Source organism: Mastacembelus armatus, chromosome 22 (assembly GCF_900324485.2).
Source record: "Mastacembelus armatus chromosome 22, fMasArm1.2, whole genome shotgun sequence".
Lineage (NCBI taxonomy): Eukaryota > Metazoa > Chordata > Actinopteri > Synbranchiformes > Mastacembelidae > Mastacembelus > Mastacembelus armatus.
The window spans coordinates 2161358-2738073 of NC_046654.1; the positions used below are offsets into that span (position 1 = coordinate 2161358).

A 576716-nucleotide genomic window follows, 5' to 3' on the forward strand; every position below is an offset into this window, starting at 1 on the left:
CAGCTCACCCACCCCACCTAACCTGTGGTGGTAAAGCTGTAAATCCCAACAAGTTTTGTCTGTTCATGTAGATGTGAGGATTTATTGATTATATACAGTAAAACCATTCAAGGATAGAAAAACCACCACTGCACCTTCATTACTCCATATCCGCATAATTTAAAGTTCTCAAGAGTGTTTCATATTTCCATCCATTTAATTTAGGACATTTTATTAGTTTCCACCTTAATTTGGTCCCTAAATGACAAATTTATATTGTTTAGCACATTTTGAATCCACATTGTAAATGAACTGCATGACAAAGTTACAGCTGATGTGAAAGTTCAAATGATGTGTTTATGTTTTTGAGACACACATGCACAACCAAATCAACTAACATGACACTGGTCATGTCCATGTGCCTGGTTCTTGTCTCTTCTTTCTGTTGTTTCATTATATTCCATGTTTTCATAAATACTGTAATACTGTAATCTGGTACTTTTGTTTTGTTTTTGTCTTATTATGTGCAAAGGCTTTTTTTCAAAATGACCTTGACCTTGTTGTGACAACATACAAAACAGAAAATATCTAAGAGGCAATGTTAGGATGGGAACCCATGTTCTCTCCAAAAATCCACTATGTATGTGTTCTGCTCGTCTTTGAGCATCTCTGTAAAGATGTACCAGTGAAATGTTTTGGTTTTGAGTGTGTTGTGAAGAGACACCAGCTGGACAGAGCAGAGAGGAGGCTGCTTGTCCTTTATTTTTTCTGTCCTGCCTACTGTTCTGCTCGTATGGCAGCACTCTGCGAAGCTTTGAGATTTACGTCCCCGAGCTTTACATTCATGTCACAAATGCACCGACTCGTGTGCCGCACAGGGAGACGTCTCAGTCAAGGTGCTGAAGAACGACCGGCACGTCTGTCAGTCACACGTGGGAACAAGCCAGGCCGGCTGCTTGATCCACCATGTGTTTCCTTCTATTTGCTTCCTTTGTGTTTCATACTAGATGTGGAATTAACATCACAAAAAGAGTCAATAGACAAAAAGAACTTGTGGCCACTGTCCATGTTCCATCCTTTGGGTTTTTTTAACTTAGCAAAAGTCTCAACTCATTAACTTCACCTTCCTAAAAACGGTGTTTCTTTAGTAGCGTCTGCTGACAGGAGCTTCAGCGTCACACAGTCTTCCCTCTTCCTCAGTCTTAGGTTCTCATACATACATTTGAGTTTATGAAAAGCTTTTGGCGACGCTGATGAGCCCACGGATTATTGTCATAGCCAACCCCGATATTATAAAATTACAGTCAGACAGAGCGACTCCTGGTGCTGTGCGGACAATTACCCTGCGGCCTGGATCTCAGCGGAAAAGCTGCGTTAGAGAAAAACCTCAGTCTATCAGATGCTGAGAAACAGGGAAGTGTTGGCAGATAATGTGTCAATATCAGCCTGAAGAATCAGGCTCACGGGGGGGGTCTAAGTTAACTTTATTAGAAGGTTCCTCTCCAAGAACAAACGTTACACTTCTTCTTTTAAGGCTGTGGTCAGAGTAACATCTACATATTAACTCTGTCTTTCTTTGAAGAGCAGAAGGAACATTAGTTTTGTTCCTCTGGAGGGTTGGAATAAGTTTGCATGTTATCTGAAAGCATGTTTTAACTTCTCACTCTGCAGGAGCTCTCATCGTACAGCAACATGGTCACATTAGATTTCTGCAGATCAAGAGTGTTGAGGCTGTCGCTCCTTCAAAGACGTCTGCAGCACAGTTCGCTCTCTGCAGTGAGCTGCCTCCATCTGGTGGTGAAGGTTTGATCCTACTTTTAAAAAAAACAGATTTTGAGAACAGCTGGCACAGGGAAAAAAACAGCAGATCTCAAGATGGCAGTGTGGTTCCACGAGGGATTTTTATTTAAACTATCAGAGTCAGAGGTGAAAGGAAGGGTTTACTCCGAAGTACAAGGAGGCACAGTAGCTAATTTCAAGTCCAGTTGTGATTGAGATCTAATTTTTCACACATTAAAATCCCCCAAAATAGGCTAACTACATAATTCTATAAACATGTGACAGCACTTAGACACGTTATCTGTTAAAACAAGTTAAAATGTTCCTAAAATGACCAACATCTTATTAATTAAAAATCAGAGGAAAGTGATGAAGCAAGATCAACATTTAAACTAATTCAGCAGTTAAAATAAGCAGTAGACGGCAAGTGGTTATATATTCTTGTTTGGTGGTTTATTACTGGGCAGCACGGTGGATGAGTGGTTAGCACTGTTGCCTCATATCAAGAAGGTTCCTGGTTTGAAACCCATCAGGGGCCTTTCTGTGTGGAGTCTGCATGTTCTCCCTGTGCTTGTGTGGGTTTTCTCCAGGTCCTCTGGTTTCCTCCCACAGTCCAAAAACATGTATGTCAGGTTGATTGGTGACTCTAAATTGCCCATAGGAGTGAGTGTGAGTGTGTGAGGTTGTTTGTCTCTATGTGGCCCTGTGATGGACTGGTGACCTGTCCAGGGTGGACCCCTGCCTTTCACCCAGAGAGAGCTGGGATAGGCTCCAGCAGATCCCTGGGACCCTGGTTAGGACTAAGGGGGTCTAGATGATGGATGGATGAACAAAATTCAAGTGGTTTTATATTCTTGTTTGTTGGTTTATTGCTGGTTGGTCCCAGTTTTCTTGCAGATCATTGGTGGGCGGGACATCAGTGCAGCTGGGAACACCTGGACCCAATCTGATCCAATCAACTAAGACAGCTGCCATCTCTGGCATCTCTGAAAGGTGTGTGTGCGTGTGTGCGTGTGTGTGTGTGTGTGTGTGTGTGTAACAATCATAAAGATTTAAGGGAAAGATTATACACACATATGACACCACCTTTGTTTTGTTCATGCAGCTCATGTTTTCTACACAGCACTCAGGCTGTTTAACATATGTACAACATGTCCCTTCATTTGTTTTTAATAGGTTTTCTGCAAAATGAAAATAAAGAAGAATCTTAATTAAACCCTTCTTCTTAGGGATCAGATCCTCATCTGAACAAACCAGGAAAAAATAAAAAGCAAATGTCTAAATTTTCTCCAGACACCTTCATTAGCCACAAAACCAAGTTTCAACCTCTTCAAACAATCAGATTTGTTCATTCTGGCCTCAGGATGTGTAACGTCACAAATCTGTGAAGCAGTTTTTCATGTGAGACATTTTGACAGTTCACAGCATTACTACATGTAATTTAATGACATTACCTCATTGAATGAGGTGAGAAAACTGTATTTCACAATATCTACGTATAAATAAAGTCAGAGGCCCTAAATAAACATTGCATCACTTTCCGTGTGATTGATTTATTTATTTCATAGATCTGATGCAGACTTTCACTCAGACTCTGCTATAACTCACTGAGCAGCCTGTGGGTTGTTTCCTCTCCCAGCTGGGAAGGAAACGCTGCTGCTCATCGCTTCATATTTGACAGTGTTTACAAAAATATCTGTTAAATCATCTGTTAAAACAAATGAACGCTGCAGAGCTCATCAGTACAAATGAGCTGAAATAATCAACCGAGTAGCTGCTAATGTCTTTATTTTCATTATGTTGTAACCTGGATGGATAAAATCAGGTAATAATGGTAATTATATTTTATATTTGTCTATTAGGATTCATCAGGGTTCAGTGGAAATGAGAATTTAGCTTTTGTTTATGGATTTCTTGTTTATTTATTCAGTGGACTGCACTGAACAGCTGGACTACCAGGACCCTGTAATGTTATATATAATGACACTAAATAAACAGTTCTACATTTATAAACCTACAGGATATAATACTGATATATTCCCATATATGTTTTTTTTTTTTTTTGTTCCTGACAAAAAAAAAAACAAAAAACAAAATTTTAAAAAGAACCAACATGGTGCAGATAAAACTCTTGGCTTTGTTTTCACTTTTATCTTAAGGAAAACTCTTGAACTCAGGCTGGAACAAATGTCGGGCAGCTTTTTACCCACTATGAGAGTTTGTAATCTGACTAAACGTCAGATACAAATGATGGAAGATAATCCGAATGTTATTCTAACAGTTGTTAGTGCAGCCTGAGTCAGGTTTGTTGTTTGCTGACTGAGGTTCAAAGGTCACAGCCGCAGTCCCCCGGAGTAAATCAGATCCCAGCAGGTGTCTGCTGTGTCTCTCCAGGAGGTTTGGACAGGGGAAACATTTGAGAACCAGTGACCCAGTCTCTGCTGAATGAGGCAGAACCTGACCACACCCCCTGTTACTCAGTGTGTGTCTATTGGCTGTTGGGAATTATCTGGTGTCTGGATGTGGCAGCTGTGAGGGGTTTATACTATTAAAACTCCCCAAACTCCTCCATCCTCCTCCCTGACACTTGTTGCTGCTACCTGATCACCACCTGAACCGCTTCAGCGTTTCCTCTGGGATTTCCCGCGGGGAGTGATGAACTCCGTCGACCCTCAGTCCCAGCACCAGCACCACACCTCCCCTACCGTCGGCTCTCTCCCTCCCAAAGGCGCCCAAGAGGGCCCGGACATGGCCGCCGTCTACTGCGACAACTTCAACGGCATGTACCACCAGCAGAGCCTCCAGGGCGCACAGAGACCCGCCGGCTACGGCCTCGGGGATTACGCATCGTCTCCAAACCCGTACCTTTGGCTCAACGGGCCGGGCGTGAACTCCTCCGCGTCTTACCTGCACGGAAACAATCCGGCGTCGTTCATCCCGCCCTCCTACAGCTCGCAGCGGCAGTTCATAACAAACTCACCTGGGTTCGGCGCGCCCGACCTGGGCTGGCTGTCCATCGCCAGCCAGGAGGAGCTGCTGAAGCTGGTGCGGCCGCCTTACTCCTACTCCGCGCTCATAGCCATGGCCATCCAGAACGCGCACGAGAAGAAGCTGACCCTGAGCCAGATCTACCAGTACGTCGCCGACAATTTCCCATTTTATAAGAAAAGCAAAGCCGGTTGGCAGAACTCGATTCGGCACAACTTGTCTCTGAACGACTGCTTCAAGAAAGTCCCGAGGGACGAGGACGACCCAGGTACCATGAACGCACCAGGAGACATATTAGAATTAACATGTGGGCTTAAGGTACAGCTGAGGTTGAATTAGAGGTGAAATGGGTCAGCATTCATTTTAGCTTTTCAACACATCATAATAAAATAATACAGTATAATAGTCTCATCTTCATATGTTTCTATCAGCACTGAGCTGACACTCATGGATGCACTGGGGTAATCTGCAGATTACTAGAAATATATTTATCATGAAAAGGTGATTCAACTACAGAAGTAACAGCTTTAGCAGCTGAAGGTCTAAGGTCAACAAAGGGTTGGGGCACAAAATATTATGGCACAAAAATGAAATAGAAATTGATTTAAATACATATATAACTTCATAGACATATTACTTAAATATTGGAGTATTTTATTTCTCCGCACTATTGTACATGAACTTGACTGAAATGTTGCAATGTGATTTATAATATTTTGCTCTCACATTAAAGGGGACAGATGTTTGCTGTCACACATCTGTCTACCTAAGTCTGAAGAAAAAACAAATTCAAAAAGTTTTTATTCGGACAGTGGAGCTTACACACACACACACACACACACACACACACACACACACACACACACATACGTGGGCCTTAAAACCACGTGAGGTCAAGTTTTACTGAACCCAAACTAAAATAATTCAGCTGTGTTTCTTATCCTCAAATGCAGGAAAAGGAAACTACTGGACCTTAGACCCAAACTGTGAAAAGATGTTTGACAACGGAAATTTCCGCAGGAAAAGAAAAAGACGTTCAGAAACGAGCGGCGCAGGAGGAGCAGTGGTGGCGGCAGCAGGGGCCACAAAAGTTGAGGATGGCAGGTCGGCGGCAGCGGCGGCCTCACTGAAGCCCTCAGACAGTCCTCAGCTGCCGGGGCCCTCGTCCCCCGAACTGGAGGCGATGGCCGACAATCACAAGAGCTCAGTGTCGTCATCCCCGCCTGGACTGGCCTCAGCCGCTCCTTGTTTTAATAACTTTTACAGCAGCATGTCCACGCTAAGCTCGGGGGCCCCCAGCCGGCAGGGGTCCCTTGGACTGGTGAACGAGCTCTCGAACAGGAACATTACGGCCCTGAGCCCGTACCACCACAACCACGGTGGCCAGGACGCTGGGTTGTCAGAGCACAGCGAGGGCCTGCATTTCAACCGCGGAGTGTACTACAACACGTTCGGCAGCGGGCAGGGCGGACAGTTCAACGGTCACTTCTACAACAGCTTCAGTGTCAACAGCCTGATCTATCCCAGGGACGGGACTGAGCTTTAGGAGCCGCTCCGTCAGAACCGCCTGCTGACAACAGAACACATGTACACACAACAGATATGTGCATTTCAGCAGCCAGGTCAGAGCGAACACGACACCCCCTTCACTGCTCGGATCACCGGAGAGATTAGAGAACAGAAAATATTTTACTTATGCATGATTTACCTTGACAATCACTCAAACTGTGGAAACACCAGCCAGAAAAATCGAGCAGAAAAAAGTGAGCACTTATCTTTGTACTTGTTTCCTTTAGTACATCAAAGCTCCTGCTTTGCTCTAAATGCTAATAAAAGACTTTCAAGGTAAGACAACCGCTCAACACGTCGGTTGTTGACGTACCGTTTGACCTTTTCTGGCAGTTTCGGCGTCGCTCTGTCATATTCAAGATATAAATGCCAGTTTTGCCAAATCTAGATCAGATTTCTTTGGTGTGGCCAAACCCTCAAAGTTTGATTACTTATGTTGAAACAATCTGCCAAAGTTGCCTTTGTGAGACCACCGTTACCTCAGCACAGCCATGACAGGAGATCAAGGTGCCCTGCTCTAAAGGCCTTACCTGTACATTTAGACCCTTTCCAAACACAGTAATAATTGATGTAATATAAATCTGATCCGAAACAGGACTCGCCTTGTTGTTATTTTTCTATCCTCCATTTTGACTGAAACCACAGCACTGCAGCTGATGTAAATACTTTCCAAATGTGTATTTTTGTAAATTATAAAGATCGTTTGTCACTATTTATGCTATTTATGCTAATAGACATTTTTTCTACTGTCGTCTGAACATAGTTCGATTAAAGCAGAAGTGATATAAATATTAGCTTCCAAAATGTGCCGAAAACAGTATCACTACACCCCAGAATGCATCAGAATATATTATATATTGAAAGACTCTATGTGATTATTATGGTTTCTCTCAGGATTCAACGTGACAATCATAGAATAGCTTTTGTATCTACTGTCTCTTTTATCCTTAAACACACAGCTCGCAGGCAGTTTGAGCTGTGATTAGAAATAAATATCATGTGCTCTCTGTTGTGCTGCCATGCATCATTTAAAACACAGATCTCCATTTGAATGCAAATTGACTCTAATCTGATATTTAATTATTTCTACTCCATTTGAGGACAATACAACAAAACACTCCCACGTTAGTTAAGTTCAGTGTCTGCAGCCTTTACTCACTGTGCACGTTTTAGTTTCTTAAACTTAGTGAACCTTTTTTCTCCAGAAACAACTTGTTCAGAAATGTTTTTTTTTATTTAACAGATTATATGAGTTTCATTTCAGTTTTTATTCATATTTTATGTATGTTTATTATATGTGAATTAAAAAAAAAAGCAAAGCCTGGCTGCAGAATTAAAGATGTTAATGAACTAACGTTTAACTCAGCATTCGATTCTCTTGATCTGAAAATAATATGTCTGAGGTTCCTGCATTTATTTGTCCCTTTAGTGATTTAAGATCATTTAAGTCCAAGTGAAACAAGAATAATCTGCCTGTCTCTTTTATTGTGTTTCGTCAGTCACTTCCTTTTGGATCTGAGGAAAAACATCCAGTTTCTTACAGTTTATTTACATTTGTTTTCTGTTGTGGGGAAATGGGAACGTTGCCCAGTGGTCAACCACCAAAACCGCCTCATCTGTCACCTCTAATAGGAATCTAAAAAAATTATAAAATATATATACATATGGAATTTTTTTTTCTAGGAAATTCCTGTTTTCCCTGATGTATAATTCTCTTTTTTTATGTTCTATTTATGGCCGTGATTTTCTCTGCAGCATTATAAGTGAGTTTATCAATTCTGAATGAAAATGGCCTGTTGTCATGTCACGCCTCAAGTCCGGCAACACGTCCTCGTATCGGTGCCAGGATAGTCTTTGCCAAAGTCAAGAGAGAAAGTTCAGTTTGGAGGTGAGCCAGGCTCCCTGCAAAGACACCGCAGCTGACAGACGTCTTGATTCACAAAACAGTGAAACAATACAGCTTTTGTTCCCGGCCCTTCACGCCAATCCCCATGTATCAATTAGGGACTCTCTGAAGATATTCTCCTTAGTCCAAGGGGGTTTAAGCAAGTCTTTGGTCTCCATTCTCCGGCACTGTTTGCCCCAGATTGAGAGGCGGCCATCTTGCTTTGTTCCTGCTAAGAATCGACGCACCGAGAATTTCCCTCCGCAAATATTTATACACACCATGCATGTGTTAAAGGTACTTGAGTATTATTCTGTGAAACTGATATGGTAGTACTTTCCCATCATCTTAACTTCGTCTGTTTTCCCTCAGTGAATCTGAAGATTCGGTAAATAGCTTTGTCTTTTATTGACCAGAGGGTCTAAATATAGTTACAGGGTAAAAATTGACAATATAATAAAAGCTTGTTGAAAGTTTTATCTCATGCTATGCACTTGTGTGGCCCCAGATTAATTAATCATACTATGACCTACTAATTAAAGCCTATGAACGTAAACACGACTTCATAGCCAGGATTTATGCTGTCGTGATCTAATTTGCAGAACCCACTGCTGAGAATGTTTATGGGTTATTTTATCGCTCCGATTTGTCTGAAATGTGTTTCTTGGTTCTGTCTTAGTGCAGAGCTGCTCTCTCAGGCCACGATGACTCCTGAAGGACAGTTTGATGACCCAGATCTGACCGTACAAGTCCAGCTCAGTTGTATTTTCCACTGCAGCAGTCCGCTGCCAAGTGAGAACTTCTCAATTAGAGGAGATCCACTGATCCATGCGCTGTTTGATCACCTTCTTTTTGCGCCTGGAACATCGGGCTCTCCATCCTAATTTGGCACCCACACGGCTAACGTTTGAAAAGCAGCATTGTTGGTCCAGCTGGGAAGCGAGTTGAACACGGGACCATGGGTGCTGTTTTTCAAGAGGTGAGTGTGTGCTGAAGGTTTGTGTCCTAAAACGACCCCTCAGGACCCCGGCCCAAACTGTTCCTCTGATAGAGGACAGAGACAGGGGGATGAGAAACATCTTAGAGGGAGCACACACAGGAACTGGTTGGTCCTGTCTTATAGTTTAATGTAAAGGAGCATCCAGGATCTCTGGGATGTTAAATAAGAGCAGCAGAGTGTTGTTGTGTCAGGTCAGTGGATCATTTCACCAGAGGTTCATAGATAAATAGACAGATTTCCTCTTAAATACTCATCTGTGGTGGTGACCAGTTTTTTTCATCATAGTATCTGTAAAAACTGGCAACTTCTTATTGAAGACGTTCTATAATGATGCGACAGGTAGTTTCGCTTTACTGTAATCTATTGCTCTTAAATAAAAACAGGATACTCATGATCAGTTACTGTATCTGGGCAGGCTCTTTCCCAAACCTTTACACAAACTTCCAAAAAAATCTGATGCTGGCGAGTGAAGTTGTGTCTGGAGAAAGAGGTTGACGGCTGCGTTTTGGACTTGTCCCGTCCTGTCAGGGTCACTTTACCACCACAAATGAGCTGAACCTTAAATACCATTAGTTAATGCTATAAAAGACACTTGCACTGAACTGAGCTGTGTGTTTCACTCACCTGCATCTTGATAATTAAAGGTTATTAGTATGTTATATAAGTCAATGTCATATTCTGGAAGTAAAACTAGAATTAAATGTGGCAGCACAGATTTTAAATACCTTAAGTCTTATCCGCATTTTTATCATTTTTACATGTTTACAGTAATGAAAGTACAGGAAATACTGTACAGTAAGTTTTGAAGAGTGTTGGACTTTAAACAAGTATTTAAAATACGTCCTTTATTATGTTACTTATTTCGAACAACATGGCATTTTTAGCCAAAGTTAAAGTACTTATTGTAGAAAAAAATGCCTTTAAATATGTTTTTTATTATATTTTGGATTTTTTTTTACTGTTTTATGTCTGAATTTGTCACATTTTCTAAGTTGATTTATATTTTTTCTATTAAACTGCAGCTCAAGTACAAATGTAGGAGAATAAAATTACAGTATGTCTCACTGAACTGCAGTAAAGTGGATATACTGTATAAAGTAACATAAAATGTACTTGGATTAGTACTTAAGAACAAAACTTACTAAGACTTGAAACTCCTTATTTTTCATTACCTTAATACAGAAGAAAAAACTGGAGATTAAAAAAATCATTTCAGGATATTTGGATGTGACAGGAAATGTTTGTAAACTGTACGAGCAGTGAACAGTTTCTAAATAACTCATGGTCACTTTATCTGCCTGTCAGGTGCACGAACTGTTACAACATAATAAAACTGACAGAGGTAGAAGGACGAGAACAAGGGCGTTGTAGGAAAACATCTTGAAGGGCCGAGTCTGAGAAAGAGGCTGAGGTTCGGGGGAAGGAGGATGGTTGATCGCGAGGTAACTTTGGTGGGGGTTCTGAGTATGATTTGATCCTGGAAGGTTCAATTAAGTGGTTCGTTTACTCCTCGTGTGGAGCTGGTGAATTGGAGCCAGGTCAGCTCTGGGTTGAGGTGTTGTTCATTATTTTTCCGCCTGTCGGATCCCATGAGTGGCCGCTGGAGACGGTGGCTGCTCGGCGGCCGAGGAGCAAAGGGCCTGCCGGTGGGGTACGTCAAACACACTCAAAGCCTCTCCCCTTGCTTGGGGGATTATGATCAACAAAGCATGTCCCACACCTGCACCGGCCAGCACAATGGAAACTCCCCGGGCCAATGGAGACGCAGGGAGAGACCAGTTATTAGAGGCCCCCACCAATGAAATGGATTACATTAACCCCTTCAGTTGTTCTTCCTCCTGGAGCTTAAACATCGCACTGACAGAATCTCCATCCCATTGAGAAAAATCCTGGTAACACTTAGTTACAGAAGATTTACTTTGGCTTATCCAGCAATGGGGAAATATTGTCTCCACTATTAAAGTGTGTGACGTCTTGATGAGGTGCCATGAAGCTGTGCTGAAACTTTGGCCGAGCGGTTTACTCACCGTTCATATTGTTGTTGACAGAGGAATAAAATAACAGGAGAAACTTAACATAATAGTTAACAGTTTGTTTATAGTTATGTACAGTTACTTATGTACAAATTTGAGAATTGAAATAACCACAACAATGTATAATACATTTCTTTATCACTACAAACACCCAAAACCAAAAATGACTATTTGTATTATTAGAAATTTATAGATCAAAGAAGAATTGAAAAGTCTACGTGGCTGCATCCACAGTAAAAGGAAACACACTCCGGGGTTTTGCACTTTTAAGACAGAAACTACTAAATGTCAGGAGCGAAAAGGCGACATCTTGGAGCTAAAACTGATCCGGAGCCAAGACACGTCGCAGTGCGCCCGAAAGAACAAAGGTGAGAAAATTCAGGTGAGGCCCGTACTGAGCAGTCACATTAGTCCAACAACCACTGTAGAAAACCTAAGCACTAAATGTGCTTTGTGGTGAATAGACACAAACACACCTTAAGCTTATTCTGCAAGCTGCTCTGGATGACTGGCCGTGCTGTACGTGCTGTCATGTGTTGTTGCAGAGAATATTGCTCCACCATATTCTCCATGTCCCGTTTCTCAAACTGTATCCACAAGTAAACACTGTTGTTTACCCATAACTGTGCAGTGGTAACATGGCCTGTGAGCGCGTTTCACGTTTGTTTTGGAACAACAGAGCAGGGACTCAAATATTTTCAAAGAAGGACGGTGTCAGTCCCCAGGGAATCTGTCACGGGCGAATTAAAGTGAAGCTCAGAGGAATGTACATCCCTCGTCCTCACCCCCCTCCGTTCGTACTCCCACCCCCCACGCCCTGCACACACACACACACACACACACACACACACTCCTCCTCTCCTTTAATTGGGCCCTTCTCCTGGCACTTCTCCAGATCACACTGTCACTTTACACTGTGTAATAAGCTATTAGCCCCGGCCGGACCGGGCTCTGCCACCACCCTACACTAATTCACATGGACATGGTCATTGTGTGAGACTGGGACTCAGGACAGCACAGTCCAGCTATTGTTACCGCCTGACCTTTCCGAGGTCTGTTTCCCTGTTGTCCAATGGGTGGTAAACAGAAGGAGTGACCAAGCTGAGGTGAACTCACTCTCACTGCCCCCGAGGACACAACAAAACAAACTGTAACACCATTGGTCCAACCAAAATATGACTTCCTGCCTTGTCCTGAAGCAAGAGAGCAGCTGTTAGAAAGGTACTTCTGCAGCACTGTAATGCAGCAATAAATGCGCAGTTTGCTAAACTTCAGTCAGTTCTTATATTTGCTTTTCACACACACCACAAAATACAGGCTTGGTAAAGGAAGAAGAAGTGAGAACAAAAGGATTTGTCTGAACTTTTTTCTTTTCTGAGTTTATTTTTATTTTCCTCTGTGGCTCCAGACTGAACCCTGATGATCTTTCATCATGATTCGAGCATTTGTTTGTTTACTGTGCAGTGGAAGGTTCTCACCTCACAGTTTGAGAACTACTGCATGGACAGAGTACACTGTACATATCCCCGAGAGCTTAAGTATGGCTGTGTGGAGAACCCATGACTTTTCTTCACTGATGTCAGAAACTGTTTTACAGCAAGTACCTTTCTGTTTTCATATTCAGTTTTAGTGTTTATTTCTCCTGCAGGTTTTTCTGATCAAAATGTAGTTGGTGAGTGAAGCTGCATGATGGGACCGAGTTGGGAACCTTCCTTACCCCATGTTACATCTCCCAAACAAGTCCCAACACTTCTCTGGGCAGAAAATCAAGGGGTTAGACAAGGCCTTGGCACTGCAGCCTGTCTGAGGCTCTAACGCTTGCACACAGCTTGGCAGGGAGGAAGACAGGGCTGTATTTTATGTTGGGGATGTACAGACTCCAAACTCATCACGGAACGTCAGTCTCTTGTTTGTCATCAAGAGGAAGATTCAGAACTTCTTGCTGTTGTAGGGATGAAACACATAAATCAAATGTGAGGAAGCCTCCTGATAGGACCAGTGCTTAAATACCCTGCTGTGTTTTTTTTAACTAGGTGTTTGTCTTTCAGGGTATCGTGTGTGTGTGTCTGTGTGTGTGTGTGTCTGTGTGTGTGTGCGTGTGTGTGTGTGTGTGTGTGTGTGTGTGTGTGTGTGTTCAGAGGAATGCTGCAGGGGAAGGAGGGCAGGCTGGGACAGAGCTGTGAACAGGTGCATGATGGGGGAGTGGAGGCGGTGGGGGGGGGGGGGGTCCAGGGAGGAGCCCCTGCGGTTCAGTACGAGAGATTGGCAGTGGAGGCGTATGAGGTTGGACGTTGGGTGGGGGGGGTGAGGTCTTTACATCTACAACTTGAATAGCACAAATGCACGTGGACCTGAAACTGAACATGAAACTTTGCACCTCTTTTGTTAATTTTCATTATTTTAGTGAAAATCTATTTTCTTAACATCCATCCATCTATGTAGAACCCCCTCTCCACTTACACACACACATACCCACAAACACATGCCGCCTTGCAGGGGCCACCCTCTAATCCAGCCCCCTCTGAGCTCAGGGTCCCAAGGAAAGGTTCATCCAGAGGGCGGATTCAGCCTCCATGGCAGACTGAGATCTCTAGGGTTATGATTGTGGGGCGAGGGGTGGGGGTGGGGTTAAGGATCAGTACTGGGAAGGGCCTGTGAGAGCACTTTATTCCAGGTGGACCTGAGTTGGTGCGATGGTGGTTTGTGGGCATGTTGGAGGTTCAGTGGTTCTGAGGTTCCTCACCCACATTTGTCTGGGTTCACTGCTTCAGGTGTCTAACCTGGGGGGGGGTCACATTTGAGGTACTGGTCAGCTCCTGGTCGGGTCCAAAGATTCTGGAGGAACGGAAGACGAACAGCTGTTGGGAGTAGGGCCATTAATAAAACTAGCACGGGGTGGGTTTGGATTTTTAATCCCATTAATTTCTAATTGTGATAATTAACAACTATCCCTTTCCAGCCTTCCAATTAAAGTTACTGTTTTTATTTATTTCAGCACAACTGAAAATCGTGAGGCTTCGAACAAGCTGAAAATAGGTCGGCCAACAAAATGAATGTGTCTTTAAAATCTAAAATTATTTTTTTAAATTATTTTGTGACAAATTTGTGATATATCACCATTTGGAATTTTATCAGAGATCATTTTTAAAAACACTCTTGTTTACATTACATTAGGTTTCAAGTCACTACAAGTAGATTTTCATCAAGCGATGGAATGAATTGAAGCCCGTGGCCACCTGGAAGGCAGGAAACTAACTTTAAACCATTCACACCTGGAAGCTGCCCAGTACAGCCACAGCTGGCAGCTCCACTGCTGCAATTACAGATGAAGTGCCTTGCTTAAGGGCAACACAGTGGTGGTAATGAGTGAGTGGTATGGTCTCAGTGTATATAAATTCAGAGCGACAAAGAGTTACAGCAGTGTGTGTGTGTGTGTGTGTGTGGTGTTTACAGTTTACACTGGCATAGCATCAAAACCATGTTGCTTTTGTTATGAGGTAAACACAGCCCCCAACCCCAAGGCAGGGCCAGGACAAACAGCAAAGACCCGGGAAGCCGCCCGTCATCCATGATACCCTAACACTCCAAACCTCCATGGGAAGTCTTTGTGCCCGAAGACTAAATGATAACACGACCTAGTGTGACCCTTGAAGATCTGATAGTGACACGTTCTTGGTTCACTTTAAAGAATAAGCCAGAGCCCAAAGGATCCAGTGTGAAGTAAATTACTAAACAATAACACAACTAGAGTATTTCAGAAGACACCTACTGGCCCCTACTGGCCCCTACTGGCCCCCTAAATATGAAATAAATATATTTAATAAATCACCAAAAATCTATTAAATCTGTTATTACTGTTAATTCAGTAATATTTTGAGCAGGTTCCTGTTTGAACAGTTACCACAGGTTAGAGTTTTGGTGAATTTATAGGCCATTTGACTGAACCCCACAAAATGGACACAGGAATATGGTCTGGGGGTTGTGTGTGTGTGTGTGTGTGTGTGTGTGTGTGTGTGTGTGTGTGTGCGAACCAAAGGGGGGAAGGACTGGAAAGTCCAGTGCAGGTGCAACCCAGGGCCATCCGCGACGCTCCGTCAGCTTTGTCGGTCCAGCTAAGGGTTTAGATCGGGGGGGGGGGGGGATCTTCTCACCCCGCTGGCCTTCTTCTGTGAAGCGGAGCTGGTAATTTGGACAGAAAACTGGACGTATGCCCAGCGTCCCTGCAGAGCCAGAGCAGCGAGGCAGTGAAGCAGCCCGCGGTCAGGGCTCACAGCGGGAGAGAGGGGCTGAACTCAGGATGACCAATATGTTTTCACTTGTTCATTCATTCTGCTTTGCCTCAGAACCCCCCCCACACACACACACACACACACACACACCCGACCGCCCTCATGTACTGATCCACTTTTCTGTGATCCGCTGAGTCTGTCTCAACTTCTTCACAAGGTTCATCAACCCCATTGTAAAAAAAAAACACACACACACAAAAAGATTAAATAAAAACATGCAGTGGTCTTCCCATGTAATTAGCCCAGTCTCCTATTAGGACCTGTAAACAACATGTTTGCATAGTGACCAGAGACAACGTGTAAATTCTTTTATCTCATTGGACAAAATAAAATCTCATTTGCCTCCAAGCAGCAGAGTTATAGCATAAAGGCAAAAAACTGCATTTATTAACCGTCAACTCCTGCAAAAGCATAAAAACATGCACGATTTTCAGTTTTATTTGGTTTTATTTGTCTACTCACACTGTGACTCTTGTTGTGTAACTACCACAGACAACAGTCTGGTCTGTTCTGGTCTCCTCCGTTACACGAAAAGAACCTAAAACACTGAATAGACAAGGGATAATACTTGGTTTGAGCCAAACAACAAGCAACAAGTGATATTTCTAACCCAGTTTGCACCTTTAGACCTTGTGTCCATTAGTAAAAAGTGACCTGCGTTAGCTTCAGGCTCCTGTAGGCCTCAGTGTTGTTGGAATCAACAAATCCCAAATTACGTAATCCTCCTTTAAAACGCTGCTCTTTTTGTGCCTGTATTTTTGCACTCGAACAGAAATGTAGTCCTGTAGATTCACCTGCCAAGCTTTGTTAGTCACTGTGAGGTCTACATCTGCCAAGGCAGGCACAGCAAAGTAATAGAAGGTAATAAAGTACCCCGTAATAGAGCATGGCAGAGGAGGTAATTACAGTGAGGGGTGTCTTTTAAAGGGTTGTTTGTAATGATTCATGGTTGCACAAATGCAATTTTCCTGTCACTCCCCTCTCATCACTCACTGCTGCTCGCCTGGATCTGCTGCTAGCCTTCCTCTCACCCCTGCAAGAAGCATCTCTGCTGCACTAACCAGACACACACGAAACATCACAACCACAGAAACAAGCTTTTCCATTAATGCAGCTAATGTTCATTCTAAGTCATTTCTGGTTGAACTGTTGCTTCCAGCGCAAACTGCTTCTTTCATCCGACACACCAAAACAGCTCTTTCCATGAATATCATCATTTGCTGCCGACAAACAACGAGAAGGATGATTCGAACGTAAGATCCGACCCATTTCAGTTGCATGTGTGAGCATGCAGACATCGGTGAGGCACAATGCACGGACGGGCTAACATTTTTACATTCACCACCAGGCACGCTGAGGTGATAACAGCCCAGGATTAGCAGGCTGTCGTAGCCTACTGTTGTGTGGGACAGAAGAAAACCTGATATTCCTTGATGATACAAAAAGCAAATGCATTTTTATTTCAAGTGCGTTTACTGTAACTAAAAGTGAATTTGATGATGGTGATGGTCATTGTCTGTGCCCAAGTGTTACAGCACGGCCTTACAGCTGAACGTTAGTCATGTGACAACATGCCAAACACTGTATGAGCTGTGGGTTTGGTGAAGAATACAGCTGAAAACTTAATTGGGGAGGTCATCAGCTCTGTCCCTGACTCATCTCTGATCCTCGTAGAGTTGTCAAGACTGAATATTTGTCACCACAAGAAAAGCTTCTCAGCAGCCCACGGAACGCCCCTCTTATTCTTTAATAACCTGGGTTTGCATGAGACGTCATTCATGTTGAGAAAAACACTCAGGCGGGCTGGAAGAGACTCTCGGTGGAACATGCAGCAGCACACCGACACTGTCTCTTCTCTCCACATCCCGGCCCCAACCAAGACCCAGACATCAAAGGCAGGTGGAGTGAAACCATGAAATTACAGGTAAGGTGTCAATTACCCTTTGAAACCAAGCACTCTCCAAATCCAGGCAAGACCCAGCCGGTCCCTGGAATTAGAACAAATAAAGAGGAACTGAAGGGAGAATGGCAGAGGAGTGGGGGGGGGGGTTGGAGGAGGAGGTTTTACGGGCCATGTTGACAATATGGCATCAGTAGAAAAGGTCCTAATTCAGCTTTAAATTACCCACCCTTACTCCTCTCCTCACACAACTGTACAACCACTGCCTGTTTGTGTGTGTGTGTGTGTGTGTGTGTGTGTGTGTGTGTGTTGTCTGGGGAAAAAGGAGGAGAAAAGACTGGTTGCAGGTAAAATCTGCCTCTGCACACTTGTTTTTACTCAGGTTAACTTTCTCTCCAGCACAGTTTTATGCTAGAAAAGCAATACTTTTCTACCCAATTACACCTCTGGTCTCGCTTGCCCACTTTCTTCTTCAACACCCAAGGCAAATTTCAGCATGTAATGAAGGGTAAACCCAACTTAACACCTTCTAATTCACAGAAACAGCTTTTTATGAGAGACATAAAAATTTTATAGCGTATATTACACAAGTATCATCAAATGTCTTGTCAGTCGTCCAAGATTACAGTGTTTTAAAACAGGAAGGTATGAAAACGTTTGGTTTTACTGCTTCATTGTTTTTTTGTAGCAGGACTATTATTTGTAAAGTTTTACTTTAGTTAAATACTGAGAAAAAGAAGAAGCTGTGGTGTCATCACTAGACAAACACAACAACCTTGTGTTTCTCTGCACTTTACAAATATACTCGTTATTTTCAGAAAGAAAACTGTCACTGTGGGAATTAATTGAATTAAATCTTTTTCTCTCTCTTGCCCTCTTTATCTCCGTGTGCCATGAAACCAGTTGACAGCTCACGTGGAAAAAAAAATACAACCACAGCTTTGGGTTACACAACACACACCCACCTGCTGAGCCACAGTCGGTGCTAGCCTGGTCCAGCCCAGACGCTGCAGAACACCCACTACGCTTTCCCACCCCCCCGGCCTGCCTTCCTCTGCCTGGTGGCCCACAACAAACCGGGCTCTGAAGCAGCTGGAGGAAGGTAAAGAGCCTTTGCTGTCTATCTGTGTCAGAGATGGAAAAGCAGCTGAATTAAATGCTGATTTGATCTTTATGTGTATTTTGTGTAATAAGTGCAATTTTGCAAACTAAGGAAAAAACTTCTGATAGCTGATGTTCAAAGCTGGTCTTGGAAATGACCGTTAGGAAAACAATCTTACACACAAGCTCCATTAATTGTTGGTAATTGTTGCTTTAATCCCTATGACTTTATCTCCATTCACAGACAGAATTTGTTCAGTCGCCACAGATTTGTAGATGTTAAAGCCTGTGTTTTTTTATCAGCACTAATGGCGTCTTGTCAGTGTCGGCTTAAAAGCTGCTGAGGGTTGAAGTTCGTTCTTGTCTTTGGCTGCACCAGTTGTGAAAGGTGGACATGTATCATAGGGTGAGCTTCAAAATGAAACCGCTGGTTGTTGAGATTATGGTCGATGCTTTTAGATTTAATCTCCAAAAATGAAAACTGCTTCACTTGTTTCCCCTCAGTTTCATCTGATGTTTGTTTTTATCAAGCACAGGCTCAATAAAGTACATAAAGGGAGGTCTCATAGTAGCACCTGTCACTTATTGTTTATATGCACACAGTATTTCAGATATCAGATTATAAAAATGATGTTTATGATAACTTAACACAGATCTACCCTGCAGTAAGCAGGCTCTGCGTGTATTAAAGGAGCATAGTATCATGGAAACAGCAGCATATTGAAAACCAAAAAATCTGCAGACGAAGTGACACACGACTTCCGCATTTAAAGCAGCTTGTGTTTTTGTTTAGTCTGGTGTCAAACAGTCCTTCTTGTCTGCGCTCTATGTGAGGCCCTCTCATGTCTTCTTCATGCATTGTGTAACTGTCTTGTAATGTGCCAGCGCCAATTAATGAAGTCAAATTCCTGGTGTACCACTCGCTCTTGGCATGTTGACGTGATCCTGACACTGAGCAAGAGTAAACAGATTAGAGCCAAGTTCAAAATCTCAATCTCAGTTTTCTTCCTGCATTAATAAATATAGAGACCTTTGGACAGTTACCATGGAAACGTCAGACGGTATTACGATGACACACCTGACAAATTATGAAGCGAGCAGAATGTGTCTTTGCCTGCCACCCTCGGCGGAGCAGGTAGGATTGGGTTACACAAGCTTTTCCATTCCACTGTGTAAAGTTTGTAGTAGGCTGCGTCTTAGTTTGGCATCATTAAAATGTTAAATCGTCTTCAAGTAGTGTGAGAAACAGTCGCTAGAAATAAGTGTAGGTGTTTGCTCTTTAGTCCAAAGGCTGTTGTCGTCGTAGCATCAATAACTGCAACATCACTTCCAAAATAGCAGTTTGAGGGAGGTGGACAGTAACAGTACCGAATTTATTACGCTGCCCTAATTAATGTTAGCAGGTCATTTAGCTGCAGAATACTATTAGCATAATATTTTGTAATTAAGGTACATAGTGTCATCTCACTCTACATAATTAATAAACAGCATTTGTATGGTCGGGGGTCTTGCTCAAAAGACTCTGCCAAAGAGAGGGAGAGGAATCAGACCCTGGTGTTAAGACTGTGAATTGAACAGTAGCTTTTAGCGTGTGACTTTAGCTAGACGTATATAAACAGGTTGGGTGTTTACAAATGTTTTAATTGTTAAACTGAGTCCTTAGGTCCTAATAAATGTTGGAGCATAAATGTGAGTGTAAACAAACTAACAGAGAGGGCGAGGCCGACAGGGCAGGCAGCACATCTGTCAACAGCCTGATGATATCAATAAGTCATCCACTTTTTCAGGTTCATAAACAACTTCCCATTATTAATAACTGCTGGGACTCACTGTGGGCTGCGGTCTACAGCTCGTCACAGCCAAGTGTTTTATGCATGAGTTGTGCTGAAAAGTTAGTGTGTGGCATAGTTTCCAGCAGCCCAAGCCAAGAAGTTGTCATTTCATCTTACACTTCCTAATGAGCTTTTAGACTCGTCTCTTTCATCATCAGGTTGAGCCTCGCCTTGGACAGTGCTGCTTCAATACCACGTATGGATCCTGCTTTTAAGTCAACACTGCATATGAACATTGTGTTGCATACACACACGTTAGGGTTGGGTTTCTTCCTTGGAATCAGATTATCCTGCTCTCCACAACTGCAGACCTTTGTTATACTCCCCCTGATATATTGTGTCTCATTTGCATTGTTTTCCACAAGTGAATGTCGTGTTTTTTGATAAGGCGCTGAGATTTTAAACGAAGTGTGAAGTCGCTTTTGTCAGAGCTGCACACGCACCGACAGGAGAGTGACACTTTTTGTCTGGGTCTGCCTCAGAGGGGAAGTGATGCAATGTCGAGGCAGAAGATTTAAAAACAACACGGGTTGAAAATCAAAGAGTCCGGGCGTTTGCTCCAACAAGCCATCTGGCCGTGCTGACAGACAGGCGCTTTAGTGGAGGAGCCGTGAAACTGTCTTAAAAGTCTTTGAGTTTGGTCTCACTTCTCTGCCGTCACTCACTCACAAACACATTTAGAGAAGCTGAAATTGCAAAATGGCCTTTTTGTTGGTTTAAGTGTGAGCAGAACGTCCTGCCTGCGTAAGTAGCCGCGTGTGGTGGCCTCCTATTTTAAGCCTCAACAACATAAATTATAGATATACGTTACAAAACATCACATCAATCACAGGTTGATGAGCAAAACATAGTGGAAAACACATGTTAACCACTTATAAACCCAACAAAAGTCAAGGAAGATATTTTTTCTTTCTGGAGGTCTATTGTTGTTGCTCAGGCAGGACAAGACAGCTGGCCTCTGCGCTATGCCATTACATCAAATCCCCTTATTACAGAGAATCCCAGCAGTAATGGAAATAACCTGTCGTCCTGGGCCAGGTAGCTCGACAGGCCCATAAATCAAACTGGTGTTTGGGGAGACAGGAGAGGCGGACAGGGGGAATGTCAGGGGCAGAGCGGGCAGAAGAGAAGTAGGGTAAAGAGAGGGAGGAGTTTCCTGTGCTTGTTGACAGGCTCGAACGACGCTTGAGCAAACAGGTTCTTCGAGGTGTGAGGAGCAAGACGGGTTAGAAGCTGAGAAACTTTACAGACATTTCTCTGCAGTGTATGAAAAGCTGAAAATACCAGAGAAATAGCAGCACAAGTGATGTATCCAAACAAAATCTTATTCTTAGTCTTGACTGGAGCAGATTATTGGAAAGTCAAAATCAGTTTAGCACAGAGCATGTTTTATCAGCGAGTGTCTACCAAACCTCAATCAAACACAGATACACTCACATCTGTTGTTCCAGCTGTGGTTAAACATTTGTTGGCGAATATTATTTATCCAAAGTTTCATTCTTTGCCCGGGGTTTGGCTTATTGAATCCAAACATATGACACAATCCAGAGTATTTGTTTTAGGGTACTACTATATTCCACATTATACATACTCAGTATTTTAACATTTTAAATGACACATCACATATTTGCTGTTGTAAAGTTGCACAGCAGCTAAACATGACAGTCGTCGACAAGCAGATTGAAAGCGTCACTGCCATCACGGAGTCATGGCTCAAAAATTACACGTGTCCCAAGCATCAGGGTTAAAATCTACACCGACTCACCTCAGAGCTTTTCAATTGTCACAGATGCAAATTGTTTGCTTGCTCGTAATTAGCATACGGACTCATTCCACAGTGCTTTGCTTTAAAGTGACTTGTCTTGTGGCATCATAATAATCAAAAGCTATTCCTGGATTAGTTTTACCTGGTAGGGATTTTGGTGTCACTGTAAAAGGGTTAGATTCCTTCCTACCACTGTTTCTCCTCCTGCGTTCTGGCTGATTGTGCGTCTAATTATGATCTAAACTAAAGAGGCTGGCTTCCCTGTGATCTCTGTGGTTTACATGATGCTTCACAGTGGAGTCAGAATATAAAAGTAAAATATTTTGAAACCTGTGATGAAAAAAAAACCAATCGACCTTTAATAAAGAAATTCAGAGCTACTTTGCCATCAGAAGATGCTTTTAGTCCACAAACTAAAGCCTGTTTGTCTCATGATGAAACCTACAGTCCAGTAATGTTTCAGCCAACTAAAGACTTAAGCGTCACTTTAAGTGTCTCTGAAGTGTTTTTTTTTTTTATTTGAAATGATCAACAATAAAAACAAGGCCCACATTAACTCAGAGTCAATATTAAAAGCATTATATGTGTATAGTTTGTTATGTGTGTGTAAATTGCTGTTAGTTTGGAAGGGAGGGTGTGTACGCCGTTGACTTTAATCCAGCTGTGTAGATATTTTTTGTTTGAGAGGAATCCAGAGGGAAGCCACTTAGAGAGCTGTATTTATGACTCCTATTAGCTAAAACCACAGAGAATAGCACCAGCAGGTAGCTGAGACAATGGCACAATTGTTGTTCTGAGGATAATATTCGGTGCTTTTAATATTCACATACGACTGTTAGCAGACCTGCTCCGAATGCGTTGCAGCCTTCTCCTCCTTTCCAGGAGGGCTTTAGCACTGAGCCCTGTGGGGAACAGGTGGATTTTAGGTGCATTTTCCCTCTATGTTTGCACAGACCCCCACACGCCAGGAGACAGTATTATAGAATAAATGACATAGTTCAAATGTTTGTAATTGGCTTGTAATAGTGCCTTTGTGTCCCAGATCTGCGTCATTTGCATAGCTCGTGAGTCAGAAAAGGGTGATTATGTTCCATCATGCCACCCATCAATGTTTTCCTTGGGCACACGTTGTTATGTGCACTTGGCAGGGGTGCCAGTCTGTGCATTTCAACACAAAGCATTTTGTTTTAGTGCTAATTACACGGCAGGCAAAGGCAGATGAGCCCTGTTTCTTCCTCCCCTCTGTGGGTGACAGTTATTGACAATGGGCTCTGTCTAGTCAATACGCCAGAGGCAAAGGAATCAGCCACTTCCAATGTAAACATCGCAGGAGAAAGCAGCTTCAAATGGGACAGATTTTACCTTGACAACTGTAACTATGTTTAACAAATTAGTCCCAGAATCCCCGGGTGTTTACACTCCTTGAAATGAAAGAGATTGCCTTTCTTCTGACTGACAGCTGGGATCCTTCAGATTTGGCGTTTTTATTGCTGCAGTTGTGAATGGGCACGGCGGATGACGCCCACTCCTAGATGCCAGTCTGATTCTCCAAATCTTGCATGTGTGTGTTCACGAACGTGTGTGATTGCCAGAGGGTGAAACCGTATTTACAAACTGTTCTTGGCATTTCTTTTAGCCAGTATCATGTTCCCGACTTACTGAGGAACAAATCTGAGCAATTGACTGGTGTCAACTTGACTGCTGATTATAGAAAATGTCTCAAAATGGGTTTTTTTAACGATTTTTCTACACATTTTAAGCTTTTGGCACATTTAATATTACAACTTTCTTTTTCTCTTTTTGAGTGTGTGTGTGTGTGTGTGTGTGTGTGTTAGTATCTTCATCCAGGTTCAAAGATCAGCAGCACGGGTCTACTTACACCCAAAAATGTCGCTGGTGCTTTCCCCTTGTTGAGTGACTCTTTATCTTGATTGAAAGGGTCAGCGCCTGCGAGTGACCCTGAGCTATTTCCTCACTCCCCAGATTGTCCCACGTCTGCATCCAACACTTAGTCACACCAGCTTCAAAAGAAGCAACCCGTCACACCCTGCACATCAAAGACGCACCGTCCACATCCATGCCCGTCAAACGGCACACAGAGGTGAAGAAGCTCGCGAGCGTCCCTGCACCCTGTCGTCCCACAACGATGAGACATGACCTCAACAATGGAGCTTTTCTCCTCAGAGTTTTGCTCAGTCAGTCTGAGAACTGAACCAACGACTGTCCAGCTACAAACCAGCATGTTGACTTATATTTCGTCAGTCTGTGTGACATTAGGGGCAGTTTTACCTGTGTGATCGTAGAATATGACACAGTGGAACATGTGCAACATTCAAGCACAGACTCATATTTGAGAATCACTTAACTGCATCTTCCTCAGCAGGGGGAGCAGATGCCATTTGTCTGAGTTAAGTTTCTATTTTTGTGTCCCAAGGTCAGAAACAAACCTTCGTTCTTAACTTTATTAAGTATTATGAAAGGCTCCTAAATATTAGAATATAATAGATAATAGAGGAGTCGTATAAATATTAATAATAGAGGAGTCGTGAGTCCACATATGAATAAATACATACAAGAAAATTCTGTGCTTGTCTAAAGTCAATATCCAAAGTATTGTACCCTGCCTGCAATGTTATATAACTCTCAGATTTATGCATTTAAATAAAGATTCATCTGTTTTTCATATGGGCAGATTTGTATGTGCTTATTCACACAATCATTCACACATTTCCTGCTGCAGTAGGACACTAATCACCACAGTAAACCACGTCTTCCCCTCTGACAGCTCCGAAAGTTTTTCTGTGTAATAGAAAAAGGAGTAAAATGACAAATCAGCCAATGATTTTGCAGACGAAACGATCAATAATGTGGTCAATTTAAATTTAAATAAGCTGGAGTTTGTCTTATCGATGATTTAGAAGGTTTTGCTCCCTCAGGCTGATCTTGTATGTTTTGGGAGAGTGTGACTGTATATTTGATTGACAGTCAACCAGTCCATTGGCCAGATCAGTGTGTTTGAGTCCATAAAAGATAATGATAACATACAGTATATGACTCAAACATATAAAATATAGATGTTTTTTGTAGTTGTCAGTTGTATTAGGCATCTTCTAAAGCCTTTATGAGCAAGTGTCATTTTTAACATGATGCCAACACTGTATAATGGGAATATCTGCCATTTATCAGCATGGCAAAAATGCATACTTAGAATTTGGATTGAAGGTGGTCCAGCTGAGTGTCTTTTAAGCATTTAAGGCTTCTGGGATCTGTCCCTGCAGGTCAGAGGTGCCCAACAACTCAATTTTAAGGAGTTAAAGAAAGAAACAGTGAGGCAGAGACCCTGAGTGAGAACAGACAGAAGAAACCGTGTCAGAGAGAAGAATCGATGGCTCGAACAACGGCTGACGACTTTCAATATAGATTAATCTTTCTTAGCAGTGACAGCAGCTTGAAACCCTTTGAATGGCTCCAGGCTGAGATCCGCACATGTACGCCCAACCACAGTGGCGGTGTCAGGCTGTCAGGCGAGCTCCTCGAGCTGTAACTGCCCTCAGATCTCACGCTTTAGTAAAACACCGGTTCTCTGTCTTGGCTCTCAGGAGTTTGGAGGTTGCTCACATGAGTTTACGCGCAGGTGGTCCGATATTCTGCCAAAGTGATCTGAATCTGAATCTGCGTAAATTACAGCGTCTGGAAACCTCACTTTCACAACATGTTCAGACGAGGCCTGCGGTCTCAGATCATCCTCTCCCTCTTTTCTACTCTGGCTGTGTCTCACTCTTTGTCTTCTCTTTTAACCCCTCACTTCTTTCTTTTGTTCTATTTGATCTTTACTTTTCTTCCTTTAACATTGTTTTTTTCAGCCTTTTTAGAAAACTACATATAGTATACTATATGCTATGAACCACTGACCTGTTACTATACTGTAGCCAAATTAGGCTAAAATAACATATTTTAACACAAGTAAGTGAACATTTGGACAATGAAGTAGGACAATATGTGGATCACAGTGTGACTTTGGTGGTCACTGCACTACAAAATACCAAATATTGATCCTCTATCTAATTATCTGTCTGTCCGTCTGTCCGTCCGTCCGTCCGTCCGTCTGTCCGTCCGTCCGTCCGTCTGTCTGTCTGTCCGTCTGTCTGTCTATCTATCTATGTATGTATTTGTAGAAGTTTGATTGTTTTGATCTTGTTGAAGTTCACCAAGAAAGTGTGAACAGAAACATTAATCGATTCTCATCTCATGTTTTTTTTTTCAGGCTTCAGCTTTGGAAGTTGAGAATTTTTGCAGTGACTTTTCTCCAGAGACGTCTTTGAGCCGGGGATCAAATTATATGTCCTCAGAGTAATTATAGATACATCTTCTCTCATTTTCTTTATGAATGTGATCTGAGCACATTCATTTTTTTTTTTTTGTGGGAATGTGATCAAGCAGTTTTCAGGTTTGTGGGACTGTCGCTCATTCTCAGCCTTGCTCTCTGGATGTACAAACAAACTGAGCGCTGAGCACAGATGGGGACAAAAGGCAGGCTTATGGGGGAGGCGAGGAGGAGTCAGGTGGATCAAGGAGCAATGTGGGAAAGGTGGAATCTCCCGGTGATCCTCCTGGGACCACCACCAGGAAGAGATGTCAGATTTATGAGATTCAGCATTCTCCTGGGAAACATAGGCCGTGACGCACTCACACACAGCACAGACGTTCATGAGCATTCAGTGTGAAAAACTGAGAGGTTTTAGTCTTTGTGCCGTTCATGAGAAAACAAGCTGATGGGTTTCACACACAGGCGTATTCAAACTTGTAGAGTGGCACATTTCCTCGGAGATCTGGCTGAATTAGCTGACATGCTGTAGGCATGTGATTATGCAAATGCACGGTAAAACACAGTCACACAGATTGATAAATTATGTTTAGATAATTCAGCTTTTGATGGGAAAATATTAGCGAACACAGCTTTAAACAAAACAAATTTACAAAATTCAATTTAAAACTGATGCATTTGCAGATTTAACATATTCACTTCAAGAGCAGATCCTGCCTTTATGTTTAATTATGTTCTTAAAATGAATGGACAAGTATTTTTTATGTTTTTATAGATTAATTTAATGTTAAACGCCTTTAAATGTTGCCTAAAAGAGCACGGTGTGTTATGATTAGTCCTGTTTTAAATCCAATTAAAAATAATTAAAGTACTTTTCCAAATTTATTACTAAAAGATTTATCTTCATTGTGCTCTAAAGTATATGTTATGTATATTTTATGGGTTCCTATTGGAACAAAAATCAATCACCTTACCTATAACTAAAAACACAGGCTGTCGTGTTTTTCAAAACGCTTTAGGAGAAATATGACTATGAGCTGCAGAGTGTGATGACGGCAGGTTTGTGGGACCCCAGCCTGAAGTAAGAAGAGAGATTAGAGAGATTACACTTAAACAGTATCTCGTCTTGTGGAGCCTGTTCTAACCACCAGCTCCCATCAGATGGGCCTGGGCCGATGGAGGAAACAGCAGAGATTATAAGCGTTTAACAGTAATCCCCCTGTTCTGGAGCAAAGCCAGCACAGCGCTGAAGACCACCACTCAGCTGCAGAGACAAAGGGAGACATGCAAAGAGACAGACTGAGGTAAAAACGCCTAATTTTCAATCAATATTCCCATTTTTACAGATGTTTATTAGGATTTTAATTATAAAATCCATATTCCATATTGGAGTTGAACACAAAATGCAGAAATCCTGAAATCCTGCAATTTAAAGAAAATAATGCAACCAGCCTTATGTTAATTTTATACCACATGTTTATACCACATAAATATTGGGATTTGGGAGATTTGGGCTTCTTATTATCATAATTTAGGCAACAAAAATAGTTAATAACATTTTTGTTAATATATCACTTTCTCTTCATGATGGTTCACTGACAAATGCAGCCCACAAATAACTGCTGATGTAGTTTTTGATGCATTTTGATGCATCCAAATCCAAACGACGCAGCAGGATAAACAAAAAGCTGAATAAGTTACACTTTGTCAGCTTTTAAGACCCATTCTACATATTTGGAAACATTATTATTATTTCACATCCTATATCTCCCCAAAGAGTTTTTTTTATTTGTCCTGTAAAAATCAACTCAGTCTCACCTGCTGAAAAAACTAAAAGTATGTTTAGAGAATTTTAATAGCATCAGGAATGATTATTAAATTTAACAGCTGTCTAGGCTCGTCAATCAATTTTGAAGTAATTGATGGTGCACAATCGTCCTGCACATATTCGGATCATAAACAGTGCCAGGCAGACTGACAGCCTGCTGACTCAGTGTCTGAGAATGAGAGGCAGAGGTGGAACGAGCAAGAGAGGGAGGAGAGACACCGAGAGCTAGAGCGTAATGAAACATTTAGAAAACATAAAGTGGAAAATGACTCTGATAACTGGGTCGGTGCCAGACCACACACATGGATGGGCAGATATGGATTTCTACACACAAACACGAACACATGTTGGTTGAACGCACCTTGGTTGCTTGAGGCTGGGTTGTAGTTGTAACTCATCTCAAAGGCAACAACAACATTTGAATATAATAATAACGAACAACAAATCAGCCTTAGACACATATACTGCTGTACATAATCCACGGTGTCAAACAAACAGGCTCATATTTTAATTCTGGGAAATAAAAGTACTGAAGTTCATTATTTCAGATGTATAAAATATATAACATTCAATTCAAGTCTTAAGGAATTAGCTTAAAATATTTTTCTTTACAGTAGATCTTTGTCTAAATTAACTCATCATCATCTATGCAAATACAGATGTCAGTTTTAACCAGCATTTATAATTACGTTCTTCCTACCTTGTAATTGTGACTATATGAGTCATGACTTAATTGTAGAGAAGCAGGAAAACCCTATAAAAAGATTTAAAAATAATCCTCCACAGGCATTATTGTCCCACTTTACAGTAAGGCAACTACAGGATCATCGGCAGGTCAAACCTCCTAAGACACTGAAGGGAAGCTCTTAGTAAGCGTTTGTGTAACTTTAATGATCATAATAGCTGTGTTTTTGCTAAAATGATCATAATGACATAAAATTGGAATCCAGTGCAATTTACAGACCCCGACAAGTTTTGAAATGCGTTCATGTGCTGGACGCTCTCCAGTCCTCATTTGACGTTCATTCAATTTTCTGTAAATGCCTTAAAACTTAATATTCACCTTCTGCAGAATCCTCCAGCCAACTGTTGGCTGTTAAGACAGCAAGCAATTTCACATTTTCTAGGAACACTTTTTACTGTGTTCTTACCTGCAGAGGGCAGTGCAGGTCAAGAATAAGAAAATGTGTTGTCCGTGTCTGTGTGTCAGCAGGAAACCATCATAAATGTTAAAACAGACTCCAGAGCTTCGAAGGCAAAAGATGCACAATCTCAGGTCAGCTAAAAGACTTTTCAACCACTCAGCAACGTAACGCTTCCCAATAATTTACTAAATGGTCTCCTGGAAAGAATTAATAATTAATCACTTTAGGGTTTAAGGCAGGTCACATAAAGGCAAACAATTCAACTTCAATATTCATCCTAAAGTTTCTAATATAGATGAATAATATTTATATCAGTTGATATAACCTTAAATTAATCAGATAATATTATTGTGATCAATCAATCTCAATGATCTCATTTGAAAAAGGGAACCAAGTACAAGAAAGTGGTATAATAATATTATAGCATCAATACATATTCCATTTAATGGGAATGTGTTTAGATCTATTGAAAATATTAAATGTCTGACATGACCAAAAGTGATTTATTATGATTGTGCAGTTGATATAGAGCCTTTATGTTGATTTCCATGTTGACGTCAGTTTACGTTATCATTTATAGTTTGACAGTCAGACAGAGGCTAAACTTCCTGTTCCTGTTTTGATTATGGGATGGTCTTCAAACCTCCCCAAAGCTCTCCTGCTGCATGTGTGATAACAAAGACATGTGGAGGAGATGAGCACTGCTGAGTGAACGTCGGTACAGAAACTGAGGCTAAAACTGTTTTTCTGGTTATTCTTTTCATAATCTGTGCTGCTGATGTGGGCTGGAAAGTTATAAAGAACTCCTTGATTTGAGGTTTATGTCAGGTTTATTGAAAAACCACAGGTTAAAGGTGGATCAGGTTTGACAGCACACTGTGTCTAAAACACTCACCAGGTACAACAGACCTTTATTGAAACAGAACAACATTAACTACATTTCCCTGGGTAAAATATTTGACGTGATAAACTCATGCTCTCATCCTCTTCGTCTCCACCTCACATATAATCAGCTACACAGAAATTTCCCCAGACACGATATTGTTTTATCAGTTCAAGCAGGATTATTCTGTCCAAACAGGACTTCCAGTGAAACAAACAGCCCTCAGAGCTGCTCCATGTAAATGTATGGGGTGGGATCTGTGCAAGAGCCCAGTTTGTCAAGTAACATCAAAGTGAGGCTGAAAAGACTGTAAGATTTAACACAGGACTCTACAATTAACTACAGCCTTTTACAATTACAGCACTTACTGCACATAAAACCTATCAGATAATTAGATACTGTTGCAGAATTGTCATTTACATGTCAGCATCACGTTTGATAACTATTTTATCTCAATCTGTGTGTTTATCAGTGGCTTCAAGCAGTGAGATGAGGTTCCCTCTCTGGATCCTCCGTGTTATCAATCTTTTGTCACCGCTCTAAAGACATCTGGAGGAGCGATGCCTGCCGTCTGGTTCTGTTCAGGTCTGGGCTTCACAAGGTGATGAAGATAGTGAGGAATGCTCTCGGATCAGCTACAGTGTCCCTGCTCAGGTCCTGCAGCTGTTGCACTGGTTGAAAATGTTTCACAAATAATGGATGAACAAATGATTTTAACCTAAACCCTGATACACTGATGCCATAAATCTTCTTTGGTATATTTGTGAATTTGCACCCTTGTTATGCAAGAAATAGGAATAATGTCCTTATAATAATGTCTCCCACCTGTTATATTTTAGTTTTTATGTTTAAACACGTTGAATAGTTTGTTTCATTAAATGTATGTCTTAGTTTAAAGTTTGTACATCTACTCTAGTGTTTAGGCACAGCATAGATGATCAGATAATATTTATGACCGCTGCTCCAGATGGACTGTGTTTATGTTTTCCTGCTGGACTTTAAGTAAAAGATGATGTCCTCTTTCTGCACAATGTCAGGGGAGGTTCATCCCCATCTCAGCTTTATTCCATAACCTGGAATGCTATTGGAAAAACACCAACGAATGAAAGTTTCTGCACAGTTTTGCAGAAATTCTGAAATTGACATCTGAAATTAAAACTTTACTGAATCACAGGAATAAATGTCAATAAATATACAAACATTACAGAAATTTAAGTGAAGAAAAGTAAAAAGCAAGAGATTTTTGTTGTTCACTCCAGGGACCAGGGAGCAAGGAGGCTTGCCAGACTCCTACTTGTGTCTTGCGCCATATCTACTTGATTTATGTTTCCTCTCTTTCAAGTGGAAGCCTTTAAAATACCAGAGTCTCTAGTTTTAGTTTAGTTGAACCAACATCATGGTGTCCAAGAAAGAAGAGCTTGTGACTGCAGCTGTTTTTGTTGCTATCCTCATTTCACAGAGTAAGTAAATTCAGTCCATTGCTTAAGATTTTTATTTGCCCTGTATTATTGTTGCTAATGTGTCACTAATGTTTTTGTAACAAATATTCTGCCAGTAATCTAAAGCTAAATAGAATATAAGCAATGTGACTTTCTTTGTGTGTATGGGTGATTTCAGGTGAGGGGATAATTGGTGGCAGAGAGGCAGCACCACACTCTCGGCCATACATGGCCTCCATCCAGGTGCCAGAAGGAGAGAATATGAAGCATGAATGTGGAGGATTTGTAGTTGCAGATCAGTGGGTCATGACTGCAGTACACTGTCTGCCAAATGGGTAAGGAACCCTGCTGCTAAGATCGATGTAGTTGGTTAGAGGGTGTAGAGAACAGAACTTATAGCTGAGGTCAAATCTAGTACATTTACCTCCAAGGGGCAGTTTTTTGCACAAACCTTTTTCTTATGCTCACTTTTGCTGAATATGTTTGTAAAAAAAAAAAAAGAAAATGTATCATCTTATGATGCCATTTTGTTAAATATTATTGAACGCTGTAATACTAATAATTAGCCTACTGTTCTTTGTGCACAGGCCAAATGGAAGGAAAGTAGTGCTGGGTGTCCATTCTCTGAGTGAGCCTGAGGAGACAAAGCAGACCTTTGACATTTTGGAACTTTACAACCATCCAGGCTTCAACCCGTCAAATTATGATAATGACATTGCTTTAATTAAGGTATTTAATTTTATTTTGTGCCAGTTTTCGTTAATACAGAAGTCTCAAATGTTAATTGTTTTGTTATTATGTTTTTTTGGATGATTTTTGGAACACCTTTCTGTATGATTTTTGCAGCTGGATCGGCCATTTAACAGCACTTTCGCTGTCCAAGAGGTGCAATTCCTGCGAGCAGGCGGCACAAACCCCGACACTAATGCAGAGGTGGACACAGCTGGCTGGGGATCCCTTGACAACATGGGGTCCAGACCAGACAAGCTCAAAGAGGTGGTCATTGAAGTGATGAGCGCGGCTCGGTGCAGACGCGGTGACTACTTTGGCAAAAAGTTCACCTTTAACATGATATGTGCACACAAAATATGTGAAGAACCCTGCGATCAGCCTTACAAGAAAGAAGACAGTTGCGATGTGAGTTTTAATACTTTCTCTTCTGTTGAGCGACTGTTGAATTTGTGATAGAAGACACACATCTAGTCAGTATGAACATATTTTTCTGTATTAACACAAAGTTATGTACCAATTTATTTGTATTGGGACGACCTTGATTAGGTTTTGAGTTTGAGGTTACATCCAAACTGTAATCAATAGCCCTGCACAGTGTCAAGTTTCTGCTGTTAGCATTCAAACACACTAATCTAAGAAAGAGACTGTAATAAACATTATGCCTGCTAAACAATAGGACGTTACCACGCTGAGCCATCAGCACCGGCTGCACTCATGTTACATGATATGTGCTTGTGGTTCCCTCAGCTATGTTTCACTTTCATCCACTGCTCACTGCCAACTAGAGGCATCACTGCACTCTGTCAGATGAATTCCCGTTTAAGACCCTTTCTGTTTGTCTCTGCGTGGCCTTTCAGGGTGACTCCGGAGGTCCTCTGCTCTACAATGGCACCGTAGTAGGCATCACTTCAAATGGAGGAAAGAAGTGTGGCCAAATTAAAAAGCCTGGAATTTACACCATCATCTCCCACTATACTGAGTGGATTGACAACACTATGGGCCTGGAGCCTGCTGCTACACTGGACCAGAGCAATTAAATAAAGGAGAGCAGACATTACAGTTATTAGCAGCATGTTATAGTTTTTAGTGGAAGTCCTGTTTCCACCACTGCTTTAGCAATTATTACTATTATATGTAGGCCACAGTTTCATTATTGTTACAACTAATGCATCACTAGAGATAGAGCTCCACAATGTAAATTAACCAAAAGAATATATTTCACACTATCAGACATATCATTTTATCAAATCACTTTATAAAGGAGTCAATAAAATTGATCACATTCAGGTGTCATTGTTATGGAGTTGTTTATTATTTTCTACAATAAGCATCGGCTGCAGTATCACAGAGCGTACTAACTGCAAATAACAAAAGCTATAATTTAATGGGTAAATAAAAAGTCATACTGCAGCAGATTTGGTCATAGATTGAATTAATTGACAAGTTATGTTACAGTGAAGCGTTTAGCATGTTGTTTTGATGCAGTCGTGTTGGTAAGTGAGTACATCTGAAGGATGGTGTTTAAGTCTTATGCAATCAAGATATCAACAAGCAGCTCCCACACACTTTTCAGATAAGTACTCATACCAAAAGGGAAAGTCCGAAAGTAAATCAAATCTGCAGCTGCACTCCTTGTTCCCCCTCCTGTGCTCTATGCACATAAACATAGATATAAATAATCCTGATGTGCTCTGTTCTTCGGTTTATTGTGGAAAATCCCCACATCACCACCACCAATACATTTCAATTTAAAAAACAATGTGTGGGTCATTTGAATTTAATAGATACATGTATATAAGTGATAAAACCATCATATCACCTATAAAAGCAATACATTTACAGTGTAATTCAATCCGATTCATAATGCCTTCAGGTACAACTTTGAGAAATCAACACTTGATTGCACTGCATTGAGATTACAGATTAATTGACAGATGTCAAATTGCCTCTGTCATGTATTGGCTCTGTTTCCTGTGTAACCTTGACAGTTTTGAATATATAATATCCTCCCCTCTGAGTATTGATTACCTACTTTCTCTAAAATTAAATTTAGAGCATAAGACGTCCTCTTGCCAGAAAGACAGACAGGATGACTGACGCCTTCCTTACAACACTGAATAATTTAGAGATTTTAAAAATTAGAATATACGTCCATGCATATATCTCTGGATACCTCTAACCATATTTTTCCTGTTGGAGTTGAAACTATGAATATGAACATAAATATTTTTTGAGCGTCTTTTCTTCATATTTCCTGTGTAAAACCAAACACTAGATACCACTGTATGTATGTATTATCAGGAAGGTTCATTTAAATGTGTAACTGTGTCACCCCCTAGTGGGAGAAAATACAACTGAGCAAAAATAACCTTTCTTGTAGGAAATAATCTCACAGTGGATCATTTTCCAAATAAAATCTTTTTTATAAAATGTCCCACATGACATGAAAGTTGATCTAGAGGAAAACATGGCCCAGTAACTACTGCACTGATGTAAATCTTTGGCATACAGGGAAGAGATAGGCCTGTATTTTTCTTTATCTGATATAAATGTAAAAAGTCACAAGACTTATCTCATATTGTTTTTTTTTTTTTTCACTGCCTCTTTTTCCCTCAGCTTGCTTATCTTCCGATCTCTATGGCAGCTTGTAAACCCCTGCTCCTTCTCCTCAGCCTCTTGTGACGTCTGTTTCAGCAGCTTTTAGGTGAGTTTCCTGACATTCAGACAGCATGGTTTCAGTGGAGCCAGTCACACTGGTTTAAAGTGTGTACAGGCACTGCTTTTTTAGAGAGTAGAGAGTTCTTTTTTTATAGTCAGACGAGGTAAATAAGCCATACCATCCATCAGGTGTTTTTTTAACTTCAGAAGGGTGTTTTCCTTGGTGTCACCCATCTTTCTATCCTCCTCTCTGTATAATGTCCACCTTGGATCAGCAGAGCAGAAATTTTGTAGAACTAAAGCAACCATCACCTGCATAGCTGATGCAGTCAAGTCTTGTTTTAAATCTGCATAGTGCAAACCTGTCAACTCTACGATCCTTGTCAGCTCAAGATGAAAACTGCAGGGTCTAGCTCAGACAAGGCAAAAAGACAAGATGCTTCCTGATTTCATTTCATGTGCTACCCGCAGTTTCGTCAAGAAAGTGCGTTCCACAGTGCAACTTTGGATAAACATGCAACCTTGTTGTGTTTTATTTACCTCGTCCGACTATAAAAAAAGAACTCTCTGCTCTCTAAAAAAGCAGTGCCTGTACACACTTTAAACCAAGATTATGACAAAATATTAAACACTCAATTTTCATCATACATAGACACATACACACACATTAAAAAACTTGCTTCATTCCCTTCAGACTTATCCTAACATTAACCCAAGCCTTATGCTATCTGCTTAATTTACCTAATGTAAATTATTAAATTATTATTATTAAATGATTAAATTAATGTAATTTACCATTTACCTAATTTAACCACAAATTACATCTATCCTTTAATAGTTTATCTTTTATGGACCAATCTTGTATTTTCAGTAGAAGTTAAGTTTCCAGAACGTGACTGTGTGTGAACATATTTCTGTATTAAATATGCCACTGAGTTTCCCAACTCACATTTTTAATGGTTAACGGTTTAATGGTTTTAACTGAGCCATTATGGGGATCTGCAAAGCCCTAACCAGCCAGCAGCTGCCCAATAAAGCCAGTTTCAGAGGCATCCTGCTCTTGTTTGCATTATTGCCAAATCAAAGCAGAAGGGTATGTAAGTGCCATGACATGCTAGACAAAATGTGAGCCACTCAGTTTAAAATTGGCATTAAATGAATCAAAATAATTTAAAAAAAGGTTGTTCAGTTGTATCCTATCACTTCTGGTGAAGCCGCAGGAGGACAATATGCTGTAAAAACATGTAATTAACACTGACAGCACATGCATATACAAAATAGATGCTGGAGATCCCACATAATAGTCACAACTGAGATTTCTGAGGGATTGCACCATCGCCCTTATGCTGGGGGCTCCGCCTGCCTCTGTGCCCATAACAAGACACTACCACAGCGTAAAATGGGGGACATCGTCTGGTCAATTTGAATACACTCACTTCTTTTAATCTCTTAATATGCCCCTAACGAATTATAAATTAGTAATATATGAAAAACATCGGAATTAATAATAATTAGTGATTTATATTGTCAGGATTTCCCTTGAAATACCAACAAGATATCACATGAAACCCCATTTATCGAATGGTTCGCTCCGTTGCTATGCTATCCAGTGTAGACATTCTCCAGGGTGATGGAGAGGAATATGTGGCAGCTCACAGCCTGAAAAAATAAAAACCGCAACGTTGTTCGGTTTAAAACGTAAATTGTGCTCAACAACAACAATGGCCGGTATAAGGAGAGTTAACGGGAAATTCTCTGGCATTAACGCAGCTGTCAGGTAACGTTAATATGGAGTTGTGTTTACAGAAAACGCTTCAGTGAAGCGGTTGGAGCTAACTTGGCTAACGGTAGCTCCAACACACGGTAACGTTATAGCGATAACCGTATAGCCAACAACGCCAACGACATTAATGTTACGATATTAACCATCTGCTTAAGCTAATGTCTTTTATTTAGTTAGTGTCTTAACACCAGTAAGAATATCCCCGTAACGTTAGGTTACCTCAATCAAATCATAATTGTCTAAACGAAACGCTAACGTTAATCTGGAATCCGCAGAAAGTACCGAATATTAGCTAGCTAATACCGGCTAAAACTGGGATGCTAAGTCTTATTATCTCACAAATGAGTAACCTAATTGCGCCGATATATTAAATATGGCTGTGTAAATTGGGACAAAGTCAGTGAAACTGGAAAGTTGGCATGGAAATTGCTTATTAGTTAACTAAATGACGAGTTGTGGTAAGTTGGCAAACCAGTCGGCACATTTGGATCTTGTGTGGAGGTGTTTGTTTTCAAATGGAGGTTTCCAACATCAACAATGAGCCTTTTAGTTCAGTTTTGACCTGAGGTTGATAAAGCTGACTGTATGTATTGTTCTTGTTTTTTCCCAGTTGCTGTCGCCTGCGTCAGGTCCAGTCCCTGCTGTGTGATGCTGGCACCGCCACCCCTGATGGCATCCTGTGCTCTCTTGGTATGTTAAGCTCCAAGTGTTTTGATCTTTCAAAACCACCAACCCCTAAGGCCTGAGAAAAATATTTTTTTACTGCACTGGGTGAATCAAACAATGTATATGACCTTTCCAAAACAGACGATCTAGCTAATACTAATGCCTTTTTTGTGTGTTGTAGGAATTGACAGTAGATACAATGATGGGTGCACTGAACTGGCGAAATACCTGTTCTATGGATTATATGGAAGAAATCAGCTGAATGTGGAACTTGATGAATTTCCTGAAGAAATGCTGGATGGTGAGTTTTTCCAAATGTTTTCCATTATATTTCTAATCATATTTTTGTTTTAGTTTTTATCTACCCTGATACATTACCTGTCTACTTACCAGATGTGATCTTGCTGATCAAGGCAGAGTGTGTTCATCTGTACTGCAACCCACTGAACTACAGTTACCTGTTGCCCTACGTGTCTCACTGGAGGAACCTGCATCTTTACTGCATGACAGAGGCAGAGGTTAAGAAGCCTGTCATTAATTACAGTTCCTATATGCCCTACACTTGGGGGAGCAGCTGAGTCAAAATTATTTAGGAAACCCTTGGTGTTAAGCTTTTTCAGGCATTAGACACGTTTGCTTAAATGTTAAACAGTGAACGGATTCAACACTCATTTCTTTCTCACTCACATATCAAAATAATAATTGCCAGATCTGAACTATTGCTGAAAAATTTGAATATGACATTTTGTAGCAGTGTTTGTTTTTCATTGTTTCTCAGGATTTTAAATTGTTTTTTAAGTTCCCCTGTAATTTTCTTATCTCTGCACACAGTATGAAGATGAGGAAGCAGCAGAGGAATTCAAAATCTCCAGTTTTGTCACAATGGTGCAGGACTGCTATCGTATAGGTGTACCTTACAGTTCCCAGGGTACGTGTCATCACATTGTGATATCCACATTCATTCCCTACACATGTGATTAAGTTACACTATAGTGAAAAGTGTCCACAGTCTAACTTATATCATAGTAAGCCATGTAATTTACCTACTTGACAGTTTGTCCTTGACACACAGGTAATTGTAGTTTCTCTACTGTTTCCTAGGGCATATCCAGAAGTTTGATATGTTTATGGTGGAGAAGTGGCCCCTAATTCAAGCATTTGCCCTCGAAGGCATCGGTGGAGGAAGTTTCTTTACCATTAAATACAAGGTACATTCAAACTTATGGAAGTGATGTTTGGCTCTGAGGTGTGACAGACATGCTGAGATGTATTTTGCATTAAAGCTTTTTGTAGCACTGCAGTGTCATTGTGGTTCTGTGTTTCTAACGTCGTTCTAATTTTTCCAGCTTATGGATATGAGTGAGAAGCTTTGGCAGGTGTACAACAGACTTGACCCTGTGTCTCTGGACAGTCTCCTTTCAGAGGTACCATTGATTTTCTTTATTTATCTGCTGTTATAAGTTTCATAGGATTCTTTTGCTTTAATATGTTCATGTTCTCAGACGCCATGTTTCTATTAAGATAATTAGTATTTTGTTTTAATTAACACCAAAATGGTTACTTTTGTTCTTTGTTGTCCTTTAAAAGGTATAGCATCTGATAAATCACATATTGAATTGATCACATTTTGATAATTAATTATTTGTATTTAGTAAAGACTAGACACTTTACATGGTCTATTTTGGCTTTGTTTGGTTAATTTTTTATATTTTAATGTGACCTTTTATTGAATATTTTTTTCAAATGAAATGTTAATATACACTAGTGGTCAAAAGTTTTAGAACATCTCTATCTTGAGATCATGGGATGGTATCATTTTTAAAAAATGTAGAAAACTGTACTCACTGACACTTTGGCTTTTTTTGTAATTTCTCTAAAGGAAAAACCGACACTGTCTATCTTGCTTTGTTAATTGCCCTACTCTGTAGGAAAAAAGTCAGTAGTTCAAAGGTTACCCCATTACACACATCCATCATTATACACATTGAGAGAACACAAACACCTCCCAGAATATAAGGCTGATTGTTTTTGCCCATTTTTTCCCGCAACATTACTGATACTGTGGTGGTCTCATAGTGGGACTCTTCTCAATCAAAAGAATCAAAAGTCAAATTTGGTAAACTGCCTGTTGTTTATTGAAGGATTTGGTTAGCTTTGAGAAGCAGTGGAGCGGCTTTTTCTCCAGCATGGACCTGGAAAACCATTTGTCTATCTTGGAGCTGTCTGAAGCACAAGCAGGAGAGGTGAGTTTACAGTTCAATTCAATTCAATTCAATTTTATTTGTATAGCGCCAAATCACAATACAAATCATCTCAAGGCACTTTACAAAAACTAAAACTAAAAACCCAACAATTCCCTTATGAGCAAGCACTTGGCGACAGTGGAGAGGAAAAAACTCCCTTTAACGGAAGAAAAAAACCTCCAGCAGAACCGGGCTCAGTTTGGGCGGCCATCTGCCTCGACCGGTTGGGGTGAGTGGATAGAGCAGAGAGAAAAGAACAGCAACAATAAACAACAAATAGACACTGCAAGTTGGTGGGGCCAGTAACTGCACATCAGCGATAAACAGCTCCAGGACCAGGGACACCTGCAGAAGGTACAGAGAGAGAGAGAGAGAGAGAGAGGGAGGGAGAGAGCACAAACTAGGGGAGAGAGAGAGCACAAGGTTAGTAACATTCAATGGTGGAATATACATGAGGTGGGAGAGAAGGGGGTTAGGGTAGGGGAGCTCAGTGCACCGATGGTCCTCGGGCAGTCTAGGCCTATAGCAGCATAACTAACTAAGGGATGGTTCAGGGTTGCCTGAAGCCAGCCCTAACTATATGCTTTGTCAAAGAGGAAGGTTTTAAGTCTAGCCTTAAAAGTACAGAGAGTGTCTGCCTCCTGAACCCAGGCTGAGAGCTGGTTCCACAGGAGAGGAGCTTGATAGCTAAAGGCTCTGCCTCCCATTCTGCTTTTGAGAACTCTGGGAACCACAAGTAGGCCTGCACTCTGAGAGCGAAGTGGTCTATTGGGATAATATGGTACTATGAGGTCTTTAAGGTATGAAGGAGCTTGATTATGAAGGGATTTGTATGTGAGAAGAAGGATTTTAAATTCTATTCTATATTTTACAGGGAGCCAATGAAGAGAAGCCAATATAGGAGAAATATGATCTCTCTTGCTAGTTCCTGTCAGGACTCTGGCTGCGGCATTCTGGATTAATTGGAGGCTTTTTATTAAGATATTAGGACATCCAGATAGTAATGAGTTACAGTAATCTAGCCTTGAGGAAACAAACGCATGGACTAGTTTTTCTGCATCATTTTGAGACAGGATGTTCCTAATTTTGGAAATGTTGCGCAGGTGAAAGAATGCAGTTCTAGAAATTTGTTTTATGTGTGAGTTAAAGGACATGTCCTGGTCAAAAATAACTCCAAGGTTTTTTACAGTAGTGCTGGAGGCCAGGGCTATGCCATCTAGAGTAGCTATAATTTTAGAAAAGTTATTTCTGAGATTTTTAGGCCCAAATATAATGACTTCTGTTTTCTCCGAGTTTAAAAGTAAAAAGTTACTGGTCATCCAAGCCTTTATGTCAGTTAGACAGGCTTGAAGTCTGGTTAACTGGTTTGTGTTAACAGGTTTAATAGATAGATATAACTGAGTGTCATCCGCATAGCAGTGGTAATTAATAGAGTGCTTCCTAATGATATATCCTAAAGGAAGCATGTACAGGGTGAACAGAATCGGTCCTAGCACAGAACCTTGTGGAACTCCATAACTAACTTTTCGTGTGGAAGGTTCATCATGGACATGAACAAACTGGAATCTGTCCGATAAATAGGATTGGAACCACTTTAACGCTGTTCCTCTGATACCAATCACATGCTCCAGTCTCTGTAATAAGATGTTGTGGTCAATGGTGTCGAATGCTGCACTAAGGTCTAGGAGGACAAGTATCGAAACAAGTCCATTATCTGAGGCTAAGAGAAGATCGTTGGTAACTTTCAACAGTGCTGTTTCTGTACTATGATGTGCTCTAAATCCTGATTGGAAATCTTCAAATAGTTCATTCCTGTGTAAGTGGTCTGATAGCTGCTTAGCAACAGCTTTTTCTAGGATTTTAGAAATAAATGGCAGGTTGGATATTGGTCTATAATTAGCCAAGACTCCTGGATCAAGACTAGGCTTTTTGAGTAAAGGTTTGATTACTGCAGTCTTAAAGGCCTGTGGTACGTAGCCTGATACTAGAGATAAATTTACCAAGTCCAATAAAGATGAGTTCATTAATGGCAGGGTGCCTTTAAGCAGTCTAGTCGGGATGGGGTCCAAGAGACACGTTGATGATTTCGATGAAGCAACTACTGATGTAAATTCAGAGAGATCTATAGGAGAGAAGCAGTCTAAACATAACTGAGGTCCTACAGATGATTCAAGAGCTACTGTAGTAGAAGATTCATTTGTTGCAGGTATAGGAAGCACCTGCTGAATTTTATCTCTAATAGTTGTGATTTTATTTGTAAAGAAACTCATAAATTCATCACTGCTGAGAGCTAAGGGAACACTGGGCTCAACGGAGCTGTGACAGAAACACAATCAGGAAGAAATTACGAGAATAGAACAATGTCTGGATATTTATTCACTGCCTTTCAACCGAACTATATTCAAATGCAGTCCAAAGTTATTATATCATCATCTTCTGTCTTCCTCCTGCATATTATTTGCATGAGCGGTATAGAAGCTATGTGGAGGATATTATACTCCACTTCCATTTCATGCAAATTGAACATGGACATGCAGACGGAGATTGCGTGGCCAGAGGAAATATGTAGTGACTAAAAGGAGATCAAAGTAAAGTCTGCCTTTGTTGTGGACTTTATATTGTCTATATTTGTGTCTGTGCATAATGGATTCTTATTAATCCACAGGCATTCCGTACTTACTACTGTCATGGACTGATCTCAAGCAACATCACAGATAAAAGGTATTCCTCATATTCAGCAAACTGAGGTTATTTCCATCTTTAGTTTGTTGGAGAAAAAGTAGCATTCTTTAATCAAACGTTTCTTTATTTCAGCAAAAGTCGGCAGCCCTTTGTCTTGTTTGGGAAGCATTCCTCCTTAGCGGATCTGGAGAGCTATTCGTTCAACTTTCCCTCAGAGAGTCATCAGGTCCGCAACACAGGGCCTCAGGGTTCTTCAGCTAGCCACATGGTGAGAAGCAGCTGCTGAGTAAAGCAAAAATAACTACCTGTTGACACTGTGTGGTGGCGCAGAGAGCAGATCTGAAATAAATATCATTATAATGTGAAAAGAAAGATGTACACTGTAAACTACTCATATGTATTACTATATTGTAGCACCCCTGTGAATGGTTTGAAAAGGGCCTAAGGGTTAGTAAAGCAGCAGGCATGCTACTGCAAAAATGCTTGAACATTTCAAATGGCTGGGCATTTTTTATGTATTATAAATCACAGAGCTTGAGTTAGAGAGGAAAGGTGGCCTGCAGCACCACCTGGTGAAGTAATTTAGCACAGTCAGAACAAGTAGTGATGTGCAGAACACTGCTTTGGCAAATTGTTTTGTGCCAGGAAACGTGATTGCTGTTCCCATATTTCCTGTGTGAGATTTAGCTCCTTTAGCACCACTTCTCTTAGTGCCATTTGTGATGTGGGAACATGCCACGGGTCTTGTAAAAGAAACACGTTTTGTCCAATAGGTTCTGCAGTGTGTGTCTCCCAAAGGACCTCTAGCTTGCTCTCGAACCTATTTCTTTGGGACCACACACACCCCATATCTTGGTAAGTATAGACCAGACTTGTTAATATAATACCAACTACAACTTATGGAATTGGTGAAATTAGTTAAAGCAGTGCAAACTATCCGTCTGTCAGAAATGCAAGACTTACGTTTCTTTAAATGAAGGGTCCAGAAAGTGCTTAGCTGGCCTGTGGCTAATTAATTTACCTGTTAATTAATTTACATTTACTGTATTTCGCTCACAGGAAATCAAATCACAGAGCAAAAGAAAACAGAAGTCTTGTAAGTGCTTTAATTTTAGATGTCCCTCTAAACTGTTGGTTGGCTATATTGAAATTTCCTCATTAAATAATTTATTGTTAAATGATTTACTGAAATGAGTTTGTTTCCCAGACTTATGTCACAGATTTATTCAGCTACTGTTCAAGCAGTCCTTTCAGGAATCAAATGTTATTCTTGTACTTCCAGTGCTACCAAGGTGAGAAAAAAGAGCAGCTTTCTCAACATTTCTCTTGCATGTACAGTTGCTCATTAATATGTGCTCACCATTTTCAGGCTAAGGATGTAGCAGAGAATACCTTTCTATTGGCTTTGGACTCACTGAATTTAAGTCAGTACCGCAGTTCTCTCAGGTACAGGTTTATGTTTTTTACAGATGTCCACTGTATGAGACTTGGAGCCTGGCATGAAATGAAATGTATTGTTTCATTTTTCTCTTCCCAGGTCCAAATGTGAATTTAGCATTAAAGCAGTGAATAAGCAAGGAAGGTGGGTCCCATCAGCCATTATAGGTCTTACCACCATTTGAATTTTGTGACACAACCACTCAACATGTTTATTGACATCTGAAAAATACTTTCCTAAAAAAAAGTTGTTGTAAATATGTGATTTCATACCTAAAGAGCCTTATTTTTTATTCTCAGGATCATTCCTCTCACTGATGAAGAAAGCCATTATGTAGTAAAGACGGTAACATAAAGCCATTTTTGCATGTCCAAAGGATCAGAATGAAATAAATAAATGAATACACTTTGTTTAAAAACATCTTTTTAACGTTTATAATGGTACGTTTTTTTCTAAGGCCTCCATGACGGTACATGACATCCCAGACCCGCATCAAGATGGTTGGGACCTGGGATCTGTGGTGTTCTCTGAGTCATTCTTGGAGTCCAGCATCAACATTCAACAGAAAGGTACAGTATTGATCAGAGTAAGTCTCATTAAAATTGATTGCAGATTGATTTAGAAAAGGAGACTTGATTTATATAATATACAGGACAAATCTACAGGTCAGTGATTTCAGAAAAGGCAGAAACCATTTGGAAACAACAGAGGACTGCTCTAAAAATATCATTTTTCTGCCCTGAGGATCGTATTTGTGATTCATCTTCCATATTTGTCATTCTTTGGCTTTGTTGTTTATTCTCCCTTTTAAACGATTCTATTTTTAATGTCCTGCAGATGGCACTGTGTCCTCAGACAGCTGCTACACCATCTTGACTACAACTGTGCCTCGCTATGCTTGCTGGCTGGTATGTGTGCGGCTGAAAACGTATTTTATTTTACAAGCATTTTTGGGATATTGGCTAATTACTAATTCTAGATTAGATAGAAACAGTACTGATTTTTTTTTTTCAGTTTTTTTAAATTTTTTTTATTCTTTTTTTAGATGGAATCTGATGTAAAACAATCTGAGCAAGCCCAACATCTTACTAAGGTAACTTTGCAAGCTTCATATTCTCACTGCAGTACATGTTTGCCAGCAGATAAACAGTATGCATGTGCATGTGACCTAATGACATACAATACATCTTCAACAGAGAGAGGAAGACACTTGTTTGGGAACTGCTCTGACTGTAGCAGATGCTGCATATGTGTTCTCCAGCAGCCAGCTCTCCACACCTGAAGAAGGTAACATTCACATGTGCTGCAAATGCTGGGAATCATTTTGTAATCTTTGTGTCGAAGTGTAATTCTGTGTATTTTTTAATTTCAGGGAAAATTATTTTCTTCTCTGAGGGACTCTTGTTTATCCATTCTCAATATGGGAGCATTACTCTGTCCAAGGATCATATCAACACCATCAAGTTCTATGATCCGGTATGCATATTAATCATATAGCTGGAAGAAACTACTTTTGGGTGATATTTTCAGTTGTAACGTGACCGAAAGTTCAGTATTTCACTTTGCATTGGCTCATGGATATATTTGTCTATGTAAGAACATTGTTTTAACGATTTTAATCATTGATTTATTAGCTTCTCTATAAAACCATGCCAAAAGATGAAATATAAATTTATATACAATTAATTTATATACAAACATTTAATCAGCCTCACTCTTATTGCCAGGACTCCAGTGCTGTGGCATCTGTCTTGGTGGAGTATAAGAGCAGCCTGCTTCCATATCTCCCTTTCCCACTCCACAGCTCTGACCAGTGTCTGGTTTTTGGTCTTCAGCCTAGATCGAAGAGCCACAGGGCCTTCTATTCCAAAGTAAGACCTTTAACCAGGGATGTCAGACAGGGCCTGACACTAGGAAGACACACAGATAAAATGAGTATAGCTGGTTCTTACTTTCATCATGCCTATATAATCGAAGGATTTCTTTATAGCAGTGCTAAACTGTTATTCTGTAATATTGATTTTCTCATTATCGTTATTGATACTGTTAAAAATAGCGAGACAAAAGCTTAAACTCATGTAAACTCTATATAGTTTTGCATATAATTAGTTTCCATTTCTGCATATTATGCTCATATAGAGCTCCAGTTGTATGACCCTTCCTTGTTGTTTCAGGTTTTGTCAGTGTGGCAAAACTCTGAATCTGAGCTGCCTCTGCAAGTGGTGGAGCAAGAGCAGCTGACCTGGAACCAGAAAAACATGTAAGGAAATTAGTCTGATATCACAATAGCTATTGTTTAAATATATTTTATCAGGACCCTTTTTCATGAAGTCACATCACATTGCCTACGAGCCATGTCATATACATGTTATTTATTAACAAACAGATCTGAATTTGTCATTAATGACTGTTTTAAGTAGGTAGATAGTTATTGTGAGTTTTGTCAGAAAAGAAATTGAAATGACTTTTTCTTTCAGGCACATAAGACTACAGCGGCTGCATGACAGTCAGGAGCCACCAGTGGCCAAACGCAGAGGCAGCCTGAAGACTTCATACTCCCAGCTGCCAGAGCAGGACATGTTAGTAAACACTCACATCACACAGTCTTCAACTCAGACTGTTTCAGAGTGCGACCAAGCAAGTAATAAAACCCGATGCCACTCTAGGTATTGCTTAATCATAAGAATGTCTTCCCAGAATAGCTCTGTTTCTTGATACACTCATTTCGTTGGTGTTGACTATCCACACTTGGAAGGTCTTTTCTGCTGATAGACAGTACATAAGATAATGCAGCGTGATTATCTGGCCCCAGATAACCTGTCTACATAGAATGTTTTTAACTTTCGCCATAACTGAAATGAAGACCACATGCAAGGGTACTTCAGAAATTTTCAGCAGCTTCTCGTTCTTCCTTAGACTGGCCCAAATTTGTCACCTGGTAAAAGACTGTTTAAACATAAACTTACAGTGTTTGTAAGGTGATTTTGTGCAAATGTGAGTTAAGAGAATTAAATGTTGCTGGTGGGAAGAGATTTAAAGTCTTTAAAGGTGTAAAATTGTTGTCATTTGGAAAAATTGAAGTAATCCTTTTGTCTTGCAAATACATTGTCAGTCACAAAACACTTTTTTTATTTAGTTGTACCAGTCATATTGTCCCCAAATCTGCTTACCGACTACTGTATTTTGGTCTGATCAAGGTTCCTGCAGCACTTTGCTTTGAGCAGTATTGGTCAGGAGCCTATTCTGTATGACCATCTGGGGGTGCTGTTCCCCTCTGCAGAGCTTAGGAACCCTGGCAATGACCAGGGAGACAAGGTGAGCACATCGACTAAGGTGCAACAGCTTTTCCTCTGTTGAAAAATATTGAAAAATAAAATTATTTTATCACTATTAACATTTCTCACCAAGGTTAATTATAGCTAAGCTAATACAATTAATATTAACGTGTGGTCTTCATTGTGTGAAAAGGTTGTCGTTACCATCATCAGTGGACTCCCAGGAAGTCATAAGAACAGGCTCTGCAACTTCCTGGTCCAGCTGAACAAGGAATGTGGAAGGTAAGAGAAATTTCACCCAGTAAGGTTTCTTCAGTTTGCTCCATGTCATACATTTCTTTTATTAACATTTTCATCATAGATGTTTTTGTTAGAGTAGGGATAAAGACTTGCAACACAAGAGCAAAAAAAAAACAACAATACAAATTTCTTCTTCATTACACCTGTAGGTGGGTGGTGTACGAGCCTAGTTCTGACACCTCTGACAGCTTCTCAGCCTCTCACCTCCAGCAGTATATGTCCAGCATCCTGGAGAGCCAGAGAGGGCCAGGATGCAAACCCCGTCTGTTGGTGCTCTCACCTGGGTAAGAAAGCCCACTGATCAGTTTTGATAGATAGATAGATAGATAGATAGATAGATAGATACAACAACGTACAAATAAATGTAATCTGATCTTGATCATTCAGTGTCTTTTTAATATTACTGATTTCCTCCTAGTATATAAAACAGGTTTAGCATCTGTACTTTATGAGTATGTTCAAGGTGTTCAATATGTGATGACTTACGTCTACAATTATTCCTGTCTGGACAGATACACAGATGTGCTGGATGTAGTCCAGGCTGTGCTTTTCCATCCTGACCCGGTTGTCCAAGGATGCTTCACCATTGGTGCTGTCACTGCCTGTGTGGACCCCCTTGCTTCCTGTATGGCGCACAGGTGAAGTACTTATCTTCAGTAGATCTAGTCTTGACTCTATTCTGCATGTGTATTCAACCCTATGCTGGTATATTTGTCAAAGCTAAAGAGGTTCAAAGCAGATAAAGCACACTAAACTGAAATTCAAGTCAAAGGTTTCACTTGGTTCGGTTGTGAACAGTCCAGATGATGACAGGCTGAGCAGGATGCTAATAAATTGCTGAAGAAGCTTTCACACTGATGTTACATGACACTTTAGCTCTTAAAACCAAAGGCTGTGTCCTTTCTATAGAGATTAGTCCTGCATTTAATCTCATTCTCCTATTGCTACAGGCTTTAGATGTAGCTTACAGAGCTTCCCACTGCTGTAGATTGACCTGAGCTGCTCCACACAATATGAGATAGCACTCCAGTTAATAGGCTGTTTTCTACTGCATAGCCAGCTGGGCTTGCCAGTGGTTCATAGAAATACACAGAGATGAATTTAATCTAGAGGGTGTACTTTTTACGACAAGCTTATTAGAGCTACTGCTACTGTCTTTCTTCAATGGGAATTTGATTGAAACAGTGAAAGAATCATTTCTTGCAAAGTAACATTCACAAGTACTTGAGTGTGCATGCAGGAAAAGTATTAGGATGACCACCAGATTGTCTAGCTTAGCTGTCTAGCCACATAAGCATTAATAATAAATTTAAAATGTGTTTTGGATCCTGTGCTATAAACATTCTGTGATTACCCTCCAGTCAAACTCAGACAAGCCTCGGCTCAGCAGTGGAAAATTTGTAATAAGAGGTTTCATTAGCAATGTGTTGTGACTTTTCCATTTGAGGCATCTTCAAAAAGGCCCCAATCTCTGTCTGTTACCATAGAGTGTGTGGAGGTTTGTGGACCCCTACTATGGTGCTAATTGGGTGTGGTTAGCCAAGCTTAGAACTGACCTGCCTGTCACCCCGTTCAGCATAGCCCTCTAATCCCACAGATCCATATGTGTGACCAACGCACCCTCCTCAGTGAAGCTCATCAGTCAGTCATGATCCATTCTTTGTGATGGATGTAGACAGTTAATTACATCAGGACAGGAAAGATAAATGCCTTTCAAATGGCTGATCCTTCAGTCTGCGGGCTCCCTAAAGGTTTCAGGGGAGAGTCTGTGGTGGCTGGATGGGGACTTGGCTCAGAATGGTTATTCAGAAAGTGGTGTATAACACTGATCGATTTGAAAACTCTGGATAAATTATGTTGACATTAAATGAAATTACAGAAAGCTTTTACATTGGTCAGTTGCCAGTTATAGTCATGATGTCATCCTATGAAAAATGCCTTGGATTACTGGGCTGCTAGCTAAGTGCCATAACATGGAATTGGTCTGTTATTGCACAACTTTGACAAGCACCCATTAGCCATAAATACGTTATTGTTAGCGATGATATTGTGGACGAAGACGTGGGTTAAATTAAAGATGAGTGTTAACTAAATAAGTTGAAGCAGCTGTTCTATGTGTGTGTCCCTCAGGTACAGTACATAACCCTTATTTTCAACATGATATGTCCACCATTCAGCAGTGATAATCTTAATCAAAATACATTTTCATTTGATTGATCGTGAGGAGTCATTTACCCTGTACCCATGTATACTGTGAATTTTTAACTCGAGCTGTTCAATTTCTTGTTTCTTTAGGTTTGTTTTTCCAAAGATGTTGGAGCAATGCAGCCAAGGTAAAGTCTCACTGCACTATTTTACCCTCCACATGAACAACTACATACTGCATCCATCCATTTATTTCAGAAGTGTAATATACTCTTTTGGAGGTTGCTCAGTATAGACACTCCAAACACATGCTGTGCTGCCAGGCAAAAGATGAATACATTTGTCAAATTAAATCTGCAAAGTACAACAAAATGATAGTAACAAATTAGATTCAACACAATCCACCAGTGAGGAAGTACAGTACTATGTGCAGCTTTTTTTGGACCTGTGCGATATGTTGTAGTGCCATTCATCCTCCAGCAGCATCACCTTTGACTTTTAAAGTGGTGAACTGGAACGCACTGTATTATGAACTTAATTCCCAGAGCTATCTAGGACAGTCTGTTGTGCACCTTTGAATGTGTACGGGCATTTCAAATAATAAAAGTCGGCTTAATTTGCTACGTAAAGCTCAATTACTATTACCTCCACTGCCACTGTACAGCACAGTGGCCTTTGTCATTCTTAAAGCTTTTAGATAAAGCTGTGTCCCAATTCAGGGGCCGCATCCTTCGAAGGATGTGGTCTACAAAGACACAGCCTACGTAGCCTACGTAGACCGCACTGGTCGAATGCATTCTCATCATTCGTACTGGAACTGCACAATCCAAATTTGGGCTTCAAGGGAAAAGTCTGGAGGGCACTGGGATGGAATGGTCAAGGAATAATTACCACTTTTTTTTTAATGTCACAGAAGTACTTTTTTTTAGTTTGTTCCTTACCATTTGTTTTAAAGGAATCAGAATGTCAGTGTCCATAATGCCTTCATCTATCAGGCAGAACACAGCAGCAGAAATACCAGTAAATCAGTCCTATTGCAAAATATGATATTTCCACAGTAGCAACAGAGATGCTGTATTTTTTTTTTTAGGAAAGCAAGTCTTTTCTCCTGGAATTTACATTCCCTTTTTGTGCCTTGTTATATGTCAGGTATTGTGAGTACAGTGGTGTTCACTGGGCTGACAGCAGAGAAGAAGCACCCTCTCATGCAGCATGTTCAGCAGCTGGTACGCTCCGCCAACCCCACTGCAGCCTTCATACAGGCAGAGAGAGGAGCTGTCACCAGGTAGGCATCCACAGAATCATGATCAATGCAATAAACAGTCATTTAACCGCTTTTATCTTTGCCCAAAATATTCACATTATATTCTACTTTTAGACTGTGTGTTCAGATCTGTTGGGTCAGGGCACTGCTCACATTTACCAATACATGCTATAAGAATATTTTATAGTTGTAATTAAGAGAGAATACATTTTTAGGGGCCTATACTGTATTTTCAGGTGTTATTAGATGTTAATGGATTTGTTCATAGAGTATAACTGTGTTTTTGTTGTTTTGTTTTTTTTTTATAATTAGGAATGAAGATGTAAATCTGATATTGTCTGAAAGCTGTTTCAGTGAGCCGCAGATGCTGAGAGCACGTTATGTCCTCTACCCCGGATGGTGAGACCCTCATTCTATGTTCCACCCTAGTGGTTGTGAAACCCATATGTCCTCTTGTGTTCACACTCAACCTTTTGGCTGCTACGTGACAGATTGTTGTTGATTCTTGCCTTTGCGTTCCTTAGTCCTGCCTCGCCTCCCTTGCTGCAGTTTAATTGCCACTCAGCTGCAGTGGTTGGGGTATCGACTGCTGATTGCTGTAAAGCCCCTCAGGGCATCTTGTGTTCTATCACCAGCTGCTTCCTGGCAGCACAGTAACAAGCTGATGACCATGCTGTTGCTATATACACAGAGGGGTCTCCTTCCCTTTGGATCTGGTCCATTCAGCCTTCATGCCTTAGTGGTCAGCCTAATATGAACCGCTGCTAAATCTTCCCCTCATATCATACACCCAGTATCGGCTCAGTCTGGTCCTTTTAATTTACTCATCTTCAAGCTTTAATTTGTGTGTCCTGTATATGTATATGAGTGTTTTTAAGATGTTTGTAACACATTCTTAGCTCTATGACCAAGACAGAAATCTGTTAGCTGTTGATGAGACTATGTACACTGACAGATTTTTCATCCGCTTGCAGTTTCACCAACACTTCTCATACACTGGCCTCTTTTCTCTGGGCAGCTGCTACAGTAAACAACTTTCCAGCCAAAGACAAAATGTAGCACAAACATTTGGCTTGCTCTGGACTTAACATTGTCATCATTTGTGTAATGTGCATGTGTTCTGTGTTTCAGGTGCAAAGGGCGCTTCTTCTCTGGTTCTGGGTCTCTGGTCCTCACTCAACACCGTGTGGTTTTCAGTCGACCCCTGGAGAGGCCTCTGTTTGTCACCCGCTGTAAAGGTGAGATGGAAAGAAAGCCGCCGCCTTTTTTTTTTTTTTTAACTCTTAAACATGAGTAGGGTTTGATGATGGTTGCATAAGCTGCCTTTTCATTCTAAATATGGAGACAACTGAGGTCTCAAAGTAATTATCATCTATTATAAAATGAAATGATCTGGATGCCAAAAGGACGCACTTACTATGTCATGCTCCAAATTTAGCTTTAATCGAAATTATTAATGTTAAATCCTAGTTTCACAGCTGCTAAAACTCTGACAATTTTTCTGTAGCGCTCAAGTCATCTCTAAGACCGAGCCCCTTCCGAGGAAATGTGTACAATGTTTGGGGAAAAGTCCGATTTTCTGGTAGGAATGACATATTTCCATTTTATTTTTGCCTTATAAAATGCATTGCTACTGTTGAATTTTTATGATGAGATTTTGAGAACTCCACAGAGCTTGCCTTTTCTGGAGCATTGCTTAACCACTGTGACTTCTTTGTTTGGTAAATACTTGACCTGCATTTGCATTTCCCAGTTTTGGGAATTATTAGAGAAAAGGTTGTCCTCGAGGCAGGCAAGAAGCTCCTGACGGTAGGAATATTGCTCAGTTGTTGCTCTGGTGTCTGTCGTTTAGATTTCAGCTCATAGTCCACTGGTTTGGTTTCCTCCACGTAGTTTTCCCACTGTTTTTTTTTTGTTTTTCATTTGAAGAGCTGCGTAGAGCTGTTGCATGAGGAGAGAGTGCAGATGCTTGTGAGGAGATGTACAGAGCGTGTGCAGATATCTGCAGAGTTGGGAAGCTAGAGTAGAGTGGAACGAGTGTGGAGACTGTATGATCCTGTGGCAAATACTTACATTCCCTGGGGCTTGTATATCATTTACATCACTTTATATTTGGTTATTTTATTTTAGTTCCTAAGTATAGCTGTTGTATGTTCAGTGCTTATTTTACATTGAGTTAGGACATATTTTATACATGTTTTACCTTGGTTTGCACTCACGTGAGTTCTGTGAGCCATTTTGGGAACAGAGGGGCTGTATGGATGTTAAAACATTAACACTCCACCAACAGCATGTTGCAGGTGTTACACTAGCTGTGAACTTTATGTGCGACTTTGTTGTGAGCTCCTTCATCTCTGGAACCGCCAGACTCAGACCAACTGATGGATGTGAGCTACAACACAGTGAGCGGCAGCCTGAGCATTGTTCCACACCAGAGCACTGACGCTCTGACCCCAGACTCCAAAGAGACCAACACTTCCTGCTTCCTGATCTTTGATGGTGTTGGCCTCACTGAAGATGGACTAAAAGACTGGCTCAGATTATGCGCCAAGGAGGTAGACACAAAGAGCTGTGCTGTTTTTAGTGGCAATACACACTCAGACTCATAGGGTTCTTATTTTGGGTAACATAGTTCAAGTATGAGGAAATAAACTGTTGTATAATCATCAGACTGTTGTTTCTGTTTACAGAAGCAGACAAAGAAGCTTAAGAAGACTAAAAGTACCATTTCACCACAAGAGATCAGGAGCATTCATGTGAGTGTGTTTATATTTAATATTTTTGAGTTGTGGAATATTGTGTGTACGGAACTAAATTAAAATTACTGTATGATGTTTTGTTGACAAGGGGCAGTGGTTTTATGAGCCAGCACCTCCTTTATTTGTACCTGTATTGAATTATGAGCTTGGACCCGGTCCACGTATACACTTCCTGCTGATGGGTTTCATGCTTAGCAGTGCACCAGAAACAGTCACATACACTACTAGCTGAAATGAGGGTAAATAATGCAGTTTTCAAAATATTTCACAAAAATTGCTTTGCAAATGTGTGGAATGCATTTAATTCCCGTTAGGCTCCAGGGATTTGAGGAGCTGTGTTTTGGGACAAGCAGCGATTGTAAACATAACTGTTTTCAAGAAAACTCCTCAGGCTTTCTTTAGTTTGTTGTCAATAAATGCTACAAAACCGTATAAAAACCTTTTGATATTAAACGCATGTCTCATTAGATACTTGCCAGTGTTCTCTTATCTGATACTGGTGTATGTTTTAAAGATGTTTCTCTCTTCTAAGCTTGGACTGACTGAAACGGTTCCTTATTTGGACCCAACTGATGTGAACTTGATATGTTTCTGTTTAGATGACCAGGCACTTGGACCCATTACCACCAGGCTACTTTTACAACGGTTTTCAGTATGTTGACATCTTTGGAGAAAAAATTAACTTTCATCCCAGTATCCTTTTCATCATGGTTACTCTCCATTATTGAGTCTCAGCTACACCCAGTCCGTCATGTATGCTTGGAAAATGCAATGGAAAACACTGCAGACTATGTAGGCTTAAACCTTAACCTTAACTGATACACAATGCAACCAAGCTGTGGAACTCAAGGAAAATTAGCACAGTTTGCCTGTCAGATATTAATAGGAACCTGACTGTTTGGAAACTCCTCTTGGGAGAGGGAATTGTGCTGCCGTTTCCCTTACATTGCTCTTACTGCAGACATGGAGGAGTTTATTGAAGAATACATTGTTGAGGCCAACAAAGAGATTGAGCTGTTCAATCGTCAGCTGGAGCTGCAGGGACAGCCCGACCTGTTTGATCCGTGAGAGAATCTGTGTGTATGTCCGCTGCCTCCATCTGTTTTATTTATCTCCAAGGGATCCACTTTGGGAGGGGCGGGGAGGGCACAGGGGTTATGTGGTGAACTCTCCACTGGAATGGTCAACGTGTGTTCACACCACATGCATCTGTACAAACTGCCGATAGCAGTCCATTCATTATCTGTGTACTATGTCATGTTGTTTGCTCATTTGCAGGCGATTTTGAAAACCCAGTTATGTCATGGCTGTTTGCCGTACTTTCAATTGTAACACCACTAACTGTCGAGTTAGCACTTTGGTGAGTTAGATAACAATCATATGAAAGTGGCAAATTAATGCGGTCACTTCAAATTGAGACACATTTGTTATGAGATGAGTTGCTCACAACTGCAGACAAATCTGAAACATGACGCAACACACTGTCTTTAAACCAGCGCGATTGTCCCGCTAAGCCTGGAACTATGAGACTTTCACAATCGAAGGGAATTTCCAACCGCACTCATACAGCTTGTGCATTTCTGTTTATCACAGTTGGCAAATTAATGCCTCTATTTCTGGGCAGGCATGGATAGCCGTGTGATTCTCGTGGGCTCCCTGGTGGGGACTCTCAAGAATCGCTCCTCCTCTGTTGTCACCCAATCCTTTGCCCACCTGTTTGCTTGTCTGTGTGCCATGCTGCGGGGGGAAGGTGGGGGTGCTTGGCCATAGACCTGTAAACATTGGAAAGCCTGTTGGCTGGAGACAACTGATGAAAGATGCCATTAATCACATTGGTATACACCATCCAAGTGCTTTATTTTAAGACTCCTTAAGTGAATCTAATGAACATGCAATAAAACTCCAGTCCCTGCAGCGAAGTGATATAGTTATAAAACAGCTGGGGCTTTCCATTAACACATTGAATTACTGGGTTACATGTCCACCACAAACCTTTACTTCAATCACTGTGTTCTCTTTATTCTAATGCTGCTAGTTAACAGTGTGAAACCAGGCAGCCACAGACAGTTAAGCTAAGCCTCACTGCAGCCAGGTGAGGCCCACTCATTTCCCCAGTTTAGTCGAAAATGTTCATTTGTTGTTGCAAGTGTAAACATTCCCGTGCATTTTGGTACATTTTGGGTCAGTGCATTTGGGTAGGGCAAGGGGAAAATGAGATAATGTGGAAAAACCTAGAATTCAGTTCAATGTTTGGCTAGGTTTGGGTAAACATGAGTAGAGTCTTGAGTAAAAGGTATAAGACTTTGTGCCCTGCTTATGTTTCTGCTACTGTTGGCTCTGTGATCGTGTGTCACACTAATGTTCTATGCATGTGTTCCTCTTATTAGGGTTCCTACACAAGTTTATAACATGGAAGAAGATGTGTTTGATAGGCTGTCGGTACTGTGTTGTTGTCATTTGTACAACTCCATGTTTTGGATGAATTATAACCTGGTTGAATTATAACTCGTGGTCAAAGTGAAAGCATAGAAAATGTGTAGGAACCCAACTACAATCTCTTGAGATTTAATAGCTTTGATTCATTATGGGGTCAGCAGTGTAACGTGCAGATTAATTGCCAATGTTAGGGCCAAGCGATGCAGGGTTTGTCAAAGGAACATTAAAATACGCAAAGAAATGTACACATGCTGCTGCTACTATGGTACAATATTACATTGGCTGTACCAAGAAATTGCCTGTACTCATTGGCGAGTACTCTGAGATTATTTTTTATCCATGTCAGTTAATAGAGTAAGGATGTTTCTGCAAACAGCATATTAAAGGCCATAATTTCATTCAGGTGAGGAGATTCATTGTTGTTTGATTCTTATCCAGGCAGCTATTTTTAGGTCATGAGTGACCACAGTGTATTTTTGGTTGTCATTCATAACGCTGCCTATGTCATGTTTTACATGTCTGTCTGACAGCGCTGTCAGCAGCCAGTAAATTTGAAATAATCAGCGATTTTCTACTCAGTTGGCAGACAGAGTAATAACACAGTTAGCAACTTATTTTCCTCGAGATGAGCCATGTGTGCTGTGCAGATTCAAACAATCCTGAGCCCTAGCCTCAGCTAGACACTGCTGGCCCCATCCATCCTCTCACTAGAGTCTACTTCTATCTGAACAAGCCATACCATTATTCTAGTGTCTTTTCAGAGAATAATGTGTTGCATAGAATAGCACATTAGATAGCGGTCGACTTTGCCTCTAACGTGTATTACCCTGGCATGTTCCAGATAGCCAGAAAGATGGGTGCACATGGAGAGGAGGAGCTCACCTCAAGTTACTCATCCCATGAACTCCTCTCTTACAGTCCTTCTGTTTCACTCTATAAAAGAAGTGCAATTGTACCTTGTGTTTTTATATATCCTACTTAAAGTCCTTGAATAGCTCTTTAAGGACAAAGCTCATTCTCTCACAGCCTGTATCTGCTGGATTTGACTGTAGCTCACAAAAAAGTTAAGTTAGGCAGGTTGGGCAGGACAATACGTAAGATAAATTCTGTTTGGACAAAACGATAACTGTTGAAGCTGCATCTTCTGCTTAGCGTTTTAGAGATGCACTCTAAAGCTGTCTGTTTTCAGCAACTGTTGCTGTCATTCTGTAGTTACGTAATACTGCAGAGAGTTACCTTGATTGACAGTGAAATGCTTGTGAGGCCCATATATGGGAGACTGAAGGTGCCATAGCTCGAAACCTGCTATAGAGCAGATGAAAGGAAACCGTTATTGGCAAAGAGATCAAACGGCAGTCCTTAAAGAGCTGAAGGCTATGTAAGGAGTTTGTGATATTTAAATCAAAAATAACACTAACACATACTACACACACATATACACGGCTATTAAAAGTATGTCTACACTATTTTGCATGTGTTGAGATGTCATGTGAATATGATACCACATATACTCTGAAAAAATTGCCTTTCACCAAACTGGTACAACAAAGAAAATGATCACATTTATCTACATATTTGCTAAGAATTTGAATTACCTCGAAATGACAAATAGTATTTTTCTAAGACTGTGAATTGAACACTCTAGATGCAAGCAAAACATCTCTTCTCGCACAAACTGCAAAAGCCAGTGCAGGTTTTTGTAGTAAAATAAAACTCAAAGAGAATCTGATCAGTTGACAGATGTCAGGATTCTCTGATCCAGCAGTGCCTTTGCTGCGGCTAAGAAAAGCAGAGATTACAGCTGCATTCAGAGCTCCATCCCTTTCCCTGTTGTAGGGAGAGGGTGTGTTGTCGGATGAGGATCCGTCCTTCCACAGTGTTGGTGAAAGGAGTCCATGGAGTCATTCTTTAAGCAATGTGTTTTTACTAAGCCAGAGGGTAAAGTACGCACGGTCATGCAGAGGAGGGCCAGTGGAGGGCTGAGAATGATTCAGGTATTCTTGCAAACTAACCAAAAAGTTGTTGGATTATGGGCTAGGTATCACAGTGGACTGATACTGAAAACAGTACAGTTCTGATACCACTTATTTTGGTTTACTGGTTGAGTAAAAGACCAAAATTTGTTGATTTCTTTATTGAAAAGTAGAATGAAAGCTGCATTTTTGCATTTTGGTTCTTCGTCTTATAGCTAAAAAATCCTTTATATGGCCATGTTTACATTTTTTTTTTTGATGCCCAGCCCTAATTGGGATACAAAACCTTTTGTATCAGCGTATGGAGAAAAAAATGAGGATTGAGTTTGTGACTAAACTTGGGTGACCCCTACTTATTGCACATTGGGGGCCCAAAGAGCCCTCCACAGACCTCTGAGTGTGACTGCTACACAGCTCTCTGGCACACTAAGCACTTACTGTCTTCATCCTGTATGTGGAGGCTAGCCATTTTGTAGCTGAGGTTATAGGACAAAAACAAAGTTTGGTGTTAATTGGTTTTATATAAAGTGGTGAAATGTGATAATCGTGCACTGCTATGTGATAATGCAGTGTGAGGGTTTTTTGTTTTCTAGTTTTAAAGGTTGGCTTCAGCGTTCTGAAGGGCCAATAATTTGGAATTGGTGCACTTCTTGAAAAGGATATTTTATGGTATTTTTGTGCTTACTGGAGAAATGCGGCTTAGAAATTGATTTTTTTTAACTGACCAAATATTTTGCAGGCCTCAGGGGACTGTTGATACTAATTGTTTGGTCTGTTCTGTCCCACCAAGGTTAAAAGGGAATCACAGGATCTTTACCCCACAGTCCTTACAGCCGGCGAGAGGAATTTGCTCAAGTGTACTTATTATTTTCATTCCTGAAATTACATATTTACCCTATCAAATCCAAGTGTTAAAGAAGAAGATAGGGGTGAAACTATGGTTAATATCTTCTGTCTGTGACCACATACTGGCTCGCCGCATATTGGGGGATGAAAAAAAAAAAAAGAAAAGAAAAAGATGTTATTCACCAATGTCATTAAGAACCGAAGCTGGGAGGTGTTGGATGTCATGATGGCAGAATTAGATCTTGGGGGAAAAGCAATAGGCAGATTTTTTCTCCCCTGTATGCAGGCCATAGTGAAAAAGGGAAAAAATAACCTCTGGTCTCTGTTGTAATAGGAAGCAAAAACAAAGTGCCAAACTGACTTCCACATTTTGTTCTCGCGGTGTTCATGGAAAATGAGCAAATCTGAAATACATTTGCACAAAACTACTGTAACTTATGTTTTTTTCCTGTGACTGATGCTTTTATAATATAATTGTTGTATTTATTGCACCATATAATCCATTAAATATTTATAAGTTTGATTTGTTCTTTTATCACTTTATGCAACATTTACTCATTTATATTTCACTTACATGTCTATATTCTGTTGCTGTACTTTGGTTGTGTGCTGTTTTACTCTCAGGTGTCACCAATTTGCCATCTGGTGAGACAACATGGACTTACTCTGTACATCCAAAACCTCTTATCAGCACCAAGTGAGACAGTGAGCTTTCCGTTATTGAGACTGAGACGTAGACTAAACAGAAACAGCACAGTGTGTGTAAAAGCTTGTGTGTTTGTCTTTCAGCTGTTAACACACAGCTGAAATAGGGCTGAGAGATTGTGAGGGATCCGACCCTACATGGCACAGTATAGGTTCATGTTAGGGTTTGGGTACTGTCGGGGGTTATGCCTTTAGTTGTGATGGCTACAGAGTGAGAGAATAGGGAAGAGTCCTCACAACAGTGCCAAGACCAAGGTGTGTGTATGTGTGCTTAAAAGCAAGGAAGATAGAGTGTGTGTGTGTCCTTGTATTGTTGCCAGGCAGACACAGTCCTCCACATGGCTAACCTCTGACATCAGCGTTTCCTCGCTGCTCTCCTGCCACCACTGTGCTGCCAGTTTCTCCCCAGCGACTCAAGGCGAGACCCCCCCACCCACCCAGATACACTTAACCCACTTAAAACACACTCTCCCATATCGCTTCCACAATTTAAGAGACTTTTTCTCCTCCCCACCCCTCTATTGTTGTATTTTTACTGAGGCAGTGAGCTCAGGCTATTTGTGGGCTATTGTGACAGCCGCATGTAAACACTCATCACTCTGACTGGTCTCTGCCAAAGCCTGATGAGTGGGCCCAGGTCACGGCAACAATAGTTGGTGGGATTGCTGTGCTCCCCAGGTTCAGCGTACTTTTCTGGCACCCATCTCCTACTTAGGTTAATATCAGATAAGCCATAACAACATTTTACATTTTAGTCATACTTGAAGATTGTTAATGGTCTCTGTTGTAATTTGACTGATGAAAAAACTGGATTTAGATGTTTTCACTGTGTTTTTATTGCATGCCTTTTGACAACCATCATTTCATATTTTCAAACCGACTTCTCACAACATTATAATAACACACTAATGCACTCCTGATCATTAAGACAGCGTGACTGAGCACCACCATCTTGAAAGGGTTTTTCATTCTGGATCAAATGATAGCTTTAAAAAAAAAAATCCCCCAAAAAGTAAGTTCATTGTTGTGTTTGCATCACTCACTGCTACAAAATTAGCACATTCACAGGAACATATTTCAGACTGAATGTTCATACATACTGGATTATGACTGGCAGTAACCTGACTCCATCTGTATCATATTGACATTGATCATAGTAACCTGAAGGATTGTTGCTCACAGTTTGAATTATTTGCAAATATTTTCAGCCTGAGGCTGATTTGCCTTAGTCCATGTCAGTAACCTTATTAGGCAGGTAGCAGGTTCATTCAGCGAAGTATCATCTGGTCTTCGCCAGCCCTTTCGATTTCACATCTCTGTCTCCAACTGCTTAATGTCGAAGGTCATCAGAACAGCCATGTCACTGGACTCCCCTGTGGAGGCAGCCAGTTTCAGTTGTTTCAGACCATTACCACTGAAAACCTCGCCTTCCCAGACTCTGCTCTTGTTTAGTTTCAGGTCAGTTCGTGTCTCTCCCACCACAGTCACTCTATGGGCTCCAGGGACCCTCACCCTGAAGCGGACCCAGGAGAGGGGCTCCAGCAGGCCGACGCGAGGCTCAAAGAGCACGCAGCCTTTCCTCCAGGCCGAGTAGACACTGGGGAACGGAGGCCCCGGCTGTTTGCAGCTGTTTCTCAGAACAAAGTCACACATGGGGTTGAAGTTTCCACCAGGGGCGGTCCTAGCATACAGGCCCAGTCGATACACCCCAGCAGCAGGCAGGCTGACACTCACTGTCACCTTAGTGTCTGTGTATGTGCAGAACAGGTGGCGCGAAAGTGGAACAGCTTGTGGTTCGTTCTCTTCTCTACTGAGCACAGTGTGAAGCTCAAGGTCCTGCTGATTATGGAAGGTGATGTTACACTTGCCTTGATGTGTGCCCAGCAGTGCTGAAGTATGGCTGAATTTGGACAGTCCTGCCTCTGATGTTCGGGTCCCCGGCCCGCACACCGAGCTCAGGTTAGGAGGGAAGAGCTCGTCCGGTTCGACCACCTTTCCTTTACAGTGCAACAGGAAGTTTGCAGCGTTCTGGAACTTGGCCTCTGTTTTCTCATAGTCCCGCACAAATACCGAGAGCCGGTAGAAGCCACGCAGCGGGCACAGGGCATGGCAGGTCAGCACGTCTGGTTGAATCTGTGTAGCAAGGCACCGCTTGGCTACAGTAGCTTCCAGCTCTGGGTGGACCAGTTCGCACAGCACCATCAGAGGCCTAGAAGTTTTCAGCACCAACTCAAAGACACCAGCTTGCACCTCAGCAGCCTCACTGCCCTGGCTGCTTCCTGCAATGCCCAGAGATCCCGCAATAGGCTGCAAGCCCCAAGACAAGAAGGGGTTCTCTGGGATCTCCTCCATGGCCCGGGGCACTGGACACTCAACTGTGAAGGAGCAGACCCAGATCAGAGGCGTAGTGGCCGTTTCAGGTCTGGCAAACACCTTCACATCGTATATGCCACTTGCAGGAGGCAGGAGCTGCAGCTTCATGCTCCGATGGGAGACTGTTAGGAGGCCAAAGGAGGAGTTGATAGACTCTTTCTGCTCTGAAACTCCACAGTGGAGGAGGTCCTGGTGCTGTGTAATCTCATAGGTAAAGGTGGTAGGCTTGGAGAAGCCAAGGGACACATTTGCCTCGCCATCATCTACGGAAAAAATCAAAAGGAGATTTTTAAGATGGTTTTTTAACTTTTTACTGAAAAGATGATTGAAAATGGAATGTCAAATATTCTAACCTTGAATCGACTAAAAGAAATAACAAGCACCTTATCATAAGTTCTTATTTTCAAAAAATGTTAGAACTTGAGAATCAGTCCATCTGGACCACCTTGCGTAACAACACAACTCAGTGCAGACCTGTGACAATATGAAAGTGATGAGGCTGAATCAGCCTGAGGCCCATGGTGAAGAAGGCTGAGGTCTTGAAGACCCTCCTCTCAAACTCCTCCACAGGGATGGGTGTGTCCAGGAGCTGCCACTTCTCCTCATCGGGGAAGTGTGAGTCTATAAACTCCTCTGGATCCGTCAGGAAATAGAAATCATCAAACCTTGGAGGCAACAGATGGAGACAGCAGACTCATTCGAGGCTAAACCTGCAGCTGGTTTTGGGCGTATGAAAATAAACAAAAAAGCAAAGTGGCAAACTTACCAGCATTGCAGATATGCTTTTAAGGAATTTGCAGTGCTCAAAAGATTAGAATGGAGTTTGGTTTAAAATTGGACTTACAGGTATTTTGCAGAACTAAATCTAAAACTGAACGGTGTGCATGGTGGGATCATGCTTTAACACCTCTTCACTTTTCAAACCTTTTGACGAAGCATTTATATTCCATATCTACTCGTCCTGCTCCCCAACAGGCGTCCAATAGGAACCACTGTCCCCCCAGAAGCACGGCGTTCCACAGGTGATCCGATTTCACATTCTTGAGGCTCTGGCCCTGACGGTACCCGATGCCCTTACTGTGGCCAGGCACTTCTTGGCACTCGATGCCCACGTCTCTGTAAACACAAACCAAACAGAGCATGTTCACTGGCTTTTGTTTTATATCCTCCAACCTTTAACTCAGGTTCAAAGCTGTTTATGCTGTAGGTCTTAAATGCCAAAGACTAAGTGCACGTTATTTATACTAATAATATACCTTGGACTCAGGCGGGACCATGGATGCAGAATGAAGTACAATACTGAATAAACAGATGGAAGAATTGGAATAGACAGAGTGTTTGAGGGTACACAGATATGTAGATAAAAGAAAAATCTTCTTCAGTATGTAACCATCGTATGTGAGGCTGTATACAGTCAGTTCATGTGACTTTATCTCTCACTGGTCTCTTGGAAAACTGATAAAGGAATAGTAGAGTATGTGCTTGTAGCGATGAACACATACCCTAAATGCCAAACTTATAATTAATAAAAGCCAACTCTGCAGTTCACAGCCTTTCAGCGTCTCTAAGCTCCTGGTTTTGGTTTTCACAAACTTGACTCTCTCAAACCTCATTTCTGCTGCAGCTGTTGTTCCCAGGAAAAAACCCCAAATAGCTGCTAAACATATTGGAGCATTTAAAACCTAAAAAGCTGGGTGTTTCCCTGCTGGTTGGACACCTAGCTAGTGCTAAACGTTCTCTTAGATTTGTAAATATATCTCTGTGCCCAGTGGCCAATCACCAATTTATGGTGATGTTGGAAAGTGGTACCAAAACTGTAAAGTGTAATGTGAGTCATTATATGTGACCATAGTCTGATATAGACATTGAGATTTTGCATTTACCTGCACATCTCAGTGCAGAGGTTGGAGTAGCCACAGCACACACCCCGACCAGCTGCTATCACCTCCTCTGCAGAACTCAGCTTCTCTGAGTGGCCGAGGAACCCACTGACATCATACTCTGTAGAGAAAGCATTGATTTAGACGACACTGTGAAGGTCTAATGGTATATTCCAGTTTGCTGGTAGGTCTGCATGTGTAGTTCAGTTAGCTCACCAATGTTGTGGCACAGCCAGACCCAGATGGCACGAAGCCTCTCCAGCTCATTTCTGGCTCCTTGTGTGATGCTCTGAGCTATTGTCTTCACGTCATACACACATTTTTGCCTCAGCTGCAACACACAACCATAACACAGGTATTCACTTTCAATTACAACGGACGTGTAGAAATAATGAACTGAGGTCTTCTTGTTTTTACAGTCAACCAGCATCATCATGAAAGCCAGTACCACTGTTATGTTTTTTTCTCCATCATCTTACAGCATTGTGGTATCTGCCAGGATCTCTCAGTGTGATTCACTGCATCGAACAGGCCGGGTTACTTTCCACGCTCAAGGATGTGAGAGCTGTGTTTGTTATGGTTTTATTGCAGTAGATCAGTAGATGTTATCATTCCTCAATGCTTTTCTGCCAGAGCTCAGGAACACACAGACCCATCTCTGTTGTGGCTGTGTGTGGTTTGGCTGTTTTGCAGGTGTCCTTATTTGTAACGCGGTTGGTTGTTTTAACTTCTCTGCATTAACATGTAGTGTTGATAAAGTGTTGGAGTGTCTGGTTGGTAGTTATGTGTAGCTTAACCAGTCTTTGAACTAATTACACATGAATCTGAATTTTCAATAGTTAAAGTGAATTTGTTTTCCTGTTTGGTAGTAGCGTGTATCGTATGGGCACTCTCACCTCTGCTCCGACCCTGATGACATGTGAGTCCACCCTAATGAAGACCTCAGGCCTGGTGAAAAGGTCCTTTCGACGCCTCCTCTGCCCTTTTACTGCAGTGTACGGTGTCTCCTTTTGTCCCAGGGGGGCTTTTGCTTTCAGGTGTCTCTGTTCCTCAGCCTCCTTCCTCACCGCGCTCTTCTTCACCACCGTGATGGTCCTGGCTGCACTCTCCGATGACAGCTGTCTCTTCGCCATGGGGCGCTGATCTTCACACTCAGCTGTCAGTTTCTCAGACACGTCCTGGCTGGAGAGTACAGCACTCTGGGAAGCTTTAGCACAGACCAGGACTCTGCCAGCTGCTGGGTCTCCCCCAGCAAGAGGCTTTGGATTCCTCTGGGCCTGGTTCTCATTGTGCACCAGTGCTCCTATAACTGCAACAGAGCTTGGTTTGCTTAAGATTGACTTCTCCTGGAAGTCACGAAGCTCCAGGGCCTCCACCTGTGTACATCCCTTCTGGGTCACCTCATCTTGCTGAGGAAGGCGTGCAGCACAGGAGAAGGGGAAGGAGAACTTCTTAATGGCAACTTCAGCTGACATTATGCAGGAATCATGGCGTCCTAACCAGAGAGAAGGCAGATACTTTTCAAAAGACAGCAGCCACTTTTTGAGCTATTTTTATTTTAGTCCTGTGAGCAGGTAAGGCTTCAGTGCTTTGTTCCACAGCTCACAGTGAGACACATGGCTGCTGTGGGAACCCTTCACCACAGATTCATAGCACATTCTGGACGAGACAGTGATGAATTGGCAATTATATTATTTTTGTTCATGACCATAAATGAGCACGAAGGTTGGAATCATTAGTCACTGTCACAGCTAACACAGAAAAGCAAAGCCTTCACGAGGTTTGTATGACCTTATATCTGCCTGTTGGTGAAGAATCTGCTGCTCAGTGGTTGCGGTCAACATAGCTGAAAATGAGCTGACAACAGATGTGAACATATTTTGACTGAATCTCAGTAATCTGTTGACTTCTGCTTATGAAGGGACAGCAGGCTGGCACAGCGGAGACGCTGATCGTCCTTCAGCCAGATGACCCAGACTGAAGCCCGGCTCCAGTGTCCTTCAGCAGGTCACTGAGTTCGACATGTATCGGCTCTGTGGGCACGGTGCTGCAGCTCACCCTCACCTCTGATCTTCCTGGAGTGTGACTAAAGTGAAGGTCCCAAAAGCTATTGAAAGGTGTTACCCCTCATGTTGGATTAAATCCACACCCATAGAGATAACACAAAAACACATCATCTCTTCTTCAAGTATAGAACCTATTTCCTTTAAAAAAAAGCAAAATGACTGTACCACTGATAATCCACTCCTCGCTGATTTATGTCAGGTTTCCATTCACAAACTAGATGGTGTGTAAACCCAGTCCAGGGAGGTTTAATCTTAGCTACAGCTCTAAGAGTCACTGAGGCTTTTACTTACCCTGAGAGGATTTAAAATGGTTGCTGGAGGTTTGCTGGAGTTGTCAGGCAGAGATGTTTCCACAGTTTGTACTCAGTGGTCCCCACTTACAGGGGCAGGCTTATATACTCTCCCTGTGGCCTGCCAGGACAGGACTCAGAATAACAGGACTAAAAATACTACAAAGCAGCTAAGACCAGCCAATAGAGTAAGGTCCAAGAGGAGTGTGACGTCCGTGTGTGTGTGTGTGGGGGGGGGGGGACTTACTGATGTATTATCTGATATAGAGTAAGTGCAGTATATTCTGTACATGCACAGTGCTTACACATATTTATATACTGTGAATGTGTGTGTTTGTATGGTTTTGGTAGGCAGGGGGAGGGTTTCTGCTGGCAGGTGGGATGTCAGATGCATGAGCGTGTGTTGTCAAGGAAGAAGAAGAGTTTATGAGCGTATGATATCGCTCACGTCACCATCGGATACACTCCGTCACCCCTGTTTCTGTTTCACACACGCAGAAATACGGCGTTTAGCTCATTTCAGTTGCGTTGGGAAAAGCTCCTGTCTCAGTCTAGGCTGATCACTTTGATTAGAGATACACAAAAGAGATCTGGAATTAGCAGCTGCACATTAAAATAGAAATCTCAAGCTTACACTGGCTGTATGGTTCCTAAAACAGTCCGTGCTCATTAAGACATGAAGAGGAAAACACAGAAACTGGGAAGAAAAAGATTTACACCTGTAATTACTCATTTACGGGGCCACAAGCAAGAAACACAACACTGACACATTATCACATTAACAGGAAGGAATTGAAGTTAAATTTACATTTTCTACACAATCTGTGCCTTTATAGCTTTAGTGTTGATGTGGAGCTTCGCCCAGCTGTGTTTTTAGCAAATTTCTGCCTGTTAAAGGAAAATACCACCAGTTTTACACAGTGGTCACGTTACATATTGTCATATTATCATTCTAAACATATTTAAAGCCACTTTAGGGTTAAAACATGGACAAAAACTAACTCTTTCTTCATGTTTTTGTGCCTTAGCAGTTGCAAATGTGGACCAATAACCAGTGGGGTTTCTAAACATGATGGGTTTATAGCTTAAGTAGAAAAGATGTAAATGTAGGTTGGACAGAAATGCAGGGGACCTATGGAGCAGTAACACAGTGCAGTGTATCATCCTCTGTTCACAGCAGGCGCTTTGAACTTTTAAGCCCAAGCGATTCTGTAGCTTTTAAGTATTTCTGCAGGCTGTTTTCATGCAGACGGAGCTGAGAGCCCCAGCTTTACCTTTAACTCAGCGCTATAGCAGCCATCTCCACGTGTTGACACACTACAGAAACACTGTGGAAAGGAAGCCAATCCTTGTAAAGCTGAACTGCCACAGAAAAAAAAGGAGAAAACTGATACTGTGTTATATCATAGTGCTGCCATATGTTGGAGTGGATGTTGGTGTGTGGGCAGAGGGGCAGCCACCTCGGCCGGCGCTGGATCCCGAGCCAGCTGACTGCGGCGTAATAATGCCATCTGGAACAGCTGTCAGCCAAGGAATCTCACTCTGGCTTATTAGGGAGAGCAGAGGAGCAGGGGGGATCTTCTCCCCCTGAAAAAGGAGGCTGCAATATCGGTATGGCAGAAAAATGAAAAGGAAATCACTGCAGGCTCAAGAGGAATGAATCTAATCTGCTTCCAGGTATTGGAGAATTATATTTAGAAAATATGGATTTCAGCACCTTTTGGGGGTCATGAAGTTCAGACGTCTACACTGATGCTTTTTAAGTTCTCATTTAAAAATCCAACGGGTTGGCTGAGTTACTGAGGTGGTTTATTATTTTTCCCCAAGAGATTCAGACCCTGATTTACTTCAAAAAGCATTTGCATCAGTAAAAAGACTGATTCATTAGCCTTTTCTGGAGCTGATGTGGTGTGATGACATAAATATCTGCATGACTGAGTAGGGAGCCAGTGGTTGTACACAAACCTTGAGTTCTGTTTTCTTCTTTTTGGTGAGTTCATTGTTTTCAGTGGCAAGAATGAACTGTCACGTGGAAGCAACAGTATTTACATAGTTTCTAAGTGATGCAGTGTTTTATCCATGGAAGATAAGTTTAAATGCATTTACAAACAGTACATGGAAAAGTAAACAAAAGGAGTTGCAGTGGAGACAGTTAATCAAAGGCATGGAAAAATAAAACTTCATCACCGGACTTGAAAGTGGCTAACGTTGGCTGCGTCCTCAGCTGGCGCTTGGTGTGTGCAGCATCATGGGTAAATATGTTTCTCGCTATGTTCGCTTGTGACTGGAGGCGGAAAAAAACTGTTTCCTTAAGATCTAAGGGACCCACCAGGTTTATATCCCTCGAACATTTCAGCAGAAACATATTTTGGCCTTTGGCTGTTATGTGACTTACAAACCAGCAGAAGCACTTTAAAATATATTCTACAACCAACTTGGAGTTGGTGTAATGTGCTCAGTTGTCTTCGCTGTCACTGATCCAGCAGCAGCTGAACCTTGAGAACAGGAGAGCTTCCAGGTCTCTCTGGGTGAAAGGCAGGGGTCCACCCTGGACAGGTCCCCAGTCCATCACAGGGCCACATAGAGACAAACAACCTCACACACTCACACTCACTCCTATGGGCAATTTAGAGTCACCAATCAACCTGACATACATGTTTTTGGACTGTGGGAGGAAACCAGAGTACCTGGAGTAGGGGCCCCCCAGGGCTGGCAAACATTAGACTTCAGTTTGATCTCCTGAGAGACCTGACCTCCCTATGTGGTCCCACCTCTCACTCCTGTTGCAAATGACGTGCCAAGTGCATGAATCCAAACAAATGCACAAAATGAGAGGAGTGAAAAAAGAAGAGGAGGAAAAAGGAGGCAGTAATAAACACAACACAAAGTTAATGCTGCTGGTGTAGCAATAACTGAAATAAAACACAACGTCCAGCAGCATCACTGTATTTCCTTCCTTTGATATGATCTAACTTATATCAACAGCACTAAAGAGAACATTTCAAATAAAATAATCACATTTTGCATTTTTGTCAGATTATTTAGAACATAACGGTGATAACTGCTGGGTGTAGGGGCCTCTGTGAACTTTTCCCCAGGGCCCCTAAACACTGGGGACTGGTCACTAGATGAAAGTGCAGTAACAAATGTCTGTGTAGCTCAGCTAAGGAAATAAAGTGTTTAAACTGAGAATAGATCAGAAACTTCCACAGATTCATTAATGTCACGTGGTTTTCCGGTTGCTTCACTGATCAATCAGAATGATTGACAGCATCGTGTAGGGGGTGGTGGTTTTGCAGCTTGGAGCCCAGGACCGGGTGGCAGCTGGTTAAGAGCCTGAAGTTGATCCTGGTCCTGTCCTGCTGGTCCCGCACTGGCTTTGAACAAACCGACGGGGCGGTGGGCGGGGCCTCTGCTTCCGGTACTCCGCGGGCGCGTGCTGTCATAAACACCTGGTGATCATCGGTGATTAGTTTCTTAATGGCACGAGCGCTGTGTTTTGTTTTGTTTTTTTTAATGTAGCCACCGGAAAGTAAACAAAGTGCACACCTGAGATTTTACTCGTTTCCTGTGGACAAAAAATAAAATAAAAGCCGGTGAGTGAAGATATTTCGAGGTTTTGTGGAGCGGCAGCAAAATGAAAACTGAAAAAGACGGTGCAGAGGTGATGGTGGTGTCAGTAAATCAGTCAACTGACACCAGAGGTAGGTTGGACTTTAATTTCTTTCATTTCTGAAGGTGTTTAACACACAAACTGTGGTGACACTCATGGTTTCCCCACTCGGCTCTGTCCCAAACTTTTATTTTCTTTATTGTGAACTTCAGAGATTGTTTGGTGTTTGTGAGAGAGAGTCCTCATTAAATGCGACACACATGTTTGGAGTTTGGTGGCTCTGCAGCGAAGAGCTCAGTAACAGGTGGCAGGTGTCACTTTCACCATGAGGTTAAGGAACATGAAGGTTCTCATGTTTTAGGCTGTGCAGAAATTGACTTTGAATGTAACATTACAATAGTTCTGTTCCTCATTGTTGAAGTTATTTATGCAGATCGTCTCTAGTGCATCTGCTTTTATTTGGCTGGACAGACAAAACAAACAGTATGAAGGCATCAGCTGGAGGATCTGGTTGCCAGTCCTGTCTATGGGTCAGAGCGTAGAATAATAAATAGAGAAAATAATCATCTCAAATTATCACCTAATAAACACACAGCTTTAAGTCATAAACACATGGCGGCGTCTTGTAAACATGCTTCCTGTTGTTTGTCTTTCACCTTAAAGACACAAAACAGAGGATTCCACCTGCTAGATCACCAATGGGTGATTTAAAGCTGACTAATACACCTACATGTGTAGAAATCAGTGGTTACTGTCAATAATCAATATAATCTCAATAAACATTTATTGGCTCCAGCTTCTCAAATGTAAAGACTTGCTGCTCACTGCACTTTTACTTGACTGTAAGTTGAATAGTTTTAGTTTCTGGAGTGTGTCAGACAAAACAATGACTTTTAAGGTATTTTCTCAGTCTCTGGAAAATACTCTTATCTGACTGTGTGGTGGAAATGTTAGAAATACATGAAGTGTAATGTTGTTTGATGCATGATAGACGGTTTTCCCTTCATGGTTGCAGTGGGTCTTTACTCCTCAGTTCCTACATCCTAATATGAAATCAAGTTGCTTTTAATTGGAACATTTCAGAGAAAGCTATTAGCCTTTTGAACCTTCCTTCGCCTTATCTTGTATTTTTAATTGCTCGTTGCAGAGCAGAAGCACTACTGTCCTGAAACCCTGCAAAGATCAGAGCCTTATTTAAAAATGTGTATTCCTGTGACCTTGAATTTCCCCAAACAGGCTGTGTTTTCCACATCGCCCGGTGTGTAACTGTGGAGCCGTCTGTCTGGGCCTGCGTTATCTATTTTTCATGCCATTTGGCTGGCATTTTCATCCTGAGCTCCTCGTGGATTTCAGAGTGCATACATGTCATTTTGTGTCCGGTGGGAGTCGGACCCTCTGTCTCTGATGCTGTTAAAGTCACGCTTTACATGTCGCTATACCCCCGTGGTATCCAGACGTGTGAAAATTAGAAAAAGGACAAATATTTAAAGTTCATTTTCCATTTTAAACCTACACATGTTGTTCTTGTGTCTAAACACTGACGGTTGACAATTAATTTAACTGTCAGTCATTACCCACTGACTGCTGGGACAGCAATGGAAGCCATTAATCAGTCAGCTCAGGCCCAGCGTCTGTGGACAGTTAGCTTCACTTAGCTACTTTTTCATTAGCCAGATTAAACAGATGCATCAGTGTGTTTGGTTCAAATGGGGGTAACTCCAACCTGGAGTTTCCACATCCTGATGAGATGGAAATTACAGCCGTGAAATGAGCAACTGTGAATCAAAGGACTGATTAGTGCTCAACCCAAAGACACAACTTTAGATTATTCATGTTAGCAATATACCCAAAAAATGCTAATGTGGTCGATCCAGTCACAGTTAACAGTGAAGGATTGAAGAGGCCGGTGTGACTGGGAAGCACAACGCGGATCTAAAATGAAGAGTTGGGTAAGGATTGTCACAGCTTTGAGACATTACTGTGAATTATTTGAACCTCAGGTTAAAGCTCTGCTAATGTTGTTTCCTGAATTACCTTTTAAACCACATCACATACACAGGCAGGTTTTTTTTTTTTCTTTATTCAGTTTGCATTGACAGTTCACTATGCAAAGTGATAATTCAGGCCTCATCGTTTCAGTTGGAATGATTTTAATTAAAATTTTAAGAGCAGGGCCAAACCAGTGAGCGGGGTGATGACAACTTTGTGAAAATGCAGTCAACAGGGGGCGCTGTTTCATTGGCACGTTTGAATAAAGACACCAAAAAATACGGTATAATGTAAAATGAAAGTGAAAAAGTCACATCTCAGTGTGGCCTGATGATGGAGACATGGTGACTCCAACTTCTTTGAAACGTTTCTTCATTGTTCATTTTTACCGTACAGTTACAGTTTTTACTGATTGAATCTGGATTTATGTTATTTGAGGTGGAAATTAAGGGATTTACATCAATAATTATTATTAGATGTTACTGCTCGTGTATTGGGTGTTATTTAGCTTTCTGTGTGACGCGCTCCAGTGTATCTTTTGCATAAAAATAATAAGAATTGAGACCTTTTGTCACAGCTTGTGTTCGAACAGGAGCATTCCTTTTGTTTGTTTTCATGACAGATGCATTTTGTTATTCTCACTGGCGAGCTGCACTTGGCCAGCATCTGAAAATGGACAATGTAAGGCAGGAGCCGGTCAGGAGGGGAGGAAATCCCACCCAGTGTTTGTCCACTAAATGTGTCTTTGCTGTCTTCCTGCTTGGAGCACAATGCAGCAAGGTGCCCTTTGCTGTTTATTGCCGCGTTTTAATGTGCTCTGTAGGTGCACAGAATTTCAAGGCGTGCCGCAGAGTGGCATTTCTTTTAGAACTGTTCTGTAAAAGCAAAGGGAAGGGCTTCTTTTCAGGACGAGACAGGTTAATCTGTTGTGATGATGGTGGCACGACGTCTTGCAAAAATATTAAAAGCACAAAGTGGGAGGCTGAAGTCCTTCTGCAGACTGGATCCTGAAAATCAGGAAATTATCATTTTCTTCATATCACATAAACACATCATACAAAGTGAGTAATACTCTACAATAATCCTGGGATCTCTCTCATCTCAGCAAAGGGTTACTCAGTTTTCAGAATGGACATAGACCTGATTTAATTTTAGTGCAGTGTTTGAAAGTTATTCTGCCAAGCTGGTGATCTCTAATGTTATAACAACAGGTCACCACGATAATTGCAGAGTTTGGTTGAGGGTGGTTGTCACAGTCGGGGCAGAGGAGGCAGGATGGTCCATGTTGCTGATTTGACTGTTTCACTCTCTCACCTGAAAGTGAAAAGTGTCTGTGTCAGCATTGCTTCCCCATAAGGGCTTTTGGAAATGTAAAGACAACAAACATTTCCTGGTGTGGTGTGCAGCGACGTGTGTGTGTGTCACACTTAAAAAGGAAAACATGTAGGGGAAACTGGGGGTCAAAGGACACGGTCGCTCTCTTTAATTCAGTGCTGTCTGGCTCTGCTCATTTCTGTATCTCACCAATTAAAGATCAGTTAAGTCTCATCTAGATCCTGAGTCATGAGGCTTTAAGCTGTTCACTGTATTTACGACACACACAGACCTCCTGCTCATTTAACTGCAGTGTTGCTTCAAAGATTGGTGCCAGACAGAAAATACTAGAACATCAAATATGTTTTAGTAAAGCTACAACGGTTCCTGTTTATAGCTTGAGTACTTTCCAGCAGAGGGCTGTGTGTGTGTGTGTGTGTGTGTGTGTGTGTGTGTGTGTGTGTGTGTGTGTGTGTGTGTGTGTGTGTGTGTGTGTGTGTGTGTGTGTGTGTGTGTGTGTGTGTGTGTGTGTGTGTGTGTGTGTGTGTGTGTCACTCTGGACACAGTGACTTGTCCTGTTTAATGTAGTTGTGATGGTAGTTTAATTTATTTTACACATATCATATATAGCATTTTTATTTGTAAATATTTTGTAGATTTGTAAAAAGTTAAATCTCTGCACACATTTTGCACTTTTTTATTTTTCATTTTTACTGTTGTCCTGTAACTGTGGTAACAATTGAATTTCCCCCACTGTGGGATCAATAAAGAATTATCGTATCTTATCTTAATTCTGGCAGAAGGATGTGTGATGAGCCAATAACCATATAAATATTTGTATATACTGTATATACGTGTGCAGATATCCACACATACAGTAGTAACTGTGTCTCCTTATTATTCATCCTAAAAAGGCCATTTTGTTCTTTTATTCCCAGCTGCTAACCTTGTTTCCTCTATATTATTTGTGGAGGTTGCAGGAGCTGAGAGGTTTGCTGATTGGTATTTGTCACCAGAGAGTTGCTGGTTCAAATCCGTCGAGGAACCAGGCAACAGAAAGTCAACAGGACAGTCCTGCAAGCAAGACTGTTGCAGCGAGCAGGGTGGTGCAGAAAAACCTTAGTGAAAATCCCACGGCACTCGATAAACTTGTTCTTGTTTCACATTCTGCACATGATGTTTCCACATCAGCTTATTTTAAATGAGCAGGTGGGATTTACTGTCTCTCCCTTTGCAGCAGCACATGTCAAACTGCAGGTCACCTTTGCAGTAATTATTTTGCTGCCACACAAAAATTGATGTTTTATGTTTAGGCAACAATAAATACTGAGGTGAAAGGTATAAAAAAAAAAAACTATATCCATTAATAATAATTCTTGGTATTGGAATAGAAAATCAATGTGTTATATAATTTGTATGACTTTGTATAACCTTCAAAACTCTTTAAGTTTGAAAGTTTAATTTTCAAATAAGATTAAATCAAAATGTTCTACAGTAAAAATGCAGAAACCTTCTTAAAGAAAAGACTTTTTTAGAGTCACAGTTTCAAAATAAAGAATAGTCAGTTCCATTTTATGAGCTGTCCCCACAATATTTGACCCAGGCATGTTTCAGGTATAGGTTTGTTTGAGTCCCCACTGTTCTACTATAGATTAATTTAAGGAAGAGAAATATTCATTCATTCACTGAGTTGGTCAGCTGTGCAGAGCTGCATGTGCCTCCCTGAGCTGCAGAGAGACGATAAACTAATGCACATAATTCATGTTGCTCCTATGAAAACATGATTTCAGGTCAGTCTTTCAGTTTGTCTGTGTATCAGTGAAGTTTTTATCTCTTCCATTTTCTTGCATTGCAGGAATTTCAGCAATGATATTATGACGACATGAACATGTTGCTGTGTTTTGACAGCTCAGAGAACGTGTCACAGTAGAACTAAAGCTGATGTTGGACTCACCACATCAACGTGGTCTTTTTAGTCTTTAGTCTTGTTACTCAAACCACATTAATAAGCTCTCGGACTTAAATCACCAGAGTGAAGAAGGCATCCTTAGACGAAGGTAGTCGGTATGTTGGGATATATGTGTGTGTCATTACATCCCTGCATTGTGTGTGTTCGCCTGTGTCGTCTCAGTTACATTTCCCTGAGAGAACATAATCAAGTTGTTCGTCTCCAAATTAAATCTGTAGCTTGTTTGTGACCTGAAATATGCCCTCGTCCCCCTTGGCAATACTTACAGCTCGGTACTGCTCGCTGCCGCACACGCACATCCGTGCCCGTGGAGAGGGAATTGCAGGAGGCTATATTCTGAAAGCTCTGGCAGTGATGTGCACAGGCAGCGGAGTCACAAGAACCAGCTGCTCCCCTCATCCTCCTCCTCTTCCTCTTCTTCCTCCTCCTCTTCATCGTCTCCTCCTCCTGTTTCCTTCATCTCTCGCTTCTCCTTTATTCCCGAGTGTCATTATGATTATCACTGTGCCTCTCTTTCTTCCTGTGCCAGCGTATAGCAACACAACAACAACAAAGATGATGCTGAAAGAAAAAGAAACAGACATCCCCATAATGTGCACAAACACACACACACACACCCACAAAAACCGGCAGCTACTTACACACAAGCACAGAGACAAAATAGACGCCTACACATAGACCGAAGGACAAGATAGGCGCCCACGCATGCAGACACCGAGGTTTAGTTAAAGCACGTGCGCACACAGACGTGCACGCACATACAGTAGACGCACACCGAGCTGCTGCTAATGAAGGTTGTTCCCAGTCAAAGGAGGGAGCAGGATTCCCTCACTGATTGATGACTCACTGAGGCAATAGCTGTCGCTGTTTGTGCATCATTGCTTGCTATGTTATATTACCATTATTACTACACTATTGCAGACGCAGCTACCTCAGGAGCCCCGTGGCTTCTCAGGGCCAGCAGGCATTAAAATCACCAAGTGAGAAGTCTTGACACTGGCGCAGCAGAGAGTTGGAGTCCTAAAGAGTCGTACACCACGTTGTGACATCTGGCACAAGGACAAAAAGGACACTGCAATACACTGCAGCAGCACAGTCCTGCACAATACCTGACTGCAAATGAGTTGAATCCCATAATTTCTCATCATGGCTGTATGCCGCGTATTAGAATAGCTACCAAGGGGATCATATTTGCAAAAGGACTCGTCAGTGGCAGCTCACAATTCAGGATTTTTGACATGTGGACTAGAGGAAAATTACAGCTCAGTAGGACGAAGATGAAAAAACATGGACCAATTAACAGAATTTCAAACATCGTGTTTAAGATGTGAAAAGCTAAGAGCTGTTTACCTGGTGAATACACACAGATCCATCCAACGTCAACTCTTTCATGTAAACTAGTTAAACTAAAGGTGGCCAGTGCTGCTCACACCATATCTAATGTGTAGTCCTGACCTGCTCCTGAGCAGAGCAGCCACACCACAAGTATCTTACAGGAACCTGACGTTAACAGTAGTCGAGCAGACAATATAATTTATTGATTTGTGCTCACACAATAATATTCGACAAAAAACAACTGCTCCTGCTCGGCTCCTCAAAATTCAGTGCAAAATTATATTTTAAACCTGCAGAGTCTCGTCATTTAATTCTGACACCTCAGCCTCCAGGGGACTGGGATGAGTTTTCTGGTGATTTATTGAACAGAGACTGAGAATCGGCAGATTTGTTGATAATAAAGATAATTTGCAGAGTAGCTGTGCTCAATATGTACCGTGTGTTTATGTGTTCATTTGAATTAAATAGAACAAAACATACGTCTTTGCCCTTCAGACTCCACTGACTCTCATTAAATGTCTGTCTGTTAGACTCACACTGTGTTGACATGCTGTACAGCTTTATTTGCAGAAACCAGCAGACTGGTTGTTTATAGGAGGTACACGCCACAGGTGTGTGGTTCATCTCAGTAATTGCTGATTGTTGAGTTTGACGGAGGTTAGAGCTCCACAGGGTGTCCTCAAAATGTGACTCATTTCATATTTAACAATTATCAGCCCGTGATGTTGTAAATAGAAAATGGTCACATGTTGTTTGTGTGTTGTATTTTATTTTCTTGAGATTTCTTTTGTTTTGCCGTTGCTTCGTGATGTGTTAGGGCAAAGGCAGCTCAGTCTCGTCAGATTATTTGAGGCCTGCAGAAACAACTTGCCTTAACCGGAGTCCCCTCAGTGCAGCCGCCCTGTGGGCCATGTGAGTCTCGCACCTGATCACATATAAAACCTGACTTTATTTTTGCGGCTTGTTTTTCTTGTCTATTTTTATTGAAACAGCAGGAGGGTGGAGAGAGTGACTGCACGTATAGACAATTGTGGCAGGATTCAATCCCAGCCCAGCAGGGGGGGGTGGATGTGGTTCCAGAGGCGGGGGTCCTAACTGGTAAACCCCGTCTGTGCACGTTATTGCTTTTTAGTGGTAAAGGTGGTTTCACAAGTGGTGATTCATCACTCACTAACACACATGCACACCAAGCTGTGAGCCCCCTGGAGGCCGTTCCCACCTCTAGCTTCACAGCAGCCGCTGATGAGTAGCCGCAGAGTAGCCCCGGCATTATTCCGCACGGCTCCCCGTGCACTCGGTATCATCTGAAACTCAGAAATTTGATCTTATTTTTCACACCAGAGACCTCCCACTCAGATATGTGATGGAACTGCCTTTTGATGCCAATTACCTAACGAGAGTAAGGAGCTGTTTTTGCTGCACGTGTCGCTCCGAACAGAAACAAGAAGCAGATCTGGCTTCAAGCTCTCAGCTGGAGTCTCAGACGGGGTAGGGTTTTCTTTTAGAGAGGGAGGGAGGCTGACAACATCCTGTTAGATAATATATGTTATTAGTATGAAACTAATAGAAGGAAATGAAATACTGTTGATCAAGTTCTGCAATAAAAATGAGCTTGTTAAAATAATTGATGAGTCAAAGCTGTTACAAAACCCAAAGGAAATAAACCCCCTCTCCCTTCCTACCCTGCTTAGTGTGTGCAGCATCTGCGGCCTGTGATTTTAGCACTAATATGTCTGTTTTGTGTCCGTGTGAAGTTAATGTTAAAGGAATAAAAATGGCTTTATGTGACGGGCTGCTGATAGTTTTAAGGATGTAGTGAACTGTCAGGAAGTGGCATTTTATTCACATAAAGTCACAGAGCTGTAGGCACTCGCTCTGACACAAACAACACAGCTCCATAACAACATGGCACTGTGGTATTCCCGAACCCCGTAAATTACATCAAGTATTTACCGAAAGCACAGACATTTGATACACTGGAGACTGGTGCTGCAGAGAACAGACCCAGGAGAAGGTCTGTTTTCTTTAGGTTCATCTGTGTTTTACCTGTTTTGGGCCTGGAGTGAATAACTTCTACCCTGATATCAAAGGATTTAGAGACTGTGAAACGGGGTTTGAAACATTTAAGTCTGTTCAATTAAAATAAATAGCTTAATAACCATTAGGCAGCTGTGGACTAAAGGTCAGAGTGCTAGTTTCTAAGACTGTGGTGTACTGGGAAGCCTTCAGGAGGACTGAGCCATATAACCGTCTCTGTAGTTGTTGCAGAAGCAGTTCCCACACTAACTCGCTCTACAGCTAATTGGTTATGTAGCGGATGCGTGAGGACAAAACGAGTGACCACAGCAGACAGACAGATATCATGAAAGTGGTTCGGTTCAGGTAGAAAGTCCCAGGACAGAAAGATTTCAGCTTCATGAAGACTGGAGAGGAGAAATATAAGAGCAGCTTTCCACACTTGCCACCACTAACATGTAGTCCAGCAGTGTGGCAGAGCCTTACGTCAGCCTAACGAGCATAAATTTAAACCATGTTTGTTGCGGAGTATCAGGTTATTGTTTCAGAATTTGATTATGGTTTAGATCCATAACTAACATTGTGACTTATATTAAATTATTAATAACCTGAATCTAGCCCTTGAAATTCATATTAAAACGCACTCAGGAAATTTCTTGTAAACAAAACATGTAACTGATTCAGAATTTCAGCAACTACAGTGTCTGTTACAGAACGAAAGGTCAACAGTATTTTTTGGTTTTTAAGACTCAGAGACTGGCAGTGGACATTGCAGTTGCACAAATGTTTTTCAAAACGTCCCCCCAGCATTTACCGTACACCCATTTAAAAATAAGCGGACAATAAGGGTTTGGTGTCAGGAACACAACATATGGCTGTGGCAGGTTATCTCATACCACTTGTGCCCTGCAGGTCTCTGTGATGCAAACTGACTGCATAAACCACTGGACTAAAACAGGCATATGCTGCAACACGAAGTCCAATACCAAGGCCCGGATCTTGTATTTGTTTATTTTCCACGACCTGGCAGGGAGCATCTGAAGGGCTGGACTGGAATATAGTGGTGAGAACAAATGGTTGTAGATGAGGCTGTTGGAAGAGGTTTGGTTTATCACAGCCTGGTTCTGGACTTGTTCCTGGCTACAATACAAGGAATCAGTTGAATATTATGGTAATGTTTTACTGACTGATTGTTGGAGCTGTTTTTTTTCACACACACAGGGACGTTATATCTGCGTATGCAAATGACTGACCTTACACACAGCATTTACATCAGGATGAGACATTAGTCTTCATCAAACTATAACGAGAGCTGAGCTAAGTATAACACTATGAAGGCAACGCTCTCTAAAGTTTTATCTTCAACCTGAACCATTAAACACTAAGTTACTGCAAAGTGTGAATTAAGCACCGATAATTGGGCTGATAAATGTATATGGGGTTTAATATTGATAATAATAATAGAATTTTGATAATAAATAAATAAATAAAAAACTTCTGCTGTTTAACAGATTAAAGCAGCTTCTTTATAAAGATAAATGACACTGGCAGCTGTAACAATAGAGTGAGTAGTCAGCTGTGCCTGAATGTTGCTGTCTGTAGTTCGTGGTCTGTAGCTCACACCTTAATGAACCGATTTGATTTGTATCTTCTGTGAGTTAAAAGGATTTAAAGCCACAATCACCTGCTCCTGAGAAGTTTCTTCTCTGTTTTTTGGACAGAGTTCAGACTATCTGTCATCATGCAGCACCGGGGATTTTGGCAAGTGGACATGGAGGTGTCGACACAAATCTGATCCCAGTCCCTGTCACTTTAGCTCAGGCAGGACGGACCTGGCTGTGCTCTTTGCCATAATTTACACTCTCCAGTGCCATCGAAGACTAATACGTTTGCTAAAGGTTGGACCAGCATCAGTGAGTCATTCTTCTTCCATAAAGGACAGTCGGCTTTGGTCACAGCTGCAGCTGAGATTATAATTATCATCATTATTATTATTATTATTTTATTTTATTCAGTTGATGCAGACAGGAAACGTGGGGAGACAAAGAGGTTATGACGTTAAACAAAAACCAACATTGCAGCCTGATGGTTCCAAGTACTAGTCCTCCAGAACAGCTGTATCCTAGACATGTTTTCTGTTAATCAGTTAATCATTAAGCAAATATATTTGTCTTTGTTAGACACAAGGACTTTTCAGGACCCACTGTCTACAAAGTGTGTACCTGGGTCCCAGAACTGCCTCCAGATTTTAATTGCTTTACATTAGTTACCCACATTCCACACGGTTCACACCGTGCTGGGCCCTGTTGGGGTCTGGGCACTCCTGGGCGTGCTGGGCTTCTCGGCCTGGGGCCTAGGTTAGGCTGTTGGGCGGCCTCGGTACGGACCTTGGAGTCTTCTGTGCACTCTCTTCCTGCGGGCTGGTTCCTGCCTCTGGAGCACCACCCCGGCAATTCTTGGCTGGGGCTGTTCTGGCTCTTCGGTGCCTCAACTGCCGGTTGCTTAAGATGGGTGTAGCTGTGGTTTCTCACTCGGGCTTGCTGTTGCACCAGGTGCTGGATTCCTGCAGGAACAAAATATATTGTTGTTCGGTTCAGGTGGGCTTGGTAGAGCTCTGGTGCCTTGGTCTTGCTTGTTATCCTTTGCACTGTACATTATCTGTATGTACACACACATACATACATGCGTGCATGCATGCACACATGCGCACCCACACACATACTGTTCATACATGCACACACACACACGCACACACACACACACACACACACACACACAGTTATTCAGCACACGTATACAACCGTATGTGACTCACTCACCTGGTCTGTGTATTCCAGAGAAGATCTCTATAAATAGAAAAAAAACATGCTATAGCAGGAGTATATCAGGCTCCTCCTCCTGGAGAACAACTTCAAAGCAATCAGATCTACCGTTCTGTGTTCTCAAGCTGCCAGACAGGGCAGGTTTTTGAAAAAACAAACAAAAAACCTGAAGGTATCGATGGTGCGTTGGTATAAAACCGAGCAAAGTTGTAGATTATCAAATTCAAAACGCCGAAATCAAAGCAAGACTCTTTGATACAAGCATGTGTGTGTAGCTATATATGTGAGTGCATGTGAGATAAATGAGACAGTGCACACAATGAAACAGGCTTAGAGTGAGACAAAGGGGGCTTGAGCATGACTTTGAGTGATTTCAGCTGTTGGTTCTGGGTTGGACTTGGAATTGGTTTAGATTTATCTTAATCTCAGTATGTTCCATAATATTTTGCAGAGAAAGACAAAGCAATACTTCCCAGGCAGCATTAATGCATGCATGTTGTGCAAAAACAATCACACAACTGCAACACATTATACTCATACTTGTTCCAACTCGGTTTGACTTTGTCCACAACTACTCAGTGATTTCTTCAAGCGTAACATACAAGCAGAAAGCACGTGAGTCGGTGTGAGTGATGAATAACATGTTGCGTGTTGCTTTGCTGTGTCGAGGGCGTGTGTGTTTTGACATGTTTGCCTCGCTATGTTGACCTGCCATAGGCTGGGATGGAGAGGAAGGGGGGGGAAGTGGGAAGGCACTAGGACCCAGTGGCGAAACAGTGAGTAGGCAGGCAGAGGGGCTGAGTCACTGTATGTGTCTGAGAGGCAGTCAGAAACAGAACAGAGCAAGGGAGCAGAGGTGATCTCACACTCATCAGCACAGGATAACACAACCATGATGGGTTGACTTCGGGGAAGGCGGCTGGAGAGAGGAAGTGTGCATTCGCCACCGCTTGCTCAGCCATGGAGACCAACAAAGTTCTTCATTTCGTGCCTTCGGGTAAGTGCATCAAAGCTCTCAGAGCTGCTTCTCAGCTGTGCACGACACGGTGTTCACTGGGAGAACCTTGGGGTTCCCTACCTAGTGAAACCTGAGAACCCCCTGTGCAAAACATGTGCAGTCCACCTCCGCTTCCACTCTGAGGGAGGGCAGATGTTTGGGTGTGCTTGTGTTCTACTGTACATACTTGGTGTGTTTTGTTTGCTCTTGCTGCGTTCTTAGGAATGTGGCATTGTTCTGTTTCTGACAGAACACCTGTTTTTATTTTCTTTTCAGCGGAGGTGGGGTGGTAGAAGCCCTATTGTGCTTACAGAAATGCAGATGTTTTTTTTGGAGTATCTCTTTGATGATCTTTTTTTTTTTTTTTTCCTCGTTTGTCTGGTATGCGACACGGCAGGTTCCTGCGTCGTATGTTTTCCGTTCAGGGATTGAACCCCGAGGAACAATTCAATTGAAAACCCACACCAGTATACCTGTAAGGCAGCTGGAATGCAGAGGAAACCTGCGCTCATAATACACTTTCTCATGTGTTGCACTGGCGGGGCTCGTGCATGTGCACTTGCTAGATAGAGGGGGATCGACATGAGAAGGAGTGTGTGTGTGTGTGTAAAAATGTTGACATGTTTGTGTACCAGATGTGTGTGTATTTCTGTGCATAACAAACGGAGAGGGAAAAAAATTTGTGTACATCCATATAGCCATAAGCGTGTGTGTGTGTGTGTGCGTGTGTGTGTGCGTGTGTGTGTGCGTGTGTGTGTGCGTGTGTGTGTGTGTGTGTGTGAGAGAGATGGAGAAAGACACAGTGTTCAGTGTTGGTGACAGCCACAGGAGCGCAGTGAGTTCTCCCCTCAGTGAAAGTCGTCGGAGACCCAGAGCCCATTTGGAGGTGTGATGCGGCTGCCTCTCTTTTCATTTTGTCTGGGAAGGCAGAGCAGGATACTGCGTCTGAGATGAGGATGTTATTTCAGATAATCATGTGAAAAAATATTGTGTGTGTGTGTGTGTGAGTGCGCGCGTGCACGAGTGTGTTTTGTTTGTAAGTAACCAGCACTGTATGTATGGGGTTAATGTGTGTGTTTGAGTTCAGTCGTGCTCTGGTGAGGTGTGTGTGTGTGTGTGTGTGTGTGTGTGTGTGTGTGTGTGTGTCAGCCGTTATGGACACTGCTGTTGCTTGTCCTCTGAAGAGTAATTTGCATTCATTTGCTTAAGATCTGATTAGAGGCGGCGAGGGCAGGTTTGATCCTTGCAGCAGAACAATATGGTTCTGCCAACAGAAAGGTCGAGGTTTGGGTTGGTAGTGATAATGATGTCTGTCCACTAATGTCTGATCCTCTTCTAATTACATTTGCCGTCTGTGTTTCTGTCATGCAACTTAACCCTGGCTTTAAATGGAAGTAAAGAAAGCACCAAAATACAGACGCAGGATGTGGATGTTATTGATCACCGCGAGTGACTCAACAATTACTTTGCCACAGGATTAGATTTCTGGCTTTCCAAACTCATTTTACTGCCCTCGGGATTTACCAAAGGAAAGAGCTTTTTCTGCATAGCACTTGTCAAGCGTGCATAACAGGAACAGGCTGTCCATCAGAACGTCAGATGACAGAAAATGTTTTTACTGGTCTTCTCCTGTATGAGTAAACCCTTTTTGCAGCTCACTGTGAGTAATGTTCTAGATAGTGTCATTATCAGTGGCAGCCTGCTGATAGGTGAAAGAGCAGCTGGTGCTGGATTCACTTTATAGAGTTGTAAATTACCACAGAGCTTCCACATGTAATTAGACAACGTGGTAATGCTGCAGTGAGTTTCTGATACTGAGGTGTGGATTGTTGGACTTTTTTTTTTTTTGTGCATAGTCTCAATGCAGCGTGTTCACGTATTCACAAGATGTTCCAGCTACGACCCTGAGGATCAACGCTTCCTTAGAGTCCTGTTCCTCATTGTTGGAGTTATTGATTTATTGGTAAAAAAAGAATTAGATTGTCAATGGAATCATATTTTGTTTCATAAATTTCTGTTTTCTGACTTAATTATGTGAAATAAATTCTAGTTAAAAGCTAGAAAAGGAATGGTTAGCTGTGTGTGTAGCTGTGGCGTTTACACATTTAAACATTTACTCCATTATCCGACAAATTGTAAACGAATTTAACGTTGATTGACCAGTTGGTTAAATTATTTTGTCGCGAGCACTTTCAGAAATTTCACTGAAAATAGACAGATCCAGCTATGGTTCTAATAACTGCAAATCCAGCCACTCGAGTCAAATCCACACGTGCTGTCTCTTTTAAAGAGTGTTAAATATCCTAATTACAGCAGAAAACTGGAATCTCCCAGCGCTGTGCTCGCAGGGCGTCAGTCTTCAGGTGTGACAGACAGTCGGATAATCAGCGTTGCAGCCGTGACCTGCGGAGAGAGAATATCAGCATGGAGGACAGATAGTGGCTGTGTGAATTAGTAGTTCGGCCATGTGGAAGTGGAGGTGTGTGTGAGTGAAGATGGATGACGTGTGTGTGTGTGTGTGTGTCTGTGTGTGTGCTGTAGATGTGACAGTGATCTCTGATCAGTATTCACCGCTGGCAGTAGATCTCAGAAGCTCCAGCCTCTGAGCACAGCCATCTGGGCAGAGGAGAAACACACACACATACAAATTATTATACAGTACACAACACACACACCAGCGCTAAAAACGCCACAAAAACACATCCATGCAAGACACGAACGAGACAAGACATGCCACGTGCTCACGAGTGGATTCTCACACAAGCATTTTTTTTTTTTTTTTCAAAACTGACACACACCTATTTGTACACAGAACTACACACTCACACCAACTGTGCCACAGATATTGTCCATACACACTGCACGTAATTACAGACACACTTCATTCTATCTACATAATTTGTTGGTTTACACACCAAAACAATTATGTAGATGCGTCAACACAGTCTCATCATGCACAGTTCAAGGAACACAGACTGAAGAAGACATCACATTCATTACAATTACAGCTCACACACACACACACACACACACACACATCTGCATGTCCTACTCCATCCTTGTTTTTGTTTTTTTTCATTCTCACAAATATACGTTTACATGCACACAACACACGACACACACATCAAGTTTTTCTTAATAGTGAAGCTGAATCTGTAAAATACACACACACACACACACACACAAAGTCAAATGTAGACACACATGTGTATTTCTGGAAAAAGTAAACACCCTGTGGTTTAGATTTGTCTGGGGCTTTTTTTTCTTTTCTTTTTAACCCTGTGATGTAAACTTCCTTCCTGTCATCTTGACAGCTAGTGTGCTCTAGTTTGATGACTGCAGATTAATCTATTAATCTTCCAGCACAGCAAACGCACTGAAAGCGCCAAAGTCAGCGTTATTTACTGTATCGAGAGTTTCTTATTGTGAAAGTGAAAGAGGGTGGCCAAATATTTTAAAGCTACATATTGATTTTTTTTGTTGTTTTATGCAGGTAAACGGTGCACAGCCCGTCAGAGGCTGTTACTGTCACTGCATCTTCCTCCTCTAACAAACATTAGATTAGGACTCGCTGCAGAATGAGTTTACGTTTCACACACTTCACCAAGGTGAGGATTTCCTTTTAAATAGAGTCTGAAGCCAGTGTTTGTTCTGCCCCGGTTTGACACTTTTGTCGTTTGTTGGCACAGTTGAGGGAAGCATTAGGAGCCCTTGGTTAGATGCATTGGATGCAAACACGGCAGAGAACTTGTCACATAAAATGTAATTTTACAGCATGAATCAATATTGTGATTTTAGCCCGATTAGATGGGCCTTTCTAGGTTGTAACACTCTGGAGTCGAGTCAAATCCACAGTCCAGCAGTTTTTGACATGAAAGTCAATTCATCCTTGGGGTTGTTCGGATTAAGTCTCAGATTATTAGATTTGAACAATTGTCACCTAACATACCTGTATTTTTAAGGAGCAGATCTGGAACTGATCTAATTTATGTAAAAAAAATATATAACCAAGAACAATAATGCACCATCTGGCTCTCTGCTGTGTTTTAATAGTCGAACTAGACTTTTGTAATCAAGCCAACTCTTTGTCAACATAGTTCCCTCTTTATATTGCGCCATAATATCTCCATTTTGTTTCGGTCAGAACATGCAGCATCAAGTGTTTGGGAAATACTAAGATCTATTCTGGATTTCATTCTAATGTGGAGTTTATAGACTATTTAAACATCCTCTCCCTATTAACAGCATGCACAAAAATAGCCCTGTAGTTCCAACATGGTATTTAACGTGTGACTCTCACAGACCTTTTCATCCTGCATGTCCTCATTGCTTTATAGCCCGTCCAGATGTGGATGTATAAAAAGCAGCTATTGTTGAGGATGGAAGCGAAACCGTTTCGTCTTCTATTTCTATTTAGTCAAGTAAAATGGGATTTTAATGCCAGTGTTGCAGCAAAACAACCAGTAATCATGAATTTAGTTTAGCTGGATTCAGCTACCCCAGTACTTATTTTAACCCTGATAATGAAGGAAGAAAGTCCCGTAGTTGTTAACAATTACTGGGAAGTTCCTTTCTATTAACAGAAGTGTGTGATTGGTGCAGAGGTTTTCAGCAGGTGAAAGTGGAAGGTGAGAAACTGATGGTGTGGACCTTTGGGTGCAGATGTGACCTGCTTTAGTTTAACTTCACAGAGAGCTCGTGTTTATTTTCTCAAACATACAGTAAATGCTTTAAATTCAGACACAAATTGTTTCTTGTAGGAGATTTAGTGTGTTAGAAGCAAGGATGTGTTCACTCACACACACACACACACACACACACACACACACACACACGCATGCTCATGCTGTAATCTGTTACACATGAACAGTGTTTGTGGTCCTCCCTGATCTTTAGTCATCTCTTGTTTGCTGTTGTCTAATTAGACTGCAGTGCATCACCATCCTCTAACGTACACCCACCCATTCACTGCAGATTGACACTTTACAGTTTACATCTGTGGTGGGCAATTCCAGCACCTAAGGGCCGCAGCCCTGCCCGTTTCCCAAGTGTCCCTGCCCTACGCACCACTGGTCACCTGGATCAGGTGTGTTCAGTCAATCAGTAGCTGGAAGGTACCAATTCACTTTGGCTTCCCCCTATCCAGCCTCATCTGTGATGGCATCTGGCAGCTTCTGATTGGCTGAACACCCCTGATCCAGGTAATAGAGCAGGGATAGTTGGGGAAACAAGCAGGAGAGTGGAACATGGGTCGCCCACCCCTGGGTAACGGCGTCGAACGTTCTGTGCACAGATGAGTTATTTGTTTCAGTTTCTATTTAATTGTCTACCAAGGCTGCACAGCACAGAACAATTCCTACTGTGCAGGTTACTTTTCTCCTCTGCAGTGAGTTTAATTTAAAGGCAAGAAACAAACACAACACAGTGGCACCCTGCTGCCTGGGCCAGGATGTGCAGCCTCCTCCGCAACATAGGAATGATTACAAGACGTCAGGGGATGCCCTGACCTTCAATGTGAAGTTTCCCTTATACCCGTGTCTAGGCAGCAATATCAAAGTGCGTATAGCAGGTAAAATGATTCAAGAGGGTGTTGGCACAGACTCTCACCGACACAAACACACATCCTCATGTTTCATGTATGACCAACAAAAAATATCAACAAGATGCATTCAGATCTGCAGAAGCAAGTACAGCAGTCGTGTTGTACGATGACTCCTGCAGACATTTTCTCTGTCTTTGCCTTGCTGCTGTTGTCACACAGCTGTTGGATGCACACGTAGACCTGTAGCTGTGGTCTTTGTCCTACTCCGTCTGATGTCCTTTTTGTCCTTGCCTCCTGTCGTGATGGTGTAATTTCCATCGTCCATGTGCTGCAGCACCAAAATCGCATCCAGATTCAGGCACATTTAGTGTAGCGAGTATCTGTAGTTGAGTCCTGTCTGAGAAGTTAATACATGTTGTATGTTAAATGCAAAGCAGTGACTGGGAGCTGTAGCACTGGTGCAGAGGCACATCAGCAGAGCAGCACAGTTAACACTGAGCGACGTACAAGGGCAGAAGCAGCTCACCTACAGTGTAGAGAGAAGCTTCCAGACATGAAACCAAAGGCTACACGACCCACTGTACACCCAGTGTCAGATGGAGGATTAAAGAAGACGGCTAACAGCGAGACATACCCTAGGATAAGCAATGAGCTGGAGAACAGTAGGTAGTCAGGGATGCTTAATTTAAATTCTGCCAGTGTGGTGCCAGATACAACTAAGGTAAGCAAAGTGACAGCTACTGAACAGGGCAGGGCACCGACACTGCTGAGGTTAGTGGTTTGATTCTCACCGCGGTCCGGCATACTAAACAGCTGTAAAAACCCAGCAGGCTCATTTGACTACATTGACCATTGGATTTACTGTGTACAGACAGTATGAAGGTGTCAGGGAAGGTGGACAGCATGTTACAGATAAAGCAGAGCAGACTTTGAGCAGGTATTTTCTCTCCTGCTGCCTCACGTAGATTCAACTGTCTGTGTAGTTTAGTGGGGGGGGGGCACCTCAAATGAAAAGCAGTGAGCTTTGCCGTCAGATGGCGGGCTGGCTGGAGCAGCCTTCAGTACAGGGCTGTCTGGAGAACGCTGAATTTGAAAGGGAGATGGTGGCCTGGCTTTAATCGAGCCAGAGGAAGAGGAGAATGTGCAAGCAATTAGCAGGAATCCCCGAGCACTGGCGTTTTTCTTTTTTCTCCCCCCCCCCCGTGAAAATATAGCCAATTTCTGCCGCAGGCGGTTGACTTGTGTGTGTGTGTGTGTGTGTGTAGTGGAACAACCCTCAGTCACTACAAACACACACACACACACAGCCGAGCATCCCTGCTGCAGCACCTCAGTATAATCCTCTACCTGTGTGTGACTGAGAACGACAGAGGACAAAAAAAACAAGAATTAGAGGGAAAGATGTAAAAAAAAAAAAAAAAAAAAAGGCCAAATTAGACAGAAATAGATGGAGAGAGAGGGTAGAAAAGAAAATTTGGGGTAAAAACAGAAGAGAGAATGAAACGCCAGGGGTGGAGGGGTTTAAACTGAAGCATGTTCTTGCACTAACCACAGTCACGATGCCTCACCGCACCGCAGGCAGGGTAGGATTCATCTATGAACTCGCAGTAACCAGCTCTCTATAACTATCAGTCCCTCTCAGGTGAAAGGACCAGAAAGGACCAGAGGATTACTGCAGAGTCCACACACCTGATGTCAAGAGACGGATCTTAAATTCATGGGATGAAAACAGAAACGCTGCAGGACTTAATTGTTTTCCGTTACACAGGTATTGACAATAAAATACAGTGAGGGCAGTAACTGGCGGATTCATTTTTGGCTCAGGCTTGTCTCAAAGCCATCTGTCAGTCACAGCGTGAGATATTCTTGTACAGTATTACTTCTTGCATCCCTAAAAATAGGGATTTATTCAAATTTGCAGTCTCGTTTTAACTGGCTTGTTCAGGTTTGCCTGAGGCTCTGTCCTTGGAACACTCTTGTTTTCTCTGCAGCCTGAAGCTGCTCTGCTCTGTGACAGATTTCCACATACATGTTGACGTTCATGTCCTTTGACACGCCTGTACATTCACGTATGAATGTTGGACACACACACACACACGCATATAAACACACATTCACACACACTTGACGATGGCCAGCAATCAGCCCACCTGCTTGCCAGACAGCTCGGTCCCTGCCAGGCTCGTGGTCAGTGCTGTGACATCATCAACATCAGACGGCAGCTTGAGGAACCAGCTGTCGGTCACAGAGCCGCGGCTCTTCTCCTTAGTCAAAGTCAGATTTTAAAGTTGAGAAAAGAAAACGTCTAAAAACGTTTTCAGCATCAGTGCAGCGTCCAAAGTTGCAGGTCTATCTTATCTTCTTCTTTTTCTTACTTCTCTTGCAGATTCTTCAGATTTAATTGTAATGTTTTGTCATCTTGAGTTTTTAACAAAATAACATCCTCACTGAAAACACTCGCTTCATACGGATCATTATACTGTTGAGTCTGAGGAAGAATTTCATCCAATCTGGAAACTGAAGGACAAAAGTAGTTTCTACCTGATGATGTGCTTCCATTGAAAAATGTGGTCTTCACTTCAGACGCCAGCAAAACATATTGATGAGCTGCAGATAATATTGATACACATATATTGACAAGTGATTTATTAAAGTATATTATCAAATTCCTTAATAATGATTGTGTGGTCTGTTATATCTGCACAGTCCACAACCCAAAGGTAAATAATTTATCAGATAAAACAGGAAAAAGTAGAATGAAAATAGAAGAATTGAAGAACCAATTACTCGTCGTCAATCGACTGATCAATTAATATCAAACTATTTACTGCAGCTCTTCAAAAGGATCCGTGTCGACTGCGTGTAGTATGGATTAGTTTATGGCCCAGACTCTTTAAATGTGTTTGGCTGTGTCCTATAGACTATAATTGTTTATATAGCACTGACATTGACATTTACAGTAAATGTGTCACATCTGCAAATGTGGAGTTTTGTTTGTTTCCTGTCGGCTCCTCAGATTGAAACTGGGACGACTGTGTCTTAATTCATGTGGGTTAACTTTAGAGATTATGTATGAAACATCTGGAAGGTGTATGAAGGCTTCTATGGACAGTTAGAGTTGATGAATTAAGGCACATGGCAGTGAAACTGTGTGTGAACCTGGTGATAGACCAGTGCAGACTTGTCCTGACAGTGACCTTCTCTGGTTATGATGAGTTTAAGAATCAAGCCAACTCACGTTTCTTCACGAATTAAATCTCCAAAACCAGAGTTGGCAAACTACAATTACTTTGGTTTGTGGTAATTCGGCTGGATTTAATTTTATAGTATAAAATGTTTTTAAAAAAATATACTAATAAATGACATCTTTAAATATTTTGATGTTGGACCAACAATCTAAATCCCTGAAATATTCAGTAATTTGAGAGAAGGAAAAGCAGTAAATCCTCACACTGGAGAAGCTGAAACCACTAAATGACTTACACAGTTAATTGATTATTGAAATGATTTGCATGTTAATTTTCTGTTGATTGCGTTGATGGACTAAGAGCTTCACTGCGTTAGTTAATTTTGCAGAGCAGGAGTAATGTCACTGCTTCTAGGAAACAGTGCAGGCCCAGAGTGTCTCATATATACGGTGTGTGACATTTCAGAAAATACCATCAGCATTGTTTGGTTTTTGCTCGTTGTCTAATAAACATGTGGGTCTACCTGAGGTAATGAAATACACATGTTCATCAGATGTTTTCAATACGGTTCAGTCCTGAGAAAACAACTTGTGTAGGTGGTTCCCTCTTACCCAGCATTAGGCTTCAGTTCAACCCTGCTGCACCCCTTGGGAAATACCATGGAACACACACCGTACATTACATTTACAGTGTGTGTGTGTGTGTGTGTGTGTGTAATTACAATGCTTACTGAAGTTCTTTAAATGCTTTGAGAAGAAAAAGAAGACACGTAAAGGCCAAATGGAGGCCTGCTGTTTTAAAATGTGAGTAAGAGCAATCAGAGCCGCCCAGAGCAGAGCATTGGAAGAAGTTCCCTCTCTGCCTGGTCTGTCTCAACAGATTGTCTCAACGACCACAGCTCCAGAGAGGTCGGGTGCCAAGAGAGCCTCTGGGCACAATTAGGCAGCAAAAGGCTCGGCCTCCTCCATGGTGATGGCCCAGCCCTCGCAGATTCCCCTGCAAACGCAGCAGGGACACCTTTTAATCTCTTGCCCTCTTCACTTCAGATTCGGAGCCTCACGTCTCCTGTAAATTCCAGGGTTCGTCCCTCCTGGGTGTTCCGGCATCTGCTTTGCATGTACCTGCAGCGCGCTGCCCTGCAATAGGATGGGCCTGCATGTGGAGGGAGGTTGGCTTAGCTTCAAACCGGCTGGTTTATATACACGCCGAGGGTCATATAAGGTCACTTCCTGTTGTCGTGGAGCGTTTAGATGCACATCAAAACATTTTTTGGATGCATTTGGGGCAGAGTCTGCACTAGGTTAGGGTAATGAGTGATTCTTACCAATAAAGTCTTTTACAACTGCTGGTCCTTCCCTTTGACTTAATGAAATAAGTGCAGCCTTCAGCCAGCATGTGTAACGCGCTGTAATTAACCAAAGGTCAAACACTGTGGGTCCCACCGACAGATTATTATTATTATCATTATCATTATTATTATTGACTGATCTCTGTCTGGATAAACAGGTACACAAATGTCTGTGCTATTGTCTGTTTTTACAAACGTGTGCGTAGAGCAGGGATGGATGATGCCAACAAAAATACAGACTATTCTTCCACGTCAGATTGACAAACCTGGGGTGTTCAGTACTTTGCATGTAATCCTGGACTGACAGTACTTCCCAACAAATGTTTACTCCTGCTCAGGTAACAGATGGAGAATAAAAGCCCGAGTGGTTTTGGAAATTATTTCGGCTTTTTGTTAAATGAATGATTTCCAAAGAAGGTTTTCAGAGATGGACTATCACACTGATGGATGATGAGTCTTCAGCCTGCTGGTCTCTTTGTCTTCTAAAACACCAGCCATATATTTAATGTGTGTTTTTGAAATGTTAACTTATAAATCTGTGTGATTGCTCCATGTGCGTGTTCGGTGATGCGTGTTTGTTTCTTTCTTCTATACAACGTTAAAGCACATGCTGTTTTTAACGCCGAGTAGAGGTGGAGGCCATTATTCAAACCCTGCGCTCACTTCACCTGCTGCTTCTGTGGTTTTCCTAAGAAAAGAGTCTCGCTGCTTTAGACTCTTTCAGACTGTGCATCAGATTTGCACTTTTGCCTGTGGTCAACAAATTGCAAAAAAAACATTCGCTCGAGTTTTTGTTTTCACTTGCACCAAGTGTCAGGAGATTAGATACGTACAAGATCCGTTTCTAACATTCTTTACAGTTCTCAGTGAGGGTTCTCTGTGGGTTTTGTTTAGTGCGAGCTGCTTGTTTTACTGTTTTTATTCTCTATGAAGGGCCTGGGTTTCCCACAGTGTTCAGTTCTAATGGTGCTGTGACTTGGTAACAGAGCTGGTAAATCATATTAAATGTGGGCGCATGCACACACCTGCCAGGCTTCATCTCTCAGCCTTTGCCTATAGAGCAGCCAAATCACTAACTCTATCCCTGAATGTACTTTGTGCAGATGCTTTCTGGCTCCTTAAGGACTGTGGGACGTCAGACTCCCTTCTTAATTTTTTCTCTTCTGAGAACAGAGGGATCAAAAAGGGGAGTCAAAGCAGAAAGAATGGCCGGCTGCTGTTTGATTCTTAGCCCACAGGCGTTTTTGTAGCTCCAGAGACAGAAACCACCTCTGGTTCCTATGAGTTTCAGTTAGTGATGAAACTCCTGTCTGTGCTTTTAAAAACAGCTGTATCACTAGTCCCCAAACTGATGCAGAAACCACAGTCGCTGCAAAGGAACCGGGCGGCTTCCTGCCGTTTCTCTGCAGTTGGCTCGTGTCGCACGAGGTTTGGGTTTATGGGTGGAAGTTGCCTGTCACGCAGCATGTCCTCACACCGCGTCCAGTGATGAGCGGAGCAGATGCTGCCTTGCTCTTCTGGGTTTGTGACATGTGAAGTCGTTGGGCTGACAGATATTTCTGTCATGTATATGTTAAGCAATGATGAAAGGTCTGACCCCAGTACAAACACCCACATGCACACACGGCAGATCAGTGAACGTGATATGTATATGTGATGCTTCTCTAACCAGTTCTGACTTCCTGCTTGCAAGTTTGATGAGTTCCTCTTTCTACCATACTGAAAGTTCTGCATGTCAGGTGAGAACCGTTCTTAGGTTTCTGTTTTCAGGCATTAATGGTTTTGAATGTGTCATATTCTATAAAAAGCATTGTTGCACAGATAATAATAATAATAATAATAATAATATGCATAGAGCACATGTGCTTCTGCACCAGAGAAATCATTGTTATAAATGCAGACATGCCCTTAACCAGCTGCCAATCAATGCTTCTTCCTGTTCCACAAAAATACAAATAAATAAATATATAATGATTTTCAGACGTTTCCAGAGTAACCACAATTACATGGGGCCAATACACACACATGGCTACAACTATTTCTAGAATTCCATAAATGTACCTGGAAACCAACTTTGGTAGTTTTATTTCATAGTAGAAACCATGTATATCTGTATGTTCTACAGTGCACAGGTTACACACTGTCACTACACAGTAACGTCTGTGTTGGTGGAGGAATATACATGCTGTGGGTAAAATGGAAGAGATTGGAGTGGAGTTTATTTATTTATTTTTTTTACAGCAGGTATTTTCTGTTTGCTACTATCACATGTGGCCTTATTGAAGCTAGTGAACAGGCTTTGAATTTAAAGGCCTTTACACCTTTCATATTTAACCTTCCTCTCTAATGGTTATTGTGTTTTGTTCCTTCCTTCCACACATCACACAATTTGCATTTGTTTCGTTTGTGCTAGCAGGGTTTTAGGAAGCACTGCATCCAGCAACAGAGACCATTCATTCAAATTGTTTGCAGAAGCAGCAGGAAGGTAATGAACGTCTGCTGGCCTGCAGAATAATATGTCCTTTACAGTAGCCAGGTGTCCTTGTACCTCTTTGAGTTTTCTTTTGATTGTCAGTATGTGAGTTCACACTATTTCAATGAATCTGCTCCAGAATCAGCTTTATGACTCCTAATGAACCATCAGAGCATAAAGACGGTAACCAGCTCTAACCATGGTTAGTTTCTGTAAGTATTGATCATATCTTTTGCGATACTGATCCTTATTTGGAATCTCAAATTTAGAACAAAGCTCTTTATTTGGTCATAAACTGAACGACGAGTGATGCTCCCAGTGAATTTTTAAGCCAACACCATGGACAACATGCATTTCCCCCCTCCAGTCCCTCTATACCTAATGCTGCATCAGTCAGCTCAGTGCACACACAGCACATGAATCTTTATGCTGCTACTTCTGATCACAGTACAAGTAAGATGCAGTTCAGAGGAGCACAGCATCCACAGGAAGCTGTCACGATGGGCCCCATAAATAAATGATTTGTTCAGTAGAAGAGCCCCTCCAGGATATTGAAATAAAAAGATTTGGCTTTGTTGAGTCCTAAAAATAGTTTATTGATATTCAGCAACTCAGCCTTTGCCCACATTTCATTCTCATGGTATTTGGATTTTACTATTACATTAATTGATTCAGCACTGTTTTCACCAAAACTGTTTTTCAGACATAGATGATATAATATTTTATTTTGACGCCTTAAATAATGGCCATCCTGTACGTTGGTGCTTTAGTTGACATTCAGTCATGCACATGTATGCTGTAAATGAAAGTACAGCATTGGAGCAGTGGTCTGACTATTATTTTACCTGAAATTATTTGTTGATTAGTTAATAAGTTCATGAATTTTCAAACATTTTAAAGTTGCAGCAGCTGCTCAAGTGCAAGAATTTGCAGCTTTTCTTTGCCACAGATGATGGGACAGTGATCGTCTTTGGGTTTGGGACTATATGTTGGACAGAAGCTGTCACCATCTGTCATAGTCGGAGCATTTTGTCCTCACTTTTGTCTGAAAATGTCTGTCAGATTAATATGAAGTAATGATTCATGATTTTTGTTTTGTCTGCCGCTCATCTTACACTGCAAAAATGAAAAACACGTTTTACAAACCGAGGAATCATCCCAGCAATACAGTGTAAAATTGGTTTATTAAGCATATGCATGATAAGGAAAATTGAGTGATTTATTTATTGCTGTGCTCTTAATCAGGCGGAACATGTCGTGTGTTTCATCTCTCTCAGTTTATTTAACCTCGTGCTGCTGCGGCGTTCAGGTAAGACTGGCACATGAAAGTCACGTGTTCAGATGTGTGAAACTGGCATTATGTTTACAACCATGACACTTAGAGCGATGAAGCAGATATTAGCTTCTCCGTAACCGAGAGGTCCAATATCCGTTGGACCACGACACACACCGTGACGCACCAACTCTGGCTGTGCTTCACATTTTAAAGTCATTGAACAGGTAGAAAAAGAATCTCATTGAAAAGCCAGGAGCAGAAACAAACCGCTGCATGTTTCTGTACAGCCATTATGCTCATAGTGTAGCTGAGGCATGTTTAATGCATGAGGTGCAGGTAAGTAGACTGCAGAGAAGGGATGATCGAACTGTGTGTTGTTTAGGAAAGTGAAGGGAAATGTATGTTTATGTGACTGACATCACAATCAAACACACCCAGTCCTGTGGAAGCAGCAGAGGATGTTGAACAAATGTTCCTACATGTTAGCATTGACACGGCAGCTCAAATGAGGGAGCTGATTTACATTTGCAGGTGAGGAGAAAAATATCACTGGGGGAGTTTTTTGTTTTTTGTTTTTTTTCCACTGACATTTGTAACAAATCAGAAAGACCAGAATTAAATTCCTGTTTTCATTGTTTGAATTCCAAGATGCAGCTTTAGCTCTTTTTTTTTTTTGTTACTTTGCTTTTCACAACAAGCGGCTGCTCTGTAAACCAGCCATTTTACAGGAATGGGCCTTATAGTGCAGTTGTTTTAGAGCCATCTGAAATTAAGAAAGTCTGGCCATTTACTCAGACAGTAACTGGTCTCTGACATTTCAAGCTCCTCCGATAACAGACTGACAGTTTTGAAGGTTGCCACACTGGGCTGAGATATATATATATATATATATATCCAATTTCAATTTGTTTCTGAAAAGGGAAGAGGTGTTTTTCACTTCTTTGAAGGACACTGTGGTGTGCAAGCACAAACGCAGCAGCAGCAGTGAAACATCCATAAAATGCCTGTAACTCTAAATCTTTTATTCACTTTTGAATAAAGATTAAATACTGCAGATATTGTTCAGTCTAACCAAAAGTCTGCATGTTGCTCAGAAACTGTAATACAATGAAAGAAGTGGGCAAAATCAGTTCAGGAATGATTTGACATTTTAGAAACTTAAGATAATTATTTTGGAGCTGAAAGTTTGAAAACTCCACCCACCTGGATGCAGCTTTTTTGTTTATTTTTGGGCTGGTAATAAAAATGAAATGAAAACTCCAGGAAGTAGTCACACACATAACCACAGCTTGTCTTGATATTTAGATTTTTGTATGGATTAAACAAATAAGATTTCAAGTGTTCATTAATGAGCTTTTCAGAGTGCTGAACAGAGCCAGGCTGCTTGCAGATATCTCTGTGTTTCCTATGCAGAGATGACAGAAGGCTTCAATCTTCACTTTTCAACGAGGAAGACAACGAACATCTTTAGGAAAATGTCAAACTATTCCTTAAAATATTGTCTGTGTTCCACAGGGAATGTTTGGCTCGCAGGCACGATTTAAAAATACATGAAAGACCAACATGAGAGCAAGAAATGCCAGAGGGACTAAGCAGGAAAAGACTTACTGTGAGATGTAGAAATCTATACATGTTTACATATGCAGATAAAACCAGCTCAGTCCCTGTTTCTTTTAGCCCTGATTTGCTTTTTTTACTCAGGAGTGAAGGAACATTTTGTCTAATTAAAATATTACTGTACCTGTGTTCTATCATTTGTACTGCTAGACTTTGTCACATTAAAGAACTCTTTCAGGAGAACGTAACACATCTTTTGGGTTATGGGATGAATATGCAACCCCCCCCACCTCGTTCCTCACGTTCAGGACGAGCCCACAATGTGTCAGTAACACCGGAGCATCCCTGCTCATCTTTCTGTGCCATCCACATGCTGCACGCATCCACAGAGCCGCGTGACAAACACTCTGAAATGCTGCACTCCAAATTCCCTCTCTGTGCGTTTGTAGTGGAGCTCTTCACCAGATTAAGCTCAATTCCAAAATGAGATATCCGGCGTTTTGAAAATCTTGCACCCTACCATTGCAGAAAGACTGCCTGCCTGGAAGCAAACCTCGCTCTGCTTTGTCACTCGATGATGACGGAAAGCGATGAGCGTGTGTTGCATATAATCGTTTGTCTGTCAACGGTTTTCTACCTAATGAAGATGTTAAGAGCTAAACACATTTTTCTACCAAGGGAAATCTTCATCTCACCCTCCAGGTTTGACTGTTTGCTGATTGTGTCTTTGACAGCTGTGGCCTTACACAGGCAATGTTTCAATTACCAAACCTGCATCACTCAGGCTAAACTGACTTTTCACTGTTGACACTGTTGGATTTGTCTTTCTCTGTTGACAGATGTCTCCCTCTGAGCTTTCATTTGAGGATGTCACTGCTTTGCATTTTTTTGAATATTCATACCAGTCACAACCACATTTTCAACCATGCGCCCACCGTGTCTTCAGGTTAACTGAAAAACAATTAGATTCACACATCGACACGTCGTTTAGGGCTGAAAAGTATCAGACTTAACCAGGAATCATTATCACTGTTTGTAAACTCCGCTTCTAAGTTTAATCCTTCATATTATTTGTGATTAGAAAACGTTTTTCCAAATATATGTTGTTTGACAGACTCTCCTGTACACACAGTAACTGTTAACACTAAAAACAACAACAACCATCTCACAAAGATTAGAGCTGCAGCACAGACACACGAGATTCTGCCGGCTCTCACACTCCACTGCAGGAGAACGTAACACATCTTTTGGGTTATGGGATGAATATGCAACCCCCCCCACCTCGTTCCTCACGTTCAGGACGAGCCCACAATGTGTCAGTAACACCGGAGCATCCCTGCTCATCTTTCTGTGCCATCCACATGCTGCACGCATCCACAGAGCCGCGTGACAAACACTCTGAAATGCTGCACTCCAAATTCCCTCTCTGTGCGTTTGTAGTGGAGCTCTTCACCAGATTAAGCTCAATTCCAAAATGAGATATCCGGCGTTTTGAAAATCTTGCACCCTACCATTGCAGAAAGACTGCCTGCCTGGAAGCAAACCTCGCTCTGCTTTGTCACTCGATGATGACGGAAAGCGATGAGCGTGTGTTGCATATAATCGTTTGTCTGTCAACGGTTTTCTACCTAATGAAGATGTTAAGAGCTAAACACATTTTTCTACCAAGGGAAATCTTCATCTCACCCTCCAGGTTTGACTGTTTGCTGATTGTGTCTTTGACAGCTGTGGCCTTACACAGGCAATGTTTCAATTACCAAACCTGCATCACTCAGGCTAAACTGACTTTTCACTGTTGACACTGTTGGATTTGTCTTTCTCTGTTGACAGATGTCTCCCTCTGAGCTTTCATTTGAGGATGTCACTGCTTTGCATTTTTTTGAATATTCATACCAGTCACAACCACATTTTCAACCATGCGCCCACCGTGTCTTCAGGTTAACTGAAAAACAATTAGATTCACACATCGACACGTCGTTTAGGGCTGAAAAGTATCAGACTTAACCAGGAATCATTATCACTGTTTGTAAACTCCGCTTCTAAGTTTAATCCTTCATATTATTTGTGATTAGAAAACGTTTTTCCAAATATATGTTGTTTGACAGACTCTCCTGTACACACAGTAACTGTTAACACTAAAAACAACAACAACCATCTCAGCCTCACCAGGCAGCTTTTGCTTTTGGTTTTAATAAGAAAATCTCAGTAAAACATTTGTTATATGGACCAAATAAGACATTTGTAATCTCACAAGCATTTTGGGTGTTTCCTGATATTCTGTTGTTATTTATCAATAATAAAAACAATAGTAGTAGTAGTATAGCTCAGTTGTCATATGGCTTTTGGCCTGAAGGCTGACAGGTTTGCACTGTATTTGGTTCAAAGGGCTTTAAAAGCTAAACATGTTTTATCCCCATTAATAATTAAATAAACAGGTAACAGAGTCAAAGCAACAGACCCATGAATGTTTCAGAGGCATTCAGGGAATTTTAATGAGGAATATTTTCTGACTGGAGATACTGTATGTTATTGATGCCTGCTGGACTTGGATACAAGACCCTGGACAACATGATATGATTTTTGCAGACAATGAAGTGTATTAATTAGTAAGCATGAGGCTGGCATCATTCTGAGTTTGGTCAATTCAATGCCCAGGAAAAAAAGAGAAACACAACAAATAGTCTCATGATCTCCCTTGGGTCCAGCAGAAGATGTGAAAACACAATTATTTCCTGGGTGCTGTTGTTTTTATATCCACAGTATTTATTGGACTGTTCTCATCCACACATGAAACACACGTGATGGTTTGTGGAGTGTTTAGGGCAGCAGGACGGTGTGTTGATTGTGGGATTGAAAATAAACTGCAGTACCATGTGTGTTTATTGTAGTAAAAAGACACGTCTCCCAGTGTGACTGTGCGACTCACTGATGTGTTTTTAATAGTTTTTGGACAATAATGGAGCTCTATGGCAAGGACGGATTATCAGGCTTTGGATACACAGGAAGTGGATGGTAGTAAACTTAATTGATTGTTGTTTAGGTCTGTTTTGTGGGATTTGCTGACAATAAGGAAAAGTGTCTTTTATCAAAGATGCAGACGTGACATGTGGCGCCCTGCACCGTGCAGCGGTATGATTATACTCAGCGTGCCGTTAGCGCTCAGTACCATGTCTCCTAACGGCCGTTAGGGGGCAGATACTTGCATGAGTGAGTGAGTGAATGAATCACAATTAATTCTGGATCCATGAGGTACTTTACATTAAAATGCACAAGTATTTTCAACTTAAAACACCAGCACTAAATAACTAACCAAGGATAGATAATAGCGTGCGTTTATATTTATAACCATCTCTCATACCAACAATTACTGAGTAAAAATAATAACAAGTAATGGGTGTATCATTCCACAGTGAGAACTGCTCCCTGCAGGGCCTGTTGCTATTGCCCCGACTCACCTCAGTGGTTTCTGTCTCTTGTTTTGCAGAGGCGCCTCCCTCTGGGATGTCCAAGAATGGATACTTCTTTCAAGAAATGGGTGAGTCTGAGGCGCCACCGTGTATGACTACACTGTAATCTACATTTTTAACATTTTCCACGATGGCAAAACAACACGACCAGTAATAAGGAATTCATATGCCAGAGACACAATGTGAACAAAAAGCGTGATGCTGATTTTTATCTTGCTGAAAGATGGCAGAGGGACTTTTTTTTAATTTGAATGTTGTCAATAATGTGTGCTGTACTTTATAAGCACAGTGAAAGATGTGACACAAAGATTAGAGCTGCAGCACAGACACACGAGATTCTGCCGGCTCTCACACTCCACTGCATTTGGATATAAATAATGAACTTTGCTCCGGCTGTTATGATAACGGCAGTTTCATTACCTTCAAGGAGAGGCATCCAATTAGTATGTGTGCAGCACAAGCAGTCAGGGCAGAATTTGCTTGCACTGGATCTCCCAGTCTCCCCCAGCCAATTATTCCCCTCCTGCAACACACAAATTCAGTCAGCAGATTCACAGAAGGTCCCCTGCTGCAGCTGAACATAACTGTCTTTATTAGGAAAGCTTTTATCAGGACATTAATGCAATTACATTATTGTTGGCAAGTAAGCATTATCCACCATTGTCATCGCAGAGGTTCATTAGTGAAGGCTCGTCTAGGAGCCGAATGCTCCTTGGCTGCATTTAGCGACTGACGGCTGTGAGCAGGGCGACATGAGATGGATTTGTTGTACACTTTGCTCTGTGTTATACATGTTACTGTGTTTAGTGGGTGATACATGCAGACTAGCTGCTGTTGATGAGTGATTCTGATCTCATCTGATCCTCACTTGTTTGGTTTTAAATAGTGAACAGCAACAGAATCATGTATTGTTTGCAAAATATTAATTATTTCACTGCGTGATCTCTGTGGTGGCTGCAAAGAGCTCACTCGGGGCTTTAGGACTTTCTTGAATGATGCATTTAGGGGATTGTGCTTGTAGTTGTTTTTTCATGCTGCATTTAGAGGCAACTCTGCAGGTTGCTTTGTGGATTTTAGAGCTTCTGTTTATCAGATGTGGTAAGCCACAGAGATCGCGGTGAATCTAGTCTTGTGATGTTTGTTTTTCTGTCTAAAAAATAACAGTCAGACTTATTAAATACAGCAGTGAGGAACCATGAAGCTTTAAGTCTAACGTAATGAGTGTTTAATATTTTAGGGTTTGTGTTGTGTATGAAGCATCTGCAATGTTCAGCTTTTCCCTGCTGCTGCAGCTTCTCTCATGTTTATACCGAAATTATGATGCTGAACATCCTGAGTTGAAGCTTTGAAACTAGATATGAGGTTTGTTGACATTTATACTTAACTTGCCCATTAAACAGAGGAATTAACAAAAAGCGATGCGGAGAAATCATCTTCCTGAACATCTGTCTAAAAGCTTGCACCTTGAATTTTATAGTCAAATCATTAATTGATTAATAGCTAGATTATCTCTGAACTGTCGGTTTATTGTGGTGTAGGATGCCATTAAATCAGCACGTGAAGGCAGATGTGTATGTCCAAGTAATGGTCAGAACAAAAGTACCAACATGTAAAGTTCTTTAATGATGCAGAGGTGTTCCTGAGTGCCTTTTTGTAACACTGTACGGTTTCTGCATGTCCCAGCTCTGAGCAGATCTGAAAGGCTGCTGCACAACACTGCACAACGTTTGAAGGAAACACATCAATCATTCAGTGTTTTCATATCAAACGCACCTCATCCCTTGGCCCTTGTTCCTTCTACATGTTGCATGCTTGTATTTACTGGTCACAGCTACTGAGTGGGAGCTTAGCTTCATGCACCGCTCACCTGAATTCAAATGCACAAGGACTGATCCCATTTCTTATTCCAATTAGACTGTGAAAGGAATCCAGGATGTGTTTTTTTAATGCAGTCAAACCAAATTCTGCTGGAATATTTGGACTTTAATTTAAAAAACTATATAGAAGGTAAAGATTTAAGTAAAAAAGATAGAATGGAATATTTTCTGCACAAAAATAAGCAATAAACATTTAATGACTCTTTCCAGAATTGATACCATCGCATTTTTGAGTAAAAACATCGATTTGCTCCCCCTGCTCGGCAGCCGCCGCTCTCTCCCAAGGTGATTTGAAAGTCAGAGACCAGCCGATGAGTCTGAGGCGCAGAGGGATGCAGGCAGGGCGACAACACAGCCAGGTTCAAATAATGTCAAAAGCTGAGGGGTGATCCTGACGCAAGACAAACTGAATGAGCTGAAATTGGCACCTACTCACGGATAAGGTCGGCAGATAAAGAGCCTGAGTATGAGATATTGTTGTCATCGCATCGAGCCGATCGCCGGATGAGATTTGGGAGCCCACTGGTTACTGTGGGAGTGGATTTAAGGGGTTGCTCTGTCAGGAGGAGAGAATGGGATGAGTCATACAAACAGACTGTCGGCCCAGTGATGTGATTAAAAAAAAAACCTGTGGACATCCTGGCTGATCACTGATCAACTTCATTTCTGCAGCTCTCTTGTAGTTTGTGCCATTTATTTTTTAGGTTCTTGGGTGCAGAGGTCTGCTGCTTACAGACATTTATACATTAGAGTAATTAATGCATCTCTCCCAGGTAAATCAATACGTACTGCAGAACATCTGTTTATGATGCTTCCAGCAGTTTCACAGAAAAGTATAACTTACTTTAAGAACCTCTTGTCAATGTTACATAATATATTTTTAGTTTTTTTTTAGTTTCTACTTTTTTGCATATGAATTATAATTGTATTCTCATTGGATTAGACATGAAAATAATTGAGATTAAGTAAAACGTCCCTTAGATTAACTGTTTATTAATTGTAAATTGCTAAAGTCATTGGTAAACATCAGCGAGACATTTAGAGATCAAGGTACTTGAGTTTTCTTTTGAATGAATCTACAGTTTCAGCAAATATAAGCATCACCATTGTGATAGGATAATGTGAAGTGCATCCCTGTTGAACTTTGCCAGCTGCTTAAACTTGAAGATAAGTGAGTTTGCTGTTTTGCCTGGTAGCTGGTGAGGTCCAGGAGGTGACCCTGTGCTGTTGTGTCCCCAGAGCAGCGGGAGGCGGAGCAGGAGGAGGGCAGCGAGGGCCGAGAGGAGGGACAGGACTCGCCGATCGCCTGCGGAGATGACATCCACCTGTACGACAACCAGATCAGCCCCGGGCCAGGTGTGTACACAGAGAGAGGGATGGAGAGAGACGCCAGTGGGGGGTTAGACTAGAGGGCGGGGATAAGGAGGGAATTAAAGCTGCATCAAGAGACTGAAAGAAAGAGTTAGAGGGAGAAAGAGAAGAAGGAGCAGCAGTGATTGAAAGTAGTAGTTTTGGGAGAAGAAGGAAATAAAGGTCAATCCTTTTGTATCTGAAAATTATTTAAATCTAGAGCACCTGGAATTATTAGTGACAAAATGCGTAACAATCAGCTGTAGAGTGACTAAACTCCTGTTGTCCATCCATCATCTACTGGCTAAAGCCAATCCCAGCATGCAGTGGGTGAGAGGCTGGTCCCCCCTGGACAGCAATTATCCCCAAACTGCATGTGTTTAGTCTGTGGGAGGAGACGGTGTTTAGCTGAGGAGTGTGGTTGTTGTATGGTGGTTTTTTTTTTTTTAGCCTTATGTTGTTTTTAACCAGAAACAGAATTATCTGTATAATGTTGCATGAAGGGCAGTGACCACGTGTGTGGAAGACGTCACCCCCGGTGACGAACTCACAGACAATTATTCTACGGAGCTTTTCAGCAGCTCACTGTTTGCTCATTGTTTTGGTTTTGCAACCTGTAACTTTGCTTTTGACATTTCGGGTCAGTGCCACCACTTGTCATCAGTGGAGTTTCCAGCTGTTTTCAGTAAAAAGCAGCACCAAAGAGCAGACAAAGGTAGCAGCTACCTGGTGACCGCAGTGCAGCAGAAAGGAGAGCTGGGTATTATTCTGTGTAGCTGGTGGAGACCAGGCCAGAGTTAAAAGAGTCAATACTGGACACATGAGTCCAAACAAATGCCAGAGTTCCTCCATGTCTGCTGGATATTTTAACAGACTGTTGTTTACATGTAAAGGTGTAAAGGACAAAAGGTGTTTGTTTGTGTATCGTCGTCAAATTTACTACACACCCTTTGTCCTCCCGTTCTGTTTTGACTGCTTATAAAGCATGAGGTATAAAATGATCACCAGTTTTTTAGTTTCACCTTTTTAGTGAACTTGTTTCCAACATATTAACATATATTTTACACTTATAGTAGGGAACCATGTCACTTTTAGTTAATTATATGGAAGAAAACCAAAGTTATCACATATTAACTTTTGAAAAGGGGGTCAGATTGACCCAAAGACAACAGGAGGGTTAAAAGGTCAAGATTATACACCGATGAATTTGTTGTACTGCCCCCAAGTGGCCAAAGAAGATAATTGAAGGGGGTTGAAAGTTAGAAATAAGACATTTCCATCCATCCATCATCTAGACCCTCTTAAGTCCTTAACCAGGGTCCCAGGGATCCGCTGGAGCCTATCCCAGCTCTCTTTGGGTGAAAGGCAGGGGTCCACCCTGGACAGGTCCCCAGTCCATCACAGGGCCACATAGAGACAAACAACCTCACACACTCACACTCACTCCTATGGGCAATTTAGAGTCACCAATCAACCTGACATACATGTTTTTGGACTGTGGGAGGAAACCAGAGTACCTGGAGAAAACCCACACAAGCACAGGGAGAACATGCAGACTCCACACAGAAAGGCCCCTGATGGGTTTCAAACCAGGAACCTTTTTGCTGTGAGGCAACAGTGCTGACCACTAAACCACCGTGCTGCCAGAAATAAAACAATTATAAACTGATAAATGTAGAAAGAAATTAATGTCAGGGCTGGTGTGGTAGTTTTTTTTATTAGAGTTGTCTGACAGTGGTGTCACCCTGGGTAAGTAGATCCAAAATATAAACAATGAGGCATAAGAGACTTAATGTCACATCTGGACTAGCCTCTCTCCCACTAGCTTATATCCAGATCAGATTTTCTAGATTTAAAAAACATTAAAAATGTTGAGCTGCTTTTTGAATCTGCCTCTTCCAGTCAACAAGCTCCTCTGCTCCTCAGCCGTGTGGTCAATATCACCATCTTAGTTCTTTTGCATCCTTGCACTTCTGCCTTTCTGGAGATGTTAGATTTTATAACATGATGCACTTCTTTCATGGCGAGCACGTCCACCATCATGGCAGATTTCCAAATCCTCAGTCAAGCAGGAAGCAAAAGAAAAATCCTCACCAACTCATTTCTCTGGAGGCCTGATGGGGTCTGAGTCCATCCAGAGCCCTGACGATGGGCGGTGACTTGACAGACAGCTTGTCAGCTGCAGGTGCAGATGATTTTGACCCCATTTTGACAAAATCCAACGGGTCAACAGGTTACGGTTGCCAAGGTAACAGTCACAGGTGTGCCACGAGGAGAGAGATGCCTGTCCCTTTTGAATGTGACAGGTGACCATGTCACCTGGGCTGATCCTCCATACATAGTAACACTTAAGGCATCTGACGAGAGAGCTGGAGTGGTACATGCTGGAAACAAGCTAAGAGGACGAAAACAACATTCGCCCGCTTCTACTTTGGACAAAACCTGGCATAGTGTAAAGTGTCACAGAAGATCAGTGCTTATTACTGTGTCAGTGATGAGGATAAACCCGTTCACCCCTTTTCCAGAAATAATGTTTGGTTTACACCAGTGTGATAAATAGATGGTGTTTAGTCCTCGGGCTCAGACAGATTCCCTGCACATGGAGGTTTCCCCAGTTGGGTTTGGATGTTGAGTATAGGATTTAAATCCCCTGCACAAACTCCATCAGCATCAAATACATGAAGTGAAATAGTGTGAAAATAGTTGGTGGAATAACAGAAACATCACACTGATAATGTGTTTTTTTTTTTTTTTTATATTCTGAAGGAGGCATTACAATACAACATTAATAAACATTTTAAAGACATATGTGTTATAATCTGTGTGAATTAAATATTAAAATCCAGTATTAACCACAACGTGTTAAGACCCTGAACAATATGACAAAAGAACAATGATGTGACTGACAATGTGATAAATGTCCCGACATCTATACATTAATATCACCTCACATCATGTCGCCCACACTCTTGGCTTTAGTGGGACTCCATACAGCTGTAATATGTTGAACTGTCACTGCTGTCATCGGGCGAAATTGTCACCCACAGGTGCAGAGTGTTTGTCGTGCCCAACAGTGTCTGTTCCCAGATTTTCAGTGCATTATTCATTGACAGCACAGCTGAATGTTGATTAGTGTATTTTGTGTTTATTCCTGTGCCCGCCAAGTCTGGTTGTTACATACATTTGATCCCACCGCCATCGGCTGTTTGGATGCCTCTTCTGCTTTTAATTTTTGTCACAAATTATTATTTTATTATTCCGCATCAGCAGGGCCCCGTGGAATACGTCCACCATGTCAAATCAATGGAAGACTCTACACGGGACTTTTAATCACATCCTGTCTGACTAAATAAGCGGTGGTTTGGAAAAGCAAATAGCTTAGTGATTACATCAGACCCAGAGACAGGAGCTCCTATCTAGATCTAATTTAAAAGACATCTGTCTTGTTATAATTAATTCATTTCCACCCCTATATTTAACATTGGCTTCTTTCACGGGGAAACATAGTCATGCTTTGGACGATTTTATAATTCTGGTCTCTTTCCAGCCTGGTTTCTGGGACAGTGTTCAATCTTGACCTTTATCATACCGAGCCTGATATTTAACTGCATCATACTAACGATATGTTTCATAATGGCTTCCAGATATTTAAAGAGCAATTTTTAATTTAATGTCCCAAATGTGAGTTCAGCCTCCAAAGCACTGCAGTAGTCTTCAGGTTACATGGCGTCATGAGCATCTGGAGAGGGATTAGGTTTCACACTGGAAACACGGAGTTACTCTTCCTTTTGTGCTCATTTGTCTCATTTCATACCAAAAAGCGTTCTTTATTATGTGGATTAGTGGTTAGCACTGTTGCCTCACAGCAAGAAGGTTCCTGGTTTGAAACCCATCAGGGGCCTTTCTGTGTGGAGTTTGCATGTTCTCCCTGTGATGGACTGGGGACCTGTCCAGGGTGGACCCCTGCCTTTCACCCAAAGAGAGCTGGGATAGGCTCCAGCAGATCCCTGTGACCCTGGTTAAGGACTAAGAGGGTCTAGATGATGGATGGATGGATGGATGGATGTTGTCAATGCAGTCTGTTATTTTTACGTTTTGTAACACCTCAAACTTGCCTATAAATTGTGAACACCCAATAAAATGTTACCAAAAAGAGCTTCGGCTCAGAAATTAGACGGGCAGACAGGCAGAGGCACATTAAGTAGATAATAATGGCTGTGAATGTGTCTCTCGAAAACAGAAGACAAGGCACAAGTTGTCTTTACCGTCAGCATGAAGGAAGAAATGTGGCAGCTTCAGTAAGATGAGGCAGAAAATATGAATCGTAACATCAGCAGTAAATGAGCCATTGATTATAAAACACTTTAAAACAACTAACCACGCACTTCTAGGTTCATTTAGTGTTTTTAGATTTTAGTGCAGCTACAATACAACACTATAGAAAGAGCAGCATTTCAAACCATAAGTACTGAATTTAGATTAGGTTTATAAAGACATTTCTTTTACAGACTTTAAGAGGAAGCCTGTTACGAATAGGAAAACATATCACAGTGGTCTGTTTGGAAAGCAAACTGTATCATCTTTCTTTTCCATGTAACACCAATAAATATTTTGAAATCACTCTCTAACATCCATAGAATAGTTAGGTTCATATTCAAAAGTTTGCTGCTCATGTCGTCAGACCATAAAAACGATGCTGAAAGGTTGCAGTTCAGACGCATCAGTAACAGAGTGAAGCTGTAACCTCAGGTATTAGTGGGGCGTTAAATGATCGGTTCATGTTTACCTCAACATTACTTACATGCCCATGAGCGCTGAAAGAGTTATTGGACGCTGTAATTATCCCTCGTCTTTATGTTCAGAAAGCTCACGGAGCCCGTCTCTGCTCGAGGACCGAAGGGTTCGTAATAAATCCTCCTCGGTGTTGCTGTATAAGTGGCATCGGGCAGGGATCAAACGAAGTGATTGATGGCAGTTATTCAAGTCAGTGTTGAAAATTAGAAATTGAAGAACTTGCTGAAGATGTTGTAAGCTGGGAATACAAGGATGCTGTTTGTTTGTTGTCTCCCTCTATTTTCTTATCGTTTTGACTCAATCACGTTCTCTCTTTTCTCTTCAGAGAACTTTGTCATAAAGCTGTCAAGTCCTCTCCATAAATAGAATTGATTTCATGATTATATTTCTGCCAGCGCCGAGCTCCTCTCAGTTCAATCAATTTGGCTGAATGCTGGAGTGGAAACGTCATGAAGACAGACGGCCATCGCTCACGCTGGAAGCCCGACGGTTTAGGCTCTGACCCACCCCTGACCTCGACAACCCCACTAAGTCTACCTCACATGAGGGAAGAGAATCACCTGGTCATCAGATCAAACCTTAGTTACCTTTTGTACGATTTTTACCTCTTTACAGTGGGATTTTAAAAAATACTTCAGGTCTGAGGCACATTAAAACAGAGAAGTCATAAATTGTATATTTTTTACCTCGTCACGCAGACAGTTTTATGTTAAACAGCTGGATTCATTTACATGTTATATTTTCGTGATAAATCATGTGAAGAGCATCAGAGAGGAAAAGCTGCCTGAGAAGCCAACTTCTAAAATCTTCACATATTTGCAAGGGCGTCTTTGTTTGTTAAAGCACCTTTGAAATGAATTCTTTTGTGCAGGACTGTGTTTACCATTACAAGGGAACGATAAAATGTAAAGTTCTTGGTTGATGAATGTGGATTGGGGTTGAATATCTTAATGCTAATGGCCCTGAGTTTATAGGAGGGACTGACACTGCAGCTGAAGTTAATCCGCTGAACTAACAGCAAAGTTATATAAAATGAAGGTCAAATGATGCTTTTCCACTTTATCCACCTCCTCACCGCTTGTGTTTGATTTAACCTTGATGAGAATAAAGGTTGTGTTTATCACAGTCCTCTGGTTTGAGCCAATACCAGTGTGTGCCCTGAAGAAGACCAGTATCTGCCCTGGTCCTTCGTTAGCAGTAAAATGACCTGGATCATCAAATCTGAACGTCTTGAGAGACAGATGGGAAATTTATTCTTGGTATTATCAAAGTGAACAAAATGTGAAGCTGTGGCATTTTTGGTAGAGATTAAAATGGACTTTTCCCAGTTTGCTCTCCAGCTCCGGCCACAGGACCCTTGAGCGTGTTTGGATGCGAGATCTCTCCCATCCCATAGTAAATCAGCCATTTTCAGTCACCACCCTGCAACACTTAATAACTAACATAACACAGCCCTCCGCTCTGAGATTACATAACACTTGTGGCTGACTCAGTATAATCAACAGCCATGGTGCCACAATGATCAAATAAGACACATTTTCACAATTGCTTTCCCTAAACCCTGAAATTCTCCTGTGTTACTTTAAGCCACACGGTATATTGAGACCTACAGAGGCCATTAGAAGGAGGTGATCACTGGGGGATGAGATAATCTTATATGAATATGAATATCTCCTTAAGGCTGCAGCCTGACAGCAATTAGAGCTGCAGCTTCTTCTCCTCTCTGGGAGCGGATCAGCCCGGCCGTGTGCTTTTTTTGATTGTGAGGCTTTGATGAGCCAAATCCACTGCACACGACACGTGCCCCCCGCCACAGTCTCATCACAGAGAGGTAGGGGTTGGGGCTTTCTCTCGTCCTCCGCTGCCTGCAGGGTTTTATGATGGAAGGTGTTTGGTGTGGCAATCAAAGCCCGCATCCCCTCCCTCCACCGTTTCTCCTGACTCAAGCATGTTAGCTTGTGGTTGAATTATTGATATAATGATATCCTGGCACTTTCCTGAGGTTACTGGCTGCTTAAAGGGAGGGTTTCTGCTTCTGCTTTTCCTTTTGCTGGAGGGCGGAGTTAACCCCTGATTGATATCCAGACAGAGCTGGCACAGTGCATCACACGACGCGGCAGAGGAAAGCCCACGGTAACCTAATAATGTCGTCCCCACAGTAAACGGAGATAACAGTGTTATGTAACGGTGGTGGACTGTTTTATTAGAGTCAGCAGGGTACTGACAGTCTGCTAGTTAAGGGACTGACGTGTGTTGAAAACCTCATTCCCTGGGTTTGTCCCTGTATTGTTTTCTAACATAAAAGGTTTGTCCTCTTCCTTTTTCTCCTGCACTGGGAAAATCCAGACCTTTGTACTTTATCAGAGCACTCCTCGGTTCCACAGACGCGTGCATTAAAGTCTTATCAGCCCAGAACTTCCAATCCCTGTTCAATGAGCGCATTTAGAGACCTGCTTCTTGACATTTTCATCACTATTACAAAAAGAGTCGCAGGCTTCTTTTCTGTGCTTGTTGCTTGTGATCTTTATTTCAGAATTTGCATCATCACCCACGAATTGGCTGGTTAGAAAATATGCTTTGAAATGTGAATACAGAGCATTATGATTCCTATGTTAATAGAGATTTGCATTAACGTGTTGACTTGTAATATACTGATTTTACAAACACAAAGTCATGCGGGCTCTTCCTCTAATTTTTGTCATTTCTCTGCTGTTGGTTCTATAATAAAAGCATTAAATGATAAGTCATATCTGTAATAATGTTCAGATACCGGTCTGGAATCCAAGTATCACCTTTTGCTTCCCAAAGGCGTACCTGGAGGAAACCCTCACAGACAGACCGAATGATTCAAGCCGATTGTGATGGCGATCATTTTGAAAACGGCGTCGTGTATTTTGCTGCAAACTTTACAACGAACCTTTGGTCACATTAAAACTTTTAATTTGCATATTGTGGACACTCTTTTTTTTTTTTTAATGGCGATGGACTATAGACGTGTGTAACAAGATTACAGTGAAGCTACACAAACATGTATCACAGAAAGACAGGGCCAAGTCACTTGGTTGCAACAGCTGTCACCTCTTGGTTATTAATAACTGCAGTATGATCAGGTGACAGATTTGGGTGACGGAAGGAAAAATAGTACATGATGGTTTACTTGTACCTCTTGTTTGTTTGTTTTTTCCCTCAGAAGCTGATGATTCTGGTTGTGTGCTGCTGAACACGTCAAGAAGGGTGAGTGTTAAAATTCACTGGGGGGGGGTCTTAATTACTCTGCAAAGGAAATCTGATTTAGTTTTAAAAAGGAGTTTTAAAACCATCGCAAGCACCAAATATTTTGATCGGAGAGTAAAACATATGGTGAGTAAACATGTGCATTTACTTCATACTATATATGGAGCAAATGGAAACTGAACAAACAGCAGGTTGAGAGGGACAATGACTGAATTTACTTGAATCCAAAAGCAAATCAGAGCCAAAAAAAGGTGTCGCTGCATTTTTAATATGTTTAAACATATTGTGCATGAAGGCAGAGAAATTATGTTGGATGAAGTCAAACGATAAGGAGGGAGCAGTGAATGATATGCTCAGTGATGTAGCATGACTGAACTTGCATAGAGGGACGTCCTCATGGTTTTTATATAGCGATTTGATGTTAAAGAATAATCCAATGCTGCATATATTAAAGAGAACACTGCTCCGCATAGAACAATACACACTGAGGTCTGTAAAACCAGTCCAGTTGTTGCATGATGTGCTTGACAGCTGAATAGCTCTGCTGTCAGTGCAGATATCTGTGAAACTGCTGCTGTTTATCTTTTCATGCCACTCAGCTGGTGGCTCTCTCACATTGTTCCATGTCACAGACCAGCTATAGTGTTTTATCAAAGCCACTGCCACATTTATGGTGTGTCTGCATTAACCAGCTTATCTGCATTGCACTGGGTTAAATAAACGATCTGAATAGGACTCTGCTTAATAAACGTGATCATTTCAAATGTACCTGGTGTATATATCTGCTCATTATCGTTAGCAACATATTTATGTTAAACATCTGTGATGGTATTATATTGTTTGGTGGCTGTAGAGATGAGGTCCTGTAGTATTTCTGCATTGTTATGTCTGCTGCCCAGAGAACGGAGGAGCATCGGATCAATGACTGAATCTACTTTACAGACACTCGTGCTTTAAATCAGCAAGTGCAGTGATTTAGTAGCAGTATTTTATATCCTGCTCTCAATGACGGGGCAGGTGATGTGTCCCTGCCTCTGGACTCCATCAGTGCAGATGCTGAGCTGCATTTTAGATAAATCTGCATTCACTCTCAAATTTTCCAGGCTGGATCAGACAAGATAGAATTACAGTAATGGAGCCTGCCAGCGATGACGGCATGCAGAAATCTTTTCACAGTCTGAAGAGAAAATCTTATACTGCGGGTACATTCCTGAAATTATTAAAGAATCTAATGAGTGGATTCGTTTTCCTAAAATAACCATCTCCTCTCTCTCCCTCTCTGGCTGTATCTGTATCAATATCTGGCCTGTATCTCTGTTCAGCAGCGACACATTCTGTGAAATCTGTGAGTGGATGTGCAAACCAGTTTATCAGTAGGACTAAAGCCCATGGCTCAGCTGGAAATATACAGCGGCGCAGTGCTCTGTCCGTCAAAATAAACCAACAAGTTAAACTAAGAGAATCATTTCTAGGGTCAAATTAGCAGGATAGTGAAGAGTTACATAAAGATAATGGATAAATGGATGTTTTTCTGCCTTTCGCTGTTCGAGGATTTAAAGCAGCACCCAGGGGGCATTAGCTTGAACTGGCCAAGGCAGTCGAAAGTTACAGCCTGTCAGATTTCAGTTTGTTGTGCCTTGTTTCTGCCAACAGCCTGCCTGGTTCCTTTCACTAATCTCCTCATTCTGTATTACAGTTCTGTTTGTTTGCTCACTCCTTCTGTTTTTATCAATTTCACATGCTCACATCCCTACCAAGGATTTTGCTATGGATCTGTTTGTTTGCAGTGATCTATATTTAGAATACATTTTGATGTGGTTATGGCTCTGCAGAAGCTGTTTATTTATTTTTTATTAACTTAAAAAACGTCTTAGAATGAAAAATTGTCCCAATGTTTCATCCTTCACATGTTGAGGCTAGAAATAAATCTAGAATGAAGCCAAATCAATTAAGTTTATATTTTTAATAAACACAAAAAAAAGAATATATTTTATTTATATAAACTCATATATTCAGAGAGCTCCACTCCACAGACTCCAGACATGGACTTCTTCCTCTGTGCTTATTTCTTATTTGAAAAAGAACAGCAGGGTATCCACTCATCTTCATGATTTCTGCCAATCACACAATCAATGAAATTGAGGACCAGTGGGTGTCTGGGCTCTCAATCGAGCTGTGTTCGTCTCTGTCCATTTGTTTGTCTTTCAGGTTATTCTCAGACACCATTGGCCCAGTTTTGATGAGCTTTGTTGCATATGTTCTGCGACAAACCGCACTGTTTGGTTCTGATTGACTGGGTTCTTCAAGATCTATGCTGTAGGGTGTTTTCATAGGGATATAAATGAAAATCAGCAGAATATTTTGAGAGGAAAAACTAATGATGAGCTACAGTTCACAGCAATTTTTTTTCAGCTGTCTTAGTTGATCATAATGCAGCATCTCAGACATCACAGCCAAATAAATAAAAACATAATTAATTAAACCTTAGCAAAGACACAATCATAGAAAAATTAATATTCTGCCTTGGCTCTATTTCTGCATTGTAGCTGCGTTTGACAGTGTGTCTTTAAAATCTGGTGTTCTGATCATTACAGACAGCCGAGGTAGAAATATTTCAAACTTTTTAAAGAACTCGATCTTTTCCACAGTATGTGAAGCTGATGAACTTTGAGGAGGAGATTCGGGCACATCGGGACCTGGACGGCTTCCTGGCGAAGGCTAGTATCCTGCTGGATGAGACGGCCGCCTCCCTGGACGACGTTCTGAAGAGAATGCTGCACCATGTGGGGCAGGACAGCCACGCGACCGAGCCAGCCTGTAACTTCGAGGAGGTGATGAGCATGCTTTTCACAGATGCAGGAGCACAGGAGGTCAACGGTAAGACCCTGTCTACGTGCATGTGCGACTATAAAAACCAGCATGTAGAGAAATGTGTGAAAAGGCACACGCAGAACTTGTACCATCTGTGCTTCCCTACAATCAGACCACCTGACCTAAAAACATCTGACGTTTGCACATCTACCTGAGAAACGGCTTCACCTCAGGCTCAGGAGTGTCAGGTAGACTCGAGAATGGTCCAAGAAGCTTTTAAGTCCCAAAGGAAAATTGGTGGAGTTTGAACTGAAGCTGTCAATTTTGTCCCACTGCTTTTTTTTAAGTGGACACAAACAGAGCTCAGCGTGCTGAATTGTGTTTCCAACAATTTACATGTGCAGACTGACAAGTAGTTACCCTTCACAAAAAAACCCCAAATCCATGAACAACACAACTGATCAAAACGAACACAATCCTTCTCTCTGCGTGTGTCCGCTCCTCTTCCATAGTTTTCAGACAATTGAAAATATTTTGGAAATGTTTTTTTGAAGCTGGTTGCTGCGTTTGTCTTTCATTGGAACGTCAAATCAATTCAACATGTGGATTTTATATCTAAAGGAAAAACTAAGGTTTGATTTCAGAATCAAAGTCAACTGGTTTTAAAAGCCTGATACATTTTTACCTGAAACTGCTTTGCCATCATGCATATACACGTGTGACTCTTCCTATAAAGCGTATAAAGGTTTATTTTGGCTGAACCTTAATAAGGCAGACTGAAAATGCATCGATTCTTTCATTCTTCAGGTTTAACGTCCAGATCCTCGTGGCGTTAGTTCTGTCCCCTCAGCACAGGCCCGTGTGGCTGAGGCGAATCTCCTCAGCCTATTAGAGCAGGAGAAATCCGCCCACTTACATAACAGCATGCAGCCATTGTTGAAGCCTCGCGCTCTGCCACAAGACAGACCGAAGACTGCAATAACAGGAGCGACTGTTTGGCAAATCAAACTTTGCTTTGCTTCGAATTAATGTCACAAAGAATTAGGGATTTTCTTGCAGGATATGAGTCATTATATTCCTCCTGGCTGTAAAATATTTGCTGAAGGTTTATGAATGATGGGCAGATGCAGAAGAAACATGACAGGACATGCGAGGAGGTGATGTTAGTGTAAGGGCTTCCTGTCATGTACTCCGTGTCCAGTGTTTTCCAGTGTCTGGCTGGGCCGCTGTTCCCAGTTGTTGGTGGTTAGTCAGAGGTGGGTGGTGTGTGACACTCGCCCCGCACAGCCGCCTCTGGCAGATCCGCAAGGTGATAATTGACTTCTGTCATCGATCACTCGGTTAGCTTTTCAGATAGCTCTCTGAGAGTCTCAGGCTGTGGCGGCTGCTGCTACACAAACAGGCAGAGGAAGAGGCTTTTTTTTCTTCAGGCTGCCATCTTAACAAAAGGCTTCCTGCACCTAGTCCAGAGTGTTTTCAAAAATTAACTTAAGCACCTGAAGGTCTCACAGAGAGCAACATAGAAAAGCATTTGCATATCTCTAATACTTTATTATACGTTATTATAAAAACTGATACGTGATCACAGATTGATCGTTATTGTCGATTCACAAAACCAACATCTCCATCAACACCTTTATATCCTAAAGGTATTTATATCTAAGATCTAATCATGTTTTTGTAATGAGAAATATTTTAGATCAGTTTGAAATGAGCAGCACTGTGGCCATTAAATTATATTTATTAAAGATGATGAATGAATTTAGGCTGTTTTTAATATTTTAATTTGGACTCTCTAGAATCTAGAAATGTCTTCAGCATCTTGTTTTTGAATAAATCCATTTCTCCACGTAGGATCCCCAAATTAAACTCATTGCACATTCACTTGTGATCCAGTCCTGTTTGTGTTGAGAGCAAATCTCTCTAAAGGGGGAGGGGGCACAGGCTCTTCAGGGGGAACACGTTGATATTGCAGTAAGTATGTTATCATCAGGACATATCTCCTCAGGTATTAATTTCTGCTGTATCTACGTTAACTCTGCCACAGCGAGGCGATACAGCAGGCGAGTGGACCGGCTCATTTGGAATGTAATACTGTACAGCTGTGAGATAAAGAGAACAGGGTGAGATTATAACGAGCACAGAAAGAACAGAGAATTATAGAAATGAAAAAGATGAAAGCCCACGGAGATAATTAGTCCTCCTCCAACTCGTACGGAGGAATCGATTTTTGGAGGCCAACTTGTGCTATTTTTTTTTTTTTTTTTTTTGTCTTGAGGTTTGGTGGAGTACACACATTGTGCAAGGATGGAAGGAGGAATAATGAACAGCGCTGCTGATGATGCAGTGCATTGATGAAATGATTATTTCATCCAGAGCTATATATATTTATACACTAAACCTGCTGCTCTTAAAATTAAATATCCTTTAACCTGCTGAAACAATTTGAACATATAAATGACTATAGTTTTCTGCAGATGATGGCAGCACTTTGAATAGTGGTGAGCAGCTGCCACAGAATGAGTCATTGTCAATATTTTGAGTAATGATGTATTGTTTAATTGTATTTTCCTCTCCTCCTCAGTGATGCTATTAGCAGCTACAGTGCCCCGGCGCTGTGTGTGCTGCTGATTGTCTGCCCTATTTGTGATGACTGTACCATAATTTCTCCGTAAATTGCTGTCACCTTTGATCGATCTCAGCAGCTCTCCACGTTTGCCTTGATTTGCATAATCCTCTTTTTATTTATTTTATTTTTATTTGTTAGTGCCAATCAACCTGAACGACAGCCACGCACTGTTTGTCACGTTAAAGCTGCAGAGGTGAGGGCGGGTGATGTGGTTCTGTCTGTTCAAAAAGCGTCTCAAGAAAACGGTTCTCGTGCAAACATTAATATGAATAAAACTATTCAATTCCTTTATATAGACAAAATAAAAAATAAATGACCCAAACGTTAAATATAACAAATAGAAATTTTTTGATTTAGAATTTTTTTTCTGTGCATCGTTCACAAGTTATCACAACTTATTTATCTGAGATGTGCTGCTCATGACTAGTTTGTTTTGCTCTCGCAGTCATACAGTCTGTTGGCCTTGTGGGTGTGTGAGAAACAGCAACACTCCTGAAAAACACTGTCTTTTCTGATCCTAAATGACATATCTGTGCAGATGCATGGTTTTATTCCCGGCACCACAGACTGTAAATATTGTGGAGACATTTAGCTCCATTCAACAGGTGAGGTGCTGTTTGTTTTTTGTTTTTTTTGGGGGGAAAATATACTGACTGTGCTTTTCCATTGTAATAATATAGTTTTTAGCTCAGCGGTGCAGCTTTGCAGTGTGAAATAGTCTGCAGGGATGATCCGAATACTGACTGGAAATGAGGTTCTTCATGTAAATTGGAGGCCACACATGCCATTTTTCTCATCTTTATCTCGTCATTGATGTCTTTGGGTTTCTGTGCACTGGCTGAACACAGAACTGCTATCAGTGATAAAATCCAATTTTTGGTAATAGCCTGTAGACGGTAATCTAGATAAGATCTCTCTGTGCCCCACAAAGATGAGACATTGAGGGATTTTCTCTGGAAAATGATATTTAATATGCATGAAGTAAAGGGGAGCAGGAAATGAAGCTTCTGTTCAGCAGAAATATTTATGTGTGTGTCTGTGAACAAGAAAGTGTGTCTATATGTGTGTGTGTGTGTGTGTGTGTGTGTGTGTATATGGCTGTGTTCTTCTTTGCGTATGTTTGTATAAAATCCAAGAAGCTGCTCCCCTCACCTCTTGTTTTTTCTCCCTCCTTCTCCACATGCAGACAAGTCTCAAAGTTTCGTTTTCTTTGACGACGGTAAGCTGTGCTAATTGGATGAAAATGTCAGCATCGGCTGCCATGAGGCTGCAATCAGTGGTTTGCTTCTGTACCAATCACCATCAGTGTGCCATTTGTGCTCCTGTTCATGCTCAGGACTGGGTTGATCTGTCATTTGAGTCGTCACATGATTACAGACACCAGAAATATATCTACTTGTCGTCCAGTGATGTTTATCGGTTGTTTCTGGAAAGCTGGTTTTGTGTGAATACTGTAAAGGGGATCAACTAACTTCCTGAGTAATCTTCTATTGGAGATATTCAGGTAATTCCTGTTGTAGAGTCCGAATCAAATTTATTGCCAAGTAGGTTTGGCACACAAGAAATAAAATAAAACGGTTATATAATTGACCCAGTCCTCACCATGTGGCATCATAGCTCTGTGTGCTGCTATGATGGAAACCAAATACACATATATCTGTGTTTTAAGCACCTCCATAACACATGCTGTGAAGGCATGGCACCTCTGAGTGTGCCATGCATTGACAGAGAAACCGTCAATCCCTGTGTTTTTGGTGCCTGCACACGTCTGTAGATTTGCCAACCACCGTCTCTTGACAGGTTTAGCATATTTATTGATTCATGTCGTCTTATTCGTGACAGACTGCATTATGCTCATGTGATTTACAGAAATTGCAATCTGTTTGTGTGTCCCCCCCCCCCCCCCGTCAGCCAAACCGTGTGGATAATGCAGTTAAAGAATTCACCAAGAATCCAGAAACATCAAAAGAGCAATCCATTGCCATCCAGTCTTGCCTTCCTCACATTTTTCATCACTTTCCATTGAAGTTTGTCACATTTGATATGCTGCGTGTGAACATCAGTGATTTTTTTTTTTTCTGTGGGGAAACAGTGGTGTTTGCATAGCCAAGCTGATGAAACGGTGCAGAAATCTTCACATAAGTGACAAGTATCAAATGTGCATGTCTTAATTGGTCTCCCACTTGATCACACACACACACACACACACACACACACACACACACACACACACACATCCTCTCCTTTAACGTCAGGTTCACTCATTATTCGTAATTAAGTTAGCCCATACAAAGGGAACTTCACACACTGCAGATTTTGCAGGAAAAAAGTTCAGTCAGACTAAACTTTGATGTGCAGCATCACAAATTTCACCACTGCCCAGTCAATTTGATACAGGAATGGAAATGATCTCATATTCAGGATTTACTAACTTCCTTCTTTTTTTTTTTTGTTTAAAAACCCCGAGTCCACTTCGATATGTAGAATGATCTTTGACAGCAGAAGGCTGTTTTCACTTTCTTCTGCTGAAGGAGGAAAGTTTCTCTCGAACACATGTATGTTCGAGCATGACTTGTGACATAAAAACTGGTTTGGGAGCTGTTCAGCTGGGATGTGGATACTTGAACCCTCCAGCAGCAATATTTGCATATTCATAGATTCGTGATTTTTTTCAATGAGTGAGACTGGAGCAGATGTAAATTTAGAAATGTTCAACTCAATAAAGAGCAGAGAAGACATAAATTCCTATTCTAAGCAGAGACTTTTACTATGTCATTAAAGATGTCTGGAGGGGACCTTTATATACATGCATGGAAAAACAAGCAGCGGAGGAGAATGCAGGGACTGTGATACAGCCAAGTGTTTGACCAGAAGCTGGATAATGTACAACTGTGTGGATTTGCTACTGTACTTTAGTTTCGCAACCATATTACACAAGTAAGTTTCAGTATGAGCAGATGTTAGTGAGCCTGGTAGCCAAACTGATGCCAGTCAGCTCCAATCCCCCGAAACATTTGCACATAAAGCACCAAAACTGTGTCTCTCAGAAAGGACAGTGTTGGTTCGTATCAGATGGTCTGACATTGACCACCTATGGAAAACTACCGTCACCTCGCCATGCACACAGATCGCCTGTCTCTTTCTTGTCTTCATTGTTCTCTCCTGTAATCCCTGTCTCTGTTCTTGTCCTCATCCATCCCTCTCTTTATCTTTTAATCTCTTTTGTTCTGTTTGTATCTCTACATTTCTATCTCCTCACCCCCCGTACTCATTGACGTCAGTGAGAATTTCGGATGGTTTTTGATTATTACATGTCTCTTAGGCTTACACTGCTGTTAATTGAATTCAATCCTAGTCCATCTCCTTCTAGTTCTCTGTCCCTGTTCCTCCCTCCGTCACCCTCTCACTCTTCTTTCATCTCGTCTCACTCTCAATTTTGTAATGTTCTTTATTTGTGAGACTTCATTTTTCCATCCCCAGCCTTTTTCCCTCTCCCTGTTTTTTTTTTCTCACTCTGCATCTCTCCTCTTTCTTGTTCTCTTCCTCTCTCTCCTTTCTCTTTCGCTCTCTGCCTCCAATATTTCTTCCCTACATGCCAGTTTTTGTCGTCCTCTTTTTTCTACAGGCTTTTTTCATCCTTTCTTCTCGTCTTATTCTTTATCTACATGCTCTCTTTCTTATTTCTTTCTGTCTTTTGCCCCCCCCCCCTCTTATTCTCCCTTCCTGGCTCTCTCACTCCTCGAGCACTGTGATACTGTTGTCATGGTGACACCCATCATTTTCTGGCATGAATGGAAGATACTTTATTGATGAGACGGCATGGCAGAGGGAGAGAAAGGGAGAGTGATGGAGGGAAAGACAAAGACAGACAGAAAGAAAGAGAGAAACCACTGGCAGGGGAAATGGGAGTGATATGGAAATGATCGTCCCCGCTGCTTACGATACAAAACATTTCCACCCTGTAATTTGCCTGGTACTGATGAGTCAAAGCAGATGCAGAGCCAAAGCACGCAGAATCTTCTTGAGGGGTTTGGGATAGTCGGGGCTGCTGAAGAATATCCCCCAGAAAACTGCTCACAGCGTGAGAATTTGAAAGGGAGATTCCTCTTATTAGGAGGCACCAAGCTGTTCCCCTGGTTGCTCATGTTTAATGGTTGGTAAACATGGCAGTTATGAAATGTGTTTTTTTAATCTGCTAACACGAGCGTTGGTGTTTTCTGGGGTTGGATGGACAGCGTTATTAGGTTGTCGTGGTGTTTGCACACAGTGCAGACTGGCAACACCATATAAAGCAGAAGGCGAGCTTGTTAGACTCTTGTGATGTAGACTTCACGTTGAGAGACTTGGCACCGCAGATAAAACGCTAGATTTCAGTGCATTTTACACACTGGGCTAGAAACACATAAGCACTCCTGTAAATGTGATAATGAGCACGTAGCACAGTCAGCAGCAGACACATTAAAGGAGGAGTTCAACACCATGTTAGTCTCAGCTAATGTGTTTGACCTCTGACCTTTGCCCTGCAGTCCACCTGCTGTCAGAGACGATCCAGGGGGTGACGGCCACTGCCACCGGGGTCCAGTACCAGCAGTCCTGGCTGTGCATCCTGTAAGCCACGTGTGTGTGTGTGTGTGTGTGTGTGTGTGTGTGTGTGTGTGTGTGTGTGTGTGTGTGATTTAGGGCTAAAAATCATTAGTCAGTTAATCAAAAAGTTGAACAACAGAAAATGAATCAACACAATGATTCATTTTCTAATACATTTCACATCGTTGCCCTGTATGACTTAAAATAAAGGCAAGGCAAGTAACAACAATAATAAAAGTATTTATAAATAGTATTATTGCTAAAACATGTACAATATTTGTTGCCGCTGTGTGAAAATAGCAACTTGAAGAAAATCAGCCCTAAAGAAATTTAATGCTTCAGTTTATCTGAAGATTCAAACTAACCAGATCTGGAGATACGGTACATGCTTTTCATTGGACAGGGACAATGTGTGAGTGTGTCTGCAGTATGTATGTCCATTTGCATTCACATAGACACAGACTCGCCCAGTGCATTTTAATAGTGTCTTAACTGTTGCTGCAGAGAAAGAGGTTAATCTATGGAAATGAAGGTTGCTGCTGGTGAGGTGAGACACTGGCATTTATAAAACCTCCTCCTTCTCCTTCTCTCTGCTCCAGTTGCAACGTGAAGCATCTCCAGAGGCGTCACGTGTGCATCTCCCGCCTGGAGAGGCCACAAAACTGGGGAGAGAACTGCTGCGAGGTCCGCTATGTCATCCTGATACTGGCCCCACTCAAAATGGTAACTGCCGCCCCCGGAGGGAGAAAGTGATATGTGGGATTTATCAGTCTGTGGTGGAGCACTGAGGCATTTGGAGGTGTTTGTTCATATTTTATTAATTATCCCTTCATCTATTCTTTATACAGTATCATTCACTGTATTTATGCTCACTAGCAGAAACATTTGTTCATTTATTAACTCACTGATAATTTATTTCCACATGCAGACATTTCTCTTTTCTATTGCTCTTTGCCTAAAACTAAAAGTCCTGAAAGGTGTGGTAGCTGCAGGTGCATGGATTAATAAAATCCCACCCACCATAGGATCAGGTTATGCATCCCCTGCTTTCATTATCAGCATTTAAAGCGAAATGAGTATCACCAACTTTTTTGCTTTTTCATATTTTTCAGAAATGCCCAAACTTTTCAACTTGTCAGTAAAACCTGCTGTGTGAGTGTGTGAGCTGCTGATTACCTGCCACAGTAATTAAAGTAATAACCAGTGATTAAATAGTACAGAATGTTGGGTTTGACATAAATCCTGTTGTCCTGTGTAACTAATACTTCTTAGAGTACTAGTTTTTCCATCCAGGTCATATGCTACCAGTTTCATGTTTTAGTTCCCCAACATGTCTGAAACTGATACAGACACTAACTTGCAAAATGTGTGCTGAACTGACCTGAGTCCAAGAGCCTCTCAGGGTCTCACGTGGGCGTGAGTGTCCTGTTGGCTGAACCTTTCGGGTCACTGTTGTGCACAGGGTTGCAGTTTTCTGCGGCTCTGAAGAGCTCATTGTAGCTGATGGAGAGCACCACATATCCTGTAATACCCTCCCCTCCCATCAAAGGTGAACTCTTTCTACTTCCCATGAAACCACTCAACCTCCTGTCTTCCCTGCTTCATCCTGAGCTTTCAACACACACACACACACACGTACACACACCTGTGTGCACACACAGAGTACATGCATGGCCGCACATCACTCCCCTGTTTCCAGATCTAGCTCTGATTGTTTACCCACTTTAGATGGAAACCCCTTCCAGTCCTCGGCCACTGTTCTGTAAAAAAAAAAAAATCCCGATGCTTTTACTGTGCTATCCCCCGAGGTGTTTACCGACACACCATCAAACTTTGGAACAGCTGGAGGGTGGAGTGACCCTGGCAATCAGCGATGCCACAGCTAACAGCATCATGTTTTCTCTTGCTTTGGTTTCTGGTTTTCCTATGAAGCCTCCTTTGTGTTTGTGTCTCTCCTTAGTGCTTCCGGCGTCCTCCTTGCCAGTCTTGCAGGCAGCAGTCATGACCACTAATGGCATTCACAGACATTAATCTAAGCCCCAAGTAAACATAAAGCATTATTATGTCTCAATTATCCTTGATGCTGACTGCTTCTGTGTAAAAAAAATCTTTGAAGGGGAATGATGGTAATGATAATAGGAATTCTTTTGGTTGGCAAATGTATGTGGTCTTTCCATATTTCCTTCTCCTACCATTTAGAGAGCTGCACAGAATAGTGTTCTTTTTTTATCCAGACTGAATGTGCAACAGAGACACGGCCTTTCTTCAATAATACTGTTGTTTCTCATTAACAAACTCGCATCTGAACATGTCTATTACATTAATGCTTTGCTGCCTTAAAAGAAACTCTCCTAGCTCTTTTGCTAGTCTGAGGACCTGCCCTCTGTTTTGATGTTTCTGCCACTCACTCTCTACACCCACGTTTTCCCACTCTGAATGGTTAATCAAACTACTGACCTTCAAAACTTGAATAAATCCTCCACCAAAAAAAAAAAAAAAGTCTTTTAAGTATTAAATAGCTTCTGAAAGGTGACTGTGAAGTGTTTGCAGCTCCCTCCTTTGTGGAACGAGGCAGCTATAGTTAACTGGGATTCAGTAGAGACCCAGACTCAATGGAAAAACAGTAATATCCACTGCAGTATAATCCACATCCCTGGCATTAATGTGTATGTTTAGTATGTTCCAAACCCATCATCTTACATTGACATAGCTATTTCTGTTACTGTTCTGCTGTTACCTCCTTATACTTGTGAAGCTCCAGCTCAAGTATTGTGTTCAGAAATGTACTGGCATAGCAAAGATTGTTTTAAACTCACAGGTAGATGAATAGATTATGTGTATTTCAGTAGTTTTTACATAAAATCAATCTAATGGATAAAAAAACAAAAAAATCTAATTTTTTAGTATGCCCTTTACAGTTGACATGAGGACGTTGCTCATATCTCCTTTTTGGAACAACAAAATAAAATATATTAAAATAACAAAATGGAAAATTTGAGCATTGGATATTTTTTGGGTGTAGTATTTAACTTGAAATCATTAACGTTTTAAATGACTGTTTTATAAAGAAGGCCCTGGGAGCATCTTACTTCAGTCATCCAGGCAGTAATCAAAATATCACACACTTAATGACGGTAGATGCAAAATTAATTATCAACAAACAAAAGATAAAAACCTTCGCACAACTGCACCACAGCACATTGACTTTAACTGCCAAGCTTTTATCCAGTACCCATCACCACAGCGTGACAAGCAGAAGTACTAATACAAAAATCCATTACCCAACAAAACCTGGATGAGTGGAACCATCAGAACTGCACCTGTGTTGTGCTTTTCAAACGAGAACAGGACAAAATGATTGGCAGTGTTTAACTTTGACCCTCCAGGTAGCTGCAGGTTTACTGTGTGCCACACAAACGTTTCTGTCAAAGTGGAGAAAATTATTCAAATATCGGTTTAGTTAAAAAGTAAACAAGACACTAGTGGTGATTGATTATCATGAAACTCTGTACAGACTTTGATATTAACTGGAAACTAATGAAATCCCCATCAGCACGTGTTTGTGTTTAGCTCTAAATTAGGCTTGTTTTTTGCCGGACTATGTCGTATGTGCTGTAAATCCAACTGCAAACTGTCCGATGGAGGAGGCCGAGTGTCACCTATAGTCTGACACAGAAACGGCATCTTCAGATTAACCAGTGTGGAAAAGCTTAAAGGCTTTATTTATTGTGTTTGCCGCAGCTGCTGCTGTACGCACCGAGCCCGGCTATGCTGCTATCAACACCACCTGGCTAACAAGGCTCGCCTGGCACCACACTGTCTCAGAGCCTGCCAGGACAGTATTACATTCACTACGTCGCACTTTGGGACTTGTGACAGCATTACATTATGACAGCGGATGTGAATTATTGACAGAATCCCCCACAAAACTCCAAGAACCTGCCTGTTTGCGAGTGCAGCAGCTTGGGGTCGAGACAAAGCTTATATCTCTGATGTATTTGCAACTAAACATGGGTTTTTCATTGAATAGATGAATCAGAAAACTCAGTTAGCAGCTTATTAGCTTTAGCTTTGTTTCAGGAAGGTGTTGGTTGATTATTCTGGAGGCTGCAGTTTGTGCAGAAAGTATATATAATGTCCAACTACGTCCATGTGCTCTTCCGCAGAAAAGCACTAAGACGGCGATGGAGCTGGGCAGGACGTTTGCCACCCTCTTTTCCGACATCTCGTTCAGACAGAAGCTGCTGGAGACAAAGACGCAGGAGGAGTTTAAGGAGGCGCTGGTATTCCAGAGGCAGCAGCTGACCGCAGTCAACCAGCAGCCCACCGCTCTGGGGAAGGAGGAGACCGACCCCCGCAGTCACAAGCCCCTCAAGGTGGGCTGCTGCATGTGTGTGTCAGCTGTGTGTGCACAACCTGTTAATATTCGTCCTGTGCTCCTCATCCTCATCTTCCTCCTTCACTTTCCACTTATTATTAGTATTTTTTTGGCACTTGTTTTTTTCCTGACAGGGCTCTAATAGACGAAGCTATGCACATACATTTACTCTTAACCCCTTTTAAAAAAAAAAAAAAACTCCATCTCTTTCTCCCTCTCTAACCCTCCTCCTCCTCCTCCTCCTCCTCCTCCTCCTCCTCCTCCTCCTGTCCTCGCTTGACTGGCTTGACTCTTCCATCTTTTCTCTCCCTCTAATCAATCAGCATCAGCTCCTGCCAGGCCTCCTCAGTGGGTAAATGACCTTACATCTCTCACAGTCCTGTCAGGGCTCCTCACCCTTTAGCTCCACGTGCATGTGCACACACGCACACACACACACACACACACACACACACATTAACACACCCCTCCAGAGGGACTGTGCTCAGTGCCACAGACCAACATCTCCTCCTAATGTTTCCGTTGACAGGCCGGAGCTCCCAGACATTTCCCCTTGTGTTTTTTTTTTTTTTTTTTTTTATAGCAGAGGGTTTTCTTAGGTGTTTATGCTTGAGAGGCTCAGTGAAAGAGAGATGTATAGACAAAGACAGATGAAGGGAAAGGAGAAAGATGGGATGGAACCATGATACCAAGGGAGCTCCCTGCCTTCTCCACCTCCTTCCTCAGGAGAAATTTACTCCAGACCACCTGCCGCTTTTCTTCCTGTACTTTAAGAAACAAGGCCAAGGCTTTATGTTGTTTTGTCTATCAACCATTCAGAACAAATGGCCAACAGGTGGACAGTAATTCCTCTCTCAGACTTTTGCAGCCCATCAGGCTCCACACACAATATACTAGTAAATGATTTCACGACGTATAGGGCGTTAACGGCTGAATAAGCATGTGTGGCTCCATAAACCCAGCCGGCCTGTTGGGTGTTGACGTTGTTTACATTGGGGTAAATTATTCTGCTCTGCCGAAATCTGTCCAAACTATTTTTTTAATGACAGGATGATACAGGAGGAAAAAGCATCGTCCTACCTCCACCCCTCATCACCTGTGCTGTGTAATTGCATAATGCAACATTGGTAATTGGATAATTGACTTAATAAGCTCAGTCACAGCTGCACAATGACTCCCTATCTACTGTAACGTCATCTTTTTAAGAAGCACTTCATGTCTCCTTCGGAATCCGGTGGCTCTTTCCCACCCATCCTCCTCCTGACGTCTCTAAAAATATACTAAATCTTCTCTCCCTCGCTGTTGCTGGCATCTCTCCGTCATTCTTTATCGTTTTGGGGACGCGGGGATCTTTGTTAAATGCACGTCTAAATCCAGCCATGCTGCTCTTGCTTACTGTGTTTTGTATCATGCAATTAAAGCTTTTCTTGGACTAAGTTTTGATGATTTAAATCATTTTTCAGAGAGCTGTGGAATCACCGGCAACGTAGCTGAATCATCAAATGGGCGATTTTTAATCAAATGGCATGATTGTGGAATAAAAAGAGCACCCAGGGTCGGGCACAGCTTCAGGCTTTTCATGCCAACAGCATTATATTTGGAGGTCACCACACAAATCGAAATTTAAACTAAATTTGAAACACTAACATTCGGTGATGATTAATACTCAAATTGCTTCTGTCAATCTGCACGAATTGGCCTCTGCATCCAACACATTTTCTCCAACTGAACAAATCAGATTTGATCAGAACGAACCTCGTTCTCTCTTCAATCCTGGAAGACGGAGGTCACATGATGGCACACAGACCTAACCGATATTTGCTTTAGGAAAATAAACTGCGCTTGTGTCACTTTGAGGCTGGAGGTGGCAGAGAACTGCAGTTTTACTCTCCTTGTGCATAGCTGGGGCACGTTGGCCTGTCTACAGCTGCAGGTTGCCGTCTCTTTTTTTCGTCAATAGGTGACACAGGTTGAACCGGAATTGATTTTATTTTCAGTTACTTCACATCAATGAGACTCTGTGTTTTTTCTTCTGCCCACAGTGTAAAGATTTCTTCAAAGTCGGTCGGGGGATCTACGAGGACCTGTGCCGCAGGCTGCCTTTGTACCCCTCTGACTTCACAGATGGTAGGCTGGACCTGGACTTGTAGTGAGACTGAATCATCTTCCATATTATGCCACACTAGAGGGGCCTCTGGCAGCTCCTCATTTGTCTGTCACCCTTTACCTCAGATACATCTGTGCTGCGTCTGTGTCACATCCACAGACGACTTCTGCTAAAATGACTCACGTGTCTCACTGCTCCCATATGCTCCTGTAATTTCCCCAGCGATCAGACAAGGACACTGGCCTGTACATTCCCACTGCAGTCTCATCTCAGCCTGGTGGTTTTATTGGCTGATCAGAAAATGTAAAAGCGTTTTTTTTGTCTGTAGTCAAATAAATGTACACAAGCTGCTTGATCTTTAGCATTTTGTCATGTTGACAAAGTAAATAGTCGCAGCTCCTGCCAGAGATGCTTGTGAAGAGGTTTTTTTTGTTTTAAAGCGATTGAAAACTACTTAATTAAACCAAATAAATTGACTCAGTTGACCTTGATTGTAAGAAGAAAACTTAAAGTAGAGCGTAGTAAAGTGCGTTTGAGGAGAATATTTTCCAGCTGGATTCTTCCCATCAGATGCTCTCCATCAGTCATTTCTCGTTTCATAACACGTTCACTGGGCTGTAACAAAAGACAGATATTTCTGTCTTGTGTCATCAGATAATGATCTGAAGAAGGTCACAGGACCAAAATCCATGTGATCATATTAGAGCCCAATTAGAGTGTTTTATTCCAAAATGAGTTATTCATCATTTGGATAAAAGTCATAACTCTGCTTATAAAATGATGGATGACACAAAACTGAAACAAATGACTTATATTTTAAAAAGGGCAGTGAGTGTAAGGCCTCGTAGAAGAGGTTCACCGTAATGCACTGGATTTTCCATATTGTAGAGGCACTGAGTGATGATGCTGATGTTTTTGCCATTTTGAAATTAAAGTGTGGAGCCTCCTCCGCTCCATTATGAGGTGAATATGACTCATGTGTTTGTCTCGTCTCAGGTGTCGTTGGCAGTAATAAAACCCTGCTGAAGTACATGACCACGGCCATCTTCCTCTACATCGCCATCCTCCTCCCTGCCATCGCTTTCGGCTCCCTCAATGACGAGAGCACACGTGGTGAGATCGGTATGAGACCACTCTCGGACGTAGACACGTGAACACCTTTCTCAGACACTGGAATATAATATATACAATTATTTCCTCCATGGAAATGTCCTCACAGGACTGGTAATGTTACTGTAAGAACCACCAGTGAACCTCGCTGTGTACACAGTGTTATAAAGGGACTAAACTACCAGTCCCTTAACGGCTTCGTGAGTAATGTCATTAATTTTCTGACCAGCTGACTGAGACACACATGACATGTGTGATAAACGTCTGTGGGTTAGTGTGAATGGTGCTTTAACAGTATGAGTAGTCATGTCTTTTAACGGTACATAAAGATATTGATTAGTGTAGCCTGTTTACCTCAAATGGATCTGCAGATCTCCGTGCAGAAGAACCAGGCAGTCGCTCGTGCACAGGTACCTGCATTTCTTCTTCTGAGTTTTCTCTGTGTGTGTGTGTGTCCTCTGTGTCCAGATGTTCGGAAGACTATCATTGGCCAGAGCATCGGCGGCGTGATCTACTCGTTGTTCGCCGGCTCTCCTCTGGTCATCCCTTTAACCACAGCCCCCCTCGCCATCTTCATCAGCGGTAGGCTTCCCCTTCTCCAATCGGCTTAGCCTCGCCAAAACACACTAATCTCCTCACCGTTTCTGCTGACGGATGATTTGGAATGGAGGCCGGGGGCGGGTGGAGTAATGAGATTACGTCAAAATTCAAGAGGAGACACCCAGCTGTGTAGAATAGCAGTTAGAAACTCCTGCGTCCTCATGTGCTTTCTCCTTTACCAGCACTGTTTGGATCATTTTAGCCGTTTATTCACACATATTTCCCTGGTGAGTGTTCTAGAGCAGACAAGCGGCACATATCCCCCCAAAATGTTTTTCAGGGATGAAGAAAGAACCTTTTCTTCCTCGCTGATGTTATGTAATGGTTGGTTTCAGGGCTCTATGGGTCAGGAAACCCGTTCGTCACATACACGAACATGTAAATGTTATATTCACTGCAGAGAGAGAACAACATATGAACTGTTGTATGGGTTTTAGCCAACAGCAGTGGTCTGCTGGTTGGAACTTAAACGATCTTGACGGCTGGAAGCTGCAGAACGGGCAGTGATTTAATACCAAGGATTTTTGCTGGGTTTGCGGAGGGATGATCTTTGAAGTAAATGGGTTAGAACCATACAAAGCACATTCTCATGGGAATAATTATAGCACATTTCCACAGCAGCATATCTGAGCGCAACAAAGGCTTGATTGTTAAGTGCACACAGATCTGCTCAAGATTACACCAAAATTGTTTTGGTTTTGACAAATGCACCACGATTCTTTTGTCCTTTGTATGTTTGCTATGAAATACACTAGTTTCCCCCTTTGTGTGTGTGTGTGTGTGTGTAAAAACAATCTCTGATGAGAGAGAAGCCGTTTATGTTTTCACCACAGCAGCAACATTGGTCTTTTGTTAATTTATGGAATTTTTGAAGCATCTGCATTCAGAAGTCAGTGCCCTTCTCTTGGCTCCTTGTTTGTTTATTCGTCACACTAAGTTTCTCCTACACGACTGAATCATTTGTGAATATTTTGGAAGGGATGAATCATTTTACTGGTTCGTTTCTGTTGTCTGATATTACACATATTAGCCAATTGATGGTTCTGCTAGTGTGTGCACACAGTGGCAAGTTGTTTCAGTGTGGGAGGGGGTCAGTTATAATGTTTCCTGTGGGCTCATTAACATGCAAAGACGCCATCAGTAAACCAGGTAAACAGTAAACCTGTTTTTATACAGCTTATCTCTGTGTGTGTGTGCGTGTGTGTGTGTGTGTGTGTGTGTGTGTGACCTCACAGTGATCCGAGGAATCTGCGACGACTACGACCTGGACTTCCCAGCTTTCTATGCCTGCATTGGTCTGTGGAACTGTCTCTTCCTCATCCTGGGGGGGATCTTCAATGTCAGCCTGCTCATGAAGCTCTTCAAACGGTATCTCACACACACACACACACACACACACACACACACACACACACACACACACACACAGGTAAAATCAGTTCTTACATGTTCTTTATATCTGATGTTGTGCATTATGACTTAAATGATTATTCAGTTATGAAAATAATTTCCTGCTGATCGACTAATCGATTAGTTGTCGCTGCTCTAAGCTGCAGTACGTTTGTATGTATGTGGTTATACGTTAGTTGTGTCTCATGGGTTAAGCGTTTAAATTACTTTAATTTATTTGAAACATATTATTTTGCTTTTTTGGCCAAGCTTTTTCTTTCTTAATTTTCTTTTCAATATAGAAAATACTGAAGTGTGTTTATAAGTAACCTGCCTGTTGTTGTTTACTATAATGCAACAGCCTTTCCTGTCACCTCTATAATGTTTCTGTGTTTTTTCCAGGTCGACAGAGGAGGTCATTGCTTTGTTTATTTCTGTTGCATTTGTGGGCGATGCAATGAAAGGCACAGTGAAAAGTAAGTCCCTCACACACACACACACACACACACACACACACACACACGACGGATGTTTCTGAGGCCGCGGCTTGCTTCCATTGCTGTTTTCACAGTGTCACATTGGTTTTAACGCTGTAGCCGCTCTGACTAATCAGAATCGGTGCTAACACCACCATCGTGCTGCAGCCAGATCCACCACCAGTCCTACAATAATGTGGCTTGGCCTCACACTGACTTCTAATTTGTAAGCAGTTCACTTTAGTGAGACAAAATACTTGAAATCCTCAAAATGTTGTAAATTTGTTCTGTGTTTCAGCTGAATCTTTATGTGAGGAGCTTATCAATCCACTGAAGAGTCCCGTGTTGACTGATAGTCATAAGATCTCTTCAGCTAATCATTCAGATCCTTTTAATTAAAAACCGGCGAATAAATAAAAACAGTCGTGCAGACGGAGCTCTTATCAAAAAACAAATGGTGTTTGGGAATTTATTGTGGTTTAATTTTTCCAGTAGTCACTAATTGTTAATTCACTGTAAATAGATAATAACAGACCGCACAAAATCCTGAGACGAGCAGGATCCAACCCAAATGAAGCCCTTTCAATAGTTTAGTGAGGGAGATGCAGAAAAAACACAGCAGTTCCCCTGTTACTGTGGTGCTGAGAGAGATACTGATGTAAATGGATCAGTCCAGAGTTTAGACCCAGCCTGCAGCCATATTACACCACCCCTGCCTGTAGTGGACCTCATCTTAGCATATCATAAATATTTTACACAATTTAATTTCCAAAAAATGAGGTGACGATAGCTGAATGTAATTTATTTTGAATGTGATGTCGTCCTGTTTTGGAGATTGCCAGCGCACTAGTTCAATTTTCAGAAACCATTTGTAAAATATGCTCCGAGGGCCATGTGCCATTACCATAACATTAACCTGTGCTGCTCTGTTGACACTTTTCATCCAAAATATTTTCCAGTAACAAGAATGAAAACATTTTTGGGGTCTTGTATCCAGTCTCCTCTACGACTTTGTCTTCCCAGTAACTTCCTCCAGGTTGGATGAACAGGTCTGCATGCAGGTGATGACTTTCTACTTATTAGCGCTCCTGCAGACCAGGCTGTCCTCCTCCTTATTTAAAATAGTCGGGAAAGCATTGCTCTACTGGTTTTAGCACCCCAGCCTTCAGCATAGAGCTCGTTAACAGGACCAGACACACGTTAACACTAATGAGTCTAACGCTGGTCCAGCCCAGAGATAAAACCATACAGCACATGCTGTTTAACTGTTCTGATCCAGTTGCTGCCTGTTATGGTTATTTTAAACAGGTTCGATATTTATGACAGAACCGGGATCACAGTAGCAGCATCACACACGTGAGCCGAAGTAAAATAAGGCTGTGTGCCTTGAGTGGCTCTTTTAGAGTTGATCTGCTTGATGAGGTTTTTAGTGCAGAGCCAGAGCTCAGCTGAGTTTTCTTTCTCTCCTCCAGCTCCACATGCAGAGTTTACGGTCCTTGTCGCCCGTGTCTCCTCATCCAACATTTTACCTAAATTTAGCACTTTTCCTCAGGTTTCTGTGCTGGCTGCAGCATAAGCAACACAAATGTACTTAGGCACAGTGGTGCTTTTAGCTGAAAGTATGCTAACATGCTCACAGGGACAGTTTTAACATGCTGACGTTACGGTCTCATGTTTAAAACCTGCTGATTAGTGCCGAGCTCAAGGATGTAAGAGTTAGGGGATAACTTCAGTTATTATAAATCATCCTGAAGACCAACATGAATAACCCAGTCACATGACTAATCCAGACCTTTAACAGACTCAAATGTCTAACTCGGGGTAGGGCTAGAGGAAGAATTCACAAAATGACTTCACCACCACCATCAGCAGCGTTTGAGATACGTTAGGTCAAGTGAAAGACTAACCCACCAGTCCCAGGGTCACGCCATGTATGGTTGTTTTCCCTGCTGTAACTGAATGCGGTGGTTGTGATTCAGTCTTTCACAGATACTACCAGTCCCCGACGCTGGCTAACAGGAGCATGGAGGACTTCCCTCAGGGTGGAGACCTGCTGGGAGGAAACAGGAGTGAAGCGGCGGCTGGGCTGGCACTCAATGCCCTCCCTGAATCCTTCATCCAGTGCACTCGGGAGAGGCCTGTCCTCTGCCTCCTGCTAATGCTCGGGACGTTGTGGATGGGCTACACTCTCTACCAGTTCAAAAGGAGGTATGTGTAGATAAATCACTGGGGATGTTTGGATGGGAGCACCACCGGCAAGAATGAATACTGCTGAGTGGGACCGGATCGCTAGGAGTGTCGGGGCTTGCAGGAACTTTCCAGACGGGCTCTTACAAAGCTCTCTTTTCAGTCGAAGCTTCTGTTCCAGCCTGTGATTTAATAAGCTTTAATATTCTACTTCTGATTGCTCCCAGTAATCAAATCAGCCTCAAAGCCGGATTCAATTGTGTAAGCAAAAGGCGAACGAAGGTACTTAAACAGTGTCAGTATTGCAGCCATTGTCCTTGTCTTGTCCACAGTAATTGTGTTCCTTTATTATTTGTCTCTCCTTGCTCACTCTCTCTCTTTCAGTCCGTTCCTGCACGCCAAAGTGAGGGAGGTGCTGTCGGACTGCGCCCTGCCGATCTCGGTGCTCCTGTTCTCCTTCATCGGCTCCTACGTTTTCAGTGACATTGAGCGTTAGTATCATGTGCCGCTTCGCTGAACAGTTAGTGCTGCAGAAAGCATTTACATTTTTCCATGCTAAATAAAAATGATGCATCCAACGAGCGCAGAGCGTATCTACTGGCCTGCAACAACTCGTTTCACCATAGCTGCAATTAAACTTTTGGATCGAAGAGTCATAATTCAATTATGAGCTCAAATGAAGTGGCCACAGTGGTCATTTTTAATGAGCACTGAGCAAAATGATTCCAACCAGAGCTGTTACTGGTAAACTCGTCCGTGCATTGAGCTTTTTTTGAGAATTGAAACATTACTAAATTATAAACATAATTGATATTTAGCTGTTGATATTTTACAGAATTTCTAAGACACTGTAGTATAAAGCACAAATACCTAAAATATTAACATTTATAGTGTTTTATTTTTATAGATGACTTTCTGAAACAAACCCGTTAGCTCTGGACGTTGTTGCTGTGAAGAAGCCAGTCATAGGCAAAAATCACAGCTGTATTGGATTCACAACTTTTCATTATTGCAATTTGGAACAAAGCTCCTTCCCCCATGCACAAACACAGTCGCACAGCAATGGCAGCAGAGACGCCGTGCGAAGCATCCACTCCGATCGGAAGCAATTAGGGTTCATTGTCTCGCTAAGACAGGTGTCGCTGGGAACAGAACAAAGCGATCAGTGCATGATCTGCTCTAAACATCCTGAGCCACAGTTCATTTAGAAGAGAACCAGAACCCCAAACTGAATTGTTCCCCATATTTCCTAACCAGCATTACTTTTAGCTCACTGTTTGTATTGCACACATCTTTATCCACCTGTATTAAAAACCATAGGTTTATTTAGCTATATAATGTATAGATATAATATCTATATATAATATATAATATCTATATCTATATATCTATAAATATGCAGTACAGTTCAACAACACTATCTAAAACAGTTTCAGCACAAACTGAACATGATGACCTTCATCGAGGATCATTTATTGAGGACTGTTGGATTGGCTGCAGGAGTTTTAGCAGGTGTACCTAATAAACACCTTTTCAAACACCTTTTTTATTGAACGACGAGGTCACGAGCAGTTGTGCTGCTGATTTGGCAAATAGAGGGAAAATGAATTGCTCTCAGACATCTGCGTATGTGTTAATGTTTATTTGAAATGACATAAGGTGGGTTTTTTTTTGTAAAAACACACATTTATGTGTTTTCTTTGGAAACATTCACTTTGGCTCTTTTGCTTTAAATTAAAAAAAAGCTAAGTTAATCTGAATGAAGTAATTGTAAAGAAGCTGTGAGTGCAGGGTTGTTTCAGAGTATATTTACATTTAAAGGATTTAGACTCTGGTTCAAAAATGCTAAAGGGCTCAGACTCACAGCGTGTTTATGTCGTAGACAATCTGCCTAATGGTCAATCCTCCTTTATTTGCTGCCTTTATTGTCTTTTTATGTTCCTTAATCAAGGCACGGGCCAAAATACGTTGGAGGTTTTCAGTTTTTATCCTCCATTGTTTAGCATCATTTTGAGTCTCCATTCATTGTTGCCAAGGAAGCAGCTGTTCACCAGGGGTCGACACAGATACACAGAGATGAGCGGCAAACCCTCAAATGAATTTAAATTTAAGTGCCTGGCCAATTTTCTGTCCTTTTACCTCCAGAGACAATAAGTCATAGGATAATAGACCCATTATTGTATTGTCAGTTCTTCCTAAATTTAACCCACTGCACTTAATTCTGCAGCATTTGAGGGAATACGGTCCTAAATGAGAGATCCAGCCACTAGGAGAAAATTATTATTTGTAGTGATTTTAGAGCAGCTCACTCTTTACAGCATCACCAGTATCACCAGTCCAGTTGTTTTTCTTTACCCATTACAGTGGAGTAATGTTTATTCTTGATATTACAGTGATATAATCTAAGTTTATGTTAAAATAACCTCATGGTGACAGGTTTTCTTCTTCCTCTTTTTTAAACAGTTCCCGTCTTTAAAGTTCATAACCGGCCCATCTTCAACGTGGCTCACCTCGAGCGGCTGTCGCTCATGAACATCTTCAGTGCGATGGGCCTCGGCTTCCTCCTGGCCATCCTCATCTTCATCGACCAGAATATTGTTGTTTCGCTGACCAACGCACCAGAGAACAGGTACACCTCTGATACAGACACCTGAAGAATTTTACTCGACTCGCCCATTTCACCATCTGTGCTGGAGATGTAGAATAGTGAGTGTGCAACTTGGTTATAATGTCTGATTTAAACTTTTCCTGTGACCCTTCAAAAAGCCACCAAGAAGCTTTAGGGGTCAGCTGACTCTACTTTAGGGTCAGCTGTTAGGGAGCGCAGAGGAACTGAGCCAGAAACTTGACATCTGAGTCAAATCGTCACAGTCTCTCTGCAGACGCCTCAGAGCCAAAACACGATGTTTGAGCTTCTACGTTCGTTGGCTGGGACTGGACTGGATCTAAATGTCTGTTCTAATCGAGGATTGTGATTTCTTTAATAATATTTTCATAGATAGATAAATTGCACTGTCGTGATGATATTTACTCAACACACACAAGTCAAACTGACGTAAGTCAGATTCATACACCCCCGTTAGCTGATATTAATTAACCCTCATGTGATACTAATAATAGGACAGAAGCTGTAAAAGCTTTTTTCTCTTTCTGTTCCTGCTCTGTTGTTTTGATTATTTTATCTGGGGCTTTATTTTTTTATTGCTTGACTTTTGGATTTGTTTTCATCATTTGTCCTGCACTAAGATGTTTTTGTTTTGGATCTGCACAGTTTATTTATTTAGAAGCTCTGTCATCATTATTTGATTAAATATGGACTAACAAGCTTTTAACCAGAATATTTCTTGCAAAATTATCTGCGTTCTGGTTGAAATTGAATAAAATAAAATAAAGACCTATTAACTGATAAATCCTGCTTTTAGACTTAATGCAGGATGCACAGAGCAACTGCTCCCCTCACACGACTTATTTACAGTTTTAGGATGAACCACCACCAAAAAAACACACTTACATTCCCCCCTACACACTCACACAATCTCACACACACACACACACACACACACACACACATGCACGCTGCCCTCCTGCAGAGTCGCCTGAAGAAACAGGCAAGCTGCACAGCAGGGATCCTCCACTAACATGAGCAGGAACATTTTCTGTGGCATCGTAAAGGTTGCAGTCTTTCTTTAACAATGAAGTTGCAGTGATGTCGCACTCAGCTTTTAATGTCATTATCAGTAAAATGTTGATAAATGCTTTGATTTGCATAATAATATGTGAGAGTGGACTACGTGCATTTTGAATGTACTTACATGTTGAAAGAGATTTTAGTAAAACAGATGAAAGTTTATCCAGGTTGTGTTAAAGGGCGTCACTAACCTGAGGAGAACGATGGCCTTTGTGTTTGGGTGTGTGGTTTGACTCCTCACGTGTGTGAACGTCTAAATATTTTATGCAAATCAGCTTTTTTGCATCATCTGTGGATGTAAATGAACTTGTGTATGTGTGTGTTTTGTTGTGCAGTAGGTTGTTGACTGTGCTGCACTGTGTGCTGTGTTGCTCCTCAGATTGCTGAAGGGCACGGCGTATCACTGGGACCTGATGCTCTCTGGGCTCATTAACATACTGATGTCGGTGCTGGGGTTGCCCTGGATGCACGCCGCCTTCCCCCACTCCACCCTCCATGTGCGGCAGCTGGCCTTCGTGGAGCAGCGCGTAGAGAGGGGGCATCTCTATGAGACGTGAGTTACCCACCCTCTCACCGCCAGCGTTAATCAGACGCTCAATTAAAGGTTGTTTTCAGAGCGTGTAGCGACTGTGATTTTGTGTTGCAGGCTACTGTATCCTGTTCTTCTCTGATTGCTTGATTACCATGTCATTAACCATTTTCTCCCCAAGGGGAATAGGTGAGGGAGTGTTTAAGAGATGAGAGGATTAAGTTCATCATTCTGGCTGCTCAGACATGTTCGAGGTTATAGTTGGCTTATATATAGTGTCATAGATGGGGCAGAGGGACAGGATATACAGGATATATTTAATTACAGACTAGAAAATATGCAGTTTAGGGTTTGTATTTATACAGCGCCGTTTGTGAGCAGCATCATGGTGCTGCACAATAAAAAAATTTTAAAAAATGGACATAAATAAAAATAAAAATCAGATGAGAGTAAGTCTAAAGAGGATAAACTGAGCTTCATCATAGCTCAACACACACACACACACACACAGCAAACAGGCTGGTTGTCAGATGATGCTAAAGCAGACATATGGGCCCTAAATAAGGTGCACATTTAATCATGTATACAAGAATTACATACAGATGGGTGTCTTGGTGATGTGTCTGGCCACCACATGCCACCTGAACAGTTTCAGTCTGCTTTGGGACCGGTTCTGCAAGTCTCAAACCAGAGCCCGCAGCCCTTCTCACCGTAGGGTCGTGCATTCAGGTGTCTCCTTGGCCACCTGTCTCTTCATGGAGCACGAGCAGCTCGTAACACTCCAATCAGAATACGACGAGTGAAGGAGCTTTTTCTTGCAGTAAGATCAAGGCCCATATTGAAATCTTTCCCCTGCATGTTTGTTAAGGTTAAACAAGGGATAAGGCCTCTGGGTGATATGGAGAAATCAGGATATACAGTAATATTGTTGTCCTCACAGCAGTCAGTCCTTTAAACTCACAATTTTTTGAAATGCAAAATGTGCACAGACACTGATAAGAAAATCCCAGAAAATACATCTGTTGCATTGTATCAACTAATTGTGTGCTTTCCAATAATCATTTATTTGTGTGTGTGTGTGTGTGTCTCCTCAGTATTGTCCAGGTGAAGGAGACCCGGCTGACGTCTCTGGCTGCCAACATCTTCATTGGTGTGTCAGTGATGCTGCTGCCCTTACCGCTGCAGTGGATCCCTAAGCCGGTCCTGTACGGGCTTTTCCTCTACATCGCCCTCACCTCCATCGATGGAAACCAGATGTGCGACCGCATGGCCCTCCTCCTGAAGGAGCAGGTGAGAAAGTGTGTGTGCTGTAAGAGGATGAGTGTGACCATCTGTGGACTGCTGATCAAACAGTTGACTGGAAGCCCAGTGCTTGACGACCAGAGGACGGGTCTAGTAGTATTTGCATGTATCATTTTTTGAATTAAGGCATTTTTATTATAGTGAAACACACGAGGATATTTTCTGCTACGCATCTTCAGTTTGATTAAATGCTGAAATTAAATATTTGAAAAATGCTTGCAAATGCAAGAAGCAAATCTAGAAGAATTTCTTTCTTTCATCTTTCTTGTGTGTCTGTCTGATTTAACCTTCCTACTGTCTCGATAAGAACAGCCATAGCTCCCTTACATGTATTTGGTAACTTCACACAGTGGCGCCCCCAAATGGCAATGAGAGGTAACTGTTAAAAAATGTGAAGTGCTCCTTTCCTTACTGTTACTTCAGTTGGATGCTTGAGCTTTACTGTGCAGATTGGTTGATGCTCACCTTCAGTCTCAGCATCATTTGGGCCATTCTGCGGTTTGTAATAAGGAGTAGATGTAATTAAAAGACTTTTTTTTTAAGAGGTCATTGAACTATTTGGTGGAAAAACCACAGCAGACACAAATTGTTATTCCAAACATGTGTGTCTCAGAAACCCTGTAATAGGATGTCCCAATCTGATGGTGAAAAACAAAAAACATCCATTTTTTCCAGGGTGGCATTTCACTTTTATTTCATTTTTTAATTGTTACTAGACAAAATTCAACATGAGCAGTTAAAGCACATCTTTATAACATGTTAGAATTTATTTAATTAAGTGTCACAGATAAGTCCCATTTCCAAAATGACTGCAGAAAGATTGTTTTGAGTGTTCTTGGCAACCTGCTGCTGAAAAGGTTCATAGACTGGAAACAAACTCACTTACTACAGCTGTAAAATAATATCAGTGTAACATCTCTCCTGTGTCCAACTTCACACTTAAATAAGCTTATTTCACTTTGTAAGACAGTATCCAGTAAAAACTAACTGTTGTTAATGATTAAAACTCGTCCACTTCCCTTAGTCGTTTCTCTACAGCTGCATTAGACCTGAGGGCAGCAAAGAAAGAACCTCAGGCAGAGACTGTATTTTAATCTGTCCTGATCCTCTAACCTCCCGCAGACGTCTTACCCACCTACCCACTACATCCGCAAAGTGCCCCAGAGGAAGATCCACTACTTCACCTTCCTGCAGATGATGCAGCTGCTGGTGTTGTGTGCGTTTGGCATGTACCCGATGCCGTACATGAAGATGATCTTCCCTCTTGTCATGATCCTGCTAATCCCAATTAGGTATGTCTGCAGCTGGTTTGTCCCAGAACATGATTTCCTGAAGTGATTTAAACCAGCATGACTTTCAGCGGTGCACAGATATTAGAAATGAAATATGAAAATATGTTTTAGCCACAGTAAAATCTGCGTTGATATCAAGGCAATAAAGCACAAATTTCCAAAATGAGTATTTTTTTTGGGGGAGAAAACAGGCAGTTGTAGTTGTTTTAATTGCATTTTTAATTTACATGATGAGATCTGATGTGTGTCATCTGTACACACTTGGCAGCTCAATTGAGATACAACCGGTCGGTGCTGCAGTTCATCTGTTCAGTCTGACTAAACATAATGTTTGAAGACAGTGGCTGCAGTGCAAACAGCAGATGGCTGCATTATGTATGGTTTTTGTAAATTCACAGAGTAATTCACCACATGCTCCTTGACTTTCTTTGGTACGCACCAAACAAGTGGAACATCCTCAATAAATAATGACGGTTTGCACTTGTTGCTGTTAAAAATGTAAAGAACCTTGATAAACTTTATTTAAACATTTATAAAGTTTTTTTCAAAGTTTAAGCGGTGATATGTTTTGGGTGCGTTTAGTTTGATTTTTGTTGAACTGTGCTGTGTTATACTAACAGGGGCTTCTATTGTTTTATCCACCCTGTTTACATCTGTATTGCCAAATAACAGAAAGACCTGAGTGCGTCCCCTGTGTCGTGCTGTGTCGACCTCTCTGAGGCTGAACACCTTCCCTTTCAGGAAGGATTTATAGCACGACTGTTGCATTAGACTGCAGTTGTTTTAGCTTGACCCACACTCCTCTGTGCATGCTTGCACATACTCGTACATTAGCCACCACTGTATTGTTGATTTGCTCTCTTTTTCACTGGTCCTAAGAAGGAAGTGATAAATCTCGTCTGATAAGATCTGACATTTTGACGTCTTGGTCTTGTTTCTCTGGTGTTTTCCTTCTCCTTTCTGTCCTAACACGAAACAACTGGAATAACCTCTGTCTGCTCTGTGTTTAGGAAGAACCTGCTTCCTCGTATCATTGAGGCCAAATACTTGGACATAATGGATGCCCAACACATGTAGCTACAGATGGAGACTGGTTCTGGATCCACAGAGAAACATCTGCTATTGAGAAAAAAAAAAATACAAGAAACGAAACGAGGATTTGAAAAAACATATTTTTCAACGCAAAACTGTATGGAAGCAAAAAGGAGAAATACCGACTGTTTTGATTTTTGTATCCGAGAAGAACATTCTTACAGGTGAAGCACTGAAAACGTGGGAACTCGCGTGATGAAGAGAGATGGGAGCCATGGGAAATGTTTTCCGAATATGGAAAACAGCATCTCTCTCGGGAAAAGTTGAGAATTGTCCAGAACTCCCTGTTTCACTTCCATCCGACCCCGTTAGATCCTTCAGTCCCTCCATGTCTGGCTCTCACTCCTTTACTTTGTATGACAACACTTTACAATATCCTTCCTGCAGTGTCTGAATCAGTGTTTTAACCCGTGGGTAAGTGGTTAAAGTGCTCACTAACACTGTGTAAGTAATAAAAATGCTGCCAGCGCACATTGTATTTTTGGAAAGGTGCAATGACACATTTCAAGTATGAATCTTGTTTTGTTTGTTTTGTTTTGTTTTTGAGGGTGAGGGGGCATTTGCACACTCATATGAGCACTTATGCAGTGTTGGTAAGTACTTAATAATTTTTCCATCCGTGAAATTACTGGGAAGAACACTGCATTTAGGTCACTGTAAGGTCAGCCCTAACCTTTTGTATTTTTGTCATTGTGCAGTGTTTCAACCTTCACATTCCTGCGCCTCTTTTTTTCTATGGAGGACACTTGTACCCAACTTATTTAGTTTCTAAATCATTCCAACAAATGCAAGTGCGTGCATGCGTGTGTGAGTGAGTGCGTGCACGTGTGAGTGACTGTGTGCACGTGTGTGTGTGTGTGTGTGTGTGTGTGTGTGTGTGTGTGCGTGCGTGCGTGTTTGTGTGGACACAGTACAAATCTGTCCTTCATCCAGCTTCCTGCCAGCTCTCTAGAAAAACCTCCTTAAGGTGGAATTTAAGTGCTCAACTGAATAAAAAACACATTCCACGGTTATATGTTATGTGAAATTAAAAAGAACCACAGCACAAACCAAAACATATAGTGAAATCTTTATCAAATGATCAAATTATAAATTTCTTAGAAAATATTATTGCAATATAGAGTAAAAGAATCTAGGTTAAATTGAAGTAGAATATTTATTTATCATAATGATAGTTTATCTTTTAAATACAAAATTATAATTTTGTGTGTTTACCCCAAACTGGAAAGTAACTTGTAATTCTCTGTTTGCTCCTTTACTTTTCACCATTACTTGTTACAGTTCTGGTGCGATGCTAGTAAAGAGGAGAATTGCAGAAAGATAAAGATTAAAAAAAACAAAAAAACAAAACACTGGTGGGCTTCAAAAAGTGGCAGCAAATTTTAATTTATTTTTTCTTTCTGTGAACAAGTGTTCAAAGATGAGTTTTAGAATAATCTGGTCTTGTTTTCTACTTAGATGTTATGATTAGATCAATGCTTGCAAACGTTGTCATGTAATAATACAGACGTCTGGAGAGATTATCTTGTTATCTACAGTACAAAAAGAAAAAAAAAGAAAATTCCTAAGCGCTGGTTTGCTTAAAGCATGTCTCATCTGGGTTTTTGATACGATGTGATGCCAATAGACGTATCCTACACAAGAAAAAGTAGCAAGACAAACAGTAAACTTCTCAATAAAGTGAATGCAATGCTCAATATTCAGCAATACTGTATAAACAGAACTTCACTGGGGGAGATGTGGGTACCAAGCAAAGGTTGACCCAGCAGTGAAGCAACGACAGGCCTGCTGTGTTTTTAAGGCAGCAACTTTTCAGTCCATCCTCATGGTACACAAACTGCTCTGTGCTGATTCAATTATTGCACGATTCAAGGAGAAAAAAAAAGGTTTGCCTGTCAATGAGGCATTCACACGGCCGGATTTTATTACGGCTATTTGCTTTCCCAATATCCAAATGGCAGCTCCCTCATGCAGTTCTGTTCAACTTTGTCTTACTGATATGAGAAAGACGTCCAACTTAAGCAGATGTCTCGTGCTGAGATAGAAAGTAGTGAGAAAAGCTACGAAGCATTTGCATAATCCTTGGACTAAGCCTTAAGGCAGCACTGGTGAGAGAAGAGAGAGATTGTAAGGTGTGAAGAGTAATATGTACAGTTTGCAATGCAAAGTTTAGTTTTTATCAATTGTCCATTATAATCCATGGCAAAGTATTAGTTTCTAACTTTGGACCGCGTGCAGATTTAAACATTCTTCTTATGTGACAGTATTGTTGTTGTTCCTCGATATCTTCTCTGTACTGATGACTTTGGAATAGCAGCAAACTTCTCAGAGGACATAACATTGGATTCAGAGTGAAAGACACATTTCTCTGTTTGTGAAACCCTGAGTCCCCTCCTCATAATTATATTTGTTTGAGATTGTGTACTGTGGTGTTTCTTTTTTGTTTGTTTTGTTTTTCTTTTCTTTTCATATTCCTACTTTTTCTAATCATGAATGTAAGATGTGTGGATTTTTATATAGCATACTAATTTAGGTGTCAAACAGAATATGTAATTTTGTCAAAAAGATCAGCTATATTTGTAAGCTGTAAAATGTAAAGAAGAAAAAAAAGGTTATAAAACAGAATGTGTTGGTTTACTATAGTATATATATATATATATATATATACTGGACACTGAAAAAGAGACTATCTCTAGCTGTTTGCCAAATAAAAAGTAGTAGTGATGTAAATATTCTTGACTGCTTGTGGTCATTGAGGTGTTTTACTGAAAATATAAAGATCATTTCCCATCTCGGAAGAAATCCTGAAGTACTGCTGTGTAGTAAGAAGATTTATTTTAACGTAAACTATTAAAAGTTAAATCAGCCCTTTTCCCATGCTGCCCAGATTAAAGTTTGAAATGTGTATTTATGGTCTTTTAAGGAGGATTAGTTGTAATGCACCACCACCTTCAGGACATAATTTGCCCTCGGTTAACATTGTTTCATTATAAGGTTTCACAAAACGTCAATATGTGATGTGCCAAATGCTCATTACAGTGCAAGTCAAATTTTATTTTAAAGTGAAGTAGCGGGTATCAAAATCTTTGGCTGCAGACGAGATGCTGGACAGCCTACTCTGGCAGGGAACAGGAAATACTAGCGAGAAGCTGTTAACCTTGGCAGGTTTATGGTTATGTTAATGATCGGGGTTATGGCTATTGTTTGGGGTTTGGAGTTTTGGGTAACATCCAAATAATAACCCTGCTTCTGGCTGATTTTCGCTAAATCTTGGTCACAGTCTGTCACTTTTTCTGCAGCCATGTCCCTCCCACATCACATACTGAAGGTCAGATTTATTCTTTTCATCAGATTATCATATCACCCCTAAAAATTATTTTATTTTGTATTTAACAGGCTAAAAATTGAATGTTTTTCAAGACAATAATTGTCATTTTGCCTCAAAAGCTGAAATAACAGCTGCACATAGAATGAATCCATAAGGGGCTGATATTGTAATAAAACTTACTGAGCAGATTTCCATGCTGCTCAGGAAAAACACTGGCCAAAATGTCAAGTTTTCTCATATTGTCACAAAGTGACGTCGCTCAGCTGATTCATGCTCCCGAGCGGATGAACCCTTTACTGATCATAAACCTCATGTGTTTGTCTCTGGTGCCACCCACAGGACAAACTGGACTTTAACCAGTGGGGTCTGTGCAGATCGTTGTATCTGATGCTTTTTAAGTCTGTGGTATTTTCTAATATGCTGAAACAAACAGGTGAGTCTTTCTGATACAGGTGTTTGTGTCGGTGTCGCTGCTGTGCTGCACATGCGCAGAGAAGGACAGGGCAGATGATCTGCTGTCATCAACTTTCTGACGTCCTGGTGCTCAGGGGGAAGCCCGTCTGCTGTGGGCTGGGTCATGAGAGTCCAGGGGTCGGTCTCTTTTAGTAACCTGGTAGCTGGGTTTGTGTACTCGGCAGCCCGGAGGCAGGCGGCGATTCCCCGCAGCCACAGACACGTGTGTCCGCTGAGCCAGAGTGCGGCTAACATGGCAGAGGAGGCGAAGAAACTGGCAGCTTACGCCGCTGTGGATAACCACGTCCAGGTATCGTGGACTCCCCGGTGCTGACCCGGTTCTACATCAGCTCGGTTCAAACACATGAGCTTCACGTTGTAGCTACATGCTCTGCGGCTAGCACAGTTAGCCAGTACCTGCACACAGACGGTAGGGCGTTAGCCTAGCCTAGCCTAGCCTAGCTTAGCCTAGCCTAGCTTAGCCTAGTTTAGTTTAGTAAACTACTTTGATTAGACGTTTAGCCTCCCACACACAGCATGTGGGCAGTGTCATCTGTAAACCCAGTCCACTGTCTATATGAGAGAACCACAATATTTCACGCAGCTCAATGCAAAACAACCAAAGATCGTTCATGTGTTAGTTTTCCTGAGGTGGACAGTGGGTCTCCATGCCCGGCACCGTTCATTGTCTTGTGTTGGTGGCAGTTTTCCAACGTGGCTCGGTTCCATGAGGTTCTTTTCTGTCTTTTCTTGCAGAACAACCAGGTAGTTGGAGTGGGCAGCGGGTCAACAATAGTCTACGCTGTGGACAGATTAGGTGAGTGGTTTAACATGTAACGACTGATGGAAGCTGCTTGTCTCTTTGTGTTTTTAGATTTGTTGGTACAGACGGTCTTTATTTTCCATAAATGCACCCAGGAACTTTCTGCTCTTCATGTTTGTTTGTGTGTGTCTGTTCCAGCGGAGAGAGTGCGTCAGGAGAAACTCAACATCGTGTGTGTGCCCACTTCCTTCCAGGTTAGTTTTTTCCTTCCAGTTCATTTTTCCACCCAGCTCATTATGTTTTTTTCAATCTGACACCATAGTGACTTTGAAACGCCCCGACCGTTTTCTCTTTCTTTTGGATTAAACAAGTAACTGACACATTTAGTCTGAGTCTGTTGTTGGAGACCAAGTATTAAGAATAAAGGAAATGGTATTCTTCCTTCTCCTCGTCTCGTTTCCCACAGGCTCGGCAGCTGATTCTGAAACATGGGCTCACGCTGTCAGATCTGGACAGACACCCAGAGGTGCAGTACGATGAGCTTGTAACTGATGAAACTGAAGGCGTGACTGGTGGAGCTGACTGTTATTTCTAAAGGGTTCAGTCTTAGTTTGATCTGTGCTTTGTCCTCTGCTTCTGTATTGAGTTGTTGTCTTTGCGTCCTCAGCTGGATGTGGCGATTGACGGAGCAGATGAAGTGGATGCAGACCTGACATTGATCAAAGGTGGAGGGTGAGTGGCTTAAATACGGACACCTTCAGCTGGGCATCGTCTGCCGTCTGTCTCACACTGTGTCTCTGTGTCTCACACTGTGTCTCTCTGTCTCACAGTGGCTGCCTAACTCAGGAGAAAATTGTAGCTGGCTGTGCTAAACATTTTGTTGTCATTGCCGACTACAGGTGTGTATTTATTCATTTACCTTGAGAAGAAAATGACTTGAGAAAGAAAATGTTTGAAACGCATCTATTTTGTGGTTTTCAGATGTTTTTAAAGTGAACCTGTATTACATGGATGAGAGGCTGCTATATTCTTCTTTGTAGGTGCTACAAGAGGAGAAACTGCATCTTTGTGTTGGACTGTGTTAGCAAGTCCTTGACAGAGCAGACCTGAATTTTGTGTTTGTGTTGTAGTTTGGGAACCAGCTTTAGCAGCTTGACCTGAAAGTTCTTAAAGGATTCAAAGTTTTCATGTGTCCAAAGCTTGTTGGCTGAGCAGCTACAGAGAATGGTCTGGACTTTAAGTGAATTGTTGGATGTTGTTTCTCTGGTTTCACACAGATGGAAACCACACACATTCAACATTTAGTTAGTAATTGTCCTGCTGTATAAATCATTCTTAGAAGATCTTTCCTGAGGTTAATTACCTAAATATAGCCTCTTGCTACATATGTGGGTCTGCTGTACAATACAGGTTTGGTTCTTACTGTTTCCTTCTCCCAGGAAAAACTCCAAGGCTCTCGGCCAGCAGTGGAAGAAGGGAATCCCCATTGAGGTGATCCCCATGGCGTATGTTCCCGTCTCCAGGATGATAGCCAGACGCTTCGGAGGGGAGGCAAACTTACGGATGGCTGTCAGTAAAGCTGTAAGTGGGAACTGGCTTGACTCCAGCTTCTGTATCCAAAGCTGCTCTTGTTTTCTTCTTTTTACTCACATATTTATTTTGTGTTTCTCTTCAGTATGTTTGTGAATTTGTTAGATCTCAAGGACACATGATGTGTTTTGGTGTGAAAGTAAACAGAACGTTTGGTTATTTTCAAGAGAACTCCACAGGGAACCTTTAAGGAAAGGCTTGTGAGACAAAAGTGTAACTGACCTCTGTCACAACCACAGTTTTAGTTGTGTCCATGTGATGCTAATTGTTATCTGCTGGCTGCACTGTGGCTGCCAGGTTGGCATTTAAAGGAACCCGTTAATGATTTTGAAAAGCGACTGAGGTGTGAATTGGGTCTGTCTGGCTCTTAGGGTCCTGTGGTGACTGACAACAGCAACTTCATCCTGGACTGGAAGTTTGAGCACGCTCAGAACTGGAAGGAAGTCAACACATCCATCAAGATGATTCCAGGTGAGGAGCTGACACACATCTCTTGGTTTCAGAAGGAAAGTTGTTTTGGGTTCAGGTGAAGGTTTATGTTGTGCAGCCTACTCCAAATAGGAAGCAGTGACACAAGCTACTGTAGCAGTAATGTAATGTCCGTGTTCTCAGGTGTGGTGGAGACGGGGCTTTTTGTTGGAATGGCAGAACGAGCTTACTTCGGGATGGAGGATGGAAGCGTGCAAGTACAGGATCCTCCAGTAAACTGAGGAGTTCGCCATAATCACAGTCCTCCTTCCTGTCAGATGACCTCACTTCACCCACAAGTGCCGTGTTGATGATTTACAGCCGGTCTCGGACTGAAACTGCATCTCCTGCAGGACTGGACAGACCTGTCGCAGGGAAATTTTCACACGTCTCAAAATCAAATTCAAATTCAGGATCCTCTGGTTTTTTTCTCATCCTGCAGGTGGTGCTTCTGATTCTCTCGAGTTTTAAAGTGCCTGGTGAGCAAAACTAAGTGCATCTAATATACTGTTTTGTTTGTTTTTTTCAGTTTGTATGTTGCTCAGTTTGGCTGCGCGGTCACATGTTTTTATAATTAGCAGTTTTGACTGCAGAGCTGTGGTGAATCACTGCAGTGCTGCTGAATGAAACTAAGTCGAGACCTTGAGATTATATTTTCAATCCTATTAAAAATAATGCTATTATAGAAGGTGCGTTTAAAAATCTCAATTATACGTCAGTCTGCTGTACTAACTGCCAGACTGCAGCAAATAACTAAAGTTCACAAGCCTCTAATGAAAAGGTCGAGACTTTGTCAGCAGTGAGAAAACTGATATTCCTTAAAGTATTTTAAATTAGATAACATAAGTGGGAGTGATATGAATTAGGTACTCCAACTTAGACTTTTTTCAAGAAATTAATTTCTCAAATTAATATGCTAATTTAAACAGCATGAATCTACAAAAATTAATGAGATCGTTAATAATTTAGGGAGACCCTGTGGTGTAGGCATGGAGCCTTCATTATTTGGTTATTGTGTTCCTAAGGACACGTGACATCGTGACCACATGAAGTCCCACACATACCTCGTAGCACAGAGGTGTTCCCCTGGCTCCCATTACTGTGGCATCAATGTGTGATCATATATATATATATATATATATATATATATATATATATATATATATATATATGCATGTTCAATGCTTGAGCTATTCAGCTGCGTTTTCCATCAAGGTGACATATTCCATTCTAGGGATTAACCTTTCTGAGGTGGATTTTAACCTGTGAGAGTCACTGTTTTCAGGCTAGAGATGAAGACAAGAGTTTGGGAAATCCTTCTGGTTTCCTCTCAGCTTTAGCAGCTGTTTCTGTGAAGTTACAGCAGACGTGAAGTCCACATCCTCAAAGACCAAACCACTTCATGGATGTACTTCCACTGTGTTGGTTCCTTTTTTTTTTGTGCCTGTAAGTCACTTGCATGACAATTTCTTTTACCTTACACAAGCTGTCTGCTTACACAAAGTGTTGTGCCATAAAGTAGATTTAAAGTACATCAAGAGAAAGACCTAGAATGTTTTAACATGTGATGAGGGGCAGTTGTTCCCATTGAATGGTTGACTGACGTGGCTCCAAATCTAAGCCTTTTTAATGCAGATGTAGCAAAATCCATAGATCAGTTGGTCATATTGCTGGAACAGCTGTCCATTCATTGCTAAATGGTGGGGAAGGCTGCACTGTTGAGCTTTAATGATGACATTTCAATATAAAAATATCTCAAAAGTGAAGTAAAGAGAAAAGCTGAATCCCTAAAAGTTGTTTTAATTCATGTTCAGTGTTTAGACCCCAGGTATTTACTTGTTTGGTTGGTTTGTTTTACAAGGTGCTATCATTGTTTTTCTAATTATATCCAGATTTTTAATGTCTAGAAGAAAAAAAAAAAAACAGTTCTGCTTTGAGCATGGAGATGTCTACAATAACTGTGCAGCAAGTTTTACTCACAGAATGTGTCTCAAGTCTATTGCACAGTGCTCTTGTTGAATTGTTTAAGAATAATTTGGTTACTTCCCAGAGCACTACTACACCTCTCCACTCAAAAAGCAATCAAAAGCCTTTTATTCCTTTTCTCAAGGATTCAAATAGTCACGTCTTTCTTCACACCAAGGACGAGTCATGTTAGAGTCAGAGCAACTGAAGGTTCGTCTTAATTTTTCACTCTGCTTTTCACTCACAAGGCCTTACACACTGTTTTTTTTATTCTGATTGTTTTGTATTTACAGTTCTGTGAGACTCCGGTGAACATTAAGGCTGAGAGTTGAATGCAGTAAAGCAAATAGCTTGTCTTCAAGCTGCTGACACTCATAATGTTCTGGTGTAATTCCACTCATAAATCAAATGAGGCTGAGCAGCCTCAGCAGCCTGTAGACAAAGTAAAAGATAACTGAACTGCCGGTATGTGGTGTACACCATGTTGGATATATTTACACCAGCATTTATTTTGTTCCTTTACCAGTTATGACTGTGATTATGATTTTGCTGTGAAGGTACTATATTCTGTGTTAACTAATACAGGACCAAAGTTAAACTCTGCCTCCTTGTCTTATTTCTGGTGAAGTTTTTATGTATTTATTTATTTTTTTGGACAAAAATGCTGATCATCTGCTGGCTCTATGATAGTTAACTGAATATCTCAGGATGTTGATTTGTTTGTCTGACAAAACTAGTGATTGTTTAAGCCATTATGGGCTCTTGGAAATTGGGATATTTTGCTATTTTCTCTTAATTAAAGGACCAATTCATTAATCAACAAAATAACTATATTTATTAATAAAAATAATTGTTAGCTGCATGGCTTACTATTAATAAAACAACATTTTCATAATTTGGATTAAAAAAAAAATCTTGTTTATGTATAAGTAAGTTTTCATGTCATGGGAAAAGGATTTGTTTTGTAAAGCTTCATGGTGCCGTTCTCCTCTATGGCCACTTGGGGGGGCTGTAAATGCAAGTAGTTCGATTTTGCTGCAAGGTGTAACTCACTCCAAACTCTTGGTTCTCAAAATAAATGCAAACAAAATATGTCTTTACACGTGTAATGCTACAAATGTTTAACGGAATAAAATAGTGTCATGCATGGTAATAAACACAGTAATGGGATTTTAACGCTTTGGGGCTGACATGCACTTTGACAACTTTTGTATTTAAAAAAAAAAAACCCAAAAGAAAAGTGGTTTTATGTCATTTCCCTCCATGTTTGTGTATCTGAAAGTGAAAATAGATATCAGGTGATCAAGAACTGTAACTGTCATCTGCAGCCACGTTGGTGTTTTCATGTCGACTGACTTGACAACTACGCGTGATTGACAACTGTGCTGTCCAATCTAGTGCTTACATTTAACCAGTTTTGGCGAAAATCCACCAATAGCGTTGCTGTTTGTCGGAATTAGCTCTCCTATTGGACGGACGACGACACATCCCACCAATCGCGGATCCTCCACTGGAATGGCCATCGGGGACGTTTTTTGCGTCACCTTTTGCTCTCGTTCGGTGGCAATGGCCAGTGCGCCTGCGTGGATTTGACAGACAGTGATTGGACCAATCAAGAGCACCGCTTGGGGCGGAAACATTTTTGAGTCCTCCTTTTTGAGTGACAGATTTCTCGTCCAATCACATTCTGCTTAGTATGCGAGTGCGGATGATTGACATCGAATTGCCCAATGAGAACTGGCTATATGATTTTTTCAACAAACGTACGTATTTGACTATCCAATCCTAGTGTAGAAACAAGGCGGGACTTCTCGTTACCAAGGCAAGTCTGAGTCAAGTATAAAGGGAATAACATGGTGTCCCAGTGGCTGTTTATGTTTACTTAACCGATTTGTAAGGGCGTTTTGCTAGACACGGCGGAGTTTTATTTGTAGTAACTGTTTTTTTTTTTCACTTTCAGTTTTTTATGTTAAGATTTACAAGGCCATAGTGGCATGTAAATCCCATGTTTCACTAATGTGCCAGCCTTACAAATGGAAAGGGGGCTTCACTTTGGAAACGTGAGCATTTCCCTGGTGCTCCTGCTGTTGCTGAAAGCGCTCATCGGATTCGGGACTTCGCAAGCTCAGGGCTCCGCCATCGGAAAGGGGCCACAGTCCACCACCCGGGGTACAGGCTCGACCTCGGAGGAAGATGGTGTAGGGGTCATGGAGCGGGGCTTGGAGAACGTAGGCGCCCCGGTCATTGGCGCTGACGTTACCGTGGAGGACGACGAGAACGGCTCGACCGGGGAGGCGGATGAATCCTACGGAGAAAGTAACGGAAACGTCCGAGCGACAAGGTAATGTTTCCTAAAACAAACAAAAAAAACGTGGTCAAGTGTCAGCAACAGTCAGCTAGGCACCCATTATCGGACACGTTAAGTTTCCCATGCTTAACGATGCTCAATGACAAATATGTAATTAAACTATATTAAACTACTATAACTTTATTAAATGTTGCGTTCGCTGACTGTTTAGCTAGCTTGCTAACACACTGTCGTGTCCGATAATGGGTGCAGAGTTTTGGTTAAAGTTTTAAAGAGAAAGAAAATTTAGGGAAAGCACACGAGATATCCAACTGTAGATGACTAGAGTTGGATATTTTTTTGGATAGTATTTGCAGTTATTTTGCATGTCAGTTATTGTATAACGATAAAAGTGAAGTGTTTTGTGGAAAAGTCCCGTGACCTGGCGTGTTAAGGCAAAACGCATCACAGCTCATCGAGCAGAAAGTTTTCCTGGGCTCGGTCAGCAGCTGTTGACGGCTGTTTCCACCCTAAAGCTCGGGGTATTTCCATGCACTGACACGTCTTGGTTGTTGTTTGGCTTCGTTATAAGTTGTATTTAAACCAGATGTCAGCTCACTGGAAATGCGGCAACGTTTTAATCCTGTTCTTTCTCATTCATTTCTGCACCGAGCTCGCCGGTCTTGTAAAATCCACAGAGCCGAGTTGTTGTTGTTGAGTTCCCGACATGATGTTTGCTGCTAAAATGCTGCTTCCTACTCGTTATCACACTAAAATCACAGCGCATGAAACACCATCCTCTCTCATGATCCCCAGTTGAGCTCCTCCTGTCAGCACATAGGCTGCTAATGAGCCCAGAAAAGCTGAAATAAAGTGAAGCCTGTTCATGTAATTAACAACAGGTAAAGGGGGTGTTGTAGTACAAATGTATGACTAAGTGGCTCTGCTGCACAAGGATGGAGATTTCACATGTTGTCCTGCTGCCTCAGTGCAGAATTTTGTTCAGTGGGATTATTTTGCTCAAGATAAACCTTATTCTACCAATGCTGGAATTTGTCATTTGGAGAAACTAAAAGCAGTTGTTGTAAATGAAGTAAAAAAATGTTTAGTGGGTGCTCTACTTCCTTTAAATCAAGCATGACCAGCTCTGTTTACGTTTTATGGCATTTTATTATGGGTTGACACTCGCAGGATCCTGTCGGTTGAAAAGTTATTACAGGTTTGCTGGACCCTGTTAGGCGGTTCTGCTGCTGCCCGAAGTGAGATGCAGTCCTTGGCGCAGTGGGTAGGGCATTGATTTTGTCTTCCTTGGTAAACAGTAGGTTTGACGCCCACCTTAGATGTTCGGCGCAGTGTGTTCTTCATGATGTTCCTTCTCTCTGCCATGTTAGACCGTTACACATAGTTTGACTGTGATGCAGCTTCTTGAGTCTGTGTTATTTCAGTGTCTTTCGGTGTTGAGGCTCATCAGGTCCTGCACCACATCTAAATAAATGTGCAGGTTTCTGAATGTGCTGTCTGCTTTTCAAGAGGGACTTGGATTGAAGTCAGTCATAAAATTGAAAAAGGTTTGAAGGTTTTCGGTGCCAGTTTTACTTAACACTACAGCCTGGAGTTACTGTATTTACTTGGAAGTAAAACTGCAGTGTGTTTCCCAGTTGCTGTCAACCTTTTTAATCTTGAGGCTCACTTTAAAGCTTTCTGACAACCTCCAAACCACCATATTAGTTCTTGTTATATGGCATGCAATACAAACCCAGCTTTGTCACAACAGGGAGCTACCGAGCACACTGTGCAGTCCACCCATGAAGCTCATGTTGAGAGGAATAGTTGTGATTAGCTGTCATATATGGTGTTTAGTAGAAGACAGAGAAAAATAAGTTCGTAACTAAAATCTTTGTGTATACCACCACACAGACACACACACAGACACACACACAGACACAGACATAAACATAATCTAATCTCACCCATAAAAAGGACATAAACTTATCAGGATGAAAGTGGTGATGAAATAACCTGCGCACTGAGCAAATAGAGAAGGACTTCATGTAAGATAAGGATCCTGACTGATACCTGCAGTACAGGATCAAAAGTAATTAGCCGAACAGTTTGCTCTGATAGAAGCGGACTCTTCCCCGCTGGGCTCCTCAGCTGCTGCAGGAAAACTGAGCGCTGGTAACACCCTGTCACTGCTCACTGTCTTCGTCTAGTCCTGTACAGTGTAACTACCTGTCTGTCACTTTCGTTTGGTCTCTGCGGTTGTTTTTCCTCTTCTTTCCCACTTTGTCACCATCTACTGTTTTCTTTTTCTTTCTGTCATGATCTTTTTTTACATATTCTCTGCGTGTCTGGCACCACTCACCTTTTGGGGTAATATGTTTAGAATATATTAGTATACATAATATTAAAAGTTGAAATGATTCCTCTTTCTCTGTGTTCTGCTTTATTGTTTTTGAAATGTGTTAGAGGTATTGTTTAAATGTTTTGTTGTTTGTGTACTTGGTTAATTATATAATTACCTAAATAATAACAATGGATTCAGTTTTATGTGGTGGGTATAAATTTACACACCACCCTGTCAGACAGTAACACTGATATGTGGAAGTAAACATGAGCAGGTGAATTATTCATTATGTCTGTAAAACAACAACAACAATGTAAAATGTGACACAGATTTTGCTTAGGTAATAAAATAATGAACTTGAGGAAGGTTTTTTGTTTTTCGAGTGTCAAAACACAGCAAGACCTCCGCTCACACCCTGCTGGCGTCTGTCTGGATGTCTTTGTTGAAGTCTCCTGCTCACCTTGCACTTGCTCCTTCCTGTATGCTCTCCTTTACATTCACACATGCTCTTTTTAATGCCTCCCCTTGAGTATATGCTCTGCTGGATGCCCTGTTTTCAGCCATCTGTCAAGAGAATTTGTTGTTGAACTTTAGAAAATGTCACAAGAAATTGAACACAATTTAAAATTGTCACCGTCTAGACGTTCACTTTGACCCATTTTAAACAAAAAGGACTAAATGTAAGAAAACACATTTTCAACTATCAGCTCGTTTTGAGCAGGTTGTATGTTTGAATAGACTAATTGAAAAATGAAATATTGTTTATGTTGGTAATTTTAAACAATTCTGAGTAATGATGGTGAACCTGGACCTAAAACAGCAGTAAACTTAACTAGTTTCTGTAAAGTAGTTAGTCTCTGCATCCAGCCTTAATGAGGTCAGACTTCTGAAAACATAACGCCACTTCCTCCTGCAGCCTTACAAGGCTTTGCATGCAGCAGCTGCTGTTAATCAGCACAGGTCCTGTGACGAGAGCTGCCCTGTGTCAATAATAACGTCAGTGCTGAGAGAAACAACTTTATGGAAATGTGAGGAAAGTCACGTGACACAACATCCAATTAATTGCTTTTGAAGGATCCCAGTAACTTCAGTGTTTTGTGGACATTAGATAATAACTGTCAGAGCCTGGATCTCTTTTGTGTTTTACAGAGAATGGACCTATTTTCTTCCAAAGTAGATTTTGGAGTGTAGCTCTTCAAACATGCTCTTGAAAACATTTCATGTGGTTGGCTTGAAAACCAGTCTTCACTCAGACAACATTTCTAGCTTTCTGTCTTTATTTATTATTTTTTTTATGTGCCTTCCCCTCCCCTGTCTCCTGTAATCTATAAATATTGTAGATGTTCACTTTGATCCTGCTTTCAGTTTGTCACACGAGTTGCTGTCATGTCAGACGATGGCTCGGCTTGTGTTTAACGCTGCCATCTATATGTTAGAAACTCCGCTCTGGAGCGTTGTTTATGTCTTGTCTTTGTGTGTGTGTGTGTGTGTGCATACATGTTTGCACCCTTTGTTTGTGTGTGTGTGTGTGAATCATGCATGTGTCGGCACTGCCAGGTCTGATGCTTGTGTCAGCGAGTGCTCCGATGGGGCCTGCAGCACCTTAGGGAGCTCTTGAAGGTGAGAAGAGGGAGGACAGCTCAGTTTGAACCTGCTACCCCCGCCACCCTCCAACCCCCCCGCCCTTTGTACCCCAAACCCCCCTCAGGGCCCTGTAGCAGCAACAGCTCTTCTGGGCCACCGTGCTTACCGGCTGGCTCCCACCAGCCTACTGCTTAGCAACAGCCAATCGGCCAAGCCGGATGACTTGTTGGCCAATTGCGTCGGAGAGACGGTCTAGTGCTCAGAATTTGAGTTGGCCGCATGGGTCTGACTATAGTTAGGTAAAGGAGGAGGAGTTTTTTTTTCCTTTTTTGGGGAGGAGACAGTTCATTACCTTGTTTTTTTTTTTTTTTACTTTTGTTTCAGTAGTACACTCTCTGTAACCAGGGAGATGTTGTAGGTTTTATTAATAGAAACTGTCCCCAAGATAACAGGTCAAGATGAAGTTGATTGAACTTCCTCTGGGAAGTTTTAATTGAGCACTTAAAGCCCAGTTCTTCAAACTCAGTTTTGCATATTGGAGAGTTCTGAATGTATAACTCCACTTCCAACAAGCTTATATAACCTCTTCTCACCTGTTTTTTTTGTTATGTAGCCATATTTTATCCATTTAGTGCTTGCTTTCTGGTGTGCAGACACTGTCAGTTGATGCTGATTGTCAGTGGCTTCCTGGGTGTCTTTGCACCCGATGAACACGGTCTGGGTTGTAGAAGAGGTCGTGACTGATGAGATATTTGCAGGTAATTTCATAAACGCGTACGACGACAGAAGTAGCCACCATGTCTTCATAAATGTGGCTCCTAAACAATACTGGATTTAAACACAAGTAGGTGTGAATTTATTAGGTCAGTGGCTATTTCAGAAGTCGACAGCACCCATCCTGCAGCACTGCAGTATGGGTGGGGCAGAGGCAAAAAGGTGGGATACACTGAGTGAGAGAGAAAGGCGAAGGAGAGGGAGGGGAGGTTGAAAACAAGGAGTTAGCTTGTAGTTAGTCGGACCATGCTGTCTTGTTTTCACTCTCGATGGCTCCTCACTGCTTAGCAACAACCAATCGGATCCCCAGATCAGAGCTGCAGCCCAGCCAATCAGCTGGCAGGAGCCTGGCGCCATAGCGTTTGGATGTAACCACGTGTGAGATGATACAGGATGGAGAGGGGAGCGCAGCTATGCAGGAGGAGAGAGAAGGAGATGGCAACACTTTTAAATGGTGTGTGTGTGTGGTTTTATGATAGTACTAGAAGGTTTTTCGACCACACCCTTTGCTCTCTGCTGCGGTGGTCTGCTGCAGTGACCCTGAGGCGTGTGGGGTCGATTTTAAAGGGGACAGCAGCACCTCGCAGGTCCTCATCAGCCTACAGCTGCTGGGACAACGACATTAAACACTTTTTTAGGTTCAGACAACACTTACATGATCCTCTAAGTCACATTAAACAGCATTTAAGTGCTGGAGTAATGTCATCCGCCAATATTTTTAATCTCTCTTTAGGCTCATAACTGCTAATGTGACCCCCTTTCATTTATTTTTTTAAACTTAGACATTTATTCTGGTATCACTGTGTTTAATGTACTGTAAGTGTAGTTATTTTTGCATGCTGCATCGTGCAAAACTTAGAACGTCCTGCATTCGATTGAACCACAGTAAAACCGTAAAGTATTTGTCAAGTCTTACTCTTACTAAACATTCCTGGTTTTGCTGCATTATCTGTCAAAATGTGCACCGTTTAAAGGAATGCTGTCTTTTTTCTTTTTTTTCCCCTCCTGCCGGTGCAGCTGGTGGTGCTGGGTGCGGCCGGCTCAGAGCTGCATCCATAACTTTCTCCCCACGTGCTCCCCATGCTCTCATATTTTTGTTCAGCCTCTTGGTGGCTGCGCGGCAGGGTGAGTGGCAGCTGCGCGGCAGCAAAACTCCACACTCCAGCGTGCATCCAGGCTGCTCGCTGTTGCATGGTTACAGGCAGTTCTCTCCTGCCATTGGCTCAAAGTCTGCAGAGCCGCCCTACGATTGGCTGAGCAAGGCGAAAAACAGCGCTTCTACTGGCTGCTTGGAAGTGACAGGCTGTTGTGATTGGTCCGGTTCTGCAGCTCCTGCTCCTTGGAGACTCGGCCTGTGTAAACATCCTGGTTTCTTTCAATGGAGTGTGTTTACCAGCAGCTCAGTTTTGCCAGTGTGTGCAGACTGAGGCTGAATGTCTCTGAGGAGCAGAGAGTCTGGCGAGAGCAAGGCTAATTGGCTCCCCACTCCGCCATACGCTTTATGATTGAAGAAGCACTCTGCACTATTATGACACATTGACAGCATTATAGGCGAGGACGCTAACAACCCTCAGTCTGTTGGCAGTCTCGCTACTCTCCTTCTGTCTTTTTATTCTCCATACCAATGTCTTCTTCAGCGTCTCCGCTGCCTGCATCTGTCACAGTCGGGAGCAGCCGCCCCACAGGCTACGTGTTATCCCTTTGGTGACGAGCAGAGCTGCGGTGTCTCGGGGCTCAGACATGGAAAATAAATTGCCTTGAGTTCTAAACAATATAGTAGGGATGTTTGTTTTGTTTGAGCTGTTTTTATTGTTCAGTTTAGTACTGTTTCTGCAGCTTCCACTTCCCCCTCCTCTACTGCTTATTTTATCCATTAGGATTATCATACCTAAATTGTACAATTAAGTGCCCCCCCCCTCCTTTTTTTTTTTACTTCTTCTTCTTCTTATCTTTTATCTGAAGTACAAAGAGCCCAAAAGATCCTTTGATCTCCCTCTCGGAGTGAAATTCGCTCTCCATCTCTTTCACACTTTCTTTGCATCTGTGAAGTTGAACTTGATCTGCTCAGTGACTTCTTCCTCACTTCTAGATTCACAGCATGACTTGGAGGGGGTGGGGCCCGCCGTGTGAAGGCCGCCAAAGCTTCCACCCTCTCAGAGAGCTGACTGCTTAGCAACAACCAATCAGCCTAATATTTTTGGCAGGGTCTCGCAACCAATCGAGAGGGTGAGAGCGGGCTTTAGCGCTCTGTTTTTATTGGTGGCTGAGAGGAAAAACAATGTTTTTCTTAGTACTCCACACTTCAGTGCTAGTGGCGAGGCTGATAATGCTAAGAGCAGATTTGTGGAGATAATCTTGGCTTTGATGGGGCTGAAAGACACATGGCTCATTACTGTTAAGTGATCCTATTTGCATTTTTATGCAAACTTCCAGCTCTGGTTGAGCTGAACAACTAACTGGCCCAGAACATCCAGCTTAACTCCCTGTGAGTGTGTGGGTGACTGCAGTGAGACATAAGAGACACCTTCCTAAAATTAATTTGCTCTTCTCAGAAACAGCCCAGTTCTTCGTTGCACCAATGTTTGACAACACACTCTTTCCCTGTCATGACTGATGAGGGTTCAATGAGGAAATCAATGAGGGAGCTGATCAATAGCAATTCACCTGCTAAGTTTAAATGATGGATAGTGCGGTTAATGCTCAAGTTAAATAGACTCTGTTTAGTTGACAGGTGTCACATACACATTAATAAAGATGATGGTGAGTTCATGTTTTTTTTTTTGTTTCCTCATTTTTGCAGGGAAGGTGAACAAGTGTAACACTGTCTTCTCTCAGCAACTGCTGTCTAGTTGCCCTCGAGGGAGGCAGTTAAAGCCCCACGTGCCCCAGTGGCTGACAGAGGGAAGCTGCTTGGGCCCCAGCTGTGTGGATGTGAAACAGTGGGTGCCCAGAGACAGCATGTGTGCTCAGCAGACCATCGCTGGTTAAATAAAGCTAAAAGCCCTGTTGACAGTATCGCCTCTAGACAGATACAAATCAATAGTCAGGAGGTGGCCCCTGCCCAAGCTCAGGACATGACTGACAAGCACTGCAGCAGAAGCCTGAAGTATTTGCTGAGGGGTGGGGCCATCTCGATTCATTCGAGCCAGTTAGTTTGTTTTTAGCCTGGAGTTACGAGACGAAAGAGAGAAGGATTGTTAACAAATCTTGCAGTGTGGACACATTAAAGAGCATAAAACTCAATTGGAAAATACAGAGAGTAACCCTTACTTGAAGTTAACTTTTTGAAAGTGCTACAGAATTGGAAAAAATGGGGGAAACAAAACAAGAACATACAAAAATTTAAAAATTGATCACTGGTGCACTGGTGCTGTGCAAAATTCTTAGCTAGTACTGTTTATCATCCCAGAGAAAACACTCTGTCTTATTTCCCTCCTCATCTTATTTTTAGCTGCTCTCTGTGTCTTTGCCAGCAATGCTTCTTGATGAAATATGTGCAAAGTGTGTTCACTTTATTTTGCAAATACAGTATTTAGTGGTAAAGTTTTTTTTTTTTTGTGTCTTTCTCTTGGAATCGTTCAAACAATTTTTTTTTTAGGAATGGAGGTAATGACCAAAGCTTTGATTATATCCAGCGAGCGTTCATCTGCGTTGTAGAACTTTCTTAAACCGTCCAAGATCTGTGAAAAAGAAATTATTCAAGTGTCTGAAGTGGCTGGTTGTTGGTGTGGTATTTCAGAGCTGTCATCATGGGTAGCCAGGCCACTAAAACTCTGCCAATGTTGGACAGTCCAGAACGCCAAGACTAACTAGAAATGTCACTGAATGAATTTATCGACTCTGAATAAAAGACAGTTTTTGTTGACAAATAAAACATTTATTTGAGGTTTTGTATGTAAATGAGCCAAATGATATCACTGTAATAAACGGTTTGAGTCTGCGGGAAGTAACAGTGTCAAATCCTCCCGTTTATTCCTAACAGCCTCTGTCACCATCTGTTCCAGACCACCATCAGTGTGTTCTTTCTATAGCTGAGGTGCCACAGACTCTCTGATAGTAAATGAAGACATGGGAAAAACAAGTAATTTTCAGTGTTTATACTTTAAACCATCCTTGCCTGAATGTCATGGCTAAAAAATATGATCAAATGGAAAAATAACATGACGTGCTGTAAGTGGTTGAGTACAGATTATTAATCTAGTTCATCCAACCATTTTTTCACAGCATTCACTGACCTGCTCTTACAGCCCACATCCCTTCATCAGCATTTCAGGCATATTTGATGTGATCATACTGTATTTCTTTTAAGTTTCTTTATTATGGGATTACGTCACCGATATGGTCCCTTCTTCAATCGACATGCCAGCTGCCAAACTGGCAGGAGGGGTTGTCATGGCCCAGGTGTGCGGTTTGCTAATTGAAGGTCACCCTGACTGCTAAACAGGGCGGACTCGAGAAGAAAACATCTGCACCACCACAGTTCTTCACCCTCTTTTGTCTCGCCTGTGATGGCACCCGACTAAAGCCCCCGCTGAGGAGAAAACATTGAAGAACAGCTCTGTTGTTATGTGGGGAAAAAAAAAAACAGCTTGCTGAGACACTCTGCTGCCTTTACAAGTACAAGACAGCCAGTGTTGGTGCCCAGGGCTGAAAAGAGTGTATTCTTGCCAGTAAATACATTTGTGTCTACAAATCCTTTTGTTTGTGTTCTCCCTGCAGGTCTCTCGTGATCATCAGCACCCTGGATGGGCGGATCTCTGCTTTAGATCCTCACAACCAGGGCAGGAAGCAGTGGGACCTAGATGTTGGCTCAGGGTGCTTAGTGTCCTCCAGCCTCAGCAAACCTGAGGTACACTCGACACAGACGGTTTACATTTTTATTCAGTGAGTGGGGAATAATAAGGTAAACCTGAAAATGTTGGAAAGGCTGACATAGGGGAGAGAGATGTCTATGTTACTAAAACCTAGATTTATTGCTCTTCCTCTCCACTCAAACAAGATGCTAGTCCACAAATTAACCATTCACTGTTATTGACAGTGTCAGACTAGCCTAATCTGATAAACACAAGGTCTAGCCACTGTCATTTAAACAGCCTGATTATTATTAACCGACAGATGAAAAAGTGAATTTTCGTTCTTTAGACCTGTGAGTGGCAGGTTACTGTCTCGTCTCTGTCTTTGCCTCAGAGCAATCGCTGCCCCTCCAGGCTTTCTCTCTGTAGACGGTAAGACCAGCAATTAAACTCTGTACACTTTGAACAGTCAACCAAGAGTTGCTCCTGCTTACGTTCAGTTCATGTACACACACACACAATGCAGACCAGACATACTGTACACCCCCACATAAATCTGAGAGTAACTGTTTCGCCTTGAGGATTAGCCTCTTTGTTGACTGTAGTGGTTTACACATGCAAGCACAGCAAGGCCCACGTCTGTACATGTATACAGAAGCTTAAACCGCCCACACTGACATGCTGAAAGTGAAGCGTAGCCCAGAGCAAGACCGGAGTGCTGCTCTCTGAGATGCATACTAGAAACATGCTCATGGTTTTACTTTGATGTGGACTCGCTCTGTGTGAGTTTCGCCTCAGGGAAAAAGCCTCTGATACTAACAAGGATCTGTGTGGCTGCAGAGATCAGTTTAATATTAGTCCTCTGGTACTGGTAGGGAGTGTAATGAACGCTCGTTCTGTCATATAAAACATTTCTGTTTTATTGTCCTGACAAAATGCTATAAAACATAATCTACAATCAGTTGAGTTGAGGAAGCAAATTGCCTGTGATTGGTAAGGTTTTCCATTAAAAAAAAAAAAGGCTCATAGATAGTGATGTATTTTTGTTTGTAAGCCAACTTACACTTTGATTGACAACTCAAAAGCAAAGAGTATTAAAATGTGTATAAGGAGAAAGCACAAAATAAGCAGTTTTTCGCTGGTCGTTGACATTTTAATGTTATAAAGAATCTCATTCAGGTGTTTCAGAACCTCCAGTTTTGGTGCAGAAAGTGGTTCTCAGGTTTATGCCATTCAGCCTGATGGATCTCCATGTGTTTATTTCTGTAAACACATGCAAACCTTCAATTAAAAGACGGAACCAGTCACTGAAATTGGCTGCTATAATGTTGTTTTGGATTTAAAAAAAAAAAAAAAAAAAACTTCAAACGTGTTCTTCACTGTGTCACACGGGTGAGAACTGCTGGGTTTGAGATTTTGAAAATCAGAATTCATGAGCCCCCTTTTTTTTTCCTGTGTCCTCAGAGGTTATGATGCTGAGGAACCCCTACAGGTTCCTCGAAGCACTTATAACTTATACAGTGAGAGCAGTTTAACTTCAAACTGACTCCACTGGTGCGTCAGAATGTAAATTTGACCTTGAATATAAAGTTGCAGCCACTATACTGACTTACAACAGATCACTATATGGAAACTGCAGTTTTGGTGCTTGATTCTCAAAACTCCAAAATAATTTTAAACACAACATAATAAGCTAGTTTTTTATTTTATTTTATTAATTTTCACATATTTTTTTTTAAAAATCTTTTTTTTTTTTTTTACTAGATTTGTTTTTCATTCTCTGTGAAATTTAGCTTTGACAAAAAAGTAACTTAAATGAACATATGCATATACATACATTCCCTTACAACAGAGTGTAAACAGTGCAAGAAGTCGCACATCTGTAAAATATATCAAAACCTTAATGCCTCAATTAAAAGTGAAAGTTGCCCATTACAGTAGTACATGGTACTGTAGTGGGTATTTAGTATTGAGTATTTAGACAGGTCTAAATTTATATCTAAAGCACATTTCAATTTTTTTTCTGAACAAAGTTTGCCTCTAGATAATGTAACAAGTAAAACTGCAAATATAAAGAAGTAAAAGTAGAAGTATACACAGGACTATAGTATAGTATATAGTTTCTGTGTCACCATTTTTCACAGCAGCTTTCCAGTCTCTCTGAAATTCCTAAGCATGTAACTTCGCCCTGTCATTCTCCAGCGCGCTCATGTTGTGATAGAGGCTGACTGCTTGTTGGACTCCCTCAGTCTGTGTGTTTTCACCTGTTGGCTTCCATTTGGCTGACAGAGCAGAACAACCAGCGATACCTGTCTGCTCTGAACCCGGTGACTCGCTGTGACGTCACTTGTTATGTTTCCTGGCATGTGTGTGTGTGTGTGTGTGTGTGTGTGTGTGTGTGTGTGTGTGTGTGTGTGTGTGTGTGTGTGTGTGTGTGTGTGTGTGTGTGTGTGTGTGTGTGTGTGTGTGTGTGTGTGTGTGTTTCTTATGCTCATGTGCTTTGTGTGACTTTAAATCCATCCTTGGCCTCTCCGGCCTCAGTAACCTGGGATGCCTGTGTATGGTGTCTCTGTTTGTGGAGGTGGGGGGGCTGCCACTGGCTCCTGTCATCAACCCCACTCCACCCCGCATCACCACCACCGCCTCCTGAGCGCTTAGCAACAGTTCCATTGGTGCTTGCCGGGTTCCTGAGCACCAGTCTGCTCGGTGATTAGAGGCCGGGGGTGTCTGCCACTATGCAATTGGCTGGCCTCAACACGCCGGGGAGGAAGCAGCCAGTCATCTGCTGCATCCTGCTGAGTATGTGTGTGTGTGTATATGTATGTGTGTGTGTGTGTGTGTGTGTGTGTGAAATAAGGGACAGCAGAGCCACAAACAGCATTGTCTGCAGAAAAGGGAGCCATCACTTCAAAAAGCCAGGAGTCGCTCTGGGGTGTTTGGAGAGTGGCGTGATGGGTGTGTGTGTGTGTGTGTGTGTGTGTGTGAGAGGGTGCCAATGTGGAGTGACTCATGTTCAGGGGGGGCAGTGGAGTTAAAGGGATGAAGAAGAGGGGGAGGTTGGCTGATTAGGGAGGTGAGGTAATGCCTCAGACCAGAGATGATGTCATCACATAATAGAAAGTAGTCACACGTGCACTCCGGCAGACACACACTTGCATGCGTCTGCTGGCATTCAGCGTGAATGAATGAGCGATGAGAGAATTTGATCGATTGCTATACAGTGACTAACAATTGATCGCCTCACTGAGACTAATGTGACAAACAATAATTCTTCTGGCGTGGAAAAGGAAATGAAAAAGACCAGACGGGCGATATTTTTGGCAGAAAGTCAATGCCTATTCCGGCTGCCCTTATTTAGTTTTGATTGTTTTTGTGTGTGTGTGTGTGTGTGTGTGTGTGTGTGTGTGTGTGTGTGTGTTTGTTTTTATTCTGTTCAACCCAGCAGCTTTACTGTCTCTCTCTCTCTTACCCTCTGTCTCTTTGTCTCTCGCTCTCTCTCACGCTGTCTGCCGCTTTTAAGTGGAGTAATAGTCTTGTGGGCCAACAGTGGCACATTAGCGTCGGGTGAGAGCTGACGCTGTTTGACAGGATCGCTCGAGCGTTGGCAGCAACACACACAAACACACACACACACATACAACTACCAGCACCATAACTCTCCCCCCAGAACATACCCCCCACCCCTACATATCTCCCAAGGGTGGAATACAGTGACATGATTGGAAACATAAAATAATCATCAAGTGCCTCAGCTCATTTGGACACTGGATGAAATATTATGTATAATAACATTATTGTTAAAACAACACTTATAGATTATCAGCATGTATTTCATACTGCATTAACACATGCACTGGAGGCCTCTTGTACCCGACAGATGTGTATCTCAAAATAGCATCTACACCAGGGGTCTCCAACCCTGGTCCATGAGCGCTACTGTCCTGCAGGTTTTCCAACTCTCCCTGCCCTTCCAGTTTCTGATTGGCTGAACACACCTGAGCCAGGTAACCAGCAGTGCGTAGGGCGGGGATACCTGGAAAACAAGCAGGACAGTAGCGCTCGAGGACCAGGGTTGGAGACCCCTGATCTACACGTTCAAAAAAAGGGTAAAACTGTGTTTGTAGCTCTTTAGAATGAATTGACCTGTAACATTCAAAGCATTCACAGTTCACACAGTTTATTTTTTCTTGTTTTCAACTTGTTCTTCTTCTTCTTTTTTTCCTTTGGGCTGCTCCCTTCAGGGGTCGCCACAGCGAATCATCTGCCTCCATTTAACCCTATCCTCTGTATCCTCCTCACCCACACCAACTATCCTCACGTCCTCCTTCACTACATCCAAGAACCTCCTCTTCTTGTTTTCAACATGTAACAAAATAAGATTCCCCTTCAACAAAGACCGTTTGAAACAAAGGACACAGAAAACACAGAGTGGGGGTGGTTTGTTTATCATATATTCATGCATTGTTCATGAAAGGATACCTTTTAATTTGCTTCGATGGTCTCCTATAATCAATTTTTTCTTGAATGCTTCAAATAACCACGTTAGAGCAACAGATTTCCATTTTAGTGAAAGGCTTTTTTAGTTATTACTGAGTTAGCCAGCAGGATTTCCATAAACCTCGGTAAATGTAGTCAGTAGACATAACGGCGAAAGGAATAACATACATACTAGACACTGTTCTGCATGTCTGTTGCCAAAAGGCATGAAATGGGACACTGCCAGGTGGGCTGTAAGAATTTTACCTCATCTGAACCACACTAGAGGTTGGATTTATTAGATTTCTATTCATACAGCGCTAACATGTAGTATAAAAATTGTTATTGCATATTTGAAGTACATCTGGAAATAAGTGTCGATCTAACAGTACACTTTCAGTGCAGATAATCTAAACTTTTTTGCTTGTCTAAAGCCGGACATCACTGCTGAATATATATTTAAGTTTATATTTTGAAACCAAGTGCCGTATTAGGCCATTAAAGACCTTCAGCTGTAAGAAGTCATTTCATTCTCAGCTTATCTGAACTGTTTTTAATTACTAAACTTTAGAGCCTACCATACAGACAGAATGCTTTATGATTCAAGAGCTGTCAAATTATGGCACTGTGATTAATTTTATGTCACAACAATCTCTGCGGAATCAATGAAATTACGTGAGCTGAGTTATAATTATTTTTAAGGCCTGTGAAACTTAGTTACAATTGAGAAATTGTTAATAATTCAAGAGACATTCACGCCAGATTTTACAAGAGCTGATGAGATGGTAAAGATAAAGGTGAGACGCAGAGTTTAAGAGAGACTTTGAGTAGCTCGGCCTGCAGTGTGTCACTTGGCTTTTCTTAAATCTGCTGCAAAGCGTGAACTATTTGTCCTCATGGTTGACAGTTTGTTTATGCATACCACAGCAAAGGCAGAAAAATCACTGAGCATTCAGTTAAACGTCATTGGCGTAGCCATGAAAACATTTTCTAGTATTCTATGTGGATAACTGCTATATAAATAATGCACAGTTTTGTATATCTGAAGTAGTTCAGTTTGACTACTTGTTGGTGTTTTGTAGGGCAGCATGATAGATCAGTCAGTGCTCTGAGTTGGAATGGACGTGGACAAGATGCACAAGCAGAGCGGCTGAGAGAAGAGATCTGAGCTAAGTTATGTTGGCTGGATCTAAGACCTGGATTAAGGCGTCAGGAGCAGGGTGACTCATCCACAGCTCTGAGAAGTTCCTCTCTCTTGTAAACCTCTTTGGACTCCCACAGCCATACCGTTATGGTGTGATGTGATGGTCAGACTATTAAGCCCTCTTCTTTCTACTCGCTAAATTTATCCTCATCTTGTCGCCAAGCCATCCTCCTCCCTCCGAAAAGATGACATCACCTCTGCTCCTGGCACTGCGCTCTACTAAATCATTTTGCCACACATCCCCTGGCTTTTGTTAATCCACCACAAAGATACCACACTGACCTTTTCAGAGGATTTCTAAGTAAAAATGATTGGCATGTCATAGGTTTGATCATGGAAACACATAATGTCTTCATCCCTCCTGAACGTGTCCATCCACGAGACATGGAAGCCAAAACTGCTGTTATGTCACTGAGCAGTTTGTTAAAAAGAATGAGTCACAACTTGGACCTTCAAACAAAGTGATTTCTGATGACAGTGTTTGAATAATCATGACAGAACTTGAAGTAAACAATTGTCCTGACACCTCCTGATGAGCTAATGCTCGGAGGTTAAATCAGGATTGGGCTCAGGTTTTGGCAGTGATGTCATTCTCACTGCCCCCTACAGAGAGCACCTAATAGCCCTCACACACACACACACACACACACACACACACACCTTATCCGCGGTCGCACACTTTTATAAAGATCCAGGTTAATTACTTTGGCTCTTAGTTGTGTAATGGTCCCAAGCCTGCGGATTGAGTCCAAGTGTGTGGGGGCTAAAGCTGCTGCCGTGTGGGTGGATGTGTGTCGGCCAGTTTTGTCTGTGTGGGCAAATGTTTTTGTGTTTGAATGATTGTCTGCGCTGAGAAGGACTTTTCAAACTGAAAAAGATACGTGTGTTAAAAGCTTTTGCATCAGACTGAAGCAGTAAAGTTCAGAATCAATTATATTGACACTGGTGCTTAGAAATGCAGCTGTCCTGTACCTGTGTGTTACATGTCTGGGAGGGAAGATGCTGGAAATTCAAACTTATTTAATAGAACATGAAAATAGCAAAAATGTGTTACCTATGATCAGCTGTGTAAATATGTACTGTATTTCATAATATTACATTTTACTGTTTTCCATTTGCGCATTACCCATAGAAATTATAGGTAATCCATGTGCAGCTTAGCGATGTTACCTATATTTTCATTAACAAACTTCATACGTCTCTACTGTAACTTGCACTGTAACTCTAACTCTAACTTGACTTAATAAACCACAAGTTCCTCAGACAGCTGCAAATCGCTAAGGGGGCAACAGCTGTGGTTTGTCCCCTGCATGGACAGGTAGTAAAATAATAAGGACAACAGAAGCTGATCTTTAAAACACTTTGGCTGTTGCACTTTGTTTTTAGTAAGAAAATTTTAACCTTTTTCTCTTTTTGAGTTGGACTATGTGTCTTTCCAACTTAATTTGCATCAACTTGTGTGTTTGATATAACAAAACCAACCAGATTTTTTTTCCCCTGTAGGTATTTGGCAATAAGATGGTCATCCCTTCACTGGACGGTGCCTTGTTTCAGTGGAACCGTGACAGAGAGAGCATGGAAGCAGTGCCTTTCAGTGTGGAGTCCCTTCTGGAGTCCTCCTACCGCATCGGAGATGACACAGTCCTGGTTGGGGGCAAATCCCTTACTACATATGGCCTGGGGGCGTACAGTGGGAAGGTCAGTGGAATCATATGTTAATACATTTAATTAATGAAATTATATTTTCTGTTTCCCCTGGAGATTGAATCAAATCAATCATACCAAGTGTTTTTGAGAGAATTTAACCAGACATCAACCTACATCAACTACACGACCACGGTAGAATAACCCTCTTTGTAATTTCTCCCCTGCTGTTTGCCTCAGATTCGGTACATCTGCTCTGCAGTGGGCTGCAGTCGCTGGGGAGAAGATGAGATGGAAACTGAGGATGTGCTCCTGCTGCAGAGGACTCAGAAGACTGTGCGAGCCATCATGCCCCGATCAGGGATGGAGAAGTGAGTTTTATTCAATCAATCAATCCATCTGCCATTGCTAGTCAGTCAACCTGAGTCCTGAGTGAAGCAGATATGCTATCTTGTGTGGTATTTCAGAAAGGGTCAGTCACCCGATTGGCTTTCTGTCTGTTTTAAATAGTCAGTTAACTGTTCAGTCACTAGTGATTAACGTCACATCTCTTTTTACCTGCTGCTTTACCATACTGACCAGACTGATCATTTTAATTCAATATATTTGATCTGCATCCTCAAAATCATAATCAACTGTTATCATTATTTATTCCAATTCCCAGTTGTGATAGTTACTAAATTACAGTTCTTCAATTCTCTCTCTTGATAAAAGGTGGAACTTCAGTGTTGGAAACTTTGAGTTGAAGCTGGTTCCAGAAGCACAATCCGGAATAAATTTCCTGGAGGGAGAAATGGCGAATGGTGACACCTGGAGGGAGAGTCAGCGGGTCATCACAGATGAACCAAAAGACAGAGAGCAGACAGAGAAACCGCAAAGCCAGAACCACAACCTGGACCTTGTTATCAAGGTGTCAGTTCCTGATTGGAAGGTCATGGCTTTCAGCACCAAGCCTGATGGGCAGCTGGTCTGGGAGCGTCAGGTGAGATGTTCTAAACTACCAAAACACCATTTTAATGTAGTGGTGTTTACTCTGAGAATGTTTTCTGTGGTTCATTTACTCCATCACCAGTTTAGTTCAGTGCCTTGTGAGCCTCGGTCTGTAGATCAGTGAAGTATATCAGCTAATTCTGTGTCTCCTGTGTTGTTAAGTTCTGCACACCCATCGCCTCGGCCTGGCTTGTGGGTGGGGGTAAAGTCACACCAATCAGCCTGTTTGACGACACAGCCTACAGCAACCAGTCGGAAACCGACGAGGACGATGATGACGACGATACGGAGAAGGCAGCAGGAGCTGCCGAGTCCAGCGTGTACTTAGGTAAGTTCATGTTTACACAGGAAGTGTGGTATTCCTCATGTCTAGATGCATAATGTTGCGTGTATGTCGCCCTGCTGTGATCATTTTCAGTACAAACCTTTAGTTATGTATCGAGTTTGTGTGTAACTGCTTTGCCCTTTGTTTATCAGGGATGTTCCAGGGACAGCTCTACCTCCAGTCCTCAGTGAGGATTTCTGAAAAGTTCCCCTCCAAAGCTATTGCATCGGAGAAAGATATAATAACACTGCCTACTGTCAAATGGAAGCCTCTAATCCGTAAGTCAACGCCACCTTAGTCGTTAGGTGCTATGTTTAATCACCAGAGGAACTAATTTTGTGAAGACTCGTCATTGTAGCTGTATACACAAAGTAAAACCAGGCTCCAATAAATATTTGAAGTGATTTCTGTCTTTATCCATCTCAATATGTGGAGATCAGGATCTTTTTCATCTCATCCTTGACACAGATTCCCCATCCCGGACACCTGCCCTGGTCGGCTCTGATGAATTTGACAAGTGTCTGAATAATGACAAGTTTTCCCATGAAGAGTACAGCAACGGAGCCCTGTCAGTCCTTCAGTATCCATATGGTAAGAGCTCAGTGCTGAATTTGACCAGTACATGCAGTATAAATACATTTGCACGATATGTAGGTACGTGGAGTGTATGGAAGGAGAAGGAATATTGGCTGTGAGGGACAAAATAAAACCACACTAACTGATTTTCTTTTCTCTATGCTTTAGACAATGGCTACTACTTCCCCTACAGCAAACGTTACCGGGGGAAACGTGACAGCGCCGTGAGCCTGATAAAGGGAAATGGGGCAGGGGCTGAAAGTCGCAGGAGAAAGGACCCCGTGCTGCTGCTGCCCTGGTGGAAGGAGATCCTCGGCACCATCGTCTTCTGCATCGCTGCCACCACCTACATCGTCCGCAAGTTCTTCCACCCCCCTGCCCCTGCAGCCTATGTGAGGGTAAGACAGACACAGATACAGTCTGCAGCAAGAATACCATACTGACAGTGGTCATGTAATGTTAATGTGAACTCTGCACACTGCCCTTTGTGAACCCAATGTCAAGTATGAAATAGCTCCCACATACAGTATCATTATAATTTAGATTTTGACTCGGTATGAATGAAAAATTTCTGCTTTATCACAGATGTTGTCATCAGTAAATATTGCCTAAAGATATTGATATCAAACAGATGTTATTGTCCCAGATGTTGTTTAATTAAAATAATAACTTAAAATGAGGCATGTACACTGTAAATTTGATATTTTTAAAGCAAAATATAAAGAAGGTTTTTTTTTTTTTTTTTTTAGTTTCTTTAACATAAAGTGCATTGATTTTACAGGAACACATTAGCTGACCTCTGTTTCTGTTTGTTTGGCTGTATCTTAGAAAAAATACCAAAAATATGCCACAGAATTTAAGCTTCTTATAAAAATAATAAGTTGTTCAATGTGTCTTTGTTGTGCTCCTTCTTTCCTAAAAGCAACGGAAAGAGTCGGAGACGCAGTGCCAGACAGACAGCAAGTTTGACCTTGAGGTTGTAGAATTCAAAGAGGCGGTTGCCATGGAGACACGCTCCAGCGAATATGTGTCCAGGTACGTCGCTAACGTTCTGTGATGCTGAGGCAGAATGTGTTCCATGTGAATGTTTTTGTCATGACTCAGGAGAACGTCACATAACACAACTGCTGTGCCTGGAATTGTTATCTGCACGCCTCAGTCTCATGCGAGTCTTTCAAGGTGTAGCTACAGATTTGGCACTGTTACCATGGTGACCACTGGTCTTCCAGTCTGGCTAGATAGGACAAGGCAGAGATGGAAGATGGTAGTGCTTGATTGGATAACTCAGCTGTTTGCCATCAAATGAAAATGACCTTGGCCCCCGCAGACCGCACCCTACCCAGCAGCATCTGCCACAGGGTTGCAGTGTCACTTAACATCACTGTCAGCACATTGTCAAAAGTTTTATTTTCTTATTTTGGACATCCCAAATATGATCAGTAGCCATAATTTATGGGCTGCCATATAACCTCCTGTGGCCTGATCGATGGAGTTTGCATGTTTACATTCGTGAGCTGAATAATGTGACTCTATTCGCCCAAACACAACCAAGAATCTGATTAAACTGAAGGGGTTTTTTTTTCCTGGTGTCATCACTTGCACTTTCTTTTCTTTTGATCCAACCTAAAATGACACCCCACCCGTCTGTTTCCTTTAGAGCTGCTGCTGCTGCAATCCATGCAAATTGCTTTTGCAGAAGAACTTTCCTTAAATAAAACTGGCGGCTGTTGCAGCAGCTGCAGCAGGCATGAGTCAGATCATTAGGAGGGAGACAAGGGCTCAATCACATGTTCCCACACATTTCCTAATAAGACAGCCTTGAGTCTCCTGAGGATCCTGAGCCTGGCTGCTTTGACAGGGTGTAGAGGAGTCAGAGTTTGGTGTTTCGTTGAGCAGCAAGCTCAGTGGTTGGATTTCTTTTAAGTCTCCATTGATGAACAACGAACTTTGTAACAGTTGTTTATGAAAGTGCACATAGTGGCAAAACAATATCTGACAGCTGAACTATGACGTGCAGTGGAACTATGTTTACTAAAAATACCGTTAAAGCACTGCCATACAAGTGAATCTCACATTATTTAACACTAACATCATCTTGCTGTAGACATCTTTAATTAGACAAGATCAAATTATTAAATTATTTTTTCTTCTTTACTTTACTCTTCTAAATATTTGTCTTTTGCTGTTTTTCAGCATCTAAATTCAGAATAAATTTGGCCTCACCAGCAGCCAAACATCCACAATATTAATGTTAATTCATGATCTTTTTTATCCGTAGCCTGGCCACCTGCCGGCTCAGCAGCCTTGACAGGGATTTGGCTGGTAGTAATTCCTTCTCTGGTAATCACCTTTATGATTACCACTTAATAAGCCTCCTTGACCACAGTGAATTGTTAAATCCCTGGTCTTTGAAATTGTCAGGAGTGTAGGTGATAGCACACACGGCTCCTTTCCTCTAAGTCATTCTTCTCATCATAATGCCAACCAAAGTGTCTTCTCCCCAGGTATCTGACTGACTTTGAGCCCGTGCAGTGCCTTGGCCGCGGGGGGTTTGGTGTTGTGTTTGAAGCCCGCAACAAAGTGGATGACTGCAACTACGCCATCAAAAGAATCCGTCTGCCCAACAGGTAGTGCCCCTCAGTGGTCACAGACTTCTTGCTGAAGGCTATTAGCGTTTCCTTTATCTCTGTTTTCATGAAAAGCTGGTTGGCTGAGTTGTACAAGCAGCAGCTGCGATGTCTAAGCACAGAAAACTAAAGGCACAACTGACAATTTGGTATAAATAATAGCCGTGTGTTTATTTACACTGTCAGACAAAACACAATAAATCCAGCAACAGAAAGTCTCGGGTGCAGAAAAATAACAGACAAACTTGCCATGAAAGCGAATTACACATTGAAAACTCACTTTTCCACTTCCAGGGAGCTGGCCCGTGAGAAAGTGATGCGAGAGGTGAAGGCCCTGGCCAAGCTGGAGCACCCGGGGATTATCCGCTACTTCAACGCCTGGCAGGAAAGCCCCCCCGAGGGCTGGCAGGAGGAGATGGACCAGAGGTGGCTGAAAGACACCAGGTGAGCTTGGCCTTTTAAAGATGTTATGCTGTGCAGCTCAGCAGGCAGAACATGGCACCAGGTCTAGCTAGGGTCAGTTAAAGTCTGCTTTGTTTACTTCTCTGATAAGTAGGTAAGTAATAAAAGTAATTCCAGATAACCATGAGGGAGGGAATTAAAAATTCTTGTTTCTTTTGTTTGTAGTTTGAACCATGTTGCCGTAGCTCTTTCGTGTTTGCCAGATTAGTTTGAATAATTCACTGTAATTTTCATATAGTAGTGACTCAGTTGTTCCAGGAAGCTGGGCTGAAACAAAACCTCTTTCTCTCTTTCAGTACCACCGACTGGCCAGTGAGCTTCCTTGACCACATGGAGGTGCTGTCTGTCAAAGTGCCAGTGTCTACCTCTGTCTCACCTGTCAATGGTCCACGAGGAGACATCTTAGAGTCCTCTGTTGATGCCCGCGCCCAGCTCTCTGGCAGTACAGGCAGTGCTGTCGGTTTTGGTGGAGACTTGTCTTTCCACCCTCTTCTCGGCCACGACAGCCTGATGTCTGAGAGGGACAGCCAGGCTGACCCCGAGGTCTCAGACACCCCCAACTCTTTCGAGTTGTGCCCCCCACGCGGCCCCAGCGACTGCACCTCCTCTTCCTTTGACATTGTGTTTGAGGACTCTGGCTGCGACCGAGATGCCGACGCTGACACAGATTCAGCTTCTGGTGCTGTCAGTCCTGGCACACTGACGGAAAAGAACAGCTCATCTTCCTCGCACACCAGACGACAGGAATCTGTCCCTGCCTCCTCTTCATCTCCCCCCCGACCAACCTCTCTTACCCTAGCCCTCCCCACAACTCCTCCAAACCCGCGAGTTCAGCCTTCTCCCAAGGTCAGTCACTCATCCACACAGTTGTCTAAAGGTGTCACAGTGTTCGAGACCGGTATTGACCACATGGTGCAGATTGCGGTTGTTGTTGTACCAATATTAATCAAAGTTTTTCTTGTATCTTGTGTTTAATATCAACTGTCAACTTGTTATATCTTTTATAACTGATTTGAAAGAATTAAAAAGTCACAATCAGCTGTTGAATGATCAGGTATATTTTCTTTTACTTTTTTCTAGTAACAACTGAAAGGAAATATGTGTTTTGTGTTTTAAATGCAACCCGTTATGAACTCAAACCGTCTTTTCCTGATCTGCAGGTGTACCTGTACATCCAGATGCAGCTCTGTAGAAAGGAGAACTTGAAGGACTGGATGGCTCAGCGCTTCCTCCCAGAGCACAGGGAGCATAACCAGTGTCTGGATATCTTCCTCCAGATTGCAGAGGCTGTCGATTTCCTGCACAGTAAGGGCCTCATGCACAGAGACTTAAAGGTGAACACACACATACACACACACACACTGTCCACTAAAAAGATTTTATACTAAAAAGATTTTATTTTATCAAAAAAAATCCAGATGCTACTTATTTAACTTTACTTTCTTCAGAGGAAAATTAACTTTAAGGCTGCAGCTTCAAAAGCAGCTGCATTATAAGGCTTTGAACTTATATTGCAGTAGAGATAACTCATCATTTCACACTACGCTCTTACAGATCCTCAGTTTTTTGTTTTTTTTTTGTGTATGTGCAGATGATATTGCAAACAGGTGCATGCATTAGCAGTGCTCGATGATTTCATATCTTTAATGTTTGGTACACTCGACATAACCTGTCACCATCTGTCGTCCAGCCCTCCAACATCTTCTTCACCATGGACGATGTGGTGAAGGTGGGAGACTTTGGCCTGGTGACGGCCATGGACCAGGAGGAGGACGATGAGCCGAGCGCCCTGACGCCCGCACCACTTCTGACCCGACACACGGGCCAGGTCGGCACCAAACTCTACATGAGCCCGGAGCAGGTGAGGAAACACAGGGATCATTGTAATGTAGGGTAGACATTACAGACCTGCATTTATTTTAAAAAAGGATGCTGAGAGTCATCTATTCATACACTGATCGGACTTTATACTCTAATTCTTAATTCTCTAAGAATTAAATGTTGATTCCATCCTTTCTTTTTTGTCCTGGCAGCTCTCTGGAAACTCGTACTCTCATAAAGTGGACATTTACTCTCTGGGTCTGATCCTGTTTGAGCTGCTGTATCCTTTCAGCACCCAGATGGAGAGAGTGAGGGTGAGTCAGCAAACAAATGGCCACACAAACATTTCTTAATTCCACTTGATTTCCTTCTCTTTCCTTTAACTCCCCAAAGGATTTTTATCTTGCAATCAATAACTGTGTAATTTGGCTTTTCAAACTGCTAAGCACATGATTATCATAGACGATCTGTCTGTTTTCCTGCTGTTTTCTGTGTAAAATAGTCATTAAACAAAAGTAAAGAGTTTACAGTTGTGTTTACAATCTGGGAGAATTTATGCTGTAAGCAACATTTAAACAACGGGAGCCAATTAAAATGTTCAGATGTTTTCCAAATATGAAATGTCATCGCTAGTGTAAAGTTAGTTAATATTAAAATTACATGATCTCATTTTTGGCTTCAGTAAGGATCCCCGCTGCTGTTATTTACTTAAGCAGTAGAAGACTTTTCTAATTAGGCAGTTTATCTTTTTGTCTCTTTCCTTTACTCAGTTCATTCTTTTATTCAGTGTGAAAACATACAATACATTTTCATTACTGGCCTTCAAATGATCATTATTGCCACTTTAATAGCAGATTTTCTTTGCCCTTTGTGATTGACTAGGACGTCTTTGTCTCTGTAACAAAGGGCCTCATTAGCCAGTAGCACTGCTCCACTCAGGTGTTTACATCCTTTCTTCCAGACGCTGACAGAGGTGAGACTGCTGCGCTTCCCAGAGGTTTTCTCCAAAAATAACATTCAGGAGGTGAGTGGCCCTCTACTGCCACCTAGTGGCACAAACCACGACTGACACAAGAAAAGAAAACTGTGCCCAGAACAAATGATAGCAAAACTACTGGAGTGTGACACATCCAGATCTGAGAGTTTTTAATGTCAGGTTGTTGTCTATCACAGATTTAAGTCATCAGTAACACATTAACTGCTAAAATATTCCAATTAATAGATGTGTTCGCATTAGTTTTATTCCCCAATCTACAGAATATAAAGTTAAAGATGAAACTCTTTTCACATAATCCAATTAGGATCAAATTATATTATTATTATTATTGTTATTATATAATAATATAATTATCATTATTATAGACTATTTGGTGAATTAAGTAAATAACAGTGTTATCCCAAATCATAATCTGTGATTCTCCAGCACTGGAATACTCTCACCCTGTTATCCCAGTATCCCACTGTACTGGTTGTATCTGTGTTGATGTTGAATTATTCCATTGTATGAGTTGTGTGTGTAGCTTTAGTGGTTAGACTTATATCTAGTAGTGGTTTTGCTGTGCTGCATGAGATTTCAATGAAGCGAGTCTTTTGAACTAATGAGTGACCATATTAATGGGGACATTACTGCTATGAAAGACTTCACTGTGCTGTTTTCTCTGTCTGTGCAGCTGAGCATGGTGCGCAGCATGCTGTCGTTGAGCCCCAGCGAGCGTCCTGAGGCAGCTGAGATCATAGGAACTCCCCTCTTCCAGGATCTGGAGCTGCCTTGCCGACTGGCTGTGAGGCAGCGCTCCCGTACTTACAGCGCCTCGTCCATGGGCCGGCCCTCACGACAGACATCGACGTCCTGAACATCCCATGACACAAAAAATAACCCCACTGGCACATCCGCCTGCTGGTCTGCCGCCCAAGAGATACACCTCAGCCCCTTGCCATCAACCACTGCCTCAAACTGAATCACTTTACATGCCAGGCACAACAAGTGTGCAGGAATTTATCTCAGTGGCTTTAGAGCAGCGAGACAAAGTCGTGCACGGTTACTCTTGTTGGCAAATACACATGCTGTTACATATTCGCACAACACTGTGCTGCCCCAGTTCCCAATTATAATCACGCTTACAAATGAAAGAATATTTTAAAAGTGACAGCTGTTCTGTAATGTTCACGACCAGACTTGGCTCAAGTGGTACTTGCAGATACTTCTTAGAGGTAATTGTAAGTGGTTCTGAGTACCAGATGGGCAGCCCGTCAGCTCAGTGTAGACTAAGCTATTATCCACAGAACATTTCCCCTAATTGATTTTGAAATGTGTACCTGTGATTGGCTTAAACAAATGACGTTCTCCCCACTCTGACAGGGCAAAGTCAGTAATCTGGTACTGAGAGACAGCTGGCAGCTAAGAACTATTTGAGATATGATTTGAACCTGGTCTGGTCACGACACGCCGTTTACTCCCAACATTCAGCCAGTGTTCACTCACCCACACAACACCTCAGGTATCAAAACCAAGAGGACACTCCGAAGGGGCCTTTGATGCTTGATCATCTTATGTACTAGTGACCAGTACTAATCACTGGTACAAGCACTAAGTGGTGTTCTGACACCTAGTATGCCTGATTTGGGAGACCAAAAAAAGACCATCTTTTTTCCTGTATGTTTTTTTTTTTTTATTATTTTAATAAGAAAAGGTGGCGTGGTGCGTAGAGAAGAGTTTATGAATCCAGTTCGTTGATATGGTTTGCCTTCAGAAAGGGGCTTGTGGTCCCCTCTGGATGAATGCAGAGCCTCTGGCTCCTGGTTTTGCATGTTTCAGATAGGGAAGTGAAGGGTGACTGTGAATTTGTTATCTTAAAGCCAGTACTTGGATGCAGTTTTTCTGTGTGTAAATTTACACAATGACTCTGAGGTGCTCAGTCGTTTTCCAACACCTCACCTTTCCTCTCTGTACATAATTAAAGGGAAAATCCTGTTTATATCTTTTTCTTTGTTAATTCATAAGATGATTTTGATCAATCCTTGTAAATATTGTAAGGCGCCATTGCTTGTAAATGGCTTTTTCATGAGGCGACTGTAAGATAGTGTCATATACTGTGGGAGAGGGAACAAAGAGGAAATGATCTCTGCCATTTATGGATAGCTGAATGTTACAGTGTGACCTCCAGAGACAGATGATGGTGGTCACCTCTTACAGCTGTTTGACATGACTCTCAGTGTTTGTTTTCAAATATTTAGGGACCCAAGTGGAGGAGGTTTACCCTGCTTTGAGCACCAGAGGACAAACTAAAGGACCAGAGTGCCATTTGAAAGTCAGTTAAGTGTACTTTTCTGTAACTGATAACTCTCCTTCAACTTTCTGCAGTTGTGCTACTGTGCCCCAACCCGATCATGCTGGTGTTCTCAGTAAAACACTCATTACTGAGGTCTGCAGCTCTTCCGCAATGCAGGAAAATAGCATTTAGTGAATAAGGTGATACTGTTTTATCCCCTCCACATTGTCTACTGGGGACCTGGACCTGATGTTGGGCATGTGATCCACAGAAGCATTATTTTATGTACATAAGAAGTACTGGGAGAGTCACAAGAGCTGTTTGTAACTACACACACTCAAACTGCTAACTGTAATGTGCTTTCAATGATTGTACTTTTCTAAGGATGTTTTCTCTCTCTCTCTCTCTTTTTTTTTTTAAATAAGTGCAGTTCTTTGATTATTCTGCAGGGTTTTTTGATTACTGTAAAGTCTTGACTATGTCTGATCCGGGAAGTCAAACCAATGTTTGTTCATTCATCTACTCATCTGACCAAAGATGAGCCATTCTTGTAAAATGATCAGTTCCCTCTTCAGACTTGAAAGACTAGTACTTCCACCATGACAAACATGAAACCTGAAGAGTTTAGTTTCCCTATGACAGCTACAGTTCTTTAAAGTACAACATGTAGGTTCTGTTACTTAAGTTCTTTGTTGACAAAGAAGTACTTGACAAAATTTTGCAGAATTAAGGTTTGATATTTCAGAGGAATTCAATAATGAATTCAGGATGAATCCAAGTTTTCCACAACAGGATTTAGGAGCTTTTTTTTTTTTTTTTGTCCTTTTATTTTGTAGGAGTCAGTTCATGAGTGAATTGACAGTGATATGAAGACTTGTATATGAATGATTGACAACAGGAAAGAAAGAAACTGGCGCAGCATAAATCACCTTCAGTAATAGATAGTCATCTTATACCGTTAAACTGGAAACAGCATTATCGACGATAGTGTATTGTCAGGGGGTCTAGATACTTTCTTCTTTTCACTCAAACCAAGAAAATGTGATTATACAGGAACTTTTTTTCACACTTTGTTAAACTGTTTATCCTCGTCCCGCTCCGGCTGTCCAGGTAGTTCGTCCCTCCTCTCAGTGTCTGGTTCCTGTGTCTGGACATGTAGTTGCCTGTTCTTGTGCACAAAGCCCATTCTGTCCATGTTGAATTGTACATATGTTTAATTGCTTTATTTATGTTTCGATGCCGTGATCAATCCTTTTTGGGTTGGTGTTATTATGAATGCACTTCATGCGATAAGCGCATTGGAATATGATGACTTCTTATAAGTCTAAATTTAATAAACTGTTCTATACCATTTGTACAGTTTTGTGTCCTTGTTGTTCTGTGGTTTGAACCGCTGGATCTGACTTTTAGCACCTGAGAACTGAAAGAACCACCAAAGACTAGAACACAAATCCAAATGTTTCTTCAATGAACAATCTTCCTAAGAATAATTAACATTGGTTTTGTTCTATTTATAATGATCATGTATTAGATATCTGTCCTAAAATACATTTCATTCAGTACAAACTGGTTTAATACACACACACACACACACACACACACACAGCTCACTCATGTATCATTGTATACAGTATTTATTACTGCATCAAGAATCTAATTATGATACATACAGTACATATTACTGATGACAACAAAATACAGTTATCAACACAGTATGGGGGTATTTTCTAATGGTACAACAACTGCACACTATGATTTTGAGGCAGTACAGTGGAGTAAAGCTTTACATTTATTAAAGACCATGTGCATCCACACAAGGGTTTTCAGTTATTGCTGCAGATCAGATTTCCGCTTGGGTTCAAAGTGGAAATTATATGGGGCATGGGAATCATGCGGTCTGCACACACTGACTGACAAGATATCAGGGAGTAGGTAGAGCTCATATTTATATACTTTAAAAAAGGTGATTTATCTGCAAACTAGCTTTTTTTTGACTAATATTTTTTATAACATTATATCACGACTTTCTGATTAAATCCTTGTTGTTGTACCTGATGCAGAAAAAGCTGAACTTTGAGTTATAATTATTTGGACAAATATTGTTTTACACTTTATTTTGTAATTAGGTAAGGTTATTTATGTAACACAATTCATACACAGAGTAATTCAAAGTGCTTTACAGAAATAAAAGACATGCAAAAATCAAAACAGGAAACAGCAATTAGTAAAATAAAAGAACTTAAAATAAAATCAAATTTAATAATTATTCTGTTAACATTCAATAACTACTGCTACACAAATATGTCCACTCTCAAAGCATCATGGGATATGTATTTCTAATGCTCTTAGCTCGTAAAAGGGGTGGGATTTCCGGCGTCGGTTTTCAAAATAAAAGCCCGAAGCCCTGCGTGTTTCGCATGCCCCCATGGTTGCGCATTTCCGTTGCTATGACGTCACTTCTGGATGTCAATATGCGGCTTGGTGCGGCGCTGGGAAACGGGACCGCTGGAAAGATGTAAACCAAACCTCCGGAGACCGGCATCAGCGAAGTCGCTAAAGCATACCTCCGAGGAAACCGCACCTTTGGTCCGATAGACGGAACCACATCCACGGGCAGCTCGCTGGGTCGCCATCCCCGCAGCACCGGAGCGTCTGCCTGAAGCAGCCATCTTTTGTGCGAGAATGTACGGGGCGACGCGGCGGGCCTGCTCGGGCTACGGCCGGAGCCGGAGCCAGCTGATGGTCACAACCGCGCTCCTGCTCTCGGTCGTCGGGTTGCTCTCCGGGCTGCCCGGCGTCACCGAGGCGAAGGAATGCGACAAGCCGTGTATGAACGGGCAGTGCAACACCGCCACCGGGAACTGTGTGTGCTTCCCCGGCTGGGTCGGGGACCAATGCCAGCACTGCGGAGGGAGATTCAGGTACAGTGACCAGAATAAAGCTGCCTTTATTACTCAGACAGGCTCGGTTTGCTCTGTGCCAGCCAGAGCCCAGACTGGTTGGAATAAGGAGCAGTGCGCACCTGAGGCATTTGGACTGAGCTACAACACTGCTGCTGAGATTATTACTGCAAGGGCACAGCTGTCCCGGTTCAGACTGTCTACATATACTGAGTACTACTATGATTTACTGAGTACTACTGTGATTTACTGAGTACTACTATGATTTACTGAGTATTACAGGTGTATGGTTTGGATACAGGTGCAGGCTCCTGTGTGGGGCCTCAGCTCACTTTAATCTACATTAATGTCACCATCTTCTTATTCAGTTACTCAGACCTGTCACATCTCATAATAATAATAATAATAATCTGTTATAATATGTGCTGCTCGACTAAGATCACCTGTGAGCTGGGAGCTAATCCATCAGAAATTATTGACTTTATCAATATGCTGACATTTTCTATTTAATGTCTTGGAGGTGAAATGTCAGGAAAGAAAAAAAAAAAAGTGAAGAATTCCTGTTGCAGTTTTCCCAGAGGCCGAGGAAATGTCATCCGATTACGTGTTGGAGCCTCAGGCCCAAAGGTGTTGAGTTGAAAATAATCTAACACAGAGAAAAGCAGCAAATCGTCAGTTTTGAAAAGCTGTGACCAAAGAAGGTTTGATTATTCTGTCTGATTGAATAATAAACTGGCGTTGCGGCGTCTTCTTAGCGCCCAGGTTTGGGTTATGGTGGAACACACGGTGATCTCGGTGAACGTGGAGTTGTCAACGCCCCCTCTGCTGAACCAGAGCAGAGGTGGTACCTGCTGGAGATCTGGGCGGGCCTTTTGTAGTTCTGTCAGGCCTGTAGGTGAGACGGGTTGGTGTTGTCTGTTTGAAATACAGCAGGTGTCAGGGTCTTGTCCTCAACCAAAGGGTTTTTCCCACTTAACTGTCCAGCTGCCGACAGCAACAGGACTGCCTGTGTTTTTACAGCTGAGCCCCGTGTTGGTGATCAAACTCATGGAAACATCTGAGAGGTGGGAGGAAGTTGACCACTTGATAAAACCAGTAACACATCCTGCTCTCACTCGCCCCCTTTCTGCCCACATCTACGTTAGCTTGCTGTGCAGGCGCTCACCCTGATTGTAAAGAGTCCACTACGTACAGGCTACATGCAGCAGAGCAGTGTGAACAGCCTGCACCGTTAAAGTGTCCTGTCTTATTGCTGGACTTTGTATTGATTACACTGTTGTCCAGTTTATGTAAGACTGTGGCCTCTCTCTAGGACGACACAAACGAGCTTTAGACTGAACCTTCTGCCCGGAGTCGTCGTTCTCGGTTGAGTCAAATCTCCATTCAACCAGTGATATTAAACTTCTGCTTTTCCTTTTTCCCCCCAGCATTTTAATGAACTAGGATGTTTGTGCAGCTAAATGTTTCGTCCTTTATTCTTTTCGTCAGAAACGATGTGATGTGCTGTCTCAGCTCAGTGCCAGCCCAGCAGGCCTCAGAAACCGGTCAAATAAAAGATGCTGGAACTGTTTGCACATTAGCCCAGATGTTTGCTGAACATGTGTATCTGAACAGGTGAAGCTGTGGCTAAACAGCTGCTACGTGTTTCAGAGGTGCAGGGTTCAGTGCTTTCTCGTTTGTGGTTTAAAAAAAATTTTAAAAAAGTAAATAAATGAGGATGCCCGCTGTATAACCGCTGTGGGAAACTGCTGGCTATGAGCTGCATTCTGGGTAATGTGGTGTTGTTGGCGGGTCTTGAGTTAATTTCCGGACCCTGATTTACCTTCGACTGAGGAACGTGGAGCGTCCCTGTTTGGTTTGTGTCTGTGTCTCGTCTTTTTAAAAGCCACCGTCCAGCGTTTCATTGTCCGGGGTGTTTTTTTTTTTTTTTTTCCTAAAACTGTGGTGGAAAAACCGGAGGCCAGTCTCTCCTGTGTCACCTCGTCTGCTGGATGTGTGATAGTCTGACCCTGACCTTTAATAACACCACAGTTAATACCACTATAATGTTTATCAGCTCTAACGTCAGCGCTGTTGTGGCCGCCTCACCCCAGCAGACTAATGACCATGAAGTGGAATGGTAAACTTACAGTGATCCCAGATTTGCCTGGAATCAGGGCTGTGCTGTTTTGTTAGCGCGGTCAAAGGGCCGATAGTTTCAGGGGAGAGCCTGTAGTCTGAGGCCGTGTTTAGCATACAGACAATGCGACCATACAAGGCTGTGTGAGTGCTGGTAAAAGCAGCTTTCTGTGGCAGGGTCATGCCAAGATGGAGTCCCAGCTCGCCATGAGGGCCAGAATCAACATGAAGGAGGGGGGGGACAAAAACAGACTAGTGTGTTTTGTGGTTGCTCTGTGGCAGAAGATGGAGCTTCTCTCTTTTTTTTTTTTTTTTGTGCAGCTGGTTCCTCTTGAAACGGAGTGAGGAGATCTCATTCGGTCTGTGCAGCCTGGTTAGAAATATTAGCACAATATGGATGTTTTCTTCATGTAAACAGTTCAGCCCAATTCATTTGACAAAACTTCTTAATTTGATCACTTCCTGTATTCCACTGTGCACTTCCACTTTATGTTTAATGTGCAAAACCAAACACCAGTAACTCTTCTTCTAACTTTATCCACATTACAAACAAAGCCCAGATGTTCTGTCCTGCCTGTAGTGACATGCAGCCACACAGATAGCTGAGGGTTTGTTTGGTCCTGGTTTGAGTCCCATCCACCCCTCTGAGACGTCTCCTTCGTCCCGATACAATGGAGCTTGTTTGTGGTGCTCAGAATAGAAAAGTGACGGCCTGAAAAACTCAAGAGACTCAGCAGCGCTGTGCCTTTCCAGAGCCTGTTACTCTGGACGAGCCATAGGTTTCAGTGTGAACGTTTTTAAGAGGAACTCATTTGGTAGGAAGTAGGTCAAACCATTTACAGACAAATGTTCCCGTCATTTTCTTTGATGCAAATTTTATTAGTGTTTTATCCATTAATTTAACAAAAGCGGAGAGAAATAGGAGCAATAGAATGATGGGGAATGACGCAACGAAGGTTTTTGACCAGGGACTTGGTGCTTATGTTTGGCCCGTTTCACCCTGTGATTCCTCATCGCTGAGTCTGTGTGGCCTGATACATGACAGGTACATAGTTTCTTTGTTCTTGGAATTTGAGTGAACAAACCTTTCAGTTTCATTTTGAAATCAGAAGTCCAGTTTGCTAAGTTCAGTTTTCCCTCAGTAAGGCTGTCTGGGGGAAAATGTGTTTGCTGAGCTGCACAGTCCGGTGCCTCGCGTTACCAATAACTGTAAAAAGGCAGTTGTGGATTTTCTAAATTTATGCGTAAAGCTGCTTTGAAACTGTAGCTTGTGATGCTGGGAGATACCATAAGGCTGAGCTCTGTCTGATATGCCTGCTCCGAGATTATGTCTTTAAGAACCAGCTTTATGCTTCCTGGTGCCAGTCAAAGACGCAGGAATGTTCTTATTAGTGTGACATGGACCTTTTTGCTGAGATCAATTAGTTTTTTTATAAGGCTCAGTTTTCTTTAACAGTGGGACAGAGTGCTGAATAAATGCCTTGTACATGCCACTTAGGGCCAGTGTTGGCCTCTGAAACATGTTCTTGGTCCTGGCTTCAACTGTGAGTCCCCCGGTTTCTAATGTCAGTCCCATTTCAGCAGACATTACACACATTCCAGTGCGTTTCTAACTCCTCTCCACAGACTGCTCTTACATTTTTCCTGACCTGACACTAACTTTGGTTTTAGCGTTGTCAGTCCCTACTGTTTCACAGCTTCCTGCTTTGTGGTGCCTTCGTTGTCATCTCTCGTGAAGTCTGTGTACTAGTCCACATCCATCCTCGGGCGCTGTCTGGAGTCTGTTTAAAGGCTGACCTCGCCGAGCGACCAGCCTGCCTGCCCTCTGCCGAGACTAATGGTCCTTCTTCCTGAAGAGCTGATTCATTTTTATTTTATTTTTTTTGCAGCTCTGATGCAGAGGAATAGACATTTGTTTCATCCATTTCCATAGCTACCCTGAGTCATAGATGAGCCTACAGCTGCACACAGTGTTTAAAAAATCAGCACTGAGAGCTTGTGAGATGGCATCAGTGAACTGCACTCAGCACGTCTGTGATGCTCAGTATCTAAGATCTGATGTTGGTGCAGATGAGGTGAGTGTACAGGCTGAGGAAAGAAAACTATGGTGCATTAAACCCTGATCTGAGTGCAGCTGTAACCATGCAGAACCACTGAGGTGGAAAATCACAGTAACTGGGAAAATTTCCGCTGTTAATAATTTATGAAATATTTATTACAGAGTATCAGTGACTTATTGCTTCATGAGCATGTTGCACAGCCTTTGCTGATTTGCTGCAGTTTTGGTTTAATGTCGGTGCAGCTTTTGAGTGTTTTGGAACAGCAGCCATAACAAGCGAGGGCGGCTTATTTACTATTGAACATCTGGAGGGTCTTCACTCCAGAGCACTTCTATTCATTGTCCCAAATACTGTGAATCACACTCAACTCCAGTGTTTACACAGGCGGCTCTTGATGCGACCTGTGTAATAGACATCACAGTATCCCCAAGTAATAATTTAGATATTAGTGTAAATATCTTTCTGCTGACGAACTAAGACATTATGTCTGCCACTGCAGTTTGCATGGGGATACATCAATATAAGGGTAATATACCCCAAAATACTCCCTAATTCCCTAATTGATTTAAAATCTCATATCAGCAGCTTTTATGTTTGCCCCGACAGCCTGGTTGGGGCAGGGGGTGGTCCGGTGGGGGGGGAGTTGCCTCTGCAGCATTTACCCTGTCTCTGTGTAAGCATACTCTTTCCCCTGCAGCCTGGGCCACTGAACAGGGCTGTTGTTGCCTTTCAATGAGGAATCGTGTTTGCTCTGCTCTCATGCTGCACCGCTGTGCCATTTGCAGACCACTTGGCTCTGCTGCTACGGGGAGACTGTTCGCATGAGAGGGAGCCGTTGTTGTTGGAGGTCTTTGTGAATGTGAGGCTCCGCTTGTAGAAACATGCATCTAATAACCAGCAGAACAGGCACCTGGCGACCAGGCTTGTCCTTTTTCTGTTGTAGTTGTGTCATTGTAAAAGTGTAGTTAGAACATACTGGTTCTGTACGAGCTGTACCTTTCCAAGACACACTTCACACTTACAGATTTATTGATGGAACGTTTGTGTCCTGTACTTTTATTATTTACTTAATGCAGCCTCATATAGAAAAACTGTTAGTGACAGCAGGAGGAGGGGAACAGGTGCAGCATCTTTGAATTAGAGAATTCTCTCTTTTTTGCATGAGACTGAAATGTTTTAATGCTCTTTATTTAATTTAAAAATCCTTTTTCCCACTGTGGCACAAACTGAACTGGCCCAAATGTTTTAGAACCAAGAAAATCTATAGAAATTAAACTAAGGACTGAAAATTAGACATTAACATATTTGGCGCAGTCCCGTATTAGCATCAGTGGCCATTTCCGTGTTCTTTCTGCTTTAACTGTCGGTGCTGGGAGATGATGTTTGTGCTGATTACAGGCCACCATTAGCTCTGTAGCTGAGAGTTGTCAACATGTCTTGGTGAAAAGGACAAATGAAATTACTGCATATTAAATTAACTAAATTGATCTGAAAATGATCTAGAGGCACTTTATGTACTAACCCAACAAATCCCTCATCAGCAAACATTTGGAGATGGTTTAGAGCAAAAGCAGCAACAATAAACAACAAACACTGTTCAGGTTGGTGGGACCAGTAACTGCACAACAGAAATACACAGCGTGGGGACCAGGGACACCTGCAGAAGGTAAAGAGAGAGAGAGAGAGGAGGCACAAATTTAGTGACATTCAATGGAGCTGTATACATATAACGGGTGTGCAGAGAGGAGCTTGGTGCATGATGGGAAGTCCCCCAGCAGTCTAGGCCTGTAGCAGCATAACTAAGGGATGATTCAGGGTCACCAGAAAGATCTGATGTTAGTCACTGAAGTCACATCTCTCAGTGTTTCCTCTAATTGAATAGTTGGGTGCAGCTAGTTTCCTGTTTTCTGTCCCTGGGACAGAAAAGAGTCTTAAAGAGGCTTAAAAGAGTCAGTTCAGCCAAATTACAAAGGGCATGTACGACGTTTTGGTTTGTTGGTTTGTTGTGAGATTTCTGCTGATGACCCTGAAACCCAGAAAATCTTCTGTGGAGCGGGTACGTTGGTTCAGGAGAGTCCTGAGCCTCTCAGCCTCTGAGGGAGCTGTGTTTGTCTGCTTGCCAGGGGAGCTGAGAGGCCCTGCAGGCCCCAGCTCTATTAGGACTGAGAGGTCTGTAATTATAGTGTTAGTGTAGTCGTTGGCTAACCACTGAAACCTGCCACGTGAAAGAGCTGTGTGAAACTCCTCTCTTAAAACACTTCGATGACCAGCGGTGTTCAGCAGAGCCTTGCAAACATTTCCATCAGCCGGTTGCAGTGGTAGCACAAGAGCATTGTTGCAATGCAGTGTCATGTGTTTGGCCTGTAAAGCTGTTAACTTAACACCCTTGGCCTTGGACCTTGAGCCACCCAGCCCCACAGCTGGGCTTTAGCCCGCACCTCGGCAGCTATGGGAGCTATGGGAGCTGATCAAAGTTTTCAATAACAAGAAGTTGCAGCACACTTGTTGCTTAGATACAGATAAATACGTGTTTGCAGGAATCTCCCTGAAGTTTTGTTTATAGCTTTTTTTCACAAACTGTGCTAAAATTGTGCAACATTAACATCCTGTTTTACACATGAAGGGATGCCCATAAAAATGTATTTGTCTTTTGACTATTCATATAAAGTTGAGACGGTTTGTTTTTACAGTGTCTCATCTTGATAACAGCATTTCTTTAGTTATGGTCGTCGCTGTGCAGAGATCTGTCCCTGGCTCCTGCAGCTGAACAGCAGAGGAGTGTGCTCCTGCAGCTTTTTCAGACTTTTAGCTGCTGAGAAGTTGTTTTGGAACTAGACTGTGACTGGGTGTGTTAACAGAGTCATTGTACCATGGGACCTACATTAGTAATGATACAATCTCTGCCTGCATGTAAGTGTCCCCTGTGTAATTCACCTCGTCTCTGCTGCTGTGTCATCAAGCTGGAACTGATCTGGCAATAACAGGACAGGTGCTCGACTGTACTATTAGAGTGTTTGTGGCTGCCTGGCGTGGTGTCAGCCTCAGATAATAATTTGCTGAGGGGTTTAATCATTCCCAGCTTCTTATCTTTCTCTTTGCTGCTTGCTCCAGCACCGAGCTGACTGTACTAAAAAGTGAAATGGCAGAAGTTATTGTTTACCTGAGCTCCCTCTAGTCTGCTCGCTGCCTATTGTCTGATAACATGATGTGTAATCATTTCTGTGGTGTCACTGCAGAACGTTACAGAAATTACAGCCATGGCCTGAAGGTTTCAGCAGGTATTTTGATGATCTGGACATTAACGTGAAACAGATGTCAGCACTACAACAACAGACTGACTGATATTTCAGTGCTGGAATCATTTGACTGCAAATTAAAACATCACATGGCAGTAGAACTGCTGCCAACTCTTTTTAAAATAAATCTGAAAGGGAAAATGTTTTCTCACCTTTGTCAGACTTTAACACAAAAAATGCTGGAGTTACAAAATGATTAGGTAACAACAGTCAGAGTATACAGCTATGCTAGCTATCTATATCTATCTATTAGCACAAATTGAATACAGTATTCATAAATAAATGTTGTCAGTAGGTTGTAATCACAGGAAAACACCAACCATTGCTTTTTCCTTATCCTAGAACGAGTCTTTTTAAACCTACACAGGGGGCGGGTCTCCTTTCATGGAGGCAGCCATGTTGTGCTAACATTTTTCTACAGTAGCCCTGAATGGACAAACCAAACACTGACTCTAGACGGAGAATCACGTTTTGTTCTGAAGGTGATGGCCACTGTACCCTGCCTCATGCCTGGAAACCCGGGGGATGGGGTGTGAGGGTGTGTTCATAAGGTTGCATTCTGCAGACTCACCACTAGATGATGCCACATTTTACACATCGCATCTTTAAGCTAAATGTCAGCTGGTTTTATTTCTTTTGTATAAATGTAAATTGAATACCTTTGGAATGTATTAGTTATGACACTTTCTGTTAATTGCAGCATGAAATTAAACAGATTCTTAGTTGAACAGTTTGATGAAATAAAGCTGTGCTTCTGTTAAAGGGACGACCTCCGTATGCAGCTGTTTAACTTGTTGCATTTTAGTACTCTTGGAGATCTTTGCTGTGACTGTGGGAGATGCAGTGGTGCATTCAGTTGTTTCACCTTCTGCATCACATCACACTCAGATTCAGACGAGACAATTTCCAAGATTTCAGCCTCAAAGCTCTTTTCTCTCCTCTGTTGTTTCTTCCAGGCTGACGGGGCCCTCTGGTTATCTGACGGACGGACCAGGAAACTATAAGTACAAGACCAAGTGCACGTGGCTCATTGAGGGGCAGTAAGTACAATGCAGGACAAACATCAGAACGGGCCAGAGTTGAAAATCTGGCTGCCCTGACTGCGTGGCTAGCACTACTAGTTCATGTTTGTAAAACCTGATAAAAAGCAAAATATAATATGTGCAAGTGTAATAAAAAAAGGATTTTTCAGATTCTGTACTCCTGTAAACCTGTCTGTTGCTTAGATTGTCCTACACATCTTACTTTACGTGTCCCAAAGACACACTCCCTGAAACTGGACTCGCTTATTGACTTCATCCATCGAATCAGCCTCAGCCATTAAGATAAAAGGCTTAGGAAGGATTCCTAAAACCTTAAGAGGGTTGGAAGATGGATCGTGAAAACCAAAGCTGCAGCTCAATATTTCAAGAGTGCTCATAATGATTGTTTTGTGCAGAGCGGACCCTGCAGTCCTTCACTGTGACCCATCCAGCGCTGGTAATTTACAGTATCCACAAGGTGATGGATGAAAATTAATGGCAAAGTAACAATGAGGAATCCAATACTCCTACTCTCTTGTTTAAGTCAGCATAACCCCACCACAGAGTATCGATTGAGAGTGTCAGTTCTTAATTTTTCTGGCACACAGCTCTTCCAAAGCTCAAACTCTGTGATTACATTTATATTTTAGGCTCTCAGCCAACTCAGTCATTCAGGAGATTAACCACGGCCGCACTTCTGTTCCTGTCAACATAAGTGTCCCTCGTGTAGGGTTTTGAACTTCTGACCTTTCTATTCCCGGATGGCCTCTTTAATCTGCATGTCACCCTGTCGTCCACTGTTCTCGTTACGTCCTAATGGAACAGTTATATGCTGTTTTTGGACGTTAGTGCAGCATCACATTCAGTGTGTGCGTCAAAATGACAACAATACTTTGAAAAGGGTTTTCCGAAGACGCAGACCTTAATTGACCAGAAGCTTCTTCTGGAGTTTAGTACTGAATCTGTTGCAGGGGCCTCAAGTGACTTCTGATATGCAGCTACTTGATTTGGGACATACCTGCCTGATAGGCTTCTTACTTTTGATTGATTATTTATCGGTGACAACTCTTCTTTTCTAATCGAACCTCGTTCCTCAGTTTGTCTGCCACCGCTTCACTCCGATGAATAAAACTGAGAAAAATGTGACTATGCACAAGATTTCCTGTACGTCTTGTGCTAAATGGGCCTTTGTCTTCTCTGATGATTTAAATTACAGTGTTTAGAAACTGAATAAACAAACTTTCTTTTCCTTTTTTCTCGCTGCTTTTACTGTGAAAACACTCAAGCGTGGAAGATGGAAAAAAAAGGACTTTACTCTTGGATATAACAGCTGGAATTTACTTTTCTGTACAGCTGTTATGTATATACATAAATATTCAGTGAAATAGTAACTTTGACCATTTACTCTGTGTTTTCATGGCAATATAGAGCAGATGGGTAATTTCCACCACACAATGAAGGCGTAGGTGGTGAATGTTTCTACCATATCATCTAGTTAATTATTCACCTTTTATGTACTTACAGTAAAATCCCATTAATTCTGCTCATGTTATGAAAGTTAGTGACGCATTTGAACTCAACAGGTGAAACAAACTTTAGTAACTGTGCAATTAGATTTAAAATTCATATAGATTTTATTAAAGGTCTAAGGTTTTTTTACTTTCCTACAGGATCTTCGGATATTAGATTCCTTTGCTCCTCACTTTACAGCCCATAATGACAAATGTATTAAAATCATGTTTCATGTATTAAATCAAAAAACCTGTGCATGATAACAGAGGAGCCCTTTAAGAGTTGCTGTTCATAGGGCTTGGTTGGTATTGAAGTAATTTCAGACCCAGACAGCCGTTCTCATGATCTGCCTCTCTGCATTTTTCAGGCCCAATACCGTGCTGCGATTACGATTCAACCACTTTGCCACCGAGTGCAGCTGGGACCACCTGTACGTGTATGATGGAGATTCCATTTACGCCCCACTTCTCGCTGCTTTCAGGTATGTCTGCTGTGGCCGAATGCTGGTTTGGTGAGGGTGACGGTAAAGGTGGTCTGAGTGTGGATTGGATTGACCCCTTTCTATTTTACAAATGTTAATGCAGGTTTTCGTATTTATTTGGCCAGAATTTTGTATGAATGGCCATGAAATCATGTTAATGTTCACTGACTGGTCTGTTGTTACTGCAGTGGTCTGATTGTTCCCGAGCGGTACGGGAATGAGACGGTTCCTGAGGTGGTGTCTCAGTCTGGCTACGCCCTGCTGCACTTCTTCAGTGATGCTGCCTACAACCTGACTGGCTTCAACATTTCCTACAGGTGAGAGAAGCACGACATGAGCAGGTGACCCAACACATCCTGCACTTCTTTGCCCTCAGACCTGTCCTGGACTTTGAGTTGGAGTTCTCCTTTAATTCACACATTAATCCATGTTAGTGGCATCCACCAGATTAAGGTACAGCACAAGTACTCGGATCCTGAACCCTGTTTCTTTGGCTGTTGAGATTTATTTAGGTGAAGGGGCACTTCACACCCTTCTCTCGAACAGGGTGACACATCCCAACCTCTCTGCATGATTCAGCCTGTGGGCTGGCATCACTGGTTGACTGCATTTTTTGCTTTTATCTACTCGCTGCATTTGAAAGTGTGTTTTTGTTGGATCATTTCACCATCACCTCGGCCTAATGTTCAGGCACATTGTGGTATGTGCTGGCAAGGAAGCCAGAAATGTTCAGTACCTGCCTCCTTCTGAAGGATCCTGATATGGAAGCAAAGAAAGTTTTAACCACCACTTTTGTTACCACGTAATAGTAAAGTGTACACATTTGTTTTTTTTTCTTAAATATTATGCTTTAAATGCTTGAATGTCTCTATGAATTTCCAATGTTGTTCAGTTGTCAGTGATTCCACCCACAGACTGATCAGAGTCTAAAGACTCTACTCAAGTTGCTCAAATTGAAAAGGTCCTTTTCAATCTGAAAATTTCAAATGAAACAAAAATAAAAATGTTGGACAGCAGTATTCAGGATGATAAAATAAAACTTTCATTTTCTGGGACACTTGGAGAACCATCTGGGTACGGTCCAAGAAAACAATTTGGAAACCTTTAATTATTTATTTTAGAAACTTGAAACTCTGCACTGGAAATTCTAATGAGGGCAGTTCAACCACAAACATGCAGAGAGACGGTTTTCAAAATAAGATATTTCAGTTCTGAATGCCAGAACCAGATATTCCATAGATTATAATACTTATTAAATTATTTCTGCCTTGCTTCCTTACACTACAAGAACTTTAGCTATAAGCAGGGACCTCAGTGCTTTTGGTGCTGGTGCTCAGTCTATGCATTAATTTTTTTTTTCATTTCATAAAGTTAATCTCAGGAAATTCCTGTGCTAATAAGCTTAAGACATAAAGTGTAAGTCGGTTGCTAAACACCTCTTTGCTGACTTACACCATCAATACTGTTACTGTTCTTGTTACTTTAAATTAGTGCAGGTGCCAAAATAAAATGTTAACACACTGAAAACTGAATACAGTTACGGTGTGTGTTAATCACAGGATGAGCTGATGGATCCAATTTTTTTTATTTTTCTACATTATCCATTGTGGATATAAACATTCATACATTATTTGGGTCCATTCCTCTTGGCATAGACCCCTTTCACCCTCTTTGCTAATTTCTTGTTTCCTTAAACCTGAAATAATATACAGCTTCACCCCATCCTCATGTTAGTGGGTTTACTGCTTGGGGCCTTATTCTGTGACCTGGCATTGTTATTAGTCCGTGTCTTGCCATTGGGACGTCCCTGCAGTTTCCCTTCATTTTGTGCTTGTTCTCCATCTATAATAAGAAAAAAAACATACCCATTCCTGTGTTTAAACCCCAAACATCTACATATCTATGCACCTGAGCAAGACACCAACCCTTAGAAAGATCAGGAAGACCCAAAAAAATCTCTTTTGTTTTCCGTGAGCTCGTTGCTCTGGCCAACGTGAAAAAGAAAAGTATTCTAACACCAAAGCGGAGTCTGTCCCTTCCAAACATCTGCAAAGGACACAATGGACCTGCATTTTTCCTTTTCTCATTGGTACCGTCGCCATAGCGATGGGATTGAAGTTGGGCTGAGAAACACGGAGTAGGATGAAAGTGAGGAGCCCCTGGGCCCCCTGTCTTTGGTGTTCGGGAGAGGTGGAGGAGCCGAAGCATCGAGCTGAAGGAACATAAAAGAAAGACAAGGGCCCTTTATGTCGTCCCTCTGGCTCCCAAACACGCTTCTCTCAAGGCTCCTGCTTTGATAGTTAATGTCCTTTTCTTAGAGTTTAGACAGCGGCTTGTTTACTCTGCTTATAGGAAAAATAAAGAGCGTTTTCTGTTCTTGCACACAGTTCAGTGTTTTTCACATTATACTCACTCACGTTATTCTTGTTTATGGCAGAGCAACCTCATTATTGTCAGGATACCTGTGGCCTCTCACTTATATCTTCAAATGACGATCGTGTATGAGAGGCCTGTGAGTGGGACTATGGATGTTCCACAGCTGAGGAACAATTTTAAGCAGTTTTTAAATAGCTAGCCCCGTGTATGACCTGTGAATGGATGAAGAACTGTGGGGACGTTCTGGGAGCTAGAACCGCAGAAAATAAGCTTTTAGACATGTCGTCACACCAGCGGACGCAACTGCACACTTTCTAAAAACGCTACATCAGTTCTGTTTCCACGTGGACTGACAGTACAGATTTTTCCAAATGTGTGGCACTGAACAGTTCGTAGAACATCTTTGTCAAAATGTTTTTTTCAAATCCCGATGCTAAATGCATTCACAGTCTTGACACTTCCTGTTGAGTTCGTGTTCTGTTGTGGGTGATGCAAACAGGTATAATATTTCTGTGAAGTCATTACGCAATACATCTGCACAGTGTTATCAAAGGATGCTGTTTTTGCGTTGTGCCTCGCCCTTTTCGTACAGGAGAGGAGCCAGTGGGCATCGATCACATCATGAAAATAAAAACAACTTTTTTTCTTTTTTAAAGATTTATTATTTAGCTTTTGTTTTCCAAGGTCTCCAAGAAGATTTCTTGCAGCCGTTGGGTTTTCTCTATTCATTAGTTCAGGACATGAACACTTACATTCTGGAAACCTACTTTTAAGTTGTAGTTAGAAGCAGGGATGGTGTGGAATAATTGGCTGGGGCGCTAAGTGACACCTGAGCTTTGTTTTGGAGGAGATCACGTTTGCAGTCATAGTTAGATGAATCTGAGGTGACATGATTCTCCGGTTCCAGCAGTACATGTTTGTATATTCTGGTTTGAAGTGTTGCTCTGAGAGGTGTAGGTTTGATTGTGTGATCACCTGGGTTAAAGCAGAAAAGATAAATGTACAACAACCTATTGGAAGATGTGGAGAGTGTTGCTGTTTTACTGCAGATTGGGTGTGTTTGCCATCTGCTCCTCAGCGCCTGTGGTGACTGTTAGCTCCCTCAGCCTCAGCTCGATGGTGTTTTAGTGCAGACGGCTCTCTGAGGAGCGTGTTGAAGCAGGCCCTTGACCAACTGATGGAGGTGGATGATGCCAATAACAATACGTTCAGCTGTCTGAAGGGAAATGTTGGATGTTTTAGCTCTAAGCCTGCAGACAGCTGAGGTGCTCTGTGCACAAAAACAGATGTAACTGTTTTTAAAAGTGTTCCTGATGTTTCATTCAGTCTAGAATCCAGGAAGAATTTGAACCCTGCTTTTGTTTCTGTCTTTCCTCTGACTGTCGCTTCCTCTTTCCTCCCTCCCAGGGTGAATACATGTCCCAATAACTGCTCTGGCCATGGCGAGTGTCATGTGGGGAACTCCACTGGTTCGGTGTACTGCGAGTGTGAATCCAACTGGAAGGGAGAAGCCTGCGACGTGCCCTACTGCCTGGCCGACTGTGGCTACCCCGAGCGAGGCCGATGCCAGGGAAAGACCTGTGTCTGTAAGGCAGGATGGCAAGGTGGGCCGGCACTGCAGCAACACTGCTTTGGCTGCCAGGGAAGTGACCTCATTGTCTCATGCACTGTGCTGGTTTGAATAACCATTGTCATCAAGTTGGCCTCAGCAGGCCCACACATGCCAAACCCTCCTCACTGACGTTCTCCGTGCAGGGTGAACAGCGACTCTGCTCCCAGGGCTCGGAAAATAATAAATTTTGGGCTCCAAGATTCAGTTTCACCTGCCAAAAGCTTAAACACAGGATCTTCATGAAAATACAATGTCTACTTATTTTTAATACTGTTCTGTGGAGCAGGTGTGGAGCTTTCAGCAGGAAGGAAACTGAGATTAGATGCAACAACTCCACTGAGGCTTTTCTTTCTGTCTGGTGCTGAACAGTTGGACCACAATCAGAATCTAAAGTGATTAGATCTGAGAACATGACACACTAAGGACCGTGTAATTAGTCTGGTTCCAGACCCCTGAATCGCTGCCGACATTTTACATCGCTCACATTTTCCTCTCATTTACAATGAACGAAGTGAAACTAAACGTCAATACTATATGATTAAGAGCAGGTTAATATATGACTGAGGTAGTCACATAATCTGCTTAAGTGCTCACTGCACAGCCTCGTCAGTGATGGCTGAAAGTGCTGCAGGACAGAACCTGTACAGCTCCTTTAAAAACTGAAGCAGAGGGAGAAAAGTTTGTTTGGGAGCTGACCTGCTGGTTTCCATATGAAGATTAAGGCAAATCCCAGCTAAACCTTAATGGAGATATTTGTTGAAAAACCCCTTGTGTCAGACCAGGGTTAGACCTTCTTCTGCACCACCAAAAGAATCTGCCACCTCTTCAAGAAGTTGTTGGTTTACTGTGGCTTTTTCCTCAAGATTGAGTTGAATATTAGCATATATTTTACACTTATAGTAGGGAACTATCCATGTCATTTTCAGTAAAGTTCTCCAAACTTCACCAATGAAGTTAGTAAAAAGTGATCAGTGCAGATTTCACCTGTTTATCTGTGATCGAGCCCAGTGCTGCCTCAGGTTTACGCTGCCCCGACATCCATCCATCCTGCTGAAACACAACGGACTTCAGAATTAATTTTTTGCAGGTTCAGCTTCCTCGTTATTTGGGTTGAGTCATGACTGTTGAGTCTTTTTATGTGACACTTCTGTATCCTGTTTGAATCAGACCATATGGGTATTCTCACCGCTCTATTAGTTCTTAAACGGCTCCACTGCGCCGCTCTACATAAGCAGAGATAACGGTGTCATTTAACTGCAGTTATATCAGCAAGTCGGTGTGCCCGCGATCTAATTACCAAAGCTGAGGGAAACAGACTGGCGTTTTCTTTAGCCTTTATTACCCTGTCATGGTGTTTTAGCTGAGGAATAGCACACTTAGTGTAGTCTCTACTGCCGGCTTCCATATGAACTCATTTTCTACAGCAACCAGTGCAAAGGCAGAGACAGATGCCTGTTTAGTCAAGCCAGCCTTGCATTTAATCTCTCTTTCACAGATGCACAGACTTCAACAAATTACATCTTTAAAGAAGGTTAAGGCCACAATGGTTTTATTTATGGAGATACCATTGAGGCACCAAGGTAATTCTGTTTGCTTAGCGATAAAGGAGTCGGCTTGAAGAATATTAGCTGGGGAGTTTTTCCACCACTTAACAAAAACAAAAAGGAGAATGGGTAAAGTGACCCCGATTATCGCTGTGAATCATAGCACTTCCATTCCTGCCATGTGGCGACTTCTGCATTGTTTTGTTCGACATCCTGTTCCCGCTGTGTGAGACCAGTGAGTCTCGGCACTAATTTGTTGGTAAATCTGTGATTCGGGGACGGTTTTATCCATATGTCATCTCAGGTAGGATGCACAGGCTGTGGATGAACCGGATCAAAAACCTGTTGGGACGCCGTTACAGCCTGTGTGATTCAAAAGACAGACACGATAAGGTCGATGTTTCTATTTCTGACTTGGGAGTTGTTTGCCAGAAGACTCCTCTGAATCTCTTCCCCTTCACTGAGCAGTAATTCCGGTTTATGTTGGTGTTATTGTTCTGGTCTGCTAACACAGGAAGTCAGCTTTGGCCTGAGCCATTTGTCTTTAAAGAGCTATTCTACTAAATTTCCACTAATTTCCTGAAACACTTGCTAAACATCAAACAAAGCTTCCATAACTCATCTGTTTTCACTCTGGAGCTGATTAGCTTCTGTTTTTAAAGAGAATTACTCCACACCTGCGTAATCGGTCCCCAGTTATCACAAGCTTTAAATGCTTCTTTAACCCCTCTGCCCTTTCTTTCAGATCTCGATTTCATAATGCAGGAATCAATAAAGGATGATTTTCTTTCTTCTCACCTACACATTTATAAAACAAATGGCCCCAGTGGTTTGTTTTCTCTGGCTGGCTGCAGGACGTTAAAGTAAACTAATGAAACCAGTGAAAGATTCATCCTCACAAGCCTTCACGAGTCTTATAATGTCAAATCAGTTTGTTGGTGTTGTGTGTCTCTGTTTTTATGTTCCACTAAAAGGTTCAGGCTTGTTTATTGTGATTATCAAAAAAAATGTGCAAAAAAAAAATATATATATATATTCCTGAATCATTCCTGTGGGGCCCCTGACTCTGGTTTTGCTCCCTACTCAGGCCCAGACTGCTCCGTTACGGTGCCTGCCAACTCCTCCTTCTGGATCCGGAATGAGTACACGCAGGCTGGGCTGGCCAGGGCTTCCCACAAGGCAGTGGTGGACCACGACGTCATGTGGGTCATTGGAGGCTATGTCTTTAATGCCTCTGGCTATCACATGGTTAAAGCGTAAGTATGTTCTCTCCTGAGCATCGGCACGTTTTAGCCATTTGTCTGCTGCGCTCATCCAAAAGAGCTGCGAGCCATGAGTCCTGCTGTTGCTATGCAACTGTGGTGAACGCACTTTTGAAACACAGAGTCTCTGTTGCAAAAAATTGGAACATATTTTTAACCTCTAGCCTGTTATGCCAAGTGCTAAAAGTCCAAATGCCTACCAGTGCTGTCAGGAAGAAGCCACAGACTTCCTGTCTGTTGAAGATCTACAGAAAACAGAACCCAGCTGTGTGTCGGGCACAGAGGGAAGGATGCAATTAAAACCATAAAATTACAGGATAGGCTGATGCTCCTCACCCTGAACTCCACCCAGGAAGATCACACTTATTCTCAAGGCTCATGTTTTGGGTTTATGGCTTGCCTTCAGGCCAAGGGCTTTTTATTTCTGCTCTGGGTCTGTCGTGTGCGACTATAAAGGAACATTCTGCCAACTTTTATGTTTCTCATCTTCACATAGTTGGACTGGGTGACAGTATAAATCCCCTCCCGCTGTTCCTGATGCAGTAGTTTGAGGGTAGTTTGACCCAGACTCAATATACTTCAGAGCCTTGACTGAGGTATATGTTGTATATTAACACCACTGTACCAGACTGACACCTAAACAAAACACTTAACTTTGGCTTAACAGCTTGATAGAATCATTTTGAACAATTTTAGTTAGACCTGAAGATCAATAACATTAATTTCTCTCTGTTAAATCTGAAGCTTCAACCAGGAGCTGGGTAGTGTAGCTCAGAAACTACGGAAACTGCTGTTCTAGCTGTGTCAAAAGGTGACAAAACGTATGCACATCATAAGGAGTATATGTATATTTCATAGTTTGATCCATAGTCTAAAAAGTTTTGGTTTGACAGCAGGTTATGGTCAGAATTCTTGACCAGGCACCGTCTGTGAACAAAGAGCTCCAGCACCATGTTGAGTCCTGTGTTCCCACCAGGCTCCATCTTTAGCTGGCTCACACAGGCTTATCCTGTCTCATCACAGTTGACAAAAACATTTAGATCAGGAGAAATTCTTACATTTTTCCCAAGTGAGAATAAACTGAATGTTTTTTTTTTTCTGCCGCGCTCACACGTTCCTTCCGTCTCTGTAGGTATAATCTGAGCAGCAAGAGCTGGCTGACCCTCGGCCCTTCTGTCAACACTGTCACCCCACGATATGGCCACTCAGTGGCACTGCATGAGGTACGTGGAGGGAGAAATATGACTCCAGACACTGCGTTTCACTCTTTCTGCCAACTCATCCTCAGTGTAATAGGAACATGACTTTGAAAGGGGATGAAAACGCAACAAGAACAGATGACAGCTAAATTAAACGAAGACACTCGGAGAAAGATTATAAACTCCCTGTCCTTTTATTTATGTTTTCAGCAGTGTCTGCCTGTTGTCTGGAACCAATATATAAATCCCAGGGTTTTGATTTGCTGCAGTGAAGTGGTGAAGCAGTTTCATCTCAGCCACAAAAACTGTTAGGAGCCACTGATGGAATAATAAATTAGAGAGAGGGGCAGATTCAGGAGAACATGCAGTCTGCTGTGTGGTTTGTGAGTTGGAGCTGCGGAGTGTTTGTAATGCACAAATAGCGTCAGAGTGTATGACGTGGTCTTGTAAGTCAACGTGGGCTCACGAGACAAACGTCGATACGTGACAGAACACACGTAAGTCATGAGGTGCCGGTTCAAGCGCACAGACCCTCTGCTGCTGCTGCAGTTCTGCCTTCCTTCAACTAAACATTCAGAACATTTGTGAAGTAGAACAGCTTAATGCTGTTAATGTGATCTAATGGTTGGGGACAGAAATACAGTGTGTTGCATTATTACTTAACACAGTTCTAAGTATAAGGAGAGATATTCAAACCAGATTTACCACACACTGATTTTCTGAAGCTCACACACTGAACTACCTAATAACAACCTCACCTGCAACTTCTGTGTATTTATGGTCTAATTCTGCTCCGCTGTTTGTTTCTACCAGGGGAAGATCTACATGTACGGAGGAAAGATCGACTCCACAGGGAACGTGTCCAGCCAGCTGTGGGTTTTCAACATCCAGAACCAGACCTGGGTCCTCCTAAGCCCCCGAGCCAAGGAACAGTATGCCGTGGTGGGACATTCAGCCCACATTGTGCCTCCCATCCAGGAGGGGGCTGGTCCTGTCATGTTGGTTCTGTTTGGACACTGCCCCCTGTACGGTTACATCAGCCAGGTGCAGGAGTACAACATTGGTGAGTAGTAGAACAGTCTTTGAGTCTTTGAGCAGTGCGTCTGACTTTTGGCTGCTCCTTTGCTTGAACTAATAACCTTGGGCCTGGCTCCGAGCGCCTAATGTATCAATTTATAGCAACAGGAAATTAGCGCTGGCCACCAAAATGAAGCTAACGAGTTTTGAACTCTGCGTTCTTCTAATCCACCAACCTCGTTGGCAGTGAACCAGACTTCATTAAGGCGTCTCATTGTCTTCTAAAAGCCAATCTGTCTCAGAAAATAGGACGAATTAATCTGCCTCTATGGCTGAGGCGAGAGTGCATCTCTTATTTGCTCACAAATGAAAGAGATCTGGTTATTATCACTTCCTGAATGATCACCAGTTAAATCCGATGGCACTCTGATGCTACTTTGGTACTTGTAATGCATTGTAGAGGCAATTACCCAAAGATTTCTATTGGCTTAACTTTTTTGCTGCGTAAATTGAGTTAAGCTCGACAGGAAAAACCTCCACTACGTTTCCTGCTCAGACTAAAAACTCAGTCCTCCATGAAACACCCTGAGACCTTAATGGAACTGTAGCTTGGCATTTCTGGTTTTTTGTACTCGGAAATGTTGGAGTCAGATTTCTGCTGCTCAGTGAAAGATGTTTGTGGCCCTTCAGGCAAGAACACCTGGAGCTTGGTGGCTACAGACGGGGCACTGGTCCAGGGAGGCTACGGCCACAGCAGTGTTTTTGATCCCGGCACCAGAGCCATCTACATCCACGGAGGCTACAAGGCCTTTAGTGCCAACAAGTACGGCCTGGCAGGTGACCTGTACAAGTTTGATGTGGACAAGAGAAAATGGTGAGTTTTTCTGTTTATTGTAAAGTAGCTTGTACTGACACACAGTTTGTTTTGTTTTTGTCTGTTAATTTTTCAGATGTGTTTATTAGTGAACATTAAAACTTTGATGATGTAGCTGGTCAGTACAGTGAAGAAAAACAAATGTGTGTGTGTGTGTGTGTGTGTGTGTGTGTGTGTGTGTTACCAAAACACTTGTGGAGACGTTTTGTATAAAACGGTTGTATAAAACCTTACACACACCTCTGTGTGTTTGTGCAGGACCATTCTAAGAGACAGCGGCTTCTTCCGTTACCTCCACACGGCGGTGATAGTGAGCGGGACGATGCTGGTATTTGGAGGAAACACACACAACGACACATCCATGAGCCACGGCGCCAAGTGCTTCTCCTCCGACTTCCTGGCCTACAGTCTGGGTCAGTGACACGTGAGCAGCTCATGCAGCCTGCTCTCCCAGTCTCTTCTGCTGAGCGTGCATCATTCTGTCTTCCTGCACCGAGCTGCTCTGTAGTCATGCAGTCGCACCGGCTCACACCTGGAAGCACAACCTCGGTGTTTTTGTTGTTGGACACCGAGCGGCTCGGCCCGAGCGGCAGAAGGTCAAATGTCGCAGCTCGATGTACACAAGTGGTAAACCACAGCCTGCTTCCATACGAAAGGCCAATAATAATGGGGTGTTTAGTTTTCCAGCAGCGTCGTGGCTTTACTCTGATCTCATAAATGCTCTTGCCTTTCAATTGGTGCAAATCCCTGAACCCAGTTTCCAGGAAGAGGAATGAGGCTAATGCAAAAGTCTGTGATTGGGATTAGGAATATTTATTACCTCGTATTTTTGGGTATGTTAGCACTCATAGATATGAACTAAACAAAACTAGGAACAAATTCTCAAGACTGATTCTGCTGTTAACAGGTTATTGCATGGAAATACAGCCCAGAATCTTTTTTAGTGTGACTGGCACCTGTTGTTGTCATTTGTCCCACTACCATTAAACGATAGTCGGGTCTTTTGCAGAACATTGCCTGGAGCTGCAGCTCACACTTGACCCAGTGGAGGATTTTAGGGGAAGGTTAATACAAAGTGATCTAAGCTTTGTATATGTAAGTCAGTCTGGGACTTACTGGTGTCTTTGGTGACATCAGCTCAAGCCTCCATTGTTTTTTCTTGTGCTCTCTTTTTACTGTTAAGGTGCCTTAGCATTCTAATAATAGCCTAATTTAAACTTCTCTGATATGTCCTGATAGACGTTAGCACAGCTTTGTCACAAACATCCTGCATCCTCCTCTTGTTGGATGTCTGCAAACGGTTTAAATTGAGTCGACCTCCTTCCGCAGTGCTGTCATAGAGCTGCTCATTAATGGGAGGCTTCACTCTGTCTGGATGGGAGGGAGAATTCCCTGCAGGCTGTGAAATGGCCCCGGGACTCAGTTTTTTTTTTTTTTTTTCCTGCGTCGTTATAAAGGTGATTGACAGGCTGCTAAATTACAATCTCAGGGGCACGAGCACCCCCCTCCTGTGCAACCGTCTTTTGTTCATGAGAATTGCATGGTGGGACTGAAACCTCCAACAAACATGCCTTATTATGCTCATCGGAGGGGTGTGAAGAACTGGTGAAAGAGAAGGTCGCAGCAGCGTCGTAGAGGCAGCACATTAATTTAACTCTAAGCATACTGTCCCATTTATACGTTGTTGTTACCACATGTCCTCACTTGATTGGCGTAATCAAACTAATTCATCTCACTGCAGGAAACAGATTGTTTTCATGATTTCCCTGGAGGATTCACATTTGAGTCTAACTTTAGAAATGGGAAACTTTTGAGTTCAGCTCTGACCTCTCTCTCCTCCCTGTCACTCCTCATCCTCTGGATGATTTTGTAATTGGACAGAAAAGACTTGTTGACTCTTTTTCTCACCCCCACCCTTCCAGCCCCCCGCTCCGACCAGCCAGCTGCAGGGTCGGTGTCGGCGGCTGCTGTAATTGTCTGGTAATTACAGTCAAGATGGAGCCGCACGTCCAGGACTAATTTTCCCTCCTTAACAGGCTGAACTCAATTAGAGCAGAGAATTTAAGGGCTGTCCGCTGTCCTGACATTGGTAGATGGTGTCATAATAAATCCTCACTCTGAGGGGCGATGCACCACGCCACCTGCAGTACTGGCCTGTGACACCAGAGGGCACTGTCTGCCTGCGAATGTGGAGCTCTAACAGCTGTCACTCTCCTCTGGGAAACCATGATGACTTGCACTGCATTGTACTGAGTGAAGGTGATATACTGCAGTCACTGTGCTGTGTTCCAGCAGCTTTGACTTTCAGGCTCACATGCTGGCTCTTGTTGTTGTTGTTGTTGTTGTTTATGGTTTTGTGCTCCCAGACTCAGGTGTGCACTGTCATGTACTGCAAGAGCTTCGTTTGAAATCAAACCTAAAGGCATCGATCACCATGTTCAGGTGATTGGTTCCACAGTCAGGATTGATTTGGTGATTTGGAGGTTAAGACATTTGGGTCCAAACTGGGCTGAGCTGACATTTCCAGACATCCAGATTACGTGTGACCATTATTTCTAACATGCAAATAGCCACTTAATAAAATACTGCTAAGACGTCTGTAGACATATAATTCATGTTCCTGATCCCAGTGATAAACATGAGGGGTCTCAAGACTGAAGGGGCAAGAAAGATGCATTTCTGCTGCACAAAATGATGTTTAGTTTTTCAGGGGGAGTCACATATAGACATTGCTTCTTACGGAGGTCGCTGGTCTTAACAGTTTTAACCTTGAAGCCAAAACAAGCTTTTATGTAGGCATTGTTCGACCTGCTTACTGGACACCTACTTCATTTTGTTCATGGTCAATGGACACATATAGGCCAGATGTGAGAACAGACCTCGACCAGCCTTTTTTAGTACATCGGTGTCCAAACAGCTGGGTAAAGACACCCATGGCAGTGAAGAGTTCCCATCATTTCTGTTTCTTAAAGCAGAAAGAGAATACACAGCAGTATCAGTTGGTTTGGATGCTGTAATCTGTCAGGGATGACCACAGAGCTGCCGCTCAGTCATTGCATGGGACCATATTTAATAAATCTCTTTCTTCTTACCCGACAGCAGCACACATGCCTGACTGCTTTTTCTTGCTACTCTAGCAGTCAGGCTCTCTGTGACTTTGCTGACTGACTCATTGACTGACCCGAGGATATGAGCTGTTAAAGGTCCCGCTGACCACCCATTGTGTGTCGGCTGTATTTGCCACTGCTGAAGCCGTGTGTGATATAATACGGCAGCAGGTCATCACTTTGACCTCTCCGTGTCGTCTTTTCATTCCAGCCTGTGATGAGTGGACGGTGTTGCCTCGTCCAGACCTCTACCATGACGTCAACCGTTTTGGGCACTCTGCAGTCTTCGGTGACAGGTAATCACTTATGCAGCACATAACCAGAGACAGACTTTACAGAGTGTGCACCAAAAAGCCTTCATGGAAAACATGGGAATGTATTTTTTACATGCCTAAAATACTGAGAATCTTATTTAATATAACAGTTTGGACTTAAATATAATCATCACATGAAATCATGATCATAACACTCTGCTGGGGTCTGCCTTTTACAGCCGAGGTAGTAATTTATAAACTACACACAACATTAGAGAGAGCTGCTAAAATGAAGTAACACGGTTACTATGGCTTTTTGCAGCAACCTGATTTTCTAAACCAAGATACCTTGGTTGTGTATGATCTTAAACTAAATGAGTATATGTGCATGACAAAGGTGTGGTACATAGAAAATATCACCTTGGCAGCAAAGCAACAGGATAAAAAGGAAAGTTCTTTACTGTAGGTGTGTATCCTTAAATTCCAAACCATTAAATCCAAACTCTGGATCCCTAAATCCAAAAAGTGAAGGAAATAAGTCCAGCTGGAGGAAGAGGAGTTGGGATTTACGTGTTTAAAGCCTATTAAACACCAAAACACTGCACACTGGTCTGGTTTGTAATACTCAGACGGGAAAGTTAACACAGTGGCAATTCCTTTATCTTTGGTTGTGACGATTTCAAGGTAAACAGCAGAAACACTGAGTTGTCGCTTGAACAATAATTGGCCAATGCAGCTCCTTGCTTTGTGCAGTCCCAGCTGAATGACACACTTTTCTCTCATTTCAGGCTCATGCATATTTTGTTAGTGTTGTCTTTAAAAACCTGTAGAAAGGGAACATGCTATGCAGCTAAAATGATCTCCGATGTGATTTTACTTTTTTATGCACTCACGTTTGATGATGTTGGACTTTTTTAGCTTATCTAATGGGGAAACTACATTTTCCGCAGTTCTTTTATTCACGATCACATTTCTATGTTAGTCCGTAGTTAAAGGGACAATCTGCAAACTGCACAAGCTCAACAGTGGCTGCCGAAGAGGAAAAGGGCAAATATATTAAACCAAACTGAGATATCCAGTATAAAATTATTGAAAATGATTGCTCCACAGAAAGTAAAGCACATTTTGGGTGCCTGAAGTTTAGAAATGAAACATTTGATGGCAAAACAGCCACGGAGTTGGGAACAGAACTGTGTTTGTTCAAGCACTGACTGTGGACTGACAGACCCTTCAAATCAATCTCTTCCTGGATGAGTGGCAAACACACTAGGGTTCTCGCCACTTAAATGGTCCTTTCACATGGAATTGAATCTGAAATGTGAATCTTGTAGAGTGGAACTGAAATAAAAGAAAAGGACTTAAATTATAATTCAGACTACTCTGATTCAATAACGAGGCAAACGCTTGCAGACAAGTACGACTGAAACTGAAAAAAAACCCAAACCTTGTTGCCTTGGAAAAGAATCTGTTGTGCATTCACACATGACACTTCATTATTAGTCTGCGATATGAATAGATTGTGATGGGGATGGTGCTGCGACCAGAAGGAATGATTCATCGCTAAGTATTATCTGCAGCGCCAGCAGAGCAAGACACAGCGATCCATATTAAATTATACACCCTGTTGTAGAGAACGCAAGAAATATTAACATGAATCACCTGCTTTGTTTGACTCCTGTTCCTCAGGAGCAATTAAGAGTTGGTTCACACCTACATTCATTCATCAAATTCAGATTCACCACAACTGCGAAGTTCAGCGCAGCGACATTAAACTTTAATTTAACATTCTGCGTTTGGAAGGACATGATCGAGAGAACCAGACAGAGAACGAAGAGACCTTTCACAGATTTGAGGAAAATGATGTTGTGAAGGTCAGTTCTCAGTTTAAAACACTGATGTTGCAGTCAGGACTTCAAACTCTGGATCAGTCTTCTTTTTGAAACTCGCTTTGATTCCTCAGTAATGTCCTAACCAGGGTCCCAGGGATCTGCTGGAGCCTATCCCAGCTCTCTTTGGGTGAAAGGCAGGGGTCCACCCTGGACAGGTCCCCAGTCCATCACAGGGCCACATAGAGACAAACAACCTCACACACTCACACTCACTCCTATGGGCAATTTAGAGTCACCAATCAACCTGGCATACATGTTTTTGGACTGTGGGAGGAAACCAGAGTACCTGGAGAAAACCCACACAAGCACAGGGAGAACATGCAGACTCCACACAGAAAGGCCCCTGATGGGTTTCAAACCAGGAACCTTCTTGCTGTGAGCCAACAGTGCTAACCACTAATCCACTGTTCTGCCCTGTCCTAATCATATATGTATATATTGACCTTTCATCCCCTCTCACAGCACATTATGTGACTGTACATAACATATACTGTAGCATTATATCTTATGTTTCTTAAATAACTTACATTTCTCAGAGGGTTTGGTTCTTTAGACCTCACTGTTAACAGCTTATACCAAAGAAATGTTTCCTGTCTAAACAGTTTCATAACCCAGAAGGAGATTTTGGTCCTGAATGGTTTTTAAGTACCACAGCTGAAATTCCATTTTCATCACACGTCAGATGAATACCTCAAAATCTGGGCTGTTTGAGTATAAAAAAAAAACAAGCTTTGTCTGTAATTTGGATGAACCAACCCTCGTTAATACGTCCTTTAACTGTCTTGGTTTTCCTCCGCTTCACTGCAGTGACTCATCTTTTAAACGAGGGAGAAAAGAAGTGGCTAACTGATGCGATCCTCTGCAACACTCCCACATTCTCCCCCTGTGCGCTCAGCAGGACACCCAGAGCAAACTGTTTGAAGGGTGCCCTTTATGAACCGAAAAGGACTTTTGATTAGACTGGTGCAAATTACCCATCCACCCTTTCCATCCGCTGCTGCCACTGTCACACAGACTCATAAAGTAATCCCAGCAGCTGAACTGAGGCCAGGGAAGAAGTGTTTCAGAAAGGCCCTGGACCTGACCTCCAAACAAACGCACTCAACATGCACAGCAGAGGGGTCTGTCAGGTCCACCTGCACAGCAAAGTAGCTCTTGTTGGGGGTTTAGCAGACTCCTGTGACGAGTTGGAGTCCAGAGAAGAGGAAAACCACTCAGACTAAGCTTCTTGGCTCGTAGCTGGGGAAAATTTACGGGTTAGAAATCGGCACCTTTTAATTCCTGAACTACTTCTTTAACATCTTCTATCCTCTTTTGTCTTACAGTGTGATGTATGTGTTTGGCGGCTTCAACAGCCTGCTGCTGAGCGACGTCCTCATGTACACCTCGCCCAGCTGCTCGGCTTTCTCCACCCAAGTGTCCTGCAGCCAGGCCTGGCCGGGGATCCACTGCACCTGGAACAGCACCCAGGGAACCTGCCTGCCCTGGGAAAGCAACACTGTCGGACCCGAGCAGCCGCTCCCGGCCTCCTGTAATACCCGATCATGTAGGTGACACGGCCATCAACCTGAACCCCTGCATTGCTGCGGATCTGCCATGTTTAAACTAATCTGGGACGGTTTTAGGTTCTTGCTGTTTTCCTTGACTGCAGAACTCATTTGTATTCACAACGCTCATGTCAGATGAGATGCATAGACTGTCAGAAACAGCTTGTTTATCACGGACTGCCAACACGGTCTTGCACATCAAAGAGCGAAAATGGCAAAAAATCTGTCACTGTCGTGGCTTTATATATATGTGTGTGTGTGTGTGTGTGTGAGTGTGTGTGTGTGAGTGAGTGAGTGAGTGAGTGAGAGAGAGTGTGAGGTTTGAGATGTAAAAACCATGGACTTCATGCATCTTCAGAAACTGTCCAGATGCTGTAAATTCTGCGATTATGTACTGAACCTGAAAATGATCAACAACAGTTTTGATCAGCTGAGTCATTTATCAGCCACAGTAACAGCAAACATTCGCTTTTGAGTGAATGTGGTTTCTCAGCTGTGGGTTAGACAAAAACAAGAACATGGAAAGTGTCACTTTAGGCACTTTCCAGACATTTTAGAAGCTAAATAATTCATTGATGGACCAAAATAAGCAGCAGAATAAAAGGTAATGAATACGTTTCCACTCCAGAAAGGCTCCTACAAAAAGAACAAATTTAATGTGGTGATGTTTCTCCGGGCTCTGAGAATCTGTGACAGACCCAATTTTGACTTTATTCTGTCCTGGTCCTCAGGTTCTAGGTTGACACAAAATCGCTGAGTTTCACCATGACAGCCAGTTTCATTTTAAGGTGCCAGCAGATGCAAACGGCACCCTGGAATATCTTTCAGACCTGTTAAATACCAGGGATGTTGTGTCTGTTGTGTCTGGCAACCACCCTGCCCCAGTTTCCCCAGGAGAAACGTCATGTGCAGGGGGGGGGTTGACTTAATCCAGTCAAATCAGAATTACTTAAGCTGGAAGAAACAAAACAGAACTAAATAAACCAAATTAATGAAAATAAATGCTCTGCACTTTCATTTGAGGGCTGTAGGTCAAATTCTGAATAATAAATTCAGTAACTAACATTCAGGAGTGAGAAATCTTTAATTCCACTTTGTCCTGAAAATACAACAAAATAATACACATTGTTAATATTATTCATATGTATCTGTGAAAGACTTGGGTTTGTCTGTATCGCTCTGATTTAAGGAAGTAATTATGTACTGTGCTCTTCCAAAATTTGCAGATGCTGATAATGAGAGGTGTGACCAGTATACAGACTGCTACAGCTGCACTGCTAATACCAACAGCTGCCAGTGGTGCTCAGGCCAGTGTGTTTCTCTGGGAAGCAACTGCACCTCTGCTACAGTAAGAAAGCTGATCCTGCTAACGCTAACCCTGATAATTATAACCCTGCTAACGCTAACCCTACTAATTATAACCTTGCTAATTATAACCCTGCTAACTCTAGCCCTACTAACGCTAACCCTGCTAATTATAACCCTGCTAACGCTAACCCTGCTAACTCTAGCCCTGCTAACGCTAACCCTGCTAACGCTAACCCTGCTAATTATAACCCTGCTAACGCTAACCCTGCTAACTCTAGCCCTGCTAACGCTAACCCTGCTAATTATAACCCTGCTAACGCTAACCCTGCTAATTATAACCCTGCTAATTGTAACCCTGCTAACTCTAGCCCTGCTAACGCTAACCCTGCTAATTATAACCCTGCTAACACTAGCCCTACTAACGCTAACCCTGCTAATTATAACCCTGCTAACGCTAACCCTGCTAACTCTAGTCCTGCTAATGCTAACCCTGCTAATTATAACCTTGCTAACGCTAACCCTGCTAACTCTAGCCCTGCTAACGCTAACCCTGCTAAGGCTAACCCTGATAATTATAAACATGCTAACTCTAGCCCTGCCAACGTTAACCCTGCTAACTCTACACCTGCTAATTATAACGCTGCTAACGCTAACCCTGCTAATTATAACCCTGCTAACTCTAGCCCTGCTAACGCTAACCCTGCTAAGCTGCTAATTTGGTTGTTTTAGGCATTAAACTAATGTCATAATGTTTTACTTGCTTCCAGTCTGATGTTGTGATAGATTTACACTAATTTTGTCTTCAAAGTTCTTAGGATATATGCTAATTAATACGCTAATTCATTTTTTATTTCACAAGATAATTGTTGGTTTTTAAAGTTGGATTTCAGGCTCTTTAATATTTCTTGTCAAGCAGACCAGACTTAATATAACTAGTCTTTTTGTAAATAGGTTCTTTGAATGATGACTGTTTGGACAGTGAGTTCCTGTAGGTAGTTCCATTTTCAATAAGATACTAAAATGTTGTGATTTAATTTCCCTCCAGAGTCAGTTCCCATGTAAAATTTGAATAAGGATAAATTAAAGAACTGACATTGTTTTCATCTCTAAATCTGATTTATCAGTCTGCTCATTTAGACGCTGTCAGACACAGAGACTGGCTCCTCAAGCACTTGTCTCTAAGATATTTGATAAATAGAGATCCATTTCTGACTGTAATGATTTGATAAACCTGGCTTTCTATACTAATAGCTCAGTTTCACTAAGAATAAATCCTTTTCATAATTAGATTCTTTCATGCTGTGTCACAAACGCTTAAATCTTTTTCGATGAAAATCTAATGAAAGCCTAAAATGACCAGTATCCTCTTTATGAAATTCCACTGTATTCATTTGTGATGAAATAGCATTTCATTTTTCGGAAACAACATTAATTGTGGCATATGAAATGTAATTATTTAGTATTTCAATCCCAGGAGTTGAGGCCTGTTATTTTCTGTGTTGTTTTTTCCAAGGGGGCCATAGTGGAATATGATGCTTGCCCCAAGGACAACCCATCTTATGTGTGCAACAAGAAAACCAGTTGTAAGAGCTGCGCTGTGGACCAGAACTGTCAGTGGGAACCTCGCAACCAGGAGTGCATCTCACTGCCAGGTATCTGTGCAGATTAGCAAACTCATGTATATTATAAAGGACGTTGTCCTTCATTTCAAAAGTGTCATTTTCTTGATGATAACTTCTTTGATAATTGGCAGCTGATCGTCAGCTGATAAATGGCTAATCAAACTGAAACTACAGTCATTCCCCTTTAAATGCTGTTTAAACTTCAGATAATGTATTTGTTACGGCCTGCACAGGACAAACGCTTCATCTCTACTGTCTATTCCAGAGAATGTGTGCGGTGAAAGCTGGCATCTGGTGGGCAACTCCTGTCTGAAGTTCATCACAGCAAAGGACTCGTATGACAACGCCAAGCTGGCCTGCAGGAGCCACAACGCCGTCCTGGCCTCCCTCACCACACAGAAGAAGGTGGACTTTGTCCTGAAGGAGCTGCAGATTATGAGCGTGGTGGTAAGGGGGGGTCTTAATTATTAGATTAGAAAAATGTTAATATTCTCCTTGAAGACATTAGGTTATCACAGTAGCAGTGAAGAAGCTATTTTTTTGGGGTTGCAATTAATAATTATTTTCCTCATCCATTATCCTGCTGCCTATTTGCTAGATTAATCAACTGCATATGTGCAAATTTCACCTGATGAGAGCAAACACCTGTAAGGTCTTCACTTCAGTCTGTAGATATGAGACCTGCATGTGATGGAATAAACAGCAGCTTGAGATGGTTAGTCGATTGCTGGGATGGATTTCTGTGCATTTGCTCTAATGGAGCGAAAAAGAGACGTCTGAGCTCTGAGGAAAGAATCCGTTAATGGAAGATTTGTTTCATGCTCACTGGTCCAAAAATCACAGACAAAAAAAGCCTGACCACTGCTCATCTGTTGATAAAAAGGTCATTTCAAAAGACACACAAAGACGTCCAAGTGAAAAGCAAACTGCACAACAACCAGTTTTTTTGCTCATAAATCACAAATAAGACATAAACAGGTTGTTTTTGGACTTTTGTAGTTCTAACTATCATATGTAATAAGCACTATAGCCAAATGTCTTTGTTGTGGAAAAATGTTGCTTTTTTTGACATAATTGGCCTAATCACGACTAAATCTCTCTAAATGTTTTATTATGTGGCTGCACTTGAGTTCACTGAAGAGCATTACATAATCCCAAATGTGTCAAGCACTCAGAGTAGAGTGCTAACAATGCACTTAAATGAAACACAGTGTTGTGTCCAGCTCTAGTCCTCCTTTGGTTTCTCCATCATCCAGCAAACACTGATGAGACCCCCCCCCCATGCAAACATTTAAGCCACCTATGATCCTGCAAAGTGTCTGGAGCTGCTGTATGATATATGTAATGCAGGATTCTGGATTTAAGAAATGTTTTTTCAGTCCAGACTAATAAATTTCTGTAGATTTTTCCAGTTGGTCTAAATTCAGCTGTTATAGTCAGTTACAGGTAATCTTTCATCTTAACAGTACACAGGAATTAAAGCCCAGCAGCTCTGGAACAGCATTTGTTTTCACACTGTCCAGTCCAATAATAAAACCCTGCACAGCTACAGTACACACACACACATACACACATACACACATACACACATACATACACATGTTCCTGCCATGTTAGACTGACACTGTTTATAGTGTTTAGGACCAATAAATCTAAGAAATTCAATTAATTCCCTATGGAACAGTAACTCGTCTCATGTCTGTGAGAGATCAAGCTCTCTTTGTTTACTGCTACTGCAACAGTATGACCATTGATTAGAGATGGGGTGGATAGCTCAAGTCAAGTGAAGTAAAGCTGCTTTTATTGCCACTCAGTCAATCCAGTAGGATTTATGTCCGTACAAATGGAATGTTTTTAGTTGTTGCTTACAACCAGGGCAAAGTTGTGATTTCTGCCTGAAAAGATGCGGTAGTTATCAGATGTGCTGTTGACACAGATTCCCATCAGATGCCGCATTATTCTTCAGCTGTGGAGCAACCGGCACTTAGGTTGTGACACTCAACCTATTTTTAAGGCCCCTTTTAAAGTGAAGAAAAGTCAAAATCACTGATGATAGAATGCCACTTCTACTAACAGCAGCAGAAATGTACGGTCATGAAAACTGTTCTGCGTTGGAGAGCGTATTGTTTAAAAAAAAAAACAAAACATTTATGTGTTTTTACAGTACAAGGCCACAGTGACGCCATGGGTGGGGCTCAGGAAAATCAATGTGTCATACTGGTGCTGGGAGGACATGTCACCCTTCACCAACACCACACTGCAGTGGCTGCCCGGAGAGCCGAGCGACGCGGGGTTCTGTGGGTACCTGGCGGAGCCGGCGCCTAGCGGACTGAAAGCTCAAACCTGCATCAACCCGGTGAACGGCAGCCTGTGTGAACGACCTGGTGGGTGCACAGCGCTATATTGACTTTCAGCCCGTAGTTATTTATAATTGACTATTTGTCGTGATAAAACTCTAATGTGTTCAAAACATAACTTTTGGAAAATGTCCCTCAGCCAACCATAGTGCCAAGCAGTGCCGAACACCATGTGCCATGAGAACCACCTGCAGTGAATGCACCAGCAGCAGCTCGGAGTGCATGTGGTGCAGCAACATGAGGCAGTGTGTCGACTCCAACGCCTACGTAGCCTCCTTCCCCTTCGGACAGTGTATGGAGTGGTACACCATGAACACTTGTCCACGTAAGAAATCTTCTTCTTCTTCTTCTTCTCATTTCCTAACTTGAAGGTTTAGTATGGCATCCTAGGGATTCTTGACTTGAAGGCATGGTGAGTGGAGATGTGTTGTAATGCTTTTAAATTGAGACGCTCAAAATGACAGCTACCTGAGAGGATTTCTGAGGTTCTATCCATTTTCTTTGGATTCCCTAAGGGGCACCGAAGCATTCCTAGTCTAGATGAGATATATAGTCTCTCCAGCCTATTCTGGGTCTACCCCAAGGCCTCATACCAGTTGGACGTGCCCAGAAACCCTCCAGTGAAATCTCTCACACCCCCATTCATGTCCAAGATGCTGTGAACCTTGTTCACTTGGGGTAGCACCTTACTCCAAACCTGATGGGAGTCCAGCATAGAATCACAGCCTCAGACAGCAGTTTGACACTGCAGTAACTGGCACACACCCCCTGGTCCCCTTTTCTTTTTTTCTTTTCTTTTTTTCTTTTCTTTTTTTTTTTTACATAGGACCAGCACCACCACTACGAGGGTCTGTCAGTCCATATGCACTGTCTGTACTGATCAAGACAGCCTGACACTGTTCAGAGGCTTCAGTCTCACCCACACGTGTTAGTTGGGGTTTCTGAGGTTACAAATTAAAATGCAGCTTGAAAACTTTTGTTCATCTCCTCTTGGTAAAACTTTATTTTATGGGGCCATTATTCCAAATACAGAGATTTTCTAATAATTTCCAACGAGTTTCTTGGAAAGAAATATGCATTTTGGAAGTGATTTTAGGGGAAGTAGAGACTGGGTTCATTTGGTATGCTTAATAATTAATGTAGTCAGTATATAGCAGTTCAAATGAACATAGAGAAAAGGCACATCTTTATATATGGAGCCTAAAGTTATCAGTAATATATGAATAAGAAATTTATATTTACTTGTATAAAATGGGACCATTAAAACACAACATGCACCTACTTTCTGTCGTGGCAACGTGAATCTATTGGATTATTTTTAGTTTTTCCATTTGAGTTATCAGTGACCTCGCTGTGAGAGCCTTGTGTTTGGCTTGTAGTCCTGGCATCAGCATCTCTTGGGCTAGAACCCATTGATTTTATAAAAAATGTTTACTTTGTGTGCACTAATCTCTCTGTGCATTCCTTATACCACTTACCCAGTTTCCATTCTGTTTATGCCAAACAAATTACTGATGTGTTGCTGTCGATGTGTTGGAGAAAAAGCCACTTTGTGCCGGATGTTGCAGCAATATTGTTTAAACCTCTGAGTACCACTTGTGTAACCACCACCCTATCAGTCCAGATTCATGACTTGCACTTTATGAAAGAGGGGACGCTCCACTGAAATAAAGGCACAATGCTCCGGTTGCAGTTGATGGTTAGTGTACTCGAACATACGTGACTTTCTTCATCAGAAAATGATCCTGAAAGGCAACTGTGGCTCTGTGGAGCATTGCACCTTTAAATGGCTTTAATCTTTTAAATAAATTAGTTTTTCTTTCAAACCTTTGTTTAAAAATTGTGGCCTCTCATGTTGAGGGAAAGAGGATTAATAATCTGGTTTAATAGTTTAATGACTTGGTCTTTGGCTGGTTCTTGGTTTTTGTGCAGTGTAGCAGAGAACAGTTTCCATTTATTTAACCTGGCAGGTCAATTAAGTACAAGTTGTTGCTTCCTGCCATAGGGAGAGAAACCTGTTGGGGACTGACGTTATAATATGCTGTAGGTAAATATCTATGGAGAGCAAGTGGAGGAGCCACCGCCTCAGCATAGACTAAACTAACTGTTGAGCTTTGTATTCATTTCAGCTTTTGAAAAGACTGGCCCCACTAACACTCAGTAATATGCAAAATCAAATCCATCACTCAGTGACTGCTACATTATGTTGTTACCCGTGTGTGATTGACTTAATGAAGCTTTTAGCCACACAGGAGAAACTCGACGAGGGCCGTCTATCTTTTTGAAGGAGCGCCCTGTTTGCAGTTGTACATATATTACAGAAAACGTTTCAGACGATGCCAGTATAACCAGTGCTGTGTTTTGGTGCAGCGGAGAACTGCTCCGGGTACAGAACATGTGGCCAGTGTCTGGACCAGCCAGGCTGCGGTTGGTGCACCGACGCTAGTAACACAGGCAAGGGGCAGTGCATTGAGGGCTCCTACCGCGGGCCCTTCCAGACCTCAGTCCCGGCCCCGTCCACCCTCCCTGGTCTGCCTGCTAGTCCCCAGCCAGCCCTCAATGCCAGCATGTGTCCCAACGAGGCCAAATACAACTGGTCCTTCATCCACTGCCCAGGTAGGGACCACTTGGCTCTTGGGTTTGTTTTGGAGTCCAACATATTATTTTATTACTATTGATATATTGTTAAAAATGTTCTTTCTGCAAGCGTTTTTACATTTAAAGGGAGTTTTTACACATCAAGGTCAGATCGAGCGTCAAGAGGAATGAAAACAGTTGCTGTCTAATGAGCTTTGTGAAAACACAACCCAGTGATGTGTCTGTTATCTCAGCTTCAGTGTCAGGACAGTGAAACCCTGCATTACAAACTGCATCACTGTGGCATTTAAAAAAAAAACATTTAACAGACGATAAGTGTCTACTGAAAGGATGTAATCATCTTGCATTATGGGAGTTGTAGTAGCTTGTGGCGCTTTACCCATGGCAGCAGATTTTAGACTTTTAGTCCCCACTTTGTGACGATACTGGATCTTACACTTTCCATAATGTATCATTTCCTGACACCATGTTCTCACTTCTATCAAAACCACAGCTCCAGCTTTTGATGCAGGCTTTCTGTGTTATTGTTTTAAGTCTGAAGTCTTAGCTGACATGGTCCATTAGGTTATACTTTTTATTTTAGATGGCTCCCTTTAGACCCACACCAGGTATTATATACCTGTTATTCGGGCTGAATAGCACCCCTTAAAACTAATGAACTGATTTCAGTGTGTCAAATCCTGTTAGTCCTCCAACAAGCAATATATCTGAAAATGTTTGCCCACTCATTGTTTTACTCAGTCACTATAATTTTACTGTAACACGCGTCAGTGGCAGCAATGGCTGTAGTGATTTCTGTCAATGGGTAGCACCTTGTAATAAATCCTGACAAACAAACTGGAAGGAAATAAGAAAATCAAATTAACGTCTGTTTCATCTGAGGATCTCACATGCATCAGTGGTTCAGGACTCACGCAGATTCCAGACTGCACATCTCTTTCTGGACTTGCAAATTAACTTACAAATTCATTCATTGTTTGGCCTGAGGCTGTTTATCAAATCCTTTTTTTTTTTTTTTTTTTTTTTTTTAAGGATGTGCTTTGTTTACTTTTTGGCAGCTTGTCAGTGTAATGGTCACAGCCAGTGTGTCAATGAGAGTGTGTGTGAGAAGTGTGAGGACCTGACAACTGGACGACACTGCGAGAGCTGCATATCCGGCTTCTACGGGGATCCAACCAACGGAGGCAGCTGCCAGCGTGAGTATCCGTGGGTCATTGTGCCCAGCCCTAAATCAGCCAGTCAAGTCTTTCTGCACACAACTTTATTTAACTTGTCAATTTTTTTACAGTTTAGTTTTATGTCTGCCATTTTCCTGATTCCTGCCTGTGCATGAAAGTGTTCCCGTAGGATGCTGAAGATTTACTCTGTCTTGCAGATGATACTGACATCTAGTCAATCAGACAATCTTTCAGTCAATCAATCATCTTTGCCTTCGACAGTTTCATTTAGCTTACAGGCATATACAGTGTATTTTTTGTGTTCTTTTTTTTTTAGCTCTAGATGCACCTCTGGAATATATATTTTCTTGGTTCTACATTAGTGACAGCAAAGTCAATAACCCCCCCTGTTTCTCTGCTTATCTTTATTTTGTCATTGTTATGCATTTCTTGCTTATGCTTCTGTTTCCCAAGCTCCTGACTGTGCATCAAGTGCCCCAAGGAAATACTGACAGCATGTTAGCTAATCATGACGTTCTTTGTATTGGATTAATTCGAGAGGCTTTATGAGCATAAGCAAAAGAACCCAATCAGCACCTCAAAAAGGAGACGATGAACAAATAATCAACGCAGCAAATATACGTAAATTACAATAAAATTCTAACATGGTGTGTTGTACCACCAGCTGTGCCCCATTGTTCCTCCTGTTTATACCAGGAGGCCCAGTGATAAGCATCGTAATGCAGAGGATGCGAAAGGTGCAGGTGTAATAACACTGGCTTTTCTACTAACCAATCCTTGTAGAGTATAGGCATCTGATAGCAGCCACAACATCTGTCCCCTGGGATGAGGACCGGCACCTCAGGGTGGGGTTGGAACCAGACCTTGTACGTTAGTCTGGACCTTTTTTGAGATGGTCAGGCAGCAGTATCTGGTCTTCTTTGAGACTCTGCCTGTAGAGATGAAAAACAGCAGCTCCCGGGCATGGTGCAAATTACAGGGGAACCAGGGGGAGCTTGGCTCGGCTCCTCCATAATAATAATGTCTCCTAAATATCGACAATATGCTTTATTTTCTGTGCATTCCACTTTTTCTGCATCATCGTGCATCATGAACAAAATGAGGCTATTTTTCATGACTGATCCTTGCACGAAAGAAAGTCATCACCAGTTCATTTTAATAAGGAGCCAGAAATCATTAGCAGTTACTGATGTTTTAAATATCACAGTTTCCTGTTTGAGGCGCAGGCAGCTGACTTGGTTTTCCTTCTCATCCTTGTGAAACAGAAAAAAGCCACTTAACTAGACTAATGTGTCAAATGTAAATGTGTACATGTTCACACAGGAGGGCACATTTCTTATTCATATAATTAATATGAATAATGGAAAATAAAGTGAAATCATGTGCTTTATAAATGTCGTTTCTGAATATAACAGTGCTCTGGTATTGGATTTATGAGCAAAGATAGTAGATCATTGCTGTAGAAAACCTGTCAGTCAGACCCAGTAAGACTAGATATGTAGAGCAGTGAACTGGGAACATCTGCCTGAGTCTTGGAATCTAAATGTTGTTCACGGTGGATCAATTCTACTTTATTCACAGTGTAAATATTTTTGTTTTATTACATTTATTATTACTTAAGCTTGTGGTTATTTAACTTGTGCAGAATCATACGCTGACATTTATACTACATATATACTGCGAAGGAAAATGAGCATGTTCACATTGCACTGGAGAATCAATCTGTCACCCTCTATGCAATACAGTACATCCAATGTTCTGGAGCAGTTTGTCATTTAGAGTAATAGCAGTCATTAAAAGTAAAAATGGTATGGTATTGTTTTACGAAGCAATTCAATTTTTTTTACAATACTTTTATTATTTTTTTTTTTTTGCTCAGCCTGCAAGTGTAATGGCCACGCCAGCATGTGCAACCCCAACAATGGCAAGTGTTTCTGCACCACCAAGGGCATCAAAGGAGATCGCTGCCACCTGTGAGTTTCTCTTTTTATGACCCTGAGCCGTCCTCCTGTCCTCCTCTTTAATACGCTCGCATTTTCTCTCCACTTCTGCTGTGTCTGCAATTTCAGGAAAACTCTGTAACTTTCATATCTTTGTCCCTTATATTTACTTTTCCTGGGAGATATGGTTTGGTCTGTATATTTTGTCCATCAAAACCACTATTTGTGACACCACCTACTAACATCTTGATGCCATCCAAGACTGGAACTTATTGCTTTTCAAGGCACCTTTGAGACCAGCAGAATCTAGGTCTGACTCGTGGCGATTACGTGGGAATAATTGTTTCTGACGGCTCAGGAATTATCAAGCACTTTTCCTGTCAGTATCACTGACTAGTCAGAGCAGGCCTGGAGCATACTGCACCCTGTGAACTGTGTGAACATCACTTAGACAGCACTACAAGCTGCCAGTAGTGTTAGTAGAAGCAAGAAGAAGGAATGTACATTTCTTGAAATGTTTTTGAGATTGTAACACACGTTTATTTAGTCGTCTTCCTGGTTTGTTTGCTAATTTCAATGCGGTTATTTACTGAGGTTATAAAAAACACTGAAACAAGGATTTGTTTTAGCTCCGAGGCCACGTGACATGTTGCGATAGAAAGAAAACACTCCAGCACCCAGATGTCCTGCTTTTATTTTGCAGAGTGTAGCAGCTGTTCATTAGTGCTTGCAGTCATGTTTTAATACTTATCTTAACTCAGGCCTTCATTACTTTGGGCTGCCCATTAAAACGCTGAGATAAAGTTTCACAAATGATTCTGATGTCTTTGTAAGGAGAAGGTGTTTGTTGGTGTGTGTGTGAGCTGACTCAAGGTCAACACTGTCGCCGTTCTTTCAGCTCTGTGATGTGAGGGTTTCCTCACACTTTGTTTTCATCACATTGTCCCAGTTCGCCGCCCGTACTCTCTCTCTTCTTTGCCCCATTTCATCTATCGCCCGCCTTCTCTCTCTCTCTCTCTCTCTCTCTCAGGTGTGAAGTCGAGAATCGTTACCAAGGCAACCCCCTCAAAGGGACGTGCTACTGTAAGTGAAATTTCAATTACCAACTTCAGTGAAGGAAGTGCTGTGAGGCTCTTCTTCCTCGTTCAGATCAATGCCAAGACAGTTACATGGCTCTTAAATCAAAGTAGATCTCAAGTAGGTTTTTCTTTAAAGTGGGAGAAACGGAAAGAATAGAAAGTGAAACACAAATGAAAGTGAATTATGAAAAGGATGTGGAGGTTCTTTTACCTGCTGCCATGAATGTATGCAGTTTGTAAACTCTGACGGGGACTGTAAATTAATGCTGACGGGCATGTGACCCGGTGTCTATCATGACCTTCATCACAGAACACACCACCTAAATCTTCAGGTCCATCCAGGAAAGTCAATAGGATTTTGAAATGGAAAAAGTATGGAGATAATTTGCTGCCCCGAGCTCTGTCTGAAAACATGTTCTTGTGTGACTTTCAAACTGGACTGACCGGGGTGTTGTTCTTCATCTTTTGTAATCCCCTCCCTGGCCTCCCACATCTCCGGCTCACTTCAAACAGACACGCTTCTCATCGACTACCAGTTCACCTTCAGTCTGTCGCAGGAGGATGACCGCTACTACACCGCCATCAACTTTGTGGCCACACCTGAGGAGGTATGTCTCCGACAGCGAAGGCCCCAGTGTCACAGCAGCTGTCGCTTTTATTAGGATTAAAGATTGAAAAGTCGTCACCAGGTGATGAAGCAGGTTTTGCTCTTCATTCTTGGTTTTTGTCAAACAGCATAACAAGGAACGATTTAGTGGTGTTGTGTCAGCTTTATTAAATTAGCAAAGAACCATTGAGGGTGAGCTTTCATTTTCAAGGGAGACATGAATGCATAATTAAAAATCTTACAGCACATAAAAATACCAAATATCAGCAAAAATCACAGACTGTAACACAAACATAAGCATAATTAAAAGAAATAAAACAAAATGAATGTAACATAGAACATGATTATAATTCAACATGCTTAATAAATTGAAACCTCAGCAAATAAAAGATGATGATGAGCACAGACGCACATTAATGACATCAGAATGAAGTGCGACGTCTTAGCGCGAGCACCGCTCGTCACAGTGAAAGCTTGTACAGTGCTGTTTACCTGGCTGCAGCATCTGGAGCAGAACCTGAAACACAAGCCTCTGATGAAATATCCCAGATGGTATTTTTCCCCCTGACGGGGCTTTCACTAAATGGTAACAAATGTGGAGATGTGGTCCTCTGGACAGCTAAAGTTACTGGAATCACATTTTGATTATGTTTTGCTTCTTGATAGATTTCCTCTCGAAATGCTTTTAAACGTTAATTGGATTTGAATAGTTCACTGAGTCAGAGGCTGAGCCAAAGACAACTTTAAATCTGTAACCGTTTTACACTGAGCATCTTTGATGTACATGTGTCATTTTACCATATTTTCAATTTTCATCACACAACGTCTTCCACCATTAGTCTCCGCTGAAGCTCTTTAAATACATTGCAACGCATAACCAATATTAACAATAGCTGCCTTTCAATCAGTCAGTAAACATTAATTAGCCCTTCATTTACACCTCCTTGACTTGATCAAAGCTGAAATGACTTTACAGCTCAACTCCAGTGTTTTTGCACATGCCATTACCATCGCTGATTCTTCTTCAAACATTTGCATGGATACTTCAGCTTCCATTAGCTGGGCAAAGTTGCTGTAGTCTGCAAGACAGTAACAGTCCACGCAGCTGAGACTGGTGCTAGGGAGGTGGGGAAATGCCTGCTCTGTCTGGGCTGTACAGCAGAGACGCCTGTGACCTGGTGCAAATGTTTACTTTTCTTTTTCTAACTCTCCAGCTAATGTCAGAAATAAATAGACGCCTTCACTGAATGAATTCTGGTTCTCCTCTGTGTCTATGGGAAAGTGGAACAATGATGTCTGTATGTTCTCTGTTCTCTCCCTCCTCAGCCAAACCGGGACTTGGACATGTTGATAAATGCCTCAAAGAACTTCAACCTGAACATAACCTGGGCCACTAGCTTCACCGGTAATTTTCCATAATTATACTGATGGTGCTGAAATGATTAGAGGGCAAGAGAAAATTCGTTCATCAAGCAAAAATGCCGATTGTACTCTGCAGTTCTTAGTTTTATGTTACTCTAATATAAAGTTCTTTAGAAATTCACTGTTAGTCAGTCCTGTCTTTCCTTTTTCATATTTTATAGAGGAGAGAATTTAGAGCAAAGTAATCAACACATGAATTAATAGTGAAAATCATTTGCAGATAAATACTGAAATGAGTAAATTTACAGAAACTAAAGGTCAGTTCTCTGTCCTTGGTTCTCATGACTTCATCATGATACTTATGGTTTTTTCTTATTGGCTTTTTTCCCCTCTTTCTTTTCTCTTATTTCATTCTTCTATCTTTTTATTTTCTTTACTCTTGTTTCCCCTCTCTGTCACTCCTCCTTCTATTCTTTGTGTTAATCAGCAGGAACCCAGACCGGGGAGGAGATCCCTATTGTCTCGCGGAGCAACATCAAGGAGTTCAAAGAGAGCTTCTCCAACGAGAACTTTGATTTCCGCAACAGCCCCAACATAACGTTCTTCGTCTATGTCAGCAACTTCACATGGCCCATTAAGATTCAAGTAAGCTTCAGTGCCTACAGGTCTACAGTACATGCTGTACAGAACACTCTCCTCTAGTGCTATAGCTCCAGTCAAAACACGCAGAGTGGCTAAAAGAGTGACAGTTAGACTGTCCAAATCTAATTCAAATCTTTTGCAGACAGATAATTTCAGGTCCTACTCAAACTAATTTGAAACCTGCAGTGCTCAATGTCAGATGTCTATGTAACAAATCATTTTTAATCAATAATTTTATCTCCTCTTACAATTTAGATTTTATGTTTTTAACAGAAACATGGTTAGATAGCAGGCCAGCAAATGCAGTTCTTATTGAATCCACCCCACCTAATTTTACATTTCTATCAGAAACACGGGAAAACAAAAAGGGCGGTGACATCTGTGCCTCTTTTAGGGATAATATGGTTACCCATAGGTTGTCATTTGGGGAGTTCTTATCATTTGAGTATGTATCTTTTAAAATAGAGCAAAAATGATCTCCCTCTGTACTTTTTATTATCCTCTACAAACCTCCCCAATGCTGTCAAAGTTTTATTGATGAATTTACTGAGATGCTTTCAGTCGTCTTCACAGAGTTTGACTGTTTGGTTATTACAGGTGATTTCAATGTTCACATGGATAAGGCCTGTGACAGATATGCCAAAGAACTTGCTGCCGTCCTTGTATGGCCTTAGCCAGCACGTTAGGGAGCCGACCCATACCAGAGGTCACACTCTGGACCTTGTCATTACTAAGGGTGTTAACGTTTCTAATGTCACTGTGATTGATGTTGCTTTGTCTGATCATTTTTGTGTCTTTTTTGATTTGTCCATAATTCCCAAAGATGCAAGTGGACCTACACTTGTTCAGAAAAGACACATAAATGATAACACCAGGAAACTGTTTATGGAGATGATTAGGTTGGAAAATACCACTTTCTCTCATGTTGAAGATTTGTTGAATTCATATACTTCAAGTGTTCTAAATGTCAGAGATGTGATTGCTCCTGTTAAGGATAAATTAATCAGGAACAGGCAAAAGCCACCGTGGAGAAATAAATGACTCGGTCAGGGCACAGAAAAGGGAGTGCCGGAAGGCCGAACGAAGATGGCGTAAATCAAAGCTCCAGGTTCATTATGACATTTATAAGTCCATTAGGGATGGGACAAACTGAAAGTAGGGGACCCACAAATATGGGTCAGCGTGGTCCGATAGTCAATATCAAAAGAGGCAAATATGGTGACAAAGTGGTGGCATGCCTTTTTATTTTTATTCTTGCTTATGTATTTTTATGTCTTTTATTTCTGTAAAGCACTTTGAAATACTCTATGTATGAATTGTGCTATATAAATAAACTTGCCTTGCCTTGCCTGTATTGACATATACTCTATTACTGCATGTTAACCACTTACATTAGTGAGGATGAGACATGAACAGCTCCTGTTGGGATCAAATTCTGATCGTGTCTGTTCTAATATCCAGAATAATCGTTTTGCCAAAGAGACAATAGATATTTATGCATATATTTATAACCAGTTGTGGCGTGTGATGTTTAGCTGTGATATCTAAGGATCAGAATCCACTGTGTTTGTTGAACACAGGCTGACAGGTTAGTTGTGATGCTTGAGATCTGTCGATGAGAGGCTTTGTGCTCTGACAGCGTGGGAAAGCAGAAATGATGGTGAAGTCTGGAAACTTGTGAATGAAATGTGACAGTCAGATTGACCAAAAAGCGGGACGTGAGAAAGTTATCCCTCATACTGCACTTCAGTTGCACAAGATCATCTGCCCAGTTCATTTGAAGCCCACCCATGTATTTTATATTTGCTAAGCTGCTACATGCCTTATGTTATTACATTTGCATTCACTCATTTGACAGACACTGTTGTTCCAGCAGTAGAAATATATGGTTCTAACTAAAAGCTCTAACTCTGGCCTACTCTGGTGCATTACTTTGCATCTGTATGTGAAAAGATGTGTAGCTTACAAAAATCAAGATTTAAACATTTTACATGGGGCTTTTAGAGATTTGATCATACGTGCACATGCGTAGTTAGTATGTGAGTGGTTTTATGCAGCATCAAAACAGGAAGAGGTAACTCAGAATCAACAGACGTTAACAAATGCACCGGTGCTGCTTTTTGGAGTGTGGGGAGCTCTGGGCCTCTCCGTTTGTACACACCAAGCAGCAAGCCTGCCTGTATGCCTGCTTGATCAGCTCTGGCAGTGATTTGACTGGTTGCCCCATTCAAGCTCCTTCCCCCTGCCCTCCTCCTGAAGGGGAGAAAAATCTTCCATACCCTTGTGAAAGCTTTTAGTTCTCTGAGCTTCAGAACTCCAGCTGCTGCCAGCTAGCCTCAGGAGGTCTCCGGTGCAGCTCCACAGCACGACGAGAGCTGAGCTGAGAGAGCCTTCCTCCTCTCAGCCTCCTCTGGTCCAACTCCCTCTCTGTCTTACTGGGTGGGATAATGTAGAAGATCACCCCTGTTCTTGAAACTAAATCACGCACGTCTGCTGGCGTGTCATTTTTCCGCCTTGCAGTCATCGAACTTTACCTTCATCAGGTAACATTTTCCACTTGTTTCTCTTTCTTTTCCTGCCACCACTCCTCATCTTAAAAATCACCGTTTTCCTTAACAGCCCTTCAGTTTTCTTTCTGCTGCCTTCAGTGGTCTGCTGCAGCGTGGCATTGGGATGCAAGTGTTTGTGTGTGTGTGTGTGTGTGTGTGTGTGTGATCGTAGGCGGGTGTTCCTCCAGTGTTGGCAGGCAGAGATCTTAAGGGTTGGAAAACGGTTCATAAACAGAAACTGGAAAGAGCAAGGGCAAAGTGGAATGTTAAGTTGAAACACATGCTGCATTCAGAGTGTGTTGTTTACGAGCTAAACCCTCTCTCTCTCAGCTTTGGTGTGCAGCTCTACAGAGCTCGCTGTCTTCCTCTCGCCCTCCAACAAACCTCCTCACGGTTGCGTCTGGGAGGAGCCTTAGAGCAACGTGCAGACATTTCCAACGGTTCTTGTCCATTTGCATTGACTCCAGTCTTTGCAGTAACCACCCAGTCATGTTGCAAGAATCAGCAGCACCACATTTTACCCCCAAAATGCAGTTGAGCTCTGGTCCCTGGATCAGTTTTTCAATGAATGTGCACAGAGAAATGCTTTGATATGATCTCTTTGACCCGCCCAGAATGACGTCTTGTCCAGTGGTCGGATTTAATTATGTGATGACTTTATCACTGTTGGTCAGATCATCAAAGCAAAATCAATCGCCCTGAGATTAGTCAGCGAGGAGTTTATCCCACTTATTTTATTTATTTATGTTTTGTTTTTGCTTTTTTCTTTCCTGACAAAGGTGATATCTGAACCTAGTGATGTTTGTAATGAAAAGCAAATCCCAGACTAATTACATCAAAGACCTGTGATCTCCTCTTCCGCGCCTTAGTGAACATGTCATGAGATCGTAAAGATTCGAACAGCGTTAAATGCGCCGCCGTGGAGTAGCAGCAGCTGTAGCTGTGAGCTGGCTCGGCCTCTCTCTGTATCTGGACTTGTGTAGTATCTGGATGAATGTGTCTTGATACTGATCATAGTGAGGCTGAGAAACGGAAAACCAGCGTTTTGCTAGTTTACAACATTGGTGGGTCAGACGACTACTTATTATTGTAACAGTAAAAACACTGAAGTTAATGCAAACAAATTAGCATATTCAAATATAGAAAATACCTACAGTTTAATACAAATATATACTAAATGCAAACAGCATCTGATGTTACTGTCTGTACAGCTACACCACTAGCATGGCTAAACATTAGGCCAGAACAGAAGGTGCGTTACTGCAAAATATTCACCAGTTTTTCCTCTGCCACTATTAAATTTAAGGTGGAATGTTCTGTTGTTGGCTGAGTGGTTAGCACTGTTGGCTCACAGCAAGAAGGTTCCTGGTTTGAAACCCATCAGGGGCCTTTCTGTGTGGAGTCTGCATGTTCTCCCTGTGCTTGTGTGGGTTTTCTCCAGGTCCTCTGGTTTCCTCCCACAGTCCAAAAACATGTATGTCAGGTTGATTGGTGACTCTAAATTGCCCATAGGAGTGAGTGTGAGTGTGTGAGGTTGTTTGTCTCTATGTGGCCCTGTGATGGACTGGTGACCTGTCCAGGGTGGACCCCTGCCTTTCACCCAGAGAGAGCTGGGATAGGCTCCAGCAGATCCAGGTGACCCTGGTTAGGACTAAGGGGGTAGAGATGATGGATGTTCTGTTGTACAGCTGCATTTTAGTGTCCTTCTGTCTATTCCTTTTTTATCTGGAACCTGTTGAGCAGCCCTTGCTCACACTGATAACAACACTTTCCTTCAAGACTCCAGTCCATAATTTGAGCGACTGTCAGAAGCCATTAAAAGCGGAATATTTCCGATCTTAATGCCTGATGGCAGGCTGGCAGGCCCTGCTGCGAGATCCTTTGCAGCCCCTAAAGAGTCACCCTCTGCTGGGCATCTAACAAGAGCTTCACCCGCACATCCCGCCGCCACCCTGAGCTTACCTCTCAGTGACAAAGCACCGTACACAGCTGACATTTGAGATTAGCCACTACAATAACTGTTATCACACAAATTCTCAGTGAGATTGCCAGCTTGTGATTTTCATAATGGAGTTATGCAGTGATGGCAGGTTAATTTTTTATTTGTGATTGTGTTTAAAAAGCTAACATTGTATTTTGTGTCATTAGAAGAGTGCGTTGTGAATCTCTTATCACCTGGAGAGTCGAGGGCTTATTGGGCCAAAGCATACCAGGTTACAGTGAACCAGCTTTGGATTATTCCGGGGTTTTCTTTTAAAAGTCCACTCAGTTTCATACAGTCTCTTATTTTATCTTGTATTTACATTTATGGTCATAAGAAATGTAATAATAAGTGTTCTGTCCAGTTTCTATGGATTCTCGGAAACTAGGGCTAGCAGAAAGTCTGGGGTGAAAGTTCTGAGTCTTTTCATTTCTTATTACATAAGAAAACAAATGTGAACAGTTTAAGAATCTATTTGATATGTTTAAGAGTTTATCTTTTTCTAATCATGTAAATTACACAGCCAATTATCACTGACACTGAGTTAACTTTCAAACCTAAACCATAGACATGAGCTGAGCTGCAGGGATGAAGGACTTTCATTAGCACTGTCCTCACTGTGTTGCAGCCACAGAAGATAATAATGGTAATAAAAACAGCACAGGATATAAAAGATTCTTCATTATCATTCAGTGCATATCAGTTAAATGAATTACTGATGTTTTGTGTGGACTTTGCTCTGGGTGTCACCTGAAGGTGAACCTGTTGCTCTGCTTCAGGTCACAGAACCTGACACTGAATACAACATAACATGAGTGATGGTTGAGCAGGACATGGAGTCTAACCGATGTGGATTTTCTACCTACTTGTATCAGCTCCCTAAAGGCAACACCTGATCCACCTGAATCATCCAGGAACACACAAAGACCTTATATTCATGTCTCACTGTTATCCTAACCCCAGCACTGCCATGTTTTCTGTGCCCCCAGGGATGAATAGTGCTAAAGCACTGAGTAGATTGATTGACCAGTCATATACATGCATCATGTTGCACACATTGCAGATATATATATGACTGGCCTGTGTGGCATCTGGCCATTTGGATGACCGTCCCCACTGCCCCATTCAAATGAGTGAGGAGGGTTGTGTGAAAGTCAAACATCTGGATCTTGGCAGTATTAGTTCCTTATCCCATCCTATGTGATCCCCAGACCACTTCAGTGTTGGTTACCTACCGAGGTCTGTGCTGCTGGCGTGTTTTTAAAAGTTTTCTCTGGGTGGATTGGCACCCTAAACTTATCTTGAGTGTTCAACAGACTGGAGCAAAATTATCACACTGAGGATTCTGCGCTCAACAGTAATCAACAGCAACACATTAGTGAGCCAGATGGTGCTGACTATACAAGTAAATTAGACTGTGGGCTGTTCACAAAACACACACACACACACACACACACCCCTGTCATCTCAACATACAGGCCAATGCCTTTGGCCCTGTGTTGTGTTCCTGTAGAGCTGCACACTCTCTAAAACATCAAGTGTTTTTCTAGACATACAGTATGCTGTAATATTCACAAACTAATCTGATGTGTATACAGCTGGGTTTTCTGGCTTTCTGGCTTTTGCTTTCTCATGCTCCTTTTTTTTTTTTTTTTTCCCCCCCAGTGGATTTGTATGCAAATCCCAGTCCTGGTCTAAGGTGTCACCACGGTGAAAGGTCTGTGAGGGCAATTCTGCTGCTGGCATGAGGTGCAGTACCACTGTTTGGCCAGAGAGAGGCTGTGTTGTGTTGTCTCAGGCATATGCTCATACACTGTGGGGGTGTTTTCGGCGTAGGTGTTGAGAGGAGGAGGGGGTGGCGATGTGGTAGGACACCACAGTGTTACCCCTGGCAACCTTGATTAAGGCAGGATGTTGTTAGTACAATTGCTCTTATGATGATTACATACTGGATATTTCTGCCCACGTGTGCAGGAATGAGCAGTGGGCAGCTGAAAGGCCTGGCTGCTGTCGGGAGCACAGACAGGCAGACAGACTGGGAACATCCCAGCAGTTGTGAATAAAGACTTGTGGGCACCATAAGGAACAGAAATGCCCTGGGAAATTCCACGGGACAGTAATGGAACCTGTGAACTGTGAAAAATATACACGCTACAGAATATGCAGCACATGATTACAGCATCATACATGGTCCACAAGGCATAGTTCATACATGTGTGACCTCTTGTTTTCAGATCTCCTTTATTAAATCACATTTCTGACTTTATTGTCCTTCCTGTCCCTTTTGACAGATCGCCTTCTCGCAGCACAGTAACTTCATGGATCTGGTGCAGTTCTTTGTCACGTTCTTCAGGTAAGTAGCTCTCCTCTTTCTTTCTGTCTATTCATTTACTCCTCACACAGATGTTAAAGCGGCTGCAGTCGCCTTCCTACGCATGTGTGCGCGTTGCAGTGTAAAGTATGGTGATGGATCACCGAAGCTTCTCCGCTGTGCCTGTGCACCAACCGTCACTATAAAGAAACGCTGCAGCTCGTTGGTTTATAGGAGCTGGTTAGCGCACACCTCCATGTGTGTGCAGCTCCCACTCTTTTATTTTATTCCTTCATGGACACACAAGCACAGACTCGGTTATCAGTTTCATTACATTCATCTTAGCAGTCTGTGAAAGGAAACAGGCAAAACAAAGATTGAACACAAATCAAGCTGCTCAGAAATGTGCATGGGAGTTAACCAAGCCCCATGTAGCAGCAGAACCACCAAGCTTAATCTGCCCGCAAACACCCAGGAGGTTGGGGCCAAGAAATCCAGAACACAGACCCTCACCATAAAAGACAGAGGGACCGAGTGGTGTTTCATTGCCAACCAAGAAAACTCCCTTAAAACAAACACCCAGGGATGATCTTATCAGCAAAGTCTAGCTAACCCTAAGGCCTGAGCCAAAATGCATCAGTAGTCTCTGTTCTCTGAATCAGCTGGTTCTATTCACTGACATACTCAAATATTTTCCAAATTATCCTCGCTTATTAAGCAATTACAGATGCTAGTTTTTATCTCACCAGAGCAAATGATCAAACTACAAACTACTAAAGATCAAACTAACCTCCAGTCAGAGATGAATTCACTTGTGATTCATGTTGTTTGCAGCCACCAGCTCTGTAACCACCTGCTGGTATAACACTTTTAGTTTAGTTTAATAAGTGACAGAAAAATAACGGAGGCTGCAGTAAATGAATGTTTTTCTGGTTTTTATTATTCAACCCTGCAACAACAGAAAAGTTCATACATTCACTCGTGTACTTCCTGCCAATCTCCGACCCTCCGCTCCAAGGTGTGATTATCTACAAAGATCCTTTATATCAAAGATGATAGCACACATGTTTGTTTACTTGACAGAAACCTCAGTCTTTCTCTTCTGGTCTCTGTCGGTTGCGAAACTATAAGGTCACTGTTCGGTACTGAGCTCATTCTTTAGCTTTCTAAATTGATAACTACAATCATAATCATTTGAACGCTAGTCCCCCGAAAACGACTCGGTGCTCCGAGGTAAGTCATCATCTTTCATAACCTGTCAGTCGCCTACCTCACAGTATTGTACCGTGCAAAAGCAATATCAAGGTTTTATGGCTAATGTGTGAGCAAAGTTTTCTTCTTCAGTGACTAAATGCTTCACCAGCTAGTTTCTATCTTTGTCTGTGTACCATGTGGTGCTGGGCAGGTAGTGTACACTGGCTTTGTCAGAGCTTTTACACTTAACACAGCTGCCTGCTGTGACCCTGATGAGAGCGCCGGAATAGAACGAAAACAGTAAAGTTGTGTGGTGTAAAACCTTAACACGCTCTTTGTTAATAACTTTCCAGCTCCATCACTACAGGTGACAAGCTTTATACATTGCACGCATTTGTTCTTAATCTAAAAATATTTATTCGAGCATCTTTAATGTAGTTTTACTTTTATTTTCCTGAAAGTTACCATGCCTCTAGCTGCTATCCACAGAACCGCTAATCCCTGTAGCTGCATGAATCTTACACTGAGTCAAATATTCAAACTCATGGTGCAATGCAATGTTAGAGAGGAGGCAGCACTTTGCATGTTTCGTTTTTCTGTGACTATCCACCCTAACAAATCTCTTTAGCTCTTGACTAGAATTTAAAATAAATCTTCTTTTGGGCATTGTTGACAGAGGAACATGCGGCTTTGTAACGATGGGCACGCTGGTGTTGCTGGTAGGGCTGAACGTGTGTGTGTGCGCACGTGTGTGTGTGTGTGTGTGTGCACGTGATGAATCAATGGGCCTGTATTCTTCAGGAACTGCTGTAATATGTTATTGATTTTAAAAATTAACGGGGCCAAAGACTGTGCACAGAAGAGTGTCCCTTGCATGCTTGACTGCATGTGTATGTATTTCTCTTGAGTATCTATCTGTTTCCATAGGCGACGTGTGGGATTTTGATGTTTGTGTGTGCTCCACACTACTCTGAAAAAATTGCCTGTTCCAAATCCTGCTGTTTTTATTGATCCAGCAGCCATGTAAAGGCAGAGAGATTTGATGGGGCTGATTTGAAGGATTCTCTTATTTTATTTTTTTATTTTTAGTTTTTGTTTTTTGGCCGATTGTCAGTACAGTGATGTTCAGTAACCGTATGTTTCAGCGGCGACCGGGTAAATCTCCCTCCACTCTGAGGATTATTTCAGGTGGAATTCAGTATTAAAAGCTGTGGGACTATAAGTGCTGTTATACACTTTACTCCCTTTGCATACAAATGCCGACCCTGCAGTTACTTGCTCATAATGCTGCTATGTTTATACGTGTGCGTCAGCATTTGAATATCTGCGCGTCAGCATTTGAAGCGTGCTACATACGACTGCTTCATGCTGCAATCAGGCACCACAGTAATTCATAAACAGAACAGCTCCTCTCTCTGCTCGCTCCATCTTTCTCTTCACCTCCTCGTTTTTAATCATCTTCCCTCCTTCTTCTTTACCATTCCATTTCCTTCTTTTTATTTCTGGCTCACTCTCTCCGACTCTCCTTCTGTTCTCTCCTCTCCTCCATCTCTGCCTCATTTATTTTTCTGTCCCTTCTTCAACTTCTTCTCTCCCCCTTTTCCCTCATGCTCTGCTCCTCCAATTCTCCTCTCATCTCTAGCTCTGCATCTCCCTCTTTCTGTTTTCTTCTTCCATTGTTCCCTGTGCCTCCTCTCTTCTGCCCCTTGCTTCCCTCCTTCTGTCTTTCTCCCTCGTTCCATCCCTGCTCTTTCTTCCTCCGTCCCCCATTTTCTTTCCTCCCAGCCTCCTACTACTCCCTCTGATTTGCTCTTAATCCCAGAGCTCAGTCTTTTTTGATGTGTTTTCTGCCTGCCACTGATTCAGCACAGACGAGCAGAGACCTAAAGTTCACAGCGAGCTCGCAGCTTTGTCCCTGTTTGCCTCAAGTTCTTTGGACGTCGCATTGTTTGTGTTGCGGGGGAGGAGAGGGATGCTAATTAACGTGAAAATTGTTTGCTCTTCTTTGCTCCGACTTTCTCTGTCTTAATCTCACTCTTTCTGGCTCTCGGTCTTTCTCTCTGTGTGCCATGTTCCCTGTGGGGACAGATGAAGGTGGTGCCATCCCCCTATCTGCAGCGCCAGCACAGATACCCCCACAAGCAGTCTCCAGCCACAAAACAGATGCATTAAACATCAGTGTTAACAGCAAACAGATGCTGTCACACATTCACGTCCAGCTGTCCGGCTGCTCCTCACCTTAGGCCTGTTGTGTTGAATCATGGCTTTTAAAAGTTTTTTTTCCCCTTGTTTGTTTCATTTCAGGACTAACATTTACAAAAAAAAACAAAAAACAAACTTGATTCGTGTGTTCCAGGCCTGGAAAAGCCCTGGAAAATGTGAGATTTTCCAAACCATTTTTGGAAATGTAGCGTGTAGTATGTATTTGTGAGATTTTTTTTTTTTTTTTTTTGTCCCCTTCCAAGCTGTCATATTTTTACTTTTAAACTTGGCTGCTGCTTAAGAAAGTGCCCTCTAAAGTAGTAGTGACCTGAATGTTGAATTTCTTGGCTGCATAAGTCCAGACTGAAGGATGGAAGGAGCTAAAAGAGCTATAATAAAATGCAACTTTTAACATATCTCCCTGGAACATAGTTGTTATGATTATATTACTATGGCTGTGAACATTCTGACTTTATACATCTTCACTTCTTCCCCAGCCAACTAGTTATGAGCTTCTTATACAGGGGCAAAGTTAGGTTAGTCAAGTAGTTTAGTATAAATGTGCATATGAAAGGGGGACTTGATCTCCAGAGGGTAAGATTGTGTCTGTCTTGGAGTATTAATGGCACTTGAATATGTAATTAACGTTCAGTTTAGCCAAGTGTTCATATATCAGTGAACCGGTTAATGCAGTGTGGATAAAACAAGAACTATATGTTTTTATGTAACTGTAATTCTGGAAAAAAAAACAAACAAGGTTAAGACATGTTGATAGAACTGTCCACCCACGTATCCCGTCATTCAGTGGCTATTATCAGTTATCCTCATCCCATAATTATGAGTCAGACTGTGCCTGCCAGTGGACCAGAAGGTGCAAATCATTGTAAGTGTCCTCCTCTGAGAAACATAACAAGCTGTAATGACGGACAGGAACAAAGCTGACATCCAGTAAAGAATAACAAAGTTTTTATTTTTTTTTTTTTATCTTCGGTGCAGTTCTGCAGTTTCTGAGCTATTGTTGTACAGCTGATCACACATGAGCTCTCTGTGGCGTTTTACTTCTTTTAAAACTTGACTTAACCAGCTAACGGTCAGAACGGCACTGAGGCCTGATGTCCCAGAAATTTCTATTTCCCCTGAGATTGTACTTCCACGGCACATCTGTGCTACATGACAGTTAATATTAAAATACCTGGTGCTTTTTGGGAGGCGTTTCGGTCTGACATGCATCCTTACGTATATTTTTAGTACGTGACGGCCCCAGCGGGACACGTACCACTCAGTGTTGAGCACCTGAAAGTGTCAAAGATATTTGAGGCTGTTTCTTCAGAGTCTTAAAGAATGCGTTCTGATTTGAAGTCTATTTTAATACAAAGTTCACACGCCATACATATATTTATTATTCCAGGTCTTTGTTGTGCTCCCCTTATTTCCATACTGACTGTGGAGCAGTATGTTTGTAGAGTGTCTGCACGAGAAAGGCCACAGTTTACGTTCTCTGAAAAATTGAAATGTTCTTAATAGAGTCTTAATATGACAAAATCAACAGGCTGCAGCTTAAAGCTTCTGAAGTCTTCGTTTTGTAAATTGTAATTCAGAGTACAGGTCTTTTGATTTTAACAGATCAGTGTATGAGAACATCCTAAGTGCAACAATATTGTCATATCTACCTGCCAGAGCACACGGGAGCAGCATTAAAGGGTAAAGCCGTATATTAGTATGTAGCCAAATCTTTATATGTTTTATTCCTCTGCTCCATAGACTTCAGGTGTTGTCCAAACATGATTAATGATGTGACATGTGACACCAGCCAGCTGCACTGAGAAAAAAGAGGAACCATGTGTTTGTGGTGTCTTCAGTAGGAACGTATGTGCGACAGAGGGCAGGGGAGCATCCTTAAAAATGACATGGAACCACAAAATTCGCCGTCTTTTCAAATCAGTGACATAACTGTGGCATAACTGTGCACCAGTAATGACCAGAGACCCATGCTGAGCTCATGTGAATCAGCACCAATGAAAAATGTCAGCCTCACTGAGGTGAGTTATTAAAATCTGAAACAGGTTTAAAAATCATAATGCACCTCACTTTGCACTGTGTTGCTACGGTTGTGTAGTTAAAACGATTAGTGATTTATATTGTTTGCCGGCTGCTTGAACAGAGGGGAGACGTAATTTGGACGGAGTGCAGGCATTAAAAGGCGGCGTACCAGCAGGCTGGCCGCCCTGGGCCAAGTCTCGGTGGAAGTGTGGGTGGCTGGGATTTGATAATGAATCACCCTGCTGCCATCAAGGAGGCTTAAATTCTCTCCTTTGAGAGACAGGCAGGCTTGACTGTAATGTTCATCCAAGTGAACATGGTCTGTGATCTGAAGCTCTTGTCTTCACTGTCGCAGCTCTGGAGTCAACAAGTCACAAGTTTTGTTTTTCGTCATCTGTTTTCCTGCTTTTGTCCATTTGTGATTTTCCGTATCGAAGAACTATCATCAGCTCTACCTGATAATGGTTCCTGAGCGCTGACAGACCCAGAGCACCACCATCAGCACACAGCGGCAGAACATTTCACCGCTGGGTTTGTGCTCAGTGTGTCCTAGTTTATTCAGCAGTACACCCACTCTCTGCTTTGTACTTTCAGAGTTATTTTTTTCTGACACTGAGGCTAAAGTGATAAGAAGGAAATAGTCTCATTGAGGAGTTCAGCAAATTTGCATCATACCTAAAAATAAAATAATTTGTGATAAAATGGCCACAAACACACTAACTACACCAGAGGGAATATATTTGACATCACAAAGACCTTTACCCTCACTTAGCGCTAGTTTGGATTTTATTTGCCAAGTTTTGAGATATTTATCTCCGATACTTCTGCTTCTTCCCTGCTGAAATAGAAAGAAATGGATTTATTCATTTGTGGTATACCAGTGTCTCAGTTGCTGTGTATAATCCACAGGCCTCACTGTGAACCGCTGCTGTAGGGACTGTTTCTTTATTCCATGTGCCAAACTGACACCATAGGAAAGCTCTGAAACAGACTTTGCATCTGGGTCGAGCAAGTACTGGCCCTTCAAGAACTGGTCTAAAACCCAGACAGACTCCATTTAAATAATTTATTCCTGCTTGGGTTTTTGGGGCAGGTGGCCACGTTCAGTGTGTAAACCTGAGCGTTTGCACCTTGGCAGTGCAGCGGCTGCGAGGGCGACGTAGTGGGCATTCTTGCATATTTGGCAGGTGGACGTGAACTCCAACACAACATAAATAATTCTGTTGTGATCGTCGGCCTCTTCGACACATCTGTAGGTTTAGAAAAGACACGGGCACAAAACCTAGACGCTCGCAGACACACACTCGGAGACGGTCTATATTCAGACTCAGCGGTGCTTTGTGTGGTTGTCCTTCAGAAGCACGTGCACACACAGCTTCTTTTTTCTCCACTGCACCTTTAAAGCTTCAGACTGCAGCCTGCGTCGGTTCCACATGTCAATTTAAACCGCAGCCCATTTACTAATGACAGATCATTCTCGATTATTCCCCCTGGTTTTTCTCGCAGTGGCTTCATTGTAGAGCACAGAGTTCTTCACAGATCCATCATTACGATTGGTAGGAAAGAAAGTGACATTGATCCCAACTGTTATATGTGCTGTAGAGCTCATAGGGGCCCTCCAAAAGAGGTTTGTGTTTGTACACAACCGTCAGGCTGCATGAGCGTCACCCGCAGCAGTGACAGGATGGGCGATGAGTGATTGACAGCAGGACAGAGTGAGGTGAACACTGCGGCACTAAACATCCACTGTAGCTGTAATTTCATCCGACTGTCAAGCGAATGTTGGTCAGACTTTTAAAATGTCGAATTCAAGTCTGATTTAAATTCCTGTGGTAGTTAAACCTCATCAATGTGTTTATATCCAGTCTCGTCAAAGTCATTTGTCGGATCTTTGTTGGGACCTTTCATGGACATTTTAATGGATCACATGAAGGTGGAAATAAATATTAGTATGAATAACCAGCTGCTTTATGTTCACACACTGTTTCCCCATGTCTCTTTCTCAGGAAGTATTTATTCAAATACTCCCTGAGAAAGAGAGGAAGGGGCAGAGACCCATTCAGACCCTGCCTGCCCATGCTGAGGGGTCTCCCTGTGTACCCAAGACGGGGTGCCACCGATGCTGTACCGGGATCCCTGTTTTCTCCTCCTCTGTGAGCCTTCCAGTCCCCTCTCTCCTTAAATCTCTGCCTTCTCTCACTTTCTCTCTTTGTCTGAACTGAGCTGCTGTATCTCTGCCTTGGCGTTTACCTCCCTACCCAAGTGTGTCTTCTTCTATAGCTCTAGTTTCTTTTTTTCTGTCTCCTTTATTCTCTCCACATTTCCAAGCTTCACCTCATCTTCCTCTCTTGCCTGCCTTCTTTCTTGCTGGACCTTTTTCTACTTTCTTCACCTCTTCTCCCCGCTTCCAGTGCTATCTCTGTCTTTTTCCCTTTCTCCTTTCTCTTGCAATCTTTAACACACTTTTTTCGTGCCTGACCTCATTGTCAGGTCATCTGTGAGGAGCCAGAAAGAGATACACGTGGAAGATGAAGCAGATACAACACGAGAAGCGCCTCACGGCTAAGCCTTCCTCCTGATAGGTCAGCCAGGAGCTGAAACCCGCTCTACGTCCGATTAATAATAAATAAGTGAGATCAGTTGGTTTGACTCAGAGCCTCCTCCTCTTCCCTCCTCCTGCTCCTCTTTAATGAGTGGGGAGGAGGGCAGCAGCAACGTGAACTGGGCCATAACGCACTCCTGGGGAGTCCCAAGAGGGAGGCCAAGTCTTTTCTTCCCATCTGATCAGCTCCATGTCCACTCCCTCCATCCATGCCTGTTACGTGTGCTGTCAGGGCCTTGTTGCTTTTTATCTGCAGAAATCAGTTTTGACAGGTTAGTACAAGCAAAAGCAAATGATTGCAGGAAAAATCTGCAGTGGCACTGCACTTCTCATGCACCAGGCCTCGTTTCAGGAATGTCTTAAATGTAATATGACTTGTGCGAAAGCCCTTATTTCTCCACTTTATTGTTTTTGGTCAGAATCTTTTACCTGTTCAGAGTGAAAGGTGGAGAGGTTTTTAGAGGAATGCTGCTCCTTTATTCACCAATCAATACTCAAATCCCGATATTCTCTCGGCAGGTTTTGTTCTTCTTTCGCTGCAGCTTTTGTTTATATCCTTGAATTTTTGTCAGTGCTTCCTCTTTCCCTAGATTACACCTCAGAGACGATGCTTCACCTTTTGCACAATCCATTTTTGTCCATTAGTATACACAGAATAATGACAGGTAACGACAAAGTGAAGAAAGGTTTTAGAAATTTTTGCAGATGTTGGAAAAAGTGAATATCTACACCAAAAAGAACTGCAGTCATGTAAATTATCTCCGGGCTGTCGGCTTAAGAAGTTTTACGAGGTGAAATGATAACCGACTGTTGAAAATTTAATCATCTGTAACTAATTAACATCCTTGAATTGGCATTGGATGATTGAACAAAGATGTGTGAAAATGTCAGCTGCAGGATGTGCACCCTGCAGGAGCATGCTTCCTTTTTTGGTTGATTTTGCTTTTAGTCTCCCTGACCAAACAAAAAGGAGACAATCTAGTCGCTTTCCCCAGCTCCCATTGTGCGAGGGGTGAGTAAACAAACAATACAAACCTGCAGAGATTATACGGGAATCTGTATTCTGCAACATGTTCTGCCCTGCCTGTATTTCAGGTGGCTTGGACTCCTTGGAAGTGTCCCACCACCCATGGAGCTGCAGGGTTTAGTGGTGACAAGTGCAGGGCAGAATAGGACCTCTGAGAAAATGCTGTTTAGTGGTCGGTTCAGTAGACAAACTTATCAGACATAGTGAAAATGAAATGGCGTTTGGCTGCTGAGCACGTTTAATTTCCCACACCGGAGTAAAAGCCAGAGGCAGGCAGGCTGCTGGATTAGTATTCAGCTGGCTGTGGACCACCGAGCTGCTCTGTTGGTGTTTGCCCTGTGGCTGTTGTCTTGCTGTCAGGTTAGCCAATGACACGTCAGAGCTCACCTCTCTGGGCTCAGCAGCTCATGGCTGTAATGCACTCACTGTCCGGGCTCTGTCTCCTCTCTGCCACTGAAACAAACCATGTTCATCTTTCCTTTTTTTTTTTTTTTTAACTGGATTTACTTTAGAAGGGTTGGACACAGTTTCTGTCATATTTTTTCTCTCTTCATCTTCACTTACAGTGTCATACAATGAGCCTGTTCTGCAGCCACATTTTTCCCCTGGTGTCCATTCAGCAGCTCGGCTAAAAAGTGAATCGGATTTTAACATCGTCAGCATAATTTCTTGTTAGAAGCTACTTAGTGTGGAAGATATCATGTTAAAGTAACAATACAGCCTCTATTTTAAAGCAGTGTGTACAGTATATACTGTACATGTCAAGTGAAATACATATTATCTCTGGTGCTCGGTAATGTTATAATAAGAAAAGCGAATTATAAAAGGTGATTTTGTTTGTTACTCGTCAGTTTGGATCAAATTGTGTGATGGTGAAACAGCAGGTGAAAGAGTCGCCTGTTGCCAAACCTAATTTCAGCACCAAATGATGATCATTGTCTGATTTTCAGCAATTTGTTTTCAAGATGTGGTGTTTCCTAATTAGCTGTCAGGGTGAAAACAAGATTTCAGCATATTTAGTTGATGTGTAGCTTGATTTTTTTTTTTTTGTTTTGTTTTTTAAAACAGAGACATTGTAAAGCGAACGGGACCTAAAAATAATGTGACACGTGTTAGATAAGCAGATCTGTACACTGCTGGTTGACTGCAGAGGGACTAACAGCTGGTGGCAGTAGTGTGGCAAGAAAAAGAAAACAGGTAGAATGAGACCAGCAGCTAAAGTAAACATTACAGATTTCAAAACATCTAATAAATCACTTTATGTGGTAGGCAATGCATTCAGCATTTCTGTTTGGCCTTGAGGAGATATAATATGATTTTGTGAGAAATGTAGAATAAAGGGAAAACTATGATTGTTTACAGAGAAAATTCCTTAGGGTCCCGTAAAGTTAAGAAAAAAATGTGGGTTGACTTCTTTATGGAGCAGGTAGGATTGGCCTGTCAGGTTATGGGGAAAAATGTTTTCCATTAAAGAAGAAATCCATCCAAATGACGACTGCGTTTGCTGTCAAAAGCACTCATTTCAAATTACTGGGAGAGTTATTGGCTAGTTTGGCTTGTCAGTCCTTGTCTTTTATTTATACCATATTTATAGCTGTTGTATCAGATCAAATTAGCTTTTAGTCACATTTCCTTCAACCTCCATGAGTCTGCTGCATCACCATCTGTTTTCAGTGGCAATGCAAAGTAGATGCTCCACCGTGGCTGTAAGCAGGGCCAAGGCTTGAAACTGCTGCATCATAAACAGGCTGTTCTTGTTTTTGTCCTTTAGCCACTGTGGTTGCACATGGTTTTAAATAGTTATTACTGAGGAAAAAAAAAACTAATCACGCCTCAAGTCTTAAATGTCCATTGTATACGTCATAGTTAAATGAACAAGGACAAAAATTATTTCACTGCAGAAAGTTTTATAAACAGGTGAAAGATAAAGAATTTCACTAAATTGATTCGAACAAAATGCAAAAATTTCTGTCTGAGGACCAACGTGTTTGAAATAAATTCACATCTCGACATTCTGTTCTGTGGTTTCTAATATAAGCGTCGTTGGAAGAACTGTGTGAGGTACAAAACTGATGATTTATATCTGCGTTAGCTTTGCACTGCCATTTGTGGATTTTGTAAATAATGATTCAGTCAAGAGTATGATTCATGACAAGTTCCAGAGATCTGAGCTGAGGGGGAAAGTGCCTCTTGAAAGCTAATTTTGGTTTTGTTTTTTGTTTTTCACCTCAGGCGGGTTTACAATAAATGTAACCTGACTTAAACATGCCATCAGAGTACGTTCGGTCTGCTGGTCAGATAGCACCATGCTGGTTAAAACACCACCATGTGCTCAATTACAACATAGCTTTTAATGGAGATGGATCTCTCTGCTGAGTGTTGTTGCCCTGCAGGCTACATGGATCTGCACCAATCTCTACAGTGAACTAAATAACTAAACAAAATCAATTTTAACACAATCAACTGACAATATAGCAACAAACTGACAATGAGGCCGAGGTTGAACATAATGTTTTGGTGACGTCTTGTGAATTGTAACTACAGATCAGACAAATCAATAAGTACAAGCGTAGAAGTCCCTTTAACAGGCTACTTGTGTTAGTTTGATTTCCGTAGGTGTGAAGCAGCGTTTGTGTGGTCATGTTGCTGCTGTATCTTCGTCTGGCCTGTCAGCTGCACTAAATAGGTCCATGTTTACGGTGACATCTACCACCAGTCTGTCAATGAGCCTGGAAGGATCCAGGTCATCCAGGGCTGTTTGGTGACGTTGCCGTTTGTAGTTTGTCGAGCAGTTGTTCTGTCAGTTCCTTATGCATTAACCTTTCGCACTTTTCAACTCTGACAGCGATTGCGAACAGTAAGTAATGTTTGGTTTAATGCAGATTTGGTAGATGGCTCTTTATTAAACCAGGACGGGGAGTACGATTGTCCCAGGTGCTTGTGTTGAGGCAGCGCCTGCTCATTACTATTCGCTGAGAGACAGGGAGCTCCAGTGTGATGGGGGAGAGGTGAGAGCTGAAGCTTTGCTAACTTGGCCGGCTTCCCCTGTGGAGGTTGTCACTGAATGAAGAGTGCTGCTCAGTCTGTTTCTGTCTGTCTACTTCTTTCAGTCTTTGTCTTTTGGTCTCTGTTTTCTATTTGTTTCTTTACTTTCTCTGCTCTGGTTTTAGCTCATTCTTTCTAAACATGTATCTGACTTTATCTTTCTGTCTTTCTGTCACAATTACAGTCCTTTTTTTGTTGTTGTTGTCATTCCTTCTCCCCCTGTCCTCTGTCTCTCTCTCCCTCTCTCTCTCTTTTTTCCTCCCGTCCCGCCGAGCAGGGAGGCCTTTGATGCGAGGCTGATATCTATTCACGCGGGTCATTCATCAGCACTGTGTCGCTCTTTAAGCAGCAAGCAGGAAGCCAGATCAATAAGATGGCTGAACGGATGGATCTCTTAAGAGTCCTCTTCAGCCTGGAGAGATAAGGGAATTTTTGAATGGATAGCACTTTAAACAGTCACACAAGGCGGGCAGGGAGGGGTGTGCATGCGATGAATAGACATCTAAATGCATCAGGGCCGGTATTAAAATCGACAAAGACATTTAGATTGAGAAGGTGGTACAAAGTTGGAGAAAAATCTGTGAAGGTTCTTGATGCAAGGCCCATATGTCTGGAGGAGTTATTGTTAAACTTGGAGTTTCTAATTAAAGCCACTTCTAACTCCTGAAAGAGAATTGTACAAATGTACATTATTCCTGTGATCTTGAATAAAAGAAAAAAATCAGCTGCACTTGAAATAATAAAGCAAGAAAGGATGCATGTAATTCAAAGCCAACAGTTTGAGCCTCAGTGTGAACACACCTGTGCAGAAATCAATGGAGAATATGCACAAAACCAGGATTTATTCACAACATGGCATAGAACCTGGCAGGATAATCGATGCTAACGGGAGCGATGTTATGGTTTTTAGAATGAAGGAAGACAGAACATTTACATTCCTGGTTTCTGATATCTGGTGTTGCCAGTATTTAATGAGATGACATTACAGAACCAGTCATTTATTAGAAAAGACGGACTTTAACCTTGCTAATTTGGATGTGCTGAGTAACTGTGGAGACTTCTCTGCTCAGAGCTTTTGTGCCCACTTGTGGTGTTGCAACAGGACAGGCATCGTGCACACACTGGCTGTGGCTGTGATGCCAGCGTGAGGCTGTTGCTTTACAGCTCAGAGAAGCTGCAGTTCAAGCCAAATGTTTGGGAACACTGGTGAACCAGTGAGCAACCCGTAGGCCCTGTGGTTGTGTACATACATATAAATGATTTGCAGGTTAGCAGGCTGTGTGTTAACTGTTAACTGCAATGCACAAAAAACAAACCAAAACTGTGTGCTTTTTTACTTCCTGCCCTTCGGCGTGACATAACATTAAATTGGAGTCCGAAAATAAAAAAATCAAGCCGTGTATGTTTATGAGAAATCTGGTGACAACTGAATTCAGCTGAATTACTGAAAATGTTGGGGTCTCTCATAAACAGCAGCAGTAAACACAAACCACCTTGTAAATTTTAATTGAAGTGCAAGAGTATCCTTCCATGGCAAAGGAAGGACCATTGTAATTCAGCGTGTTTACTTTTCCTCAGTCAGTGGGTTACTGAAAGCTTTCTGCACTAAAACTGTGGTTTCTGTTCTCCTGGAGAAAACTGCTTTCCTGCTCATCTGTCCATAACCAGTTTTACTCATCTGCTTTTCTACGTGTCTGCATGTGCAGGACAAAGTCATGTTTTACGATGACCAGATTAAGAAACGTGTAATAGTCTCTCAGTTCCTGTATATCCCAGTTTCTCCAGCAGTGTAAACTAAAATGTCTCAGCAATAAGCTACAGCTGTTATAAATCCCTATACATGTTGGTGTTTACAGTCACATTTGTATTTCAGACTTCCAGTACAGGCCAATTAAGATGATTTAGTTCGCTAACCATGGTGTTTTTTTTATGTTTAGTGTTTGAGTGCATGGGGCTGGGACAATGTAAACACTGGGTGTTAATTATATAAATAGTGAATTAGATCATAAACGTTACTTAGTGCTGCTGCTGAGATTAATCTTAAATCAGCTGCAGTGACGATGATTGTGGGGATATTAATGCATTTTTTTTTACTTTCGGTTTGTTTTCAATAATGTAAAATTCTCTAATTAATTTAATCTATTTACGTTGAAACACACATATCCATAGCTCAGTTTAAAACAGTTTTTATTTCAGTGTCACCCTGCTCTGTTGTCTAGTTTGGGGAAAGACTGTTTGTGTTCACACGTCGAAATTGAGCCGTTCTAGCTGACAAACAACTTAAATCTGCAAATTTCCATGTTGATGGTTGATGTTTTTCCTGGAGGAAAGTCTGATTCACTGTTTGGACCACTGGTGTTTAAGCGTTTTGCCACCATGCTGCTAATTTACTCATCAGCAGCCAGTTGTCAACATTGATGTGAGCTGAAATACAGGACGACTGGACCAGAGAGCCGCAGGAACACTGACAAGAAATCAGTGAAAAGCGTGACAGTCAGGGAATGAAGTTGAGATTGCAGGAGATGTTGTGTCTGATGTGTGCACACACACACACACACACACACACACACACACACACACACACACAGAGCAAAATCTGTCTTTCTTTATTCTTCCTAAGAGCAGGTGTGAAGGCAGCCAGGGGAAGTGGAGGGAGCCAGGGACACATATGCACAGTGGCTTCAGAAACTTTTCAGCCTCCTTCATGTTTTGCAAACTTTTTGTCGACATAATTTTATAATTCATAAAATCCATAATTTTAAATGTCTACACTCAGTAACCAATAATGACGAAGTGGCAATTAAAGCTCACGTGTGAAACGAAGTCTAACCGCCCGTTCTCCCTCCTGTGATTTCACGTCTCCTGACAGCTGCTATTTCTGTCTGACACCATTTTACACTTTCACCTGGTGTCGTGTGAACCAGTGACATCGTTCTCAGTTATTTATTGTGAGGATGTTTTTGCTTTTACTTCTGCTGCTGTTCACATTTTGTTCCATGTGTAAAGCTTGTTGGGTGAAGGTAGTTTCTTTCTTGTCAAAGGAAATTTTGTTGACGTTTCATCTGTAGCATCTTTAGCTTCAACAACCTGCAGTGAAATGTCAAAGCTAATTTAAAGGTTGTACGTGTTAAGGCAGAAAAGCAGATTAAGGCTTTTGTTTTTTGTCAGGAGACAAAAAAAGGGTCGGTCCACAAGCTTGTGATCGCCGCTTTAATTTATGTGTCATGATCTGTTTTACTGTGTCTCGTTCTGTGTTTCTCTTTTTGACTGCCCTCTGCCTCTCCCTGTCCGTCCACAGCTGCTTCCTGTCTCTGCTCCTGGTGGCCGCCGTGGTTTGGAAGATCAAACAGAGCTGCTGGGCGTCACGGAGACGAGAGGTAAGACTCTAAGGCTTACAGTAAATATTCATTTTGGCTGGTAGACAAATGGACAGGCATGTCAACATGTTTCTGGTTAGGCTTATGTTGAATGTGTTAAACATGCTTGACGTTTCTGGAAAAGATCAAGCTGAGGGTTTGCACCTGCACGTCACAAGATACTGCACAAACTCACAGGTACCTTTGGTAAACTGGTCATCCAACACTGCATCATGCATCTCTGCACAACAACAACATGGCTGTTCAGACTTGTACTGGAATATTTTAAACCTGTCCCTTAAGAGATTTTTCATATCAGTCGTCTGTTTTGCTAATGCTAACTTGTTAGTGAATTTAAAGCTATTGGAGAGACAGCGACAGCAGAGCCTTGTTCACGGCTGAAGTTTGAAATGAAACAGAGCTTTAAATGATTAATCCTGAAAAGAGCAGACACCCCACGTAACCTTTATCAACTTTTAACTGCCGACATCGTCTGAATGCCTGCAGCACTAGAGTGCCATATCCACTTTATAGGCAAACAAATGCCTGGCAGTTTATATGACCAATAGAAGGACAGCAGGACACACACACACTGATTCCTTGGCCCTGTAACATTTGTCCCACAAACATAACAGTCAGCTCTAACAAGCCATAACCAAAAGGCACACCAAGCAGCACTCACTGAACCATGGCTTCAGTCCACACATACCGGCATATTGTTCCATCTTCCGTCTTGTCTCTGGCACACACACAGCTGACGTTACATTTTCTGAAGAGAAGCAACAGAACCTTTAGATTTACATGAAGTCCTTTTCCAGATGTTTTTTTTGTTTTTGATTGGTAACTTTTAGAAAAACTGAGAGTTTTGTTATTTAAGCTTTGAATTGTCAAAGGTTGATGAAATGCAAGTTCTGCTTTTGCTCCAGCTTGCTGTTACACAAGCCTGTTTGTATCTGTGATACAGTTTCAAGTAGTTTTAGCACCAATTTGTTGTCTCTTTACGACCACTTCTTAGCTGACATTAATGTGTGTTGATTCTTCAGCTGGATCGATTTTTCTTCCTTGGCGACGAGACGTTCAGGTGTAGCTCACCCAGTGATTCGTCAGTCCTGTTGATAATTAGTTAAATCCAGCGTTTGTGTCAGCGTGTGGACGTGACACAGTGAACGGAACAAACTGGATTAAAGACCCTGTCCAACATCCTTGGATAAACATCAACACTCTTATCTATTCCCATGTTTTTGATTTGAAACGTTTTTCTGATTCAGCAGACAGCAGGGCAGGGTCAGAGCTCACAGCACATTTGAATCAGGCAAAACACAGAAAAGAAGTGCATGTTCAGTATCAGTTCACGTATCAACGTGTAAATGCTCATCACCAGAAACCACAGCCTGTCGAACGCTCAGCACCGGCAGAATTTTATTCATTTTTAAACTGTCAGCTACTGAAAGGACATTTCTGAAGCGCGGTGACCATCATTAATCGTTCTTATGACACAGTGTGTGGTCTGATCTCAGTCACTGAAAAAACTGAAATGTTAATATTTCTTTTTAAAAGGACTGAACAGAGGTGGTCAATGCAATCTGCCAAACTGTGGGAAACACTGAAGGGTCTACAAAAGATTGAAAAGTTCAGCTTTTGTTATAACAGTTCTGGAAAATCTAAATTTTAAACAATAGCCCCACTGCAGGCGGGCTGACAGCAGATATCTGAATTAAGTAAAAATCTTAACGCTTTTATTCATACGTCAAGTTCTCTGTGTTTTACCTGTGGATCAGGAAGTGAAGTTGTAAAATATGTCGAAAAACTGTGCAGATCTTGAGCTTCAGCCACATTTTTTTAACCTGCTTTTTCAGAAACACAGTCCCGATGCACACTCTCGGTGCTGACAGAGAGGAAGCAGGCATCCAGTGTGACTGGTTTATGTCAGATGACAGCAGCTACAGCAGATTTGCTCAATTTATGGCTTTATTTCTTGAAAGTCTTCATCCAAGTAGGTGTTGGTGACATTTTATTGTTGTGTAGGAATTAGGACGAGCTCTCAGGAGTGTTTGACTCACTGAGGCTGAGTGAATGTTTCAGTGACGTCTGGCCTGATGAACTGGTTGGCTGGATTGACAGTCTTAGTGTATGCTTGTTGCAGCTGGTTAGCTCACTAAAGTGATGTGGAAACTGGAAAAAGTCAATGTGAGTGCTGAGTACTCATGACAAAAAGTGTTTTCACTGTGTGTTTCCACAAGGGTTTTCACCACCCTGTGAATGAGAGGCTGACAGGTTGTGTGTGCATGTGGGAGTGTGTTCCTCAGTGTGTGACGCTAACGCTGTGTTGAATGTGAACTTTTGGTTCGTGCTTTTCACACTCACCGGGCCAGCTGAAGTGCCTTTCGGCTGCAACCTCACCCGAGAGTGCTGTCATCACCCTCACCTCCGGTTGCCTCTTTACACCCCCCCCCCCCCCCCCCCCTGGTCCCTCCCTCCACAGGCTTAACCTTTAAACTAAATTAGCCCTGGACTTTTAAGAGGACTACAGGAAACAGTGTGGGCCCCATATTAATCTCACAAGCACCTGGAAAGGTTTTGGTTTGCTAAAATGCCTTTTGTGGAATCAGCTTTATCTTCCCTAAAGTGATCAGGGAAATAAAGGGGGGCCACTCGTCTGTATGTGGTACTGTAACTTGCACTAATCATATAGTCAACTTAGCAGGAAACTGTCAACCAACATCATGTGGTAGTGTCAGCCTCTGAATACCAAAAAAAATTACAGGTATTTACTCAAAGGGAGGAAATGAAAATATTTCTTCACCCACCAAAAGCTCAAACCTTCATATATCAGGCATTTCTCAGCCCCACTGCACATCGCCTATGAATGAGATGACGCAAGGTAATTGTTTTCCAAAACAAGACGGCGCACACAGAGATCTGTAGAGAAGAGCCACAGCCTTGATACTGGATGGAGTTGTTGCATCACACCTTCAGACAAGACGCTTAAAATGGTGCTTGACTCATGCATCTATTCAGCACGCTGAGTACTTTCTGCAAACAACTGAGGGAAAGACAAACCACATAATAAATGTGGTCGTTTCTGTCAACCACAGTTATTAGTGCTGATGTTTTTATCAAATCCTGTCCAGTCCTATAGTACTGCATCTTAATGCTATTGGATTGTGACATTTTCGAGGCTTCTCTGAGGCTCCAACAGGTAGCGGCCTCTGTGCACAGACTCATTTTTCTCTTTTAGAGGTGGCTGCACTAAAATCCTGTCATCAGCCGAGAGGTGTGTCTGATTAATGATGCTCCTCATCATGTCTTTGCCCTTCATAATGATAATTGTAGCTGTTTTACTATTTCATTTGCCCTCTTTTGTGAAACTCGTACATTTCGGTTTGGGATTTTATTCCTAAAAAAAAAACAAGATATACCCACAGTCACGACCATTATCTGCAATGATGCCAGGAACATTTGTGTGTGTGTGTTGTTTTTTTTTTTGTTTTTTTTAAAAAATGTAATAATTAAGTAGTTCCTGAAAATGCAGATCTACGTGTCAACCCACATTGAAATGAATTAAAGCCCAGACTCGGCTGAGGTGGAGTGGGAGAAAGGTTACGTAATGAGCACCTTCCATCACAGATGTCATTTTGAATTAGGGCTGTGACTTCTTTAGAAATATTCAGCTGTGGGTTTTCGTATCCCACAGCCACTGTTCTCTACACCCACTCTCAGCGGTGAGAAAAAATAATTTGCTATATGCAATGAATTATGTCTGGACAAAACATTTTGCAGAATCTATTTGTTGCCGCCTCGTTACTTTGATTAGAAAGAAGTTTCGTTATACTGCCCACAAATACATATACACCTTTTTGTGTGTTTCAGGCTCATTGTCTCACACACTTTTTGCAGTTTAGAGTGATGCTATGCAAAGTACAGTAAGTGGAGGAAACAAATCCTGAAATGGCCCTGAAAAAGGGGCAGGAACCTCACTTCTAGTTTTAGCTATAATTACCTTGACCTACTCAGAGAAATGCACACAGTTACATTGAGCAGAGCTGCCTTCACATGTACATGGTCTCTGTGAACACAACATGACACGTAATTTCCAGCAAACAGAAAGCTAATCGTGTTTTTCCATCAGGTTGGCTCTGGCTCCAGCTGTCTGCTTTCTTGACTCCAGCACCATTGTGTTCTTTCTAAAACTGTCCCTCCAGGCTTCCTTCCCACATTCACCCCCCGTTTCCTCCATCTTACTCAGGCCTTGCATCAGCCGTACAGTGACACACATTTGCATCTAATTATTCCCACGTTCACCTCACTTAGGCCCAGGTGCAGTGTAAAGTGATGGCCATTGCTTTTTTTTTTTAATGTGATCATTGCAGGGTCAGAGGAATTTAACCCAGCAGGCATTTCAGTGTTGATTCATAGATGAATCAACGTTAGTTGTGGATCAAAAATCAAATCAGTGTTATAGCGACTTTGATTCGTCGCCATATTTTCCAACATTTACTAAATTGTTCATTGTTCACTTCACACAATTTAGCTTTTTATTTTTACATGACACTTTTAGGATTTCCTGTACATACCCAATGCAATTATGAGTGCAGCCTACTGTGCACTTGCAACACTACTATTCTTATACCATAGACACAACTATAAACACCTTTTAAATAATTATTCTGCTGAATAAAGTATTTTTTTTATTCAGAACTGATTAGTGACAACAGAGAAACATGGAGAGCAAATATCAGTCCAAACCTTAACGTCTTATCCTGAGCACGGCTCTTTAAAAATGAAACTATATCTCTGTGCACCTCAGTGTAGAATGACACTATGATCGATTAAATCAGTTGATTAAAAACATCCAATAACATTTCAAGTCATGACAAAACAAAACAAACGATGTCCACAGCCAATGCACAAAGCTCAGCATGCTGCCTCCTCCATTTCTTTAGGTAGTCCATCTGATGAAGAAATAAGATAAAGTGTACGTAATAATACACATTTACTGTCATAACCACCTTGGCCCATTTCCCAGGTTTCACATTTTATTGTGGAAACAGCCCAAACGGAGCCCGAACTATCACCAGCTGCCCAAAGCTGTTTTTATGAGCTCAAACAGAAAATGAGTCGCACTAGTCCAGCCTCAGCAGGATACACCCTGAAGATAACTCCCCTGAAGTACACTTATCACAGTATAAATTTAGCAACCTTTGGCTAAAGGAGTGTAAGCGTATTGTGCCGTCTCAGTCACTAAGTCGCTCTGGATAACACCGTTAGCTTAAGCCATAAAATGTAAATGCCAGTGTGAGCTCCATTTAAGAAAAGCAGTAGAAACAGGGTTTACAATCACCTTGATGGAAGTTGTAGTTCTGAGCCTCCACTTGCCAGAACAGTTTTGCTGCAGTAAAACAGATGGTGAGTCAATGTATTTATTCCAAGATTTGTCAGTAAAAATAAGATTTTATTCCCCAACTCCAACAACTCCAGTGGTTCTCTCCGTGTATTGTATGTGCAGGCTACTAAACAAACTCTAGTGGGTTTCTTTCACTGAAATGTTTTCTTGTGCTGCAGTGTCAGCACCTGATATGAATATATTATTTACCTACTTTGAAAAGCTGCTGTTTAGCCTTCATATGATGAGCAAATAACATAAAGCACAGACTTCTAGAAATGTTTCATAACCGCTGACCTTCAGAATGCAGTAGTTTCTTATCTTTAAAGCAGTCTGCCGTTTCAGCACCTAAGGACATGAGTCAACATGAAGGACAAATGATTGAACACTGGACCAAACAAATTTATCCTTTGATTCAGACTCAGCTCCCATCGTTGATGATGCTGTTCACCACAGTTAATTCTCACTCTCATACTGGTGGGATTTTAAAACACATGTCAGCGGTTCTTGTGGCTGTGGTAGCAGGTTAACACCTGCTGAGACCGGTGGCGGTTTTTGGAACAACCCAGAGCACACCTGTTGTAGTCTGCACTCTTGTTTCCATGAGTTTCATCATGTGTGTGGGTGCTGTGTACCTGTTTGCATAGATGCACTTGGATGTGTGTGTGTGTGTGTGTGTGTGTGTCTGTGCTGTGTGAGTCTTACTCGAAGCTTTCTTTTGAGACCTGACACTTCGTTTGAAGGAGCTGGAGCTGCCAGATGGCAGTAGACAGACCCAACCACAGTTGGATGCCACCAGTTCTGTACTCAGAATAAGCCCCGCTGCTGCTTCAGCGACCCGTTGCCTGTGTTGGTTGATTATTCCTGCAGGAACACTTTGACTGCAGCATGTCTTAGGTGGCCGCCATTCCAAGCAGAAAGATATGATTTCAGATTTTCTGTATTTACCTTTTTATTGATCTTTTAGTCATAAATTGAGTTTAATGTTTTTCATGTCAGGAGCAAAAACATCACCAGGTTTCAGACAGTGCCTGTAACAGGCAGTAGCTAATTAGACCAGCCAGGCTGTAATAGTACTGTAGAAAATACTGTAATAATGGTACCTCTTTAAGATTCTCTGGCTGTGCCTTGGCACAGAGCATCTAGCACCAAAACAGATTCAGCTTTGAAAGCCAGAAATTCTAGCCCCTGGAAATGTAAGAGTTGAGTCATATGTACCGATTCATACAGGGGGCAGTAAAAATCTTGATGCCCCTTTGAACAACTTTGTGGTGCACAATACAGTAAGTCTTTGATGTTCATTGTCCGATTTTAGTCTTTGTTTTTATTCATTGGCATCTCACACAGTTTTATCCTGCCAATGTCCCTCCCTCCTCACCGTACCTCCACAAAAATATCCTCTCGACGATAGCATGTGTGTTTACCCATCATTACCCGCCATCCATTGTCGAGCTAAAACACATATATATCACACATAACCTGCTATATGTTAGACATGTATTGCACCCTGAGGTATTGACAGAAATGCAGAATGTGATAATATCCCTGATCGCTGCCACTGCATCCCACATGATTAACTGTGTTGCTGGTTCTTTACACTACACCAGAGGCAGACCGCCAGGAGGAGGGAGAGAGAGCAGGCAGCATAAATGTCTCCAGATACCCTCACATATTTATTACCCCATTAAGCTGCCCTTCTCACCCCCCCTCTCCCCTGACCAGTACTACCTTCCTTAGCTGTAAATATGAATGTCAACCAAGGTGTCAAGGCTCAGGTTCCTGTTAGAAATACCTGCTATTATGTCATAAAATGAATGGAAAGCTGCTCAATAGCCTGTGAAGTGTAAACTGAACTTTTTGCTTCTTCTAATCAAATGTTATACAACTCGGGTTGTGGAGTGTTAATGAAGTGTTGCACAGAGGTGCAGTTCCCTAAAAATAAACCCCCCCCCCAAAAAATCCCTGAACACTTTTTCAATGATCTGTGGTGCTGTCAGCTTGGTAGTAAACAGTTCATGATGTGCAGGAACATGAGCGTTTGCAGAAGTTCAGATCTCAACAGGTCTCTGTGTGTTTTATCGCTGCCTGAGATAAAAGAGATGCAAATTACAGTTGTTGTCTGGCCTTGGGCTTTAAGGAAATTACATCTTATACATTTATGCACATGTGCATGTGAGGATATCAATGAACTACAAAACAATAACTTCCTGTAAATAAATAGCTAAGTATTGCAGAGCTTTAAGCTTCTATAATAGTTTTTAATTGGCTTATGGGTAATAACACAGATATCTAACCCAACCCTGACCTTGTGGTCCTCACCTAACTTTGAGGAGACCCCCACCCTCTGTTAGAGTCAGCAGTCCGTTGTGGTTTGATACTGTTTTTTACTGATCCTGGATTTAGTACAAAATCTACTTATCAAAGTCCAAATTATTTCAAATACCAGGTTGAATTTGAAGTTCAGATTATTAAGTAATGCGAGTTATAAATAACAAAATCTTTTAAATTGGGCAGCGCAGGGTACAAATGAGAATCCTACATGAAGACTTGATATCACAAATCGGTACTTGGTGGAAACAAAGCCCACAGTACAGAACACAGTGACTGGTATGACTAGCGGAGACTGCCGTGAACCTCACAGTTAATCATGAAGAGGCATGTTGGTAAATGACATCTTCATCATCTGTCATCCAGTCATCCTCAGCCTAGGGACATTTTCTTACTCCATTAACACACAGTCACACAAGCCCACACTCTCAGATACACAACTTCACCAGCTTTGTGTACTTAGCCTCACACACACACACACAGCGTCACACGCAGCGAGTTCTGCAGCAGATGGTTCAGCGTGAAAGCGCAGTAGAGTGGGAGAATTGGCAGCAGTATCCTCTGAATAAGCACAGAACTGGTACACAATGAAGATATCAAGGAGCACGTAGAGCTCCACATCAAATTAGTTTCCAGATTCATGTGTAATGATAAGGAGGATCCTCTCACCGGTGTGGCTGCTCCCGCCCCGCACACAACAGTCCCAGAAGCAGATGGTTGGAAGTGGATGCGATTCACACATGAGCAGGGAAGAAAGGAAAAAAAAACAATCTTTCCACCTTTAATTTGCAGCTGTTACCCCCTTACGAAGCACTTTTCGATGCTGCTCTGTAATACATTATAATTTGAGAATCAGGGGAACGCAGCGTCTTGCCAGGAGTGTTGCAGAAATCAACCCACAGAGTAAATATGTGGATGCGTCCCCTCTTGGCAGCTTAATGTTGTGTGTTTATATTCGCATTCAGAATGATCTAAAAGATGACCAGCATAATGAAACTGAACTCTTCGTGTCACCGTGTTAGCTGTAATTACAACGGCCTGACAGCTACAATATCTCCCGGTTGCTGAAAAGAATTAAAGTGTCAACAAACTGCTCAGATCAGCTGTAGTTCAGTCTAAATAAAATCAGTGCAGCTATTTACATCTTCGCTTCTGTAATTTAACGGCCGTGCAGCCACAGTTGGTACAACTGCTTTTTGATACAGCATGATGAAAACACTCAATGCACAATGTCAGACACAGAATCGGCACAATAACAGAAATCATGTAAATAATAATTACAACATTGCTACAATACATTGGCGGAGAAATGGAGCATATAGCACAAATTAGGCAGCAGTATTCACAGTTATTACAGCAGAGGTTGAAACAGATATTCAACATGGGGAAATGAAATCAAATAGACTTTTACCTGCTCTTTTTATATGATGCGACTGTTGAACAGTGATTGTTTCAGACAGTGCACTGCAGTTTTTTTTTTGGTTTTTTTTGCACATATGAGTGAACAAGACTGTTACAGCAGAGTCTTTCAGTGAGAGCTCTTTGAAACTGTGACAAGCTGTGGCTGACTTTGGATTTCTTCACAGAATTGTCCCTTCTGGGCTTTTATAGGGATGGAGTCTGAGTTAATATTACATTGGAGTGTGTTTTGTATGTGTGCCAAGAAATTTAAATGAGTTTGGGATGGTTATGCATTTACCTGAGATATGCTTTGGATCTATGTGTGTGGCACTGTGCCTGAAGTCAATAAGAGGTTCATGGGTTTTGGATGTATTGAGCAGGAGGTTGTTGACTGCCTGGGCTCCCAGCTCCCTGTAAATGCTGTCTTCTCCTTGGTATTGTATACGGGAGCTATTATGGCTGTGTCATCAGATTACTTAAGAACGGTTACTGGGCTGCGTTGCGATGTGAAATGGTTTGACGACACAGAGAAGAGTCGGGGTGATGGGACACAGGCGGGTGCTGAGGTTTAAAGGACGAGATCAACAGTCATTCAATCTGACGCGTGCCGTCCTTCCCACAGGAAGCTGCTGTTCCAGGGGCCCATGTGGGGGTTCACGTCCATCAGTGTATTGAACAGCTTGATAAGAGTTTTTTTGTATTGAAGACTAAGCTGAAATCAATGAGCGGGATGTAGCTGTCAGGCTTCTCCAGGTGTTGCAGTATGTAGTGATGAGCATCTTCAGCAATGAGAACAGATATGGCCTGCATACATTGTTGATATCTGATTTAACATGTACTGTAAGTGCTAAACTACAAATGTGCAATTGTCTATCTGATGTGACAAGGTGTAACGAGACATTTCCCTGTTGTCTGCAGTCTGGAGGCATGATTAGACTGGAGGATAACACCCAGAAAATCAAAGTTTGATGCAGCTAAACCTTATCTTTAGCCTCATTTGCTTAGCACTAGCACAGCCTGGGGACATGCAATAATTTTTAATAATCAGCTTAGTTTTTATTATCAGCCCAGACACAGAGTAAATGGCACCGTGTAACAGTGAGAGTTTAAAATCCAGACCAACAAACATCCACATTTATTGAAGGGCCACCCATGTTCCTCAAGGCCCACTGCCCTGCTTCTTTTCCACCTGCCCCTGTCCTGGCCACTCAGGTGTTTCAGCCAATCAGAAGCTGAAAGATGCCATCTCAGATGAGGCTGGAGTGAGGGAAGATAAAGTGGAGTTTGTTTGTTTGTTCATTATAAACATTATTATTATCATTAGTTTTAAAAGAGAAAATACATTCAAAGGTTCTTTTATGTTAAATTGGTGACAAATGAAAGACAAAAGCAAATCTTCAACAATTCTAGGATTTAACATCTGTAAAAATGAATTAAAGGTGGTGTAGACGAACCCACCTGAGCTCTTTCTCTTTGCCCGTTAATCTGAAGACTTTCTCAGGGATTATGAAACCATTTTGCTCATTTGAGGTCACAACAGCACAGGCTACGTGACTAAAATGCTAGTGGGAAACATCTTTTTGTAGATTCAGGAAGCATGGTGTTCTCGACCTCTTGAGAGAAATTTTGTAATTTTGTTTGAAAATAGAGGAGAGTCAGTGTTTTCGTTGTTCACCCTTGAAAATGGATTCAACTGTGCCTGCTCTCAGTAAGAATAATTGTGCCCTTGAAGGCAGACTGTAGTCGTTACAGCTCAGTGGTACGGTTCTGGGATTGTGCAGCAGCGGAGTAGCATCACCTTATGAGATATAAAGGAACGTGGAGCACTCCTTGCTGCTGGAGACCCCAGCACTTTATTAACTACTTTGCAACTGTCACATATGAGTTATCAGTGTCTTTATGCTCGTGTCACAGTGTTAACACAATCCAGAAATGATCCCCCCCCCCGCTGATACCTCTTCCTCCCTCTGAAACATATACACGTGGATATTTAACTTTTAAAAATTGACAGTGCAATAGAAATATTTTGTGGTGCTCCCTAAATATTAAGACATGTAGACATATGTAGGTGATGAATCCACTGTAAAAGTTATTCTTCTGTCTCCTAAGAGAAAAAAAAAAAATAAGAAGACTGAAAGGCTGATTTTCCTTCTTCTTTTACATTTGGCAGAAAACACCTACCTCAGTCTAGTTGAGACAAAGGAGCTGAAGTGTCGCCCATCTTTTTTGCAACGTAAAAGCTTGTTTGAGCTGCAGCGTTTGACAGACTAATGTGTTGTTTGTCTCAGCTGTCAAGCATTGTGAGCACATCTCCCCTCCCACCAGTCCAGCTGTGGCTGCATCCGCCCCAGAAGAGATCGTAGAGGGAGAGCCCTCACCTTATCTCACCCACTGCAGAGTGCTATTAAGGCAGAGGAAACCAGTTCTCCTCCCCCAAGGCTCCTGTCTTCTTCTTTCCTGCTGGAGGTCGGAGATGGATTGCCCAAGGTGACCCCAGTCGGCCCGCCCGTCCTCATGCCACCATTCCTCACACATTCTGCTCTGTCATCTCATGCACTGCCAGTCCCCCAGGCGGCAGACTTCAGAGCCGCCTTCAGCAGTTTCTTGGATGAGAGACTCCCCACCATGTTGTCTCTGCAGCCTGCTGCTGTGTGGCTCACTGCTTCCTGATGAGCTGATGACATAGACGTCTCAGTTTACTCCCTTTAAATGGGTCAGAGCTGCAGTAATAAAACATGCTAATACAGTCAATTATCAACTAATGCAATAGCATCTCCAGGCATATAATGATCACTGAAAACTCAGCATCCCCATAGTGTAATGATTTACTGCATTATCACAAAATGAATTATCACAAAATCAGGTTTTAATACGTTTTTGCTCTTTTAGAGCAACATCCTTTATTTATTTCTATTCAATCCTCTATTTTATTTGCTCATAACTCTAAAAGCTTTCCCTTAAAACCAATATGGCACTAATTCTCTGCAGTCTGCACTTCTCTGAAACAGCATTTAGCCGTATAAAATACTTAAAGTATCCCTGGAAAGCGAAACTAATGAAATTCTGTGTAGTAGCATTTAGATGAATGAGCAGTAAAACTCTCGCTGGAATCGAGGGCTAATGAAATTCAGACTATACATACCATAAACTCTTCACTGAAATACATTTTAATGAAAGTGTAAGGGAGCAGCTTTTAAATGATACAACACAAAAACAGTGAGTGAAATTATACTATTGGAGGACTTTGATATTGTAATAGTAATTCATTTTTATCGGTGAGTCGTCAGTCTCCGAACAGCGTGGCACACAATAATGATGCCAACAAGTTATTAGAGTTGTCTTAGCTGCAGATTATGATGCAGATGCACTCTGAGGAAAACAGACATGAAGGAAAAACGTTTGTCCTGAGGCAGCAGCTTTAACTGTGTTCTCTTTTTTTTTTTTTAAGCCCCGTGTAGATTAACTAGACCGGTGCTTTAAGATTCTGTGAGAGCCGCCTTCCATCTCCTCATCTCTCCTGAGGTCAGTGTTCGCTGCACCACCGTGCAGAACAAAAGGTCCACTTCTGAGGTGATCAATCCTGAAGTGAGAGGTAAGCAGAGGGGAGTTTAGATGACTAGACAGAGAAGAAAGAAGAGCAGCAGGCATCAGGGAAGGTCACAACAAAACATGCATCCTTCCGTACAAGGAAGAACAAGTTAATAGTATCCCCTACATAGTCAAGCTAATAAGAGTCTCCTTAGACCTGACAGCACACAGATTCATCAAAATGTGATAAAAAAGAATCAAGAGCCACTGCAGCACTGGCAGCCAGCTGCCTCTGCAACAGTGTTAGAAGACGAGCTTTTTACACGCTTGTTTTTGCTGTCTGTGCCAAGTCCACAGCAAATATTAGCTTTGGTTTCAAAAGGAAATCACCAGCACGCAAATAATAGATTGCTAATATAAACATGAGTACAAGGGAACAAATACTAATGAAATATTTATTTGTTTGTACAGCTCGCGTGTGAGTTTCCGGGGCATTCTCTCTCTTTGTGATGTTTTACAGTATCTGGGTGCGACTGGATGAATAGTGGATTGTGTGTGTGTGTGTGTGTGTGTGTGTGTGTGTGTGTGTGGGCTGCTTCGACTGTGTTCTCGCTGCGTTTGACATTTCGTTTACGCTGGTGTCACTCACATTTTCTCTGTGTGTGTGTGTGTGTGTGTGTGTGAGAGAGCTTATGGTGTGCGTGAATACCATTTTTGTCTCCCAGAGTTCCCAGGACACACTTTTAAACCCTGCTAATCTTAATTCCACAGAGATGGTGCGTATAATTAGCGTTTGGATCAGCGCCAGTGTCTTATTGCTCACAAAGTACAGTCTTGTCCCAACCCGGCTGCACTGTGAGACCCACATCTGGTCCAGTGGCACCCCCCACCCATTCATCACTCCACTGAATCAAGGCTTTGCATAAACCCAGAACTTCTGTCAAACCTTCGCTCCTGAAATTTTAGATTCTGTTTCATCTAATCTCAGACCTCATTTTCTTTACTTTAATCCCCACAGCTGAGTTATTTCTTTCATCGCTGTTCAGTCTTTGTTTCAGGGCCACCTCAATTCATTTTTTTTCTCTCACCCACAGCTGTTACACTTCACTGAAACTAATAGTTGTAGATTTGTTCTCTGCAAACATGTTTAAATATTGTATCATAGCTGTGCCTCACCTGAGAGTTACAGTCTCACACTAGAGCCGCGCTGGTTAACGTCTACGTTTTCGTGCAGAACGCGCTGAAGAACACGTTGCTCTATGCTCAGGCACATTCCCATGCGTGCACTGTATATGACACAGTCTCCTGTACGTGTCTGTGAGCCACTGGCGACAGATGATGTGACGCGATGTGACAGATCATGAGGCAGCATGAGGCTACACAACACAGCTGGTGTGTGTTGTCTTGAAGAGTTTTAGCTGTTCTGTCAGTAAAACCCACAGTGGTGTTGCTTATTTTTCTATTTTTGGTGATTTTGGTTATTGTCAGCTTTGAAATTATAGACATTATACACTATTTCCACTGATGATGATGATGATGATGATGATGAAGTAAATTGCTTCAGTCTGTATTAGATGGCCTTTGTTTGCAGATGTAAGTTGTCATGAAACTTTTTAAACTGACCAGGGCTCTGACGATTTACAGTTCCGTCTTGAAGAAGAATTCAAGGGCTCATATGCATCAAAATAAAATAAAAAAACAATCAAAATTTAAAATGCAGTGACTAATAAGTACAGCAATAAGTAAAATAAAGCCAGTGCTCAGTAACATGTAGCTTTGGGGCTGGGTCAGGTTAAAAACACAGGGTTTGGGCATGTGCAATGTGGCATTGTGGCATAAAAACAAGAGATGATTATGCAAACGGTGCAGCTACTGCAGCTGTGTCGGTTTGGTTGTTTACACATTCGGTCTGACCAGCAGACAGAGCAGAGACGAACTGGAGCGCGGCCAGGTGTTACTCAGCCACACAGATACTTTAGGCGCCCATACACTTCATCTCCACATCAGGAAGCTGCAGAATAAACTGTCGCCTTCTTTGATCACTCATATCTTGGCATGTAAATTTATCTTGGCTTCTAATGCCAGGCTTTATTCCAATAACTGCTGAAGTTCAGTTGTCAAATCGTGTTTTCTTAAACTCCTAATATCTTGTGTTATGGGGGCATCACACCAACCACAGTTCTCTTATAAAGAGGGACATTTCTGGACATCTTTTAAGAAGACACCTCAGATGAGACACTTCAAACAGGGCTGGGGTGAGTGCTCGGTGCTGGGGGGGTTATATGATCTGTCACTGAATCGTCTCAGTAATTGCTTTATTTGAGGGTTTCTTTGTTTTTAGCCTCCTTTCGCTTTGTTTTTCCATTTCATCACATCACAAGCTTTCTGTAGTTTCTTTATTCGTTTTCATTTCCACCGTTCTTTTGCTTTTGGATTGTGCGCTCCTCTTTGATGGAGATTTAATGCACATTGTGAACGAGCTGGGGAAAGTGTGCAGTATGTACAGGAGAGCGAGAGAGAGATTTAGAAGGGGGAAAGGTAAAGGAGAGGTGTGATGCATGGACAGCAAGAATCAGAGGTGAGGAAGAGGAAAAGTTGGTGAATGATGGAAGCAAAGAAAAAAGTAAGAGAGACAAAAAAACATGGGGAGAAAGAGCGAGTGTGATCAAAGTCTTCTCCCTTGTCAGTATTCAGTGTGTGTCCTCTACCCCCCACCTCACTGCTGGAGAGATAGAAAGATGAAGCGAGAGAGGAGCCTTTAACATCACTTCACAGATGAAGATTTCCTCTCTCTATACTTTTCCTCCCTCCCTTCCTCTCACCCTTGCTCCCTCTACACCTCCCAGTCTAGTTTTCTTTCAGTGATGCTGAAGGATGATTGAGAGCTCTCCCATTGACAAGATTTTTAAACAGATGCATCAATAAATAAACAGCTTGTCGTACTGTGCACAAGGGTGTGTGTGTGTTTGTTTGTTTGCACAGTGTGTGTCCGTGCCCAGCACTCCATCCCATCTTCCCAGGGGCGAACTCTTTTAACGCCTTTGTCTTTCTTTCTTCTCCCATTTCTTTCTCTTTGCTCTCCCAAGCGTTTTTGTCTTCATCTCTGTGTTCGCCATCACTCACGCCCCCCCACAACCTCCCCAACGCTCTGCTGACACACTCAGTCTCTTTGGCACACTGCTGCTCACTTTGACAGTGCTCAAACACAATTGCCTCAGACAGTTTTCTCTGTGTGTGAATGTGAGAGAGTGAATGAATTTGTGAATCCAGAAATGTGTTCATTTCATTTTATTTTTTAAAGCTGCCGTAGTTTCACAACAAGGCATCAAATGACAGGGTGTGATTTGAAAAGAAGCTGTCGTAGCGATGAACCCACAGCCAATTATTATTCCCCCTCAAGTCTAAGGAGAGCTTCAGTGTCTTCCAGCGTTCTGTTTTCTGGATAACAACTGCTTGTGTTTTGGTTCACTCACTGCTCTCGTCAGCGTCGATTCTACCCATAGCAGGCAGCTATTTCCTGCTTCAGCTTTGATAAATCCACTGTACATTAACGGTTCAGCACCAAGAAACTGGCAGACAAAGTTAGTTACAGGCTGCTGAGCGTAATGGAGCATTTAGCACCTGAAGAGATATGTACTGTCTGTTTGAGACCAAAACAAGGCTAAAAAACAGCAAAGGAAAAGCAACAAGTCTGAGCGTTTATGAAGCTTAAAGCACAAAATGTTTTATGTTTCTGCTTGATGACGTAAACGATCAGTCACATGATGTAAATCAGTTTTCTGATTTATCAAAAGCTCGTCTCAGCAGTGATAAGTTCCCAACCATGTTAATGCATTTCTGTCTTTAAATATGTGCATTAAATTCAAATCGTCCAACTTTACCTGCGAGCACATTTGTGCGTCTGCTATTATGCTTTTGTGCCAACACGGTTTATTCCAGTTCGTGTCTGGGTGACAAAATTAATTTGCACGTGTGTAAAAACACACACACACACACACACACACACACACACACACACACACACACACACAACTGCTCATGTGCAGTGACGCCAACCTGTCTGTATTCATGCGTATGTGTGAATGCATATGTGTGTCTATCTTATAATTAGGTTTATATATGCATAGTTTTCTCTGCCACAGTCAGATACTTGCTCCCTTCTACACACACACACACACACACACACACACACACACACACACACACACACACAACCCAACAGAAAACTAAGAGCCAATTTAAGAAGTAGGCGATTTGCACTGTAACTCTGTTGGCTTCTGGTTATCTTTGGAGCATTGAGTGTTTTCTCTACAGCAGCTGCCTACTCGCAGCATGGCATAATGAGATTTGTGCAAATTGTATCTTCAGTAGGACTCTTTCCAAGACGGCTGTTCTCCAGATTCTGCTCACTGGATGGTGGCGGTCCAGGAGTTAGGAAGGAGGGCTTGGAAAAGATAGAAAAAACAGCTGGTTCCAAACCTTGGACTCACTGCCCAGTGTAGTCATGGGACAAACAAGGTTGTTTGTACATTGTAAGAATGAAAGAAAACTGATTTTGTCAACACTTCATTCATGACAAAATAATATCAGATCTGTGGCTCAATTTTATGCCAATTTATTTTTTCAGACGGACATATTTCTGCAGTTTTGGCAGGATCATTTGCCAGCCACAGTAACAGTTGTATCACAATTCCCAGTTCTGAGTTCTGGTTGCTTACGGTGTGTTGATCCTCCGACTTAACAGGTGTTTCTTCCCCTGTTGGACCCCGTTTTTGGTGATGTGGCCCCTTTCCCAGACCTCAGGAGGTTATTTTGCAAAAAAACGACTAAAACTGTGCAAGAGAGACAGTACAGAGAGAGCGAGCCTTCATACGGCTGACTCTTTGTTCTAGTGGTTTAGGTTTCATGATGTGTCACTTCAGTCTCTGAGTGGATTTGGGTGAACACAGTAGGAGCTTCACATTATTTGGCAGTGTTTGTAAGGCTAGTGTAAAACCTTAAACCAAATTAACCACTGGCTTGTAAACATTTAGCAGCAACAGAGCCAGATATCTCTCTCTGAACCTGGTGGAGACCAAAATGGAGTTGAAACAACATATTAGATCTACCTTCATTAAAGAATCAACTCTAAATACATGTAATGTCTGCTGGATGTGTGAATATTCAACCAACATTCGCACACACGTGTCATAATAAGTGCATTCTGCACATGCTGTTGCAACATTAACAGTTTTCTGTCAACAAATTAAAAACTAGTTGCACAGACTTTTGTCTGTTTAGTTACGTTTCTGTTCACACGTGGATTTTTTTCCCCTGATATTCCCAATGAAACCTTGTTAAGATCCAGTTGCTTTTGAGCAAGAAATCCCCTATGCCACTGGAGATACCTACACACCACTGCAGTTCACACGTGTGCAGTAGAAATACTTAATTGTGAATCTGACAGTATTGTATTTCATCCAAATGTCACTGTTTAAACAAAGGTTACCTGTATGTTAAACGAGACACCAGTCTGTTTGCAGAGAGGCTGAGGAAGGTGGACTGAATCTATAAAGTTTGTTTACTGTGATATTCAGATTCTCCTCCATCTGATTTTTATCCAGGAAATCAATTATGTTGCTTTGTGCTGTTCAAGAAGCTCCACTTATGATAAAGGATGTTGTCTGCTATGACTATTCAAGTGAGCATAGTCATAGCAGACAACATCCTTTTTCATCCTTCCGCACAGATCTAGGCTGTGATGTTGCTGCCTGGCTCAGCCCACTGCATCAGTATGCAGACGTTTATTAGGAGTTTAGGTTTGTTATTTACCTCAGAGTGGGACCTGATTCTCTGCAGGAGTGTGTGGACTTCGCTTTGCCTGAAAGTTAGAAATGTGATTGGTAATGAACAGGAGATGGTGCTAATAGATTATTTCATGCTCTTATGTGTCTCCTCCACATTAAATACTATTTAAATCTAACTTTATCAAGCACATTTGTGTTTTTTAACTTGTAAATGTTCTCATGGACTTACTTACTTCAGTTTAACAAAGCCTTTTGGAAAGAGGCCGCAGGAAGAAAGCTTTGACAGCTCTGTTAGTCATAACGTCTGAATGGCCATGTGCTTAGTGAGCAAATTTGAGTAACGAGAGATGAGTGATTTGTTCAGTCAGTATCCAGGTAACAGTCTTCTGTCGGGTGACATTAAACTGGCTGCGGTCAGTTCTCTGCAGACTTTTACTCGTGCACTCCTTCTCTCCAAGCTGCTGCATGAGTTGATATTGTGTGTGCATGTTGGTGGGTACTTTCACTTACCCAATTAAGGAGTGGGCTGCTCATTTTAGGTCACTCATTAAAGAGTGGGATGCCAAATGAAATAGTTTGTAAGACGCTGTACACGGTTTAAATGGTTTTTGGCAAATAACAATTATTTTTGTTATGAATTCTGCCAATTACTTTTTGCATTTAATTGATTCGCCCTTTGGTATTTAAAATGTCAAAAATAATGAATAACATGTCTCAATTATCACAAATTGCTTGTTTTCTCAGGGAAATGTCAAAAAAACTCAGTATTATGAAACTGAGTAAAATTTATACTCATACTTGAGAAGATGTAATCTCCAAATAGTTGGTATTTCTACATGATACGTGTCATTCATCTAAACTGTCTCTTTATTTTCTGCCAATATAACTGTTTTGTTTTGTGTTTTGCAGCATCGTACAATATACTGTCCCTCACTGATTTAAAAAGGTTAAAGGAAACTGCACTAATTGCTGAGACAAAAATATCCAAACCTCTGTCATGTTGTTTGGGAGTCAGGAGACTGTTAGCTTAGCATAGACACTGGAAACATGGGGAAGCAGCTAACTCACATTTTTACCATGTTTATCTGTGTAAAAGCTAAACCAGCTGTAAGATTGTCACCTTTGGACAGATCCCATTGGGACACTCGCCTCAATACCCAGAATATATGTTAGACCAAACTAACCAGTTGCTGGCGGGAACTTCTATATATTCATATGTATATTTGGACATGAAAGTGTTCAGCTTGTCTAATGTTTTCTTCAGCAACAATGCCAAGCTCCAGCATATTCTGTCAAATGTTCCTTTAAAGCAGTGAGTCAGAAAATTCAGGGTTCAGCTCGTCCTGTCCCAGTTGTTCCAGCAGAGAGGAGCGTTGGGATATTTGGCTACAGGCACATGTCCACGGACACATGCAGCAATTTTAATGAACTGGCCTGCTCCACAAAGACAATCCAGGACATTAAATTTAGACATCTTTTGTCCTCTTGTCAGGCTTTACTGAAGAGAAAGACACTTTCCCTTGAGCTATCTCTGCAAGCCTTGGTAGGGATTTGATTATAAGGCTTCACATTTTGAAGGAATTTGCTCACAAAATAACAATAACCACAATCGTAATGCTCAGCAGATTAACTGCAACGGTTGAGTCAGTCAGGCCGCTGCCCTCTCACATCATCCTTCATCCCCGCATGAACATGCTGTGACAGAGATGCTGCTGTGTACCCGCACATGTTCTTTGCCAGTAGTGTATTGTATCAAACCAGACGCTGTCAAACCTCCTTTATCAATGTGTGTGTGTCTCCGTCGTCACTGTTGGAACACCAGGAAATGCATTTCAAACAAATGATCAATAGTTTTTTTTCTGCATGTTTGACTTTCTTTTATTTGTGATAGTTTTGTTTTTGTCTCATCTCTGTTCTTCCTGCTTGTGCATTGGGTGCAGGTGTCTTTTTGTTTTGCAGGGTTTGCTGCTGGTATTCGGGTCTCGGTGTCTTGACAGTTGATGCTGTTTGTTTCTCTATTCATAGCACTTTGGCTGCTTTGACAATCAAACCCACAGACTTATCACCTTGTTTACTGTGGTCTCTGGCTTTCCTCAACCTCGAGCTCTTGTTTTTCTCCCACTGTCATTTCGCTTCCTCTGCTCCTCACACCATGCGTCTTTCACATCATTAAAATCCTCTTCCACTTTCCCCTGTTCTTTCTCGTTGTCCTCATTTCTCCACTTCCTCCCTCCTCCTTTCCTCCCTCATAATCACCTCGCTCCTCCTCTTCCTTTGGCCAAGGTCCATGTTATAAATCACAGCAAAATGAGACTGTGCTTCTGGCTCGCAGTGGTGAAACGTTATCAAGTACATTTACTCAAGTTCAGTTAAAGTGTACTTAGAATATACTTGATTATTTTCCTTTATACTGTTGTGTACCACGTTACTGCATTATGCTTGGAAATTGAGAGTATTTTTACTTCACTATATTCATCTGACTATTACGATACTCATACAAAATACTAATGTGCTACAGATTAGTCTGAAGCTATTCTTATAGTATTTGGGTTGCCAGGTTGTGAGCATACCAAAGAGGTTTTAAAGCACAGAAACGATCAATAATACATCTGATTTATAAAGTATAATTTCTACTTCTTGAAATGAAATATATTCATATTAACGAGTAATCAAATGAGTGTGTAATATAAAATGTGTTGCTCATAATGATGGTCGCCCTGATCTCCCCTTTAATTCATTGGTTTCCTGCTGCTTTCACACAGAAAAGTCCCTGGTAACCCCCCACTCTGCAGAAACAAGACTGCAAATAAGTCACTGTTTGCATTTTTGTCAGGTCAACAATATAAAATCTCTCTGATAATATTTCAGTGTTGTCTTGATTGCGTGTTGAATTTCTCACAGCAGCCAAATAAATCAGCTTTTGCAGCACATTGCATTAATAATCCTCACACGCCTTCGCTAGTCGAATTTTGAGTGCACGCCTTGTATTTAAAACAAAGTATATTTACACTCTTCTTTCTCTGCCTCATTGATTTGAAAATGTATGTGTATTATTCCTTGCTGAGTAAGTACAGATGACATGTGCTGGTGTCATACAGGACCAGTGAATCAGAGAATACACAGTCTGTGTTTTCTGTCATTGACCTTCGTACTCCTTCTTCCTCCTTTTCCCTAGCAACTTCTGAGGGAGATGCAGCAGATGGCGAGTCGCCCTTTCGCCACCATCAACGTCGCCTTGGAGACGGACGAGGAGCCGCCTGACCTGATCGGAGGAAACGTCAAGGTGAGCGCAGCCTTTTCTTAGCACGATCACCGCTGAACCACAGTGATCTCCCAGTTTTCTGGGCTGACAGGACCACAAGCAGGGAAGCTTCACCCATCATCGCTGTCAGAACTCATCCTCGCTCAAGTGGGAGCTCAGTCTTACGCCTGTCAACTGTGGTTTGTGATTACAGTCACGCATTTCTGAGTCTGAACTCTATAAGGTGATTCCATTAGTTTTCAACAAGCCAAGGAGGCTAAATTGAGCTCACTTAGGAAGAAGAGTTTGAAGTGTAGTGCAGGTCTAGTACACCTAATGAGGGTCAATGCAGTGTACGTTTGGCGGGACAGTGTGAGGGCCAGTCGATGATGAAAGTGGGCCGTTGATGAGTAACAGCACATTATACCAGTTACAGCTCGTTATAGACGGGTAGGCAGTGAATTCTAATGGGAATGCATTCAGTTAACCCTGGAGTTAAACATATGCAGATGAGAGTAAAGTCTTATAAGTGTCTACCTATAAATGAGATAAGACTTTCATTCCACAATTAATATATTCTTTGTTTGGGAAAAATAAATAAATAAATTGCCGCCTACTTGCAAGCACATGTAAAAGTTGGCTGTCATGAAAATAACGGACATTGAGAGATGTTATTAAACTCATGATTCTTCTTGAAAAACAGCCTTGTTTTGGTGCATGGAACCATCTGTGTTTTCTAAGACACTGATGGAGAACCTGAAGCTCAGTCAGTGTAGATGCATTCAGATAATACGTTTTCCTTATCTCAATCTGTTTTTTTGCCCCTGAATCCAGTCCAAGTCCTTTAATACTGAGTGTTTTCCAAATCCAAGTCATATCCAATACTTAAAGGTACCTCAGCAGTACCCTGCAAAGTTTTTTTTGTTTTTTCTTGTTTTGCCTTGACCTTCGTCACCAATGAAAAATCTGTTGAATGTTTTACCTTAAACTTTTAATTTGGTCAGTTTACATCCCAGTCTACAAATCTTTCATTTCACATTTACACCATCACGTTTTAGTAGATTTGACTCTCCCGTTCCATTAACTAACTAAACTAAAAAGACTTTTCTTTCCACTAATACTAATAATTAGCATGTGGACATGAAGAGAAATGTTTTGTGCTGCTCAAAGCCCTGAAATGAAGAAGCCTGTGTGTTTTATGTGACTGTATTCAGTTATTTTCGCTGAGAGAGAGAGAGAGCGAGAAGTCCCACGCAGCTTAAATACTAAGAATCCTCTAATGAAACTAAACACATCACGTTTGTACAGTGGAGAAAACAAGACACGCTTCTATGTAAAGAGGGAAAACCTGCTGTGCTTAGTGGCGAGTGGAGTCACAGTTCGAACAATAAAGGGAGTTAAGTACAGTGTTAAAATAACAGCAGTGATTAGGACAAAAACAGACTTGTGTCCCAGCACCTTCTCCTTCTCCAAAAATGGAGAGTTAGTATCAGCGAAGAGCCTGCTGAGGTACATTTACAGCACAGACACAAAGTAGTTGCAGTGAAACTGTTGTGTGCCTCTGATTTTTAATCTCAGATGCAAAAATATCTCAAAACCTGGACAAGAGAAATAACAATTCACTTCATCGCTGCGTCTCAGCGAAGTGTCTGTTTTTGTATATTTTTTTCAGAAGTAAAGCGACGGTACAGATTTAACGCTGCCCTTCTGTTGCATTGCTGGACTTGCAGGGAATAATTCCAAAAAAAGCAGAACTGAAAATATGTTTTATTTCTCAAATTCCTCTTCTTGGCCAAAACCTGAACAGCAGTCTGGTCGTTTGGGCGAGTTATGCTGGTAGCTGCTAATGTAGCTTCAAGGTGAATCATGTCATTTTTAGACATGTTGACTTCAGCACCAACCAACAACTGACTGGTTGACCTGCTGCTGAGCTGGAAACAGGCTGGTGGAGTCTCCCTTAGTTTCCTCCAGGTACTCTGGTTTCCTCCCACAGTCCAAAAACATGTATGTCAGGTTGATTGGTGACTCTAAATTGCCCATAGGAGTGAGTGTGAGTGTGTGAGGTTGTTTGTCTCTATGTGGCCCTGTGATGGACTGGGGACCTGTCCAGGGTGGACCCCTGCCTTTCACCCAGAGAGAGCTGGGATAGGCTCCAGCAGGTCCCTGGGACCCTGGTTAAGGAATAAGGGGGTCTAGATGATGGATGGATGGAGTTTCCCTTAAACCTGTTATCAGCTCCCTCAACAAGTCATCCAGATGTGCCCATCTCACTCCTTCCCAGAGCTAAAGAAAGAAACTTTGGAGAGATTTATTTACAAACGTATGGAGTAGATTTTATTGTGGCATACAGAGAAGTACAGTGATGTTGCAATAGACATTAATGTAAAAAAAAAAAATCTCAGCTTAGCACATTAAAAGTATTGATCGAAGTAGCAGATTTAAATGTAAAGATCAAGATGAGTTGGATGAACGTGTTTGATTATAGAGAAGAGTTGGACGTAGTGGAGCTGAGGGAGGTTGGAGTGGATTGAAATGCAGATACAGGGCTCAGAGGCTGCGGCAGGGAATATTTAAAGGGAGCAATTGTACAGAGTTATAGAAATCGCAGCTGAGTATTCGGCGAGCACAGAGCAGCGGGGAAAGGTATACCTGTGACTGTGCACTTTGTGATGAATGACCTCTGAATGCAGATGTAGTGCAGAATTATAGGGCTGTTTCAGCAGGGTGGCTCAGGGGCCCTCGCTTCTGACAGGGGCCATGCATCTCAAGGGGCTTGGCTCCCAAGCACAAGGTTACTTGGAGCGCAGGCTGCTGGGCCCCTCAGGAAAATCTGCAACTAATCACATCCCTGCATGAACAGAAAACGATCCCGCCTCTTCCCCTCTGTCCTCAAGACTTTTTTTCTTCGTCTGCTTCTTTTTATTGCTTTTCTCTGTTCGTGTCCTTTCTCTTAATATTCCCTGTTTGTCTTCTGTCTTCCTCTGCTCTTTCTTTTCTCCTCTTTTCTTTTTTCCTTGTGGCTTCTGTTTTTTTTTTTTTTGTTTTTTTTTTCCTCTTATTCTTTGTTTCGTTTGCTCTTTTTGTTAAGGCTCTTTGCGATTTGTAATCTTTTATTCTTGTTTTCAGATTTTTATTCCTTTTTCATTTCTTTCATTGTTTTTCTGCATTTCTCGTTTTCCCTTTTTCAGTTTTTTCCCTATAGTCCCCTGTCCTTGTTTTTGTTTTTCATCCTTTTCTTTCTTTCACTCTTCTATCCTTAGTTTTTCATTTCTACTTCCTTTAACCTTTTCCTCTGTTCTTTAAATTTCAGTTGTTTTCTTTCAGTTCTTCTTTTGTCATATTATTTCTGCTTTTATCTTTTTATCCCCCTTATGTTTTCTTCTCTTTTCTCTCCTGATTTTTCCCTTTTCACTTTGCTTGTTCATGTTTATTTCTCCTTTTCTTTTCATGTCCTTTTATTTACATCCTCCACAGCCTCTCTCTCTCTCATCTGTTCATCTTTCTGTATCGTCCTGTTTCAAGTTTTGATTTCTTCTGTCATTTGCTTTTTCATTCTCTCCCATTTCTTTACTTGCTAGTTTTTCCATTTCCATTGTTTCACTCCATTTTTTCTGTTCTTGTTTGTTTTTCTTTTCTCTTTCAGTGTCATTTTTTCTTTTCATTTCACAGCTTCTTTGTTTGATGATGTTTTCACTGTCATGTTTCTGTTTTCTTTGTCTTTTTACTTTTTTCTATCTTCATCATTTTTTCATCTTCCTCTGCCTTTACTTCTTTTTGATTCTCTTCCTCTCTCTAATCTTCTGCCTGACACCCTTACTTCACTTTAGTGTTTTTCTAAATTACTAGCCCTTTATTGATCCTATCAGCTGTCTGCTTTTCTGTTGGCCTTATCTGCAGCTGTGTGCGTGTGCGTGTGTGCGTGTGTGTGTTTCCAGGCTTCTGCATGTTTATGTAGGTGTTGTTGTGTGTGCCCTTGTGCTGCTGCTGCTGTGTGTGTGTGTGTGTGTGTGTGTGTGTGTGTGTGTGTGTGTGTGTGTGTGTGTGTGTGTGTGTGTGTGTGTGTCCAGGCTTCTGCATGTTTATGTACGTGTTGTTATGTGTGCCCTGTGCTGCTGTGTGGAAAGAAAAGATGCAGCTTGCTGTGGAAATCACGCACCCTCCACCTCCTCCTCCATCTCTGCTTTAGCTTTTCTTCTCCCACCTCTACGGTTCTTTTCTTCCATTCTCCTCGGCCGGCTCTCATCCTCTCCATCAGGGCAGGAGAAACCCAGGAGCAGAGATCCAATTTAGATCGTCCTCCTCAGCCTTCTGTGCCTTTACCAGCCCAGACAGTGAGCGCACACTATGCTATCTCCTCCTGGCTCAGTTTGAGCGACTCGGAACAGGTTCTTCCCCTTGTTTCCATACTGTTTTATCAGGATGCTACAGTAGTGTATTAAGACCCACGATTGGTGTATACAGTGGGCTGGGCGGCACACAGTGAGCTAAAGATCATTAAAGTTGTTTATAGCCACTGTGGGAAGTCCAAACTTGCTCTGCCGATGAGATATATTCACTCAGCTTCTGCCAAATGGAGCTTGAGGCCCCGGCATCATGGGCAGATGATTACCTTTGTGACGCCGCCTGCTCTGCTTTTATTTATAGACACTGTGAGACGAGAGAAAAGGGGGACATAATGCAAAAAAAGGGGAATGAAGAAACAGTTCTGGGGTATTCAGCATGTTTGTGATGCACCATTGCCTTGACCTCCACTTGTGTATTGCATCAAAACGATTTTTAGATCTGTTGATAACTTTGGATGACATGATCACCTGTGTTATAGGCCTGACTATGATCATTTCTGATAATTGCGTGATAGAAATGTGTTTGAATCTACTCATCATTTTTGTTCAGACGCACACATGTAAGAGGAGGCAATGAGTACTGCTTTGAATGTTTCCGCAGGGTCTCCTGGTTATCTGGAAAGAGGAAAGTTCAGAACAATTTATATACCAGAAAAGTTTGCAGTTAGTGGAGTGTGCCTGAAAACGTAGGAGATGTTGCAGGAGCCACTGGTGAGTCAGTTTTCATGCATAGTTGTCACTTAAACCAGCAGCGCAGACAGAAACGATATGAGGAAACAATGAGGCAGTGCTAAAGAAGAGACGTGTTTTTATTTGTTTGCAGTCATCACTTACATTAGGCTTGTTGGGCACAAAGTCTTCACAAAGAATCAGCTTCCTCTGTAGTGCTGCATTCAAGTGTTAGAGGCAGCTTTTATTCGCTTGGTTCTTGTACAGTCCGTTCCAGCTCAGAGAGGAGCTGCTATCTGATCCATTCCCCTCAACAGGATGTAGCTATATGTTACCTACAGAACCAAAAGTCTAATTTAGTAAAATGAAGTTCACCTAAACTTTATTGTGTATAAATATAATGGTGTCATTATTTCAGGCAGGCAAAAATATTTTTTTTTTAGCAAACAGAAGGTAACTGAATAAAAATTCATCAAAGTTGGCTCAGTGAAAGTGTCTGTACCTGGTGAGTCATAGCAACAGGGAGTTTGACTCGCTCTTGTCTCTTGGGTGTGTGTCTTGTGTTGGGGGTTTGGCGGGGGGGGGGGGGGGGGGGGGGGGTCTACTAAAGTAGAGATGAATGCAGCGGATGAAAGCGGAGCAGCATGCAGCCACAGAGCATGCCCACATCTGTGTGTGTGTGTGCGTGTGTGCGTGCGTGCGTGTGTGTGTGTGGGCTCAGCAGCGGTCCTGCGTGCTGGGCTAATTACTGGAGGTAATTTAACAAAACCCTTCGTCACTCTGCCTGGCCAGTCTAGATAACTCCCAGCTGTGGTGCTGGTGGGGGACGTTGGGCAGGGGGGCGTTTGGGGGGGAGGGATTCAACGCTATAAAACAAAGGCATCTGCTGGGGAATGTTATTAACATGCAGCCTCTGAAGAAGAACATGGGAAAAGACACTTTAGGCATTTTAGGGAAGAAGAAAATCATATGCACAGTTTAAAGGATGGATAATTGAATTTTTTCAAGGTGTTATTTGTTTTGTACTTAATTTCTGTTCAGGCCAAAATTAAGTGGATGTGTGTTTAAGGAGATAAATCGTGTTCTTCTATAAGTGTGCACGGTTTTGTTGTTGTCAGAAACTGAAAGTGAAATGTTTGTTACACTTGTTGACACTTCGGTTGAAATTGAGGTCGTCTATCAGAAACAGTGGCCGTACTGATCAGGACTCAATGTGATCAATTACGAACCGAGGTTGATGAAATCAAAAATGATCCCACTGACACGTCCCATGTCCACATTTTTTTGCAGTGCGTGTCCAGGTTGTTTATCAGATGCTGGTGGTAGAAAATGAGACATAAACATAAGAAGCAAGTGAGACTATAAGATGCAACAGCCTTAAGCTGTGAAATTTAAAGCTGCCACTCTTCTTTTTTTTATTTCTCCATGTACAGATGTGTTGAGTTTATCATGGGCAGTGCCCAGTTTTCCAAATATAAACCCACTGCATGAGAAATACATTGTGCCTGAGGCAAAAATAGACCTGTAGACTAGAGCAAGCCAAGCCTGGTTGGACTGCTTCTGGCAAGGCCGAAATAATTGTTTCATTTTCTTACACCAAGGGATGAAAATTAGCCAAGTGTGATATTGCACCACCTCATGTTATACTGGAACAGTTGTTGGTATTTTTATTCCCATTTCTCAGCAGTCCATGTCAGTTTCATATAATGGTGTTCTAGCACCGTGATTTGGAAAGAAATGATCCTCACACTGAGAAGCCTGGTTGTCTTCTCCAGTTACTGACTCATCATTCATTTAATGTTGTAAATGATATTAATGTTTTGTTGGCCTCAGGAACAATATTGGCTTTTTTTTTTTTTTTTTGGAAAACAAAATGACAATTAGCTCTTTTTCAGTATTTAATTGGAAAACTTTTATCTGCCTCACTTCCACATCTCATGAGTTTTTTAAGAAGCTGAAGTGCTTCCATTGCAAGCTAGAAGCCTTTTTGACAGCGTACCATGGGGTCTTCTGCCAAATTGATAAAGTTTAATTTCACTGTTATTTTAGTTTGACAATTTTAATTAGGGTATTCATTCTTTCTGCTGTTTTATTCCCACATCAGTCTTGACATGTCTGACAATTAAAATTTAAACAAAAGTAGTTTGTCTTTCTAACTGAGGGTTCTTGACGTGATGATGTCTGGTAAGCTCTGCTCCAAGACGCAACAGGTGGAGATAAATAGGTGGTTGTTAAAGTTATAATTAACATTTTCATTACATGAAACCCAAATTTTAACAATTTATGAGCGTCGGTTTTTTTCACCAGTAGCCGTTTGATGTGCTATTTGCATCCTGTAATTGCCTCTCCATACAGAGATTTACATTGTCGTCGAAGTCCCTTCACGTTTCACACCCACACATAAAGACAAAGGAAACGTATGCATGTAAAGCACAAGACATAAACCGATGGAGCTGCATGTGACTGTGGCCAATGACAGTTTTTAGTGTTATACGTTGGATCCTCACTTCAGTCTTTCTTTTTCTTTGCTACCAAAGCACGAGACAGTGCTGAGTGTGGTGCGTTCACTGGTCGTAGGGTCTGAGTAGGTGTTGTTTCAAACAGACAGACAGCTCTGGTACCTAATCGTGTTGCTGCTGCTGCTGCTGGTTTGACTGCAGTGTGTAACCCTGCATGTGTATTAGTACAGAATCAACACAGCTCAGAGGCATGAATGCAAAGAATACACACACACATAGATATATACCAACTGTACACAACCGTATCAGTCTAAAGGTTCTGAGCTGGGTGAAACAATCATACAATCTCACAAGCCCCTGTCAGAGGTGAAATGTGTAAGATTGTTCATTGTATTTAGGCTTTTATGGATAGTTCTCCATTACACTGACAAAATGACAGGAGCCGCCAGCACCTGCTTTTACAAGTCTAATCCACCCTGTGGATTCTCTAATACGTTTTCTTGTGCTGCATATTTAGTCCTGGTCCAAACAAGAAAATGTGAAACTAATAATTGATTATTATTGTGGTTTTATAAGAATCTTTTTTTCTTTTTTCTTTTTGTTTCCTGAGTTTTTTTTTTTTTTTTTTTTTTTTTTTTAAATTTCCTTGTTTCTTTCCCTCCCACACACAACAAAAACTTTAATCAACTGATTTGACATCAGCCCAAACTCCTCGATGACTTAAAATTGACTTGTTCAACCTATTCACTGTATTTTTGTTGTTGTAAGAGATGATAATTAAATTCCAAACTTATTACGAAGGCTGCACAAAAGCACAAAGCTCTTTCAGAGGCTGCTCCTGTTTTGATTTGCTTACTTTCTACATGCTTAACTTGAAACTCTTCTTTTTTTATTTTCTTCCCAAATCCTGCTTCTCTGTATGGAGGTTTACGTGTATTTTCTGCAAAGCCTTTTTCCATGTTAACACAGAGGAGCTGTGTTGGAAATGTTGGTGAAATGCTGCAGTGTCTGACCTGGTAAAATTACAGTCAGGCTTCTACAGAAAAGGGATTTTGGAGTTTATTCAGACATGAGAAACCACATGTGAAAACACTGTGTGAAAAGGTGCCTTATCCACTGACAGATACATTATACTCTGCAGGTAATAAATAAAATGTCTCTCGGATTGTACCTAAACACAATCAGTTGCACAGATGCACGTGTGCAAACACACAAGCTGCTGTATAAACAGATTCATACTGATCTGTAGGTGGCATCAACAAATACAGAATTCCCCTGTTACACCAGTGGTTGCTTTGAATCTACACACACAGACAAGTCCAGGTTTTTGTGTCACTCCCCCAGCTACCTGTGTGACAGCCTGTGGATCCTGCTGTATGAAAGGTAAGCCTCCGAGAGACGGAGCACAGAATAAATGTGTAAAATGGGTCAGAGCCTGAATATCATTACTGCCCTGCTCCCCATGACTGTGCTTACACTCTGTGTGTGTGTGTGTGTGTGTGTGTGTGTGTGTGCGTGTGTGCATGAGTGTGAAAACTGTGTGTTACTGTGTGCCTGTGTTTGTGTGTCGTTTTCTTGCGGCATTGCCACTTGGGGCGTTAAGCACATCTCTCGAGAGAATAAAATCCGACGTGGGAAGAGAAGTTCTGTGTGTGTGTGTGTGTGTGTGTGTGTGTGTGTGTGTGTGTGTGTGTGTGTGTGAGAGAGAGAGAGAGAGAGAGAGCACACTCACATTGAGAAGCAGTGTCAGGAGTGTGTGAAACCATGCCATGGCCCAGTTTCCTGTCTGGTTCAGGAATTTAAAGTACAGCGAGAGAGAGAGATGGCGAGAGGGAGATAGGAAGTGATCTGTATGCAGCTGAGGTGGCGGCATTCTCCATATCCTCCATCCAGGTAAACCCATGAATATTATACGAGGCAAGCAGCAGCGGCAGATCTGGCCAGTGTTTACGGGGGAAACTCATCCCCACATATGGATGTTTTGCTGATAAACAGGAGATACTGGTATTAGAGAGTCAGGTGTGTCAGGTGGCCCGTGGCGGCAGGACTACAAATCTCCGCTCCCAGCACCACCACTTGATACCCAGCTGCGGCCTACGCTCCACACAGACAGCATTGTCATGAAATTGTGCACAGTTGGGGATTTTGGGCGGGATCCAATTTGGGCCAGCAGATCAGTATGTGTATCTCAGGGGATGAAAGTTGTTTTTTTGGGGTTTTTTTTTTCTGGATGCTGTGCATGTTGCTGACACAAACAAGAAGAGTAAGAGCAAGCCTCTGTTATCTGTGTCTTTGAAAATGGTCTGTGGTCACCAGGATTTAGGAAGCCTCTGATGTGTAATATACATTTTTTTTTGTTGTTGTTTTCTGTTTCTCTGTCTTTCTATAGTCTGTCCCAAAACCCATTGCCCTGGAGCCTTGCTTTGGCAACAAAGCTGCTGTCCTCTCCATCTTCGTGCGGTTACCCAGGGGCACTGGTGGCATCCCTCCTCCTGGACAGTCTGGTAAGACGCAGCTACTGACTCCTTCATTTGTTTTCTTCCTTCTCTTCCCTCACTTTTCTATACCATCTTTTTCTTTGATTCACCTTCCTTCCTTCATCTTGTGAAGCTTCAGCTATAGACAAAGACAGTTTGAGCCCTTCAGTTAACTCTTTTAACTTGATTCATTTCCTGTTCTTTCATTCTCCCTCACTGTGTGATCCTTCCTGCAGCTCCTGTTCCCCGTTATGTTTTCCAGTTGTTAGTTGTTACCAGGCAAATGGGAGTAAAGTTGGGATTTAATTGTGGTTCAGAACTGCTTGTGTTAACAAGATAAACCATAATTCCTTCTCTGTAGCAGCAGTTAATCACACAAATCAGCTTTATGCTTCCAGAGGCATCTGACAGCAAGGACGTAAATAGACTGTGTGTCAATCTTAGAAGAAGCTGATGATGATTAAGCCTCAGCAAAGTCAGTTTGATCGTACTGTCACAGAGAAACAGGGTTTGGGTGGAGCAGGACCTCTGCTTGGGTATAAAAGTCTGCTCTTTGTATTTAATGGGAACTTGCAGAGCAGATGGTTCATACATGCAAGAGTTGGTAAGGTCTGAGGGCACCATCACCAGTGTCCCCTGCAGGGCCCCCTAACTGGATTATCCTGGCATGTTCCAGTCTGGGCTCAGAAATCAGAATAGGATCTAACTATAATTCTTTCACTGTATATTCTATGTTGGCATGAAGATTAATCTCCTTTAAATCTTAAACATTAAGATGTAAAACAGAAGCTCCCAGTCATGTTGACTATGGTCTCTTCAGTTTACGGTAACTTCCGTATGTCATGGTGACATTATTCAGAGGACGAGGATGTACTGACTGTTGAAGAGGCTTCAGGTGGCAGCCTGCAGTGCTCGCCTCTGTGCTTTCTGCCTCCTGTGTGATGAAATAAAGGCTGCAGCCCGCTTGTTGCTAGCTTTCTCATCTTAGTTTCCTTCCTTCGTCGCCTTTGTGTCTGCATGTTTTGTGTCCATTGTAATACACCAGCTGCAGCTCTTCTCTGTCCCACTCTAGAGTTTGGTTTCTTTTCTCTCTTCTTTGAGGACTTGGTTTAAAGTGCGGTCTGGCGTCTTTTCTTGCTCGTCCCCATGCTCTCCTCGTTCTCTTCCTTTTTCTTGATTTTACGGACACACGCGTAGCACTGAGAATTGAGCCCGTTACTTCCATTCATCCTCTGCTCTGTCACTCGCTCTCTTTACATTCTTGTCCATCCTTCAACTTTTTTCCAAAAAGACAGGATCAAGGCCTGAGCTCGTTTCACGTCTTAATTCTTTTCTATTCTGTTCTTCCGCTGTCTCTTTCAAACAAGACTTGATTCCATTTGTTTCTGTATTTTTCCCCTTCTGTGTTTTATAGCCTCTTTGCCTCCCACAGTTGCGGTCCCCAGACCATCAGCACGCCCCAGGCTCTTATTAATTACCACATAGTCCTTTTGTCATAACAAAACCGCCTCGGCTCTCGCTGGAGCTTTCCCTCGGGCAGCTTTTGTTGAGACCATGTGAGCAGTGATCGTACCATCTCCTCACGCCCGCCAGGGTCTCCTGTTAAAATGCTTTTAACTTGTTTCCCATCTGGCCATGTTTCGAGTCCTCGGGCTGCCGTCCGTCTTCTGCATCACAACCTCACATCTGTTTACAATTTATCTGTTCCAAAATGGCCGCCATTGTGGCTCTCCAAACAGCCAACAGGAGGTCAGCATCGTAGACCATCTCTGATTTGCATCTGAGCCTCATTTGGGAGATCTGAACCATCCTGAACCCACTTTTAGAGAAAGAATCAGTCTAATAGTTGCAGCCTGCTCAACTGAAAGTTACCAGACTGTGATTTCAAGAGTATGTGATCTCAGACACAGCATCGAATTTTATAATTTGCCGTTGGCTATGTGCACTTGATCGGATTAAATGCATCCATCATCGGAGATAAATGGAGTTTATTGGAATTTCATGGATCATGAAGTATTAATAATGTTAATGAAGTGTGGTTTAGCTGCCTGCCTGCACTGTGAGCGTGTGCACATGTGTTCTCACCATCTGTGTATGTGGCTGAGCGGGGGCTTGTGTATACATGTCCCGAGTTTACACCAGACTGATTCTGAACAGTAGGTGGTTTTGTGTATGTGGTGTGTTGATGATGAAGTGTAATGTGTTTTTGTGTTGAAGGTCTGGCAGTGGCCAGTGCGCTGGTGGACGTCTCCCAGCAGATGTGTGTGGGCTACAAGGAGAAGTCTGGAGGCCTGAGGAGCCGCAAACAGCAGCCCACCGCACAGCCCTCCACTTGTATCTGACCACACCCCCATCCTCTTCCACCATTTCCAGCCCAATGCTCTCCCATCAGCCCCCCGCCTCAGCCCCCTCTTTCAGAGACTTCCGCCAGCTCGGAGCTGGCAGGGAGAGGTGCATGCTGGGACACAGGACTGGAACATTTTGGGGTCGAGTCGTCAGGTTGACTGAAGCCTCAGCGTTGACTGAAGCCTCCCTCTCCTCCTAAAGGGAACACTAAAATGGACACAGAGAGGGGCAGGGAGGAAGGGAGGGACTGAGCGAGCTGACTCCACCCTTTCCCCCTTAAACATTTTACATTTGTCGACACCGCCTCGTTAGAGTCGAGGCGGCCACGGCTTGCTGCTAGAAGAGATCCTCGTCTTGTAGATTTTGAAGAATCCAGACTTTGCAACCTTCTATGTTTGCGTTTTACTTAAGTTATTATTTGTTTTGTATTGTGTTATTTTGACGGCGGGAACAAACTAGACATGTTCCACTGCACATGCACACACAAATCACACATTTCCAAAAAACAACAACTTTCCAGGCCCATTGTTCTCATTTGTAGCCTTTTGTCTCCTGCTGTCGTGTCACTTGGCGCTGGAGTCACCAGAGTACCGTACAGTTTGCCCTACGAGCAGGCTAACAGCATGTTCAGTCTTCGTTTAATGAGGATCCACTGTAGGAAGCTGGCCGTGTAGCCAAAGCCCATCCACAGGGTCTGTGACGCTGCTAAACAGACCCGGTTCTTCATGACCTGCCTGGACTCTTGTCTCTGCCTGTCTCGGTCTGTCTCTGTAGCCACCTGGCTACCGAGCCATCCAATTTCCCAGCATCTCTGGCAGAATGTCTCAGTTTAAACAAGACCACAGCAACATCTCATCCACTCTAGTGCGCTGGCTGTTTGGTTGGTAAGCGCCGATTGAAACTATTCCAGCTAATTACTCCTCCAGTTGCGATGAAAGCCAATGGCTCTGCACACACAGGTGCACACACAGGACTCTCACACACACACACACACCAGTGGTGGTGGGAAAGCCCTGTGGTGTTTAACAGTTGCCCCCTTCGTAGTGCTGCGCCTCAAGCTCATGTGAAACAAGCTTCCAATAGATCGTCTGGCTCTGACCGACTGAAGTGACTAGGCTGATGTGTGTGAGGGGAGCCGGGGCGATGGATCACTATCCTGTGTGGTAGTTTCCTAAGAAATCCATAGCCTCTAATAGCTGCTCCTGTGTCCCCAACTACAATGCATGCCCTCCTGTTCAATGGCAATTGTTCCGTTTCCCTGAGCTATCTACAGCTGCCCAATTAGCCTCTGCCGCAGTGACATCTGTGTTCATATTGATGCAGCTATAGTGGAGCTGCTTATGCCAACATTGAAATGGTACTGGGCCAAATACTCTGAACATGAAATGCACACATAATTCAGTCGCATGAGTGGCCACTTCACAAAAGTCAGCATCTGCTTCATTATTTGCTGAATGGGGTTTTTATTTATTTATTTATTTTTTTTAATCGACCACACTTGCCAGGTATTGATTCTAAAGAAAGACAAGAAAGAAAACATGATTTCTGTTTTAAAATTGCCTCTTGAAAATATCTTGTTGCCTCGTCTCTTACTCCTTTGTGTGCTCCACATGTGTGAGGCTTCACTAAGCCAGGCTCTTTTCTTATTTTGCTTCTTCAGATATCTACTGTACCTGCTCTCTCCACAGTCCTTATCTGAAATCACTGGTCCATTTTTAAAGAAACATTACTTCTTCTGTCAAACAGGGAAAATAAAGGAGAACAGAATGGGGTAAAACAAACGCTAGACATGAAAAAAAGAAAATAATACTCAGGCTGTTAGTGTAAAACAGCTGTTGCTTTGAAATTTCACAGGTAATTTAATGTTTTGTAAGAGCATGAGGGTGTCAGTTGTTTTGTCTTTTTATCTTCTACACCACTGAGTATCAGGCTCAGATTAGTCCATATTGGTCCTTATTGCAGAATATTTGTTGTAAAATACCACAACACCTGCAGGTCTTTGACTGAAGGCAGACACACACACACACACACATATTGATATACAAAATATATCTCCTTCCCTCACAAAGTTAATAACTTCCCGCCCTCTGAGAAATACAGTAATAGAACAATTTAATAACTTGCATTCAGCCCTAAAGAGCTCGTTGTGTTTAGTTCCAGGCTCTCACATGTGTTCAGCATACTAGAACTGCTCACCGTCTGGGTAAAGGGCACACTTTTAGCACTCGGAAAAGGTCAGAGCAGAAACCATGAACAAAGCTGACATTCTGTAATTATAGAGCTAGATGTGTTCACAACTTTCTCTGGGCGACCCCGACGAGCCCCACGATAAGGTGTAAGCAGCGGTCATATGTTGCACCGATGAATCAAAGCGCTTCACTCGTGTTATCATCGGTCGTCTTTTGCTCTGTTTTCCATTTGAGTAATGTGTTTTTTTAGCCGTCATGTCTGGTTTTGGCTGCTTTATTCTGTCACTTCTGCAGAGACTTGATGGTGGAAAATAATCAGCTGTCAGCCAAATGTGAGAAGCTTTAGTCTGCGGCTGGTGAGTCTGTTCATCTGAGTACAAATTAAAGAAAAAACCTCCCACAAAGGGCCTTTCAGAGCTGTATAGTATAAAATGTTTTATTAAACACTGTTTCTGTCTATCTGAACGAAGAGCGAGGTGGACAAGCCTGTGGGAGGTTTATTTTTTTCTTACAATTTGTACCACAGGTTTTCTCCTACGCACCTGTCAGTTCTTCTCAGGTGTGCAGGAGTTTTTTGACTTACTCTACCAGTCTGTTTGGCAGGTAAGTAATCATCTTTGGAGGTCAAAAAATGTTGTCGTGTGGTAAAGTGCTGACAATAGCGGGAACATTTTAGGATGTGTGAGCCTCCGTGGCCCTAGGATGGCTACAGATTCTTGTTCGGCTTCCACAGGCTATAGAGTGAAACGCAGTTTGCAAAGAGGCCACAGTTGCAGCTGCAAACTCTATTTAGAAAACAACTTTCCCACTTGTAACCTGCAACGTCACATGACCCACCTTGAAGTTAGCGACGTGCTCCTGACACTGAAAGGCCTGAAAGTGTAACTTTACTATGTGTGTGTGTGTGTGTGTGTGTGTCCTCTGCAGCATCAGCAGCCTTCACTTCAGCAAGAGCAGCTCTGATACAATACAGCATCTGTTAATGATACTCGCTCTGATAACAATATTCAGTGACAAAGTGTTTAAACACATTCATCTTCAGTTGAGTTTATTTTATGCAGCTCTGATATCTCATGTTAGAAAGAATCTCTTCATATGTGAAATTGTTCAAAAGCTGATTCAAATGTACTGTAATAATAATTTAACAAAGAATGAAGATTGTGTTTTTTATTTTGTAAGTGAATGTAAGATGGAAAAATCAACTCAGCAGCCAAGGTTAAACGTGTAAACTGAAACTGAAAACACCCGGGGCTGCCTACTTCCTGGGTGACAGTGCTGGAGTTAGCACAGACGGCTCAGTCCAAGTAGGAAAAAGTTCGTCCTGTTCAAATGCATCAGGAAGATGTGAACCTCGACCTTTTTCTGCCTGGTAATTCAGACTAATGGCGTCTACAGGAGCAGCTCAGATGTTTGTTTTTACCTCTGTAGTGTGATTAGTCTAAGACAGGTTTCATTGGATATTGTTTTGTCCTGTACGGCCAGTCTTGCCCATTTCAATTTGCAGGTTAAGCATGATTGATGAGAAACAAACTACTCTCTGTAAATGATCCAGATCCGTTGTCAGCAGCTTTACACTAGGTTCCTACACAAGTCTGCAAAGTCTCAACACATCAAAAGTGATTAGGGAAATTTAGAAGAATACTGCAGCTTCAGCCTTTGTCCGGGACTTTTCACTCCTGGACCTCCCACACAGGCGTTTTCATTTGTTTTTGGTTGATTAAGCTTCTTCTCAGGTCTGGGTGGGCGTGTGTAGACTGCTAGATTGACAGTTCTCCTCAGTATCCTGTTAGTTTTGTGGTTATGGTGATGCTGTAGGACTGGGCAGTGTGACCTAAAGTCTAAATCACAAAATATTTACCCGTATAACGACGTGGACTGGTTGGTTAAGCTACTGGTTAGATGTTATTGGTTGTGGTGGCCGGCTCTTCCCTCCCTTAACAAGCAGCGTCAGTTGCGTCATTCGGTTTCATTCACATTAATGTATTGTGTGTCCTTGAGGTCTGAATTCATTTTCCTTCCTTATAAAACATGAGCAAAGCTGATTTATATTTATACATTTTAAATTGAGTGTTATTTACATCCATTTTTACTTGGCAACAAGACGTATCTGCTGCCAGATTTTGCCAGTGGATCAGTTTTAAATAATGAAGGGAGGAATAATAGAAGCTATTTGTGTATGTGTGTGTGTGTGTTTCTTGTGGCCACCTCCAGTATGTGTTCAATAGCATTTACTTTGCTGCAATGTGCCACTGTGCAGGCATGACATCTCCAGACCTGTGGAAAAACGACATGACTGAAAAGTCCTTTTTTCCTGAATCGTGAATTTTAGCCACAATAGAGAAGTCGAGGCATAAGAAAGTCTAGAAAAGACGGAGACCTTGACACACCTATACAGTGCTGTAGGGAAACCAGCATATTGTCAGTGACCCACCCCCCAAACTGAAAACCCTCAAAAGTGGCAAATCAAAACTTTAAAGAGCCTAATACAAGCCCCTGCTCGCTTCCTGCCTTCAGTGCACGACATCACAGCCCAGCTCTGTTGGTAAATATGAGCTTTACTGTGTGCACTGTACTGATGTTGCAGGTTTTTTTGGATCCAGAAGTTTAGGTTTTGCCAATAATTATCTCTTGCCAGCATTTTGAGTGAACCCAGGCTGCTTAAACATCTGAGAGGGAGTGTGGAGGTTTGCAAAGGCAAATGTGTAGGAACCCCGTACAGTGTCTGCTGTCCTGCCTGTTGAACGTGTTCCGGTTGAGAGAGATCAGCAACGCCCTCTATCTTACACCTGCTCTCCATGCCTCAAACTTTATTGGGTAACACTTTAACTTTACAGTGGCCTTATTTCAGCTTCTTGACGTCTGTATTAACTGATAGAAATGTACAGCAAATGCATATTTATAAAGTGTGATTAGTTACTGGAAACATTCATAATCTCAGTACAACTAGTTTTTTTGTGTGTCCAACACTGGCAGCATTAATATGTATTTAAATGCTCTAATACACAAGTTGAAGCATCAGAATAAGGTCATTGTAAAAACCAGGCATTACCCTTTATTTCTTTCAGTCTCTCTTTGGATAGCGGCATTACATATACTGAGGAAGACGTGTGTTAATATGTATAATTTAGCAGTTGCTCTGTTTTTTGTACATAATGAGAAAGTATTGTGAACGACATTTGTTTTAAAAAGAAAAAAAGAATCATTTATGGCGAACCTCTCCGGGCTTTTAAAAAATGTGACCACACTACAGTACATAGCATATTTTGTATGTAAGACAGCAGTGTAAAGATGAACAAGCATTACTAGAAGCTGATGATGAAACTACATGTAAAACTTGAGGATATTAGCTTATTGAACTTGTAATTACTGATGTACATAAAAGAATGACAGAAACTTTTTTTTTTTTTGTCTATTATTAAATGTGAAAATCCACCCGTCGCTGTTTGTCTTGATAACTACATTTTACCCCATTTCACACTTCTCCTGTAGTGCTTGTTTGAATCTGCTTGCAGCGCCGGAGGGATGGTGCCTCTGAATAAGCTGAGTTTCTGGTAAGATGTCTTAGAAGTAATTACACTGAAATTTAAAACATTTTCTTTGATTGTGTAACTTCAGAAATGTTCCAGCAGTCCCTGGAGGCTGCAGTGTTCACCACACTTGGGTGGAGCTCAAGGAGTCTACAAATCTAAATATGTAAATCCTGTAGGGAGCATAAATGTCCTCATACAATTTCATGGCAGCGTGTCCTGTTGTAAAGTTTGTATTTTAGTCTTTAGACACCAGAGGAATTTTCACGGTGTGCCCAAATATGGGAAAATGTTATGTTAGCATTAAGATCATGGGTCACCAACACTGGTCCACTGCATCTTTAATTGCTGCTTCTGATTGGCTGAACACACCTGATCCAGGTATAATCAGCAGTGGGCAGAGCAGGGATAGTTGGAAAGCGAGCAGCAGAACGGCCCCATCTATATCCAGCTGTGTGTAAGTAAAGGAGCCTGCGTGGCTACCGAGCTCTTTAAAATCTGACCAGAGGGCACCAAAACGTTGTGATTTATTCTCTGTGGACCGTAAATGTCGACAGCAAGTTCATTAATCTAAATTACAGAGTTAAAATTATGACCTAAATATGTTCAGACGTATTTTTAACGGTGACCATCGTATTCTCCAATTGATGTTTGTGTGTGTGGAAAGAGGCTTGTATAAAGGATTTATCCTCTCAGAAATCGTTGTTTGGGGCTGAGGAGACTGGTCCAGTTGGACAGTTGGTTCCTCTATTGGTCCTTAAGAGTCCAAAGTGTCTGAACCAGGTTTCATATCAGCCTCCACAGTAGATGTCGTGATGTCTCACTCTGGTTCAAATGCTATCCAGACAAGGAAAACAGCTTTTCCTGTGTTGGATTGTCATATTGTGACACCCTCCATACGCCTGCTGCTCCAAGTAGGATGAAACAAATGAGAATGGAGAATTATTATTTGTAAATACACTTTTCCCCAGGCCTGTTTTCAAATAATCGCTGCTATTTTTAATGCTGCTGTTGATGTTTGTGAACCCTCCAGCTAAGCAGCGGCAGGAGAGGCTGAGTGTCGCTGAGCTGCTGTGTTCTCACCAGCAATTATTCATCACCAGTCATCCTGCATCTCTCCTTCATTCTTTCTCTGCCTTTAATCCGTCTCCCTCCCTTCTTCTCCTTCTTCTTCTTCTCTCTCTCCATGTGTCGTCTTGTCTCTCCTACTCTCTGCTCCCTCGCTCTCTCGTTCCTCTTGCCCTGACCTCTCCTTCCCTTCTTCTCTCCTATTCTTCCTTCACTCCTCCCTCTGTCTGACACCTTTTTCTCATCCTGTTTTTCTACTTTCTCCTCTCCCCATCTCACCACCCCCCCACTCCACCATCCTTTTTTTCTTGCTTTCATATTTCCAGTCTATTCTCTTTTTTCTTTCGTTTCTCTTATCCCCTGTTTGCTCCTTTCCTTTTTACTTCTCCCCTCCCTCTCTTTCTTCTCGCTACTACTTTCACCTTCTTCATCCACTTTCTCCTCTCACCCTTCATTCCTACTATCGCTTTCATCTGTTTCTCTTCTTCTCTCCTCTTTCCTCTATTGCTGTCTCTTGGATCTTTCTTCTTTCCATCTTCCTCTCATCATTTTCTCTGTTTCAACCTCCTCCTGTTGTTGTTGGATCTCTTCTCTATCATTCCCACTGTTATACTCTCCACATTCTCTTATTTATTTTCATCCAATATGTTTCTCCTTCCTCTTCTCTTTGTCTGTTTACTTCTCTCTTTCATCACACATCGCTCTTCATCCATTATTCCTTTCAGATGCTGATAGAGAGTCGGACCTGTAATCCGAAAGTTGTGGGTTCGAGTCTCAGCACCGGCAGGAATTGTCGGTGGGGTGGAGTGAATAGCCAGCGCTCTCTCCACCTTCAATACCACGACTGAGGTGAGACCCTTGAGCAAGGCACCGAACCCCCAACTGCTCCCCGGATGCTGCAGCAATGGCTGCCCACTGCTCTGTGTGTGTGTGTGTGTGTGTGTGTGTGTGTGTGCGCGCGCACGGTGTGTGTTCACTGCTGTGTGTGTGCACTTTGGGTGGGTTGAATGCAGTGTTTGGGATGAATAAAGTAAGTTCTTAATCCTTTCCTTCACCTTCTAGCTCCATTCTTTCCATCCTTCCCTCCTTTCTTTCTTCCTACTTTTCCAATGTCTGCCCTGTTCTTTTGCTTATCTGTTCCCAAGGGAATTGATAGCCATCTGTCTTATTCTCTCACCCACTCGTTCTTTCTCCCTCTCGCTTCCCATCTTTTTCTTTACTGCTGCTGCCTCGTCCTCCCTTCTTTCTTTCATTTACTGTCTTCTCTCCACCCTTATCCATCACTGCCTTTCTCTAGCACTACTTTCCCCTCCTATTTCTGTGTCATCCTTTTATTCTTCTCTGTCGTTTTCAGTCCTCTATCTCCATCTGCTTCTCTTCACGTTTCCAGTATCTTGTCCAACCCTGTTTTCTCTTCCATCCTGTCTCAGGAGCTCCTACGGTGTAAACAGATGATTAGGTGCTGCCCTTTGATTCCAGGTCTTTGACTAAATCCATCCTGATCATTTTGACAGCCTGCACGGCTGCTCTGTAGCAGTTGGCTGATAATGAGGGTCTTATTTTTTCATTTTTTCTTCCCTCCCTCACATTATGGCAGTGCTGTTTATGAAACCATCCTCCCATCCTCTTCCTCCCCATTCTCTAATTCTCAGTAAGCAGAGACTGTTTGCAGACTTTACAAGCGTTTTCTCATTTTCATGTCATCTCATCTTTATTGCCTTCACCAAACAGTCTAATATAATTACCTCTCCTCAGTTTTGATTTGGTTATTTCAGTAAAGCTGTCAGGGGCAATAATGTCTGAAAAATTCCCCTGTTGTGTTTCAGATTTGCTGAATAAAGGTTACAGGGTGAGCTGTAATTCTCAGAAATGCTGCCTTCATGTTTTCTTTTTGCAGGCATTTTTCTCCACGTCTTGCTGACAACAGTAGACAAATTATCACAATTAGTAAACATTTCTCTGTGGAGTTTTTCTGATCTCTCTGCCCCAACTTCATCCTACAGCTATAGTGAGCTGTCAGAGTCTGACTTATGATGTTTTTCCCCCAGTACTTGTTATGTTAAAGGATTTCACTCTTCTTTAAATAAGCCGCAGCACATACACGTTGGGGAAGAAAACCTGATTGCTAATGGGCAGGTACATCGTAGCAGAAATATCTTTTAAAATTACACACGTCATTTGAGATGTTTCTGATAGCACAGAATGTATACAGAATTTAATGTAACAAGACTCAGTTTTCTATGAACTAATATGTGTGGCTTCACTGTGTGAAAGTTTACTAAATAATCTCATCACAGGGCTCATTTACTGCAGTAGCTGTTCATGTTACAGACGTGACAGGATACATCTATGAAATTACAAAACTGTATTTCAGCTGCAGCAGGTGCTGTATCCATGTAATGTATTATTAATAAGCTGTTGTCAGGCACTATTACACCATTGCAATGTTATGTTGAATCTGGCACAGGAATGATCTCATTCCAGTCAATATTAAGTTTGGCCATAGCATAGACCTTAATAAACTGTGGCCCCTGAATATTTATTCTTCCAAATGTCACCAGGCCAAAATCAATGTTCTATACCAGGAACAGGGCAATCCATAAAAATAGGCTGCATTAGGAGTTATATTAAAATATATTATATCAGACAATATTACCGATGAAAAGAAAAGACTAAATTAATCACATTAAAGTAACTAAAACATCAGTAATGAAATTAACGGATTCACCACCAGAGGCCGCAGTGGGCGCGCTGCTGCTGAAAACACTTCAGCGAAGAAGAAACTCTCCGCCATTATTTCAGATGTTTTTGCCCTTCAGCCAAAGATTCAACTGTGGAAAAAAAACAACAACGTGTTTTTGTTTATTTAAACCGAGTTGGTTTAATTTATTCTGCGCTAAATCCTGCGGAGTGTGTGTCAACCATCCCGGTGAGTTTATTGGTTCAAGAGTCCTTCGTGTTTTATCAACGAAGGGTGACGGAAGTTCCCGAGTGCCTTGACCTTGGCGTTGGGTTGTTTCTAATTAACAATGTTTGACGGTTTTTTGACGTAGCTAGTTCAGTTTTTTAAAACTGTTTTTTTCAAATATTTCCAGTCATTTCTTACAGAAAAGTGGAAGTTATGAGTAAAAACTCTGATTTAAATAATATGCGACACATAAACTTTAGCTAGTTTTGCTAATGTTAGCTAGCTTTAGCTAGCTAGCTAGTTGACCGTGATGCTATAGGGCAGAACATCTCAGGAAGACGAAACTTAATTAAAATATAAAAAAATCTACAAATATTATAATGAATTCCTGATATCGATATATCCTGTTAAAAATATAACGAACTATCCTTTTAAGGATGCTTAACACTTCATGTGTGGCTAGTGTTTTGGTTTGGTATTGCAATTTAATGAAAGAGATTTTGTTAATAATCTTGATGGTAGCAGTAAAGTTTCCTCCAGTCTGCAGCTAGTAAAAAAAAAGTTTTGTTTTTCTTAGATTGCAGCTCAGAAAAATGAGCCCTTTGTGACTTTAGAATAATAATTAGTTACTAAGCTTCAGGGTGGCTGGCAGTGAAACATGTCTCAAAGATCAAACTGTGTTAAATTCTCATTTTTCATCCATATTGGTTTAAACAATGTCAGTGCTTGTTGAACCTCAAATCAGGCCCCTGGCATCTAGAGACACTTGACACCACAACTCTGAGTAATACAACGGAAAACAGTAGCCTGCTAATTTTATCTTTCTTAATATCAAGTAGGCTGTTGATGAGGCATTCATACGAACCTGGCACTGCCATATATCAGCATTTCCGTGTATCTGGAGGGGAATTTATTTATGCAGACATGGAACAGCAATTTCTCAGAATAAATGTCAGTTTGGTAATTTTAGGTTAGGTAATGACGCTCGAGATGTTTGATTAAAAATCAAAATGCCACATTTTAAAACTTGTAGATGATTGATCAGTGAATGTCATGATTTTCTGCTGTGCTATGTTGTTATCTTTGGGAAGGTTATCTCAGTCCAGCATGATTTCCAACTTCCTCTCTTTTTGACATCTTTGTAGGGGTTTTGTTGCTGCTGTTGTTGCTGTTTTGGGCCTAGAAACACTGACTTAGCATTCCTCTAGTCTCTCCTTCTGGTTAAAGACCTACACGACACTAATATGAAGATAGTGGCTGATAGATAGCTGCTCTGACAAGTGAGCATTTAAGTATTTTCGAGTGTTTCTGTCGAGTTGTTGGTGTTTTTCCCTTATGCTAAAAAAAAAAAACAAGTCTGACAAACTAACCACTTCATCTTTTTGTCTTTGCTTTTTTTTGTTTCAGATGACGATGGTCAGTTTTACAGCCTTGCCTGCTGAGCTTCTCAGAGGACGTCACTGCTTGTTCCTCCACGAGTGACTTCACTCCGTGACTGTCTTTTAAAGCATTAGAAGAATGATAAAGGACTAAACCAACATACATGTATAATAAGGTAAGCTGCAACAACAAAAAAACATTGGGTAATGTAACAGATTGTGTGTTGTGATGGGGGTACTGCAGTCACCTTACAAAAAGTTGGGATGCTGTGTAAAATGTAAATAAAAGCTGAATGCAATTATTTTCAAAATAACCATATTTCCTTGTATATAGAGCAAAGACAGCATATTCAATATTAATTCTTCTTTTGAAAAATACATGCTTATTTTGAATTTGATGTCACCAAACGTCGGGGCACAGGCATGTTTCTCCTGTGTTGCGTCACCTCTTCTTTTAGCAGCACTCTGAAGTGTTTGGGAACAGAGGAAACCATTTGTTTTAGTTTTCTTGCCTGATACTCCACCTGCCCATTAGCTTGGGGCACATACAGGTGACTGTTGACTTGAACTGAGACTTTTTGAAGCAACCAATCTGATCACTCGCATGTTAAGTGATCGGGCTGTGATTGAAGACATATGTATTTATTTTTTATCAATCACTGATCGCCATTACGCAGCAGAAGTGACTCTGCTAATTCATTTTAAGCAACATGTCTGTGCTTGCTTATCTGGCAGTCCTGAGATGTGCTGTGCAGACCCATCAATGCTTGATTCTAATTGGAGAGTCTGTATGTGGCCATGACTTTTCTTCACCTCAGTATTTCTACCAGGCCAAATTACGTCTCTAGCTGAAATTTACTTGTGAATGAACGTAGACGCAAGTAAAAGGAACATTTTTCAGTTATGCACAGCAGAACTAGTTTTCATGTTTTATTATAACGACTGCATTTGACACACATTCATGAAAAATCTCTGTTCAGGAGAACCAATAAGTGTATAACTACAGTTTAGCATGGTTTACAGTTCCAACTCAGTGATGATCGTATTGTCTTCAGAAAGACATGGGAAGTAAAAAATATATTTTGGAAGAATCGTGACAGAAGGTTGAAAGACTCAGCCTGTCAGGGATTCTCTTTTTTTTATACTCTTATCAGTATGATGTGCACCTGCCCAAACGTTTTCAGGAATGTGTTGCCTCAAAGTCCATGTAAGCCAAATATATAAGATGTATTCATTTGAATATTAGATATTTTATAGATATATTACCAAATGAATGCAGTGTAAAAAGTGTTTTCAAAACACTGAATTGTTTTATTTACAGTTTACACAGCCAACATTTTTGGAAACAGGGTTGTATAATGATATTTTTACACTGAGCTTGATATTGGAAAAGGTAGAGAAGACCCTGCAGGTTGATTGTTTACTGCTGTACATACTAATATTGTGCATACTAGATGAAAAATAAGCATTTTGAGTTTCTGTCTCGACTAAAACAGATACAGTCGTGTATTCACACACATATTACTGATGTGAGTGAAACATGAGTGACTCTAACTAGTGAGTTTCTGTGTTGAAACTTGATTAATCTAATTGATGGGACCTAAAAATGTCACATTAGTATCCTGGTATTTGTGAGATTTTTTTTTATTTATTCTTTTATTAGACTGAGGAGCAGCAACCATGGGCCCAACAGCAGGAGCTCTGTTCCACATAGCAGTTGACCCAAAACATGAAGCCTGGCCAGTTCCAGCTGCCATATGCAAAGCACAGGTGCCATCCAGGCAGCTGGAGTGTCACTACTTCTTTTTCCAAAACAAGCTATATGGTTGAGATGATGGTTAAGTGACTGCTTGCACTGTTTTTGCAGCTTATAGACAATATTGCCGCTCTGCATGTAGCTACACCTTCCAGTTTCAATGTGTTTCACCTAAGCTGAGTCACAAATGTGCCTTAAGATTAACAACAGGGTAGAAGAAATAGAAATTTGAGGCCATTTGTTCATATCAGGCGTCCCTAAATTGTTAGATGCACAAGTCAAAGTTGTGCTTTGTAAAGTTTTGATATTAGCATCAGCTTGTCAGTAGGTTTCTCTACCTGACATCAACATCCAAACTTTGGATAAAATCCTTTTTATTCTTTTTTTATTGTTACCCAACGTATGAATGTTATAGACATCATATATATGGCATACACTGTGTAGTATGTACACTATACTATAACATCTTTACAAGTCTTGCATTGTGTGTGATGAAACATGAATTTTTAACTTAATGTCACTGGTCCTGAAAGAGGGAGGAAAATACTTTCCTTGAAACAGAGAAGAGGTGATGCTGGACGTGGTTTTAAGAGTCACATCTTGTCTGGGGACCAAACATTTCTTGACAGGTGAAAAAGCCCCTGTCCTCTGTACAAGAAAGCCGGTCACAAATCACCTCCATTTACAGTGTCGTCTTTATTTGCAGGGAGTGACACATGTCACATTTGGGCTTCTGCGGGCAGAGACGAACAGGGAGCAGGTTGGTCAGTCACCTCACGGCACCGGAGGACGCATTGCCCGCTGACTGATAAATCACAGGACACATCAAAATGGGGCGACAGAGCTCAGCTTGGTGACACATCGTGATAAGAGACAGAAGCTTCATGAAAACCAGAGGTATCACTCACACTCTTATCACCAGGAAACCAACATAACTGTAGTTTGGGTTACTTTTCTTATTTGAAAGTCTAAACAGTCAGTTCACACCAATCCCCAAAAAAAACATTTTCTCACTTATATCTAGTGGCACTGTATTTAACTATTTAGACAGCTTAGATTTTACGTGCCCAAACACAAAATATATCTTTTCAAACGTCTGCTGCCAGCCTGAGGACAGGACGAAGTCTTTCCATTAGGAAGAAATTGTGTCTCGACTGGCACGTTAGTTCACAATAGATTGAGACTTCGTTTAATAGTGTTCACTAATGGTCCCTGGTAGTAAAAGCTATTTAGAACAGCCACATCATGTGCTGCAGCTGTAGTGCAAATACTACTAGGCTCAGTTTACTGTGGAAATAGGTTGCCACTATAATATTAGATATTTTATTTATTAAATCTGCACCGGGTCAGATGTTTCCTTAGTGTTAAGAGGGAAGTTTGTACCACAGTCAGTTATCACCCATAGTGTTTTAGCACCTTTCAGCGTATTATTAGTTTTTTTTTTTTTTGGTTCACTTTCAACAAAATTCATATCTTGTCACAGCTGTTTTCTCTGTGATATGAATTATGGACTGTCTGTCCATATATAGGTCATTATCAGACAGCAACATAGCTGGTGAAGGGCTTTTATTCTGATAGGGATATTTCCCTTTAACAGTAAAATCAATTAAAATTGGACTTTAGATCTTTGATTTGATTTTCAGATTTTATGGAAACACGGGATTAAGTGTTTTTTGAGTGATTTGACTTACATATGTATTGAAAGTCAAAACAAAATTACTGTGAATTTCAGAAATATCTAGGCCTGATCAATTAAATTGGTGAAAGTGAACCAAGTCCTCGGCGCAGCGATGCAACCTGAGAGCTTTGGAATAAAACGTAAAAATCACGAGAAGATAGTCCAAAAGCGAACTGCTTTTAATGTTGTGAGCAGCACAAAACAAAATTTCATACACCGTGACTGTATTTGGAAGATGAGCAATATCTCAAAATCTGGGCAAATACAACTACACTATCTGCATGTATTCAGTACATAGAGCTAAGTGAGAAAATGTCTAGTGAACTGCTCTGTTAAGACATTTACTTGTATGAGTAAGATTTGTAGGTCCTTTAAATGCTCATTTCAAATCTACATGGGCTTCACTGAGGAAGCAAACTGTTTCCTTCACTCGTAGTAGTCGGCAGGCAAATGCACCAACCCTTGTACTGTTAAGACAATATTATGAGCTCATAGTGTGTTAGCCTTTTAGGTCCAACCTGAACTAGAATGTGTCATTTTCATCAGGTCTGCTTGTAGCTTGGGGGCAACACGTTTTCCATCCTTGTGTTAATCAGCATATGTTGTGTCAGTTAATGCAGTGAAACCAATGAGTGTTTTTCGGGTAACTGAAGTCAATGGCAGCGTTGAAGATGACACATTCTTTAAGTGCATTTGCTCTCAACCAACCTCAGTCTTTCACCGCTGAAGTCGTAACACGTTTGCCCCGCTAAACAAACAGAGCTGTGCTTTTTCACTGCATCTTGTAGATCCTTGAATGTCCACGCTGAGCAGAGTCTCAATAGGTAGTGAGCCAACATGGGTCACGTCCTTTAAATCTCATGAGTCTCTTCAAAGACAGATGCATCCGTTCATGCATCAGAACCCGCACTGTCTTTTTTTCCAGCAGTCCTCCCGCCACAGTATAAGCACGATTGGCCACAAATTTGTCAATAGATGTTTTTCTATACGGCTAAATCCATGTACACTTAAAAAATATAAACGTGTTTTCTTCTTGTGTAGCTTCACCAAAACCACAGATTTTTTTTTAAAATTTTTTTTACAATTCTGAAGAAAAGCCCCAAACATATGTCAGGCCCCGACACTTAAAGCATAATGAATATGAGTATATGAAGAGTCTCCTTAGAAAGTGAGGTGTCCTCTGTTGGCAAAACGTGACTTCTACTAATACGAAGTGATTTTAGCATTAAAATGAATACAAGTACATTAAAGGCTAATAAGTAACGTAGGTCCTTGTTTGACACTTTGGGCAGTCGTCTTAATCTTATTTAATTGGAACTTAACTCTTTGTACTTGCAAATTGAAACACAACCAACAAAGAATTGTCTATTTTGAGTAAGAAGAAATGTGGCATAGAAATAAAGAGCAAAGCTGAATGAGCAGAGTTCTGCAAGTGGACGAACACACACACATCCACCTTAAAGGATACAGCTGCTGGTTCTCTGTATTAATAATTCAATACTCCCCAATCAGACTACAAGCAACACTGAGTGGCCTCTACTCACCGTTAATGCCTGTCAGTCTCCAACCTGGATTATTGTATTTGTCAATAGACCAATTCTGATCTTTTGCCTCGACGGCTCCAAATAACTTTTTTGATTAACGAATAAGATTAAGTTAATCCAGGTTGGAGAGTGACCGACTAACTGATCAGAGGAAATTGATTGTTGGGTGGGCAACTCATGTTCCTCCAGGTGATTAGCAGTGGTCCTTGAGGAACATGTGTGGTCCACCCCTGCTGTATGGACAGTGTTGAAAATACTGAGAATCACCAGCTTTATCCTTCACATCCAATGTGACACTTCATCTGAGAGAAAAGTCTTAACATTTAATATTTTTCTTTTACATCAAGGAATGTTCAAGGACAAAAAAAAAAAAAACAACCTTTTGTATTATTTTGTGTTGTAGTGTTTCCTGTACTGCGTCTTCAGTGTCTCTTCACTGTACACCTTCTGAATCCGCAGGCCCTTTTCGATGTTGCCGGGAGTTATTTTCAGGTAAGCGAAGTCTGCATGTTTGCCGTGTGTAACAGCTTGTGACTGGGCAGGTGTGAAGCAAGAAATAAGGTGTGCACTTCCTGGTTTCCCCCCCCCCCTGTGGTGTGGTAGTGGCACCCTGTCTGACTGTGCTTTCAAGGGCGTGGGTTGCACAACACATCTGCTCTGAGTCATGATTCACCAAAAGAGATTAAGTGTGATGTGTGTGAGGGAGCGGGGCAGAACAGTCTCCCCTTTCCCCCACAGTCATTTGACACATAGAAATGGCTCTTTTTCTTTCTCTCACCCCCCACCCTCCCCCCAGGTCTGGAGTTTTGTCCATGAAGGCCAGGAAAACCAGGCCTCTTATTGGTCAGGCAGCAGCAGCAGGGTGGGCAGCAGCCAGACGAGGCCCAGCAGACGGGACAGGCTGACGGGCTTGGCTCCACGGTCCGACAACCCTGGAGAGGGAGGAGTGGCGTCTCCCTCGTCGCCCCACAATCTGTCGTTCTCATTTACCTGAAAGGAAACAGACACATGAACAATCACAACATAATTGTTAACGCCGTAACAAACTCTGTCTACAGATACGTCTTTTCAGCAAAAGAAGCATCAGAATTAGATTTGGGAGGAGAAATTTCACAAGCAGCTTAGGGAGGGTGTTTTGGAATATGTTTGCAGTGGGGGCAGAAAAAAATGTCTGAAATGGGTTTTAGTTGATAAGTGATGTCTCCTACATGGCTCGTCTCGTTTTTCAGCTGTGGAAAATTTGGCCGTTAAAACTCTTCAATCAGTTGAGCTCCATCTCCACATTATCTCTTCCTTTCCCCTCCACTCTCCTTTTTTTTCCTTCTTGGTTTTACAGAGGTTTGTGCTATATTCAGTGTGTTAGTAGAAGATGAATAATTTATAATTAAATTTGAATTGCTCTACTTGAATAATTGTATTGTTAATCTGAATGTGAAAGGCTTAGTTTGAAATTTAATGTATTAGTTTGCAACTGAATGAATTTGTTCTGGTCACAGCACCTCACTGAAGATTCAGCTTTAGTTTCCTGAGAAACAGCCAGGTCAACGAGAGGAACGACAATCCAGTGCAGGTCATTGTGCGCTTCATTAAACACCTTAGTCAAAAACACTTTGATGTTGACAATTTCCTTCATTCTCATTGATCTGTGTTAATGCGTCTTTCATAGATGAGCCTCAGACTGGTGTCTAATACAGTAATATCAGTTCACTTTCTGTAGAAGAACAGTGAACGCACAGTTGCTAAATTAATGTTACACTATATCAATAAATGTTAAAGCTGCCTGGCAAATATATCAAATTTTTATCTGCACTTGTTAGTAGGTTAATTTACTTATAAACGTTACAACTGGCAAAGACTATGTGCTTGTTGACTAAACAGCTACAGCTTATGTTAACATCAGAGTCGAAGGAGCTTTAAATCCTGCCTGTATTTTATAGGCCAGTATGAGTGTCCTCTATGATTGTCACAAAGCTTAATGTGTCTTAAAGTGTGTGAAGCTGCACAATGAACTGCTCCTGATCACTGTTCCTCAAGGACCTGGTGTTTCTCACTGAACTAAAACTGAAACTGAAATTGCTTGAACTGAACGTGGGAATACATGGAGCTGCATCTTCAGTGAGGATCAAATACAGTTTCAGAGCAAATTAATTCAATTTCATAAAATGACAGTCTCTTATTATAAATCAGTACAGTCTCATAAATTCAGTGCAAAATGAGCTATTCACATTCAGTTCAGTCAGGATTCACTATACATCTAATTATTAAACTAATTAGTAACACTGAGGAATTCAAATTCACTTCTTAATTATTCTAATTCATTTTCCACTGACACTTACTGTATTTTCTGGGCTATAAGTCGCACTGGTGAATAAGTCTCTTAGCCAAAAGCAGAAAACAGATATAAACATAAGCCACTTTGGTGTATAAGTCACATTTCTGATTATACTAATTAGCTAATATACTAAATTATTTTGCACATTTTTAATTTGTCTGAATGATTCCAAATTTTGCTTTAGCTGAAAACCTACTGTAGTTTGACGTCTGCAGTGTGGCTCTTTCTTTGGGGTGGCATTTTCATTTGTCTTGCACCAGGAGTTGTAGTTTAGCATCAACACAAATGTTTTTACTTTGGCGGTATAAAAATGATCTTCAGTTGAGTCAAGAGTGCCATCTAACACTAGTGATTACTTGACAAAATTAAAACTATATACATTTAAATCGCTTTTCTGTGTAAGTTGCAGGACAAGCCAGAGGAGTAAATTTTTAAAAAAGTGACTTATAGTCCAGAAAATACGGTATTTCTGCCCTTAGTCCTCAATGTGTATAAATGTCTCAACGATAGAAGCAACTACAGGCTGCGTTCACATTACATGCTAATTTCTGATCCAATATTTTTGTGATTTTATGTGATGAGTCTTCATATTCATGTTTGGAAACAACTTGAACATCGCAGACATCCTAAACCGAATCATTTTATTTATTTGAATTTAATTTTAGCTCTAAGACCACATTTGCTAGTGGGATGTGAACGCAGCCTAATTTGTGTGCACAGTGAAAGGTTTTGTTGGGGTTCTATGCAGAATCAGTTGTCAAATTATTACAAACACTTAAAACTAATTAAACGTGTATTTAACACTGCCGCAATAAATCCTTTCATGAAGCTGGTGTTCTATTTTTGCTCCAAATATTTTACAGAGGTTTTGATTAAGCCAATAATTTTGGAGGCTGACACATTTTTCTGGTCTGTGCTTCTTCAAAGAGAACAGCTGACTGCAAATTAGCTAACAAAGATATTTGGGGAAGGTAGAATAAATTAAAATTGAAATCTGGGGGTTTTTTTCCCCACAGAAAATTTATAAAAGTAAAAAAAATGGCGGCCAATATGCTCAATACTCAGCCTACCTTTCCTGTTCCTATACTTGCCAGTGTAGACACACCAAAGCTGATTGAAATTCAAAGCTACATCTCCAGGGTTAATTTAATTTTTGTTAATTTATCAGAGAGAGTTATTTTAATGTGACAGGATGTCGGCAGAAGACTGGTATATCTGATGTAACTCTGAGGCAGCTGTCCACAGCTAATTTACTGGTTTAATTAACTGACTGCTATTGACTCAGTGACACTTTATTTGATCTGCGTTGATACTCAGCTATCAGGTGACAACGTCACTGCCCCTATTTGTGTTATCTCTGTGTTTAAATTCCAACACATTCAGAGGACGAAAGAGACAATTGTGCAGGGATGAGTTTGGAAAAGCTGAGGCGAGAAGATATAAGTGGCCTTTTTATACATTTCACATGTTCATACGTTTTTATCTGTCGGCAGGTTGTAAATTCTCATCTACACTGCATGTGATTCACATTAGTAACCAAACACGTCCTCAGCTTGTATTTTATTCTTTATGCTCTAAATTTCTATTGTAATTGTTAAATTACATTGTATATGTTTAATGCTAAATGGGCTGTCCCCATTAAAATAAATATTCAATCTGGTTATTATGAGCTACATAAATGATGTTTATAGAGCCTGTTTACTCTGTTGATGAAGCCGAGACAGTTTAAATAATATACTGTACATGTTCAAACTAAACCACCCTAATTAAACACAGCTAACTCTTTCAAGAAGCACAGCTCAAATCTTGAGCAATAAATGTGAAGTGAAAATAAAAAGAGTGAGTGAACTGCAGCCTCCATAACTGACTGACAGGTATAGTTGCATGACTAACTTACATGCCTGTCGTCATAGCAGCAGAGGTGAAGCACTGATTGCATCCTGGGATTTGTTTTAATGTCCTCTAGTGAATTTGGACACTTAACGTATGATGGACTGAAGGTGCACAGGTTAGCACATGGACACAGCTTTGGTTCTCTTCATTTTGACTTTTTAATTTATTCTGGATTATGTGGATTCTACAATTTCCACCCATGTGCCATTCCCAGTAGGTTAAAACAAACACCCCAAGTTATTTGAAGCCAAACGACCCGGTTCTGAGTGAGGCTGTGTCCATTAGTGCCTCTCCGTTTGGAAAAGGTTGTACATCACATTTTCATTCTTCCGTCTCGTCTCACCTGAGTAGGTATCTGTGCTCGCAGAATGTTCTGCTCTGTTTCCATGGAAATGCCTGGGGCAGCGGTTGTCAAGTGGGGACTCTGGTTGTCTGTTGCTGGACTGGACATGCCAGGTTGGCCGCCACTCGTTTTCACATCTGAGCCATTCCCAAAGGCCAGGATGGCATTTTCTAGAAGACGAGAGCAGCAGAGACGTTGCTTTTAAAGAGACATGACTGTCAGCTTAATGGATCACATTGACACCGGCTGTGCTAAATGGTAAAAGTTGGCTCATTTTCACGTCAGTCATCATCTCCAGTTTCCTCCAGTGCTTTGTTTTTTTTCCCCATCATGACTCTTTCTAATGTAATTAGTCGCTTTATAATTATGTGCTGGGAGACTGTAATTACGTGACGTGGTCATGGCATGTGATCACAGCTCAACCTTTCAAAGTAAGTCATCATATTCTTTGGACTCAGAAACATTCATTCATTTCAAACTGCACTCGATGAGATTTCTAAATAAGAATCCACCTGTCACATCAGCCAGTTTTACTAAGTGGAACTGAGACAGACAAAAAGACCATGAGTGTGTGATTTATTTACCAAAATAAAAACTCAAGAAGAGAATAGTTAAAGAGTAAAATAACTACTGTCCTTCAAGCAGCAGTGAATTGTCCATCCAGAAAGCAGATTTCTTAGTAATCATTCAGGCTTTTTAAATGGAGGCTTCACATCCTGTTGCCTTTCCGAAAGTGTGTAACATGTTATTCATACGTCTGGAGAACAAGCTAAAAAACACATACTGCAATCTGACATTTTATGCACTGATGCCATTAGACGAGAGAAAGGACGTTCCCATGTCAAAACTATAGAGATGAAAAAAGGTAATCAATCCTCAGCATGTTCCCTAGCTATATTATTATTATTATTAATAGATTAGCATTGGCATTAGCAAAAAAAGTATTATAAATAACTTTATTTACAATTTTCTCAGAGCCAACTTCACAAGAATGAAATGAATGTCCTCACAACAACCTAAACCTGCTGCTCTTTGACCAAACTAACAACCGTCTACCTTTTTACTTTGCTTTTCCTTCCTTAAAAAGATAAAGGCTTTCATGACGTGTCACTGCCTGAGTCAGTGAAAGACTGAAGCTTTGGTTTAAAGTGAACTTGCTGCTGCAATTTGGATAGAATGCAAGTTCACTTCATAGAAAATCTGAAGAGTAAAAGGCTATAATAGTTATTTTTTTAAATCTATTCCTGGTCAGCAAGAAAAAAAATAAAAACAACACTCTCAGAAACCATTATCTGTTACTGGTACTGCTGGTTTGGTCTGTGGTCAAGTCACTAGTCATATATCTCTACAAAGGATTTGAGAATCCCATATGCAACAGCAGGTCAGCACACACACTCATGCCACTTTTACTAAACAACCAAGACTCCACCATGTGTGTTTTGATGGAGAAAAGCCGATGGTGTCTGACAGCAGGTCATCCACTTTTTTTTTTTTCTTGCTATTTAGTATTATACAATTTAAACCATCATAAACACACTTTAACATTGTCTGCACTGTGCAGCCTACGTGTAACAAGACAGTGTCCAGAATAGCTTATGATTTAACTTGATGATGCATATGTTCCTGGAACTGAAAGACCTTCATACTTTGAATTCATATCTTGTGCAATTTATAATATAGTTAGAAAGTTATATGCACAATGTTGGATCTATGCACAATGATAGATTTTAAAGTAAGGTCAAATTTAAATGAATTATGATGTGGGATTTTCATATTTTCCTAAGCTTTCATTTACTCAATGAAAACCAAGGACACACACTCTCAGATGCTCTCAACCCAGCAGGAATGTCTCTTCAGTAAAATATGAGCACCACACAGGGTCACGGGCAGCGGCGCACACAAACCACCAATATCTGCTGAAAGTCCTCCACCACACTAGTGAAAAGGGGAAATTAATTCCATCTATATCATGTAGTGTCAATTTAGTCAAGCACACAGAAAGAAGTGTCTCTGGTGGACAATTTTATCAAGTTAAAATTAAGGACACACCTCTTATAACTTGTACAATAAAATTCTGAGAGTTTGCTGATTGGTCAATGATACTTGATTAATACTTATCAAATGACACTGCACAACTACCGAAAACATGATCAAACCAACGTTTGCATCAGCGACACTTCAGAAAGTTGACTCATTTTCCACTAAATATGGCTCACATCATTACTCATGGGCGGTAAACATCAAGTGTCGGAGTAATGACTGAACCCAGCAGCACCACGGCTGAGTCATAACATCCGATCACCAAACAATGGTAAAGTTAAATAGATTTTGATTTTTCCAGCCAGCGACAGCAGTGAACAATTACATTCAACAAAAGCACCAAAATTAAAGTTATGTCATCTCCTGCTGCTGCAGCATTTTGTGAAATCACAGCCTATCTTTCTGCTGTCACTTCAAAACACTTTCCAGAGCTGCTTTAATCTAAATTCTAATGGTAGCATTATATTACACTTTCAAACTTTTAGAGCACATCTGATGGATGGTGATGGCTCAGTGGGTGGTGAGGCTCAAAGGCTACGCAAATACTGCAGTACGGCAGGTGGGAGCTTTCGTCTACGTCTGTGACAAAAACAAGGTGTCATCAATAAAATGTCAGGAATAGTTTCTAAGTTGTTGCTTCCAGAACGGGGGTCGGCTCCTTCGCACCTCCGCTGTGACTCCCTGCACTTAAAATATTCTTATGTTGTTTTTTTATGCGCAGTGGGTAATCTTTCTGTTATTTTGGAATTCAAGTTGAAAAAAAGTTTTAATATTTCGTCAAATAAAATATGCGTCATTGATCAGAGAATTTAATTCTGCATGGACAGAAGCCTCCTGGCTTACCCGTGTGCTTGATATTTGGTGAGAAATTAGCAAACTACAAAAAACAATGTAATGTTGAAAGACATTTCCAGTTTGACTGTTGTCTTACTATTGACTAGGCGTTTTCAGCCTACGTCAGTCCTATTTATACAGGTCAGTAGGTCCCTACTCATGTACAGCATTAGCAGCAACTGACGTTGCTAATGCTAACGCTAATGGCCATTGACTCGCATTGTCTCCAGTAGGCGAGTAGGCTCCTACTGACCTGTATTAATAGGACTGATGTAAGCTGATAACACCTATTCAATGGTAAGACAACAGTCAGTCGGCAGCTGAACAGCAGAGGAGCGAAAAAAGAGCGATTTCTGAACTGTCAGTTATTTTTTTACTTTATAAGCTTTTATTGTTATTATTCATTTTAAGGGTCAAATATGTTTGTGAACTTTATTTAGGGGGACAGGGGGCAAAATGGCTCTTTTGACATTAAAGGTTGCAGACCCGTGTTCTAGAAGATGTCCTTATTACTTGTTCCTTCTCAAGCTACCATCAAGCTATAATTCTGAATTGAACAGTGGCTTAATGTAAAATACCATATTTACTCACTCCTGCTAATAGGGGTAGCTACTAATGAGGGTTTACATAGACTGAACCCAGCAGCACCATGGGTTATAACATCCGCTTATTAAACAATGCTAGATTTTGATTTTTCAGCCAGCACCAGCTTAAAAACCTCCTTTACCACTGGTTCTGCCCCACCCTCACTCAAACTTACTACAATTGCTCTCATCCTGAAAAAACCTGAACTCTGACAACCTGGACAATTTCAGACCCATCTCCAATCTCCCGCTGCTCTCCAAAATACTGGAACACTCTGTCTTCACTCAACTCCAGCAATATCTCCACTCCTGCCAGTTCTTTGAAACATTTCAATCCAGCTTTTGCAGTCACCACAAAACTGAAAAAAAGCCCCACTGAAAGCCACCAACAACCTCCCCACCTCCCACTCTGGTTCCCTCACCATCCTCCTCCTCAACCCCAGCCACCTTCGACCACTCCATCCTACTCAACCATTTGCAGTCATCCTTTGGTATCGCCAGTTCAGCACTGACTTGGTTCACCTTCTACCTCTCTGATCCCTACATTAACATCTCCATTAACAATTGCAAATCTCACACCACCCCAGTCACCCATGGTGTCCCCCAAAGCTCAGTGAATGGCCCCCTCCCCTTCAACCTCTACATGTTACCCCTCGGACAAATCATATGTCGCCACGGACTTCATTTTCACTGTTATGCCGACGATACACAACTGTACATCTTCACCAAACCCATCACCCCAGTCATTCGCTCCTCCATCACAAACTGCCTGACTGACATCAAAATCTGCATGGACAATAACGTCTTGAAACTCAACAGCAATAGCAAACAGAACTCATCGTCTTACTGGACCCAAAGCTCTCCTACCCTCTGCCCAGGACTTCTCCCTCCTCATTTATAGTCTCAATGTCACTCCCTCTAAGTGCAAAACCGTGGCACCATAATGGACTCCACCCTCTCCTTCAAATCTCACAGCAACATCATCACAATCAGACATCGTTTTTCCACCTACAGAACATTGCTAGTCTCCGCACCTCCCTCTCTCGCTGCACTTCAGAGAACGCTCATCCACACCTTCATAACCTCCAGACATTTTTTACAGACTAGCCTCCAAAAACTGCAATACATACAGAATTCAGCTGCCCGGTTACTCACATTCTCCACTGGCCCCCTGTCCAATACCGCATTCAATATAAATCCCTAATCACATACAAAGACCTCAATAAACTGATCCCTTCTTATCTCACTGACCTTCTCCATCGCCATTCTCCCACCCACCAACTCCGGTCTGCTGACTCCAACCTCCTGACCCTCATTGGTAGAACCTAACACTGAACCCTGGGGGACCGAGCCTTCACCGGTGCTGCGCCAACCCTCTGGGATTCTCTTCCACAACACATCAGAAACTCCAACTCGCCTTAAATCACTGCTTAAAATCCACCCGTGCAAACTGGCAAGTCCCATAGCCTTTAACAGTCACTTTATACATATTTTATTTCATTTTTCTTTTGTTACATTGTCACGTGTCATGAAAAGTGCTATACAAATTTGATGCATTATTACTTTATGAAATATGAGAGAAAATACTACTCAACAGTACATAAAGTATTTCATTAGTGTCACTATGTCCAACTACAACCATATGTCGTTCCCTACATTTTAATGCATCATTAATTATAATTTTTAAAATGTGAGGTATAATACTGGGCCGTTTCACTTGCTAATGACTTCGACTCAAAGCTGCACTAATCGATATTTGCTTACAACCAACTGGTCAAATTACTGTGTTTAATGTTTAAGCAGTTGCTTGTAATGAATAATTAAGCAACTCTGCTGTTCCCTAACAGGGTATTTTAACTTCTACAAATGTGCAGTAACTGAGCTTGGCCATTTAGGAGCAGGGGAACCAAGTTGTGAACACAACAACATTACCACCTAATAAGTGATGACTTGTTCTGCTGTTTATACATTCAGCAGATAGACATGTTCGTCCCTAGTCGTGTCTAGACACCTGATGATTTGATCTCCAGCAACTCCTGAGAAAATAAATATCTGACATAAATAATTGAGAAGTCTAGCGGCTCAATGCTCCAGGATCATCATCATAAGCTTTAGGTGCAGTTGAAACTGTTCAGGAAAAAACGGCGCCAAAAGGCACACACCAAGTTAACAGGTAGCTAGTAGCAACATGTAGCAGCTAAAGAGCCAAAACACTGTTCAGCATGTTGGGTTTTGTTTCTGCTGCTCCAGAAATGTAATAATACATGTAAAAGTGTTTTCCTGTATGTTTACATTGCTGCACTACACAAATATCCAGTCCATGATGTGCATTCGAACGTATATTTATACAAACTGCTGGGTGTGATTCACTGTTGTTAAGCTGTTGAAACAGTTGCATATTTAAAATATTAACTGAAAGAACATGAACCTTCAGAGATTTTTCCTCTTTCATAGGTGTAAAAACAACAGATGCTCAAGTTTGGATACAATTCAATTAAACAAACAGATGCTTTCGATGTTTGGGGTTTGAATCCACACCTGACTGAAACAATGATTCACGCCTTTGCTGTCACCAATGAAAACAAGTATATAACAAAGATGATTAAGAGAGTTTGAGATACAAATGAAAAAAACCTTGATTCTCTCGATCGACATTTTTTTAATTTAGTCTTTTCTCATACTGCAGAAAGTCATACAATTATCACCTCAGTTTGGAAAACACAACATTGGACTTCGTGTTCCCTAAAAATGGAATCAAAGTACCAGTCAGCCTTTCAGTATTTCATCCCACCACAAGCACCTGTAATATCTATTATGAAATGACATAATGATCATTGTGAATACTTAATGGGCCACTTACAGTAAGTAGACTATGACTGGCAGAATAATACAGTACCTACATTCTGTACTATGTATAATTTACTTTCTGGTGGATTTATATGGTTTGATACACCCCAAAGGAAACCCATTACATCAAGTCATTGGATTTGCACAACTAGAATGACTTATGATCCTATGATGAATTAATATTCCATAAGCATTCATTTTCATTCAGCTAATGAGCTACCCGGCAGCAATTACGTTTGCATGAAAGTCATTTCAATGAAAATATGCTCAAATGCAAACATGAATGGGAGATTCATCAATTAATATCCTCAGCTTCCACTGTAAGATGGATGTGGGTGCTCAGACATGAAAATCACACCATTATTCCATCTGTTCCCAGCATAAACCTGAGATTTCAGATGCGATTCATTGGTTATTAGTGATGAGATTTCAAAGCCTTCAGTGGAGTATCAGGGCGTGACACAAAAATATTGATTTCTCACAGGATCATAACAAATTGATCCATCCTCCTTGGTTAGTTTGCTTTTGCAAACAAAATTCTTTGGCAATCAATGCGGGACCCTGACCCGATTCCCCCGACTGGTACAACACTGAGCATCAACTACTAGACAGAGGTGGAGGTAGAGGATGAGTGACCCACACACTCTTGTTGCCAGCTCTGCAGCTAATTATAATCTGCAGCACAACACAAACAAGTCAATAGTGAGCAAAAGAGATTGAGCTCAGCTGAGCGTTTGTATACATCAGCACCTTGCAGTAGAGGCAGTGGACCAGCATGCTAATGGTTTCTGTGGGTCATTAGCATTGGTAGGACAGGTGGGAAAGTGTGCCCACGTGCTCAAAGTGTGCAGTTAGCGCTCGGCAGCATGCAGCCATCCCCTGGCAGGCTGATGGATGAGAGAAGCGAGGGATGCACCCTCAGCTGCTGGCCACCGTGCGTTGCCTTCCACTGCAAAGATGACGTGCCAGTTGATATCATCTGTTTGGTCACAGCTGTTTAGGCATCACCATCTCGCATCACTGTGACTTTTTCGTTTATCCATGATCATTTTTGTTTTACTGACTTCATAGGTTCCCCCAAAGTGACACTAGAGCACATCCTGTGCATGCCCCATTCCTGTCGCCACCCTTCCTGACATACTGCTAGTTACCCTCACTTTTTCCTGCAACACTACCAATTTAATTTCCAGAAAAATTAAAATAATTGCAGAAAAAAATGAACTTCACCTCCATCTGTCCCCTCATTTTTCCCTCTCAGAGAACAAAAAGGCCTAGAGCCCACTCTTCTGCATAGTGATGTGGTTATTATCACTGTGACGAGGAGGGTGAGGCAGGGTGACAGCTGTTTTTAAAACCTCAGTGCACTCACTCCAGAGTGGGAATTTTTTAGCAGTTTTCCCCCTCCCCTATAGCCAAACGACTATATTCTACCCTGCCACTATTCTTCCTGTCCACCTCATTAGTTTGGAGGCAGGAAACCAAATTATGCTCAATTACAAAGTCATCAAAGGCCATCTGAAGTCCTGTCTCAGCAAGCGGGCCCCTGAACAACAGCACTGAGGGGGCCTGGCATGTAAAGCAACGCTAAACACACCCACAAAACCATTAACACTAAAAGAGACCAGGAGCTTTTATGTCATTGACGACGGTGCTGTGCACTTATAAAACAGAACCATCACTGAGGAACTCCTTTTAAAATGAACAGCCCTTCATTCTCAGTACACTGTGACTGCATGAGGAATGTGGGGAAAGAAAAACATTCAGGATTGCAGATTCATTTCCCCAGTTATTGGCTCCAATCCAAACTCTCCTCGCCAAATCATTACGTACACTTTATCCCCAAAATAGAAGTGTGGCCTGCCGGTGCCTGGCAAACGAGACTGAACTCCAATTGCAATGAAAGCGCGATGTGCATGGCTGGTCCATGAATCGCCTTTCCCATTAGAAACTTGTTCATCCCTATTATCAAGTATGCAGTGTTTGGCTGAATCCAATGGCTCGGGCAGGAGAAGAGGAGCATTTTTTTTTCGCTCAGAAGCAGGGAAATGAGGCCAGTCAGTCTGAGGTTTGTTTTTCTGGGTCTCTAAGGAGCTTACAGTAAACAGCACCAGGAGCTGCCTTAATAAGTCTGAGCCCTGACTGCAGGATGCACATGAGGAGTTTCATTGGAAAACAAGACATCCATCAAATTGCTGAAACATACAGTATGTGACTGCTCTGGGAGGTTTAACTCACTACAGCATAATGTACATTTTATTCGCTATCTGGAGTTGGTCACTTAGAGAACATAAGCATTTTAATGTCATCATCTCGTTGAGTGATGCATGGCAGGTAGCAGCTATTCTTTCAGAAAGGGCACAGCGAACTGTAATTAGTATAAGAACAGCTTCGACACTGAGATAAAACTACATATTGATATATTTGTCTTGTGCTTTTTGGGTCTTTGGTTTTTGGTCGGGTTGAATCAATTTTACATATTAGTGTATTTATGTCCTACATGTTTTCTGTTGTACGCTCAATGACAGTTTTTTGTCTGAAGGGGCAATAAAGCGTGTGCTATGCTTTAAACAACCTGCATCTGGCTACATCTACAGCCAAGTGTTTATCACTGCTCCAACTGGCCATACTCTAAGGCAGAGCAAAGAGCTCCATCACTGCCTCGCTGATCTCTCTCCAAAAACTATGCGACTTTTGTGTATCGTGTTCTGGACTCGATGAATTTTACAAATGGGGTAATGGCAAACACTTCAACTATCTTTGTCAAGGCTTTATTGATGCTCTTGGTACAGTGAAAGTGACAGAAGGAGGTGATAAATTAAAAAAATACATTTGAGAGTAAAGTGCACACCTTCACGTACTGTCATACGTTTACAGAAGTAGTCAATCATGCAGTATCCCTGATTCTGATGTCAGAAAAGGGTTTTCAGACATTATTAACCCCAAAAGGAACTCAGTCTTAAGTCTACAGAGGCTGTAAAATAAACTCTGGTCTTACTCTAAGACTGTGGTTGAGGCCAGAAGCTACAGCCTTTAAATGGACGGCCAAGAAAACATCCAGCTTTTCAACTATTCAAATATTTCAAACTGTGACAATGCTGTGGTTAAGGTTAGGCTACTGTAGGTTTGGGTAAAAAAAAAAATTATGAACTTACTTACTGACTATCCAAAACCAGAAACACACACCAGCAGTAGTAGTCAGACATTTTACTGACCCATCCATTCAGCCTCAGGCAGATGTTCACGCTGTGTAATAACTTCTCCTTACTTCCTCCAATGTTCAAGACAGACAAGAGTCATAATTACTACAGGTCCCAGAGGGCTGTGCCACTTTGCTTGGCACAAACACGTGTGTCAGTCAGACAATCTCCCAAAACATTCACTCAACCAAATTCATCCCACTTGTGAACTTGGTCAATTAGGACTTTTCAGATACTCAGAATCTCCCTTTTACAGTTATTTACAGTAAACATGAATCTTACTCTACTCATCCAGATTACTGTTTTTATGTCTTCACCCTTTGTCTATGATACTAAGGGGTCTCTGCTGTGGTGTTTTTGTGGTAAACTTTAGGGGTGGGAGTCTTTAGACCCTCAGAGGTCCTAGGTCCTCAGAGGAGAAACAAGTGTTTTTGGGGGAAGCAGGATTCAGATGCCATCTGTGTGACGTCTGATGAGAAGTCGTTGCTATTCCTTTGTGTTATAATTGAATTCAGACATGTATAAAACATGTATAAACTGAGTGAGATTCTGGTTTGTCACCACACAACAGCAGCTGCATCTTGCTTTGTACCGTCTCTGGTGTCATTGGTCTGTCACTGGTATTGTTACTCATGCCGACAGCTTTGTAAGAACTTGTCTTCTTTTGTTGTTAGAAAAAATAATAACCAAGAATAAACTCTTGTTTCTGCCGTGACACTAGGAGCTAGAGTTGTATTACTTTGTCACTGGTGTCACTCTTCTGTCACTGGTGCTATCGCTCATTCAGAGGAATGATCTCCTATCACCACAGCTGTTTTTTGTTGTTGGATCAATAACAGCAACAACAATAAGTAAAAGTCTAAAGATGATTGGTGGATAATCCAAACACAACACCAGGTGGAATTTATCAGTTACTGTCTGTTTTTTTAAATCAGTTGTGCTGCTGCTCAAGGAGACATGTTTCTATTATGATAATTTATTTTTTTCTGCAGTGACAAATTCCTGAGCATAATCTAAACAAAATGATGCTACATGTCATGAGGCATTACTGTGCATCACCAGCTGTGGTGTTTTGTTAAAGTCAGTGTTCTTCTTCCATCACTTGGGGCTGTTTGTCTACGAGTCATATTTGTGTAAAGAAATAAATTAACTTAACACATCGAGTGGAGTCTTTAGTCTTTAGGGTTTTTTTCTAAGATCAGAAATGTTTATGTCAAAAAAATAAAAAAGCAACAAAGCAGCATGAAGAAACTAATTTCGTACCCAAGTACCAATACTGCCATTTTGGGAGTTTAACTTTGCTAAAACAAAAACTTTTTGCAGTAACATGAAGCACAGGAGCACATATGATTCCTTTCAAAGAGTCTGATGAGAGAAAATCTAGTTGAGCGATTGCACTGAATAATAGAAGCCAACCTGGACATGACATTGTGACTTTCTAAGTTCTAAAACCAGCCAGACCAAAAACCTAAATTACCTGAATTTCCGCCATTTGTGTCACAACGAACAACAAACTTTGTAAATGCAATAGATTATTTTGAAGTACAGACGTCTCTCTCTGCAGCTTTTACTCACTCAGGCAGACGTTGTCATGGAAGAAGGCGAGGAAGTTGTTGCATTGTTCCCTGTGGTTGCCGCTCGCTGCACAGGAGCACCAGGGGCCCACGTTGGATGTGGAGTTGTCAAGGTAGTTGGGAGTTATTGTGCTTCCTGTAGCAGGGACAGGGAAACAGCACAGATGTGCATACTGAACTAATGCAACTTGTCACATTGCTAGATTCTGATTCATGGATTCTGACCATAACATCATGTCAACAGGAAGTAATGTCTTATTAAATATATTAAATAAGGCTCTTGTACCTGTTGCCCTGTGTCAATTTGAACAAGCTTGTTCTTGTAATCACCTCTATTCAAAGAAAGGAAAAAAAAAACTGACTGAGGAGTTTAATGTCCCAACATTTGAGCCAAATTATGGCTGATTTAATCTTGTTATGCTTAGCCTGATTATGACCTTACCCTGATTCCAATAATCAAATCAAGCCATTTACACATTCTTTATTTTTTTGTCATCACAGCATTGCCCTAATCATGTTAGTGTGCATGTAAATGTATTCACTGAGAGAGAAAGTGAGAGGAATTCCTAAGGAGGACTAGATGACTGTACAGAGTATAAAGACAGACCCAGACAGGCAGGTTAGTTATGCAGGCAAACTGGTGATAAGATGTTGACTGGTACAGTCCCAATTGGCTTAGCTTGACTGAGCCAACAAATTGTGTGTGTGTTCCTATTTCAAAGGAATGGTCATTGGAAACCAGATAAGATGCAACACCTGATTATTAATGCAAGTACTGTTTGATTCTACAGCACATCAAGTCCAAATAACAGGAGCAGCAGCTGTTACTGTTCTTTGGATTTCTAACATTCATATCAACAGGAACAGGCAGCTTGGTGGGCTTTGATAGGTGCAGTGGCTTGCAGTGCAAAGTTCAGGCGCCATCACAAAGGTCTGTCAGATGTATTCTTTTTATTTCTTTCTGCCTTTGGAGCTTTTCAGCAGGAAATGATTGGGAAGTCATTCTCTGGGAAAGGTAATATAGACTTGTAGCTAGTATTTTTTTTAAGGAGGTGGGAAATAAAATTGCTGCACTTTGAGGCAGGGTGGCAAAAAAAAAAAACAAAAAACTTCTGCTTTACCTCCATTGATTTTCCAGGTCCCAGACTTCCAAACAACAACACTTTAAACTCTCACTTCTACTTCAGTTGTCTAGAACAGCCAATCACTGCTGCACAGCCTTCTGTCTCTGTCTTCCTTTATCTGTCTCCCTCAGTCCCTCACAAGACAAACAATCTTTGTTTTCCTCTTTTTGCAGCAGTTTTGTGTGGTATTGGTATCCTATAATGACATGTTTAGACCAAGTGCTTCGTAGCATTGTTTTGTGCATTATGTGATCTTCTGCTAGGTTTTTATCTAAAGTACAACATGCCACAGTCTACGCCTCTACCCACTCCCACTCAATGTCACATCAGGGATAAATCAGCGGTCAATAGTTGTAATTGCACTACTTAACCGGCCAACAACTTGGCCAGGCACGCTGCAGGCACATTAATCAGTACTCCATCGATCATTGAACTGTGCTTCTCATCAAAATCCTTGATTCATTCTTTTGAGTCCTGTTCCGTGCACTTATTTGCTCTCCACCTTCCCACCTCTAAAACTCTTTTGCTCCTGATCCATCACAGAAGGTAAGCTGCTCTCAGCTGGCATAGAAAGATTTAGTTCTTACCTATCAGGCCAGTGTATGCAAGTAGACACGCTCCATAGTTCTCCTGCTTGCAGCCACTGGCGCTCTGCTCGGAGGGTTGGCAATCATACTGGAACTGTGCCCAGCGGGACCTGTGGGAGCAATAACATGCCATCCATCATTTACTCGTGCTTGGCTGTTGCACACATCGTGTCACTAAGGGGTGGCCGGCACTGGTGCTTTCTCTGGACGTGGATCTGAACTTCACAACGCTCACCTACCCATACTCCTACAACAACTCTCTCTGTCCTTTCAAGATCTCTTGCTCTGCGGCACTTCAACCCCACTCCAATCACCCCTGGTGACATTCATCCCTCATTCTCCTCCTTCCCCCTTTCCCCCAGCCTGTTGTCTTCTGGACAGCTGCCAGGCTGTAAAGAGTCAATGAGGGGCAAACACAGGGCTTGGCTCTACTCTCTAAATACCGTGGGCGCTGTCTGGCAGGCATGGCTGTGCGGAGATTAGACCAATATGGATCTTCCATTTAAATACTTCCTCTCACCTCCTCCTTCACCTTTTCTGCCAGCTGCCCAGACGTCTATTCTCATCATCACCATCATACAAGGCTATCATAACCATCATATCATATCATCGGCCCCCATCGACTGGCATTTGCAACGGGATCCACCGAGGGCACCACAACTCTCCCCTCTCCTCTCATGTCATTCTAATGACGTGCGTAAAACTCATAAGCCGTGTGCTAAGTGCAGGCATCCTCTGCAGGCTGCCAGTTAATGCCAGCTGACTGGTGCAGGATTGGAGGGCCCTGCGGGGGCCTTGAAATGCTCCATCTATCGGGGTGGAATTGGGGAATAACGTCTGATCGATAGCTGTGACAGATGAAGCCCTTTGTCTTCCTGACATTTGAAGAGGAACTAGATTAAATGCTGGCGACCATTTGCTGTCAGAGAGAGGAGGCTGACTGGATGGGTCTGAGAACAGTCTCCGGTGATAGAAAGAAATACACCCACTGATTCCAAATTACTTCAACAGACACTGTTAATTTTCTGAATGACATTCTTGTTTTCATCTGTGTCTCACACAGAGATTTAAAATAAATACACTTATTCTCATGACTTCTCTTGTACATAAGGTCATTCCTCTTAAAAACCAGCCACTGATCCGGATAAAGTCTCTACTAGATATTTTCTGAGCACTTTGCCAGGAAAGTTGTCTGAATCCCAAGTGATAATGGCCGTTCTAATAATTACTGACAATTTCATTTGACTGCTTGTTGCCTGGCTGCTTCCCCCAGAAAATGAATGCAGAATTTAATTGAACTAATGAAACACAGTTAATCAGTATAACAGTTGAATTAATTAAACACAGCTGACTAATTAAATCTAAATGAATATATCATACCAGCCAGAACTATCTTCTAAGACACACAATGCCATTTATTGTCCTGAAGGAAAGCCATTGTGTGAGCCCAGCACATCAACAAAGCAGCTCATATTAAAAAGAAGTGCAGTGATGATACTGCTGCATGTTGCACTGAGTCATCCAAACCACCTTACTGTGACTTTCTTGGGGATAATCTGGGTTACAGATTCTTCTTGTTTTGCTTGGTGCAGCCATTTGGTGTTGTAAACGTTGTTGCAGTACACAACACTTAAGCTCACTGCACTCAAAAAGTGAATGCAAAACTCATCCAATAATCAAAAAGCTGGTGATATCGGTGGTTCTACATAAGTGTGACATACAAGGACTTATCGACCAAATCTATGGTCGAGCAGAGATTGATGAATATTTTAACTGTTTTTGTTTTTATAAGACTTTGTGGTTTGTCTGCTTGTTTTTCAGTTAATAAAGCTTTGATATAAGATGGACTATGTAAGATGTCCTTGGTTATTTAAAGGTTTATGTTCACCGTGTTGATTTTCAGTAAGGCTGAGCTGCTCCAGATCTCAGGCACCTCTTTAAGCTTAGTCCACTGTAGAATACCTGTCCAGTGAAACGGCAGAGAGCCAAAGTAAACAAGTGACTGGTGAAGCTGTTCAAACATCTAACAAGACAAAGACGCCCAGATGGTTTTCTCAGCAGCTGGCAGATCAAACATGATGTGGATGTGTCAGCAACCTCAAGCAAGTGTTTCCTACCAGGTTAAACATAAGAACTCGATAAGCTGATATTTCAAAGCTTGTTTCTCGGTTTAGGTGGGGGCATAAGTTTTGCTGCTGACCAGAAGATTTAAATCAGCTTTAAATCTTAGACATCACAGCTTCACTTCACTAAATCTAAGTATTGGCTGTCATTTTTAAGAGTCAGGACAAAGCAAGTACACAAAACAATGTCTAAAAAATAGCTATAGTATGTATGCTGTATGCTTTAAAAAGGTTTCTGCATTATTGTGATGCGTACACGATTTACAGTAACTGTAAGAACATCTTTGTACTTTCACAGAAGCCACAGGTGCTCTAAATTATCAGCTCAGCTTAGCTGAGTGATGCCAACTTAGGAAATTAAGTGTAAAATGTTCTTGGCAGCAGGCACCATGTAAGACAGCCTTTCTAAATTCTACCTGCACACGTAGTCCGCCTTGCAGATCCGAAGCTGAGCCAGGCAGTTGGGCTTGTCCTTGTCTTCATAGGAGCACGATGGCACGATGGTTTGCCTGCGGCGCTCTGCACAGGCCGTGTCAGTGCAGGGACAGAACAGCAGCTCATGGGTGTAGTCAGGGGGAACACGGTCGAAGAACTTCCTCAGTGCCTTGTTGCACTTTGGTCGGTTACATGGCGCCGAGCGGGCTGACGGCTGGATGCAGGCCGAGACGTATTCCGTACGAAGCTTCTGACAGGTTTCATCTATGTTACACGCCTTGGCAGCGTCCAGGCAGCGGTTCACTGTTGTTATTTCAGACTCTGAAAGACACAAATGCGAGGGAGAAAGCATTTCAACCTTCTGCGTGATTTGAGAAAGATCAAATCCCAGCCAATGTTTACCAATGACTTCAGCACCTAATTGGAATCAGTATTGACTTGCCACCCTCACCTCTGGACTCAGATGCAGTGTTGCATTTCCAAATTAAAAAAAAAAAAAAAAGAAAAAAGAAACGTGTGTTTTTCGATGTACAACCTAAATGATGATTATATGTAACAGGACTCCTTGTAATGAATAGAACATGAATGGTGTTTAAATGTTGCATGAGCCCGGCCACTGGGTGTGTTTCAGCTGAGGCCTAATGTCTGAATATTTCATTCTGCTGGGTTAATGCAGAGTGGCAGCACTGAAAAAGCAGCTCCTCCAACCTCCATCTCTCCAGCTGCACAACAAGGCCTGTAATTACCGCTCCTTCCCCTCCATCCATCCATCCATCTAAGACTCCCACCTTACATCTGGGTCCATCTCACTCACCTGACTCCTACCTCTTTTGCCATCTTCGTCCTTGCTGTGTGCCTGCCACTCTTAGTGCTGCCATCACCCCCACTCCATCTGTCACTTGCCTTCCTCGATTCCTGCCATTTTCCTTCTCCTCTATCTATTCTTTCTCAACTTTGTCCCATCTCTGCCTCTGTGCACCCTCTGACTTCAGCAGTAATGAGAAATGATGAGCCACCTCTGCGGAGGGTTTGCAAAGCCCCTTTGATAACCACTTTTTTTTTTAGCTGTATTATTTTCCAATCTATTTTTTTTTTTTTTTTCATAAGTGACCTCCCAGTCAATATGGCCATGATGACACTCAGCTCCTCTGGCAGAGGGTGCAGCTCATTAGTTTGTAAACTGCCTGTAGTTGTGTCTCCTGGTGAGTTTGGCTCTCACCAAGCTGTCACATAAAATATGGATGGCCTTGGAGAGCAGGCTAACAACCCATCACAAAGCATAAGTTATTCCCAACTTAACTGCTAAACAGCTGAGGGGGCAGGCAGAGGAAGGATGGGAAGACGCGATGGACAAATTTCAGCCACGTGTGTAGGAAATTGAATATGCATGCAGGTTTTCATGTGCAGGTCGTTTTCTGTTTTCAAGACATTGTTTATGCAGAGACTTGCAGAAAATACATGCTGCTATCCAGTAACCCCCTGCTTCACATTCATGCCTTACACATATCTGCCCCTCTCAGCTGCCCAGTATAACCACAGCCCTGAGTCGCTGGAGCCACCAGAGGCAGAGTGCAGTCACCCCTTTTTTCAGTTGTCCAGGCCTGGTTCTGTAATATTCATTATTACATATCTACATTTTGAATCTACACAGCAGTCTGATGTTTTGGCTCTAGAACATCAGCATAGTGGATTTGAAAATAAGAATCTGAGATTATAGGACATTCCCATTATTAACTATAACATTTCACACCACCTTCAATTTGTCAGTTAGAAAAACATGAACATATCACTGTCCAACTGCAGTATTTCACAAATCCTGCAGACTATCCAACATGGATGTCACTGCCCTTAAAACTCCACTGCAAATCTAACATTTCTGTATCTGGCTACAGGTTGTAGGTCTCAAAGGGAGCTCACAGAAGTCTAGTTTGCTCCTGAGAGGAAATGTGACCATCACGTTTCAAAATGCTGTATTTGTCCCCGTAGACCTTGTCAGTAAAGGTTAATTTTCTTACTAAAATAGGACTGTTGTCCTCCTACACTCCACTTGCTTTTAGTCCAGATGGGAGAACAGACTCATCAGAGTCAATTATTGTTATTTTGATTTCCTCCACCAACACTGGTGCTCTTGGAGAATGTTTTCCTTTGGCTTATTATATTTCTAGTAAATTGAACTTATCATAGAGTTGCTTCGGAAAATATTTAGACCTCTTAAAACACGGCACATTTTATTGTGTTGTAGATTTAATTTAAATAGATAAAACTGCAATTTTTGTACATCACTGTACACTCAACAACACATAACTGACGCACTGTTTTTCTAATCTGCATGTAAAAACCTTTTAAGTAAAGCTCTGCACTTCACCTTCACAGTCAGTTTATACTTTCAGAGCCCAAGTGAAGTTTTTGACGAACCTGCTGCATAAGAATGACATGGAAATACAAAATCCCAGTAAGAAAAAACTATTTCAACTACTTCAACAGGACAATGATACATTAAAAGGCCGTCTACTTGATGCAGGACATCTAATGTGTTCTAACAGAAGCTCTTTCTTATACCAATAACTATTAATTCATTAGCTTGTAAAGAATAAAGTAGTCTGCTATTCAAATTCTCCCCAAAACATGATGAGCTGTGGCTTGTGTCTCTGAAAAGGGTCATTACTCGGTTTGAGGGAGAGATGCTATAAAGGTGGAAAAACATCCATTAATCACTTCTTTGTTGTTTTGGCAGTCAACTTGTCGAGATGCATGGCATGGATGTCAACTCTGACCTCCTGTGGAGTCGCCAGAGTGAAATTTATGAGGAGGCTGTACAGTGCCGGGCTGCAGCTGCTGTAATTCAAAGGAGCCCAAAACAAGTGGTGTCATTTTAATAAGCAGCTTATGTATGAGGTCACAAAACATATGATCAAACATGTTAAAGGGGACGTCAATAAATCTGGACTGGTAAGTTTTTGTTGGAATTTTTGTCTGGATTTTTTCGACTCATATACAAACACAAACTGTCTACAAAAACAAGCGAGCACAGTTCACCCCATGTCCCCCAGTCTGTGATCTCACTCAATTATGCACAAGGTCACAGAAGATTAATTAGACCGAACGTTACAGCGTGTCCGATAATTTTCTGAGAATCATGAATGGTGCAGAGCTGCACACCATCACACTGTGCTGTTAAAATTCATGGTGGTTTGAAAACAGCTGGCTGAGATGATGTGAGAAAATCCATGAAAATGGAAGAAACCTGAGAGGAGCTGCAGGGAGCAGCAGCTCTGCTGTGGGAGTGTTTGGGCAAAGACAACTATACATGGGAGCTAGATTAGTTGTGGTATGCCAGTGTGTACTGCTGTGCCTTGTGGTTCTATTAACACCCTTCTCCTACTCCATCTGCACTGAGAACAATTTAAAACTGTAATATCACCTGTTGTTCTATGTGAAAATACAGTTTTTTGGCCCAAATCAAAACCTGAGAGCTCAGCTAACAGAGGTCCATCTGTATTCCTTTAGATGGGGGAGGTATGGATTATATATAATGGGTTTATATAAACCTGGAAAACAGAGTCAGGTTTTAAACAGGTCATTAATTTAGCAGTTCTACCTAGACGACAGGTAAAGATTTATTATTAGACACATACATTTGAACCTTTGCTTCTTGTGTTATTATGGGCTGCTGGTCATGTCCTACCTGTCCTGATATCTGATGGGAAAACACACGGTTTTAAATGTTTAAATTAAGCTGTATCCTCTTTCTGTCATTATCCTCTTGTTTAAACATTTTTTGTATGTGTAAGACATTAAGTCATTAAGTCACGCATGAATTCCTTCCACACTAATCAATTCATTTAACTCACTTAAGTTTCACAGACTCTCCATTTCAGCTTCACTCATCCACAGTATAATTGCTGTAGGAGAAAACAGAACACTTGACTTTCTGTCCTCTCCAGTGGAAAAAATTATACTCCTCATTTGTGTGCAGCTTCTCTTTTTCCCAGATCTCTAAAATAAAAAATGTAGTGTTGTTGACGCAAACAAACCAGCTCTGTCTCCTGTTTCTTTTCACATTTTTTCCACTTCCTTTGTCTCTCCCACATCTCTGTTTTTTTTTTTTTTTCCCCCATCTTCCCCTGAGGTTCTGCTGCTTCTAGCTGCATTAAAGTAAATAGGTAATTAATCTGTGCCTCGGGGGCTAACAGCAGCACATACCAGCCCTGCGGCTTGCCCACAGGCTCAGAGGCAAGACAGAAGAAAAGTGTGGGCTGTTACTCATCAAACGCTTTGCAAACACACCTGTAAATCTACCCGTCTGCTCTGTCACAATGACGCAATGACAATCTCAGGTTTGCTCTTTCTCTAGCACATAACTTGATTGGGACACACTTCGTTTTTTTTTTTTTTTTAATCTACTTTCGACTATAGGTTTAGAAAAAGTGAATGCAGAAGCAGAGAAACACTAATGGCAGCAGTAGCAGCGGCAGCTTGCCCAGTCACCTGCAGCGATGGAGGCCAGACGAACGTAGTCGGAGCCCCTCTCCTCTGGTTCATATGGGTAACTCTCCACCAGGCTGAGTCCTGCCAACACAGAGGAGACAGGTTTGTTTATGTTGTCACAACAACCCAAAATATGGTTCTTCCTGTCCTCCTTGTTCAACTATGGAATTTGTCACTAATGTGCAATACTGACAAACACTGTGGACATAAAAAAAACTCAATATAAGGCTCAACATGAATCATAAATGCTACACACAAACACAAAGGATAGACATGTCAGAATACAGCTGAAATGCTAAACATGTAACATAGATAAATTTACCATGAATGGCAGCCCCATTATAAACTTGATGCACTGTAGATTGCACATCACTAAATCATACCTCACATAACACGCCTGGGAAGAAGGATGATCAATAAGTGTTCAGTTTTACTGCTTATTTTATTGTTGCACTTGTCTTTAGTTGTTCTAAATATAAAAGTATATCCCACATGTCCATATTTGAATTGTAATTGTAGAAAATAATGGGATTCAATGCAGGAAATGTCAATGACAGAGCAAAGCACTGACATAAGCACAGAAGTGATAAAATACAAGTGTGGGTGGTACAAAAAGGAATCAGAGCCTCAGTTTTAACTATATTTGACGTGATAATCACTCTTTTCATTTCAGCCTGGAATTTACTGTTGAGCTGTCTGGAGGCGGGAGTCTAATTCGTGTGTAATGGGCAGCATACACTTGATAATCCCAGTAACATACTGTACCTGCTCGCACCCACCCACTGGGAATAGAACCATCAGAGCGTGTTAATGCCTATCTTACCGTGCAGCACAGACTGGTGCAGACTCCAGTAGATACTCAGGCAGTTCTTCTCCTTCTTCATCCCTCGTTTACATTGGCAGCCGTGCAGAGGGGTGGACAGCAGTGCCGTCATGGCGTTCTCGCACTGGTTTCGTGCCCCGGGTCCCAGCTTCACGCTGCCGTCCCCCGCCACACACTGCCTGAGGGTGCGCAGTCGTGGGCTGCAGGTGTCATCACTGGAGCAGTTGTCTCCAGCACGCAGGCAGTCCCTCCCACCCAAAGAGAGAGCCATACGTGGGACTCCTACAAAACGAGACAGAGCACAGGTTAGTGTCATGTTCAACATCATCAAGTTATCAATCATAAGATGAGTAGAATACTGAACCCAAAAGAAACATGCAACAACAAAGGTGCAAGTAATGAAGTTTGGGCAATAGTTTGCTCAACTTAAAGACACAGGGGAAATGAGTGAAACACACAATTTGATCTTATTTGACTGATGTGAGACTGACAAACTTCTGCTACAGTAACCAGGAAAGCTGTACCAGGGGTTTTCAGAAATATACACAAAGGGGAACTACATCATTTAAATGGCTATAATTTGTTGAGTTTACGAGGAGCAGCTGCATCAATATGAAGCTGGCACAGACTCAAATCTATTCAGTTAACATGAAAATGCACAAACTACAAAACGCAAGCTACACGTTTGTTTGTTTTCTGTCCCTTGTGTATCACCAAGCAGCTGTGTGAGGCCAAATTTACTTATAAACAGTGACCTGGGACTCAAAAGAGAAACTGGATTACTCCTCTAGGTGATTTGTGATCCACTGATTCATTGCTAAAATAATGGAAATTTACTTGAATTTAATAATTGATTTAGATTCTTCCATCTCTTGTTATTTAACGATGCATCTCAACACTACATATTCAAGCATTTTAAAATGACATTCATAAACCTGAGGGGGCTGCAATGTTATTCATGAATTCATACAGTTGTCACATGGAATACATCTGACACCACTGACTTGATATTGATGAAAGTTTGGGGGGGATGATGCATCTCACCAATACATCCTGACATGTTCAGAATTACACTGAAGTATTTCAGCTGCAGTCAAAACAACATGTCATACTTGTTACAGACTTGCTCGGAGACGGGCTGCATGATTTGCAGGGGGACGTCGTGTTTACTGTTGTCCTTTCTCATGTGGCACTAATCGCATGCAAGCTTTCATTCCCCTGGGGACAGTAAACGCTTCTTAATGCCTGTCGTCTAAACGCTGAGAGAAGTCTTAAAAATGATGAAGTGGTTTCTCATCAATCCACACGTCTACTTTAGGATAACATACATATATACATGTTATCTTAAACAAGTCATTGCATGATGAAAGCAATGACAGGTATGACACGTCTGAGACAGATGATTTCAAATGAATAACACAGCGCACAGTTTAAACTACAGTTTAGAGCAATGTGGCTGTAGACACGCCGGTGCTTTGAGCTAAATGCTAACATCAGCATGCTAACCTGCTCACAATCACAATGCTAAGATGTTGATGTGTAAAATGTCCATGTTCACAGTGTTTTACCAGCTTAGTTGGTATTTTAGCATGTCTCTTCAATTAGGACTACACAGCTGAGGCTGAGGACGATGCTGTTTTACATGTAATTCGGTATAAATCAACATACACCAACTGGACGAACACATTTTCAACTTGACGTTGCTAGATGAAAAGTCAGGAGATAACCAGATATGACAATTTGTCCTGAAGAGGACATGTCTGTATGTACTAAATTTCCTGTTAATCTAATCAATAGCTGTCAAGACATTTCACTCGAAATCACAAATATCAACCTTATGGGGGAAGCTCAAGGAATCACAAAATCATTGCCTGGGAACTATATATTTTTATTTATTTATTGACTTTTTTATTTATTTAATATTTTCTGTACTGATTTTTTGGCATTGCAAGCAAAAGATGCCGAGACATTTCAGTGTAGACCAAAGCAGTGGACTGGCTCATGGTGAAACCTCACCAGCTTGGTGAGTCAGTCATAACAAACTCCTGCTGTGCAACCAAACTTTGTTAACATACACAAACTTTATTTTTAAACTCTAGTGGAGATCCTAAAGTTTTCAAACATTGCAGTTGTGTCGGGCTGAGTTTTGGTGAAATGTCTATAACATCATGCAGACGTCATCCTGGATTTTTCCATTTGAAGGAAAGTACGCACATAAAAATAGTCTCGGGTTTGAATTTTTCAACAATTGTAACTACAATATAGCATAAATGAAAACCCGGAATGAGCCGAGACAGAACATAATGAAATACTCTCAGACAGGGTGGAATAAGACGACTTTTCCAAGTGTAAAGCTTCTTAAGGGAAAAAAAAAAGAGGAAACTATATGTTTCATCTTCACAGTGCAGATGTGTAAGGTTAGTGTCATTCATAGTGTATTTTAAAACCATGCAAAATGATTTAGATTAGTTCAAAACAAATGAGGAAACTGGTTATCCACTGCTTGACAGGTTCCCACAAACAATGTCTTAAAGCGTTTCTGGTGAGACTTTCTGCGCGCGATGAGTTGACTCAGTAATTAATTTGTAATCAAATGTGACTCCATCACAGCTCAAACAAGTGATAAGGAGTGAAAAGTAGTTTCCCCAATAAAGGAGGGAATGCACTAATTTTCCACTGGCAGACTGACAAAACTGACAGAATTCTGCATCTTCATTTCAATCCAGCTCTAACCGAGTAGCAGCTCTCACTGGGTGATGCCACAAGAGATGATCAGATAAAAGAGAGAAGACAACAATGTGCCTGACTCTACCTTCTTGCTGTACATGCGGAAGGGGTTAACTGCCATGCGCCCGGCAGGAGACTTCTCAACCTTTGTGAGGAGTCAGCTAATCTAGTGCTAAGCTGTCAATAAAAGTCTAGACAGACAGTGAGGCAGGAAGCTTGTTTCTATGGGTTTGGGATGTTTGTGGATGCTATTGAGAGAAAGCAACTGCCACTCAAGTGAAGAGCTCATCTTTGCAGAGGTCCTGACAGGCACCACTTAGTGTGCCAAAAAAAAAAAAAAAAAAAACACCCCTCAACAAGTCATTTATTCCACTATAGAGACCTAAAATCTGATTTATTTCATGTGCAGAAAAGGGAGGGAAATAAAAAATGCAGGGTGAGATAATGTCATTCGTTTTCAATGCAAATCAGCTACACTCGAGAGTTTTCTTGGATCAAGTGATGATACCTTGAAAAAAGACGAAAAATCTGCCTTATGTCAAGATACTTCACTCGCTCTGAGAAAATTCTCCATATGCAGATTTGCATTGGAAATACACAATATTATCTCAGTCGCGGTAGTTTTCCTCACGCAGTTTAAGAGAAACAATATTTAAACATCTTTTGAGACATATTTTTGCTTCTTTCATGCAAGTATGTGGAAGTGCAGGTGGGAACTGATGTGGGTGGTGTGAGTGGGCGTTCTGGTATGGAAGGTGGAGCAGAGAGGAACCTTAAATCCGCACGGTTTCCAGGAAAAAGAAAAAGCCCGTGGTGAGCAGCTGCAGTGCAAATCTTATTAAATTGTAGCTAATCCAGTGAGGAGAGAGGTTTGATATTTGTCTGAGAAATTAAGCAGCACTCCAGATTGCAAGAGATAACTGTTTGCCTGGAAACAGAGCTGCAGCACACTGGTAGTTCAAAGAGAGGCAGTCAAAACCAATTAGGAGAAATCAGTTGCCTTGTCATTCAAATTCGTTCCATCCTATACGACTCCCTGTTTATCCCACTGAGGTAAATAATCTGGTTGTGGTCTCTCTCTGCTTTTTTTTTTTTGGTTTATTTTCTTATTTGTTTCTTGTTCAATTCCTCTGCACCTGCGTCATCCCTTCCACCCATCTCTCTGTTCTCCTTCTGCTTTTGTCCTCGCATCCATCATTTGCAGACAAATACACCTGCTATGGTTCAAGGAGCAGATTCTGAAATGAAAGAATATTGCTTTGTTTTGCAAAAACAGACCTGAATTCACTTTTGAGTCCTGTGATCTTAGGAAGTTTAGGCTTCATTCCCACAGCTACAGACCACAAGCAGTCAAGACAAATTTCGCAGCTTTTTCTGTCCAAATGAACATCAGCTGACTGACAGCACGATGGGACGTGAACTGAAAGCAACACTGTTAATTTACAGCTGCAACTACTAACTAACTTTTAGACACTGGGTGAGATGAGCAACACACATGATAACTGCTCTCCCCTTGGCCTCTATTTCAGCTCTACTCAGAGGAAACAGATGTAGTGATAGTGACAGAACTTGAGCTCTCCTCATCTCATCGGGTGGCTCCTCACGTCTCTCTGCCTCCCACCTAAACTCCAGGCTCCTCTACAGGCACAGGGCATCAGTCACTGCCATCTGCAAAGAGCTATCGGCCGACAGGAGGAAGCTTCCTTTAAAAAAAAAAAATCTATAAGAGCAGAGAGCACTGCATTCTTGTTACGTCACAAACGAAGCTCAATAGGATTTAGTTCTCAATAACTGATGTTCATCAAGGTAAAGAATTCATAAACCCAATGATGACAAAACTGGGATGAGAACAGAAAAATCGTTGGAATGATAAAATGAATTATGTGTTCACAGGAAGCTTGACTCTTTTTTTTCCCCCCAGTAAACAACAACAGCAACAACTGCACCGCTCCTTCATCTTTAAAATGCCCTGAAGACAGAATCCAAGCACGGGCTTCTTATAATCCCATTGTTGGATTATCAAACCCTTGTGGTCCTAATTTTTATCAAGTGTTGTAGCTTTTTGTTCAGTTTTTTTAAATGTCATTTTCACATATGGCTACTAAAGGACCACCGACGTCTGTTTTAAACTAAAACACATTTTGCTTCTTTTCTCTTGCTGCTGTTTTACGTCTGTGGTTTTACGACACTAGACACAAAATGTTTGTAGCACACATGCTATACATCCACATAACCAGCAGAAAGTCCGCTAAAAGCTCAACAAAACCAATTTTAGCTCAACAAAACACAGTTCAAACAACGAGCAGTTAAATGGCCGCATGTCGAAAACAACCTGAAGGTGCAAGACCTAAAACATATCGTGAAAATTTCCATACAACACACGCTAACGCAACAAGCTATATGCCGTTTGAAAGCTAACATGAAGCATATTCTAACAGTACAAGTCTTATTTATTTACCACTAAAACTGAAAGACCAGCCAAGGAACTGCCGAAATATATGTCAAATTACCTTTGCTGTTTCCTGAGCATACGCTGTTTTTATGTAAAATAAGCTTCTGCTATCGACAACGCCATTGCTTTGTGTTACACTGAAATCATTCCGACAAGAATCCACGGACTTTCCCGCTCTTGGTAGGAATGTGCGTCATTTTGTTTGTGGATGTTCTTTGCCTTCTGTGATTGGCCCACTGGACTATCCTGCGTTTCTATAGGCTGTAAGCTTTCAAAAGAAGTGTCAATCATGCAAATCGGCCAATGGGCTGTGGAGCTGCCCTTCTGCGCAACGCCCAGCGAGTGCCGCGTAAAAAGAAGCCATAATGCGACCGCACAACATTACGAGATGGCAGCTGTATTGTTCTGCATTATTGTGATTATTTCAATTATTTTTATTTTGTACATCAAAAATAAAGAATTTCTAGCAAGATAGCCAAAGGTAGTACTGGACACATTTCTCAACTAAAAAGCTTTAGAACCTCGCTCTACTAATTTATTAGTACCGCACCTGGCACAGATGACGATCAGGTGTTTCTATGCTTTCTTTTTTTAGGCGGAAATGAAATTCTAAATTTTTATGTTCCACCTTCATTTGCTGTTACCTAATAGAATATAAATTTAGATTTTCATGTTTACAGTAATCACCAAAGTTTCACCTTTACTTTGATACCAGTATTATCGATGTAGACCTTGTAGATGCAGAGAAAAAGTTTATTTTGGATATGTCATCAAGCAACAAATGCCAAAATACCCTGATTCCACATTCACTAATGTGAAGATTTGCTGGTTTTGTCTATTTTTTGTTATTATAAATCAAATGTCTTGGGGACTTGGACTGTTGGGTGGATATAACAAGATCTTCAAGACATCTTTGCATCTCAGAACCCGTGATTGGACTTTTTAATGACTGACATTTCAGAAACTAAAAGCAACCGTGTCTCTTAGACTTTTATGTACCATTAAGTGCGAAGAGGTTTAAACTTTGATGCTGTAAACCAGGACTCATTGTTTAGACTTTAAAACTTTGGTTAAGGTCAAGGAAAGATAGTAGTTTTGATGAAACTGCACACATGCCCAGTCTTCAAATTTAAAACCATGACCTACCCCAAACCTGTGCTGTCAACATCACCATAAATAACATTATTCATACTTTACTTATTGTAGTTATCAAACAGTGAATAAATTAAATTAATATGTTGTCAATGTTCTTCATGTATGTTCAATATAAAAAAAAATAAATATAAATAATAAAAAAAATATTTAAAAAATTTACAGTCATTAAAAGTGTTTATTTTTCATGGCAGTTCAAGTTGGTCAGACAGCATGTAAACTTAATTCTTAGCAGACATAGTTCAAAATTACCATTTAAGTGAAAAAGCCAATACGCAGATTGATGAAAATATTCATTAACTCTAGTCCTGGGCCTGCACACTCAAATGAGATATTGTATTTGTTATCGAGCAATACATCTGCCAAACAGGCAGTGAGCAACAGGATTTTAAAGAGACCATTCCCAAGGTGGTCTAACAGAAAGCAGCATTCAACAAAACCCTTTCACGCAAGTCTAAAAAATCCATGCAGCAACTCTCAGTTCCAAGTTGCAATTTCAAGTTCACAACATTGACTGAAGTAACTGAGCTCATCAGCGATGAAAATAAATATGTTTGCTTTCTCAATTTAAGCCTATACACTGTAGTAGTTTGTAACTTTTTTCTGTTTAGGATTTATTGAATAGATTAGGCACAAAACCTATATTTCTCTTCATTACTCGCTGTATGGCTGAGTGACTTAGACGGTGTGATGAATCCTATTAGAGATAAAAGGCTCTTGGATTGTTTGGTAAATCTTTGACAGTACTACCAAGGGACGTGCTTTTGTTACTGTATGGGTCCTTATTAGCTAACTGCGTCTCCCAGAACACTTTTTAACTAAGATGACTCACTGTCTGCTGGGTTTTTCTCTGTGTTTCCACAGATACTAATAATGCCCTCTCCCCTCCCCAGCAGTGTAGCCACACCAACAACAACAACAAAGCAATAAATAAGTAGACACAAAAACACATGTCAGTGTGAAAGAAAGTACAAACATGTTCTTGTAGTCACACAATAGTGAAGACTAATTTAGTTGTAGTAAAACCTCTTAGGACAATAACTGAACTTCCAAATATGCCACGATAGCTCTGTGTCATTGATTCAGCAAAACATGATGAAATTTAGAGAAGAACCAAGAGGCCACTCCGGTGATGATGCAGAATACTAATTTTGTTCTTGGATTCCACAGTGACTAATCCATCCTGAAGAAAGTCAATATCATTGCACAGACGCTCCAGAGTAACCACGCGATTGCAATTTGGGCATTTGTCTTCTTAGAAATGAAAGTTGTGTGTGAGCATCAATTTTTCAATGGGCCACTGAAAAACTGTTTTTAGAATTTCAAAAATCCATTTCGCCAGCAAGAAAATAAATTTACTCTGGATAAGAAGATGATACTTTCTGCTGACACATTTGTGTTGTGAAAGATAATAATAAATTGATTTTAGATTGAGCTCCTGAGTGGTGTGAATGATACAATGGGGGAAGAAAGGATCATTACTCTGAATTTAGATACTAGGTAGGTATTTCATATACTTCAATCAGTAGCTCCAAAAAGCCTAAATTGGATGGTATGATGATGAAAATACTTTAGATGTGATAAATTAGAGGTACTCCATGAGGATGCACACATTATTTATCAGAGGTAGAATATCATGGTGTGATACAGCCAAAAACTGTTTAGCATGTTAGAAGGCTAACATTTGCTTATTAGCACCAAGTGCTACTGAAGCTAACTGAAATGACATTATAGGTATTTGGGGTAAACACAAGTGTTTGTTAGTATGTTAGAAAAAATATTCAGTATAAACCACAGATCAAACTGTTTTCCAACACTAGAGAAAATACCAGCTGATCACCAAAGTCTTTCATCCTTTGGAGACCATGAGTGTTTACAGAAATATGGCAATCTATCCAAAAGTTTAGACATTTCAGTCTGAACCAAAGGTGAACGGACTGAAATTGCCACCCACAGCTATGCAGCTAATGTGGCTGAACAAGAAGAGGCATTAAAACCTTTATAATGCATCATTAACTTGGATGTGATTCACTAATTCACCAATAAAGAACAAAGTAATAGTTTTAATTTCTTACTATCATTATTTGTACATAGCTTCTGTTTTAACTTCAGCTTCTGATCATGTTTCATCTCTTTCAGTAAAGGGGTTATGTCACTTCTACCTCTAGTTACTAACTTTGCGAGGGTCATTGTAAAACTGAGGGTCGTCTAAAAAGTGGTGAAGGTTAAAGTGGGCGTGAGGAGAACTGAAAGTCTGTGCCAAGGCCCAACAATGAATCCACCTTCAAGCTGACCCGTCCTTAGGGGCCAACAGAGAACTTCTCTTTCTCCTTTTGTGCACATTCAAAGAGAAATCAAGAAATGTGTCTGGCCAGTGTGGGACGCTACTTTCTGTTGAGCTGACGTACCAAATCCTGAGGCAACTCAAAGTTAGCTTCAAACAGGCTGGTCACTGGAGAGGAAGCTTTTTTCAGTGTCTGGTAAATTAACATCAATTTAGTTTGTGGTTGTAAGAAGAATTAATTTAAGATTGTTTCAATTTCCTTCAAGGGTTTTACGTCTACACTGGGCGCCTTATCACATGTAGGTCCAAACATGAATGTAAACTCGGATGACAAGGTAGCTGCAGTAGCTGCAGTTTCAGTACAAAGATAAAAAGGTGTTTGAAACTGCAGGAGCTGTGCTTGATGTTGTGAAGGAGGCGGCTACATTGATGTATTTCTGTGTGATGTTCTTGAGTGATATGTGGTTCTGTCAGCGGTCACAAATTTAATTTCCATAAAAATGGACAAGAACCAGACTAGGAGGCTCTGTGAAGCTCTACCTGGGCACAGTACTGTGTTGAGCTAAATGCTAATGTCCACGTGCTAAGAGTGGCGTGTCAGCATGCAAACATCTGGGGCTGATGGGAATGCCATTAGTTAGTTGTGCAGGGACATTTTCATTTAAAACAGAAAAGTAGTGCACAAAGGAAAGTCACCAAAGAAACTGAATAAACATATCTACTTACATGTATCTAGTAACTTTACATTCAGCATTAATTCTGCCACACGCACTGATCTTAGCTCCACCTGGTCCTGAACAAGCTGTCTGTCCTAAAGCGTGGCCACAGAGCCCATTAGAGGGCACAGCAGACAGCCTACTGAACCACATTCACCCTGCCAGCTGTACCCTGCTGCATTATGCCAAGAAGCAAGAGGAGAGTGTCGTACAAGATGACAACGATCCTGACCACAGAACAACTGCTTGTCAACAAGACATCCTATTATCCTCTCTCTCATTATGTTATTCCTGTCTTTAGTTGTATTAATGTGCTGCTCAGGCACACGAGGCAGAGCAGGTGTTTACATCTCTTATTTGTCAATGTTGAGATGGACTGGGACAGAAAAGACTTAATAACCGTTGCAGACCACAAGTGTTGGTAGAAAAATACACTCAAAATGTCATCAGCTTGTGAATAAAACGCTCTGTTGGTATGGTGCTCTCTTGAATTTGATATTTTTGTTTTCTTGTGCCAGTAAATCCAGGGACTTGATAAAGGAGCACAATGTCAGGCCAGATGTAATTGTTGCCAATTTTCCCAGTTAGAGAACAATCTGGGAAAATGAAGGTATTTGTTTCATCTGTTGTCTTGGTGCTGTCATTCTGACCTTTTAAAATCCTAACAGCGGATTCGACACTTGAAGTCTTTACTGCTGATTGCCTGTAATGTCTGGGAAGCTGGAAGTGAACCTTATTCTCACTGCAAGCCTGAGGATAAGAGCGCCAGCTAAAATGTAAACTACAGAAAATACTATAGGGACTGAAGGAAATAGTAAGCTGACATTTACTTTCACTGCTTTGAATACTGTTCAGGAAAATGATTAAGTTTATTGTTATGCTTTCCTGTCTGAAAAAAATAAAGAATAAAAAAATACTGAACAGCAGCCTCCATCTCTTCAGCTCAGGGTTGCAGTGGCAGCAGGGCAAACTGAGCAGCCTACACACTATTATGGAATTTCAGTGTGGTCCTTAATGTGCTGAGAGATCTAATCACACCAGTGAGTCCTGGGTTTGCCCACTGGTCTCCTCCCAGTAGGGAACACACCTAAAAGTAGAAGGCCCAGAGGACACCCTGCCACAGACGACCACCACCTCATCTGGCTTCTTTCAATAGGACGAAGCAGTGAGTCAACTTGTCAACTTCTCATTCTAACCTCAGCCTCAGAGACCACGATACAGCCTTTTAAAAAGATGATCACCAAGACCAACATCATTGCTCGGGACCAGTTCTCATTCAGGCTTGGCTGCAGACCACACCAGTACTCATTAAAGACTGTAGGGTGCTGAAACCAAAAGACAGCATTGTCTGCAAATACCAAGGATGCCATCCAGAGTTCAGTTGCTCCCTTATGTCTTGTTCAATGAGCAAGGCATACCTATGTTGTCATGCTTTTGGCATCCCTGAATGTGCTTCACGTAATGGCTTGCAGGAAGGATCAGTGTCAGAGATTTCAAAGGTTCATTCTCACACCATCTCCCCACCCTCTGTATGTAGATACAAACAAGATGCTTTGTACAGCAGATTTAGTCTACAAATGCAAAATATGGATGGGCATCCTTAAGCAGAGGTCTGAGTATGGACTGCATGTTGTTTTTCTTCCTAGCTCTCCTTCCTCTTCGTGCTTTCCTATCATAATAACATCCGGTATTATTTTACTTGGCTGTATTGTTGTTTTCTGGCATGGGTTTTTGCAGTCCTACCTTAACGATATTTTGATTCTGTTACATTGTTCTGGTTTCACTGTCCTACAGAGACAAAGTGCTATAAAGTCTGATTAGAGCACAGTCAAAAGTTCTACCAAAAAATTGGGGATTTAAGCTCCTTATGTCTTTCTCTCTCTCTTTCTGAATATATTTGCCAAATTCTCCCTCACATTTCCACAGCATCCTTTGTCTCTCCTTTTTCCCTTTTCACAGTGAGTACACATGCAGGTATGAATACACAGCTGCAGTCTTCACCTACACTTCACACTATGTGGGCACTGCATATTGGTCATAAACATGGCACACACGTACATTCTCTCATTTCCTACGTACAACGCAGTCTTGTCCTCATTTTGCTTTTTCTGTCTGCTGCATGCATGAGTATAAATATCAACAACAAAATACACAAATAGGCCTGTTTCTCTCTTATGCCCTGAACACGCTCTCTGGTCAAGCCTCAGCTCTTCATTTTACCTCCCCCAGGGTGTCCCTTTATACTCTGTGTGTGTGTGTTTGTGTGTTCCTGTGTGTGTGCCTGAGAGTGAAGTCTCTGAGTTTATAGCTGTTTGTATTTACTAATGTTGTCTGGGAATTACATTCTTTCAGCGTAAAGGTGCGCATCTTCCCGTCAGCATCCTCCTCGGTTTTGTGTATTCACAGCGTTTGTGTTTGAGCACGCTCTAACGCAAACATTTGTCTACAAAAATTTTTATGAATCCACAAATAATCTTATTGTTCCAGTTAATCCCAAGTGGGCAGAGCTACAGAAACAAAGCTCCTCTAAACACTCACAACTGGAAGACTTTGGTAACAGAGGGAACATATTCAAATTGAGAAATTCTCTCTTTTTTTTTTTTTTTAATTAAATGACATTGTAATTCATTATTACATTACAAGTCACTGGTAAGCTAACAGAGCTAGACAGCTGGAGGCTAATATGAAGTAAATGTTGTAGCTGAATGAACAAATAAAAGAACTGAGCTAATGAGTGGAGAAATATAATGATCGCAGATGCCTCTATATAAGTCACACAAGGGTCCCTAATTTGATAATGTGAGTTTGGACAATGCGTCATCAAAATGTAAATATTTGATAGGACTGTAAGTTTATAAGAATATTGCTGGTTCTTGCTAACCTGGTTCCAGACATCTACAGTAAATCTCTGCCCACATCAGAGATTTGCTAAGAAATTGAAACAGATCTGGTTTTGTGATCAGTGGTGATTGTTTCTAGCAGTTTGTTAAAACAATTAGATCTTAGTAGGTTGGATTAAGAATAGGGACAGTATCTTCCATAGCTAGGCTACTTTCAGGATTTGTTTCACCTCTATCACTTCAATCATTTGATTTCATCTCTCTACTGTTGATTTTTTTAATAGAGGTATAAAAATGCCATTGAAAATAATTCCCAAAAGGCCAGCTGTCAAAACGCATTAAACATAACAACAGAAATGACAGAAAAATACCTACAAGAGGTTTTGAAATCAATCTGCCTGTATAAATAAATGGCTATAATTCAAATATTTCCTTAATTGTAGGAAACAATGATTTAACTACTCCAAACAAATGATATTACGTGTTTTGTGTCAACGCTGTTTAATTACTAGTCAACTGGGACAAACCAAACCAAAAAAGAACTAGTGTTAAACATGAACACAATGCCAGGCTGGATAAGTAAATAAGGAATAAAATGGTAAATCTGCTAAATTCTTGTGTTCGGATGAAGACGACTCAGTAATTTTGTTAATGAGAATGTCCCTTTGGTCTGAGGTGAAGCTACGCAGTATTTAAAGCACTATTTTCAAATGTCAAAGGCACAGTTTGAGGTGCAGTTTGAGCCACTGCTCGAAATGCTACTCCCACACCTCAGGAGGCAGCATAGTAAATACCATGACCCAGTAGGCAATAATGGCAGTGAGAGTAAGGTGGGTATTTTTTATTTGTAATGTGTAACACTGATAAAGACTATTAACTTACTCTGTGTATATATATTACTCTGTAACACATAATCATAGAAAAATGACAGTATTGATTATTGGGTTTCATTTAGTGATAGTCATCCTCACTGTATGTTCACTTTCTCCAAGCTCTGTCCATGGTGCTGAATCTGGAGCTGGCAGGAATTCTTCCTTAGCACAATGTCTTAAACATTGAATATTAGTCAAAGAAAAGATATTTAGTTGTTTTAGTCACCAGTGTCGTTACAGTACTTTGTCAGGTTTCTGTAAAATTGCTCCCTATACCCAAACATCACATTCACTGTATTTAATCTATAGGTGCAATCCAAGTGTACAAACAAATTTCCACCTTCGTACAAAGAGTCCTAGTCTATCTACATACAATCAACCTCATCTTCAGCACTCCAAAGTCCCATCCTCACACGCTTTCCAACTCTGAACAAAACCCTGACCCATAAAATGCAGACCGACCGGTGACCAACATTACTAAGCCAGCTAATTATCATGCAACCTTTGGAATTATAATGTCGATCCTTACGAAGCAGAAGTAAAGCCACCTCCACCCACCTCCTGCTCTAACCAGTACCTGAACAGGTAAAACTGTACCAGAGCATTGCTACGATCACTACTACTGTATATCTTTGATTTATTTCAAATTGCAGCCCCTGTTACTACTTTTTGGAAAAAAGCTCACACAGAACACTGTTTTAATGTGTTAGTAAAGTATGACTGTCTATCCCTGCATACAAACTGCCATGCCTGATTCCTACTTGCTGGATCTGAAGGGCTTTATTGTTCAGTCAGATTGTTGATGTGCCTCGCCGAACTTCTGCATTAGTGTGCAATCGCCCATTTCACACCAGGAAATAAACTTTGTTAAAACTTGAAATATTTGTGCCTGCTGTGAAATGGCTTTTATTCTTCCATGTGAGATATGCATTAACAGTGAGCACAGTGCATGTATCAGACAATGAATATATGGATCTGTCTGCTTGACTTTATATTGAGTGTGACTGCCGGGGGTCGGGGGGGGGGGGGGGGGGGGGGGGGGGGGGGGGTGCAAGTAGCTGCCAGTGTTTAGCTTTCTGTCTGATTTGTGTGCGTCTGTCTCTGCTCCTACATGTGCCCGGGTCAGATAAGGTGCTGGGATGAGGACATGCTCATCGCAAGCCTGGGCTGTGAATGCATCACCGCCCCCCAATTATAACTTTTGCAAAGAGCTCTCCAAACGCATGATTTAACCTGCAGGGCAGGGGTCAGCAGACAATTAAAATCAGTAAAAAAAAACAAAAACTTTTCAATGAGAATGAAAAACTAACCTTGAAAGCTGCAAATGGAAGTCTTTGTTCAGGGAGATGGTTTCAAGCCTTTGTGATGGCGATGTCATTACAGAGTTATGTTATCGTTTTCGCTCTCTCCGTCGTAGATGCCCTTACTGCCCAGGAATCTACCGCGCATTAATTACTGATTGTGGATGCATGCTAATTAACGGCGTTGTTCCAAAAGATAAAAATAGACAGGGCTCTGATGTTAGCGCTTGGCAAAGCTCTGTGGTTGCATACTCCTTGGGAGATGACCCGTGATGAGCAAGGAGGTGAGTTGATGTTTCATTATGTAAGGCAGCAGATTAGAAGATGCACCGATGGTTTTCACCATGCCCTTATCTAAGTTAGGAGAGCGTTATGCTCCATGTGAGATCAGGATGACATGATAATCTGTATTGACAAATTCACTCAGGTCTCTCTGTCCAGCGACGCTGTGCTCTGTCACACTTTCACAGCAGTAAACTCTGCATGTGTAAATTATCATTTTGAATCTCCTGGCTACAACAAATGGAATAAATTTGGGCTTTGACTGATTTTGATATTACTGTGCAAGACTGACATTAAATTTTGGTTCTATTTTACTCTATTTTTTTTTTTTTGCTACAGCCGGGACTGTTTATGTCAGTGTTCCTCTGCAATTATGGCCTAGTGAGCAGAGGGCAGCACAGATTTAATGTGGTCCTTGTCACTTTGATTAGAGCTTTCTCAGTTTAGCTCTCAGGTCATGAGTTTGTAGCCAGTGGCATCTTTTTAATGAAGAAGAGGGACAGTGTGACAGGGGCGAGCTGACCTGATACAAGCCAGAGCTAGAGAGCCAGTGCTCTGTCCTATTGCTCACTCATAGACACTGAAACCCACATACATACATGTCCTGCAGACACAGATCAAGTCAGACACAAATGACTAGCTAGGCTCTCTTTGTGTCAGAAGCAATTTGAAGTGCCTCCTGCAGACCGCCTGGTCTGCAACACACAGAGAAGCTTCTGCATGTTCACCCATATGAGCATGCTGAAAGCCTCCATCTGCACCAGGGTTTCACCTGCAAATTGTTTGCTGCCAGGGTGGAAAAGACCTTGAAATTGCATTTAGACCACTGGATGGGAAATAACACTAATGTGTATGCGAAGTGGTAAACATTTTAAGCACAAATCAGCGAAACAAAACAAACACCGGTTTTAACAAAAGCCTTTGTGTGTTTTCTGTCATTACTTTAGTGATCCCTGTAGCAAAATGTTCCTTTGTCTTGGCTTGTTACGCAAGGAACCATCCGCTACTGACACAATCAGCTAAATAATGAATTAAACTAAAGAATACATTAGATATTAATCAGAACAATTTTTAAAAACTGATTAATTGTTGAGTACTCGGTCTCACAATAATGCCAACACATCTCTGACATGTTGGTGCCATATGAACCATCTCGGACTCTAAGAACATCAGATGTTAGACAATCCTCATCTCTGGAAATGTTTAAGTCCAAGCTAAAGTCTTTTCTTTTTAGCTCATGACAGCTGAAAGTGTTTTATCTGCACTCAGTCTTCTTTAATTTTAATTTTATTTATTTATTAATTTTACTTCTACTATTTGCTGTTTCTTATTTTGATTTTTGCACCTTTAACGTGTCTTTTATTTCTGTAAAGCACTTTGAATTACTCTGTGGATAAATAAACAAATAAACCTGTCTTGCCATTTGATAGGTCTTTTCTTATGTTTTATGTCAGTGGAATATTTGGGGGTTCTGGTCTGGTCTAGCATTACAGTCACCCTAGTAGTTATTCTGAAATATAATCCATTTTTATTATTAAATACCCAACATTCCCAATAATGTACAAAATAGCTATGTTAAGTACAATTAATTCATGTGTAGTTAAATGCTTTGCCAAACTAAGCATTTTATAATCCAATTGTCTAAACATTGACAAGAACCAAATTGCAAATGATACTAAGTGTATTGTGCTAAGAGTATTTTTTTTCAATGCAGTATTGTATTTTTAGTGTGGTATTACTACATTAATCAAAAGTAGAAATCAGAGTATTTTTTTCTACCAGTTCCAGAAAGACAATTTATAATAGTTATCATGACTGCAACCCTACTAGTCTTTAGGGATCTAGGAACAATGTGTCAGCCTCAGACCGGTTGGACCTTCCATCATTATGTCAAACATGACAAATAATTGATTTTTTTATAGCTAAAACTCAGATAAATATGAATTGAATCCTGATCAAACTGGCAGGATCTTGAGGCGCTGGATTTAATCTCAACCTGAATGCAGACAATGATCTCAGACAGCAAGGTTTTGTGGGTATGAAGAATGCCAAATGAATAGCTGACTGTTACTTCAATAGTCACCTTATTCTCATGTTTCTGACTGAAGTAATAAATCACAAAAAACTACGATTTGTCAGAAAGTCTGTTCTGTCTTACTATGAAGCTGTGATTTCCTTGGCTTTTGTTTACAAGCCCGAGCTGAAAAGTGTGACTGTAAATTAATCCAAGTAAAACTAAAAGATTTTCTGCCATGATTAACAAAAACATGGTTTGAAAGAACTCAGACTGCAGTTGTAATGTCACCTCACAGACTGTTGCCATAACATGAAATTCTCTAATGCAGCTGTGAAATGACATGACAGAGAAACTCAACTGAAAGCAGTGCTAATGATATTCACTGAAGCCGTGTTTTCTACGGCTGCTGTGACAAAAAAAAAAAAAAAAAAAAAAAAAAAAAAACTCTCTCATGGATCCAATAATGCTGAAACTGTCAGACGAGGTGACAGCTTCCCTGACTGAGTAGCGTTCTCTAACTGTTCACGAGCAGGAGAGAAACTGGTCCACGCTCACTCGACACGGCACAGGAGAGGAATTGGAAGCGAGCTCTCCCTTGGTGTGAATGTAAGTGTGTAGGCGGTGCAGAGCTGCTGCTGCTGCAGCTGAAGTCAGGCAGGGCAGAGCACGGAGAGCCACCGCACTGTACTCACTGTGCATGAAGAGTTTTGTTTCTAAATCAAATGTGTGCTCTTGGGGGGAAAAAGACAGTAAAAGTTACGCTGAAGTACTTTTAATTAACTGCCAGAAGTTAGTTTTTAAAGTTACACGTTGTAGGAGAGTTGATCGTTTTTAGCCTTTGTTCCCATATCAGATTACTGTATAGCTATAAAAAGCACTCTTATCTGCAGTTGTATATATTTCTGTGGTACTTTGAGTGTTGGCCAATAGGTAAGACCCTTTAAAGCTCTGACACGTTATACTACAATTACTACTACTGCATATGTAAAATGAATGTGTTAATTCAACAGCGTTGGCCTGGTGTTGCCTTCAACAGACGTGTTAATTAGTATTTAGGTCAAAAATACTAGTTTTAGTGGTGTAGAAGTAAAATATCACTGGTTTTTGTCGATAATTTTGGCCATGTTCATGCAGATGTGATACCAGCACATGCAATAGTCCTCAAGTCCTTATGTTCAGTTTTTATTTTAAATATTTTAAAGACAGGTGAAAAATTGGATTTAAGAAAATCTGGATAAAATGGGTCTATAAATATCCAACATGCAGCACAAAAAAACAGTAGCTGTTCTTTCTACAAAAGCTCCAGTATATATATGTATATATCACATGGAGAGGTGCTGTACAAGGCTCCTGTGATCCAGACTCTTTGAACATCCTGGCAGCAATGCAGAAATGTTCCCTTCTGAAGGTTTTCTATCAAACCTTGCCCTTCCACCCGATCGGACAAGGTCAAAATCAGTCAATAATTAACCCCCCTTCAGTTAAACTGCTCCCCTCGCACCGTGCACGGCTTCACACGCCACCGCAGCTAACACACAACCAGCAGGCTAACAAAAGCACGATCAGCTGAGATGGTGTACACAGTGACGATGGCAGGAAAACAAGGACAGCTGCAGGAAAAGAAAAGAAACAAAAAAGAAAAAGGAATAAAAACCCAAAAGACACCCACAAAGTTTGGTCTCAATCTAGAAATTATATCAGCATCAGCAGATGCAATAGGGAATGGAAATTTAGTTTGTTGTTGTTTTCTTTTTATTGTAATTTCATAACGACTTATACCTGGAAGGTCTGGGTGGTGCATAGTGGATTGATTTTGAGTGTCATGCAACCACTAGATTGGTTCCCAAAAGCTTCATATCGTAGCTTTAATGAAAACATATTTTACACTATGCTTGCAGCCCAAGCACCTCATTTACTGGATGCTGACACGAACGGTGTCCTTTCTGCAGCAGCACTGAGCACATGAGGACAAAAAAACTGAAGGGGATTTACTCCTTTAAAAATATGTGATATTTATTCAGTGAAATTGATAATATCTGTAAAAACTAAAAACTAATGAGACAACTGGTTTCTGCATAACTTTCTTATATCATGCTTGGTTGAATCCGCCCTTTGAGTTCAATGCAGCAGATGTGCATAAATGGGTTCCGTTGTAACTGAAACAGCCAAACACTTGTAGCTGAAATGTGTTTTCAGGCATGATGGCTCCAGTGAAGTTTGGTGTTCGTCAGGATCCGTGCTGAGTCATTGATCCTCTTGATGCAAAGTGTTTTGTTCACCTTAGAAGCACTTTTAATCAAGTGATTACCACCTGGCCTGTGATTACATGCCACAAAGTCTTTTGTTTTTTTACATCTATGCTTGAAAGCGCCTCAACACTCACACTCCTGCTTACTGATTAGACGCCAAATTGGGTTGAAGCTGGGAGATTATGTGAGGTCACCAAAGTCTATGGTCATGCCTGTTATTTACCCTGGACCACTGAAGCTTGGCATCAGCTGCTAAAATAAAGAGGCATATATCTGATAGTGATGGATCACGTGCCACAATCCTCAGTCCGAGGTATAGAGGAAACCATACAGCAGTCTTTTGTCTGGGCTAAGGCAGTGAAGTCACATAGGATTGGTCTTTAATAACAATTACAACCATGAATCTGAAGTATTCAGTGCCAATTTTAAACACCGTACAGGTTTTGGACTGGATATAAAGTTTGATACTCTGCCCTGACGTCTGCTTTGAAACTTGGGTACAGATGATAGGAATCTTCTCAAGAAAACTTTCTTTATATCCAGCACAGATTGGAGCAATTGGACAAATGGTAACAGATAACACCTGTTATTTGCCGGATCTGGGTTTTTGGCAAAAAAACATATTTGGAATGAATTCACGCAGGAGCACAAGGTCTGTTTTTAAATCTGTATGAGAAAAACCGATCCTGGCGAGTACAGAGGGACAAACCACATGGAACCTGACTGACCCACAGTGAAAAGCCTCAATGAGTCAGATTCTTCCAGTTTAAACAGCAGAGATCCTTCTGTGCCTCAAAGGGATAAAAGTTTGATTATCTTTTCTATTGTGAATGCAGCTTTAGTTTATGTATGCAGATGCCTTGTGGAACCAATTCATTAGCTTGGAATTATGAGGTCCCATCTGCAGGCAGAGTAGTTTTGCCATTTTCAACAGTAGGGGGAAAAAAACACTATTTTTTGCATGTGCATGTTTTAATGACGACTGGAGTCTGTTTGCACTGGTTGTTTTCCCTACAGAATGAGAAAGCCACAACTCAACCCAGAAATAAAATACTTTCTAGCTTTTCAAATCATTATTACATATAATAAAGGCAAAAAGTAGCAAAATAAAATAGGAAACTGGCTGAAATAAAAATTAGCGCTTTAAAATTTCAATTATTGGGATATTTCCTTTTTGTCAGCTATGCATGCTCTGCTGGGACATAAACACATCAACGAGACCGTTATCTGTCCTAGGTTCTCTTTAGTAGTTTGCAAGACTCGAATTATGCCATTAGATATATTATATAAGATGTCCCATGGAAGTCATAACCTAAATACAGAGAGAAATACACACACTAGGGGTACAGTATAATGCTTACATGTCTGTATTTGGATTTATACCATACAACAAGCAAAAGGGTCTCTTGGCTAATTCGCATGCACTTTTAAAATGGCCTGTAAATCAAATCTACTGTAGCGGTTATTGAGTATTTGGTTAGGTTTTTAAAAACACATACAAAGAAGGTTTCAGGGACATGTTGTCCTGCTAAACTGTGTCCCAAGTGAGCTTCTGTATAAGGATGTAGTTTTGTTTCATGAAAAGGAAATCAAGACTTTACTATATTGGACTGTTCGCTGTGACAAATGTTCTCCATTTCTTGCAGGAAATATATGAAGAACAGTGGTTCTTCATAAGAGCTTATCTCTGAGGCTGGCAAAACATTTTCTGTAATAGAGGCAAACTTTCTGAAAAAAGACAAAAGGCTTTGCGCCTGCAAATAATGATTTGTTGTTTTTTTTTTTTCTGTTCAGGATATTAGAACCTTTGCACTTTTAGCTCTAAAGGAAAATAACTGATTTAATGCACTCAATTTAGATAATTTAGCAGGGAAGTTTGATAAAAACGCTCCCAAAAGACTTTACAGAAATAAGCTCTTAAATGTGCTCCATGCTAATTTATTTATTCCCCATCCCAGCTCAAACAGGAATGTTGTCTGCCGTTGACCCGGATAAAGCTGGAAGTTAATGTTTTTACTATGAGGTCTTGCCATGGGCTTATTCAAAGGGGTCTCATGGGCAAGCAAGGGGATTATATAATTCAGGGATATGTAACTTTGATGTAAGTGGGTAGAAGAAAACTTTGTGGTCAGATAGTGCTGAGTGGAAAATGTGCTCACGTATGTTTTCACATTAGTTAAAGTGACATGCATTCACATATCCATATGTCGATATATGGGGGATGCAATGTGGCTGTAACAGGGACGTGCCGCACTGAGGGGGCTTCCTGTAAATACTTGGGATAATTATAAACTAGCTGCTGAGATATTAGTGAGGTTGGTTAATTTCAGCAAGGTTTGTGTCTCTGTCATGGAGGGTACCTTTCCAGATGATTGGGCATGTGCACTGTTAGCCACTGGGGACTTTCTGTCACTAAGGATTTGTTGGGTTGTAACTTTGTGTGCAATTTGTAATAGAGAGAGACATTTTTTAAAATTAACTCCGTGCGCTTTGTATGTAGGCAAAAGTAGAACGGGATGTTCTAGTTTCATGCCTTATTCCCTCAAATTATCCTCAAGTCTTTCAAAACACCTTAGGTAATGTTCATTGTTCAGTGACGTGTAATTAGGGGCAGTTAGAATAAGTGAGAACATTGTTTTACCCTCCACGCCTCTTTTTTATTGTGGAAAAAAAGAATTTATTTTGTGAATATCTGCCTCCTTAGCTGCTAAACGCTCAGCAGCTAGCAGCTAACTTTGTCGTGTCAGTATGGAAAACTGGAAATTCCTTTGGAAGCAGCAGAACATGCAGCAATGGGATTCATGGTTGAGACAAAAATACCGATTGGTGCAGTTTTAAACAGAGATCTGGTTAAGAGGGCAGCATTAAAGCAACAACAAATACAATCTAGACCAACAAAACTGGTCCAGCTGTCACACACAAGAAAAAACAAACAAACAAAAAAAAAACAGCAGCCAGATTGGGAGGCCTAGAGAATATCCACCTGATAAATAAATAACCAGCTAAATTAAAAACAAAAACACTGGCCGGGAGTTTCAATTCGTCACAGCTGACTTGAATTCAGAAAGTATTTTCTGATCCTACAATGCTATAATGCTGATGTTTAACTGATCTTACTGCTGCTGAGCAATAAGAACAAGAATAGTAAAAAAATAAATAAAAACCACAGTGAACCAGGTACAGTGCGACTTTTCCCAGCAACTTAAAGGAACTTTGAAAGCAGCACACAATTCACTTCCTACCTGATCAAAGTTTCCATCAGCCAGCTGTAAGCAGCCTTAACATCACAGCTGCAGGCATGGAAAGACTTTCTACCAACAGATGAGCTGGGAAAAGTAATCAAAATGGGAGCTATGGATTTATTTTTTCAAGGCAAGAACAAACACGAGCAGGGGTATTTTTGAACAGACACGTTTTCATCCTGGTTGAGTTTCATGGTGATTTCAAATACACGAACAATCACATTTCAGATGCCTCTTTAGTCCGGGAGGAAAAACTGAGGCGAGAATTTATATGAGCACAGAACATTTAACAGGAGTCAGTGAAGTGTATGCAAAAAATGTGACCGGTTTCTCTCCCTGTGGGTTTTTAGGAAAGGCTGAAGATAAATCTGATGAAGGGAGATTCCACTGACCACAGCTTGCACCATAACAGGCTTTTATAGGGAGCTGGAAGTCAGCTGGCATCACTGCCCGTCCCTGAAATAGCAGGAATAAAATTGCCCCATTTAGAATGCAAGGATGTTCAATATCAACAATCATTCTGCTGTTTAAAATCCTTTTCCAATATGGACTCATAAATACCAACATCGTCTCCCCCTCCATTCTCTCCTTGACAAAAAGCAATATCGACCGTGAGCCATCGACCTCGACTGGTCCCAGATCTGAGCAAGACACAGACTTGTGCTCCTGCCAAAGCAATTAAAACCCCGGCGAGACCTTTGATGGTTTGTCTTTATAGGGGAGGGGTATCAATACACACAGCGGAAAAAGCAAAAAGTTCATTAAAAAGATGCAGTGAGACAGTCGGAGTAAAGGCGTTAAATCACACGCTGACATGCTCCTAAAGAACTCACCATCTTTTCTGGAGAACAGACCAAGCCTGTGCCGTAGGGCACTTTGTTTTAAAAGCATGCACTGTAGCTCTGTACTGGCTTTCATATCAAACAATCCACAGCATATGTCTGCAGTCTCCTGAGATACAGAATCTCAGCTGCAGTTTTAACTTTGGACTGTTTCTAGGTGCTCACACTGCCTGAGCCAATGTAACAGCAAACTGAACTATTGTTTGAATGTTTCAATCACCCAGCGACAAAGACTAAGCTACAGCGGCTGTGAACAGGCTGCTCCGGAGCAAGCTTTCATTGTGTATTGATCTGTGTTGTCCCTGTGAGAGGGACTCATGGGAGCCAGGGGATCATTAATCAAGCTGACAGTCAGAGTGACACATGGCGCTGAGGTAGCAGCATCCAAGCATTGGGACACCACCATGAACACCTTCTCTTTTTCTGCCCCCCCAATCCTTGTGCTCCTCTTTCACTCCATGTTTCACCACTGCTCAGTCTCCAAAGTCCACCCACCCATCTATTTTCTTTGTAGACAAGAGGTTTAAGCTTTGCCTAAGACCATGGACATTTGACAAGATTAAAAAAAAAAGGAAACAGTTGGAAAAGGCAATTACACAAATCTGTGTGAACATTTCTATCTGGTTTTACCAACAAGCCTAGTAAGTGTAGAAGCAGCTGCAGCTTCTTAGATGCAGTCTGGAAAAGTGGTTTTGGTTCCCTCTTACACTGAGGGTCTTCATGCTGCAGTGCTCCTTTCCCCTGGAGTCACACCAGATGTGAAAGCAGCCCAGTCTGTTAAAAAACATGACCAGTTGTATCTGCCATACAGTGCACATACATGTGTAGGTGTCAGCAGATTATCATGATAACACATTTGCAGAAGCTAAAACTGCTACATCATCAGGCCCAAAGTCACAGCATGAAAATAAATGTCTTTGCTACTGGTCACGTGGTCTCGTGCTCTCCCTCTGTCCCATCATCCTCTTTGTGATGCACTTTTCTGGCCATTTTTTATTCTGTTTTTTTTTTTTTTCATGCTCCTTCTCCTTCGTGGTGCACTTTGTGACAAACCTGCTTGTTAAAAGCACTTTATAAATACATTTGACTTGACTTGACTCTTTTGAGGGAGTCACCAACATGCGGGAACATTGTCGGCTGTCACCACCAAAGGCAGCTAAAGAGGGAAGTTTGGAAACCAGCCATGTACTTTCTGTAACTATCTAAAGCCTGAGAGGCAGCAACAAAACAATGTCAAGCGTGCAGCTACTTGAAATCCCTGCAGCATCGAGGGTGACCACAGCGAGAGGAAAAGATAAGCGAAGACTCAGGGCTAAGGACTTTGTCAGTGGCGCTATACTTGACTATGCTTTGCTCTCTGATGAATAAATGATGACGTTAAATAGGCGTCTTCTGGCGATTCTTCTGATGCTGCATTAGCTCAGCGATAACACGTGGAGGACTGAAGTGCAAATAAAGAGTTAAGTTAAATAGACAATCACTACAAAGGAATTATCTTATACCAAAGATAATTAGTGATGGAAAATTCAGAACAAAAGGCATGGAGTTTCATGCTGTACTAATTATGTTTATCTTGCTTGTGTAATTACTTTTAATACATCTTGGTTTAAAAAAAAAAAAAAAAAAAAAAAACAACAGTCATACCCAATCTGGTAGAAAAGCTTTTCTTAACATAGCACCACAGTGGAGTGTCTCTGTTCATAATCTCCTGAGAGAAAATTCATTATAAACAACTGCAGACCTGCTTGTTTATTTCTAACCATCCACAGCACAATGGAGTCCTGCAATGCAGAGACCATGCAGAGACAGGAGAATGCAAGACTAAAATAGGCTCTTTTGTGCTTATTGATGCCTTGTCATGTTCCATTCCCTTTTCCCATCTGTTTACAATATGACAATGAGAAGATTGTGCTCTGCCATGGTATCTGGCGCATCGTGATCCAGTGAGTCACAATCCAGGAGAATCAGACAAAAAAGGAGCCCAAATCTTACCCTCCAGAAATGTACAGATTTAATGCATCACAAAGCACAGCAGAGGATTTTTTGTGATTCAGGCTGCAGCTGTATTGTTACTGACCTGAAATAGTTTACATCACAAACTCAGTGCACCACAAATAAAAGCCAGTTTGCTAGCTAGGTGTGTGTACAGGTAAACTGGTGGTTAGTGTTGGTCTCAGTGCTGATGAAGGTGCAGTTTGCAGACTTTTACAGTACAAACAAAAGAAAAGAGCCAATTAGCTGATACAGGCCAGTGGTTATATTGATGAAAAAGTCTGCTTAAATCTGCTGATAGTACATGTGTTTTCCCTCACTTAGAACAACCTTTTTGTGCTTATTTACAGTCCGACAACAGCTTCATCATTTTCTTGGCGAGCCAGGGCAGCAGCAAGTACTGTTGGGCAAAGTGTTTTATAGCTGAAATCTCTAATGCCTTCTGTATTTTTATTCCTGTCAAGAAATTCTGTGAAAAGATCAAACCCAATAAAAAATGTATTCTACTAACACATACCGCTCATGCACCCAAAGATATATCTTATTCATTCGTGCTGCGGACCCCAGTTGTTGTCTAAACATGTCAAAAATTATTAAAAAAATACATCAGCGAGAACATGAGCCATGAACATGTGCACACTAGTTTCTCTTTGAGGTCATCCCACATGCAATGTCCTGCTGCCGTACATAAATATTCAACAGAGCACTAAATGCATCAATCCACAGCTGAAAATAGTCCGAGCAGCGTTTTAATTAATAAAACTATGCATATCTGAGCTTTTGTTTAATCATCCAATTTGATGATAATAAGAAAGTATAGACTAGTATTCATCCGATTTACTTATATTGTTGTTATATACACCTGTATGGTAGAACAGTTTAAAATAGCTGCTGTACAATATATTTACATTGGTTAATATGCAGGGTTATTAAAATAGTTTCATTGGCTAATATAGACTTTATGAACTGAACTGCTCCATCATCTTCGCACAGATTTGCTGGGAGTTAAATGCTGCAATTTTAAATGTCTTGGACAATCTAAAAAGTTTAGGCCCTTTTTGCTGCAAAGAATAAAGCAACATATTAGTAGGTGAGACTGTGGTACACAATGTCTAATGTTTGAAATGTGCGATGCAAATAAAGCTGCTGAAGAAGAAAAGGTATTTTTGCTTCCCCCGACATCTTCGACTTTAAGCGACGTGACAGTGTCTCTGATCTACCGGCTGCCATTTAAACTCAGCGTTTTAGACAAGAGCATCCATGTTGGATGATTTTTGAAGAGACAGCACTTTATTTTTCAAGGTTGCAAGCAAAAAAGTTTCTATCTGACAGGAACTCCTCGGGAGGCCTTTCCCATGGGCTCCAAACAAACACAAGGGCTTCCCACATCAAACTTGCAAAGTCCTGATGAATAATGCAAATTCATTAAGCCTATGCGTCACACCCAATTTTCTTAGAATACAAATCATCAAGACAGCAAAATATTACATCCTTGAATACCTCGTGTGAATCCTTATCTTAACCCCAGCACATAATACTGATGTAAATATGAACTAGCTGCTGTGAATTTCACGTCACCTTTGGCGTTCTGAACACGCCACTCTGGGGGGGCCCCGATGCCAACACGCACAGGGAGTGAGGCCTTCCATTACATTTCAGTACAAACCCTTATCAGTCCAGCATAAAGAGTGCTGTGGAGTAAACATGTTTACAGAGTTATAATCTCTGGTGAAATATGCTCTCCTGATTTCACAGTACTGGTAAACATTTTCCCCACACCTGAGAGTTTCACAGTTCTCCTCCTCAGCTACGCGAATACGTCCGCTTCATTTTTTGGTGAGTGAAGATTCATACGCCACCAATTCGCTACTGCCCGATACTTGGCTGGCAGCTTGGCCCCAGTGTTATATCAACAGATGTCAGATTGTGTAGGCATCATAGTTAGGGTAGGAGAAAAGCACACTGTGCTCACTTCAAAACTGGGAGTGCTGTACTTGACCTTGTCCATTCCAATTACAGCAGCCCTGCAGCCACCATCATGCAGTGTGTCTATTGTCATCGGCTTGATAAGACCATAATGTGCAAAGTATGAACTTGCAGCTAGACTGCAGGGAGGGGCAGGAGTATGGGATACATACAGTCACACATCTGCTGCATTCTTATCAAATATGAACAGCCGCATTGAAAGACGGTACCTTTTACGTATTTCCTGTTATTTAGTCTCTGCCCTTTAACTTTTAGAGGAGCTGCTTTTTAAAAGAAGGTGTTATTACATCTAAATTTAGCACTTTAAGCCCTGAGGTATTTTTACATTTGTTTTTCTGAAAAGGTTTCTTTGTAAAATAACCATTTCACTTATTGAAGGGAGGTGTTTAGTTAGAAATTAGTTCATTCATTATCGCTAAAGAGATGGAAGATATTTGCTTATACAGTGTTTTGAACAATTTATTTTAAAGGGAATGAAAATATTTTCATACTGAAGATGGTGATTTTACTTTTTTTACACATTAATTGGTTAAAATTCAAGGATGGGAAATTTTTTTTGTTTTGTTTTTGTTAAAATAAATGAATCCAATGAAGAGACCTATTCTGGTGAAGCTGCGTGTTAGTTCCTCTCTGACTGTGGGACTCTGAGTCCATACTCAAGGCACATTTTTCACAATTCATCACAAATATATTACTGTCTTCATCAAAGGCTAATTTAGTGTTTTAACAAAAGCGGAGGTCCATGGCACAGGGGAATAAACTATACCTTAGGAAACAGACAGTATTTGCTTGAATAAACTCAAGACAAATAGAATATCACCAGAAAACAAATACTCTATTATGTAGATATGATTTTGAAAGATTATGGCCAGGATGCCGACTAATTTAATTAATTGCACTAAAAACTGCAAAGGCCCTCATATTACCACCCTGAGGAAGGCAAGATAACCAAAAACAACTGGGTACAGTATATCAGAGAGGAGCTGAAAAACTCTATTTTTATGAACATGCACCGAGTCGCTCACTGGTCTACGTCTCATTCCCCATGTGTTTTTAAGGTGTTGGAGCATCCTGCTAGTCTGGTGTTTAAGACACTCACCATGTAATCACAACATTCACGACTCAGATCTGTCTGCTGACCTCTGGAGCATGCAAACCTTCATTTTTCTCTCTTTTCATTTCCTGTCAGTTCTCCAGAAGTACAAGCACAAACAATGAAATAAATGGTAGAGTTATAGCAACATTACAGACACTTCCACACAAACAACACACAACTCTGGGAAAAAAAATCAAAAGTAGAGGCTAGAGAAAATCTTTCTGTGGTCTGTCACTCTGTCTATTTCACTATCACATCAGCAATCAAAAGGAGTAGCAGGCCAGAGGAAACAGCAGTAGTGATGGACGGAGCCCCGAGCTCAAGCAGACTGCAAAGAATCTGGCTTAATAGCCTTTTTTGTGGTTTAAGGTGTTGTGTTCCCATGGGGGCATTTTATCTAAGAACCTATAGCTCTCAGTAACACCACCGCACAATCTGATTCGCCTCTAATCACACGCTGTTTGGCATCATCAACCCAATTTACAGACCTTTCACAGATGATGATATATGTTTGTTTTTTTTTTAGAACAAAAAGCTAAATAAGGTACATAATATTTACAATAATTAAATCGAATTTAGCAGCAAGGTAGCTGTCTGGAATAAGTCCAGGTATCTAAATATACTAGTATACAGCATAGTAAGAGAAATATAACGCTCATGTCATATACAGAAAGAGAGCGATACAGTGAGCTGCCAGTTGATTAGCTATGCTAAGCTAAGACTAATGCAGGGTAATACAATGCTCCTCCATGAAGGTGGTAATGCTCAGGTTATATGAAACAGTCTTAGAGGTGTTGATTCGACTGTTTACAGGCTGATGAACTGTGTCGCGTTGTTTTGACAGACCCACCTAAAACAACAAGAGCAGACGCTGTTTGCTGCTTCGTAAAGCCGCTCAAGTCCAGCGTGTTCTTGGTGGCTTATCGTCCCGATTCTCGTTCGTAATAAGTCAGTCATGACAACAACTCTTATCTGCTCCAGCTGACTTTCCTACAGGCCCAGCCAAGTAAAACTGCGCTCACCGTTCATTTGCTAAATGTAGCGTCGGTCACATTTAATCGGCCTTTCCATTCAAGACAATACATTACCCAAACGAGAGATGTCTTTTGGCCTCGGAGGATGAATTTTAATGAAGGTGTACAGGGGGAAAACAGAAAAAGGTCATCACTGGCTCTCATCTAATCACATGCTGCTCAGACTCTTTCAAAAGGTGAAAACATTCCTGCCATTCTGACAAACCCACTTTTTCAAATCTGCATTTCAATTATACATCTGCAGTTCATTGGACAGACGCATGTAATTAATTAGGCCTGAGTGAATACAAATGCAACATTTAATAGCTTAAGTCCTAATTAACTGTAGAAGAGAGCAAATGTCTTACCGACACCTTCCATATCTCAGCCCTGCGCCTGGTGTCTGGGATTTCAAAAGTATCAAAAGATCTTTTTAATTCTCTTTCAGCCAAATCCTGTCCACCTGTTGATTTAACCTTTATTTATCTTGGGAAAGTTTGCTTTTACTTTTTCCATCAACAGCCTACTTCATATTCATACAGCTACAAAAAGCTTTTTGCTCTTGGCCACCGAAACGTGTCTGCACCATGAAAACTGAGGATTTAATTATTTAACTCAGCCAGATTTCTCTCTTTTAAAATACCTCTGACCATTACACGCTGAGGTATTTTCAAAGATTCATATTCCCAGCAACTCTGGTTTCTTGCTTCAGTTAAATGATTCTAACAAGATTTGTGAAAAATACATTTGTGGTTTATTGCTCAACCTTAGTTTTCAGACTGGAGTCTATTTGGCCCTGAGATGAGAAGCATTTGGATGTCAGAGTCAAAGCGTAATCGCATCTGATATCAGACTGCAGCACGAGAGAAGTGACAGCTCACTCTGCAGCGAGCTCCGGCACGATCGGCCTCGTCGAAGCGTCCGGTGTGTCTTGTCAAGAGTTAAGATCAAAGTCAGAAATGATGCCAGGATGCGTTTGACTTGGACTGACGAAGGACAGAAATCTTGGACAAACCGTCCTCACAGGAGCGTGGACACTGTGGCTGGATTTATGGCCAAACATATTATCCCCATCCAGTTGGGAGAGATCTTTACATGAGCATTTGACAAATAAAGGATAGCCATTCTGCTCAAGTGTCACGCAGCTCTGCCACGTCTGATTTGATTTATAGCATGACATCTCTGGTTGTTTCATCTTCCGCCCTGCAATGTCATCATTCAGCTGCAGATGTATCCAAAGAGCTGAGATATAAAAGAAAATTCCAACAGATATTCAATAGCTCAAGTCGACTTGGGGCCTTGGATTTGTGTAGAGCTCAACATTAGCCACACAATTACATGGATATTTCGTGTCGCAGGGTGTCATGTATAGAAAAATCGTACAAAAAAAGTTCTAGCAGATGTTTGTGCTCAGCCGAGAGGGGCCAGCGGGGGATTTGCGGGTAAAAACAGACAGAATCAGAGGACAGAAAACAGGTGTTATTACAGCACGTCTGTTACAGACTGCAATGACAGCTACTCTCTCTGCAAGGCTGAGAAACAAAAAGCCGCTTGGATGCAGCTGACTGTCTCTTTGGTGCTGCAGTCAGAAAACTTATCTCTCACAGACACAGACAAAGGGACAGACCGAATCTGCAGAACTGGAGGGAAATCACTTGTGGACAACCTGAAACTTATTGTTAAAAGTCTCTCTTCTTCCCTCTTCCTCTAAGCTTGTCAGAAAAAAAGGCAATGCAAGAGGCTCAGGCTCTGCGGCCCTCTCATCTTCCTTCTTTGGGCAGACACATTTTTCAATTATGCAAGAGAGGGAAGGGAATTAGAGGCCTAATCCCACTCTAATCCCCAAACAAACAGATCTATGGCCTCCATTTCCAGCAAAGCCACCCCGGTAGCCCCCTCTACCCCACCTCCACCTCCTCCTGTTAAATCACTGCCCCTCTACTAACCCGGTCAGGGATGGAGGTCCTTTCAGCTCTGATACTTACTTAATTTGAGCTCAGGAAGCATTAGCCTTGTTTGAATGGTACTTCAGTTCAAACTCAAACCTGCCAGGTTTCCTGCTCGTCACTAAAAATCAAAAAGCTGAGAAAGTTGTAATGTGATTGCCAGAGAGCTGCAACTCAACTGCTCACTCCTCTCCAGTGAAATGTACACTTTATCTTAGCAGGCATCCACAGCTTCCTTTTGACTACACATGAGGACCAACAAGCAGCAACCTTTTTAAACCTCTTCCAAGAAGCTGCCTCCTCAGATTCTGAAATTGTAAAGTGTTGGAGGAGGAGGAGGTTTTAGAGAATGTTTCACAATCCAACAAGAGCTTAAGTTGCAGTATACAGACATTATCAATCTTATGGCATTCTGAATGGTGATTTATAGGTTTATTTCTGTAAATCTGAACAGTGATGGGGAAGATTATAACTGCATTGGAGAGAAATCTTGGAATGATTCATCAGTGAAGTGATAAAACAACAAGCACAAGGTATGAGAAAAAGCCATCTGATCTCAAACACAGACCCTGTAACTGCACAAAAAGGCTTTATCTACATCATGCACATACACCTGCTCGGCAATGAATCTATCAGACACACACACACACACACACACACACACACACTGGTTGTAAGCTCCCTGTCTTGCCCATGAGTGATTCCAGCCAATCCAAGGGTGGTCAGATCTCTCTCATTTCCCTCAACTTGTACGAGCAATCGATTCCACTCAAAGCTGAAGGCTGCTGCTCATTCCCCCTGTCAGCCCGCTCTTAACTTCGCTCGCCATATCTCTGTCGCCGTCTGAATGCAGATGGGTTCAGAGGTTGTTAGAAGTGAAAAGAGAGAGACCAAATGTTTTATCTGTAAAAGGGTCCAGCAACACATGTCACTGTAAAAGAAGAAGAGAAGATTTGTCTCCAATTAAGGAACTCGCTGTAGTAGGTGTCACCTTGTGAAGGGACCAGGGATCCATCCATCGGATTTCTTCATCATAAAAAAGAATCTGCTACTGCAAACTACACGTACACTACACTAACAGGACCAAATGTTTCAGTCCATTAACTACACATCATGTATGTTGTCATTAATGCTGACCTTTAGTGTTTAGACTTCTCCTGCTGTATAGTAATGTAATGGCAAGCTGTGACACACACACACACACACACTCTGTTCGTTAGTGCATTCATGGAAGTTCAGACATATATTTTTCATGTGCAACCTGAAATTCTATTATTAATCCATGTACTTACTTTACAGAGCATCATTTTTATAATCTTATTAATAGATACAAAATAAATATAAATGGCCTTCCTAAACTAAAATTATGTAAAGTTATTATTTAGAAGGTAGAAAGAAAAAACAATATTTTAATGGCTCCAAAAAAAAATAATTTTTAGAAAAATCCTCCGAACCTGACACAGGGCTGATGCGTGCGCTCTCTGTGCTCTGGTTTCATAGGCACAGATGTTTTGTCTTTTGACAAGGTTTCCTGATGCTTTTTAGGAAAGTCAAAACAAAACAAGTTAGAAACCAAAACTGTGTAACACTTAAAGTTTAATGTGCCTGTTTTCCCTCTACAGAATATCATTTGGAAACATGTGAGCTCAGAGATCTCGCTGGCAGAAAAACAGGGCTCTCCGGATTTTATGCACCCAAACTGTACATGTTCTGCCAAAGCGTTGAGCTGACACAGTACTGTAAGAAGATGTTTTTCATGCATATAATGTAGAGGCGTACAGTTTAACAAAAAAAAAAGCTTCTGAATGAATTTTTCATGAGGTTAAATAAAGTTTGGGGTTCACTTTTGGCACCATCGCCTCAGATCTCAGTGGGTAGTAATGTTGGTAAGTAACAAATCAGCCACTGCGATGCTCTGAAATTACTTCTGCACCGGTTTCACACTGATGATAATGCCTTTATTACTCCCATATCTGCAGTGGGTTCCAGCACAATCAGCCTCATCACAGTGTGTGTGTTGTCAGAGTTTAGATAAAAGAGAGATCACTCCTGACTTCGCTGATAAACCCAACGTTCCTCATAAAGCCTCTGCACTTGGCTGGATTCACAACCACATTTCAGGCAAATTACTTTCACACAGTGGGCACAGAGACCTTTACGTGCCTTTGAATTGAGCAGAAGGGCAAATGAAGCTGGAGGATATTGGGCCGGAGTTCAGTGGGCAGTGTCTGTCAGGTCAGAGTCTTGTATCACAGCAAGACTCGCTAATCAAAAAAGAGCTTATCCAGTGCACTTTGATTAAAGTCAATGAGTGATAGACTTTTGTTAAATGGTAGAGAAGCTGTCATCCTTCTATTAAAACCCTCAAATCACCAAAATTGAAGTTTCAAGGTGGTCCCATGTAAGCAGCCTGTGAACACTGTCACTGAGCGATAGCTCTTTGCTCCTGCCACTGCAACCTAAATCTCTTAAAGCCTTCAAAACACTGACACTGCATTAGATTTGTCAATACCCAGGCTGATAAAAGAGTCAACCTGGCTGCTTGTAGACCAGCAAAGTAGGCAGGTTTCTGTTTAATTTGTTTCAAAGGGACTAATAAGCGATGAGGGTGAAATAAGCTCAGCCTTGAATGAGGATTTCTCAGAGACGTTGCAAGGGCGTATGAGAATCTGCGTTGTCCTCAGAGCACCAGTGTAAACATTAAAAAAAAAAAAATTCTTATAAAAGTAGTTCCATGCCATGGCTGCATATATGAACCATCATTACAGCCTGATGTTCTCATCCACTCTCCACTGCTGACAAAGGGTTTTCATGTAGGAACAAAAGACATGAAAGGATCTGAACCATCAATGATTTTGAGTAGAATTTGTACCTCTCTGACTGAGCTATTGAACAACCGATTTCACTCCTACAGTGGGTATAAGCACATATAAGAAATTGCCACTTCATTATCTGTTCATGCAGATTAAGTCTATCCACAGCATTTTCAATTTGCATAAAAAAAAAAAAAAAAACCCAAGTGGAAACGCCAGCAATTTGCAAAAATCCTGAAATACTGCAAAAAGCTTTTTATGGTGGGGAAGGTGCAGAATCAAAAAACAGCAAAGAAAACCCAGGGGAATCAGTCTGATTCATCAGAACATACATTAAACATGTGACAGCATTTCTCATTCATGGGAAGACTCAGTTACATTTATGCTAAATTATGTTAAAACTATATCTTGGTAATTGGACTGTACCTATGTACACGAGCATTATCTATTTTCTAATTACAAACCTCTGAACATGCACGACTGTGTGGAATGAGAAATGATTCCTGTTGTTTCAGCTAGTGCCTCCATATTAGTTCAACTTAATATCCCCAAGGTCATAACATTTAATAGATCATAATGTCAGCAGGGCTGGTAATAAACCCCCTGCCCCCTCCTCTCTGGCAGCTACAGTCTGCTCACATCACACCTTAATTGATGGGGAGAGAGGCAGACAGCACGCTCAGGCCAAGGCAATCGATTGTGACAAACAAATTAGAGATGAGTCTGAATGATTAAGTTATGTATTGATTTTGATTTAAACATTAACGGTCCATGTACTCGGCAGGATTAGATAGAAAGACGAAATGTAATCAATTCTTCCTTGTACATATCAATGGAATTTAACATGTGAGGAGTCGGGTCAATTGGGTAATAAGGGGCAGACTGGATGTGCTGCTTTTGCATTGTAGCTGATGGGTAATGGATTAGGTGCAAAGCAAGATTACATGTAATGTTATTAAGTTTATTTTCCAACTGCTTCTCCGGTTACAACATGAGAGGCATTTTTAGCACAGGTGGCTGCTGAGGGAATATAATCTACAAGACTAAATCAAAGAGGATTTACTTCTACTACAAAATGGCCATAATATATCTGTGAGCGCCTGATGGGGTCGTTGATCAAAACTAATGACTCAATTATTGTGGCTCCCATGTGCTGAAAATTCTGGTTTTAAAGCATACTTCCTTTTCTCTGCAACACACACACACACACACACACACACACACACGCATGTGAGCTGCCTCAAAAATGTTATTGTCAGTAGGGACATTCAACAAAAGTGGAAACATAAAGTGGGTCTGTTCCTGTGCAGTCACTAAACAGGAGGCTCATCCATCCATCTATCCATTAACTAAACCTGCTTTCATGCTCTGCCCTGATAGGCTGCCAGGTGTGGACTCACTTTGAGGATCCCGGACACCTCTGTCACAGATGTGTGGTTGCTATTAAATTATTAAGGACAGTTAGTAAAGTAGGGCTGATTAGGTTATATTTATTTAATATGTTTGATATTATTGATATGGATGTGAAGTGTGTATTATGATAGAGTCCCACTGTGTTCTAGCAAAATGCAGTGCTGCAGACAGCAAGTGTTTAAGCTATGCCAGATATGCGTTACGTAACTCTGTTCAAAAACCTTTAGGAATTTAACACGGGCCCCACCTGTGACTTCTTCCTGTTTAGCTAGAGGCCGTGTAGCAAAGAAGCAGCAGGTATTGGGAGGATGATGTTTGAGACTGTTTGGGGATAGGAAACATTTTGACACTAGTCCTACTGTGAAAGTTTCCCTGAGATGATATTAATCCAAGGAGAAGAGAGAACTCACCAGTGAAGCCCTTTCTCTTGTATAAAACAAAGATGCAATATGGTAATGCATGAAATCCACATTTGTGCGACTTGTCCATCCATCACAGACGCACTTTCTCCTGGCAGTTAGTATTTTTCTGACTTTTTCAGTTCTTCATTTCTGACAACTGCAATTCTTGGCTTTTTTTTTTTTTATAAAGGTACTTTTTCCAACTTTCACTTCTGCAGTGAAGATGTTAGGAGCTCATTTTCACACCTCATGAATTTATTTACGTTTCCATTACATTTTGTCATTTGGCAGACGCTCGTATCCAAAGCGACTTAACAAGTGAGGTAGAGCGCAAGCAAAAAAAAAAAAAATCTCAGTCGGGCAGATGACATTAAATGCTAAGAGCCATAAGAAGCAAAGGTTTTGTTAAGTGCAGGACAGGAGAGGTTTTTCCTTGAGTGCATAGGAAGCAGAGGAAGAGTTCTGTCATTTGAACACTGGCAGTCAGGCTGCTGAGCGTGCTGAGGTAGGTCCCAACATTGTGGGCTAACTAAACACTTTTACAGCTGATTAAGTCTGAGAGACACAGTGTAAACAGACTTGAAACACTCTCTAGACCAGCAACATTAAGGCTGCCAGGATAATTCAACACTCTCTGAAGACTGGGTGACAGCAGCACTGAAATGTCAGGCAGGGGCCCCATGATGAAGACATGATTAACTGATGATTAAGCCTATTTTTTTTAACTCGTCGTCATTCTAAAAATCACTAAAATAGAAGCAGACAGCCTATAATTCGTTACTAGTGTCTCAGCACAACCAGGACTGATAATGGTGGAGATCAACAGATGCCTGTGGTCACTTCGGGCCCTTAAGATTCCTGAATCAGCTGCTAATCAGAACGATTCTTACTTTTGTTTAACTGTGTGGCCACAGCCGCTAATTTCTATCAAAGCTGGCAAAGAAATTAAAAGTAGATTTCATTTTCTGTTTCCTGAGCACAGTGAACTTGCCATTAGTATCTGACACTTGGTCTGACTATTGACTCAGGAGAGTTTCATGCTGATCACCACCAGATGTGAGTCACTAACACCTGGAATAGCCTTTTAGTTTAGTTTCATTTCTTCCATATAAAAATACCAGCACTGTCCGCCAAGTAGAGCACCCAAAGGATACCCACATAGACACAGGGAGACAATTCCAACTCCACATCCCAGAAGATGAATTGAACAGGGACATCTAGACTAGACTGTAAGATGAATCACTTACAAACAGGACAAAAGCACTAGATAACATTAGATTACTCTCTTCAGTAAAACAAAAAACATCAGAGACATGTAGAGATGACCTCTGGCCTCCATTTGAATATCATTATAATAGCATTAAACCAAACATATAAAAATAATGAGAGCACCCACTATAGACAGTTCCCCAAGCACAGTAGACCAAGGAAGGAGGACATGTATGACGTCGGTGTTATTTTAAAACCATCATTGAACTGAATGTCGTAAATTATATAATCTAGGAAAATGCTTCTTACTAGGGTTAAATGAGCAGTTTGGATATAATTACACCACAGCATTCGAGCAGGAAAAGTGTTGAAGTCAAAAAATAGAAAACAGGTTTTTATCACAACCTTGGAACTACTATTACAGTTTTTGGCCATTATGCCTGATTTTATGTTGAAGCAAATCTGTTAAACCTGGATTACAATCTGAACGGTACTACTGATTCTACTGAAAAGTCATAAGTAACAGATGGTTTATAATCAATTATCTTCTGAAAGAAGCCCACAAACAATCTGCTACGTAATAATGATAAAGGCATTGTTCTGCTGTTCAGAGTTGGCAGCTGTTACTGAGCAGCTACCACAGGTTTGGCTCCAATTAAGTGACTGTCCTGCACTAAAAATAGATGTTTGATGAATCCCCACTAAAATAGACTCCAACCAAATTCGGTCTGCTCAGTGTTTGCATGTATTCCATGGAGAATTCAGAAACCTGGTTTCCATAAAACAGCCGTGCATTAACGCCATCTGAGCCTGTCGGCTCTCAGTGAAGTAAAAGATGCTTTGTGAAGAAACTTTTGGGAAACTGGGGGCTGAGAACGTACAAGTGGAGGCAGAGAGCGTAATGAAGGAGAAGTACAAGCCTGAAAACAAAATGACCTACTGTAACTACAACAGCAAGAGCATTTGCATTAATTGTGGGCACTAATGCAGAATGGATACAGCTCCAGCACTGAATAACTGAATTTGGCAATTAGCCCCCCTGACTCACTGATATTTCCTGAACATCACCAAAAAATACAACCTGCTGTCAAGCATAGAATGATTCATCTGACATTTGCAGATGAATCACTGAAAAAAAACAAAAAACAGAACTTCACTACTGCAACTCGACAAAAAGACACGACAATCAACAAGAGTCAGCAGGTATGCCATGCTTCACTTAGGCATGAAGGTGTTTTGTGCTAAACGTTAATGTCGGCATGCTAACACGTCTGCAATTATAATGTTGACATGCTGACACTTAGCAGGTAATTTTTATTTTGTTCACGAGAAACGTTTAGCATGTTTGGATGCCAGCGTCTGCTAATGAGACTAATGGGAGTGTGATTAGTTCGGCAGGTACTTGGTCATAAACCGATGTATTAGACAACGTGAAAGAAAAGTTAAGGCATGCCCACAGTTATTACAAATCACTCATTAGGTAGTAATGTCTGCACCATGGGGCATTTCACTGGAAAGTGTTGCAAGATCACCAAAGTAATCAGGACAAATTAAATGGCCACCATCATTATCGAACTAAAGTTATTTTCAGTTTCACCGGATAAATCAAACCTCTGACCTGCTGCTCGGGGCATCACCAAAGCCACTTCAGTCGATGCCGTCGCGAGTATCTAAACTTTACAGATCATGTCAGTGAGCCACAGTGAACTTTCCAGTGTCAGCAAGTGTTGCTTTTTGTGAGAAATATTTAGAGCTGACAGGTGTTGATTTGAGGGCTGTTTGTCCACTCCCAACTGATGGAGCTCTGGGGCAAATGCTCAAAACTATCTAAAAGTGTTAAATTGACTCTGATGGGTGTGAAACCACAACACATAAGCAAAGGCAAAGTGTTGATTGTTGCTTTCTTAGAGTCCCATAAATTAACAATGTTATTTTGATGCAGCGTGGTATCCGATGACTTCAAATGAGGGCGAACATGTCAAAACTACTGCTTTTTACACCAAAAGGTAATCCAGTATCACGTGAAGAGACTGTGGATTTGTCCAGAGCAGGTAAGGGGGGCCTTGGCACACTGACAATAATTGTTCCAGCGGAGTAATAACACTAGTTATTCAGCACTTTCCTATGGACACCAACGCAGTGAGGTCAGACTAGAAGCAGCCAGGGCTGCAGGCAGGAGCAGGATGACAAAAAGTGGGGAGCTGTCGGTCCTAAGTAGATGATGAGGAGTGACACTGAGTGCCAGCAGCAGCAGCAGCCCCACAAGAGGAGTCGGTGCTGATGCAGGACTTACACTCATCACCCAGTGAACTGGTCCTGTCATGGTCTGCAATGATGACAATGACACAGGCGGCGGGTCTGTCAACTGTGGCGGTGGACTGACGGACTCTGTGCGTGTGTGTGTGTGAGTGTGTGTGTGTGTGTGTGTGTGTGTGTGTGTGTGATGTAAGTGCACGTATAGTAGCTAATGAGTGAGTGAGTGTGGGGTGAAATATGTGTTTTCCACATGTACCGTAGGATATTTACAGATGCTGAAACACAATCCTGAGGAACTGGAACTGAGGGACATCGGTGCATTTACGTTGCGATCGCTGTCGTTACTGGAAACTTTACAGACTCAGATTTTATTTTTAAGATAAACTCATTAGATATCACTGAGATAACTTTTTAAAATCCCTCGGTGCTTTCTTCCTTTGTTCCTTCTTCCTTCCCTTCCACTCATGTTGCCTGAATCCCCGTTTCATCGTGTATTTCCCCCTTCTCTCTTCCTTGCAGATGTTTTTCTTATTTCCTGTCGCTCCTTTTCTCTTTCTTCCCTCTTTATAAGATCTGAGAGCATCAAACTCCACAAAATTAAATTCAAAAGGGTTTTAACTGACAGAGACAACAGTCTGTCACTGGAGTAGATTTTACTGCTAATTAGAAACAAATGTCAAACTATTTTTATTACTAATAAATCTGTGTATTTTTGGGGGGGAAAATAGTCACAAACTCACAAAAGCCCAAGGCCTTCAAGTGGCTTTTACATCCAATGAGAAGTTCAAGTTCATCTCAATTTAGAGTAACATAAAACAGAAAAGCTGCAAATGTTCACGTTTAATTAGCTCCTAGCAGCATATGTTTGGACTTTTTGCTTGATAAACTGCTGCAGTAATGTTGTGTATACTTTGGCTTAGAGTGGGCAAAAGGTTCTTTCATATGTGTGAGCCTGTGATTTCAGTCTAGTTAAAAGCAGACGCTTTGCATGATTATTTCAGGTGCACATGCAGCTGCTTGCATCATTCGGCACAAGTCCTGCCTTTGTGAGCTGTATTTGGAGTGCACGTAGAAGAATTCAGAGAGTTGCCTTTCACCAGCCCATAACTACAGGCACTTTCTCACAGCTTAAACAGGGTAATGCCTCATAAATGATGGCTCGTAAGGCCAGTGTAATGATGAGGAATAAGAAATAACCACAGGCATGTATCATCATAAACATCAAGCAGCTCGAGTTGCTGTGATAAAGTATCCTGCAGGTCAGCACCGACTTATCAGATCTTGATTTGGAGGGAGGACACGTCTTGTAAACAATGATAAATTGCATCATGTGTCCTCATACATTATCCTCCGTTTTTGTCTAAAACTGGGTAAACCATTTTTTTTTTTAATTTCAATCTTTCTGTTTTCTCTGAGGGTGAGTTTGGTGAGCATGTTCATTTGCTGCAACATCCTGCTTTATATTCTCACTCATGTCACCGAGTACAATCCCAACTCATGCAACTGTGCACTATATTCTTTGCTCTGGGGCACATCTGAGTGAGGACAGAGTACTTCTTACTCATTTTCCACAGGCAGATTTTCTCAGGATGCCCATGCATCAGCGTATTCTCTGTGGATTTGCCACTATGAACTCCACCTTTCACACTATACACAGTAATTTGATCTGCAGTGATACAAAAATAGTAATTGCTGTACCTTTAAAGCCCCATTATTTGCCTTTTGGACACCTCAGAGCTGAATAAGCCTGTGAAGAGTCTGTTTTTACGCCCTTTTTGCAGAAAAGACTGACTTTTATCAAAAAACCTATAACGCTCTGTAGAGCTGCAGAGCCAGATGGTAATTCTGTCACACTCCACACTCCGGCAACTCCTTTTAAATTACATATAGTCGTAATATAGAGATTTTGATGAGTCAAAATACAACCACTAATAAATGCTGAGGGGCGTATTTGGCCGAAGCTTTGTACCTCTTTGTGCCAGCAGATGTAGAAATGGACTTGAGATCTTCTGGTCTGCTGAACCACATTTACTTTCACCAACTCAAGTTTTCAGTCAAAATTAGTCTCAGGTGGTTGGGAGGGGAATTAGTGCTAGCAGGCACTGCTAGGTCTGTTTTAATTTGTTTCTAGTAGTTGTTATAAATCAATAATTTCCTTGGAAGCCTGGCTTCAAAGCGTTGGGGTATATTTGAATTCACTCCTTGTGACTCAAAATTGCACTAACAGCCCAGAGTACCAGTCCAGGAATGGACATTAATGGGTCTCCATGCTCAAAGTGTCTCGGAACGTCATGGGGAAAAAAATGATCTGAATTGCAAAAAGGACATAATTACAAACCCAAATGTTTCAGCATTCGAGCCATTCCCAGTCAGTGTCACTGTCACTTCTTATTTATAATTCCATCCTCTTTGCAATTCAAATTCTCTCCCCCATATGATATTCAACATTTAGTATTCTGTGGTTGAAATCATCACATTTTTGTAAGAACACAGAGAGGGACAGGAGATGATATTCTGCAGACACACAGAAGCCATCTGGACCCAAGCAGTACACATGCACTAATGAATATATATACATTACAAATTAAATGGGCTTCATATATCACATATACTGGCTTAATGTTAACTTGATGGAGACACAGAAGCTGCAACCCACAGTCCCATGTTGCCCATTTCCATTTATGCATCACATTGTTCACTCTGACACTGCTGCAACATGTCAGAACTGAGGTTAATGGTTTCACTCTGAGCAGATCCTGAATGTGTTGGATATTTCATTGCAAATAAATTAAGTATTTCCCAAAGCTATTTTGTTCTTGCAGGAACTGAAAATATTTGGTAAAATCAGCAGGAGACACGACCACAAACTGAAAAAACCTGAAAATATAACAAATCCCTACAGCCTTACTACATCTTCCTTTAATGATAGAAAATATTTACTAGATTTTGATTGAGTTAGTTAAAAGAAATATAAATTCAACAATTAATCATTGGGTTAAAAAAAAAGAAAGTTTAAAGACTTTTAACATGGTGGGTAGATGACACGTCTGGGGACTATCCAATTACCTGTCCAGTCAGTAGATATAAGCCAATCTGACAGCACATATTAGCACTTCACGGTGTGTCTACAGGGTCTAGGTCTACATCATGCATGTGATACAAGGGAACAAAGCCATAAGTAGAAGTTGAGATTTGCTTCAGTGATATTCTAAAAACATGCGGTGCAGTGAACAGACTGCACACTCCCTCTCATCTCTGCTTCTGTATGTCTGAGTCCTCGACAGAACCGTCAGAATGCGACTCTATAGAAAATGTGCCACGTTTTCAAACACTTAGGTGTTCAACGTTCAAGCACATCATTCATGGTCTGTGATTTATTGACTATAGCTCTGGCTCTGCATTCACATCAGGCCCGTAGCTGCTGCCCTGGCCTCCCAGAGGAGTACTCTGCAGCAGGATATCCTGGCCCAGGGCAAGTGCCTGGAGGCTGAATGGTGTCGCTGCTCGGATGAATACGGAGAGGAAACGCTTAATAAGATGCTCTACATATCTGTACAGCTCACTGACTCAGATGGTTTCTGCTGTTTCTCGTTTATTCACTCATTCACTGGATTGCTTATTAACTCATGCAGTCACGCGCCTGCTTATTCACACCCTCGCTGAATCCACACTTCACAGTTTGCTTGGTGGCTTGGTTACTCCTTTCCATGTTGCTAACCTGGCAGTTTGTACATTACAGACGTGAGCAAAACACATTTTGAGTTTTCATTTCATTTGGATTTAGGAATGTAGTCTCAATAGGAAGTTTGTATGCTCGCTCACATCTAGTGACACAATCCCTCTTGCAGTCTTGAAGCCTCTGTTACGCTGACAGAATTTATGAGTCTCTCTTGTTAAACTGCTAAATTTGTCTGGCGCTGTCCTTATTAAAATTCACCATCAAGACAAAAAATATTCGAGCATTTATCTTACAGACGCACGAGCCAATTCTTTTGCTTGAGGCAGGTTCCTGTTTTTCTTGTGCTATCGTTACAGACAACTGATATTGGGCCTCAGACACACTCACACTCAGACATAACAATATTAATATATAGTGACATCCATGAGATGTGGCTAGTTGTTTAGTATGCACTTGTAACAGTAATGCACAGATTTATAGGGGCCAAAAGTGTGGAACCAGCAGAAACAGAAGGCCAGGTGAAGCGTGGCCTTCTGTTTTGGGTTTGTATCCCTCTTGGGAGTCCATTTTCATTTGTAACTGTGAATAATGCAGCCTGGTTCTGTTGCTCCACCAGAGGTCTGCCAATGGTGCAGGCCTTGAGATGGGGTCCACACATGTATTTACATTCAAAGTGCTGCCTGCTTTCTGTACGTGACTGGATGTGCTTGAAGAGGGTAACAATGCCAAGCACATGAAAACTGCAAATGTCCCGGTGGCTTCTAAGTATTGATACGACTCTACTGCAAAGTTATCTTGTGTGTAAGCAGCTGGCGACAAAATGCTCCACCCATCTTTTCAGTTTAAAAGGGAAAAGGACGAAATGCCTTTGAGGCTGAATTGCATTTTACTGTTATTTCCATCTGTGCCACAAGCGCAGGCTTTGGAAGTGACGCTTGTCCTTGTCTCTGTTGTTGCTGAAATTGTGATTAATTACTGGATTCTGGGTCAAAGCTATAAATATTCTGCCTAAATGTGTCAGCTGGGTACAATTTTTAATCAGTAATTTGTGCCAGCATTAGAAATTAAATCAAGCATCATCTGACAAGTGGACTAAAGAACATATTTTTTACAGTGTCACTGGCTTGACTTATAAAATTCAGATCATTTTACTGCAGACCTGCTGGTCCCATTAGATGAAGGACAGGATCAAGATTTAATTTGCTGTAGCCAATTCAAACTAGTATCTGTTACACAAACTACTGAATAAAGACATAATGCTTGTTATCTGATGCTAATCACAAACTGGTTTCTGTACATGTGAAGAGAGTCAAACCATAAGAGAGGTCACATTACCAGATTCTTTCACTTTGAGCTACAGGTAAATTGTATTTCGAGACTAGTTGGAAAATTATACAAGATTAACAAATTTTCTTGTTTTTGTTTTGGTGAACTGGTTGAGTCTAGTACCACCTCTTTTATTCTTAATATCAATTCTCATTTAATGAAACAGAACTCAGTGGGTTTTTATATTATGGTATACAGGATGGATCAGTGACTGTACTGAGGGATCCATTTAGCCCCCTCCCAGACAAACACTGCAGTATTCAGTCATTTTCTATTGTTTTACATCAACGTGTCCTTCCGCATTGTCCTGATATCCCTGTCACTGTTACTCAGTCACCATTAGAGCTGTAAATAACAACCTTTACATGTCAATAAGACATAATATAATAACAACGGAGCTTCATGATAAGGCAATAACACTTAAGCACTTACAAATGTCTATAAACCACAACACTCCAGTTAATCCTGCAATGGGGTTATAGCCGGTTCAGTCATTATGAGGCGCCTGTGACAGAACGACAATCATCAGCAACACATTCACAACTTGATCTCACTTACAGGGATGGGATTAATGTGTACAGATGTTCTTACACATCAGCACTAATGTGACTAGAAATGGAACGCTAAGTGCATTGTCTGTCGAGTGAAAACCTCAGAACCTCGAGGACATAAGGAACCAAGAAAAAAGATGATGCCATGAGGTTCATGAAACAGAAGATTTTTAATTTAGGCATATTAGTGTATTAGAATGATTTTAATAGTTAGAATTACATCAGTTGTGCTTTACATCCTTAAGTGATTTTTTTTTTGTCTTTAATTTCCAGCTTTGCAGCTGTGACAAATTCCTGCACTACATTTATTCTACTTGGCCAAAAAACTGATTCTGGCCCACATCATGCAATCTTTATCTAATCTTCAAAATCTAATGGAGCTGCTAAGTATAACTGCGGCCTGCCTGTTGGTGAAAAGGAGGAACAGTCAGGTAAGGGATGGGATGGTCAGAGCGCTACGGGGAGGCAGGCAGGGAGAGCATTTTATGTGAAAAGATTACTGCAGGCAGCCACGCTCTCTCCTCTGCTGCCAGGGCGCCCTCACTTTGATCCTAACTCCCTCTGAATGGTAATCACCTGGGAAAAGGTCCCAATTATCTCCCTGATGCTCTCAGAGGTACAGTGTCCCTGTCGCTCTCCCACAGCTTCGGATTAGACAGAGACACCTACACCTGCCTACTGTATAAAGGTGAGTAGTAACACACATACTTTAATTCTATCAACCATGCTCATCCTCCAACACCTGACGCAAACCTTAAAGGAATACTTGGACATTTTTTGCCATGTTTCAATAGGGAAGAAGAGAAGAACATTTGTGTGTTCAAGCAGGGAAACTGGGTGTTTTTGGTCGAGCTTAGCACAAACATCTGGGAGCAGGCAGGAGACAGCTAGCATCATCTTATATTCAGCTTCAGATTTTACTTCTTGTAGCTTGTGGGCTAACAACACATCCCACAACCACCTGTGTTTTCTTCGCTGTATACAACATGGAACTGTGGACGCTTGCAGTTGCTGAAGCAAGATTATGATGTTAGGCTAAAGACGCTGTTGGCAAAGTTCTGTTTTGCTAAAAATACAGAGGCAAAGGTCATCTCATCTTGACATCTTACATGACTGCACGTTGTGGTGAACTAAAACCCTGATAGTAGATTGTACACCACCTCAGGGCAGGTCACAGACTTCATCTTTAGCTTGGTTGTATTTTTTTACAGTCATATAACAAGCTCGTCATTTTGCAGTTCTCTATGCACTAGAAACATTTTCTTCTAAAAAGTGATATAAAATTTGGTATTGGCCTCTGTATATCACCAACCAATGCTGTATAATTAGCAGAGGAATGAGCTTAATCTGCAAACACACCCACTAAGATTTATCTTTTGTCACAAGGATAGAAAAACAAGAACAGACACACTAATGACAGATATAAACACCCACAGTCCCACAGTCGTCTACACATGTGGTGACCTGACCTCAAACCCGTCAAATCTAACATCGTAGAGTAAGAGAGAGAGAAAGATGCACAGCAAGAAAACCAAGCAAGCACTGATTTTACACATGAACTGTGTCCTCTCACTTCGGAAAGTGTCTTGAACTGGATCATCGAGCCATGCAATGATTACCCTGAAGGCTCAAATACAAAATGCATTTAGTACTCACTCAGCAGGTCACAGCAAAACATCTTCTGCCTTGACTAACCAGGAAATTACATGTTGTTTTGAAATACTAGTATCTCGCCCCATCAAAGCTTTGCTGTTGAAAGCAAAGACACGGTTTGAGCTGACGGGTCTGAGCGTGGGTCGGCGGGTGGTGGTTCCAGTAGGGTGTGGAAATATATGGGATCTAATTTTACGCAGGAGGTCCGGAGATGTATCAATGATACTGAAGTGGAGAATGGTTGATTGAGATAAAAGAGTCTGCCTTGCCTTTGAGGGTTGGCTGACTGTGACTGGGCAGCCGATCAGAGGAGCGAGAGAGTAAATGGATAGATAGATGGGTAGATAAATGGGCATAGCTGGGTAGGTGTGCGGACACTAAGTGAACGGTGTGTGGGCACAGATATATCTGGGCAGTCACACTTTACATAACAGAGGATCTGAAGAAGAGATAAGACCACAATTCCAGAGGGCAAGGAGCTGTGTGTGATCGGCCGAGTGTTTCGCCGACGATAAACTGTTTTCCTGACAAAACATTACAAATCTCCACACAGCCGAAGGCCTCAGAAATATGCACAGAGTTCTGCTGCACCACTGCTTTGTACGTCAGGGACTAGGCTTTTCCCTAAGTCACTTCTTGTAATGTGATTTTCGCCCTTGAAAATGTAATCACACCCTTAAAAAAAGGCTCACTGTGCACCAATCCCCTCCAGTGTGCCTGAGTGCTGTGGTGAGGTTTAAAAAAACAAAAAACAAAAACAACCTTGGAATCACTCTTTTTTTTTTTTTTTAATACAACCATGTTAACTGTCCTTGCTTTTTCATGATAATCCTAAATAAGATGGAATACATCATCATAATTACAGAATAACAAATAGCTTAGAAACATCAGAACACCTGACACCAAACGCCAAAACAAGTGAAAATTAAATGAGAGACTTGCACCGCAAGACCCGGACACAAATTTTATTGGTCCATCACAAACAGCTGGTTGATTTCTGGCACCGTTATTACGTCAGAAATCGTCACCTCAAGCTGTCACATGATAAAGCTGCAACCTGAACACCATTAACAAAACCACTGTCTATAGAATACAGTCTAAATACTCGCCTCCTAGTGGCAGTGCTTCAAAATTACAGCACGAACCAACTTCTCAACTTTACTCCAAATCGCACAAGAGCAGAATATTAGAAGAAACAAGAGTTTCAGGATGTATGCATGGCAAAGGGACTCTACAACTAACAAACAAACATTAATAAAAAATTTCACACAAAATTACAGAATTGGAAAGCTGTTAATATCACAGCAGTACATGAGTAGCAGGTATTTTGTGGTTTATAATGATGCCATCACACCATATGTCGCCTGCATCCTGCTTCCAGTCGTTGGTATAAAACACCAGATTTTACCAGATAGCAGTCTGCTGATGATGCATGACGCCTGGTACGGCCTGTGTTCAGATCAACAATCATAAAGAACACTCACCCACCCTGTGCCTGGCTATCAGTAGTATTAAATGTAAATGGGAAACTAGATATACAGCGTACATTTCTACAAGATCCAGCACTGTGTGGTATTCTGTAGCCTTCTGCATATTCTGCTTATCCTCTTCAACTGTACAGAACAAAAGAGCATCCAAATAATCAGAATATTCAAATAAAATACATTAAAATGTCCATTGATCAAATTTTTTTAAATCATCATGATATTTACAGCATCTTTGTTGGTATATCTGTGCAGCAGGTGGTTAGAGAGAAGAGATTTCAGCCCCTGGTAAGATTAGGTATGGCAGCTGTTTACTGTGCTATTCCAAGTCGCAATCTGATCATTGCATTTTTGATGGATAATCCCTGTTTTGTATTGAGATTAACACAGTTCAATGTTTTTTGTTTACATCACGGCCACAGCACAGAGTGTACATCTGCTCTAAATAAAACCTACCTGCACTACTTACATTAAATGGCTCGAATACAAGGGTCTGAATTGATGGCAACATTTCATCAAAAGCTAAAGGAAAAACTGAACATCTATGGTCAGTTTCTACTCTGATCCATTCACGGTTTGTGTAGAGCAATGTTGACATGACATATGACATCCAATTGATAATGACAGCTATAATCTGTAAATTTTGCACGTCACGTTTTGCAAACTTAAAGGGGAATGCCACAGAGAGACACAGAGACTATTCAGCATGTGACAGCATGTATAATGTCATATGCGGCTCTAGAGGCAAATCTAAAACAAATGATCAGTGTCTCTAAGGGAAAATGTAAACATAGAGCAGTATTAGGTGACTGCGTATAAAATTACAATTTACATCTTAAACCTTCTCTACCTTTACAGCCATAGTTTGTGCATTTACGCTGCTTCATTTGAACATAAATCCAGATGTTTTGCAGTGATAGCCAATAAGAAAAAAAAAAAAAAAATCCATGCATATTTATTATGATGCAGTCGTGATGATGCAGTTCCTTGAAATTCCCTGTCTCTGGCATTACACAGTATCCTGAACTGTGTGGATGTCATAGAGTGTACTGGCACGGGAAATAGAGGGCTGTCATTGATATAATGGACTGTCAGTTTGTCTGCTGGAATTGTTGAATTCTGGTTGGGTGGTGGTGGGGGGAGATCTGCATAGCTGGCAGCCCATGTCTTGTTATGTGTACCTGAAGCCCCCAGCTTCTTTATTGCAATGCTCCTCCCTTCAGATCAGCTCAACTTGCCTGTTGTTACACAGGGGGCACATAGGATTCCTTGGATTCTTTGCTGCACAGACATGATCATAAATGGAAACACACTGTGTTCATATGCTGATGTGCACAGCATACAGAAGATCTCATACAGCGAGATTTATTCTACATGCTGTATGCACAACAGCACACACCTACACGCACATCCACTTTTAAATATCGCATTGTTTTCTGTTATTTACCATTCTGTGCTCACGTCAACTGCTGGATCATCCTTTGTTCCAATCACAATAATACTGAAACACCGTGAGGGAGTCACACCTTCAGGGCGCTGTGCCTTTTTACTTTGCACCAAACAGATTCATATGTTTTGAAGAGCACCAGGTTGCAGCTCTGTTGTGCTGCTGTTTGGCTTAACCTGGCTGTTTGAGAGCAGGGCGCCCTGCCAGAGCACACCTACCCTCTGAACTCCTGGACAGCAAGGCGAGCACCAATCACGGTCCCTCAATGCATCATTAGTAAATGGACTGACCTTCGCATCAAAATACAACAACAACAACTTATTCAGGTCAGGTCCCCTTAAAGGCGTCCGCAGTGCGTTGAATTAAGAGGAGTGACAGGATGATGGATAATCCACATATATAAGCTGGCACAGACTCAGTTTGCAAACCTGTGCTCCTTGCTTCTGGGCAGAGGTAGACTGTCGGCACAGAGATGCCCTTTTTCTGCAAGTGCCGAGGAGGATGGAGAGGGAACAGAAGCAAAGTGGGAAGTCCTGGATGTGATCACCTTGATAATACCAGGGGTGGGAAATTTGGGGGGGAGGTATATGTGACGAGGAGAACAGTCGGCTTTGGATTTAAGAGATTTACCACCCTAGGAGAGAGCCTGAACTCCTCCAAGAGCCCCAAATGAGCCCCTCTAATTGGACTGATTTGGGTGACCAGTAGTAACCTCTGCCAGCCTGAAGCCCTGGAGGAATGAGAAGAAAGGGAGTAAGGAAGAAGAAGAAGAAGAAGAAGGAGGAGGAGGAGGAGGAGGAGGAGGCAGAGAGCATGGAGAGAGGAGATGTGCAGGAGATGTTGTCTGGCTGCAGATGAGCTCTAGTTACATGAGCCCACACTGTTCAACTGCTCTTCTTATTTTAACACCAGGAACTGGATCACTAAACTCCTTTGTTTAAATCAGACTCTGGCCAAAGAAACCATTATATGAGAAAAGTGTCTCTGCAAAGCTGCAGCTTTATTCTGAAATCCTAACATAGCATGAAACTTCTCTCTAAAGTGTTGTGCTGTTTTCTGGCTTTGAAAAGCTGTCGGCAGGCGAAGAGGAAATTGATTTTTAACTCTTTAACAGTTTTCTGAACATTTTCTCTCTGCTTATCTAAGGTGAAAGATCATATTGAGCTGACAATGTTAAAATCTAAATTCTCTGTGAAAATGCAGACTGCTGGCGAAGAATGTCGCATCTTGTTTCACAACAATTTAGTTGTGTCAGTGACTGTGAGACCCTGTGAACACAAACTGCCAATTTTCAGCTATAAAAGAGTCACTGTTCCAAGCCGTAAACAGCACAGGGAAGCACTAAACTTATTTTCAGGTTCTTTCTAAACATTTTGTCCAGAGCAGTGAATTTGAATCGTTTGATACTTTTTCCCAGGTCGAGTTCAGGCACATTTTGTATTTTTATTAGTGGATTGTGATGGTAGCCGTATCTAGTTTTATGCATTTTGCTGTCTCTGCTGCCAACAGACTGTAAAATGATAAGAACTAATAACTGTAAAGCCGACAGGCATCAGCAGACACTAGTGGGATAGTTATTCAAAGGCCCACAACTATCTGGATGAGCCTTATGCGTCAGAAATTCACTGCTTTAGCCTGAAACTGACACCGGACAGACGGTAAACCACAAATCTGCATTGTGCTCTGTTACAAAACATTCAGATCACACTGACAGTGACTAAATACAAAAGTCACCCATTTTTACTGGGTTATCACAGCACAGCTTCACCAGAGAAACAAAACGACATGAAATACACATGAATATGGTTTAATGTAAGTTGTGTGTGCTTATAAGGCCGAAATAATCACAATATCCAATGTCTGAACTGTCTGTACTACAGTTGGTTACACTTACATCACGTGGCACTGCACTGTCCTGTTTCTTTAGCAGCTGAGCTGGTTGGTAAATATTCTGCCACAAGCTTTGAGGACAAACTGAGGCAGATGGGTATGTCCTGATTTTTGAAAGGAAAGTCAGGGAATCAAAAAAGCAATTAGCTGATTAATTTAACATCTGGGCACCAATAATACCTGAACACACTTTGGATTTTCATGTGAATTGTCTAATTATTCATAACATTTGTCATCAAAATATTGTGTGTTAGAAGCTCTAGTTTATGTTTGTTTGTTTTTAGCCCAAGGCTTCATACGATCATGGTGAGTGTGAGCGATCTTTGTAAAAAGGGTCCACAGTGTATAAATGAATGGCATTTGTGTGGTTATAGAGTTGACACTCAATCCAAAAAAGACAAGACAAGCAGACTTCCTGTAAACACATGGCTCTCTGGGCCTGGTCTGCTCCATTAGACACATGACTCAATGCTTCAGAGAAGCTTCAGTGGGTGGTGTCAGTGTGGGTTGGCCTTGAGGTTATAAAACTTCCTGTACTACTGATGACAATGTAAATAATAAAAAAAAAAAAAAAAAGAAAAATACTTGACGTACCATTAGTGGGATGTTTTGTTTGTGCTGGTTTACTTTAGTGGGTCATTCTTGTGGTTTTGATATCAGACGTGTTGGTGTTGACGTTCGGCTGTCAAAACACTACTGAGTAAAATTCTTAAAACTAACTGACAGGCAGCAGCAAAGACTAGTAGCAATACCCTCAGGTTCCCGGGTGGACTGTGTGCATTTGTATAAAAAAAAAAACTCTAGCTACGCCTAGAACTTGTACATGGCAGCCAGTAAAGCACTAAGTTCTGTCTTGTATTCATTAGTGGGCCATTTTGTGCAGCCTGTCTGGCTGCTGGGTTGGGCTGCATGGCTGGCAAGTGACAGGTTGGTGACAAGGCCTTCATCACCATCATGGGCACTGGAAGCCGGAGTTGCAGCGCATCCCAATCCGCTCAGTGTGTGTTGCACAGCCCAGATCTGTCCCAGCCGTCTCACCGCTCCTCAGCTGTAACTGGGTAGCAAATCCAGAGCCAGGCGTGATAAATATTCCATCTGCTGAGAGGCCGTTTCCCTCCCCTGATCCCCTGCAGAATGAGCCATGAAAAGACCAGCCTGTCTGCTGTCTGTCTGTCTGTGTGTGTGTGTGTGTGTTCGCCTCAGGGCACTACCAGTCACTCTGCCTTTAAGTTTGTCAATCTAACTCGTCTACCTGCTCTTCAGGGCACTGTCTGTCCTTCTGTCTGTCCCCTGTCTGTCTGTCTGGGTGTCTATCGTCTCGCCTGACTGTTTGCTTGTCTATAAACCTGCCCCTCCATTTGTTTTTCTTATCTGCCCCAAGGTAAATCAGCCTGTCTGCATGTCTCTCTGAATACACTATGAGCATCTATCTGATATATTTGTCCTGCATCACTAATATGGAAATGTGAATGGCTCATGTTTTATCTGTATATCTCCTTTTTTTTTTGTGTGGTGAAGAAAAAAAAATCCTGTTTTTGTTACTTCATCTTCTCAATATTTTATTATGCAGCATGTTTTGAGCAACACAGGAATATTTATTACATCAGTATTCTCTGCACTGTTGCTCTGACCCCTGAGGTCTTTACTTTTGATGGTTTGTCACGTTGGTGATTGAGGATTTTAAGTTTCTAACCAAGGAAAACACATAAAGTCACTGTGGATAAAACGTCTCTGACGTGTCCTCTGTTTGACTTCGTACCATTTCCCTGCTAGTCTACCGATTCACATGCCTCGCCTGTCTATGAGATGTCCATTGTGCCTCTCACTGCTTTGTCTGTTCTGTTTTGCCTGTCTGCTTGCATGCCATGGCTTATTTTTTAGAAAAAGGCCCAGGCGGCCGATGTTGAAATCTGCAGGAGAACTAAACGCAGACGCAGTTTGCTCTAAGAGAATCAGCTCCACCTCATACACATCTAATCACGGGGCGGTACCAGACAAAGCAGAGAGCCCTGGGGACACAGTATTAGTCTGAGTTAGCGCCTCTGGGCCTGTGACCTTCAGCGCTCTCACTGTAAATCTGTACATTCAATCTGGTGCACATGCTATCACAAAGTGACAGAAAGCCCGAGCTTTGATTGCGACTTCCATTCGAAGTTTAATGATTTCCAGGGCTCAGACTAAATCCTCGGGATGAAGCTGTGGCCCTAACCTGTCCTCACACCCCTGATCTTGATGTACTTGGGCCTCAAGGGGGGGATGCCACATAAGTGGCACTCTGGGCAGAAGATTTGACTCACTGAGCTCTGGAGGTGACAAAAGTTGATCCAGCAGGCCAGGCTGAACAGATGAAGTGTTTCCACAATCTCTGCAGTTAAGTGGGTTTCACTTGACCAGCTTTATTGCAAAAGGAGATCTCTGCCATTTATAAAATGTGATGCCAAGTCTTGTTGAGAGAGCAGTAGGTAGGATTTTTACTGTCCCAGACCAAAATGTCTGTGTAATATCTGCAGAGGATAAAAAGGTTGGTGATGATGCTGCAGTGTTCAAAGAGATGTGTAGGAGGAAGTCTGTCAGGTGCTGCCATTTGTTCTAGTTATCATGAGAAAACTTAAAAAGAGAAATGATTTAAAGCCCTTTAACTATATTCATGGGTTTGTTGGAGAAACCATGGCTGAGAGCTTCAAGAGCCTTAAAACACATCACCAGAGACTAAAACCTGAATCCATCTCCTGGACTCAGAGGATCAGTAAAGACAATTCAAACTTCTCTCCTTATACAAAACAAGTCTTCCCTTATATCTACAAACCAATTAGCACGTGAAACCAGGAAAATTAGCGTTTTTTTCCCTCTATAGTCCACATTTTGATATATTTGTTAGTTACAATGACACAGGATTTTAGTAAGAAACTGCAGCTGGTAATTAATCAAAGTTAGCTCTCTTTCTTTCTTTCTTTCTTTCTTTCTTTCTTTGTGAGTTTGACTTTTAAAGGAGCTGAAATATGAAACGTCTAAAATGATTTATGATAAAAATACCAATCCATACAGAGCAAACACCAGACCTCTGGGAAACAGACAAATAGGATCATGTACATTTCAGAGATGAATAACAAACAATAAAAGGAAGCTTCCACTTAATTTGTCTTTTATGGAATTTTTCACATTTGCTCATTTTATTTGAAGTAAGTGTTTTTTTACTCCCCAAGACTACACCCCCCCCCTCTGCATAAAGATGTCAGCATGCATGAGTGACTCGCTCAGTTTCAGCAATGGGAGAGTGCTTGCTGCTGGGAGGTCTGGCGATTTACATCGCCTCAGAGTCAGTTACAAGACAACAAAAGCTTTTTCTAACAAGTGTGCGTCTTTAATTATTCAGAAGTGACAAATACGTACTCTTTGATGCCTGCCATCCTCTGCATCCTTCACAAAAGACATCAGGGAGATAAACTTGAAATTTACAGTGACGTTTCCTTCATGCTGTGCTGGGTGGTGAAAACCCTTTGATCTTATCAGGGTCTCTGTTTCCGTCATTGTGTCTGTAGCCTCCATAAAACAGAAACCAGGGATGCTGCTGGCTGCCGGCTACAGAGGAGAGGGTATATACGGTCCCTAGCTGTGTAACTGTAAGCTGAGAGCTCTACTTTTACTCAACACCATGTCCTCTCATGGCTGAGCAGCACAGGTGCCCCTTGAGATGATCATAATTAGAGTAATATCCATGAATGTTGGCCACTTTGCTTTGAAATAAAAAGCTTTTTTTATCCATAATGTGCTTTATTTTCTATATCATTGATCATATATTTCAAAGCCACAGACATATTTCACTGAATTAATCCCCCATCTGGTGAGAGGACCCATTTATAGCTTTTACATGCATTAGGATGCTGTTGTTATTTTGTAGTGTACGTCCTCTCAGCTATGATAACAGCTAACGAAGCTCCAACAGAGCAAATCTTTCAAAATCCATTACATTAGACAGGGCATTAACTGACCACAGACACTCGTGGAAATGTTATAATAAAAAGAACAGGAGGTCAATCTCAGACTTGAAAACTGCTCTATAACAGGAGGCTTGAACGACACTTGTGCCACTGATTGCGTGCTTTCATTAACTAGCACCATTTGTACTTGAGACACTCACTTGTAAAGTCAGCTTGAGGTAGAGTTCATTGGATTTCTAACATTTTGGTTTAGCTTTTGCACAGGCTGTGATGCTGGTGGCATGAGAGACGTCCCGTCATTTTGCTATTTCAAGGTAATTAATCTACAACCTTCTCATATTCCACAGATCGCCAGCAAGCACCAGTTTCCACTCAGCCCACTGTGCATCTTTGCTTCAAGTCTCTCCCTCCTCACCTCCTGTTAAACTTTCTCCTCTCCACCTTATCTCCACAGGGGTCCACGCCTCACGGTTGGAAAATTTCTGCTCTAAAAATATATAATGGCTGTTACAACAAAGGAGTCAATTTTCTCTTCCAAATAAGTCTGGTAAACCTGTGGCTGTTTGCTGGGTTCACTGCATCACTGCATCTCATCAGTTACTGAAAAATGCTCGTGACTAACTGCAAAATTAAAAAGAAAGTCAATTATGAAACGTAAAAATTTCCACCCCAGCGATGATGAACATGATACATGGATGAAATGACACTGCTTTAAAGTACATGCTGTAGTTAAAGTACACTATGCTCCTTTTAACAAATCACTGCAACTTTCTCAGAGCATCTGAGACCAACTCTGGTTTCCTGGCTGAGATGAGGACTGTCTAATAAGACAATTAGTAATCAGGACAAGAAAAAAAATCTCTGCGTTTGTTTCGACACCGACTGCTGACACCGTTTGACATCCAGGACCCAAAATATCAGTATTGATATTGGCCATAAGCATCAAACTTGCCCTGTGTGCTCCTGCAGTAGAACGGATCGGCCTCCTGCAGTCAGATTTTCAGCATAATAAATATTGAAGATAACACCCACTCTTACAAAATGACTGTTAGTGAACAACAAAAACAAATTATGCTTTTTCCCTTACACCACTAGATAACATGCTTTGGACCAATTTCCAAAACGCATATCTAGCACTTTGGAAATGAACTCTTCAAGCAGAATATTGTGCATCGGAGACGAGTAGGCAGCTGAGTTGCAGAGCGTCGTCTGTGTTTTCATGCTGAAGAATAAGCAGGAAGAGGGTGGAAGACTTCAAAGCGGTTTTTTCGTGCCACCAGAGTATTCCATGGATAATAGACTTAAGGGGAAGATTTATCAAACAGCACACTTGAGGACTCTAATGTGAGATGTGAATGTGAGTGAGAGAGACTCCGAGTGTGGCAGAGATCTGTGCCTGTGTGCATTTAGTGTCTAAGTGTGTATTTATACTGGCATGCATGCTGGTCGATGTTCTTTCTAGGTGCGATTAAGACTGAAAGCGGGTTCACGGGTGCCATCTTTCCTTCTAAATTTGTGAAGTGAATATGCTAATGAGCGGCCTGCCCCCCACGCAAACACACAACATATCCCTCACAAGCAGTCCACCTACAGGCAGAGTGGGCACCAGGGGCAGCAGGGAACAGCTTATTCATGCAAACCTCTCCTGTTGATCTCTGCCAACTCTGATAGAAGTTGAATAATTTCCATCAGCACATATTCATCATCCAATCCTGGGCCCTATCAGTCAGAGAAGCATATTGTAAAAGCATTAGGCGTCCACTCATGCTCCATCATCAGGCTGCAAATATAAACATTTGAATTGACTTGACTGAGATGATTAAGCATGGCTGACTGGGCGTGCGTGGTAGAATAATGGCCTAATACGTATTAATATTAGGCAGGGGGTCTTTCCTATTACAGCCTTGCAGCGAAGTCATTAATTGTGCAATGTTCATGAAAAATATGCAAATATGCCGTTGACATTCTGATATGTAAATGATGTCACTTTTATTTTAATAACGGAGAGTGGAGATTATGCAGTTGCTTGTAGATGAAGCTCCACACGAGCTGTGCAGAGAGGAAATGCTAACTGCAGAATTACATTACAAATTCATTATTGGTTTATTGTATTTTGTCATTAAAGTCTTCGTTCAAGACAAAAGAACAGAAGTGAAGAGCAAATATAATTTCACGCCATCCAGTTCTTCACTTTAATCTGCTCCTTACACAAAGTTTAGAGTGTGTTATAGTCAACAAGAATACAAGAGTTTTATTTCTTCCTAATACTTTCATGCTCAGAGTAAACCTCTCCTTGTTTCCAGACCACGCCCCGCTGATGCAGGTAGTGTTGGGGTATTGACCGCAGGTTAGGAAGCTTGCCGGCCGATGCTTTATACAGAAGGACTTAGTCATGGTCCTCTGATGATACTGGTCAGAGAGACCAAGAGCGACAGCCGATATGGACTAAAGCTTTAAAGAGCCTTAAAACCCTCTCACCTTCTAACTTGTCAAAAAATCTTTTTTTTTTTTTTTTTTTTTTTTTAAATGTTTTGTCTAATTTTCAGGACCTTCCAGCTGCATGTGACAGTCATCGTAAGTGCATGGAGCCCAGAGAGCAGGCGACAACATGATGACGTGGTTTAGAAGTTCAGTCCATACAAATTAAAACAACAAAGCTATTCAAGGCTCTCAGAAACACTGCATGGAGATTTGCCAGCACGAATCTTCAGGCTGATTCTGAAGGCTCTGTTCACGTGCACCTGAGCAAAGAACCTGGTCAGAAGTGTTCAGCAGACTAGTCTGTGGACAACTGCAGAAAAATCATTTTTATAGTGATATTTTAAATGTGAGTAACCAACACACATGAAACAGGCTGTAAAGGAGAAGCTGTGTTCTGTCAACTCGCTCTGGATAAATAAAACAGGGTGAGGAGCTGAATCTAGTTGTGGGCTTGAATCTGTTTTAAATCCAGTTTAAATCCTCTGGCCCTCCAGAGGCCCCTAAGATATTCAAGGCTGGAAATGTATATATTTATGTAAGACACACTATGAAACTTTATTTCGGCTGGATGAAATGATAATCAGGATTTTCTCACAGAATTGAGACTAGTTCATTTGTATGTACAACAGGTTTACTATTTGACAGCCTGTGCAGGGGCGGTTAGCATTTGTTCTATATTTTCTAATATGTTCTGTATGTAACTGAACTACTGACCAAGGAATTTCCCTCGTGGACCAATAAAGTTTATCTAATCTAATCTAATCTAATCTAATGTATGTATTTTCAGATCTGTGTTTTCCTTCAGTCACTGTGTACTAATTTCCTCTTGGGCACAATAAAAATCAAAGATGAAAATGTCATTTTTATGTCCAGGGTGAGTGTGTCTGGTGCAGCTGTTATTATGGATTCTTCTTCAGTCCCTCTTTTAGATGTGAGATTTGTTTCTATTTTCTCTGCACAGTTCATCTATTTGTTTGAGAAAGGTCATTGAGGGAGGAAGTGAGAAAGAGCGAGACAAAGATGTATAAGGTGGAGGGGAGTAAAGGTGAGAAGAGGAATGATAGCACCGAGGCTTAATTACAGGTCTGTCCCCTGTTGTCCAGGTCAGAGCATGATTCACAGCCAATGGACAAGCAGTCGTGTGGGTCTTCGAGAGTGTGTGAGAGGTTTTAACATGGGTGGGCAGCCAGCCACCAGCTGCACACAAAGTCCATAACCTTATTCCTGCTGGGAGGGTCAAAGATATGGACTCAAACTCCTGTAAATAATATTCTCATTGTGATGGCACGGAGAGAGAGAAGAGGTGAAAAAAGACAAAGAAAATGGAGCAGAGAGAGATGGCGCAGAGGTCGAATGACAGAAAAGGTAAGCGAGAAAAGGTTATGGTTATGGTTAAGGTGATGAGGAAAGGAAATATGGTATTTCTGAGGGTATCACGTTGGATAAAAACATTTTCTGGAAATAAAATTGAGCAATAAATTTATTTATATAAAAGCTTTCTAAAAGTACAAAATGCAGAAGTACAAATTCAAAGGGCTAAATCAGATTACAGTATAAATAAAGAACAACAACAGGCCCTATCAGTAAAACAGGAGCACACACAGTAAGGCCAAAGCCAAAATGTGCTTTTACAAAGCAATAAAATAAAAGGGAGTGTTGAGAAGTGATTTAAAAGAAGCTAGGTACCCAGACAGAGAGCTCCAAAACTGAGGGGCAAGTTCCAAAGAATGAGTTTCTCCAAAGATCCAACAATCTGTGTTGTTTCTCAAACAAACAAACGAACTGCACAAAGCCTATTATTGTTTGATTTAATTATAAATACTGTCAGCAGCTGAGGAAGCATCATTACACCACCCTAAATGCACGATTTGAGTCTAATTTAAACCTTTAGAATGTAAAGACACACCATAATATTACATGTAAAACAACCAAGGTTGACTCTAGAGCAGCTGTCAGAGACGACACACCAGCACTTCAGACTTTGATTCATTTAGGTGAAGAAATTTCTGGGCGATCCAGTTCTTGAGTTAAGGAAAATAACTGAGGAGCTGGATGCATGTGCAGTCTCAGCAGGTTTCAGGGGAACACTCAGCTCTGTATCATCAGCGTACACATGAAAATCAATAGAGCATTTTTGAAAAATGTGGCCAAGAGGCAACATGTAAAGAGAAAATAGAAGAGGACCTAGAATTGACCCTTGGGGACACAGAGATAAATGGGGCAAGTCAATAAAGAGATGTCACCTTGATGCTAAACCCTTTTTCCAGACGATCAGTTAAAATTGAATGGTCAACAGTGTCAAAAGCAGAACTCGAATAAAGTATGACTTAAAAAATAACAGTGAGCATAATCTCCAGAGAGAACATGTAAACAGAGGATAGACCTACATCTCAGTTCTTTCATTGCATCCACATTTGTCCTCATTTGCATCTTTATCTTGCGCTTTTGTCCCACCCACCAAAGATGTGAAGGGCGCAGGGAAATAATGCGATGAGAGAAGAATCAAGACAATATTTTTAGACACAATGTGTCCTTCCCACCGATCCGCCATCGGAAGCATCCAATTATTAAAGTGATGTGTCAGTTCATAAAGGACTTTGAAGAAGCTGCAAACTATTTGTCACAGTTTACTTCAGTTTAGTGACCAACTATTGATTGTCCTTGATTTGATCCAATTGATGTACAGGACGATATAGAGAATATGTAGTATATACACTGTATGATGTGCTGGTAGAGCTGTTGATAAAGACCTGCATGAGACAGGTGCTCGTCACAGTTTGACCAAATTTGTCATCAAAGTGAGCGACTGTTTACCCAGGGCAGCACTGGCACAATAAGGCAGCCCCAGACACATGGAAGTACAGCAGTATTATGATGGATCACATTCAAATCCAGACCTTTAACCCCACTGTTCCTCCTTCCACCTTCCTAAAACCATCTAACAGAAACCTGGGACAAGGTTCTTTTCTGGTTTAAAGGCAAAAGTGCTGAGAAGGTGGATTTAAGACTAAAAAGAGTGTGTTCATACAACCTGAGGGACAGAGAAGGGAGGGTGACTAAACTCAGGCAGGCTGAAAGATCTGACACAGAAAGAAAGTGACTAAAACCTCAGCATAGGCTTGGACAGAGCAGAGCTACACTATGGAGGCTCCTGAGGTTCATATTTAGTGCTGTCATTTTAAAGTCAGAGGAGGAGGTATATATGATATACGCAACACAGCAACGCTGCGTGGTGAAAAACAAAGAGACAAGAAGAGCTAATACAGCTTTTACAATAAACGCTACAGGATGTTTGGGGAGTGAGATCAAGGGAAACGCTGCACCGAGAGGAGAAAGAACAACACCGTGAATTTATACTTCTGCAACAGAAGCTGAGTCATGTCTACATATAGAGAGGGGAGGGGTAGTCCTGATCATAAAACATGCTGCAGGCTATAAGCTGGAGAGGTGCTTAAGACTTTCTACAAGTTCCCACTGTGTTTGTGTGTCGTTTCACTCTGCAAGATTAGATCATCATAGAGACATGAAGTCTTGGAGGACAACAGACTACAGCTTGGACACCATTTCATTTGTGTCATGTTAATATGAGGTTGTGAAGTTGCCAATATCATGCGAGACAAAAACTATGCAAAAGCGAGAAGGTAAGAAAATGTCTTTTTTCGCAGGATGTTAAGAGGCTGCGCTGGTTGTCTTCACTACACAGGATAAAATAAGCCCACACATCTGTTTGATAACTTACACTGGCTATTAATATTAATATTACAATGGTTCAGAAGGTAAGCGATAAGTACAATGGACGTCTTGCTGTGCATGTTGAGTTTGCCAGTGTCTGCTTCACTTATAATATAAAATCTGCACCTAAAAGCTGAACATATTTCCCAACAGAGCTAAATCATTTAAAAATATAAGAGAAATTTCAAAATAAAAATAAAATAATGCAACGGTATGCCATAGATACATTTAAAACCAGTACAGGAATCAAAATCTTCATAGTCCAGTGTAATAGTTAGCAGGATTGTCAGCAGCTATTGTCTCTGAAATATTTTCCAGTTTTTTAAAATGTGACTTTTAATCAATCGGTATTTCACTTAAAACACATCTGCTTCTCTGGTTAAATGTCAGGCTGTTTTAACAAACACATTTATTTCCTTCTGTTGTGCGACTATCCAGGCTCTGCGTTAATTGTATATCCCAAAATGTAAATAAAAAAAAAAAACAACTACAAAGGGTTTTATTAGGTTTAGCAGTTTAGTTAGTTTCGCTCCTTGCTCGCGACTGCAACCACCTGCAGCAAGGAAATGGCTCTGAAAAACCATGATTTAATTAGAAGAGAAAAGGACTGTTTCCTGAGGTGTTGAGTGGATTTGCAGGTCCTAAAGCACCATAACATTTACTCTACCATGGATACAGGACAATGTACACTTGCAGCACAGGGCAGACAGATAATCAACAAGGCTGCACCTGTTACTTTTCTGCAGCTCTGAGAAATACGTGCTGGAGGTACATGTGGGAGCAGAATCAGCAGGGAGGTTTTGTCAACTGTATCCAAGCAAATGCCTGGTTCTGAGATCACTGCTTATGTGACAAGATGAGACAGAAAACATGCATTTGTCCAAAGTCTGCTTGAACAGGAGGAAGAGGAACACACTATCCACTGAACAAATGCTAATTTTTTCATTCGTGTGACAAGAACAGCACCAGAACTGCCGCAGTGGCCCAGCAGTGACCATTACAAAGAAAGATGTATGTTGAACGAGCACAGCAGATTGTATGTGTCAAAGCCTTTCACCGTTCACGCAGCTATTTCTACAGCACACGTTCATACTCCCATACTCATATCATATGATGCTCATAGCAAATACATCCATATCTGCCTGCTTGAATGAACTCTACACTTCAGCATTCTAATGGCATCATGTGGGACCAAATATATGTAGCATGAAATAAGCAATAAAAAAACACCATTTTAAAAACTGCACATGAAGCTTGTGTCTTCGTGCAAATGCCAAAAAGAAAAACTCACATCATTTAATGTGTGAGTGGTTGGGATGCTTGCTTAGCAATTTCCCATGTGTGCCATAGGCTCGGGTGCATATACATACAGTAATATGTGATCAATTTGATGACATTTTCTATGAGAAGAAGAAAGAAAGACCTGACATAAAGAAAAAAACGCTGTTAAAAACAATATATGACATGAATTAGCCAAATGCTGCAGATTGAACGTCGTTTTTGCTCAGTTCAGTTTCTTGTTGTTAACAATATGTTTTAGCTAAGTGTATAAGGTGACCTTAAACTGAGATACCTACATGCTATAAAGAAATTCATTCACTTGCATTAAGGACTATTAACAGCGAATGATTATCCAATTAATTTGTTGTAAAAGGCTCTGCTCTTTAAGGGAGCCCTCGAAGACTTTCAGGATGAAGGAGGATTCAGTTAAGGGAGCTAATTAATGTTAGTCCAATTAACAATATAAAAAAAAAAAACTACAGTAGAGAGAAGTTGGGTTAGGACAGGGAGCTGCAGCAGCAAAGCAGCAAACTGCACTGACTGCATTTTACAAAAATCCTACCAACCAAAAAAACACAAACAAAAAAAATCCCATGCAAACATTTCAGATATTGACACCCCGCTGACCAGTATTGTCAATAACCCAGAATGCAACACACTCACAGTGGTTCAAGTGCGTAACTTCCACTTCTTTCTTGACTCCAGAAACTTGCTCTGTCTCTCTGATGATGTTTTTTTGCTGTCATTGTCATTCTCTCTAACTACTTATGCAAGAAAACAGCAGGATGCAACAAGTCCAGACACTGGGGGATCTATAAAGGCACCGTGGGAAAAGCCGTAAATCGTTCATTAAAATTGTGGAAAACGAGTCAGACTGAGCCAAAGTGGATCCAGGAGTAGAAAAATAAATTACAATCGTTTGTCAAAAAGTAATTCATAGAATCCCTTGAAAATCACAGACAATTTTTTTAAAAATTTATGAGTGTCTAAGGGGTAATTTTCCCGTAAGTACTTTGATTAAGGGCACCTTGGCAACGCTTAAGGGGAAGGTAGAAAGTTCCTGATTTACATACCCCACCCAGCATTGCCCATAGAGTTGAATCTTCAAAATTATAATCACACAAATGCTTCAGTAACGTGTTAAAACTACTGCCGCAGCCCTACACATACCAGAAATTCTACTTTTTTTGAAGCAGATCAATTTTTTGAAGGCCTATAGAGGATATAATGTGAAGTGAGAAACACAGCAGGGTGACACACAGATCCAATTTAGGTCTTTACATTCTGTTAAATGGAACTGAGTGGGAAATCAATTATGTGAAATTAGCACTTATTGCTCACTGGTAGGAATGCATGTGAGAGCTGAGCAGTGGGGAGATGCCTTTTTAAGTGTCAAAGAGGCTTTGTCATAGCAGGATCAAACCTTGTGTGGTTTTAACTCAGCGGCGGTATGGGGGGAATGAGGAAAGATGTAAAAGATCAAATGATGCTGTGGTAAATTTGAGGGTAGGTGAAGATTAACATCCACAGGCGTTATTGTCGTCGTGTTTGATGATGCCGACAGACATAATAGACTTCTAGAGATGTTTAAAAAGCCTCAGCAGGGCCATGGCTGCACTAAACACACAAAAAAAAAAGTCAAGGCGAGAGAAAAAGAAAAGGGGAGGAAAAAAAAAAAAGAACTACTCACCAAAATATTCCACAGAGAGGAAAATGTTTGAAAAACTGCTGTGGGAAAGCATTAGAGCGTTACTGCAGTCCACCGGGGAAAGAAAACAGACAACGGTTCACTCCCCTAATCTGAAACTTCCTGCTGCCTCAGCTCAGCTCCTTTCTCTTCTGAGATACTTCTCCCTCCCAAAGCACCAAAAACGAGGAGAAAAGGAAAAACAGGAGTCAAAAGCTAAAGTGAGGAGGTGAGAAGGTGAGGATGGGGGTCCCTCCCTCCCTCAGAATTGAGATCTCACCTTGAAAAGACATCAGCCTACTTGATCAATCTTTCATCGCCGTCTCCCTGCAGCCAGCACCTCACATCCCACTTCTCCTCTCGGACTCCATCACTTTTTGCTATTATAGACCTGGAGAATCGCCTGCGATACTGAGTCACTCAGACGCTGTGTTTGCAGACTCACCTGCCATTTTCACTATCTGCTACTCTCCATAATCACATAGCAACAGATGTCTGACCACCGCTGCACTGATCCAAAGAAAACCATAACAGCTAACACTGAACAGAGTTTCTCTCTACACATATTTGTATATTCTACTTACTTACGTGGCAGAGTCTAAAAAACAAAGCTCATAATGTATTCGGTTTTAGTTCGAGAGAGTCAGTGAGTGGCTCACCGCTGGTGACAGACACTTTTTTTTCTTTTTGGTTGGCTGACAGCAACTTTAATGGGATCTGTTGTTGGAAATAAGTTAATTAATCTTGTCTACTTTCTCCCAACTCTCTTGCTCCATATCACAGTCGCTCTTGTCTCTTGTTCACCGCCTGAATCACCTCTCAATCCCTTTCCAAGTCAACTCTCTCGTTTCAGCCCTGCTTCCCTGATGCCGATCTGTCCCCTCCGAGTGGCCCCTCTTTTCTATTCCTGTCTCTCTGTATTTGTCAAAGACAAGAGCGTTATGAATGAGGCTGAGCAGAGATATTTCTCATAGGGCCCCGAGACAAGAAGAACAATATGGCACTTATGCATCTTCACACTGTTTTTTTCATACTTTTTTCTGCAGTCAATGCAGCTGCCCACACAATAAAGTTGATGAAACAATTCAGGTTCTGCAACCATGTCGCTTGACTTATGAGTGGACAGGAATAAACACAGGAGGCTGACGCTGTCTCCACAGCCATTACTGTGTTGATGAAATTCACTAAGCTACAAGGACAAAAGCACGTGAACCTCCACATATACACTTATGATCGGATTGGTTATCAAAGACTAAGCAAACACAAGAAGTTTAAAAAAGAAGATTATAAATAATTATAAGCAACTACTGATTGTTTTTAAAGAATAAACACATTTGTCCTAATTTTTTAAAGGTTCATTAAACACGTGCAGAGCAAGCTTAACATGTACTGACCTTACACTCATATCAAAAGAGAATCCTGTAATCATGTAATTAATGGTCTTGGTTTTGTTTCTTGGATTTCCCAGTGGGTCAGATACATCCTCATCTCGTAGACTGTTCTTTCTGTGTTTTGTCTCGTAAACATCACCAGCAAAACTTATTCCGTGAAGGGTAATTACAGCGACTGCTAGAAACAAATAAGCATAGCCAGCGGTAAAATGTACTGCTTTAACAAACCAGGATATTAGGGATGCAATAAAATGGTACTAGAGGACAGTGGAAGCTTATAGGGCTGAGGAATGGTACCAGTTCAATGCTTTTACTAAGCAATGTAGACATAAACCATTACTTCGGGGTCATTACACCAAATGATTTAGATACAATTCAATATCGTCAATTAAAGAGATGGAGCGTCTGTCCGCATGCGTACGTTCAACAGGCAGGTTCAAACGGTGAGAAAACCCTGATTTATTTCTGGATTTTTGATTGATATCAGCTCCGAGTTTCCAAATATAGTCAGTAATGAACATTTCCATGGTTAGAGAGAGATGCCAGGTTTTCAGCCACCCGTCGGACAGCTGTGTAAAGCCCTGGTTCACTAATACCTCTCCACCTTTGCACAGGTTTATGGCCATGGATCAGCAGGCTCAGTAACAAGGCTGACAAAAGCTTCTAACAAGTCAGGAGGCAGGCAAACAGATGAAACCTGGAAGCTCCTGCCTCTGAAGAGAGCAGCAAGAGAGGGGGCTGGGGATAAATGGGAACCATCCAGTCAAGCGTAGCTGAACATGCTAGTCCATCTCAATGGGCTCTGCAGACTGGGCAGGGGATCAGTGCGACATGACCCCGGCTGCAGGATTTAGCAGGCAAGGAGGGTAAATTTCCTCCTTTCTGCTCAGCATATGTGGCTTTAAAGGGCAACAAGAAGCGGAGACGAAGGCCTGGATCTCGGGGTCGACCTCCTCAAATCATCGGTGCCAACCATGAAAATAAACAAGATTCATGTCTATGGAGACAAAAATCTGACGCGGTAAAGAAGAACTACGTCCAACAGACAACTATAAGGACAGTTCATCTAAATAAAGTTATAACTTTGCTGCCGCTGACTGGCAGAACATTTACTGATACTGAGCTGATGAAAGCGTTTCCATTAGCTGTTTGTCAAGCAGCCGTTTCCTGCCATCTGTCAAAATTAATTTCTCCTAAAAAATGACTTTCCCCTGGTGGAAAGCCTCTGCCTCGATTTGATTCTGGGCCAGAAAATAACATCATTACAGTTTGTGTGGACTGTATTCATCACACAATTTCACGCAATAAACAGCATAGATAACATGAGCAGAGGTGCCACGAACACAAACTGGAAAAAAAGGAGGTCTGAAAATAGGTAAACACTGTATGTCTATTTCTGTACATTGATCTTCACATAACACATCATCAATTAGGGATTCTGTTATGGACAAACAGACCACACCATAATGATGTACTGTCTGACATACATTACACAAATCTGGCAAATTATCACTTTCAAATGAAACATAAACAGATAAACAGAGTGACATCAGAGAGACTGAAGAAAAACCCCCTAATTACTAGATGAAAATATCATCAGACTGTGAATAGCAGGAGGATGGATTCATCATTTAGCTAATCAAGAGGACAAGCGGAGAAGTGTAAGTCAAGATGTGTGTTCACATATTTCCATATGCTTTATTCCCTCCGCAAGTGGAAAAGTCTTCAAGGGAGGAAGGTTGTAAATACCCTCAGCATAGTCGCGTTGATTAGCCACCATCCTTTTGTTGTCAAAGTGTTGCATAATTCACAGTTTAACAGCCAAGTTTGCAAATTGATAGCAGAAGAAATTGAACCAACATTATTGCTGTATGTGAATAAGTAATAATAAAAATGGGACCGGAGGGGTGACGGTGCCCACAGATGCCAAGGCTCTCATTCATTCTGGTTGTCACGACAAGCTGTGCTACACCCTCAATAAAACCTTTGCTGCGCCTCATCATCTATCATGGCTCTGGCCCTGGCACATTCTTGGCTCACTGTTTAAGGCTAGTCTCTTGGTCTCACAACGCATTCTGGGCTCTAAGCCCCCCATTCACGGAGGAGCATATGGCCACATGGCTCCCACTTCACTTCAGCACTGGAGTAGTGGTGCATTGCATAAGAGCTTAAACAATATTGATGAGGGTTGAAACCTGACGAACCCCATGAAGGGCTGGGGTACACGAAAGAGCATTGGTCTGTGGCTCAACGGCTTTCATCCAATCTAGTGGTTATCACGATCAGGCAGCATCTTGTTCTGCGCTGTGAACACATAACCCCGGGTTTGTTCAGGTTGTTGATCAGACAAGAGGTCACAGCAGCTGACAGGGGAGGAGGAGCTTTCACTTTATCTACTGTCTGGCAGGATAAGGCGATGATGTCCAATCTACTGCAGCAGCATTCAAGCTCTACTTTACCTCCTCTCCTGTCTTTTAAGGAGACACTGTCCATTACCTCCCTCAGATACCATCAAATAGCGTTTAAGTAAGTCAAGCCGTTCTGACCTCAGACGCTATCAACTCATAATCCACATCCGCAGGAACAGCGTTATTACAAACCACAAAGAAGCTTCAAAAAAAAAAAGCTGTAAAGCTTTGATAGTGTTTCAAGTCACACGTCACTACACTAGCATTGGTGAAAGACTGAATATGTGACCATCTGGGGGATTGACAGTGCAGTGGGTTTCAACACAGACTGAAAACTGGGAAAGGTGGGAGCGATGGCCAGTGACGTTGGGTCTCACTTTAGTGGAAAGTCCTGAAGAGACTGAGGGCAAGAATCCAGGATGACGCGAAAAAGGGGTACGGCGATAGACGGAATTAAAAGCAGCCAATTAACTCTAAAGATTCATGTGCAGCGACAGACGGGATGAAGGACGATCTCCTCTAGATCATTTTCCCCTCACACTTTCTTCAGTTTTCTTTCTGTCCTCTTTTCTATCTCAGTTCCTTTCACTCCCCTGACTCTGTCGTTTGATCTCGCCACGGCACAAAGTCACCAAGCAGACGGGTTTTCTATCTTATATTCACTGTTCCACATGAGGGAGCGTATCTTTAAAAAAACGTGTTCCCAAAATAAATGAAGGGCAAACGCGATGACGAGCTGCAGCCACACCGGCCATCTCAATAGGCATCAGGAACTGGCTTTAAAGAAAACATCTAAGTGTGTTTATGTGTGTGTGTGTGTGTTTCTGGATGGAGAGGATGATGGTGTGTAACAGTAGTCCATCTTTGTCTTACTTCATTGTAAAGGCCCAATCGGATTAATACAGGTCTAGGTGTGTCCTCCACATCCATCACTGCTTTTGTTTCTTCTTCTTTTGTCATTTCCACCCTGTTTACAAGTGTAACTGAAGAAGAAAAGCACCTGGTTGGCAGACTGTAAAAACCACAACGATCTGCAGCGGATAGGAGGGGAAAACACAAAGCGACTCAACACCAGGGAAAACTAGTTTCAATTTCCAAAGAAGATGAAAATCATGTTAGTACTGGATGCCAGAGTTAATTGGCTGCAGAAGCTGGTGCAGTACAAAGGGCTGACTGAGTGTCATCAATATTTTTGAAAAACCTTCAGAGCGGTGGATGCTGTGTGGTTGCAAGTGGCCAGTTACTAAATGAACCAGCTGTCCTACTCAACAAGCATATAAAGAAAAGTCAATATCTCTGTTAACTGTCTATTGTTCCGAATAAGAGGCACTGAGAGTCAGCATATTGCCTCTCTCATCATCTTTAAAACACAGGCTTTGACCACGATTGACTGGGGCACTAATATACTGTACACACCCACTACCTGATGGGAATTAGCTCAGAGGAAGAGAGGTGGCTCTCTCAGTCACCGACATGATGCCGTGAGGCCAGGAGAGATTGAATTCACATGGAGGGATTTAATTAGACCAATTCGTACATCTTATTGCACCTGAATCAGATTTACATCCATTCCTGTGTTTACTAAGCTTTACCTGAGTTATGTTGGCTTGAATTAACATCAGGTCCAGTCTTCACTTATTACTTATTTTTTATAATGAACACACAATACGTTGACGTCCGCTCAGTTCTATTTAACGTGTCATACAGACAGCAGTAGTCTGATCGGTCACACAGGCAGCAAAATCAAAAAACAATGTGAAAAAGTTCAACCTCTTTAAAATCCGTAAGCGAGACACTGCAGTGTGAAACTCCCATTGGCAAGATGCAAAAATCTTCCATATGAAATAAGAAAGAAAAGCAACTACCTTCTTTTTACACAGCGTGCAGCATGTCAATCACAGCCATCCAAAATCCTCTTTGAAATATATCTTAAAAAAAAAAAAAAAACTGTATTTAGATGTGCTGGAACAAAAAGATCTTGAAGGCAGGATTTATCAGCTTAGCTAAAGGGAGATGATCCACTGAGCAGAGATAGGAAGGAGCTGCCCCGTCTTACTCTCAGCTTAGCTGGAGACTGACAGAAGCTGCATATGATATTCACATGGAATCTATCTCAAGGCCTGTAGGACATGAATGTATTGATAGTTTAAAAAGACCAGTTTAGCTCAACAAAACCAACTTTAAACCTGCTCTTACCGAGCTCTTTGCTGCTGACGCTCGTGTCAGGATTCTATTTTAAGACGCAGGTTTTTGGCTTGAAGCACCAAGTTTGTTGATATTTCATTTCGCTCCGCTTAAGCTTTTGATCGGTCAATAACAAACCAGTCATCAGTGATGACCTGCCCCAGTTTAGAAATGATTTCCATACAATAGGTCAATGACAACCTGTCCGTCTGTGGCCGTCTTCATATTCTTCATAGATGGAGCTAGATGGCAATGTAGCTGTGCAGGAAGCTGATGTGTGAGTTTTCAGTCTCACTGCCAAAGCCCCAGTTAGTCGAACATTTCTCCTACCAGTAGAAATAGCTGCTGATTAGTTAATGGGCACACCAAATCACTGAGTAAACCTCAGATGTCAGCGGTGATTCAGAGGTTTGGAACAGACTGCAGGATTCATTACTGCCACTCTCACTTGACTGTCTGCTGACAACAGCCCTGCTCTCTGCTGGCCGTGTCTAATGGTAATGGAAATAGGCGAAAGTTACATAAGTGTTTTTCCCCCAATTGTAAATGTGCAAGAGTCACATGCTTCAACACGGACTGATGTCTTTGTAACAGCTTAACAACAGCAATAAATGCATGAAATAATATTAATAATGTCAAACTTATTAGAAAGTGACATTTACCTATAATCAGTTTTTGTCTGTTTGCTATTATAAATGGCTTTAAACTCAGACATGTGGAACATGTTGATCCACATGTTGAACTGATACATTACTGGTAAATGTTTTTGCATGTTTGCAGTTTAATTTTCAGCTTTAGGTTTGTTCTTAAACAAAGTGCAGCCAACAAAGTTCTAACTTTGCTAATTGGCTGTTTTCTACTACAACTTGAGAGTCGCAGTTTGACTTCTCAAGTTTTCTGTGCACAGATTTTGGCAAAGAATGTGATTCTTCTTTTTTTTTTGCATTGCAGTTTCTCATTATTTGTACTGATGATTCAACCAAACCAACCTGCCACCTTACGATGTCTACCAGAATAACTATATCTGAAATGATGGCTCCCCTGACATACCTCCTCCCACTTCACTACTCTACACAGGTGAAATGTTCCCGTCATCACCGAAAGGTTGTTTTCAGCAGGATGGTGTGATTTAGTTGAGTACAAAAAAAATACAAACTGTTATTGTGTAACATACAGCACTTGTTTAATTTGATTTTAACACAAAAAAAAAAAAAAACACTGCATACTGCAACTTAGCAGTTAATCAGACAAGGAAATGAGCCAAAATGCCAAAGTATCATCATTGCCAATTAACTGTTTTTGCCTCTTGTATATTTAGGAAATCTTGAACATCTTCCAGTTTTGTTGTTCTTTTTCTGAGCGATGATGTGGAACATGTAAGACAAAAAGATATCATCAGCCGAGCAGCCCACGACAGACTACAAAGCATGTACGAGAGTGTTGAGCCGAAAACTCTTCCATTAGCCCTCATAAATGTTATCTGGCACATATCTGAGACAGGCTGGGTGGATCGCCTGCTGCGATTTGGCCCATTCTACACATCCCCATCCTCCTCCACCTCCTGTTGGCTTAGTCAGTTGTCAGCCTGGCACTGAACCCGATTCCTGAGTCCTGATTTCACACTCTTCGTCTTTTTCTATCTCTAACAGACTGAGCAGAACGCCACCGCAGAAGCCGCAGCTCTGATTAGAAACCAATTACCCACCCAGATCCCGGGGCTCCTGCAGAAGAGGCTGCAGGATGTCATCTTGATTCGGCTCCTGCTCTGGACTGAGATCTCTGCCCTCCCTCTGTATCCTGCTGGTGTGCTCTCATTTGCTGGGAGTTCTCAGGGAAAAGTAAGACAGCAGGATGAGGAGCTACTTTTTTAACATGACCTGACCTAAATGTGAGTTGCAGCAGGCGGAAGGAGATAAGTTTTGGCCCCAGTTTTGTTTCTCCTTTTATATCTTATATCTTTTTTGGTGATTACCTTTGAGTAAATGAAATATGCCACTAATATGTCGATAAAAAACTTTCTGAAAAGGTGTTTGTATAAAAACTGCATTTTGGAACAAAGTAGTCTTCCAAGAGAAGCGTGCTGCTACAATAATAATCTGCCTGGTGCACATGAAAATAGATTTAACACGTTTTACAAGGTGATTCTGAGGCCAAACATAAGTTGCTCCTAGTACCAGTGGATTCAGCTGTTCGCTCTTGTTTTAAATTTCAGCTAAATAACAACTGTGGTAATAGGATTGCTTTCATCCTCTTCAGTCACGTACTAAGAGGCTCTGTTGTCAAACTATAAGGAGCAGCTTGTTTTGTGACCTCTGTCTGATCTTAATAGACATTTTGGGCACACTATTTTCTAACGTAACAGCGTATGACACCATATTTCTTGGCTGATTAACTCTGTCCTACTCCATTTCTATGTCTAAGACACCAGGAGACATTTAAAACTGATTTGTTCCTCCATTACACAAAGCAAGTTAGGCTTTAACTGGGCTTTTACTGGACGGTAACTTCACACTGCAGCTTTGCTATACACCTCAACCGGGTTTTCTATAAGCACGCAAAGTTTTGTTAAACAAACTGCTGGTTTACTCGAAGACTTTGTGACAAAAAAACTGTAGGTGACTGGAAACGTAATCCTTCATGCTTCAGTCGAATGTAAAAACGATTCTATGAAAGGCACAAACGGGCTGAGAGGAGGAATATAAGCACGCAGTGTGCTGGGCCAGCGTCTGTGATTAATGCAGGGCATCATGTGAATGGAAGCCAAGGCCTCATGATTATCAGTGAGATATTTTTATGCCGACTTCGTCTATGCCTGATGAGAATATGATTGTCAGCGCCAGCACCACTCTCAATAAAATGATGGTATAATAAGGGCCTTTATTGTATGAGTCTGGATAATGGTTTGCACCAGTCGCAATGAGACACTGAAAGCTCCGTATATTCAAATATGTACTGACAGACATACTTACAGGCTTTAAGTACTGTGAACACTTGATGAAGGGCCTTAAAGCAATGCTAGCTTGTTTCATTACCACTTGTCATTCTCTCTGCCAAGCCAGCTCAATGCTACCTTTTCCCTGCACTCACAATTTTTTTTTTCTTCTGATTAATTGCAGCCTTTTAGGCTTCCTCAAAATCAGCCTGGACCATTTTGCAGCCTTTTCATTACAAAGATAAACGTCTGGTTATGGAATACAGTGGCAATAAATGCCATATCCTTTCAGCGCGGCAAGGACAAGGGTAATTGTCTCTGTGGCATAATCGTCCCTCAACAAAAGCCGGTGGAAATGACAGAGTTTTAACATAATAAGGAGTACTGTCATTTAGGTTTCACCCTACAAAATCCTCCCTACCAGCAGCAGTGCTGCAGTTTGATTCCCTCTTATTCCGAGGAATGTTTATCTCCATCACAGGGCCTCCATTTAGGGCCTCTTTTCTCCACCGCTGATGGCCTGTAATTGCTTCCATTTGCTTTTTATTCATACAGCAGTACTTGTTCCAGCACAGATCACAGTGCAGGGAGAAAACCAGTATGACAGCAAAGAACAACCAGCTAGAACTGTCAACTAGTAACCAAAGAAAAACTCCTGCAGCTGCTCGAATTTATGTTTCAGCTCTTGAGTTATGACAGAAAAACCTATAGCGTTATCTCAGTGAGGAGACAGTTTACAAATTAAATCAATCACGCAAGATGGATTGGACGTCAAAAAATGATATGTGCAAATGTGAAGGTGCTGGGTGCAGACTGGAATTGAAGATCTTTACCTCAGGATGTGAGCAACAAACAACAATCAGTCAGGTAAACAATTAAATTGGAATGTGTGGCACGTTACATGTGAGGTTTATCCTCCAAGCCGAGGAGAAGCACTCAGCTCTGGTGAGACGCTTTACAGAGGATATGTATCTGCTCTCTGTTAGATGCCCTACAACAGCTCCAGCTTCATGGAAAAATAAATCCCCTCTCTCACTGTCACACACAGCTTATTCACATTCTCCTCTCCCTGCTATGTTTGCTCCTGTAATTCTCTGACAATATTCTCTTGCCTCTCTCCATCAGTGGAACTTGAAGGCACAGAGAAGCATCCACCATAAGAGAAATCAAGAAATGCTGCAGCAGCTATGGGGACCTGGTGAGGGAGCATGGTGAGTATGAATTATACATGTACCAGGGGGTGGTGGTGGTGAGGGGGTGGGCTTCATATTTGTCAGAATAAATGCATAAAGCACATACTTGTAAAAACCCAAAATATTATTTGTCGCGATTCAAGGTTACCAAACATGCAAGGAGCAAATTATTCATTCACATACAAAGCATAGTGATGAGGCTGAATAACTGCTGAGAGCAATGGAAGATGTTTGGTTTGGATACACTGGAGGCCTTTCTGTGTGCATGTGTGCATGTGTGAGTGTGTGAGTGTGTGTGCATGTGTGAGGCTGTTAATTAGAAAGCTATTTGTGTGGAGAGATGCATTCATCCTACGACCTGTAAAATATCTTTCAGTGCCCATGTGCACTGCAATATCTGTCCTCTCAAATCCACATCAAACTGCACTAAAGACACATTGATACTTAAATTAACACTGATTCAAATGACTGTTCGACTGTAGTGACAAAAATAAACACACTACAAAAACTTGCCCCCTGGTGGCCAAAACATTAATACAGCTTCAAGAAAATCAAATCAGAAGAAAAAAAATGTTAAGCGACATCTACTACGTACTGTAATTGTCTTATTCCTGTCGATAAGTCAAATATAAATATTTTCCTGCCACCTGACAGTGAAATAATCTGACAACTCAATGTGTCTGCTGATACAGATTATACCATCTGATACAGATTCCTCTCTACACCTCCCTGCACAGCACACGGTGTCTGTGTAAAACTTTACTTTGGCACAAGTATCTAATTCACTGAGCTGTCATGACTGAAATGAGTGCAGAACACAGAACTTGATATTAGAACCAGACTGATAAATCAGGCAGGTCAGTATATGGTTGATATTTACTCACTGCAGATGCAACACATCAGTGTTTATGTTGGTGGTGTCGAAAAACTGAAATATGGAAATGCCAAACTACAGTTGAGGTTATTTGAAAACTGTCACTTGATTTTCCCTCACAGAGACGATCTTATGATCCGAAAATAACCTTTGATCACAGGAGACTGTGTCTTTCTTTAACGTGGGAAAAAATGATGTTTTCTGCTCCAGCCACTTGGAAATTAGCGTGAAGAACATGGTACCTTAAACCGAATTCAAGGCCACTGTCTACGGTCAGTGATTTATTTTCCTAATCATCATTTGGACTTTCTTAACAGTGCTGAGTGTGTTTTATTTTAATAGTGTGCTAGATGTTGTATAGTCCTGTAGAAACCTCAGATGCTGTGGTCAGGATGTTTTTGGAATAAAGGATGCCAACCTTACTTTATTTTCTAACCTTTGATTAACAAACTATTTCAAATGTAAAATTCTAAATCAAACATGTTAAGGCCAGTCAGACTAATCAACTGAAGAAGGTCAGTACTGGTGTGAGGACTGGGCAGAATCTATCTAAGCTTTGGATCTTCTTGTCCAGACCCCTCACCAATGACAGTCAATCATAGAGGGACAAACCAGCTCCAAAGAGGCAGACAGACACGTTTCTTTACACTGAAGCAGCCTCAACCCGAACAGAAAGCAACGAAGCTACAAGTTTCCCTTTGAGAACATTTCTCAGGTGGATGATTCTTCAGATGAGAAAATCCACACGCAAACAATCACACATCACTTGTGGTGATGGACAAACTAGGAGAACATCAAACCTCAATATGATTATCTAGTCGTGTTTATGGAGTCTCTTAAGTTTTATTTTGCTTCTAAAGATTAGATCATTCTACTGCTATGCATAATAATGTCATTATGCAAAGCCTACTTTAAAAATCTATTCAACTGCACCGGAAAGTTAATCAGTAAATAATTACCTAGTGAGGAATAGTAATCAGCAGTCGGCTTACGCTCATTGCTGTAGTCACAACACTGTAATTACTTTTAGGTAACTTTGCTCTGGAGTCCTCAACTATGAAATCATTATGACTGCTGTGTTCCCATCGGTGATTTAAAAAGCTTCACTGACATTATCAACAACTAAACTATGATTAGTTATGCAACAAAATGACTGGTGTAAAAACATCTGACTGACAATAGTATCAGTCATTTCAGAAGAACACTGCACTGCACTGTTTTGATGTAATAATCACACTTTGACATCCAGTCGGACAAACTCTGACTTGTTTGTTTTGCTTTTCGTTATCGGACATGACTGATTATAGAAAATGTAATTACATTCAATAATTGAAATGTTTCCTCTTCAAACACGACTTAAACTCAAATGATTATTTAATATTAGTGTCCGCATTTTGATCATAATAATCTCTTTTTCCTCACTGGATATAACTGATGACAGCTAGCTAGTATTCTGGAGCAGATTAGAAAAAAAAAAATCAGCTGTTTTGCCAAAGCATCTAAAAATCAGCAGCGGCTGCCCCCTTTTCTCTTCCCCGGACGTGATCCCGGCACCCCCAACCTGCTAAATCCAATCTGCAGCTGCACCAGTTGGCCTCTGCGAAGAGCCCCTGTAGTTTAACGCATCCTAAATTGTTCCCTCCACTGCTGCTGCCGCCCTGTGAGGAACCAATCACCACAAACTCATGCTGGGTCAAATATACATACCACCCTCAAGTAGTCAGCCATTTATGTTTATGATCATTACATCTTTCCAGCCAATTACCGCCGTGTATAGAATATCATTCGCCATATGCAAAAATCAGTACAGTCCTGTACCGTGTTGCATGGTACGGGTGTAGCCTACCACTTAAGGAAGAATAATATGCAGATAAACCTGGTCAACTAATTACAGTAATGATTGCAAAATGTTCAGAGCAGTGCGGGCAGATAATCACTGAAGCATCACAGGACTGAGCAGTAAATATGCTCATTTAAATCTGAAGTAAATAGAGGCTTGTTTTTTCCCTCCTTTATTCATTGCACGAGTTTACCCTGCAAGTTAATGAAATGCAAAAACACAGCATGCTAATCTTGCATACATCCACATTACCAACCACGCTTCAACAGAAAGAGACATTCATTAGATTGGACGGATATTATTGTGGCTTTGGACACCACAGGCATTTCAAAGCCTCGTTTGGGTCGGCAAGTTGTGGAGGAGCAACATTTTATTTGCAGCCGAATGCAAACACAAACATACAGAACAGCAAAAACATCCTCCTAAATCAAAAGGTCCCATAAGGAGTGTGGGCTGCCAAGTGCTGCTAAGTGTAGCTAAGCTGGTCCACACACACCTGGGAGCAAGTGCTGTTGGTAGGCGTGATCAAGGACACTTAGGAAGAAGTTGCTGAAGGAACCGATGCTACGTTCAAGTGCACCATGAAAGCTCCAACTTTTGAGTTGCAAATATAGTTTGTCACATATTCACGTGTTCTCAACTGGACATAACGAAACGCACCAATCAAAGTGTTTTTTAATGTTTTGTGTGAGACTCAAGCGGCACCACACCGTTAATATACAATCTAACATTCACAAACATGACCAAAGAAAAATAAATCACCTCAGTCTATGTGAGTTAACATGTTGTACACGTTGTCCTTTGCCTTATCTTTACATCCCGTCAATTTACTACTAAATTTCAAACCTATTAATATTTAACAATTTTGCAAAGGATCATTCAGATGGTCTTAGCTCGCTCTCAGATTCCCCCTTGTCTGCCTTCAAACTGCCCCCCCCTCCCATCCCTCAACCTTCAGACTAAATCAGTTTCAGTTTCTTTGATCAGCCCCCTTTTCCTCTCTGCCCATGGCTGATGGATGGGACCATGAGGCCCAGGGAGAGCGACTCTGCTGCTTTAAAACATCTTTTTGACAAGGTGAGAATATCTGTGAAGAAAAGACTAGGAATGACTGCACCCATTCCCCGCAACCTGCTTCCATCTACCCAGCCAGCTCATGTCTTGAGTGACGGTCCAGTGCTCTGACGTGTTTTTCACGTGACATGAAAAGTGAGGGAAGGTGGGACATAATAGCACGACTCTCTGTAGATGCAGTGTGATATACAGCAGTGGTGCAGGCGTGTGTGTGTGTGTGTGTGTGTGTGTGTGTGTGTGTGTGTGTGTGTGTGTGTGTGTGTGTGTGTGTGTGTGTTCAGGGTTCGAAGTAGTGGCACATCTTTCCTGGGAGCCCCAGATTTTCCAGCACACTCTTTTCCAGCATGCTTTCAGTGCAACTTGTGAGTGGCTGAAACCACAGCTGCAGCAAAGGGAAATGATGTCTGAGATGAAGAGCTGTCATTATCTAGGCCATAAATCTCAGAAATACAAATCCTTCCATCCGTATGTCCCGTTTCCAGCCCACGTTCACGCTGCAGGAAGGTTTTTTCTCACTGTGACGGAGGAATTTTGCAGAGCAGAGTGCAGCAGAATGAGAAAAAGAGTTTGTATCACAGCAAAAAAAAAAAAAACAGCAGTGATATTAGAAATGACTTTCACCTTCTGGCACAATGACAAGTGTACAGGTAACATGATTAATAAATTTGGGGTAGAGAAAAAGGCGTGCGTGTGCGTGTGCGTGCGTGTGTGTGCACGTGCGCTAGCGGTCGTTGATTTGAGCCAGCACACCAATTTGATTGGTCAGTGTTATTCTTCTTACACACAAACACATGCACAAACGTGCGCGCTCACACACCGCACACATCACCTGCAGCTCCGCCCCCGGGATACACACGCACACGACACAATTTACCTGCAAAGGCAGGTGCAGAAGCACGCGCGGGTCCTGCACGCGCACCCGAACACACACGGTGGCTAATACACGCGCGCACAAACACTTTGACACACACTAGTCTGCATTGGGGTTTTCGCATTCACAGTGGGGACAAGCGGCAGCGTCTGGAGCTCAGGCAGCAAAGAAATCATGTTTTCTCCTTCCTTTCACATCACATCTGCTGTATGAAATCACAGGAATATGCGGGAATATGCACACAGGGCTGTGCCTGCAGGGGGACACGGTATTGCTCTACAAGAAGAGACATGCATGCACCTCTTAAGTGGAGAAAATCTAGCCCGCCGGTTCATTAAAATCAGTTTCTGTGGGTAAAACAAACAAACAAACGACGGACAGACAAAAAAAAAACAAACAAACAAAAAAACAGTACACCTGTCCGGGACACTGTGCGTCTGGTCACACCGACACAACTGGCTGATCGTGCAGGGAAGAAAAATATCTCATCATGCAACTTTACCAAAAAACAAGCGCACTGGGACTGGTTAAATAACAGTTGCACTAATGAGCATGAAGCTCAGACTGAAAACAGGTCAAATACGAGCTGCAGCCACTACAACAACGTTTTCATTCTGCACAACTTCTGCTACACTGAATTACATGCCAAGTGCCGTTAACTTACCAATAAGAGCCAGCTGTAAGAAGTACAGTCCAACGAAGTCCATTATGGAGTGCGACATTAATTCAAACGGATGCAATCCTGGGCGAGTGAGGATGCGCGACAATTAAAGCCCTCTGTTTGTTGGGATTGGCAACGAAATTAAGAGCGAAAGAATCGCAGCTATTTCTCAAGTGATGACTGGCCACTTACGCTGACACCGGAATCCACAGCATTGCATGAAAAAACTGGAGCGGAGCAGAGCATCATTTTTAACAGTCAAACTTTTGTCATGAAGAAGAAAAAAAAAATGCGTTACAGCTGCGCCAAATCAAACCAATGGTTCCAAATGAGCGTAACACCGAGGAGGAGAAAACCAGTTCGCTCCTTTAGATGGAATAATTCTTGCGCTCATTCGCATTCAACTGGCCGTTTCATCCGTCCGTCCCGAGCGGCCGCATCCACTCCTGTTCGCATCCACCTGCGCACCGTCTGGAAAACTGCGGATGAATCACGAGGGCGCGTTGTTTGCGCACTCCGACCTGCGAGTCACACGGTGCCTGTGATCCCCTGCTCCCTCGCGGGTCGCCGGAGATGCCCAGCCCAGCTCGTTTAGGACTCCAATCTTGGCCAAAGTTGAAATAGGACAAGTTCAATCGATAGTCTATTTCATTCTGCCATAAAATGGAAACAATAAACCTGCGTAAAATGGTGCATAGTCTGTATGGGTGGGTAGATCATATCCACACTTCTCTGAAAGTAGGTTACCCCCCACCACCCCCCACCCACCCCTCAAAAAAAGAAGAAACTGCCACAGTCAACTTGCCTGAGAATCACTGATTTGGAGGCACTTGAGAAAATCTTTTAGGGGCCCTAAACAGCTGCGACAGCAAAGGAGGAGCAGACAGTGAAAACAGAGCCAGGCTGACTCACAGTGTATGTGCTCCTTAATGGTAAAAATGAAGAGACCATCTTTGCTGCCAGCATGGACTGTTTAAGACTACCTGCTGTCTAATATGCTCATGCTGGTCTCCTTTCAAAACAGAGCAAAGACAAATCTATTTGAATGTGGCTTTTTGAAGACAGTGGGCCTGACTGACACTCCAGACAAGCCGTGCTATTATTATTTTCAGACGTAGCCTCTTTTGTTTGCCATGCACCCAGAATAATGTGATTAAGCCTGTAAAGGCAACACTCCATAAATCATGGAGAATATTTACATTTTTCATACTGACAGCTGTTATGAGTGTTTTTTGGTTTTTTTTTTGGTCAAAGTCTAAATTATTTTCAAGCTGCTAAGCTGGATGAGAAATTAATTTTTGAGCTGTTTCTCTGCTGGGAGTTGGGTTGCTTCCTCAAGCTTATTTTCCAATTTTTTATTTATTTATTTATTTATTTTTTTACAGCATCTCTGGGACACTTTCATCCAAAACCTTGTTTGTGCAGCATGAAGGAAAGGCTGACACTCGTGGAAACGTGGGATGGATCATACCTGGTTTCTAAAGAATAAGCTGCACAACCTCAGACACTGACAAACTTCTGGTTCAGTGTTTGAGTTTGCTGTTTTTCTGAGAGTGGGCAGTCTGTTCCTCTCAGGATTTGCTCCCATACTAAGACTGTGTTGCAGGATCCGTTTCTACAAGGATGTGGTCTCCAAAGCCAGAAGCATGTACAGCTGCTTCTCTACACTTTGCTTTCCCTAATTTCATTAATTACTGACCTCGGCCCATAGACTGTCAGTATCACATTCAGGAAGTATTCAGTCTCCCTTCACTTTGTTATGTTGCAGCCTGATACTACAACTGTCTCAATTCATATTTTTCTCTCATTAATCTACACCGAGTGCGACCGAATGACAAGGTGAAAACAGGATTTTAGAAATGTTTGTGTTAATTAAATGTCTGTTGATACAAACTATACAAAATGTCATCTTTATTTATTTAATATATGAACCTAACTATCCTGTATCAGAGTAACACAGTGGCAGTAAACTGCACTCGTCACGCTCAGTGTTTACACAAGAGTAAAAATATCTGGTGAGTTCTTTCTTAGCCATATACCTGACAGCTTCATTAATCACTTCCTGAGACATGACATGATGTGGAGGACCTATTTTGTGTTAAGTAGTGAAGTCAGCGCATTGGGTTCGAAAAATATGAACGACACTTATTCAGGTGTCCAAAACAGGTCGTCCCAGGTTATCAAGATTCAACATCAAAACCTCAAAATGAACCTGAACTTGGACTGTGCACCACAAAAAGCTGGTGTATTGATCCGCAACCTCCACCCTTTCAATGTAACATCCCTCCGCCTGCTTGGTATCGAATCTTTCCATAATTCCCCCCATGTGTTCCCCACTTCCACTCTGGCTCTGTTTCCCCAGGGTGACTGAAAAAGCTGCCATGTCCTTAGAATATCTGCAAGGCTGATGCCATAAGACAGGAGAGGATGTGGGACAGGTTCCTGCTGGGTTCGCCATGAAGCAGTAGAGAAGTCTTACCAAGGGCTGATTAAGAGGTATTAATGTATTCAAATGAATGCCAGCTCCTGAGTTGGATTTTTTTTGTCTGCCTGCTTATACAGTCTCACAGAGACACACGGAGGAGGAAATAGAGGGAGAGCCTGAGAAAGAAAAGGTGAAAAAAACATAGATGTCATGCTGCACCACCTACACGCCGCCATTTCAGTGTGACTTGATTGTGATGGAGGTGCTTTGTAGTCCTGCTATTGACCCAGTGATGGAGCTGAATCAGACAGCGGAAGAGCTTTCAAGGCCACAGTACATGCACAAAGACTTTCTGGGCAACCAAGGTACAGTTACGTGATATCTTTGACTTAACTCAGTCACACACACACTTTAGTTTCACACAGATTTTCCCTTCTTGTTCGTACATTATTATTATTATTATTATTATTAACAGTCTGGATCACTGTAGCTGCAGACTAAACTCCTACAGGCTAACGCTCAGGTATCTTTGATTGTAGGTGTCAGAACTAAGATATTTGCATTCCAGCCACAGAGATAAAACACAAGTGCCCTCCAGAGCACATGTCAGCTGATATGATAATTACGGTACAGAAGGCAGCACCGACATCCACTTGGAAATACTTTGCTACCATTACTGTGGAGTAACAAGGGTACAGAAACACATCACGTGACGCGGTGTCCTTTTCAATCACCTTTGTCTATTTTCTTTGCAGTTAATCATTGTGGGGGTTACCCAAGCTGCTCTGTGTTCAGTAATGTACCTAAATGGGGCTGGTGATACGACTGACAGCCTCCAGTTTGGGTCAGAGGCTCCTTGACTGCTCATTTGGATCATCATTGTTTAGATAGCAGCTGTAAGATGGATTAATAGCTGTGCTTAAATGACTGGCAGTCACATGCAACATTGCTTTTAAATTTCAGGGTCAGACATCACCAGACCATGATGCCTCCACAACACTACGATGCAGATGGATTGCTCTTGCAGATCATGCTACACTTGTTTATTGCATATTTTGGTTTTGAACAGTTAACACATTAACGCCTCCGTCTTTAACTGTCATTTGATATCAACTGGACATTTGCATTTTCACAAAGGTGGCGTGTAAGATTACAGCAACAGGAAGCAAACCATTTTTTGACCTGTGCTTTTTAATATCTCATTGTGGTCCTCTCTTCAGTTCATAACACTTTATACTTCCTCCCTCTGGGCAGGATTATAGCAGAGACAGAAGCCTGCGGTGCAGCCACTGAAAGTCTAGACCGATGGCACTTTCCTGGCCATCACACTGATTTTGTCCATTTGCAAATTCTGCTCCTGCTGTGGGTGATATTACTAAGCCACACTGCCACAAAACATTGCCTGTGTATTACAGCCTTTAAAGGCAGGGAAAGCATTGGTTGTGAGCGGTGATATGAGATATGAGTAGAATGAAACACAGCATGTCTCATTTGAAGGCCCAGCTTAATCGTTTTAGGTGTCAGAGTCCCAACTGATCGAATTTTATGTAAAGCGTGAACAATGAAATCTGTAGTCTAAAAATGCCGCCTGACTGTCATAATGTTTATTACACTAGATTCTGAATTTGTTTTGCATTTTGTTAAGACATTTACTCTTTATGCACAAGGACTTGCACCTGTAGAAACAACTCTGAAGTACTTGTGCCTCCGTTAGCACTAAAAGTTGTTTTGTGTATGGGAAGGGGGGGATTTTTCAGGAGAGTTATATAAATATAAATTATGTTCATTTTTTTCCAACACCATATTTTAAGAAATTTCAGAGGTAAATATTTAACTTTTTACTTGACACACACAGTATAAGGTATTACTTAATATTAAACTAGTCAATATAATAGGAGTAAAACAAAAATGCTAACTAGAATGCTACAGTAACCTACACTGAAGAAACCACAATCATTTTTTAATACCATCCATTATATCTAATATTTACTGCCATGGTTGAAATAAACTCCAGTCTTTGGAACAGAGAATAGAGAGCTTAGACAAAGTCGATGTACTTTATATACAGTGGGTACGGAAAGTATTCAGACCCCTTTAAATTTTTCACTCTTTGTGTCATTGCAGCCATTTGCCAAAATCCAAAAAGTTCATTTTATTTCTCATTAATGTACACTCAGCACCCCATCTTGACAGAAAAAAACAGAAATGTAGAAATTTTTGCAAATGTATTAAAAAAGAAAAACTGAAATATCACATGGTCATAAGTATTCAGACCCTTTGCATTGACACTCATATTTAACTCACATGCTGTCCATTTCTTCTGATCCTCCTTGAGATGGTTCTGCTCCTTCATTGGAGTCCAGCTGTGTTTAATTAAACTGATTGGACTTGATTAGGAAAGGCACACACCTGTCTATATAAGACCTTACAGCTCACAGTGCATGTCAGAGCAAATGAGAATCATGAGGTCGAAGGAACTGCCCAAGGAGCTCAGAGACAGAATTGTGGCAAGGCACAGATCTGGCCAAGGTTACAAAAGAATTTCTGCAGCACTCAAGGTTCCTAAGAGCACAGTGGCCTCCATAGTCCTCAAATGGAAAAAGTTTGGGATGACCAGAACTCTTCCTAGACCTGGCCGTCCAGCCAAACTGAGCAGTCGTGGGAGAAGAGCCTTGGTGAGAGAGATAAAGAAGAACCCAAAGATCACTGTGGCTGAGCTCCAGAGATGCAGTAGGGAGATGGGAGAAAGTTCCACAAAGTCAACTATCACTGCAGCCCTCCACCAGTCGGGGCTTTATGGCAGAGTGGCCCGACGGAAGCCTCTCCTCAGTGCAAGACACATGAAAGCCTGCATAGAGTTTGCCAAAAAACACATGAAGGACTCCCAGACTATGAGAAATAAGATTCTCTGGTCTGATGAGACCAAGATTGAACTTTTTGGCGTTAATTCTAAGCGGTATGTGTGGAGAAAACCAGGCCCTGCTCATCACCTGCCCAATACAATCCCTACAGTGAAACATGGTGGTGGGAGCATCATGTTGTGGGCGTGTTTTTCAGCTGCAGGGACAGGACGACTGGTTGCAATTGAAGGAAAGATGAATGCGGCCAAGTACAGAGATATCCTGGAAGAAAACCTCTTCCAGAGTGCTCAGGACCTCAGACTGGGCCAAAGGTTCACCTTTCAACAGGACAATGACCCTAAGCACACAGCTAAAATAACAAAGGAGTGGCTTCGGAACAACTCTGTGACCGTTCTTGACTGGCCCAGCCAGAGCCCTGACCTAATCCCAATTGAGCATCTCTGGAGAGACCTGAAAATGGCTGTCCACCAACGTTCACCATCCAACCTGACAGAACTGGAGAGGATCTGCAAGGAAGAATGGCAGAGGATCCCCAAATCCAGGTGTGAAAAACTTGTTGCATCATTCCCAAGAAGACTCATGGCTGTACTAGCTCAAAAGGTGCTTCTACTCAATACTGAGCACAGGGTCTGAATACTTATGACCATGTGATATTTCAGTTTTTCTTTTTTAATAAATTTGCAAAAATTTCTACATTTCTGTTTTTTTCTGTCAAGATGGGGTGCTGAGTGTACATTAATGAGAAATAAAATGAACTTTTTTGATTTTGGCAAATGGCTGCAATGACACAAAGAGTGAAAAATTTAAAGGGGTCTGAATACTTTCCGTACCCACTGTAGCCTGTAGGAAGAAGTGCACAAAACAACCTCTCTACTCCAGAAGTTAACACCATCATAACTGGATGTGGGTCATAGTTTCACAATGAGACGTGAGACGTCTGTAGCTGCTGCTGAGGACACCAAGATCATGTCGTATATATATTTCTGGGGGGAATTTTGGTGACATGAGATTTTACTTGATGATACAATGATAATTATTTGTCAACAGTTAAAAATATATATAAACTAGGGGAAAAAAAACAAACATTTCATTTTAGTGTATCGTACTATCATACTGATGTATGCCCTAGTACGCTGACAGGATGAACAGAAGGGCTGCTATGGAGTAGCACTGTCATATTTCTGGGAAGTGGGAGAATCATATTCTGTCATTGTTATTAAGAAAATGTGGATTTTAGCAGGTTTAGTGAAGGACTGGAACACATCTCTCACCCCAGCTTATGTCTCACCTGAGAAACTGTTTATTCGTAACTTTGAATGCCATTCAAGCTCTTATGCTGCTGGCTACCACAATGATTAGAGCTGCTAGCAGGCGACATATTTCTGCTTTGCCCATGTAGCATGGGGCATATCATCAAAGTGCCAACTTGTCACTAGCCTTTCCAAGAATGAAAACCCTTTGAAGATGAAGCTGAAAATGAGAAGCCTCCCCTGCAGTGGTGCCAATGTACTGCAGCATCAGCTTCTGTTCTCATTGCAGGCTTGATCTCTAACCAGTGGCAGAAAAAAAAAAAGCCAAATACAACCTACCAAACAAGGCTGTGGCGTGTTCAGTCTTGGTGTAATTATAATCATTTCTGGCTACTGTGGTAGGCAGGTGATAAAACGGATGTGCCCAGATAGAAATGTGAGGCATAAAAACTAAAAGACCCATATGCCCTTGGAAATTCTGGGTGGTTTTCATGATGTGTTTGCAGCAGCATATATCAGATACACAGCAAGAATGCGTGGAAATGGATAAATCAATGAGGCCATCTGGGCAGAGAAAGACAAGATGAGAAATGGTTTAATGTGGACATTCATTTGACAGTATGTAGCCTCACAGACTTAATTATTCCATTAATTATCAAGATGCAAAAGAGAGGGAGCACCTTGTTATTTTCATGACACAAATCAAATGGTTTCCATTTTTAATTTGCCTTTAAGGAAGTTACAGTCTTACAGACGATATTTGTCAAAAAAGGTGTTTTGTTTTGGTTTTTTTTCACAACTTAAAGACTAATGAACAAATGATGTTTGGCCATTTTGTACTTCCAATGAAAACAGGAAGAGGTAAGCCTTTTTCTTTTGTAAAATAATTAATATGCAGAAGATAAATCTGGAAATGTCAAATGTACATTAAGTGTAGACGAATGAAACAAAACGGTCTTGTGATTGGTAACTGCAGCTCATCTAAATTAAGGCTTCAGTTGCCATGAGTATTAGTGAACATCATCATTGTCATTGTCTGCCCTCTCCAGCTGAGTCAGTCATCACACACACACACACACACACACAATGATGCTTTGTCTGAGGAAAACAAACATATACAAGAGCCTGGTTATAGATCAACTGTTGCTATTATTAATACTACTGAAGGGCATCTAATTGCAGTAAGTAACAATATTAATGAAACGACTGAATAAACAGCAGTAACATTTAAACAGTCATATACTTCACTTAGTGAAGCATATTTTGCATTTTGTTACCATCAGGAAAAATTCTCCTCTCTCCAAACCATCAGCATGTGTTTAGCTAAATGGAAGCATTTATGGTTTCATGTTGCACAAATACATTTATTTATTTCAGCTTATATATTTAACATAACCAATCCACAACGTTGGAGACATCACTGAAACGTCCACACACAAACAGCTGAGCACAAGCCAGTTACCTAGAACCAAATACATGAGGTCAAAGTAAAACCAAAAAGTAAAACCAAACTTCTAAACCTGTCCCGCATGTTAGCTTCACTGCAGAGGAAAGAATGCAAATGTCAGGCTAACATATATAGGCCTGCTTCACATTAAAGGACTCCCGTGGTGGCTTTTATTGTGAAGGACTCAAAGGAATAACAGTATGTTTGTCATTGAGCAAGTGCTTACTATGACTTCCAATTTAGAATAAAAAAACACATCTACAAACCAAAACGTCATGCCTGAGATTCTAGCATACACAGGGGTAATCTAACAGCAAAGGAAACTGTAATCAAAATCACACTCAGCATTTTTACAATGTTTACCCCTTTAGTCACTTCTCAGCTCCTGTTCTCTCGTCCTAATAAGCTACGGTCACTCAGTTGCTGCGTGCCATGCTGGTGAAGGTCACGTGATTAATTCAGTCAGTCAAAAGACCAAAAGACCAACCAATGTAAAGTAATTCATTATTGCTGTCATGTGAGTATTTCAGTAGAAATGGCTTTGAATGGCAAGAAAAATATTTTGACTCCTCAGTCTCTCTTGAACAAATAAGGAAGAGGTGAAGAGGACTACAGTGCAGCAAAGAAGACACCAGGTCTTTCTGGTTCAAAGTTCACATGTAGTCATCTGAACGTAGACGGAAGAAATGACTCTGAAACTGCAGAGAGCTTGAGGCCATTTCCTCACTGTACACTCTTCAAACAGATGTGCAGATGTACACAGATGTGTGTGTGTGCGTGTCTATGAGGAAAGAACACACCACGTGCATTATCTTTTAAACACCACAGATGTTTTGCAGCAATTACAATCAGAAAGAGCATGTGTTCTGTAGCCACATGTATAATATTATCCAGAAACAAGGAAGTGACAAATCCTTTAAAGGCCATGATGTTTTTAAATCAGTGACCCACCATAAGACTTTCTGCTAAAGACAACAGTGACTTCTGAAATGCTATAGATATTGTTCTGAATATAACAATTAACGTCTTATTGCTGACTGAGTGAGAGGGAGCCACATATCGCAGAACAGGCCATAGCAGTTAGAGTTTGATTGCAGAGCTGGGGTGGGAAGTGTGCAGAACAATGCAGCCTAAACAAAATAAGTAGGTAAAAAAATGTAATAATAGGAACAAAAAAAGAAAAAGAAACTAAAAATCTCGTGTGTGCAGCTTCCAGCCGCACACTAATGAGCCCATCAGGGGAGAAGACGTGTGGATGAAAAATGGTTTAGTGCTGACATTCATTCGACAGCAGGCTCACTCAGCTGATTAGTCCATTCATTACAGGCATGAGGAAAAGAACCTCGTTATCAGTGTCACCACACTGATCTCTCCTATTTGCTTTTATAATGAACTTTTGACCATAATCATATTGAAATATATCCAGAGGCGAGCTCACAACAGTGAAACTCATCATTTGTCACAAATCACACAGTAAAATTAAAATGTGTTTATTTTCATTAGGTGTGTAGCGTCGTAGGTCGGTGGCATGAAGGCTGCAATTTCTCACCAAGCAGCATCTAATGCAGTCAATGAGCAAGTGCACTAAGACGTAGCTCCTCTAATTGTCCAGTATTCCTATGAATTGTGAAAGTAATGGAAATTTACGGCAAAGGCCAACACTTCGTGCTGGAGCAGAAAGTCTTGATGGCTTTAGCCAAAAATAAGAAGTGGGATAGTTTGGTAGGAACATGGAAGGTTAAGGTTACAATTAATGTTCTTTTTATTAAGCATAACCATGATGCAGGAATATTTCAAGTCTCGTTTGGCTTTTTAGTGACAACAGGAATCCAGGAAGCCACCGAAACAGTCCAGCACATAACCCACCAAAAAAAAAAACAAACCACAACACAACTAAACTGATTGAATAAATAAGATACAGCCTGCTAACTAGCGAACATTAGTCGTGCTGACGGACAAATTTGTTATTTTTGTCAAGTCAGCAGGTTCTGGCCTTCATGCTAAGAAAAGTTAAGCAGCTGCTGTAGCGTCACGGTAACGGTACAGACATGAGGGTGGCATCAATCCTAATTCGGACTTTAGTGGTGCAGATAGAAACGGTGGTGTAGTGTCGTTTTGACCGGTTATGGAACATCAGCGAGCGAATCATCTGTTTCCCAAGTTTGTCCTTCAGGCAGCACTTCTCCACAGACCTGGTGCAGATTTAACAGAGCACTTATGTTTTCTGTGGGGAGGCACTGCCCTAAAGACTCAGGTCCATAAACAACAGAGATCACTGTAAACAAAAGAGTGTAAAATGATTGCCTGTAGTCTGCAAGATGTGCACTGACACATATCTGTGCCTATTGTTTGATGGCTATAAAATAAATCCCTCCCTGCCTACAGGTGTGTATTCACCATACACCTCCGTATTCACACTAAACCTATGGCAAGAAAGCAATAAACCTATTTCAGAACCTCAGACTATTTCTTTAACCCTAACCTCAACCAAGAGTTATAGTTGCTCAACCTCCTGTTACTGTATTTTAATGATCTTAATGCTGATTGTTGTCCTGATTGTAACCGTGCTGCAGTTCTAATCATAGATCACAAATATCGCAGAAAGTGATATTGCTGCATCAATCATCAACTATTTCTTCTGAGTTAACAGCCTTGAAATGCAAAATCCCCCAAAAATTAGATTACATTGAAATCAACAGATAAAAACCCAGACCCTTCTCTCTGGAAACATCAAAAGTTTTACAAGTTCAACAGTTAATTTCTACTCATCCTGATGTGCATCTTGGTTTTGACGTTAAATGTCCTGTCTCATTAGAAAGAACTCCAGTGGAGATCCCTGAGACAAATATGTCAGGCTGAACTCCAGAGGGGAGGACTTGAAATTATGTAATAAAATACAGTCCTATATTTCCATTTGATGTAATGCCGCGGACATAAAAAACACAGTATCTTGGGTGTGACTACTTACAGTAAATCACTGTCAACATTACACACTGTGGCTTCAATTGAGATTGGTGACAAGCAGATACATAACAAAAAAGATGCTGTTGTACACACAGCGATATTTTTCATTCTTGGGAAAGGTGATTTTTCTATATCTTAGGAAACACAGGGGGGAATCTCGCTCTCTTAAATTTTAAGATATAGTTGAATTCATCTCTTCTGACTGCCCTCAGGTTATTTTATCCTTTCTGGGATCTGCCTGCTGTAAGATATCAACATGTGTCCTCTAATACTCATAAACCTGAGTCCACTTTGGTATGGTTTCTGCTGTTGGGTTGTATTAGTGGCAGAGGTTGTGATCAGCACAGAGATCTGAATATAGCAAACAAATGTACATGTACCAGGCTTTAAAATAAATTGATCCAAACATGCTTGAATTGAATGTGGACTACAGGGTTAATGGTTAATGGTACTTTTTTAATGCTTAAGCATAATAAAACACTTCAGATGAAAGCATCAACTACATGGCAATTTAACAGCATTTGGTCAGTCAGACTCTTGGAAACGCATCATTTTATGGTCTAAGCATCATTGCTGCATATAACACAGCTGGGCTACTTACAGAAGCACGAAGACAAGGTTTTTCTATCAGTGTCAAAGTGACGGTGTATGATATTAACTCCATTTTACTAACGTGACGCTCTCCTCCTGTCAATGTGCAGGGACCATTTCATTTGTAATGAGGCGCGTGCCTCCCTCACATAAAAGGATTTGTGAACCATGAAGAGCACAAAGAGTTAAAAGGTGGCAGGAGAGCCTGGCACTTACAAAAATGTTCCTGCAATTAGAAGATCACAGGTTAGATCTCCAGAAGAGGCACGCTACCCAAAGTGTTCTTCAGAAACACTCCAAACTACTAAACGCTGAATCGCTCACTGTCACACTAGTTAAGGGCCTCAAATGCTGCAAATGCAGACACTTCATCAGAGAGCATCTGCATGACATCCACAAACGATGGCTGTCCTTTGGCGTTATATCGTCTTCTCCAGCCTCTCTCTTCCATTTGCACAGAATCTTGAAACTCAGTCTTCACGCATCAACAATGCTTTCCACAGAGATGAGAGTACGCCAGGTGTTGCAGGTGAAATGTTTGATGGGGTATTAGTAGACTTTCCAGTCCACGGTGTTTCTCGACAGGTGAGTCAAAACCCAGAGGTGGATCATGAGGATCAAGGGCAACGGGGAAATATGTTGTTGTTTTGATGCCACACAGAGGGGGGAGCAGATTTCACTAGAACACAAGACCCTAGCTGAAAACACATTTTTGTGTAACCACACTAATAAGACCTGTTCTCACACATATGTAGTGAGACCAACATATATAAAGGTTTATCTCTATTATATCCATATAGATACATGTGCTATTATATCTTACTACATCCACAGAGTATTTATCTTTACATACTACAAATAGAGTCTGTATATACCATGTTATGCAGCATCCGTCTGTGTTATCAATCGATATACTACAACAGATCATTTATAGATATCTGGGTCTGTTTTACAATGTATAAATATATTTAGGTTCAGTGTTAAAACACAATTTCTCTCTCTATCTCATATGTGTTTGCAGAGGTGCAAACCTACTCCCCCAACCTCCCCTGTGCGCCACCTAAACCCCCTCCCACCCTACACGAACACCCTTGAAAAGATGAGGTGGTCAGTTTCTCGTTTCATTTGCCTCTGGTCATGCAAGGCTGCATCAGTGTCTGTGTCTGTCTCCCCGCCCTAAATCAAAGACAGAGGCGAGCGCCGAGCCGTGGCGGTGACTCCTTTTACGATATTCTATAGGGTCTTGGTCATGGAGAGGAGTGGAATGTATGGCTCCACAGACTTACAGATCCTCGCAGGGGTCACAGGAGCTGGCTCTCCTTGTGAATCATGATCACACCTGCCAGTTACTTCTTTCCGTCTCACTGAATTGTATCATTGAAAACCTCATTAAGCAGCAACACTAGAGAGCTCAGTGTTTATTCTGCTCAACCTCCTCTAGGTTTGTTATCAAGCTGTGACAGTTTCCATTTGCACGCGTTAGATACCGCTTCTGCTGCCTCCCTCGCTGCAAACGTGACACAGAGTTTCACCAGCCACCAATGTGCTATTTCGTGCAACCCCAACCAACAGCTGATGTTAAAAGAGCGAGTTAGCTAGATGGCTTGAATTGCATTGCAGTAAAATGGTTTTAAGAAGAGCCATTCCAGATTCTTTAAATGACATCAAAAGGACTTTAATGCAGACCTGAGGTGATGTCAGGATACTCCGAGGTCGTATATATATGTCTCAATGGGCAGAGTGTGACACTAATACTTTCCACGGGTGGGAACTGAATTCTCTGTGCAGCTCAGTGTAGGAGAACGATCCAAACCCTGAGCACGTAATACAATCAACAAGTCACTGACAGACAATTCATTTATGGAGATGAACAACCAGGAAACTCAGCCAATGACTAGATGCTCAACAAGCTTGTTATCTGTCACAATAAAACTTTGCACTGTTACCAGATGTCAAGAGCTGTCAGACCTCCACGCAGTCCTGTAACACTTGTTCCATCTGGTAATTGCAAAATGCACGAGAAGATTACAGCCATTTATAATTCACAGGTTTCTGTGATTTATACAACTAGACCAGTGAAGACTCACTAGATGTGAACAGACTACGTGACCCTGCCTCCGCCTGGTGATTCACTAGCCACCGTGGTTATGACCACACACACACACACACACACACACACACACACAAGCTGCTGCACCCAAGTTGCTCCATCAATGGCCAACACTGTGCAAAACCATCTAACTCGTCTTTGTGCCGAGCCCTTTGCTTATTAAATCCCACGCTATAAAAAAGGTGCTCTCAAACTTTCGCACCAGAGGGTCTTTCTGCTTTTCTTTGTCATATATGATAATAAACTGAAAAATATTGGTCTGACAAAACACCCAACCATCAGCTTGGCAACAGTGCCAATTAGTAATCGAGAACATCATTAGCATAATAAATGTTAATGAATATAATTGTTAGTGGTAGCCCTACAGCTAAGACCTAGTTCCTGACTGACAGGTGTGGGAGCAAAACCTCAGACTGTGAAGAGACCGACCAATCCCACACACTGTTGATGATTTGCACCCATTTTACACATAATGATAATGGCAGCGTGTGGGAGTCTTTTCACAGTTACAAATTTTGAACTGACAGTGGCATTTGAAGTAAGGTTAAGGAATCATTTAATAGAAAATCATCACATCAGCACCATAAGCATCCATCCAAATTTCACCGACAGAGGTTTTTGAGATATGCTGCTAAGTTTACTTGACTGTTAGCTGTTCATTTCTAGATCAGTGCCACCTAATTAGCAGCTGCTAGCGATGTGGATGCTAAAAGCAGCAGAAAATATATATGTTGCCCACAGCTGCTCGGCACAGGCTGACTGGGTGAAGATGCTCTCAGTGTGGATGTCGCATCACGTGTTTTACCACTAAAAAAAAAAAAAAAAAAAATCTTTAAACTCATGTTACAGTAAAGCATTTTGGTTAAAAGTATGTTGTCCAGTTCAACCACACACTCAGGCACACCTGGGGCAAAACAGGAGGCTGTGGTTTGTGTGCTTCTTTAAAGTACTACTTCACAATGTTTGGGGTCATAAATATTCATTTAGCATCTATCAGCCTGTAGGGATTAATCTCTGTACTATGAATAAAATACAGAACTCAAAGCTACAAGGCTGACATGTTAACTCCATTACATACTGTAAAGTGCCAGGTATTGCCCACAGGAGACTAATGGCTTTTTATCAAGGATCCCTGGAGGGCTGCAACCCTCCACCTCCAACAACACGGCTTCCATTAACGCAAAGCAGGTTCAGCTCAAGAGCACATTTTCCAAAATGCATCTACTTTAAAAGTAAAACGAGCGACATTAGTGAGACAAACAACCCCAAGCTTTGCTCTTTTATTTCCACAGACGACCACCTTGAAGACCACAGTTTGGGTTGTAATAAAAAGCTTCTCCCTGTTGTTCTAATTGACGTAGTTGACACAATAAAGCTGTTAAATGTCACGCAGCTGCATGAATTTGATTTTTTAAAAAGGACCTGGAAAATGTGTTGAACTGCTCTGATAGAAAACTGGCAAGTGCTGCAATGAGAAATCCACCAGCGCCCAGGCTCTAGTTTTCAACATGCTGCCTCAATACGAGCTCGTTCAATTCAACGTCCTTGCTAAAGCAGGAATACACACACACACACTCGTTAAAGAACTGCTTTCAAGTGGGTCCCATCTCCATTTCAATCTAGTTGATTAACCACAGACACTGTGATCCACATGTTTGTTTCAACAGAAGCAGATCAGTGTTAACTGTACCACACAAACTGCAAAATAACATGTTGAGTGTTGGCACTGCAGCCAAAACAAGACTCTCAGCATGACGACGCAGTCAGTCAGACCATGACTGTGTAAGGCACCTTGAACAGTGAGGCTAAGAAAAACTTACAGCAGCAGAAAAAGACAGTACATGTGTTTTACTGCAGTAGAAAAGAGCTGAAAAGGACTGAATTACTGCGCCTTCATACAAGCAGAGACAGGTTCACTGCGTTTCACTGGCTTTTTATTTTGGTAATTACATCAAAATGGCTACAAGTGGGTTCATTTTTATTTTCTTTTATAACTGCAAAGTCAGATTTTTCCACTTATATATTTTTTACCACTGTAGTTCTGGAGAGCAGCAGCTACTTAGAAAGTTTCACAGTAATCTGTTTGTGCCCTTAGCTACTTTTATTGATTTATATTTTTATATTTAGGGTCTGAAACACAGACACAGTCTGTGCACTTCTTTAGTACCAGTACTCCCTGGTTGTTGTATTTTGCCTGTTCGTAATATTTTATTGTCTATAGTATTTGATATTTTGCCTGTGTTTTAGAATATTTTTTTTTCTTTTGTAGTACTGGACACATCTCTGTCTGACCTTGATGGGCTATATTTAAAAAAAAGAAAGATGAAATATTGTTTTAGGTTATTCTGTGATATGAAAAACGTCTGATTGTTCAATGTTCCGATTGTCTTCAAAGTAGCAATGAGACAAAATCACAACATGCCAACATTCCCCCGTCTTCACAAGCACCATCTTCCCGTGCTGCCATTACTGAGAGCGACCTCTATTTTGTTCCCAGTGGTGTGAGCCTGAACCCAGCAGCATCCAATCTCTCCTCCACTTTACCCCCTGCCTCTGTCAGCACCTCTCTGCCTTTATTGTACTGGCTGCGGTCTCGCAATTAAGCACCAATTTGACAAAAAAAAGGTGGTGGATGATGAAGCAGGGGCCAGGCTGGTCCTGGGCTAACTAAAATCTCCAGCCGTTTTCTTTGCTGTGGTTAAACTAGGAGACGCTGTACACCGGCTAATAATCTCAGCAATATTCAGTTTATTAGTTTTACAATGGCAAGATCTGAACTCTGTTTCAAATATTGGAAATCACATTTTGAAATGAAATGTCTTTGTTTATTTAACCTTTCTGTCAGAACTGCATGAATCAGCGTTATCTCCATAAATGTCAGCACTCACCACCAGCCGAAATCAAATTCCTTAACGTTCCCGTGCAGACGACGATATTTTTGAATATTTCTAATAAATGTTCTATTTCTCAGAGCTTCCTCACATTATTCACATAAAGATCATGGCGCCAAAAAGCCCATAATTTAACACCGAAAAGACTAATTATTCATTTTGTGAGCTAAGGTCACTGCCGCACGTCTTAAAAAGCATTATCATTTTCTCTTTTTCAGAAATAATGTCATCATTTCCAAACAGTCCTCTCAGAGGAGATGCTAGGACGCTCTTCAAATGTAAGGCATCTGTTTATTGTCACTGACTCACAGGGGGATGGGTTTTAGTTACATTCAGGGCTTATCTCTTAATTTGCACATCTGTGATCAGGCAGAGTGGGAACGGGTCCCGTGAAGGATTTCATCCGAGAAGAATCATTATTTTCATCACTAATTAGCAAAACAACTGAATTACGACTGATTGAATAAACCTGCAGTCTTCCATGGACACACAGAAGTTTAGATTTTGTACACTATTAACATCAGAGACTACACACACTTCACACAGCTCACATTGACCAAGATGACGTCTTTGTCAGCGCCCAGGGAAACGCTATGGAGAGTGAATCCTCTGTATAGTGAAAACAACCTCGACGTTGCATCATTTGTGGTTAGAAAAGAATATTAGTGTAAAACAAAGCATCATTTGGACCCATAAGTTACTAATTACTAATGATTCATTTTCAATTTTCAGTCAAGTCACAGAATTTAAGCTCTAGAAGCCTTGAATATTCAAACCTGCCCTTTAACCTATCATGGATTTTTCTTCCAGGACCACAGGGATGGACTTGAACAGCTGCCGTATCAGACCCTCGACACAATCAAGGCTGAGAATGACCAAACTTTGCAAAAACAAAAAACAAAACATGCTTTTCAGCATCAGCGAGCCAGTTCTCTTTATGCAAAAACACCCACTTCTAAATACTGTAACTTGCCTCGTACAGCAGCAGTTGAATTATGAGAGCAGTGCATACAGTAATGAATAACCATTTTATTATATCTCAAAGAACTTTAATAGCTATTGACAAAAACCATGGTTAGCTCACCCTGTGCTCAGCCAACAATTACCAAACAAATTACACTCTGATTCCGAGCAGCACAGATGCTTGTTGTCTATTAAAAGCACAGATGTCTCTTATTGGAAAAATGTCGCAGAAATTGAGGGAAAGCCTCATTATCAGGTTGGTTTATTTGTTTTCAGCTTGCTCCCATTATGTGAAACAGCATTTTAGATGAGCCAAGGACTCTGCCATGGTTTTGTGGTCTGCAAAACGCTGTCCTTGGTATTGTCATGGGAAAAGGTGTATTTGGCCTTCATGCTCCGTGAAACCCCCCCCCTGCACAATCCCACCCCACCTGGATAAAACTTTCCTGTCTGAACTCACTAATGAGGCTTAGCCAGGAGTCAATCAGCTATAAGGGCTAAAAAAATCTGCTTCTGAGCGGCTGTAGACAAACCTGTGCAGCCTGCCAATTTAACATCCCTACATCTTTGAGCACCCACCAGCTTCTGAATTCCCTTCATGAAAGCTAATGCAACCATAGGTTGCACGTATGTCCATCAAGTACAGGCTGGTACCACAGGATACAGCACTCAAAGTGGACCTCTCACAGCAGGTGGCTCTCGCACCCAGAGAATAATTCCTTCACGTCTTGAGAAAGAAAATATGCCCTTGCTTCTTTTGAAAATACAACCGCACAGGAAAAACACTAACTCAAGTGTTAAATGACAATGTGTGGGTCTAACATAATGAGCGGCTGAAGTCTGACTTTGAAAAGTCAGAATACCTTAATTTGAACTCATTACTTTACTGACCTACTGTTCCACAGGGTTCTCGCTTATTAATCTTTTCCAACATACGACTGAGCTTCCTGCCAGCATTTATGCAGACTTCTGAAGTGAGCCTGGGGCTTTGTGGCGGCTATAATGTGCCCCTGACACTCCTATTTCAGCTGTTCACTTCTACCAATAAACTGGGCTCCATTAAGTCCAATAACGCAAACACGTTACAATCCATCATCGCCTTCTTTCTATTTTTGGCCTCTGTAACCAAATATCTTGAAACATCATTCCCATAAAACCATGCAAGTGAATCAGCAGCACAGCAGTTAACGCTGCTGTTTAATGTATGGTGGGGTCGCAGAGGTCTCGGAAACACCGAGGTGCTGATGGTAGTGTGGGGGTGAGATAAGTGACAGAGTTGCTGATGCTTCATATCAGAGACATACATACAGTAATTCACGTAGAGGAAATAATCACTGACATCTGCCTCTGGTTGTAATTATTATAGATACTTTCACTGGTGCCAATTCCACTGAGCTGTGCATGTTTCACTCAAGACACATCTCAGAGACATAAGAACAAGAGCTTTCAATTGATATTCTGGGTGTAGTGGTGCTTACTGCCAAAACTGCGAGTCTAAACAAAAATGTGGTCTATTGAAATTCTGATTCAGTCTTGCCCTAGTTTTTCCTCATATACATTTATATTGTTTGGGGCGGGGCTTGTGAAGGGGACTTATCATAACAGATATTATCTTATAAGCAAGTGTGTGCAAAAGGCGAGTACCTTTCTGTGTGAGCTCTGGTGCAATGATATCTCTGGATGATAAGAGACACAGACAATCTAGAAAACTCTGTCCAGTGATCAGCTTTTTGTCTGCAAATGCTGACAGCAACACAGGTGAACAACTCCCGCTACACGGTGAGGAAACTCATGCAGAGTAAATGACATTGCAGGTAATTCTCTATGCTGGACTCATTTTGGGGGAAACTGTGGCGTTGCCATGAAGGAAAATGGAGGCTGGCTCAATGTTCACTATAACTGCATATCTGATCACATTTACTTTTAGTGATGTGATTTTAGGAAAGATGCCAAAATTAAATGAGGAGCTCAGCGGGCGGCAGTGCATAACAGGCTTATGAGTTCATGTGTTGAGATTGAATGTGACTCATGATGTGCAGTGAAAACATATGGAGAGATGGAGATTAAATACTGGGAAACTAATGCTTTCATTTCCTCTTAGGAGTGGAAAAACACTTTTTTCTTCTCAGTGCCTCAAGTGCTTTCACATGCTGGTTCATCACATAGACCATCTTTAGGTAAATCTAATGTGTCCTGACATTGTCATACACTCTTTCTAAACCATGCACCCAATTAACATCACATATACACTGAGCCACCTGGTACGGACAAACAGTAGAAACTAATAAGGAGCACGGCTCTTTCCTAAAGGCAACAATGCACCAGAAATGAAATAGAGCTTGCACAAAATTAAACTGCTTTTGAACGACTTTCAACCACAGCGCTGCGAGCAAATATCTATGTACTCACTGCGACTCCACGTCTGTTCGGTTAGCGACTCTGCACGACTCCTTTGCCAGTCGGGGGACGTTTGCAAACTGCGTCTGGAAGGGAAGACAGATTAACTTTAGTGAAATAATCAATCTGATTAGGATACACTGGTGATACTGATTTAAACCTTTAAAATAAAAGAGTACAAGCACATTTTAAACATGTAAATATAATTAAAGTTATTTTTTAAACTTTAAAACCAGTCCCGGACACAGGGGCCTAAAGTTTGCAGGTCAATCCAGTTGGGTCGCCTGCTACCTGACAGGTGTGAAATATGTAAAGTGTTGGGTGAGCAGCAAACTAACAAGAACTCTCAGGAGGTGGCTACTGGGCTGAAAATGAATGTTGAATTAGATGTTATGAGAAAGAGGGCAGACCTGACTAATGCGAGACGTACAGATACAGAAATCAACCATTCACACATGAGTCGAAAAAGTGGGTGGACAAATTCTGCAGTGGTAAAAATACTCCTCCTCCTCTTCCTCCTCTAGTAATTTAAAAAATAAGATTTAACATCTACATTTCAATGGCCATTGGAGAAACTTTCTGCAGATGAAGATAAAGAAGGTGAAAAGCTATTAAATGGTCTGGTCCTAGAGAGGAATGTAATTTATTAGCTGCTGTTCAGGGTTCTGTTAACATCATGTCACACTGTGGAGCAGAGACACGTGATGTTCGCAGGGTCAATAAGAAAAAAAAAAAAAAAAAGCTGATACAGAAGCTCAACATTTTACAAACATGACAAATTTGAGCACAAACTGTCCCAGTGTATTTCACTGCACCATAATATTATATTTTTGTGCGTAGTCAGACTGAGACTGGTATCTCCCAACACTGGGCACATCACACTTGCTGTCTGGACGCAGGCCAGCTGCACGAAAGCAGCACAAAGCTGTTGCACGTACGCCGACGTATACGTCGCAAACCGTATTACCCTCTTCACTCCTTCTACTTCATTACCTCTGGTTTATGTTACAGAACTCTGTCGACCATTATGCTAGAATTAAAATCCTCTTTGCAGCAGACACACGGCTGAAGTGCTAAGTAAAAATATTTTGACACTTTACATATTTTAATTACTATAAAAAAATAAATTAGCCCCTTGATATTCATGCCTCATTGCTAATTTACATATTTAAGTGTATTCTTGGTGTAAAGCATGTTTTTTTTTTTTCTGGCCTTATATAGAGTAATATCTGAGTAAATGCACTGATGAATAACCTTATCAAACCCCCACTGATACACGAAGGGCATCTGAGCTACAGGCAATAAGTGAAACTGAAAAGAACAAATTAAATTTGATTCAGTCGACATAACCCAAACCCTGACCGGCTGGGTGATGCTTTTTTTTTTTTTTTGTTGCAAAGATTCATTCTACACCAAATTCCCTTTCAGTAACACATGAAAACATTCGCAAACGATAAATTTTAAAAAAAGAATGCTTTCCCACTTCATGTAAGAGAGAAGTCCAACACATTTGCAGGTCATGAATAACCTCTGTTCAATTCTGACCTGTTAAAATGAGATTCTATGATGTCGACACAATATGAGAGTCTTTAGTAAATATTGATCTTTATTTGCTGCATTGTGAGAAGTAGCAGGGAGAAAGAGATATAAGCTAACAATGATAAAGCATTCAAAAGCAAAAGTACTGCCTGTAGCTTGTCCTTGCAACCCCACAATGCCTTTCACCAGGACACAGTGAACTCATTAAACTAGGCAGCTACACCTGACAAGATCTGCTAGTGACAGCTGTCGGTTGTCAACACTGGCCAGGAAGGAGAAGTTGGCTTTTGTTTACTTTATATGAGAAATCAAAAATCAATACTGTAACTCTGCCACATCACAAACTGGAAACATTGTGGAGACACGTCACATGCAGGTGTCTGTGAAATGAATGAAAGGTTAAATGTATATGTACCGTGCAGGAATGGAAAGCTGACAGATGTAGCATTAATTAAACTACTAGTTAGCAGAGCAGCATTCAGCCAATCGGGACTGAGCTACAGCAGAGCAGTCACACTTGCAGCTGCCTGAGAACAGGCCAGATCAGCACTCAGACAGGTGCAGGGATAATTTGAAAACTATTTTCTTCCTCACAGAGACTAAACAAACATCCCCGTCTGCCTCGACCATTAAGGTGTCAGACATGTTTAGCACTGAAGGTCATCCTGAGGCATGCCTGGACGCTCCGGCATGACCCGATGATGCAGCTAGATTCAATTGAAACTACAACAAAAATGAAACCTTTCACGAGCTGCCTCTTGTTGCCCGTCTCTCTCCATTCCTCCTCTGGCTCGCCTACCTGCCAAATGCATTGGAAAAGATGTGTTTGGCTGAAATTGAGTAAATTGGTGTTTTCTGGCAAAAACCACACAGTTACAAAACTTATGCTTTTATAAAAATGCTCATTTTTCCATTGGCACCTGCTGTAGGAACTATTTTAGATTACCCAATAGATTTTATAACAGGTCCCTGAGCCAATATACTCACTCCACACTTAATTTACTGTGTAAAAATTGCTGCTACATAGTTGCTTTTATGACAGCAGGAAAATTGTATGTGGCTCAAAAAAAAAAAAAAAAGCTCACCCTCCAACACCTTATTCTGAGGAAATGAGACAGGGCGACGGTGTACAGAGCAGGGAAAACCATGTAAGGCCAAATAAATCAACATTCTCCAACTTCAGAGCTCACATCACTACCTTGGCTCAGAGCAGATTACCCATGGGTAGATGTTTCAGGGACGTGAGTGAATAGGGAATTCAAGCACATACAATATGTCCAGCATTAAAAATAGCAGACCTGCTCTTATTCTCCATGAATAAATGAATAATGAAACCATGTATAAAAGGTGCGACTACTACAGGAATAAGTGAAATACAGTATTTGTGGTTTGGATGATGAAATGAAAGTAGATCCATCTATGTAACACATCTACCTGTCCAGTTCTCTGCCTTCGCACAGCTTGTAACCACATCACTCTACTACTGTCCAAAGGCCGCTCTGAGACAGGTGATCACCACCTGGGAAAGGTGTGTCAGTCAAAGGTGGGACAAACAGTGACACTGCTACGTGACTGTTGGCCGAGGTAGCTGCAAGTAGATATTGAGTTTAAACGTGAAGGTTCATTTTTGTGGCCCTTATTTTTTTTAGCTGTTATTTAAATGTTCATGAAAAGTCTTTTGCTCCAAGTATTCATTTACAATGGTGGTGAGACCGTGTAGTTGTCTGTAAAAAAAAAAAATGTATTCCCTCTCCAATCAGACTAATAATACTCTCCATGGCCACGATAAAAAAAAAAAATGCTTTCAGCAAACGAAGAAAGGATTTTCACCCAGACACTGATACAGAAAAGGAATTATTCAGTCAAGTGTGCGGTGGTAGCAGACCGGCTGTGCTGGTCAGCTGCCAGGTTTCAAAGACTGCAGCTCAGAATTGTGCAAAACTTCACTGGCTTTAAAAAAAAATAAAAATATCTGACCTCAGTTTCTCTTGTATTGTCAGATCTGCATAGATTTAGTGATGAAGCGTTGTGGTTGAGTCTTGCAGTGTAGCCAGTGCCCTTCAACCTGCTTTTTCCTGCTTTACTCCAACAGCCTCCAGAAATTGGGCATGAACTTGTTTTGCTCAGCTGCAAGTTGCACATGGGGGTGGAGAGAGTGATGATAATAGAGAAAAATTGAAAGCGTGAATTTTTCTTGCATGTCTTGTGGGTGGTGGCAAGGTGGGAGATGGGTGCCCCCAAAGAGTCGCTGTCAGAGAGTCAAAGAAAATTCTGACATACATTTCTGAAAAATTGACACATTTTTTCAAATATTAAAGATAAAGATCTCGACATACTATGATGTGGACACAGGAAGAGAAACACATACAACAGTATGAATTTGTAATGTCATATTTGATGAATCTCATGACCTCCTGTCAAGCCTCTTTTCTTTCCCTGTGGTGTCTCTAAACACTATCTGATGAAGCAGAAATGCCATAAAAATTGCCTTAAAAACAGAAAGAGCAGTATTCTCTGGGACTCTCTTCAAGGGTTGAGTGAAATGTCACCCAAATGAAGAATGGCAGTGATATCCAGCCAGAGGACAGCTTCCTCACTCTCCCTGTTTTTCCTGAGTTCAATAAATCAGCTCAAGGTTCTTCAGTGATCCTCTGTGTGGCAGTGGAAGGGGATTTATCATTCTCAGATAAAGGCTCGGCCCTCGTTCGCTTTCACCGTCGGCCGGGAATTTATGAGATCTAGTGGCATTGTGTTTGCAGCCTAGCTAGTTACACAACAGAGTGCAAAAGGGCTGCACAACAAGACTATCCATTGTGCTCAAGCTATTAATTTCCATCCTCAGGATACCACTGAGACACATGACAAATGGTGCTTTATGCAGTCATATGCAACAGTGCAAAGCAATCTGCTGCAAAGCTGCAAAACGGTGTCACTACAGTTTACAGCACCTCGCTCGCAACAGTGTAAATCCATCTATGCAGGAACAAAAGAGAAATGCTGCCACTGTCTCTAAAAAAAAAAAAAAAAAACCTTAGTTCATTACAGAGGGCAAATCATTATTTCCATTTTTCAGAACATTTCAAGCTGTTCATTTTTAGCATTTATTACAAAAACACCAAAAGAGCTGCACTTGACTTCACATCCGCAGGTAACCATGTCACCTTGTCTTATTCAGCGTAAATAAATGGCAGCTGAATGACTGTCTACATAACTATCTAATTACAGCTGAATTAACCTGTGTCAATGCTACCAGAGCACAACATGAAGAATTCAGATTAATGCAACAACGTGACAGTCAAACATATCAAATAAATACCCTTCCATTTATTTGGGTATTTAGACTGAAATAAGAAAAGGTTGCTATATTGATGATAGTTATAAAAGAGGTTTTTGTGACACTGATTCTAAACTGATTCACTTTCCCATCTGTGATATGTTCTCCTTGACAGAGGGGTGAAGAGGAGAAGATAGAAGTGTAGCTGCTAAATATGATGAGGGGAAAAAAAACAAACTATTTAATTTTAATTAAGCCATTTGGACGGATTCAGTATTTAACTTTAAGACGCACTATAATTAAGTTCTTAGTACAGTTCTCCGCCCACTAATAAAGGAGACATTTCTATTGTTTTCTCTCCACTGCAATTTGAAACACACTGGAATTGGCAGGTGAGCTGCTGCTGTTCATGTTTTTTTAATTGACTCAACAATAATGGGTTCAGTATTTGTCTTATTGTCAAGAAATCCCAGGAAAACACAGACCTCTGTCCAGAAATGATTAAAAACACATCAGTGAGCCACATCACTGCACTAAGTGACATGTTTCTTCATAACAATAAACCATGGTATTGTGCTCATTTTGAGCCAATCCCACACACGCCATCCCGCTGCTGTAAATATTCACTGAAGCACTAATGTGTATTAAACCACAGCTGAAAATAGTCCTCAATAAATACACTGTTTACTCCTCTTTCAGTTCACATTTTACTAAAAATGGTGTGCAGCTGGTTTAAACAGCCTTTAAATATTCAGAGAAAATACGTGATTGAACTTTTGATTTGGATCTTCAGTAAGACTGCATTCGTGGATTTAGTCATTTCACAGGGTTTGTTTATATATAGCAAAAGCACAGCTAGCACCTTATGCTTTAAGGTAACTCCAGCTGTTAAAATGAGCTATTTAAATATAATTGTGCTTCTGCAGCTTTCTCTTACAAAAGTGAAGGACATTTGATGTTTTTTTTAATAGTTATATTCATTTGCGCTGTTTGAGGTAATGATTGATGAAGCAATCCAAAAAAAAAATACATCCAGACTTTGGCATGAAACCCTTCATTTACGAAACTATTTGATTTTCCTTTATGCACTTTTATCTTTTCTGATAATGAAGCCTCATTTGCCACAGACCATCAATTGTACTCTCCTGCAGCCTTGTCGACATACCGTGTGCTCATGGATTCTTGAAAATGAAGACATTCCCTGCTCATTAGCTGATATCCTGAGGCACAGCTGTCTCTATTTTTTGCTTGTGAAGCGTTTGTTGTTGACCTCCGGGTGCTTTAGCCACCCCTCTCTCTTTACTCTCTTCTCATTCATGCCACACACTCGCTTCATCCCTCGATTCCTTTTGATTGCCTCCAGGCAGATTGTGAATGTTTTGGTATCTCTCACAAATGCTTGTTTATGGCAATGCAGACACTGTATCCTTATTAGGAAATACTCATAATGGTAACAGTGTGAATACAGGGGACGTGTACTTTCAAGCATCCCAGGTTTGATGTATTTAGCTCAGATGCGACAGAGCCAGTGTTTCTGTATAAGAAGAAGAAAAAAACCGAAACACCATCTCCTGGGAGCAGTGTGCATTTATCCAGGATGTGTGATCGGTGCTGTCATCAGTCTCTCCTCTGGTTTGGTCAGCTAAAATGCTTAATTTTCCTCCCTGCTCTTATTGTTATGACAGCAGGGTTTTTGTTTTCAGCTGACTCGGGTTAATCTTTGCCTCCCTGAGTCATATCTGCTCAATCACCGTAGAGCCGGAGGACTTCCACCATGTCCCCCGATCAAAGGGGCTTGACCATCAGCAAAACCACAACTTTGGGCGACTCCAGCAGGCTTACATGAGGCAGCGGGATCTATTTAAACTCGTACTGACACCTCTTTGAGCAAGGACACACAAGGTGAAGCGTGAGCTTAAAATCTGACTTGCTCATTAAAGTTCACATTCTATTTTAATTTGGTAATGCCACAGCTGTGTCAGCTGAGTTCTGCCTTGCATGCCATTCATTCTCTTAATTACCTTTAGTTTTAATGCTACATGCAACTGGAGCCTGATGTGAAATAAAGTTTAGGTTAGGGTCAGTCACTGTGCAGCTCATCTGGAGCAATATTCACTAAAAAGAAGCTTAAATGACTTAAGTCTTTGTCTATGCCTGCACAGTAAATTACTGCTGTTGAGAGGACTTGAAAGGACTTTCTGCTTTATCTTCCCAGGGATTTGAACCAGCAACCGTCTAAAAATAAACCCGCCGTTCTAAACCTCAGGCTACTTCTGCCCTCATTACATGACCCAGGGTTATTTGTAGCGCTGCTCTGTCAGCCACAGTAAATGGGAATACAGTATATTGGCCTGGGGATGATGAGGGCATATAAAGGGGATAGTGAGGAAGGAGACAGTGTGTGTTGGGGGGGGGGGGGGGGGGGGGTGTTACAGACCTGACTCAGCTGAATGGACAGTCAGTGGCACAGACTCCTGGAAGTGGGTCAAGAACACACACACCTCTCCACTCTGAACTGAACCACGCAGACAGTCAGAGCCCATTAATTCCAAACCATGAGCGAGCAAAGCACCGTGCGACTCCCACATTATCATAATATGGCCATTGAAATCAAGCAATTATAGTAGAGCATAGAGCTACAGCTTTTCAAGCCAGTTTCACCTTAAGCATCAGCATTAGCTCACTATAGTGTGCCCCCAGCACATGATGATAAATAATAATAATAATTCTCCCCTTGGTGGAGCCCAAAATACTCCTCCTCCGGCAATTCTAAAACAGGTAACAGACTCAGCTGCTAATCCTTTAAATGTGAGGAAGAGATGCTTATACATATTCATGCATATTAATGCACTGCTGCAACCCAACCTGACAGGGGAGCTTATTAAATTCTGGTTCTTAAAAAAAACCACCATGACATTCAGGAGTCTAAATCTTGTCCTAACCTTGTTAGCTTGTGTAAATAACAATGATACGGGGGAATCGCAACACTGCGCCCCTCGACACCAAGAGCCAAATGAAGATGTGTTTTGGCATTTTCACCTGGGACAATCAGTCAAAACACAACAGGGAGGGTGTACATACATGAATGAAAATCAGCCAGTAAATACTAGCAATAAAAACACCACACGCTCATCTCAGCAGAGCAGTAAACAGCAAAATGATTCTGTAATAATACTGTGACAATAATAGAAATTAATTTTTAAAAAAAAATAAAAAACTGGAACAGAGCACACAAACAAAAACACAGTCGTCAAAAAAAAATAAAAAAAAAAAAAAATAAAAACCTCATAAAACTGGTTCAAATGGACTTCACACACTTACAGCTGAGGTGACCGAGCTTTCTTGCCAATCAAAATTTCAAGGACCCGTTTAAGTCACAGATTCTCAACTAGTTGAGAATCTCTCAATCTCTCTCAACTCTCAAAGTCCAACTGTGTGTGTCCCATCAGTTTGTTTTGCGTAAAGTACGTTATCAGGCAGCTCACACAAAGGCCCCCATTCAGAACCTAATAAAGTATAACGCGCCTTGTAATGAATTTACAATGAATGAATGAATGAATGTAATGCACTTCATAAATTATGTAAATCTACAGGCGAATAAAGTGCCAAAGCTTAATCGAGATAGTTCAAGTTTGAGAGCGCCCAGAGAACATCGCCAGCCCCCTCTGACTTTCATCCTCCTCGTATCACAGTGGAGCTTCTTCCCGTCTCTCTGAAGCAAACGCTAATAAAGAAACCAGAGGCAAACCTGTAATATCTGTGATTTTGAAGAATTCGCTTTTGACAAGTTGCTGATATTTATTTAATTATTTATGGATTGAACTTCAGCGGGTGGGAAAAGTGCACAATAAAATAAAATTTAAAAAAAAGTTGTTGCCCGTGCCCGACACAAAGCCAAAACAAAAGCCCTTTACAGCAGTAATGTCTGTGTGCCAGGCTGGAGCGAGAGAACAAACACATTTACAAAGGACTGCTTCATTCCTCTGCTCAACAAGGTCAGGAGGCTTTGCTGAGGATATTCAGACTACACTTGTACACTTTCAAATCTCAGCGTTCACTCGGGGCTCTGAAACCAAACACAGGCAATGAGCACTTGACTATATATAGTCACTACACTTCACACATCACAAAGCCTTAAGTGGAGTTCACATAAACCAAATATATTTTAAGAACAAATTATGTAAGCTAAGACTCTCCAACACAAACTCAGGGTGTAAAACTGCCTCTGTAAGACCTGACCTAGGACCAGACTGGGTCCAGAATATTCCGTCTAATCTGGGTGAGGTGAGGTCCTGTGGATTCTTGTCAAAAACCCACATGCATCCAAGCAGATTCACTATCAAGTCTGATCAGAAAACACTACAGGCCAAGTATTTGATAAGTTACAGCTTAGGGGATATAGTAGGAGTATGTCAGATCAGTACATGGACCCAATCTAAACAGACCCAGAGTCTGGGTAGTAATTTTATCATCAGTTTCATGTGATTTTATTTTCTGTTGACTGTGTCTGTATAAGCCACAGGAAATAAAAACACTAAAAAAATAAAATGTTGGTAAACTTCCTCCAGCCCTGAGCTCATTTGTTTCTACTGAAGATGTACATTTTTTTTAAATTGGTTGAATACAAGCATTTTAATAAAAGGCTAAATGATTTCCAGTAACATCTGGGGAAAAAACTAAACACTGCACTTGTTGGGGACTAATTTCATCTGTGGATTAATACACATTTGGTGAACTAGTTAGTATTACGCCAGATGCTGCAACGCTGAGTAAAAGCTGAAGGCACTTTAGCTCTTTAGATGCTTATCCATCATGTAACACCATCAGGGAGGAGTCTGATTCTCCCACACACACACAGACTCACAAACAACAGTGTTGAAGAGAACACAGCTAATATTTCTTACAGGATCTATTTCTTTGGTTTTGCTCTTCTAACAGTATGTGTTGACAATAGAATAAAAAATAAAATAAACAGAATATCAACACACACATATAGTTTCAGAGCAGATTTGGAGGCATTGATGACAGAAGCATCTAAAATCACTTTGGGAGGTGTTGTTGTTGTTGTTGTTGTTGTATTCCCTGAGGACATGTTTCCCTGAGGATCCCACTGGTTTTAAAGAACTCTGACTGAACGTCTATGAACCTCTAAAACAGAGGTTTATCCCTCTGTCTTTTGTTTTCTCCAGGGGCATCCTCAGGCATTAATAAAAACAACTCATGATGGACTTCTCACTTTGAAAATGTGAAATCAAGATGCACCTGCAGGGATGAGACCTACTAATGAAAGGCAACAATTTTCCCAATGGCACAAGAATCATTATGGGGATTTAACTATTCATAATTCAAACACTATAATTGCATTTACAGGGGGCTTTACTTCCATTACTCCTGTTAGAGCCACATTCGACATGCCTGCTGAACAGAAAGGGAACTGTACAACTTCACAATGAAAAGGATATTAACTATTCAGTAGATTTGAAAGCTGTTACGCTGTAATGAGCCCAGTTTTAGTGAGTAAATTGACAGCAGAAGCGTTACATCTGTCCCAGTCTGATGTAATTCATACGGTTCTAAGTACATTTCTAATATACTGCTGTATAACGTGACACCTTGTTGAGCAGTGAATTAGTGACTTGCCAAGAGTCTCACAAACAGCATTCAGATCCTATTTTTGTAATACACTCGGTTGTAAATAGTTTCTCATTTAGTTCTGAAGAAATAATAGGTTGTTTATTGAGACATATAAACAAATGTAGAAATAGTCTCGTAGTGCCAAGAAAACAAAAATCATTCCTACCTACGGGGCTCACTTGAAGTCGGCCTAATGGTGGTTTACATCAGTGCAGATCCAGGAAACGGCTCGTCTCCGACAGCTAACCAGAGCAGCGACCTGTCAGCAAAAATCCCCGCTGAGCAGTCTGAAAAATGCTGACTTACAGTACATTTAACTGCTATTTACAATGGCAAGTTGATTAAGAACACACTCTCATTATGGCCTGGGGGAAAACCCTTTCACACACACACACACACACTCACCTACTCTCTCACACACACACACACACACACACACACACACACAGCTGGGAGCTGGAAGCAGTGCAGTGTTATAAGTACTATGAGTACTACCGGGCACTGAGCACATTTAGGAGAAGGCAGAATTTTGAGCCTTTCTTGCTGCAAACCTTCTGGTGCTGGAACATGCATTGACAGGAAAGTATTTTTCCAACAAAATGTGAATATTTTGTAGTCACAGAGTCATCAATAATCCATCAGGGTTGTCCATTTTGTCCAAAAGTAAAATAAAAAATACACACAGTCTAGTGAGACAGACGTCGTAGACAGAGCCAACTCAAAAAAAAAAGGAAAAATATTTCATAGAGGTGTGAGTGGTCTACAATGACAGATGAGAAAAACTCAGGTATTTTCCACCCTGGGTTTTATTCTCATAGGTTTGACCGTTCTGACGCTGCATTCATAACTTGTGAATGGATTCAGATGGGAAGCCTGGCAGGGAGCATGAGCTTCTCAAGTTTTCCAAAATAAACTTATTCATCCAAAATTTACACAAAATCACTTTAAAATGCTTGTTCAACCAAAGTAAACACAGAAATGATCCCCAAACATTAGCAATGGTAGCTAACACTGAAGTTGTGCCAGCTCCTGTGTGAATATTAAGGAACACTGAGTCTGCACAGTTACACTAGTTCCTGAGAAGAAAATGATGACGCCAGTAAGCCACTGTGCTCACAGTGATGACCCTAACAACCTGCTGTTTAAACGTCACGTCAGTCGTGTTCATAAGGGTCAGCATCACAGGAAAAAGTGAAAGAAATACACTAAACAGAAACACTAACTTGAAGATAGTTCTAGATACCTGTGGCAAATTTCACTATGATCCAGCCAATAGTTCTTCACTCTGAACTATAAAAGTAAACCTCATAGTGCAGCTAAAGGAAAAAGTAATTTCATCACCAAATTTAGTGGGCTCTGTCCTCAGGACTCTGGAAACCTGCATTTCATGGGACTTCATCCAAAGCTTGCTGAAATATTTCAGTGAACTGACTGATGGACAGACCAGCACTGCACCCTCAAGCCACAACACGGCTAACACTTCCTGTTGGTTGACAAATATCTGTCGTCTCATGTACAATACTCATAATCACTAATCACTCCATTGCAGATGACGGCCCTGCAGTGGAACCGCACCACATGCAGGACGTGCATTTTATTGCAGGCTGCTGCCGTTACTGCCAATCACATTATTTGTTTTTCTGAAAATGACGTTACAATATTTCTGAAAATGTTCTGATCTCTGTTTTCAGTTTGATGTGTGATTCAAGCCTTTCAGAAGTTTAACGCTCAGTTTCATGCAACATCTTCCGATACTTTCTGTGTGTTGGAGGATTCATGAAAACGTTGTGCTGGCAAACTGCAAAGCTCGACTGTTCTCGGATACTTTAGACACCTCATTAGGCACAAACAGCTGTGGGTCGCTCCAGCTTCACAACACTGCTGTGGAAAATTCAGACATTTCTAACCGTAAACAAGGACCTTTGAGTAAAGCCGTTGTCCTGGAAAAATATTTCTACTGGACCTGGTGTGTAGCTACTTTATCACAGCAGCAACTAAACCAACACTACATGTTCAACAGGCATCAAAACGTCTTCCAGAAGCTGAAACACGCAGCTTCTCACGCAAAGAATCGACTCGCGAAAGGGAATAAAAGGTTTTTAAAGTCAGAGAAAACAACAGAAGTGATGCCAACAAGTAAAAACAGTCAGACAGAAGTTCATCTTCGTTTTCTCTTACAAATAACATTTTGACCAGGCCGGGGGTTTGTTTACTACATGTCCAGTTGTCTGACCTCTCATGTTTGTTCACCAGTTGGCTCTAATTTTAGTTAAACAGGGACGTGCTGTGATCAGTTTCAAAACACTGACGTGCACCCTGCAGGGAAAAAAAATCCTTAAATAGTCATGAAGTGATGAAATCCTCCACCTTGTTTCTCCAATTTGCCTGAAATAAACACAAAGTGCTTGAACGTGCCTTTACTTGTGTCTGTTACTCCACAGAAATCATAACCCCTGCTGCCTGCTTTGAATCTTTCTTCCTTGTTGTGTGTTGAGAAAGGCCAGATTTAGCAGAACGTGATCTGCCAGCCCATCAAGACGCCCGCTAAGCACGTCAGCAGCACTTCAAGCTGTGCCCTGCTCTCAGATAAAAATCCACGTCTTTTTAAAAAGTTCACATGCTTTATGAATTTTGCAAAACAGACTCACAGATTGACATTTTTATAAATTTGTAGAATAGGTCATGACACTTTGTTTTCCTATAAATAACTAAAGCTTCACGTTCTGTGTAAACATGGAAATTCCCAGGACTGAGGTTATGAGATTTTCCTTTTAAAAACAGCGTCAGGGTTCTCATCAAAAAAAGCCGCACTGCATTTGTCGTTGGGAGGCCCCAACCTCTGTCAGGATGCCACATCAAGGCTGCAGTGCAGCGCAGAGCCAAAGAAGACAAGTAAATCAATCAGGTGCCACAACCATCAGTGCACCGCCCACACATGCATCCAGCAGCAGCCAGCTCCTTTTCCACACAGAACTCAAGCTTAACAACAAAAATAGCCAGAAACTAACACAGAAGCTGAGCATCTCTAAATTTCAATGATCTTGTTTTACCAGTGAAAACAAGGACTTTTCCTTTAAAACTAATCACTACCAGATTTTGTGATCCACAGTATGTTTTTCCTTAAAGAAATAAATTCTAGTCCTGCTCATCAATAAAAGCTTCTTGAATTTAATGAGACTGAAACACTATCACATTCAGTTGCACAGCAAATAATTTGCACACTCAGCTCTTAGCTGCCTTTTTTTTTTTTTTTGCACATTGTAAAACAAAGTAGCTGCTCATTAAAGTTCTACTGCACCACCAAGCTGGACTTACGCTCCTGCAGTGTGATCTTGGGTCACAGAGGAGCTTTGACACCCACCACCCACATCTCCGCCATAGACTGTGCAGTCCATATGCATGAACAAGGTGTAAGTGGCATGTTACTGCATGTAAACACTTCAAAAATAATATTCATTCTTTCTTTGTGCAGCTGTTAGCAGCCAATCACGGCAGCATCGTTACCACTGCATGTGTTTGCACTTTTCCTGCTTCCACTTAGATACTCAAAAGCAAATGATCACCTCCAGCATCATAACCAAGAGAGCAGAAAGTGATCTCCATCACTCGAGGCTCCTTCAGGACGAGCCATCATTTAGTACAATTGCTGTGACCTGGAATAGCTGGCTGGTTTGGGTTATTTTCTGACTGCAAATCTGCTAAATTATGTTTTCCACTCGTCACAAAGAGACACAAAGAGCTGCTGTGTTTACACTGCACACAATGTGCATCTTAAATATTTCAGTACTGCTCTGGGGGTATTCCAGAGAGCAGGTTTAACAAACTCTAAACTTAACCCTGAACTCTGATTTGATTAATCCCGCAACGGGTGTTACAGAGACCTTACGAGGTCTTGAACAGATGAACACATTTTATGACAGAAAAGCAACGACGCTGCAGCAGAAACAGAGACGGAACTGGTGTACAAGAGAATTGGTGCTCATTATGAAGAAGCAGCATTTCAGTTTTATGCAGCTAACATCTGGAATAGTCTCCTGATGATGTTAGACAATCCTCATCTCTGGTAATGTTTAGGTCCAAGCTAAAAACTGAAAGTGTTTTATCTGCACTCAGTCTCCTTTAATGTTATGTCAAGTTCATTTTTTACCATTTGCTGTTTCCTGTTTTGATTTTTGCATATGTACTTTTAACTTGTCTTTTATTTCTGTAAAGCACTTTGAATTACTCTGTGTATGAACTGTGCTATACAAACAAACTTGCCTTGCCTTTCCAATGCTGTTTCAACATTTAGGCGACTATGAATGTTCTTCATTATTTTCCATCTTTGTTCTCGACATTTCAATTTTATTCTTGACATTTCCACTTTACTGTTGACATAGAAATATTAAATAAATCTTCCCTCGTGGCCCTAATACTCCGTCGTATCTTGAGGCCTGACAGGAGGCGATCTGATTAACACAATAACAGTTGTTCTAATAGGCCTATCCACAAAGGGCCAGTGCAATAAAGGACTGTGCAGTCTACAGACTTGATTCTAAACTGAGGATAAATCCACAATGTTAACTCAAGGAGAGATCGCTGATCTTACACTGACTGATTGATCATAAAAACAATCATGTCAGTAAAGATAAATTTTTGGCTACTGCCTAGTCGGGATTTTATCTGCTTCTCCAGATGCAAACATAAAAGGGATGTGTTCCCATCAGCTTCGATGTCTGACGGCTTCTACTGATTCAACAGGAGGGAGGAGACAGAAACTTAAGGGTTTCTAGAAGAAAACCTGCCAGCGAGCAGGTTATTTTCACAGAGTAAGTTACCAAGTTGTTTCTGGAATTCAGGATTGAACTACTCTGAGTTTTCACTTAACTCCCTTTCTAGAATATGTTTGGAAGAAACCATAGTAAAAAAAACACGCAAAAGTCACTTTCCTTCATCAAATATGTGAAGTGGTACAAAGTATGAATGCCAAGCATCAGAGCAACCTCTAAAAACAACTTCAGCTCCAAAACCACACATTTCCTCTTTGCAACAAAAAGATTCTTCACAAAACGTTTACAACAGCTGCTTCAAAAAAAAAAAAAAATCAAAGATGAGTGTACAACAAAACATTGTTGATTTTTTTTTTACCCAGAAAATTCACCACCAGGAAGAGAAGAAATTTTATGATTCATAAGCAAAAATGTGGAAAAATCTCTCCATAATGTTACAGCTAATTTTAGGCAAAGATGGACAATTAGAGGGCTCATAGCATTATTAGTAATTATCTTAAAACTTTATGGAAATAGAAAACAGCAATAAAATTAATGAAATTTAAAACATCCTTAAGTGCTATATCTGACTCCACTTGGAAGTTAATATACAAATATTTCCCCTTTTAACGTCCATTAAAGAGATCAGGGTCTGAGATCCACAGGTTTTACTGAGACAGGCCAACATGTGTCTGACAGGCTGACTCATGCAGTGATCTGCACCCACAGATCACAGCACGTGTTTTTCAGTATTTGCCACAACCTTGGCTTTATGCTCACATGTGCTTAGTTTTTTTCATTCCAATCCAATACATTTTCAGATTTAAAAAAAAAAAAACAAAAAAAAAAAACCTGCTCTGGTCGCCATCAGTAATAACTTGCAATAAGATAGCCCTTCAATAACTTGAAACTGGGGTGGCATCAGGACACTGCTCCTTCAACATCAACAACATCCTAAAAATAGCATTGATTTTCACCAAACATTTACTCACCATATGAATAATCTGTGGAACTGCTCCGGGTGATAGTTGGAGATATAGAGGCAATTACAGAGTAATAGATTCAATCTCAGGCCAAGAGAAACATAATTGGAGAGGGAGCTCTCGCCTACAGGCCAGAATATTGTATACTGTCACTGTGATTATAGACACTTGGCACAGCGTGGTGCTGTTAGCAATTTAAAATCAGCACATGAATGGCTGCATTAAATAGAACGCTTTAGATCATGACTTTGATTGTGCTGTAATGTTTGTCTGTGTCAATTTCAAAACATCCAATTTGTTTTCCTGCCTGGATAGTTGACTGCAGTCAAAAGAAAACAGCAACCCACACTCTCATGTTGTTTGTACCAAATGCAAATGTGATCAACTGAGTGGATACCCCAAACGAAAATGAGGCATTCGCAGGAAACAGTAAGAGCTGTGCAACATTTTAAATTTACATGCTAAGCATTTAACTGACGCTGTTGTCCAGAGGCCTAATGAAAGATTTATTTGTAAAATCACTGATATTATAAACAAGCAGTGAATAAAACTCAGCAGTGCTGAGATAACAGAGGTGCATATACAGTGTTCTTGTCCCTGAAGACATTTTATACAAGGCAGCAGCAGGATCAGGGCAAAGTGTGTCCAGTGAAAGTGAGGAGGACAGGATGTGTAGGGACTAATGCCAGAGAGCAGACTGAGGTCAGAAGGTCTGGGGGGGGGGGGCAGGGTCAGGAAAGCAAGAGGCTGCAGCCTGGTGGAGTAATGAGCAAGAAGCCACAGGGCAGGAGGGACAAAATGCTCAATGTGCTGCCACTGGATGATACATGTCAGACACACAGTGATTATTTTTTATGTGGTGCAAATTCTGACACCAGCAGCCTTGGGGTTTGTCGCATTTCTGGATTCTCTCCCCTTTCATTTATTCTTATTCCTTGTTGACACCAGATGTGCAGTGTACACAGCACATCAGCCACAATGCTTCATTTCTAATCAAGCTCACAGTCCGATGTGCAAATTGTACAGTTACATGTACGAAGCACAAGCCACCAAATGAGGTGAATACTGAAGCACACCGTGATCAGCCATAACATTATGAGCTTAATACTGTGCACACAGGACTCAGTGCAGCAGCTGGTTGGCTCTGTGCAGCTCACTGTGCACCTTCTGTGGACTCTGTTTGCTTCTATAGTTCTGCTGTCAAGAACGGTACACGAAAATTATACCATTAGTCATTTTTTTAACTAAATTTATCAGCTTCTGACATGTCATGTCATGTGACTGGCTGTATTAATGACCTGCAGGATTCACCTGCACGTCAACGCAACAAGGTGAGAAGTTAAACCACTGAACATGAGCAACTGATGAGATGAGATAAACTTTTATTCATCCCTGAAGGGAAATTCAGGTAAGCTTGTAGTGAATGTAATAAAAGGTGTTTGATTTTTTTTTTGGGGGGGAAAATTTTCAATACCAATCTCATTTTATTTTAGGTTTCAAAGGCGACCCGTCAGTGTAGAACTGCACAAAATGCTGAGCGGCATCAGGTTCTCCACTGCTGCCTGCTTTGAAAACATCTTGATATGTATAATATGTTGGTTGCCAACATATATCTGAAATGGTGGCATCACCACGTACGTATGTGACTGTCGAGCTGCACGTTAATCAGGACAAAACTGAGACTTCAGGTCAAAGGCTTAGAGAAAGAAAGTCAACTCTGTAGGACTGACCCTGAGTCAACAGGCCAGAAAACCACGTGTCATCGTTGACTCAGAGCTGAACTTTAAGAATAATGTCACCAAATCTAACTTCCACTCTGACAAATCTTTTTATCATCTTAAAAATGTCTCCAGAGTATGGTCTTTTCTCTCTGAGGGATATTTACAGACTCACATCCAGCAGATACGGAGGCAGTAACATTCTCTTCTCTGCTCTACTTAAAAAAAAACTTCAAATCAACTACGACTGATTCAGAATTCTGTGGCCCCAGTGCTGATCAGGACCAGGAGGAGAAAACACACCTGGTTTAAAATCAACACTGGTTGCCTGTCACTTTCTGTACTAACTGCATTATGTAACTAATTGGTTTTTAAAGCACTTCATGGTCTGGCACCAGCCCACTTATCTAACATGAGTCAGAGATAGACACAGATCCTCTGGCTTGACTTGTTTCAAAAACTTCTGCTGAAGCAGCTTTTTAGCTTTTAGGCTCTGAAATGTTGGAGCAGAAGAACTAAGGACTAAGAACAGCTGTGAGTGCTGGTATTTTTAAACAGAAACTTAAACCTACAGCTTTGGTCTCAAAATACTAACGTACTTGTATTATTATTATTATCCATTCTTATATATTTTGTCCTTATGATCTAGTTTTTATGTTTTGTTTTTTTTAATTTTTCATCTTTTTTTACATAACTGCCTTTTTCTGCCTTAAAGCCTTCTGTCTGTAAAGCACTTTGAATACATTAACCTGTAGAAAAGGTGCTATATAAATAAAGTTTGGTTAGATTTATATTTAACTCAGACTTTTGGCTGCCCACTGCTCGCCTTCTGCAAATAAAAGAAAACAAACATCTCCTCATAATGTGAGCACAGCCGCCGATAAAAGGTGTACACACTAACCCTGGATCTATTCTTCTCAAACAAACAAAAAAATGAAAGTAAATCACATATTTTCATGCTCTGGTTTTTCTCTAATGAAAGAGCTGGCGGGGCCACACAGTGTGCAACATCGCACATTGTGAGGAAGCCGCAGTGTGACAATCGCTAAGCAGTGTGCAGGCAACATTGCCACAGGACCAGTATGTACACAGCTGCAGGACACTTGTTTCCCAGGGTTCACGGCGGTGTGCAGAGAAGAGGGAACAGACATGACAGCCTGCAGAGAAGAAGGAGAACAGATGGATGTGTGTCGTCCTTGTGTCTGAAGTTGTCTTTCCTCAAGGCTATGCAGTATATTCATGCATTTACAGTATGCGCGCACACACACACACACACTTAGATCATGAATGTGCATCGTTAACGTAAATTATAATGTTCTTTTAACAGTGATTGGCCAGCAGCTGGACAGCAGAATAACCCACTAAGAATCAGGCTTTTTAATACTAATAGTAAACATATGTTCAGGTGGAAGCACCACTGTGACAAAAAAACTTAATTGTTGACCATTGTTGAAGCAGCAGCACAAAACCAATAAAAACAAACAAAATTGCAATTGCTGCCCAGGTCAATTGGTCCTTTGTTCATTTTAGTAGGCCTCCAGATCGCTCAAATTTTGAGTGTGGGTTGAAACAGAAAGGTGGGGGTGTAGTTTATGCACTTTACTTGATTGGTAGTTGCAGCAGCCAGAATACTGCAGTGTGAAACACCTTTCCCTTGTGAGCAAACTGCAGCCTTATGGCAGGCTCACAGTGGTAAATATTACATTGTTGAAAAATACTGTGTGTATAATATTTATGTTTTACTTGTGTAGCCTTGATTTCAGAATAATGATTCACAAGAGTTGCATTAGCAACAGAGCATGAGGCCAACACTACAATAAAGACCCGCAAGTTATTAAACCTAATGTAAAGCCTTGACATATACTGTTGGCACCTCATGGCTGCAGGAGAACTAATGCCAGTTTTTTTTTTTTTTTTTTTTTTTTTTAAATGTGTTGATTGTGTGCAGTGGATAATAATCAGTCACATTCTTCATTTCTTTTCCTCCACAGACAGTTTTGGGTGGCTGTCGGCTGGAGCCGTTTCAGCACTTAGATGGACATGAAAGTCCAGATTAATCACAACGAAGTGGTTCAAGAAAAAAAAAAAGGGCTCATTAAAAGAGAAGATCAAGGCTTTGTACAAAACAGAGAAACCATCTGTGAGTCCAAAGGAAAGAATCCAGTCAAAACTACCCATTTCCATCATTTAAAGACGTGCTAATTATTTATTACACTAATTGATTTTTTCTTAACATTTCAATTAGAATTTGAATCTGACTCCAAAGTGACTTATACAAACTGCTTGGTTGTAATCTAACAATCAAGCCAACAGCTGTTTAGATTGTTGGGCATGAAATGATTCATCTATTAAAAATAGCTGATTTGTTTTAGTAATCCTGAACGTGAGTACACAATGATAGTAATTTTTAATAACATCAGGTTTCTAGAGTATAAAGTATTCAAATGAGAATTTACAAAAAACTTCCTGAATGCGTCTGTAAATGCAATTCTCTATTATATTTTCAATTTTCTGACACTTATTTGGGTCAATAGGTGTCACTCATAATATTTGTATAGAGGACAAATTTGTTTTTATTAACACTGTTGGTCTTTACATGAGGTTTAACACTGGAAACACAAACCTAATCTATTTTTCAAGATGTTTTCAGGGAGATTCATAGAAACTACATTTAGCACAGAAACGTGAAATGCTCCTGCCTCGTTTGGCAGTATTTAAAATTTCAGCACTGTTTAAATAAAATAAGACAATAGAACTCAATACCAGATTAAACCACTTTTTAAGATGAATGTGTTTACAGTGAAGCTATTTTCATGCAGGATGCTGCCCAGAGGGGTTGTCTGTCTGTCGAGATGGAGATAAATGCCCGGTGTTGCCCAGAGAGAGGCGGGCTGCTGACTGATAAAGCCTGTGTTTGTTCGGCTGTTAGTGTTTACTCTAATTGTCCTGTAATCACCAGGTTTCCTGCAAAGGGAAAGTCTCCCACCAAGCTGCACCTGGACCCTGTTCTGGTCCAATTATGCCAATGGCAGAGGAGATTCCCATCCTGAACACACTGGCAGAAAGAGCACAGAGGACAGTGGTAAAGAAAATGTACGTGCAGATGTAGAGTATTTTTGTTTATGAGAAATTATGAGGAAGATTTTTAAAAAGTGAGCAAATACTTGAAAGTGTTTTTGTGTGTTGGCACCAGAAGAACAGAGCCCTCAAAAATAAAATGCATAATTGAAGGTTTTATGTAGCAACATATCATCAGTAAAACATTATAAGAATAATTTGAGGTATAATGAAAGTAAACAAATCAGTCCATCAGGTGGAGAATTAGCAGCTTGTAACTACCTGTGCTTTGCTTTGTGTGCACCAGGATGAGACGTGACAGGAAAACACAAAAAAAGGTAGCGGGACAGACACGGTTTCTCACTTTCCATCTAAATTATTCCTTTCAGTAAAGCCAGAATGAAAATCTTGTGTCTTGAAACGGAGCTTTTTGAAATCGCGTGAGAACCTTGACCACCATGTTCGGCATTTAACTTGGTTAAGTTTTAAAAACAGCTTCTCTAGCTGATTTATTCATTATCAAAAATGAATGATTTTCATCCTGTTCTGCTTGGAAGAAGGGAAGATGAATTAAAAAGATAACCTCCATTGGAAGCAACAAATGAGCCTGAGCTCTTCTGTAGATATTCGTGTTCCAAACCAAACAATAAATTCTTCACTTGTCTTTCAAAAAATGTAGTGTGAAAACGCTAAATGTCATCAAATCTTAATTTCTTAATTAACTGTCCCTAATTATTACAAGGTACAGCACAGCACTGGACAAAAAATTATGACCTGCTGACGGTGCTAGAAGAAAAGTAATAATAGATCACAAGGTAACTGGGATCTTTCTCTGGGCACCATGGATACATGTACCAAATTTCATGGGACTCCATCCAATAATAGTCATGACATACTTGAGCTGCAGTCAGAGCATCATCATCATCATCCTCTGGGCACCATGAATGTTTGTGCAAACAAACCTTTCTATCCCCAGAGCTGTGGTGCTAACACTGCCAAAACTGAAACATTTCACATCTGATGGTTTGGGTGTGCAGGGCGAAGGGCCTGTTAATTCAGTGTCTCATCTGTGTGGAAAATAACAGATTATTAGTTTAATAAATGAATAAATGAATTGAGGGAGCCAGTATTTTACAGGTGCTGAGACAAAAAGACAAGAACAGGAGATAGTGTTATGTTACACACTGCATAATAAAGGAGGACAGGGGGGGACAGACAAACTGAAAAACCAACAGAGAGCAGGTGTTTAGAAAGGAAGAAATGAAGTGGTGGATGAGATGGGCAGGACAAACAGACTGAATGTATGAGCCAACAGCATGTGGAAAGACAAGAGAGGCCCAGGAGGAAATAAGGAAACTTAAAAGAAGATGAACAAAAAAAAAAAAATTATAATTTCACCACTTTGGTCTAGACCTAAATGTCTCACCATTATATTATTCATGTGAAACTCAGTACAGACATTCATATTGCTCAGAGGATCTTATCCTAATGACAACAGAGATCCCAACTTTGCCTCTAGCATCACCAGCTGTCAGTGTTTTCACTTGTCCAGGGAAATATCTGAAAGTCGAACTGACGGATCAGCACACGGTGTTCAATGTTAAAATGTTAGCATGCCCGTCATCAGTGACGTGATGATACTATTGACTGGATGTGGCCCTGATGTCGTCCTCTGTCAGGTTTGAAATGAGAATAAAAACAGGTTAGTTGTGTATGAGCCCTGAGATTTATCCATAAAGGACTAAAATGTTAGATTGTTAAGTCTAAAACAGCCAAGTTACTAACAGATTGGCATCTAATGTGATGGATGAGGATGTCAGTAGTAAAATTTAAGTGTGTATCATGTGTGAAATGTGGGAGTGGCTGTTTATCTGCCGCAGTTCATCTCTGGCAGGTTACACTTCTCCCCGTCCGTCCTCCATTTCATCACCACGTTCAGACAATCACATGCTCTCGATGCTTGTGTTACAACATGCTGTCAAAGAAACAACATGAAATCTGAAGCTAATTACCTGTGATGGCACCGCTCTGACAGAGCCTGTTCTCGTAAAACTGAAGAAACAGCGTGATGTGTGACATCCTGCGGAAAGTTCACCTAATTGTGCTCCATCCAGTCCTACGCTCGAGAGACACTTAGAACGAGGCTTAGAGGTAGTGAGCGAGAGGACAAGTATGGCTGCTTTGGAGTTGGCCAAGGAGGAGGACAGAAAGTATCGTGGTGCTGCTCACGAGAAGAAAAGGAACCAATTGCTGCATATAGAGAAGGATAAAGAACTAGAAAGAATGTGAGAAAGAACATGGGAATCACAGACAAGCTGTGAATACAGAACTGAACACAAAGAATTGCACAATGCTTATCACGGGTCTTACACTGGTCCTCTGCGTCTGTATGTGGGCTCCAACTGCATTCGTTTGTGTCACTTCTCTCTAATCTAATCTAATCTAATTAGGTTCCACTCGATATCTTGCTAGCGTGAACCGAAGACATGCTCTCTGAAAGGTACTTTAGAGCAGGCGAAGAGAAGTGGGGGTGGAAGAGGAGGTGTGGAGCAGGAGGGCCAGTGGAGATGCAGGAGGAAGGTTGTTGCAATAAGAGACAGACAGCCAAAATGAATTGCACAATACAGTGAAAAACACTTCAAGGCTGGATGAGGTGGTTCTTGTCGATCTATAACTATTTCTGTGGTAACTATGGAAATACTGGATCTAATTTGACTTCTGTCGATGCACCATCACTCAAGTGTTAGTCAAATAAATGAAAAATAAGACGGACAATAATGCCACACACTGTTTTTGCAAAGACATCAAGATAAAAAAATTATTAGAGGCAATTGTTTGGATTCAAACTCTCATTTAAATCCGTGCACTGTTTTCAGTAAGACATCAGAGACAACCATTGCACCTCTCCTTTGCATTTTATGAGATCCAGCCACACTCACTTTGGCCCCAGCCTCACCTGAACTCAAAGTTGCACTCGATATCTTTAAAGTATTACGCACAAACATGGACTCTCGGGTCTTTCAGGGGGACCAACAAGAAGGACACGTAAGTTACTACCGGGGGAAACAAAGAGAAAGCAGAGAACATAAAGAAACAGCCTGTTCACAATCATATTACACTGCACATGAACTGAATATTGATCTTTTAGAGGAGTGAGTCACACCGCATTTGTTGACAACTCTTCTGCCATCTAATTGTGCTCGACTCCGACTCTTGCAAAGGTGCACCCAAGAGATCAATCCCCTTGGGGTCCTTCAGAGAGAACCACTAGGTATTGCACAAGGCAGAAAGTGGAACTGCTTTATACTGGAGCAAAAAGAGCAGTACTAACCCCTTTCCCTTCTACTGAGAGGACAAACCCTTGGCAAAAAGCAGCAAAGCATATAATTGGTTTGGCCAGAGAGAAAGATACAGAAGACGAAGAAAGGATGGAAGCTTCGTAGTTTGGCACATGAAGCTGTTGTATTTGTTTAGTCATATGTCAATAATATGGTTTTCTACATCCCTTTCCACCACATGAGGCCCCCTGCATTCTCCAAGCTTCATCTAATGAGGTTCCACTCAATATATCCTGCAAGTGACGAACTCCACTGGGTCCTCTGGAGGAGGCCAAGTGGGATAACTGGAGAGAAAAGGGTTTCTCGTTCCGAAAGAAAGTTTAGTTGGAAGCTGGGAAGCATATAATTGTGTTTGCCAGACAGAAAGAAGGAAAAGGAGACAGAAAAGGGACAGAAATTAGAGTAAAGAGTGTAGGAACCAGAGAAGGGGAGAGAAAAAGAGAAAAAAGAGAAATGAAAGAATGAGAGTGAAAGATTTTGAGTATTTATTGAACTTGGAGGATACAGTTATAAGAGAAAAGAGGAGGGAGACGGAGCTATAGACGGAAAAATAACGAAGAAAAGAGGCAAATCAGAGACAATAGGAGCCAAACAAGAGCCAGCAAGGCACTTCCATTATCAGGTCTCTCTAACGGGAAGGGAGGCCTGGCTGGAACAAATGGACTGTAATTGCAAACAATCTGTCTTCAGAGCTCAATCACTTTGCCCTGCAGGGACCATTGGTGAAACACTTCTCTCAAACTAATCTAATAACCTTCACCCTCACCTTCCTCCCCGGGGAGATGTTACCTTTCACCTTCAACATGGACGTCACCCCAACGGAGCAGTGAGCTGTTAATGTGGTTGCTGGTCATCATTATAATGAACTTCGCATATATTTGCATGTGGCATCAATCACAGTGTGTTGTAACTGCAGAGAGGAGTCGTTCACTGACTCTGGACGTACCTTCCTGCCAGATAAATATCGAGGCAGGCTTTTAAAAATAATTTTCTCACTGTAATTGTTTGATATGTATCATCATTAATATAATGGATAATTAATATTAGATATTTTTACATAAAGTATCAATCACACTCTTTTTGTTTCTGGAGTCTGGAGCTTATTTTTCTACACATATTTGCTTCTTTCTGGTGTCCTGTGTTTGTTTGTTTCTCCCCATGTATTAATGATTTATAGCCTGATTTGTGACTAATCTGAATGTCACTTTCATTATTATTGAGTGGGTGCAGACAGAAATGTTAATAACATCGTCTTTGTCTATAGCACTGCCTTATTATGCAAAACTTTTAATACATATTTCAAGATTCTCCCTCTGCAAACACCATTTTTAAAAGGCAGTGTTGCTGCTACCATGGGTTGATGAATTTTAAGTAGGTAGATTGAAGATATGAAAAACTATATTTAAAATATCAGTAAAAATAGACATTAGATGTTACTTAATGGAGGTTTTCCACAAGAGTGCTGCTTTTTTGGGATGTAATAAACTAATATCTGGGTAACTGTCTTTAAATATGGAATTCAACCCCTCATGTACCTGTAAATAATAGAGCTAATTGCACATTTTGTGCATTTAGCCCTAAAACTGGTCTTATTGAGACTTGTGTTCCACAGTTTGATGAATGAGATCTTAACTACATACATACAAAACAATATGCAACAGTATTGAAAACCTGTGTAAACATATGCCAAAGCAAAGAGAAGGTGACACCTGCGGCCTTTCACAGCTGTTACCTGCTGCATCATTTTGCAAAAGTAGAACCTCATTATCTTTTTGATTCCGTTTTGATTGAATTTTCTGAGCAGAATAATATTAATCATAAAGTGTAATATCAGTGTTTTGTGCCAACTTTTGCTGCAGCCGAACATGACCGCCTGCTTGCATCACTGTCTGTCAGGTACTGTCAGATATGTGTGTATATCCGTCTGTCCGTGCATGGCTGTGAGTGCATGCATGCAAATATGATTTGAATTTGCCCATCTGTGCCTGCATCTGTGTGTGTGTGTGTGTGTGTGTGTGTGCGCGCATGTCTTTCTATCGTTGTTTGGACAGTCCTCACAATCAAAGGTTGTTTGACGTTATGGCTGTTTGAGGTTATGTTAGGATTAAGGTTAAGTTAAAGGTTGGGCGTTGGCATTTAGTAAAGATATTGAAGGTCAGGGTATGCGTTTCATCAGAGTGTCCTCACAACTATAGAGAGATCATGTGTGCATGTAGACTTGTTTTTGTGGTACGATGCATACACGGGCGTGTATGTCTGGTTTTATGTGCATGTGTGCAGTCACACTCACAATGCGATATGTGTGTGCTGTGTGTGCATCTCCATCTCTATTTTTTGTTGCTGTCCATGTGTCTGCCTGTGTTTCTTTTTCCATTCATGTCATTTTCCATCATCTGTTAGAGGAAACAGTCTGAGGAGTGTCTGCTTGCACGAAGCCCAGGTACTGGGGATATTAGAAGCAGTGAACCAGCGACAGCAGTCATGCGTGCTGACTAGAGAGACAAACATACATAGCAATCCAAAAACACTGTTAGTTCCTCCAATCTAGTGAAAAGCCCTTTATTATGTTTTCTTTGAGGAGCTGAGCAGAGCTGTGGCTTTGGTTAAGGACCAGACCTGTCTCAGTGTGTCAAATATGCACAGTTGCAGTGCTCGCACTGGGTGATTGAGTGGTTAATCATTGGAGACAGAAAATATTTGGACAGTAAGACATTTTTGCCTGTTTGGCTCTGGACTCCATAAAGAAATTAGTGGCCTGACACTTGCACATATTTGCACTTTAGAGCTCTAGTGTCAATCAATCAATATGTAGAGCAGCTTCAGGTTATTGCACAACCACTATAGGAGTATTTTAACTTAACTCTGACAGGACCAGAGTACAGACAGAAAGATATCAGATGTAGAAGTAGAGTCAACCATAGCCAGAATAACAGGAAATAAAAGCTGCACCTGCTCAAACAGCTGTGAATGAATCTTCTTTTCTAATCAGAGCTGGTGTCCTTCTTCTGGCTAAAGCCGGCTAACATCGCTAACATCGCTAACACACTACCAGGGAGCAGCATCATGGGAACTATTGTAGGACGTCACCAGTGTTCTAGCTCCAGCTTCATGACTAGCTCTCCTCTCTTAATTTCATGGGTTTCTAGGTCGTCCTGATGAGATAATATAATAATAAAATGATGTATTTCATCATGCTGGTAGCTCACCAGCATGTGAGCTACCTGAATAATAAGAATCATGTCATTTTGCATAACTTACACAATAAAAACTGGCCCAAGTGATTCCACTGCTCAGAATGTTGCTATGGGTGTTTGGGGTCCACTACAGGTCCGAACCAACTACACAACTAGACCCAGAACAGCTGAACAAAAGAAAACAAAGCTAATTTGTATGTTAATGCCAGTGAAGCTATTATAATTCTTAGCATGAATATAGCCCTACACTAACACCTCCTATGGTGGTGAGGGAATTTGTGTGACTTTATGAAAGTACGTGTATATGTTCCCATTTAATATTTGTTTCCTTTCCTTTACTTAAAAGCCTGGTCTGCATTAGCTTCACTTCTGGGCTGTTTTTGGACTTTTTGTCTGTCTGGTCTGGTCTTCAGCATGTGACTGACACCAGATACCAATGTGTATGTGAACGATCTCAAAAGCACTAAACGATAAAATAAAACATGGTTCTAGAGAGTAAAAAAAAAAAAACACTTTGCTGACCCCTTGAGCTTGTGATCCACTATCGAAGGCCATGTGTGATGTGCACGTAAAATCTCGAGCACTTAATATTCTGCTATTTACTCTAGATGCCTTTTCAGCAATATTCAGGAGGACAAGCATCCAACCACCACTGACCACCAAAATACACAAACACCCATGCTACACACTGTACACAGGACAATGGTGACTCTTGTTGCATCTGGTCGCTGATAAGCAGCAGGGCTGATCTCTTCTCATCCAAGTATTTTCACATTGATTTAAAATATTTGAATCTTCTTTTCCTCCCTGAAGGTGGGTGTGTGGATGAATCACAGTCACACTGCATGTCTCAGACAGAATGCTGATTAGAGACCCTAATCTGCAATAAGAAATATTCATGTGTCTGTGATCGGAGGAGCGAAGCGGAGCCGCTGTTGTAGGTACAAATGAATAGTGAGACAGCCATTGTTTCTGCTGTTACTGGTAGAAATATACTCATTAGGATTCAGCCAGTCGCTGAGTACAGATGCCTGAGCACGATGTGTGGAGATTGAAGACTCCTGACTGTCAAATTAACTCATGCTAAATACTGTTTGGATTATTGCTTTGCAGGCATTGAAGTATTTTTAAACAGTCATATATTACTGTAACTTTTCCATTAGATAGAAACTAAGCAGACAAAATGATTTTAGCTCTTAGCACAGTACACTGGGACTTATTCATACGACTGAGGAGTAAGCTGTTTTGGAAAAAAAAAAAAAAAAAAAAAGTGATTATCCACATCTGTCCAACAGAAACAGACTGTGTCTGATGCAAACTGAAGCTGGGAAAATATCTAATTGGCTGGAAAGGAAGCAAAGTTTAGCATCAACAAATTAGAGAGTAGAGTGACAAGGAAAAAAGAAAGGAGGAAAATGAAGATGATGATAAATGCAGAGGAAGATGAGGAGGAAGGCAGCTGGTGTCGCCCTGAGGCGCTGACTGACTGAAAGTTTACCTGACTTCATGCTCCCATCTGTCCTGACCCAACCCCTCTCTGTTGTGTCCAGAGCTGTCTACCAATCATGTAGTGCACACAGGCAAGTGGGGCTTAACAAACCTTTTCCATTACCGTAATGACTGAACACCTCAGGAGCAGGAGTCGGTACAGGACTGCTTTACAGCACAGCCATTAACTCTCTCCCCATGGGTTCACCGAGAGCAGATCAGCAGGAAGAGAGGCCACAGCGACGGCAGAGTCCGCCATCGATTACGGCCCCGGTACCACAATAAAGAATCCAATTCTATTCCAACAACCAAGTGAGTTCAACGTTTCATTATCACCTTTCCTCAGCTCTTTAATGACTGTAATTAATGATTGCAAATACAGTTTATCTTTTAATACTAATACTGGGGCTCTTACTGGAGAGGATGTGGGCTCTACAGGAAACAATGCAGAATTATTGGTACTAAAGCAAAGATTAACTAGATTAACTTGCATGAGCAATGACAGACCAGAATTAAGAGTTTCTCAAAACCACTATGTTGGTCTATGAAGGTTTTAATAACCATAAGTTAATCTTAGACTGTGGTATGTGGTGTTAGAACTGAAATGTCATTTACATCACTATTAATATTTTGATTGAGTCCTATTACGTTTCAGTACAATGATACTGCGAAGTACAAAGTGAGCATACAGTAATACTTAGCTCAGTCAACACCTCTTTGACTCAGAGGAGGATTGAGGCAATGTGGTGTTCATGTAGAAGCTCCTATAACATGAACAGAACTGCTGTGGGAATTATGTTTAAGTCAATTTGTGTTTCTGAGACAAGATCAGACAGAATATGAAATGTATTCTATATGGCTCAGTAATACTGTGACACATTTTATTCTGGCTTCATAATCCAGGAGAGGTTTGCTGAGTATGCGTTCTCCTTTCAGAAACACTATTGCTTCAAATTGATAGTTTCAGCAAATTCATGCCTGGTACCTGACAGCAAAACCACAAACTGCTGCTCTCCACTGTTAACAGCAAAAGCTGTAGCCAAAAGCCACAGGAACTAATATTTTTGTAAGACCTGAGAAAGTGATGACACTTATGACATTTATAACTAAAACCTGCGAGTTTTAAACTAATAAACTATTTTCCGAGGTTTGTTAGAGATCATCGAGGTCCTAAAGAGGTAAAGTAATCCGATAAATAAGTCAACAATGGTTTATGGCAGTTCAGCATTTCAGCTGAAAGACACAGTACTTTGTCAAGCACCAGCAGAAAAGGCTACTGATTCTTAAGGTGTAATCTAATCCTGTGTTACCGGTGCTCACTGTAACTCTGATAACCACACAAATTGAACATATTTTCCTCTTTCTTTCGTCACTTGCCAGCAGTTGTTAGTTCAAACATCCTGAGGGTTTTATGGCAAATAAAAGTTTTTTTTATATTAAAGTTTTTATTTCTGTTTTCCAGTGTTTTGTCTCTGACTGTTCCACAGCCGTAAGTTTGTTACTGTAACTGTGACGAGGAAAGATTTTAACTCAAACCATGATCGTTTTCTAAACCTGACAAAGTAGTTTTTGTTCTTAGACCTAACCAAGAACTGCTACTGAACACGGAGCTCATGACAAGCAGAGGTTAAACATGTTGCATGCTGGGGTTTATTGCCAGTGCCAGACAATATATTTATGTTTTTGTGAGAGGGCCTTTCCAAAGCAAGCGTATAAACGTGAAGAAGTAGAAATACACACCACGTCCACACCAGGCAGGTTCAGTATTGTGTCCGGTGCTGGTGCAGACTGGGTTTGAGACAGTGTTTTAGCCCAACAACAAACCTACACGTGTCCATAACCTTCCACAGTGGCTCAGCCAGGAAAGACAAACTCTAAAAACACAGTGTACTCACTTCATTTTGTTTTATCTAACGGCTGCAGCACAAAATGAAGACTGTGGATTATGTCCCTGCTTTTTAATATGCGGGTCATGCTCGTAAGAAATCACTTGACAGCCAGAATGAAGAGGAGAACTGATGACAGTGGCCAGTAGCGCCGACCAAGAAATCGTATTGTCATTGTCATCACAATATGAACATGGACAATAAACACGTCATAAGAGAAAAATCATCATCAATCAGTTTTGTTGAAGAGACCACAGGAACTACTGGATCCAGTATTGATCACAAGTCTTATCATTGTTGTCATATTGCAGGTTTTCTCCACACTGTGCAGGCCTAGTGCCTGTAACGTTTGGAAAACGTCTGCGAAAACCCAAACCAGTTTTTTTTTTTTTAACTAATGATCTGATAAACAGGCCAAAACTCACAGTCCATCGGACCATGTGTTACGAAGCAGAACATTTTGTTTGTCACACACAGGAGCAGCACATTAGGTAACAACTTTTACTGCACCAAAGACAGAAATTATTGATGACTGTCCTACTTAACACATCACAGTAGCAACTGAATTGTTGTACTGCCAAATTATCTCTGCTCAGACGTGCCTGACTCATGCCCAACCTCATGGATGTGTTGCCAAATGTCAGTGCACTCCACCACTAAAGCGGTGCATTACATAAAGCTGGTGTGAGCAAGAAGCCTCCATCTCCAGAGCCGAGCTGATTGCACTCAGAGCTTTGGCCTCTGGACCAAATACAACTGTTAGGCTGTGTTAGGAATCAAACATCAGGCATCATCAGCAGAGAAGCTTCTCTCCACAGTCCCCTGTGGAGCCCGACATGTTGTTGCTCTGAACCTGCACACTCTCGCTGATGTTTTCACTCACAGCTGCTTTTTTTTCCCCACATACCATTTCTTTCTCCTCTGCTTCTCTCTCCTCCCTCATCTCTCTTTTCTCTTATCCCTTGATCTTTCTCCCACTGTCTCTCTTGCTCTTTCTACCACTCTCACCCTCTTGTCTCTGTCTGGCTGACTTGTCTCTTTCTTCCCGTTGCCCTCTCGTGCCTCTAACCTCCACAGCACTTACACTGAGATACATGCACCAAAACACTCAAAGGGTTGGTGTTACAAGTATTACTGAGACTAATGGAAACACTCCATCGTTTCCACAGAAATCATTAAGGAATTCGTATTATCACTGTATTTTAATGCTTATACGGCATGAAGGACATTTTTTTGTAACACATACGAATATGAGGTGAATATTCAGTTTTCATTTTGTGGTTTGAAGTGATACAGATGCACAGACTGCATTTTTATCATCTGCTGTTTTTGGTATTCCCTGCTCTCGTGTTCTGTTTGGGTTGTTTTGAGTTTATTTTACTGTCCTTAATTGAAAATCTGCAGTAAAAACACAAAAAAGAAAAAAATCAAGGTTGATGCCATAGGTCAAAGGTCGTGTTCCAGATTCAACCCAAATGACATCCTGCATACAAAACTCACATCGGAGCCAATTGTGCTAGGAGGATGCTTCAGTGCATTGCTTTGAAGATTACATTTCACTTGGAGATCATTTCTACAGGGGAAATGGAGCCTGTTTATCAGAAAGATGAAAGTAGTGCAGTGGTTGAGACTTACTCTGATAAATGAAATACAAATGTCAACGTGTTACAAAGTTTAGGCATGTTCACAGATGTCTTTTTGGGATTGGTGTGAAAAGTTGTTTTAAATTGCATTGGAATAAACTGGACACAAACAGACAATGTCATTATTACATCCCTGCTAGAACACTGATGCAAACATCTTCTTCAACAACCATCTATCACAACCACTGCACAGAACAATGATCTTAGCCAACAAAAGGCTCCTGGGTTTGATTTTCCCTAGAACATATTTATTTGCAAATGCAAACGTGTGTCTAAGATGAATCCACCAAAAGAATTAAAACTGCCTTTTTCATGTTTATTACCACACCACAAATTATCTGTGACAAAATGTCTTGCGATATTTCTGTGACATAATCCTAAGAAAGATTCACACGTTTTTAAGTTAATTTTCATGGTGAAGACATATGAAATGAAGCCAAGCTGGAAGGTTCAAAACACATTTAAGAAGATCACAGTTTCATGTGTTTTTGATCTTTTTCTTCTGTAGTAAGAGTGAATTTTTGTGGCGCATGAAGCAAATAAGGTTTGGAAAATGAGCTGTAGCTGCAACCAAACATTCAATAGCTACAATCTATAAGCTGAGACTGAACTCTGACACATGGAGCCTGAATGGTGAGCCAGACCGGTAGTCTGCAAGTGCAAGCGATGCTAACAGGGTAAATGAAGCTACTACTTTTAGCCTGTTGCTAATGCTAGCTTCTGAAATGTATGTTTATATGGGAGTTAATTTCACAACACAAAATCCAGTCAGGTTTATCTCAAATACCTACAACTGGATATTTTTCCTATAGGTTTGCACTGTATTATATTGCAATGTATTATCCATTTTTTTCTTTGTGCATTGGTGAGCACTAAGGAAGCAGCATACTGCATGCAATAACCTCGTTTCAGTTGTGCAACATATTAAAAAATAAACATATTTCCTTCAACCTGTGTAAACTAAAACACTGTGTGTGCAAATTTCCCTGTCCATCTTGATAATGAGGCCCAGTGTACACAGTACATGCACGCTCACATGGTGATTGTGCTTACACAAGCTTTCAGTTTCACCAGGTGACTCCTCTAAAACACTAATATATCTAAAGAAGCCAGGACAGGTAGAGAATCAGGCCAGTGCACATTACTGCTAATGATCTTTCTCAGCAACAAACTCACACACACACACACACACACACACACACACACACACACACACACACACACACACACCTTAGTCTGCATTGGCCCCACAAACAAATATGAGCATGTGCTCACAGAAATACTATAAGTGGACAGATACACATATGTGCATACTGCTGATGTGTATTACTACTTTGTCACCCACCACCAGTGCATTTCCAACGTCGTCTTCTAGCAGAGTAGCAGCTGCAGAGAGGAGTCAGTTTTAGCTGGGTGTTAATTAGGGAGGGACTGGGTCTGTGATTCCAACCCAACAGAGCTGGCTCATCACGGCTCACTTTAATAAAGAGAATGCTGGACTGTGGCAGAGCTCATTTATAATGTTGGCCTGTTATAAAATGGTTTCACAGCGGTTTCCAGCTGAGTCACAATGAGACAGGAGGGACGAAAATAGAGCTGGACATTACGGCGATGTATATCCCGTAGCATTTAAATGTGAGTATTATATTTAATATTACCTTAATATAAGAAGATAATCAATAAGTTCTTCACTGTACTGTACCTATGCCAATATGTGATTTATGTAGCACCTTCAAATTAAACTTTAATTCACTGGATGCCTATTTTTTGTTTTATTTTATTTAGAGTGGAACAGAACCTTAGAAAGATGCAATAAGCAGCGAAACAAACAAAATAAAAAGCAAACTACAGTCCCACTCGATGAACGAATATGAAACACTAGAAGGAAAATTATAGCACAGTACACAGTAGGGTCTGTCAACAAGGAGTGTAATGAAATTAGTTTCGACCAACCTGCCACTGTCACTATAAGCTCCTTGAATTTTATTTAGAAGCTTAAGTTCATCTGGGCCCTGTTAAAGAAAAAGTGCCAACCAAGTGGACTCTTCTATGTTTGGAAACTGAGCTGTAGCTGCGATCGAACCCTAAATAGCTACAATCAACGTCAGGCAATAAGACAAGATGCACCACTAATTAAAGCCGACTTTCACCACCAGCAAACTGCGCTTGAGCGATACAGTAAATGAGCGATACAGGAAATGTTGGCAGTCACAAAGCGTACTTGCAGGCTTTCATGAGACAACAGCTGTGACCAACAAATAAAAGAGCTCTACAGGCATCTGAATAAAACAATAGCTGCAATCTCAGACCAAGTGCATCAGCCGGTAACGATGCAGCCCGACAAGCAGAGCAGGGATACTGACATGAAATCTGAGACGACAGCCATGTGCAACAGTCTCTGGTTGGAATAGCTTCTCTCTTGCCATTTTCATGTTATTAACTTCCTGACAACCACACACAGAATTGAGAAATAGAGCTCCCTACTTTATGTGTTTTAGCTTCAAATTGGAGAAACTGTATAGAGGATCTGCTACTAATATGAAATGAAAGATATAAAATTTCTATTAATATGTCAGATGGATGATGGTCTTTATAATACAGTAATATTTAATCCTTGTTTTAAAGAAGCTCATTTTTAATACGACCTCCAGAAATATCTCCCACAGTCAAAAGATAAGTTAGAATAAAGTAACTGCAGCTGAAAAATAGCCATGACTAGAGTGAATGAATAGCTATTTCTGAACATTACACATTAATTAGACCAGTATGCAACCGTGTTATAAATAGTGGCACATAATATCTGTGCCAACAACAAAGCAGACCTGATGTGTTTTAGCAGCCATGTGCCCGCACAGGAGGAGGGAACACAGACCGCCAAAGCCCTGCGTTGTCCCAGACTGCTCGAATTAAATGGTGAGAGGAGTAAAGTCAGCCACAGTCTCTGCACAATAAATAAGAAAACCTTAATTAAAATGTGTTTCATTTAAAGGAGCATTCATAGTTCTTAAAGTGTGTGCACTACAATGTCGCGGTCCAACAGATAACTTTTGCCCTAACATGTTATATCTAGGCATGTGTATAGTCTGTGTGTGACAATGGTGAAAGGTTTTGGACAGTACAGTGAACGTGTCCATGGACAGGCTAATGACTGCAGGACTGGGCCCCCATTTTAAGTGACCGCTAATATGTAATGATGGGAAGTTAATCAAATTATCACACAGGATGCAAAAATATCCAAAGACCAAAGAGCGACCACAAAGACACAAAAATAACCACAAAGAGGTAAAACAAGTGCAAAGAGAATTTAAAGATTTTTTTTTTTTTTAAATAGTTCCCTAGTTGCAAAAATCACAACTGACAGATTTGTTAGTGGGAAGCTGGTGGGGGATTACCAGTCAGTGTACAGGTTTGATGGGAGTGACATAAACTCAGTAGCAAAACCAACCTGAGGATAAAAAGGAAAAGATTGATGCCAGCTTCCTTAAGAATAATAAATTTTATATTATATTTTCCAGTGTAAACATGTGATATACCCAAGACACTGTTAAATTATTATACAGAAGCTTGGAAGTACAACACAAAGTTTGTTTTACTGGAGTACACACACACACACACACACACACACACACACACACACACACACACACACACACACACACACACACACACACACACACACACACACACACACACACACACACACACACACACACACACACACACACACACACACACACACACACACACACACGTTCTCTGAACTCTACACCAAATAGATTTCTAATCCTCAGGCCAGGTCATGAGACTGCAGCATCACCAATACAAAGGCTGGGTCAATATGTACTGTATGAAGCTCTCTTCCTGCTCTCTCTCCCTCTTACTCCTCTATGTCTCTCTGCCTCTCTGATCACTTCAAGCCTCGGGGCGTCCTGCCTCACCACTCTGCATGGACACCTCTGCAGCCATGTGCCATCAGGGAGGAGCCCACAGCATCAATACTCATAAATATTGATTCTGTTTCAGCATGTCCTCATGAAGTGTTAAAAGAAAACAGGTACTGCATTACTGCAAACGTAGCCCACAGTCAGTAGTACTGTGGACGTAGGAGTAGCTAAGCTAACTCTCTCATCATTCCTGCATGAGGTGCAGCAGCAGGCCTGCAGGATGCACAGTGCTGTTATGGAAGATATTTAATTAGCAGCTGCAATAAAGGTCTCCCCGGTGAATGATCGCAGGCAGCAGTTAAGGAACTCGTGGATTTCTTTACAAGAACCCAGTTTTTTTTGTCTTTCCACACAAGAGGGAAATGAATTGCTGTGACACCTGGAGGAACTGGGCTCACAGAAGCACCCCTGCCTCTTCTGAGCTGTGGCCTAATGCAATCAAATAAAATGTGACTATTCATCACACCAGCACCTGAACACATCCAATTCACCGGATTGTATTCTCTTCTGCCCCTATGGGTACGGTTGATTAAAAAGAGACTTTTTCCTCGCTGAGTGCAAGGAGAGATTATATGTGGCGCTCTTTTAATCTGTCAGGGAAGTCTCTTGGTTTAGGCTTGTTAATCAATCTTATTTGGGTGATAACTAATTACATTCCCCCATTCCAGAAGATCAGCAGCGGTGAATTATTAGAGGAAAAGTTGATTTCCTGAAGGGTGGGAGAGCACTGAGGTGGAAGAATTAAGTCACTTACTAATGATAGAAAATGTGATTTGTTACTACCACTGCAGGTCATCAGCCCCCGCTGAACAGTGGTGGATGGTCCACCTCAAAGAGTCGATACCCAGACTCCAGCAGGGGAATCGGGGGTCGTCTTGGGCAATTCTTGATGTTTGTGTTTCCTCTGCAGATCCCTATTACACAAACACAACACAGACCACTGCAGTTTGAGACAAGTGTGCTGCGTTTTGTGACTCTTAAGAGTTAAAGTCAAAAGCAACCTTCGCCTGCCCATCACTACAATTCAATTCATCACTTATTATGGTTCAACTTAGCTCCTTCCGTCAGCTTCCACCAGATGCAATTATCTTTGCGCTAAAAATTTGGATTATGAGAGGAATCAAAAGTACAGAGCAAGGAGGGACATCACTGTGAAGCAATGTTCAGTCAGCATCCCCAGAAAATCTAAATAAATTGAAATAAATAAAATTAAATAGCTGTCTGGACCTCGTGGGTGGTGTTGTTCTAGGGACCCAGATTTTGACAAGTTAATTAAATCCTTGCCTTTGACTGGGTAAGTGCTGGAAGTGGAGCCACAAAATAAATTCTGGACTTTTAAAGAAATTCCCTGAAACAGTATGACAGGAACCAAAAACTGTTTGAGCAAAGCAGCCAACCAGAATAACAAAACTGACAGGTTGACTTGTTCCATCCAGATGATTTAGGTGAATGAAACAAGTGGAGCATTTGTTCCCACTATTAGTCATATCCTAATGATTTCTTGAGTCAATTACAGAAACAAAAACATTTTTAAAAACTTCATGTGGAGGAGGAACACTTGACTTGAAAGGACCTTATTAGGATTGGATGAGTCTCCCTCTGGAGTACTAAAGTAAATGTTTAATGATATTCGTGAATGTGGTGGTGCATACTTGGAGTAACACAGAGGGCGACAGCTGGAATCTACAATGGCAGCTGCACAGGCACCACATTGTTGCAGGAGTGAAGTGAAATAAGAAACATAATTTATTGATTTGTTTAATTTTTTATTTATTTATTTATTTTTATTATTCAAGAACTGTCCGACTTCGGTGCGTTATCGGTCTCGCGACAACAGCAAGCTTTGTGTATTTTGTACATTCCCTCATTAATAAGTAATACAAACCGTACTGGAGGATCGCCTATTAAAACACTCGCCTCTTCTCTGTAGCGATATTCTAAGCACATACCACATTGAGGAGAAGAGAGAAGCTCAGGGGCTTCAAGGATTCCCACTCCTTCAAAAAAAACTGTAAATAATACATCTTATTGGATTTGAGGAGGCAGCATCACCCTTACCAGAGGAAAATGTAATTCAACGATATGTGACGTAAGAGGTGATGGCAGGGACACGAAGGGATAAAATAAATGCTAAAAAATGGCATCAGTGGTCCTTCATGTTGTCATTACCAGCAGAGATAACTGTGCCGTCCTCCCGAGCCCGATACATAATGCTGTCTTTCCTCCTCTTCCTCTACTGAGCAGTTTCAGCTGCTGCATAATTGAATGTGAAACAGTGTATTATTCTGTCTGTGGGGATAGAATTGAAAAACATCAGAAAGCTTTGAGATGAAATAACACTTTGGGCCAGGCAGTGTTATTTTCTCATGTTTTTTTTGTTTTTTTTTTCCCCCCCAGTCTGACCACATCACCGAGCAAATGTAACCCGGAGATCCAGAGGGCCGAGCACTGAAGCATGACGACGTCCTCCGCTGTCTCTGCTATCCTGAGAACTGTCCTGATTTATTGTCATTCACTGGATATAAGGATTCAAAGATGGGGGATACACTTTTCACCCTTGGAGTGGGAGGTGAAGTGGAGGCGACAGTATTGTTTATAGTCTGTGACTCCCACAATGGAAAAGAACGATCGTTTGTGTCGGCTTATAAGTTGTCTCATTATTTGATTGATTGTATAACAGAAGTGGGAAACTGAGAGTGAAAGAAAGGTCATAGCTGGGGAGACAATCCCTAAACATCTAAGTACTTTGGATTGAACATGGTGGTCCGGTCGTCTCCACTGCAGCGGCTCCAGTTAATACCAAAGAAAATCTATTAAAACTTTGATCTTCTCACTCAGGAGAAATGCAAAGGTTCTGTAATAGTTTTTCAAATGTCACAAATCACTAAACAAACACATATTAGGCTGCAAGGTGCCATTTGCGTATATACGGTGCTTAACTGTTAATACTGAAATGTGCTTAGAGTGGAGTAGAAGTAAAGCTCTAAATGCAAATGAAAATGAAACTCTCTAAATGTATTTATCGTGTACGAAAACCATTTTCCATTTTCACAGTGAAGCCCTCAAGACCCCCCGAATGTCCACGGACCACGGATAGAGAGTCACAGAGGACTGCAGAAGTCCTCCATTCTGCTCTGAGGAAGGTCCCCAAACGCAACGCCAGTGATTAAATATTTCTGTGCCAGATGGTCATGAATTTTTACTCTTCTCCTGGCAAAGATTACTTTTGGACTTGATTTATTAGCACAGGAAAGCACATTTTAGATGTTTATATACACAACCAGAAGCAGTTTGAGCTGTAGAACTAAAAAAAAAGCCTAAAACATAACACATCTCTTGAACCTTTTAACTCAAAGACTCCTGTATGTGAAGGCTGACCAGACACCCATGCTTATTGGCTGCATTTGAAATTGCAATGGTTAAATACATGAAGATACTTAAACTCCTCCACCTGAGGCAGGATCTCTATGGTCATGAGCTTTGGGTCAAAAGGAAAGGACAAGATCTCAGACACAAGCGGCTGAAATGAGCTTCCTTCACAGGGTGGCTGGGCGCTCCCTTAGAGATGGGGTGAGGAACCTGGTCTCCCGAGAGGAGCTAGGAGTAGAGCCGCTGCTCCTCCACATCCAGAGGAGCCAACTGAGGGGGCTTGGGCATCTGTTCCCTAGGGAGGTGCTCCAAGCATGTCCCACTGGGAGGAGGCCCAGGGAAGACCCAGGACACGCTGGAGGGACTATTTCTCTCAGCTGGCTGGGAATGCCTCGGTGTCCCCCTGGAAGAGCTGGAGGAAGAAGGAAGTCTGTGCATCCCTGCTTAGGCTGCTGCCCCACGACCCAGCCCCAAATAAGCAGAAGAAAATGGATGGATAAATACATTAATACATTTGGGTAGTAATTTGTGTTTGTTGAATAATGATTTCACTTCTCAAACACTGAATTTGTAATCGAAGAATATATTATTTGGTGTTTGGATGTTACTTCAGTCACATTTGGCTGAGGAGGAAGCCTTAAAGCTTAAACAAGGGAAATAATCACTGGCTGTGATGTTGGAGAGAAGTGAGCTCTGCAGCCCCCTCCTCATCTCTGAGGCTGCATTAGCCGCTGCAGGAATAACACACCCACCTCTCCAGCTGAACTCAGTGGTTGGTAAAGTTGCATTGTGGGTAATGTAGGCATTAATGTTTGACAAGGAAGAAGAATGCATGACATAAAGAGGACTTTCGATGGTTCTTCTGCTAAATCAGTGAAGTACTCAAATAAATTTTACAACCATAACTACTTTTTTGAAGGTAAAGATGCCACATCTCCAGCAGACACATCACATCTTTGTGTATGTTTCGCCTAGAGATCATTGTTCCACACGGACCGTAATCACTGTCACACAACGCATTTCAGTATCAAAAGTTGAAGCTATGGTAGAGAACGAAACACAAAACCGCACTATGTCAATGCTTCAACATCTGAACAGAAAACATCCAGTTGGATATTGTTTAAAAATGCAAAAGTCGATTTTATCCGATTACTCGAGTAGTCGCTGAAATATTCGGGAGAATACTCGACTCCATGAATGATCGACAGGTGAAGCCGTAGTTCAAAGGTTCAAGAAAGAAAATAAAGGACACAATTTTAAGAAGTGTGTGTGTGATGGACAGGACAGCATTCATTATTCAGAAGATGATTTCTGCTTTAAATTAAAACACATGGCCCTGTGATGGACTGGTGACCTGTCCAGGGTGGACCCCTGTCTTCCACCCCAAAGAGAGCTGGGATAGGCCCCAGCTGATCCCTGGGACCCTGGTTAGGACTAAGTGGGTATAGAAAATGGATGGATGGATTAAAACACATTATATATTATAATTGAAAAATGCACGTGTGCCAGAAACACATTACTGTAGACTCAGGCAGTGGGAGGAAGCTGCATACTTCTCACACTTCTTTTGTCCATTAATACAGCCATGACTAATTAATGAGTGTCGGATTTTGTTTCCCTTTTTCAAAGAAGACAAATGGTTGAAATGGGTATTCTGGAAGTTCTGGTTGTTTTTGTTCAGAGCGGCCAAATGAACATGTACCCAACACATCCTCCACAATCACACTTTTTCTGCGCTACGTCTTTACTAAACAGCCAGCATGTAAACTCTAATACCCCTCTAAGCTCTCTGTGGGGTCATTTTTTCTTAAAACAGCCAAGCACAGCTCTAACAAGGCTTAAAAAGAACATTATGAATTATAATTTGAGAACATTATGTGCTAATTTCTCCAGGGGTAACTCTACTAGCCGGATTGTGGTGGGCTCTGTGTGAGGCCTTTTTCATTGACTTCAACCATAAAATTTCTTACTGTGCTGCTGCAGCCTATATTTTCAGGCTGTGGAGCGTGGGAGCCCAGCGGACCATGCTGGCAAGTCTGAATCATTCCAGTCATTTTTAGTCTTAAGCATTATTCCAACAAGGAAGACACTTATTCCCACAGCCAGACAGCTTCCACTCAGTCAGACCCCCAGACACCTGCTTGACCAAGAGGACATTAATTCCATGAATGTGGCTTTGAAGCTACACACACAAACACACACATATAGTCACAAGTCTTACTCACAAAACTCATGGACACAGGGGTAAGACATGCATGCATAAACCTACATAAACACTCACCTACACGAACACACACTCAAAGCCGTATACACACACACAAAACGCAAAAAGGCATGACCATCACACAGCTGTCACCACTGCAGCAAGACTCACAGCTCACCATGGAGGAGAGGTGATGTGTATATTTACTGCCTTTAGACTGAATCAGTATCAGTCACAGAGAAACACTGCACCAAATGCAGAGGCAGTAAAGCTAACTTACTTCAAACAGTCCACAGATACTCCACAGCTGCAGTTTTCTAAATTAGAGAAAGCAGAGAGTAAATTTTAACGTCACCATTACCGTGTTTTGTTTACCAATTATCATATAAAGGCTTTATAAAGGGGCCGTTTGATCTTAAAATGGTTTTCAGTGGAACTGCAGAGTGTGTGCAACGCAAGGCTGCAACAGGTATTTTGCTTATTAAATATTCTGTGGATCTCTCTTCTGATGAATCATTTTATCTACGTTGGAACACTGAAAAACACCCACAATCATTTCACCACAGCCCAAGGTACTCCACGGAACAAAACATCAGAAATCCTCATTGGACAAACTGGAACCAGTAAAATTTGGTCATTTTATGTGTAATACTTTTTGATCAACTAATTACCAGAGTTACAGCTGCACCAATATCCAGTGCTGCTTCACAGTCCTATGTTTTGTCCACTATCTTTTAATAATAATACATATTTGTAGAAAATGTACTGTACGACTGGCTTCCATAAGCAAATCAGTGAAAACTGATTTAAATAAAACTGTCCTGATTGCCCCTTTAACATTACATGCAGCCAGTTCACCACAATAAGTGCACTGCGTCTGTTTAAGTGCCCTTAAGAACTATTTATTACCTGTTAATGGATGCCTGTAAAGGAGCTTGTACCTGAATGAGGTTCACTCATATTTTCATCTAGATTTTGATTTGAGCTTTAATTTAACAAATGAATTATTCCTGCCTGCAAGAACCGTATGGATCATATCTGCTCATATATTATAAACACATCACAGCACAGATCTGTACAGATATACGCAGGGTGTCACCTAGAGTCTGTCCTGTTGCTCAGTGTGCAAGCTGCATTAGCGATTACGGCTCTGTGGGATTTTTCTGTACCTTCTTCAGGATCACTGGTCAAGTTCTTATTCTGACTGAGGACTACTGTGATGAGAAAAACAAAAGTTTTAAACCTGAGTCACTGTAACTGCAAGTGACAGCAGTATACAGTACAACGTGACAGGCACTGTAAACATAAGCATATGTCTCTTTACTGAATGTATTGCCTTCAGGTATAATTTCTCAAAGTTAAATAGAGACAGGTCCTGCAGCTGCAATGCATGGAGGGTGGGGGTGGGAGGTGGGGTCCCTCCACTTTCTCTGAAGCTACCTGAGGACAAAGAGCTCAAATAGACTATCAACACATGGTACTATACACATCAAGGTGAATTATATCAACTGGGAAAACCTTTTGTTATCTGAGCTGCAGGTAAAATCGTCACCTAAAAAAAACCTCATCTCTTTAATTCACTGTGGGCATGATGGAATGACCAGGTGTTAGCCACTGTAAAAGCTTCTTCCCGCTTAACTACTCTACATATTCTATTTGGTGCATGTGATTTTTCATCACTACTGCACTAACAGTTTTTAGTGTGCACTAAACCACAGGCTCCTGCAGAATCTGTGCAATTCATTTCCTGGAGAGGAGAATCCTTTAAAACCACTATTGTAAGAAGCGTGATCCACTGATAAAAACAGAAGCCTGGTGCAGCTTTTAAGTACGCTGGCTCTGATGTCAGATTAAGAACTTGCAAGCCTGCTTCACTCCAGTCTCACAATGCATCCGTGACTCAAAGAGACGGTGAATCAAGAATAGTGACTCAAGAGTTTTACATAAAATATAACCTGGCACCCTCAGGAAAAAAAAAAACCCCTTATACAGCAGCAATGCATAGTCACTGCAGAAAGTAGTGTGACTCTACAGAAACACATTTGACTCCTGACACCAGTGACTGGGCTTCATGTGTCTATAAGCTACAGCAACAATCTTACCCTTAAAACACTAGCAATCATTTTTATTGTTAAACTGTTAAATGACCACATGTAATGTCGAAGCAGTTACTACCACTGACCTCTGCAGCTCTGTGGATGCCTTTTAACTAGTCTCAGCTCCTTTTTGTTTGGGCTTGCATCATATAAACTGTACAAGTCACTCAGAATATCTCAGATTTCCACAACTCGCAGCAGAAATGACCTGTGTGATTTACACTTTACGAGGATTACATTTCCTCCATACGCATCCATAGTAAAGATGATTCAAGTTTTCTTGCAATCCAGATTTAGATGTAAAAAGCCAATATTAATCTAATATTGATAATTTGACAAAAACATAAATGATGATGGTGCAGGACAGCTGCTGTAGCCTCTATTTTGTCAGGAGAGCAAGAGAGTAAACAAACAGCACTGCAAAGTAATGCACTGTATCTGCATTTGCACAGAAACACAATTCCAACTGAATGCTAATGCTGTTTGGTGTTTGCTAGACGTGTAAGTACAGTGGACAGTTGCTGATAAAATAAACCACAGCAATATTTGAGTGTCAATCAGTTTCTATTTGTTCTTACATCTCAAAAAGGACAAATTTTATGTTAAAATAACTGGAAAAGGAAAAACCAAAACATGCAACTTAAAGTTCTTACCCTTTTTCAGAACTGCATTTAACAGATAACTGCAGAAATATTTAAAAACAACTTAGCATTTTGTTTGAGGGTTGTGTTGAAAATACAAAAAGCTGGACTGAAACAACTTGGAAAGGCTATAAAAGGCTTTTACACTATAACAAAATAAAGCATTTTCTAAGAATTTGCTCACCAACGTCCTTTACTCAGCTTTTTAAGACAGTATTTAACTATGATAACAAATATGAACTTTAATACTCTCCTCCTGCTGATAGCTCTGATTTAAATGTGACCGATTCGATGCTAGGTGCTGTTCAGAGGACCTAATGGAGTTTTTTTTCCTGAAAACTGAAAAACTTTTCTCTCCTGTGAGCAACAGAAGCTTTACAGCTTGCATTGACAGCTAATGCAGCCTAATGCGCGTGGCTTTGGGTTGATGATTGCCGTCTGTCAGTGGGATATGTGACAGAGCTTCACACTGAATCCTAAGAGCAGCACAGACCCGCTGGTTTTGAAACATATATCCCATGATGTGTTTTATACATCGAACAATGTTTGGTGCAGTTTTCGGCTCTTGATATAGTGTTGAGAGTTGATACCCCCAATCCTCTCCTTTTTGTCACTGATCGCAGTTAATCCATTTTTTAAAAAAATATCTATTTCTGTGCATTGATTTATTTTTAATCTTTTTCAGCTATTCATCAAATCCTACAACCAGAAATAAGACAAAAATCAAAAAAGAGGTTCTGGACCCCATTTTTCTCCCATTTTCTGTGTCATTAAATCATTTCCATATTAAGTTTTTTTTTTAAATGCCTGTGGGTTTTTGTTGAACAGAGCCACTAAAGTGTGAGCTGAGGATTAGACTATAATCTCTGACTCCTTGCGACTTCTGTGCACTGCTATCATTTCCGACCGCACAGGAAAGGCTTCCTTTCTTTCCCCACTGTTGGTGGCGGGCCAAATCCATCGCGTTTCCATTTCTCAACCTCTCGTGTGCCCTTATCCAATTCAGGGCTTATGATTGTAATACTAAAACAGAGTGGGTTGTCAGACCAGTAACAGCAATGATGAATGCCCTGCTGCTCTGTGTGCTTGTTTGTTTTGGGGTGGCGTGGGGGCGCAGAATTGAATTTTATGCTTACTTGTTGAGGTGCATTTTCTTGACCACGGCTGCTCCGTTGTACTCTGGCAGGCAGCATTGATTAAATGGAATAGTTCTGTTATCTGGATAAAAAGGGGAGAAGCATGAGGACGATAGTAGGCAAGAAAAAATAATGAGTTCTTTCATCTTGGCAGTGAGGGCGCCTGCGTCTTTCAGAGTTCCCAGGGAGATGTACACAGCTTAAGGAAACGTTTAATTAGAAAATGTCAACCTTGTGTCTGCCTGCTGTGTGTGTGGAATAATAACATTTTTGATGTGAATATGACAGCACGTTTCTTTTCAGCTGCTTTCCGACCAACTGAAAGACATGCAATCAACTGAATCTGAAGAGGGAGAGGAAATAATTAGCCACCTACATTACTGCCACTGCTCTGAAGAAGAAGACACAGAGCCCTTAATTATTCTATGGCACTGGATGTTTAACATATTTCATTTCAGACTAAAATACAGACCAAAATTCTTCTTGTCCATAAGTGTGTGAGGGAAAACACATCCACTGGTCAGAATTAGCAAATCCATCCATCCAGTGCTCCAGTCCAAAGCTCCATGAAACCAAACCCCCCCCCCTAAAAACTCTACTTTGATATAAAACTAAGAAATGTGGCTAAAATATAAATGAACATAGAGTAAATACTTCGTGAGACCCTCTGCCCCCAGCACTCCCCCTCATTAAGACAAATGGTTCAGTCTGCACCTGCACTAGGGTTTGATCATAACCTAACGTGGCTAATTGTGCTGACTGCTGGCAGGCCTGATGCTTTTTCCGCAACATGAAAGCTAAATCTGGATACCCAAAACAGCCTGAATGAAAGCAACAAAAAAAATAAATAAATAAAATAAAACCTGAAGGAAAACAACGTGACATTCGTGTCAGGAGAAAGGTGAGCTTGCAAACGTTTTAAGACTGCTATAAGCTCATACAGCTGTTTGTGTGGGATAAATATTTATATAAAGTGATAGGAGAGATGATGTGTCAGTTTAATGCCAAGCTAATAATACTGCAGATTGAACTACACAGTGGTGCTCATATACATAACACCTGCAGAGAGGAAAGCAGCAGGTTCAGCCTCAACACCTGCAAAGCAAGGTGACACACAGACTGAAACTGTGAAGCCCAACACTTCTTCCAATTAGTTTTAAAAGAAAAACACATTTCACCTGTTTAGTATTATCAGTAGATCTGAAGATTACATCAATTCTCAGTGCTCAAGTGAAGATCTAAGAATGTGACTTTCATATCTAGGCTACAATATCTATCTGGAGAGCCCAGGGAGCTAAAACCCTCATGTAGTCTCTCATGTAGACCTGACATATTTCAGAGATTTCAAGGAGACGAGAAGAGTTCAGAAAAAAAAAATCCAATGCACTGTGGGAAAACATATTATAATTAATTATAATTTCTTCTGTCTGGCCTTTTGGTTGGGGCTTTCCAGTGTGGTAACAATATTTGCCTTTCAAACCCATGAGGGCGTTAATTTGGTCACACAGGGAAAAGCTGCTTCCTTCATCCGCCGCGTTAATCCTCCCTAAAACACACAGGTGGAGCAAAATGAACGGGAGCCGCCTCCACGTTCTCAGAGTCCCTTTTTCATCCACTTAGCAGTGGTCACTCCATCAGGACCTGTCCCTTCCACAAACACACTTTGCTTTAGCCGGGTTAATCTAGTCTCTACCAAGTTAAAGGTCTTCCACGAACCTTTAGGGGTTCTGTAGAGTCCAACCACAGGGGAGCGAAAAAACTGTTTTGTGGTAACAAACTCAAAGTCAAATGAAAATATCAATACAAGGACAATTTTTTATTTTCTCACCAGAAATGAGGCTCAGAGATCTGGAACGAAGTTTCTCCCTTTTCTGTCATTATGCTGTCTTTTTTTTTTTTTTTTTTTTTTTTTATTTCTGGCAAAGCCTTTTTTGCTAAGCTAGGCTAAACACTCAGACCTATCCCCAGAGCAGGTGCACACAGATAAAATTTATATTGATCTTTTCATCTAACTCCAGGTAAGACATCAAACCAGCATATTTCTCAAAATGTCGAAGTGGTCCTTTAAGGGGTTCTCCAGCTCTCGGAGGATCCAGGATGACCCCCCAGTGAACCACAGTTTTGTAAAGTGTGATGTTGGCAGGCGTTGGCTGCTCCACTGGCCTCTAAAACCAAGTTAAACACGGAGACACTGTGAAGTTATTTATTGCCTCCATAAAAGCTGGTGAGCGCAGAAGGGAAGAAGGGTGGAAGATGGAGGACAGGGTGAGAGACAGAGCAGCTGCAGGCTTGGCTTTCTGAGAGCCTGTAGTTTGTTATCAGAAGAGGATCGAACATCACACAAATCAAAGCAGGATGCTACATAAGAGGGATAAATTCACAGGCACGCAGCACAAAACACAATCACATGCAGGTGAAGAGTAAGAGGTGGTCGCCTAAAAGGTTGTACTTGTAGATAAGCACACAATAATCACACTGGCACACACCTACACACAAACATGATGCAGACACACACACACACACACACACACACACACACACACACACAGAGTCAGTGTGTGATTCATGCTGTACCAACAATTTCACACTTCCTCATTATGCATCAGTCACAAGCACACACACAAATACACATTCATATATGGCAGCTCAGTCAAACAAACAACCGCAGATAACTGCTTAACAACACACACACACACACACACACACACAACTCTCCGTTTCATACAAACAATTTCCCACTTACTCACTCTGCCTCAGCTAATTTCGTAGCAAAAAAAGAAAACAAGTCCCTGCTCAGAGGCTGATAGTGAGAACATCAATGCTGCCAACAGCCTGAAGATGAGAAAGTTCAACTGAGGTTATTGGATTAGTCCCTCTTCCCTTTGTAGTGTTGTCCTTAACTTCCAATGACGGATGGAGCAGACTCTTTGTAAAGAGGCGACAGGGTGGCAGGTTGGAGCTTAGCTTAGCTTGTTATAGCTAAACATTAATAAAAATAAGCACGCAGCTTTTGTTGTGTCACACGTCATATACTGTGGCGTTGTTAGCATGAAGTGAGGTGAATGTCATGTTCACTACTTTTTCTGTTCCACTGTTGAAAGATTTGAGTAATATATAGTAAATAAAATGCCACATTTAGACATTAATGATAAATAATACAGGGGACTAGTAACTTATCAATCATAAAGAGAACTCAGAGCTCTGCTTTTTATTTTTCTTCCCATTAACATCTGCACTAGCACACAGCAAATCCATCTAATACATGACATGCAAAACAAATCAACCAAAAAAAAAAAAAAAAAAGTCTGTTTGTCCTAAAATAAAAATCATTTCATGTCAGTAATTATTTCTGTAACTAATATCCAAAATGTTTCACGCACCATTAATCCCCAAAAACAATAAAACTTAAAAGTCCTTAGTCTAAAAGTACATAGAGTTTAGGTAAGTTTAATAACCTCAGCATGCTGCTTCATTATAATGATTGGCCAAAGATGCCTCCCTCTTTGATCAATACCACTTAAGTGAACTATGTTCCTGTGAAGTGTAATTATGGCAGTATAACAAAAAAAACTTGTGTAGTATTAGAAAAACACTCCCACTTCCAAATATGTTGAACACACACTAACAAACCCTTAAAGAGCTTTATTTGCCCCTTAAAGAGCAACGTGCTTTAAAAAAAAAAAAAAAAAAAAAAAAAAAAAAAAATGGTTATCGGCTGAAATTTTATCAAACAAATGATTCTGAATGTGAGTCATGGGCTCCCAGGCAGCTGTCACACCGTGAACATCGTCTCACTCCAGGCCACGTATCATTAGCATGCCAGACGCCTCCTTTTAGATACGAGCGGCGAGCCTTCCAGCCTAAACCACTTCACAGAGAGCCAATCCCTCGCTCCTGTTTCACCACAGTAGCCTGTCACCTGCTGCCAACAACCCTTTCAAGGGGATTTTTCCTTTTTCCACTGATGCACAGTCAGAAAAACCTCCCCCTGGGTTTACCTGCCCACTTTCCATGGTGGAGGACATCTCTTTTACAGAAAAGCCTTCTTGCACAAAGTGCCCATCTTAACAAGACACTCGAAGTAGACGAGATTCTTTCATAAGGCTGCATGTCCATTTAGGAGCAAATCGACCTGTGATTTAAAATACCTGTGAGTATTTTAAACCCATTTTAACAGTTTGATATTACAGTCATGGGTTCTGGGGAAAAAAAAACAAAAAAAAAAAACATATATATATATATATATACACAAATCTTTTATTTAAAGGCTCTGAAAACCCAGCAAGTCCTAACAATAAAACCCAACCATAGGTTATAATAAGCCGCTTGCACAGACAATCTACTGAGCTGTTTTTTTAGGGGAGGACAGTTTCTGAAAACCTATTTTCTCAATCAGCTTCTTACTCTGAGCGCTGTGGTTCTGCATGAACAATTTTCTGACAAAGTTAGAACGTTTTAGGTTTTTCCACATGAAAGAAATCTCATCTCTGCTATTTTGTCAGGGCTCTTCTCACGGCTTTAGCCTGCGCACGCTGGTGACTTGAAACCAAGTTTTCAGGAGCTTTGGCTAAGAGACATGTAGAATTGATATAATTTATCAGTGAGAAAAAAAAAAAAAACATTCACTAATTTCAATTTTGGGATTTTCTTGCAAGTCAGAAAAAGTCTCATCACAGAGTCAGCAGTAAAAGTGTATCTCCAAACTAAATAACAGACAGTCAAGTAAAGAGAACAATATTCACCTGTCAGTTAGTGGGAAAGCAGGAAGTCTCCCCAAATAATCAAGTACTGCAGGTAAATTATAGTCTAACTATAAGTTCATGAGACGAGAACACCATTCATTAGAGACCTGATACACACAACAATATCATCAACGAGCAACGTCTTTATACATCTCATTTATTCCATTTAACCACTAATCATAATCAGACACAGCAAAAAATGTAGATATCAGTACAATAATTTCTACTTGTGTCATTACTGGACCTCAGAATTAATTAATTAATCTTAATTAAACTGATAATATAATTTGTTAGGTTAAGGTGACATTGGCCTGAAAATGAATGTGATTCTTTTCTTTAATTGAAAGTTTTCCTAATTGAGATTAAGCTCCAGGAGACGCACATCTGGGCCTCAGGGACACTTATTCCCAGGAAGGTAATGACCCCCCTCCTCCACAGACACCAGAGGTGTTCATGAGCTTTTGTGTGTAGTGTCCAACACGTGTAGAGAGATGTGTCGTGTTGAGTGTTCAGTCTTGAGACTGTGATGAGTACAGTACATAACACACACACACACACACACACACACACAACACACACACACACAACACACACACACAAGGCAAAGGGATTACAGAATTTAGATAAATACACAACCCTGCCCACAGAAATTCACGCAGAGAGCTGTGGAAAGACGCATGTTAGAAGGCAGAGCACTGGAGCACCGAGGCTTTAATGATTCTAAGCTTCATACGAGTCTGTACGGATGGCATGAATGTACATGCACGACCTGTGTGGGTTGTGCGTTGGTGCATGTTCACGTGTGATTCACTCCCAAAGCCGAACATGATCAAAGCTGGGACAGGCTGAGACGGACAGACAGAGGAGAGCAGAATGAGCCAGGGATGGTGGGAGTCCAGTCCTCACATCAGACGCATGTCTGCCAGGGCAGGCAAATTATTGAGCCATCAGCTGATGTGATGCGAATCGCAGCAGTGCAGAGATACATCTAAACATGATGATGTCTTCTAGCAGCATAATAACACCTGCACTGCCATATTTGAAAACAGAAGGCATGTGCTCCCCTTCCTCACTAAACGCTCGACGCCACACACATCTGGGTTTGTTGCTGCCTCGATCAGTCCGGTATGTAGGCAAACAGGTTGCCAAGAGGTAGAGAGGCAGAAGGATAACCAAAACATGTTTATTTCATTCTCAGCACCAGCAGAAGGCTCTATCCAAGCTGTAGTCTGGATAGTACTATGCATCTGTGTGAGCAGGTATGTTGAACCAGGCTGAGTCAGCCAGTGCCCATGTGCCTTCGCCTGGTTTCCACAGAAATGCAGAGACCACCTGCTGCGAAACAGATTCAGCTGCTGTGTTCAAGTAATTATGCTAAACAAATGCACTCCGATATCTCTGTTTGAGAAGCGATGGATCCTATAAGCCTCGTCGGTGCTGTCAGCTCTCTTTCAAACATAGGACATATATAAAAAACACAAGAAGTCATTTGAACAGAGAAGGTCAGATTTTAATGATGTGATGGATGTATCTGACTGAAGACAGGTGAGGATAAATCACCTGGTATAACACAACACAACTCCCTCAGTTGCCAAAGACTAATTATAAGTTTAAAACTGCACTATAATTATTATTACGTTAAAGGGTCAATGACCATATATAATGAGAAAGGGCTGGCTAATGCACTGGATGAGCAGGAAGACAGCTGTTCTAAAGGTGTCCTGTTTACTTTGTGACCAAAACAGGTCATTAATATTAAAAACCCAGTGACACATTCAACTTCTAGAAAACTGTCCTTCCTAAAACCCTGACAGTACCTAATGGTAGCCTGCAATGACACGTTTAACATAAAATAAGCTTATACACACAGTAAATTAATGGGATATTACTGCACGGACTGTTTGTGCATTTGGGAATCCGGTGTTGTCTGAAGAATGAACTGGAAGACAGAGGAGCCTCCACAGCATGCTGACCTGCAGACCCCTGGTATTCTTAATATTCGCTTGCCTCTACTCAGCCCAGACACCAATTCTGTTTTCTGGCGGCTTCTGTCACTACACGTTTGTACTTTGCGTGTAAAGTCGTGTCATGTAGTGATAACAGGTGCCGTCACGGTGGGCCACTGAGTGAGACTACTGATTATTTGTGATTAAGGTTCAAGCTGCAGCAGAAACATTACTATATAGGATACTGTGCTGTGTGAATTATTCATGTCATCCCACTGCGACGTTCTTTTTGTGTGAATCGAGGAGGCTGACATGACTGTTTGACTCTGGCTTGTCATGTCCCCCCCCCCCATTTAAGAGGCTTCTGAATAAGGAATGTGTGAGAGAGATACAGGGAAAAAAAAAAAAAAAGTTGGCACTCACTGGAATAATATCATGAGTAGGTGAAAGCGAGTTATGTAAACCCAAATATTGAACTAATTTCTTCTCTCCAAATATAGCTGGAAAGAGCAGCAAGCAGCCACTGCCAGCACAAAAACATAAAATCGCCTTTTAAATACCTGATTTAAAAAAAAAAACCCCTCAACTCCAACCAGGACAATGTTCTATCCAATAAATATAACTTCCTCTCTCTGCATTTTCAGGTGTGCAGGTGAGGCTCTGTGGTACGTTCCTGCTGCCTATTTTTACTAAACGTATTTACAGTGCAGGTTCTCTACACACTAGGCAGATGAGACGGCTAGTACAGTTTTAATCTCTGGTTCTCACTGTTAGCAGTGATCCAATCTGCAGTGTAGTCCCTTCCACCAACTTAACGCCTAATCTGAGAATTACACACCATTACGCTGAATATTTCACAAATGAAAGTTTCGGTTTCACGTCTCTCCCACTGTATTGTACCAGGTTTTGGGTTTGTGTTAAGTATAATACCCAGGAGGCCCTGGAAGATGTGTTGTTAATTGATTTACATACCATGCGATTTTCTGAAGAAATTTCGTTTTTTTCATTGTAGTGAAAACATGAAAAAGTGGGGCCTCAGGGCGACTGGTACAACAGAGACACCCTAAACCTCAAAAGCAGTAAGAGACATTTAATGTGAAACAGCTACAGAGGTGTTAACTTACTCGCTAAGGTTAGTGATCCATTGCTCACCCCTTTTTCAATGAATATTTCATAAGCATTTTATGCACAGTTGTTTCTGTCTCTCTCTGCTCTGTGTACCAGTTTCAGTGTTGCAAGAGAGAAATGGAAAACAAGCAAATGCATCCACATCCGAAGCAGTTAGGAAAGTGCTGCATGCTCCAATTGCGTTTCCCATGATGCTTGTGTTGCACAGAAACACAGTTGGTGCCCTGCCAGCAGTACCACCTTCAGGTACAACATGCCACATGACGGAAACCTGCCATAAACCGACCTGTAGAAACACGTGCATGTTAATAACTGAAGTACAAACTCATGACCTGGATGACTCGTCCATAATGTGTGTTTTAATCCTGCTTAAATGTCCCTGATAGACTACCCCATTAACTCCATCTGTAGCACTTTGCATTGTTTAATTTAAAAGCACTTTGCATATCTGTACTTCATTGATTGTGATTATGTATGATGTTGTTTGTCTTGCCAAAAGCCCAATTACCCACTGGAGACAGTCGAGGCCTGAACTCTAAACTTCTCTGCAGAGGAAGGGTGGTAATCTGTATGCTTATCTGCTTCAAAACACCCACTAATCTGCTTAAAACACCTTAGAGTTAGGACTGTGCCGTAAACCTCTTCGCTGTGCTTTTTCAGGCAGTTTGTGCAAGGTGAGAGTTTTTTTAGCCGACTGAAATGGGACCACCGCTCTCATTACTGTGAGAAAATTTGTGTACGCGCTTGTGCGTCCCAGCCTATCTTCCTGTTGTTCGTGTGAAGCGTAATCTGAATGAATAATTAATTTGGCAGTGAACCAGTAATAAATTTGAGGTTTGGTTTCCCCTTTTACTAAACTACAAAAGTGCTTTGATGTTTTGCACCAAGGCTGACGAAGAGCGAAAGGAATAAAAATAGGAGGGAGCTCAGTTACAGCAGGTTCAATGACAGCGCTCCCTACAGAGGATTTTAGAAAGAGAGAGGATTTGAAGCTAATCCCACCAACAGAGTACAGTATGAATGAGGGCAACAGTTACTCAATGACAGTGCTGTCAAAAGCGCTTAACTGATCAAACTGGCAAATTGGTATTTAAGGCTAACAGTATTTACAGGAGCTGTAAGCCTGATACAGATTGATAGAAACAAGCTCCATCACAATGGACAGTGATTTTTGTAAATCTCCTATAGAAGCTGTGTATCCCATCTGAATCACAATGAGAGACAGCTCATTTGAATATTGCTTTTGTCAGCTGAACCTATAAAACCCTTTAACTCTGATTAGATAAAAGGATGGTTAGCATTTGCTTTCTGAACTGTACAAACATCAGTTTAGATGTGTTGTCCATATTCCTATGGGTTTACAACAACCTTTCAAAAACACACATGCCTCCCTCCTAAAACGCTTTGTTTAAACCACGGCCACACTGAAAGAAGTTTTTCAATAACTCCATTAAACTGTAGTAAAAATGATGATGAGATATTGGGGGTTTTTTGGCTGATTCACAACAGTTTCTGTACCATGTGGGATTCTTCATGAGTTCCACTTGAAAAACTAATTGAAACAGATTCTGAAGATTAATGAATCGTGCAGTTATTAGTGACCTCATTTAGCTCCCTCTCTTTCCCTTCATGTTACCATGCTGTTGAACTCTAAATGCTCAGAACATCTGCTTTAAACAGAATCCCATACTGGGACTTAACTGCACATTAAATTAGTTAATGCTCTGTGTGTCAAAGTCCAAACTTTTTATTTTGGGGTTGAAATCTTTAAAAAAAAAAAAAATTATTTTAAAAGGCAAATCACCAACTTGCTTTTTAAAATCTAAGACCAGTTCATCTTTATGCTTCATGTCTAAGCCAAAAAAAAAAAAAAAAAAGCAGCATAGGCTGACTGACACATTTAGCTGCTGCTGCTGTTCGTCTCCTGGGGTCTAGCTTGGACATTGAGAAGCCTTGATGAGCCGCAGGCACACTCAGCCATGATGAAGATACCATTATTGCCCTGATCCCACATCACCTTCCTCTCGCTGCTGCTTTAGCCCTTGACACCCATCACCTTGAGTTGCTATCAAAGCCTGACACCAATGATACGTTCCCTAGGCAGGAGATCTTAGGAATAGACCTTATCCATCATCCTGCTCTCCTCCAATAAAATTCTTTGCTGGAAAACAACAACAACAACACAGGGCAGAGATTTAACACCTAAAGTTCAAGGATAACTAGTTCTCAGTAACCACATATGGAGCCAGGGGGATGCTGAAGTCATTAGAGGTTGAAAATCCCAGACAACAAAAAAAAAAAAAAAAACTATTTTGGAGCAAATATTGGAAATTTACCTTCTTCATCACATTGAAGAATGAGGAACCAGGACATGGAATTAGTTTCATTCCTCTTCATGAGGGCTGCTTTTATGAAACATGCAGATGAATCCACCCCAAGTGCAAAGTTTTTACTGCTCACTGAACTGCCATTGCACTTGTGATGAATCCTCAGGAGAACCCTGTTGGAAAACATGTGAGGAGCCACATCAAAAAGATATTTTTGGGAGAGTGTGAAATGTGGGCTTTGTTCAGAAAAGGACACAGTGGGCTCTGCTGAATAAGGCTATAATACAACTAAAAACGAATTATCAGGCTGTAGAGGCTGCACTAGTAATTATATCATTACACCCTATAGCCTAGAAGTGTTGAGCAAATGAAAAACATACTGACAACTCTATTAGCATAGCCCTGCCAGTAGTGATGGTAGATATAAGGTTTTTTTAGAAGAGCAGAGGAGAGAAAATGCCACTGGAGCACAACAATCAAAAGTCTTTACCCTGTGAAAACATCAACACCCCTAAGAAATGTCACGAAAGTTTGTTAATCCGTTCGATGATCACCGACATATGTCACAAATTTGACATTGTGTGACACAGGAGTGAAGAAAGGAAAAGACTGATACACCTTTTTGTGTACACCTGGAAATATTCACCTATGGCCACTGAGCAAAAGTAAAGAGTTTAGCAGAAAAGTATCAGGGTTCATTCTCATGCATGTAGTCTAATAAATAATTTAATGAGAGGGTTGCAGTTTGACCTTTAAAGAATCAAAACATATCCGGGTTGAGCACCTTTATTTTCAGTTTCACAGGAGAATCTGGCCATTATACCACACATGTGGTCAGTTAGTGAGCCCGTCATTAAGCATCAGTGTCTGGGAATTGGTGACGACACCACATTTCACAACAGTCTGGCCAGTAGATTTAATTGGACCCTGCCATTAGAGGCATTACACACTAACTAATTCACCATTGAATGTTACTAACCTTGTGCTCTCTCTCTCCCCTAGTTTGTGCTCTCTCCCTCCCTCTCTCTCTCTCTCTCTCTCTCTGTACCTTCTGCAGGTGTCCCTGGTCCTGGAGCTGTTTATCGCTGATGTGCAGTTACTGGCCCCACCAACCTGCAGTGTCTATTTGTTGTTTATTGTTGCTGTTCTTTTCTCTCTGCTCTATCCACTCACCCCAACCGGTCGAGGCAGATGGCCGCCCAAACTGAGCCCGGTTCTGCTGGAGGTTTTTTTCTTCCGTTAAAGGGAGTTTTTTCCTCTCCACTGTCGCCAAGTGCTTGCTCATAAGGGAATTGTTGGGTTTTTAGTTTTAGTTTTTGTAAAGTGCCTTGAGATGATTTGTATTGTGATTTGGCGCTATACAAATAAAATTGAATTGAATTGAATTGAATTAACTGGCCAACCAATCAACTCATTTGCCGTCCATTAGGTCCAGCTACTAGCAGGGTAAAAAGCATAGTCTGCACCATATGCACACACTTTGTGTGGTAGCTAAACTATTTCAGGCTTTTAAAGTTGTGCTCAGAACTTGGTTCACAATCCACCTATGATACTAATGAACCTTTTCACCCCCCAAGCACAACTTGCCAGGGCATAATAGAGCTTCGAGATCGCAAATGCACAAACCCTGAAAGTACCAATTTTCAGAATACAATCTGCCATATTGGCCTTGTCTTGGAAACTTAATGAAGGTACTATTGTGTTCTTAAATCAGAGAATGAGAGCCATCTAGGTTTAAAAGAAAATTAGATGCTTTCCTAACAGCAGATCGAGAGGTGTGCTGCAATGAACTAGGTGCACTTTCTTCCATTAGAAGCCACAAAAGATGTTTGAAAGAATCTTTTAATAATGATAACTGTGCATAATTGAGGATGCTGGGAGATAGTGCCTAAAGTGTAAAACAACTCTTAGCTGCATTTAAATGATGTACAAGGAATAAGTATTTAAATCCTCAAAGGCCAAAGCACCAAAACATGGATCCTATTTCCTTCTGTTAAATTTTTATAAACACATCTTCAAACTGCAGACAGATCACAGGGGATCATCAGTGACATGCGCGCGTGTGTGTGTGTGTGTGTGTGTGGCTGTCTGATCGAAAATGGACTGATTACTGAATGTGTCTGCCAGACACATGAAGGATCAAAGTGGTTGGGGGGGACTGGTGACGTTTCTTGTTGGGAAACCAATCAAATGACCACAGAAAGGCACAAATTGACTAAAAGGGACATTAAAAAACTACAAAAACAGACTTTAACTGTGCAGCCACATTATTTGCAGTGTTTTGTGTCTATCTGAGGGTCTTTCTCCTCCTCTTTTACATGTCTGTGTCCCACTGTCTCATTATCCATTAATGGGTGATGAACAAAATGAAGAACAGACGGGAGACAGCAGAAAATACAAGCAGACAGTAGTTAGAACTAAGCAGAAGACCTTTATACCTGATACAGACAGATTTCAGTTTATCAGCTTCAGTAACTGCAGCTACCAAGGTCAGAGCTTCTATGTCTAATATTCTACTCGAGAACTAATAAAGGTTTCTTATTTTTCTGATTTTTGAAGGAAATACGCTCCCCTTTGACTTCATATTTGTATTTCTTATTACTTGTCACCGGAGTTTAAAGGTTAACAACTGAGATTGTGCATGCAATAACAGAAGAGTAAAGAGGGGGATATGTAAAGTAGGTGTTGATAATGTTGCAGATCAGCCAGGGCTCCTCAAAGTAATTAAAAATTAGCAATAAACAGACTGTCTGCGAGGCAAATATTATTTCTATAATCCAATTTTCACTTGGATGCCACATTTCATCAGTTTCAAATGATTAAAAATAGACAAATAAAGCAAAAGTGAGCTTCAATGATTATTTTAAAAAAAGAACACGAACAAATGCGCCATAAGACAGATGTTAAAGACGTCACATAGTGTGCAAAATAAAAAGCATTAGATTAAACAATGAAATGTGGGTTGAGATTGGCACAAATATAAGAGGTATTCACATATTCTACATATTCTGCATGAAGAAAAACAGAGAAGGACATGACTGTGTGCACAAATTGTACAGTATGGTCTGAAATCCCACTACTTTATTGGAGTCATGTTGTTAGAATAAAAATGATGTTCTAATGGGCCACTGCTTTTCATAACAGCATCTAGTTCTAAGAGCTCGTGATTTGATTGGAGTTCAGTGGCACATTATCAAGAGCCATTTAGTTTTAGATGGAAGGAAGGAAAAATGTATTCAGCTCAGGGTAGTGACAGCATTTTTATCTAAACCCTGTGGCAAAGGGAATCTGTTTGGGTTTCACACATTTCAGCTGCCGAAGATTATCTCCACATTATTTTGCCAATGGACAGGTGTCAGTGTTTCTAAGAGGTTGGATTAACAGCACTTAATTTCAGTATTACTGAAATACTGTTAAGATTCCAATATACTGGAGTATTGTGTTATTGCACACAGCATATTAAATATTTAAATTATATAATATTTCATATGTTACAGGTCCCGACAAAAAAAACAAAACAAAAAAAAAAACAAGTGAAATTATGATGAAACTGATGTTAGAAGTCACTATAAATTTGAATTCATGCCTCACCCAGGACCTTAAAAACCTGCACATTAGTAGCACCACAAACAAACAGTAAAATTTTGCTGCAGCCACATGATTATGATGTTGTGCGCCTGCTCTCTTCACTTATTTATGGACAAGCAACAATTTCACAGATATACAGGGCAGAAAATGAAGTCATTTCTCACTGTTGTGGTCAAAAGTATTTACCAATCTTATGTGTAATCTTAGGGTGGTGATTTTCAACCAGGGGGTACATCTGCAGTTGCCACTCAGGTACGTGAAAAGACTGTGGAACAGCTCAGCTATTTCAGAAATTACTTAGAAAAATACAAAGAGAAAAACATCCAGCTTCAGATACTCCAACTAGTAGTAGTTTAACATCTAGTTTGTGTTAGGGTACAGTAGTAATTGCAGTAGTGGTGAAATTAGCAGGGGAAGCACTCATATTAATAGTATTAGTTAATATTAGTACACTAGTATTTTAAAAGCTGTAGTAACAAATTAGAACAGATCTGACTAACAAACCTCTGATATTCTCACAGAAAGTGTATAATATAAACAGCACAAGGCAAAAATGCATAAACTGAAAGTGCATCTGAATAAGAAAATATGTGCACGGTACGATCGAACAAGCGGGACAGATGATAAACGTGAGAAATTCTTTCATCACCAAAACAGCCTGGTTTGAACAACAGAGGGAGCAAAGAACAGTCATAACACAGCTCACAGACAGATCAGAGTACAGCAGACACACACTGACACATGCAGTAAATACCAGCCACTGCCTGTGCTGCCTGGAAGCCACAGTAAAAGGATGGATCAGGATCAAAAGCCTTCTGCACAAGAACTAAAATGTGCCCATGTTTCATGTTTTCAGACAGGAGGGCATTTCATTTCAGATGGATTCACTGTGCTAAGTTGTAGGTTACAGGAAAAGCCTGAAGCGTAATGGTGTTCTAGTTCAGTACAGTTTGGCCATGATGGGTCCTGATGCATTCACTCTTTAGGGCTTTGATTACCAGTAAGTCCCTGGACAGAAGATTTATTGGCAACAAGTGCAGTAATGGATGAATCATTTAAAAAGGTATCTGTCAAGGAAAAATGCAAAACATTTGCTGGTCCCAGCATCTTAAATATCTTTGGCTTTTTCCACAAACATAAAAACATATTCTACAAATTATCAATCTATGTATTTATCTATGTATTTTTTCCACATAAAGCTACACAGGGACTGTCGGTGGCAGATGCGTGGACTAAGCAGACATCCACCTCACTGATCACTTTGAGCAGAAACTGAAAGTCTGCTCACTGATTCATTTGCACTGTTTATGTGACAAAACATCAGCAGACAGCTGTTGGCTATAGCAAGAGCTTCCTGACAGACTGAATAAAGAACAACCCACATGTTTCCACAGCCAGAGATCTGTCAACCAACAAACAGAGCTCCCATCAGTGTGCAGAGCTGTTCTATACCCCTCATTGACTCCAACTCAAGATTCACTAAGAAAGAGCCAGAGTCCGCTAAACATCCTGTGTCATGAAGGTCCCAGGGACCAGTGGAGGGTCCAGGTATCACCAACGTTACTTTTCAACTTAAATGAACCTGTTTGTGCAGCTTTCTGTTTTCTCTGCTGCATTTAAGACAACTTAGTTATTATTGCACTATACCGATTTCATTTATCTTTGCTTTTATTTCCATTTTATGAAGTTCATTTCATTTTTTTATGTCAATTCATTTCATCATAATGAATTTTTATTCTGGTTTTAATACATATCGTTTCGTCTTTCTTTGCCTCTGTAAAGCACTTTTAATCGCCTCAGTTTGAAATGTATTATATAAATACAGCTGTCGTGCCACACTGACGTCCACAGAGTAGACATATTACACGTTATTTACCAAAATGCGTTAATCGCATATGCACATCAATATTGAAAAGGTCACAAAGGTAATGTCAAATTTTCAAATAACCTATTTGTTTTTAATCTAGTCATAACTAAGAATAAAGCTGCAGGCTATAAACCCAGACAGATTAGTAAACATGTTAAATATTAGTCAAAAAAGTTTTCACTAGCTGCTGTTTCAACAAAGTTTTGATTCATTACTTCCCCAGGGGAGATTTCCTCACGCAACAGCTCAGTTTCATTTTAGCAGACAGTGTTAATGGCCTCTCATACACTAATAACAGTAGTAATGGCAGACGCAGACTTAACACTGTCCATTGTTATACTGTTCTAAAAACAGTGCGTCGTGTCTGGGGAGCAGTGGTGACGATGCCCACTTTAGATGCTGGAAAACATTGAAAGGAGATATTGTAATTCATGAAATGGACCATTTCCTTTCACATGAACATAAGTCTGGCCATACAAAATGTTTTTATGGGTGTTTTTCACTATCTAGCATTTTAGAAAAAAGCTAAAAATGGGAATCATAAAATTGTTTTTACTTCACCCAGTGCTACATTAGGTACCGATAACTCCTGTATACATGGCATTTCATTTCCCACCTATGATGGCCTTCATGTTATTTTAATGAATGGATGAATTCTGTCCACATGCATCACATTGAATTTCTGTTAGTTGTGATGGGAATAGTTCAATTCAATTTTATTTGTAAGTGCCAAATTCCAATAACAATCATCTCAAGTCATTTAACAAATGTCTTACGAGAGCAGAGGAGAGACTACTCTAAATATAAACTTTGTCAAAAAAGGAAAGTTTTAAGTCTAGCCTTGAAAGTACAGAGGGTGTCTGGCTCCTGACCCAGACTGGGAGCTGGTTCCACAGGACAGGAGCTTGATGGCTAAAGCATTCTGGATTAACTGGAGGTTTTTTATGGAGTTAATGGGACATCCTGATAATAATGAGTTACAGTAACCTAGCCTTGAAGTAACAAATGCATGGACTGGTCTTTCTGCATCATTTTAAGACAGTTCCTGATTTTTAGATGAATAAACTGTTAAAGTTAAGTCAGAGAGATCTATGCAGTCTAACATGTGATCATAGATGATTCACCTGCAGGAAGGATCTGATGAATTTTATCTCTAATGGCTGTGATTTTATTTGTAAAGAAACTGAAAGTCATCACTGCTGAGAGCTAAGGGTGATGAGGATTAACCATAATGCTGGTCGACACATAAGGTCATCTCTCTTTTAAGGATCAAGCTGGATCCAAAGTAGAAATACTGACCAAACCCAAAGGCCTGTGTGTGTCTAAAAAAAAAACCTCATCTGGAGGTTTGAAATAGGTTTGAAACACTTTAAAACAAAGAGGGAAATGTGTTCACAGACTTGATATAGGTTGTGAAAATCCAGCACCTTCTCTGTCACACAGTGAAGAGATTAAGGTAAGACTGTCACTTCACAGCCTGCCTTTGTCACAGCACCCTGTGGACGTCACCCAGCTCATGAAATTAAAGAAGAAGAAAAAAAAGCACACACAATAACAGGCCAGTTGGAGCATGTACTGTGAGGCCCTCCTGTGACGTCAAGTCTGAAAATAGCAGTAGACATTGACAGACGCTTCGTCTTCACACTGTTATTTGTTTCAGGTGAATGACAGAGGTTTGATCTTGGTGGGTGAGTTCGCACCGGAGGTCCTCACTTCTGCTACAGGACGTGATTTGTGAGATTCCTATTCATCGTTCTTCTGGGATGCAACCTACATCCGTTAACATAATAACTGACGGCATAAGAAAACAAACTGGTGCAAACAAAACATCTGTTTCGTAGCTACCTGCTCCACTGCACACCTGTCCAATTCCTCCTCACATACAGCACATGTTTAATGTTCACTGATCTGACGCACTTTCCAAACACCAGCCTGGTTTTCTGTTGGTTTCTTTTTCCACTGCTTCCTGTGCTTCATGCTACACAAGCGTGTGTCAGAAATTTATGGGGAGTCAAGTGATTAGCATATTGTTGTCATAGAAACAGTGATTATTCCAATTTCAGTGTTTATATACACAAGTCCTTGTTGATTATAATGTATTGAGGGCTTAAAGGAACAGTTCAATTGCCTGCGAAGTACATTTTTCTGCTTTCTTTCTTTCTGAGCGTTAGATGAGAGGATCAATTTAGGGTGTGAGGCTGAAATCACTCACTCTCTCACACACTCACAATCACTGCCCGCAAAAATAAAAATAATAAAATCAAATGGCACATCGTGTGGCATCACAGATGCAGACACAGTTAGCTTCATTTATGACACACTACTTTTAGTAAAATTAGTAATTTGGTGTGCCCACTCATTTTCGTTCCTGACGCAACATGCCCTCAGGTCAGACCACTTTTCAAACAAGATACGCCATGTTAGAAATTAGAGCTGTGTTTGAGCTGTTAGTACATGGAGGTTGTTTTTTTTTTTGGACAAAGCAGCCTGGCCGTTTCTCTGTGCCTCCAGTTTCTATACTAAACCAGACTCTCATCCAGACTTTCAAAGCTTTCATCTCGTTCTTGGGAAGACAACAAACAAGCCCATTTCCCAAAATGTTGAACCATGCCTTTCAATAAAATACACCACTACATTCATGCTGCTAAGAGAACACTGATTTGTGTTACATGAGGGGGAAAGTTTTAAATTAGGACACAATTAGATGGAGTGTGTATACTCTATCTGGTTCTCTCTCCGAGTTACGTCATCAGGAAAACAGAGGTGCAGGAAAGAAACCAGGGAAGAATGAAACCACCAGCCGTGATGATGAAATCTGCAGCGATCAGTGATATATGTGTGTAATCCCTAAACCCTTCTCTCCAAAGATATTCTACCTCCGCTCTGTGTGGTATAGCTGTAGTAAGAGAAACATGCTTTCATTTATTGCTAATCGTGGCCAACGTATTGGGCATAAACTTAAATTGTATAGGATTTTATTATCAAGCTCAGTGAGAGAGACTGTCGGGAAGTGGAAGTAACAGTTGTTACTGCGATCTTACCTCATCACATTCATCTCATCGGGACCCGCACTACCAGTTACGTGATGTAATACAGAAAGATACCTGGGTAATACACAGGAAAACCGGTGATAAAATGTGCTTTGGTGTCAAACAGACTCAGAAGATGGGATTTCTATCGAGGCATACGCCTGCACAAATCATACAAAGTTCTGGTAGAAGGCCCATGTTTAAATGAAGGTGGGACCAGCTTATCTTGACAGTCAAAGGCAGGGAGATTCAGAAAGAAAGTTCACTGTGAAAACGTTGTGGAGCAGTTTCCAACAATCTGCTGCAGACCTGGTAGATATGTAACAGGGATGAAATATGAAAAACATAGCAGAGACACACTGCACCAAACGAGCACCTTCTTTGTTTTCGTTGTAATCTTAGGACGCGCCAACGTGTTGAATCCTTGGTAAAGACGCTGCTAGTTACTGTAGAACCCAAACTTTGTTGACAGGTTATATAATGCACCATGGGTTCCTTTAAAAAAAAAAAAAAAAAAAACTTTTGTCAGGTTTTTGGCAGCTACATGTAGCTTCCTTGTTGTTTCTCTGGTAAACACAAAAAACACTGTAATGACTGTAAGCCTTGCCAAACAGAAAATTGAAAAATGACAGTCTAATAAAAATGGCAGAGGTTTGTAGGATGTGTGTGTGTGTGTGTGTGGGTAACTCTTAAATCCACTGACTGTTGAGGTCCAGGATTTAAGGACATTTTGAGACCCAGGTGCAACTAAAAACAGGGTTCGATCATCAGGGCTCAATCTGTGGAAAATGAGGGGCAGTTTTTTTTTTTGTTGTTTTTTTTTAGATGTACTGAAAGTAAGTGCACAGGAAATGTTGCAAAGGCAAAGAGACTGAAGACTATTTAGGTTGGTAAACAACAACGTATGTTTGAGCATTAATTTCACAGTCCATCCTTGTTTTCTCCCAACAAGTCAAGCTGTGGTTTGCATTAATGTCTGACAGCATGTTTCTTCCAGGTTTTGAACGGCATCATGTTCCCAGATTTCAGAAATTAACTAAAACATTATAACAAAAATAAAACAAGACCTAACCTGAAGTTGCCTAAAAACAGATTCAATTCTAGCTGTTAACTTACATTTACCACAACAATTAAACACAACATGCCATGAAGACTTGGGCTGAGCTCAAAGCGATGCTGTGGCCAGTTTCAGTTTCATACATAGTTGGTTGTTGAAATGGCACTGAAGGAGTCATTTTTTTAAATGATTACTCTGCTGAACTAGCACTTCTATGGTGTACTGGGTGAAGTTAAAAAACATCCATCAACTCGCATTCATCACTAAACTGTCAGTCATGCAACCATGAGTGATAGAGAGATGGAGCTGCTGCATAAATTATAGAAGTATTACTAGCAAACTGGTACAGTTACAGTAGATCAGTTTGTATTATACAGGAAGTGAAGAAAGCAACAAGGCTCGCAGCTCTCTGCATTCATATTTCTCTCTCTTTTCCTGTGGGGAGCGACACGGTCACGCTTGTGCCTTGCTGACAAATGAAAAATTTAAGGTCGATGACTACTTTTCCATTTGTTCCTCCATGCTTCCTCCCATGGTTTAGTGATGTCTGGGACTTTGTTTTTACCTGCTCATTATTATTGATTCCCACATTTCTGGAAGATTACAGGTTTCCCATGCAAACAAGACGACGACACAAAACACACAGGCAGAGATGCTAAAAGGAAGAGTGAAGGTAATGGGTCGGGGTATAACAAAAGAAAACCGACAGTGCTCAGCCACACGGAGACACAGTGTCATGTGCAGTTTGCCATTTAATTTGCTCCTTTTCTCCTCCTCTCACACTGACAGTCAATCACAGCAGTGACTGTCATTGAATATCACCAAGGTTTGCTGCAGACCTACACTAGCTCCACCTCAGGTGACCGCCAAGAACAAAGACACACTACGGACTAAGGATGTTTTTCCACTGAGTTTGTCCATGTGCGAGTTTTCCCCCTTTCATGCTGCCATACTCTGGCAGAGTGTTAGTGTGTGTGGATTTCCACGCATGTGAGTGTCTGTGACAAGGCCATCCATCTCAGACAGTCCCATCTGCAAGAACAGCCTTGTTTACTTATCCCTCGACCAGAGAGCAGCAGCAGCCTGTCCACAGGTAAGCAAGCAGGCAGCGCACAGGACGAGCTGGGAGGAGCAGGAGGAGGGGGGGGGGGGGGGGGGGGGGGCGGTTTCTCTCTTCATCCAGTGATAAATCATTCTTTACACCGATGCCAAACCTCCACACCTTTCTCTCTGCTCATGCCATCTACTCCCTGCTCCGAAGTCATCCTTTTCTCTCCATTTTCCCGCTTCCTTTGTCAGTTTCTCACTCTGGTTTAATTTACTCATCTTTCCAGAGCGTTCCCTTTCACTTCCCCTCAGTCGTCGTCCTCGTCCTCATTCTTTCCAAGCCCCCATCTTTTCACACCATTTCTCTCTTCCTTCCCTCCTACACCTTTTCTTTTGCTCAGGTTCTTTCTTTCTGTCTGTCTGTCTGTCTGTCTGTCTGTCTGTCTCCCTCCCTCCCTCCCTCCCCCACTCCCCCTCTCCCCCTCTCCCTCTCAAAGCATCGTTTAAAGCCAAGCCATTTCCTTCCCTCAATCTGGTTCACTTCCTGACTCTCTTCACCGTTTCCTCCCTTTCTGTCTCAATTGGAGGACAGGGAACAGCCGGCATGGAGCTGATGGGCTGAAACAGCACGCTGTGATGAATATGCATCCAGTCCTGCCAGTAGCTGTCCCCAGTCCCGGTGTCACAGAGGCCTCTAGCCCACAGATGCCATCGTCTATTTGTTACCAGCGAGATGGAACCACAGGAAGGTTTCTCGTGCCAAGGGTAAAGAAAAAACAATCCTCTGACTTAATCTGAGCCAAACTCATACACCTGAGCCACATTAAACAAGCCTGAAGACGGTGACGACACCGTCCTTGGTCCAGCGGGGCGGGAACACGAGTCTGATGTAGACTGCACAGGTTTGTAGGAAAACCCTATTCACACAAGGATTGCGCCTAATAAGTAAACATGAAAAAGGCAAGTAAAACGACTTTTATTTACTTGTGATCAGTTCTGTGGACCAACTTCATAATTCAACTGTGACTCAAGTTTGACAATGAGACCCTGTAACCAACAATGGATTTGAGCTGTTGGCAGCTCCGTCAAACACAAACTGTTCTTAAAATGATTTCATTTGAACACTTTGCAAGAGTACGTTGATTGTTGCTGTACTTCACAACAAAAAGCCAAGCCTGTGTGAACATTTACAGTTTGGTAAAATACCAAGGTCATAAAAAGACTACATTTTTCTTCCTCATCATTAGTTATGCAAATTGCAAACAGCTTTCACAGAGACTCAGCCCTGCAGATGATTTTCTCCGAAAGCTCTGGACACTGTGTAACAGACATACGGCTCACAGATAGAAAGAAAGCAAGGTCAGATGGAGAGAAAATGCAGACATGTTTGAGGTTCCTGCCCAATTAACTGGAGATCACTTAAATGGTTGGCAAGCTGAAGAGGTCATTATCCTGAAGAGCTCTGAAGAAGCCCATTAGGGCTTTTTGAAGGTGGACCCATAATTCCTCCACTTTGGTTTTCTATTTCGCCAATAAAAAGACACACAGCTAAGTCTGGAGGGTGTTGGCCAGTTTGTTAAGCACTTTACCTTCATTGCATCTGAAGAACATGTGCAGTCATGCAGGCAGGTGTGTATCTGAGAGCGCAAGCGTCCATAAACACTATCATAAATTCACTCCCCTCTAAGTTACGGCATATAGTCTAAGCTATGGAGAAACTTTATCCTTTAACACTGAGCTAAGCCAAAAGAAAAATACCGAAGAACAAATCAATGTTTTCCACAAACTTAGCACTGCTCACAAAGCAAATCCAAGAAATATCGACTTTCACGTTAGCCCTGCAAAAGACATGGTAAACTAAACAGTGTACAAATGTTTCCCTGAACAGCCATGTTGCATGGATTGTAACATCAATATACACAGCTGTAAAGGGACTGGGTATATCAAGGCTTTTCCACGTGCAGTGTGTGGAAATCACCTGTTCATGCACAGCGGCTGCACTAAGTCACACTTCTGACCGTGAACATCGGGGCAGCATCTCCTATATCTGTCAAGCACTGATGCTGAGGAATGCTTCCATTTTCAACATGAGGAAATTTGCCTCAGCATCGACCACATCCCCTTCACTAAAACCTGAGTTTAAAAGGACTTTTTTAAAAAATATTTCCATTCAGTAATTCAAAAAGCAATAAGAAGCATAGATAAAACAAGAGATGTGCATTAAAGAGTTTCAATTTGAGTGTGTGTTGCTGAATGTAAGAGTGTTATTAAACCATCATTCTGCTTATGTACAATAACCCTCATTAAATTGGACTTTGAGATACTGGAAACTAAACCAGCTACACTCATTCAAAAGTATTACAGTATTGTTCGGCATCATCATACCAAATTAACTCATGCTGCATGATGCAAGATAAAACTTTAAGCCTTAGGAGTGTGGCGCACTGATACAGCAAGCCAACATCTCAAGTACTCCAGAAACATGCAATATTGCAGTACTTTGCATATAATTGCTACTTTATAATCAATACTTCAGTGGCAAGTACTTGCATTAAATTTACAGCTACACAACAATGACCTAAAAAAAACAAAAACAAGCAACAAAGGCACTTTAAATGTGCCCATGTGTGGGCGCACTGGAGCTGTTTAAGTGGCAGGTGTGTGGCTGCAGGTAGTACTCACTCTGTTGGTGATGAAAAGGCCCTTTTCAAGAAGATAACTTATTACTACTAATGAACTGTTCCTCTGTAATGGCAGTACATAACAGTGACGAGCGACATGAGTTCTAGTTTGCCCACCTTTTCATTCCCGGCCACATCCCTTGCAGCAGAGCCCTGGTAGAGACATTGCCATATGACCTAATTATCTCTCATTAGTGGCCTCAGTAATTACAGGCTCTTTTACAGCTCCATCTCCTCTGCCTCACATAGGAGGGGATTTCAATTAGGCTTGCCTTGCAGTTCTGCCTGCCTCACTTTCACAGCTAAGCCACAGTGTCACCTGTGTAGCCAGGCATAGCGGACCAGCACTCACTGGAAGTTTCCACAAATGATAGACTGTAAGTGTTTCTGCAGTGGGTTTTATCTATTCCATATCATGCACCCATCAATGAGACATGACAATAAGACAGCTAGAAGAGCTATCTTCTTTAAGTGAAGAGGAAAACTAACATTTTGTACTATCTTCTGCAAGCAGCACATCCTGAAATATACATAATTATGCAACGCAAAGGAAGGGAAGGTAAACAGCATGTGATATGCAAAATCACAGGCATTTTCTGAGTGACAGAAAATGCCTCTATCTGGCAAGATTCATCAGAAATAACTAGGAAGTAAGAAAAGCCGACTGATTCAGCAGCACGTACATTATTCAGCTAAAAGCACAGTCAGAACCATGAGAGGAAGGAACAGAAGGGGGACAGAGACAGTGGTGGCATGAAATTGCTACGTAGCAGGGAGAATTATCACGGTCTCCTCCACTCACACTTATCATTTATCTCTCACTCCAACCCAGCTGCCAAATCAGTCACACTAATTAACAGGCCAGTGAGAAACACCAATCAATACTGCAGAGGCATAATTAACCCCTTGTGTTCGCAATCGTCTCTACAAAGGTAAAATTGAAATTGATTCCGATTAGCTTTCATTGGCTAATTGCTGCCCTCTGTCAGGTGAAGGAGGGTCACCTAATGGCATCTGTGCCGTTAGAAACAATCACCTGCATTGGTTAGTCGGAGAGCTGCAGCAATGAGGTGTTGTGACCACTGTGGCATATGCATTATGAATATGCATACTGATGAATGATTTTCTTTTCAAGCATTGAAAAACTCCACAGTGGTGGATCCAAATAGAAATGCAGTTTTTACTGTGCTTCATCTAAGCCTAGGTCAAAGGTCAAAGGTCAAAGGTCACAGCACCATCACACACATTCACCTGTAGGGCAGATTTAGTTCTGCTTATCTTTTCTATCTATTTCTATTATTGCACCTCTAGATCAGTGCCTATGTAACACACACACACACACACACACAACAACAAAGTCACTACAACAAAACTGAAACTGCTTAAGGGAGATGCAAAACAAACACAAAGCTACAAAAACAAATAAAGAAACAAGACTTGAAACAACCAACCAAAGACACACGAAACCACAGCAAAGACTCAAAAGGCTACAAACATGTGAAACAACTAGAAAACGAGCAGAGAGCAGAGTCTGAGCTCCACGTCTCTGTATGTGCCCATGTTTCTATCACTCTGAATAATAATTCGCACTAGAAGTAACGTACCTTAATGTTCGTGTGCATGAGAATCAAGTTACCTTATGGATCCTGAAGGGCAGATTCCTCCCTCTGGCCTGAGCAGGTTCCAACATCCCTTAAATCCACAGAAGACAAGTCCTGTTTCTCCGCAGGAACCTTGGAGAAAAAAGTCCATTTCTTTTCCCAACAGGTAAAAACTCCGGACTCAAAACCCAAACACGCTGCAGGTACATCATGGCGGCCGTCGACGTCACACGCAAAAGAAAATAATGAAGCACACCTGTAGCCACACCTGTAGCCGCACCTGTGCCATGGCGCGCCCTCAACGCCTAACCACTTCTTCTTCTTCTGCAGTCAGACGCGGATTGGCGCCCCCTCCTGGGCGACTCCACAGATGATCTGACCCTTGTCATTTAAATAAGCCCGTAATGAATCATCGAGCACTGAAGTGTGATTGATTTCCATGACTCTGCCATTTATTTCTAAATCAAACGTGATTCACTGTCTCTGGACTCTGGACTCTGGTCTCAGCTGCCAGTTAAATGCTTATTCATTAACTTGACTCTTATATTTAGCTTTGTGTGTGTTTCCTTCTTAAACTGGCAGCCTAATTATTCCCCCTCCCTCCCCTCTGACCACACTAATGTTGTAGTGTCTACATTACTAAATGGTACCTGTCTCTCATTACTGTTTCTTGTGCAGGCCCATCTTTTTGCATGTTCATTAGCTTTTTCATTTCTTTTAATGTCTCTACAAACTGCTATCCCATGTGACCGAGCCCATACACTTTATTTACAAGCTCTACTAATACACCTGAATGAAACTGGAAGGAGCTTCCTTTAATACTGTTCAGCATCGATTAGCTCTTCTTTCTTCTGCTCTGCATTTATTGGCAAATCAACCAAGAAGGTGCATCCTGCTGAGTCATCAAACCAGCTGCGGCTCTTTAAAAATAAATAAATAAAAAACTACAAATTTAAACTAAATAATTAACTGATGTTATTTTCCACTTTATTCCTTTCCTCGTGATTTTTTTATTATTTTTTTGTAATGTTTCAGTATCTTGGTATCTTCCTTTTGTACAACACAGCCCTGAAAAGCAACACTGTGCAGGACCTCCGCTCTGCACCTTCACATGCTCCCTCTCCCCTGCACTGACATGGCCCATAGGTTGACTCAGACGTCTAAATGGTGGTAGAACATGTTCTCGTACTGGATCGCTGAACGTTCCCAACTTTTTTTTCAGCAAAGCTCTCAGAATGAAGTTAGAGTGAAGAGCTCTCAGTTTTTTCACGCTTACTTCTTTTAGCTTCAACAATTTTCACTCCATGCACTCTGAGTTCAGACATAATGTCTTCGAGTGCTATCAACACAAGATAATACTCAGCTCATTTTGGCAACTGCACTCAGAATATGTGATTATATTTCTCCCATTAATTCTTGTATTATTCAGGGTTTTTCTCCTTTGGTCTTAGTCCAAATATCAACAGTCTCCTGTTGTTAAAACAAACTTAACTTCATATGAAGCGACTGCCATCTTTGCTCAACACAGTGATTACTTTCCATTCAGCTGAAGCATTTCTTGGTTTCAGGTTATTTCAGCTGCTTGAAGCCGTGTCTGTTGTTTTCAACCCCTTTGACCATGTCATTTAAATCATCACTTGAACTACTGAATCTGTCAGATTTATTCTTTTTCCTCTGTTTGTGGTAATGGACCTGTAGCCAATCCATACCACTGTCACACCCAATCATCTTCATCATTCTCTGCCATGATTTCTGCATTCACGATACAGCTGCTGCAACCCCCAAACCTTTCAAAATGGTTTGTCCATGCACTTCGCTCTGTCTGACCCTCCTGACCCAACCATGTTCTTCAACAAAGTCATCACAAGTCCATGTCCTGCAGGGCTGCAGCTGGCCTCATCAGTGCCCTCCAGTGGGGGGCAAGACCAAGACTGTGCAGTGGGGGATAAATGCTAATATAAATATAGGGATGGGGGTTTGTCTGATTTGTAGTTGTAGGAGTTTTTTGCACCTCATTGCACTGAGGGAAAACACATTTTGCCCTCACTAAGTGTGTATTTACATTATGGTGGCAAAATATAAACTGTTCTGTCATTTCCTAAAACTAGCTCATTTATAATCCATAGTTTAGTAGGTTGCTTCTAATTTCTTTGTGCTTGGAATGAGATAATTTAGTGATAAATTTATTACAGAGCCCTTAAAGGCAGGCAGGACGTGCAATTACTCTGTGTCTGGGTGGAGTTCAGTGCAACAGCAAGGTCTGCACCTCCCAAAAAGTCAGAAAAAAGGAAGCACTCCTGATAATGCAAAAAGATCACCTCATTAGCTCAGCCTACAGATTGCACATACATTTCCCCTAAATTTCAACACACACAGTGATTCTTTTGCTGTGTCTGCCATTTGGAGTGCTGCCTGTTTTGTGGAAATACACACAGTCTCTCTGTGGCGTTACACAAAAAGAATTCATGCTAAGAGACTAGGAGAGACTGTCGGCCATGATTAGCAGCTACTGGGTAGCTTTTCTGAACGTAGCCATGTTAAAGCCTGTTAAATGCCAGTAAAATTATGCAAAACCTAAAACAGTCTGAAGAAACTTTTTTGTTGTTAAGATACTATATTTTTAGCTACATAATGCACATTTAGCACAGCATTTATGTTATGATGAGCATGACATGGTATAAAGCATTGAAACTGGTCCATGTCAGTGATAATGTCATGGTACAGATGGTAAATGTCTGATTTAACATTTTCAAACCCCTCTCCCTCCAACTCCAAAACAAACAAACATGATGTTTGTGTTAGGGCCTTGTGATCCTGAGTAAAATCCATTTTATTGGGTTTAAAAATTGTAGTCACATATCTCTTCTTGTCCATCTCTTCTAATTTTTAACAACCATCTTCCTAAGTTCACAGGGTTGAACAGGACATTTACAGACAAAAGTTTGAATTGGAGATTTAATTTAGTTATTACTATCAAAAGAGTTAGAGCTTCTAACAATATAGGCAAAGATAAGACAAGACAAGACAAGACAAGACAAGACAAGACAAGACAAGACAAGACAAGACAAGACAAGACAAGACAAGACAAGACAAGATAAGATAAGATAAGATAAGATAAGATAAGATAAGCTAAGCTTTATTAATACCTAAGACCCTCAGGCTGAGGAGAAAGGAAATATGAAAAATATTATTTGTTTTTGAAATACTGATCAAGGAGCACCAGGAACATCTCTTTTCTGATAAAATGGTATTTTGAAATTAAAATGTTTTAATGCATTTACAATACAAGATGCAAATGGGCCAACTGCCCCTGAATTTAAAGAAAGAGCAACCGAGTGAGCATGTAAACAGGCAAAAACATTTTTTAAAAAAGGAAATTTGCACATCACTGTCCATAATGGGAGACTTTGAAAGCAGTCATTTATATCCTAGAAAGTATTTGAGTTGAAACCGTTGAAATGCTTGAAAACTATATTTAGCCTGGCAATCACCAGACGACTTCTTCCCTTTGAGAGTGTGTCAGCAAACAGAAAGCTCCGGTTTGAAAATACATCAAACGTCAGGCAGGTACAGCTTTGAAAGCCACTATAATAAGCTGTGACGGCTGGAAAGCTGTGGACAGAAATTTCTCTCATTAGGACTGAGCAATGATCTATTATATATTGCTGTCTACGTTAGCTAGGAAAAGGTAATTTGGGGTTGATGGATGCTGCTCTCATTGTTGCCACAAATTAGAAATCCATCCTTCCTCTTAAAACACTTGAAGAATTATGTGCAGTCAACATCTCACCAGATAAATCATTCCAGGGATATCATTTTGCTTATAGTGAGATGCATTGGTTAGAAAATCCAATGGTCCCATGGGTGCTGCTGAACTCCCATGGGACTGCAATTAGCTTATTCTATCAGGATCAGGGACAGGAAAACCAAGGAAAACCAAGGGGTCAAATTTTATACCTGAGCTGTTTTAAGATCTATATTTGAAAATTCATAAAATCACACTTTGGACCCAGATCATTGCAGGTGAGGGAGACAGTAGGGGTCTTGTAGTACATAACAAAGGACTAGAAGTAAAGAGGACAGATGGAGACAAGACCAATGTCAAGAGTCATGAGACCAGGACAGTAAGAAAATCAAATAATTGGGGCCAGCGGGAGGGGAAGCATAGCTTTATTCCTGACCAGACCCCCATGCAATCTGTGACAGGATCATGATGGATCAGAGCATGACAGGAATAAATGTCAGAGCTGCAGAGAGAAAAAATGATTTGAAATCATGCAGGAAGGGAAGAATCCTATACTTTATATATCTGTGTCATCACCTTCTCCCCACTGACCAAAACTGACGGAAGGAGGGTCCCTGTACACCCGGAGACAGGGCTGGGAGTAGAGGTGACATATCGGGACGAGACAGGGATAAAAGTCATTGAACTGGGATGTAATGGGGGAAGAACATTTTTCTCCTGCCTCAGCCTGTTTTTCTCTATAGAACCAAACTGATGTGTGGTTGGGAAATTTTAATTTATAAACTGATTTTAATGTAAATCTAAAAGGTGCTGAGTCAAAATCTGAGAAAAGCAGGTCCTAAATATGGTTCCTCGATAAATAACATGGACACATTTGTTTTGGGGAGGGGTACACATTCATATATGATGTTTAGATGTTTATCGTTTGTTGAATAATGGTGGTATACAAATTTTAAAAATAAGGCTGAGTCTGCAGAGACTTTCCTTTGTAGAAATTATGGGCTCTATAAATACCCCCTGCACCCATTCACCTTATTGATTTGGAATAGACTATATAGCGAATGATAAAGCCTTGGGCTCTGGCCATCTCTGGCCTGCACTGAAAAGACATCAGTCAAAATTGTAACCTGTGATGTGTCCAAATGGGGCCTCAGTCATTTTCAAAAATGTTTTCAAAGCAATTACTATCACATGGATGATGAAAAGTGCAGCAGCCCACACAAATGTGCAGTAATTATTAAACTGCCACTACAAATAGATGTGGCATCTACTCTGTATCCTCAAATAACCAGACATCATGACACATAGGGGATAAAAAAAAATAGTCAAAATATACTTTGCTTTGATGAGAATCCCTATCACATGTAAAGCTTGGACAGAGCTCTAATCTCCTTAAATGTATGCATTTACTGGGCACCATAAAACATGACAGCTGTCATCTGCTGTATCGGAGACTAACTGTGAAAGGTAATGACCGATATGGAGAAGATTGGACAGGCTTGCTTTTAGAGTGGATTCAACCTGCCCAAACTGACACGAGTGACACCGGGGGCTGCTCCTGAGTGACTGCAGCTTAGTGAGAGACGACATGACAAGCACATTGTGCTTTCTACTGCACATCCCCAGTGTCATCAGTGGCCCACTTTCCTTTCTCTAATTGCAAGTCCCTTTTAAAAACTGTATTGCTGTGCACAAACATGGATATAATAATAATAGAATAACCGCCCTGCAGTGGATCATGGCCTTTACTGTTAATGAAGTGGTGCCTTCATCATGCAAAACACAAAACATATATATTTACTATTTGCTATATATTTCCGTGTGTCATACCTGTCCCTGGTGCTCATTTATTTACATTAAAGGTGCAATGTGTAAAATGGGAAAGATTTAGCGGCATCTTGTGGTGGGATGGCAGAATGCAGCCTTCTGAGCTGCTTCTGTGAAAGGAGACCTGCTCCCTATGTATATTTTAAAGGCTCATTCTAAGATTAAAACATGCAACGACTGGTATTTACCAGTGACTACACACTGTGTTCATTAACTGTGCATAAATTCTGAGAACAGATCTTCTGAATAAAGTGGCGGACGGGGTTTGACCTGCTCCTACTCCCCAAATGAGTCCAGAGACCCTGGAGATCAAAACTGATCCAGGTGTGTTTTGTATAGTCAAATTTCAGCAGAGAGGTTAGCTCAGATTGTCAACATAACATTGCATCAAAAACAGGTTTACAGTATGAATTGTGACATTTAGCCAAATTAATGGTAAATACATTCATGTATTTATTTCATGCAGTGATCCTAGTTGATTAAAACAGCACAGTCTGTCTGCTAACAAGGACAAACTGTGGGATTTCTGCTGAGATTTCAATCATTTACAGCCCACAGTGGCTTTTGCAGGTCCCAACTGCAGAACTGGGTGTATTAACCAATATCTAAGCGGCTGGCAGAGAGAAAAATTCACACACTTCCTGTTTTCCTGTTGGGCCTCACTCACAGGGGATTCTCCACAAATGAATAATACATCTTCTCCATTTAATTTGGAAAGCAGCTGTAATGAGGCACTTTTGCACAGTATTTCCCCACTTTGGGCTCTCACGTGCTGTAAGCAGTGTGTGGTTGAATTTAAATCTGTTAATGGACTGTGGTAAATTGGACTGAGGGTAAAAAGACACACATAATATTTAGATTTTTAGCGGGTACAAATTGGCTGATTTATTTATTCAAATCAACACGAAGTGGCAGCTGCCTAAAGATCAGAAAAGTGACCTTAAAGATTTAAAGATCGAAGGTTTGAATCTGAGAAATGGCGGCGAAATGTTTTCGGAGGTGTGATTGATTAATACTCAGTACTCAAAAACTTCTCGTGGTGCTTGGTGCTTCAACTCAGCTGGCGCTCAGAAAGAGCTGCTGATTTCCAGCCCAATGCAAGATATCAAATCTTACCATTTGGAAGTTTCTTAAAGCCACTACGGGGATCATTTTAGAGCTCCATTCATCATTTTACAGACCATACACTCTGCCAAATGACTGAGGGTTATATGGAAGGTCAGGAAGTGACAAACTCACAGCAATTTATCAGCAACTCTGCTGCTCCTTGGAGAGTTTTAGCTATTTTTAGTTATTGCTTCAGTTTAACACATGTATGTTATGGTTACTGCACATCTTACCGCTCATTAACAGGTTTTTCAGCAAAGTAACTTTAATAAACAGAATATCTTAGCCTGGGTCCACACTTCTGACTCCGATTTAAATCAGGGGTGGCTAGCCCTGGTCTTTGGGAGCTACTGCCCTGCTCCTTTTCCAACTATCCAGACCGATTACCTGGATTAGGAGTTTTCAGCTGGCTTAGTTTCAATACGATTAGGGCAGCATGGACTGGCCAACCCTGACTTAAATAGACCTAACAGTGTGTTAACTAACAGCTGTCTCTGCCTGTGAGAGAAAGAAATGATCAGTCAGATTTTTGTAGGTGGGATTTCTACATAGCTCCCAGTTACATCCAGCATGAATTAAAAGGAGATAAAAGCCTCTAATTAGTGACAAGCATGGATGTGATTAACATAAATAATTAGGTTGTTTTAAGTCACTTTGTGGAAATAACAAAATATACAGACCACACCAGAATTAATATGACTATGAGAGTATTGCACTTCATATTGGACACAATTCAAATGAAACACTATATTATTATAATTAAATCACCTTTATTTTTATTTTCAGGTAATATTTAATTATAAATCAGTATGATTAAATAAACAGACTAAACTAAAACAATTCATGCGTTAAACTGTGGATCCGTTCTTATATGTGAATCATTTAGTCTCAAAGCTGTTATGTGTTTGGTGTAATTGTTAAATATACAGACGTTTCTAAATCTTAAACATATTACAAATGGTTTAACGGTTTGAGGCCACCACCTCCGGCACCGTGCTGAAAGCTGTGGAGTATTGTGAGGAATAGGGAGGAGAGGAGGCTCCTAGTAAAACACAGTGACACACAGTCTCACTGTAATTTTACCATAAAAGAGTCAGCCGTTCTTCGATGTAAATTTATTGAGCAGGTCGTAACATTTTACAGCTGGTGCTCTGTACTGGATATGATCACATTTGCTCAGAGCTGCTCAGATTATGGCCCCGGATGATGATGTTTTAGCACAGCCAAGCCATAACCTCTCTATGATTATTTTAATTACTGCAAAAATTGCAATTAATGACCAATTGCATGCAATAAAGAAACAGAAGGTTTTCTGCATGATGAAAACGTGAGTATGTTTTTACTAATGGACTTGTAATGGAAGTGAATTAGACGTAGCTATTCGCAGCATTTTGAGAGGGGGAAGTATAAAAGTCATTGTTAGCTTCAAATAATGGTGAAAATAATAAGAGTGCCTTCCGTTCAGAGGCAGATGGCACCGTGTTTGCCATTTAATCCCCTCTGAGTTGCTATCACAGCATCAGGAGCATGTGGCCTTTTTCAGTCTAGACTATTTTATCACTTAGCTTATGTACAGATCAGCAAATCAATTTGCTGCGAAAAACAAAACAGACCAAAGTGAAAGCAGAAAACTGAAGATATGAAAGTCTATGTTTTAATTTCTTTTATGAAGTTGTTACTTAGTTGACTGTTTCCCCACAGAGAGCGCTGCCTTTTCACTGATAATTAGCAACAACAGCAAATCTACAGAGGAATCACACTGCAGAATGAGCCTAATTAAGGACTAATTGACTTATACTGTATTTTCAATTAACTGAGTTGTTTGAAATAGCGTGATTCCTTCAGACAGCAGTCATCTCAAGCTGATTGGTTTAAATGTGCATTTTTCTGGGGTTTGAGGAGGAAAAAACATAATAAATGGCTTGAGATTGAAAGTCTAACACGGTTTGAGATGCTAACAGGAAACATCTCTCTTCTGCTGACTAATAGACTGGAGGAGCCTGGGAAGGAACATGCAATTCTGTGCATTTATTGAGAAAAGTTTTGTATTTTAAGGGAATTCCAGGTATAGTTTGCAGAATTATGGGAAATAACATACAAGAGGAAATTATGGTTATTACAACCAAGCCATGAAATTAAACTTAAACGCCCCAGTCCCAATGTACAAACATAAAACCTTTCGTCTCGACAGGCAGTTAAGAAATTTACAGAACACACAGATCTCTGGTGACACCTAATGTGAGCGGCATTTAGCTGTTATCATTCCTGAAGCTCCACTCAAACAGACACTTCACTTAGTAGTTTTCGCCTGCGTAAGGAATATTTGAAATTCCGGGGATGTACGCATGAAAGGGAATACAAATGACGCCTAATGTATATGAATGGGAGCCGTGGCATTCAGGTATTTCACACCGCATGCCCTGACAGAGGCTAAAGTGAATAAGTCGTCAACTTGAATTGAAATTCATATTGTATCCGTGGCTGGAGCTGAGCCCATTTTCTACACTGTGCTCTCGCCATGAGCCATACAATAGTCAGGGAGACATCTAATGAGGCAGGAGAAAAAATATTAAGAGGAAAATCCTTAAACTCAAGAGCTGGCATATTCAATGGCCAGTCTCTAAATTCTGACAATGAGAAAATCTTTTGCAGGAGCTTTTGCCGGTGGGAGGGAGAGGACAGAACGCAGGAAGAAGAAAGAATTGAGCGAGTGACTGAGATGGGCTGTGACAATGTCAGCTTTGGTCTGGTCAGCCTGCACAGGTGATGAGTGACTATGAGGGCAGTGAGAAGGAAGGCAGGAGGGGAAGGCTGGAGAGGACGGTTTACAGTGCTGAAAGTTGTTTATGCACATCCTGATCCAGCAAATCTGGGCAGAACAACCTCTCTGCTGCCTGCATCACCTCTCAGCTGTGCTCTCCAGCTCATGCACAGAGCAGCTACACAGATTTTGCCTTTGATCTTAAGGCACCGCTGCCTCACACAGTTCGACCTTTGGGTCCCCTTGAGAAACACACCCCACTCTCCATCTGGGTGGGTTTTTCGACATTTGGCTGCTAGAAACCAATTTGCAAATAAGATTGTTTTTTGCTATGAGAATTGTATGTACTTCTGCTAATGGCCTTCAATTTATTCCCTCTGTAAGTGCTATTGAAGCCAGAGAGTGTTCAGGATTTCATTTCAACTACACATTAAAGCAGCTGATTTCACTGGTGAGCTTGTGCTCCGTGCTAATCAGGCAGTAATCACCTACTGTGATTGGCTGGCATAAAAACATACAGATTCTTGGGCATCAACAGCGCAGAGTTGAAAACCTCCTCAGAACCTTAATTCATTTAATCATTTAGCTTTAACCCTGATTTAATGGCCTGATTTCAAAGTGAAGACAGAAGAACCTGCTCAGTTGTAGCATCCAGCTGCAGACGAGTCCCTCGTGCAATTACACCGAGCAACTTATTGAGCCTTCTGACATCCCCTCATTCTAGTCCACTCATGTTTAATTCCACACTGTGATGTGTAACATGTCCTTTTCAATAAATCTGGCTGTGCTGCACTAAAATATGGGCAGATCATGCAAAGCAATAAAGCAAAAATATATGCACCGACATACACAATATCTGCAGCATTTTAATCTCCACCTGACATTACCTCATGCATTTTACCAAACAGCTGCTTGCAGGAAAAGATCAAAAACTGCCTCTGCATCACTAATTAGATGTAATTACAAACTTGTCTCTCTCTCTCACACACACACACACACACACACACACACACACGAAAACAATCCGAACAATCAGTTTAATGTCTACCAGCTCATTTTAAATGGTTTTAAACCAGCAGCAGCATTTGTGGTTTTGTAGCCTGGTGGATTTCTGCTCTGGCGTGGTGTCACTATTTCTTATGATCAGCTGCACAACCTGCAGCTCTCATCAAGTCTGGCTACACACTGCCCCCTAGTGAGGGAACTCTTTTTTCAGTCCTGACACTGCAATTCATTTGGCAAAGTTGTATACACTTTAGATGTTCTTTTCTTTTTTGCCATCAGGTAATAAATCATTCGGCAGCCATCACCCCAAACATCCATCTCGAGTCATAAGGAGCAACAAGAAGAACCAGGAGTCCTGCAATAAACTGTAAAATTCCCATGGAGCCCTGACCTCAGCATCTTGGAGTCAGTCTGGGCTTAGATGAAGACAGAGAGGACACTGACAGCTTGAAACAACCCACATGCCTGTAAAGACACAGGGAAACTCGTTTGTTTCCGGACATTTAGTCACTCGGCTAAACTAGTTCCACAAAGTTAGCTGTACACTGAGGTCAGACTCCCCTTTAATAAATCACTGTCACACTTTAAGGTCTTGCCCGTTGTCAGCTTCTTTAATTTAGAAGATGTATCCAAGAAGAACTGCAGTCAGTTACTATGGTGCTGTTGGTAGAAAGGCCATTTCTGTACTACTTTATATTTATATCTGAATTAATATTTGGATTGACATTATTTATAAGGTGGAAATAACTTTCTCCAAAATACTGCAGGACAAACATTTGACAATTTTAGAACTTGAATATTATATATTACACCTGCATGTCTTATTTATCTATTTCCACTCTCAGTTATAATTTTTTATGTTTAGCTTTTCTATAATAAACTTTAATACATGTATTTTCACATCATTTCATTCATTTAAACTTTAATATTTGTACCTCAGTGTTCAACTGAAAACACACACACACACACAAAACAAACAACACAGAAGTAAAGCACCAGTGATGTATGGTCCTGGTTTATCTTTTAGGAATTTTTTTGGGCACTGACACTCACAGCACCAATGTCGCCCTCTGCTGGTGTTGAACGGTGGCGTTACCTGATTCCGCTGTGTTTTCACTTCACAGGTGTTTTCATCCAGCTGATGTTGAGTTTCTGCTTTTCCCCTCCTGATGTGTACACAACCTTTTTCATCCCACTTCCTGTGCTTTCAGAAAACACTGTGTGTTCTTGTTTGCACGGTGCACAAGTGCACAAAGAATCAGCCTTAAGGCAATACTAGAAATGAGTTTTATTGTATAATACAAAGACCAAAGCAACTGGTACAGAAATCCTGAGAAGCTTTATTGCTCAGGTTTTGGATTTAGCAGCCAACACAAAAACCTGGGGGCAGGGAGTGAGTGTCCACAAGATACATTTATTTGTTATTGAGTTTCTGTTTTTCTTTGGGTCATTTCCTGTATTCAGCATGCTAACATCTCTACATATCCTCCACTATGGTCTTGTCATATTTCATGTCATTTCCTGCCTTTATCATTGTCCTTGAGGTCTCAAGCATTGTGATATTTTTGGTTTGAAATGACATTAAACGGGTTTGGCTTTCATCTTTCCTTGGTCCATTTCTGCTCGTCAGGACTGAAAGGTCTATTAGAAGCCATGATGTGAGGCATGTAATAAAGCACTGGGAGTCATTTATAGTCCCAGAATTCTCAGGTGAGCTCAAGGTCACGTTGGCATTTCAAGTACGGTGAATCAGATAAATGGTCGTCTTTGATGCTGACGAGTACGTTTTAATGGGCCTCTTCAGCTGCACTCTTAAATCTGCCACATTTTCCTTTCCACTCTTCAGTTTGACAAACAGGATTTGAACTGAAGCCTCCCACACAGATAACAGTCAACAGTGAGCCGCAAGTGGCTGAGGGAGATATTTACCACTGTGTTTACCACCTCATGCAATCTGAAGCAGCAGCTGCCAGTTCTTTTTTGACTGTAATACAAATGTCACAAGGGTGAAGAACAGTGGGCAGGTTTGTTTGAAAGCTAGCGGTGGCAGCTAGAAGTAATCAGGCTCAAAGTGGAAGCCAGACCACAGTGACGCCAAAATGGCCACTGTTCTCTTTTTTGTGTTGCTCTGATTCACTTTGCCATGTAGGCTGCCACTTCCTTCTCCAGGCTGTGTGCAAAGCGGTGGTTGAGGAAGAGGAGCTGCCCGTGAGGGAGCAGGCGGCTGAGCAGAGCATCAATACGGTTGCTCCTCAGCAGGACCTGGAGGGACAGTAGAGTTAGTAACGAGGCCAAGCTGACTTTTTAACAGTCCCAGTTAAAAAATGGTAATAAGATCCATACAGCTGCAGTCGGGTTTTATGGCCGCTGCCTTGTTGTTTCATGCCAGTTAGTACTGTCAAGAATTAGGCCAACAACTAACTCATTTCAGTCTAATGTTAGAAACTGTAGCTTTTCTTTCAGTAAAGTCTCGTCAGACTAAAGCAACAAGTGGAACTGCAACAGAGACACAAGTCACAGTCCAGCTGATGCTGTTCAAACAGGACTAAACAACAAATATCTACTACTGTATTAACAGATGGTCCAGTTGTCATGTAAATAAGCAGATATTAAGATATTATTTTTTAATGTAACTCAACTCACTCACACATGAGGACCACATGATGTGGGTGAAAGCAGAAGAGGAGAATGGAAAGTGGACCTTGAGTTTATGTCAGAGAGGATCATTTGTCAAATCATATTTTCATGGTCAAGGATCATTTTTAATGCTGATTTCAACTGTTTGAGTTTAGATTGAGTTTATTTTTGGTAACCCGGCCATGAGCAGAACATTGTGAGCAACAATACACTGCAGGAACAGTGTGTGTTTATTAGGTTAGGGACCAGGAATGAAGATATATCATCTTGTGGATAAACAGGCTTGTAGGATCAATTCATTGTTGGTTTTGCTTTTTTTCTTGGGATTTGTTGAAAATCAGCAGCTTTATCCTTTTATCCAAAATAGAAACAGTCTCCCAAAGAGCGGTGTAGGAGCTAAACTCTCCAATTACAGAATCTTTTCCTCCTCTAATCCCTGCTTCAAGACTAGCCAGCAGTAAATCGAACACAGCCAGGACTCTGCTCAATTCCAGTACAAGAATCAGACACGTTTAGAATAATCTGGACGATCTTATCTCCTGAAGGTTTACAGCAACCGTCCCACGGCTGAAGACTGGCCTCAGCCCGGCCTCAGCCCAGCGTGGTCTCAGTTGTGACGTCAAAATCACAACATTAAGGGTAAAGTTAAGGGATAATATCATTTCTAAGCCGATTCTTGCACCACTGAAGTTGGGACACAGGTGCTGCACAGTATAACAACAGCCTGGTCAGGCCTGGGAATCATTTATTGCATTGATGATAAGCAAAAAAAGGACGATTGAACAGCTTCCCTTCATGTAAAGCACATCCAGTCTGGACTAAAACTCACTGTACTTACACTTGCTGGATCTGCATTGACACAAAGGCTCCAGATGCTGTTTAAATATTTAAGAGTATTTTTGAAAACAGAAAGGAAGGTTGTACACACACATGGACACAGGCTTGTCAAACCTGGACTAAACTGACATGGAAACACTTTAAAGCCTCTGTCGGGTTTGAGAAACCTTGACTGTATCTATGAAAAGTAAAAAGCTATTTTACTGCTTTTTCTCTAACCAGACCTCATCAGACCAGGTCTCGATTCAAGTCTAGGTTTTAATTTAGACCATGTTTGTCAAATACAATGACAGAGGTTTGAATACAGTGTAAGCTCAGCCTCGCGTCATAGTTATGGGCATTAAAATAAAGCAGATATTTGCAGAGGCCCCTCTGTCTGGGGCTGTACTCACCTCACTCCCCTGCCCCAGCATGTGCAGGTTCTCCAGGCAGTGCCGGGTCAGGTTGCGGAGAGTTCCCTCAGCCAGCAGCAGGTTCTCATGGGGCTCACAAACCAGTGTGAAACCCAGACTCTGGACTCCCAGCCACAGAGCGCTCGTCTCCTCAGAGAAGGGGTCTCCAGCTCTCAGACGTATGACTCCACTGTCGGCCTCCTGCACAGCCAGAGCCTCCTCTCCAGGCACCATCTCCACCAGCTGCCGACCAGAAGCCTCCCGGGACACAGACACGGCACTGTGGACCTGCCTGAGTCACAGAGGAACAGTGGTGTACTCAGAAACGCATAAGAAAATGTCAAAAAAATAATGTCCAATAACCATCTTAAATTTCTGAAGCCTCAAAATTGAATATTTGCCTGAAAAACTCAAACACGGCTTGAGATGCTAACAGGAAACATCTCTCTTCTGATGACTGAGAGACTGGAGGAGCCATATAATGAAAGCACGATGCCCAACAACATAAAGTTTTCTATGTTTTTGACATTTTACAATGTTTATTGACAGAAGCAGCAAAATCAAGGCTTAGTCTTCCTCCACGCTGGAAAATGACAACAGTTGCTGGATGATTCTCGCATATACGGTTTGAAAAATAAACTAATTACTATCATTACAGGAGAACAGCACTGGCTGCACGGAGAGAGGGGCTTTTCTTTTGACAGCGATAATCAGCAGTTACAGGTTGTCGTGTGGGAGAAGAAACTACACAAACTCTTTTCAACACTCGTCAGTTACTGAAAACGGATGATATGGATGCGGCCTCCACTGACCATGATGCATTTAAAGCTGTGCGCCATCAGAAAATCAGCAGCGTGGAAAGAAGAGGGCATGAGCCCTAAGGAATAAATAGGTATAGATAATGGACGGATGGAAAGAAGAGGGGATGCGTTTTTGCTGAAAACAGAAGAGGGCGCTGAGCGAGTGGATAATCTAAACTCAAAGATAAAGTTACCTAATCCATTATCTGTGGGATATTATAGTGAACATCTTTTTTTATACTCTCTAAAGTGATTAATCGTGAAAATGTCCTGCAGATTAATCTTGAATGAAAAGAACTGCCAGCTGCAGTCACAGTGTCATTCTCAGAAGTTAACATGTGGCAGTGTGATGGAAAACAGTGGTAAACAGGTGAACAGGTCAAATGTTAGAGATTATTTTGAAATGATTTAAACTTTGAAACATGAACAACAGCTCGTTAGAAAAAGCTTTAACTGGCGTATGTGGATTAATGAAACCTTAACTTATCAATTACAATAACTTCCATGAAGCAAACATTTAAAACAGTGCAAACCTAAATTAAGACTATGACGCTTGATTAAAACCAGAAAATATGTCTGAGCTAATTAACCTAAAGTCAAAACTCTGTTTACATCAAAATGCACATTTAGACTAAATGAAGGAAAAGACTATGATTGAGTTGGGCCTGGATGTTTTTATGTGTTTGAAGGATGATTTAGAGAAAACAGTGTGTTAATGAATGTGCCTTTAATTGTTGTTTCTGATGATTTCCTCAGGATCAATGTTTGAAACCTGTTTGGCTCATTTCACTGGATGACCTGTTCTTATTTAACACAATGCATCATGTTTTATGAAATGTGGGACCCACCGTGCGACCACAGCCGCTTTCTCCTTCTGCAGGAGGCGTCTCTCCTCCGGGCTCAACTCCCGGTGCTGCTCGATCAGGACTCCGTCATCCGGACCGAAAACCCGGGAGTAAAGGACCCTGCTCTCCCCGGCAGACAGAGCAGAAACCGGACAGACCGTGTGGATCAAAAAACACCGAACCATGTTGTCATGTGTGGGCAAAAAGCACCACAATGGTCACTTCCGCGTTGGTCAGCTGACCCCTCTCGGCTGCCGTTGCTTTGCGAATCACCAGATGGCGCTAGAAGTCAGATATTTTATATTATATTATATTATATTATCACAAATGAGACCTAGTTTGTCTTATCTCTTATATTCCTGATTAATTCCTGTTTGAATAGTGGTATTATTGATTGTATTTCCAGGTTTCAATTGATTGATTTGTTTGTTGGACAGGTATGGTGGATAATGTTTGACAGCTGAATGGGATGGAAGTGAAATACAGAGTGAACTAATGGGACAGAGGTAACAGCAGAGGGGTTTAGCTGTAGAAGAGGGTGAAAACAGGACTGTGAGACAGGCAGAGGCTTTGGAGAGGTCGAGATCAGGGATCAGACTGTGTCTCAGCAGACAAGCAGACACAGCTGTTACACCAGCAGCTGCTGGTGGTCACACTTCTTTACTCTAAAAGATCTGTGTGTGTGTGTGTGTAAAGTGAAGAAGGAAAGCATTCATTCAACTTTGTTAACATTCACTTCCATCGTCACAGACCTGCTGAGGCTAAAACTCTCTAAGAAGACCTGAGGATGTGATGGGTACAGCTGCTTGTGGGATTTCATCTGTTTCCCTCATCATCTTGTTGACATTGTGCCTGTTTAGCTGCTGTTTAGCTGCTGTTTAACTGTGATAGATGGATGAAAGCAGCAACATTAATGTGTATGAGCTTTGATGGGTTGTCTGTGTTTTGACAGCATTGATTAAGGAAAATTGGTTGCTACAAATCAGAAATAATAACCTTGTGATTTTGAATCTTGAGATGTTTGTCTTGCTGAACACAAACAAGCACCAACAGCTGCAGGAGCACAGACTCACATCTTTACATCAAGACATGATCACTTCTTATTAGTGTGTATGTTCTTTTTGCGACCTGCTTCAGGTCTGGACTGACCTCTCTAGTCTCTGGTTTGATTTTCATCCTGGTGTGGAAAGATTTCGGCAAAACTAACACTGTGTGCAATGATTAGCCCAGACCAGTTTGCATGCATTACTCATTACTCTATGATAAGTGCAAAGTGAATTAGAGGGATCACTGCAGGTAATAATTAGCCAGAAGAGAGAACTCATTGTGAAAGTGAATCCAGATTTCTATCTCCACATTAAACTTTCATTTTTTGAAATTTTTCAAATGGTTGCTCACTGCAGCAGCTGTGTGAGGAGGGGCAGATTTTCAACTCAAAGTAAAAGCAAAGTGAAGAATGTGCAGCTACTCGTCTCTTGCCCACCACAAGAAAAGTCTGAGCAAGTTTCTCTACTCATGAACTATGAGTCACAGTTCCCCTAATAAAACAAACCAGCTGAATAAGAACAACAACAGGATGTGGGTGAAGGGAAGAGCGATCAGCCAGAAACATGGCCCACAAATTTGAAATAAAGGAAGCTAAAGACAGCATGTGACAGGGGACCAAAATATCTTTTTGTATAGTCTGCATTCTCAGCAGGGGGAAATCAAAACATCCTCAGTGTGAGTTGAAGTTTTCTTCTACAACGGACTTGCAGAAAACAAAAACGTGAGCGGGAAGATAAAAATCTTTACTGAAGACTGGGCATATGTTCACCTCTCACAGCCACAAACTCCACCCATCCTCTGAAACCACAGTGTTATGATCAGTGTTTCACCACCTTTGCTGCGATCTAGGACCTTGTTGTTGTTCCACAGTCGCATTTGTCAGTTTACCGTCAGAGTCAACAGGTCAGAGCAAACAGTAAAGGAGACACCCAGCCTCGAGCTTTGTGGGACAGTGACTTGTGCTCGTCTCAGCAGCTGCTGCAGAACCCAGGGTGGGGCATCAGACAGGACAGGCTTGCACAAAGAGGCAGATTACCAAAGAAGTGATGGCGAAAGGAAGGGTGGGCTCGGTTTTAGGGAAACTGCAGAGGCCGTGATAGTTTCTGTATTCACCTGAAGACACATCCCATTCCTTGGCACCATCTACAGTATAATGTAAAGTAATAAACTACTTCTGGCAATAGTTGATATACTAATTGGATATCCTGCAGTGCAGCAGCACAGAATTATGAGATTTCATCCATTTCACTAATTGACAGAAACTGCAGGTTTACAGCTGATGCAATACTTGATATACAGAACTATTGCATTAGGATATCCTGCAGTGCAGCAACACAAATATGAGGTTTCATCCATTTCACCCTGTTAATCCACAAGAACTGCAGGTTTACAGCTGAGAAAAGCTACAAATATTAATGGGGATGAAGTTTAAAAAACAACCGCAACTGATTGCAAATTACATTTAGTCAAATTTAGAGATTTTTAATATAATAAAATTAGACTAATGAAAATATTTGTATACATCTTTACAATTTAGTTTTTTGCTTTTAACTACACCAGTAAAGTTGATAGTTCAGTTATGAAAAGTATATGCAAAGATTATTGGAACAAAATTCAGTTTTCTGATTGTGTCCCATGTCTTCCAATGAAGTTTAATTTTTACTCTTCTGCCAGTTCTTCTTCCTTCCTTCTTTAGCAAAGAACTAAAGTATCTTCAGTTGAGCCTGACACAAACACTCACTTCAGCTAGAAACTCTTGGCAGCAAACTAGTCTTTAGATTTCAATTGGTGCAACACAAACAAAGGCTTGTCCTCTCTTTCCCACAGCCACATGGCCACTGGGAAAACCGCCTGATTTCAAACCTTGGTAAAGAGCCAGAGGGAAGGAGCCTTTATAACCTCCACTCCATCAGACGGGTCACATGTTTACGGCACGTGAGGCCTCACGTGTTTTCCTGCTGTAAGAGGACTGTTAACCTCCTGTCAGGACACGTCAGGCTGCCTCCACTCCCCCTACATACAGGAATGTGTGTATGTGTGTGTGTACACACGTGCTGCAGCAAACAGGCCACTCCCGAGGTTGGCTGGAGCGGGAGAATTTGAGGAAAAAAAAAAGGAACTGGCCTGTGTGCAGGAGACCCAGTGTTTCTACCACACAGGGCAGACCAAACACAGGAGCTGTTCTATTCTTACAGTTCAGATGTGGGAAGTGGAGTTTGCTTTGAATCCTGCACATTTCAAAAGCCTCTTAGTACACACAGTTAATCCCAGTTACAACTCCGACTAGAACCAAAAAATGTCTTCGATCTGGAATAGACCAATATGAACTATAGACTTTATTTAGCAGTAAATCTTATCTGCTTAACGTTTGTTCAACTTACAATATATAAGTGAGAAGGAGCAAATCGTCACATCAGAGGATTTGAACCTAAAATAATATTCAGCATTTCCTGGAAAACTGAGTTATCAAAACTGTTTGGTATTGACATACTGGCTGTAACAGAGCCCCAAAATCTGTGTTCAAATCCCTGCATGGACTCATTTTGTTTACTTTTATTTTACCAGGTAGATAAAGAGCTTAAATAACTAGTTCCAGTGAAGCTGAAATGAAGATTAATTCAGGTATCTAATCTCAACCCCAACGCTTTTGGTGCGTACAAAAGCTGCCATCAAATTTATGGTAAGACTTAATTCTTTGTTCAGATCATTTTGAGTTTACATTTAGTTCTGGCACAATTGTTTTAGACATTTGAAAATGTAAGCTTCTGTTAAATTAAAAGAAAGCGTTTTTACAAAAAACAGGCCCAAAGGTGCATTATCTCACCCGAAGCATTCAAAATATTTCTACACAAACTGTCCAACATTTTCAAATGATGCCCAGTCCTGGCCAAGAACACAAAACTCTGAATTAAAAAGCACAATACTGTACACCCCATCTGAATGCACACTGGATCTTTATTTCAGCAGAACCCCCCACGAGCCTGTAACAAAAAATGTAAACCACCCAAATCATCATAAACTGTCGTCATTTGCTCTGCAGAGGGGAAGACATTTATCTCTGAAAAAGGGATTCAAAGCAAAACAAAGGTGTTTTTCTTAGATCATCCTCTCACACTTGCTGACCTGCAGCATCAGAAAACTCTCACTGCAAAGTTAACAGGTAGTTCGTTTGCTTTGGTTTCTCCTAAGTATTGCAACTGATCAGGAAGAAGAAGAGAAAAAAAAAAAAAAAAAAAGCACTGCACCGACCTTTGAAAAGTTGTCATTAAAATATCCAATTTGCATTTTGAGACAAAGAAAGAAAGGCATACTTTCAACCAATCATCACCTACATGAAGGCCTACACAATTTGTTAAAACAAAATGATATAAAACTCAGTATGAACAAAGCACCTCACCATATCAAGGTATTTCAATTAAGTGCTTAATTAAAATGGGACATGACAAATGCAAAATTAAAAACATCCAATGAGGAGACTGAAATACAAACGTCAGACCTGGCAGTTTCGTTTGGTTGTATTATTGCAATCTGGCAGTGATGATAAAAATTTTTAAAAAAAAGTAAAATCAGCAGTAGGTCCGAGTGGTTAAAACAATAATTAAAAAAAAAAAAAAAGATCACATTGCTTCAGATCACCTTAATGAATTCTGCTCACTGCACCTCAGCAACATCATTAGGCTGAGAGTTCATCTCACATCTTCCTCTTTAAATTTGCATAAATAACCAACTTTGATAAATGAAACTTTGGAGCCAAAAAAAAAAAAAAAAATTCTCTCCCTCCCTCTCTCTCTCTATATATATATATATATATGTATGTATGTATGTATGTACAAAAAACCTGTTCTGTTGGCATATTTCCCAAAAGACATTCCCTTGTGGGTGGGGTGAGACCCCAGGCTCTGTGAGGAGGTCAGAGGTGGTTTAGGAGGATGAAGAGCAGCTCACAGCTTCTTCAGTCGGCTGTACATGTCCCTCTTGCTGCGCTCGCCCGCCCAGGTGCGACTCTTTAGGCGAAACTTCCTGAGGTCCTCCTTGAAGTCCTCATGGTGCATGGGCCGGTAGGACTGAGGTTCACACTGCGACTGTGTGGAAACAGTCAGCTTTTATTTGTCACGTGAAGGCAGCAGAAAATAACGCATGCTTGCACAAATCTAACAACAGTTTACTTGTGCTGGATTTCAACAAATTCTAAACTTAATTATGTTACATAGTACCATCAACACGTGCAGAACAACCACTGAAGTGACTTTGCTGTTGTTGCTAACAAATCAGAGTCACACCAACTTTAATTTGTTGAAGAATTTTCAGTGGAATCTAACATTTTGGAAAAACAAACCTGGAAATGTGGGAAGAAGTCTTTGTATCCGCCTTTGAGGATGTAAAGTTCAGGGTAGTGGAGTTTGGGATAGTCATTCATGGCACGGTCTCGCTCTCTGACAAAGCGACACATTCGAGGGCCACGCTCCGACGAGAACTCACAGTGGAAGATGATGACGACTCGTTTTTCTGGACAGCACGGGACGATGGGCTTCTTGAGGAGGAAATCCTCCACCTGGTCCTCCTGGTGCAGGTTCAGAGCTCCCTAAGATGACAAAGACAAATCTAACCAGATTCCCAGGTACAGGAACTACAGGCATTCGTGCAGAACTTGTCTAAACTTGTTTTTCAAGTACAACACAAACTGGTCATAAACATGTCAGGTAATCTGGTTAAAAAGTAGGCTGGGACATTAATACAGAAAGAAAAGCAGTCAGTGACGTCCCGTGCTCTTTCTGAAACCTTTATCAACATGGACTGGATTCATTTTCATGACATGCTGGCAGACGATGACTCACCTTAATGTGTCCTCCCTCGAACTCATAAGGGTAGCGGCAGTCAATGACAATGACTTGCTCAACAAGGTGGTTGAACTGGCCCCTCAGAGCCGCCACCATCTGAAGACCACAGGAAACACACTAATGTTTTATTGTGAAAACAGTGTACAACGTGCTGCATTTTGAAAGGTCAGGGTTGAGAGAAAACAGCTAATAGAATGAACTCACCATGTCTGGGGTAATGTACTTGAGGTCTTGATGTTTTCCCTCCACTGTAGGTAGAACAAAAGGCTAAAAGACAAAAAGAAAGGACTGGATTAGATAAATTAATTTCACAATTACATTGCTGGGGAAAAACACACCTAAAGATTCTTTGGTCTTCCTCACCTTGGTGAAATCTCCTATTAGCTCGTTAGACCCATCCTCACCATCTAGCAGCTTCTCAATCTCTGTCTGGCAGAAGGACTTGGATCTTTGGAGCACTGAAAAGCTCTGGAAGGACACGAGGGAAACTGAGTACACTCTGCATCCCAAAAGGTAATGACACTATATCTAATATGACACCAACAAACTATATTTTGACCTATATCTGCCACAAGCATTTAAGCTTGAACATAAATGGTGATGTGATCTTTAGCAATTTTGGATACTGGGCAAGGTTAACTATTCTGTGCTTAGAGTGAGAAGCCTCTATGACATGATTTGTTTCTCATCTATGAATCAGCTTGTCAGAAATTTTAACACAACAGTCCTGTTTCTGTTAAAACTTGTCTTATTGATTCCATCAGGTATTACCATTAGGTATTACAGGACTCACCATTCGGGGGGATTCAGGGTCTTGTTCTTGGGACGTGACTTGTGTCCCTGCCAGACTGCGTCGTCTTTTCACCCTCACAGGTGTGGTTTCGTCTTTAGGGCAGTCGGGGCGCTTCACAGAGAGACGAGACACCGGACTGGGCATGGAGGGCGAGCGAAACAGGTTTCGTGGCCGGCAGCGGATCACGGGCTGACGAAGACAAAAACTCATCTCAGTACTTCACTGACACGTGGCCATCAGTAACTTCAGCCTAACAAGAAGCAACTCTTCAAAACTTCACATGATATGACAGGAAGTGTGGCACAAGCAACATTACTCCCCTACAAGAACTGTTGTGTTTTTTTTGCCATTTTTCAGGTTACACAATAAAGCAAAGCAAACTTACAGAATCTTCTCCTGTACTGTCAGTCACCAGTGGGGCAGTGAGCAAGCTGGCCATTCCCATTGGCATCAAAGAGTCATTCTGTAGGTGACAGAGGTGTTGTCAGACATTTAGTAGAAGCATTTTGTGATCCTGACATTACAAGTCTCTGAAGGGTAGAGAAGTTATTTACGGTACCCTCAGGAGGGTTTTCATGGGCACCATATCCGAGAATGTCAATTAAAAATGAGGACACAGTTAAATACATGTAAATTTACAATTCAGTGCATGTCAGCATTAAGTAATCTCACCTCCATGTTGTCGTCCAGTATTTCCAAGAAGCCATCATCCTCATCGTCATCATTTAGAGAGGAGGTGAGGGAGGAACGTCTCAGGAACGTTGGGCTGGAGTCAAATACATCATGTGACTGGAAAGGAGGAGGTGACGATAGCTGAAAAAAATAAATAAGAAGAGAGTTAACCATCTAGAAACTAGTCTCAAGCTTGTGCACAAAAATGGACACTGTTCCTGGTTAGCGTACCATGAGGGCTGGTGCTGAGCTGGGACGGCAGGCAAAGGCATCCTGTCCACTGTTGAGGGAGCGCATGCGACTCCGTGACACCGGCTTAGTTGGTTTCTTGAATTCAAAGCTCTCCTAAAAAAAAATTAAATAAAAAAAACTGAAAAAACCCTAATGATCTTGATTTGAGATAAAGGCTAAAGACAGCCAGACAACCAAACTCAGTGTCTACAGGTATTCACAGTTTGTTATAATGCCTTCACCGTGGTAACAAATTGGTTTTCTGAACATTAGCGAAAGTTCTGGAGTAGCTTCAGTATCTAACCCGCCAGTCGTCCATTTAACAGCATAGGTTCTCTTATATGTGACCACGTCACTGATGTGTTTCAACCAAAGACAAACACTGACCTCTGGTATGTTTTCCTTGTCATCACGCTGAGAGGTGGAGGCAGTTATTTGGGAAGGTTGTTGTCCAAATATTCCATAGCGCTGAGAATCTGTTTCCTGTCCCTTCAGCGATGGACTAAAACCTAGAAGCTGGAGCTGCGCAGAGACAAGAGGGATACACTTAGCAGAGGCTTGGCAAATGTAAACAAGCTAGTCCCGTGGTGGGTTCAAACTGGAAGATGTTATGAAGTAATTAAATATGAAAAAACAAAACATGTCTTTAAATCTGAACCTACCTGACCTGGTAGCAAGTTTAACATTATTTTTTTAAATTTTCATTCTCCTGCTCACTATGTGCTTTGATCTAGTTTATGTTAAACTGGGTGAAATTAAACTTTGGATTAAACGTTTAGACCTTTGGCTGCTCAACAGCCAAATTAGGAGTCAACAGGCCAAATTGTCCCAGTCTCTGTCAGCCCTGAACATCAGTAAGAGATTTAACCAAGTACAATAAAGCATGCAGGGCTGTAAACACAAACATGGCAAATCAGCTTACTGGTAATGAGTTGATTCTTCGAATTGGCATCTTCCTATAATTGATAGAAGGGAGAGGGCGTAATCAATACAAATCAAATCAACAGGCTGTTTTAGTATGAGAAGTAAAACAATTACCAGAGAGCAATTTTGCTCTGATAAGGGGGTCGCAAAAACAACCACACTGCAGTTAATGATTGGAGAATAATAAATGGAAGCAACTTACTCGCTGACAATTCGGCTTGACTGTTGAATCGCCTTTTCAAACCTGTAACAGAAAAACGAGAACCTATTCAGAATTAGTAAGAAATAAAAACATGGAACATAATTCAAGATAGTGGTGTACATAAAAGAAGTGTAAAAGGACCTTGTAACAAAACTTACTAAGGAAAAAGACTGGAAACCCTTTATTGCCAGCTGAATCACTATGTGCTCATAAACTACAAAGACAAAGAATCTCAGGCTCTACTGAGAAACCAAGAGGAACGGTTGGAGTAGAGGAAACAGGGTGAATGCACAGAGGCAATAGGTGGTCTTTGCATTGGAGCAATGCCCACCTGTATGCTAAACAAGTGAAGTGAAGAGCTCAATATGCAGCTCAGGGGGAGGGAGCGCAGGAGAAGGGATGCAGAGATCAGCTAATCTACCATATGCCTGCTGGAACCAACACCAGTGACCCCCTTTTCTGCAAGAATCCTTTGTTTGCTGAAGGGGGGAGCGTGTCCCGTTGAATATAGACCAGAGGAAGGGAGGGCAGTTATTCTCTGGGGTGCCCTCATTTTAATAGTCCTGAGACAGAAAAAAAAAAACCTCATGCCCTCTTTTTCTATTGAAAAAACAGTGCACTGGAAGAGTGTGCCAAAACCCAGAGGGGGTGGGCTACCATTATACCAAAGCGTGGGGCACATCCTCCCCCAAACTGCAAAACGCCTAGCAACCCAACAGCTGTAAAGGAGGTGAATGAGGTCTTGAGCACCAAATGCTGCTGTAAAGGAACTTGCACATCAGACAGCAGCAGATGTCTCCAGAAGGTCGCCCAATTGAGAATTAAGAAAAGGGCCACCCAAGATTAGGCAGCTGACAAACTGGTCAAGATAAAAAGCTGAGCATGACTGCTGTGCCAAATTTCATTCAGACCTGCATTCCAGCTTCCAGAAATGATAAAACCTTTCCCTAAAAGTATCAACACAATCCACATTGGTGTGTCTGTACCTTGAAGGTAAGGACTTGAATGTAAACTGATTGTAAATTAACATATTCTGTCCACTTAAGTTTTAAAAAAAGTTAAGATCACATGGCTTATCAGCTAATCTGCTTAGTAAAAAAAAAAAATTAAAAAAAATCATCTCAGAGCCAACGGTAGAAACAATAATCCTAGAGATGAAAAATGAGGCTTGGTTAAGCTGAGTCCACATGCACAGTGGAGGTAGGGGGGATGCTGGAGGGGGTAAACAGAGGGTCACAGCTCACAGACTGATTAGAACAGACTGGAGGAGGGCAGTGCTACTTACGTGTCCTCCATTTCAATAGCGTCCATGGGACTTGGGAGATCCATGCCGAGGCCTAAGGGAAAAGAATAGATTTGCATATTAGATTAAAATATGTACCAGGTGGTAAATTGCAGGTAAATTGAAATTGGCACCAGGAATGAGCTGAAAAACTTTTGCTTAGACCTAAGGCTGGTGAATTTTACAATCTCAACCAGTTTAACAGATGCTCGACTGTAAATTTAACATTTGACACTAAACACTGGTGGTTCAAGCAGGGATACAGCTATCATCATATTATTCACATAATCATCTTATTTATTAAAAATTCCCATCCAGTTTTTCCTAAATGTGACATTTTCATATCATTTGTTTTACACAACTAAGACTCTGCAAAGAAATTCTATTAACCATCACAAAAAGCAAAATAAAGTGTTGCAATGTTTGGCATTTAAACGTAAAAAATTACCATATTCTCTACCAAAACAGCCACCGACAACAGTCCTCTCATGACCACGACTAAAGCTGAGACACAATATTATTAAATCAGGTGCAAGAGATGTGCATTAGGCCCTGAGGCATCAATTAGCAGGGACAATATCTTTTAAGGGAAGGGGCTCACCAGCATCAGAGGAGACGTCGGAGGCAAAGGAGGGAATCTTTTCAAGGGGGGCACGCTTTCCTCTTTTCGGGGTATCACACTGGCTGTGAGGGGGAAAAGACATATGACGAAGATGAATACGCTACACCAGAGCTATGAATGCTAACTTAATGAACACACTAATGTTAGTACTAGGCATCAACTAATAAGAATAATAATACCTTCCGAGTCCAATTAAATTGTTCATGTCCAGAGCCAAATTAGTAACAGGAGACAGCACAGTCGCGGGGCCAGGGGAGAACAGGTTCCTGCAGTGCGAGTTCTTTGTGCTCATCTCGGGCAAAGAGAGCGAGGAAAGTCCGGTGATCCCGTCGGGCCTGTTTTTCACAACGGGACTGTTGCTGTCAAACACATTTACTGACTCCATCTTCTTCGAGTTTCCAATTTGTATAAACTCCTTGCACACGGCTGTTATTGCTTTGTTGTAGACCTCGTCTAGGTTTTAGGTCGGACAGTGCCAATTACTTCAAGCTAACCAGGAAGCTAACCCGTTAGCTAGCGATAATTTTAAGAAAGCATTTCCAATCATACGCTTCAAATCACCGACTGGAAGTGACTCAGTGGTTCCATGTGAAGTCAGACTTTCATTCGGTGTCGCTAAATTGCTAAAACCACATAGTTGTTGCTGATGAGAGAGAGCTGCAGCACAGCGGACTCTCTCTCTCTCTCTCTGACAGGCCCTGGTTTCTGAGAAAACGACACTGAGGCTGCTCGTATTTATGTTCAAAATAGCAGCTCTGGAGCGGCAACATTTGAGCCAATCAGCACCCTTGTAACTTCCACGCAACCAATCAGCGCGCAGAACGCATCTGCGTTGTTGTCCCGTCGCCGGATGAGGGAGGGAAGAAAGAGGATGTGACACAAACCTTTAAAATCTGTAGTCTTTTCATACCTTTTGTTCGTTTAGCTCTAAAATGTGGCCTGATTTTTATATCAGTGAATGTATAATATATATATATGAATCCTTTACTAATAAGCTGCCGTTTTCTGTTTCTGTTTAAAAATTTTGAATTGGCTGCTGATAGTTTTTGGGGAAAAAAGAAAACAAGTGAAAGGAGTTTTTCCAAACCCTTCTTTATTTGCAAAATGCCTGTGTTTGCAAGACAGATCTACAAGCACACTGGTAATTTACCTAAATTGAAGAGCATTTGATTGTTCCACACAAGATCACTGAATACATTTCATTTCATTCCAAAAGCCATCAGATTTTTGAATAGCCACAGTACAAGAAATAGTGGGTTTACCTTAAAATAAATAAATCTGATAAATGCACATACTCACCTTTGTGGTGTTAGCTGTGTTGCCCAGCCATGGACGGGCCACAGTTTGAAATCCTCCCATATTTAAACTCTTTCTAATATTTGCAATTTTGTTTTTGATTTTTATGTGTAGCCTATAAATTAAATGTCTATGATTTAATTGGTTTGCAAACTTTCTTGCCTCAAATGGTCATTCGAGTGACAAAGAATTGAGAATTTAATTCCAACAATGAAAAAAAGTTGAGACGGTGGAGAAAGTTTTCAGATCTTTAATAGCTCCTTAAATAAAACTGCTAGTATACAGATTTCTTCACTATAACTGGATAAAAATTGTCATCAATCTACACTAAAAAAAAAACACTTTAGTGTGCAGAAAGTGAAGGGATCAAAGTACTTTCTGAAGTATTAATAAGAAGCAGGAGCCCCAAATGGTAAAACATTCTATAAAAATATAATCATTATTATTTTGTGTGTTTTTTGGTAAAGTCAATTTTAACTATTTTATATAGGATTACAAATAATGAGGGTTTTTATTTTGAATTCATCTGCTCAGTTAATATCACTTCACTTCTTTCCACATGCTTAGGTAAAAGTAATAACAGTGTAAGAATAGTAATACTACTGTTCAACAACACACATTTAAGACATAAGTCCTGTAAATTGCTTTGTTCTGGCAGCGTCCTTCATCTTTGTGACAGCTTGGTAAAGAACACTGTGGCTGTGTGCATGCAGTAATGGCTGCCAAGCTCATATGCCTCCCACACAAAGTGACTCAGACAAAAGAAATTATTTTCAGTGATGTAATCAATATTTCCTTTTTGCTGTTTCGCTCTGACTTCCACCAGCAAACCCATTCTTCTCCTTTGCTTTCTGAAATCTTACTAAATGGATGACTTTTGTGTAAAGATGCAGTATGAACCCAAAATTCAAATTCATGAGTTGAGAGGTCAGACATAATGCATGCCTCTTACTGTTGTTGAATTTGTGAAGGTTATTATGCGTGTGGTTTGCATTTGCGGGTGCATGTGTTAGCTGGTGTGGGTGTATGCAGGTTTTAAAGTGGTTTTAGTTATATCTTCCTTTACCAAACATCACTTCCTGTCTGCAGCAAATAAATTTCACAAGTCAGTTAACACGAATCAAAAGTCACATCTCTTCATCACATCCCTGTTTTTTAATTATAGCAACAATAATATGTTTAACCTCTTTCCTCTGATACCCCTTAATTAAAAGCACTGAACTAGGGTCCTATGAAGTAGCCATTTTATAAAGTCCATACACTGTTTCTAGTGACTGCAGTTCTCAACATTTGGTTTTGTTTTAAGCTGATTCTCAACTTATGCTATTTTTGATTATAAACTGATAACACTATGTTTGATATGTACAGTCTACTGAAAAAGGCCCTAATGTTTCTGCTATGCAAATCACTAACAACACCCCATTTGATTACCAACTGTCTATACAAACATAGGCCAGAACTCAGGTTCCTTAAGTTAAATGCAACACTGCTAACTGACAGACACACACCTGTGTTTAACTAGTTCAACCAGAGTGCTGAGGCTGTTCAGCTGACAAACACCTCAGTATTCTGCCTGCAGTTTGGGTCTGTAATTTTTGTCAAGGGTATCAGTCCAGGATCTTCTCAGGGACCCTCCTGATTATGTTTTCAATGAGGACTGTGCAGTTATGTTACTCAGAACCTCATGCCTTATTATGTGGGAACACCCAATTTAGCACAACAGTGCTTTTGTATTCCAGTGAGATGGCCTTGTAGTATCAATTTTAGCAAACCTGAGGTTGTATGCAGAGTCGTGAGGGTGGAGTATTGACCTCAGTTTGTGGAATAACAACTGTTCACTGAGGCAGTCTTTGTTCGGTTAAAGTATCTGTGGGATTCGCATGACAAATGTAAATGAAGTTTAATGAACTCCCTGGAGAGGTACAAGCACAGCCCTGCCGCTCTGGGCTCCCCACCCCAGACCTGAAAAGAAGAGACAAAAGTATAGAGAGAGCCAGTAACTCGACCGAATAAACCCTCCACCAACTTCCCGACACCTTCTGTTCCCACCAAACCTGCACTGAGTCCCCACTGCAGAACTGTTTCCTTTTTAATTCAATCTCACACCAACACACAAATGACAAAGGAGCCAGATTCACAATCTGCTGCCAACAAACAAGAATCCAAGAAGTAAGGCAATAAAGTTCAAATGCTGACTTTCAGCATGTTCCCAACAATATTTAGGAAGGACAGCCTTTTATTTCAGGTGTTAGCTGTTAGGTTAAATGTGAGCAAATGTAGCTGAACTTTGTAATTGTTACAGGATAAAAGAAAATGCTAAAATGTAGATCTGACTGAGAAATGTCCATTACACAATCATATCGACCTAAAGTTTGCCAGCGATAGCTAACATAAACCTCAGTCACATACAAGAACAAACGAGGTTGTACAAGCTAAACCCTGGAGTGTGCTGAATTAAGCAAGTGTGTTTTTCATCCATCCATCTTCTTCCGCTGATCCGGGGCTGGGTCACAGGGGCAGTAGCCTAAGCAGGGATACCCAGACTTCCTTTTCCCTGGACACTTCCTCCAGCTCTTCTGGGGGGACACCGAGGCGTTCCCAGGCCAGCCGAGAGACATAGTCCCTCCAGCGTGTCCTGGGTCTTCCCTGGGACCTCCTCCCGGTGGGACATGCCTGGAACACCTCCCCAGGGAGGCGCCCATAGGCATCTGGAACAGAAACATAAAAAACATATTTAAAACCTGTATAGCATATACTTGAGTACCTACAGTTACAGCTGAGGCACTAGATCCATAACATTTTGCTATTTATTACATACGGTAACTCAGTCAAACCAACTATGTGTGGCAGGAGGTTTGTTGTTCTGGATTGTGGTCACCTGTAATTGGGAGGCTCATAAATGATTCTGCCCCATCGATGGTCTCAAAACAATCCTGTTTTCAACCCTTTCATTAACAGCAGGGGCAGGGGTGTAGCTACAAGGGAGGGAGGGATTTTCACCCACACACACAAACCAACACACTAGTTGCTCAATAAAGTCTAAGGTGTGACGTTCTGCTCTAAAGGTGATCGTTGTAAATGAAGGTTTGGTTTTTGTGAAAATGGTTCCCTGCTTTGATAATCATTTACATATATGTAGGCTGCATAGATATTTATGGAGGAAATATAATCTAATATAATACGAGTGCAAAGAGATCACAGTTTCCGAAGGTCTTGTCAGGGCAATGATGAAAGATATACTTATTTTAAAAAAAGTTAACATTACTAAAGTAAAGTACTCCAATCCCACTTTACAAGTATAGAGTCCTGCATTCAAAATATCATAGTACACATACACATATAAGCACGACAACCATAGTTTGATCCTTATAGCAGCAGTGCTATTAGGATCTGATACATATCTCAGTCCTAATTAGCAAAGTCACTAGTAACTGCAGTAAACTACCTTTTAGATGCATGTCCTGGACTGAAAACTACAATATTGGCTTTCTCAAATGTAATGGAGTATACGCATAAAATATACAAGGAAATGACAGGTACATTCAAACTGTACTGGGTAGTATTCGACTGAATGAGTTTAGTTTCTATCAATAGGTCTTGGAGGGCTGCACCAGCACCAGCTGGTTTGCAGAGAACTCAGTGGACAGTAGTTATGTTGGATGAGCAGTTAATTGAACACTTATTCGTTTATTTGCATTTGTCTTATCTGGAAATGAGCTGCAGCAGCAGCATTAACATTCACACTGTAGTTCAAACAGGTCCTTAACACAGACCACAGCGAGTGGCCGCTACATTACAGAGCAGCCAGACTGTCCTGTGGCCAGAGGAGACACCACAACCTGACGACACTGTGCTCTGGTTGATTAACAATCACAGACTGCTCCAACAAAAATGTCTCTGAACGCCACTGGGCAGCAAAGCGTACAGATACGTTTCTTTGTGACGTGACTGCAGCTGCTGTATGGCCTCGTTTCTAGCTAAGGAGCGAGTTACTATGACTGTTACATCCCAAGTCAACAGAGGCTGACACACATTTTAGTTTCACTTTTTTTTTTCAGACAGTGCCAATAAGCTGCTGTTGTGCTGGACGCTTGTGTCTATATTCCCACTATGAAACCCCGTCTGGATGTAGCCTCATATTTAAAGCTGAAGTTAAACATTTTTGCTTATTTGCTTTCTGGTGTAGAGCTAGTTAGCAAATTGATCTCTCATGTCGTAATATGAATTCACAGCCTGTAAACACTTAGCGTAGCTTATGATAAAGAAATGCAGCTGAACATTGTCCAGTCTTTGTGTTGTGTAGTTAGACTTAAAGTCTCTCGGCTTTAAGTAACTTTGTCAGGAGAAGAAATGAATATTTTTCACAAAATGTCAAACTATTCTTTTAACTCCAGTGGAAAAACAACATTAAATACCTCTGGGGTGCAGTCTTTCACTTTCTTTAGCAGAAAGTCCTTATCACAGGACATTTGGATTCCCACCAGCAAGGTTTTTAGATAAGAGCTGTTTCAAGATAAACATTTGCAGACTGAGCTAATACAGATACAGTATATTGCAAACACATGTTTTTTTAGTGTCTATAGTAAACTAAAGGAGGTCGGGGCCATTGCAAATAAACACCACCACTAATTGGAGGATTGTTATCAGTGCTTTCTGGTAGTTTCATTGCAGCTTTGCTGTGAATACTGCTGAATACTGAAAGAAACACACAGTACATTCACCACTTAAATGAAAACACATACACATGATGACCATCATCCTCTGTCCAAATCATGAATCGCGACTGTTCTGCGATGATGAAACTGATCATCACCTGAACAACTTTCACATGCAACCACCGAGATTTTCTTCCTGTACACCTCCACACTGTTTTCACAGAAGAATGAAGAGTATGGAGATGACCAGTCAGCCTGTGCTCCCCCCCCAACCACCTCCCTGTGCTGCGTTCATACCATTGTACCCCCTCTTTGTCTCTACTGATGCAGACTCTCCCTCGGCGTGGGTCAACCAGCACTCCCCCACCCATCCAGGCTCAGGTCAGGGGAGAAGGAGTACGCATCTGCTCATGAAGGAGGCCCAGCAGCCGACAGATGGACGACAACACAGGGACAGAGCTCGAGCCTCTAGCCAGGAATTCTGGAGGGAAAGATAAACAAAAGACGAGGAGGGGAAGAAGACGGGAGGCTGCACAGGGTGTGTGTGGGGGTTAAAGAAAGGAAGGAGAAGGAGGCGATGGTTTATAGAGTGAAGTGACACATCCTGACAAGGATCTGAGTCTATTTTGTTGTGAGGAAAACAGAGAATATGGAAAACTATGGGGGAGGGAGGAGGGTGAAACATAAAAAGGGAAGCAACGTTCTGTAGATTCATACCCAAATTCAGGGAACAGAAACATAAACTGAGGCATTTAAGCAACTGTTAAAAAACTGATCAAAAGTAAAAGCTTCATTATTCAGAATAATCAGGTGTTATTTGATGGTGGTGCATTATATTTCTACGATATGATATAATTACTGAATGTGCACACCTGAATATCGGGGATGAATAATCTCATTTGTGGTGAGCAGCTTGTTGAGTGTCTGTTGATTCTTGCTCCAAACCAACACAAACAGCCTCATTGTGAGAATTTGTGATGAATGCACTCAGCTGATTGAAGCTTTTAATTAACTGATCGTAATCTATGCAGCCAAGTTGCTCGGGGCTCAAACTCACCATTTTATGATCAGGAGCGCCTCAATTTAAGTCAACATTTTATTTAGCTGGCACAGAGGGACATATATGTGTTTATTTTAGGTTAAAATAATTAGATTTAGAATTTAAAAAGCATTTAACTAGTTTTTAACACACCATAATTTCATTATAAGCAGATATGAGGATACTTTAAGTGTTTCTGTGTTAAATGGTTACACACTTATAGGTCTGTCTCTGGTGAATCTGTGAGTCTCACTGTGCGACATTTGTCTGCTTCTCCTAATTAAATAATATTTATGTCTCCATCTTGTTAATAAACTAATAAACAGCGGCATTGTGTCTGTAAATAAGCCCTAGAGGCAGTGAGACAGCCTCATTTTTTTTTACTGCTAATGTGAGTGAGGGGCATGTGGGCGTACGTTATGTACCTCTCCAAAACTGCATAAAAAACAGCTGGCAACAACTGGGCTGCCCATCTGTCAGAGGCAGCGCTGGGGCCTCATTTCTGGATTAGACAGAGTTATTAAAGGCAGACAGTTATTAATCATGGATGAGGTCATGGATTAAAAGTTAATCAGTTCAACATGTATCAAAGGTAACATTATTAAATGATCATAAACTCAACAATTAGCAGCACTCCACCATAAAGTCCCAGCTGACCCCTTGTTAATATTGAATTAATTGGGTTTAATGTCATTCTTCACTGCAGGGGTCAAACTTCTGGTTCAGAGGACGTTCAGATATAACTTTATGCTTTAACAGCTTCAGCCAATTTGTAAAACAGTCCCACAGCGGAGCACTGCAGGTCTGTGAACAACTCCTCTGAGTACAATGGTCTAGTCATTGTTTACTGAGTTAGTTAACATTAGAAAAGTACTGTGTGTAAAGTACTGTGCAAAGGTTTTAGGCACTAAAATACACAGGGTTTTAATATAATAAACATAAATATATTTTCATTTTTCAATTAACTGCATACAAACCGCAGTAAAACCTAAATCTAATCAGTGTTTGCAGCACTGCCCTTTGCCCTTAAACCAATAGCAGCACTTAGTTTTACCTCCTGGTACTTTGCAGCATCTTGGACAAGCTGCTTCAGTTTTTCTGTAGATTTAGGTTCCCCTTGTGTTTTCTGACTCTTCATGTGATTCCAGGGTGACTCCACACTGCCCAGATCTGGGTCTTGTGGGGGTCTGACCATCTGCTGCAGGACTGATCCCTTCCTGCCTCTGAAAATGGTTCTTTGTGAACTCTAGTGGGTTATTTATTTATGGGCATGTTGTCCTGCACAATGAACCTGAGATCAATCAGACACCTGATGCTGTTGTGAGATAAAAATCTAGAATATCTAAAATGCCTAACATTGCTGCAAAGTACTGTATATTTTTCCAGTCTGACCACCTCAGTCTTTCATGCATCTTTAAGGGACCAAGATGTAAAATCTCCTAACATGTCAAATGTCTTGTGTCTTCTTTTATCTCTCATTTTTAAAAAGTAACCAAGTAACAAAAAAACAGACTTAAACTGTAATTCATCTGCTTCTAGAAACTGCAGCTACAGCATCTTCAGACAACTTCCAATAAAGTTGTATGAAATAGTAATTTTGGTAAAACAAATACATTCATATACCAAAGAAAACTTGTTTTGATATCATTTAATCCATCAGTATCACGATTAAACTCTATGATTTGCATGAGACAGCAGCGAAATTGCAGGACCTTGATAAAGTCTTTCTTTATAATGTGGCGCCACCTGCTGGTCATCTGCGGGATTACAAATTCAGCACAACTTAAAAAAAAAAAAAAGCCTACATTTTCTGAACTACAAAAATGGCTGACGCTCTACTTGGTAGTTAAGGCACCAACAAGGCCCTAATTCAGAAGGGTATTCACCATGTCACACAGGTAGGCTATTAATTTATTATTATTAAATTATGTAATTTTTCAAGCTTAAATTTTCATAATACACAGTAAATGTGGAAATGTAAACTATAAAGTAGAAAGATCTTATACTATACAATACAATAATGTTGATCCAGATGCTGATAAAATATTTAAAATATATAAAAATATACAGTGAAGGCTTTTTTAATATGGACTGAATAAAATGCATAACAGGATGGCATCTTGATGTCATTTCTATTAATAAACACATGGGGGCAGTGTTGGTATTGACACCTGGCTCTTAACTCTTCTTCCATTTGTTAATTACATAGCAGAAGAAACAAGCATTTAAATGTGTATTACATTTGATTATAAAAGTTAGGTTCCAGTAAACATGGTAAGCTAAAGTCAGAATGATCAAATTATTTAATGACAGAATAATAATTTTAATTAATAAAAGTTCCATTCAGACATAGTTCCTAGTGTTGTTTATTGTCATATCTGTGCTTTTCCTTCCACTTACCATCTTTTCTCATTTCTTCTCTACCACACTGCTCTGCATGTCCATCCATCCATCATCTGTACCCCCTAATTCCTTAACCAGGGTCCCAGGGACCTGCTGGAGCCTATCCCAGCTCTCTCTGGGTGAAAGGCAGGGGTCCACCCTGGACAGGTCCCCAGTCCATCACAGGGCCACATAGAGACAAACAACCTCACACACTCACACTCACTCCTATGGGCAATTTAGAGTCACCAATCAACCTGACATACATGTTTTTGGACTGTGGGAGGAAACCAGAGTACCTGGAGAAAACCCACACAAGCACAGGGAGAACATGCAGACTCCACACAGAAAGACCTCTGATGGGTTTCAAACCAGGAACCTTCTTGTTGTGAGGCACTAAGCACTAATCCACCATGCTGCCCCTCTGCTCTGCATGTTTTCTGCCCTGTACCTCCACTGGTGCCCACCAGGGGTCAGCAGATACAGCGTCTACCTGCAGTCTGCCTGTGTGGTCTTGTTTGAAGTCATCAGTCTGCTCTTGTAAAAACAATAAATTAGCTACTGTGCCCCTCACTCTTTGCATAAGTTAAAAGACAGGGAAGTGAGGTGTCATGTCCCTTTACGTGGGCTGTCTGCACTAATTATTGCACCCAACACTCCACCTTCACTCTCAGTCCATTACAGCCCACAAAGTCAGCGTATCTGTCTTTGTTTGGCATTTCTCCAGGGAGACGGCTGCTTTGATCTGCTGTTGGAGACTTTAATTGTCTTCTGCTCCGCTCAACGTTACATGGACACACAATAGGCTGCTCCCAAGGTGGGACAACTGTAAACCTCTACAGCTACATCACCACAGAGAGACGTGACGCTCTATACCAAAGAAAACAGAAAACAGTCCCACAGGACAAGACTACAGACTAGACGAGACTAAGTCGGATTCAAACTAAGATTTTGACACTTTAAAGTAACATCTGATATCAAAATGTAAACAAATGCAATGTTCCAGCAACAAAACACAGGAGTGACTAGATGGCAGACTAAACAAGACAAGTGGTTCTTTTCTGAAGTTGTGTTTCAGTGTTCGAAGCCCAATTCATCTAATTCATGTGTATAAAATTACTCTTCGGTTCTGAGATCAGTATTATCAAACAAAGCATATCACAGACACAGCTCTGTCTTTCTAAACTGTGACTGTGAGTCTCCTGTGGAAGACAAAGTGACAGAACAACAACAAAAACTCAGACACTTTCTGGTAACATGTTCCAACATGGAGAAAGTCTTGCCCAGCTAAGGTGAAAAGAACAAAGCCATTCACCCTCAACTGCAGACAATGCTGGGATGCAAACAGGCCATATGCACAAATAGGTTCTTGAATGTAAGCCAGATGAATGTTATTACAGCCCAAACCTGCCTGCTCCAGAGTTAGCATATTACATTACTGCATCAATAGATTTAATGCAGGCTACAATACAGGAACATAAATGCATTTTCACTCTTTGTTTTGGGTTTGTTAGTATTTTCCCACCACCTGTGGCTGAGGGGCAGCAGGTGTTTTATGGTGAAGTGAACAGGCAGAAGGACAGTAGCAACACACCAAGTATCATGTTGAAGGGAAGCCAAAGAAAAAGAGCAAAAAGTGAGGGCAAGGAGTGAAAGTGAGTCCAACCACAAACTGCCAACACACGTGTACTAACACACTTATTCTCCCAAAAAGCAGATTTGACCTGTGTGTGTGTGTGTGTGTGTGTGTGTGTGTGTGACACATGAGAGTTACAGTCAAACTGTATTTTCAGCCCACAGTCTGTCTGAACTCATTGATTATCACCAGCATGAAGCAGACTGAGGCAGAAAACTACAGTCAGGTCAGATCAGCAGGTTTTTCATCATTTTCCTATAAAAGGCCCGAGGAGGTGAGTGTGGGGGGTCGAGGAAGTGTGGCAGTAATATAAGCAAACGGAGAATGTGAAGAGAGGAAATGGCCTGTCCTAGTAATCACAGCCCAGGAGCAGCAGTGCATTCAGCTCGCAGCGCCAGGGTGCTCGTCCACTCTCTCTGTCTCCTTTCAATGCAGCAGAGCTCTGCAAGCAGCGCTTTATGGACAAGCTCTGACACCCACAGGAAGTGTAAACAGAGGTCAAGTGTTAAAGTCCAACCCGCCAATTCTCACCTCTATTAAAGGGGTGGGGGGGTGGGGGTCTCCACAGAGCTCTCAGAGCACCTGGGAAGGGGCCCCTTTAAACACCACAATGATTGGTTTCATAAAGAAGGTTTACAGATCTGCAAATATGTGAAGTGCCTGCAGGACATTTACATTTTTTGCTTCTATCCAAAAAACCTATGGCCTGTGATAACTGGACTATAAAAGACTGGGAACTGAGAAATTTGCACAAAATGACCTTTGACTTTTTTTTGACAGTGCATTAACAGTTTGGGCTATGACAGTGACCATAGTTCAAGTAGGAATGTATAAGCTCTGCAATAAAATCATTACACGTGTCCTAAAAATATGTCGTCATAGCAAAAACTGTAGGTGGGTGGAAATAAATAAAATGTAGTCCATAAGAAAAAGAAGAAATTTAAAGGAAGTCTACAGTAATACTGAGGAAATACAGTAACCACACTCTAAATAAGAGCTAATTAGTTAAGAGTTAGATTAGAAGACACAAATATACGCCTGCTAAATATGACAGTTACCTACACTGAGAAATCTACCCACCAAATCTCACTAATGAATATTTAACATAGTTTTTATTTTCGGTGCATATAAAAACAGAAGGAGTGGCACAGTGCAGCAATGGTTAGCCCTGCTGCCTCATAGCAAGAAAGTTCTGGGTTTGAACCCTACAAAAAGATGTGACAGAAGTGACACCACCGTAAGTCGATCGCCCCCTGAATATGAGACACAAATGAGACATGAGCCAAACAAAAAATTCAAAGTACAAATAAAATACGTTTTCCAAAAGGTGACTTCTGTGATTTTAGGTAGGTAGATATCATCACACTGATTTTTGTAGAAGTGCTAAAAACTGCTTGACTGAGAAACCGACAATGACTGACAGCCCTGATGCCACATCGGCTAAAGGAACTCAAATATTAAGTTATGCTAATACTGTTATCATTATGCTTTTTCTACAGCAAATAATTAGTCTAATAATCTGCCAGTAAGGGCAGCACGGTGTTTGTCTCTATGTGGCCCTGTGATGGACTGGGGACCTGTCCAGGGTGGACCCCTGCCTTTCACCCAAACAGAGCTGGGATAGGCTCCAGCAGATCCCTGGGACCCTGGTTAGGACTAATAGGGTATAGATGAAGGATGGATGAATCTGCCAGTTAATCACAAAAACACCAAATAACCCAAAAAGCAGGTAATGCTATTGAGTGGTAGCAAAATCAATTTATTTATGTCGTCTGACGAATCATGTATCTTCTGTTCTGATGTCATAAACTATCTAGTTAAATTGGCCTCGGCAGCAGGCTGAACTTTCTCCTCAGCCCGGCGGAGGGGAGGCCTCTAGATGTCTGTAGTGTCAGACAGCTCCAATACACACATGAACTGTTCCCAAGACAGGACAGATACTGTTCAGAGAGAAAGTTAATCCCTCATTAAGGTGGTAATGACATGGACGGTCCTTTCTCTGAGTGGATGGAGGACTTTCTAAGGCTAAATAGTCACCATCAGCCCAGAGGAGAGCAGCTCGTACAGCAGCACTTCACAGCACTGGTGTCGATGTTAATGGATGATTAAGCTGGACCTGCAGTAACTGGAGTTCCCTCCTCCTGCCACACATGTAAATGGAAAAAATGTTCAGCATTGTGACATGCAAAACAGGCAGCCTTCAATGCTGGAATTAGTCAGTTCATTTCACATTTCACCGTTTAGCTGACAGTGTTAATTCAACTAAATATACAGACACAAACAGGAGTAAAGGGTTTGGTTCCAGTGCTTTTTGACAGGACACAAAACCGATCAGAGGTCACAAATTCTGATTTCTAGCTTGTTTCTATATCTGTCCTGTGCAGTGACATGGAAATAACACAACACTTGTGCTGTCATCAGACTTTGATTCTAAAATGCCACCTCCAATTAAACTTACAGGACTGAAAACAAATAATTCAAAGTTTAAAGTGTGAGCAGGTAAAATCCCAGAACAATAAAAAGCAGAGAGGACCTTGCACAGCCTCCTTCACAGTTAAAACTGTAATTATTTGACCTGTGGAGGAAAAAGGACTTTGTCTAAGTTATGTATAGCACTTTGGAAGCTAAAGGTTAAAATACCTCATTATTTTAATGAGCATTCAAAGACCTAAAGACTTAAAGACGTGTCTAAACTTGAACTTGCCCCAAAAAGACTAAAAAAAAAAATACACGTTCGGGCATGTTTTTTTTTCTGGCCATGGTTGGTTTAGTACATGTTTGTCCAGGAAAATAGAATAATCACTTATCTAGTTTAAACTAAATTAAAACTATATATATATATATACACATATATACACACATATACACACATATATATATACACATATATACACACATATATATATATACACATATATACACACATATATATATATACACATATATACACACATATATATATATACACATATATACACACATATATATATATACACATATATACACACATATATATATATACACATATATACACACATATATATATACACATATATATATACACATATATATATACACATATATATATACACATATATATATACATATATATATATACATATATATATATACATATTTTTTTTCTCAATGATAAAATTTAGTTTATTCTTATCTAAGGTGGCAGCAATAGACGGCCATGTTTAAATAACTGCAATTATTGATATAATTCAATATAAATAATAATAAACACCTTTTTTCTTTTTAGTTTACCTACTTTACAGTGAGGTTTCTGTTCAATGAGCCCTACAGAGAGAAAACTATCGAGTATTCACAATAAATACAATTTAAAAATCAAGAAAATAATGTTAATAAAAATAGAAAGTATAATCATGAAGTAAGACAAAATATAAATGTAATAAAATGAAATAAACTCAAAATCATGTCTGTTTCCACCATAAAGCTCCCTATGTTTTACATGAAACACCAGTGAGGTGTAATAAATGTAATATGGTCACTGACACTGGCACATTTCATTTATCATCCCCCCTGCTGGGATTTTCTCAAGAGCTTCACTAACACTAAAACTGATTTTTAAAAATAAGTTCACATTTTTGCATTTAGAGGATGACGAGCATATTTTAAGGAATCAAAGAAAGTGTGTGACTGAGCAGCTTCAGAGCAGGTGTTTCATTTTAACTTCAGGTTAAAACTTTGCTGATAAAAGACACAGCCACACACACATCTGCCCACAGCAGAGCCTGAATGTGTATTGGAGCCAGACGGAGCATACCTGGCCTCTTACTGGACTCCATTCATAGTCAAGGTGAAGGCCAGAGCCCAGCAGGTCGCAGTAATGACCCCTCAGTCCCAGCAGCAGGTGAGAGAAGCAGCCTGGATCGTTCTGTGAACGACTTCATAAACTCATTAGCGATGGATGTGCATGGACATTAAATGTGTCGGGCAGGTGAAAAAAACGATCCCCTTTCTCCTCAGTCACAGTAATGATGACAGTGTTTCTCCATGCTTTTGTTTCATTCAATCATGTGTGAACTGAACTGAGAATAAGAGTTTCTCCTCTCATTTCTGCAGCTCTCACTTCTCTGTCATAATCACCCCAACAGGAATATTTGTAGCATCTATTGTTTCCTAACAACATGACATTTACCTTTAAAACACCTCAGGATGAATTACCTTCTATAAGCAGACGTAAAAGCTCGCAACTGCTGGAGGAGAAGAATATTTACAAGTTTAAATCAAGATTTTTGTTTAGACGCTACTGTAATATTCATCTAATATACTTCCTGGAAAGTATTTGTCGTAAATGCTGACCAGTCTTAGTTACACAGCATTTTTGTTTATTTCAAACTGAGAATAACATTAAATTGGCTGCTTATATAGATTTAGAAAACATAAGCAAAAGTAGACATAGTTGTCCCTGTAAGCCTGTACTTGACTCTGAAATAAACACAGTGCTGGAAACTTGTTAAAAATGGATGAAATTCCTTGATTAGTATAAGTCAAGTTTGATATAAAACATATAATCCTGAGTCTTTTTGGAATCAGACCTGTACAAGTGAAACAAATCCCATGCTATGATTTTGTATGTTAACAACCACAGATACTGAGTGAGTGAGTGCCCATGAGGAGTTTCAGGCTTTTGGTGCCAACCTCATTTAGGAAGGATGGCCCATAGAGCTATTAGAGCCTCTTCAGCTGCCTTTCTCTTCCCAGGCCATGACTATGAAAAGAGGACTCTCTATGCTCAGTGTATTCCTTGTCTGGCTCCAATACACAAGAAGAGCAGGCTGCCTTCTCTGCAGCAACGCTGAGCCCTGACATGGACACAGAGGTTTCACTCAATAAAAAATGTGTTTTGGATTTTAAGACATGTCAGTGGATTTTAAATGTGCAGACAGAAGACTGGAGGAGAACTTCACAGTAGCAATAATCTTCCATTTTATTTTAATTTAAAAGGTCCAAAAATAGGGAAAATGTCAATCTGGACTTCCCAGAGCAGAAGGTTTTGTCCAACCTACAGTAGAAAAATATTATAATATTATGTTGAATATAACAGCAGATAAAGAAAAGCAACAAATGTCCACATCTGAGAACCTGGGACCATAGAGTTTGTAGCTTATTGTCTTTACAGGGGAATTAATTGATTTATAGAGCATCACCTGATGTAAAGGCCTGGATCATATTTAGTCAGCTAACACTTCTTTTGACTAGTTCCACTTCACATATTTCCCAAATTCAATTTACTTAGTATCGTTTTCACGCTGTTTTGACGCAGACGCATCTGAAATCGTGTCATTCACGCAAAGACTAAATAAAAAGACTTCAGGTTAGTGATTCTCTGCAGCAAACACCGGTCATGGGGTGGGTGGTCCGATCTCAGGGCATCAGAAGAAGCATCCTCATTGTTCAGGCCAAGTCGAGAAAGTCTGTGTTTGCTCTCTTCATTAGACATTCTAGTGTCAGTGAAAGAGAATAAATAAAACGCACGGAGGTCAAAGGGAGTGAGCGGTTCGCTTCAGCGTTTAAATGTGTTTTAACAGTTACTTAAGGCACTGGAGACGCGCTCTGCCACTTCCAAATGATGGAAATGAGCCGGGAAAGTTTGCAGAGCTGGCAATAATCCCAGTTGAAAGAGAGGATGTCATTGTCCTCGGGTAGTGTAAGAAAGCAAATCACTTCCTTTAAAGAAGCCGCGCAGCGTTTCATCGTCCAACTCAAGGGAATCGGTAAAAGCAAAAAGGTTTCAGACACAGTTCCCTGTGCAAAGAGGATTTCAGACTAAGGATGGCTTTAACAAGTGCAATATGCGCGTGTAACAGTAGACTCAGAGTAGCATAATGTATGAAGGCATTTTGTATTTAAACACAACATAAACCCACACTCAGATTTAAGGCTTTAGACCAACTTGGATTGTTTTAGGCATCAGCCAGAGCACAGGCCTCTTCCAGGCAGAGCAGCCCGGTTCAGGATGAGGTGGATCCACCTGTGGATTAACGCAGTGACTCAGATTAGGGAGATGCAGTTTGGCAAAAGTAGCAAAATACTCGACCCGCTGAATCTGACGCCTCGGTTTTACAGGGCAGTTACTCAATTGTAAGAGCGACACCGCTGCTGTTAAAAGGCACACTTTGGGAACAGAGCGCATTCATTTCATACAGGAAAAAGATTATGGAGTGTTTACATACAGGAGTGATTCCTGATTTACAACCACTTACGACAGATACAAATTTAAACCCTGGAGATTCCCAAATTAGAGCAATCAGTCACAGAGTCAAAGGAGGAGAAGAATGAAATAAGCACAGTAGATTCTGTGGAACAACAAAAGTCAGCCTCCAGTTGTGAAGCGACTCGCTATGCTGCTTTAAAGCATCTAAAGAACAGCCCCGACTTAAAAGGCTTCAAATAAGATGATTTGGTAACATCAAGGCTTTCCCAGCAGTAATGATTACATTTGGACTTAAGACCCATGCAAGAATTTGTAGCCCAGTAAATCTCCTGAGTTCCCAGCCCCCACGACTCTTCAAAAGCCTTGTCATTCAAAGGGTTAGGATGTTTGACAATCGCAGCTTGTACTACTCCACCAATTAATTGGATACGTTGTCGGGATGTTCGTTTCTCTCATCTGCTACTTAGAAAGACAAAAGATCGACGGGGGGCTGTTGACACCTCTGTGCGGGCGGAGTATAAAAGAGGAGCCTCTGCAGAGGAACAGCATTCGCTTTCTCGCTGCACTTGGAGCAACAACTTGTCTTCTGCCCAGACCGTCGAGATCTTATTTTTCTACTTTTTTAAACGTCTGACAGCATGCAGGTGCCGAACAGAGCAATGGGACCCTATGGATACTCCGTGCGTAATTACGCACAAGGATCGCTGTACCCGCAGTACCAGGGAAGCCAGTGCGCGTCGTCAACGAAGCCTCCCAGTGGAAAATCTTTCACTATTGACGCTTTACTGGCAAAGCCGGAGGACACAAGCAGCGGCCGCATGGGTCCTACTCAATATCAACCAGCAACCCCAGTTCTGCCTCTCACCGGACATGTAGGCTTACCGCTAGCACCGGCACCTTATGTCTACTCTGCAAACGTGTTGCACCCTGCTGTACCCATGCAGCCTGGATATCCGGTTTACTGCTGCCCGCCTTTCAACTACCAGTCATCGTGTCGTGGAGCCTTTTACACGCAAGGTAAATTGAGTGAGGCCTGTTGTTCTTCTTCATCACTGTACCTTTAGAAAGAGACAGATCTAAATGTCCAATCTGTTCATGTGGCGTGGTAATTAAACGCATATGTTTGTTGCAGCTTCAATGTCCAAAGTCAGCGCAGGACTGCATTCGTTTAAAACCAAAGGTGGGAAGTCCAAGCGGATGCGCACCAGCTTCACCAGCGAGCAGCTCTCCCGACTCGAGAAGGAGTTTGCACGGCAGCAGTACATGGTCGGATCAGAGAGGTTCCTCTTGGCCTCGGCTCTACAGCTCACAGAAGCTCAGGTAGATAGAACATGTACTGAATAATACAGTCTTACATTAAACTGTATAACTCTAAAAATTACATATACTATTTAGCCATTACAATTACATACACTTCTTTAATATATAATGTGTCTAATGTGTATCTTGTTTTCTGTTCCAGGTCAAAGTCTGGTTCCAGAATCGACGCATCAAGTGGCGCAAACAGAGTCTGGAGCAGCAGCAGGCCAAGCTGGCTAAACTGGGCCTTGCTCCGCCGAAAAGTCCCGGATCACAGGGCCATGGCGATGAAGGCGATGAGGATGAGGAGTTCTCAGACGTGGATATTGACGTGTCTGACGACTCCACTGATCACTGTTAACCCAACATGACTGGACTTATGAAAAAAAAAAAAAGACTTGTACATACAGCTGAGAAAGGAGGCTCTGTCTCCAACTATATTTAATAGATGTATAGTCATATATTTAATTTCCTACAGTTATTGCTCTTTGATGAGTTCATGCCTTCAGTTTTGTATATTTGAATGAAATATTCAGAAATATATTTTATGGCATTAATAGAAACTTTGTCCTGTCCTTCCCTTTTATTCAGTCAATGGGAGTTAAAAAGGTGAAATAATTTATAATTTGCACATTTAGCATAATATCTCTGCCTTTTATAAACATCAATGCGTGTTAAGCTGTTAGTTACAGAAACTTTAGCTCCAAAAAGAAACGTCACAGTCAAATAATCATCATGTCCTTATTGCTCCTCTCACCTCAGTCTGTGCCCAGTGTAAAGATGATGGAGACATGGTAAGACGTTTGCTCCCAGGTTTGATCTAATGTTAAGTCTGGGAGAGACAGAGGTCCCCCTCTGATTTAAGCTATACAAATAAATAACCCACTCAGGGATTAGCTGGGATATCTGTAACCCAGGGTGGTAGGGGTCAGTGTGTCTCACTGTTTAATCTGTCTAAACGGTTAATACCCCTGTTCTCACTGCTTCTCAGTGCACAGGGCTCCTCCATGCCCACCCACCGTCAGCAGGTGTCCTGTCTCTGCTCTATTGAAACTCGACATCTCCGCTTCCAGGCCAAAAGGGACCCATGCTGTCTTCTGAAGCCTGCCTGGCAGACAAGAAGGATAAAACAGGAGAGGAGACAGCGTGTAGAAAGGACTGGGGTGGAGCAAATGAGTCCATCAGAGCAGCTAATTGGGGTGGTCGACCTGAAAGTCTTAACTTAGCCATATTAAACAAACAGGGCTGATGGGAAAACTGTGGGTGCTGCCTCTTTAATCTTCAATCTTTCTGTAAAAGTAGTATCCAGCCACTTTACTGCAGTAGGAATACAACGACAACAAGTCCTGCATTTAAAAATACAAAAGTATTATCAAAAAAGTGCTTGATTAAAAGTACCTGTTACTGATTTATATATCGTTAGGTTACTGTAGCTGCCAAATTAATGCAGTACTGTAAAAGAAGTAAATTATGTCCTTCTTTTGCATGTTAATATGATGAAGATGTGATGCTGTTATACATTTCAACATGAGTAAAAGTACAAAAGTACTACTTGCAAAATGTACTGAAATTATCAAAAGTACAGGAACTCTTTATGCAAAATGGCCCCATTCAATCTGTTAAACAACAGAACCTACAAAAGTATTTTTTGAGATTAGCGTAAAAGTTATTTTGTGCAACAAGACTAAAAAATAAATATAAAGGGGATTTCACTGAGAAATTAGAGAATATTTTTTTTAACAGTGCACGGTGACATAATTATCATATGTAGATTAGCTCCAATAATAATAACTCCGAATACCTGCATTGGTGCCCACAGCCTAATAATACTGAATATTTTATAAAATGATTTGTAGTAACTCATAGCTACTGAGTGAAAGTACAATATGCTCTCTGAGATGTAGTGTGTATGGAAATACTAGTATTTCAAGATCCTACATACATTTATCAGTTAAATCAACTCACCACATGATATTGTTGTTAGAAAACGTACCTTTGACTTTAACGTTCTTGGCTGTAACACTAATATTGATATTTTCTTATGTCATTGCTTCCAAAACGAACTCATTAAGGTGTAGAGAACTTCCGAAGCAGAGGTGCTGTAAGGAGACAGCTGGTAACAGTATCAAAGAGAGAGGTTTAATAAACAGTAACAGAGTTGATCTCTTTCTCTGTCTCTTGTCTGTCACCCCCTGCCTGCTCTCTCCTGGTGTCCTTGCTCAGCCTGATTAGGCCCGAAACGTCGCTGAAGGAGCAGAATTTGTGTAAAAACCCCAGAGAGCCGTTTCTGATGTGATCAGTTGAGAATCAGGTCCCCCCCCTCTCCTCTCTTCTCTCCACAGCCCAACGTAATCCCATTGAGGGACAGAAAGAAGCAGCCAGAGGACTGGGAAAGCCTGAGAGTCCTGAGGAGGGGAGGAGTTGGGGTCACCGGGCTCATCGCTCCAATTAGCACAGGGCACCTTAGCGGCTGGGTACATGCTGGTGCTGGCTGGGTTTCTTAAGACTCTCTACAGGATCTGAACTGAAGCTTCTTATGAAGAGCAACTGTTATGTCTTCATTTGTCTCCTCACTTGTTCCAATCAACCTATAATTTAATCCCTTTAAACACTGAGTCCAATAAAAACACAAGTCTAATTATATTGAACTTAACATTAAAGTAATTACAGTTGTTTTCTATTTTCTTTAAACTGTGTGTCAGTGTTGGGAAGGAGGAACAACAGCTGGACTGAACAGCCAGCAAAGACCATGAAGAAAAACAGGACTCATTTAAAAACAGCAGCTCCCTGTTCTGTTCATATCTGAAATGCAGGATTAGAGGAAGGAAACCGACTCACTCACCAGGTGATGATTTGTAGTTGCAATATGTGCAGAACCTCATATTCTCTGCAAATACAAAACATAGGAGACTATAAACAACATACACAGAAATCATTTGTAGTATTTTGCTCAGCGTCATAAACTGCACATCTGAGTGTGTAATACAAAGATAAAGAAAATGCAAATACATCAATTCTACTAATGTAAAGCTGGAACTAAGAATTATTTTCATTATTGATTATTCAAATTACTTCCTTGATTAATTTATAAACATGACCATTAAATTTTTTTATGAATATAAATGTCTTGTTTGACTGACCAGCAGTTGAAAACCCAAAGACACTCAATTTAAAGAAAGCTACAAGTCCTCACATTTTAGGAGGAACCATAGGGAGGTCTGTCATTTTCTCTCTTCCTTAAATTTATATATATTTATATTTAAATGCTTTTGGTCGCATGACTGCTCATCGTCTGGGAAGGTGTGAAAGTTCTCATGGAGAGCAATAACCTCCAGCTCCACTGGGGAGGGAGCACCTCATTTGACCAATGCGCGTTTTAGGGTAGTACATTGTTAAAACCATCTCCTTTGCATTTTATTTGCAGAGGCAAGAGAACCTGTTCTCCATCTAATAGCCATTAACTGTCATTACAAGCGTTTGAAGTAGGAGCTGCCCTTTATCTCGATGTGAAAAGGCCGCATTTCAGATACACAATGACTTCTGACACGGGCGCTGACAAGAGGAGCTCGCTTGAAGTGCAGCGGTCATCCAGCTCCCAGGAAATAGCAGCCTCTGTTCATACTGCATTCAGCGAGAGAACAGCGCGAACCGAGTTACAGGCCAAACAGAGAAGTTTACTGGATCTGGATCTGACTCAGTAAAAGGCCTGGTTCCCAAATTAGACGTATTTCATCCATCGTGCGTCTTTTACGCACCGAACAAATTATTGGATCATACGTCTGTAATACCTGGACTATCATCTCTCTCTATATATATATGATGCATAGTAATATAATATGTTTATCTCCCAGTTACTCAGTGCAGAATCAGTACTCTAAATATTACACTCTACCGCACAGTGTTTCTATGTCTCTCTCAAGTTTTACTTAGTGTGTTTTGTGGCAGTAACCGTTTTAAATTTGTATTATTTGTCTGTATCTCGATACAATGATGAAAGCTAAGTTTGGATGTGCACATTAGCGAATAAACCTAGATATAAAAACCTTTTCTGGCTATGAAGACAGATTTTTGTTTTCTCTCGGCCTTGTTAAAAGTGGGATGTTTGTTTATGGTAAGGAGGGGAGCCGGCGGAGGAGCGGAGTCCGTACAGGTGGCTAAACGACCCCACTTCTCATGCAGGTGGCACAAACGCAGCATTGTGCTACTTTTCCCATCTCGTTATAATGGGGTGAAATTTTCCAAGTATTTAAGTGGGACAGATTAGCTGAACACACAACGCTAATGCGAAACAAAATGACCAATTAGTTTATTAATGAACGCAGGAGGTGAAAGTGAAACCTCGAGCTTCAGTTTCAGCTTCAGCTGCAGCCTGATATATAAAGAGCTGGTTTTAATCCACAGCCTGGAGACAGATCGGGTAAGTAAATGAATAAAACCAACATTTAAGACTCATATTTGCTGATCACTGTCTCATGCTGTTCAAAGCAACAACGAAGTTTATATTTTCTGGAGGTGTGACAGGAATAATAACAAGAAAATGACATTAGGGCAAATAAAAACATAAGATGTGTCCAGTTATTTCTGCAGAGCTTCATTTGCTCGTCTCTTCTTGCAAATCGATATAATGATGAGGTTGATCACAGGCCTGAACACATGAGACTGAACTGGCTGAAGGAAGATGAAGCACCGAAATACAGCGTGTATGCATGAATAGCTACTGCCTGAATGAAAACATCTACACGCAACTGGAACCAGTGAGCCAGTCTCAGTCCGACCACTGGATGGCAGCACAGGCATAGAAACGAACACTTTTCACGGTGACCAGAGGCGTCAAAGACCCTCAGTGATTTCCCTTCAGAAGGCGAGCACTAAAAGGTTTTCTCTGCAGAAACTGTTCATGAAGCTAAACTTCCAATGAAACCGACACATCTCTGTAAATTCTTACATCCTAAAGGGTTCAACACCTCTGGGATACCTTCACCTTCATGGGTGGATGTTTGATAAAACAATTCAGATGGTAAAACAATAGTCCCCATAGAGACTTCATATAAAAATATGGGGTGTTATAATAGTCTTCATTAAGACGAGCAAAAATCAGTTTTCTAACCAGGACACGTTGTTTAGGCAGACGCCACTAGAGGGCAGCACCTTTCTCACATTTTGCCATCTGTGCACAGTGGTCTCCCTTTTTGGATCAGTTTTCCTGAGCCCCCCCAAAATCAGCACCTATCAGAAAGTCCACTTATACCTCGCCTTTGTATTTTGGAGATAATAGATAATAATTATGGAGCAAACTTGAATCGCATTTTTCAGGAGATTTATTCTCCACAGACGACGAGTCATTTGGGATATTTTTGCAAATTATTAGAGATCAATCGTAAACACAACCCTGGTGCGTTTTAATGACTTTAGAAACTGATTGTGCAACTGACGTGTTTACACCTTTAATATATTTATGCCTGTAGTATAATTCAGAGCCACACAGGGCATGCATTTGGTGGAATCGGTGTTGCTTTTCATTTTTCAGGCCAATAACCTCAGTCCTACTTTCACATTAACTTGTTAAATGCTGTATGTTGGGATTTAAGACAGAACCAATATTCTTTTCCTGTGACTTCAGTGTGGATGTTTCTTGGCTTTCTCTCGGGATGACATGATAACCTTAAAGAGTTAGTGTAAGATGACACTTCAGAAAATCATAATTACCGTGTTTATTAATTAATTTCCCACAGACTGTAGGTGCAGAAACAGTGGAACACCTAAAGCAACGAGGGATGTTTCCAGTCGAGCTCCAGTCTCAGACCTGTTCTGCATTTCCCCTTAGCTTTTCTCTCTGTTTACTGTTTGGGCCAATGTGTAACCTGTGTAACAAATGAACTCGTTCTCCCACGCTGAATGCTAAAAGTAATACACGATCTGACGATAACATCCATAAGGGACAAGAATTGAATTCATCTAAACATTATCTACTTTATTTCGATTTTACAGCGATGTTTGTGGATATTAAATAACCAAAATGTACACAACACCAAGGTCACACATGCCCCAGAGACTTCATCTGGGATATTAAACTGTGCAACACAGAAGGATCTCACAGTTTGAGGACTCGGTTCCTTATGAACAGGCTGACTCAGTAACTTTCCCCCGCAGCCTCGGGGAAAATCAACAGCAGGGACGGAACAAAGCTTCGCTGCTCTGCCTTATTTTGGTTAATGCAGAGTATTTGATCATCTATTAACCAGCAGAGATCAGGGTCAGTGCGTAAAGGCCCACAGGGTTTCATCATTAAACCCAAGCGGCTCGGTCAGCTCCATGTCCCTGCTGCGGCACCGTGAAGTAAAAAGACCGTTTTAATATGAAATCCTGCAGTAAAGAGTAATGTGACCTGAAACCAGTTGATTGAGCGTCATCAACTTCTTCATATCCTAATCCAAACCATGAATACGAATCCATGCAATTGTTTTAACAAGAACGTGTAGATTTCATTATATAAAAAAACATCCTGCAGCCAAACAGCAGAATTTAATCCTTTGAAGTTAATGGTAATGGGCATTAAGACGCATTTGAATAGGACCGCAGTGATTTATGGGCCAACATCAGAAATTATTTCCAGGGAAACTGTTGTAAGGAACTTGGCCCTGATAAAAGAAAAGTCAATATTCAGCTGCACACACCAATGATTACTGGGGTTGGAAGAAATTAACGTGGACGCTTTTGGACACTGACCCGTTCAGAGAACCTGCTGCAGTCTTTAGGAGCCTTTAGCTCTAAACGCTCAATCAACAACTTGTTTTACCTCATAATTTCCATCGGTAATGATTTTCTAATGCAACTTCAACTCAAACGAGCATATTAAGAGGGTAATGATTAACTTGGTTAGTGCACCATGGAGGCGCAGCGCAGAGGGATAAGGCAGCCGAGCTCCAATGACAATTACAGGCTGCTTCTTAGGCTGTTCCCACAGAGGACAAACTGCGCGTCTTTTTCTTAAAAGTCAACATCAGCCAAATCATTTCCATGATGCCGGTGGAGCGACCTGCTCTTTTTTTTTTACTCTGTTTTTTCAAATCTTTGCCTCCGTAAATCCAGAAACATCTTAAAGCCAGTCTTTGGCAGCAGTTAGACCAGACTGCGGTGTAATTTGTCATGTTAGAGCATCACATCATCCTTTTAGTGTCATTATTATTATTAGGACTCGGTATGTGAGTTACAGGCTAAAGCTCAAAGGAAAACTGGAGCAAAAATTAAATTTAAATTATTCGCTGTAAAATCAACTGATAAATCGATTTTCACAAAATGAAAAATACATTAAATGATATTTGAAATGTACAAAAATCATTTTAATTAAAAAAAATAAATAAAGCATCAAAATAAAACAGTTTATGCTGATGGGACAAAGGGATAAAAATCCTTCTGTCAGATGTAAATCGGATCAAATTAATTGCTAAAATGTTATTAATAACGAGGACTTCAGAATAATCCAAACCCAAAATACAAAACACGCTGGTTGTGAAATTTAGGCCAAAATAATAAGAAGGAAAGCAAACAGGACTGACTTCACTCCAACCATTCTCCTGCCTTTTTATTTGGTATTTTAACACGTATCTCAGGTAAATGAAGTATTAATGGTTTGGATGATGAAGGTGGACATTACTGAAAAAGCATCACGGAGCTCAGGGTGAAAAATCCCACTCGTCTCCGCGGACTTTTACTTGGTCGCGGTGTAATTTCTTGGCACGCAGGCTTCAAATATCTGCACTACAGAGCAAACGAGTGAACCTGCACTGAAACAAGTGGAGCCTTGTCACCTCCACCGGCAGATTGTTTTCCCTAAAGAAAACCAGATATTAAGGCTGAACACGACGCACAATGAGCCATTAATCGGAGCACACGGTTTCTCAGCGTGTCTCTGTAACTAAGCTGCCTGGTCTGGTGTGATCTATGAAGCAGGTTCTTGAGGAGAACTATTGGCAGGTGCTGTGGTCCAATCAGCTCTCTTCCTGCGCAGCGTCAAACCACATGGAGGGTTGGAGGCACTTCTACTTAGTGCGTACTTGTGCACTGAAACCCTCCGAGTGCGCACAGACTCCATGGATCCGGGCAATTTGCAGCACTGTTGAGTTTTCTAGCAGCACCTCCACCGGACAGGCGAACCCCCCCTCCCCAGCCCCCCACTCCCCAACAATCTCTGCTCACCATGCATGTCTGAGAGGGAGGCTATCTACTCCAGCAAGAGAAAGGACACAAACTGATCACTTTCATTTGGTGTTGGTTTCTATTTCGATCGAGAGATGATGTTTTCGTCTGCAGGAAAACGCTGCTTCACGATAGAGTCTCTGGTCGCCAAAGAAAACCCTCTAACAACCGAGGATCCCATCTGCCCGACGGCTTTAAGTTACTCCAACCCGACCACAGATGCCCTAATGAACGGTTACCAAGCTGCACCGACCAGGTCCCTCTACCAGAGCCCCGACCTGGTGTTCCCAGAGACGGTAAACCACCCCTCCCTCACCGTGGCTCCTCACCAGCTCGGAAGCTCCCATTTACAGCACCCGCACTTCTTCGGGACGCAACACAGAGACCCACTCAACTTCTACCCCTGGGTCCTACGGAACAGGTTTTTCGGGCACAGATTTCAAGGTAAGAGAAGTGGAGATATGATAGATATTGAAACAGGCTCTGATAAACTCCCAAATCATTTTATCTTAAAGCCTAAAACATAGACATGAGATTGTTAGATTTAGGTGCAGGACTTTTATAAAACCTCGCGTCAACTTTTGCTCTTAAGGAGCAATTCAGTTATCGGAGGACATGGCTGTCAACACTGGAAATATGCTCAGTTGAACAATAACCTGCAGCCGCATATAAACGACCACCGGGTTTGCGGCAGGCTGCCGGACTGCGCACATGTCTGCGCTCCCATTTGCCCTGCAGCCACAGCCACAGCCAGAAGATAAGCAGTGTGTTGATTCTTTTTTTCCCCATACAAGAAACGTCGCCCTGGGTTATGCCCACTTCCATTGAAAATAAATCTCGCACAGCGGCCAGACTGTAGAGGGAGAATAGATGAAATCCAGGGCGATAATTTCAGTATAAAAGCAAATCAGACGCAAATCCTACACAGGTAAAGGGTTTGAATACAGCCTGAAGTGATTTACAGACGCATGTTATCAAATAAATAAATATGGAGTGGCTATTACTGCACACTTATAGTGTACAGTTGTACTTTGTACTGATTATCTCCATGCTGCTTTTATTCATTTACTTCAGACAGAAAATGTATTTTTATAATAAAAACTAATGACTTAACTAAATAATTTAGCTGTAAGGCCAAAATGAGCTCAGGGAGATTGTGTTAAAAACTTTCTTACTGGTTACAAGCAGCAGAAAAACAAAATAACATGTAAAAACAATTAGCCTACACTGCTAATTAAAGTCACTCTCCTTGTTACTGCTATACTCAGAAATCAGAGTGTGCGCAGAATTAAAGGCTGAAATATTTGACCATAAAACAAACTGGACAAGCCGCATAATATTTTCTAAAAGTTCCCAAATTTGTAATGATTGATGTTGTGATTTCAAATCAAAATGGATCCTAGTGAAAACAAATTAGTTGTCAGTTAATTACAAACACAAGGAAAAACAAACCACCGTAAAAAAAAAAAAAACAGACTATTTTCTAATGTATATTTATATCGTAGCCTAAAGACATAATAGTACATTTGTCATATGTCCTGTGCATTTTCTCCAAAACTAAAAACGGAGACCATACATGTTATAGTCGACACAGTGAGTTATTATTAGGTTTGTACAGGGTTTATGTTAGAATTAAAATTGGTACAACTTTCCCGGGGATATAAATCCATGTCCAAATGTTCCCAACTATGACAGACATTTAAAAAGAAAGATCCGCAGGAGAGAGGGGGATTTTTGATGGAAACACACTATTTTTTTTATCGCTGCCAGGTTTTTAATTCGGGTAGTCTATTAAAAAATTATGACCCTGACAAAAACACTCCTGTATAGCAAATATTTATCTGATTAGTGGCATTAAATACTACTAACCAATAAACTACCGTACTTTTTACTTGATCAATCACAGTTAATAATATTAGACATGATAATAATATTAATAATAATACAGCAATAAGAAAACATTGACAACCAGCCTGCACACCAACAATGTGACAATATTACGGTACCTGTCGCTCCAAACTGACGCCTCTTCTCTTTGGATCCGGCCTCAGGTAACGACGTGTCCCAGGACAGCCTGCTCCTCCACGGCCCGTTCGCCAGGAAGCCCAAACGCATCCGGACGGCCTTCTCCCCGTCCCAGCTGCTCCGTCTGGAAAGAGCCTTCGAGAAGAACCACTACGTCGTCGGAGCCGAGAGGAAGCAGCTGGCGAACAGCCTGAGTTTATCTGAAACACAGGCAAGTTAAGCCAACGTCAAGATCCCATCATGTATAATGCTGAGGGAATAATTATCGCTTAAATTACAAATGGTTAAAATAATCAGAAGCCTCTTTGGGCACTATAATGGCCTCACTATTTACAATTTCTGCCTATAACTTATTTAGGTCATCATTTACTGTCAAATATCGCGATAACAAAACTTGGCTGACTGTTTCCACTTTGACAAAATAAAAGGACGAACATAATGTGCGTGGTTGAAAAAGGAAAAAAAAAGCGCAGATGTGGAAAAATATTTATGGGAAAATTCAACTTCAGTCTTGAGCAGCAGAATCATCTCACAAACAGCAACGTGGAAATGTCAATGAAAATAAATAAACTACAACAATATTCAATTTAGCAACAAAATTAAAAGGTAGCAAGATCACATGAATGCAATTATTATTTAATTACATCACCTGTTAGTAGTGCTGATAATATCTGTATCTGATTTAGATGTTTTTGAGTCTATCACAATGTTACTACCATTAGAAATTAGGAAGTAGCCTACCTGTGATATTTCTTTCCCACCGACTGCACAACTATAACATGTCTTTAACATATGCACAGTCTGAAACACGGCACTAGCGTTACCATGTGGAAGAAATCCAATTTAAAGAAATTCAGACTTTTTAAGGGTTAGAAATAAAAATCTGTGCAAATCAGTTTTCAGAATTTCTCTCCCCCAGTCCAACTCAGACTCAGCTGCAGCTCTGTGAGTTAAAGTGTCTCTGAAAGGTGTTTAATTCGTGCGTGTTGGAGTATAAAGGAGTGTAAATATTATTGAAGCTAATGTTTAATGAGTCTACACTGTCAGGGTGTCAATTAGGCCTAACAGGCAATAAAAAGAGCTATTTCCTGAATCAGCAATTTGGATGAATTCTGTCTAAGGTTTGTGTCAGTCAATAGAAAACTTGGATTTAAGAAGCAGTTGCATTAAGCTAATTCTAATAATATTGAACTGAATCTTAATTAATTCAAAGTTTTACGGGTTAAAACTGTAATAGCTACAATACAAAACAGATGCTAGACATGGGTAGTAGAGATGACGGTTATGATTTTGTAATCAAGTAGGATCATAAAAAAATCCTAAATCTCATAAAACATATGCAACTATAGCTTGTGCATGTTGTTTCATTAGTAAGTAGTAAGAAAATAGAAAATAAAAGGATTATCATTTGCTCATTATTATACAAATTTACCCTCCGCGTGTTTAAAAACAAAAAACAAAAAAACAGCCAACACACAGAAAAAAATAATACATCAAAATAAAAAGCTGCACTAAAACACAGTATATCTGCTGAGAAACTGCTGCACCTTTTATGATTATTACTGCTAAAATAAACAATGTGCCCTGACCAGATATATCACAGGTAGGGCCAAAACTACAAGAAGAAAAGTCACAACCACTTTGAGGATCGCCTAAATCAAATTCCAGCAAAAATGCAAAACACATTTTCATATTCCAGATTCTCAAATGTGAAAATTTGCTTCGTCTCTATTTAGAACAATGTTTTAGACATTTGTTAAGATGTTACCTTAAACCTGAGAGACCAAACAATTTGTTGAGAAAATATTCAGTGGAATATTATAGTATGGTAAAAAATAGCTGCAGTTTTGAATCCAACCACAGATATTATTAAAATATCTGACAAAATGTCCACTCTGATAAAGGGATTTTGGAAACTCTGTATCTTTATATCAGTTTGACCTCCGACCCCCTCTGAAATGCCACTACACTCTGGTTAACAACGTGCATCCTCATCAGTATTAAACCTGATTATTTTCCTGTCCAGGTGAAGGTGTGGTTCCAGAACAGGCGAACCAAGTACAAGCGACAGAAGCTGGAGGAGGAGGGACCAGACAGCCAGCAGAAGAAGAAGGGAAGCCACCACATCAACAGATGGCGCATCGCCACCAAACAGGCCAGCTCCGAGGACATTGACGTGACCTCAGAGGACTAAAACCGTGGTCGACAATACTGCCCTACACCCCACAGCCCCTTCTGACCCATCGGAGGACCAACACTATTTATTATGTAATATTATTGAGTATAATTAGCAAACGGACTGAATATATGATCACCACACATCTCTTCATCGAGGTGCTTTATCAGTGACACTGGAAAAAAACATAATTATTTAATGACAAGGGAGACATCCTTCCATTTAATGATCTTTGGTGAGTGACAACCAAAGATGAAGAGAAACAGTGACAACCTTTATCATAGTGTTTGTTTTTTGTTCAGTTGTACATAGGCCACTTACAAAGGTTGTTTTTGAAAGAGGTTATTTGTTTCATTAAAGCTGTTTTTACCACCTGCTTAGGTTATTAACACCTCATTCCTCACCCCACCTGTGTACCATGTTAATTTACATTTCTCCTCAGTGACGTGAACGTGCAGTCACCCACTTTTAATCCAGCCAGTGCGTCAGAGAACAGGCTTGTGACTGGCCAGAAAAACCAAACAGGACCTATTCCAGCGCTCTGTTATGCTTCCTGATGAAGATTCCCCACAGAAAGGCGATTCGTGGCCAGCTGTGCACGACTCGTGGACAGATGAGAAGCTGCAGAGACCTCTGCTGTTAGGGCCGAGTTGTGCCACATAGTAAAAGCAAGTCCGTAGCTTTGTGCCTCCTCTGCCATGCCACATTTGTCACTGTGGGGTGATGGGTGACGGATGATCTCCATTTGTTAAATGTCTGCAGATTTCATTAAGTGCAGTGAGTAGTATAAAACCTATATAAGAACGTACTTTTCAGGCAGAACATGTAATTACAAAAAAGATGTTTTAGAAATAAAAACAAAAACTATTTCTCTGATGGGAAATGTAATGTTTTTCTATACCTCAGGTGATTTTTTTTTTTTTTTAAAACAGCATGTCATCCAGGCTCTGTAGAGTCTGCAGCTTTTCATTCCAATCTGCCATTACAGCAATAGGTTTCACTCATTAGTTCCTCCTCTCTGGCTGAAGGCAGATGTGTAAACCAGTGTGAAAACATGCTGCTGCAGTGCTTGACTGGAACGACAAACCTGCAGGCATTAGGGTTTCCCAGGCACCACCAAGACTTCAACCAGAGAAGGACTGTCTTTTTTCAGGGTGTTTTGCGCTTCAAGAGCTGAGAAAGTGAAACTTTGTAATATGCCACCCACAAAATATTCAGTGACGCCTTAGGGGGCACAGTGATCAAGACTAAGGGTCAGGTGTGATACCTATTCCAAGGGGACACAGAAATAATTCTCACCCAGAGCAGGAACCCTTAAACAAAGAAAAAGGGAAAGTAGTTACTATTGTGCAGCAGCTCTTTCACCAAAGCGCCTCAGTAATCACCTGTCAAAAGAAACGGAAGGAATCTCCTCTCAATGACCCCAAGGCTTCAGAGATGTTTTTGTTTTGTAAGCTAAGAGGCCGAGAGAGAACAGAGCAAAAAGGGGAGGTGGAGAAGTAAAATGCACTGCATTAGTGTCACCTTTTTTTTTTTTTTTTTTTTTTTACAAAGGTGCACTATACATCAGACATCTGCAGTTGCAAAAGGGGCCACATGCTTTGTTTTGAGTTAGCAGGATATCTTATACTCACTGCAGGTGCAAATGCATGATGAAGAAGAGTCAACAGACCTTTTTATCCAAATAAACACCATCAGAGGCGTATTTTAACCAGTACAGTAGTTCACACTCACAGGCAAAGGCCCTAAAACCGTCCTTCAAGAAAAGATCTTACGGTTGAGGTAGAAGTTCAACATGAATAACAAGAGTTTTGTGTTAGGAAAACAATTAATTGGAAAATCACGCCCATCTCCCTAAGCACTGCATCTCCTGTCGCTTGAGTCAGCAGAGAGGAGAGTTCAGGATAAGAGCAGGAATCCGGCGTGAAAAACAAGTCTCTGGAGGAGCAGAGCGCTGCGAGGTGCAACAGCCGCCAGAGAGCTGCTGTTCCGAAAACACAACGGAAACACAGCGACTGGTTTAATCATCATCGTTTGATTGCTTGTTTTCTGTGGGATGACTGAAGACTTTTATTTTCTCACCTAACACTACAAATTACATGTGTTTTATTGTTGGCTATAAAATTGCATGCTGAGTGCTAAATCATGCAGTGTAGTCACAGTTGTCACATTGCATCAGTTTCAATCAAGCAGCAGTAAACACACCGAATTAGAAATTTCACAACCTAATTAATGAAAAAGAAAGACTCATTTAAAATGTGCCATTATCTTCATTACTGAAATGACCTAACTCAAGTTATTTCAGAAATATGTTAACAATTAGCAAATAAGATTTATTTCTACAAAATATAAAGTTACATTTTACAATATCATGTGAGATTTTGCTCAAAGGTACAAACAGAATATAAAAACACATATTTTGATATTAAAACTTAACTATGGACACGTATTTGAAGCTGAACTTTGATCATCTCCCTAAAACTAAAGGGCACGATCATTTAAACAAACTGAGTTAATATAAAGAAATAATCAGATTAATTTATGTATTTACGTTGTTGTATAATTTCTAATTTTTATGAATGGAGTGTTTGTTTTTATTTGTCTCACCTGAATTTTGCGACACAACCCAGCGTCCTCCACGGATCCTGCGTGTGGCGTCTTGTCGATTTACGCTGTAACGCAGCCTACCGTGGCACGTTCCCTTGGCAACCGTGCAAACATACTAATCACACAGATCATGACAAAAGATAAGACCTCAAGACACAAAGTTACATAAATCAAGCAGAACTACATTCAAAGACGGAGCAAGACAAAGGCTTTAAAACCCCTAAACTATGATTTTATATTTGTGTGTTTACATATAATATTCCAAAGTTTTCTTTGGCTGGAAAAAAGTAGCGTATTAGGAGTAAATGTATTTCCACAGAGATGGAGGCAGATTTACAACACGAATCGTTTTATGTGACGTCTAACTATGAGCACTAGCATTTTACGAGTGACTGAACCAAAGCAAATACTAAATATAGTCATGATGTTATTGTGATAAGAAACAAAAACAAAAACACAGTCTCATTTTAATTGGATGAATGTGACATTCTGATACACAGAATTATATTTAGATTTCTAATTTTACTCTAATATTTGCTTCTTTCTTGTGAAACACTATAGTATTACACATTCAGGTCTTTAAAAATCTGAGAAGAGAAAAATCAGTCTTTGATTGAGCAGCTCACAGCTTCTAAACACGGAAGCTAAACACGCTAACACAAAAATACAATTTCTTCATTTATTCTGATTTCATTCCCAGTATTTACCCATTTAATAGAGAAAACGGTTATTTAGACACATGCTACTTGTTTTAATCCACCTATATTTCCTGATGTCTATTATAATTAACCTCAAGTTACCTGCCTGTTCATTGTGAAAAAGGCAGAGAGAGACAAAAACACAGCAAGACAAGCTGGTAAGTTAGCTAATGAGCTAACCAGGCTGTTACCTTCTCCCTGCTGACAACACTGGTCTGCTCTTCCATGAATCGTTTTGGTTTCCCCAGTTCTTTGGCAACATATCCAAGTTATAACAATGATCCTGTCTGAGGTGCCATGATGGATGTTTCCCTATATCACAATAGGTCATCATGTGTTATTGTTTACTTAACAACCACTGTCTTGGCATAAACACCATGTACTCGTATTGTTTGTGAACGTATGCTAAACCCTTGTTATGCAGCCAAATTTACCCAGAATTCATTCCGTGAACCGCGATGAGCAGCGGGTCTCGTCTCCACGTGTCGGCCACCAGAGATCACTCACAGGCCTTTATTGAATGTCACAGCCCTGCAATCTGTTGCCATGGCGATTTCCTTGCTCCAGCCGACTCGCACTGATCTGTGGGAAATCAAAGGTCAGCAGTGCAAATGGAAATATTTGGCACAAGCTGGCAGATATAACAAGTTTATATACCGTGCATTCACGCTGTACATCCATCTATAATCCTCTACAAGAAGAGCTACTTAAAGATTTGAAACAGTTTCATTTGTAACTAAATAATTCTTTAAGGCTTTAAATGTTCTCTATTTACTGCTAATGTGCAAAAAGAGCCAATTTGGCAGATTAAAGTCTAATTTGAGGTTTGAAATTCCTAATATTTGAACCAGAGACAGATGGCTGTTGGAGCTGGAGGCAGAATCTTAATCAGACATCTTGGTAGGTGTGAAATGGGGAAGTGGGACAAATTGAGAAGGCGGGGGGTCCAGGGAGTGGGGCATTCATGTTGCTTTTTGGGGAGTCCTTTTTTTCATCTGCTATCCTTCTGAAAGTGCAAAAAGGACTTGTGACAGAAAAACAGGCCCCTCTGTAGAACGGGAGGCAGCTTTTCACAGGACTGTTGGCGGCACATATGTCTGAAGTTTTTTGCCATATGGCTGTCTGAGCTATTTCCAGTGGTAATTAAATCCTAAACATTTTAAAGCCAGAGCTGGTTGGCTTGTGTCAGCAAGTCATTTGGCAAAGAGAAGACAAAGAGAGAGACGAAGTGAAAAACAAAATCATGCCACAGCCATTTAATGAGGAGAATGACATATAGCAAGGCAGTAAGGCTAAAGTTAGATAGCTGATAGGCTGGATGGCATCAGTGAATGAAGGCAATAGAGGCTCTGGGCAGATCATAACAGAGCGAGTTACGTCTCAGAAGGCTACGCCTCATTAGGAGACAACCTCCATAAAGCAGTGTGGAGAACATTAAAGAGTTCAGGAGACATCAGTCATTAATGCAGACCTGAGCACAGACAAGATTTAAAGGAGGAAGTATTTCTATCATTCATGACACCGACTTCATGATCTGCAACATGAAATGACTTTGAATGAATGAATTAGTGTGACGGTCTAATATATTTAATGCCATGTCTTTTTTGCTGCTGCACTGGTTCAACCTATAGCCAGAAACATGAAAGCTTTCACATTCCCAACTTTCTCACAGTTTATCCAAAGAAAAAAAACAACAACAAAAAAACAGCTGTTTGTAAAGAATAAGAAATATAATCAGGAGTGTGCAAGAAAAATGTGACACCTAAAGAAACTTTAACAGAAAATGAAAACACGATTATTGCAGTGCAGAGACGCCAAAACAAAAATCACACCCAATGAAACATGAAGACAAATACATATTTGAGCAGTGTTATAAAGCACATATTCAATTTGTATTGAAGAAAGATTTTGGGATGATTTACCTTGGACATTCATGGGAAGAGACCGATGGTGAGAGGGAGAATCGGGCCGAAGGCAGCGACACACACCGGTCTGTGGACGGGCAGGACAAACCTGTGCTGCCTCTTCAGGAGAGGGAGCCTGGTGGGAGCCACAGTGGAGAGACAACCACCTTGACTTTGTCCCTTTGATGTATATAATGGGCAGTAGATATATCAAATAAGTAGGTGCTCAATAAACTAAGTTGACCGATCATTAACACAAATAACACCTTTCTCAGAGGTGAATATCAGACTTTCTCCAGAAAAACATGATCAAGTGATTATTTTTGCAGAATTTAAAGATCAGTAATATCAGCCAGGTAAACAAACACAGGCCTGCAGCTAAATGTCTTCACAGGATAATGAACTCACAGTCTGAATGTATGTAAAAACCCAGGCTTAATTAGGGCCAATCAAGATTTTATTACAAATGAAACGGTCTTTATGAGTTTTTCTGCTTAACAGAACTTTTAAATTAATGAACTAACAATTTTCAATGAAAAGTTGCATTACACTGTGGACGTGAGTGAGTTCTGTGTCCAGAAAAGTTGGTTCGGTTGAAGGATTTTTTTATTTTAACCCTCTAAAACCTCATATTTTGTCAAATTCAACACCACAAACACCCAATTTAGGTGGAGGGCAGAGAGATCAGACATGCATTTGGGCTGTTATTGCCATTCGCTTAAAATTTTCATTGTCATTTGCCCGACGTGTAACATAATTGTTCTGTGTGTATGATCCCATACAAAGTCCCTTCAAAAAACACATCAATTATAAAAGCTGTGTTGTTTTTCTATTTGAAGTGACAGATTTTTTTTTAAGGATGTTACATAGCTTTATTTCCAGAAATATACTTTCTCATCTCAGCCCATATTTCTTCTGCCTGCTCGCTGCCCTCCGTAGGATAATATCCTCTTCAGTATGTGGGACAGCGAACTCAGCAGGAGCTTGAGAAAGAGCCGCTCCATCTCTCCTCCACTAGCGACGCCTCTTCCCCTAACGAGGAGAGCTACTGCCTAATGAGGGAGCTCATTAACACATATGGCTGCCATGGTTTAATTAGGCTACACACACACACACACACACACACACACACACACACACACACACACACACACACACACACACACACACACTCGCTCATATACACACACAATCATGCCAATACACACATCTTAGAGGGAACTGAATGACAAAGAGAAGTCAATGAGAGAAAAATTGTGATGTGTGTGATATGCGAGTTATGAGGGAGGGTAGATTTGGGCAAGCAAGTTTGAAAACCTTCCAACCAGGTGAAAAACATGATATTATCCCAAATTAATGACACAATTTCATGCAATACTGGCTGTGTTGACATGCTCTGAATATTCTGGCCTGTGGCCATATGTTGGTTGAGGTCTTTACTCAGGTTTAACTGTTTACATGAACCTCTGACTGTGTCTCTCCGTCGCCACGAACAAACCAATTAATAGAAAATCACTTGTGTTGTCTCAAAGACAATAGGCCACTGAATTATGAAAACACTATCATAACCCAAAAAAGGCGTGTGTGCATGAACAAACAGCCAACAACAGAAATAGGGACATCAGCAAATATGGTGCTTTTCAGTTATCCTTGTAAGTGTAATGGATATAGAGGAATATGTAAAAAATATATATATATATCAAAACAGACTAAATAATATGATTCATCTCATTAGTGCCATCTGTACAAAAACATAAAGTACAAGTAAAAAATAAAAATGTGTTAAAAACTACTTTTTATAGAGATAAAGAGTTATCACTCAGACATTCTGAGTGCAGGAGGCTGCAGACAAGAAGAAAATGAATGTTTTTAACACACTTATGGATCTGTAACCTCTCACAGCTACTGAAGCTCATGAAAGAGAGAAGCTGCTGTCACTGTCCTAAATCTGCTCTCAACAGTGTCATCAATCATCGAGGGGCCGCCCAGGGACCCGTCTCTGTCCCCTTGTTCTCGCTCCATTGAGAGCCAGTGAAGGTGAGCCGACAGCGGATAGCAGAGCTGCGCCTACAGTCGCACCTCTCCCAAGCTCTCGTTCTCTCTTCGCGAGGACACTGACATAATGTACTTTACCCTCACAGCTGAAAGCCTGACCCTAATTCTGACCAAACGCCTAAAAACATGTCTTGACCCTAGAACGGGACTTTGAAGGTGTGTCAGAAAGTTCCCAAAACACTCCTCACTCCCATGGCTAAAACTCAAAATGGTCCTCACAACACACACACACACACACACTCTCTCTCTCTCTGTCCATTCATTCACTCATCTGCCAGAAATCCCAAACACACCTGGCCCTGCTGTCTGGGCCCGCCAAAGTGGTCTGGTTGGCTGCACTCCTCGGTGCAGCGCAGGCTCACTATCACTATCTCTCTCTCTCTCTCTCTCTCTCTCTCTCTCTCTCTCTCTCTCTCTCTCTGTCTCTCTCTCTCTCTCTCTCTCTCTCTCTCTCTCTCTCTCTCTCTCTCTCTCTCTCTCTCTCTCTCTCTCTCTCTCTCTCTCTCTCTCTCTCTCTCTCGCTCTCTCTCTCTCTCTCTCTCTCTCTCTCTATATATATATATATATATATATATATATATCCATATAAATACGTTGCATCATTACAGTCACAGCACACAAAACTAATTTTAACAAAGCAAAGGGTTCATTGACTGAGTGGGATATTAAATAACAGCAGTGCACAGGATGAAGGAATCTGTGATGGTGAGATATGCATATTTGTGACCAACATTTTTAATATGCACTTATTAATTTGCTGTGCATCCAAATTGCATTAACCAAATAAAAAAGCACTTTACATTACATTTACACTAATAATGACAGTTATTAAAAGCTGTTTTTATTGTTGCAAACACTCCCTGTTTTATTTTTACCATGAAAAATCAAGTGATGCAATGTATGCAGCAGCAGCTACATCAGTAGGGTGCCACCCATAGGAACTCAAACCATCAGCAGAAATACCAGGAACATAATGGGTGAAAAACATGACAGTCAACTTTCTCCATGTGTTTCCAAAGCAGCAACTGTACATTAAAGCCAATGTGGCTGCACAGAACATGAAAAAATGAGCTTCCTGTTATTGTGAGCCACACAGACCAATAAAATAACCTATGAACCTTAACCCTGTGTTCATTATTACAACTGTGACGAGGAAACAAACCATCTGTACCATAATTAACAGAATTAACCAGGTGAGTGATGGACCAACAGCAGCTCCCCTGTGATAGATTCATGAGAGCCAACATGAAGACTAATGTACGTTAACAGAGATGGACCTTTATCCTTGACTCTAACAGGAATAAGAAAAACTCATTTTAGAGATTCAGTGGTTTTATTTCAAGACGACAGCGTTCAGAGGAATCTGTGCTAAGGGCTGTGGGGCCGGCAGGTTGCTCTGAAAAACGAATTCAATTGAAAGTTGCTCTATTTACCTACAAGGGATTTTTTTCTTATGCAGACAAATTAATAGATGAACAGATAGTGAGATTTTGGCAAGGACAGCAAACTGATCAAAATTAAAAAACAAAAAAAAAAAACTGATGTAGAAAATGATATTCTATTATAAAATGAAATTGTCTAATGTCCATACAGCTGTAGCTTGTAAGTATTTGATGGAATTACATTTATTCTAATTGGCATCTAATAACTAGTGGTAATTATTTTTTAAATATCACAAATGTGGACAAATGTTTTCAAAGACAACAAATGCCGGTTCACATAAGTATCTGCGAGCACAGCATTCCCTCCTGTTAAGGTCTTCATAATCTCAATGATGACAGGCAGTTGCTTGATTAGGTTATTACAAATAAATCTAGCCTTAAGTAAGTAAACAAAATCAAGCGGGTGAAAATTCAAACTCCACTTTGCTTACACTCGCTTCAATTAGCCATTTTAATTACCTTTTATATGGGCCTAGCAAAACAACAACAGCAATAACAATGAACAAACAGAAATGAGGTAAATGAGGCCTTGACATAGACGGCACTTTAGGGGTAATTATCCAATTTGTTTGCGGCAGCAGAGTTCTAACAAGCAACCAATTACCAGAGGCTGCGCTGTAGAAACCTGTTGATTTAATTAGAAGAACCACCACGGTAAGGAAGGGGGGCCAGGCAAACAATTTAATTATGAGCCAGCAGCCCGGGGCATTCTGGGACACGGGTCTATACCCCTGGGTGTGACTGTGTTTGCGGGAGAGCGGCATTAGAATCAGCTTTGTGGCTCCACACACGTCTGACAAGGCAAGCTCACAAACACGTTCCCAGCCCTGCAGACGACGGCTCCGTGAGGAGCAGATTGAACCCAAATCGCTCGGCTCTGACTGGTTTACATTTATGATGATATTGTATATGAGGATCTAAGTGTCTCTATTAATTTTGGGACTATTTTTTATTTTCCACATCATGAAAACAGGCAGCATGGGAAAACAAACCTGAAAAATAATCCTATTGCTAATTTTAAAACAATCGTTGGTCCATATGTTGGCAAACTGGAAGTACACCTATGACATTTAGGATGGACGTCAATGGTCCCTAATAGATAAACACCTAAAAACAAGTAAATGAACGTCTGCAATAGGATAATAAATGATGAGATGAGATAAACTTTATTAATCCCCAAAGGGAAATTCAGGTAACAGTAAATTGGCTTTAGGTTTAGATTATTTTGTTACACATAATGTTTTTGAGATACCATACAAACCATAGTAATCATTTGGGTCAGACTTTTACTGCAGAACTGGCCTTAATCCTTGTGTGTCTGCTCACTGAGCTTTTCAAACTTACCCACTGCTGGGAAGGGGATGACGTCTGCACCAAGAGCCTGGTGGTTGGCCTGAAACAGCCTGCTTTCTGCACCAACACATGCAACTCAACCTAAAATGACAACAGACGAATCAGACTTTGAATTTTTAAAATTTACAATAAAAGCACAAAATCTTTTGTGTTAGATAAAAACTAAAACCCGGGACAAATATCTGAATAAATTCATCATCATGCTTGGTTTTTGAACCTGGGACTAGCACTAAAAAGTGTTTACGTAAAACTACGCAAACTTTTAAATAAATGACATCACGGTATTTTAACACACTACAGGGCTCTAGTCGAAAGGCTCTGGGCTCTCCGACAACACACCACCACACTGCTCCAGATTCTGGCTCGCCCCGGCCCAGCAGGGGGCCATCACACGAGCAGACGTTTAATTGGAGAGCTTGTGCCCCTCTTCCAGTCTGTTGTTCCGCCCTCCAGACACCCCGTGATTTTTTTTTCTGTGCTTGTTGCTGTTGTCAAGCCTGAGGGCAGCAGCCGGATGAGCACCCAGTGGGACCAGTAATTGGCTCATTTTGAGTCCCCATGTCCACACTGAGGGTTGTGTCAGGCAGGTGTGTGAATGTGTATTATATTCTTTGATGACATAAAAGTAAGAAAAAAAAAAGGTTTGTGGTGATATTCAACTTTTTTAAATTTGAGAAATTTCCTTCTAAAATACCAGACAACATTAGACAGGGTGGGAAAATGCCAGAAACAACCATTACACCTATAAACTCTAAGCTGAAGGACAGATTCATCACATTATCTATTGGGTTAGCAAAGTGAATAAGCCGGACAGATGCTTTGGAAAAGAAAACATACTTTGATTACTTTCAAATTTATGTGCCAGTTGTAGTCACAGCAGTCTGACATTATGCCAACACACTGACAGAATCAGGATCAAAAAGTGTCTCAATTATTGGCATGTGATGATCTCAAATCATTCAAGTCAAGCAGAGCAGAGGCATTATGGGAACTTACAGCAATGGACACTGCACTGGTCACTGATCCGAGGTATCCCTGGACAAATGTGGATGCAGGAGTCGACTGAAGTGACAGTGAAAAAGAGAAAACGATATGAAAACAGCTCAGTGACAGACATACAGTCCAGTGTCTGTACAAACAGGACTCGGTCACTTTATTGCAGGTGGTTTTACCTCGGACGTGTTGAGGTTGCAGGAGTTAACACAGGTGTTGTGACTCTGATTTAACCACTGGAGTACACCCGTCAGGAGCCACATTCATGTCCGTTATATCCTGTTCTGAATGTCCTGGTCTGATTAAAGGTGCAACTATGATGAAACACTCTGAACTAGACTAACTACTTCATCTGTACTAACCTTTGAAACAGTCCAGAGGTCTGGAAAAAAGAGCTTGTAATTAGGCCTTTAGTTTAACAATGTAATCTCTGCCTGACAACTGTGATCAACATTTCATAAACAATTTACAGCACAAACATATAGTATCGACTATAATGCATTAAATATACAACTGGGGAAAGTAAATGAAAGTGGATGCTATTATTGCATCAATGTTTCCTCACATGGCTGCTAATGCTAATGTTCGTTAATGATGTTACTGGCATCTTACTATCATCATGTTTGGTTTCTGAACCTGTGACTTCGTGTTTGAGAACATCTTGTTAAAGGATAACACAGAAAATGTTGATTAACGTGTCTCTTGATGTGATAAATGTATAATCTGATCAGTGTAATGAAGGTTTGATTTGGGAGCAGGCAGCCAACAACCTGCAGAAAAACAAAGTAAATTTGTTTTTAGCTTTTAGCTTTAACTTCTTTGCTGTTTATTATTGAAGTGTATGTAAAGAGATCTTACCACTGGTGTGCAAAATGGGACAAATGCTGCAAAAGACAGTCAGTGTTATTACTGTTGCCACATTACGCTGATAAATGTTTGTTTTAAAGTTATTCTGCTGTCATTTAACCTAATATTTCTTTATTTCTAATCCTATATTTGAAAAGAAATTTTCACCTGAATCTCTACATTTATTCTTCTATGCCTGATATCTTTTTTGTTGCTTAATTAGTGCATTAGTCTGTTAAAGTCAGACAATGCAATAAGACTCAGCAGCTTATTCTCATTTTTCTGACATATACAGTATATTGGTCCTAACATGGTAATCGCTTCTGTCTTTTTCTTCCTTCCCCCTCGTTCCTTCTCGCTCCCACACCTCTCTGACACTTTACCGACGCCTCACGACTGAGGTACTTTGAGACTAGACCAAAATACTTATGCTTAAGTTTGCTTCTTCGGAGGCCGCAAGAAAGTCTCCGTTACTGTAGGAGTGAGGTTTTAATCAGCGTCCAGCTGAGAGTGACCTTTTCCAGGCCTGAGACAACCTGAAGAGCCCTGTTGAGCTGTAGCAGTTCCCAGGGTGAACGACGCCTCCGCATTGGACCGAATAACAAGTCCCCTAGATCCCACTTCCCCTAAGGTTTCCACACCAACTGTACCGTACCTGACATCCGAAAGGGCATGAGGATCTTCTCCCTGGTGTCGGGGTGGACAACAGCCTGCAGAGCATAATGATTAGAGTCACATGGTAACGGGTACAGAATGAGTTCAAAGGAATTATCAAGAGAGTTTTGCTGTCGGGTTAAAAACTGAGGAAAAGTGCATTTAGAAACAAAATATTACTTATATTGACGGAAGCTCCTACAAACATGATGTCAGATAAACAAAAAACAGGAAGTGGCTTTAAGTAACAACAGATCGTTAGGTTAATGTTTAACTAGGGGTTATTTTAAAGTCCTGTAGTGATCTGTGACCTTGCTTTTTGTTCACCTGAGCGGTTTTGCATGCTGCAAGCTGCTAGATATTTGGATCTAAGCTACATTACTTTTCTTTGCATGTCACAGACGTACACACCAAAGACAAAGGTGGTGCTCTGCCAGCGCAGTACTCCCACTGCCATGAGATAAGACAGATGGAAATCTCTTTCCCCTACGGCTTCAGTGGTGATGAGATCTGCAGATTGGAGGGGAACGGAAGGCATCTTGCCTCATCCTGATACTCGCAAAGACAATCTTGACTTGCATGACATGTATGAGGGTGATATCACCCCTGACAATAGGACGTCCTGTAAAATGGCCTCATATTACTTGGCCTGTATAGCAGCTCATAAAAATAACACCAGCTCAGATATTTAATAGCTGCCACCCCCATCTATAGTATGTTTTGCTCTATATTAGGTAGAGGAAGATTAAGCGGTGCCTTTTCGTAGCTTCACCTCATGTGTGCACTCCACATTCAGTTGTATCTAGTTCTGCAGGTGAAGTGAATCACACTGGCTGTGTTTCACCTGTCAGGGGGTGGCAGTCAGTTACTTAAGCTGATGTGTTGGAAGCAGGAACGTTTGAAGCATGAGAATCTAAACGACTGAACTGATGGGGGATAAACTGACAGCAGTAGGTTGGTCGGTACTAAAAACGATCCAATGAAAGACAATTAGTGATCCAGTGACAGGGTCATGAGTGTCCATCCTGACTCCTGTCCACCACTAAAAGTTCCTACGATGAGCACGAGTGTCAGAACTGAAGCATGGAGCAATGGAAGAAGGTGGCCTGGTCTGATGAATCTCAGCCAGATGCATAGTTGTTGTTACCCGAGGAAGAGATGGGATATGCTGGAAAAATAAGTCTGATCCATGGAGGCTCCATCTTGTCACTTACAGGGTTTAAGGCATCAGAGGTCAGTGAAGGGTTAGAGCTGATTGAGAGGCAGGTGGTTTCAATGTTATGGCTGATCTGTGCACAATCCCACACATCCCAGACCAAGCCTGATTGTTGTTTGATCAGCTTCACATCCCAATGCATTCTGGGTGTGACTGGGGTGCAGTCACATCTGTGTTTAGAGGTTTTAATCAGACACTTTTAGTGTGGAGTTCAGTATGAACAAAAATACTGACATCTGATGGCTTTTAAACATCATTTTAAATGTAAAAACACATTTTGAAAAAAGGGTGAAGGGCAACTCATTATAGGAGCATGAAAGCATGCAGAACTCCATTTCATACAAATTTAATAGACATTTCACTTCAAAATCATTCAATTATTAATTAATTTATTAAAATAATTAAGCTTTATTTAGAGCTGCCATAAAAAAAACAGCCTTACTGCACTCGAGCCTGTGTCGCTGCGCCTGTCTCCATATTACTAGAAATTTATTTTGACCATCTGCACCTGCAGTTCAGTGACTGTCACACGTCGTCAGAGCTGGCACTTACTGATAATTAGCAGCAGAGTTAAAACCACTCGCCTCCTTCGCTGTTTCTGTCATTTAATGTAGTTACATCATCATTAAAGCCTTTTTTAAATGCTGCAGTTCCTTGTGTCTGTTCACTTTGTTGCATGTTTGTTGTATAAACAGGTAGGTGTTGAGCTGGATGTGGAAAGACTGGTGTCAATTTTGCTACTTCACTCCTGAGATGACAGTGATCACAGTTTGTTAATTAAAGAGAGAGACAGAAAGAAAATGAAAAGGAGTCTTACCTGCTTTACTTTCTGAGCCTGCCAAAGCTGTAGGGATTAAAAAAACTAACATTTTAAAAGTGATGGGGCACGTTTTCATATCATCAGCTGTCAAAGACAGGTGATCTGATCACCTCCAGGGGTGGATGCATACCTTCCATTTTCTTTGCTCATTTTAATGTAGCTGCTCTCCCAACACGGCTGCTCTTATTAACCTGTTTCTGGTCCATTCTATCAGGATGCAGTGATCACACATCTGAAGTTCATCTGCAGAGACAGTTCGGTTCTGCTGAGATTTTTCACTGGTCAAATGCTCCACAAACCTTTTCTACAAACACAATCAAAAACAAACAGAATCTAACTAATTCTCTTAATTATTTTAAAGTTAAATACTGGAAAAGTTGAAAGTTAAAGAAGTGAAAACAGCTGGTGGACTAAGGGAGCTGAGGAAAGTCACCACACACACACACACACACACACACACACACACACACATACATACATTCAGTAAAGGTGTGTGTGCAGTAGCACCTTGGAACTATGCAACACACAGACACACACACCTGCTAGAATCAAGCCGCAGCAGCAGCATACGCTGACAGAGAAACAGGGTTTTGTCAGATCGCACAGCACACTCGTCTGGATCAGCAGATGGAAGAGGGAACACAAACTGGTTGCTTTAAATTAACAAGCACAGTCACTTGTGCTGAATAATGGTGACCCCTGAAAAAAAACAACGTCTGTCTGCGATAGTGGATCCGATCAGCAATCGCCACAAGTACAAGTATAAACTCAGCAATTTGTAAAGTATTTCAAAAGCTGATTGAGTGATTTTTTTTTTTATTGACTGGTGTATTTACCAGGGTGAGGGCACTGTACACTTCTGTGGATATATACAGTTTGTCAAGTACATTTAGATGTTATGTGTCCACAGCTTTGCCTGCTCTTCTGACTTCTAAATGCTTCACATAGACCTGGTTCTTTCCCCCCGAGTGTGGACCAACACAAACACGTCTCTTTTCTAAAAGCAAACATGCCAAAAAACAGAGAGTTTGATCATTTACCACACTCTTCAAAAACTCTTCTACATCAGCAGAGAGACTCATTTCCTTGATCCTACATATGTTTGCTAACTTACTTCCAGTCTCCGTCTTTACCTGAGCATCTGTCACTCCTGGGGGAAGAGTTCCTTGTCTGAAACGTTCGAGCAGCTCCACACACTCCTGCAGCCGTTTCTGAATTGACACAACAGATAAAAGATCAGTAAAAAGTAAAGTAAGAGTAGTTTTCCCAGTCCAGAGACAAGTAGAGAGTAAGGCAAATGATTCATTGTGCAATAATTGTGTTTCACTAAAACTTTCATGCTGATTTTCAGTTGACAAATGAGTTTCCTAAAAGGTAATGAGCAGCTTTCTGTGGTGTGATCATTGTCTAATTCTGGGAAAAATACAAGGTCATGTGGCCCAATTTGTTCTAATGAGCTTGCCATCTGTGTGCCAGTGTGTGTGTGTGTGTGTGTGTGTGTGTGTGTGTGTGTGCAAGTTCCTTTCTCTGTATTTGTGTGTTAGGAGTGTGCTGTTGCCTGTGTGCATATAAGGTTGTGTGTATGATCGTACACAAAATCACGTCTATCCCCGTTCATTAGGGGCAAGTTGAGGCTACGCCTGGCTCAGTAGGGGGGTGGGTGTGGGTGTGTATGTGTGTGTGTATATACACACTCTTCAGCCCTCACAGCTGCCCCACTTGTCCACACCTCATCACATCCCAGGAGATACTCCTGCTATTACTGTCACCAAAGAGCCCGCTAACAGCTTCATTACCCTGAGCACCAGAGCTCTGATGACACCATGAGCAAATTATCACAACACAGCCAAGACCTGGGGAAATGTTCTGAAGGACAGAGCAGCACAGCATTTAGAGAGAAAAATTATGAAAACCAAAAGGTCACAGATTTGTTCTCAGTAACAGAGAATCCTTAAGTATCTTAACAAATTAGTCCTATTAAATGCCTGTAAAAACAAAGCCAGGGTCATATTATGCAGTGAAAAATCTAATTTGGTGCCTTTTACGTTTTCTTCCTTTCCCCTCTGCTCCACCTACGGTACATTTTGGCTCTACGATGTTTCACCTAACATTAATCTGCAGTTATTTTGGTCCAGAGCCTTGAGAATAAAGGGATTGAGTAAAATAAAGATCAACTAAAAGCTAGAATATGAGACATACCTGTTCTTTGCAGGTTTCATCTAAATGTTTCTAAAGCTGCCAGAGAAGAAAGTAAAACTAAGATATAAGACTTCTTCTTCTTGATTGCTAAAAACTTGTTATTCTCACTTTTTGGTACTTTCTAGAGTAACATACTGTAATTCTGTCTTTGCATGTCGGTCTTGCAGGAGAAAGCTGCGTACATTTATTTAAGCTGAGATTTCATGCACTTCTTCATGTTTAGAGGAGTTTTTCTGTTAAATAAACAATCTGGAGAAAACAGTGTGTCCACTAACAGTCTGTGCATTAGTTTAATGAACAGACCAGAGAACTGAAATCCAATGTCAATGTCTCCTTTAGCATTAATTTCATTGGTCTTAAAAATAAACAAAAATGACTTGAGCACGTTCCTGGGGTTACCTGTCCATGTTCTACAACAGCCACTGCAGCAGGAAGGAACTGAAACCTTCGTAAGAATGAAACTCAAGCTTTCAACTCTTTAACTTGCAACCTCCACAGGCCTTATGGGAAATGGTGTTTGTTAAAGGTTGCTAAAAACAAACACCAGTATCAGATCATGTGCTTAGCTAAACATATGCAGCAATCTGCACAACTTAATGCTGGGAAATGTATTTGTTGTCAATCGTGCAGCTAATGTCAAAAAAATAAATAAAAGATAGATATAAATGGCTAAAAACCAATACTCTGATAAATTTGAAATCCACAACACACACACAGTCCCCGGTCAGTTCAACAGGAAGTGTCCAAACAGGGAATAAATGATGTTTCAGTTCTGCTTTCATTTGACCAAATACAAACCTTAGTGTGGGTACCTCTGTGTGCTGGGGTCAATCACATCCACACAGCGTCTGAACCGACCAACAAATATGTTCTATAGGAAGAATAGAATAAACATATTTACTTTGCAGAAATTCTTATTTTTCACCTAAACATTATTTTGAAGCAAGAACCATTAGACGCATTATGTGGTGATTAAAAGTTTTCAGTGTGCAATTGAGGCTATAACTGAGAAAGTTTCTGCTTCTTTTTTTTTTTTTTTTTTTTGCTTCTCAGATATAAGCAGCCAAATCAGATTCTGGGTTGTTTCTTTGAGAGTCAGGGATTCCAGCTGTCAGCCAGTAAACAGCAGTATTACAGCGAACCAGCTGTTTCAACACACCAGGTGGAGCCTGCTCATTAATACCTCAGACAAACTGTTTCCTATATGCATCGTTTAGGGACCTGAATACACTCCCACCTTTTGCAATTTCTATAATGACTGTGCCAGAAATACCTTCTGATCATTTAATCATAACTGAGCATAAGGAAGAATTTCAGAGATACAGCAACATGCCATGCAGCCTTGAATGCCACCCATCCCCATTCCTTCCCATCTTGAGTTTAATTATAATAACTGCTAATTTGGATGAAAATCTGGTATCTGATTCACTGCTGCTCCGTGTGACTTCCTGAACATATGGATGGTTGGTAAAAACACGGAGAGGGGGAATCGGTTTTTAAATCTGTTCAATTACTCACCAGTGTCACCTTAAAACTGGACAAGAAAGGAGACACATCCTCACCTCTGACTATCAGCGTTTCTGCTGGTGTTACGCTGCATTTTGTGACCTGTCAGATGCTGTTAACCTGATTTGGGCCTGTTCCTGCCTCAGGAAACACTTTCACTAAGTCACATACCCACAGGCATAAATTACGAGGAGAAAGAGGAGGTTGCAAACCCTGCAATAATCAAAACCCACCAGTTTAACCAAATATTGTACCAGAATGATGAACTGAGCAGGCAGCAGTAACAACAAAAATCAAAGGAGTAAAAGACCAAACAACAATTTGAAGAAAGAAGAGAAACATCCCTTCCCAACAGAAGACATGCTACTGATATATCCCATGAGTGAAACAACTAAATGAGTCTTCTCTCCAGCTGTGTTAACTATAAAAGAGCTAGGCTAACACTTGTACATTTGTATCTTACATTTCATCAGCTCCAGGAAAGTGAAGGTATCATTGGCAGCAGAGGGAGCAGAGAGGGAGAGGAGGCCCAGGTGAACAGGTAATGAGGCCCTGCCAGCCCACAATGCTGCAATAATTACACAGAATAAGAAAGAACAGATACAGTTAAATTGGCCATAACTATCAAATGCCTTTAAAAAACATCAGGAACAACAAATTGGCAGATTACAAATTTGGTGCTGCGTTCAAGGGTCCCAGGAGTATTTCAACTTTGCCTGGCTAGACCTCTGAACTCTGCTATCACAGAACGACAAATAATCCTAAATACAGATAAATAGTTTTTTAAATGATAATACTTCAGTGTAATTGGGAACATTATGCTGTTTATACTGTCTTGGGTCACCTGAAACGCCGCTGGTGTTGCATGGTGTTTGCAGTGGGCCAGTTTTTGTCTCTGAACTTCAGCAGAGTTAATGAAAGTACCTGGTCGGAACAGACTGGTCGTACTGGGAGGACGGAAACACGGACGAGCTGCTGCAAAAACACAAATCTGCACCAGTCGATTCCTTCTGGTCGAGTATGACACATTTTCCACCAACACTTTCTCAGACTGCGGGCTACTGGTCAACACTCAGCTGATCACTGCCCAAATGCATTAAGGGTAACGTAGTTTACCCAGGTTGCTGTGACGGGCCCGGATGTGGTTTGAATGGTTGGAAATCAGATTCCATTTCCCGGGAGAAGATGCTTCGTTTTCATTGTTTTAAAAGGGAAATTAAAAAGAAAAGTGTCACAGATCAGTTAAAAAAAAAAAAGATCATATATGTGAGACATTGTTGGAGCATTGAGGGGGTGGTTGTGTTTAAAGAGGGTAATATAGCCCCCTGGTGGTGGAAATGAATTACAGTCAGTTTTAATAAATCGTGCAGGGGCTGGACAAAATAACATCAACACCTCTAATTGATGTAGAGGCTGAATTTTACTCAACAAAACAAAGAAATAACAATGTTAAATACTGAGGTTAAACCTTTATTCCCTGGGAAGTTTGACAATGTGGTGATTTATCTACAATTAAAACCTCAGAGCACATGTGGTGGGAGGCCCGATAGGTCGATATCAGATCAATCAGTTAGGCTTTAATAAAAACCCCATGTGAAGATATACCACACACATGAAACACGTTAATAGTGCAGTATTTCCTATATAACAAAATACATTTCACTTTAATGTTACATGTATGTGCACCATTTACACAACTTTAACATACAGATTTATGTGGTTTTATATGTGGAAATGTCTAAATAAATCACTATTTTTACAGTAGAATTGTAATATGGGTAAAATTAGCATTTACACCATCATGATAGGAAATATATAGTTAACAATCTATAAAATGGAAAAGACAAAAAGTTACCAGTATTGGGGGTTTTCCATTTATGAGAATGGACTCATGATATCAGTGTTTCCAAAATCCTGGATACAGACCAGTTTAGTGTTATAAGATTTTATCTTCATATTTTTTATATTATCTACATTTTCTACATTTAGGCAGTGTTGAATTTTTTTTATTTTTTATTCTTTTGGGTTAAATAAATGTGTAAATGTGACATTAAAGCCCTAAAACCCCAGGAGTGACACTGGCAAGCTAAAACTAGCAGGTTATTTTGTTGAACTATAACCTGAATGTGTTGTACATCACTAATAAAAATAAGAAAGAAGAGTCTTTTTTTTGCAAACAATTACAACAAATCAACCAAAAGACCAGATAGAAAAAGCACCAATCATACGGTGAGCAAGAAACACAAAATATTCTTTATTAAATATACAAAATTTGTGAAACAGAATTGCATCACGAATTGTAAACTTTCCAATCTTACATACTAACCTTAAATCACACTCCACCAGCTACACAGTCAAGGACAAAATACAATCAGTTCAAACTTAAATAAAAACTTTAAAATGGAAGACATAAAAGAGGACATTTATTCTTGCACTTCATAAGTGCCAAGTCACATTTAACATGTCTCTACAGTCATCTATGCACTTGATATTGCGATCACACACCAGAACTGAGATGACAAGACGGTTTTGGATGTTTGTTTTTTTTACTGTATGCTTTAAGCTCACTGGCTAGTCATCATTGTGGTGTCAAAGGAGGCCAAGTGCTTAAATCACAGAGCGATTAGAAAGTGCAATATGGTGTAGAGTAGATCTAACTATACCGATATCAGACAGAGAGGTACAGTAGAGTTTTGTTCTGACATTAAGTAGTGCAAGAACATCCACAAATGCTGTTAGAAGTGGCTTCGTATCAGAATACTTTATGGTGTATCAATCTGGGTTAAGTTTAAAGGCTTTTTTTTTTTTTTTTAATTTTGGCATTTCACAGGAAAACACTGTTGCTGCTCATTTTCTAATGGTATGCATAATATTTATTATTGTGCAGTGATCTAAACAATATCATAACAGAAGTTAAAATGAAAAGAAAACTTTCAATAAACACATGGCTTTTCATTTTCAAAACCTGCCCCAAGCCCCAACAAGTGCCAGATTCTTGATGAATGTAAAAACAAAACAAAAATAAGGCAGCATTTGGCATTTCAATACGGCATATATGCTGTAAAATGCGGTATATATCCCTTTGTAACACCTGAAAGCAGTAGCGATATGCGTGCTTGAGCAGTGGATGTGACACACAGACACTGGAGGGGGGGGGGAGTCAAGTACCAGCATGTCGCAGGCATTTTCTCAGTGTGCTGGAGTCGTGTGATAACGCACACGAAGGAAGGCAGAAGCATGAGATCAGAGAAGCTGTGATGGCTCATCTTGATACTGACTGGATTCTGAGTGATACTGTCTTCACCTGATAACACCGTGACCCATACAAGAATCAGTTAGCTTATGTTGCTGAGCATTATGGGTAATTTCAAGACCATAGAACAGAAAAAAAAGAATAAGAGGAAAAAAAAAAAAAAAAAAAAAGGAAGGAAGGAACGAGTAAAAGATAAACAGCACTTATTGTGCATAAGACCAATAACTTGCTGGCTAAGAACACTTGAACATTCATAAGCTACAATCTCAGCAATGTGCACACGACAATGCTCGACTCTCACGTCACTCATTTGGTTTGAAATTTCAAAAACTAGTCAGAGCCCTCATTGTGTGTGTCAGGGAACATTTGTAGAGTGTCAATCCAGAACAGCATGTACACCATCTGGAAAAAGCCACACGTTTCACAACTGAAGCAGAAACTGCATATAAGTCACAGGAAGGCAGACTATTTTCCACAGTATGCTTAGAGATTACAAATTTATCTCTGTCCTTCTAGGTGGCCACTTTTTTCATTTTATTTCAGTTAAAAAAATAAGTTTATTTTCTCTGTCTTGCCAAGAGTTAATTGAGAAGATTAATACCCCTCTCTATATTTGACTATGGAGCCAGCAGGCGATAAGCTTGACCTAACATTAAGAATGGAAAAGGGAGGTTAGCCTGGCTAGTTCAGCAGTATGCCAACCAACATGACTAAAGCACTTAAGTTGTGGTTTTATAGGGAGTTACCTGCAGTTCAGACTCTGGACGTCACTACATCAGCTGCTGTTCTCCAAGAAATATTACAACTCCTCTGCATAAAACCACAGCTTCTTTTTGTTTATGGCTTTAGCGAGAAAACTTGAAAATATCAACTTCATTAGGAGTAATGCTGAACTTTGGACAAGACCAGACTAGCTGTTCCCTCCTGCTTCCAATCTTCACACCAATTTAGGCTAACTGCTTCCTGGCTCCATCTAAACATTTATACTATCTCATGAAACTCGTGGAAAGTTAAGCAATTAAATAGATATCGAACTGTTCCTTTAAGCATAAAACTTGCAGAAACTTGAAACTTACTTGGGATCCACTACAGTGAGCATTCATAAGACAAAAATACAAAGCCAACCAAGCCCCACTGTGGTAGGTTATCTTGAGCAACTTCGTTTTAATGCTGCACTGAAATAAAATCAATGGCTTCATTAAAAGAAGGTAATCAATCTAAAAACTGATGGAATGGAAATTATCAGCGATTTAAAGTGTACACAGTTTGTAGTTAATGGGCTGCATAAGCCACAGTGGTCCTTTAAGGTATTACCTCTGGTCTCACTTCAAAATTGTAACACTTTTGTAGAAGTTTGCAAAATAACGAGTGAAGAGCTACGGTGGTGGGATACACACCATCGTGGACTGAAACTCTACAATTTCTTTCTATCCTGATAAGGTGATAAAAGTGATAGGTGAGGTGAAACGGAGGAATAAATGTTTCTACAATCAGGATCTCAAAATGGAAGCATCTGGGTTTTGAACCCATGGGGCTCAGTCCTCAGTGGGTAAAACCAACTGGCTGTGTGACCCTGAAAACAACCTGAGGACCAGTTACATTCAGAACCGCCCGAACCAAACCCTTCGACGAGGACGTGTTTCAGTACAGTAAAGCATGCCGACTGGAAAACACCACATCAACATCTCTCAGTGGCTAAATATTTGTATCAAAAAGGACAGCATAGCAGTGAAAAGACTAAAGAGCTGTTGTGGAGGTTAGAGTGAACAGATGCGAACTGAACTGCAAACCCTTTCACCCCTTTTGTCACTTAAACTTGGAGTGCACTTGCAGGAGAGTGGGTTTCTGTTCCATGATGCGGACCAGCAGTGTGTCAATGTAGTCCTCCAGATCTTTGATCTGCGGCTTCAGCTTCTTTAGCTCCACTTCCCGCTTAGCCAGCAAAATTTTCTGCCGCTCAAACTCCACCTTCTGCCTCTCCAGCTCTGTCTCCCGCTTCACCAGCAGAGAAACCAGTTCACTGTGGGTCAGGTGGTAGTACGAGCCTGCTCCTTCCGTCAGAGACTGAGGACAGAGAAAAGCAGATGGACATGGAAGAAGGAATAAACGATAAGTACAGTGTGATGTCTTCAACTTCCTGTTCTGATTTTTTACTGTTAGCTTATCTTTTAAATAACATCCTTGTATACCTCTAGGAATATGTGGCAAAGCAGTCCATTAAGCTGAGCCCCCCCCCCTTGTGGTGATAAAAGAGTGCAATGCTGTCATTGTGGACACCCTCATGAAATGGATGCTGTCACACAGCCACAATTAGCACCAGGTGTACCACATGGGTCCATCCTGGGCCCACTCTTCTTCTTTCTCTGCATGAGGTCAGTTGGTGCTGTCATACACTCACAAGGCTTTTCCTACTACTGCTTTTCTACTACACTGATGACACCTTTCTTTTCTTGTTCTCTGTAAACACAGCAGCTGCTGCTAACAATCTGCTCCTATAGATTCCTCCTTTGCAACATCCAAAGCATTCACCCCATCTCCATCAACAGCCCTTCTTATCCAGGTGTTTCTCATCTCCCATCTGGGTCACTGTAACAGTCTACCTGCTGTTGCTGCTACCAGCCAGTTCATAATTCTGGTGATGGTGTACATGGCATACCTCCACCCACTCAATGTCATGTTTATACAACATAGGTTTACTGTACCTTCTTCCTGTCAGTCTCCTGCTCGCTCGGCTGGCTGCTCCTCCCCGGATGGATGGTGGATTTAAACTTCTCCAGGCTGGTGGCCAGCACTGACCGGCCCTCAGCCCGCTTCTCCTCAGCTGTCGTGGCAGTGGTCAGGGGCTTCACTAGATGGGGGCTGGATAGGATAACATCAAGAGATACATACAGTAAATACAGCCAGGTTTTCCGCTTCATACAACAGCAACCCCTCTTTGAAGTCTATAAATGGAGGGCTTTCCAGGGACCAAATCTGGTTGTATAATGGAGGTCTAGAGGTCTTGGAGCCTTGTGTCTAGAAACAACAAATTGAAGTAAAGAGATTGGTTGGGGGACTGGTTTAGACACTGAGGAAATACAGCTGAGCCTTAAAGAAAACATTATTGAAAGAATGTCTCTTCATCAGATTAACCTTGGATTACTTTCAGATCACAAAACCATTTTAGATTAAAAAGATGCATCCCTTCAAGGGTATATAAAGTCATCTATTGGTCAGTTAGCTGTTGGAAAAAAGCCGTCAGAAAAAAAAAACAGCCAAACAACAGCTCTTTGTTCACATTGACAATGTCAGTTCTTGTTAAAGAACAAGTCTACAGCAACACCGGAAAGACAGTTTCCTGTGTCACTGACCTACATTTACAAGTAAATCTCAGACCAGTCATTAATGTACTGCAGTCTCATTCAGACATCTTCCAGTCTTTGTCATAAATACCCTTTCTAGCTCACCTATGATATGTTTACCTATAAATTTACCACACCAGAGCGTCCTCTGGACCTCCATCGTGACACCAGACATGGATGTTAGAGATCAACGTTTGACAAAGATTTCAGTTTATTGATCAGGAGTAAATTAGAGATTAGACAGGTGTAAGGCTCCTCATTAAAGGCAATACTGGTGAAAACTGAAATTAAATGAGCTCAAAACTGAAAGAATTAATTGCATGTGTTGATGGAGTCAAACATGCAGAATTTTGTTAAATGTGTTATTACCCCAAGGTGAAAAGGAAACGCTATCAGTGACACAAAACACTTTTTTTTGCCTGGTATAAAGCCTCATTTTTGGTTGAGATTTTGGCAAATGAGTGAGAAGACTGGCTGGCCCTGTGGGGAGGGGGATGGTGTGTGTGTGCGTTTGTGTGTGTGCGCACATGTGTGTGTGTGTGTGTGTGTGTGTGTGTGTGTGTTGGGAGGGAGGGGATGTGTGGTAGAAATCAGGGCAAAATAATAACTGCTAATTGGTCTGAGGCTCTATTTTCCCTCCTGTTACCACAGACCTAGACCCACACAAGACACCTACCAAAGAGTCCTGTTAACACGAGTGTGTGTGTGTGTGTCTTAACAGAAAAAAAAGAGAAGGTCACACCACAAAAGGATAAACCCCTTGAGAGTTGGCGGCACAGAAGAAAAGCAGGCAGAAGCAGAGCAGGAGAGGCAGACTAGAGAGATTACAGGATAGAAATTTCTCCAAGTTGGAAAAAGTGCTTCCCCTCCACCTTTTCACCGAGCACTAAGCATATCCAACCTCACCTGTTCTGCTGATCGGCTGCCTGCTGCTGCTGCTGCGTCTCCTGAGGCATTCGCTTTGGTGCGGCGGCTTGTGCCGTGCTGGGTGGTGACCTCGCAGAAGCATTGGCAAGGGGGGGAAGGTAACCAAGCACTAGAGGGGAGCTACTAACCTTAGGAGTTAGAGAAGGAGCAAAGGAGGACAGACAGGGAATGTCAGGGCCTGGCTGAGCCATGGAGGACGCCGGTATTGCACCAGGATCACTCCCAAATGAGGGAAGCGATAGTTCATCAAAGGAAGGAGTTAGTGTTCCCTCGGACTGGGAGCGCTGTAGTAAAGCAGACTGTGCCTGAGGGTGTTTTGAGAACTCAT

At 41.3% G+C, this 576716-nt stretch overlaps 14 protein-coding genes and 2 long non-coding RNA genes across 21 annotated transcripts in view; 9 read left to right on the forward strand and 7 right to left on the reverse strand.

Annotated features, from left to right (window-relative positions):
- The first annotated feature begins 4348 nt into the window (after nt 1–4348).
- foxi2 (forkhead box I2) lies at nt 4349–9079 on the forward strand. 2 transcript variants are annotated; one of them, XR_003295536.1, is made up of 3 exons: nt 4349–5014; nt 5700–6509; nt 8880–9079. XR_003295536.1 is itself a non-coding variant. In XM_026304275.1 (2 exons), the coding sequence occupies exons 1-2, from the start codon at nt 4414–4416 to the stop codon at nt 6290–6292; spliced, it is 1194 nt and encodes a 397-aa protein (XP_026160060.1). In that variant the 5' UTR covers nt 4349–4413; the 3' UTR covers nt 6293–7537. The 2 variants fall into 2 exon arrangements, 1 of the variants encoding a protein (XP_026160060.1); XM_026304275.1 differs by lacking the exon at nt 8880–9079 and having other exon boundaries at nt 5700–7537.
- A 22521-nt stretch (nt 9080–31600) lies between these two features.
- cfd (complement factor D (adipsin)) lies at nt 31601–33528 on the forward strand. The gene is made up of 5 exons (XM_026310500.1): nt 31601–31760; nt 31918–32074; nt 32327–32468; nt 32586–32876; nt 33329–33528. Exons 1-5 carry the CDS (start codon nt 31697–31699, stop codon nt 33506–33508), a joined length of 834 nt encoding a protein of 277 aa, XP_026166285.1. The 5' UTR covers nt 31601–31696; the 3' UTR covers nt 33509–33528.
- Nucleotides 33529–36748: 3220 nt separating this feature from the next.
- Nucleotides 36749–59462, forward strand: dnaaf9 (dynein axonemal assembly factor 9). 2 transcript variants are annotated; one of them, XM_026301533.1, is made up of 38 exons: nt 36749–36906; nt 37523–37602; nt 37760–37879; nt 37972–38096; nt 38410–38506; nt 38680–38786; nt 38925–39002; nt 39720–39821; nt 42487–42542; nt 42636–42771; nt 43277–43358; nt 43563–43599; nt 43711–43795; nt 43873–43949; nt 44041–44085; nt 44241–44286; nt 44399–44510; nt 44779–44849; nt 44987–45034; nt 45138–45228; nt 45314–45417; nt 45669–45812; nt 46116–46201; nt 46419–46520; nt 47139–47256; nt 47410–47498; nt 47666–47800; nt 48029–48154; nt 49812–49849; nt 50811–50946; nt 51238–51324; nt 52057–52163; nt 52433–52507; nt 53293–53480; nt 53616–53681; nt 54284–54377; nt 54646–54764; nt 56962–59462. In XM_026301533.1, exons 1-37 carry the CDS (start codon nt 36851–36853, stop codon nt 54750–54752), a joined length of 3453 nt encoding a protein of 1150 aa, XP_026157318.1. In that variant the 5' UTR covers nt 36749–36850; the 3' UTR covers nt 54753–54764; nt 56962–59462. The 2 variants fall into 2 exon arrangements, with proteins under 2 accessions (XP_026157318.1, XP_026157328.1); XM_026301543.1 differs by having other exon boundaries at nt 54646–54748.
- A 994-nt stretch (nt 59463–60456) lies between these two features.
- ky (kyphoscoliosis peptidase) lies at nt 60457–66401 on the reverse strand. Its single transcript, XM_026298504.2, has 7 exons — nt 66255–66401; nt 64794–65392; nt 64114–64228; nt 63901–64018; nt 62942–63133; nt 62492–62682; nt 60457–62280 (listed from the first exon to the last, which is right to left on the reverse strand). Exons 2-7 carry the CDS (start codon nt 65370–65372, stop codon nt 60953–60955), a joined length of 2523 nt encoding a protein of 840 aa, XP_026154289.1. The 5' UTR covers nt 65373–65392; nt 66255–66401; the 3' UTR covers nt 60457–60952.
- Nucleotides 66402–82129: 15728 nt separating this feature from the next.
- On the forward strand, nt 82130–144640 carry slc4a11 (solute carrier family 4 member 11). 2 transcript variants are annotated; one of them, XM_026304744.1, is made up of 20 exons: nt 82130–82308; nt 101177–101227; nt 104276–104392; nt 112371–112414; nt 115063–115291; nt 122381–122462; nt 123038–123161; nt 126605–126814; nt 128859–128943; nt 129920–130045; nt 130502–130615; nt 131869–132001; nt 132425–132498; nt 134478–134706; nt 135070–135176; nt 137149–137314; nt 138753–138926; nt 139997–140192; nt 141327–141496; nt 142507–144640. In XM_026304744.1, exons 1-20 carry the CDS (start codon nt 82272–82274, stop codon nt 142571–142573), a joined length of 2535 nt encoding a protein of 844 aa, XP_026160529.1. In that variant the 5' UTR covers nt 82130–82271; the 3' UTR covers nt 142574–144640. The 2 variants fall into 2 exon arrangements, with proteins under 2 accessions (XP_026160529.1, XP_026160538.1); XM_026304753.2 differs by having other exon boundaries at nt 82153–82308; nt 104281–104392.
- A 1744-nt stretch (nt 144641–146384) lies between these two features.
- rpia (ribose 5-phosphate isomerase A (ribose 5-phosphate epimerase)) lies at nt 146385–149663 on the forward strand. The gene is made up of 9 exons (XM_026308696.1): nt 146385–146679; nt 147126–147186; nt 147331–147386; nt 147599–147658; nt 147800–147864; nt 147963–148031; nt 148572–148713; nt 149094–149193; nt 149335–149663. The coding sequence occupies exons 1-9, from the start codon at nt 146494–146496 to the stop codon at nt 149430–149432; spliced, it is 837 nt and encodes a 278-aa protein (XP_026164481.1). The 5' UTR covers nt 146385–146493; the 3' UTR covers nt 149433–149663.
- A 3310-nt stretch (nt 149664–152973) lies between these two features.
- eif2ak3 (eukaryotic translation initiation factor 2-alpha kinase 3) lies at nt 152974–181685 on the forward strand. Its single transcript, XM_026306402.2, has 18 exons — nt 152974–153496; nt 162867–162996; nt 170124–170318; nt 170505–170635; nt 170979–171246; nt 171417–171582; nt 171732–171857; nt 172048–172170; nt 172324–172553; nt 173078–173190; nt 174660–174782; nt 175077–175226; nt 175541–176090; nt 176405–176578; nt 176935–177105; nt 177278–177379; nt 178027–178089; nt 178736–181685. Exons 1-18 carry the CDS (start codon nt 153189–153191, stop codon nt 178916–178918), a joined length of 3306 nt encoding a protein of 1101 aa, XP_026162187.1. The 5' UTR covers nt 152974–153188; the 3' UTR covers nt 178919–181685.
- A 1331-nt stretch (nt 181686–183016) lies between these two features.
- atrn (attractin) lies at nt 183017–284710 on the forward strand. The gene is made up of 29 exons (XM_026297096.1): nt 183017–183255; nt 191665–191748; nt 193610–193723; nt 193912–194040; nt 197507–197703; nt 200343–200511; nt 201650–201740; nt 202530–202779; nt 203424–203607; nt 203866–204020; nt 206926–207010; nt 210183–210403; nt 211631–211752; nt 213226–213364; nt 213600–213781; nt 215499–215718; nt 215831–216016; nt 218062–218307; nt 219348–219485; nt 221347–221440; nt 222438–222490; nt 223000–223094; nt 224420–224498; nt 224943–225100; nt 231919–231980; nt 247347–247425; nt 269006–269113; nt 278932–279046; nt 281237–284710. Exons 1-29 carry the CDS (start codon nt 183017–183019, stop codon nt 281359–281361), a joined length of 4119 nt encoding a protein of 1372 aa, XP_026152881.1. The 3' UTR covers nt 281362–284710.
- A 13501-nt stretch (nt 284711–298211) lies between these two features.
- gfra4a (GDNF family receptor alpha 4a) lies at nt 298212–422294 on the reverse strand. 2 transcript variants are annotated; one of them, XM_026303710.2, is made up of 8 exons: nt 422228–422294; nt 322639–322920; nt 321816–321896; nt 317309–317648; nt 314770–314879; nt 313060–313194; nt 301983–302152; nt 298212–298404 (listed from the first exon to the last, which is right to left on the reverse strand). In XM_026303710.2, exons 2-8 carry the CDS (start codon nt 322907–322909, stop codon nt 298252–298254), a joined length of 1260 nt encoding a protein of 419 aa, XP_026159495.1. In that variant the 5' UTR covers nt 322910–322920; nt 422228–422294; the 3' UTR covers nt 298212–298251. The 2 variants fall into 2 exon arrangements, with proteins under 2 accessions (XP_026159495.1, XP_026159486.1); XM_026303701.2 differs by lacking the exon at nt 422228–422294 and adding an exon at nt 402320–402412.
- An 82543-nt stretch (nt 422295–504837) lies between these two features.
- Nucleotides 504838–509299, reverse strand: ap5s1 (adaptor related protein complex 5 subunit sigma 1). Its single transcript, XM_026317779.2, has 3 exons — nt 509079–509299; nt 507431–507722; nt 504838–505826 (listed from the first exon to the last, which is right to left on the reverse strand). Exons 1-3 carry the CDS (start codon nt 509258–509260, stop codon nt 505698–505700), a joined length of 603 nt encoding a protein of 200 aa, XP_026173564.1. The 5' UTR covers nt 509261–509299; the 3' UTR covers nt 504838–505697.
- A 3760-nt stretch (nt 509300–513059) lies between these two features.
- Nucleotides 513060–520405, reverse strand: cdc25b (cell division cycle 25B). Its single transcript, XM_026310117.1, has 15 exons — nt 519866–520405; nt 519666–519748; nt 519068–519119; nt 517783–517824; nt 517579–517612; nt 517044–517178; nt 516657–516770; nt 516426–516566; nt 516139–516216; nt 515754–515942; nt 515324–515428; nt 515165–515227; nt 514958–515056; nt 514459–514704; nt 513060–514204 (listed from the first exon to the last, which is right to left on the reverse strand). Exons 1-15 carry the CDS (start codon nt 520069–520071, stop codon nt 514064–514066), a joined length of 1728 nt encoding a protein of 575 aa, XP_026165902.1. The 5' UTR covers nt 520072–520405; the 3' UTR covers nt 513060–514063.
- Nucleotides 520406–537516: 17111 nt separating this feature from the next.
- noto (notochord homeobox) lies at nt 537517–538538 on the forward strand. Its single transcript, XM_026299842.1, has 3 exons — nt 537517–537895; nt 538011–538198; nt 538341–538538. The coding sequence occupies exons 1-3, from the start codon at nt 537517–537519 to the stop codon at nt 538536–538538; spliced, it is 765 nt and encodes a 254-aa protein (XP_026155627.1).
- A 7707-nt stretch (nt 538539–546245) lies between these two features.
- On the forward strand, nt 546246–550950 carry emx1 (empty spiracles homeobox 1). The gene is made up of 3 exons (XM_026299965.2): nt 546246–546817; nt 548425–548609; nt 550425–550950. Exons 1-3 carry the CDS (start codon nt 546469–546471, stop codon nt 550590–550592), a joined length of 702 nt encoding a protein of 233 aa, XP_026155750.1. The 5' UTR covers nt 546246–546468; the 3' UTR covers nt 550593–550950.
- A 2249-nt stretch (nt 550951–553199) lies between these two features.
- On the reverse strand, nt 553200–561732 carry LOC113130517 (uncharacterized). Its single transcript, XR_003295707.1, has 6 exons — nt 561630–561732; nt 560625–560714; nt 555802–555919; nt 554314–554461; nt 554071–554191; nt 553200–553296 (listed from the first exon to the last, which is right to left on the reverse strand). It is a non-coding gene; the product is annotated as an uncharacterized LOC113130517 (long non-coding RNA).
- A 4280-nt stretch (nt 561733–566012) lies between these two features.
- Nucleotides 566013–568206, reverse strand: LOC113130522 (uncharacterized). Its single transcript, XR_003295708.1, has 3 exons — nt 568160–568206; nt 566296–566373; nt 566013–566159 (listed from the first exon to the last, which is right to left on the reverse strand). It is a non-coding gene; the product is annotated as an uncharacterized LOC113130522 (long non-coding RNA).
- Nucleotides 568207–571092: 2886 nt separating this feature from the next.
- The window catches only part of rab11fip5a (RAB11 family interacting protein 5a (class I)), a 21612-nt gene continuing 15988 nt past the window's right edge, over nt 571093–576716 (reverse strand). Inside the window, exons 4-6 of one of the 2 annotated variants that reach the window (XM_026298634.2) lie at nt 576368–576716; nt 574823–574979; nt 571093–574184 (exon numbers count right to left, since the gene is read on the reverse strand). The exon at nt 576368–576716 is cut by the window's right edge and continues 1988 nt beyond it. In XM_026298634.2, coding sequence (XP_026154419.1) covers nt 573927–574184; nt 574823–574979; nt 576368–576716 — 764 coding nt within the window. In that variant the 3' untranslated portion in view covers nt 571093–573926. The remainder of the gene's footprint in view (nt 574185–574822; nt 574980–576367) is intronic. The other variant, XM_026298645.2, reaches the window with a different exon arrangement.

Bases quoted from the DNA above. Each gene is read 5' to 3' on its own strand.
- foxi2 (XM_026304275.1), top strand. From the start codon at position 4,414: ATGAACTCCGTCGACCCTCAGTCCCAGCACCAGCACCACACCTCCCCT. The intron at 5,015-5,699 runs GTACCATGAACG...CCTCAAATGCAG, and splicing joins GAGGGACGAGGACGACCCAG to GAAAAGGAAACTACTGGACC.
- cfd (XM_026310500.1), top strand. From the start codon at position 31,697: ATGGTGTCCAAGAAAGAAGAGCTTGTGACTGCAGCTGTTTTTGTTGCT. The intron at 32,075-32,326 runs GTAAGGAACCCT...CTTTGTGCACAG, and splicing joins GTACACTGTCTGCCAAATGG to GCCAAATGGAAGGAAAGTAG. The intron at 32,469-32,585 runs GTATTTAATTTT...TGATTTTTGCAG, and splicing joins ATGACATTGCTTTAATTAAG to CTGGATCGGCCATTTAACAG.
- dnaaf9 (XM_026301533.1), top strand. From the start codon at position 36,851: ATGGCCGGTATAAGGAGAGTTAACGGGAAATTCTCTGGCATTAACGCA. The intron at 45,229-45,313 runs GTAACATTCACA...TTTTAATTTCAG, and splicing joins GCTCTCCACACCTGAAGAAG to GGAAAATTATTTTCTTCTCT. The intron at 51,325-52,056 runs GTGAGACCCTCA...TCTGTGTTTCAG, and splicing joins TATGTCCTCTACCCCGGATG to GTGCAAAGGGCGCTTCTTCT.
- ky (XM_026298504.2), bottom strand. From the start codon at position 65,372: ATGTCAGCTGAAGTTGCCATTAAGAAGTTCTCCTTCCCCTTCTCCTGT. The intron at 62,683-62,941 runs GTTTGAAAAGTG...GTTGCCTCCAAG, and splicing joins TATAAATGCTTCGTCAAAAG to GTTTGATGATTTCTATTTCC. The intron at 62,281-62,491 runs GTCTGCACTGAG...TTTTTTCCGTAG, and splicing joins TCACTTTCATATTGTCACAG to ATGATGGCGAGGCAAATGTG.
- slc4a11 (XM_026304744.1), top strand. From the start codon at position 82,272: ATGGAGACCAACAAAGTTCTTCATTTCGTGCCTTCGG. The intron at 82,309-101,176 runs GTAAGTGCATCA...CTTGTTTTGCAG, and splicing joins TCTTCATTTCGTGCCTTCGG to AGGCGCCTCCCTCTGGGATG. The intron at 130,046-130,501 runs GTATGAGACCAC...CTCTGTGTCCAG, and splicing joins GAGCACACGTGGTGAGATCG to ATGTTCGGAAGACTATCATT.
- rpia (XM_026308696.1), top strand. From the start codon at position 146,494: ATGAGAGTCCAGGGGTCGGTCTCTTTTAGTAACCTGGTAGCTGGGTTT. The intron at 146,680-147,125 runs GTATCGTGGACT...CTTTTCTTGCAG, and splicing joins CTGTGGATAACCACGTCCAG to AACAACCAGGTAGTTGGAGT. The intron at 148,032-148,571 runs GTGTGTATTTAT...TCCTTCTCCCAG, and splicing joins GTTGTCATTGCCGACTACAG to GAAAAACTCCAAGGCTCTCG.
- eif2ak3 (XM_026306402.2), top strand. From the start codon at position 153,189: ATGGAAAGGGGGCTTCACTTTGGAAACGTGAGCATTTCCCTGGTGCTC. The intron at 162,997-170,123 runs GTACACTCGACA...TTTCCCCTGTAG, and splicing joins CCAGCCTCAGCAAACCTGAG to GTATTTGGCAATAAGATGGT. The intron at 176,579-176,934 runs GTGAACACACAC...TCTGTCGTCCAG, and splicing joins TCATGCACAGAGACTTAAAG to CCCTCCAACATCTTCTTCAC.
- atrn (XM_026297096.1), top strand. From the start codon at position 183,017: ATGTACGGGGCGACGCGGCGGGCCTGCTCGGGCTACGGCCGGAGCCGG. The intron at 193,724-193,911 runs GTATGTCTGCTG...TTGTTACTGCAG, and splicing joins CCACTTCTCGCTGCTTTCAG to TGGTCTGATTGTTCCCGAGC. The intron at 221,441-222,437 runs GTGAGTTTCTCT...TCTCTCTCTCAG, and splicing joins AAAGGAGATCGCTGCCACCT to GTGTGAAGTCGAGAATCGTT.
- gfra4a (XM_026303701.2), bottom strand. From the start codon at position 402,377: ATGTCGCACTCCATAATGGACTTCGTTGGACTGTACTTCTTACAGCTG. The intron at 314,880-317,308 runs GTAGAATTTAGA...TTGCTCCCACAG, and splicing joins AAGGCGGACTACGTGTGCAG to GTCCCGCTGGGCACAGTTCC. The intron at 313,195-314,769 runs GTAAGAACTAAA...TCCCTGCTACAG, and splicing joins TGCATACACTGGCCTGATAG to GAAGCACAATAACTCCCAAC.
- ap5s1 (XM_026317779.2), bottom strand. From the start codon at position 509,260: ATGGTTCGGTGTTTTTTGATCCACACGGTCTGTCCGGTTTCTGCTCTG. The intron at 507,723-509,078 runs GTGGGTCCCACA...TCTGTGACTCAG, and splicing joins AAAGCGGCTGTGGTCGCACG to GCAGGTCCACAGTGCCGTGT. The intron at 505,827-507,430 runs GTGAGTACAGCC...CTGTCCCTCCAG, and splicing joins TGCTGGGGCAGGGGAGTGAG to GTCCTGCTGAGGAGCAACCG.
- cdc25b (XM_026310117.1), bottom strand. From the start codon at position 520,071: ATGGAGTCAGTAAATGTGTTTGACAGCAACAGTCCCGTTGTGAAAAAC. The intron at 516,567-516,656 runs GTACGCTAACCA...TATTTTTTTCAG, and splicing joins GCTCAGCACCAGCCCTCATG to CTATCGTCACCTCCTCCTTT. The intron at 515,057-515,164 runs GTGAGTTCATTC...TGTGGTCTTCAG, and splicing joins AGTACATTACCCCAGACATG to ATGGTGGCGGCTCTGAGGGG.
- noto (XM_026299842.1), top strand. From the start codon at position 537,517: ATGCAGGTGCCGAACAGAGCAATGGGACCCTATGGATACTCCGTGCGT. The intron at 537,896-538,010 runs GTAAATTGAGTG...TGTTTGTTGCAG, and splicing joins TGGAGCCTTTTACACGCAAG to CTTCAATGTCCAAAGTCAGC. The intron at 538,199-538,340 runs GTAGATAGAACA...TTTCTGTTCCAG, and splicing joins TACAGCTCACAGAAGCTCAG to GTCAAAGTCTGGTTCCAGAA.
- emx1 (XM_026299965.2), top strand. From the start codon at position 546,469: ATGATGTTTTCGTCTGCAGGAAAACGCTGCTTCACGATAGAGTCTCTG. The intron at 546,818-548,424 runs GTAAGAGAAGTG...ATCCGGCCTCAG, and splicing joins TTTCGGGCACAGATTTCAAG to GTAACGACGTGTCCCAGGAC. The intron at 548,610-550,424 runs GCAAGTTAAGCC...TTTCCTGTCCAG, and splicing joins TGAGTTTATCTGAAACACAG to GTGAAGGTGTGGTTCCAGAA.